Genomic DNA, 494,919 nt, shown 5'->3' on the forward strand with positions numbered 1-494,919 from the left:
GTAAAACAAAAAGCAACCAAGCGCACAACTATATGACCACAGCCAACATCAAAATCAAAGGATCTAATAGCCACTGGGCATTAATCTCTTTCAACATCAATGGATTCAATTCTCCAATAAAAAGACACAGACTAACAGAATGGATGCATAAACAAAACCCAGTAATCTGTTGCATACAAGAAACACACCTAAGTCACAAAGATAGACACTACCTGAGGATAAAAGGTTGGAAGATAGCTTTCCAAGCAAATGGACCCAAGAAGCAAGCAGGAGTAGCCATTCTAATATCTGATAAAATAGACTTTCAACCAAAATTAATCAAAAGAGATGGGGAAGGACACTTCATACTCATCAAGGGAAAATTCCACCAGGAAGACATCACAATCCTGAACATCTATGCCCCAAATACAAGGGTACCCACATTTGTAAAAGAAACATTGATAAAACTTAAACCACACATAGATCCCCACACATTAATAGTGGGAGACTTCAACACCCCACTCTCAACAAAGGACAGGTCAACAAAACAGAAATTAAACAAAGAAACAATGTCTCTGACAGAGGTCATGAATCAAATGGACCTAACAGACATTTACAGAACTTTACACCCAAACACAAAAGAATTTACCTTCTTCTCAGCACCCCATGGAACCTTTTCCAAAATAGACCATATAGTTGGTCAAAATGTAAGCCTCAACAGATACAAGAAGATTGAAATAATCCCTTGTATCTTATTTGATCACCATGGAATAAAGCTAGACCTCAACAACAACAGAAATAGCAAAAAGCCTACACACACATGAAAACTGAACAAATTGCTAGTAAATGACAGCTGGGTCAGGGAAGAAATAAAGAAAGAAACTAAAGTCTTCCTAGAATTCAATGAAAATGAAGGCACAACATACCCAAACTTGTGGGACACAATGAAACAGTGCTAAAAGGAAAGTTCATAGCACTAAGTGCCTTCAAGAAGAAATTCGAGACATCTCATTCAAGCAACTTAATGGCTCACTTAAAAATCCTAGAAAAAGAAGAAGCAGACACACCAAAAAGCAGTAGACAGCTGGAAATAATCAAACTCAGGGCTGAAATCAATCAATTAGAAACAAATAAAACAATTCAAAGAATCAATGAAACCAAGAGCTGATTCTTTGAGAAAATCAACAAGATAGACAAACCCTTAGCCAAGCTAACTAAAAGACAGAAAGACACCATCCAAATCAACAAAATCAGAAATGAAGAGGGGGACATAACTACAGACACCGAGGAAATCCAAACAATCATTAAGACTTACTTCAAAAGTCTATACGCAACAAAATTTGAAAATTTAAATGAAATGGACAATTTTCTTGATCGATTCCACTTACCAAAGCTAAATCAGGACCAGGTAAATCAATTAAATAGTCCTATATCCCCCAAGGAAATAGAAGCGGTCATCAAAAGTCTCCCATCCAAAAAAAGCCCAGGACCAGATGGTTTCAGCACAGAATTCTACCAGACCTTCAAAGAAGAGCTAACTCCAGTTCTCTTGAAACTATTCCACAAAGTAGAAGGAACATTACCAAACTCTTTCTATTCACCTTGGTACCTAAACCACACAAAGACCCAACAAAGAAAGAGAGTTACAGGCCAATCTCCCTTATGAACATTGATGCAAAAATACTCAACAAAATACTTGCAAACTGAATACAAGATCACATCAAAGATATCATCCACTATGACCAAGTAGACTTCATCCCAGGTATGCAGGGGTGATTCAATACACAGAAATCAATCAATGTGATCCACCATATTAACAAACTGAAAGAAAAAAAACCACACGATAATCTCCCTAGATGCTGAAAAAGCATTTGACAAAATCCAACATCCATTCATGTTTAAAGTCTTGGAGAGATCAGGGATACAAGGCACATATCTAAACACAGTAAAGGCAATATACAGCAAGCCTATAGCCAACATCAAACTTAACGGAGAGAAACTTAAAGCAATCCCACTGAAATCAGGGACAAGGCAAGGCTGCCCACTCTCTCCATATCTCTTCAACATAGTTCTGGAAGTCCTTGCTAGAGCAATAAGACAGTTGAAGGAGATCAAGGGGATACAAATTGGAAAGGAAGAAGTCAAATTATCACTATTTGCAGATGATATGATAGTATACGTGAGTGACCCCAAAAATTCTACCAGGGAACTCCTACAGCTCATAAACACCTTCAGCAAAGTGGCCGGATACAAAATTAACTCAAAAAAATCAGTAGCACTCCTGTATACAAAAGACAAAAGGCCTGAGAAAGAAATTAGAGAAATAACACCCTTCACAATAGCCACAAATGACATAAAGTACCTTGGTATAACCCTAACCAAGGAAGTCAAAGACTTGTATGCAAAAAAATTTTAAGTCTCTGAAGAAAGAATTAGAAGAAGATATCAGAAGATGGAAAGATCTCCCATGCTCATGGCTTGGCAGGATTAATATAGTAAAAATGGCCATCTTACCAAAAGCAATCTACAAATGCAATGCAATTCCCATCAAATTACCAACACAATTCTTTACAGACCTGGAAAGAAAAATTCTCAACTTCATATGGAATAACAAGAAACCCAGAATTGCTAAAACAATCCTCTGTGATAAAAGAGATGCTGGAGGTATCTCCATCCCTGATCTTAAGCTATACTATAGAGCAGCTGTTATAAAAACTGCATGGTACTGGCATAGAAACAGAATAGTAGATCAATGGAACCGAACAGAAGACCAAGAAATAAACCCACACACTTATGGACACCTGATCTTTGACAAAGATGCCAAAACCATACAATGGAAAAAAGATAGCATCTTCACCAAATGGTGCTGGTCTAACTTGATGTTTACATGTAGAAAAATGCAAATAGATCCATACATATCACCCTGCACAAAACTAAAGTCTAAGTGGATCAAAGACCTCAACATAAAACCCATAACATTAAATCAATTAGAAGAAAAAGTGGGGAAGACCCTACTTAGAATTCATTGGTACAGGAGACAACTTCCTGAACAGAACACCAACAGCACAGGCTCTAAGAGCAACAATCAATAAATGGGACCTCATGAAACTGAAAAGCTTCTGTAAAGCAAAGGACACTGTTTTCAAAACAAAACAACTGCCTACAGATTGGGAAAGAATCTTCACCAACCCTTTATCTGACAGAGGGCTAATATCCAGTATATATAAAGAATTAAAGAAGCTGAAAAGCAACAAACCAAGTAATCCTTAAAAAATGGAGAACAGAACTAAACAGAGAATTCTCGATAGATGAATATCAAATGGCAGAGAAGCACTTAAATGCTCAACCTCACTAGCCATTAGGGAAATGCAAATCAAAACAACCCTGAGATTTCACCTTACACCCATCAGAATGGCCAAGATCAAAAACTCAAGTGACAACACATGCTGGAGAGGTTGTGGAAAAAGGGGACCCCTCCTCCATTGCTAGTGGGAATGTAAACTTGTACAACCACTCTGGAAATCAATCTGGTGCTTTCTCAGACAACTAGGAATAGCGCTTCCTCAAGATCCAGCCATACCACTCCTAAGCATATATCCAAAACAGGCTCAAGTACACAAAAAGGACATTTGCTCAACTATGTTTGTAGCAGCTTTATTTGTAATAGCCAGAAGCTGGAAACAGCCCAGATGCCCCTCAACTGAAGAATGGATGCAGAAAATGTGGTACATCTACACAATGGAATATTACTCAGCAATGAAAAATAAGGAAATCATGAAATTTGCAGGAAAATGGTGGGACCTGGAGACGATCATCCTGAGTGAGCTGTCCCAGAAGCAAAAAGACACACGGTATATACTCACTCATACAGACATATAATATAGGATGAACCTATTGAAATCTATACATCTAAAGAAACTAATCAAGAGAGAGGACCCTGACTAAAATGCTCAATCCCCATCCTGAAAGGCAAAGAGGAAGGACATCAGAGGAGGAAGAAAACAGGAAACAGGTTTGGAACCTGCCACAGAGGGCCTCTAAATGGCTCTGCCCTGCTGACTTTCGAAGCAGACACTGAGACTCATGGCCAGCTGTTGGGCAGTGTGCATGGAATCTTATGAAAGAAGTGGGAAATAATAGGAAGATCTGTAGAGGACAGGAACTCCACAAGGAGAGCAACAGAACCAGAAATTTGAACACAGGGGTCTTCCCAGAGACTCATGCTCCAACCAAGTACCATGCATAGAGATAACCTAGAACCCCTGCACAGATGTAGTCCATGGCAGTTTAGTGTCCAAGTGGGTTACACAGTAATGGGAAAAGGGACTGTCTTTGACATGAACTGATTGGCCTGCTCTTTGATCACCTCCCCCTGAGTATGGAGCAGCCTTACCAGGCCATAGAAGACGACAATGCAGCCAGTCCTGATGAGATCTGATAGACTATGATCAGAAGGAAGGAGAGGAGGAGCTCCCCTATCAGTGGACTTGGGGAGGGACATTCGTGAAGAAGGGGGAGGGAGGGTGGGTTTAAAAGGGGAGGAGGGAGGGGCTTGTGGGGGGTACAAAGTGAATAAAATGTAATTAATAAAAAAAAATAAAAAAAGAACAATTTCCAGCTAACCCTCTCCTTCATTTTTTTTTCTTTTTTTGTAATTTGAAACTTCTCAGTGTGCCAAACTTAGGGATAAGTGTTCCTTAAGTGTCTGAGTTAGTGTTAAGCAGATAAACTACTTAGCATTAATTACCAAGTGCAAATTTACATGTTTGGGTCTTTCAATAAACATGAAAAGTAATAGGTATGAAAATGTTGTAGTGCAAACAAAATGTGTTTTGATAAGGAAAGGTGGGGAACTTGTTTACAGAAAAAGAAAATAATTTCGTTCTAAAGTAGAATGACTGGTTTTTCCAGAATGAGAGACAAGAAAAGAATAGGAAACCAAAACAAAATACCTCCCAAGCCCAGTTAATATTAAAACAAAAACAAAAACAAAAAACGATTTAGGAAGTTGAAAGGTTTGCACTAGAGGACGAGTTGTTTGCATGCTCAACAGTAGATGCATTTGCTCATTTGTTGGAAACAAGAGATGCAATTTCTTGGCTATTGCTCTTTCCTTCTGAGCCTCCTGGCTGTGGTGGCTGTGTTGAAAGGTGGCCATGTTAAAAGGTGATTAGGTTGCTAAGAGGAATTTAGTGCTTTCCCACGGCACCAGGTTAATTCTCATTGTTACTGCAGTTATTAGGGTCAGAGTCTGTAGCCTGGCAGCTTTAACAAGCAAGGCTCTGCAACTTGTCCCCAATATGTCATCTGAACAAACAAGCATTAGTGCAAAGCAGAAAGAGATTTCTTGACTATGGCTATGTGGAAAGAGTAACAAAGAGACCCAGTGATCTCATCCCTCAACTCTCTTCAGGGTCCTCATGGGAGGGTAAGGTTTAACTAGAAGGGAAAAGTTTGAACAAGTAAGCACTGCCAGGCAAGGTGTGGTCTTGTCTATGGAGTAGGCCCAAACTTCTTCGTTCCAGGTCCTTTCAAAACTTGTCTGCACTGTATAAATTCTCTTTCTGGGAGCCAGGACTTCCTCTTGCTAACATCATGATACAGCCTTTTCCTTCTCGAAGCATGAGATACCTTGGGAAATTTTAACTTCTTGTTTTGATTCAAATTTTAATTCATTGTTTCAGCAACTTGATTGCTAAAGGAGGGAACAATCATCTCTTTAGAACATGTTCCTGCTGGGAATGCTGTATCAGGGTTGTGAGTTCTCACACTCTTCAGCTGGAATATTTACAGGAGAGAAGGTTGGTAGAAAACCAGCCACCCACTCTCACGTATTTTGTCCCTTTTATCATGGGGCTACTTCCCTCTGACATCTACCATGCTACAAAACAACGCAAGGCTCTAAGTAAGCTCATTTCCTTTATAAATTGCCTACCCTCAGGTATTTTGGCCTGCAAAACACCTGGATTTGGTTTTGGATAGTTACTTTTCTCATCATGTTACAGGAAGCAGTGCAAGGGAGGAAAGCTATCCAGGATGGAAGTTCGAGGATATAGCCCCTCCTGAAGGGTTAGTCTCGGAAGGAGGAACTCAAGGCACCTGATCCACACTGTGGTGAGAACAGGAGATGGAAGCTGCTCAGGTAGTCAGCAACTGCAACATATTCTTGACCTTGGCCAGAAGCAAAAAAATACCTTTGGCTTTTGGCCTCGAGAGATGGCTCAGTGGTTATGAGCACCTTCTGCTATTACAGAGGACCTGAGTTTCCAGCGCTCACCTCGGGGAGCTTACAACCACCTATAACTCCAGCCTTGGGGGATCTGGTACCTCTGGGCTCTATGGGCACCCACACTCCTGTGCACCCCAACACAGATGACTATAAGTGAAATAAACATGTAAAGAAGAAATGCTAGACGGGAGGCCTGATTTCTATGAGCATCTCTCCCACTAAGTGAGAACAGTTTCTAGAGTCTTCACGTGAGGAGGAGAGGAAGCACTTGACACATCATGATGGGGTCAGCTGGACTGACCAGCTCACTTCTCTCTTCATGTCTTACCCCAACGTCTGCCACAAATCCTATCAGTCTCCCCAAGGCCAACAGTCTGATGGTGTCACATTCCCAGGACTGGCTTCTTCCTGCTTTCTTTCTATTCAGCTCATAACCATAAGTCTATAATGAAAATCCTTTCTAAATGTGTCCTCCCGTCATACAGGAATTCCATTCTTTGAATTCATGAGACAAGAATGCAGAGAGGGCCTACTGACTTGGTAGGACCCTGAATACCTGGTATCTCAGTTCCTGCATTAAAGCCGACCTGAGCCAAGAGAGATAGGCTCTGTCAACCCAACAATTCCTGTAGTGCGTCCACAGTCAGGAAGAGGTGAGCTCTGATACTGAGCTCTTTTCCTTCCTTTTCTTTTCAAGATGAGGTTTCTCTGTGTAGCCTTGGCTGTTCTGGACTTCCTTTGTAGACCAGGCTGGTCTCAAACTTACAGAGATCCACCTGCCTCTGTCTCCCTGAGTGTTGGGATTACAGGCATGTGCCACCGAGCCCACCACTTTTTCTCCTTTTTATGCAGGCCAGGATCCTAGCCCACGGAGTGTGTGTGTGTGTGTGTGTGTGTTCCACAGTGGGTGGCTCTCCCCACCTCAATTAACCCAATAGAGAAAAGCCCTTCACACACATGCCTGTGTTATATGAGCTCGAAGATTTTACTGATTGTTGCCTCTACAGAAACAAACCAGGAGGCAGAGACTGGTAGAGGAGATTTTTTGTTTTTTGAGTTCTAGGCTTGGGAAACAAACACAGAACGTATGAGCCTCACGGAAGAGCACGCCCTGTTCAAGGAAAATCAGCTTTGGCGTTTCTACAGAATGACAGGTTGAAAATGCCAGCACCTTCTTCCTGATAAGGCACAGCTCCTTTTGTATAGACTCATTTTTATTTTCTTTCTGCAATTTGAAACCTGCCTTGTTTGACACAGAGGTTTTGTTTCTCTCATGGTGATCTTAAATCTTATCAAGTTGACAATCAAAATTAATGACCGCAACATGTCAACATCCAGACATCAAATTCTGAATGGTTTTGAATGGCTTTTTTTTAACTTTGATATTTCCCCAAAGACGCTGGGAAAAATCTCAAAATGTATTTTCTCATATTACAAAAGAAAAGCTGTTCACTGGTTAGGTTTCTTGAGACACTGCCAAATAAGAAGTGGCACTCAATCTTCTTCAGGTAATATCTACATGCATATGCTATTAACACAATTATTTCAGAAATGTGTGAAGCGCATGGAATTTCTTTTTCTGGTGAAGACTGGTTTGACATAATGACAACTCAGGACTCCCAGGATTCCCTAAAGCTTCCATCTGTAAGAGACACCAAGCTGGAGTGAACTGAGAAGGGGAGACAAAGCTCTCCCAGGGTTTGAGTTTTTTTGAAAAATTTTTTATTGTTTTATTAATTTCAGTTTATTCACTTTGTATTCCAGCTGTAGCTCCCTCCCTCTTCCCCTCCCAATCCCACCCTCTCTCCTCTTCTCCCATGCCCCTCCCCCAGTCCACTGATAAGGGAGGTCCTCCTCCCCTTTCCTCTGATCCTAGTCTATCAGGTATCATCAGGACTAGCTGCATTGTCTTCCTCTGTGGACTGATAAGGCTGCAACCCCCCCCCTCCCGGGGTAGGTGATCAAAGATCAGGTCACTGAGTTCATGACAGAGACAGGCAGGGTTTGAATTTTACAGTGATCTGTGTGTAAAATCTAATCTGATTTTTTAAATCTTAATTTAATGGATAATAAAACAATGCATATCTCCTTCAAATCTTCTTTATAATTATAGCTTGTGGAAATCTGGAAGTATATTCCTTTAAAAATTGGCTTATGCCTTAGGCCTGCTTCGTACGTGGAAATATCTCTGGCCAGGGACTTGTACCTGGGGAATCTCACAGGCCCTAGGGGCAAACCTGTTACTATTATTTTACTAAATAGACATGGTATCAACTACTCCCTAAATTCGTATCTCTATACTTATATAAATCATTGCAGCCCTCAGACCCCATCAGAGAAGGTTCTCTGTACACTGGTGGATAACACAGACCTCACAACTGGTCAAAGTGTGGAGATTAAGTGTCAATGTCAAATGAGACATTTGTATCACACTCCTCCCCAAGGCTCAGGGTCGGTAGAAGAGGGGACAGAAAGATTATTAGAGCAATAGAGGCCAGGAGTGAAACAGTGTCCTATTGCCATGTCAGGACCACTGACCGGGCAGAGCTCACATCTGCTGTGGTTGTCTGCACAAGATGAAGCCAGTCAGTATCCCTGTATGGAGGGGGTAGGCATTCATGGGTCCCCACCTCTAATCGAGGACTTTTAATACCCAGGTGATGGCTTCTGGGGGAGGGAGTCTGTTCTCTTTAAGTGTGTGGCTCCTGGCAGGTCAGCCATGCTGCAGTGAAAGGGACGCCATAGCCGGGAGTCTGTGGGAAACGCTGCACATTGGACTTGATAGGTCATTAAGAAACTAAAAAAGAGGATGTGAAGTTGGAGGGATAAAGAGATGGGGGTGGACCTAGGAGGAGTTAGAGGGAGAGGTGAGAATATGATCAAAATACACTGTATAACATCCTCAAAAATTAATAAAAGTATTTTAAAAATTAAAAAGTAAACTTGAAAAACTTAGCTGATGTGCAGGGCCAGTAGGATGGCTCCCGGGTAAAGGCATTTACTGCCAATCCTGATGGCCTGAGTTTGATCCCTGGGACCCACACAGTCAAAAGAAAGAACCAACTCTCATAACTTACTGCATGCATCCACACACACTCATAATAAATATATGTTAAGAAAATTAACTTAGGCAATGAATATATTGCTCTCCCGAGTTCTTTCTGCCTGACCACTTGGCAGCTGTCTGCATACTTGAACTAGGCCATGAAAAAGCAAAGCGGAGTAGACTGTGGAGACTCTCCTGGTCATTGGTTTCTAAGTAGCTCTGACCAGCACTGCTGCTTGGGAAACCGCTAACAAACACGTTGGAACTCGTTAGAACTCTTCATCTGTGAAATTGCAATTGAAATGAAACTCTACCACGGCAACCTTATTAACGGTCATAGTCAAATAGCTTGGTCAAATCCTTGGGCTTGGCGCAAGGATTTTGAGTCATTTATATGAGAGCTTAAAAAACACGCTGTTTTAGACTCAGGTTAGTCTAGTGCAAAAACTGGTAAGGGCAAACACAGCCTTAGATTCTGTATCCCAACATCAGTGTTTAAGATGAGGAAATCACTCTCTAAGAGTACACAGGTTGCAAAGAGACTGTGATTACCTTTGTCTGGAGGGGTATTTCAGTTAAGGAAAGCAGGGTTAATACTTTTTATTTATTTATTTATTTTTGCTCAGGGTAGAAACTTTAATAATAACAGAAATAAATAATGATCACTGTTATCCACTCCTTTCTCTCTTTTTTTTTTTTTTTAACTTGGTAGACTTTGATTAAAAAAAATAACTACTGCTTTATTAATGCATTAAAGGACATCTGCCATAGGTCAGTCATGCTAGTAAGGGGAAAGATGTTTGCTCGAAGGTTTATTTCCCTTTGAAGAATCTTCAGGAAGTAAACTCTTGCCCAGAGAGTTTGTAAGAGGATCTTGCATGACACCCTAGAGAGGATCTCCACCCAAGAGAGACAGCTCTGTAATAAGCTAGCAAAGGGAAGGCAGAGTTCCCTCTGCGTTTAAATTTCACAGTGACTTTTGATGTAAAGCCTTCGCTAGCCTCTTCTAACATCGATTTCATGACAATCAAAGTCATCCCATCCTTGATAGGATGGCCTCAGAAATCTCCTTTATGAAGCCCTCCTGTATACAAAAGACAAACAGGCTGAGAAAGCAATTAGGGAAACAACATCCTTTATAATAGCCACAAATAACATAAAGTACTTAGTGTGACTCTAACCAAGCTAGTGAAAGACTTGTATGAAAAAAACTTCAAGTCTCTGAAGAAAGAATTGAAGAAGATATCAGAAGATGGAAAGATCTCCCATGCTCATGGATTGATAGGATTAATATAGTGAAAATGGCCATCCTACCAAAAGCAATGTACAGATTCAATGCAATTCCCATCAAAAATACCAACACAATTCTTTACAGTACTTGAAAGAACAATTCTCAATTTCATATGGAAAAACAAAAAGCCCGGAATAGTCCTAAAGAACGTAAACAACAAGGAGGACCCTAGGGAAGAGGCTGAAACCTCATTCATAAGGGTAATCAGGATAGACATCAGAAGTAGAAGAATACAGGGAACAGAACAGAAGCCTACCACAGAAGGCCTCTGAAAGACTCTACCATCTGGGTATCGAAGGAGGTGCTGAGACTCATAGCCAAACTTTGGGCAGAGTACAGGGAACTTTGTGAAAGAAAGGAGAGATAGAAAGACCTGGAGTGGGTAGGAGCTCCACAAGGAGACCAACAGAGCCAAAAAATCAGGGCCCATGGGGGCCTGAAGAGACTGACACTCCAACCAAGGGTCATGCATAGAGAAGACCTAGAATCCCTGCTAAGATGAAGCCCATAGGCTGCTCAGTTTCCAAGTGGGTTCCCTAGTAAGGGGATCAGGGCTGTCTCTGACATGAACTCAGCGGCTGGCTCTTTGATCACTTCTCCCTGGGGGATGCAGCCTTGCCAGGCCACAAAGGAAGATGATGGAGCCAGCCCTGAAGAGACCTGATAGGCTAGGGTCAGATAGAAGGGGAGGAGGTCCTCTCAGTGGACTAGGGAGGGGCATAGGGGGAGAAGAGGAAGGGTGGGTGGGCCTGGGAGGCTACCATTGGGATACAAAGTGAATACATTGTAATAAATAATAAATAAATAAATTGAAAAATCTCCTTTATAATGACAGCTTGTAGAATTGGTAGATACACTACAATTTAAGGCAGGTTGGAACCAGGATTCTGTCAACTGCATGAAGGTGGTGTAAAACCAAAAAGAGCAATGAAAGAAAGGTGAAAAACTCCTGTGTGTTCCTTAAGATCAACTCCATGTAATCCTCAAGTGAATGGATGGGAAGACCAAATGTGATCAAGTTTTATTTTTATGTTCTATGTATGTGTTTGGCACTATGAGTTACGAATGGCATTCTGGGATTGTTATTGTACATTCTCCTAGAGGTCATGGGATTGATGAAGAGATTAAGTTTATGGTCCGTGATGAGGTTTATGATAATTTATGATACAGCTCGGTGGTACACCTTGTACTTAGCATGCACAAGGCTCTGGGTTCAACCCATAGCACCAAAAGAGAAAAAAATGAAAGAAAACTTATGACCCATGATAAGAACAGAGCATTCTTTCTCAGGGAAGCGAGCTGCCATTTCTAAAAGTGTTTAGCAGCTCTGCTTTAATGACTTTGTACAAAGCATCCTTGCACTTGGGGTCCTCTTGAGATTCCAAGTGGAATGTATTTTCCAAATTATCCTAGGGAGGAGAGAGATCTTTGCTTCTTACTTTGCTCTTATTATACATTTTAGGTCTATTTTTAATTAAAATATAAAAATGCTCTGCAACTATGGGTGAACAGAATATGTGTCCACAAAATCTGGAGTTCAATTGAGCTGAAGACAGTAAGTGGTCACAGGAGAGCACCTTGTCCTCCATCTACTGACCTAAAATCAAGACTCAGTTTCCAGAGACAAAAGATATCTTCCCCTCTTCCTGCCAAGAAGGGAAAAAAGGGTTAACATAAAAGGCTGGTTTAGACCGTTATTGGCCTGAAGATCATACCAGAAGATCCTTCTACAAGATGCTCTGTCAACAGCCTTTAACAGCCTTCTGTTAAGCTGGACCATAGTGACCCAAAGTTCTTTTCCTAATTTTGTCATTGCTCTGAAATGTGTAGTTTCTTTGAGGAGAGACACTAAGCTGGAATTCAAGGCTCTTCTTTTCATAATTACTAATTTTCTGGGAGTCTCACTGGTGTGTAAGAAAGTGCATTTGTTAATAACTTGTGTTTTTTCTATTGCTAATCTTTAAAGAAGAAAACAAAACATCAAAAGACCTATAAGGAGTGGAAGGGAAAAATGTTTTTCTTTTTTGTATATGTTATAATGGGGTAACAACTGCCAATAGCATAACATCATGCATACACATACATATATACATACACAAGACTCAATTAAACTGCATGGCTTCCCTCTTGGTTCTTAGTTGGCTCATCAGAAGTGGGATTTCAGGTTCTCTAGACGTCATTCCAGAGATGTGCTTGTGTGCACACAGCATTCTTTAAAGCACAAGGAAGAACCTGCACTATACACTATAACATCTCACCTCCTGCTTCTGCCACCATCCAAGTGGACAGGTGTGACTTATAACACAATTGGTCACCAAAATGTTTCTTTACAGTAGGTGAAGTCTAGGGTCTTACTGAGAATTTAACTTACCAGTAAAAATGAGAGTTGACGGAAAAGAAAATATGTTCTGATATTCTTGTTGATATTTAGCCAATAAGACTTAGGAGGACCTTCGTAGCTCTTTATAAAGTTAAGTTTGTGTTGGAGAACAGTCTTATGTATGTTCAATATTTTTAATTTACTTTTGTGTGTATGAGATACATTGGCCTTGACATGTGAGGATGGAAGTCAAAGGATAACTTGTAGAAATTGGTTCTCTTCTTCCACCGTGTAGGCTCTGAGGGTTGAATTCAGGTCATCAAACTTAGCAGCTTTTAAAAACATACAGGAATGTTTTCAAAACATTTCAAAAAAGTAATGAGATCATGCTATTTCCCCCCTCAGTTTGCACAAACTCTTAATTTCTCTGTTTTTCTCAAGAAGCCATTTTTGTATCAATAAGTTTTTTTTTAATTCCTGGAAGGTTTTATATATTTATAAAATACATATTGGTCATATTCATCCATCTTTACTTCTGTCAATTAACCGTAGTGCCTCCCACCCCGTAATATCTTTCCCTCCTTCATGTTCCTTTTTATTTTACTAATAATTCCATGCGTCCAATTAGTGCTGCCAATAGGTGTGTGGCTACCTTCTGAGCAACCTGCCAGCTGCCACATCCCTACAGGAGAGAGACTCTCTTTCCCTCACTAGCCTCGAGCTAAGGTTGAGGCCTTGACACCCTCTTTTCCGTCCACACTGGCATTTTAATTGGCTTCATCTTGTGCAGGTCCTGCTCTGGCAACTACAGCTGCTGTGAGTTGATGTGTGTGACAGTCATGCCACGCCTGAAAGCCAGCATTTCATAACTTTCCTCCTGCCATCTCTTACACTCCTTCTGCCACCTGTTCCATGAAGTTCCCTGAGCTGTGGATAGTGGAAGATAGATACAGATGACTCACTCACAAAAGAGCACTCAGTGTTATTTTAGACTGCATTAACTACTACCCACTGTAAGAAGAAGCTTCTCTGACCAAAGTTTAGGGCAGCATTAATATGTGGGCATAAACACAAGTATTTAAAATATAAGTTGACAGCATGAGCAATTAAGAACAAATAAATAAACAAACAAACAAGAGCAGATATTCCCCAGGTGTTGGAACATAGTCCAAGAATGGAGTCATTTGAGGAGTATTCTGAATGCTTGTGAGAAAACCTCAAGAAAATAAGACAAGAGTCTTGTGACCTCAGTTTCTTCACAGAACTGTTCTTGAAGTATGTTTTCATGTTTCCCCGAGGTGTAGAGGATAAAAGTGAGTTTACTCCAGCTTATCCATCACAACTGGCTTTTGTTATTTGTTTCTATGCATCTATGGAAAAACATGGTTTTGCAGACTCTGTCATGTTTTTGAACATACACCTTACTCATGTGATCCTTCCTTAACCCTCAGGGTATAAATTGCCTGCTACTCTGAATAAAGTTGGCTATTGCATCAGAGTTTAGTCCTCCTCACTTTTTATTTTTGGCTCCATTCTTCCAGGCTCTACCATCTCTAGAAAAGTAAACAAGTGGTCCACAGATCAGGGATGTGACATCATCACATCTTCTGTGAGGACACTCACAGGAAAATGTGAGCAAGAATAATGGGACAGAAGCAAGGGAAGGCTTGGCCTTATGTTTAGCTGTGCTAAAAAGAAAGGAGGAGGAGAAGAAGTATCAAAATCACAACCATTAGATTCCTTGAAAGTTGTTATTGATTGTAATCATTGGTTTCCATAAGAAGAAACTTTAGATGAAGAAGTATGGGATGGAGTCTGTAAGAATATTGAAAAGTCATATAAACAAGGGAGAAAAAAAATCATCATTCCATTTTGGGCATTCACCTGGGCATTAATTTGGACTGTTATTAAAATATTTAAGAAAGATAAGAAGGATATTAATCAGGAGGAAAAGACGGCTAATTCCTTGCATGAATATCAACTGGCTAATCAAACCTTAAAATTGGTTAAAGAAACAAGAAGAAAAAAAAAAGAAAAGAAAATTTCCTTTGTTCAGGCAAAAATTGAAAATATCAGCAATGCTGGTGATGGTTCCCTCAGCTCCCTTACTGGACCCTCCTTTACATATGTATCCTCCATTTCCAGAAAATGACCCCGAAGCATAGGGCAAAAAATTTGACAATCAACCTAATCTTGTATTATCCTCACTTTTTGATGAGGATTTAGGAGAACCTTTCATAGGCTTTTTCATAAAGCTAACTTTACAACCTAGGCAAGCTAAGGGATGACAAGGTAAAGAAATTCATTTATACCTAATTATACATTAATCAATCCATTCAAAAGTCTAGAAGGAGTGATAAATCTGGACAGTTCTCAAATATTATCTCTAGAAGCAAGGTAAGAACTTCATCTATTTGAATCCAGACTAAAAGAGATTACTATGGAAGGATAGAGAATCCTTTTTATCCAGATGGTAAGCTATGGGAATTTTCTCATATGAACTGAATTTGTGATTACAAAAATTGTCCAACCTTTTCTCATTTCATAGGTAGACACTTATTTTATTGATGGCTCGTCTAATGGTATAGGAGAGATTCATGGTCCAGATAGTCACTAATCTATTAATACTTCCTTTTTCTCAGCCCTACAGGTAGAGCTGCTTGTTTTGATTAATCTCTTGTGGTTAATTTATAAATCCTTAAATATCATTTTAGTTTCTGCTTATGTTATATGATTATTTCCATCAATAGAGTCATACTCATGTACACTCTAACCTCTCCAGTTTTATTTCGGAAGGAAGTAAAGAAGTATATGCATTAACCTGTTCTATTTTTACTTCTCCAGAAGAATATTGGGAAAGGGTGTGCATATGTCATTGCAGATAGACCCACTGAAACATTATGGATTTCTCTTTGGCTCTTCTGGCTCCAGGCCATCAAGGACAATGGCAGAGGGCAAGGAGACAGTGGAACTCACCAGAAAGATAGCCAAATGTCTAACTATAGGGCAAAAGGAGATTTGACTATATCATTAGAAGTCAAGTCTGCCCACATGGGGCCAAGTTAAGGCCCTATGCACCACCAAAGGAGAAGTTAGTCTACAAAACAGAGTCCTATGTCACCTGAGAGTTTCTTTCTGCAAATGTTAGCTGCTTTTACTGTGAATATGCAGTGAGTGCCACTGAGCTCATGTGGTGGTTTATTCCCCCAGTCCTCCTTTGCTTCAACTTGTAGAATGGATGGATCAAGCTCCTGTTATCGTTACTAACGACTCTGTGTTTATGACTGGACCTTGGGACTGTAATAAGTGTTTGTAACTCGACCTTGGGACCATAATACAATCATTCATTCATCTGGAGAAGGAACTGGATTTACATTTTCCTTCAGATTTAAATAATTTCCCATTTGCATAGGACCCCCAAACATTTGTATTTCTATTAAAGGCAAATATGGGTTTATGTTCTACCAGATACCAGAACTGCTAATCATGTGGGTCTCTTTTCAAGCTATTTTCTAGTTTTTTTTTCTGATCATGAAAAACATGTTTTTAATCATGTGTGGCTTGTCCCTGTGATAATTTAATTTACTCATAAGATTCTTCTTAACCCTCAGAGTATAAATTGCTTGATACTCTGAAAAAAAGTTGACGATTGCATGAAAATTCAATCTGCTTCATTGATCATCTCCATTCTCCCAGGTCCCTTTGCTTCTAGATTGATAAACACACTATTATCTCCTCCATCACTGGCTTTTGATCAGTTTTACAGTATCAGGTATGAAGTCCTTCTTGTGGAGCAGGCCTTAAATCCAATCAGAAAGTGGTTGGTTAACCCGTAGCTATCACGCCCCGATTGCATCAGAGGGCACATCTTGCCAGCAGTTCACTATTACTCATTCAGGGTTTGGTTCTGGGTGAGTTGATCTGTATCTTTTATCTCCCGGCGGACTGCATATCACCTTCTGGCCAGCTGGGAGATAGTTTTCTGGTGAATTTAGGGTTGATTTCTCCATGTACTGTATTCATTGAGTGGTGTCTTGAGCAATAGAATCATACAATCTTGTTTTGGTGTTTAACTAAGAGAAATTGTGTTGTTTTGGGTGCCTCTTGTGCTTTCCCGACCAATGAAACATAGGAAAGCGTCTTGTGCCTTGCAACGAGATTTTCATTTAGTAACTAAAGTCTTCTGGGAGCAATGTTGCCCATTCATGCAAGGTACAAGTTTCCTTTTTTTAAAAAAAATTGTATTTATTTATTTGTGTGTAGGACACTCGTAACATAGGACATGTTTGTTTAAGTTTGTTTTCTTCTTCTATCAGATGGGTACCAGGGATTGGATTGAAACACAGATCCTCAGGCTTGGTGGCAAGCTTTTACCTGCCTAGCCATATCCCTGGTCCTCTTATATACATTTCATCTGGCCAAGGAACTAACCTTAGGTTTCCGTGGAGTTTTGCTGAACTTCTATTCAACTATAGCTTCATTCTATCCACAACTTGAGAATAAGTGAAGAAGGAAGGAAATTGGTATAACCATTTGGTTTCCTAAAAGAACAATACAAGGCATTGCAGTGACAAAGGCAATGAGCATCAAACAGGACCAGACTGTTTTATGTAAAACCATTCAGTTGAAATTTTATTGGGAAAAAAAATGCCCATTTCTTGGAAATGAGACAGACAGGTGGGTGATAAAACTTTTCAGTGTCACCTGTAGGGGCCAACACAAACACCCACCGAGGGGAATGTACTTGGTTTGGCCCTGTTATTCTTGGTTAAGGTTCCTGATCGAGTGAAGTTATATGTTAACTTGGGGATATGTTCAGATTGTTTCTCAGATTCTTTCTGCCCAGTGGGAGAGCTAGCACGAAAGGGCACTATGTACGGTCTATGGCACATGACCAAGTTTATATCTAAACCCAGAAATCTTGACCTGCTAAAAGTGCTCTGCCTTTATAAATTTTCTTTGAACTGGTTACGGCCTCCTTCCTGTTATAACTGACTAAAAGAATGTGCTGCTTAATACATGTTTATTCTACACGCAGGAGAGTCAAGATTGTACTTACTTATTTTCATGACAAGAAAGTATAGACATTTGTTTTCTCAGAATTTTGGAGCCCCAAATCAATGATCAACAGGGCTTCATAGAGAGGCTCCAGAGAGAAGTCCTTTGAGTCTCCCAGCATCTTTCACCCTTAGTCATTCTCTAGCTTGTGGCCGCATAATTCTAACCTCTACCTTCATCTTCATATGTCTCTTTCTGCTTTTTATGGTTTAAACTTTTTGATTTTGTGATGCTAATATGGTGCATATACGTTACTCATGGGGTATGGGTGTAGATATGAGACAAAGAATCATGTGCCACCCCATGGAAACTCAAAGATTATGTAGTGTGCCTTGTCATTGCTAGAAAAAGAGATCACCATAAATTGTTAAAATTGGTTGAATTTCTAAATTCTAGGAATGAGTTGAGTGCTTACATCTATAAAGAGCCCACTAGCAGGCTTGTTATGGTGAGCACGTCAAGTCTGTATTTGAGGGTTTGATTCTGGACCTGGAGGTAGTGTTTGATCCTTTGATGGCTGATATTAATCTTCATTGTCAGTGTGAGTGGCTTTAGAATCACCCAGAAGACAGATATCAGTATGTGGCCATGAGAGCTTTGGCAGAAAGGTTGGGAGGGGAAGACCTACTGTGTGTTTGTGTGTGTGTGTGTGTGTGTGTGTGTGTGTGTGCGCGCGCACGCGCATGTGGTGTCATTTTATAGCATGGGGTCCTGGACTGAGTGACAACAGGAAAAAGGAGTGTCAGCATATATTCTGTCCAGATATGAAGCACCGCTCCACGGATTTGGCCAGGCCTTTTCTTCCATCCCGGGTCACACCCTCTTAAATGATGAGTCTGAACTAATTCTTTTTCCTTTCAGTTGCTTTTGTGAAGTATTTTGCCATAGCTTCCAGAAAAGTAACTATACAATCCTAAAAGCTAACTGGTGGGTATTCGACTTGGCACAAGGCTCTGTTAGTGATGCCAGCTCAGATTGGGTCAGTATGCCAATCATAATCCCACCAGCTTGACTACACATCTCAGGCTTTCCAGAGGTCCAGATTCACCAGAACAACTCACACAATGCAAGACATCTCTTCCCTCAGGCTTATCATTCTCTAATCAAGGAGACAACAAATACTCAGATGAACAGGTTAACAGGGCAAAACCTGAAAGATCCTGAGTGCAGAAGCATCTTTCCACTGCAGCCAGGACACACCATTCTTTCAGGACATTGATAGGTTCATCCATCAGGCTGCGCCCTAGTGCCTTTATGTATAGGCATGGGGATCAAATCACTGACTATATGTTTAAACTCTATTCATGTTCTCCCCTCCAGATGTCAGAACGAGCATGATAACCACTGGTAGCCTTTATTTTGAAGGCATCTGGGCGCTCTATCCTGTACCACCTAAGTAGTACGAATGCATCTGTGTTGAAAAAGACCTGGGGTGACCAACAAAAGACGTGCATACATTCAGGAAATATTAAGCTTTTTGACAAAGAACTCTGGGTAAACAACAACAACAACAACAAGAAGAGCACGCTGTTTTCTTTTGTAACAGGACTATATAGTTTTATGATATTGATAAACCTAGGTATCCCAGGCAGAGACAATGGTCATTAGGTTTTAAAAAAAAACCCATATATTCTTCAAAATAACCTGAAAATGGGTGTATTCCTGACAGTCATGCTAAGCTCCTGTCCATCTCTTATCATGTCTTTAATAGAGCTGAAGGATGCAGTTTTTGACACTCCTGTCATACCCTCTTTTTTACACTAAACCTCAGGATTTAACTACATCATAAACAAGTGGCTCCCCTCACACTACAGCCTTCAGAATTAGATGGGATAATGAATTTGAAATGCATTGAATGCTATGTAGCCCCAAAGATCTGGTAAATGTAACTTTCACAAGTTCTGAGAGAGTGAACTCCCTCCTCAGAGGGCCTTCCCGACCCCAGTGGCTACAGAGAGGTTCAGAGCACGTACTCAAGTGCCTTCTCTCCTTGTCTCCATCATCTCCTCCTCCTCTCGTCCTGTCCTACCTCTCTCTTTCTCTCATTTGCTGTAATGTATTTTGTAATATTTGAATCTGTAACTTTTTAGAAAATTGAAGATTAATTAAACTGTAACATACCTCTAAGGTTTTAAAAACGGTTAGACCTGAAATAGTTTTTAGTCTTACAAACATTTTATAATACCAGAGTGGTTTCTTGTTTCTTTATTTTATTTTTTTTGAAAAAAATTTTTACAGTTTGTCCAATTTGCATCTCGATTGTAGCTCCCTTTTTCACCTCTTCCTGGTCCCACCCTCCATCCCTCTTTCTCCCCAACCCCTGTCCCCTAGCCCACTGAAAGAGGGACACCTCTGCTATCTGACCCTTATCAAGTCTCCTCAGGATTGCCTAGATCAGGGATGGAGATACCTCCAGAAGATCTTTTATTGTACAGGATTGTTTTAGACATTCTGGTTTTTTTTTTTGTTGTTGGTGTTGTTTTTTTTTTTTTTTTTTTCCATATGAAGTTTCTTTCAAAGTCTATAAAGAATTGTGTTGGTAATTTGATGGGAATAGCATTAAATTGTGTTGGTAATTTGATGGGATTGCTTTCAGTAAGATGGCCATTTTTACTATGTTAATACTACTGATCCATGAACATGGGAGATCTTTCTATCTTCTGATCTCTCTTTCGATTTCTTTCTTCAAAGACTTGATTTTTTTTTTTTTTTTGTATAATCTTTGACTTGCTTGGTTAGAGTTATATCAAGATACTTCATGTTTTTTTGTGTCTATTGCGAAGGGTGTTGTTTCCCTGATTTCTTTCTTTGTGAAATTTTTTATGTAGGACTTTATGTAAACATGTTTTAATTTTTGTACAAAATGTACAGGCTTATAATATCTGGATTATATGAAAAGTATGTGATCAATTTTTAAAGAAAATATGAACTTTTGAAGCCGTCTTGCCATCTCATTCATCAGGTATGAGAGGTTCAATTTCTTTGAATCTTTGTCAGAATTTGGTATTTTCCTTAATGGTGGTTTTAGTGGTTAGTCTAAGACTGGTGTAATGATACCCCGTTCTGCTCTTAACATATTTCCCTGAGGGCTAATGTTAAGTTACACTTTGTAGGGGGCCTTACACTTAGACTTGGCTCCTGCACTGAATGAGGCCAACATACCAAACCACAGTTGGGTGAATTAACAGCAATTAACATGGCTGATGTAGAAAGTCCTTGAGGCAGGTGACTGGTTGGAATGTGAACATTTAAGGAAATGGACTTGGCTACTGCCAATTTGTTTTCTAGGACTAATTTTTATTTTCCTATAGGTGCTGTTGACCATGTGGTTGGTGGTCTTAGAACCTGCTTTGGACCTAGAAGCTGTCTGATTAGGGCTTTATTTTGTTTTGCTTTGTTCAGATGAGTTCTCGTAATTTTCACCAGTCTATGTAATGCTCCTTTAACACTGGTGGTGCCGAGTACAAAGGGACATATTTCTTTTATCTCTGTTCATGTGTTTGTCTGCTTCTCAGTTGTATTGTTTTTCCTGTTGAGTTTTGAAAGCTCTTTATACATTGTAAGTCTGAGTTCTGACTCAGTGTGCAAATATCTTCTCCCAGGCTTTGTCGTTTTTGTCATTTTGCCATTCTGTTGTTTCAGTCCCTTAGAGTCTTTCTGAGAGTAAATGGTTTTAATTTTGATAATTTACAGGTTTCTTTTTTTCTATGTTATATCCTTTTGGTATTCAAAGACCTTATTTTCCCCTGTTCTGATCCATCAGAGGTTTCTGAAGCTCAGTTTATGTTTTCAATCCTCTTTCTTTGGTTGCTCATATCAGATCTGTCTCTTTCTTTTTTTTTTTTGTTTTGCTTTCTGAGACAAGCTGTCTTAGTATTCTATTACTGTGAAGACTTCATGGCCAAGGAGACTTATGAAAGAAAATATTTAATTGGGGGCTTGCCTACAGTTTCTGATGAAAATTCAAATATCTAATTTATATATGTATATTTCAGTTCTCAATTTCTAAATTAGGTCTTTTTTTATGGCTACTAAATCTTTGCCAGGGATAACTATCTGATCATTCCCCCCCTTTCTTAAGGGAACATGGTTGTATTTTCACGACAGTAATTCCCTAGTAATGCAAACATCTGAATTGTTTGGGGACTGTTACCAATTGTTTGGGGACATTCACCTTTCCCCTTGAAAGCTTCAGAAAGTGATTTTCTCACCTATGTATGCTATATGGTTATGGATTCTATTTTATAGCATAAGTCTATGGGCCATGCTAAACTCTTCTGGAGAGGGTTGATTGGTTTAAAAGTTAATTCAGACAAGTTCGGTCTGTAGGTCCTGGTCTACCCTCTCTGGACTGTGCAGCTAGTGTTAACATTTTAAATGTGTTGCAGGGCGGCACTTGATGCTCCCTTGGGCCAGTCACGTCTTGGATAGGGTTGCACCTGGTAGTTCCCTCCCAGTGCATTTGCTCTGTGAATTAATGTGTTTCACACGGGTCTGTAGCTCGAGGTCTGGCCAAGGCTTCTATACACAGACCTAGAGGAGCTCTTCTGCCCTTCACTCTGACATTCTCCCATGTACTGGCTCCCACGATCACTGTTCCTGGATTCCCAGCTAGCACTGGGGCTGTCTTTCTGTACCATATTCCTTACACTGGAATTGGCTTTAGGCCATGGTGGTAAGACACAGAATCTGTGGGTTTGCTATCACAACTGTTAACACTGTGAACCATTCAGAATTAGACTTGGGAGACAGAACAGAACCTTTGACTGTAGGATCTCTTTGGTGGGTTTGGTGTCTTCCTCCAGTCTGTCTGCTCTGGTTTCAGAGTTCCTAAGTAGTTTCTTTCTATATTCTTTCCAGACAGTTTTTTTTTAATAATAAAGAAAGATACTGTAGAAAAGTCTTAATAAATGCTAACAAGTCTTAAACCTTTGTCTTTAACTGAAATATTATGTTCTAAATACAAAGTAGACTAATTAAAATATTAAAATATATCATGTAGGAGTGTATAAAAACTTGTCTAATATACAGACATACGACAGTGTTTAGAAAAAGTGATCACGAAGATCATCTAAGAGAAAAGCCTGTACCTAACTCTCTTTCAAGATAGGACTTGAACCACATAGTTCTCAAATGGCAAATGAAATCTGAGCACATAGAAAGATGGTGCTCCATTTCTACCTAAGCTCTTGGAGGACCCAGAGTGTCCATGATATCATGATTTTGGTATGGGAGAGGTGGTGTTAGGAAGGTAAGGCAGAGAGAGAGAGAGAGAGAGACAGAGCAAGAGCTAGTCAGTGAGAGAGAATAACTTCTAGTTTTATGAATCTCTGAAACTGAGGTGAAAGGAGAGAGGGATGTTAGGGTCCAGATGAAAGGGTATAGCAACAAAGGGCCTTGTGGGGCTATGGAGACCAAACCCAAATACAGGTATTTTAGAGAAGTACAGCAGTGAGACATAGTGTCAAGGATTGCTTAGGACAGTCCACCATTGTACAGCAGTGAGGGACATCCTGGAGACATTAGCATAGAAATGGTGTTTGTTTCCAGAGACTGGATAAGATGTGGGTTTAAGAAGGGATGAGAAGCCAGTTAAGATTAGCCTTGTGAAGTTCAGAAGATGGAAGTACAAGGAGCAACAGGCAATGGAGAGTGAGATGGATAGACTGGGAAAGGAGGAATAGAAGCAAGAGGAATTAGTGAGGAAAAGATAAGCATCATGCTGAAAGCGTTCATGAAGGTGCTTGTTTGGTTTGGATTCTGCATTTAGAATCAAGTAAGTCACATAAGAAATGTCAGTAAAGCAGTAGAGACAAAAGACTGGGAAGGGTCTAAGAAAGATAGGGTAAAAGTTGTGGATAGAGAATTAGGCATCTACACTGAATGACTTCGATATTAATATGTGATGGCAGTCACCCTAGCATATGGGTGGTTGTGAAACATGACCCATTAGAGAGTGGAAATCCAGTGATGCTGTCAAGGGCAGGAACTGTTGCTGACACACAGGCTGGAAGCTGTCAGCACCCAGGAGTAGGGTGGGAGCATCTGCCTGTCTGGAAGGATGGAGTATCTGAGTTAAGAAGAGGAAAAGAAAAGAGACAGAATGTATACAGAAGAGGTCAGCAGGCCCATTTGGCCGCAGAATTGTGTCAAAGTTTTATTCTGACTAACTCTATTTTTCTAATAAAGGTGTAAGCCATACTTTAAACATCAGTGAAGTGTGCTCTACCTACTTGGCTATTTCACAGTTTGAGGAGGATGCATTTAAACATAGTTTGAAAATCATAAGACAACCTATGAAGGATGGTTGTTTGAGACTTCAGTGAAGCTGTTCTCTTTCTTTTTGTTTCTGAGTTCTTAAGATTGTGAGGTGTTGATTTGGGAGTTGCTGGTCCCTTACTGCCCTAGCCTGAACACTTGCTGCTGGAAAAACTCTCTTCCATGACTGTGACCCTGAAGGGTTGACGTGATGCTTAATTTTCATTGTTAACCTTCCTTCCTTCCTTCCTTCCTTCCTTCCTTCCTTTCTTTCTTTCTTTCTTTCTTTCTTTCTTTCTTTCTTTCTTTCTTTCTTTCTTTCTTTCTTTCTTTCTTTCTTTCTGTCTCTTTCTTTCTTTCTTTCTTTCTTTCTTTCTTTCTTTCTTTCTTTCTTTCTGTCTCTTTCTTTCTTTCTTTCTTTCTTTCTTCTCTCTCTCTCTCTCTCTTTTGGTTTTTCAAGACAGCGTTTCTCTGTGCAGCCCTGTGTAGATCAGGCTGGCCTTGAACTCACAAAGATCCACCTGCCTCTGCCTCCCTGAGTGCTGGGATTACAGGCATGTGCTACCATGCCTGGCTTTAATTTTTATTGTTAATGTGACTGGATTTAGAATCACCATGAAAGCACACCCCTGGGTATGTTTATGGGGTATTTCCTGAGAAGTCTGAGTGGAAAGGCCGGCCCTGAATGTGAGAAGTAGCAACCGAGGGCTGGGTCTGCATAAGAAGAAGTGCCAAGGACAGCATTCTCCTGTCTCTAACTTCTGACTATGTGAACACCATGACCAGCTATCTTGTGCTGCTGCTGACGCCATGCTTTCCTTTCCGTGAGGGACTACATCCTTTCTTAAGCCCTGATCACAAATAAACCCTCCCCTTTAAACCACCTTTAGCAACAACAAGTAAAGGAAGTAACACAGACAGGAATATTTGCATCCATTGACTTCTATCTTATCTTTTCTAATTAGACCCAGACCACGAGACACTGGCATGAGCAGACATGGCACCTGGTAGTCACACCTCATAAAGCACAATTCAGCTCAGACAGAGAATGAAAGAAGCATTCTTTAGACATTAGACTTTCCAAAGGGGAATTTTAGAAATTCTCCTCAGTGTCTTTAAATCTAGGCCATACGTGGGTCATTTTCCTTTTGATATTGTTGATAGATTACTTTGGATCTATTCTCAATTTTCCTGGCCCAGTGGACACCAGATAGCATTAAGAGACAAAAGCCATTTGTTTCTCTCTATTCATTGTCTCTTGAACATATAATCTGCAGGCACAATTTGGAGTTACGTTTTTCTATTAGAGCAAAAAGAGAAGCTAATTCAGATTCATGAGAAATTATTGGAATTAGCAAGTTAGAATTTCAGTATCAGAGAGAAGTAAGTTATTTAAATTACCTTCGAGGCTGTTAATTTTCAATATTTATAAGTTTCAATTAAATAAGAAACATTTGGGTCAGGAAAGTTCTTTAAGCAATGAAACTTCTAATTGCTTATTGCCCCTGACTTTCATAAAGCTTTTAAACAGAGACAAAGAGGCAATTTTACCTGAAAATCCTGAATAATTTACATTATAACTTTTAAACCACATTACCATAACCTTTCAAAGGAACCAGTGAAGTGAGTGTGTGATATAATCAGTTGCATTCAAGTTGGTTACAAACTCATCTGATGGTTGCTTGGTTCTTTGGGAGGTACTGAGCTCTGACTAAAGTAATTTCTGCTTGAAACTTACTCTCTCTAAGAATAAGTAATATTAAGAAGAAGCAATAAGAATAGCTAGTGGAGCTAAGAAACAAATGAGGTTGGTTTCTAGCCCTGTGGGAGCCTTTCTTCACTCCTTTCTGTCTGGATCGGCCTTCCTTCCTTTCTTCCATCTTCCTGACTTCATTATCTTCTTACTCCATCCACCTCTCGGAGGAATCAAGCCTAAGTATGAAGAATCTGGAAGATTCCTTGGGGTGAAAAGGTGGTGCTTGAGAGAGGAGTGAAAAAAATATGTTGGGAGCAAGTTCTGTTATTAACTTTAAATCCAGTACAACATTTATAAAAGTGGATAAGAGGTCTGTGATGGGGAATTCTGATTTACACCAATGGATGTGTGAGGCCTACAGTTTATTCTGCATAGATGGTCCTTTACTCTTGTGAACTAGAGGGGTCGGCTCCCCATGGTGGAGACTTGCACCAAAGTTAAGAGTTCATAAATTAGTTCGTAAATCCCTTTATTTATTTATTTATTTATTTATTTATTTCACTTTATTCACTTTTTAAAATTTTTATTTTTATTAATTACAATTTATTCATTTTGTATCCCCCCTGTATCTCCTTCCCTCCTCTCCTCCCAATCTCACCCTCCCTCCACCTTTTCTACCCATGCCCTTCCCCAAGTCCACTGATAGGGGAGGTCTTCTTCCCCTTCCTTCTGATCCTAGTCTATCAGGTCTCATTGGCTGCATTGTCTTCCTCTGTGTCTTGGTAATGCTGCTTCCCCCTCAGGGGGAGGTGATCAAAGAGCAGGCCGATCAGTTCATGTCAGAGACAGTCCCTGTCGTAAATCCTTTTACACAAAGATTTTTATTTCTTTTTGAGACAGAGTCTCACTGTGCATCTCTGGCAGGTCTTGACTTTGATACTTAGACCAGGTTGGCCTTGAACTCGCAGAGATCTTCCCACCTCTGCCTCCCACGTGCTGGCATTTAAGTGTGTGTGTGTGTGTACACAATAGGTACACAACGTTTCTATCAACTCCACAGTTTCTTTTTTTTTTCTTTCTTTTTATTAATTACAGTTTATTCACTTTGTATCCCCCCATAAGGCCCTCCCTCCTCCCCTGCCAGTTCCATCCTCCCTCCCTTTTCTTCACGAATGCCCCTCCCCAAGTCCACTGATAGGGGAGGTCCTCCTCTCCTTCCTTCTGATCTTAGTCTATCAGATCACATCAGGAGTGGCTGCATTGTCATCCTCTGTGGCCTGGTAAGGCTGCTCTCCCCCCAGGGGGAGGTGATCAAAGAGCAGGCCAATCAGATTATGTCAGAGGCAGTCCCTCTTCCCATTACTATGGAACCCACTTGGACACTAAGCTGCCATGAACTACATCTGTGCAGGGGTTCTAGGTTATCTCCATATCTGGTACTTGGTTGGAGTATGAGTCTCTGAGAAGACCCCTGTGTTCAAATTTTCTGGTTCTGTTGCATACTCCACAGTTTCTTCAGTGTTACCTTGAGCGAAAGAAATTTTCTGATCTAGATAATGTGCAAGCATAAACATGTCTAGTATCACTTTAGTGACCCAAGTAGAAACTTAGGTTTCTCATAGTTAGCTTCAGTTGTCAACTTGACAAACCTGGGAGGAGGGAATCTTGACTGATGAATTGACTCTATCGAATTGACCTGTGGGCATGTCTGGGGATATTTTCTTAATTGCTAAATTACGTACGTAGGAAGGTCCAGATCACCTTGGGCAATGCCATGCCTTGGTGGGTGGGTCTTGGCTGTATCAGAAAGGTAGCTGGGAAGCCTTGGTGATACAGAGTTAGAGAAACACAGGTGGACAAGAAAAGCAGGCTCCCTAAGATTGTGGCTTCTGGTCCCTAAAAAACATATTGTAGGAGAAACTGTGAGTGGGATAGGAGTGGGCACCTCAACAACACTAATAGTGAAAAAAGAAGGGCCCAGAGGTCCTAAAAAATACCCGAGCCAATTTCTTCTTAGCAGACTTGAAATGCAGGCATCTTCCCTCCTTTCTCCAAAAGCCTTCTGCCTTTCTTGGTTCTTCAATTCTTTGTGGCAGCCAAAGAACTCAATAAACACTAAACAATCAATGGCACCCCTAATATATATCTTGAGGGTCCCTCATAAAGAGTCTCAGAAGGTCTTATTCCTGACTGAAAAAAAATCACACACTCACAAAAATATTCAGAAGTGGCCATGGTTTGTCCAGCACTTGAAGGGCCCCTACAAAGAAGGGGAGCCATCGTTTACCATTAACCCAGTGGGAACTCTAGTTGGGCCCCACATCAGCTAGGAGCAGGGAGAGTGTGGGCTCACGTCACTGGCCAGCAGTGACACCTGAATACCACCTGAGAGAGGGCTGGGAGAGAGAGGGACAGGGCGACACAGAGAAGGACACCAAGTCTACATGCTGATCCAGGTGTCGATTTAATGGATGTCAGGTTAACACTTAAGTAGGCAAAAAAGGACAAGCAGTTTCTCACGTAGGAGCTTTACTTGGTCAAAACATAGGAGAGCTCACTCAAGGTTACACAGAGCCTGCTGTCTGGTTACTATGGTTGCACAGAATTTCTCGGGGTCAGAGCAGTCTGCTGTAGGACCATCAAGGTCAGTTTATGAGAAACTGGACTTTGGAAAATAGCCAAAGCCAAGAGGCTGAATTCCACTGCTCAGATGCCGTTAACTCCAAATTTGCCATTAACTCCAAAAAGGCTGCCACAGGCTCAGGCTCTGATCATGAAGTGGACCTTGAGTGTTTATGGCTGCAGGGAGATTGCTTCCTTAAGACCCAAAACAGAGGCTTCTGCTGCTGCTCCTAAGCCAAGAGACAGGAAAAATCTGACCCTAAAGAACTGATAGTCTTCCTAGGGAGGGAAGGTGGGAAAAGGCAGATTCCTGACTAGATATACTCAAGAAAAGTCCATGGGATGAGGTCACTGCTCTGTTTGATGGCTTCCTTACCCAGCACCCAGGTCCTTGAGGGATGAATAGTTAAGTGTAAGTATGTGTTGGGGGTTCGGGGCCTTGATCAACTGTCTCTGTTTCTTAAGCCATTCTAGCACCAAGGCAAAACCTAAAGAAATCTTGATACCATGTTTACGTTAAGCTCAAGTTTGGGAGTCCCTAAGATTCAAATGTGGGTAGTTACAAGTGAGTTAGGGGAAATTTTGTATCTGTTGTATGCTGGCACACTGAATGGCTTTAGCTGTTTGTGTGGCTTATAAGGGACTGCTGGAGGCTTTGGCACTCTCAAAAGGAGAGGCAGGAATGTTCAGCCTCAGAGGTGCCACCATATGGAGGTGGGTGGCAGGGTGGCAGGAACTCTTTCCCTTAGCTCGACTGAGCCCTGGCCTCACAGATGGCACCTCCTTCCACTTGCCTCTTTTACGGCCAGAGCTTTCCTTTGTCCCTCCTATGTGTAGAGCTCTCTGCTGGTCTTGCAGGAGACGCTGGGCTCCAGAAGCCATTAGGTTGCTAGAGGATCCAGGAAGAAAATGGTGGCAGCACTGGATGAAGGATATGGATGAGGCTCAGCAGTAGAAGGTTTACCTGACCATGCTCACTGGTTCACTGGTGATAGCCCCAGCACTGCAGCAGTTGATCCACAGAGAAAATAGAGGACACTCTGCCTGGGCATCATGGGTTGCCCCGGTGCCCCCTAACAGCTAGAGGGCAAAGAGGGATCGCCTGGGTGGGGAGGCTGGAGACAGTGCTCTGCTGGATCTTAATCCCAGTTCCTTCCACTCTCCAGGTCTGTTTTTCTCCGTTCTTTCCTGACTGCTTTTGTTTCTGCCCTACCCTGCCATGGATTCTCCCACTTTCGGTTTCGCTTTCCAGTTGCTGCGACATAGGCAGGCTAAGGGAAAAGAGAATTCCATATTCTCTGGATTATAGATGCATGTGGTAAATTATTCACCCTGAATGTAAATCATACTTTGTTACAGACTGTAGATTTGAGAGAAAGGGCTTTCTCTGTTTAGCCTTGGCTGAACTGACCTCTGGCCTCAAATTTACAGCAATCTGACTGCCTCTGCCTCCCTGAGTGCTGGGATTAAAGGCATGCACCACCACACCCACCTTGAACTGTAGATCTAATAAGAGTAGAAATAAGAGCTACATTGGTGGGAGTGGTAAGCCTCCTCCCCTTCCCTTTCATGCTCACGAATGATGAAGGGGAGGGCTCAGATACTCAATGCGGAATGGTAAGAGCTCTGGAAGACTCTGGAGATGAGACAAAGAAGATCTGGAAGATGCTCCAATACATCATCTTTGTCTTACAGATAGTTTGTCAACAAGGGCTCCCCTTGACTTTGCTGATCTCCTGACCCACTGAGGTCTCTTCAACCCGTGTGCCTTAAAGAATCACCTGATATTTATATTTTTTTTATGAATAAAGTAGCCTCTAGTGGGAACTAATGGGTAAACAAACTGGGTGGAAAGTCCCCATGGTTGTAAGCAGATCCCATTGTGGGCTGGGAGCTAGACGGGCCAGTTTTTTACCTAGGTGAAACTTAAGTGGCCATTAAGTGGGAAACAGGTCCCTATGTTTCCCAAGCAGGTCACAATTTCTGCCAAATGCTATCAATAAAGGAAGTATCACCAGGAAAACCTCCAGAAGCATCAGATGGACATATTAGGTATAGCAGAAACCGCTAACTTCTGTAGAGTCGGGAGAACAAGAAGGGGTTAAGCTCTTAGGTTCTGAAGGTGTGTGCCCTGTTCTGGGAACCTGGGGCAATGATCCTAGGCTCTGGGTTTCCATGTTTTAAGAGGGATATGCAGTATTTAGTTTCACTTCTCCTGATGCTGCTTTTCTGCTCCCGGTCTGGTTGTGGCAGGCAGGACATCTCCAGAGAGCAGAGGATATTGTTACCTCCTCCACCCCACCAGGAATGGCTTCAGGTATCTCATCATTGAGGATCTATCCCCTTGGTGACTGATTTTTTTTTTTTTTTTGTTACAAATGCTTGCTGCATCCTTGAATCCTTGGCCTCATAGTTGTCTACCTGCAATAGGGTAGAAAGTTGGGAGTAGCCAGTAACTGTTGAAAGTGGTCAGAATAGTTGGAAAGTAGCAGCAGCAGAATGCAGGTCCAGCATGTGCCTGAAACCTTGTGGGGTGAGTCAGAAAGGACCCAAGAGCTGCATGTAACCTGGGTAGGCTCAGGGCCAAGTCACAAGTGTGAAGCTTGTATAACCAAGAGTTGACCCTTCAAAAGGCCTCCGGCCTGCTCGTCCTGGGACCAGATGAGAATTTGATGAGCATCAGTGGCAAACCTGTGAGGGAGGGCCTAACCTTTCCTGTCAGCTGTGGCTGATAATGGCCTGGTCGGCCTGCCTTATGATAGTCTCATGGGCATGCAAAGACACTACCATGGCTTATAGTGATTGTAATGGTACTCTGATTCTTCCCTCTTAGGATGAGAAAGCATGTAATTCTTACTGTTTCTCTATGGTTTCTGGAAATGACTGGCACTTAGAGAATTTCTGAATTGGCTAGGTCCCAGAATGAGGCAGATGAATCTTGTCTATTGGATACCCCAAGTATATACTTGGCCATTTGTGCAATAGGCTAAAGATCTGCTTCCTCTTTGTACCTGTCAGTTTGGGTGAGTTGCTGATGATTGGATTATTTGGTTTGTTGGTGTCTAATTTCTTGAGTTCTTTATATATTCTGGATATTAGCCCTCTGTGGGATGTAGGGTTGCTGAAGATCTTTTCCCAGTCTGTAGGCTGTAGTTTTGTTCTCTTGACAGTGTCTTTTGTTTTACAGCTTTTCATTTTCAAGAGGTCCCATTTATTAATTGTTGATCTTAGAGCCTGAGCTGTTGGTGTTCTGTTCAGGACGTTGTCTCCTCTGCCAATGAGGTCAAGCTCTTCCCTATTTTTTCTTCCAACAGATTTAGTGTGTCTGGTTTTATGATAAGGTTTTTGATCCACTTGGACTTTAATTTGTGCAGGGTGATAGATATGGGTCTATTTGCATTTTTCTACTTGTGGACATAGAGTTAGAATAGCACCATTTGTTGAAGATGCTGTTTTTTTTTTTTTTTTCCCATTGTACAGTTTGGGCTTCTTTGTCAAAGATAAGTTGTCCATAGGTGTGTGGGTTTATTTCTGGGTCGTTGATCTACCAGTTTGTTTCTATTCCAGTACTATGAAATTTTTATTATTGCTCTATAGTACAACTTAAGATCAGGGATGGAGATACCTCCAGAAGATCTTTTATTGTAGAGGATTGTTTTAGCTATTCTGAGTTTTTTGTTCTTCCATATGTAGTTGAGAATTGTTCTTTCAAGGTCTGTAAAGAATTGTGTTGGTATTTTGATGGGAATTGCATTGAATCTGCAGATTGCTTTTGGTAGGATGACTGGGAGATGGATGGTGAAGTGATTCAGACAGTGTAAGTAGGAATATCTGCCCGGCCCAACGTAAACAAGGCAATTATAAATTTAACAGATGTCTGTGTCTTCTTATTTGTGATAGCAGGTTAGATAATACTGCTGTGATAATCAAAGGGCTAATAATAATAAACATTAGGCAGCCCAACACTCTTTTTTATTTACTACAACTGTGAAACAGGTTTTATAAGAAATTTCCCACTTAGTCCCTGTTGAACTGGCATGCCTTTGCTGATGAGCTTACTCTCATGGTTTCCTCCTCTGATTGTCCTGATTGTAATTGCTGTTTTAAATAATTCCCTCGGTACCCAGTTTCTATTGAGTAGAAAACGTGGAACAAACCATTGTGTTGACAGCTAGAGGTAATATTCCTATATTGAGCCAATGCCATGAAGCTCTTTATTCCATGAAGATCAGTTTCCCAGCAAGCTTGTTTTGGAGTGGAAGAACCTGGGAGTAGGTCGATTTGTGAGAAGTTGCCTATTTGAGTGGCTGCTTGTTTCACAGAGCTCTTACCTGCAGAGCTCTTACTTGTAGAGATGTGCTGATTAGCCCAAAAAGGTCATTTTACTCATGCACCTGGATAACCACAGTTCTGATCTTGGAAATCCTTCAGGGCTGAGTTCAGTACCAGAATCTTTTCTTTGCTCAGAAATCCAACCTCTGCCTGGAGGTGATGAAGCCTATCTTCCCTTCCTGAGGCAAGAGTAAGACATCTGGACCCCTCCTGGTCTGGGGTTTGGGAACAGGAACTGGAAGTCCCTTACTGATGATCTGTCTCTCTACAATTGGGTAAACAGAGTACCTTCTTGCAGACCGTGGCCCTCTATGCACAGTGGCCTGTATTCATTCTTTCTTTTCTTCCTTCCTTCCTTCCTTCCTTCCTTCCTTCCTTCCTTCCTTCCTTCCTTCCTCTCTCTCTCTCTCTCTCTCTCTCTCTTTCTTTCTTTCTTTCTTTCTCAACATCAGCCACTCCGACTTCATTGTCATCATCACTTTCAGTTTGTGGTTTTCTTTGGGATCCTGAAGAAAAGGGACAATGTGTGGGGAAAGTACAACAGGTCCCCAGACCTTACCACAACTGATGCCATGATAAAAACTGCAACCAGGTCATAAAACCCAGCATGTAGATAGCATCACTGGCCAAAATGAAAGCAAAGACCTAATCTGTCAAAGTTCATAGTTCTGGGAAAGTCTCTAAACATACTAACCTTGCTTTTTGTTTTCTATAGCTGGCTTAGTTCTTGTTAACTGAAGTGTGCCAAGCCAGGGTATGTTTATTTGTGCTTAAAAGCTCACCCCGAGAAAGGCTCAGGGCTATGATGGGATCCCTCACACCAGTGTAGTTGCCAGCTGTCTAACAAAGACTTTCTGTTAGCTTAAACCCATGTCTGAGTAGTCTTCCCAGGTGGATACCCCACAACAGAAAGTACTTGTCCTGGCCTGCAATTCCCTCACATGGCCTTCTGGGAGTAGAGCAGTGTTGTTAATTGCAGAGGCAGACTATGCGGTAAAGACTCTGGAATGTCTATGGAAACATTTATCAATGACAGACATGTAGGTAGTGTGGGAGACTCTGGGAGAAGAATGTCAAAGTACAGTTAATTGAGTCCCGAGGAGATGGTTTTGTTCCAGATCTTCTGAACAGAATGTTTAGGAACTATCTAGCTTTCACAAAGGTTACAACACAACAATTTACAGAGCGACCAAGAACAAGGTAAACAACAAACAGGGTCCAAGTTCTTAGGTTCTAAAATGCAGATTCACCCGTGGCAGCCTTTATTCAGGTTATGATAAACTTGTCTAAACGACTCAGGAGAGAGAACTGGAAAAGCATAGAACCACCTGTTCTAAAATGAGCAACTCTCAGTGTTTTCAGGGTTTGGTGCAGCCAGTCCATTGAGTAACCCTCTCTTCTATTTAGTTCTAAAATCATGTCTATCATTCCAAAGGAAACCTTATACCCACTACGGGTTTTCCCTATTCCCATCTCCTACAGTCTTGACAACCCCCAGTTTATCTTCTCTCTGTGGGCATATCTATTCTGGACATTCCATGTGACTGAAATTGTTTAATATGTAACCTCTGAAGTTTGATTTATTTTGCTCATCAAAAGGTATTTCACATTCATTTATATTATGGTTTGAGTGCATTCTCTGCTTACACAGCAGAATATTGTTTCATTGAATTCATTCATTCATTCTACGCCTTGCCCATTCTTGTATTTCTTCCTTCTGGTTGTCAATAATGTTGCCAGGAGCAACCATGTTTTTCTTTTCCATTCTTTTTTAAATTTTTTTATTTTTTATTAATTACACTTTATTAATTTTGTATCCCCCCATAGGCCCCTCCCTCCTCCCCTCCCGATCCCACCCTCCCTCCCCTTTCTGCATGCATGCCCCTCCCCAAGTCCACTAATAGGGGAGGTTCTCCTCTCCTTTCTGATCTTAGTCTATCAGTTCTCATCAGAAGTGGCTGCATTGTCCTCTTCTGTGGCCTGGCAAGGCTGTTCCCCACTCAGGGGGAGGTGATCAAAGAGCAGGCCAATCAGATTATGTCAGAGGCAGTCTCTCTTCCCATTACTACGTAACCCACCTGGACACTAAACTACCATGGGCTACATCTGAGCAGGGGTTCTAGGTTATCTCCATGAATAGTCCTTGGTTGGAGTATGAGTCTCTGGGAAGTTCCCTGTGTTCAAATTTTCTGGTTCTGTTGCTCTCCTTGTGGAGTTCCTGTCCTCTCCAGCTCTTACTATTTCCCACTTCTTATATAAAATTCCATTCACTCTGCCAACAGTTGGCCATCAGGCTCAGCATCTGCTTTTATAGTCTGCAGGGCAGAGGCTTTCAGAGGCCCTCTGTGGTAGGTTCCTAGTTTGTTTCCTGTTTACTTCTTCTGGCTTTCACAGGCCATCTGTAGCAGGTTCCTAGGTTGTTTCCTGTTTTCTTCTTCTTCTGATGTCCATCCTCTTTGCCTTTCAGGATGGGGATTGAACATTTTAGTTAGGGTCCTCTCTCTTGCTTAGTTTCTTTAGATGTACAGATTTTAGTGGGTTTGTCCTATGTTGTATGTCTATATGAGTGAGTATATACCGTGTGTGTCTTTTTGCTTCTGGGACAACTCACTCCGGATGATCCTTTCAAGGTTCCACCATTTACCTGCAAATTTCATGATTTCCTTATTTTTCATTGCTGAGTAATACTCCATTGTATAGATGTACCACAATTTCTGCATCCATTCTTCAGTTGAGGGGCATCTGGGCTGTTTCCAGCTTCTGGCTATTACAAATAAAGTTGCTACAAACATGGTTGAGCAAATGTCCTTGTTGTGTACTTGAGCCTCTTTTGGATATATACTTAGGAGTGGTATGGCTGGATCTTGAGGAAGCGCTATTTCTAGTTGTCTGAGAAAGCACCAGATTGATTTCCAGAGTGGTTGTACAAGTTTACATTCCCGCCAGCAGTGGAGAAGAGTTCCCCTTTCTCCACAACCTCTCAAGCATGAGTTGTCACTTGAGTTTTTGATCTTGGCCATTCTGATGGGTGTAAGGTGAAATCTCAGGGTTGTTTTGATTTGCACTTCCCTAATGGCTAATGAGGTTGAGCATTTCTTTAAGTGTTTCTCTGCCATTCGATATTCCTCTATTGAGAATTCTCTGTTTTGCTCTTTTCCCCGTTTTTTAAGTGGATTACTTGGTTTGCTGCTTTTCAGCTTCTTTAGTTCTTTATATATACTAGATATGAGTCCTCTGTCAGATAAAGGGTTGGTGAAGATCCTTTCCCAATCTGTAGGCACTCACTTTGTTTTGATGACGGTGTCCTTTGCTTTACAGAAGCTTTTCATTTTCATGAGGTCCCATTTATTGATTGTTGCTCTTAGAGCCTGTGCTGTTGGTGTTCTGTTCAGGAAGTTTTCTCCTGTACCAATGAGTTCTAGAGTATTCCCCACTTTTTTTTCTAGCTGATTTAATACGTCTGTTTTTATGTTGAGGTCTTTGATCCACTTGGACTTCAGTTTTGTGCAGGGTGATAAGTATGGATCTATTTTCATTTTTCTACATGTAGACATCCAGTTAGACCAGCAACATTTGTTGAAGATGCTATCTTTTTTCCATTGTATGGTTTTGGCGTCTTTGTCAAAGATCAGGTGTCCACAAGTGTGTGGGTTTATTTCTGGGTCCTCTGTTAGGTTCCATTGATCCACCATCTATTTCTATGCCAGTACCATGCAGTTTTTAAAACTGTTGCCCTATAGTACACCTTAAGATCAGGGATGGAGATACCTCCAGAAGATCTTTTATTGTAGAGGATTGTTTTAGCAATTCTGGGTTTCTTGTTATTCCATATGAAGTTGAGAATTTTTCTTTCCAGGTGTGTAAAGAATTGTCTTGGTAATTTGATGGGAATTGCATTGAATCGGTAGATTGCTTTTGGTAAGATGGCCATTTTTACTATGTTAATCCTGCCAAGGCATGAGCATGGGAGATCTCTCCATCTTCTGTTATCTTCTTTTAATTCTTTCTTCAGAGACTTGAAATTTTTTTCATACAAGTCTTTTTTCTTGCTTGGTTAGGGTTACTCCGAGGCACTTTATGTCATTTGTGGCTATTGTGAAGGGTGTTGTTTCCCTAATTTTTTTCTCAGCCCTTTTGTCTTTTGTATACAGGAGGGCTACTGATTTTTTTGAGTTAATTTTGTATCCGGCCACTTTGCTGAAGGTGTTTATCAGCTGTAGGAGTTCCCTGGTAGAGTTTTTTGGGTCACTCATATATACTATCATATCATCTGCAAATAGTGATAATTTAACTTCTTCCTTTCCAATTTGTTATCCCTTGATCTCCTTCAACTGTCTTATTGCTCTAGGAAGGACTTCCAGAACTATGTTGAAGAGATATGGAGAGAGTGGGCAGCCTTGTCTTGTCCCTGATTTCAGTGGGATTGCTTTAAGTTTCTCTCTGTTAAGTTTGATGTTGGCTATAGGCTTGCTGTATATTGCCTTTACTGTGTTTAGATATGTGCCTTGTATCCCTGATCTCTCCTATTCCTCTCTCCATTCCTATTATTCTTAGGTTTTGTCTTTTTTATGTTGTCTTGAATTTCTTGGACGGTCTGTGTCAGGAATTTTTTAGATTTAACATTTTCTTTGACAGATACATCCATTTCTTCCATTGTATTTTCCACACATGAGATTCTTTCTTTCATTCTTGTAGCCTATTGGTTATGCTAACCTCTGTAGTTCCTGCTTTCTTCCCTAAGTTCTTTCTCTCCACAATTTTTTCCATTTGTGTTTTTTTTTTTTAATTTTTCCAATTCTATTTTCAGGTCTTGAGCCATTTTGTTGGTTTCCTTCACCTGTCTGACTGTATTTTCATGTTTTTCCATCAATTCCTTCAGCTGTTTGTTTGAACAATCCTCTGTTTCTTTTATTTCATTCAGTAATTTAAGCATTTCCTCTCTAAAGACCACAAACTGTTTGGCTGCAGCTTCCTCTATTTCTTTTCGTATTTTATTTGTTTCCTCTGTTATCTTCCTCATGAGCATAGATGTTAGGTCATCTTCTTGAATTTCAATTATGCTGGGGTGTCTAGGGCTATTTGCCCCTGGATAACTGGGTTCTGGAGATGCCATATTGCTCTGGCTTTTGTTGGTTGAACTTTTATGCTGTCCTCTACCCATTGGGCTATCTTAGGTGTTTGAAGTTAGTTTCTGGTTGTTCCTGGACTCCTGTGGTGGAGAGAATCCCTTTGGCAGGAAGATGGTTTTTCCTGAAGGAAGCCTTCTCAGCTTTTTGGGTATAGTCACTGGATTGCCAGTGTTTTTCAGGAGTTGCTACAGCTCACCTCAGGCATAGAGACCTGGGTGGTAACTGTGGTCGTGATTAGTCAAGAGGGCTCTCCTCTCACCTGGAGAAGTCCTGGAGACAGCTGCCCTGCTTCTGGGTTTCTTTCTGTAAATTTAGTGATCAGCTGCTGTAACCTGTATGTCCCGTGGTTTGATCGGTTTTGTTAGGGATAACTGGTTGCCCCTTGGAGCAGTATCTGGGGGTTGATCTCAGGGTTCCCGGTCTTTTGTAGGTCTGTGCCCCAGAACCCAAGAGGTAATCTTTGGCGGGTGCGTACTGCTCTCCTGGTAACACCAGGCTATCTGGGGCACAGCAGTTCCCTGGGTTGGGCCAGTCTGTGGGATCTTTTCCGGGAATATACTGGGTTGCCTAAGTCTGTCCCTTTTGCTTCGTTCCTTGTTCCTTGTGAGGGTTTCTTCAGACAGTGACTCTAAGACTCTGGTGTCTTGGGGCACACAGTTCTGTCTGTAAGGAGTAGTTGGTACAAAGCAGGCCTCTGGGCTGGCAGAGCGTGCACCTGCCTGCTAGTCTGCGGGAGCTGGGTTCCCAATAACTCTATGCTCCCTGCTTGGGCCCGGTCCATGATGGCTGGGCATACTCGCCTGTTTGTGATCTGCGGTCTGCGAGATTTTCCCCAGGCAAAGCCTAGGTGACCCCAGCAGCAGAGTTTCTTCCTTCCCTGAGGGGCCCTCTCCGGACAGGGATTCCCAGTCTCTGTTGCACTGGGGCTCGCAGCTGTCTGTACAGGTGAGCTAGGCGTGTAGCCGCTCTCTGCACGCTGAGGGGGTGGGGGGGGTGGGGGGATGGGGGGGGTGGGGGGGTGGGGGGGTGGGGGGGTGGGGGGGTGGGGGGGGTGGGGGGGGTGGGGGGGTGGGGGGGGAGAGCTCAGTTGTGATGGTGGCAGGTACCCGAGGTCTGTGAGACCTTCCAGGGAAAGACTGGGTGAACCGTGAGCAGACTCAAAACTTCGCTTCCCCATGGGGTTTTCTTGTGACTGGGACTCCCAGTCTGTGGCACCCTTGTGGCCACCGATCAGCCTGGGAAAGTGATTGGGACAGGCAGGCGTGTGGCTCTGGCCCAAGACCCAATGCCCGCGTTACCCGGGATTTCTTCCGGGTTCAGTGTGGGCAGCCCGAGAGTGGACCTGACCAATTCCCAAGCTGTGGGAGCCTTCCCTCACCTGGGAAACACGATCGCTGTAGTTTTAGGGCCCAGAGTTCAGTCTCCTGGTCGCTGCATGGAGAGTGCTGTCCCGCTTCTCAGACACAGTGCTCTCCTGGCGCCACCATCTTGGCTCCCCCTCTTTTCCATTCTTACTTGTCTATATTTAGAAAATGCAATTGTTGGGTCTTATGGAAATCTAATGTTAATTAAGATTCTCTTTCTGAATTTTAAAAGCTTGCAGGAGGTAGTAAGTCATCCTGAATAGGACAATCGTAAATTCCGAGCTTGGAGGATTTCTGATGACTAATGTTATATATTAACTCGATTCACCCACAAAGTGTGTACATTTCCTTAGTACCATTCTGCTATGCCCATGAGGGTGTTTGGATGAGACTAACATTTGAGTCAGTAGACTAGATGCAGAAGATTGCCCTGCCTTATGTGGCTCAGTGCCATCCAGTCAGATGAAGGCCTGGATAGAAATAAAGTTTGATCATTTCTGCAACAGGACAGAATTCTTCCTACCTGATGGCTTCTAAGCTGATAACTTAACTTTCCCTTTCTCTTTAGACTTACACTAAAATGTTGATTCTTTGTGGTTTTGAATGTGCTGGCTTTCAGACTGGACTTACGGCATTAGATTTGTTTCTACCTCATTGACTCACCCTGCAGATCTTCAGACATGCTAGACTCCATAATTGTTTGAGAAATCCCTATTTATCCACAGCCATCAATGTCATTTACCTGCTGGCCTGCCTGTTTTAGTTTCTTTCTTTCTTTTTTCTCTGATAAAATATTCTAACAAAAGCAACTCAAGGCAAAAAAGAACTTATTTGATTCACAATTTCAGATTACAGTCTATTGTAACAGGCCCCCAGACCTCAGCACAACTGATGCCATGTTAGAGGCACTAATTTGATTCTAAAACCCAGAATATAGGCCCTGAATCCCTACCAAAATGTGAACAAAGACCTATTCTACCAAAGACTAGTCCATAGTACTAGGAACATCCATAAATGTACTAACCTTGCTTTTTGGCTTCTGTAGTTTTGCTTCTTGATAGCAGAAGTGTGACAACCAGGATATGTTTTGTGTGCATAAAAGATAAAGGGCTGTGAGGCTCACAGATATTTGGTTTGGGAAAGTTCCCCAGGTAGCCATTGGTTGGCAATAAAGACTTTCTCTTTAGTTTCCAAGAGTGTCTGTATAGTGGTTTTTGGTGGGCTTACTTTGCAACATCATCATACAAGAAAGTCAAGGTGTATGAAGTAGCTGGGTACATTACAACCATAGCCAAGAGCAGAAAACAATGGGTTAATGTATTCACACTAGTGCTTAACTTGCTTTCTCTACTCTTCTTCAAGCCAGTACCCTCTCCCCAGAGAATGGAGCCACCAGTAGTCAGTGGATCTTCCAACTTCAATTAATGTAATTAAGATGATCTCCTACAGACATTCTCCACATGTTTACCTAATCTAGGTAATACCTCATTGAGACTTCCTTCCCAGGTGGTTCTAAATTGTTTCAAGTTGACAATTAAAAGTTACTGTCACTCTATCTATCTATCTATCTATCTATCTATCTATCTATCTATCATTTATCATCTATCAGTCTGCCTTCTATTGTCTATCTCTATCTCATCTATACCTTATGTAGGTTTAGACAAGAGACATAGATACACTGCACAAGCTTTGGTTAGACAGGCAAAGATACACTAAATCCACACTCTTGCTTCTGCTGAAAAATCTGGCTAACATAGACTTTCATATTGAGTATAATTCTAGAGAAATAGAATTTTATGGATTAAATTTCTGAATGCATATTTGGGTTTCTAGAAATGGCTCTCTGATTTGACTATATTTTAAAAATGTTAATAACTTCATTTTCAATAGTGAAGAGAGTACCTAACATACATGGCATGATCTAGCAGCAAGGGAGAGATTGCCGTTAGATACTTTTCACCAAATGGCTTGTAAGCAAGGAGGGTCTCAGTGGCTATATTTCATACTTCTCAATTTTTCTTTCAAACTTGTAAGAATACTAACATTACTGGGTTGTTTCAAAGTGGCACTGTACAAAATGGAAAAAGAAACAAGAGAATTCAAGGATCAGACTCTCAGTTCAAGTGTTGAATGTTTTGAAAGCCTTTTCTCTTCCTTTATAGAGACTCCCTCTTCTGTTTACATGGGGGTTTCTGAAAATCAAATGTATAACACCATCCTGTAAGTGGCTGAAGTGCAGTGTAAGCTAAACTCTTATCTTGCCATGGAAGTGTGAACAACTAAAAAGAAGTAGGACTCTGAGAATGTTAACGGAAGCATTGATGAAACTGGGGGCATTGGGCTTTTTACCTGTGATATGTGCTATTTGCTGGCAGATGAAGTCTCCCTTACTTTAGTACAAGTGGCATCTCCGTCAGCCTCTAAATGGATTGACCCAGGGTTGCTTAAAGACACTACAGCGGCCTTCTTTGAGGTAGTACCACTAAAGTCCATGTTGCTTCTACCCAGAAGCCACCCTTTGCTGCCACTTTTTTCCTCTAGACCAATAACTATTTAGATTTTTATAATCTATTCAGTCACAAATCCAGGCAACATGTTTGTAGACAGCGTGGCCATGGAATAACCAGAAAGAAGATAAACTTAGGCACATCACCAAATTCATCAATCTGAGGTCCTTGAACAAATATCTTGCATTTAGTGTTGTGTCTGAGAGATGGGGAAGGGTCTTCACTAGTTGGCTGCTTGACTGAAACACGGACCAAACATTATCTACTTTGATTATATTATAAATACTAGGTCTTGTTGGACCTGGCTGTTAAGGTCAAAGTCTGGCATTACCAGCAACACCCAGAGCTCAGGGCTAAAATGACAGACTCACTTCCTAGGCTGGGTTCCTTCTTCTCTGCCTGTTCTGGGGAAACTCCAGGTCCTCTATGGAGTGTCACATAAACCTCAGGGAGATTATAGGCCCAACCCTTTCCCTATAAGAAACCCTTTCAGTGCGCCGGGGATTCCTGGAAATACCCTCCCCCACGCCAGTGAGAGGTCTCGGTACCTTAGCTTTTAGCCAATGACCTTTTAAAATACCTCTAACTGTACCTCGAGTTCTTTTCCTAGCCCCGCTGCCCATAGGATAATTAAGAACTGCTTTCCCTTCGTTTGATTGGACTGTGCTGGTGCATGACACTCCTAGCCACAGAAAATTAAACATACTCACTGAAGCCCCTCCCACTGCCCAAGGTTTAGAATGTCCATGAGTCACAAAATAAACTCTCTCTCAGCTCCCCAGAGAACTCATTGCTGGGCAGCCCCCACCATGCCACTTACACACACTTGACTTCAGGTCAGACAGCCACTCTTGGATCGCTGCCACCATCTTTCTTGCACAGCTCTGCCCACCACGGTGCCCAGTGCCCATCTTCGAAGGTGAACGGGCAGCTGCTCTTGAAGTAGCCATTCTGCTCACCTGACCAAACTGGGCTCCTGCCACTAGAAGCAGCCACCAAGTCATGCGAGTCTGGTTGGGCCATCATTGCCTCCTAGAATAGGTTTCGGAGCCCTGAGCTCCTCACTGCCAACTGGTCTGGTGCTAGCAGCCCAGCTAAAAGAGCAGTGACAGTTATTTCAGAGAAATCTTTTCTCTTGTACCTCTGGCCTTGCATCTGCTGGCACAGATCTCGGTTTTCTGTTCCACCCTTCTCATCCAGGACGCTGGCGTTTCTGCAGGAAGAAGCGCACACTTCCGGCTGGGTTTGCGTCCGTCCGGGTCTCCTGGGAAATATGGAATGATAAGGTCTCCGAGGCTTAACATAAAAGAAGGTATTCAAAGGTTTAAGGAGATTGAAATGTTGAATGGTTTGTCATTTAAGCCCCACTTGCCTGGGAAGGTCCCAAAGAAGTACCTTCTACCATCACTGGGACAGGAGCATGCCCGAGAGCTCTGCGGTTGCTGCTTTTTTGTTGGCCAGTGGGAACCACAGCTGCTTGGACAAACCTAAATGAAAAGGGAGTAGCTGGATTCCCGAATGGCATAGGCCAAGCGGTGACGCTCAGCCACAAGGTGAACATTGTTACGGTAGTACTGTGACAAAATTAAAGTACACCGTAATGGAGGTAACAAATAGGTTGTCTGGAATAGAGTGTGCCCCTCAGGCATCTCTCACTATTTCCATTCCCTGTGGCTAAAGTGCATGGAAAACTACAGTCCAATTCAGACAGGGTTGCCGCTGCTGCTCTGTTTCATTAGGAAATTGCTTGTGTGTGTAGGAAAAAAACAAACTCTTGCCAGTGTTCTCATAAAACATGAGATTAAACGTTGCAGTGTTGAAGTTATGGGTATCACTAAAATGATTATTTTTTTTTAGAGCGTGTCTGGCACATATACTTGCTTTTTTCATTCTAGTGACTTCCTCATACAACATGAGATGTAGTTACATCACAGTATTTAAGTGTGGAGTGTTGAGAAAAACAAAAAACAAAAAACAAAAAAAACAAAAACAAAAACAAAAACAAAAAACTACCTTACAGCAAATTCTGTCTGGGAAGGGACTGGTATGCTTATAGTAGTGACACAATAGTCCTGCCACATCAGACAGAAATCTTGCCTTTATTTGGAAAGTACACTTGGTTTAAGATGTGTTGAGGTGCCAGGTTGACAGAGATGGACTTTGTGTCTAATTTCTGAATCAGCCTGATTAGACAACATGGTGCCCAGCCACATGATCAGATATTATTCTGAGAGTGTCTGTGAGGATTGTTAGATGAGATTAACATTTCAGTAGGCTGACTGTGTGCAGTAGATGGACCTTCAAGGGGGTGGGTCTTAACCCATCAATCAAATTATAACTAGAAACAATGTTTTCTGTCTAAAAGAATTCCTCTTGTTTGACAGTCTTCAGGCTAAGACATCAGCTTTATACTGCTATATCAGAGGTGGATAGAAACATCAGCTCTTCTGGGTTTTCTCCTTTATGACTCCTCCTTCTGACTCTGCTCCTCCTGCTCCTTCTGTTCCTCCTGCTCCTTGTGCTCCTCCTGTTCCTCCATTTGCTCCTCCTCCTGTCCTACTCCCTCTGCTTCTCCTCCTCCTGTTCTTCCTTCTGTTCCTCCTCCCTGTTCTACCTTCTCTTCCTTTTCCTATCCTCTTGCTTGTCTTCTGGTTACCCCTCTCCCAACCCTACACCAATTTTTTTTTTTTTTTTGAGACTGGGACCTATTCTGTAGTTCAGACTGTTCTGGAACTCACAGTCATTTTTCTGTTCCATTATCTTAAATACTAAGATTACAGGATTGAGCCACTAACATCTCCCTAGGACTTGTGTTGGCCCTGGACCCAGAACTTTACCATTGGCTTCCTGTGTCTCTCACTTGCTACCTCGCCTAAATCTGAGGATTTACCCATACCATAAATATATGAGCCATTTCTGCCAACCTGTCACTTACTCTCTGTGTTTCTCTGAGAAGCCCAACAGTATCTTTCATGGAATCTCTCAGTAGAACATAGCGTGTACCCCTGGCATAACATATGCAGGAACATAGAAACTGTTTTCTGTGAAAGTAAAATTTTTCTTATATTAAACTAAAACAAAGAAATAAGCAAGCAAGCAAGCAAGCAAACAAACACGACAGCCATCTGTAAGGCACAGAAATCTAAATGCTGTCTGTAAAGAGAAGCACAGCCACAATGCTTGGATAACCCTGCAGACCACTGAGGAGGCCAGGCTAAGGAAAGATGCCCGGAGGGGGTGAGGAGATTTCACTTAACATGCACTGGGCTCCACTGTGCCAGGTAAAGGCTTTTAGTCTCCCTCTGCCACTTATATAATAGATATTAATATGAAATTAATGTTTTTAAATGACCCCTGTGTCCTTGTTTCCTGTTGCAAAAGCTTTTTATAGAACATCCAGAGCTTGTGAAAATTGCTTTATGAAATGGAAGACCACAATACCACGTTGCCTGATGTCCCGGCCACAACTAGGGGCCACAGGAAGTGAAGAGGGCTGGCACCTGAGACAATGGAGCAATCAATGGCTCTGAGCCAGCTGGCTAAAGAAGCATAACTGGGTCAGCAAGGCATTTACAATGTTAGCATGAAGACCCAGAGTTCAAGTTCACAAAACCATATACAAAGTTATACATTGTGGCACAAACAATTGTGTAATTCCAGCACTGGGGAGGCAGTGACAGGTGACTCCTCGAGACTTATCCATCAGAAAGCATGAGCTGTAGGCGAACAGAAGGCCCTGTCTCAAGAATAAGGTGGATGGCATTCCTGAGAAAGGACATTCATGGTTGACTCTGGTCTCCAAAGAGCCCCAACCCTCCTGAGAGAGAAAGAGAGACAGACACATACACACAGAGACAGAGGGGGACAGAGAGAGACACACAGAGAGAGGCAGAGAGAATACAGGGTGCAGGGGTTACATGGAGCTCAGGAGTAACCCTAGGCTTGCTGTGTCCTTCGATGGTTATACTTGTCTCCTGCGAGCAGCTTGTTATTTGCTCTGAAAATCATCCTAGTCCTCCTGGTAGATAGAGGTTGAGGACAGAGTGCTCTATAGGAGTTTGGTAGCAAAATGAGAATCAACCTCTGCCCACACTTTTTCTTTCCCAAATGTCTGCTGTGGGGCTACAAAGATATAAATATCTTGATAAACTAATGTGATACATGACAGTTTTGGAAAGTGGAGAAAAACAGAGTTCAAGCACTTACCTCAGGGAGGTCAGTGGAAAACGTGGCCCTTGTCTCTCCTGCATGTGCCCTTGTGTGTGGTTGGGGAAATGATGGGCATGCTCCTTGTTTATGTTCAGGAAGGGCCCCTAGGGCAGCTCCTTAGAGCCCAACCCTCCCCAACACCACACAACTAGTGAAAAGATAAGATTTCTCAACAGAGGCAGAACACCAGGGGACATTTGATGCCTGCAGTATTCAAGTCACCAATAGTCTCTCTTGCATCACTCACTTTTGTTAGAATTGGCTAATAGGCCACATGCCTCTGCTGAAGCCTGGCAGATATAAGCAGCGACCCTGCAAGCTGACTTCCTGAACTGAGCAGGGAGCAGCCGGCATGGGGCATGCCTGGCGCCAGTTCCAAGCTCTGCTATGGAAGAACTGGCTTTGCAGACTCCGGCACCCAGTAAGTGTTCTGGATTTCCAGAGGGCTTTGGGAGGGAGAACTGGGTAGGGATTGGGGTCTGATCTGACCTACCCTGATTTCTTGAAATGTGCCAACATCCACAGGGGACCCGGACTGCAGGGTAATTTCTCATCAGAACCTATCCTACAGTCCATCGTTGCTGACCTCTCACGGACATTCTATTGCTGAATAGAATCTTACCAGAGAAGGGCTAATTTAGAAATAAAGTGACAAGTGGAGCTTGAAGAATTGACATTTGGGGCATTTGCTATAAAAAATAAAAAAAACTGAGCTGCAAACCTCTGGCTTAAGGAACAAAGCATCAGAAATGTGTAATGCATAGACATAATATTGTGGATGCTGATTCTAAAGCCCAAGGACCAAGAGCAAAAAATTGGGTTTCGTACACACACCCTTCAGTGTTAGTCTATGACTTCCTGGCTTAGTGTTAATTCACATTTTTCCCCCTCAGAACTGTATTTAGTTTACGGCACGTAAGCTTTTCTGAGCACATTGGAGTTGTGCAAACCAAACTTGTGCTAATATCTCAGTTGAAAAAAAATCCTCTAAATGTGTATTTTAATGAAGTCTGGTCATGGCGAACAGTCCTTCATTCTTGATGAGTAAGCCCAGGCAGCTGAGATGTCTCAGCAGTGGACCTGCCTGTCGTGACATCTGACTTCCATTTGACTGCTCCTTCAGCAGAGTGTGCTCCCACTCTTCTCGTGATAAAGAGAAGAGTTAAAGGAAGGGTCCTCTGTCCTGAGTCTTGAAGATCAGGAGAATGCAGCTGAGAATTTGTACACAAGTTTTGATATCAGAGATGAGCAAGTGAGACCCAGGCTTCTGATGAACTGTGGATGTGTTTTCTCTGCCGATGTGGTTTCCTTTTGTGAACAGTGGATTTCATTGATATGTAAGTGTTGGGATGGATACCTGTCTTCCCAGAAAACAGAGTTACAGAGGAAGCTGGGTTCTCATGAGCACACTGTTCTTTTTCTTTTGAATATGTGAATTTGTTAACTTCAACAGCCTACTGACAGAGTGGCTGGTGGCACCCAGACTCCCTCGCTCCTTAGTGGTAGTTTTGCACGCAGTCCTTGCCGTGGAAAAAACAGCCTCAACAGAGATATTCTGCTCATGCGTTTACTTATTTGGTGTCTGCTTATTTAAAACGGAGACCTCTTGTACTTCGTCTCTCACCAACTCATTCTCCTCATCAGTATTTATCTTCTATAATATGCTGTAGAGTTACTTATTGATTGCCTGTGGGTCCTGGGCTAGAATGTGCACCATTAGGGAGAGCAGAACATTTTTTTTCCATGTGTTTACAATATGCACACAGCTTCTAGAGCCCTGCCGGGCACATGAGACGTGTCCGAAAAACCTTGGTTGAGACAGGCATGCTGCTACACAACTGGAATTCCAGCACTTGCAAGCAGAGGGAGGAGGATAAAGGCATTCAAGGTCATCTTCTGCTCATAATGAGTTCAAAATCAGCTTGATCGGTATGAGGCACTATCTTTTCTTATTCATTTTTAAACATTTATTTTTTTTTATTAATTACAGTTTATTCACTTTGTATCCCAGCTATAGCCCCCTCCCTCATCCTCTTCCAATCCCGCTCTCCCTCTCTCATCTCCTCCCATGCCCCTTTCCCAGTCCACTGATAGGGGAGGTCCTCCTCCCTTTCCATCTGACCCTAGTCTATCAGGTCTCATCAGAACTGGCTGCATTGTCTTCCTCTGTGGACTGATAAGGCTGTTGCCCCCTTAGGGGTTGATGATCAAAGAATCAGCCCCTGAGTTCATGTCAGAGACAGTTCCCCTTACTAGGGAATCCACTTAAAGACTGAGCTACCATGGGCTACATCTGTGCAGGGGTTCTAGGTTGTCTCCATGCATAGTTCTTGGTTGGAGTATCAATCTCAGAAAGGACTCCTGGAGGCACTATCTTAAAACACCCATGAGCTTAAAACACCCATAATCATGACAATGGTGATGGTGATACAACAAAAACCACATCTTTAGATGAATTAGTAAAAGGAGGACTAAAATACCTGCTTATTGCATTTATACAGTCTTTACCATGGGCCACAAGACAAGTGTGAACTGGCTCCAGGGACTATAATCAGATCTGAGAAAACCAACCAAATACCCAATAGAATATTATATGAACCTTTTCAGGAACTACTACGTGCAAGGGGGGGATGTTAGCTGCACAAAGTCACCTGTTGGATCGCTGCTCTTCACACAACAAAGCTAAAAGGACATAGGACACCATGTAGAGTGTGCAGCTCCCCAACTGGGCTTTGCCATTTATTGGTTGACTCATACAACTGTCTTAGTTGGAGTTCTTCCCTGTGAGATGGCCAGAAAGGTTAGTGCATTTGATATTCTCATGACAGGGCCCTCAGACGAGGGGAAGTGACTCTTACCACAGCACAGTGTGAAAGGGACTAGTGGCTTAGCCATCTAGGACGGGAGGTGTGGGCTCTGAGAGGAGGAGAGGCTAGTAGAGCTCCAGGCGACCAGCTTTCAGGACCAGGAACAGGTCAGAACAGAATCTCAGGCAAAAGAATGGCAATGTGCTCACATCTCTTAATCAATTGCAGTGGAAATATTGAGGACAGGCCCCTCTGGGTGAATGTCTTTAAGCTGACCTCGTTTCCCTAGCTTCTTCTTCTCCAGTGGTGATCTGTAAATTCTGATTTTTACATTGTTGAAATGAAGTGTTGGAATAGATGGGGACATCCAATCTCAGTGAAGAAACAGTTTCAAATAAACCTTTATTCAGTGGATAAGAACTTGGCATTATTTGTATTTGTATTATTTGTGTATTTTACATGTACTTAAGAATCTGTTCATTTGGTTATTTTATGATTATAGGTCCATTATTTAAATTTGAAGATTTTTGTTTGTTTGTTTCTTTGTTTTGTTTTGTTTTCATCTCACATAGCCCTGGCTGTCCTGGAACTCACTATGCAGACCAAGTCAGCCTTGAACTAAGAGAGGTCCACCTGCCTCTGCTTCCAAGTGCTAAGATTAAAGGTGTGCACAAATATGCTTAGGTATTTTACTTTTAAATTATGTGAATCTTTCTGTGGATATGTACATATGAATGTGGGCCTGAGAGGGTATCCGGTCTTCTGGAATTGATAGTACAGGTTCTCTGGAAGAGCAATATTGATTTTTAATGACTGAGACAAATCTCCAACCCCCATTGTTTCTTGAAAGAGCATTTTGTTATAGATATTTAAAAAAAATAAGATAATGGATAGATAATGTTTACCTTTTTAAATTTTTTTAAATTTATTTTTTAAAAAAAATTTAATATTAATTACAGTTTATTTACTTTGTATCCCAGCTGTAGCCTCTCCCTCATTCCCTCTGGTAACATTTATCTTTAAGATGGTTAAGGTTCTACTACTCTTGAATAATTGTTTATCGGAAGTCTAATTTTATGTTTAAAGCCACTCATTGTCTTACTTTTGAGTTTTTATTTATTGCATAAGCATTATTATGAGAACAAGGAAACCATTTAAATGCAATTAAATTCTGTTTTCATGATTCACATGCTTGTTTCCAATACACATATTTTGGTTGTTAATGTCATAGACTTTCCTTTTCTCATTAAGCATCGAAGCCTAACATTTAAAAAGTTAATGTATGGTCTTCCTATCCAATGGTTTTATTGCATAATAGCTTATCATTGGATGCACGCACATAACTTATTTGACTATTTCCTTGATGCATGAATGCACATTTTTTGCATTTGTGGTATATGTATGTGTTTGTGTTTATTTGGTGTGTGTGTATGTGTGTATGTGTGTGTGCATATGTATCAGAGATTGACATTAGTGTCTTTTCAGTGCTGGACACCTTAGATTTTGAGACAGGGTCTCACACCTGGAGCTCATTGATTCAGCAAGACTAGTTGGCTGACAAGTTCCAGGGATTCTCCTATTTTTAACCTGTGTTAGGATCACAAGTGTAAGCCACCATGCCTACCTTTTTTCTTTTCTTTAATTTTTTTTAATCACTTTGCAGCCCGATCTCAGCCTTTTCCCTCCTCTCCTTCCCATTCCACCCTCATTCCCCCTTCCCCCACTCCCCTTTTCTTTCTTCTCAGAGAAGGGGAGGCCCCTCAAGAGATACCAACCCTTCCTGGTACAATAAGTTGCAGCAGGACTAAGCTGTCCTCTCCTGCTGGGGTCTGACAAGTCAGCCCAGCTAGGGGAAGGAGATCCAGAGGCAAGCTACAGAGTTAGAGCCAGCCCTTCCTCCAATTGTTAGGGACCAAAATGTTGACCAAACTCCACAACTGCTGCATATATGTAGGGGGTCTAGGTCCAGCCCATGCTTACTCTTTGGTTGTTGGTTCAGTCTCTGCGAGCCTCCATGGGCCCAGGTTAGTTGAATCTGTAGGTCTTCTTGTGGTGTCCTTGACCCCCTTGGCTCCCTCTGTCCTTCTTCCCACTCTTCCACAAAGCTTCTCCAGCAACCTATTGTTTGACTGTGGGTCTCTGTATCTGTTTTCATCATCTGCTGGGTGCAGCCTCTCAGAAGAGTTCTGCTAGATTCCTGTCTACAACCAAAGCAGAGTGTCATTAATAGTGTCAGGGGTTGGCTCTCCCCAATGGGGTGGATCTCAAATTAGGCCAGTCATTGATTCACCATTTCCTCAATCTCTGCTTCGTCTTTATCCCTACATGTATTGCAAGACAAATTTTGGGTGAAAGGTTTTATGGGTGGGTTGGTGTCTCCCTTTCTCCATTGGGAGTCCCACATGGCTACAGGAGGTGGTCACTTCAGGCTCCATATCTCCCACTACTAGGAGTCTCAACTAGGATCACCCCCATAGACTCCTGAGAGCCTCTCCTGTCCCAGAGATGCCCTCTCCCATTTCTGTTATTTTCCCCAGTCCTCCCACCTCGCTCTCCCCACACCTCGTCCCTACCCCCCTCCCACCCAGTTTCCTCCCTCCATCTACTTCATATGTTTATTTTATTTCCTCTTCTGAGTGAGCTTTTTTTTTTTCCTTTATTGTGTGGATGCTGGAGATGCAGCCATTAGGGTTTTAATGTTTGCACAGAAAACTCTTTAACAATGGATTCATCTCTTCAGACCTGGGTACATCTTCTTGGCAACATTTATCTCTTCAGACCCAGGTATATCTTCTTGGAAACAATTTTCTTTGATTAGCTTTCTAGGAGGAGGCTTCCTAGACCTATTGATTCTGGGCATGTTGATGGAAGTGGATGCTGTTCACAGGAGTGTCCATAGACAGATTCTGCCAAGCTCATCAACACCACTGTATCCAGTATCTATGCATGAATTTATATATTTGTCTTTTATTTATCTGAACTACACAGCAACCAAATCCATTACTTATAACTTTAAAAATGAAATAAAAATATTGGTAACTGAGTGCGATGGTTAATCACCATGTCAACCTGATAGGATCTAGAATCGCCATGGAAACATATCGCTGGGCATATCTGTGAGAGGTAATCTAGATTAAGATAATAAAAATGGGAAGATTCATCCTAAACATGATGCTCCACAGACTGGGGTCTTGGACTAAGTAAGAAGGAAAAAAATGAGAAATGAGTATAAACATTCATTACTCTATACTTCCTGCTTGTGGTTGCAAGGTGACTAGATGCCTCCTGGTCCCACTCTACCTTCCTTGCCGCTGTGGCCTGTAGGTCCCCAAACTATACGTCAAAACAAATGCTTTCTTAAATTTCTTTTGTCAGGGATTTTGTCATAGCAATAAAGTAAGTAACTAACTTATCAAGCATTGCTTCTTGGGAGTGTCGTAATTCTTTTTTTTTTAATATTCTCTGTTTTGATGTGGTCTAGAGAGTAGCTGAGCCCATTCTGTTTATGGATGACAACACTGCCCAACCTGATTGTTGATCTTGCTTGGGGTCACTGCTGTCAGACCTCATACATCTTGATTTCTGTTCTTAATGGCTACTACTAACCTCCCTCCTTTTACCCCCACTGGAGGGGATCCTGATAACTTATCAGCTAATGAGAGCTAACAAAGCTGTTTGAGTTTGGATAGTCTTGCTGAAGACTTTGGTTAGTTGTGGGTATTGATGTATCATGTGGTATATAAGCAGAGCACATTGGATCTTGAATGTTTTGTAAAATCTCCTGGGGAAGAGGCTTGGTTTGTGGGATGGTTCTATGGTACTGGAAGCTATGAGAGGTTATTGGGTCACTGCAGGCATGCTGTTAAAGGGGATTGTGAAATCCCAGTCCTTTATTCTGTTTCTTTGCTTTATGAATTATGATCAGGTGAGTGGTTTTTTTCCACAACAAATTTCTTCCATGATATATGGTGTCACAACAGGCTTGAAACAATAGGGCCAACTAATCATTGACCAGAACTTCATGTCTGTGAATCAAATTAACTTTTCTCTTTATAACATGAGTACCAGTTGCTTTCTTATAGTAACAGAGAGCTGACTAATATACAGACATTGTATTTCTTAAAAAAAAAAAAACCCTACAGTTAATTCTCAACTACAGGCAGTAAAGGATAAAACTATATTGGAAATGTCCTTCTAGTCTGTACTTTTCAACACAGAACCCCATGACATATATCCCAGACCCCAGGCCCCTCTAACACACAATTCTCAGGGCTGTTGGTTTAAAAGGCCATAGTGATACCACAAATACTTTGTGTTAGGTTCAGACAAGAGTTATGGTGTCTTCTTCATGTTCCTCCTGCAGGCATGGCTTGGAAGAAGTCTATGAGGATGTGCCAGTATAGCAGCTTCTATGCTTAACACACAGTTCAGATCTGTTTTCATTAGAGGGCTCTTAATCAGCCTGCCTTAAGCAGGCTGAATCTCCTTCTCTGTCATCTCTAACTCTGAATCACCTACTTAAGGTGTAACCCTTAAAACATTCTTTAAAAAGGTTTTCCCTTTAGTAAGGAAGGCCACACATTTTCAAGTTTCCCTTAAACCTCGGACATTTTATGTGTGTGTTCTGTGTATCTGTTTCATGTAAAAAAGAATCTCTTATTTATTTGAGATTTTCATCCATCCCTGAGTTCCACGATGCTTCGACCTGACTCGGTGTGGAGCATAACTTTCTTTTGGAAAAAACTTGCTGACCTCAATTTTCTGCATTTTTCTGAAACTGAAAACAACCATAGATATAAAGCCCAGAAGTGGGACAGATCATTTTTTTTTTAAATATTATCTTAGAGGCTGATCCTATTCTTGTTACTATTTTTGTGCAGTTAGAAGTTATGAGTTCAAGCTTTCCTGCCAAATATATTTGACTTAAGGTTCTGTTAGCAGGTACCAGGGGGTCATTGGTAAAGCATATAAACTCTTAGTCAGGTTGGTTAAAAAAATATAAAATCTTGATCTTGAAAGACCATTCCCGACAAGATGCTGTAGTTGTGTATCTTTTAAAATCTCAGAATACCCTTTCATTGGAAAGTACCTCAAAGGTTCAAATGTTCAAACGGAACATTAGCAGACATTGGATATGCTTCAAGTGAACTGACCTGTAAGTGGCTTTAATGAATAACAGCGTTTAAGGTTCGCCGCTGCAGTCTCAGTCCTGAAACCGGTATTCTGTGGATTAGGAGTCTTGCTGTGCCTTGATGGTGCAAAAGATATTTCCCATCAAGATGAATTTTCCAGGAGTGAGCCTGTGATCTTGCTTTAGGGCAGTTAGGATGAATCCATGCTTGCCCATGGGGCATGTATGAGCCTTCTTAGGCTGCTGTAACAAAACACTGCACCCAGAGTGGGGTAAAAAGGAAAGCCTTGCTTCTGAGCGGGAAGCTGGAAGCCCAGGGTTGAGGGTGGGCAGGCTAGCCTCTCTGAGGAGTAATGTATACACGGCCTTTCCCGTGTCTCTTCTCATCATCCCCTCTGTGTTATTCAAGAGTTCTCTCTCCTAAGGAAAGGGCATGCCACATGGGGTCAGAGCTCGTTCTATTCTGGCATGGCTTTGTTCTAACAAAATTGTATGTCCAATGATCCTGTTTCCAAATAAAATCACTGTGGTGTGCTGGGGAGTGGGGGGTAAGGACTTCTTCACCCTAGGAGCAGCAGGGGACAACCCCAGTGATAGCCTGGCTGAGGCTGGGTTCCATCTTTATTAGAACAAGCGCTGTCTCAAGAGATAATTACCCATACCTTGGGTAATTTGGTACATTTAAATAGCACGACTTAATCTGTAGGCATCACAATTCTACACGGAGGAACGCTCTACTTAACTCACTTGGGTGTAAGGGAAGATGTTTGCTACTTAGAGTTCAACTTCTCTCCAGGAATGGTGGCACCCCTGCTGCCTAGTGAGTTCAAGGCCAGCCTGTGTTGTACAAGGACAATGTGCCTCAAAATTCAAACAAAACAAAAACAGAGAACACTACTTCTTTAAGAATAAGTTAAAATCTCCAGTCATCACAAAGTAAACCACAATATCTTTCCTCTCCTAGATTTTTGAATTTCCCAATGGATAGACTGGCAGGGGGGTGTCCCATGATTCTGATTCTTGCTAAATTCTAGCTAACAATATCATAAGGTTTAAAGGTGAGCAACTATGACCTAGGGGTCTGACACCCAGCAGAATAGTAGTATTTGAGTGTAATTGTGTAGTATTTGAGTAGACAGACGGGACAAAGTCTGCTGAATTTTCTGGGCACTGTAACGCCCCAGAGAATAGCACGATGGCTGTTCTCAGCTTTTTGCCACAAGTCCTGGGGGTCAATCAGCTTTGTCCAACTCTCAGAATCCTCTCTGCCCCTACTCACATCTTTCTGATGGTTGTCTAGCACTGTCCAGGGGACTAGAGTTGATGTTGATTAGATGATTTTTCCGTAGGCCACGGTGGCTGTTATGTCAATGGCCAGTCCTCCTCTTTCGGACATATCGGTAGGTACCAGAATCCACATCTAAACACAGATGTTATCCAGGCTCAACCCATTCTCAGGGCCCAGTCAGTCAGGCCTAAGTGCCTTATGGGCACTGCTAAATGGTTATCTGCTGACAGATCACAGAACTTGTTGCTTTGTATCTGAGTAGCAAGCCACCCTAGAAGAGCTCCAGATGTACACGCTGCTGAACAAGATCAGGGTGAGAGATAGGAGGTCCTCAGAGCAGCGTGTTCTCCCTTTCATTATTCTCGTGGGTCCCGGTAGATATGGAGAAGTTGTTCATTTTCCATAATTAAGTCTCATAGATACCATATTAGCCAGCTACATTAATATCTGGATGCCTCGTGATAGTCTGAAGCTCTGTCTGAACTCTCTTTACACATTTGGGTGATAATCTTGTGATCATGTAATAGATAAGAAGATCATTAAAAAGTACTTCCAGGGTTCTGCTGTGGTCTTAGGCTGTTTTCACTGCTTGACCCTGGGGACGAAACTGTTGTGTCATTGTGAGGCCACTGCACATCATCTGGGTATGCCTCAGTAACCTGAGAAAAGCAGTGCAGAAATCCAGTTCCTGAGAAGCAAACACATTTTGTGGTTTTAGAGCCCAGAGCAAGTATGCATTGAGCTTCCTTGCTGTTCTATTCATAATCAAGGGATCGCACGGCACTTTCAATTCTGATTGACCTTAATTTGCTTCTAATCCTTTGATTTTGACTTTGTTTTCCTCCCATCCCTTTTCTCAAAGCACAAGTCAACACACAAACTGCTAGCCAGGAAAAATGAATCTTTGAAGGAGAGCGAGGGAATGCCTGTAGGAAGAAAGGGTCTCAGGTAGTTTGGGTATAGACACCCTGTAGGTGTCTTTTGGGTCTTACCCCCTGGCCTGAGGGTAAGAATCTTCAGCCTTCTAAAGGAATAGAAAATGACTGCTTTCCAAGTACTAGCCGTTGTGATTAATTTCTTACCCATCTGATTGTGTGCCAGGGGGGGAAAATGAAATAGACACCCCTCCTCTCTGCCATTCTTGTTGAAGTCATCACCAACACCTTGGAGAGAAAAATGCAAAGACCACCAAAAGGTTTTGTGTAGGATGGAGCCTTCTGAGGAACAGAACATGAGATTTCCTTGCTGTAATTGTAGATTTGGCATAGATAGGCCTATTTTTGTTGAAGAATTCTCACCATGTAGCCCATGCTGGGCTTACATTCATGATTCTCCAGCCTCAACTCTCTTAATGCTGGGATCGTAAGTGCATGCTACAACCCTGTCTAGGTCTGGAGTTTATGTGGGCCTGGCTATGGCTTTCCTATGCCAGGCACCCAGGACAGTCCCAGGGAATGTAGGAATACTGTCTGGTCTGGATGACTCACTAGCATGTGCTGTCCTTTAGGCCACAGTCTGGAGCTCTGAGGACGGCTGCACCTGTGTGCAGTGGTGCTTTCCTGTCAGGAGAGTAGCACTCCTTAGGAATGAGAGGGAAGTGACAGAAGGCACTGAGTGTCGTTGTTGAGCTAGGGAGTTGTGGCTGAGTATGGCTCAAAGGGAGCAGAAGGCCTGAGGTAGAAGCCATGTCACAAACAAGAAGGTAGAAACATAATAAAACAAAAGCTGTATTTTATTACGCCGAGGGTCATCACACAATGTTCACACTCTAACTTCCTGACTATAGTCCTCAGCCTGTCTTCCAAGCCTGTTCACCCATGTGGCATGTCTTAGCTGAAGGTCAGGTCCAGCCACTAGCAAAATTCTCTGATTCAAGGGTCAGGATCTTGGGAGAGACTCTCCCGCCACAGTGCAGATCAAGGTGCCATCTCTCCAGATGTGCAGAGCAGAGCATTGCTCTTGGTCTTTGCGTATATACTGTCCAGAGTGTGTCATCATGGTCGTGGTCTAGGATTGTGTCTAGTTATTTTGAGTGAGTGATATCACTGAGTTCTGGTTATCAGATGCAGCCATGGGTGTAGTGGAGATACTGACTAAGCTATGTCTAAAAGGCAAGTTTTTCCTATGCTCATTACATGCCAGTGACTGGTGCTCTCTTTGACTAAAGCATTTCTCAGTGCTCTGGCATAGGCTACCTGCTTTATTATCATACTACCCAGACCCGTATGGCATCCATGTGTTTTTTTCTCCAAGCTGATCATGAACTTTAGCCCTGGATTCTCACAACTCTTCTACCCATTTCACAGACTCAGGAAGCTGAGGCCAGGGAGAGGGAGTGCCTATTGTTGGCACATCCTAGGGGAAGTAGCAGGGTCTGCACCGAGAGACCTGGATCTATCTGAAGCAGAGCTCCTGCCTCTTCTAGTGAACAGCACTGAGTGAAATCTTAGGGAGTTTATCCGATGAAGACTAAAGTGAGTCAAGTAGGACAGAATACCCCCCAGATATCAGAGCCAGGAGACTCTTTGTTATAAATAAATACCAGGGTTGAAGTTGGTGGCCTTCACACGATGAGCTATTGATCCACAGCACACATTGGCATGAACCATTGCAGATGGAGCTGAGGTACTAGTCTTATGAGTTCTGTCATGAAGAGACAGTCTTGTTTCTAGGAGAATCTTGATATCCTATCATGTTCCATGTAAAATATATAAGTATTTAAAATATACATGCATGTCATAATACACGATTTACTTTTACTATTTTAATTCTATGTATATATGTCTATCTGTATGTGCCTTGTGCATGTGAATGCAGTGCCCTAAAAGGCCAGAAGAGGGCATCAGATTCCTGAAACTGAAGTTGCAGGTGGTTGTGAGACACCTGATAGGGATGCTAGGAACCAAATTCAGGTCCTCTCTAAAAGCAGTAAGTGCTGTTAGCCACTGAGCCAACTCTCTATCCCTTTGATATATGTTGGGTCAAGCATTACCTAGACGCTGGGCATGCTTTCAGTGACCTTACCATATAGTAACACAGATGGTTACTGTATAGTAACCAGAAGGGAACTTTCTGTTCTGGTTTGTGCTGCCTGCTGCCCCACTTCTTCCTAGTAGGACTGAACAGGTCACATGATGCCGGCTGACATATCCAATGTTGAACTCTTGCTGCCCTGTGTAGTTTGTGCTTGTGATTTAGTCCATCTACAGCGGTATAATATAGGTTATTTAGTTTTCCATTTTTGCTCCAATCTACTTTCATGAAGGTGAAAAATCTGCTAGCTTCATTTCCAGCCTGGTGATTACATATATGCATTTCTCTGCTTTTTAGATTTGTTGTCCTGATTTGTTAAATCAAATTTTGTATATCCTATGGTATCTTCTTCACTTTTTATGGGCTCATCCTCCCTTCTGCTCACTGAACTCAGCTATGACAATAAAGGTGTTGCCCTCATACACCCAAACTCTGGCCACATTAATGGACGGCTTAAAAATGCTTCATTGAAAATGATATGTCCTATGCATTTGCTAATGACCTATGCTCTGTTTCTATTATTATTATTATTGGCAACTAGAACAATAAGGAAATGCTTTTGACAATATTCTAGAACTTTTTCTCCTGTTTCATAATTAGTGTGAGCCCTTGGTCCTAGAACACACAGTTGTGATCTGAAGGTACATGGCTTCCTTGTCTCTAGACAATTCTTACCAGTGAGCATCTTTGCCCAGGGTACACATCGCTGCTTAATTTTTTTTCTTGCATGCACAAGGGAAGAAATTGTTTCTTATTTACTTCTTTAAATCCAGAGTCTATAGCTCATTGTTTGACAGTGAATGCTAAATAAATGTTTAATGACTGTCAAAAGACGAAAGAGATTATTTTTCAATAGAATTACTTAAAAAGGAAGGAGAAAGACTTCATTTGTCAGCTTCCCTTTTTCTCAGTGTCCAACTGCCATCAAGGTTTGTAAAGGTTTTTCTTGAAGCAGCAGCTTTAGGCTGGCATGGGACCTCTGTGCTCTTGGAGTGCCTCAGCTCCTTGCCTCACAGTACCTGCTGTGCTGTGCCCACAATTGAAGGTGGCATTTGGTACCGATTTTCTTTTAGTTTATTTGAACTGTGTGAGTGCTGGATTGGCTTTTCTGAAGCAACAATGGCAAAGGCTGCAAAACACTTCTGGAAAAGTCACTATTTCTAAGAGGTTGGCACTGGGAGGCCCTAAGCAGCCCAAACAGACATAATAGAACTTCATGTTTACTGCAGAAATCTTTGTTTTCAAAGTCTAGGGTAACAAACTAATTATGTATTTTGCTTCCTTGATATTCTAAACTTAGGATGGTTCCCCTTCCTTCAGCCAATGAGATCTTGGCACGAGCTTCTCTTTCAAAGGAGCTTGTTTCTTTCTTAATTCTTCAGCAATTTTATTTTGTACACCAAAGCCCTTTATCCTTTGTGTTCTAAACTGTATCCCAAGCCACACGCTGCATGAGCCACTTGGAGGTTTTAAAAATGTCTTGAGGCTCAGTCTGGAGGGTGGTTTGTGAGGTGGACATTTACTTGTGTGTTCCGCAGGCCTCTAAGCTTTGTCCAGGTTCCATCATGAGTCAGTTCAAGGACAGCAGGTAAAATAATTACAGCATGGTTTCCAAGGTGTTAGTGAAGCCCATCCCACTGGTCGGGAAACTTGAAACTTGTGTACTGCCTGAAAATGGCCCAGGACCATGGGGGCAGAAAAGCTTAGGAGGGGCTTAGTTTTCTTTATCTCTAAGTGCCCTAAATAACCTGACTCCTTTCATTTCACAGATGCAGGTGTAATGAAATGTATGCAAAATACCTGGGCCCCCAGAAATGCTTTAGATTTCTGATATTTTCCAGATTTTAGAAGATTTTCATGTACATATAATGTGATCCTTGGGGAAAGAACTAAGCATCTCATCTAAACGCAAAATTTATTCATCTTTCATTGAAATTTTTACATACAGCCTGAAGGAAATTTTACGCAGTAATATAATTATTTTATACATGAAACAAAATTCCATCGTGTGGTATTTTTCTACTAGTGATGTCATGTCATTGCTTTGAACTTTCTGGACTTAGGGGCATTGTGAATTTTTTCAAGTTTTTGGATCAGCGATGTTCCATTTAGTCATTCATTTTATCCTCTATGAAGCAGGGGCTCTGTCTACTTTGTTCACTGTTTCCCCAGTTTGTAAAATGGTGCCTGACATGATGTATACTTTATTTTCAATTTCATTCATTCATTCACTCACTCATTCATTCATTTTTTCTTTCTTTCTTCTTTTTTTACTTTTTTTTTTTTTTTTTTTGGTTTTTTGAGATATGGTTTCTTTGCGTACCCTTGGCTATCCTGGAACTTTCTCTGAAAACCAGGCTCGCTTCAAACTTATAGAAATCTGCTTGCCTCTGCCTCCCAAGTGCGGGGATCAAAGGTATGCACCACAACCTCTGGGCTTTCTAGTGAGCAAGCAAATGAGTTCATCATTTTTTTTTTCCTAAAGAACACAGATGGCATTTTATATACATTATACATACATTTTTATATATACATTTTTTTGTATTCATTAATATACATTTTACATTTATTTACATTTAATATACAATTTACATTTATTAATATACATTTTTTTGTAGTTTAAGAAATTTTTGTCTGAAGGCACCAATATGATGCCTTCAGTTTTCTTCCACATGTTTCTTTTTTATTTTTCCTTTTCTCCCATTTAGTTCAGGGTATCATATGGCAGGAACTCCTCCATCCCTGTCTCCCACCTTATCTCTCAAGATGACAGTCATATGGCAAGGTTGTTGAATAGCAAGTTCTTCCGTTGATTGGTTAGCTTTTTTTTTTTTAATGTCAGATTTTCAGATCTGCATGGCTCTGTTCTTGGGCTATCTCTTCACCTCAAAGGTCAGTTTGCCTGTTGTTAAATGAAGAGCACGTTGTTTAACTTACTATTATTTTATACAAGGCTTTGACATATTTGAGGACAAGTTCTTCTGGATACTTTTGGTCCTTATTCTACTAACTACATCTAAGAAACATCTCACTAAGTACACCAACAGGCAATCCCAGACAAATGTATTTGTTGGGCTCCATTTGACTTGGTGGCTATTGGTACTGTATGGATACAGGTTTGCATTGAACAGAGAGGTCAGGGCAGAAACTGTGACACGTTTATGAGTTATCAATGCTCATTTGTTACTGATTTAAATATTCTGGTGTCTTTGCACAAAATTACATATCATGTAAAATTACACATATTTAGTTTTCTACTAAAACTAAAACTATTTTCATTTTTTCTCTTCAGCTGATCTATTCTTTTTGTGGCTAGTTGAACTTTCATTTCCTGTTTTTGTCAAGTGCTCTGTATTAGACTATGAAGTATACACCACATATATTTTTAGTCCTTACTGTAAATTGCTGAAGTTTTTCATGTTGAAGTTTTTGTTGTTGGTTTTTTTTTTTTTTGTAGTGGTTCTCTCAGTGACTTGTCTTAAGTCTTGTTTGTGTGGTGGTAACTGATTCGTTTACTATTTACCTACTGTGTACGTTTCATCTCCTCACTCTTGGTGATCTTTCCTCTTTATAGTTAATTTTACACATCCCAAATACTACCTGCAGATAGCTTTTGAAAGTGAAGACTGGAATCCTTGTCTTTCAAATGGTTTAATCCCAGCACGTGGTCTGAACTCTGCTTTAGTGTGTCTGGCAATGGGCTAACCTGGGTTTTGTTTTTCTCACGATTCTCGTTTCTTGTATTCTTGAGCTGTAGTTTCTCTGTGACACTATCCTAAATCAGCTAACGTCTTAGCAGTCCAAAGAAAGACTTAATTGAATTTTGATTTCTTGTTGTTGATGAGCTAAGTTGTTGGTGATTCTAGTTACGCTGTTGATGAGTGTCTTTCTGGAACTGTTCTTGAGATTGACCCCCCCCCGCCGTGTGTGTGTGTGTGTGTGTGTGAGATGTGTTGGGGGTGTTGGTGAATGTGAGTGTCTGTGTGTGTAGGTATGGATGTGTGCATGTGTTTCTTAGTGTTTTTATTGCTGTGATAAAACACCGCAACTAAAAGCAACTTGAGGGGGAAAGGATTTATTTCATTTAACACTTCCAGGTAACTTCATTGAGGGAAGTCAGGGAAGTAACTCAAGACAGAAAGCTGAAGCAGAAGTCATGGAAGAGTGCTGCTTACTGACTTGCTCCTCATGGTTTTCCTAGCCTTATTTCTTATACAACCCCAAATCATATACCCAGCATGGCACTTCCCATGGTGGAATGAACTCTTCCACATCAACATTTTAAAAAATTAATTAATTTAATTGTTCACTTTACATCTCCATCATAGTCTCCTCCCTCCTCTCCTCCCAGTCACACCCTCCTTCTAACCCTTCTTCCTTATTCCTCAGAAAAGGTGAGCCCCCCCCATCTCATCAAGTTGCCTGAGGACTGAGTTTGTCCTCTTCTCCTGTGGCTAGGAAGGCAGTTCTTTCAAGAAGAAGTGATCAAAAAGCAGGCAACAGAGTCCATGTTAGAGACAGTCTCAACTCCCCTTACTAGTAGACCCATATGAAGCCTGAGCTACCTATCAGCTACATATATGTAGAGGACCTAGGTCCAGTCCATGCATGGTCCTTGGTTGGTGCTTTAGACTCCACAGGCCCCTCTTGGCCCTGGCGATTTGGCTCTGTTGGTCTTCTTGTGGAGCTCTTGTCACCTCTAGTTCCTTTTTATCCTTCCTCCCACTTTTTCACTAGACTCCTTATGCTTCCCCCAATGCAGCATCTGTTTCCAACCGTTCCTGGGTAGAGCCTCTCGGAGGGCAACTCTGATGGGTTCCTGTCTGCAAGCAGAGCAGAGTATCATTAATAGTGTCAGGGGCAACTCTTCCATGGGGTGGGTCTCGGGTTGGGCCAGGCATTTGTTGGATATTCCTTCAATCTCTGCTCTATCTGTTCTGTCTTTGTCCCTGCAGGTCTTGTAGACTGGGTAAGTTTTGGATTGAAGTTTTTCTGCGTGTATTGGTGTTTTCCTCCCACCACTAGGAGTCTTGCCTAGTTATAGGGTGTCCTCCTCAGTCTCTATGGCCCCTGCTACTGGGAGTCTCAGCTAAGATGATTCCTAGTAGCAGGGGCCATGGAGACTGAGGAGGACACCCTCTAACTATATTCTCCACATCAGCCATTAATCAAGACTGACTTGCCTATTATAGGTCAATGTTATAGAAACATTTTCTCAATTGAGAGTTCTTCTTTCCAAATGACTGTAGCTTGTGTAAAGGATAAAAAATTCCAACCAGGACATCATGTATGGGTGTATATGCACATGGCATGTGCACGTGTATACACATGTATATATGCTGTGTGTGTCCAGTGCTAGTGTGGTGTGTACACACAAGTATGTGGTATGTACAAACGTCTCCCCACATACTATTTCAGGGTGTGTCTATATTCTCTGTAGTACTACATGTCTATTATCTGTAGATTTACATCTTTTACCTGCTTGAAAAAAAATCCTTAGGTATAACTTTTAAGATATCACATTTTCTGCTTTTTCTCTTGAATAAAAAATTTGCAATTCTTTTGGAACTGGGATCTTATTGGCACTGCTCAGCTGCTTCCAGCCAGCAGCACTGAAAGCAGAAATGATATTACTGGATTATAAGTTTCATGCCATCTTCATGTTGGATTTCACTGTCAAGTGTTTATCCTTTACTGCTCATGGTCTCTGTATTATCTGTGTTCTGTAATTACTGAAAGAGCGTGCGTGCGCCCGCGCGCGCACGCACACACACACACACACACACACATGCACACAATGCACACGGGAGTAAACACATGCCCTGCACTTTTCTTCTTTTAGTTCTTCCATTATCTTTGATGAATAGCTTGAATTTCACAGTTCAAGACTGGTTAATTTTCTGAAACACAGCACAAAATTGCTCTTTTAATCTTCAGATTGAACATTTTTGGGTTCCCTTTTTTGAATTCTTCCCCTCAGAGATGCTAAATTCTTATATTGCGTAGTCTTTACTTATTTCTGTTTTAATGTTTTTACCTTTAAAATACTTTAAAAGATCACTATTTATACCTCCAACTTTATGTGTTTAAGAATTCATGTGTAACCAGTGTCTATTTTTGTGGTTTTTAAGTCAGTTGTGCAAAATTTATTTTCTTCTTCCCCCCTCTTTCTCTCCTTTAGCTCCATAAGCTTTCACTTTGTCATCTTTTAAAGGTCTTGTTTTTATGAAGTCACTCTTCTTTATGAAGTGCTCACAACTCTTCTATTTATTTCCTTTCATATTATGCTCCCTGGCCCGTGTTTCTTTGGCCTGTGCTTGGCTTGTCTGTTTCTCACCATTATGTTTAGATAGCTGATGGTTTCTAAGGAATGTGGCTCACACTTTGGCAGCTTAGCCATAGTCCCGTATTTGTTCTCAATGCTTTTCAATGCTTTTCTTTTTTAAATACTTTTTTTGTTTGGTTTTCTTTTATATTGGGCCCCTAGTTACATGCTGTATCTCCTTTCTATTTTTGAAGAGGGGTGTGGTAGAGAAGAAGATGGATCTGAGATGAAAGGCAATCTTTATAACATTAATTGAGCTCTAGATTCTCCTGTGAGTTTTTGTTAAATATTTTATACTACATTCACTCCATTCATTTGAGGAAATTTCTGACTAACTTTGAATTTGATTCACTAGTATATTTGTTGTTGTTATTGTTGTGTGTTCTGCTGGGGATCAAATTTAGGGCCAAGTGCCAAGAGCTCCCTTACTGAGCCCCATCCCAGCTCATTCTTTTGTCTTTTTTTGGGCAGCCTTAGGGGCTTCTGTGACAGCCAATCCTTGCTGCTCATGCTCCTTTTGTTTCACTATATTAGTCCCTACAGCAGTTTTCCCTAGTGCTCTGTCAGAGGAAGGCATAAGGAGACACCTTTGGTGTGTTTCCTTTCATCAGTGTGGGTGCTGTGGAGATACTGAACATATGTCATGATGGCTTTGGAGACTATAGACTGGATTGGGACTAATCATTTCAAAGGTGTTTGTTCATGTGTTTTTTTTTTTTGGGAATCAGACTGATGAATTTTGCCCTGTTTCCTCTAACTCAGTGGTTCTCAGCCTCCTTAATTCTGTGATCCTTTAATACAGTTCCTTATGTTGTGGTGACCTGCAACCATAAAATTATTTCATTACTACTTCATAACTATTATTTTGCTATTGTTATGAATTGCAATGTAAATATCTGATAGATAACATATATGTGACCCTCCTAAATGGGTCATGACCCACAGGTTGAGAACCACTGCTCCAACTTTTCCTTTCTGCCCTCATCTTTACTTTTTCTGAAGTAAGAAACGTTCACTGTATTTCTTGCACACATCCTTTATGTATGTTCCGACTGCTATGGTTTCTTGAATTCTTATCTGAGCTGTGCTGAGAACAAAAGAAAAATCTCTGTTCTTGCTTGGGGTGGGATGTGACAGGAATAGGGAGTAAGACAGGGACCCCCATGCCCATGAAGGTCACAGAGAAGGGCTGTGAAAGTCAGATGTACTCTTCACTCTCTCCTGGTGGGAACAGCCTCCTGGGACTCTGCTAAAAGAGCAGATGGCTTCGTGGTTGCTTGGAAAGGTGACCCATGACTTTTCAAGCATTAATAGGTTCAACGGATGATTGATTATTTTTCTTGAGAGCAGAGCCTGTGGCAGGGCTCACCTGGTGCTTTTGGACATTGATGGGCTTTTTCACTTAGAGCAGATCATAGGGTTTAGAAGTGAGAGCCTGAAGCCTGGAAGGGAGAAGAGTCCTACAGGCATTCCCATTAGCAGGAGTATGATTAAAATGCCAAGCGAGATTCTGGGACACATGAGAAGAAAATCATGAAAATGTGATGAGAGGGCAGATTTTGATCCCCACAGGGAAACAGTCTCATGAAAGGAGGCAATTCACAGGTGCACAGTGGCCAGTGACACAGCAGAATTCAGTGTCTCTGTGGCTACATTCCTGGGGTTAGTTTCAGATTCAGAACAATAGAAAGTTCTTCCTTCTTGCACTTTTCAAAAGGGCAGTTGACCAACTTGTAAATTAAAAAAATCCCCAAAGTTGTATTCTTTTAGGCTTAATTGGATTTCCTTTTGAATTTTAAAATATTTGAAGGATCTTCTCAAGGGGATGTAGAATTATAATAGTTGCAGTAATTTTCATTAGCAACTAGAAATTTGCCATTGGTTTAATATTGATAATATTCAATATTGATAATATTGATAATATTTATAGTCATGGCTGATAGAGTTAATTTGTCAAAACTCCTTAAATTTTGCTTTCTTTGCATCTAGGAAAGAGAGTAAAAATACTAATTTTTTTAATTGATAAGTTGTTGGCGTGAAAGATTTAAATAACAAAAAAGCAAGTAAGATGGGCATGCCTATAACCTCAGCCCCCAGGTAGAGTCAAGAAGCCAACAGTTCAGGGCTAGCCTCAAATACATAGTGAGTTTGAGGCAAGTCTGGGCTATATGTGATCCTATCTCAAACAAAAAACAAAACAAAAATGATAAATGAAATAGAGTTAAAATATAAGTACTTCTCCAAGGCCAAGACAGGGTTAAATTTTTAAATTAAAAACCAGGAAGTGATGATTTTCAAGGTAGTTAAAAGTGATTTAATAAAGAAACGGGCACCTGAAAGAACAGAGAATTAATGGACAAGGAATTAAGTGGTTAAAAACATTTTTCATCCTACTAAGTAAAAGAAATTGTTTTTGCATATCAACTGATAAAATTACGACAGAACTTAAAAGCTGGTGCTAGAGCTGTTGTTCAAGGTTGAAGTGCTTGTTCAGTATGCCAGAGGCCCTGGATGTAAACACAAACACTCCTAGAAAACCACAAAAATCAAGGAGTTAATCTGTGTGCTGTGGGCTCATGACAGGACTGAGTGATGATCATGCTTCATTCTCAATGAGGCAATTACAGTTTTATCTACCAAGACTCAAACCCAGAATAAAGTTCAAGAGGACGTTGGCTCAGGGATGAACGTACCACGTTTCTCACAAATTAGCAGAGAAGTATGAAAACCCATGGTAGCGTGGTCATCGAGCAGAAAGTCAGGCACATCTCCATAGGAAGCTGATTGGTTGTTTAACATTATTTGACATTAGAGTATTAACTAGTCTAAAAAAAAAAAAAAAAACCAAAAAAACCAACCAAACCAACAAAAATCATAAGATCCCTAAATGTTGATATGAAAAATTGTCTCTGGAAGCATTAGTTATATTTATGTAATACACTTATACATGTATGTTTAAGTGAATTAAAAAGCCTAAGGTCACTTACCCATTGGGACAATGATCGTGTTCCAGTTTACTTTTGAAATTTCATATCTATTTCTGTATTTACTTTGATAATATCAACTACTGACTTGTTTTATTTCTTCTTCATAACTTTATTTAAAAAAGCTAGCCACCCTGTGCCATTTTTCTTTTCCTTTTTCTTCTTTTTTGGGGGAGGGGTGGTCACAAGGGTGAGAGTAGACCTAGGAGGAATAGAAAGTGAGTGTGATCAGAGTTCATGATGTGAAAATCCCAAATAATCAATAAAAATATTATGAAAAATAAAAAGTTGCCTGTTCTTAGTTGCGTGTTAAATATGAGGTACATTTTATGTTGCATATTTATATCTATACATAAATAAAGAATTTTACCCCACTTCTCTACATGCAGTAAGTTGTTCTATTGATACATGCATTGGCCAGAATGATGCTATGAATTGCAGCCTCTTACATGTTCTTTTGGTTGCCATTTTTAATCGCAAGTATCAGCAAGCATTAGTATCCATTAGAACATACTATTAGTAACTGGTACACATTAACAGCTTCATGGTGACTTTTCCATACATATGCCTCTCCCACTTCAGTCATGTTCACAGTCCTGTAGGCTCCTGCCTGTGCTCTGGATCTTTCTCTCTTGATTAGCTGTAAGTGCTTCAGCCAGAGGCTTGCCTATACAGCTCTTTTTCTCTTTATCCGAGCTATTGAGTTACAGAAGGCTGCCAGAAGCTTTTTGTCCTTTGCCTCCCGGCTCAAGAAACACTTCCTTAAAATCTATTTCAAAGGGTGATTTCATTTCTGTAATTACACCGGGGATTCAGATGCTCATACACCTGTGTTTTTCTTGCTGGTTTCAGGGAGTGAACTCACCTAGTTACACTGAGATTTGCTCTCTGCATGTCACTGACCAGCATACAGTAGGAGGGAGATGGTAATGGCAGGTTGAAAAACAAAGAAGCCAAAGAGATCAGAAGTTCACTTCAGTTCAAGCATTAGAACTTAGAATCTGAAGCCGTAGGAAATGGTCTTCAGTATATGACTGAAGACTTCAACTTGCTGAGTTTTAGGCAGTTTTTGGTATGAATTTATCCACTGTCTTATCCATGTCATATATTTGAAAGATGAAATGGACTGAAATCAACAAAGATTATTATAATAACATTGGCTTAAAGGTTGTATTTCTTTCTCATGTCAATTCCTAATTCTATTGTCAGTTCATTCCCTTCAGTTTTGAAAATTCAAGGGTAAGGTTGTATATGGCTTAGGTAACAATTTGCCTACCAAGTAATGAGGTCCTGGGTTCAAGTCCTGGCTCTCAAAAGATAGTTCAGGTTTTCATATTCCTGAAATCGTCTGGGCAGTTTTTTAGAGTATCAAAAGAGTTGACTATAGTAATCTTAGGTTGAGGAGTTTATTCCAGTTTACCCAAAGCAATTCAAAGGACAAGTTATTTTAACATAAAAAGTATTGACGTTTAAAAGCATGAGTCTGTGGCTTGTGTGTATTCACTTGGGTGAGTACTGTGTAATGAGCAAGATGAGAGTGGGATTCTCTGATGGGGCCAGGGAAGGTAGCCCTACTACTTCCTGAAGGAATGTTGATGACATGAGAAAAATGAACAGTTGATTTGATTTGCTGGAGCACAGGGAACGAGGATGAAGTTTTTAGTTCTTTAACTTCTTTAATGACAGTTCTGAAATTTAAAAAAAAAATCTTGGAGATGAAAAGGAACAAAATCCAGGACAGGTAAGAAAGATGGTAAGAAAGAAGGATCTGTCGCTGTCCTTGTGGAGCTCCTGTCTTCTCCAGGTCTTACTGTCTCCCCCTTCTTTCATAAGATTCCCTGTACTCTGCCCAAAGTTTGGCTATGAGTCTCAACATCTGCCTCGATACCCTGCAGGTAGAGCCTTTCAGAGGCCCTCTGTGGTAGACCACTCGTGGAGATGGCCTGGAACCCCTGCACAGAGGTAGCCTATGACAGTTCAGTATCCAAGTGGCCTCCATAGTAATGGGGACAGGGACTGTCTCTGACATAAACTGATTCGCCTGCTCTTTGATCACCTCCCCCAAGGGGGGAGCAGCCTTACCAGGTCACAGAAGAAGACAATGCAGCTACTCCTGATGAGACCTGATAGACTAGGATCAGAGGGAAGGAGAGGAAGACCTCCCTTTCAGTGGACTGGGAGAGGGACATGGTTGGGGAAGAGGGAGGGTGGGGTTGGGAGGGGAGGAGAGAGGGAGGGACAGGGGGGATACAAAGTGAATAAACTGTAATTAATAAAAAAAAGCAAAAAAAAAGAAGCAACTATGGAAAATCAAGTATGAGTAAAATATAATGAGTAAGGTAATACATTAATTTCAAATAAAATTTCAAAAGAAAGTAAAAAAAAAGAAAATAAAAGAAGAGAAAAAAGAAAGATGATGTGGTGACATCGCATACTTAGATTTCAAGGACATGAGCTAGGGTTCCAGGATCCAGGCTCATGTGGGGCCTGGATCCTGGGGCTTCTTTCAGATTCTGCCCCAACAGAGCCTAGGTCCCGGAGAAAGAGTTTTGAGATCAGGCAGTACCGGGCCTTCAGTTGTTTGTGTTATGTGAAAGTGGCTCATTGGTCTGTGCCCTACCCTGAGAGACTCAGAGTACAATGCAGAGGTGGGCTGACTCTGCAACTTGCCATAGACATAGGGAACATCTGTTCATTGCCACCTACAAGGCACCATCTGATAGAAAACTGTTTCTAAGTGCAGAAATATGCCATACTATAAAATTGTCAAAAAGAAAATCAAGATTTTAAGAGTTTAAGTAGAATGCAATAAAACTGTATCAGGAATAGCAGACCTGTGAACTTTCTGGATAGACCAGTCTGAAGAAAGTATGTAACTCCCTTACCTGGACCTTGTAAGGAGGAGGGCACATAAGCAATGACAGTGCTATGAACCTGTCAAATCTGACCACCTATATTCAGATGGTGTTCCTGTCAAGAGAACAATAGGCAGAGAACACCCAATTGTCCTAGGGTCTTCAGCATATTTCAGTTCCTGATGTTCATGTGTCCTGCTAGAGTTGCTGTTCATCTGGTAACTGGCTCATCTACCTGGACCCAGTCTTGCCACTCACTTCTATAGCCTCTAATGACCTGTACCCTTGCACTCTTGTAGCTCAAATATGACCCTGCAGTCTACCTCTAAGGAGGAAGCTGCAATGATTGATCTCAGGCACAAACACCCCACCCTTACCTCATTCCTTATGCTAGTCCCCATGAAGACTTTTTACATCCCTATCAGATTCTGCCTCAAGCCTCTTTGAAATTCTTTGAACTCTGTTGGGACTTATAACTCTTCTGTAGCCATTCTGTAGTACATGTAGAGATGTATTTCCTGTATGATGTGTAATGTGTGATCAAATGTTAATTTTGGTAATGTAGATTGGAATAAAAGAACCTGTGCCTGCCTTGGCCAGCTACCACGGAGAGTGAAATTTCTTGGTATGTTGTTGCCAATGAAACCACTGTACCTTGTGAATTTGTTGTTGTCCAGTATGTCCTGACATCGTGTTTACCTCTGTTTCTGACATAGCATGCTCACAGCCTAGACACAGGCAACAGTGACTTTCTGTGGTAGTAGCCTGGTCTGCCTGCCCACCATCCTTCAAGTGGAAGGACTATTACAGTGCCTGGGAAACATTTTATCTTTTGTGTTTTTCAGGTCCTCTCTCTGGCTGAATTCTTCTGGCCATGCATCCTGTTCATGATTCTGACAGTGCTTAGATTTCAAGAACCTCCCAGACACAGAGAAAGTTGTAAGTTTGCTTTCGAAGACAATTTTTAGATTACAAATGTTCAAAGAAAAAACATCTACCTTTTTCTGTGTTCTTTACCAACACCGAATTCTCAGTGGGGTGGATGACTAGGGCTCTGTTATGACAACAGCAATATGCTTGAAGAATGTGTCAGGGAAAGGTAATTCGGGTTTCTTCACTGCTTAGGAAAGACATTAGATGTTTGCCTGATCTAGCACATAGATTTATCCCTTCACTGGAGCTGAATCAATCTGGCTTGTATGCATAAACCTTTATTCATTTAGAAAGAGCTAGAAGCAGAAGGGGCCTTTCATTTTAACATGACATGGTAGTGGCCATGAAGGCAACATTGGAGGTAGAGACTGTGACCACAGACATGTACTAAGGAGTTTAAAATAAGTTCCAGTTCTCCAGAAGCATGGGCATTCAAGTCACTTCATCTGTCTGATTTGATAGTCCAGTAGCCATTCCTCTTGGGAAATGGTGACCTGTTTTATTTTGACTCTGCTGCGTGAAATGTGTAGTTTGTTTGGCTTTGCCAGCTTCCCACGAGAAAGTGATTATTAGATGTTAGAATTTATATGAAATAGGTTGTCAGTAGTATTTAGGTTTTGCATATTGAGAAGGGAATTGGCCTAATGACTCATTTGTACTTTTGAGGATGATATTATGTGTTATAGAAAATGACAAAGCCAGGCTATTATCTGAAAACCTTTTTCAGGGTTTTAAAATTTTAATATTTTATTTATTCATTCAACAAATATGTATCTAGGGCCTTCTATCCCTCAAATAACATTCTAGAAGGCTGACCTATTAGAATACAATGAGAAAAGTGTCATAAGGGACTCCATATAAGAACAAGTGTACTCACATTTGGAGACTTGAACCCCTAACCCACCAAATACCCACTGGTGTGTCCTTCATTTTAGATGTGTTCCTGAGGAGGGTTACAGACCAATCCAGAGAAACGTGTCCTTTATTACTGGTGTATTGCTCCAGATTTAGCTATGATCTTGTGTCTTGTGTTTGCAAAGAACTTTACCTTCCCTTAAGCATCAAACACATTCATTTCTTTTGTGCACCCATTCACGCATTCTTGTTTGTTTATTCATTGAGTTATCAAATATTTAGTGAATGTCTTCTGTGTGAAAAACATTGTGCTAAATTCTGTGCATAGTGGGTTTTCAAGTTTGGGTGAAGGAGATCATTCTCTAGACCCAAAGAGACACCAGGGGGAGAGCTGTTCTCTGGATTTGATGAGCCACAGCACATAGATCAGTAGCTTCCCAATCACCTGTCATTGTCATGGTCTCCATGCCCTATCTTTGTGCATATAAAAGTCAGGCAGGGTTGGGTCATATGTCATCAGCACTTTATTGATTAAAGTTGGTTCATTATAGGAGTATTTTTCCTGAAATATCTTTCCTATTTCTCCCTTCTTTCCTTTCTCTCTCCTTCTCCCTCTCTCTCTCATTTTTTCTTTCTTTCCTCCCTTATCCTCTCTCCTTTTCCTTTTTCCTCCTCTTGTTCTTCCTTCTTCTGAGACTAGGTCTGTATGTATGAGACTGCATGAATGTAGCCCTGGTTGCCCTAAAACCAATTATGTAGACCAGGCTGGCCTCAAACTCCAGAGATTTGCTGCTTCTGCCTCCCCAGTTCAGGTTTCTGAAAGGTTTTTGATATTATTTGAAGTAGTAAAGCATTTTTATACTATATAATATTTAGAAATTTCATATAAATGTTTAAGAGTTCAAGTTGACTTTTATCTGAAAGCTTTTTCTCAAACTTGAAAACATTCATTTTATTCTTCCCACTCATGGTTGATTTGCATAGGGCTATGCCAGAGGCTTGGCTATATAACAGAAGAGTGGCTGCTGCATGGTAAGGGGAGCTCATTAAACACAGTGAGAGTTATGTCATTCGGCAGTGTGAGTGTACACACTGGGGAGAGTGAAAAGTATAAAAGGGTTTTATATTTCAATTCCTCAGATACCTTTTAAGTTACTAACAAGGTAAATGATACAATGTTATAGAGTCTATACCTGTAGATAATATAATAGAGTAAATAATATAATGTTACAGAGTCTAAATCTGTAGATATTCCTGTTTTGTCTTTGCATGGCTTGGGTCCTGGAACCGTGAGCAAGGGCAGCAAAAGATGAAGAAATACACACAGATGCAGAAAAGTTGAGGTTGGGCTGTCTGGGCTCTCTTATGGAGAAGCCATATCACCCTCAAATTGCAGCATGTTTGTTACATACAGTTGAATCGGGACATAAATTATTGCATATAGATGAACACATGGTATTATTACACACAGTCAAATGAGGAGACAGTGTTATTACACAGATAAATATGGAGATGTGGTTATTATGTACACATGAACAAAGAAGCAGGCTCAGCTAATCTCAGTAGGAACAGGGTCATAGGGACATAGTCTCCAGGGGGAAAGCTACGGTGGACCCTTTCAACATACACATATGGATCAGAGGAAGGCTTTGCTATTCATCTGAGCCTCAGGTGGGGAAGCTGTTGCCACTTCCATGGAGCTGAGTCATGGAAGTCCTTGCCATGGCTGTGCCCATGTCAAGCAATACACATTTGCTTAGGACCTTACTTACTCCATACACTCCCCTTTTTCTTATTTCTTAGGTGTTTAGGATGAATCTTCATGCTTAGTGCAGGGGCAGTTCAATGAGGTGCTTGACACCAGATCATGAGGGTGCTAAGAGGGATCCTACCAGTTGCTATGCCTAACAAAAGCAAAAGGATGTCTTAGCTTGCAAGCTAAAGGGGTTGAGGGCTTCAGCTAGGCGAGGGGAACTTTTGCAGTATTAGCTGGAGAAAGAATCTGATCATAAGCCTTTTTGCTTTTCTATGATGTGCCAATGTAACTGGATCACATGCATGCTGTCATTATTGTGGTCCCAACACCCAGGAGATGGGTCTCAATCATTTCCCAATGCATTCACAATACATGTGATAAATTAAATCTTGTCTAAATTGTAAGACTGTAACCTGCCCTGATTAGTTGAATAGATGGATCCCGTGAACTCCAGGTAGTTAGAGAAATACCCTCCAAAACGGTGGAACTCATCAGTATAAATGGTTGTGGGGGGATATAACCAAGCCATGCGATGAAAACACATGGGCCCAGTGGGCTTCTCTCTTGACCAGTTTTACCTTCACCCAGCTTTTGATAGTGGCTCAAGTAGCCAGTACTCCACCACAAGGGATCCTTCACCTACTTATTTTTTTCTTTTCTTTTTCTTTTTTTTCTGGACCATTAACTCATGTACTCACTCATCAATTTTTCTATTATTTATTTTTTTAAAGTTGACAAATTCATTTTCTCCTTCCCTGAAAACCAAGGGCACACTTCCACAACAAAGCCCAAGAACCAACGAAGCTGCAACATCTTCACCTTATTCCATATCCAAATCACCAACATAAAACTACCTGTTTTTCAGTTTCACCTGTTCCAAAAGTCTCCTTGTAAATACTAACGTATAACTGCCTTTCTCTCTGTTCTACACATTAACATAACCGTCTAGCTATCGATTCTACCTATTAGCATGTAATTGCCTATCTCTAGATTCTTCTTACATAACCGCCTATCTCAAAATGCCATTCCTCTATTTATTCCATTACCCACAGTTCTTTCTTTACTTTATTAGTATGCTTATCATGAGAGCATTCCCCTTTTCTAATCAATGAAGGCCCTTATAGACCGTGTCTACTGTTCAGGATTCTGGGCACCCCCTTTTATATACTGCATGGCTCCACAAACTGACCTAACCAGAACAGCAAGGGAATAAAGAAAGAACAAACACAAGGACACATGGATATAGAAAAGCTGGGTTCTGGTGTTCTGGGGTCTTGGCTGAAGAAGCCACTGTCCCAACACAGAAGCTGAGCATGTTATCACATACAGTTGTGAGGGAGGCAGCGTCATTGCACATAGCACCTTACTTTGGTTAATAGGTGTCAGAACTAACTTCTTCCTTGTGTTTATGTCCAGGTTACTTGCAAGCCCGGGACCTACCGAGCCGGGGTGTTCTCCCTTTTGTTCAAGCACTTCTTTGTAACACTGGCTCAAGTTGTAGAAACATCAGCTTTGAGAGTTCCATGGATCACCATTTCCGGTATGAGAAATACAAACGTCCTTTTCAGAATTCCTAGGATGGTTTTATATGCTGCCTCTCACCCCGAAGCCCCCATATTCTATCATGCCATGTGCTTTTAATTCATGCTTAGTAATCTATATATGTCAGGGACAGTATAAAGTCAGATTTCAGAGTTTAACCTGTTTAAAAACAGGTTAAGTTTTATTGCTCATATTCACATAGCAATCACTCCTACTGATGTCCACTGTGTTTCAAGACACAGCATATTAAATGTTGATGAGAAAAAAAAAATCTATCTGCACTTAATTAGTTCCTGTAGTTAAACTCTGACTTCAGAATTACTTGCTTAGCCAGTTTCTCAGTTGGGTGTAGTTAGAAATGAGTGGTTTATGGCTACCTGCTGGGGTTCTTACTTTGCTATCAGTTGACCAAGCTCTTGTGCCAAGTTGTGACCAGGTAAAAGAGTAGCCCGTCATCACTCTCCCCTTTGCACTAACTCTGTCAAGATGCTCGATGGCTTCACTGCCTTCTCAGATTCTCACAACACTGAGCTATCTTGAGATAGCTCATGGCCTTATTTGGTATTGCTAATCAAGAGACAAAGCAGGACTTGGTTCAAGTGACAAAACTCAAAACTAAGAGGTTTAACTTGGAGAATCCAAAATGATCTAGGAACTTTTCTCAGGTGGAATAGTTGATAATCATGTCTTGCATTTATCAGGTTGCAGGCTGTGTAGTTGAATTCAACAATTAAGAAAAATGAAGATTTTTAAACACAGTGAATGTTAAAACTGAAGATATTTATCTTTCCACCTTAGATTTTTTAAATTTTATGTGTATGTTTTGCCTGAATGCACGTATATGCACTTTCTGTGTACCTGGTGCCAACAGAGGACAGAAGAGGGTGTTGGATCCCTTGGAACTGAACTTAGGGATGGTTGAAAGCCACCATGTAGGTTCTGGGAAACAAATCCAAGTCTTCCGTAAGAGTAACAAGTGCTCTTAACTGCTGAGCCAGCTCTCCACCCCATCTTTTCACTTTAAATGGAATGCTTTCAGATAATTTTAGACATAACAGCTACAGTATTTATAAGTGGTGCTGTTTATGTAACAAAATATCCTAAACTGGATAATAGGTTTGCAGAAACACAAAAAGAGTACACACTGATTCCTCACAGTTCTGGCTACTACGAGATCTAAAAATGAAGTTCCAGTGTTTGGTAAGGATGTGTTGCTTACATAAAATGCTTACAAATAACACCTAATGGTGGAAAATCTAAGGGCTGTCTCTGGAGCCTAATTTACCAAAGCACTAGACCTGGTTACCACATCTCCTCCCTCATGACCAATTTTTCTCTCCTTCTAATATCATCTTAGTGGCTGGGTAACTACCTGAAGTTATAGGGCAAAGATGCCATTACTGAGTCCTTTGTAGGTGCTTGCTTTTCTGAGATGGGTGTATAAAATTACAGGAGACTCTCTTGAAGTTGTATAAATATTAGTCCCCTGCCTCACAGTGACTGCTAAGACTACAGCTGTATTCCATGATGCCTAGGCATGAAATATTTTTGTTATATTTTGGTTTATTCTTTAATTAGCTTACAAAGTTAACAGCTTTTCTTATGGCATTTTCATGCATGATTACTTTTGATTGAACTTCCTCCACCTCCTAGTCTAGCTTGTCTCTCCATCCCCATTTGCACTCTCCCACAACCTACAATTCCCCTTTTCACTTCAACTTTATGAGGGTTTTATTATCTTCCCACCCCTCTCCCTTAAGGCCTCTTCCCTACCTCTGTGAGACCCTTTCTAATTTCTTGGCATCTTTCTACACCCTCCCCAATATAAATATACAAATATTAAAAAATGCAAACATGTGATGGAGAAGATGTGATGCTTTTCTTTCAGAGCTTGAGTTAGCACATTTATTATGTTTTCCAGATCAATGTATTTTCCTACAAATTTCATGATTTAATTTTTCTTTATGTATAAATAAAATTCTACCCTGTATATGACTCACATTTTCATTATCCATTCATCTGCTTATAGACATCTAGGCTTATTCCATTTTCTTGATAGATTGAGCAGAGCAACAATAAACATAGATACAGTGATGTTTTGGGTTTATGTATAGGAGGTGTTTTTTGTTGTTGTTTTGTTTTTTGAGAATCTTCTACACTGATTTTCAGAATGGCCATACCAACTTACACTCCTACTAATAGTGAGTGAGAATTCTTTTTTTCCCCTCACACATGTCAGCATTTGCTGTTTTTTTCTTTTAATGCTAATTATTCTGATTTCGTGACAGAATCTCAAAGTAGTTTTGATTAGCATTTTTTTTAATGGTTAAGGGTGTTGGAAACTTTGAAAAGAAATATCTACTAGCTTCTTTTTTCTTAAGAACTCCCTGTTTACAAGCCTGGATGGGACTGACATAGGCCCGCTGCATATGTCTTACAGTGGTGTAGCTGGATCCTGTTAGACTCCTAGCAGTGGGAGCAGGAGCTGTCTCTGACTCTATTGTCTGCCTTCCGGACCCTTTCCCCTACATTGTTGCCTTCTCTAGCCTTAACAGAAAAGAAGGTGCTTAGCTCACTGCAATATGACGTCATGCCTGGCTGATTTTTCTGAAGAGAAATGGAGAAGGGGTGGATGGATAGACAGGAGGCTGGGGAAGGGGTGGACTGCGAGGAGAGAAGGGGAGGAAAACCTGTGGTCGAGAAGTAAAGTAAGTAAGAGTAAGTAAACAAGTAAATAACTAACTAGTCAAAGACCAGCTTGGACATCAACCAGGCAAACAGGCAGGATGTAGATCTGTCTTTTTTATGGACTAGTTGGAGAAGTATTGGTGTTGATCTGGTAGACTATTTTTTTTTTAATGCCAAGAAATAACCAGCTTTTTTTTGTCTTTGTTTGTTTGTTTGTTTGTTTTTATCTGTGTGCTCCTCTATTTTAACCCTCAGATTCTAGTTTGCAGCAACTTGGGGATTATAAAGTCAGCCGTATAAGTGTTCATCTTATACTCTCAAAACCATAGTCAGTTGTAAAATTTTTCAGCATTACTAGGATTTTAAGAACTGAGACTAAAATGCCTCTTGGTTCTGAGGATGTGTGGGAAATGTAAGATGAAAACAGAAAGAATAGAAAAAAGGGTGAGAAAAGAGCAAATTGTGAGAAAGAAACAAGCTCTGAGAAAGAACCTCGCTTTCAGATCTCCCTTGTTTTCATGTTTCTTCAAGTGTGAATTCTGCAGGCGTTCAAAGTAAAAAGAAAAAAAAAGCCAAACAATAGCAACAAAACCCATAACAACTTCCTTCTGACTGTCTTAGTTTACAAATACCTGAAAACATGTTTTCATTTCAAAGCTAGTTAGATATCACCATGGTTAACTTGCTTCATGAATGGCCAGGATCTTCCTAATCACCTGGAGGAAGCTTACCTTGGGCAGAACCTCCAAGTATATTCTGAGTGGAGTACAATTGAAAATTAGCTTCCTCATTCCTGGCTTTGTAGGGAGCTTCCCCTCTGCTCCAATAAGAGGATTTCAGAGCAAAGCCAAGGTTATTACCATCAGCAGATTAAGGGGACATTCCCACAGAGTGTTTCATGAGAGAATCACCCCTAGTTCATGACAAAGTGAATAAAAGCAAATTTTCAATGCTCTCGGATACTCGAATGCTGTGTGCGTCTGATCCTTCCTCCTGCCAATCACCTTAAGAGGTTAAGAGGCAGGTTGATGTCAGCCCAGCCAGCATACTCTTTGCTCTGTCCTGCATAGCTTTCCTTGTCCTTCACCGAGTTTAGACTTTCACTCTCAGTTTCTGCTTAGAAAACTTCTTCTACTAAGAAGAAAAGTTTTGGGCTAGAGAGATGGCTCAGTGGCTGAAAGCAGAGGACCTTGCAGAGGAGCAGAGTTCATTTCCCAGCAATCACATCAGTTCAGAGAGACAACTTCATAACTTCAGCTCCATGGGACCCGGTTCCCTCTTCTGGCCTCTGCAGGCACCTGCCCTCATATACAGCCCCCACCTCTGCATGCATGCCATGACCACTGTTATGCTTGTTTTTCCCAATCTAAAGTACTTCTGATGTCTTCGCGATCATTTTCCCCTCTCCTGCTTTCTCTGTTGCTCTCTGTCTGTCTTGTTCCCCACCTTTACTGCCTCAACTTTTCACTCTTCTCCTTCAAATTTTGTTCTGTCTGGCTTTTAAGATGCTCTGACTGACCCAGGACCCAGATTTTTTTTTTTTTTTTTTTTTTTTTCTGAGTAGCTGTATTCTCCTGCTTTACCCAAAGCAGCCTTCATAGGCTGGACTGGAATTGTAACATGAAATAAACCCTGTCCTGCCCAACTTGCTTATGGCCATGGCATTCTATCACAGCAATAGAAACTAAGACGGCAATTGGTAACATATTGCTGTTACAGATGTGAAAATATTTTGGGGAGAACTGTGAAGGGACTTTGGGATGGGGAAGCTGTGTGTGTTCAGAGTTTAATGAGCTACTGTGGGAACTGAGAAGATAATGTTTAGAACAGTGCCGACAGTGGAGGCTTGGAGTGGGAAGTTTCAGAGGGAAGCAAAGATCCTACCAGGGCCATTTGTATGTTTTGTCTTGGGAATCTGTGGTGTCCTGTTGGCTAGAGCTGAAGACTTGGAAGAAACAAGAACTACTAAAAATGAAACATTTGTTTGCTAGGACATTTGAAATCTTCTGGGAAGTGTTTCCTCAGAGTTAGCATTCAGAAGCTATGTTCCAGAGGTGCCCAAGACCCCATCTCTTACACTTGGTAGTTTAAGAGTCACCCAGGTGGTACTTGCTTTGAAGACATGAAGGGGTCATGGAGAGCTGCTGGGGCTTGACACCATGAGAGGTCAGGAGGGGCCATTGGTGAAGGTAAAGCCTCAGTAATAGTGAAAAAATCCCAGGATTGAAGGAGTCGTGGAGAGAACTTGAGGCTTGACACAACGTGGCAGGGTCAGAGTTCCCAAGACAGTACAGAAGAGGCTATGGGTGGAGTTGCAGCCCAACTGCAGTGGAGACCTTACCAGAAGCATGGTACAACTACCAAGGACAGTATCAGGTGTAGAATGGAAGTAGCCCGAGCCTAGGAGACAAGCTCTGTGTGCTATGAATGGCTTTCAAGCCCTTTGATGGAACCCAGAAGATTCTGAATGAATCCCAGTCGTCTATCATTGATCTTCACACTGCTGGAGTTTGGTTTTGCTTTGACCTGATTGTGACTTTGTCCAGGCTCTTCCCTCTTAGAACAAGAAAGTGTGTAGCTTATTCTGGTTTTACTGGAGCCCACCGTTGAAATCCTCTGACATTTTGGAGAGTCTTTGAAGTTTTAGGAAGAGTTTGGATATTTTAGAGAGCTTTGGGTGTGATGAGGAGGCTTTGAACTTTGAGGGAGACTGGATGTTTTAAAGAGGCAAAACTTTCAAGTTTTTGAATTTTAAAAGGGTGTAGGTCTTTTAAAGGTTGTAATGTTTTATTCTGTGATTTTAATGGTATCAATCGGTCTTGGGGCCAAATGAGAAAGGAAGGGTTCTAGTAGTATAGCTATGTGTTTATGTGTCAACAAGGGGACAAATGCTTTGCCTTGTTTATGGCAACTTGACACAAGCTGGAGTTAACTGAGAAGAAACCATAATTGAAAAAAAAATGCTTCCATTAAGATTGTACTGTAGGCAAGTCTGTAGTGCATTGATGTGGGAGGCCCAGCCCACTGTTGGTGGTGCCACTCCTGGGCTAGTGATTCTGGAAGCTGTAAGAATGCAGGCTGAACAAGCCACAAGGAACAAGCTGTTAAGCAGTGCTCTTCAGCTTTCACTTCAGTTCCTGCCTCTAGTTTCCTACCCCGCTTGAGCTCCTGACCTGACTCTCTTTCTCAGAGATGGACTGTTATATGAAAGTATAATGAAATAAACCCTTTCCTTCCAAACTTACTTATGGTCATGTTGTTTCAGCCCAACAATAAGAAGCCTGACTAAGACATGTATCTTCTGTTATATTTTTTTTTCCAAAATTGTAATCTTAATTTTATCATATCCACATAAAATTCCTTTGGTGCTCTTATTTTAAAAATCCACTGATATTCCATAGATCCAGGAAGAAAGGCTGATTCCTCCAAGGTTTCAGAGGTTATCAACACTTCTTTATTTTCCTTGGTAAAAGGTGACACCAACTAGTATCTTTGAAGCAGAACTATTCTTGCATGTTTATTTTCTAGTTGGAGTCTTAAGAGAGATAGATAGATAGATAGATAGATAGATAGATAGATAGAGAGAGACAGAGACAGAGATTGCACTTCCACCGAGAGCCTATGGGTGGATTCTTTGTAAAGTTGTGTGTATGCCTTCATTACCATGCTGCCCTGGAGTTCAGAATATTGAATGAAGAAGAATTATACTTGAGACTTAAGATCCAATTCAAAGTGCCTCATTGATTTTAGGCTTTTTTCAGATCTCCCAGCTTTACAGTCTCTCTTGTTTGAAATGTCAAGGTCTGTGCTCTTCTGGGCCATGACTATATTTCAAAAATATACACATTTTCTGAATTCATACAGTTATGACTAGAAAATGCTTCTTTGAAGATTAATTGCTCCTTATGTGTCACTCATATCCTCTTTAGATGATATGTAGCAAAGGTACTGTACCCTGAACTTCAGATTCAATGATGAAATGAGTCAAGACTTTTGGGACTGTTGAACACTTGTTATTTACATAAGAGAAAGCCTTAACTTTTGAGGTTCAGGTGCTGAGCATGCAAGGTGTGGACTTAACTGTGCTGTTCTATAATTCAGATATTAAAGGCTTAACTACCTTATGACTGAACCAGTCAGTGGTAAGGACCTTTAAAGAATTAACGTTCAGAGATATCCCAAGGAAGGATATTTGACCTAATGGTCCTCTTGCAAGAAAAGGGAGAGACACCAGAGTGCTTCCTCTGCTCTGTTAGCATGCATTGAAGAATGGCCATCTGCACACCAGGAAGACCCCTCTTTCTACCTCTGAGCCCAGCCAATCCAGCATCTGCTCTCAGGCCTCTGGCTTCTGGATCAGTGGAAAATTCATTTGTGTTATCTGGTACATAGTGCTTTATTATTTCAGCCCAACCAATGTACTAACTGTTTTCAGACATAGTTCCCTTTGATTTTTTTTTTTTTTTAGTGCTTTTTCACATTGGACTTAAAGTCCTTATCTGAAAACTTTATTGTTTGGGAAAGCATTTTTCTTAACTGCTCTCTTCCTTTGTGCAGAACAAACTTCCTTATTTGTCTGACTCTGAAAAGTTTGGACGAGGCTATGATACCATGCAGTTCTGCTTTGGGTTTCTCTTGTTTCACTGTCCTTTCTGACCTTTAAGTCAATACCCATAATGGCAGTAGGTCAGGAGTTAGTGTACATTCTCAGCTTTGTTCCTTTTAAAAGTAATTTTTATTTTTATGGCTTATGTGTGTCACACTAATTTTCAAAATTTGCTGGTTTATTTCTACAAAGTGCATGTTAAGATTAGTATTATGTTTTTTTTTTTAAAGGTAAAATGGTGAATTGAGATTTAGTTCACAACAGCATACAAATGACTCATTTGAAATATACAACTTAGATCTTGAGGAAGCGCTATTCCTAGTTGTCTGAGAAAGCACCAGATTGATTTCCAGAGTGGTTGTACAAGTTTACATTTCCACCAGCCGTGGAGAAGGGTTCCCCTTTCTCCACAACCTCTCCAGCATGTGTTGTCACTTGAGTTTTTGATCTTGGCCATTCTGATGGGTGTAAGGTGAAATCTCAGGGTCATTTTGATTTGCATTTCCCTGATGGCTAATGAGGTTGGGCATTTTTTTAAGTGTTTTTCTGCCATTTAATATTCCTCTATCAAGAATTCTCTGTTTAGCTCTGTTCCCCATTTTTTAATTGGATTACTTGGTTTGTTGCTTAGGCCACAGAAGATAACATGCAGCCACTCCTGATGAGATCTGATAGACTAAGATCAGAAGGAAGGAGAGGGGGACCTCCCCTATCAGTGGACTTAGGGAAGGGCATGCATGAAGAAGGGGGAAGGAAAGTGGGATTAGTAGGGGAGGAGGGAGGGTTTATGGGGGGATACAAAGTGAATAAAGTGTAATTAATAAAAGTTAAAAAAAGAAACTAAAAAAATTGCTTCTGAAATCAAACTTTATAAATATTTAAAAACTTTGAGGTGGCAGAATCCTGTATAATTTCTGAAATGTGTACCGTTCTTTGCAAGGGTTTCATTCTTCTTATAGAAATAAATTAACTCATACATTTTTCTTAAAAAAAAAAGAAATATAAAACTTAATAGTTTTGACATTTTCACAGTTTTAAATTACAGTTAACATTAATTATAATAAATGATTAATTTTTTCACCACCTCAAAAAGAAAAATCTGTGTCCATAGCATTCACTTTTCTCTACTGTCAGTGCTGGATTTCAGCAGCCAGCCTTCCTTTCCTATAGATTTCAGTACTGTGGACAGTTCCTTCTTTACAGATTCTGTGAAGCTTATAGTTGTGTTTGTTAATGCCTGTGTTTGTGTATGAGTATGAGTTTGTATGTATGTATGTGTGTTTATGTGTATGTATATGTTTGTAATGTATATGTGTACCTGTGTGTGCATGTGTGTGTATGTATGTATGTATGTATGTCTATATGTGTGTGTTCATGCATCTTTGTGTCTGTGCCTGCATGTGGTTTTATACCTGTGTGTGTATGTATGGCTTTTTTTTTTAAACTTAGTAATGCCTTAGAGGTTCCTTTATGTGGCATCTAATAATATTTGGTATTTTAAATTAGTGATTGACTCATATTTTCATTCATTGATGGATATTTAAATCACTTCTGTGTTTTAGCTATTATGAAATATGCTGCTATATTTTTAAAAATTTGTTAATTTATTAATTAAATCACTTTGCAGCCTGATCCCAGCCCCCTCCCCTTTTTCCTCCCAGTCTCACTTCACACCTCCTTCTCCCATTCTCCCTCTTTCTCAGGGAATGGGAGGCCCCCAAGGTATTATGCTGCAGTATTTATGTTCAAGTTTTTGTACAGGTATGTTTGTTCCACAGACTTTCCTTAGGTTGTATGGCAATTCTGTTCAGCATTCTGATGAATTGTCAATTGTCATATGTTCTCCCAAAGTGACTACATTATGGAAAACCTACAGAAACCTATTTCCATTTGCTTTTGCTTGTCTTACAAATCACAAACTTTGGAGGTCACATGAGTGTGTGATCCATGACTAGCCTCCCATATCCTTCTAGCAGCGGCTCATCTTCTGGTGGGTTATGGTGACAATGGCTGACAAGGTTATTTTTCATAGATTGGAGGCCACTTTTGCTGAGGACATTGGACTGCTGAGCCTGCAAATGTCTCTTCTCAGAGTTATCGCTCCACGTTATTTTCCTGTGTGCAGGTTCTGAGGGTTCAGGATTTTTTTTGTCCTTATCAGTACTTAAAATTTCTCTTCCTCCTTTTCTCCTTTCCTTCTTCCTTTTTGCTTACTTCTTTCCCTTCCTTTTCCTTCTGTCCTTGTACTGGGACGAGACTCAAGGTCTCATTTCATCTATACTAGGTATTGAAGTTGGACTTCTCCTTTTTAATAAACTTTGAACCTCACCTTTCTGTTCCCTGGTACCTCTATGATTTTTTAAAAAGGAAGTTACACAATTGCCCCTCCTTAAAATTAAAGACCCTATATGAAAAGGTGGGAGAATTGGGGAGGGCCTTTGTTGAGGCCCAACAACATTCTATACTGCCCAAATGATTGTAAGATCACAAGAACATACTCCTGCCCTTTCTTAAAGGGTTAATCCAATTGTGCCTGTCAATCATGTGGCCAAAAGACTACCTCAGGAAGCTGATACCTAAGCACACATTAAGGAAGTGGGAGGAATACTTGTCACTTAAATGAAATGTCAAAGGCCAGTTTTGGTGCACAGGGTTAAACTGAGGTGAGATATAGAGTCTGAATGGGAGGGGCTAAAAGCTGATTGTTCCTGGCATCTGGCTGGGGGGGGGAAGGGCAGAAGCTGGGAGCTTCTGTAGAAAAACTCTGAAATTTCTTTAACTCTTTAGGAGCCAGAGCTGATGGCTCTGGTGTCTAGGAATGAGCACTGTTTGTAACTATCTAAAAGCTAAGCTTTGAACTCTTTTAACTCTTTAGAAGCCAGTGCTAATGGCACTGGGCTTACCTGCCACTGTTAGTCGCTAGCAGTGGAGACTGGAGCTGATACCATCTGGCTTACACTGCCACTGATGGTGGTCAGATTATACAAAAAAAAAAGAAGGAAAAGAATCACACACACACTTGGTGGATGAAGCGAAGTCAGGCTACAACAATTTCATACATACATATACAATCACACACACATGTATATTCATACATACATACATACAGACAGACACACAAACATATGGACATTCAAACAAATATAAATTAACACATTGGGTGGATGGAGAAAATCCCACAGGTTCCAACCACCTTATATATATGCACATGTACACCACAGACAGACAGTCACATGGTGGATGGTGGAAACTCCAAGGACCAAGCTCCTAAGAGTAGGACCCAACCAATGATGTTTATCTTTGTCTTAGGCTCATACACTCTCTACAGCAAAGCTCTGTATGTCACAAGGAAAATTCCCTCATGGCCATAAAAGAAATTAGCACAGAAACATATAAAGTCATTACACAGAGGGAAATAGAACAGCATTATTGATTACACGTTTTTCCATTAAGACTCATATTTGACTAAACATTTTTTCAACAGTCCTTCATTCCACAAGTTCATTATAAGTTCAGAGTAGCAGTTTTTCATGCCATAGTTTAATAAGGTTTAAGGTTACCATGTTTAACAATTGTTTACATGTCTTTCCATTAAGGCTTGCACCTAATTAAACACTCCTTTTTTTTTTTTTTAATTTAAAGACAAGGTTTTCTGTGTAGGTTTGGCATCTTGGACTTGCTTTGTAGATCAGGCTGGCCTCAAACTCACAGTGACCCACCTGCTTCTGCCTTTCTGAGTGCTGGAATTATAAACATTCTTTTTCTATCTTTTAGCTCCACAAATTCTCATAGGTTCAAAGTAATATTTCTCTCTGCCTTTCATTCCACAAGCTCATTATTCTTACAACTGTTGCACATTGTTCAGAGCAGCATTTTCTTTAAATGTCATAGGTTACCAAAGTTTTTAATCAAGAAACTGGTCATCTATCTTATGTCTTATTTTTAAGGTCTTATATAGCTAAAATTCATTAATCGTTCAGGTACACAACAGTATTTGAGATATTATTCCTGGATCTAACCTAGAATGAATGTTTTCCTATATTATAAATTTGTCTCAAGCCCGTTCTTCATCCTAGTGCAATTTAAGGGCTTGTGGCAATGAAATGTGCATTTACAGGCTGCAGTAGCCCCGCCCAAAATGCAGCTGCTTACAGATCTCCACTATATATCAGCCAAAATCTGAAGCATGCTGGTGCTGCAGGCAGTCTCCAGTCCTCTAAAGACAGCTACACACACACACACACACACACACACACACACACAGCGCTGCTCACAGACTTATTTCTATGTATAGAACATGACTTTCCTCTCCTCTTCCTTATCTCTTTCTCAGGCATCTGTTTAGATGCTCAGCTCATCTGACCTGTTGATTTCCACCCCCCAACCCCAGGAAAAGGTCCTTTGGCTGCTTCTTCTTGCATACTTTTTAATTTTTTTTTCTCCTTGATGCTGTGAAGCACCCTGAGCCCTCATTTATGGTCTGCAATGTAAAGGCATATAGTTGTCCTAGAAACATTTCAGTAAGAACATGTTCTGTTTTAAATTATCATGCTGTTTCTGCAGCTTACTCCTGAAAACATCACGGGGCTACCTCAGCTTCACCGTTACTGTGGCCCTTCAGCATTATTCTCGAAGAAATGGGGGCTGGCTCATCCTTACACCATACCTGTTAAGTGGACACTGTGGTCTCACTTGAAAACTGTTTTGTTTTTCCAACTGTGATGACACTTTCAAAAAGGTTTTGACTACAAAGGATTCTCAGAGGTTTCAGGTTCCTAATTTGCAAACCCAGCCATTAGCCTGACCCATGTGTGCTTCCCACATTGTCCACTGCAGGCAGCTTTAGATCTCCTGTGATGAAAAGTAAAGCAGTCTCTTTGTACCCATCTGGTTCCTGGCCTTTGAGGGCAATACTTGGCGATAATTGAGGGCTGAGAAAGAAGTCGAGTCATTTCTTCCAAGTGAATTTTCTCTGCCACATCTTCTTCTCAAGCTGGTATCCATACAAAACACAGCCCTCACCTCAAAGAGCAACCATGCCACAAGCATACAGATTCAGATGACCCAGAATACTATATTATATTGTGAAAGATGTTACATGGATTTTGAACATTGTCACAAGCCAAAAGGAAGCCACAGGTCAAGGCACTTCCCATAAACACTGGCGGGGACTTCAGGTAGCTGGGTTACAGCGAGGTGGGGAAATAAATGGCTCATTGCTTCAGTCTCTATCTGATGACAGTTAGTTTTGGATTGATGGAAACAAACAATTTGCTAAGTTAACACATTTCAAAGGTTTTACCTGATAGGTTAGATTCAGGGGTGGGTAATGAACATTCAGAGAACTAAAGGTTACTTAGGCTTATTTGGCCATGGATCTGCAACACTGTAATTCTCCACAGTCACAGGTTTCAGTCTGTCAGTTTAGTAAAAGTTAACACAATCTGTGTGTGAACTTTGGTTTACTTGGGCAGGATCAGGTCTTGCATAGTTGAGTGTCAGTGAAAAACTGGATTTAGGAAGGAGAAAGCTGCCCTCCCCATAGCTGCAGTGCTGGGCTTTCCCCAGCATATCAAGAATCTCCTCCTCCACCTCTCTTTCCTCTCCTCTTCCTTGTTCACACTTGCACACACTGTAACATTGAACTAAGGATTTTCTATGTACTTTCTTTCTGCCTTGAAAGTATCTCATGTTGATAATAGAAACACAAGAATGAGGTGAGTCATCTTAGAATAATACTTAGACCTTAAAACCAGCTCCTTGTTAAAGGGGAACCTTGTGTCTACTTTCTTACAACAGTACCCTCAACTTGGAAATCCCCGGGTCTCCAGGAGGGTGCTGGGCATTTGATGGTGCTGGAGAGCAGTTCACAGATGTCTGTAGATGCCACTTTTGGCTTTTAATACAAGGTCTCTATAGAGAAGCCATAACTGACTTTCTCTTCTCTTCTCTTCTCTCTCTCTCTCTCTCTCTCTCTCTCTCTCTCTCTCACACACACACACACACACACACACATCTTTCAAGATGAAATTGTAGAGGCCCTTAAGAGCACCTCTTGTTGAGAATGGCACTATGTCCTGGGTAGCCTGGGTTGCTGGCAGTCTCTGCTTGTGTTTAGAAACAGTTTCTTCTCTGAATGCTCTCTGAGCTTATTTTATTTATCAGTAATGCTGGGTTTCACTGTAGGCTCTGAGTGGTGAACGAACATGTTTATGGAGGAGACTGTTTTTCTCTTTGTCATGAAAGCTTTGTTATTTATTTCCAAAGTTCTCTAATTTATAAGGTAACACAGGATTAAGAACCCCTAAGAGGTTCTATAATTTGTAATCAGGAAAAGTTCTTTTCAACTTTTTTCCTTTTTTAAATTGGTGCTTAGTTATTTTAACATGCTTGCAGTAACTTGTGGAATAACTTTTCTACTATATTTTAAATCAGTTATTTTACTGATTAAAACAAATTCGTAATGAATCTGGTCTTCATTGTAAGCAGATGAACAGTGTTGACATACAAGGTCACGAGAATGTTTTCTTCTTATACACACACACAGACATACAAATACATATCCTCCCAAACACACACATGCACACACACACACACACACATACACAAACACATATGCAAACAAACATACACACACAAACTCACAAGCATACACATATACACACTCACAAACGCACATACATACAAATACACATATACACATATATACATGCACACATACAAACAAATATACACACACACTGACAAACACACATGCAGTCATATACATACACACAAATATACACATATACAGACACCCATATACATGCACACATACAAATTCACAAACACACATACACACAAACACATATATACACACATACACACAAACACATATACAAATATACATATACATACACACAAACACAATCATACATATACACACAAACATACATATACACAGACATCCATCTACATATATACACATGCAAACTCACAAACACATACACACAAACACATACACTCATACAAACTCACACACATACACGTAAACACACATACACACACATACAAACTCACAAACACACATACACACACATACAAACTCAAAAACACTCATACACGTGCACACTCACAAACTCACATAGACACACAAACATACACACTCACAAACATGCACAGAAATAGATACAAGAAAACACACACACACACACTTTTTTTCCTCCAGTCTGAGTCTGGGCACTTACCTGTAATCCCAGTATCCAGGAGTGTGAAGAAAGAAGACTGTGAGTTCAAAGTCAGCCTGCACAGCATAGGGAGACCCTGTCTTTCTCCCACACACAATCCATATACTGTTGTTAAACTATTTAGAAAAGAACATAAGGCTTATTCTTTGCTACTTAAATTTCAGTCTGTGTTTCCCTACAGCATTGGGTGAGCCTGTGTGTCACTGGTGGGAGGCAGGGATGACAGGGCAGGTTCCTAAAAGCCTCTAACACCCCTGTGTGGGATTTGGCTGGAGGAAGCACCCAAGAGTCACTAGTGACCACGTTTCCTAGGTGTTCTGTCACTCACCTGGGCCTTATTGTGGGGTTACATCTCCAGAACCCTGTTTTTTAAGGTGAAAGAAAATCCTTTCAGACACATGTCATTATTCACCTATTCTCTTAGAACTAGAATTTATGTAGTTTTTAGTGTTTTTCTCTGTTCATAAAATATCAAATGTCTTACATATTATCTTTCAGGAGAAACATTGCTCAATGCTAAAATTAAAACAAATAAACATGACTAAAAAGACTTAAAACAAATAAGTTGTGCACATTAACGAGGGAAGAACTAAGCTCCTTCAAGGGGAAAACAGAATCCTTGACTCTACAGTACATGGAGCCCCTTAGCACCATTCTCAATGAGGCCCCTCACTGCTCCTCCTGTGTGGTGTGTGGTGAGTGGTATCGCAGGCTTGAGCCTGTATCCACCTTGCTCCTGGAGAAGCCGCTGATCTTCCAGCATCTTGGAAGTCCAACCAGTCCCCCTCTCCATCAATCTCCGTTTTAGTCAGGTAAACACATAGGCATGGATGAATTTAACCAGCTAGAGCTGATGTTTGCCATATCTAAGGACTGACTACCATGGCAGGGTCACCACTTAGGGGCAGCAAGCCCTCAACATGTCAAAGCATGAGAGAGAGAGAGAGAAAGTATAGTTAATGATCCACACCTCCACACCTAATTTGACAAAGGTCTCTGCCGGGTCCACAGTGGATCCTAAATCTGTCTGCTTTCTCCTTCCTCCAAAGCCTTACTCTCCCCAGTCTTTTCCTCCCTCAGCAGCCACAAGGCCTGTTCATCTAATGTCAGGTGTACTTGTTCATCAGGGGAGGACAGGAAATAGACCGATTTTTATTTTAGTTTTTAAAAATCCTTTTGAACTTTATTCAGATTCTTTTTTTTTAAATTTGTTCACAACTATGCATCTTTGAAGAGAGGCCTTCAGTTGCTTCTTTTAAAAAAATTATTGGTTTTGGTATTTTATGTGTATGTGTATTTTGCTTGTACAAATGTTTGTACACCACCTGTATACCTGGTACCTGAGGAGGTAAAAATAGGGTTCTAGATCTCCTGGATGTGAGTCACCATGGGTCCTCTGCAAAAGCAACGACTGCCCTTAACCATAGATCCATCTCTCCATCGCATCATTGCTTCTTTTTAAAGTCATGTGGCCGTGAATTTGGTCCTCATTTCCGCTTTGTCCTCATGCCCATGTGGTTACAGCAGATATTCAAAAAGTATGGGGAGGAGGGACCGTTGGTACCGGTTGGTTCCTGATCTTTACAGGAAAGCCTTGCGGTTCCCACCATGAAAGGGAAGCTAGCTGTAGGTGTTTTGTAAATGTTCCTTGTGAGTTAAGGAAGTTGATTTCACTTACAGGAACTCTTGGCTCTGAGCAGGTGCTGGTCTTACCAAATGCTGTTTCTACATCTATTGGTGTGCTTGAGTGGTGTCTCTGTTTCACATGAATGATGCCAACAGATCTCCTGCTGTTGAACAGTTGCCTTCTCATGACTATCTCTGCTTGAAATCCTCTGGCTCCATCAAGTTCCACTTTTTCTATCCAGATACTTCTGACACTTTATACTCCTGGGCCTTTACACATTTGTCCCCATGCCCAGCGCGGACTCCCCTGTGTTCCCCATGCTTGACCCATTCGATTTCTCAGTTAACAGATATGAGAACCTCTCCACCACCCATTCCAATTTAATATTTTGTCTCACAGAATCTAGTCTACCCACAATCCTCTCTGTTCCATGCTCATTGATACTTACTCTCAGCACCTTGCATGGAATGTGTAGTATAATACATGTTGAATAAATGAAAAAAAATGGCTAAAGACTGTCTAAATATTTTGAGCTTTACAGATAAAGAAGGGAATGAGGATAACGTTCTAATGTTAGTTTTAGAGATAATTTCCATTTTGGATGATGGTCGAGGGTTTTCCTGGGTTGGTGGTAGACATGTAACTATGTGCCTATTTCACTGAAGACACTTGGTGTGGAATGTTAAAAAAAAAACCTGTTAAATGCCAGGAAGAAATGATTCCTGTGAGAGTTCTTCAACATGTGGTATTTATTTTTTCGTGTCTGAAGTTTGTCTAGGTTCCAAACTGCAACTGACAACAGCAAAGTCAGTAGCTTGGCCTTTTTAAAAGAGATCCAGGACCTGGCTGAGGAAATTCTTGAAACAACTGGCAAGGCGAAGAAGTTACAAAAACTCTGGTTGAGAAGATCCGAAACCCCAGGTAAGATCCTGCAAGTTGTTTTCCCCTACACTGACTGAGTGAGAATCCTTTATGCTACCAGCTTCTCCAGAGCTTGGGTGAAGGTGCGGCCCCTGCTGGACGAGGCCATCACTGCTAGCTGTTAGGAAGGTTGCGCTTGGATCCTCCTTCCTCCCGGGCAAAAAAGGGTTTAAAGGAGTTCTCCGGCCATCACTTGGCTGTGGCCCACCTACCTCCGTCACCTCTTATAATACCATCTACTTTTCCCGTGCCATCTGTCCACACTAAAGAACTGTCCACACCTTCTCTCATACATCCTGATTCCTTTTCCCCTGGAGATGTGACTGCGTCTTTTTTTTTCTTTTTATTTCTTCCTTTTTTTTTCTTTTTCTTTCTTTCTTTCTTTCTTTCTTTCTTTCTTTCTTTCTTTCTTTCTTTCTTTCTTTCTTTCTTTCTTTCTTTCTTTCTTTCTTTCTTTCTTTCTTTCTTTCTTTCTTTCTTTCTTTCTTTCTTTCTTTCTTTCTTTCTTTCTCTCTCTCTCTCTCTCTCTCTCTCTCTCTCTCTCTTTCTTCCTTCCTTCCTTCCTTCCTTCCTTCCTTTTCCTTCCTTCTTTCCTTCTTTCCTTCCTTCCTTCCTTCCTTCCTTCCTTCCTTCCTTCCTTCCTTCCTTTCTTTCTTTCTTTCCTTTTCTTTTTTTTTTTTTTTTTTGAGGGTATCTCAGAAGCTGGCAGCCTTCCACAACATATGAGGGAGTTCTGTTGGGCTCTTTCCTGGGGTGAGGGTTTATGTCTGTAACCTCACGTTTTGGTGACTGTGGCAGGAGGAGTTTGAATTCAAGGCCAGCCTGGGCTACGTGGCCAAGTGTAGGGGACATAATGACCTTGTGCACACAGATAGGCGCTGGAGAAGCCAGGAAATTTAAACTCATTGCTTAACTCTTCAGTGGAAAGAGGTGTGTAGTTGCTCTTTCTGGAATGTCAGAATGATGCAGTTTTACAGGGTGGCGATCCTTTCCTGTCTGATGAGACAGGATTTGTGAGTATCTCAAACCTTTTCCTTTTAAAACCTTGAACATTACTTTAATGCCATAAAACCTATCCTTTTGAATGATCTCACTTGTACTTTACAACTGTCTAAGTGACTTCTGTGTTATCTTAGGCCAGGCCAATCCTGACACCCACAAGGATTCTGTTTACCTCAGTCAAGATCCCTAGACCCTAAATCTTGGGCCCCATCTCTGAGTCCACAGTATGGGTTCTTGTGAAAGAAGCCAGAGGTGCAAGTTTTACATTGTTGTGTACTTGGAACAGAGTTAACTGTTATCTAAATACCCCTTTTCCAAAATTGTGCTGTGCTTTAAATATGGCTAAAGAGAAATGACCTGGGCTAGAATCTAGAAGTCCTGGTCTAGCACTGGTTACAATAAAATTGGGCGGAACAGAGTTCATTCTTACCTCACTCTGTTTTATCCCTGTCTGCTGAAAAGCCTGCAGGGGAATCACCGCAGTAAAGATCTTGCCTCAGGAGGTGATCAGCCTTGTCAGGCCACAGAGGAGGACATGGCAGCCACTGCTGATGAGACCTGATAGCCTGGGATCAGACAGAAGGAGAGGAGGAACTCCCCTATCAGTGGACTAGGGAAGGGGCAGGGAAGGGTAGGGAGGGTTAAGAGGGAGGTTGGGATTGGGAGGAGATGAGGGAGGGACTACAGCTGGGATAAAAATTGAATAAACTGTAATAAGAAAAAAAAAGAAAATATACTATATTCTATAAAAAGATCTTGTCTCAATAAACAATAAACTTTTTTTTTGGAGGAGGGGTTCAAGTGCAGTTCTTTTCAGATACGATTGAAGGGAGAACTACTTCTCTTGAGATGGGTTTATCTATTTTCAGCTTGTCTTTGAGCTATTTTCCACAGCATATGTTACATAAAATCTGTAAAAGAATAATTGTACTTTTCTCTCTCCTCTTGTCTGAGGTTTTGCTTGTTTGTTGTCTAAGAAAGGGTCTTGCTATGTAGCTCTGGAAGACCTGGAGCTTTCTAAGAAGGCCAGTCAGGGTCTGAACTCAACAATCCTGCTTCTGCTTCCTTAGTGCTGAGATTGCAGGTGTGCCAATGTATTCCATTTGTTTTTCTTTCTCTCTCTTTCTCCCTCCCTCCCTCTCTCTGAGACAGGTTTCTCTGTGTAACAGCCCTGGCTCTCCTGGAATTCTGTCTGTAGACCACACTGGCCTCAAATTCAGAGATCTGCTCAGTGCTGGGATTAAATGCATATGCCGCCACACCTGGCCTCCACTTGTTTTTCTTTATTTCTGTTTACTCTTTTCATCCTGTGCTGTGTGCTGACCTTGCCATTAAAGACTGGCAAAAATACAATACCCAGGTTGAAAGTACTGAAATTTATTTACTGTTTGTTTTCCGAGAAATTATTATCAACGAGTTTTGCGATGTGACAGGGGCATTGGTCTTTGTAGTTATCCTTTTATATGCTTACCTTTGCCTTTTGAACCCGGCTGTCTCGTTTCCCTTACAGACTGTGGCAGGCACTCAGGGTACTCTGGGGTCTGACCACCTGACCTGTTAAATGTGTTTTATTGCAGGTACCGCATACGGCTCCAGTTTTCTAACAGTGAGTATCCCCAGCAAAGCTAGGCACATCTCTTTGTAGCTGAGTTTCTGTTTTCAAGGACTGTACTAATCACTTTGTTTTTTGGTAACAACTGTACAGTGTTGGATTAAAAAATATAAATTTACATCAGACATAGGTTGAAAGATGGGTTTTAACTTGTTAAATCAGAGCTCCGGGTCTCGAGAAGGAGAAGGTGGTGGGGAGTGGGCAGTAAGTAGTCTTCAGGTTTTTTTGTGGGGGTGGGGGATTTAGGTCAACATGAACTCAGAGTTGGTGGGATCTGTATTTGGTAATGACTTTTGACTTGCTTTAAACACAGAACTTTCAGTTAAATCTATAGTTATCAATGGGAAAGCTTGCCATCATCTACATAAATTTGAGGTTGTCACAGGTAGGACTGGGTGGAGAGGTCACTCTTGGTTTCTGGTGGGCAGAGGTAGAAATCCTTCTAGGCATCCTTCAAAGAGAGGCATCCCCACACCAGACTCACCCAGGCATCAGTAAAGTCGAGGTTGTGGAGGCCTGAGCAAAGGCTGAGCCTGTCAATGCTGAGGACATTCCCTGCTCACACTGCTCCAGCGGACACTCAAGGCCCAGGTGTTTTTGGTAGCACTTCTCTCCAGCACTGTGCCTGAACAATTCTCAGAGGCTATAAAGCAGCTCGAGAAAATAAGTACACAGTGATCCATTAGAAGAGTCCAATAGTAAGGGCCAAAATGCTCTGGATGGGGCAGGAATGTCTGGGTTTTCATTAAATGTCACTCAACTGTGATCCGATACCTACCCTTACACCTGGGCAAAGGTGTAGCTTTCGTGGGTTCTTCTTTTCTCCATCTTTACCTCCCTGGTTTTCACCCACTAACTCTAGATAGAAGAGAAGCAAAGGAAGATGGAAGACAGGAATCAGGAAAATCCCTGAATCTCACTTCTTTCCTTTTGTTTCTCCTATGTCTATGGCTACCAAGAAACCACAACTAACTTCCCTAAACGGTCAACAACCATTGACCAGGCCTCTCGAGGCCCTTGCATTTATGTGCCCTCTGAAAAGTTCCCAGACTTCCAAACGTCACACAATCTTAGGAACTACCTGCAGCTGGTAAATCCATGCCTCTGCTAGAGCATGAGGCAAATCATAGTCAGCTGCTGTAGTCAGTTCAAAGCAGCCCCATATTCCCACACCTGGGATTAAAACAAAAACACATTCTTACAATGATTCTGTGTTTTTCAAAGAAAACAAAATTCCAAACTTGTCACTACACACACACACACACACACACACACAACCTCATCAAGGTGTATGCAAGTTTACAAATAACTGAAGAACTTTAGCTTAATCAGTTGAAGCAATATTTTAATAATCAAACTATCATTTTAAGGGAAGTATGTAAATTATTTCCCCTAAATTAGGTATAAATTATTATTACACCTAAATTGTCAGATGGTTTGTGACAATGAAAGACTATTACAATCAATTTTGAAAACGACTTGATACCTTTGTGGCCTTTCTGACAATTTTTCTTACGCTAAAAACTTTCGTGCATAAATAGGTTATTTAATAATGTGGATAACTCTAATATTCAGAACAAGCGTAAGTTAATGTTGATGCTCTACTTTATACAATCAATAATTAACATGGGAAAAGATTATGGTAACTGTAGAAAGTAGAAACTGCCATCATATCCACGGTCTGATTATTATGCACAGACAGTGAGGCCATGCGTACGGTGAGCTGAGGCGTGGTTGCAGCAAAGCAGTCCTGTTTTTTTTTTTTTTTTTTTTAACCATGAAAGCATTCTAGGTCTATGTTTTCGTTATAGAATTTTGGTAATGGTGTCATATCACCTGATATATTTCTTTCCTTCTCTCTCTCCTTCTATTATTTTTTTCTTCCTAGACTAGGTCTCCAGTTCTAGGCTAGACTCCAGCTCTCTATGTCATGAAGAATGGCTTTGAACTCCTGATACTTGCGGTCTCTCAGCTTCCCAGTTCTGGGATTCCTGATATGTTCTACCATGTTTGGTTTTCTGCTTTATTTTCATTTAGAGTGGAACTTTCTTTTCGTTAATCTGATCAGAGGAGTGAGAGATGAATCATGTCTCTACAGGACCTTTTGTGTGGCTGTGCTAAGCCATAGGTTGTTGATGGTGACAGTAGACTTTGGAAACCAACTAAGAAATCAACTCAGTTACCTCTGCATGTGAATGACAAACATGTGAAGGATCTGTGTAGTTAGAGAAAGTGGGGTGTGGTGCAATTCTTGTTATATTCAGAAGGTGTAATCCAGTAGATTCTCTCAGGGAACATGAGCTAGATAAGCCAGAGCGAGTCTAGGTGGTTTATGTCAGCAACTGGAAGTACAGAATGGCTGTTCACTGAGGTAGAGAAAGGTTAGTGCAAGATTTTCTTGGTGGTGTGATGAGGAGAGGGAAGGGGAAGAAATCGGATTGACTTGGGTGTGCTGGTGATCCATCAGGGTATTGTTCATCAAGGAGAACGTGGCGTCACACAATGGGTGCTAATGTAAATAGTCTCAGATAGATGTATGGATTTGGAAGGTGTTGGGGCCGAAGAGACACATGAAGGATGGAGAATATCTGTGGAGATGAGGCAGAGAATGTATCTGAGAAGGAGTGGGAGGGTAGGAGGATGAAGAGATGGACACAGAGCTGTGTGGAAGCTCAGAAAAACTGTTTCCAGGAGATGGGGTGATCCACTGTCTCAGTGCTATGGAGGGACCAAGTCAGAGCAGCGGCTGCTTCAAGCAGAAGCCTGAGGTGGTGGGTGATGCTGACGAGAGGCTCCAAAAGAGCAAGGATGAGAGTGTGACTCTTCTCTCCTGAGAGAGAATAGGAACGACTGGAGATAGGTTATACAATTCTAGGAGGATGCGCAGAAAGTTGAAAGACCAGGAATAGAAGCTGTTCCCGAGGCCACCGGTCCTCATACCTCCCATTGGCTGTCTAATCTAGCCTTAGCTAAGGCCAAGAGTTGCCTGAGAGCCCAGTTTCCTGGTCGCAGCATCCTACACAAAACACATGCTAAGGGTATTTGCTTTCTGCATCTATTCTCATAAGAAGCAAGCTCAGCCTGAGAGGATGAGGGCTGACTCCCAGAATAGCCCTCCTGGGTACCACATATAATGATGCCTGTGACAACAAATCTTCTTCCCTTTCCCCTTTCTTCTTCTCCGCTTCTGCATCTTTCCTTTCTACCACTTCCACTCTTTTTTTTTTTTTAATGTTTTGCTGCTTTTTCTTCTTTATTTTTTGATAGTTTACAGTTATTTTGAATAGGTTTTCCTAATGTTTTATTATTTATTTTTAAAATTTATTACAATTTATTCACTTTGTATCCCAGCTGTAGCTCCCTTCCTCAGCCTCTCCCAATCTCATCCTCTCCTCCCTATACTCCTCCCATGCCCCTACCCCAGTCCATTGATGGGGAAATCCTCCTCACCTTCCATATAACCCTAGCCTATCATATCTCATCAGGACTGGCTGCATTGTCTTCTTCTGTGGCCTGGTAAGGCTGCTCCCCACTCAGGGGGAGGTGATCAAAGAGCCAGCCACTGAGTTCATATCACAGACAGTCCCTGTTCCCATTATTATGGGCTACATCTGTGCATTAGTTCTAGGTTGTCTCCATGCATGGTTCTTGTTTGGAGTATCAGCCTCAGAAAAGACCCTTGGGCCCAGATATTTTGGTTCTGTTCCTCTCCTTGGGGAGCTCCTGTCCCCTCCAGGTCTTTCTATCTCCCACTTCTTTCATAAGATTCCCTGTACTATACCCAGAGTTTGGCTATGAGTCTCAGCATCTGCTTTAATACCCTTCTGGGCAGAGTCTTTTAGAGGCCCTCTGTGGTAGGCTCCTGTTCCCTGTTTTCTCCTTCTTCTAATGTCCATCCCGTTTGCCTTTCTGAGTGAGGATTGATCATCTTACCCAGGGTCTTCCTTCTTCTTTAGCTTCTTTAGGTGTATAGATTTTAGTATGATTATCCTATATTATATGTCTAATATCCGCTTACAAGTGAATATATACCATGTGTGTCTTTCTGTTTCTGGGATACCTCACTCAGGATGATCTTTTCTAGATGCCACCATTTTCCTATAAATTTCATGATTTCTTTGTTTTTAATTTCTGAGTAGTGTTCCATTGTGTGCTGTTTTTTCTTCTTTCCTTATTTTTTGACAGTTTACAGTTATTTTGAGTAGAAGGGTTTCCTAAGTTTTATTATTAATACTTGATTTTAGACACACAAATTTTTATATTTTTGAAACTTTAAAAATAAAATCAATCTAATAAGAATTTTAAAATAATTTTATTGAATATCCATATTCAATATTGAATATCCATATTCAATGAGGTGTTAGGCATGAGCTTCTTACATATTTGAAGTTTCCTGTCTATCTATTTGTCTCCTCTTTACTTCATCAAGAAAATTAGATAGGAAAACTGTTGTTAATTTCTTTCCTTTCAGATGGATCTTAATAAAACAGAGGATGTGATATCAAAATTGGAGAGCCTCCATCAGCAACCTCATATTTGGGATTTTCTACGTTCCCTGCCCAGACTGCACACAACCAATGCTCGCTTGGAAGATCGCTTGGGTGCTGTGACACACTTTCTCCAGGCAGGTTTGAAGTAAGCAAAGAACCAGCGATTGTATGTACTAGCTCCATAATTTTAGTAGGTGTGTGTTGCTGTATAATATTTTCATAAAAGTCACCCTAATAATGTTCTCCTGAAACTTCCAGAGTCCTTACTCTCCACCTTTGTCTCCATCTGTGTGTTCATATCTTAACTGTGGGCAGTGGTACTGTTTAGAGAATATTCAACTATTCAAAAGTTAACAGTATCTGATTAACATTTCATTGGCTTATATCACCTTCAAATGATCATTTCTAATGTCTGCATAATATTCCATTTGATGAAATAGAATATACTATAATATACTTAATAATCTTACCGTCAGCCTTGATGCTTCTAAGGTTTTCACCATTGACATAAATATAATAATATTAGCCAATAATGCCGAAGATATCATGTAGCCTGATAGACTCAGTGCCTTCCTGGCATAACAAGTATGGTAGATGTTCCGAAGGCACATTCTGGAGCAGAGCTTTCTATATTGGGCTTCCCACTTTTTAACAAGCGATTCTTACATTAAAATTATACACAGCCTCCTGCAATGATGACATCACTGAGGGTTGGTGGGGCTTGCTCCTACCCAGGCAGTTAGGATCACAATAAATGAAGTAAATTGCTGACACACTAATGGTCTGGCAATATCCTGGAGGAAGGCTGGGGTCTGGCCAATGGGAACTAATTCTGGAACTGATAGTCCTTGGATGACTAGCAACTCACTCTGCCTGTATTTGTTTCTATTCTAGTTCGTTAACATCTCTGGGAGATTTGGATTGGCTACCACTGAACCAGACCATCCCCCAGGTTTTTAGACATGTTCTGAATGCAACCATCTCCAGCCTGAGGTTTCTGCAGCATCACAGAACAGCTGTCAATGGTGAGAAACCCTAAGGGTTGGGGCTATGTTGGGGCTATTCCACTCTTGGAATGTGTTAGCAAGAACAGCTCTGTATAGCTCTTCAAAGAATTGATTAACTAAAATATCAACCCAAAGTTTATGTTTCTGCTGGTAAGACAGACACAGATTTAAATTTGCAGGTCAAAAATGACTGACTTTCTATCGCTGTTGAAATTCTTCAGTCATTTCTAATAAGAATTACATTTATATCTCAAACAACTGTTTTTTTTAAAGTACTTAAATTGTAAGCTGTCTTTTAAGTTCAGACAAACCACTTGCTCTGTGATTTTTAACCTTTCATCTCTGTAAGCTCCTGAGGGATCCCAGTCCTCTGGAACTGGAGTTGGGGACAGTGGGAAAACAGTGAGGTTACTCAAAGAAGGCACACTATTGTATATGTAATAAGTAGCTCTCTTTAGGGAAGGAAATCCCTAATTTTCTTGACTTGAACATTATTAAATTGTCATTGGGTTTAATACTCTAAGTTTATTGGGTTTAATACTATAAGTTTATTCCCTTTGGTTTATTCTTTGTTTAATTTTCTATGGAAGTGCAGTGAGAGAACAGCGAAGTTAGAGTTCATCTCCTATCAGAACCTGTTGACTGTATTTAACCCACCACCTATCCATTTGGCTGTTCATCTCCCCCTCATCTCTCTACTCATTTACATATTAGTTAATTCATACCCCACCCATTCACCCCTCGTTGCTAATCCATCAACATTACCACCCATCTTCCTAATTCATTATGAGATGAAAAGAAAATGGTTTTCTCTATCTGCGTCTGCCCACACATGCATGCGTGAGACTGAAGTTTGAATCTAGAGCCTTAAGCATCACCCAAACACACTACTGCTTTTCCATAACTCAGTCTTTTAAAACATATTTTAGATTTAATTATGTTTATATGTGTGTGGGCTTGCACACATGAGTGCAGTGCCCACAGAAGTAAGAAGAGGGCATCAGGTCCCCTGGAACTGGAGTTGGCAGCAGTTGTGATCCACTGGATATGGGTGCTGGGAGTTTCTAACTCAGGTCTCATGACATAGCAGTATCACTTCTAATTATTGAACCATCTCTTTATCACCCGCCTCCCACTTTTTTTTTTTTTTAACACAAACTCATTGAGATTTATATACTAGACAAGTATTTGTTTGAGTGGCCAGGCTAATCTGGCTGCATGATAGTTTATTACAATAAAGTGCATTTACTTTAAAAATTAGTTTTATTTAGAGAAAGTATTTCACTAAGTTTTCCAGGCTGGCCTTGGACTTGTAATCTTCTGGACTTGGCTTCATAAGTAGCTGGGGTCACAGTTATCAGCAAGGAAAGGTTCTTGCTCTCAGAGAAGTCATTTATAAAGGAGCAAAAGATGTCAATACAGAAAACAGAGACCATGGAGTGGGAATCTGTCATTTTCTTCACTGTCAACTTAAAAGAAGAGTTTTGAAAAACATTAGAGTTCATTAGCATGCTCAAGGAACATTTCTGGAAAAAGAGAGCAGTGTTTGATAGGCAGGAACTTGCCAGGAGTGGAGAGTGCTCAATGGTCAGTGTGTCTGAGGTATATCAGGCAGTGGCAGAGACTGGCTCAGAAAGGGAGCCCGGTTCAGTCTCAATGGCCAATGGAGCAATAGATTCAGGGGTCTACTATAGAGAGATGCTCCAAGGTATGTGTGAGAGAGGTGTGAAGGCAGGCAGTTCTCGATCATGCCTTCCATTGGCCTTATACTTTTGGTGGCTTAGTGTCCTGAACTATACAATATATTGGTTTCACAGAGATTCCTGTAGACCCAGATACATTTTTTCTGCTGCAAGCAATAGTCCAACACAATATTGTCCTCCAAAATACCCTCCCTTACCCCCAAATCCATTTGCTCCTTAGGACTCAACATGGTCTTGTGTAGGTCTTGTGGAGAGGGTGGCTTTCTTTATGAAGGCTATAGACTATTAATAAGGATTAACTCGATTTTTATATCAGTTTGATTGTACCAGAAGTTATTTCTTAAGTCTAGAATAAAAGACTGGAGGTGGGATAGGAGATATGTTAAAATACCTCATTGATAGGTTTTCAGTGACCTCAGTTTTAACAAGCTCATTTGGAAGCAGAAATTTGCACAAATCACCCAAATTATAACATTCAATTTAGCATACAATTGGAGATATAATTACTTTAAAGAATGTAATTAAAAGCAATTTTCTATCCATTTGAGTAGTGAAAATACACGATTATAGATTAGGCTTCTAGAGACCATTAAAAATTGTCTTCATTTCTCTTGTCTCCAAGAAAAATGCTTTTCCTGGTGAACAGATTACAGTGCGTGGAGGAAAGGGATGGAGCTGCTGGCCCAGTCACATAATTCACTGACATTATTAACTCACAGGATCTGAAAATGTCACTGCTCAGCTACACTGTTCAGAATCCATATTGCCCTTCAGTTTTAAACAATATTATCTTTCTTTTTCAAAGCATTTTGGTAGACCAATGACACTAATTTTTTTTCAGTTCTTTCCTGAAACTTTGTGTATAATTTCAATAAGGTTTTATATCAGCAGAGGTGGATATTTATAACTCAGGCATGGGAACTGCATCCTTTGGGTATAGGCTCCATCTTACTGTAGGAATGGGATCTTTAAAAAGTGATTCTGCGGGTCCGATGCTCTTTGGGTGGATGACACCTAAATGAACATCTGTACAAAGTCCCAATTTATTTCTAATATCAGAGATCAGACCTCTACTCTTGCCTGATGCGTCTAAAACAAAAAGGGGGAACTGTAGAGAGCTGCAGAATGCTATGCCTTAAAGATGGAGCTGGTTTCCGCCTTCCACCTTCCCGATGGTGAGTGCTCTCTGTCAGGAACAACTCCACATTTGGCTAAGGCCGAGGATCTGGCTTGCTTCCATGTATGTGGACCTATCTGCATTGCCCCCGTGGCATGCCTGGGTTGGCTACCCAGAGGCTATTTAAGCTGTGGGCTGGCTTTCCCCGGGGTCCGAGGATTGTTCAATGTTCCTGAATAAACTGCATTGAAAAAAAAAAAAAAAGTGATTCTGTCTAATTCTTCTCTCAAAAGGGCATTATTACTGTGCTGTTTTCTGGTGACTTAGATTTCCTGTGGGTAATGCTTAATTCCCACTCTGGGACCCTCATCCCATGAACGCTGGTTTTAATCTCAGAAACCCAATCTTGTGTTTTGAGCCATGGCATCATGTAAAGACGTCAGTCTTCCTGGAAACCTGGTGTTGTGGAGTCACGGACTCCGCCTCTCCTTTTCTTTCTCTCTCAAATGTCATGACTGGAGCTGGAGAGATAAGACACGGGTTAAGAATACTTATTGGTCTTGCAAAAGACTTGTTTGGTTCCCGGTACCCATGTCAGGCAGCTCACGACTGCCTGTAACTCCAGCTCCAGGGGATCCATCACTTTCTGCTGACCTCCATGGGTACTCACGTGACACACCATATTCCCGTACACATAATTCAAAATAATGGGAATATCCTTTAAAGTGTCATGGGTGTGTCTTATCTATTGTGCTTGCACCACCACATTAACTTAAGCACCCTATGAGATCACGAAGGTGGAGAAGTCTTGCAGGTGGCTAGTACATGTAAGATCCATGGCAGATAGCTGCGGAATCATGATTGGAAATGATCTGCCCAGTCGCTAGATTTGCTGACAAAAGCTCCTCTAATGGCTTGTGCAGTGTTATGTTTGCCATGGCCAGAATGTGTTTCCCAGAGCTCTGCATCTGACATCGGGGGTTTGGATGTACACTTTGAGCTGGCTCTTCCAGATGGTCCCACCTGCGTATCTGAGTAGCTTAGAGGTTTTATGTCTTGGTTTTCCCTGTTGGAGAAAGGTTATACTGTGGCTTGAATTTTTTGAATAGGATTTTAAGGTGCCTCTATAGCAGTGCTTCTCAACTGTCCTAATGCTGAAGCTCTTTAATACAGCTCCTCATGTTGTGGTAACCCCCAGCCATAAAAATATTTTGTTGCTGCTTCATAACTATAATTTTTCTACCATTATGAATTATAATGGAAATACCTGATATTTGAAGTGGGATCCCTAAAGGGTTTGCAATCCACATAGGTTGAGAACCACTGCTCTATAGCATTTTATACTCTGTCATTTTCCTTGATGCTACAGTTCGCTGGCTTTCAATATTTAACTAGTATGAAGCCAGTGAAAACTATTATGGTACATTACTCTTCACTTTGTTATCTAATTAATTTTGTTAAGATAGAATTTTAGATGTGAAATTACTGAGTTCATTGATCTGAATTTTATAAAGCTCTTGCAATGTACTTTTTTATAAGTTTTAAAGATTTCTTTAAAAATTTTGTCTATGTGTATGTGTGTGTCTCTGTGTTTATGAACATATGTGTGCAGGTACCCACAAGGGCCAGAAGAGGGCATTGTGTTTTCCAGAGCTGTATGTATAGGCAACTGTGAGTCATCCACTGTGGGTCTGGAAGCTAAATTCCTGCTCTTTGGAAGAGTGGCAAATACCCTAAACTTCTGAATTATCTCTCCAGTCTGAACCCACATATTTTAAATTGTGTGACTTTTTGAATAATAAAATGAAACCTTACTCTTTCTTGTTCCATTTTACCTTGCACAGGAATCTCTCTTTTGTTCCATGTATCACTGTATACAGTGCCTGAATGTAAATCATTTAACAGACAACAGTACTTTTGATTATTAGATCAGCTGTCATGGCATGGAAATGCTATTGTTCAAGTAATCTTTCTTTTTTTTTAAAGAAATGTTAGCCTCAAAATACAAAGAAGAGTGATGATGGCCATTTTATTGAGGCATATTATTGTTGTATTATTAGTTGCTTAGATGTCTTACTATGCCTACTTTATAAATTAAAGTTTATCATGGCTATATATGAGTAGAAAATATTTGCTAAATCCAGAGTTTGGTTATGCATAGTTTCAGACATCTACTAGGGGCCTTGAAATGTGTCCTGTGCACATGAGGAGTGATGACCATATCAGCTTTTGTTCATTCTCCTTTAAATGTTTTTATTTTACATGTGTGTATTTGTACTGCACACACTTGTGTGTAAGCTTGAGTGATATGTGCATCAAATGTATTTAGGTGCCCACAGAGGCAAGAAGTCATCAGAACCCATAAAACTGGAGTTACAGGTGGTTGTGCACCAATATGTGGTTTCTGAGAACTGATCCTAGATCCTTTGCCGGAACAGAAAACACCCTTAATAACTTTTGGACCACTTCTCCAGCTATTGTTCTTATTTGATCCCAAGTGGTACTTAATGTTATCAAGTTTAAGTTTCTATTCATTTAGAAGTAAAATGTTATTTTCTTCATTATAATATGCACATCTGAATATCAGAATACCTAATGCTTTAATCATCTCTGTTCACAGAGACCATTTACCACCTGTCCCTACAGAATATGGTATGGGATCCCCAGAAAGTTCAGTCTGATCTTGAATCCCAGTTTGGGTTCAATGACCATCAATTGGAGCACATCCTGAATTATTCAGCCGAGCTGAAGGAGGTAGGCATACTTGTCTTCTCATTGCATCGGGTGTTCTTTCAGTGACTCTCTAATATAGTTACCCTGCATCTGAATCTCATGTTCAAATGCAGACCCAAATGTTTAGATAAAATACAAATTTGTGCAGCCTATTTCTTTGCTGTAAATAACACTGCTTAAGTCACCTGGAAATGGGTTAAAACATGTGGGCATATGTTTGCAGGTTTTATATAAACACCATGGCATTTTGAATAGGAGAATTTGATACCTGTGGGTTTTGAACTCTTTGGAGGGTCCTGGAATCAATGTTCCATAGAAATGGAGGGACAACTATAGACCACTGGGGCCAGTTGGGTAATGACAGTGGGATATGGTAGCTGGGAAGGTGAATTCTGCTTCGAAACTTCAAGCTCATTAGCTATATCAGTCCCTAGAAATGCCCCTTTCCTTTCTTATCAGTTTTTCTCAGCACTCAGAGGCAGTTAAGAAGTGACATGAACTTTATTGCTCTGGGAACTATCAGTAGGAGAAGCCATGCCAGGCCAGGTGGAGAAGTGATTTTTACCATCTGACCTCTGAGTGTGGCTCCAAGCAGGAAAGCGAGTTTCAGTGGGAGAAGATAAGTGGGAAATTCTCTGGGCAAAGAGAAATCATATATGAGAAGAGATGGGCTATCCAAACCTGAGCCTCAGCTCCTAAGCTAGAAGAAGTAAAGAGGTTGTCTTAGCTCACCCTTCGTACATAGTTCACGTGGATATTGCTGAGGCTCTCTGGGTATCTTTACTCTGCAGAGCCATTTTCTTTAGCTCCAATGTGGGGGCCCTGCTGCTTTGCAGTAGGTACAAGAACATATAGTTGTATCCTTGGTCTATGAGCTTTTTCTCTGAGACATCACCTATGTCTATAAGGCTTTTTTAAAAATATATGTTTGTGTATATACAATATCTCATTTTGGAGTCTTTGAATGTACTAGGAGTGAGATTCAGATTACATTTCTATGATTCTGTATGCTCCTGTGACTGAGTACTCTTCCCTGATGCATTGTCATGCTTTGAACATAGTCCTCCTACTCCAAGTTGTTTTGTGAATTCATTAATAGCATTTGGAGGTGAGCGCTTTGTGAAGTGCTTAAGAGTAGGTAAAGTCATGGCGTTGTTAGCTTATGATGACATTGGTGGCTCTATGAGCAAAGGAAGAAAGCTGAGTACCATACTCACCCCGTTGCTGCCATGTTTTGATGAAGAATCAGGTCCTCATCAAATGCCAAGAAGACACTAGGGCCACATTCTTAGACTTGCCGGCCTCCAGGCTCTGGAGCTATGTGAACTCAGAAGCCCAGTTGGTTTAAGCTACCTGTCTACCACTTGCCCAAACTGTGTGATCTGATCATTTTATGAAGTATCTTCGTCTTGCTTGACTTGAGAGATTTTGGCCCCCAGCATGCCCCGTGGCTGCCGTAGTTGAGTCATGAAGCCCCAGTAGTCTGACTTTTACTCCATTTCTCTCTATTTTTATGGAACAAATTTTTCACTAAGTTAGAATAATAGTCAAATAAAACGATAGGACTTTTACATTGGAAGGGCAAACATTTTGAGTTTAAGATTAAAAGGAAAAAAATCAGGAAAGATCACAATGTAATTACTGTTGTGGATATCAGATCTATGGCTATAGAACATTGTAGGTGCTGCATACCATGTGAGTACAATGCTTGGTCCTGCTCTAGCTCTAGCTCCAGCTAACCAGGCTCCTCGAGTACTAGGCTGGACAGGAGGGAGAGAACCTTAGCAGTGGTGGGTTGGAGTGGCAGAAAAGTCTTCATGAGAGACAGCTTCAGTGAAACAGCTCCTTTAATTGAGGGGAACAAAGGCTGTTTAAAGCTTTGGGGAGTGGGTGTACAACATTGGCTGTGGCCAAGGTGCTGGGAATGTCTTATTTGTGTGAAGAGGAATTCCAGGTGCTGCTGCACATGAGAGGAAGCTTAACCTGTATCCTGGCTGCCAGGCTACATGACCACCTCAAGGGCGGCAGAGGCGGGAGTCGTAAGGTATGTGCACCAAGACATTTAGGGCCAGGGCAGGGAGGGAAAAGTCCTACTCTTGCCAGCCCAAGGAGGAGATTTTCAGGGTTTGGACACATCTTGACCCTACTGTTGCTGTGGACTGGCTGCTCCAGTTACACAGCTCCCTGGCCCCACTCTCTAGCATGAGAACAACAGTGTAGATGCAGAAAACAATTAAAAGCAACAGCTAGACAGTGATGTTAGAAGGCCAGCATGGGCCTCCTCAGGCCCCAATCAATATATCTTTAGGACTTCATTTCTTCTGAAGGATCTAGATACTGTTGCAGAGAAAATTTTCTTTTTCCTTTAGCCTTCTAGTTCAGTGGCAAGACTCACAAGTCAAAATAAAGTAAAATAAAATAAAATAAAATAAAAGCTAGAGAAAACTCACCCTTAACTATATAGGTATGTATGGGACAAACACACACGCACACGCACATGCACACGCACACACACACACACACACACACACACACACACAAACTTGGCCAAGGAGACAGCCTGGTGAGTGGGGCTCTTATAGAACCACAATCTAATACAGAACAGGGTGTGGACCTCCACTAAGGAAGGAAAGTAGTGGGCAGGAGAGGGCACCAACTGGTGAATAGAGGTCATCTCCTTGTGCCCAGGACAGTCTATCGGTGAGCAGAGGGGGCCTAGCAGATTCACCCATCCTAGTATGACATCATGTGTGTAAATAAAACTTGTTTTATTGAACAGGAAATTTCTACTGGACTTTTCAACAGGGTGAAGGTGGGAATCTTTCCCTGCATGTACTGACTTTCAGTTTACCTTTGCTCAAAATAACTCCCATGCTAAAGGGGTATATTTTGGAGTGGCGCATTCTGGGACTTTTCACCCTTTTTTAAGTTGCATTTTACATTGTCTAGAGGCTGCCCATGTTTCCTGCTTGTAGTTTTTTCTCCACCTGCAAAGTCATCAATGAACCAGGTTTTATCTTACCCAACTTCTCTGGTATTTCTTTGTCGATTGTTACTGGGAATGAGGGCTTCTTGGATTACAGGTGCTCACTTGATAATCTGGGATAATCTATTATTCAGTCATTTAACTGATACTTTAGTTCCATCTGCAACCTCAAAGTTTACCAGTTGTTCAATCCAACATGTTTATGGGCCCAGGGAGTTAGGATGCTGAAACCTCAGGGTTGGTGGCTCTGCCTCCCACTTCTGTAAAGCCCATGAACATTTGTCACATGTGCTCCTTTCCATGTCTGGTCTGACTTACGTCCCTCCATTTGTCATGCCCATGGAGGGGCCTCACCATACAGTGCCCTGGACTGAAGTGGGACTTATTTTTATCTTTTATACTTCTCATGTTCTGCCTTCAGGAAATTATTTATTGAGTTCCACGTGTTTGAGTGCTCCAGCCTTAGTGCTCCAATGACTTCTTCAGCCTTTGCGACAGGATCCATTAGAGGGAACTTGCTGTCTGTGCATCCTATTCTCAGAGACTGAGTACTGAGGCGGTTATGAGGCCTTATCTTTCTAATACATGACCTTGATATTACTTTCAGTTAAGAGAGAGAGAGAAAACAAAACAAAACAAAACAAAACCTCAAAACAAAACACAAGAGGCTCTGTGGCTTTGATAGATGTAAGTGAATAATTTTCATCTGAGTCCTAAAGGAAGATATGGGATGAACAAAGAATCTTTGTTATTCCTTGATCATGTGCCGGGGTCTGGCCCCGGATGAGGTCAGGACCTGAAGAAGGGTGGATGCAACAGTGGCAGAGGAGGAATGAGTCAGGCATGGGGATTGGGAGGAGTTTTACATCTGACTGACTGGCAGTCTGGGTGCTTCTTTATTTATATAGAAATCAGTAGGTAGGGATAGACGCATATTGTTCCAAAACATAGATCATGTAATTTTTGTCCATGGACATATGTTATAACTCCCGCTTGGTTACAAGTTTAGTCATTATTGATAAACCATAACAGAGCAGAGTTCTCCTTTGCAATCATTTTCCCTCATCAGTCCCACAACCCAGCTTTTAACAATATTGCAATTTCAAGGGCATATTTTGCCAAAGCGTGACAGCCTGCTCTTGTGGTTTCAAAGGCACTAGGCAGAAAGAAAACATCCAAGCCAGCCTGGGCAGATTGTCATGTCCCAAGCAGTTCATTATCAGCTTTTAATAGTCAGAGTGCTAATTATCATTAAGTCCTCCCAAAAAGTGTTCAAGCAAAAGCTGCTGCAGTTATCATTTAATTTCTGCCATAATACAAAGTTTATATTTTATATATTTGTAGAATTTATTTATGTTAGATATATAATATATACCAAGATTAGATATCTTGGTATTCTTTTCTTCCTTGGTCATATGACATCACAGTGGCCCTGTATAAGTTCACTGTTTCTAAGAATAATTTTTTAATTAATTTAATTTAATTTAAATAATTTCTATTTTGTTATTTTTTTTCCTTTGCAAAATACACAAGCGTCGTTTATTACAAGCTGGAGCTGGGTGGCTTCCCTTTACAAAGACAAAGGGGCAAGAAACCCCCAACTCCGGGAGAACAAAGGTTTCTAAAAATATTCTTTATTTTAATTTTTATTAATTACACTTTATTCACTTTGTATCCCCCCTGTAGCACCCTCCCTTCTCTCCTCCCAATCCCACCCTTCCTCCCCATTTTCCACCCATGCCCCTCCCCAGTCCACTGATAGGGGAGGTCCTCCTCTCTTTCCTTCTGATCCTAGTCTATCAGGTCTCATCAGGAGTGGCTGCATTGTCTTCCTCTGTGGCCTGGTAAGGCTGCTCCCCCCTTTCAGGGGGAGGTGATCAAAGAGCAGGACAATCAATTCATGTCAGAGACAGTCTCTGTTCCTATTACTATGGAACCCACTTGGACACTGAACTGCCATAGGCTATATCTGTGCAGGGGTTCTCGGTTATCTACATCAATGGTCCTTGGTTGGAGTATCAGTCTCAGGAAAGACCCCTGTGCCCAGATTTTTTGGTTTTGTTGCTCTCCTGGTGGAGCTCCTGTCCTCTCCAAGTCTGACTGTTTTCCACTTCTTTCATAAGTTTCCCTGGACTCTGTCCAAAGGTAGGCCATAAGTCTTAGCATCTGCTTTGATACCCTGCAGGGTAGAGACTTTCAGAGGCCCTCTGTGGCAGGCTCCTGCCCTATTCCCTGTTTTATCCTTATATCCTTAATCCACACCATTCTTTGTCTATCTGTAGAAAGAGGCTTTTAATTTGATCTGCTGCCAACTTCTCTAGTCTACTGAATATTTTTTACCCTTTTAAGTTTACTTTGTTCTGATTATTTTGTTCTTCCTAAGTTAGTGCAGGGACAGTTGTGCCAAGAGCATCTTTGAGTCAAAGCCTCATTAGGATGTCTTTGGCATAGTTATTTGAGTCACAACCTCCAGGGCTTAAGGAAGACCTTCCAGAAGACTCAGATAAGAATACCTCCCTCAAGGCAGGAGGGGTAGTATAGTCAGGACATTCCTGGGAAAGCTCAGAAGCAGTATTCCCTGGGAGAAGTCATAAATGATTCATAAGAAAATTTCCATCAATTCAATAACCCCAAGTTGTACAAATAATAAAAGCCCTCCAAGCATGCCACATGTAAAGAGCAAGGCCAAAAGAGTCGGAGACTGCACTATAATAATTGCATCACCAGGCTCAGCTTTGCTGGATCTTTGTCAAGCTGCTGTGCTGGCTTTATGAGTTACGCTGTTCCCATTAGATATGGCTGTTCCAGTCATGGCTATTGTCTAGTCCAGTCTGATGTTGAAATGCCACAGCTTGAGGGATGTATGCCACAGGAACTCCTTTCTGATTACTCTGGAGGCTGAAAGACTGTGAGCAGGGCACCAGGGGAATGGCTGTCTGGTTAAAGTCCACCCTCTAGTTCTGAGACAGTCTCTTCTCATTGTACTCTCACAAGGTCCAAGTGATGAAAGTCAAGTTCATCAAGCTTCCCCCTTCATATATGAAGCATTAGTCCAGTCATGACAGCTTCTCCTTCATGATCTCATTGGCCCTTGTGCTAATCATCTCTCCAGAGATTCAGATCACCTTAATAGAAGAAATGTTTATTTGGCTCAGATTCAGGAGTGTTATGGGGTCCTTGGCCCGTTGCTCTTGGGGTATTCAGTGAGATGATACATCATGGTGAAGGAAACTGTTCACTTCATGATGGCCTAGAAGCAAAGACAGAAGAAGGAAATTGGGTCTCAATACCCTGTAAAGAGCACACCATGGATGATCTAATTTTTCCCTTCTAAGTCTCACCTCCAAAGGTCACCTCCAAATAACACCCCATTGGCCTCTGGAGAATACCAATTTCAAACTGTAGAGCTCTTCAGAGGTTCTGCTTCCTCACATTGTCACTTTGTGGGTGATAGCTTCCATGTAGGCATTTTAAGGTGATGAAAAGATTCCAACTACAGCAACCATCAACAGAACTTCTGATGATGCCACAGTTATTGTAAGAATCCAGAGTGCTTGGATGTGGCTGGTTTTGTCACACACACTTGTAGAGTAGTTTTAAAGAAGCTGATACACAGAAGAGAATTGGTTCAAAATGGTAAAGTAATGCCTAACTGAGATGCAATTTTAATCTTTCCTACTTCGCCTGCTTTTGATAACTAGAAAAGACAGTATTCTTGGCAAAGCACCACTGTTAGTTCAGAGTATCATCAACTGGCTTAGCCTGTGATGGCTTTTTGTGAGTGTGTGGGGTGAGGGTGAGCAATGTTTGGCTCAACCCTTTGTCTTCCTCCTGGAGAGACAGACAGCTGCTCCTGTTGCTGTGCCTGATCCCTCCCCCCCAAAAAAAACAGAACCTGTTTTTGTCCTTAACTATAGAGGCCTTCCCTCAGGACAAATAACAGACACTCTGAGTGATATTTAGCACTGTTCAATCATGTGAATGCATGAGCTTTGACTCCAGCAAGCCTGGGGTATTATTTTGAAAGGAAAACATTACAGGGAAAACAGCTTCACTTTTAAGTATTTTTTTTAAATGTTGTTTACAGATTCCTACACACAGCTTCCTAGAGAGGATGGTGTGTTCCATCTTGTCCAACACTTCTGCGGATGAAGCTGAGAGCCAAGGCTACCGGGCAGACTGCCATCCCAAGTGGTCAGCAGTCAAGAACTATATCATCCATGCAGTCAGCTGGCTGAAACTCTATGGACAGGTGCAGTCGTGTGTCTGGATTCTTCGAGTACAGCGGATCTTACCCTCTCACATCATTCACTCTATTACTTTTCCTGGGAAAGACCATAGGTCCTCCACATCTGGTCATTGTGACCTGTATCCCATGCATCCAACAGCCTTAGCTCATCAAACTCTCAGCCCAATCCACCAAAAACATCTTGCCCAGCACACAAACAGACCTGTTAGCTAAGGGGTTCCTAGTCCATGCTGTGCTGACTTTTGACCAACTGTTGTGCAAGCATTTGTTTTGCCTCAAGCCTTCTCTGTTTTTTTCCTTGAAATGTTGTGCAAAAATAATGACTAATTTAAAGGCATATCAGCTGTCTTCAAAGACATATGGGAAAAGTGTGTGTGTTCGCATGCTCACAGCTATTTGAGAGAGTCTGGTATACAGCAGAGCACCAGAGTAGAAAGTTGATACACCAAAGCTCACAGTGGCCCTGGACTGCTCACACTCTGTGTCTTGAGATACATGGACACTAACAGGCTACACTCCCATCACAGTATCATCCACTTTTTTCCAAGTGTCATATTCACTTGTACCCTTATTGCTTTGGAGTACTTACCCTGATAAAATCTTCAGCCCCTCCAAACATATATGACTGATAAAAATCAGAATCTCAGGTAGCAGACAAAAAATATCTTTAGAAAGATATGCAGGACTGTATACTTGGTGATGTGTAATTTATCTGTCATCAAAGTGATTAAGAGATAGTGCTGAAGGAACCAGCATTAAAGTGTTAATTTGGTCTTTAATCCCTTCACTTAGGAGGGCGAGGCAGGTGGATCTCCATGATTTCGAGGCCAGCCTGGTCTACCAAGCAAGTCCAAGGCAGCCAGGGCTACACAGAGAAACCCTGTGTCCAAAACCAAAAGAAAAAAATAGTGTTAACCTTGGTTGCTAGTCAAACCTTCATCTACCTGCCTTTGCATCATACATTTACTTACCATCTGATCTGGACATGAGACATTTGTAGAGCGCAGAGGATGACTTCAGTGCTAGCTGCCTTTAATATTATTTCCAGACCTGAATAATGGTATTCAGAGGCTGTTTGTTAGTGTTTATCTTTTTTTTTTGTTTGAGACAGAGTTTCTTTGTGCACCACACATTATCCTAGAAGTTGCTTTATAGAACAGACAGTCCTTGAACTCAGAGATCTGTCTTACTCTGACAGTATATATTTTAAAGCTTATACTTTTATTCAAACTATCTTCAATGTGATAGCTCAATTTTCAAGTTAGATCTTTTAAAAGAAAGTGTATAGTTCTACCTTCCTTTCCTATTTTTCTTGGAGGAATGAGAGATAGACTAGGGGATTAACAAGCTATTTTAAATAGACATGAAATCTTAGTTCACTTGTAGTAGACATTTTAATTGATCAGAAATGTAAAACCTTGTCCTTCAGAATGGTCTTTTACAATTTATTAAGTACAGTATTTCTGATGTGATTGATAATCTCCTTTTGTTTCTAAATTTGCAGGTGTTTGACCAGTGGCAGCAGGATGGTCTGTTGCAGAATCTGCTAGCAGGTGCCAGCCATAGTCTAGTAGCCCTTAGAGACCAACTTAAAGAGGAGAGCGAGTCATGGAAGGTGGTGGAAGCCCTGCATGCTGTCCTGCTCATCCTGAGTGACAGCTTGGCAGTGGATGGCCCCAGAGACAACCATCTGTTTCCACAGATGTAAGCCATATGTATGTCTTTTGCTATTGAGTAGGCTTGATTACGTTGACACGGTAGGAATACACAATGATGCATTTAGATACAAATCCCATAAAACTATAGCTAGAAACAGATTCTAAGCCATGGCATGGGAAGCCCAAAGCTTTTATTGTAGATGTTGCCATGAAAGACCCACAGTCATCTGGACATGGATGTGGGTAGGTAAAGCTGTCTAATGTCCAGGTGTGGTGGCACAACATCTCTCATCCCAGTGCTCAGGAGGTTGAGATCTCTTGAGCTCAGGAGTTCATCCCATCCTCAGTGGCAATAGTCTCAAGAAATAACCACCCAAATGAAACCAAAACCAAAGGAACAGACAAACAAAGCTAAGTAAACTTAAAGGAGTGTGATCACATTGGAGAAGGCAGAGATGACATCAGCTTCCTGAATTTCAGGTTGATGTCTTTGTCTTAAAATGGACATACACATTAGAGATGATTTCCTATGAGGTATGTCCTTTATTTATTCATATATAATAAACTGCAAATTGAAAGGTATATTTGCTAGGTAGGAATTATGCTCAGTGCTGGGTAACTTAGGCAGTTTTGTAATAAGTGTCTGTTTCTGGATAACATTGGAGAAGGGCTTATTGTATGTGAGATCAGCTGAAGTTAACACTATTTTAAAGATCAGCTTGCATGGGGGTGGGGGTGGGGTGGCTGGCCTTAACTATAGCCCTCTTTGCTAGTTCAACAGGTGTGTTTATGCCTGAGCTCTGCTTAGCTTCATAACTCTGTTCTCAGTTCCAGGGCTAATGCATTTCATGTTGTCTGTGTGTGCATGTATGTGGGTTGTATGCATATGTGTGTGTGATATGTGTGTTTGTGTATTGTATATGTATGCTGTATGTATATATGTGTTTGCGTATATGTGTGATATGCGTGATTGTATATGGATGGTGTGTGGATATGTGTGTTTGTGTGTGTTGCATATGCATGCATATATGGTTTGTGTTCCGTGAATGTTTTTCTCTGTGTATAGTGCATGCATACATGTATATGTATGTGTGTGTGTGTAGCAGTTTGGGCTAATGTGGATCCTATTAATCCTAGGAATTAATGCTTTCCTCAGAAGAAAACAGATTTCTTATTGTCTCCAAAAAGGTTGTTTACACCATTAGATTTTGTTCAAATGCAGAGATTCTGGCTCTGGGGGATTCAAATGGTACCACAGCATCATTAGCACACAAGGTCACACTGCTGCTATGATTGCAAAGTGAATAGTAACTCTAAATGTTTCAAGCTCTTTCACATTCTCCAGAGTCCCCTTAGAAGGTAGGTTCTGGCTTTAGAGGGTCTTATTTCCTGACTGACCAAGGAGATGCCCTGGGCCGTGAGGTATTAGGACTGGGTAGCAGTGCCATCAAGGCTGAAGACAGATGGAAACAGGAAACAGCAGGGATGCGCTGAGACAGGGGAAGGACAAAGGGCACAGGACACTGTTTTATGATCTTGAAAACTGTCCTGCTGGTTTCCTTGAGAAGCCTAAGGGACCAGCTGTTATACAATAGACAGCAATAAGCACACCACAGTAAGTCACCCCAATTATCTTACAGACCTCAAAGGCCTCCTGATACTTCAGCCCAGGGTCTTGACTATTCTCTGACACACAGAATGAAATCTGAGGAAGATCTGCTTGGTCATTCAGACAGTAGGGAACCTGAAGATTTCACTATAAGCTGTCTACCAAACCACAGCTGACCTCTGTGCATGGTTTGGGTAAAGAAGACAAGGGCCCGACACTGCCTTTGCTGTCTACCTGCTCAGTACACAGGGCAGTTGGCCCAAGGAATCTTCTTTTTCATTCAGACACCACCAGCTACACCTAATACAAAATTTCCTTCTATGGCTGTCCTGGCAACAAGCAGATCCATCTGTTGTACAATTCTGGCCCTTCTGTCATCTCCTCTGGGCCTCAGCCATCCTATCTGGTAATGGCTACCAGATAATCTTTATGGTTTTTTCTAGTTACTAAGCCATTGGTCTTCTGGAGATGTTGTCCTGCCCAGTGGCCTCATCTCTTCAGTTAAAAAAGAGGGGGAAGGTTAGTCTACCAATATTGCTAGGCTGCTCTGATTGAAAGGCATCCCTCCTCCCTAATCCATGGACTTGGAAAGGGGCAGGGAGAAGCTGAGGGAGGGAGGGTGGGATTGGGAGGGAATAAGGGAGTGGGATACAGCATTAATAAAATGTAACTAATAATAACAAACAATAAAAAAAAGAAAGGCATCCCTCCACCCCCTACAGTGCCCATGTTCAGTAAAGAATATTCTCACTTCTACTGATATGTCTACTGATATGTCTTCTTCTAAACTCTCCTCCATCTTTCTCCTTTTCACAGATTCACTGATTTTCTTACATGGATGTCAAATGCCCCCTTATACAGCCTTCTAGATTTTGCAAACCCTCTCATTAATTAGATTGTTTCTGAAGTTGTCTCTATCTCCCCTTCCACTCTCCTCTCCTTTTCCCTCCCCACCTCCTTCTCTGCCTCCCCCATCATCCATTTATTCTCCTCTTCCCCTCCTCCTTACATCCCCCCTCTCCTTCCTCCCCCTCCCATCTTAACAGCGCTGCGTGTGGTTGAAACCCTGACCACTTTGTCTCTGATGGCGCTCTTTCTCACCTGCCATAATTGTGGTTGGCCACTCTTCTCTGGTTGCTGTAGCACTCTTGAGTACCTCCTCCACTTTAGGAATTTTGCTGTTGCTTCTGTACCTCTTGTCTCTCTTTAAACTTTGTTTGTCTCTCAGTATACATATGTATATTAAATCGAGAAGCCACTTGTTGCCAGGATTTTAAAAGATCCTCATTCAGCTTCTGCAAAAAACTCCTTATCTCATATCCCAAGTGTTGGTTCAAGAATCATACTTTCTTTTTTTTTTTAAATCCCTTGTCTCCATAGCCAGTCTTTCACATCTTCCTCTGAAGTTACTGCAGACTCTCTCACTGTCTTGAGACTTTGTTCCTGCCAGTTTGGTGATTGGGCTATGGAGCTCTTCAACTGGGTTCTGATACATAGCAAAGATGAGCAACATGGACTCATAGGGTACCCCTGGGTACTCCAGCAAGACCTGACTCACCAGACATACATAGAAATATTTGCTTACAGATATGGTCCTTGCTAAAATTCTCTTGTTTGTCAGAACATGAAGAGACTAAGCAGCCCAGATTCAGATTCCATACTACATGTTGGGCAATTTTTCTCATTTGACAAGTAAAGAGGGCACAGCTGTCTTCCTCTTTTTCATTCTTTCCATGAGCCAATCCACTTGATCCTCAGTATAATCGGGAGTATCTTAGAAAGCGACCAATCTGACCATTCTTTCTTCCTTGGAAGGCTCAGTTTAAGAAGCTACCCTCCAGGCTGGGTAGGGAGAGATGGTGCATCCAGGGTCATGGACTGGAGATGGTTCTTCCTACTTGCTTATTTCTTATAAGAGAAACACCACTAGGGCCTTCCTCACGTCTATGTAATCTCTGCAGTGGTGGGATCCAGCAGCACACTGAAGCCACTGTTTGTCCAACACCAGTGAGATGCTCTGAGGAGACCAGGTGGAGGCAGGTTGGAGAAAGTCCAGATGCGGCAAGCAGTGCAGTTTCATCCAAGTTTCAGAAAAGCGGATGTTTTGCTTGGGCTCCTAGTAGCCACATCTCTCATCCTTCGGCCCTTAGCTGGCCACTCTTTTCCTGGCTGAAGATGCACTGTGTGCCCATGAAGATGCAGAAAGTCTGGGGCTGGCTGTTCTTGGCAGCCCTGTTCCTCATTGTGACCTGCGTATGGCTCTTCATTTGCCCACATTTTTTTTTTTTTTCCATTTCAGGTTCCTCTTGTTCTCAGTTCTCAGACTCATTTTCTTTCTGCTTGCCTGTCTTCATTGTTTACTACACCCATTTGAGACACACACAAGTATCGTCCTTATTTACAGACTAGAGTCCTGACTGAGCGTACACTGGGCCTCTGCTTCATCCTACAACCCCAGACTCCCAAGTAGGGAGGCAGGGGCAGATGCACATTGTTGGAGTTTTTGCTCCCAGTGATTTTTATGCCAGGATTTTAAGACAGTCATCTTAAAAAGAACGTTCCTTACTGCAGGCCGCAGGCTGAATGCTCCTTCTGCCTGGCCAGGCTCACCCCGTAAGCACTGAAGTGTCAAGAAGCTTAAAGGTTATTTGTTTTCTTTGATCTTGAAGGCTTTTAACTCATCCTATGTGGGTTTCTTTCCTTTTTATTTTTTAAGCTTTATTTTATGTGCATTAATGTGAAGGTGTCATATCCCTTGGATCTGGAGTTACAGGCAGTTGTGAATTGCCATGTGGGTAGTGGGAATTGAATCCAGGTCCTCTGCAAGAGCAGACAGTGCTTAGGATTTCTTTGACATGCCTTTTATGCCACTTTTATTACTTTGACAGGTCAATATTTTTTTTTTAATTTTTTTTTTTATCAGTTACATTTTTTTAACTCTGTATCCCAGCCGTGTCCCGATCCCTCATTCCCTCCCAGTCCCTCCCTCCCTCCCTCATCTCCATCGTGCCCCTTTCCAAGTCCACTGATAGGGGGGACCTCCTCCCCATTCATCTGATCCTGTTTTATCAGGTATCTTCGGGACTGGCTGCAAAGCCCTCCTCTGTGGCCTAACAGGACTGCTCCTCCCTTCGGGGGGACAGGTCAATATTTTGAAAGCCAAATTAATTTTCTGTGCCTGATAACTAAACTTTAAGGCATTAAAATACAGTAGGTCTCTCTGTGTACCCCAAGCTGACCTTGAACTCACTAGCCTGCCAAGTTCTGGGATAAGAGGCATAAATTATCATTCCCAGCAATGCAATATTTGTTAGTGTCAGCTGATACTTCATTTCAGTTTTCACTTGCTTCATATATTTCTAGAGGAAAAGAGAATATTTAATCTGAACCTGCTTCATAAAAGAATCTTCTCGGCAGAGGCTTCAGCAAACGACAATGCAGTTTGTCAAGAACCCAGTTAGGTGCTGGAGTCAGCATTCCAGTCTGTGAGCACACTTACCTAAGCAGCGGAGTGTTTGTCTTTACTTCATCATTTGAGTTGGTGCATTTACTTATTTTTGTCCCCAGATTCCAGCATCTGGGCAAGTTGCAACGTGCACTGTCAGACCTGTCCCCGTGGCCAGCTCTGAAGAGATTGCCCCTGCTGGACACTGTTCTCAGGAACATGGTGGCCTGGGATTTGCATTTTGTTCAAGGTGAAACAGCTCTGCTTTTCTTTGTCACCCACTGACCATGAGCAAATAAAACAGTTATTGGAAAGTGTTCTTGTTGCATACCTAATGTGACTGTAAAGTTTTGAGCTGAGTAAAGTTTTGGTGTCGTATACATGTATGTATTATGACAGCTTCTGAGGATGTTTCACATACAACATGCCATGTTGCTGTCACAATGAAGGTCACACACTAACTACTATTTAGCAGAGCCTGCCATGTAGTCTGAGACAAGCCATTTCATGGGATGGTTTAACTTTCTCACTGACACCAATCCCATGGTTATCAGGCTGGAGATGCCCCCAGGACACTGTGCATAAGAGCATTGATACCTCTGCTTGTCTGCCCTCTGCACTGTTCAGAGCCTGCATGGGACTGAGATCTCTCTAAGAGTGCAGAATGCCCTTCTTTGAACTTCTATCGACTGGAAGGTATTTCTTCTGTTTTAGTTCAAAGAAGGCGGCTTCACACTTTGCCTTCATGCACCAAATTCTTTTTACCTTCCTGAGGAATAAAGAGGAAAAAAGTGAGACAGGGCATTGCTTTGGAAGCAAAGTGCTCTCATAACAAAGCACCCACATTATTGACTTCTCAGAAAGGATAAAACAATATTCTACCACATTCCTGTTTTCCTTTCTGATAAGATAGTGAAGCATTAGATAACAGGTCGGGTTTACTTAAATTCATATTTTTGAAATTCACTTTACTGTTTTATGGTTATGAATAAAAGCTAAGATGAGAGGAACCTAATCCAAATGGATCGTGAAGCATATTTCTGTCTTGTAGAAGTCCTCAGTTACCTGAAGACATCAGCAAGGGATTTTATACCTGATGGATCTGATGGATGGAGACTGGAAATGGATATGTTCTTTTGGGGGCTAAAGCAGGTAACGATTATACAAAAACCATTTTTACAAAACATTAAAAAACCCAAGAAATATTCAGCTTTGCCTGTTGTGAATTTTGCTGGCCAAATGAGGAGAACGAGCAGGTTTTCGAAGAACTTTGGGCTTCATGTTAACATGGCTGTTTCTATTTGTTGTTCTTGAGTCCATGGAGAGTACTATTGAGTATTCCTAAATGTTCCCTCTCTCCATTCTCATTACCTTTTCAGCTGTTGACAAAGAATGCTTCCACCACTTGCCTGAATGGACATTTGTCTCAAGAGGCTCCGCTCCCCACTGGGGACTCCAGCATCTGGAAGAGTCTCTGGGGAATGCTATGCCACACCCCCGCCTTCAATGAGACCAGTGTTTTAAATGAGCTGCTTCATGCAGTGAAAGATGCTGTAAGTATCCACCATAATATCTCTTGAACAGTACCAACAGGGCTCCTGTTAAAGGGTAAGTCACCCAACATGCTAATATGGAACCTAGAGTTTAGACCATGTAAGTGTTGGCATCACTGAAAGGGTACCACTGAATGGTGGCTACTCATCAGTTCTATCCTTCCTGACTTCTTGGGTGTGGTGATACACACTCCCTGCCACAACCTACCCGGCGATTTCTGAGAGTACCACAAACTTTCAAAAACAGCACATCTGCCTCTCAGGCTTCCTGATCTCTTGTTTGCTCTGCTCTGCCTCTCTTCGTTGCCTGGAAGGAATGTGCAGAGCGAACTTTGGTGAACTGTTAATGTACAGCCGCTTGTACCCATGGCTTTTAGTGATGAGAGGAGTTGAAAGTGACTCTCTTCCCCTGTCAGTGCCTGAGACCCAGGCAACCACGCTAAACATTCACAGAGACAATGGAATGTTTAGAAGATGATTACATCAACTTAGCGCTTATTTTTCTTATTGATAACTAAAATGTGTAATGTTCTTATGTTTATCAATTTGCGCATCTCACGAGTACCTGTCTCTTAAAAAATTATACCTTATAGGCATTAGAATATATAATTAGCAAAATAATAAAATAGAAATGATGTCTGAGCAAAATGAAAATGGAAATGAGAGTGTGCACACAGTCAAGCCCTTCATTGTCTTCTTGGCATTTATAACCCAGGCCAGAGTGTGTACAAACAAGAGGCTCTTCTCTGGCTTGAGCAGGATGGATAACATGAGTGCGAGTGTGTAACGGTCCAGCATCTGGAAGTGTCCCCGAGAAGTTGATGGGTTTGAAATGTGGAAGAGGATGTGGGAGCTAAGAAAAGCCAGAGAGGATGCTAGTTGGAGAGAAAGGCACAGGAGGAGCTGAGGCTGACTCAGTGGGATCTGCGGGCAAACGTGTTTCTTCAGCTGCATGAGAAAGCCTTTCAGAGAGGTTAGGTGACTCGTCCTGACCAGTCTTCCCAAGCCCAGAGGTTAAAAACAAAATGTACCCTAAGATCTCCTGTGACTCTCGAGGTGGAGTAGGGCTCAGCCAGATGGAGTTCTCTTAAGCTTACGTGTGTTCCTTAGACGGCTGTGATTTTGTGATCACAGTGGCTGGCTGTAGTTTGGATGCTTGGCTAGACACTGAAGTCCTGGGGCTTATCTTTTCTTTCTAATAATGCCATGTGGGGCTTCCCTGATACTCAAGGGTTCCAAAAAAATAGGCAAGAAGGGAAGTTTTCAAAGATTATGACAACTGCTGAGACTGAAATTTGTACAAGTCACTCTGCTGCATTTATGGACTAAAGTGAGTCTGAATCCAGCCTTGAGGGACTGTGTGTGTGTGTGTGGGGGGTGCCATGAGGGTGTTTTTCAGGTCTGGTTCTCTGAGGATGTTGTTAAATGTTTCTTCATCACATTTGGGGAGTCCACCCAACACACTTGGCTATAATACTAGAGTATCTCTTAGGTGATTAATAAAGTCACCTATTGAGTAAGGGGGTTGTAACTTTGAACATGAGGAAAAGTTCATATCTAGAACTGTACCTCAAGATTATGGAAACCTTGGCAACTGAACACAGATAGGGAGGCTATGTCTCAAATGCCCCTCTGAAATGGGTTAACTTTTGACAGATGATGCTTTCTCTTTCTTTTAAGGGTCACAGTTTGCAAGAGGTCATTGCAGGACACACAGATGGACCAGTGGCAGAACATGGTGGGCACTTGGGCTGGCAGGATCTTGGGACACAGCTGTCAGAAGTGAGCTTTGCCTGTTCTCAGGTCTTCCAACTGCCAGGAGCTGATGCCTCACCTGAGAAAGGTATCTCTGATGGTGGCTGTGAGCGCCAGCTTGTTTCCACAGTGTAAGTATTTGATGTATGAAAACCTTTTCAGGGAGTGGATGCAGGATTTCAGGTGCTACTCAATGATGGCTCACCATCATACATGCCATTCTTAAAGAATAGACTACAATGATACTTTAAGGAGATTACCTGGTTGCAATATAAGAAAACTTGTAAAACCCAAAACACATTAGACATTTTCTCTGTTTAACCATTGACTTCACCTTTCATGACAAACTCAAAGATTGTGTGTAACCAAGACTGATTTTTCCATATGGGTGGCTGCTCAAGTGAGCTATACCTTATTTCTATTTCATGACCCCTTACACCAATATCCAATTTCTGTGGCTGCTAATAAGCCCATATACTTGATATATCAAATATATCAAAGGGGATGTATTTTTACTTAGTCTCAGTGTCTACTTTATATTGTTGTGTTTATTTTCTCCTTGTTTTTTGCTTGATTTACTCTTGATTTTCTGTGTTTTTAATGTACTGTCAATTTTCTTTTACTTATTTTCCAAATCAGATTAGAATAATTTATAAATGAATAAATAGTAAGTCAACTACTTACAAGGTTCTAATTGTGTTTTCAGGTGGACTGTCAGATATTTGCATGCATTACCTTTAGACGGTTTTGTAAGTATGTGTCAATGTTAAAACTGTTAGTAAGTTCTAGTTTTTTGGAATCTTTTGACTTCAGGGTATCACACATACTTGAAGAAGTACAAATATCCCTGCAGCAAATGTCCTACTGGAAAATCTTCTCAGAGATCATCAGGAAGACTTGTGAATTGGTTCAATATGTGAACGAGCATGGAAGTTTCCAGAACAGTCTGCTGTGTAAGTCAGGAGGTCTTAATGGCCGGAATGTGTGATCTTTTCCCCACTCATGAGATAGAGTTGCAGTATGAAGGGCTGTTATGCACCACGGAGGGAAGCCTAAAGTGGAATTCCCTCCAAATGCTGCTAGCTATTATGGTTACTGTATTCAGAGTGTCATTACGGCTGTGATCGGAATCTCCACAGTCCTGTTTTGTCTGGGCCAAACTCTCCCAGCACCATCCACAGGTATCTTATTCACTCTCAAAATTGTGCTTGTTTAGATTAAAATGTTTATTTAATTTTTAAAATTTCATTTGTTCACCGAGAGTTTTGAAGGTGTTTTAATCATATTCATTCTTTCTCCAGTGCTTCTTAGATTCACTCCCTTCTCTCCTCACCCAAGCTTTTGTCCTTTTGTAATTTCTTTAAAAAACCCTTCAAGACAAGTTTGTACTGCCTATATATACTCTTGAGTGTGTGATCTTTCACTGGAGCATGACTGACATACCTGGAGCTCTTAGAGAAAACTGTCTCTACCTCTCTCAGCAGCTAACTCTTGCCAATAGCCCTAGACGTATGAGTGTGTGCTTTGCTCTCCATCTCCACATGAGCATTTGGTCTGGCTTGAACTTGCTCAGGTCTTGTGTGTGCCACCACAATTGCCATGACTTCATATGTGCAGCTGCCCTGCTGTGTCCAGAGAACACTGTTTCCTTGTGGCTATCCACCACCTTTGGCCCTTATACTCTTCCTACCCCTTCTTCTGAAATGATACCTGAGTCTTGGGATAGGGTTGTGTGGTGTATATATTCTTTTTATGGCTGAGCATTTGCTGTGTCTTATTCTCTGCCCTTTGTCTTTTTGTGGGTCTCTGTTTTAACGCCTACTGCAAATAGAAGTTTTTAAAGTAAGGATTGGGAGATGCATTTATCTATGGTATAATGAAAAGTTGTTAGGAGTCAGTTTAATACTATACAAATTTAGCAGAATAATTGTGCTAGGTTCTCCCTTTGGGCCTACGACTTGTCTATAGAGCCTACGACTTGGGCTATAGGTTCTTGGCCCAACAATGGTGCTGAGTATGGGTTTCATCTTGTGGAGCAGAACTTCAACCCAATCAGAAAATGAAATGACTAGTTACTCCCATGGTGGTCATGCCACCATGGTACCAGCAGGCATGCCTTGCCCAATCAGTCATTACAGCTCACAAGGTTCACAGTGCGCAAGCCAGTTTCTAATTCCTTCTCTGCTTTTCTTTCTTTCCATCTCCAAATCGCTGCCTTTACAGACTGGCCAAGACTCTTCCTCTCTGGATCGCTTTTGTAAGCCTGCACCCCACAAGACAAATAGATCTTGCAATTTTTTCAGGAATACTCTGAGAGCTCTGAATTTCAGAGTGTCAGGTAGACAGCATCCTCCTGGACTGCATGGTCATCCCACATATTAACCATTTTCCTTCAGCACCTCATCCTCCTCACCTATTTTTGCCTGTAATCCTATTTTTGTATTTTCTGCTAGCACACTCTTGGATTAAGACTTAAAATCTTTTAAATATATGTTTCTCTTCTCGTGGATAATGTCGAGATTCCTTTCTTAGTTCTAGTATTCTGACATTTTATGAAGACTTCAGTAAACATGAACTTAAAAACCTGTATCACGCTGTATACTCAGTAGATTTTTGGTAATTTGGAAAATATTCCTTTTGTTTTACTCTTCTGTCATATATTACATCACAGTTGCAGTTTCTTCTTTTTCCCCTCCCCCAAGTCTTTCCCCTCCGCTGGTTCTCTCCCCTAGATTTCCTCCCTCCCCTTCCCTCAGAAATAAACAGGCTTTCCATGACATCAAGAAAAAATGGTATAACAAGCCAGGCACATACCATCACATCAAGGCTGGACAAGGAAACCCATAGGGGAAAAGAGTTGCACAAGCAGATGAAAGAGTCAGGAACAGCCCCCACTCCACTGTTCCGATTTCCACAAGAACACCAAACTACTCAGCCATAACATGTATGTGGAAGACCTACAGGTTCCCTGATCCCTCAGGCTGATTCTGTAGGCCCTGTTGTCATGGTGTGTTCCTGACCACTCTGGTTCCTCCAATCCTTTCTCCCCTTCCTTAGCAGGACTCCATGAGCTCCACCCAATCTTTGGCTGTGGTACTCCTCACCTGCTCTCATCAGTTGCTGGATGTAGTCTCTCTGGTCCCTTTGATGACAATTCTGCTAAGCTCCAGTCCCAGCACACTCTACAAGCAGGGCAAACTGTAGGTCAAAGGTTTTATGGCTTGTTTGGTGTCCTAATAATTCCACTTGAGGGCTTGCCTGGCTACGGAAGATGTCCAGTTCAGGCCCTGTGTCTCCCATTACTAGGAGTCTCTGCTAGGGTTACTCTCTTAGGTTCCACTGAGCTTCCATTGCACTAGGTTTCTACCTGCGCCTGAAATGACCCCAATTCTAGTCATTTCAGGATTTTCTCTCTCCCTACCCCCCAACCTGATTCTTCCTAGTCTCAATCCTACCCAACCCCCAGTTCACCTGTGAAATCTATTCTATTTACATTTCCTGGGGAGATCCTTGCCTCCCATCTTAAGCCCTTCTTGTTGCTTACCTTCTCTGGGTCATTGGATTGTAACATTATTGTTTTGTACTTTATAGCTATTATCCACTTATAAGTGAGCACATACCACATTTGTCTTTCTGGGTCTGGGTTACCTCATTCAGGATGATCTTTTCTAGTTTCATCTATTTGCCTGCAAATTTCATGATGTCTTTTTTTTTTATCAGCTGAGTAATATTACATTGTGTAAATGTATCACATTTTTTTTATTAATTACATTTTATTCACTTTGTATCCCCCTGTGGTTCTCTCCCTCCTCCTATCCCAATCCCTCCCTTCCTCCACCCTCTGTATGCATGCCCCTCTTCAAGTCCACTGATAGGGGAGGACTTCTTTTCCTTCCTTCTGATCCTAGTCAATTAGGTCTCATCAGGAGTGGCTGCATTGTCTTCTTCTGTGGCCTGGTAATGCTGCTTCCCCCTCAGGGGGAGGTAATTAAAGAGCAGGCCAATCAGTTCATGTCAGAGACAGTCCCTGTTCCTATTACAATGGAACCCACTTGGATACTGAACTGCCATGGGCTACACCTGTGCAGGGGTCTTAGGTTATCTCCATGCATAGTCCTTGGTTGGAGTATCAGTCTCAGGAAAGACCCCTGTGCTCAGATTTTTGGGCTCTGTTGCAATCCTTGTGGAGTTCCTGTCCTCTCCAGATCTTACTGCTTCCCACTTCTTTCCTAAGATTCCCTTCACTCTGCCCAAAGGTTGCCCATAAGTCTCCCTCTCTCATCTCCTCCCTGACCCTTTCCAAGTCCACTGATAGGGGAGGCCCTCCTCCCCTTCCATCTGACCCTAGCTTATCAGATATCTTCAGGACTGGCTGCAATGTCCTTCTCTGTGGCCTAGCAAGGCTGCTCCTCCCTTAGGGGGAGGGGAGGTCAAAGAGCCAGCCATTGAGTTCATGTCAGAAATAGTCCTTGTTCTTCTTACTAGGGTACCCACTTGGATACTGAGCTATCATGGGCTACATCCAAGCAGGGGTTCTAGGTTATATCCATCCATGGTCCTTGGTTGGAGAAACAGTCTCATAAAAGACCCCTGTGCCCTGATATATTTGGTCCTTGTGCAGCTCCTGTCCTCTCCATCTTTCATATGATTCCCTGCACTCTGTTGAAGGTTTGGTTGTGAGTTTCAGCATCTGCTTTGATACACTGCTAGTTAGAGTCTTTCAGAGGCCCTCTGTGGTAGGCTCCTGTCATGTTACTTGTTTTCTGCTGCTTCTAATGTCCATCCCATTTGTCTTTCTAAGTGAGGACTGATCATCTTACCCCTGGTCCTCTTTCTTGTTTATTTTCTTTAGGTGTACAGATTTTCATATATTTATTCTATCTTTTAAGTCTAGTACCCACTTATAAGTGAATATATACCATGTGTGTCTTTCTGCTCCTGGGATACCTCACTCAGGATGATCTGATTTTTTTGATGAACCAGCTCTTAGTTTTGTTGATTCATTGTATTGTTCTCTTTATTTCTATTTTAGTGATTTCAAGCCCTAAGCTTAAATATTTCTTGCCATCTGGTCCTCTTGGGTGCATTTGCTTTTTTCTGTTTTAGAGCTTTCAGGTGTGCTGTTAAGTTGCTAGTATGAGATCTGTCCAGCTTTCTTTATTTATCTTTTAAATGAAGGCATTTAGTGCTATGAGCTTTCCTTTTAGCACCGCTTTCATTGTGTTTCATTGTGTTCTGGAAGTTTGGCTATGTTGTGCCCTGAAGTTCAATGTGTAGTTTAAGCTTTAATAATGTTTCTATAATAATGTTTAATAATGTTGCATTTGGGGCATAAATGTTAAGAATTGAAATGCCATCTTGGTGGATTTTTCCTTTGATGATTATGAAATGATCTTCTCCATCTTTTTTGATTAAATTTTGAAGTCTATTTTGTTAAAAATTAGAAAAGCTGCACCAGCTTGCTCCTTTTTTATATTATCTGAAGATTTATTTTTCTTAAGTAAAATAAAGTTTGAATAATACAGTCTGTGGTCTAGTGACATACCAGCTTGCCTTTTGAATCTATTTGCTTGGAAAAAAGAATTTCCCATCTCCCATCTTTTAGTATGAGGTAATGCGTATCTTTGATGCTGAGGTGTGTTTTTTGTGGGCAGCAGAAGGATGGATCCTGTTTTTATATCCATTTTGTTAGTGTGTGTCTTTTTTTTTTTTTTGGGTAAAGAGAATTGTATTTTCTGCCATGTCTTCCATACCCCCCCATCTTCTGCTTATCTTCCCTCTTATCTTCTTCCTGCCCAAGATTTTTTTTTAATTTTAGTTTTTTCTTATCAGTTACATTTTATTAACTCTGTATCCCAGCCGTATCCCGCTCCCTCATTCCCTCCCAATCCCACCCTCCCTCCCTCATCTCCACCCTGCCCCTTTCCAAGTCCACTGATGGGGGAGACCTCCTCCCCATTCATCTGGTCCTGTTTTATCAGGTATCTTCAGGACTGGCTGCAAAGTCCTCCTCTGTGGCCTAACAGGACTGCTCCTCCCTTGGGGGTTGGGGAGGTCAAAGAGCCAGCCATTGATTTCCTGTTAGAAATAGACCTTGTTTCCCTTACTATGGGAAACCAGTTGGTTACTGAGCTACCATGGGCTACATCCGAGCAGAGGTTCTAGGTTATATCCATACATGGTCCTTGGTTGAATGTCAGTCTCAGAAAAGACCCTGTGCCCAGATATATTTGGTCCTTGTGGAGCTCCTATCCTTTCCCCATCATACTAACTCCCCTTCTTTCATATGATTCCCTGTACTCTGTGGAAGGTTTGGTTATGAGTCTTTGTATCTGCTTTGAAAACACTGCTAGTTAGAGTCTTTCAGATGCCTTCAGTAGAGTGTGTGTCTTTTTATTGGGGAATTGAGTCCATTGATATTGAGACATATCAATGACTAGTGATTGAGTGATTGTTAATTTGTTATTTTGTTGTTGTTGTTGATAGTGTGTGTGTTTCCCTTTTTTGGTTTTTGCTGGTATGAGATCATTTTTTTTTTTGCCTGTATTTTCATGGCTCTACTTAAATCTGCATGGGCTGGAGTTTTCCTTCTAGTACTTTCTACAGGGCTGAGTTTGTGGGTAGATGTTATTTAAACTTGACTTTGACATGAAGCATCTTGTTTTCCCCATCTATGGTAATCATAATATTTTTCTGAGTATAGAAATCTGGGGTGGCATCCATGGTCTCTGAGAGTTTGCAAGACAAGTGTCCAGGCCATTTTGGCTTTTAGAGACTGAAAAGTTTTTCACACTTGAAAGTCAGGTATAATTTTAATAGGTCTGCCTTTATATGTTACTTGACTTTTTTCCTTGCAGCTTTTAATATTCTTTGTTTGCTCTGTATGTTTAGTGTTTTGATTATCATGTGGTGTGTTGACTTCCTTTTCTAGTCCTATCTATTTGGTGTTCTTTAAACTTCTTGTGCCATTGTAGGCATTTCCTCCTTTAGGGTAGAAAATTTTTCTTCTATGATTTTGTTAAATATATTTTCTGGGCTTTATTATTTTTTAAGTGTTTTTTTAAAAAATTATTTTCATTTTATGTGCATTTGTGGTTTGTCTGCATATATGTCTGTGTAAGGGTATCAGATCTTGAAGTTACAGACAGTTGTGAGCTGCCATGTGGGTGCTGGGATTTGAACCCAGGTCTAATCTAGGAAGAGCAGTCAGTGCACTTAACCACTGAGTTATCTCTCCAGCCCCCATTTTTTGGGTTTTAGAACTTGGATGTTTCTCCTTTTCTTTTTCATATTTTTTTTGGATTTGGTCTTTTCACAGTGTCTCAGAATCCCTGGATATTCTGTGTTAGGTTTTTTTATTTTATTTTATTTTATTATTTAATGTTTTCCTTGACTGGTGAATCTACTTCTATCATATCTTCAACCCTAGAGAGTCATTCTTCCATCTCTTGTATTCTCTTGGTGATGTATGTATCTGTAGTTACTGTTTGCTTATCTAGATTTTCCATGTCAAGAATTTCCTCTGTTTATGTGTGTGTGTGTGTGTGTGTGTTTATTTTTACTTTTTTTCCTTTATCTTAATTTTTTATGGGATTTATTTATTTCCTCCATTTTTTTGTCTTTTCCTTGATTTCTTTGAGAGTTTAAAATTTTCTCTTTACTGACCCCTATCATCTTTATAAAATTGATTTTAAGATTTGTTTGTGTGTATGTGTGTGTATGAGTGTGTGTGTGTGTGTGTGTGTGTGTGTGTGCGCGCTCCATCCTCAATGGAGTATGCAGAACTTGTTGTCTTAGGATATATGGGCTTGGTGGTGCTATTTTGCCCTGGCTGTTATTGACTGTACTTTTACAGTGGGATTTAAGCATCTGGAGTTGGGATGATTATAAGTTTAAGTGCTGACTTCTGAGTTTGTCTTTGTTGTTCCTTGGTTTCCATTTCCTCTTTGGTCTTCTGTTTTGTGGCCTGAATTTCTAGCAGCCAGCATGGCTTTGGATCCAGTAGGGTATCTTTGATAATGTAGGGGGCTGGATTTCTGAAGACTAGCTTGGTCTTTTGTGTAGCAGGGGGTCTCTGTTCTTTTGATTGGTGTGTTCTGCACCTGAGTAGTTAGAGTCTGTTCTTCTGACTGATGTGGCCTGCACCTGAACAGTGGAAGTCTGTTGGAATCACAGTCAGGGGTCCAGCAACAGGCAGGGAGTGGGGTGGGATGGGTGGAGTGTTGAATGGGTCTTTGGGAACTAAGTCTATCTAGGGAGTGGAGCAGTTCAGCTGGCAGGCAGGTCGATCAGCCATTCTTTTGACTCACACAGAAAATATTTTTACATGATTTTGTTTTTGCAACTTTAAATCCTATATTTTCTTCTTCATTATAGAACTTCTGTTAGCCATTAGTTGAACCTCTTATAATATTCTCTTATTTTGTAATATTTTAGGATGATTTTCTGGTACATTTCTTAATTTTATTTAAAACATCTTTAAGATTTTTCAACTTTCATGGTTTGTCAAGAATTGTGCTGGTAATTTGATGGGAATTGCATTGAATCTGTAGATTGCTTTTGGTAAGATGGCCATTTTTACTATGTTAATCCTGCCAAGCCGTGAGCATGGGAGATCATTCCATCTTCTGGTATCTTCTTCTAATTCTTTCTTCAGAGGCTTGAAATTTTTTTCATACAAGTCTTTGACTTGCTTGGTTAGGGTTGAAAGAAAAATTCTCAACTTCATATGGAATAACAAGAAACCCAGAATTGCTAAAACAATCCTCTACAATAAAAGATCTTCTGGAGGTGTCTCTATCCCTGATCTCAAGATGTACTATAGAGCAATAGTAATAAAAACTCCATGGTACTGGCATAGAAACAGAATGGTGGATCAATGGAACCAAATAGAAGACTCAGAAATAAGCCCACATACTTATGGACATCTGATCTTTGACAAAGATGCCAAAACCATACAATGGAAAAAAGACAGCATCTTCAACAAATGGTGCTGATCTAACTGGATATCTACATGTAGAAAAATGCAAATAGATCCATACTTATCACCCTGCACAAAACTAAAGTTCAAGTGGATCAAAGACATCAACATAAAACCAGACACATTAAATTGGTTAGAAGAAAACGTGGGGAAGACCCTAGAACTCATTGGTACAGGAGAGAACTTCCTGAAGAGAACACCAACAGCATAGGCTCTAAGAGCAACAATCAATAAATGGGGCCTCATGAAACTGAAAAGCTTCTGTAAAGCAAAGGACACTGTTCTCAAAACAAAGCGACTACCTACAGATTGGGAAAGAATCTTCACCAACCCTCTATCTGACAGAGGGTTAATATCCAGTATATATGAAGAACTAAAGAAGCTGAAAAGCAACAAACCAAGCAATCCAATTAAAAAATGGGAAACAGAGCTACACAGAGAATTCTCGATAGAGGAATATTGAATGGCAGATAAACACTTAAAGAAATGTTCAACCTCATTAGCCATCAAATCAAAATGACCCTGAGATTTCACCTTACACCCATCAGAATGGCCAAGATCAAAAACTCAAGTGACAACACATGCTGGAGAGGTTGTGGAGAAAGGGGAACCCTTCTCCACTGCTGGTGGGAACGTAAACTTGTACAACCACTCTGGAAAGCAATCTGGCACTTTCTCAGACAACTAGGAATAGCGCTTCCTCAAGATCCAGCTATCCCATTCCTAAGCATATATCCAAAAGAGGCTCAAGTACACAGTAAGGACATTTGCTCAACCATGTTTGTAGCAACTTTATTTGTAATGGCCAGAAGCTGGGAACAACCCAGATGCTCCTCAACTGAAGAATGGATACAGAAATTTAATTGAGCCAGCCAGCTGTATCAAGGATATTACTTTTATCCTTGATAATTTTTTAAAAAAGCTTACTTTACCAGGATTTTTTTTTACAATGATCCTATTTAGAGGTATCTAGCAAGAATTGAACATACATGTAAGAGATGCCACTTCCCTATTCCTCTCCAGTAAAATGAGCATCTAGATTGAACTTTTTTTTACAAAAAACAGTAGAGAGGTTTACTGTGAAGAATTTTATTTTCTTCTTTTGCTTAAACATTTCTTTTTCACTGCTTTTTTTTCTGATAGTATCAATCCATTTCTTTTTTTTTGTCTTACATTTTTTAATTAATTTTTAAAAATTTACTCACTTTACATCCTTATCGAAGCACCCTCCCTCTTCTCCTCCTGGGCCCTACCCTACTACTCCCTTATCCTCTCCTCTTCAGTTAAGGAGAGTCCCCTGCCAACCTTTCCTCCCTGGTATATCAAGTTGTATCAGGACTAAACACATCCACTTCCACTGAGGATCAACAAGGCGGCCCAGCTATGGAAAAATGCTTCAAAAGCAGGCCACAGAGTTCATGTCATAGACAGTTCCCAATCCAGTTGCTAGAGGACCATCATGAAGACCATGTTGCCCACCAGCTACATGTGTGTAGTGGTCTTGCGTTCAGTCCATGCATACTCTTTGATTGGTGGTTCAGTCTCTGTGAACCCCCATGGACTTTAGTTAGTTGACTCTTTTGGTCTTCCGGTGGAGTTTTTGTCCTCTCCAGGTCCCTCTATCCTTCCCCCAATTCTTCCACAAGACTCCCTGGGCTCCACCCAACGTTTGACAGTGGGTCTCTGCATCTGTTTCAATCAGCTGCTGGGTGTAGCCTCTCAAGAGACAGTTATGCTAGTCCCCTGTCTGTAAGCATAGCAGAGTATTGTTAATAGTGTCAGTGCTTGGCTCTCTCCCATGAGGTGGGTCTCAGGTTGGGCCAGTCATTGTTTGGCCCTTCCCTCAATCTCTGCTCCATCTTTATCCCTGTACACCTTGCTGTAAGGGTAAATTTTGAGTCGAAGGTTGTATGGGTGGGTTGGTGACTCCCTCCCTCCAGTGGAAGTCCTGCTTGGCTTTAGGAGGTGGCTACTTCTAAGTCTCCATGATCCTGGTTGTTAGGTGTCTCAGCTAGAGTCATCCCCATATCTGCCCAGGAGCCTACCTCATCTTGGGTGTCCAGCTTGTTCTAGAGGTGCCTCCCACCATCGTTTTCCCTTCTCTCTTCCAGCCTTCCCATCTTTCAACTCCTTTCTCTCCCCCCACCTATACCACCCTGAACGTGCCAGATCTCATCTGATCAACCTATTTTTTATGCAATATCACACACCTCTGACATAATTTTCTGGAGTGCTTTCATTTTCCTCCCATAGATACTGAAGTCACTTTAGTGGGAATTTGATGAGGCATAATGAATGTGAGTCTTATGCAATTTTACTTGAGAAATGGATGCTAAAGAGGTTAAATTGATTGCTTAAAGTTAGAAATATTTTTGTTTAAAAAAACCCATAACAGGAAACAGTAAGATCTGGAGAGGACAGGAACTCCACAAGGATTGCAACAGAACCCAAAAATCTGAGCACAGGGGTCTTTCCTGAGACTGATACTCCAACCAAGGACTATGCATGGAGATAACCTAAGACCCCTGCACAGGTGTAGCCCATGGCAGTTCAGTATCCAAGTGGGTTCCATTGTAATAGGAACAGGGACTGTTTCTGACATGAACTGATTGGCCTGCTCTTTAATTACCTCCCCCTGAGGGGGAAGCAGCATTACCAGGCCACAGAAGAAGACAATGCAGCCACTCCTGATGAGACCTAATTGACTAGGATCAGAAGGAAGGGAAAGAAGACCTTCCCAATCAGTGGACTTGGGGAGGGGCATGCATGCAGAGGATGGAGGAAGGGAGGGATTGGGATGGGAAGAGGGAGGGAACCACAGGGGGGATACAAAGAGAATAAAGTGAAATTAATAAAGAAAAAAAAAAGAAAAAAGTACCAAAGGGGGGGACCCCATAACAAAATAAGAGAAATTCAACATATATAAAATTTTATGTATCTATGAAGCATTGTTATCATGCCTTACTATCTTTTTGATTTTTTCTGACCCATAAATAATTTATGGGTGTGTTATTTTATTTTCAAATATGTGGGATTTTCAGTTATATTTCTGTTACCGATTTCTAATTAATTCTATTTTAGTCTGTGAATACTCTTTATACCACCAGTATTGTTAAATTTTTTGGATTTGTTTTAGGGTTTAAAAAACTGAGTTGTTGGTAATTGTTCCATGTGTCCAGGAAGGGAATCAGTAGTGCTTTCATGCTGTGTGAAATGGTTCTTGAGGTGCTTTACGTTGTTAGCAGAATTATGCAAATCCTCCCTCGTTGCTGATATTTTGTCTCCATGTCTAATTATATTTCAGAGTACAACATGAATTAGCCTATTTATCTTTGTGCTTTGTTTTTATTTTCTGTGTTTTAGAATTCTGCTTTCAAGTGTTGTGCACATGTTTGGAATTGTTTATGCCTTTAACATTTATAAAATGCTGGCATTGTTACCTGAATTCTACATTGTTTGATAAGTTTCTTTTTTATTAATTAATGTTGATAGTCATATATCCTTTCTTATTATTTTTTCTTTATAGTTTAAATATATTTCTTATATATAGCATATGGTTAGTTCTCATTTTATCCAGTCTGAGAAGCTTTGCCTTTTAAATGTGCAAACAATAGACTGTAAATTGAGTAACACAAAACGTTTTGTGTGGTTCATGTTCTTCCTCATTGCATCCTGTCCATTTATTTTGACTAATTATTTTTCTCATCATATTTCTTTCTTTGTATGACTGGAATTTTTGGTTGGATGCCAAATACAGATTTGATCCCTATTCTGTGCTAACTATTTTTCATATCGCTTGGTCCTTTAAGGCCCTAGGATTGCTTTAAAATAGGTGCGTTGAACCTATGACTCGTAAACAGCATGTATATCAGGCTAGCCATGACTATGACCTAATATGTTTGCAGATGACAACATTATATTACAATGTCAAGAGGCTGGATACCTGTGCTTTAAAGATTCATTACTCAGCTTAGTCATCTTTAGAGATTACCTATAACCACTGAAAATCCTTTTTTGTTTAAGGTACTAGATAGTTGATGAAATTATAAAATGTTCCAAAATAGCTATGAGCATTAGAGTATATTCTTGTTATTGTGTGATCACTAAACAAATATCTTTAACATTTTTTTGGCTGACGCATCCTAGTCTCAAGCAGTGTCTTCACATGCACAATTAATTCTCATCTGGACACTAGAGGGACACATACACTTTGCAGATCCCTCCCTGGCATTCTTTCTTTCAGAATCTAAGCTTCCACCCAACACAGCAAGTCTACTGAGCCCCAGTCCACTTCCTCCTTGTACATGGTCCTAGAGTAGCAGTTCTCAACTTGTCAGTCATGACTCCTTTGGGTCACATATCACATATCCTGCATATCGAATATTTACACTACAATTCGCAACAGTAGCAAAATTGTAGTTATGAAGTAGCAACAGAATAATTTTATGATTGAAGGTCACCACAATATGAGGAACTATTTTAAAGGGTTGCAGCATTAGGAAGGTTAAGAGCCACTGTCCTAGAGTCTCTCTAAAGCGGTAGGCAGGGATAATCATGGGTCTGCTCTTGCTTGCCTTTTGTCTTTCAGGAACCAAAGTTCTGCCTTGCTAAATGGCTTACAGTGTCATCAGAGCTGGAAGCAGATGTCAAACCACAAGTTTCCAAACCTCCTTTGCTAATTTTTCAAACGTACGAGGTGATCTGCTGTATATTTTGCTTGATTGTTATACTCAGCTTGTTGATGTTTCTTTTTAGCTTTCTCTGAGGACTCTCCTTGTTATCCACAAAATATGGATTGGAAACTCGTCGTTGATAATTATTTTGTATTTTTCAATAACTTGAAGAAGTCTCCAATAACTTTCATAACCAAGTAAGTCTAGATTCAACTTTCAGGTATTAACTAGCATAAGGAAATGTCAATCATTGGCAACATTATTTGATTGTTATGAGCTCAATTTAAACATTGACAGTGCTTCATATCAGGAATCTCGTATTTGTCTATTAAGTGTGCAACAATAAGAATAGAAGTTTTCTAAAGAACAGCATGAGTTATAATTGATGATCTAAGAATAAAACATTTCTTTAAGAACGGCCAGACATTACTTGGCACTTCAACCATAGGGTCAATGATTCCAGTTGGGGTAGTTGCAGAGGCTTTGGGGGAAAGTTGGTCTTTCGAAGTAAATATGCACAAATATTTCCTACTTTTCTCTATTATCACATGTTTTGAGATGGGTTTTTAAATGTAAGGGTACTGATTTTGTGCCCTGTTTGAATCACTCATATTTGTGCGCTGTGAATTCTTTTTGATAATAGGAAACAAATTTTACATTAACTGTATGCTGCAGTGGTGGGATTTCTAACATACTAATAGATGGTCAGATTAGTTTGACATGAAGTTAAAAGTGCTTTGTTTAGAAAATGTTCCATTTTGATTACTATGAATGATTACCATCTTAGAAATTTGAGATGCATTAATTTTTCTTTCTAACACTAAGACAATTCTGTTTGTATTACAGGGCTTTAAATTTCACAAAACACCATCTAGTGGTGGACAATAAGCTGTACACCCTTGAAAATGGAAAGATGAACATTCTCCTGTCATGTGTGGAGTTTTTGGAAGAATTATTATTATCCATTCCTTCTGGCTCATTCACTGATCCTGAATCTCACAATCTCTCTTCTCTCGCTGAGCTTCTTTTGAACAGAAGTATTTTGTGGATACATCATTTAAAAAGTTTAGAGAAAAACCCACATGACAGTGATGCTCAGAAACTTCTGAAATTTGAGAAACTGGTCATTGAAAAACTTCAAAGTCTTAAAAAGCACCGGATGCGGAAGGAATCAAAAAATATTTTGAGATTCATAGAATTAATACTTCTTGAAATTAATCCAGAGCTGCGAGAATTCTGGCTCAATAGCATTTCACAAGAAGAAAGAGCTAATATTGAAATCTTGCCCACACTTGTAGATTTTTCTGTGCCAGAATATGAAAATATTCTTGGCAAAATATTTAATTTCTTCCAATCATTCCATTCTGGTTGGCCCAAATCGCCAGCCATGAATGCAGACTTCATACGTTTAAGTGAGGCTATAGTACATGGTCTCTATGAATTTAGCTTTTTGACACAGGAACAAGTCTCAATAGCCCTGGACACCATCTATGCTCTGCAGAACATGTCTAAGCTTTTTACAACCCTTTCTGAACCTCAAAAACAAGAGCTGAATGACATTTTGACTCATATATACATGAGCGCCTTCAAAGACAGAGACACAGCTGCACTTCTGCAGACGTATTCTTCACTTTATCAATATCTTTATAAATTCTTGAACATTCTGGATAGACAGTCTCTAATAACTTATCTCACTCAAATCTCTAGACAGATTTTGGACCTCATAAAGCGATTTAATATCCAAAACATCAATAAAGCACTTTTGCTTTTATCGGAGACAACAGAAGCTCTTGGGACAATACCTGAGGTATCTTACTGTCAGCAGTTGTTTTCAATTTTAAACTTTTTAGAAATTCAAGCTCAGTCCCTAGTGTTGACGGAGGGAATAGCACAGGGGGTGATTCATGCTAGTTTGACAGGTCTCAAGCAGCTGTTTGCCGTGGATGAAGGCTTTCGTGTTTCTTTACTTCAGTATGTCAATCAGTTCTTTAATGGTACAGCAGAAACCCAATTGCCGAGTGAATGCTTCATTCTGGAAAATGCAACCATTTCTTCTGTGATTTATTCAAGAAATGAGGGGTCTTCCCTTCCTTTTTCATGGACACAAGTTTTGTCAAACCTCTCATTAAACGGCAGTGTGATCAGTGAATTCACGGCCATTCACTGTACCCTTTCATGGATTCAGACATGGACTGAGATTTGGGGAAGCATTTCTCAAATATTCAAACTTGACCTGAGTATTTTTACTCCTCTTCATGTTGGTATCACTCAGCTTTTGGATGAACTGGAAACTGATGGGAACATTTCTAAAAACTGCCAAGGAATAGTTCCCACATATCATACTGCTAGAGTCCTATTAAATTTGTTTAAAAATGTAACTCAGGAGAATGGATTTCATGACTGGGATAGCCTCCTGCATCTCAGGGATCTTTGGGTAGCATTGAGTAATGAATTAGTTGCAGTACAATCACTTAACCTGGACCAAATAGAGAAATCTTTCATCACCATGGAAACTTCCCTGCACCAGCTGAAGACATTTCCAATGAAAACAAATGCAAGCAAGGAGTTCTTATATTCCCTGTTTGATGTTTTCATTGAGTTAAGCAAAGCCTCAGACTATGTGGACAGAAATATGGAATTGATCAATAACTTTCTTTCAAATGATCTCACAGATCATAAAGCCAAATTTGCAAGTGTCATAACTGAGCTAAGAAAAACAATATTATTTCTTAAGAATGTGTCAGAGGATAGAACTTTATTGTCATGTGCTAGTATTTTTCAGAGTGTCACTGAGTTGATTTTCAAAGATAACCTATTACCTGTGAATACTTCTAAGAAGCAGGCACATATTCTGGCCATGTTAAGTTCCATATTTTCATCAAAAAACATAAGTAGCAGCTTGGAAGGATGCATTGCATGGGTAGATCTCATAGACCATCTGTGTATGATGTATAATTCAAGTTCCTCATCCAGCCATAGTCACAGCATGTTGGGAAGCTTCGAGGATATGGAGAACAAAATGAACTCTGCATTGAAAATTTTAACATGGGTGCTAAGTAAAAAGGTACCCATTTGTCCATTAAATGAATCAAATATAAACTGTGTAAATATTTATCTGAAAGACATAACTGACTTTCTAAATATTATAGTTACTACAGGCTTGGAAAAAGAGAAGGTCCCTAAATTTGAGATTTTATTGGCTCTTTTCAACGATTCCACAAAGCAGGTAGACATGATCATCACCAACTTAACAAAAGATCTTGATTTTGCCTCCCAGTATGACTGGAAGCACTTCAAGGACTTACTTCTAAGACCCATAGGAATGTCAGATGACATTCATGACCAGTTTCAGAATATTTGGCAGCATATTATAGCACTGGGGAAGGAAATGCAGAAACTTTTAAGAGGGATCTTCCATAATGTCCTCAGAAACAATTCCTCTTCTGACACTGAAACAATGTTTACTGTATTCTCTACCAGCCCAAAGGAAAAAGATATAAACCATTTAGGCAACTCAGTTTACCAATTAGCTAATTTCTTTGCTCTTAACATAACTAATGGTCCTCTGAATTCATCAGAAGTAGTTCCATATGGAATACTGAAAGCTGTGGGTCTTGGTATCCAACTGGCCCGGGATGTGTTCAACTCTTTAATGCCTGCTGTCCATTTCAATATTCCACGAGATTCAGATCATGCTCAAGTCTTAAAGAAAGTGACATCTCTCATGCATTCCCTCAAGAAGGCAGACGTAGAGCTCTTAGTAGGCCAGTTTGGGCAAATCGCTGAAAGCCTAATGAATTTCTTTAAGAACCTCAGCAGATCAGGCATCGACAGTTTAGGGGTCGATATGCTTGTTGGCTTAGTGGAGAAGTTTGTGGACAGCTCACATTCATGGAGTGTCAGTCACCTGCTGCGTCTCTCCCGTCTGCTACCCAAAGAAGTAGTGAATACTGTGTTGGATGTGTATTATGCTCTTCCCCACATTGCAGGCCTCCTGCAGAGAGTCACAGATAAAAACATCACAGAGAGCCTCAAGGATGTCTATAACTTCACTCTTCTTCATGGCATAACCATGTTCAATATCACGAAGGAAGACTTTGCCGATGTGATTAAAACTCTTCTGGACACAGTTGAGTTGGTATCAGATGAACCAGCTGTTGTTTCAGAGGTTTTACTGTGCCTTCCCAAGGTCTGGTGCTCAAACCACACAACCTTCCGGCTTGAGGAAAACCTTAAAGTAGAAGGCTGTAATGTCCAGGAGCACAGGTCTTCTTCATTTTATCACATGGTGACCCGTATACTAGATCTTCTTCATCTGCCACCCCCAAGTGATTCCCAATGCATAAATGAAAACTCTGAAGGGGAAATAACCAGGAAAGTAGTCTGTGTGATCCATGAGTTGGCAGACTGGAATTCCATTCTCTTGGAGCTCTTGGAGATATTCCACATTAAAAATTCATTTGTGAAAACTCTGCAGGGATTTTGGCATGAGGTATTACCGTTTGTGTCACCTTCTGGAAGTCTGGGTATTGGCAGCACCCAAGAACTCTGTCCTAGTGGACCCATAAAACAAGCTGCTTTGCAAATCATAGAGAAATTAAAATATGCCAATTTTACAAAACTTATACTGGGTGAAAACATTCTGGACAAGTTAGGTAAATTAGACAAGATTCTTAACATTACTAAAGGCACAGAGAAATCTGTCCAAAAGAATGTTTACTTAAATTTGGAAAGAATATTCAAATTGGTTTCTGCTGTTTGGAGTTTAGGAAATAGTGCTCATTATCTTCTGTCTCCAATCATGGTCTCTCTGAATGCAAATCTTACAGATAGGAGCTCAGATGCATTATCAAGTTTAATGAGAAATGATAAAGCAACTTACGACTTTGAAGAACTGTGGTTGGACTTTAAACAACCCACCAAAGACCCAGCCAGTAACTTAAGTCTAGGACAATTACTTTCGGATATTAACAAAAAGATCCAAGGCATAGCTCTTCAAAACACAACTATGCAACTCTCTCAAGTTCTGAAAATCCTGGATTCATCACCACCGAAGACAGCAGAAATTATTGAAGGTTTTCTATTTCTCACAAAACATTGGCTTCATGAATATGAAAATGAAGATTACTTAAGGTTAATGCAAAGACTACTCAATGCCACTGCCAGTGAAAATTCAACTGATGTAACTATATTGGCCAGGGATCTTACTACCTATTTGGACTATCTCAGAAACAGTTCTAAAGAAAGCAATTTTGACGCTGGCTTCTTCAGCCATATGCTAAATCAAGAGCAGCTAACTGACTTTTCAGCTGTCCAGTTGCTTCTTGAAAGCATTGTGATGAATTCGGTTCGTAACTTTGCTGAGCTTTCTCAGGAATCAGCTCCAGGTTTCAGTGGCACCTACTTTCAAATAATGGATTTCATTAATCTCATCTTGAATCATATCCAGTCCAAAAATGGTGGGGAAGCAGCAGGAATCACAGAAGATTTCCTGAAGCAGCTTTTGGAGATATTACTCTTACCTTTGCTAAATGGAATGCCTGAAAATAAAATATCACTTCTCCTGAAAGACTTCCGTAAAGATGTCATTGCAGAGATGAGGTGAGTGTACCTTTGTTTCACAAAGTCATGCTGGTGGAGCATCCCAACTGGTTCACTGTCTAGAGTAGCGAACTGTCTATCACTGCTCCTGTACCTAAATTTGGAATGGCTTTTGAAGTGATTTTTGTCACAATGAGTGTTTTATGACAGGATTAAGGTAACAGAATTTCAATTCCCGCTGAACCAATAAACATTTAAATCTAGCCTCTGTTCATCAACCATATATTATTTTTTCAATTTGTAACATAAATACAAGAAATTCTTTCCTACATACAAGAGAAAAGTGTATTTTGAGTAGATTTACATATACATATGGTATGGTCACAGTTTCAATTGTGCTATTACCTGTCTCACCACAAACACAAGGTTAAATATTTCTTTCCAATTAACCTTTGTATCTGAAACCATTAAAATGGTCATAGCATCTCTAGTCACAGTCTTCTGCAATCTCTCTGAATGTTAGCAGGGAAAGTTCTAGACAGAAATTCCCATTACTCTATGCTGTTGTATTACTTGGGAGACGCCCAGGGAACAATGAGTATAGCAAAGATACAGCACAGAAAGTTGGTTCATGTGACCATGAAGACCAGATAAGTGCATTTAACCTCAGAGGGGCAAGGTTCAGGGAGGGACAATCAGAGCAGCAGGAACACCTGCTGAGCTAAAGTTTGCAATCCAAGGAGGTGGTCAGTAGGGGGATCCATGGGACAAAAGCTGCCTACCTTGCTGCTCCTGGGGTCTCTAGCACAAGGGGTCTCAGAGACTCTTATATGGCCTTCTAACTGACTGTGGTGGACCTGTTTAAGATAGCTTGCTTTCTGAATATCCTGAAGTCAACTCACTAAGGACTTTAAACACTTTTTCAAGATTCCTTCTCAGCATCTTAGGTTAGTTTTGGAATCTGTAGCTGCAAGAAGGTATATTTGTGTTACAAAATGGCCACTACCTTCAATTCAGTGCTTTCAAGAGGGTCTCCTGTATAGGCCACCCAACCAGACACTGTAGCAAAGGACATGTTGGAGCTATTGTGCAGCCTCACCAAAGAGACATATGACAGGCCATTTCAGATGGACTGAGCAATTTGGTAGTACTTTTAAAATTCAGAACTAGTATAAATAGGCTTTCTACTTTTTCAGATGTTAACAGATTATATCGAGAAACATTGTGTAAGCCTGGTGTGGTGGGCAACACCTTTAATCCCAGCACTGGGGGAGACAGAGGCAGGCAGATCACTGTGAATTCAAGGCCAACCTGGTCTACAAAATGAGTCTAGGACAGCCAAGACTATACAGAGATATCCTGTCTTGAAAAAGCCAAAAAAACAAAAACAAAAACAAAAAAGAAAAAAACCCCTCCCAAACAAACAAACAAACAAACAAAGAAACCAAAAACCATTGTGTAAGGAGACTGCTGTTTCTCATTTTCTGTTACCCTCACTTCTCCCCTCCCCCCTCACTAAACCCCTTCTTTCTTCCAACAAGTCCTCTTCCTGTTTACACTTTTAGTGTGTTTGTGACCTGCTTCACTTAACTTGGTTGCCTATTTGTGCATGGATGGGAATTGTCGACAAATGCAGGTGTTTCTGCAGCCTAACTACACGAGAAGAGTTCTGGCATAGAATGTAGTACATATACAACCTCAATTATAAGAAATTTCAGAGGATCTTGGCTTAATATTCACTCTGATCAGAGTGTGAGGCTCCCTGTGGCTCTTCAGCCTTGTGTCTGGTACTGTTTATATGAACTCAGATCTGTGAATCTGGTGAGACTATGGCAGAATCTCATTATAATTTTAAACGTCATTTTCCTAAAGTTGAGAACTTCAGAATATATGAGTTGGTCCATTATGACTTTTGTCTTTTGCAAATGGCTTTCTTTTTCTTCTTTAAGTTCTCTTTAGGTTTGTGGGTCTCCTCCATTTGTCTTTCATAGTTGTAACTTCTTAAAAAAATATTCTTGATACTAGTTTACAGTTAAATATGTTATATATATATATGTATATATTATTGAAGAATATATCCTTCAATTATCTAATTGGTTCTTCCCCTTTCTTTATGGTTTTTATTGTTGAAGGGCATTATAAAATTTAATGTAGCCAATTTATTCAGATTTTCCTGATTTGTACAACTTAATAACCTTCTTATGGAAGTAGAAAACCAGAACTACTATATTATCTTTCTATATTTCTTTTCTAAAAGCAAAAAAGGAAGTTTTTCAGATTGTTACATTCAAAGAATCATTGCAACATCACCTATGAAATTTCTTTACTGCTTTTGTTATTTGATAACAAAGTGTCAGGCTCTATCTGGAGTTATTTTTGATTTTCGGCACTCCATTCAATATCATCATTCTATGATACTATTGTAAAACAAATAAAATCATGATATCCCCATGTTTTAATCTTTCTGTTACTAACTTATGAAACATGAAATTAAAAATACATGAATTTTCAGTTTTGTCCCCAGAGACAAAATTCTTGAAGTTCTGAAACTGGATCCATTCCTTACCTGGATGAATGAAAACTCAACGATGAACATTTTCTCAAGTTTGAAGACTATATATCATCTGATTAAGAACTCATTTTCATTAAACAACAGAGAAGTCTCTGGAGTTCTGACAGATTTTTCTCACACCCATCCAAGGGAGAGCATGGTTAAAACTGACACTCAAGGCCATTTGGACTTTTTCACAGTAGTAACACAGTTTCTCTCCCAGTTTAATAATTCTGAGAACCTCTCAGAATTCAACCAAAATCTCAGGTCTGTTCTCCACCGTGTACAAGAAAGTTCTGCAGACATGGCCACTATTATGGACATTCTCTTATACTCACCTACCCAGGCCTGCCGCTCCTCGTCTCCTCTGCACCAACACACCATGGTTGCTAAGCTAACTGACTTGCTTTCTGTTGTAAATAGTTCATTCCCTCTAAGAAAAAGAGAAACACTGGAATCAACTATGAGGTTATTTGGTGCCATTTCCCAAGTTGGTAAAGAAAGTCATGTCTTGGCACCTGCCTTAGAAATATCTAGAACTCTGACTTTGCTGGTGAACAACACTGCTGAACTGGCTGGTCTTGCCTCATCAGTGGACTCCGTGGTGAGACTTCTCAATCTAGCCAAAAAGGTTTCAAAAAAGATAACTACAATGTTGGGAAACTTCTCCATCTCTAGCTCAGAGGACTCCAGGAAATTCTTTGACATTTTGTATTCCATCATGCTACAAAATGTTCAACATAATGTGAAGCAAGTAACTTCTTTGAAAAAAGTAGACCCTTTCCTATTCCAGAAGACAAAGGATTTGTTGATACCATTTCTTGACTTAGCCTTCGGGATGATGGGAGTCACACCTAATACATCAGAGGACTCTGATATTTTGAGTGTGTCATCTATCATATCTTCATATGTCAGCCCATCCAAAGACTTTTCTGAGATTTTGGAGGAAATGGCTGAAAACTTAATTTCTATAAAAATTGGGTTGAGAGATTTGGAGTATCTTGCAGTGGTGGTTAAAAACAGGACTCAAAACTTTTCTCTTGATGCTGTTAATTTATGGGAAGAAATTCTAGATTGTTTAGTCCCTATGAGTAACATCACCAACCAAATGGATTTCTTGAAGCTTCAGGAGCTTTCTTCTACCAGTCATCCTCAGGTCCTGAGAAAGGAAGGAAGTCATGACATAATCCATTTTTTGGATGTAATGTTAACAGATAACAGCACAGAAAGAGAGACTTTCTTGAAAATGGTGATTAATCTCACCTTACAAGCTCTTTGGAATGGCTTAAAGGAAGATAACTGGGATATTTTTAATCTCCTGTTGACATTTTCCCAGCATCCAAATGACCTTTTAAATACCATAGAATCAGTTGTAGAGGCCTCTAGTGAAATTAACAGTGACTATGGAGATGATTTAAGCCAAGATTTATTTTCCGATTTGTCATGGGTTCAGAACACCAGTCGCTATCAGCTCGCAAAGTCAGTCCTGATTGGTCTCAGCAGAATAGCCCTCTCAAGGGAAGAGCTGCCCCCCAACAACACCCAGTGGACACGTTTCATGCACACTTTGTTTTTTTCTAATTCAGCCACTGATCAGAATGTCACAGCAGCAACAGATGGGAAGAACAAGGAAGAAATGATGGCAGTTCCTCATAGCTCTGAACAAATGTCATACTTCCAGAAATTCCTGAAGGCACTATTTGTATTGATCGAACACTGGCAGAGAGTACCACAAGCTGATCAAAGGTATTCTAAATCCCATTTTGCTTAATTTATTCCTTACTGTAGTATTCAAGAAGTACTCACATCAAAGCAGAGCAATCGGCTTTTCTCAATCTCAATTTTCATCACACTCTGAAGCCAGCATCTACACACAGTGATCCAAGTCAACAATTTCTTTTCCCTGTTTGCCTCATTATTTGGCATTCAAGTATGATTTGGATTCATTAAAAAATATTCAGAAGTAAAAGCCTTACACTCTATTTGAGATTGGATATATGCATAGCATTTGAGAAGCTAGGTTGACCATTGCATTTCTGTATGTATTGCAGCAGTAACACTACTTTTGCCTCACTAATATGTATAGTTATTATATGACAATAAAATAATAACATAATGAATTGTAAATTAGGGATGAGTCAGGTGTGGTGAGGCACGCCTGTAATCACAGCAGTCACAGGTACCATTATTGGGTATGTAGTGATGAGTGGGATCTATCCAGTTCAGTCACAAGATTATGTTTGCAGCTTTAACTAACCATAGGAAAGGAAGAAGCAGATAATGACTCTTGTCCTCCTTAAACTCATCTCTAAATGATGATTTGCATCTAAGCCCTCCCATCCCTTAAGCTCACAAACCTGCCTCAGCCTCTGGTGTGCTAGTGTTAAAGGGATGTGTATGTGCCACTTAAAAGCTCCATTATCACCAAATCCAGCTCTAACATTAGTCTGCTGCTTTGGGCTAAAAGATTTATGCATTTTGATGTACAGGACCCCATGATGCTCTTCCTGCCTCAGCTGTGATTCCTGGATGTGGCAAGGCTAGCTATACTGTGGTCCTTGCCTGTTCACTTTCCTCTCAACCCCACGTGGCAACTTAGAGGTGTTATGTAAATACTGCCTCATCTGCTACCAGACAGGCTAACCTACTTCCTGTTAGTTCTGTTGCCACAGAATTGTACTCTGAATATGATCATGTTTTTTTAAATGGCTTGGAATGATGTGTCCTTACTTGATGAAACAGATGTCTCATTATTTCAAATTTTAAATGCTGGCTTCAAGAGCCTCCTGCTTTATCTCTGCACTGTCTTTGATTCTAAACTACAGTGCTTGAGTGTCCTGTTCTGCTTGGCATTTCCTTTCAAACGGGAGGTAATCTTGGCCACCTCTGTTCTGTAAGCTCGGCTTTCAACTCACATTTTCAGTTCTCCACAGATAAAAACTTTCACTATTTGTCTATATACACTCCTCTTTCCTTCCTTCCTTCCTTCCTTCCTTCCTTCCTTCCTTCCTTCCTTCCTTCCTTCCTTCCTTATCTCTCTCTCATCCTGTTCTTTCTTGAGATAGGCTCTTGCTGTACAGCCCAGGCTAGCCATGATCTCAAGAGGCAGTCTACTGAGTTCTGGTATTGTAGGTGTGTACCTCAACACATTTCAAAAATTTACTATATAAATTTTGATTGTGATATATTTATGGAAACTAAATAATTTTTGATATATGTATATATATATATATATATATATATATATATATATATATATATATGATTAGTACCCAGCCTCCAAACATTGAACCCATTTCTTCTAGTTGTTTTGAGATTTATAAGGTGTTACTGTTAACTGTATCCATTTCATTGTGTCATAGAACACTAACACTTTTTGCTCCTAACTGGGACTCAGTCCTCTCTCTAATTATCACCCTAGTCTTTAGAACCATCATTCCATTCTCAACTTCTATGAGGCCAACTTTTTTAGATTCTACATGAATGATGACATATGATATTTGTCATTTTGTCCCTGACTTAATTCATTTAACACCATCGCCTCAATATTCCTACACTGTTAACACAAGAACAGGCTTTAGTCTCTCAATGGTTGTCATTATATTTTAACCACTTCAGTGATCAACTCTTGCATCTCAAGAGAATGGAACGAGAAGAAAATACAGACACTCAGCTTATTAGCAGCAACAATCAGAAGCAGAAAGCTGTCTAGAGGTCCTGCCTAGTTACCTCCACTTTCCCTTTGCTTGTACAAAGTAAACATGGTACAGTGAGGAGACAGCTCTTAAACAGGTTATAACTTAGCCCTTCTACCCTGCAACCATGCTTGGGGGTTACACACTTATCCAATAACACCGGGATCTGTTTTTCCTAAGTGTTTTTGAGATGTGTCAAGTTTTCCGGCAGCTGGAGAAGCCCTCGGAAGCTGTGGAGATGCTGCATAGAGTCGAGATGATGGCTCTGCGTGTGCTCATCATCTTTGCAGGTGGGATGCTTATGTAAGAAGCACTTATAATTGCCCTGGCCTATTTATCACAGCTTGGCTGTCAGAGAGATGCATGAATTGACTCTGAGTTTCTTTTAAAACAAAGCATAGGTTTCTCAGCCTACCTTTTAGTCCCAGAGAGGTCTGGTTCACCCTTCCAGCCTCAGTGACCCCTGCTTTAGTCAGGCTGGATAGCTCTTCCAAACCCTGTGCTTGACTCTCTGGTACTTGTATCTTAGCTCATGGAATATGCTTCCTCTGTCTTCTTTACTTTAACTCCAGCTATATTCTATGTCTAAGAGGTAGGGTTGTCTCAGATAGGAGTGCCAGTTCCCCTTGGGTTCATGAGCCATGAGACATTGTCAACCAAAGGCAATACTTTGTGCTTTTATTTCTTCTATCTCTGCCTCCTGTTAGAGTCACTGTTTCTTTTAGAAAGAAACCATGACCTAATCATTCACTGTATGCAATATTTGCATGGAAGTGCCACGTGGTCTGCATAGGAACCTGAATTCCCATAGCCTCGTACTTACTGCCTTTTCATTTCTAGTACTTCCTTTTCCTCAGTAGTTTGTGCCCACATTGTGAGCAGCATCAACCTTTGCATCTCCACAATACTGACAATAGTATTACACTACAAATAAATTCATTCATAGTAATTAAGATGAATGTGAATTAATGAATCCCATACTTGCCAGATTCATGGTGGCACATTTACTGTTGATACTGTCATTGAATGATAGTACCATTGGCTGTCCTGTAGAGTGAGTAAATTATTTCAGAGCTTTCTTCAACAGGTGAGCATACATTTGTAAGCACTTCTGAGTTCACATTGCTGTTTAAATAATTCCATGTGCACACGTGTAGCTGGCTTCCTCTGGCCCAATCTCTTCTACAAGTAAGCAGAGCAGAGGACTCAGAGATGTTTGGTGTTAGTAGGCACTGGTAAGATGGGCAAAGAAGAGGGGATCGAGGAGAAATGGGGAAATCAAGAATGAGGCTGAGAAGATCAAGAGAAATAAAGAAAAACAGGAGGAGGACCAAGATAGCTTTAACCCTTGGCTCTGTGAGCTCTCTCAAAGCTGTCCCTGTCACCATTGCTCCAGTTCATGTACACACCCTTCTACTTCTCCTGATGTATTATTAGAATCTTACTATTCTACTCTAGTGTTGCTCTTAAAACAAATGTTATTTTTTCTTTGGGAAGGTTTCTTTGACTTTTTCCATCTAGAATCCTGTAGTGGACCAAGCTTCTGCTTTGATGCTTGAACCTTGTTATTATGAGATTAATGACTGGTATATGCTAGATTTCTCATTAATTAACACAATCCTCTATCCTCAGCTTCCCAAATGCTGGCATTAGTGTTTTGTACCATGATGCTCAGCCTGTGTGCTGCTGTGAATGTGTTTTCCTTGATTGTGTGAACAGAACCTAAGATGCTGGCTGTGTAGTCTCTCATTGGATGAATGAATGCCTGAAGAGATGCCAGGAGCCCTCAGACACTCATGTTGCCATCCACGAGATTCCTACGTGTTCAATCTCTTTGTGTGGGGGTGTTGCTGTCCATGAGTCCTCCTATACATTCAGTCTGTGTGGTAACACTTAGCTAAAGAGACACTGGCAGGGTCGCCTGCCTACTCTCTGCTATTATTTGATGTAGGTGAATAAGCTATAGGGTTGAGGAAGACCACCCGAAGAGGAGTCTAGCTCACCCAGAAAGGGGACTATGGATACACACAAAGGTCCACCATCAGTGAGGAAGGATCACTAGCCTGGACTGACTGGCCTGTGTGGGTGGCCATGACTAGAATCCAGGTACATGGTAGAGCATTTATCTACAAGTGCAAGAAAGGAGAAATGAGACACATTCAGGAACCAGCTCTCTAATATTTTTTAAGTGCAAACTCATAAAATAATGCAAATTCTGGTACCAATCAGGGGTATTAGCTGAAGGAGGATAGTGTAGGTGAGAATTAAGGGTAGAAGAGAGAACACAATGGGAGATAAAACCAGAGTAGAGGCATGCCAGATGAAATGTGAAGGCTGAAGAGATGGGTCTATATGTTAACTGAAGAACCCTGACACAGGCACATTATACATTCAACTGATGTCTATAAATAGACTGAGTGGATCATTAAGTGAGTGCTGGCTGTGGGATAGGCACATAGGGGCCAGGCTGCTTCATTGGGAAGTAAAGGCAATTTAGCTCCATGTACCATGTGACATTATTGGCTAGAGTGTTTGCAGGCATATATTTAAAGTTGGCTTTGTTCAGTGACATCATGACAACTGCTGTACTGGAAGGAGAGAGAGCTTGATAACAAATAGGCTGAGTTCAGGGCTTCATGCCAGCTGACAGGCACAGGGCAGGCAACACAGTTTCTATGAACATCAAAGAAGGTGAGCTGACATCTGTTTCAAAGTTGAGAAGAATCAATAGGACGAGGATGTAAACACATGTGATCTCCCTGGGACCTTGCTGGGGACATGTATGTGGTGCACACACTCTGGCTCTTCTTCCCAGGTTCTTGGGCAGGCTGAAGGTGGGACAGCCCTCAGGTTACTAAGAGTTGGCTCTCTGGAGAGATATGGGAAGAACTAGCTCTGGTCTGCTAACTGACCTCTGTCTTGTAATAGGAATGTTTCTTTGAATGCAGGAATTGACTAATCTTTTGGATTGAAACATAAAAAAAGTGAGGAATAGAAAGCCCAAGTGATCATAGATGATGTAACTGAAGCCTAAAATCTGCTATGTAGGGGAGATCTATATCTCTGTCTTTTGACCTAAATTTCTATCTTCAACTGGAGCTGTCTATGAACATGGACTGTATTGCTGAACACCGAGTATTACATATGGAAGCACATAGCATGCCACTCAATAAAATCTCACCATGTGAAGACATGCCCAGGAATATTAAGTCAAATCTCTTTCTGCTTCTTCTCTTTCTGGCATGCAAAATTCAGCCAGGTTTGAAGATGCAATTATTTTGATATTTCACAGTTGGATAAAGTAATGAATTTTCAATGAAAGAAACACTTATCAGTACCTGGATTTCTATGTACCTTGCTATTCTGTATCACAGATGCTAAGTTAGTATAATATACATGAAATGGCATTAGAAAATCAATTTTTAGTTTTTATATTTCACTCAGGCATGGCCGTTGTTGAAGGTGATGCCTCACTTCCCTAATTAGAGAAGAGCCTGTTGTGTAAAGTAGGAGACCAGTATTGAACCAGAAGGTTCTCAGTGAAATAGGAGGTGCAGTGGACCTGGACAGGCAGATAGCTCATCCATCACACAAGGTGCCTCGCCATAAGTGATGGAAGTTTTGGTTTCTTTAAAAACTCAATTATGTTGTGTAAATATGTTTTTATTTTAATCCCAAGCATGGGATTTTAGTTTGGGCTTTAGTTTGTCCACAGCTGATGATTGCCTCCAGCAGGGGCATGGTCTTTGCCAGCTGGTAAAGGCCTGACTTATGCAGTAGGAGAGGGGCGTGGTCTAGGACTTTGTAGGATATAAATATGAGAGCCTGGGGAGCGAAAGGGTGAGGTGTGGCATGTGGCCATTTGGAAAGACCAGAGACAGATGGTGTGTAGCAGTTTGGAGAGACACTTTGTGGAGCAGCGCCCTGGGGAAGACTGCTTGCTGGGTTTGCTGTTGATGGAGATTGGTATAGTCCCTAAGGACCCATCGACCCTACACATCTGGGAGAAGTAAAGGGTCTGTGCCTCTCTCCCCATTAACTTTCTCTCTCCTACCTAAGTCTGGGGCTTGGATGGGAGAGGCTTTAGGGAACCCCAAATTAAACAGTTTAAAAATGAGCACAACAGCCATTGGCATTATTAATGTCATTGCTCACACGAACTTGGGTTCAGTGTCATTTTTTAAAATTCCATCTGGTGCTAAATATGACAGCAGGGATCATATCAGAAGATTATAGGGCTTGGAGAAACAGTGTGGAGATGTAGAGGGAGGTGTCAGAACTGGAAAGCCAGGGTAAATATATAATGTGTCTTCAAGGTCAGAAGAAGAAAAAAAAACTGTTGGTGGGCATTCAATTTAATGTTCTGTGTCACCAATTAATGACCTGAGGGACAGTGGACATGAGTCATACTTGGAAAAAAGAGTTCAGGGTCAGAGGTGGAGAAAGGTCTGTTTGGGAAGGGCAAGCATGAGGAACTAAACTCAGATCTCCAGCATTTATGTGAAAGTTGGTTGCAGTGAACCATGTTTGTAATCCTAGTGTGGGGAGGAGGCAGAGACAGGTGGATCTCCAGAGCTTTTTGGGAGTAACTAGTCAATCAGCCAGCTAGTTCAGTGAAAGCCTTTGTCTCAAGAAAAAAAAATGGAGAAGGGAAAAAAGACACACAACATCTACCTGGCCTCCTGTGTGGACCAGCACACACAGGAAGAAGTCAGATTCCTTCTCCAGCTAAAGAGACAGGTTAAGACTATAGGGCTTAGGGAAACAGTATGGAGATATAGAAGGAGGTGGCAAACCGGGAAAGCCAGGGCAGATATCTGTTGTGTCTTCAAGGTCAGAAGAGATACAAGCTCAGGTGGAAGAAACTGAAGTGAGGCTTTGAAGAAAAGAGAGGAGGAGGAAGAGGGCGCCCTGCAGGGTAGAGGGCCAGGTGCAAGCTAAGTTGTGGTTAGTGTCAAGACTGTTGTTAGATGTTCTTGTGGTGATGCATTGAGGGTTGAATGGGGGCAGAAGGAGGCCAGGTGGCCTGAAGCCTGGCACCTCATCTCATATGCACACTGTCACAACTAGATTTGAAGAAATGCAGAGCAAGGCCACCCTGAGTCCATAGCAGGGAGCATGGCAGAGTTATCATAGAGAGATAGCCAAGGCTCACACAGCTCCCTTAGTTCCCTTCCCTTCCTTCTTTTTCTTTCTTTCTTTTTTTGTATCTGCTTATGTAGCTAAGGCTGGCCCCAATATCTGATCCCCCTGCCTCAGCCTTCTAGATGCTAGGATTACAGGTGTGCACCACCACACTGGGATAGAGAGGAGCCTCTTCAGTTCAGATTTCTTCTCTTGGTATACTGCCCAGACTAAAATATTAAAAAAAATATTTGCAAGGATTATTTTTTGTCATTTGAAAAATCAATGATTAGTTTTATTCATAAAAAATATACTCTGTTTTCTATAATGACCCAGTATCTAGAAGGTACTTAGCCATGTGCCGAATGCCAAGCATACCTGGGAGCAGAGGTAAGACTCTGAAAGTGGGAAGTGTGCAAGTTGATGAGCTCACAGGGCCCTAGATAGCCAGGGAAGGAAAGGAAAGGTCTATGGCTGAGTCCTTAGAGGTAGCTAGTTGGAGAGGAGACAGAAGTCCTCTGAAGAAGGCACAGGGTGATGGTGGGAGCATGAGGAACAGAGCTTATGGGTGCTCAGGAGGTAGAGGTGGCCAGTGGCTGGAGAAGAACCTGGAGCATAGCATGGAACTTTTCCAGATATCCGTAACTGACCAGCTCTTTTTGATCTCAAGACTAAAGATGAATGACAAAGGTCAGTGGACAGGACCTGCCAGGAATATGGTAGTCTTCTGGATGTGACCAGATGGGATACTGGACAGAGATACAGAATCTAGAGCTATTAGGAAGTAGAGTGGAAGTGTGAAGATTGAGGCAGGAAGATGTCAAGGATGCTTCCAGACATTACTAGTGAAGTGTGGAGCACAGGGAGGCAAACAAACCTAATTAATTAATCCACAAGAGTATTCTGAGAAAGCAAGAGTGAAATGATTATAACAATGCTAGGCTAATAGGCAAGATATCTATGCAAACCGGAGTGAATGGGTATCATTCCTAGAGAGGGTGTGAGAAAAAGGGCCAGTGAGTGGGAATTCCATATAGAGGAACAAAGCAAGAGAGGCTGTTTTGGGAAGGCAGAGGTTATAAATTGATTTATATTCAAGTGATTTAGCCCAGATAAGTCTTTATTTACACTGTAGACTAAAAGGTGTAGCCTTCACGAATAAAAGAGAATGTTATATATATATATATATATATATATATATATATATATATATACATGATAGGGAATTTAGCCTTTAAAAGAATGAGTTTCTGTCATTTGCACAAATGTGGATAGAGATTAGAGATACTGGACATTGTGCTAAGTGATGAAGCCAGACATTGAACCCTAAACACTGAATATATGTGAAGTGGGCAGTAGAAAAGTGGGGAACAGAGGCTGCGGGACCAGGATGTCTATCTGGGATAGAGATGCAGTTGGATACAAGGAACAACTTGCATTATTCTAAAGCCCAGTGGGGTTTCTGTTACTGGTTCATTCCAGAAGCTACCTCAGCCAGGTGGATATCCCAGAACAGTTACATGAGAGGATTCTGAATGTCTCCAGTACCACGAAATGATAATACCAGAAGTAATAGGTAGTAATGTCTCAGTTACTCTTCTATTGTTGTGATAAGACCTTTACCAAGGCAACTTCTAAGAGAGTTTACTTGAGGCTTACAGTTTCAGAGGGTTAAACCTATGACCATCATAGCAGGGAGCATGGCAGCAGGCATGGCAGTGGAACAGGAAGGAGCTGAGCACTGATGTCTTGAGACTAGCCACAATGCAGAGAAAGCTAACTGGGAATGATGTGGACTTTTGAAGCCTAAAAGCCCACCCCAAGTGACACACCTTCAACAAGGCCATATTTCCCAACCTTTCCCAGGTAGTTCCACCAGTTGGGGACTAAATATTCCAACATGTGAGTCTATGGGGCCATTCCCATGCAAACCACAACAGCCAAATAGCCTAATTTGTTTATTTTGCATTATCTGGGTATGTGTATAGAAAGGCAATGTACTCTACTAAAATGTGCAATGGCTAGTAAATATTAAAAAATCAAAGTGTTTAAAAAGGTGCAGTTTTACCCTTACCTGTCTGTCCATTTTGATGATTTAAGAAATGTCGAGGAATTTGGATCATTTTGAATCTCTAAAGAATAATTTTCTGGGACTGGGCTGGTCAAGAGAGAAATGTTTATTCATTTCTTCTAACAGAAAACCCTTCCCTGACGAAGGACATTCTGTGTGCTACACTGAGCTGCCAGCGAGGTGGAATGAGGCACCTTATCTTATCTGCTGTGCAAGGAGTCACTTTGCTACATCATCACTACCAGGTTTGTCTTTTTTTTTTTTTTATGTTTCAGAACATTTGCTTTCATCACAGTTGGCCCAAACAAGGCAGTGGTGTTGGGTCAACTATGGTGTGGTTACTCCATAGTTGCAGCTTGGCCTTGAGAACCAGAGGGACTCTGCAGTGTGTTCATGATGGAAGAGAGATCAGCAGACCTCACAGGATGCACAGCTTAGCTGGTACTCAGCCATGAGAATTGCTTGTTAAAGTCTTAGTTTTTACAAGTGGTGGCTAATCATTTGTATCATTAAAACTCAAATTCTAGACACATGATTAAATAAATGCTGTTAAAATTAGAAGTAACAGTTCCCCCTTTTTGTTTTAGACGCATCAGGCAAGAGTAGAGGTCTGATCTCTGATATTAGAAATAAATTGGGACTTTGTACAGATGTTCATTTAGGTGTCATCCACCCAAAGAGCATCAGACCGTCCGATACCTTTTTCTCAGAGGCGGGACCTGGGGCATCAACCCGCAACTCTAGAGAGCTGCGGAATGCTATGCCTTAAAGATGGATCTGGTTTCCGCCTTCCACCTTCCCGATGGTGAGTGCTCTCTGTCACGAACAACTCCACATTTGGCTAAGGCCGAGGATCTGGCTTGCTTCCATGTATGTGGACCTATCTGCATTGCCCCCGTGGCACGCCTGGGTTGGCTACCCAGAGGCTATTTAAGCTGTGGGCTGGCTTTCCCCAGGGTCCGAGGATTGTTCAAGGTTCCTGAATAAACTGCATTAAAATAAATAAATAAAAAAAAAATTAGAAGTAACAAATAGTTGAAATACATAACTTCCTAGTTTGATAGATTTTACTACCTCTGTCTTGAGACCATTTGCATTTGTGTTATCCATGTGGTGCTTGCAACTGAGCTGAGCTTCCTAGCTCTGTGTTCAATGACACTGTGCTTTAAGGAAATAGGGTGTTTAAGCCATGGGAATGGGCAAGTGCTCTCAAACAGATTGTCTGTCTGTCCATCTAATGGTCTGTCTCTATCTTATCATCTCTGTCTGTCTTTCTATCTATTATAGATCTATCCATCCATTTCATCTATTATTGTCTATCTGTCCATGTATATCCATCTGGCCATCTGTTCATCCATCCACCCACTTACCCATCCATTGATCCATCCATCAATTTATTGGTTATCACCTATCTATCATCTGTGCTTTGGAAAGGTAGTTATTTATTTATTTATTTTTATTTATTTTAATAATTTTATTTAATTATTTATAAAAATGAATTTCATTATGACATTTCATATATGTATATAATATAATTTATCATATCCACCCCACTAACCTCTCTTGACTCTCTCTCACTCCAAATCATTTTTATTTAATTTTTTAATACAGTATATTTTAATAATATTCTTTCATCCCCTCATACCTCCCAGATTCTTCTCACCTCCTCACTCAACCAGTTTCATGATTTTTTCCCTTACATCTCCATCACCCCTCTCAAAATGACAATCTAAAAAACAAAAACTCAACTACTCCTGGACCTAGGTCCTGCCCTGGAGTATGGTTGATAACATTCTGTGGCACTCTGTTGGAGAAAACTGATTTTTCTTTTCCCAGAATGTACCAGTTGCAAATAGTCTCTTTGTTAGGGATGGGACATTGTATTCACTTCCTCTTTCAGTGCAGGAATTTTGTCTGGTTTGAACGTGTGTAGGTCTTATGCATTCTGTCGCAGTCTTTGTGAGTTCATACATGCACCAGTTTTCTTATTTCTGAAAGATGCTGTTTTTTTGGAGTGGATGGGATCTTGTGTAATCAGTGGCCAAGCTGGGTCCCACAGACCAGCATCCCTTTCCCCAAAGAGCCTTGGTCACAGAGTATATAGTGTGTGAGATTTTCAGAAACGTAAATCTTAATATCAGATGGTTTCTCTGTGTTGGGGTGAGGAAGGCAAAGGGCCTGATGCTATGTTTAGCTGTTTAATGTCTAAATATTTCACTGTGCCATTTGCTTAGTTCCAGCATGGGGCTCCACTCACCGATGCAGATGAGGAGAGCTCAGAGTGCCAACTCTATCCTCTCCGACACTGTGTTCCCAGCAGCAGAAAGTAAATGTCTTGGAATCAGTAGGAACCTGAAATTAGGTTTCAAAAGACATTCGAGCCACTTCTGGGTTGATAGAACCAGAGAATGTGGTTGGAATGTCAGGCTGACTCTGGAGCTTCTGAATACATCCTCATGTCTAGTCCTTTGGACCCAACAGTGTCTGCTCATCTGCCTTGTGCATGAATGATGCAGGCCTGCTTCATTCAGAGAAGGAGGGCTTCTGTGCTGCCTTTTTACATGTGGTGGGTCTTCATGATCTCAAGGCTGTATACTAACAGGGTCACGTGTGAGTCTTTATGTTGGATACTTCTTAACTGCAGCCTGGTCCACCTATGTTCAAGGACATTGAATTTTTTCTTGTATCAATTCCTGCTACTGCATAGGGCAGGGTACTTTATTTCTCTGTAATTATCTCTATGCCAAAGATATTATTTTGCTAAATGTAAGAATAACATTAGAAGTAGGAGTGATATATGTGAGTCGCATTAATGAGGAGCTGGGAATCGTAGGAGGGCAGAGACTTCAAGAGATGAAGTGACTTCTGTGTTCTCAGAAGTGGGTCGGCAGGTAAGCCAGTGCTCACTGTACCTACTGTCCTTGTCTCAGCACAGCGTGCTGTGAGAAGAGACCTCTGCAGAGGAAGGGGAGCATCTGTGAAATGTCTAGGTGAGAGCCTTGTTCGCAGGAGCAGAAAGAGCACAGCGTGCAGAAAAAAACATGTTAGAAATGGACAGATGCAGCCTCGCCACCTCAGTCTGGCAGGGGTGTGCCTGCCATCACTGCCATTCATTTCCTTCCTGCTCCCATGGGAACATTCAGGAAATAGCTGGGTCTGTGCAGCCATTTGGAAAGTAGTGGTGGGGGAGGGGAAGGAGGCTGCATCTGGGAAGATGTGTCAACAGTGGAAATCACAACAGTGGAAATCCTAGTGTGGGGAGAAGCTGAGTGTCCTTTCCTACTCCAGCAGGAGCAGTAGTGTGCTCTTGCCATTGTTCCTGCCCAGGCCCTGTGGGGTCCACTCTGCTAATATCTCAGGCTTCATCTCCCTGGTCTAAGTGCAGGAGTTTTGTTTGTTTGTTTTTTGTTTTGTTGTTTTTTTGATTGACTTATTTGACTTAGCATTTCTTCTAGGTTCAGATATGCTATGCAAATGGCAAGATTTCCTTCTTTTACATGGCTGAATAGTATTTTACTGTACATGTAAGGTTTTGGTCCTTATCAGTTCATCTCTCAGTGGACCTTCAGGTCACTTCCACATCTTGCTCATTCTGAATGATGCCACAACGAGCATGAACGTCCAGATGTGTCTCTCATACCTGGTTTCTGTTCCATTAGGTATAGACCCACGGAGTGATGCCTGGGCTTGTATGGCAGTTTCAAGGAACTCAAACGTCATCTTCTTTAATGGCGGTGCTACTTTACATTTCCACCACCGCCATACAAGGGATTTTCTCCCAGTTTTCTACGCGTCATTTCCTTGTCTTTTAAACAATAGACAACTTAGAAGATTTGAGATGATGATCTCACTTCAGGATTTATTTGTATTTCCGTGATTGAGAATGTAGCCCTCACACGTCTGCTCTTCATGCTGTTTCTTTCAATATATTTTGAGGTTGTGGCCATTTATCTTTTATGTTGGCTTTTTTTTTTAATCTATTGAACTCTGGGTGACCCAGAGGAACTGGGCTCTGGTCCCCTGAGTGTCCTGGTATGGTTTGTTTTCTGTCCTGAATCGCAGAACAAGTGGCTTAGCCCTGCTCTATTGCTTCACATGCACGGAGGAAATGGGAGTGTTCTCTGACACTTTAGAAAATGACCAGAGGCCTACATTTGCCTGCAAACCAGCCTCAGACTCGTGCAGGTAAATACTGTGATTTCTGTCACTGCTATGTTTTCTAGGAAATTGGAAAGATATGGTCCTCCCCGAATCAACTGGACTGTGAAGATCTTAGCAGGAGTCTTTCCAGCGCTTTAGAAGGCTTCAAAAGCAAGTTGGAAAATGCTTCTGACCATGGTTGCACGTGCCAGCCCTTGGTGGGAATCGTTCAGCAGCACATGCACAGGTGTATAACTCGCTCTTGCACCCTCCCTCGTATTCTCAGTCCTCAGGAAGATGTGTGCTTACATTACCCGTGGCTGCATTAATTTCTCAGATACACCATAGTCTATTTGATCTATTTTCTACATCTATGAGAAGCCATTTACCATGCATCTTGTTGCTATCATCCTGATTTGTTTGCTGGGCCGGACTGAGGGAGGACACATTGAAAACCTGGTGTTTTCAATCCACTCATGAGAAAATCCACTCATGATGGTATCAGAGGACAGAGTATGTCCATTTATCAGAGAGAACCTGTGTTATCCAGCCCGCTGCTGGAACTGACACAAGGTTATTCATTCCAACATTGCTTCTGGTGTTTTATCTTGTCTAATTTTGGTTTTCTGTCACCTTAGGTTGACCAAAAGTCTTGAGGAGACTTGGATGTCAAAGATTCCTGTTATGACATTTCTAAGCAATTTCACAGTCACAGAGGGTATGTGGTTTCTCAACTTCCTTGGTTAAAATTTACATTTGTTGATTCTGTCCAACATATTGTTAAAACAAAACATGAGAAAGAAAGATGTGCTGTACTCTTAGAGAAGAGGAGGCCTTGAATTTGAGAGGCAGTGTGGTACATAAGAGGGTTAGGAGGGAGGAGAGAGGAGAAATGATGTGGTTACATTCCAAAGTAAAAAGCTAAGTAAAAATGAAATGGAGTATTTTATTCTAACACATTAAAAGAAACCACAAAAAGCAAGAATTGCGCTATATGTTGTCTAAAAACCAAAAACCAAATAGATATTTTAGAATGTAGCTAGCTCAGGCTTCACAAGGAAACTCCCAAGATCCTGAGGTTCCAAAAGTCAGGCAGAAGACAGAAGGACATCTTGAATTGTCTGGATTTCTCACTCCGTCCTTTCCGAAACCCCTTGACCCTATGAGTCTCTGTTCCATCCACACAGCTCCTAAAACTCAGGACAATATGACAAGTGTGAAGAATTCTCACCCGCCTTAGGTGGTAATTTTCTTGTTTAAGAAAGATGAGGTCCCTATGGCATATGGTTACCGAGCCAGCCATTGACTAGATGATATCACATAGCCAGAGGTTTTTATTTACTTAAACAAGAAATGATCTCATACTGCTCCCCCCCCCCGAACAGTAAGCTGAAACTTTATTTCAGCATGATGGAAACTTCTTATTTAGGTGACAAAAATCAAATTTTGTTTTAAATCAATAAAAATTCGGAAAATTTGTTATAAACTTTCTTTTCCTTTTGTGTATTCTTCAGATATAAAAATAAAGGATTTGATGAAGAATGTCACCAAATTAACTAAGGACCTTCGATCCTCATTCCACATCTCAGAGGAAACCATCCACAGCATCTTAGAAGCTAACATTTCCCATTCGAAGGTACGGGGATGTACTCATCTTGAGGGACGACTCATGGCTGCAAGTGACCACCTTTTTCTGGCCCTTCCTTCTCCTTCCATAGCTGGGGAATGGATGTCTGCACAAATCATGTAGCTGAGATCAGAGGGACACATGTGAGCAAGCAGGATGTCAGCATCTTGTGATATCTGTGGGAACAATGCTTTCATATGGGACAGAAAGAATAAGATTGCTGGCAACATTTATTTTACTGATTTCTAATTCTGATGCATGAAGTCTATTAAGGTTTTGTATGGTTCCATATGTGTCATAAATATCAAGTCCCCAAATAGCTAGTTAAAAATATGTAATTTACCATGATGGAGGGGTGCTCTGGTCATGTGGTATGGATGTAACTCATAACAGAACAGTGACAGGCTTGGGCTTCCCTATTATGGCTGAGAAATGTTGGGTAGGGAAGTGAAAAAAAAGAGTAGCTTATATAATCCCAGCACTTGAAAGGCAGAGGCAGGCAGATCTCTGTGAGTTCAAAGCCAGCCTGGTCTACAAAGTGAGTCCAGGACAGCTATGGCTACATAGAAAAACCATGTCTTGAAAATCAAATTAAATCAACACAAGCCAACTAAACAACCAACCTTGAAAGATTCTGCACCATACAACAAGGACATTTGCTCAACTATGTTCATAGCAGCCTTATTTGTAATAGCCAGAATCTGGAAACAACCTAGATGCCTCCCAACCGAAAATGGATACAGAAATTGTGGTACATTTACACAATGGAATAGTACTCAGATATTAAAAACAAGGAAAAATGATGAAATTTGCAGGCAAATGTATGGAACTAGTAAAGATCATCCTTAGTGAGGTAACCCAGAACCAGAAAGACATGCATGGTATATACTCACGTAATTGGATATTAGCCATGTAATACAGGATAACCATACTACAATCCACAGACCTAAAGAAACTAAGTTACAAGGAGGACCCTAGGGATGATGTTTAATTCTCATTCAGAAGAACAAATAGTATAGACATCATCAGCAGTTGAAGAGAGGGAATAGGACAGGAGCCTAACATACATGTCCTCTGAAAAACTCCACCCAGCAAGGGATCAAAGCAGAAGCTGAGATACACAGCCAAACTTTAGCCAGAGTGCAGGTAGTCTTATGGAAGAATGGGAAGATAGAGGATCTGGAGGGGACAGGAGTGCCACAAGGAGACTAATAGAATCAACAAATATGGACTCAGGGAGGCATGCAGAGACTGATGCACCAACCAAGGACCACATGTGGAGAAGACCTAGGTCCCCTGCTCAGATGTAGCCTATAGGCAGCTCAGTCTTCATGTGGGTGCCCTAGAAAAGGGAACAGGTGTTGTCTCTGACATAGACTCTGTTGCCTGTTCTTTGGTCACTTAGTCCTGGTGTCAAGCCATAGAAGAAGAGGATGCAGGCTGTCCTGAGGAGACTTGATAGGCTAGAATCAGATAGTAGGGGAGGAGAACTCCCCATTTCAGTAGACTAGGGGAGGGGAATGGGGAAAAGGCAGAAGAGGGTGAGACAGGAAGGAGAAGAGAGGGGGCTATAATCAGGATGTAAACTGAATAAATTTTTATTTTTATTAATTTATTTTTTATTAATTACAGTTTATTCACTTTGTAGTCCCCTCTCTCATTCCCTCCCAATCTCTCTTCTTCCTTCATCTCCTCCCTTTTCCCTCCCCAAATCCACTAATAAGGGAGATCTTCCTCCCCTTCCCTCTGACCCTAGCCTATCAATTTTCATCAGGACTGGCTGCATTGTCTTCCTCTGTGGCCTGGTAAGGCTGCCCCCACCCCCTCAGCCAGGGGGAGATGATTAAAGAGCAGGCCACTGAGTCCATGTCAGAGACAGTCCCTGCTTCCGTCACCAGGGAACCCACTTGGACACTGAGCTGCCATGGAGCCAAATCTGTGCAGGGGTTCTAGGTTATCTCCATGCAGGGTCCTTGTTTGGAGTATCAGTCTAAGAAAAGACCCCTGTGCCCAGATTCTTTGGTTCTGCTGCTCTCTTTGTGGAGGTCCTGTCCCCCAATAAATTTTTAAAAAATTAAATTAAAAAAAGGAGTATGGGTCTCTGGGAAGACCCCTGTGTTCAAATCTTCTAGTTCTGTTGCTTTCCTTGTGGGGTTCCTGTCCTCTCCATAACCTATTATTTCCCACTTCTTACATAAGATTCCATGTACTCTGCCCAACAGTTGGCCATAAAGTCTCAGCATCTGCTTTGATAGTCTGCAGGGCAGTACCAGGCATGGGGATAACCTAGAACCCCTGCACAGATGTAATCCATGGCAGTTTAGTGTCTAAGTGGGTTACATAGTAATGGGAAGAGGGACTGCCTCTGACATAATCTGATTGGCCTGCTCTTTGATCACCTCCCCTTGAGGAGAGAGCAGTCTTACCAGGCCACAGAAGATGACAATGCAGCCAGTCCTGATGTGATCTGATAGACTAAGATCAGAAGGAAGGAGAGGAGGAACCCCCCATCAGTGGACTTGGGGAGGGGCATGCATGAAGAAGGGGGAGGGGAGAAGGGAGGGGCTTATGGGGGGATACAAAGTGAATAAAGTGTCAAATAATAATAATAATAATAAAAAACAAAAAAAGGAAAAAAATGTAGTTTAAAACCTTACCTCATGTGTTTCTTATCTCTTTACTTGCTTAAATGGTGTTACTTATCAGCAGGAAGGGAAGAAGATGGCTACCATGTTGGCCACAGCAAATGCCACCTGAATGTTTAGCTTGAGGTTTTCTGAGAAAATCTGTACCTCTAGGGGTATGTGTGGTTACCTTCCTCTGAAGAGTCAAGAAACCAGCTTATGCATGAATGCTTCAATTGACAATCACTCAGGCTCCGATATACATTTACTTTCATGTTAATTCTGACTAATTGGGGCTCAATGTGAGCTTAGTAAGTAGACTCATTAATGGTTAATCTAAATTAAGAATGAAATAGATGAAAAGCCAGGGATCTGAAATGCAAACTATAGTATCACAAAGTTACTTATCACAAGAAAGGGTGTATCTATTGTCAATAAAAATTCAATTGTATCTCATTAGATACAACATGCCCAGGGAAAGGTGGGGTTGAGGAGGAGGGGAGCTTTGCAGAGAGTGAAGCAGTGGAAACTTTTTTTTTTCAAGTAGGCAACCTTCAGAGCAAATAGTGATTGCTGTGGCTTGAATGCTACAGAGTGGATTCTCTAACTGGAATCAAAGCAGTGGCTGGAATATTTGAGCAGCAGCCCAGGGTTGCCTGTATAGAAGCTTTACTGATAAACTCATTTTTTTCAATGTCCACATCTTTAGTTCCACTTTGGTTTGATCAGTTTTCTGCCTTGCTGCCTGCTTAGAAGCAGGCGGCCACCAGGTGTTGCTGGTGGTCTATGGTGAGAGGGGCTGTGCAGTGAGCTAGTGGGTTACACAGGGACAATTACAGTACAGATGCTTCTGCAGTAACCTCCCCCTACCACAGCAGAGTATATTTCACTGCGTTTTCGTAAACTGCTGTGGTTACCTAAGTAGATGGATCCATAGGTAGTTGGTCAGAGACTAAACAAATGCATTTTCATTGTTCAAACACATGACACTTTTACTTTATTGTATACACATATCCACAGCAGTTTAGCAGGTGACACTTTGAGCTCTGTTTTCTTCTAGAGTATCAAGATGATGGCTATTTCTTGTTTGTAGTCTCATCTCCTTTTGTTTGTCTCTGATTTTCTTCCCCATAGTCACGTTAGTCTGTTTACAAATTCATCACACTAGACTCATTTCAAGTTGTGGGTGACCTATAAGATAGATTTTGCAGTGTGGGTCCTTTGGGAAGTTTCAGAAACCTTTGCTTGCTCTTCCTGTCGTGCATTCAAGATCTTCCCATGCATCAAGCATGGTTCTTGCATGATATGCATTAAAGGCATTGCTATCTGAAGCCAACCTTCTGTGAGGACGGCTCATTAAATATGCGATGCTGATAGTGCAAAAAGGACAATAGGAAGTCCTGTGACATGCATGTTAACACAATGGTGGGGACAGGCAGTCACAGGAAGCCTGCCTGAGTAGGAGGCATTGGAGATGGAGCCTGCATACTGTGAACCAGAGCAATCAAGATATCAAAATGCTGAATGAGGCAAGGGCAAGGTTAAGGAGGTAAGGGCTGATGGGTTGAGATCATTTCTCTTCTTTGCCAGGGTTCGTATGGCATTTACTTTATCTATGGACTCCTTTTTTATACATCAGCATCATCTCATCAAAACCCAACATCCCAGACTACAAAAATGACTTGGAGCCCAAAGCTTATCTAGCCCAAGCTTCTACCTGAGGCTTCATCTCCCTTCTGCCTTTTCCTGGGCAGTATCAACCCATTTCATGCAGCACTGCTCTGGAGCAGCCTGTCCCAGTGGGCAGGGAGCCCAGTGATGCCTTTTCACTGTGAGATGGTTCTGTTCAGGAATATTAAAACAGAACAAATTGATTAGCTCCTCTCCCTTTCTCCCCATTTCTTCCTCTCCCTCTTCACTCTCCCCCCTCTCCCTTCCTCCCTCTGGCTGTCTTGAACATAAATGTCATTTTCAATGAATGATTCTATATAGTTTCTATTCTCATTTTCCTGATGTACCCCAATGAAAGGTGCATTTTGGCTGATCATTGACAACACACCCTAAGGACTATTATTAAACACGTACATATCTGTCCCCCATTTTTCAGAGCCTTACATTTGCAATTTTCTTAACCAACTTTGGAGGCATTGAGTCTTCTTATTACTATTGTGAGGACATGAAAATGTTTACATGGAGCTTTTAGATGGGAATCAAGTATCTTTCAAGTCATGCAGTATGAGCTTAGATCCGATCCCCTCTAACATTGGCTTCAACCTGGGGCTCAGTCCTAGACAGATCCCATGGCTCTCTGTTCCTCTCTGCCACTTCTCTCTTCTCTTTGGTTTTTTATTATGTCAGTAGATCTGAGCTCAGCCAAAGCCCCAGAGTAGAGCAATACTCACTAAATTATGTGAGATCCATTTGTTCCATATGACCTGATTTTGCTTTCTTAGCTTTCAAACCTGCTGAGTCACTGTTCTCATATATCCACGGTGACTTTATTGTTATCGGTATTCCCTTGCTGTGCATTCAAAGAGCGAGCAGAGCTTCTCCTGCCCTGCTCACTGTTTATCTCCTCCTCAGTGTATACAATCATTAGTCTGGTATTTGGCCTACCCATACCCTCAGCCCTGTCATCAACCCATTACCACTGTGTGCAAGATCTTCCACTGTGAACCCTCTTTGACCCATGTGACCAGTGTGCAGTTTTCTGACCCATGTCTTCTGTGTGCGAGCTCTCCAACCATATCCACTGTCTGCCAGCTCTTCAACCCACATCCTATAGGTGCAAGCTCTTTGTGGACATTTGCTCCATGTACAAGCTCTTTGACTCATGGCCACCCTGTGCAAGCTCTTGCTAAAAATGATGAGTGCCTCTTGAGGGGATCATCACTAGTTTTAAATCAAAGAAATGTCCATGTGACTGAGCATACATGTAAAGAGTTGGGAAACAACTCCCCTGGTTCTTGTTTTCCCTGAAGATTTCCAAGTGAAACATAGACACAGAGGAAACGTGGGAAAAACAGCATCTTTATCTCCCAGAGTCCAAGGTATGGACGTGTGCAAAGCTTGAGCTGCCTGTGGCACTCTGAATGGAAACAGCACATGTTACTAACCTAGAAACAGTGTTTCCTTTGTTTTCTATTCCTCTCCTGTGCTACTTGATTCAGGCATCTTTCCAATAAGAAAAACATAGTAATATTTTTACAAGATAAGTTGCAAAAAATGAAAAACCACACAAAGGGGTATTAATAAACTTATTGGCTGGTGCCTTCTGGTGTGTTATGAGGCTCTTGGAGGAATCTTCTTTATTTGGTATGTGAGGTCCCAAGGATTTCAAGATAAACAATTTTACTCTCACACAAGTTCTAAGAAATAATCTTCAAGTGTAAGAGCTGGCTCCATTGAATGACATCTTAAAGAGAGGTCGAAACAGAGGTTCTTGGCAAGTGTGGAGGACATTTCTGGGTCCTGCCTGGGTTCCTGTCCACCCAGAGCTGGGAGCAGCTCCTTGGGGTTGCAGGCTTGCGTTTGGATGTGCCCCCATTTTCCTCCAAGTTCTATCCTGAAGCTAGGTTTAGAAAACTTAGCAAATGCGGCAATGAGAAGTAGGTTGGTGCCCACACCACACCTCAAGGATCCCTGGGAACTGCCAAAGCACATCTGGAATCAGGTAGAAGGAAATGTGTCTGCTCCACTACTATGTATGTATGTATGTAATCTGGTTAGTTACATGTGAAGATGTCATTATTCTAAAACCCTTGTCAGGCTGGTAGTTTTTCTTTTTTGGGTGGGAATAATATTAAACAACCAGATTTCATTTAAGGTAGTTTCTTTCCTTGAGATGGCAGGCCTCATCTAAGTCATTCAGGACCTTAAGAGAAAAACTACTGAGGTCTCCTGACCAAGAGAGAGTACAGCCTTCAGTGGTCTTTAAACTTGAGCTGCAGCACCACCTCCTCCTTGGGGGTCTCAGTCTTTAGCCAGGATTGTTTTAACATTTCCCCACAGCACCCGAGCTACTTCTCAAAAATAAGTCTTGCCCTTCTTTTGTCTTCTTGCTTGTCTGTTTGCAGGTGAATATGCATGTGTGTGTGAGTGTGTGTGTTATGGGTTCAGGTGCATATGGAGGCCAGAGGGTAACACTGGCATCATTCTCTACCTTCTATACTGAGGTAACATCTCTCACTTGAATCCATAGCTTGCTGATTCACATAGCCTGGCTAACCAACTTGCTCCAAGGATGTCTTGTCTGGAGGTCTCCAGTGCTGTGGTTATAAATAGGCTGCAAAGGCTATGTTTTGCTTTGAGCTGGGGATCCAAACTCGATTCTTCTTGTTTTCACAGCAAGTGCCTTATCTGGCTAGCCATCTTTTCAGCAATTAAATCCAGGTTTTCCTTAATTTGTAGATGAAGTTCTCTGTCTCTATCTCTGTCTCTCTCTGTCTGTCTGCCTCTTAATTTTAGTATCTTTGGGGATCTCTGACTGATACACTGTATTGCCTTTTAATGACTGTGGTACATGGAAGCACCCAGTGAGCCCTCTTTGACTCAAACCTTCCATTCTGACAGCACCTTTTATCAATGGGTCTCAGTTAGCTAGGATATTTCATAGCAATCTACCATGAAAGCTATAAACATGCAATAAGCTGTCTCGTTGCTTGTGTTTTATTTTCTTTGCAATTTTTCCTTACAAAGTCAGTAACTGAAGGATGATCTCCAGTGAAGAGGCACCCTAGTCCTTGAACATGTCATAGAATACCAATGGAGCATAAGCAGACATACTCTGTCTCCAGTGCCTCCTCACAAGGTTACATGCTTTTATTTTTTAAAGGAAACTATGAAAAGCTTGGAAGCTCCTTTAAAATATAGAAGTATGGGAGGTGAAAATTGGTTTAAGAAGCAATAGTTTCCTACATGTTAACAGCGAAATGTGAAAGATTTAGCAAACTAAAAGCAAAGAGCAGTGAAACAGCACCAACAGACAAGTCGCATGTGCTGTTGGAACAGGCAACCTCAGGGGCACGAGCAGAGCTGGAGAATGCTCCGCAGAGCCCTGCAAAAAGGGGGATAAGAAGTTCTACATCAGTGCTATTGCTGGAGTGCTCAAGCAAAGGGAAGCTGCAGACAGAGAATGACTTGCAAATTCAAAGACATTTCCATTCAAAATGCTGAAAATAGAGAATTGGGCCCTGCTGTGGTCTGATCCAGGTTATCCCCCCAAAGGCCTATGTTGCAAATATTTGGTTCCTTCAGGACGTGGCTCCTAGTTGGAAGAGGTTAGGGACTGTGATCTTGATATCCTTAGTAGGGAAATTGGGACCCTCAGCTTTGCTTTCTTCCTCCTTGTTTCCTGATCACCATTAGGTGAGTATCTTGGTTCCACCAGTAGCATCCCGCCAAGATGCTATGCTTGACAATAGGAAGGTAGACTATAGAGCAAGACCTCTGTAGCCATGAGGCCAAATTAACCTTTCTTCCTTATGGGTGTTTGCCTGGGGCATCTTGTCACAGGAATGGAAAGCTAACAGAGGCCTGGGGTCTGTGATGAGTCTTCAGCACACTGAGTGTCCAGGTATTTGTTTTTTTCTTGAGAAAGCAGAGTCATGGGGGCAAAGCATATGCCACTTGCTTCTGTCTGACCCATGTATTTCACAACAGGTCCTCTCCAGTGTCCTCACGGTAGCTTTGTCTGGAAAGTGTGACGACGAAACTCTTCACCTCCTGCTGACGTTTCCGGAGAGTGAAAAGTCCTGGTTTGCCATGAAGGAACTTTGCAGCCTGCCAGGGTCTCAAGTGTTCTCCCTGCTTGTGGTGATGGGCCAGAACCTGAACCTGAGGAACTTCGTTTACAAAGTGAGGACTGCACCTATCAGGGGCGTTGCAGGGGAGCTGCTCTGGTGACTGTGCCAACTCCACGCTGGCCCTGGATGTACAGTTGTCTGCATCCTCAGTCTCCAATTCTAAGGGAGCTTGGTGCTTTGCATAAAAGGGTGTGAGGTATAGAACCCGTGTGTTAACTTTCATCTCAGGATTCTGTTGCTGCGGTCAGTGCCGTGACCAGGAGCAACTTAGGGAGGGCAGGGTTTATTTCCCCTTACACTTTCACGTCCTAATCCATCACTGAAGGAAGTCAAGGCAGGAACTGAAGCAGAAGCAGAAGCCATGGAGGAGTGCTGCTTATTGGCTTGCTCCCCATGGCTTGCTCAGCTTGCTTTATTTAGAGCACCTAGGACAAATAGCCCAGAAGTAGCACTGCACACAGTGAGCTGGGCCCTCACACACCAATAACTACTTAAGAAAAAACTCCCAAGACTTACCTACACGTCAATCTGATGGAGTGTTGCCTTTCAGTTTTGGTTCCGCTTCCCACAGATGCCTAGGGATGTGCTCAGTTGACAAAAACCAACCAGCACCCTTTACTTATGTTTTAACTTCTCTGCATCATGTATACTACCTAGGAGCTACTAAAAGCTATATAAATACTTGTATACCACATTCCCTTTTGAATACTGACAAAAGAAGTATCTGCACATGTGAATTATGTATATATAAAATATTTTTGACCTCCAGATTGTTTAAATCTAGGGATGGACCTTGGCCTTCTATACTAGCTGCAACATGGATCAACAATGAGGAATTCTGTGGCAGCCTCAGTTTCCTTATGGTCAGGTCACCTTATGGCTAACTCTGGGTGCCATCTCAATCGAATCTTGTCAAAAGAAAAGTCTTATAGTGTGTCTATGGGGTCAGGGCCACTGAGGCTCTGGGCACAGCATAGTAGTGAGGAGGGGTCACCAGAAGAAATTGTTTCCAGTCCCAGTCAGATTTCCTTCCTTGCTAAGAGAGCATCCTGAGTGTCTGGGGAAGCAGGGTTGAACCTCATTGTTCCTAAGCTGCCAAGGCCCATGCTGTCCATACCATGTTGTGGCCCTCACCATCTCCATCAACTGGATCTGTGGATTCTGTCCTGTGTGTTAGATGATCCAATTATACAGGGCAGCTGTAGGAAGGTGAAGAGGAAAGGGCAATACAGCAGCTTCTTGCTCCTGTGTGTTTCTGCTCCTTACCTTCCCTACAGTACTCCTTCCTTCACAAAGCAGGGAAGGCCTAAAAGATCATTTTGGTAACATCCTCAGAGAAGAAATACAGGTGGGAAATGAGTGGAGCTGTCTCAGCCTCCAACACCCCAGAAACAGTGCCCAGCCTTGCTTCTTATCTCAACCACCCTAAAAGATCTTCCTTGTTTCCACACATAAACTTTTACTTAAATTCCCAGCACCCTCTGTCCCTGCCCTTGCCCACATCCTCCTCGGAGTTCTGCTGTTTTCTCCCAAGGAGGTGTCTCAGCCACCATCAGGAAGCAGAAAGGTCCAGATCTGCAGCAGGGCAGGAGCAGGGTGGCTGCTGGTCCATGATCAGGGGAACAGTCCTGATAAGGAAAAGAGTATACTTGTTCTTTCAGCCTTCAGGTTTCCTTCCCTTTTGTCAGTCTAGGAAACCTCCAGCAAATGTTTGTCACAACCCACCACACACCCCCACATCCATCCATTACAGTCTCCAACAACAACCTTTTTTTTTTTTTTTTTTTTTTTGCTCTTTAGGATAAGTGTACTTTAAAGTCTTGAGGAGGTTAAACATTTTGAATTTGCCTCCATTGTGTTGGTGTAAATTTTTTTGGACACTTCCAGCTGACATGACAAGGAGCTTAGCCCTCCGTTTGTTCATCATAGGCCCCTCTTCCAACTTCATCTTATATCTTGGAGGGGATAGATACCAGTTTGTCCATTAGTCCACTTTAATGCCTCATCTACTGTGCCCACAAAAGCCTCTCAATGTTTCTAAGGGCCAAATAAGTACTTAAACAAGAGCCATCATCTCTAACAAGATTTCTTTGGAGAACGAGATATTAGATTGGATCCTGTCTCCAGAGACACAGCAAAGGTGACACTGCCATTAATAACAACAGTGCCCTTTATTAGGCACCTTCCTTACGCACAAATGTAGGAGAGGTTGCTCATATGTGACAACACTTGGAGATGGGAAAGTGTTCTGTGAGTCACAGGCACATGTATTGCTGCTGAGATCACAGCTTCAGGTCACAGGCACTTTCTGTCTCACTTGCTGATAGGGAATCCCGGAAGCCTTTGGTGAAGTAGGCTCTGCTGGGTTAACATGCTGGAATCCCACTCATTTCCTACCACAAATCAGGGTCCTTGAGGGGTCACTTCTAGAGGACAGCTCTAAGCAGAAAGGGAAATGGGGGCCACTGACAAAAGCTGCATCCTTTCTCCTGCTCCTGCAGTCTCTGCTTTCTCAGTGTGCTAAGAAGGGCATCATTAGCAGAGCACATTGGGAAATATGAACTGTACAGCTGGCCAGAACCCCAGAGAACAAAATTAAGAAGCAGTGGTCATTGGACTTCTTGGCCCCATTCGGAGAACTGAAAATTCAGGATGCAGATGTGCTGCAGAGGGAGGAGAATCCCTCTGATGTTTCCCACCTGTGGATAGTGGGCTGCCTGCTAAATTATTTCAGTCAGCGGAAACATACTCATTGTAGAACCAATACTGCAGATGTTGTTCTGTCTTCACCTTGTACATAAGTGAGCAAGGCAGAAAAGATTCTGAATTATTGCAGTTTTACAGTCTGTAACTGGGATTATACAGACAATGGGCAAGCCGTGTAGGGTGTCAGATGACCTGAGCACAATTAGGTTTCAAAGCATACTTCCACTGGTCTAGTTTGAAGCTCTGAACTTTTCTTACTGGTACACTCCAGGAAGCCTTTCATTTCCCTGGTTTTCTATTTGCCCATGCACCACCTCAGGGTGCTAGGAGCACTGTGGGGGAGAGTCCCCATGAGTCACAGAAAAACACTGTTTAATGTTGAGCCCTTTTTCAAATTTCTACCTTAGTCATCTAAAAAAATGTAGAGAAATATTTTGAAAGTGATTCAAATTCTAACAATTCGTTGCTAGTTTACAATTTAACAATACTGCTATAATTTAATGTGCTCTGCAAAACACAGTTATGTCTACCACAATGCAGAATTTTTATAGAGTGTAACAAATATGCCTTTGAGGTAAGAAAGAATAAAATCAAGAGATCAAGTTTTCACTCCTCAAGAGATACTTTTGAGAGTGGAAACAGTATTGATTATTCCATTTTTTTTTCCTTTTTTTTTGGTTCTGTAAGACTCTGATACCTTCTGAAGCAAATGGCTTGCTCAAGTCCCTGTTGGATGTCATTTCCAGCCTCAGCTCCATCCTTGTCAGAGCCCAGCATGCCCTTGAATACCTCCCCGAGTTTCTTCACACATTTAAAATCACTACCTTGCTGGACATGCCAGACTTCCAACAGGTGTGTTTGATCTCCCCAAGATGGGGAAATGTTTTAGTTTGTTCTCTTTGTGTTTGTTCTCTTTACCTTTTGTTTCTCTCCCAACAGCTATAATTTTATTGGACCACAACGTATATGGACTAGGACACTTCTTAATGACATTGGAGCTAACAGCATGACAGGAGGGCCTGGCATTGCCCCAGAACCTTCATGAAAAGTGCTGTGGATCTGTGTCCCATCAGTGAGGAAGCTGAGATAGTTCATGCTTTGTCTGTGAAATAAAAATCTTCAAAGTCAATTATTAGCACAGATGAGATTTCAAGGGCCTGTTTAACTTAATTCTGAGAGCAAATTGCTTTCAAGAACCTTAGAACATTTATTTACATATAAATAATTGGCTTACAAATTACAGATCATTTTCGCCTAATGCAAACACAGACTTGAATTAGGTTAGTGGTTTGTTGTTAGCTTTGCTTGAAGTTCTTCTGCCTGGGATGGAACCAGCCAGGGAGGTTAGAAATGCAGGAGGGGCCAGATAATCATGTGCCCAGAATCCTTGCAAACAGTATGTGCATGTACTCATCCACTGGCTAATTTGGGTAGCTGTCAGGAATCAGTATTAGCTTAGCAGTGTGAACACATGCTAAGACTATTAACTTATTTAATACATTTAATGAATGATTACTGGACAAATAGGGAGGTATGTGAATGTGAGAGCTTACAACTATGTGTAAATGTGTTTAGGAGTGAGTATGTGTAATTAGGTACATGTATAGATGCAAATGTGTGAGTATATGTTTAGATGTGTGTGAGTATGTGTTTTTGAGTGTGAGAATGTGAATGCATACATGAATGTGTGTATGAGTGTTTGTGAGTGAGAGAGTGCATGAATGTGTGTGAATGTGTGAGTATATAAATGTGTGTTTTACTGTGAGTGTGAACATGTTTTTGTGTGAATATGTGTATGTGTGTGTAATTTTCCCCTTCAATCACATATTTTCCAGAGAACAATCATTGTAATGGTTTCTCAAGAAGAGGACAGATTCAAGCAATGTCTATTGTTTTGCTTGTATATTCAGTCAAAGATGGAACTATGCTTCTATCTGAGAAAACAGTTTGAAATCACAAGTAACTGGCAGTTGCTTTTCTTGTGTTCAGGTTTTCCAGAATGGCCAAGGCAGAAGTTCAGCTTTCTCCTCTTTCCAGTCTGTGATGAAGCTTCTCTGTAAGAATCAGGAGTCTTTCCTCAGCAACTCCAACATGTTCGTTAATTTACCCAGAGTTAATGAACTCTTGGAGGATGACAAAGAGAAGTTCAACATTCCTCATGATTCAAGTAAGAGCCGCCTGAATATGGGTATGTTTGTTTGTACAGCAACAACTGGGCGAGCATGGCAATAGTGTTCTTCCTGGGCTGACCTTGTTGGTACATGCTGGCCTTGCGTTTTCTCCTTCATTTTCAGCACTCACTGAGTCCTGGCATGATAGTTCCTCATAGACTCTCTCAGGGCCCTTGATCACAGGCTAGTCTTCTCAGCTGTGTCTCCAAAAACTGAGTCTAAAACACTTTACCCACCTGAAACCCCAACCCCTTCAATACCCTAGGGCAAACAATGTTGATGACAGCATTAGGAATCATCTGGCAGTAGGCCAGTGTATTCCATAGCTGATGAATAATTTGTATGATTGTCAAATATTGAGGTAATTTGGTAGTGAAGGGTTATTTAACTTTAACAAATTTTGTTTCTTCTTTCTCTAATACTAGTTTCATTTTGTTTTTCTTTTGGGAATCTTGACTGATTATCCCTCCTCCATATATCCTCTCATCCATCCATCCATCCATCCATCCATCCACTCATCTACCACCCCCATCCATCCATTTATCCATCATTTCATCCATTCATCTATCCAGTCAGTTGGTTAACTGAGGGCCAATCTTTGTTGATCCTTTTCTATATATTTTTTTTTTCTAAATGATTATCACAGAAACCATTACACAACAATGCAAGCCTCATTTTCCAAAGGGCATGTCAGAAGTTGAGAGAACATTAAATTACTTATCTGAGTTTGCTCAGTTCACAAATCACTGATGACTCTTAGATTCAAGTCTCTTGCTCTATGCATGCAGTGATTATTCCTAAAATGAGAATTTCTCCCATCTCTATCAAGCTTGTGATTTAAAGAGCAAATTACTAAACACAGAACAAACTATCCAGTCAGGGATGCAAGGATTAGTATGTATTTATATGGTTAGCTTATATTTTAGGGTATTATTTTATCAATTTTATTGTATTTGTGATGAAAGGATTTTTTTCTGTTCATGATATTTCGGAAAGAAGAAATTAATGCAATGATCCAAACAGAGTCATGACATAAGGACAAGATAACACTGCTTTTTCAAGGCTCACTTTTTGGGTAAAAGAACTGGTTATGCTGATGTAATCATAATTTTTAATAAATGTTGTAATACTTGATTGCCAATCATTACAGTGATGATTAGCGATGCATTTAAACAACTTAAGTAGACTTGTTATTGCAATCAATTAGCTTTACAGTAAGAGCCACCACAGGAAATGGTTTGAATCAACATTGTATGATTTAATATACTAAAAGTATTGATCATGTTTTGTACAGTTTTGTACAGATCATCAAAGGGAATCTAGGGGCAACTTCTCAAGAAAATGGACTGTCTATTCTCAATATTATGATTAGTAGAGTAAGAATTTTCTTGATTAAAACTATGTGGAAAGTAATCCCCAATCTCATTCTTAAGGGTCTGAACCATCACTATTGCAGACAATAGCTGGATGGTGGGGTCTTGATGTTTCCTAGGGGACAAGACTGCTAAGTCAGGGACAGGAAAATATTGCCAGCTTGCTACGCTTCAGGGTTACGTCATGAAAATATATCTGAGTCATTTCATTGAAAATTAAGGCCTAATGGAAGTGTATTTCAGTTCCAATATCAATGGACATTTTATACCAACCCAGATCACCTAATAATTTTAACCCTCTTTTAATTGTGGCAGCACCATTTTGTCTGAAGCTCTATCAGGAAATTCTACAGTCTCCAAATGGTGCACTGGTATGGTCTTTTCTAAAACCTGTGTTGCATGGAAAAATACTGTATACACCAAACTCTCCAGAGATTAATGAGGTCATTCAAAAGGTAAGTTAAAACACGTAACATTTTTACAAGCCATACAATACACTGTATGAGGAAGAAATCTTTATATATGTAGTGGATTTTCTCTATTTGTTGGGTTACATAACATCCTTTCTATTCTTTCCACTTCATTGTGTCCTGACATTACTTTGTCACTCTTGCTGTTATGTGTGGATTTGCTGGGCAGTTAGCTTCAAGAATGCTCTGGAGGAAGAGAGGGTTACCTAGAATCACTAATGCAATGAGCTCACTAACTTTAATATCAAAATTTGAGGACAATTACAAAAAGGACCGTTTCAGGTCAGCTAAGGGGACGTAGTTCCAGGAAAACATTGGGAATGAAGTGAATCCATTTTACTTGATGCATCTGATACTGAAGAGAGAGTTCAGAGAGGCATATGCAAACTGACCTCCTATGTCGTTTTGGTGAGTGATGTCTTTCAAATGGACCATGAGCTTTAAGGTGGCCCTATGGAGAATAACGTGAGATGAAAAGGCCACAAGAGTAGTTCTGTTCGCTTACCTTTTAATATATTGTATAGCTTCTCTAGTATCATTACCGGAAGGCCTCCTATTATAATTGCATTAAAACAATTCTCTTCTGTTGGGGACTTTCTTATCTTGTTTCTTTGTAAATGATTATGCTATATTTTCCTGGGTGTTTTTCTTGTCTCCAGGTGGGCTGTGAGCCTGCAGGCAGCTTGAAGGGTCATTTTCCAAGGACACAGGAACAATTTGATCTTATCCTCAAATACAGAAGATCCTGCTCCATGAATGACAAACTCCAAACTTAAAATATTAGTAGTAACTTAGATATGCTGTGTGATAGTAGGACCAGTGAGTTATTTTTGGGCCAATGGACTTTCAAGAGAACTAGATTTCTTTCCCTTATGACTTGTGTGAGATGTCACAGCAAGTCTTTTGGGTACCTGCCACTGGTCACTTAGCCCAGTGGCTACACAGCCCTCAGTGCTCCCCCTGTAGTATTTACAAACTTACTATTTTTAACTTTAAAATGTCCTTTAGGAGGGGTATTTGCTAAACATCTAAGCTCCTATGATGGAATGCTAGCTATCTAGATATTTGATTATGGTTTGCAGCAGTTGCTCTGTCTGTCTGAAGCTCTGCTCAAGGGTTTCATTCTGGCGTCACACTTTCAAGGGATGCTCAAAGCAGCTCTCTGGCCAATGCCAATGCTAGGCAATGCCCTGTCTTTATGAAACATTCTAATTTCTCCCATAGCTCAGGAATTTCATAGAAAATATCTCTATCTCAGCTTTATTTTTTTAAAGGCTATTAATTTTTTATAATTATATATGTTAATTTCATTAACATATTTATATCATATTATATACTGTATTTTGTTTTTAAATGATGATCTCTTCTTCAGAAGTGTAGAAGAAAGGCAAACACCCGAGCAAACTAAAAATAGTACAATGTGAAATGTAGACATTGATGGAGAGGTCCAGACGCCTGGACACAGGGTCAGAGAGGAGCCCCTTATTGCATCAATATTCTGAGAACAGGGTTTCAGAAGAACCAGACAAGATCTTGCTGGTTCTTGCCTGGCTCCTGGAGTTTAGAGGTGGTAATAGAAGTGTGTGTCTGCGCTGCTTGTTTACACGTGTGCAGACTGAGCGCTGTCTTATTCTACCTAGTTGATGCCACTGGAGACCATGTGCTGTGTTATGTTTGCACCCATAAGGCTGACTTAATGCCATTGTTCTCTGATAAATTATTCTTGCAGTCAACTATGGTCATTTGGTTTTATGAAAATTGGTTCTGGTGTTTAAACACACGCTCACATGTCCCACATAGCAGAGTGATACTTGCTACAATGCCGTGCAAGCTGTTGGAGTGATTGGAGCTATACAAGGAAGCCATCTTCCCCACTGCAGAGTTTTAGCCAGTGATGGATCATGCAGTCGGTGGTGGTCTTATACTGTTATCATGGGGCTGCGAAATTCCTGCTGCCCTCTGGTGACATAGCATCATCAAGTCATTGCACAATGCACTGCTCCTGTGTTTGTGATAATGCTGGTCCACTTTATAAAATAGAGCACTATACTTGATAATGACAAATAATTACGCTACTCTCTGTGTATTTGGTACACTGTATGTTTATTATTATTTTAGAGTGTCTTCTACTTGTGAAAACATTTTAGTATAAAACAGTAGGCCATGTCCTGGCTGCAGCAGCGCCGTACATCCTGTGCTAACTCTTGACTGACTTGTATCGTTTAGGTTCATATGTACTCTAAGCTTTGTGCACCACATGATAGTGGTCTGATGATGACAATTTTCAGAATGGATCTTGGACAGCTATGGCTGCTGCTTATTCTTAGTTTCTTTGTTATTTCCTTAAACTAGATAGAAAAAGGAAACTAAGAAAAAAAAACCATGAAACAAAAGAAACACAAGAAACTACCATTTTTTTTTCTGGAAAAATATCAATGTAATGCAAATGGATAATTTTCTATGGGTCAATCTGTGAAGCTGAGGTTGGCACCAGAATTAAATCTCTTGGTTGGGAAATATGTGCCAGTTGGGAAGGCAGGGTTTGAGCAGTCCTTTGCCAAATTATGTGTGGCCTCAGCCTCACTGTTTCTCTTAAAAGGATTCTTTTCCACCATCTGAAAAATGAGACCTGGATGCCCACCACATGTATCATTCAGATCCTTTGACCAAGCCAGGGCAGGGCACAGTCCCTATCCCCTGCGTCTTCTGCAGAACCAGCAGGACGCAATGGGGGCAAATGGGAACCTGTGCTGAATTAGTGACATGCACTGAAATATAAAGGTTTTTGTTTCAAGGCCAGATGGAGGAGGTGGCAGCAGTGCTGTTCATACTGCTTTCTTAATTAAAATGTTTCTGTAGGACTGAGCCAAGCATTCTCTTCTCTTTGGTCACAAGAGACCTCCTGGGCCAGAGAGCCAAGAATGTCTTTTTCATTTTGACAGCTATTTTCTCAGAGGTCATGGCAGCAGATATTAGACCTGCCTTTTTCTTTGGGCCTAAGGGCCCATGACTGAGCAGATTTCTGCAGACCAAGGACAGCTTGTAGTGAGGAATGAGGGAGCTGAAGGGTGGTGGCCCATTTCCAGCTCTCCCTGTAGTCCAGGAACTTTCCATATTAGGATCTGTGCTGGGAGCATGAGCCAAGAGCGGAAACCATGTGGATCCCAGACAAGCAGACACACCTAGTGACTGTGACTGTAGGGTAGAGTCTACCTCAGAAAAAGACATTAGACAGAGCACTTAGTGTGCCTGCACAACCTCTCCTCATCTGAGTCCTGTGGCAGTATGCCTCTGTCACCTTCTAAAATGATTGAAGTCATATTCTTGGCATGCGTATGTGGTCCCGACAGTGAATTTTGTTACCTTTTCTTCCCTGTTATTACCATTTTCTGAGTACAGTGTTAACTTTGTTATTATCTTGGGTAATAGGAGGAGACTAAGCAGATGAAAAAGCAGGTCAAATTTAATATGGATGATTATTACTATTAAAAGCATAGGAATAAGGGAGAATTGGCCAATAATAGAAAAAGAACACTGGAGACTTCAGGAGTGGCAGAGACTGGGAGAAGGGGCTATTTTTGGGACTGGAACAGAACACACCCTTGTGGAAGTTGCCTCTCTTGTTTGACTTGAGTTCCAAACTGCGTTGAAGGGAACACAGCAAAAGGCATAGAGGTGCCTGAGCATCTGTATTCTGGAATATAAGAAGTATACAAAGGAGAAAGGTTACAGGGTTCATCCTTGTCACCAGGAACAGGGTTTATGGGAGAATTGCAAGATGCTGACTTGATGATGGGAGCAATGAGTTTTAAGTTGTTTCTTTAGAGAAATGAGATTCTTGAGACAGAGTTTCTATTAAGCTCATCAATTCTCAAGTATAGTTTCTAATCAAGTACAAATTTGAATGGAGGGGGAAGAAGAGATAGAGGAAGAGGAACTCTTACACCAAGAGCCCACACTGGCTGGGAACCTTGTGCCTCAGATCTACTCTAGGGAACAGCAGTTGTGATCTTCAGCTCCCAGATAAACAGACTGAGTTTTAGGGCTGAATATCTCTGCAAAGGTAGAGCCAGCCGGCACTCACTCCCAGGTCTGTTTGATTTCACAGTCAGTGCCTTTTTAATATTTTTCGGCTACACTTCAATGTTTTCGTGAATACATACGTGAATAGAGTTCAGTTTCTTCTCTCAATGTAACTGGCCAAGGTGTGGAGACACAGAGAGACAGAGCAGATGAGGACAATGGCTTCCTATGCACAGATGAGCTTCAAGCTTTGGAGCTGGTATATCAGGCTGTGACAGGGTGGAGCTCATCTTCAGTCTCATCTTTCTACGATTTGCTGAGCATATCTGAGTGAGAGGGGATGGCAAATGGACCATGTTACAGTTCTCGTAGTTCTGGAATTATAACATGAATAATTTTATTGTCTCAGATGTAAAATTATTGTTCATTGAATACTTTTAAAAGGTCTGAGTGTGAGAATGGACACTCCCAAATGCTTTTTTGCTATTTTCTCACAAAAACCAAGTACAAGTAGGCTCATTTTATTAATCCAATATAATAAAGGTTAGGGCAATCCATATTTTCAAGCACATTGGCTATTAAATAAAAACCCATGGTTCAAAGTGAAGTTTGGGGCCTGCATTGCTGGGGTTCTTTTTTATTGGCCACCAAACAGTAAGGATCCTGTATATGCAATCTGCGCTTCACCAATCGGTGTACTGGTTAGCTGTTTAAGCACATGGGCTGCATTTTATACAGGCCTGTGTAACATTAGGTGTGACCTTCCACCTACCCTTAGAACGCTGTCTGTCTGTAGAAGCTCATCACTTGGAGGAAGAGAATGAATTACAGTGGTTAAAGGTGAACAAAAGTCATGGCTGTTCTTACCACTTAGTAGTTATATAGCCAAAAATAGAAGTGATGAGTAGACATGAAGCTGTTGGCTTGGATGCTTATCACAGGTGGAATATGTCGGAGAGTAGACATTGCCCAGGACTGGGTTAGAGCCAGCAGTTGCCACATGGTCTGTCAACATGTTCAGAGCAGTGTTTGAAGGAACTCACAGGCAGATTGAGGTTGTCCCTGGGGAGCACTGTTCATTCATCTCCAGGGTCTTGTATATTATCTAGTCTCACGGAACAAGCGCATCCTTAGGCTTTTGGGGGACTGATTCCTTAAAAATCTGGTGTTTTACAGGGATTTGTATCCGACATGTCTTTCATAACATATAATTATTTAACCTTAGGCAATACTGCTGAGTTTCAATAAATGACTCCATGTTGTACATTTTCACCCACCCCCAAGCTGAGGCACTGAAAACTTGCTCTCAGATCACTGTTGAGATTCCCACAATCAGAAAGCAGATTTTCTATCTATCTATCTATCTATCTATCTATCTATCTATCTATCTATCTATCTATCTATCTATCTATTTATTCATTCATTCATATATATATATATGTATTTACAATCTATTCACTTTGTATCCCAGTTGTAGTTCCCTCCCTCATCTCCTGTTTTCACTTTTTCTTCCTCCTCTCCTCCTCTCTCTCTCTCCTGCTCTCCTAGTCCACTGACAGAGAAGTCCTCCGCCCCTACTATATGACCCTAGTCTATCAGGTCTCATCAGGACTGCCTGAATCCTCTTCCTCTGTGTTCTAGTATGGTCATATCACCGGGGGGGAGGTGATCAAGGAACAGGCAACAGAGTTCATGTCAGAGACTGCTTCTGTGCCCTTTAATAGGGAACTCACATGGAGACTGGGATACCTATGGGCTACATTTGAGCAGGGACTCTAGGTCTTCTCCATGCATGGTCCTTGGTTGATACATCAGTCTCTGAAGGCTCCAACCAACAACTATGTTACTCATTGTGAGAGATGGGTTTACTACTCTGTCCACCATACATATATGTCACCTCCATCGGACAGACAATTTACTCAAGGATTTTACACCTTTAAACCTCAAGGTTAACACCAATTTTGCAGTCATGGGGTCAAAACTTCCAGAGTTTTATCTTGTGGTTTATTCTTCTTATATATTTAAGCAAAGTAAAACTTTGGAAAAAAATGTTTTCACATGACAATTATCACAACAAAGCTTTAGGCATAGTTACACAGAAATTCCATAGCAAGGTAGCAAAGCACCCATGACCTTTACAGTAAGATTAAGTTCAATTGACTGATAAACAGAGCTCAGGGTAGGGCCTAAGGAAGAAAGATTTATAATAAGGTTATGGATAGATTTCATTAGTACATGGGGCCTTTTGAATAAGGATGGGTTCTATTCATTGAGAAACTAAGCTCAAGATAAGAGGCTAAACAGTGCTCAGAATTTTGGGGTACTCAGGAAGATTGGCTCCATAGAATAGCAAAAAACTCACCAGGTTGTTGGGCTCCAGCCTTCCAGGTGAGCAGGTATCTATTTCCTTCCATTAAAGAAAATGGGTCTGTGTGTTTGACAAGCCTAGTTATTCCAATGCTTTCTTTAAGTTAAACTTCCTGCATTTTCGCTAGTATCTACTCTTCAAAATCCATCTATCCCTTTATCCATTTGTTTATTTGTCCACCTACTTTTCTGTCCATCCACTCATATAGCCATGCATCCATCTGTCCAACTTCTTTCTAGTATGACGTGGAAACTGGGGGATGTTCCTTTTTGGCAGTGAAGGGAGAAAGATACTTTAATTTACTCTGATAGCTCTAGTTTTCTATTATTAAAATTCCTCACTCTCCTTGGAATGGTAAAGACAAAAGTAGGAAAATATTAGGTACAACAAGAAAAAATAAGCTCAGAGATGTTATTTTATTCTATGACCTAGTAACCTTGTAGTTTCCCATCTATATTAAAAGGATTATTACAAGAGAAGTTAGGCTGCCATGTCAACTCAACTGAAGCAGTAGACTTATTTGCTCAATTTTAGTCCATTGAAAGCAGCTCTCCCTTTCCTCTCTTTCTTTTTTCTCCTTCCTTCCTTCCTTCCTTCCTTCCTTCCTTCCTTCCTTCCTTTCTTCCTTCCTTCTTTCCTTCCTTCCTCCTTCCCTTCCTCCCTCCCTCCCTCCTTTCTTTCTTTCTTTCTTTCTTTCTTTCTTTCTTTCTTTCTTTCTTTCTTTCTTTCTTTCCTTTCTTCTTCTCAAAATAATTCATCTCCGTTCACTCTCCCCCAACACTCTCTTTATATCTTTCCTTTCATAATTTCTTCTTCTACATTAGTTGAGCTCTGTTCTCTCTTCCTCCCTCCCTCCCTCCCTGGCTCACCTCTTTTCCTTCTGTTCTAGCCCATTTTTGTTCTCTAGGCAATTTCAGTTGGGCATCTGAATTCTTTTAAAAGTCAACCTTGGAGTGGTATGCCTGGGTCATGGGGAAGCACTATTCCTAATTGTCTGAGAAAGCGCCAGATTGATTTCCAGAGTGGTTGTACAAGTTTACATTCCCACCAGCAGTGGAGAAGGGTTCCCCTTTCTCCACAACCTCTCCAGCATGTGTTGTCACTTGAGTTTTTGATCTTGGCCATTCTCATGGGTGTAAGGTGAAATCTCAGGGTTGTTTTGATTTGCATTTCCCTAATGGCTAGTGAGGTTGAGCATTTCTTTAAGTGCTTCTCTGCCATTCGATATTCCTCTACAGAGAATTCTCTGTTTAGCTCTGTTCCCTATTTTTTAAGTGGATTACTTGGTTTGCTGCTTTTCAGCTTCTTTAGTTCTTATATATACTGGATATGTTCAACAGACAGCACTTCACAGCGCTCCTCCCCATTCTCCAGCTCTCACCTTCTTTCCTCTCCCCTGTCCCATGAAGCTCCCTGTGCCTGAGGGTGGAGAGTGCTGATATAGTTCCATTTAGGGATGAACACTCATAGACACTTCATCTCATTACTGCCACCAGATATGAGTCTGCACTAACTGCTGCTCACTGCAGAAAGAAGCTTCTCTGACCAAGGCTGTGGGTACCACAAATCTACGGTAAAAACATAAACATTTAGAAGGCAATTTACCAACAGCAAGTTCCTTATTAGTGCTTTGTGCCTTCATGCTCATGGGCTTTGGACCAGATCTATTATACCAGACAAGCATGAGTTTCCTCTTGTAGAAGGGGCCTCACATCTGATCAGAGAGCATTTGGCTAATCTCATCACAGCTATGTCATAGCTATGTCATATGACATAGCTATGTCAGGGGTATAGCAGTAGGGCGCATTTTGCCTGTCAGGTTGGGATTACAACATGTACAGTCCAGCAATGGGTAAGCCTACTGATGTATCTGATCCCCTACCAGGCTGTGGAGCAACTTCTGACACTGAAACCAACAGCATGGATGATGCTTCCTGTTAGTTTGAGATTGATTTCGCTATGTCCTGCATCAAAACTGGCCAGACTTATGTTTGAGCCAGGGTCTCCCTGAACTTGGAGCTCACTGATTTGGCTAGTCTGGCTGAGGAGCATGCCCTGGGAGATTCTCATGTCTCTGTACCACAACTGCTGGTGTTTCTGGTGTCATGTACCCGTACCTAGCAGTTTACATAAGTTCCGGGGATCAAAACTCAGGCCTTTATACTTATGAGGCAAGGGTTTTTCTAATTGAACATTTTTTCTAGTTCCTTTTTTGTTTTTTGTTTCTCTTCTTTTTCTTCTTTTTAACTCATAACATTTGAAGATTGTGCTCTTGGTGACCAAGAGCCTCATCAGATTGGTCACTGGTTTCATACCTTTTCCATCAATACAACAACTAGAGTATAGTTTATAGATGAGGATTTTTCATTTTGTTTTTTAACATCTATATTATCAAACATAAAACCAGACTTAATACATCAATATGTGCTATCAGGATTTTTCATTTGGTAGCATTGCTGATATTATTATATACAAATTATCATGAATTTTAAAATTATTTTATATTTATCTATATGTCTTTGTTAGTTTCAGCTGTCAATTTGACATAACTCAGAGTCACACAGAAAGGGGGAACCTCAATTGAGGAATTGCCTAGATCAGATTGGCCAGTGGCCATGTCTGTGGAGCACCTTCTTAGTTGCTGACTGATAGAAGAGGGCCCAGCTCACTGTAGATGGTGCTATTCCTGCACAGGTAGGCCTGGACTATATAAGAAAGGTAACTGAGCAAGCCAAAGACAGCAAGCCGTGTTCTTCTGTGGGCTCAACTTTAGTTCTTGCCCAGGCTTCCCTTGGGGATGAACAGTAACCTGTAAGCCAAATAATCCTTTACTTTCCCAAGTAGCTTTTTGGTCATGGTATTAATCACAGCAATAGAAAGCAAACTAGGATTCAATATTTATGCTATATTAAATGATTTAGATGAATTTTAGTCGTTCAGCAAATATTAAATTATCAGGAATTGAGCTTCCTAGAGACTTACACATTATGTTATTTATGCCGAGGAATCTCCCGATCTTCTGGTTCTATAAATCATTTATGCTTTATATTTATCTTGATAACCTCTTCCTTCTTTTTTCCTTAGATATTGTTTTATGTTTTTACTTATATATTTTTAAATTATTTATTTGTTGAAATAATGTATCATTTCCCCCTTCCATTTCCACCCTTCAACCCCTTTTCACTCCCTCCACACCCTACCTTGTAATCTTTCAAATTAGAAAAGTTTTAGTAGACTGTAAAATCTGGTGGGCTGGGAGGAGCAAGAATATCACCTGCTTGTATTATTATTTTTATTAATGTATTAAATGCATGACTAACCTTTACTTTTCAGGTTAATAACAAATATATTTGGATATGAACTTTGGTTATACCCAATACATTTGATAACTAATAGTATCCCAATTGTCTATAAGGTAATTTATTCAATATACTCTTAAAACTTGAGGAAATATGATTAATGATAATGTTTTAAATTTCAAAATTTTAGTTAGGATATTGAATTTGATATTACTTTCTTTATATATCTATGTATATTCACACACTCATATGGATTCATATGTGTCTGCAGGTACTCTCTGTATCAGAGTTAAGAGTTCATATAAGTCTCTAATTTGTAGAGCAAATTTGCATTTGTAATGTATTCAACACCTGCATGCCTGCGTGATTTTTTAAAACAACATACTGCACATTTGATGTGCACTCAATCTCCTGCCAAAGCAGCAATATCTTCATTTAGCTTAGTGCTTGCAACACTCTCTGCACTTGCTTTCCCTGAATACTGAAATGAAGTGTTAGAGGATTCCTCTGTTAGCTGTAGTGAATGTTCTTTACTTCCCGTGCTGGCAGGAGAGGCTCCCAGCGACCCTTAGGAGAAATGACCAGACCCTTAATTTCTCCTTCCTTATTGCTTTTTTGATATTATAAAAGACAGTTTTCAATATTAGATGTAATTGTTGCAACTGTCATCTTTTGGATACAACTTTATACTCATTTAAGTTATTTTCCTAGCCCGTGCGCGCACACATACACACACACACACACACACACACACACTATTCTGAGAGGAAAAAGGTATGAACATTTTTATGGGCTTGTGACTGTGTATAATTTTATAACATCAAATTAGTTTTGAAAACTTGTGTAAGAATTTATTGCCAGCAGCAATAAAGGAATAACATTTAATCTCTGCTAGTGTTGGGAAAGAAACATATAGCTACTAGTTGAGGACATATTTTGGAGTAGGTGAAGATGGGAGCAAATGTATTTTTCTTAGTCAGGATGTATGAAGACATTTCCTTTGCACACCAGTGGGCCTAACCCTGGGAATAAATTGGTAAGTGTCAGACAGTATGTGATGGAAAGATCTAGAAGACAGTTCTGAGAGCCCAGACTCCTTAGAGAGCATTGGGACGCTTTCATGCAGATTTCTGATGCTGTAACGACCATGCCACATATGCCGTTTGCTACCTTGTTCTAGCTTGACACAACAATTAAAGACATAAATTCATGTGCTCTACATTGTAGGCTAATTACACTTTTTACTTCGTGGATAAGATAAAAATTTTATCAGAAACACTTCTGAAGATGTCCAGCGTTTTCCAAGGAAGTGGGAATGGCCGAATGTTCAGCCAGTTGCAGGTATGTTGCCTGACTGAGGGCTGGGATCCACCCGCTGCTGATTGGCTGAGATCCTGGCGTGTCCCTATAGAAAATTTAACTATTCTGAAGCATGCTTGGGTTCCACGGTTGACTAGCAAAGTTGTCAGTGGTTGGATATGTTTTTAAAAATCTTTGTGAACTTTTAGTGTTTTTACCATGCAAATTAGCACTATGTAAAAACTAATAATTTACTAATACTGATATTTAAAATTTTTTATTAAATTTAATGTTTTTAAAATATTTTACATCGTATGGGTCACCCAAAACAGAAAAATAAAATACAAACCAAAACACTAGACAAAAGCAGAAAGGGGACTGTCTGGGAAGGAGGGGTTCAGCAAGAGTAGGAGGGGAATGAGAGACGGTTAAGGGCATGAATATAATACAGTTTACTATGCACATATGTGGAGATGTCATGATGAAACCCATTATTACATATAATTAGTATATGTGAATAAAAATAATACTCCAATATTGACGAATATGATTTAAACTGGCCCCTTTTCTTCAGAGCCCAAGAACCATCACTTATAATTGCTTAGGCAGGCCAACAAGTAACTTTTGGGCACTTGTAGAATCATAATACGAAAATCTAGTAATGTGAGATAATTTACCCACATTTTTGTCCATGTTTGACCTGCACGTTACCCACTGGACAAATAGTTCATGCCGTAGACTTAGGAGCCACAATGGGTAGGCGTGAGTCTACTTTGCCATGCTTACACCAGTTATGTGATGTGATCTAGTCACTGTACAGGCTTGTGCATTGAGAATAAGGAAATAATAGCATCTTTGAGTGTAAGCAAGCTGAGCTTTGAGGTTGGTCAGGGATGCAAAGATGTTGGGTGGTTCTCTAAGAGCAGTTAATCTCTAGCCCTTGGGAATGTGGCTGTTGGTAGGGAATTCGGATGGTGGAAGGTTGCTCATGCCCCAGTGGGTTGCTGCCCACCCACATGCACATGGGAGTACTAATTTGACTCAGAAAGTTTAATTATAAGAAAAATGATATTAAAAGATATGAGACTGAGAGAGAGATGGGACAGGGGATGCTAGGGGGAGTTGGACAAGGTGGTGCTGGATGGATATGATCAATAGACACTGTATAAATGCATGAAAAACTTTCAGAGAATATTAAACGCTAGCTTGAGCTGGGCATGGTGGCACACACCTTTAATCCCAGCACCTGGGAGTTCAAGGCCAACCTAGCCTGTAAAATGAGTCCAAGACAGCCAGAGTTCTACTACATAGAGAAACTCTGTCTCAACTCACCCTCCACCTAAAAAAAAATCCAAAATAAATAAACAAAGAAAGATATTAGTTTGAAAAGAAAGAATTTCACCACAACAACAGTTGCTAAAGTAAAAGGAGCAGGAGCTGGGATAGAACTGAGGCAAGAGCATGTGATGATGTTTAGATCTAACACAAAGCAAGGAGACAGACATAAAATGAGGAGACGAGGCTCCATACTGCAGTCAGCCTTGCGCCGTCACAAACACGACATCTAGTTCTGTAACAGTATTCTTCTTCAATTTGTTTGCCCATGAATTCTTTTGTTAACACAGATCTCATCAGCTTTTCTGTAATGGACCCAAACAGAAGATACTGTAGGTTTTTAAAGGTCTCTGTTGTAGCTACAAAGATCAGCATCCTGCATTGTAATTACCAAGGCAACAGTACATAAGGTGCCACTAGAACACGAGAACACTAGGAAGAGGAGCCTGATGCCTAAGAAGTCTGCAATTGGTTGAGCAGTACTCATAAGAACGTCAGAAATTAGAGTCACGCACTTGCCTTACAGACCTTACTCAGGCCTTGTAGTCACAGAGTACTTCCTAGTCTTTGTTTTTTAAAAAATTATTTATTATTATTTATTCACTTTGTATCCTGGCTGTGCCCCTCTCCCTCATCTTCCCAATCCCACCTTCCCTCCCTCTTCTCTTCCTATGCCCCTCCCCTAGTCCACTGATAGGGGAGGACCTCCTCCCTTTCCATCTGACCCTAGTCTATCAGGTCTCATCAGGAATGGCTGCATTGTCTTCCTCTGTGGCTTGGCAAGGCTGCATCCCCGAGGGGGAGGTGATCAGAGAGCCAGCCACCGACTTCATTCATGTCAGAGACAGCCCCTGTTCTCATTACTAGGGAATCCAGTTGAAGACTGATCTATGGGCTACATCTGACCAGGGGTTTTAGGTTCTCTCCATGCATGGTCTTTGGTTGGGGAACTTTTTTTTCCTCTGTTGCTCTCCTTTTGGAGCTCCTCCAGGTCTTTCTATCTCCCCCTTCTTTTGTACTTCCTGTTCTAAGACTTGAGATCTTGCTGGTGGAAAGCTGTCAGTGCTTGTTGTGAAGTCCAAGCCTGGCTCTGCCACTAGATGGAGTCCTTACCGCTTTTAGGTTCTGCCCCATCTGTTCCATAGTTAATTTTCCTTCCAGTAAAAGGCAGCTGTAATTTCCCCCAGAGAATTCTTGTGAGATTAAATGAACTAATGTGTAATAAAGAACCCTGCACACTGTCTGGCAAATAGCTGAGGCCCAGCGAAGGAAGATAGACAAGATTTAAGAAAGAGCAAGCAGCCAGACTTTATAACACAGACTTTTCTCCAGAGTCCCGACTAGGTGAAACTGCTGAGGGACAAGGCAGGGGGAAGAAGGGAAGGGGTTAAGCACAGAGGGTACAGATCTCAAGAGAAGGCCTACTGTGTTGCCATTTGAGGTTGCGCATAGAGAACTGTTACTATCCACCCAAAAGTCCTCAAAAATAAAACTTATTTAGGTATACATGTGTGTACTCTCTCTACCATGTGGGTCCAGGGAATTGAATTCAGGTCGTCAAGCTTGGCAGCAAGGGTCTTTAACTACTGAGCCATCTCACCTTTCCAGAACTGGCACATTTTATAGCACTCACATCTTAATTCTGGCACAAAGACCCACTGTGTCTGCAGTTTTCCTGCTGGTTGTTGGGTATGGCCAAGTGTTCTGATTGCAGCCATGCCCAGTGCAAAACCAAACTGTAGAATTTTATTGTCAGATTAATTTTGGAGCAAAGCCATTGACAGGTGAATCAACATAAGAGCAATGAGAGGAAAGAGAGGCAGAAGCTGAATTTTGCAATCAGGCATAAGAAAAGATCTAGGAGAGGCCGGAGTCCTTTTGGGTGACCACTACCTTTCTGCAGATATCAGGTTTGCACAAATATGACATAGAGGAGGAACCATGGGAAAGAAAAGATAGCCCTGTGGCTTCGTTAGGAAAATTTGCCCAAATTTACTAATTTTCAATATTAGAACATCATTGTAATTATAATTTTTATAATCACTATCTTTATTTTTCAAGGTTCAAGACTTAGTACGATGTCTTGTCTTAGGGTTCTACTGCTGTGATAAAATGCCATGAACCAAAGCAACTTGGGGAAGAGAGGGTTTATTTCACTTACACTTTCAAATCATGGTTCACCATTAAAGGAAGTCAAGGAAGGAACCTGGAGGCAGGAACTGAAGCAGACGTCATGGAGAGGTGCTGCTTACTAGCTTGCTTTTCATAGCTTGCTCAACACACACACACACACACACACACACACACACACACACACACATATATATATATATATATATATATATATATCCATCCAGCAGCAGCACCAGGGTGGCACTACAGACAATGATTTCTGCCTTCTCACATTGGTTATTGATCGAGAAAATGCCTCAAAGTCTTGCCCACCAGGCTGATCTGGTGAGGAACATTTTCTCAACTGATATTCACCTTTTTCAAATGCCTCTAGCTTTTTTCAGGTTGACAACCAACCAGGACATGCATAAAACTTCTTTTAAGTGGATACATTTTATGTTTCTTTTTCCTGTGTCATCACACTTGGAGTAAGTTGATAAGTATTATTGAACAAGAAGGCATGATGCAATCATTTCTGTTAAGCTTCCTTCCTTTCTTTTAGGATGCTCTGAGAAACAAATTTATAAGAAACTTTGTAGAGAGCCAGTTGCATATTGATACAGACAAGCTCACTGAAGATCTGCAGACATATGGTAAGGGTGTGTGGATGGCTTGGGTTGGATTCATCTGTCCTGCTTGGATCCCACTCCATTGACTATGTAGTTTATGAAATTACCTTTACTCTCTTCATCTCTGTTTCACTAACTTTAACCTTAAAGTTCTGAAGAAATATGTCACAATTTTTTTTCACATATGCATTTCTCTGGTTACATCAGGAAGGCTAAAGAAAGGAAGTGTTCGATTAGGCATGACACATTTATTGAAAAATAACTGGTGAATGTTCTATTTGCAAAAGTGGTAATGATAGGTTGAATATCTCTTACTTAAAATGCTTGGAACACAAGAGTTTCAGATTTGGGAAGGTTTGCATATACTGAAAAGAGTAGTTTGGGGATGATTTCCAAATCTACATACAAAATTCTTGTAGCTATTACACACCATTTTGAAGATAATTTTATACATTAATTTTCAGTATTAAACCAAATTTCATGATGTTAGATTTTTCCACTTGTGATTTCATTAGAGCCGTCTGTTTTACTTTGTGATTTTTTTCATGCTGATTTTCTTTATCTAGGTTTCATCTCCCATGAATTTATTTAAATTGTTGTTATTTTCCATTTATATCTTTTTGGGTAGTTTCTAGCTCCTTTACTGAAAGTCTATTTTCAGTGTAATTAGGCCTAATTATATTTTAATTCCCTGCTATTAACTATACTGTGTGTCTTTTGTTGGTCTTTATTTTTTCTTGTGAATTTTGGTTATTCTTTATCTCCATGAATATTAATTTTTTAAATTGATTTGAGTTTCTTAGTTTTGAGTGATACTCAGTAGCAGGATTCCTGGGTACCCATTTTTATTTCAGATCTCAGATCTTCAAATCTTTCCTACCTTGCTTATTGTTTGAAGACATAAATAAATATTTTTAATCTTAATGCTTATTTAATGTTGTGTGTATAAACACATGTGTGTGGGGTGCCTGCACCCATGTGTACATGCAGAGCCTGAGGCAGCATTTGACATCTCTCACTGTTGCTTCTTACTTTATTCCCTTGAGACAGGGTCTCTTCCTGAACCTGGGGCTGGCTGCTTTTTGGCTAGGCTTGTCCCCACTTCATACATCCCTAACCCAACACCAAGATGACAAATTTGTATGGGCACTCCCAGCTTTTTCAAATATTGGAGTTCTAAACTCCGGTCTTCTTGCTTGCAATGTACTGGGTTATATTCCCAGCCCTTATTTCTAAAAAGTCTTTCATGCTTTCAAATTCTTCTCACTAGTAACATATATATATATATATATATATATATATATATATATATATATGGACAAGTGGACTCTTATTCTAAGAAGGAAATCCCTCCATGGTTCTTTTTTTTAAATTCTTTATTAATTACACTTTATTCACTTGGGATGGGAGGAGGTTTCCTCCCTCCTCCCATCCCAATCCCTCCCTTCCTCCACCCTCTGCATGCATGCCCCTCCCCAAGCCCCTCTGTGGTTCTTTAATCCTAGGATTATTATTCTATAATTAAGGAAAATTCCTTGTCATCATTCCTGTAACATTTGTTACCTCCATTATAAAAAAAATGCAATTTTTATGTTTAGAGTTAAAAAATTATCAGGGTTTGCTTGTTGTGATGAAATCCCTAATATAAACAGCCTTTTGGAGGAAGGATTACTTTGGCTCACAGTTCAGAGATGTCATTTCATCATGATGGGAAGGGTGTGCCTTAATGAACAGCTTAAATAATGACATCAGGAAGCAGAAGAAAGGTCATGCAGGAAAAGGTCAGGGCAAAGCCAATGCCTTGGTGACCTACTTCTTGTAAAGACCTATCCTCCTATTTTTCTCCTTTGCCAAATAGAGCCATCTAAAATTCATCTATTGGTTAGGTAAGAGCCTTCATGAAAATCAATAATCAGTAATTTTACATTCAAATTGGAAAAATTAAAGAAAGTGTATGAGAGTTTGCTATTGGCAAATGTTTAGTTAATTTTGTGTATAAACAAAAGTAGGCTTATTTGAGCTATTTTTAAATGAAGAAACATGTTTAATTTTATATGTATTTTTGTGCTGCCCACTGTATAAATAGCAAGCACTGGAGTGAAAGAGAAGTTGATTTGTTCTAATTTGTTTGCTGTCCCCAGGAAGGATGCTGGACAAGATGTTTAACCACGTGGGGGCTGGACACTTTCAGTTCTTGGGTGGTATCTTGGCCAATCTCTCTTCCTGTGTGGTGTTGGACCGATTCCAGGCAGTAGAGACTGTTGCCACCCTGGAGACCAAGGCACACGAACTCATGAAGCAGAATAGTTTCTTGGCCAGTAAGTACTTGGCAGAAAAATGTGTTCACCAAGGCACCAGCTCCAATAGGTGGTCATTTTGTCTTGTCTCCCTAAGTGCATGTTAAGTTTTCTCAGGAAGAAGTCTTCCAGAGAAACCATAAAGTGGAATAGAGGTGTATGCACTGAGCTAGTGAAAAGATGTTTCCTATGCTGTCACAATCTCCAGGGCACTACTACCTGCTATGTCTGTCTGTGCTGCTTTTGACTTATTTCATGGTCAAATCTCACACAAGAAGCAGTGTACTCAAACTCCCTCCATCAATCTTATTTTTTTATCGCAGTATCTTGATGCTCTGAAATAGGAAAGAGAAACTACAATGGCCAGTTAGATTCTATTACTGATTGTACATCTGTTCAGCATAAGTGATAAGTGTGATGCATCCTTACATCCTTTTTAAACAGACACCAGATTATTACTTTTGTCACTGTTTGGTGCTAGGGATTTAAGCAGGACCTTGAGCAAACTCAGTACATGCATGGCTGCAAGACTATATATCCAACTCCACAGAGTTTATTGTCGTTTGAGATGAGTTTTCTAGGGATGCAGGGATGCTGTAGCAAAATACTACCAAGTTCAGCCTGGGAATGTATTGCAATTCAGTTCTGCAGACTGGAAGTCTACAGTCAAGATGACTCCTGGTTTTCTTTGATGGCTGTTAGAGAAGGCATTATGTGGGCATATATTGGATTATTGATGCATGTGTCTTCCCAAAATCTCATCTATGCACGCATCTGAGAAATTTCCCCTTTTCATAAGGATGCAGTCATGTTGACTTGAAGTCTACTCTCACAGCATCATTTTAACATGACAACCCCTTTCAAGGTATAATCTTCACAGGTGGGAGATAGATGGCATAAAAGATGCTTGTTGTTGTACAAGCTCAAGACCTAAGTTCAAATCCACAGCACCCATGTTAAAAAAAAAAAAAGACAAACACAAGGTTGTGGCTACATAAATAAGACTGACCCCCGATGTGATAGCTGCAGAGACAGAATTGTTAAGGCTTCATGTCTGCCAGCCTAGCTCCATGTTCAGAGAGAGATGCTGCCTCAGGGGAATAGGACAGTGATGGTGGAAAAGGACCCATAATGCTTCCTTTAGCCCCCACATGCATGCACATACACTTACACACATATACATTAACCACACACACACACAAATACATACATTAAGAAGACACACAGTCAAACACACAAACATATACATTAACCAGACATACACACAGTCACAGTCACTCACACACACTCATACACAAAGACATATATTAATCATACATCTAAATACAGCCCTCCCACAAATACATATATTAAATATATATATACACACACACAGTTATAAATACAAGCATACAAACACACACAAACACATAGACACACACAAAGACATACAATAACATGACACACACAGTCACACACATGCAAATATGTACATTAGCCAGACATACACACACAGTCACAGTTTCACTCACACATGTACACACACACACATACACAAAGACATATATTAACCGTATGTACACACACAGCCCCCACAAAGATATATATTAACCAGATGTACACACACAGTCACACACACACATCCTCACACACACAGTCACACACAGTCTCTTTCTCCCTCTCACGCACAAGCACTCACATGATGTTCTTGTCTAGGAGTGTCACATTCTGACTTCCAGGAGTTTGCATTTTGAGGGAACACACTAATTATTATCAGCTTCTAATAATCTTTTTTGCATTAGGTACAGAAAGTCTGTGTAGCAGGGAGCAGCATCTTACATTTAAGCTGCAAGCCAGCTGGGCTTGTGGTCTCAGGGAAAGAATGCCTGATTATCTGATCAGCTTTGAGTAATTTTTAAAGCTAATTCAAAGCGTGAAGTGAATAAAGCCTTTGTGTTGGTGATGGCACAGCATTGTCTTTTGTAAAACTGGAAAGCTGCCTTGGACAGTGAATTACCGGGTCTTGCTTCAGTTGCCTATGGAACAGAGGAGCCTATTTGTTTGCCCTGCTGGAGCTGCGTTCACCTCCTGCAGGAGTGGGAGGCTGTGCAGAGTCCCAGGCCCTGCGCACATTCCTGCCCATCCTGTGCGGCAATCCATGAGTTGTGTGACGCTTTTTTTTTTTTCCTTTCTGGCTACCAGGTGTCATATTCAACAGTTCCTTGGGACACAGACACATCAGATCAGCACCTCGCAAACTGCCACCCCATGTCACATATACAATCCGGACCAATGTCTTATACAGCATGAGAACAGACATGATTAAAAACCCTTCCTGGAAGTTTCATCCTCAGAGTCTACCAGCGGATGGGTTCAAATATAACTACATTTTTGTCCCACTGCAAGACATGATTGAGAGAGCCATCATTGCAGTTCAGACAGGGCAGGAAGCCCTGGAGCCAACCACGCAGGCACAGGCAGCTCCCTACCCATGCCACACCAGTGACTTGTGAGTACCCGTGGTTAGCCAAATTTTCCTCCAGTTTCTATCTACCAGTGGAGAAATTCTCCATTTAGAAAACAGAGTAAAGAAAAAAAAATCTTTGAGTTTCTCTACTGTTGTTGCAAAGAACAATTTGAAAATTTCCCTTTCTGCTTCTAATTTCTTAAGAATCATGACATATAAATATATATTTAATATATATTTCAATTGTTTGAATTATACATATATAGTTTGAATTATATGCATACATATAATTATATGCATACATATATATTTGAGTTGTTCGGGTGAAATGCAATTTGAGCTATAGTCTATCCTGTTTTAACTGATTCTACCCACAGAATAAAAATCTTTACACAGAAAATTCCAGAAATTTCCCCAACCAGAACATGAATTAACTTTGTGCCCTGTACTATACTGAATGTACGTGGAGGGATATGTAGGCATTGTGTTAGGTAAGCAAGTAATGTAGGGATGATTTTAAATATACAGTGAGTAAGCAAATTGTGTGTGTGTGTGTGTGTGTGTATGTGTGTGTGTGTGCCTCCTATTTTACATACTTGTTGACTTTGGTATCTGGAGATGATTTCTGGAAATAGTGCCCTGTAGAAACTCAGAGACCATTTAATGTAAATAAGTACAGTTTAAAATCAATTGGCTCCCAGTGCCATCTTTTTATACTTGAGGAAGCAGAGCAAAGTGATTCGTTCTTTGATCTAAATCCTTGAAAAATGGGTGGGGTACTTTGTGGTTAAGACTTATCTGGGCACAGGGTCTTTTCTGAGACTGATACTCCAACAAAGGACCATTCATGGAGACAACCTAGAACCCCTACTCAGATGTAGCCCATGGCAGTTCAGTGTCCAAGTGGGATCCCTACTAATGGGAACAGGGACTGTCTCTGACATGAATCTGTGACTGGCTCTCTGATCACCTCCCCCTCAGGGGGGTTGCAGCCTTACCAGGCCACAGAGGAAGACAATGCCTCCACTCCTGATGAGATCTGATAGGGTAGGATCAAAAGGGAAGTGAAGAAGACCTCCTCTGTCAGTGGACTTGGGGAGGGTCATGGGTGGAGAAGAGGAAGGGAGGGTAGGATTGAGAGGGGAGGAGGAAGGGAGCTACATGTGGGATACAAAGTGAATAAACTGTAATTAATAAAAAAAACTAAAAAAAAAAAAAGAATTGCAAGAGGCCCTCTATCTCTGGCATATCGGTAGCAATCTGGGAATGCGTGGAAGTTAAATTGTGTGATTTAGCAAATAAGCTGTATATATCAGGAAGTGCTGTTTAAGGCAGATTCAGCTGGTGAGGTGACTTGGAGGAGAAGCTGGGTGGCATTGGCTAATCCCAGTAAAGAGTGCTTAGCAGATAGAGCAAAGGCTCTAGTTTGCTGAAGCTCAGAAACTTCAAGCATTAACTAGCATGCGTGAGTGTAGTCAGACCACAAAGGGTGCCAAAGAGGTTGAATGACACTGCCAGGAACAGCCTTGCTTTTCCCTGTGATTGATGCTGTTCTTATAAGCTTCTGACCCAGGTAACAAAAGTGTGTGTAGTTTGCTCTTCTTGTACACTGCTTCTGATGAGACCCTTAGATCCTCCCTTGAGAGCACAAAAGGAATTGAGTGGATGAGCAGAAGGTTATTAAAGGGATAATTGCAATGAGGCTAGTTCTGAGAACAGACCAGACACTTTTCTTTCAATGGTGCTGCACTTGATGGCTGCTGTACATCTGACCCCTGGGGTCAGGCTATGTTTCAGCTGATTGGTGGCCCCTAGGTGAGAACAAGGCACTTGATTTTATGTCCCCTCCTTTCTGCATAGCGACATGCCTTATCCATTACAGCTCATCAGTACATTGTTGATGACAGTGGTATTGTGTTATGGTTGTGGAATGAAGGATAGATAGAGCCCGAAGGCAGCGGGAGTAAGCCTGTCTTGGGACATCTTAGTGTGGTGAGAGATCAAAGGTCGTGGACACACACACACACACACACACACACAGTGAGAGAGAGAGAGAGAGATAGATAGATAGATAGAGAGACAAGGTCCCATTTCCACCTAAGAAGTGCCACACAAAGCAAATGGTTGATAAGACTAGTAAATTCCTTTTATTTTCCCTATAATGAAAATTTATGTATCTTTTCAAAGCAATGGTAGTTTTTACTCTGAAGATTTTCAACATTACAAAACGCTTCTAAAGTATTTTTTTGTTGGAGGTAAGAGCTGAAACCAAGACTACTGTTGTCATTGGCTAGGTGTCATGCCTGAATGCCCCATTTAAATTCAAATGCTAAAAGAATGTAAGAAATAAGATGAATTTCAAAAAGCCCACATGACAGTCTCCTTCAGTTTGCAGAATGTGCTATGAACAGTGTGTATACAATTGGGGTCTGTGTGTTTGTGTCATGAACAGCGTGGGAAGACATATATTCCTTCTGGTCCAGTTCACAGGATAAGCGACAGGGTGACACTGCCCACCTTGAGTATTCCCCAGGAAGAGTGATGGACACACTAGCAAGTGTGTTATTGGGCAGTGGGAGGCAGCCTCAGTTTCTACTTTTCAGCTCTGTGGAAGGGCTGTGGAGGAAACACTGAGCAAGACAGGTAAAGACAGCTCCTTTCTACCTGCCCGAGGTTAGTTCTTGAGTATGAGCAACATGGCCTCTGGAAATCTGCTGTTAGTGGATGCTTGAATGTAACTCTGATGCCATGAAGTCACTTCTCCCTACCTGTGCTGTTATGCAGTTCCTTAGAACTATTCATTTTACTTGCTTGAAACATCTAAAAAGTATTTTCTGTCTTTGAAAGACTGAAATCCTGAAGACCTCTCCTTGTGAGGCATCCTTCCTTTACATTTACTTCTGAGATGCCTGTTGTTGGAGGCTCAGTGTGCCTGCAGTGACTGAGGCATTCTGAGATCCTTCAAGAACTCTGCCACCTGAGTAAAACTCCTAAAGCACACTTGTTCAATAGTTTTCAGTAGTTCCCTGCTGCTTAGTGAACAAGCTATATATTCACTAATTTATTAATGTATTCAATGACATTTATGTGCTATTTGTCCGTCTCTAAGTTTGGGGTGAATCAGTGAAACGAATAGGTGAAAACTCCATGCTCTGGGGCCACCAACAATTCAGAGAAGTCTACAATGTAATAAGCGAGAACAGTGAATTGAATTTTAATGGCAATAACTGGTGTGGTGTTCAGGAGATATGAGGTGGGAGGTCAGAAGAGTGAGCTGGTTAGCTAGTGTGGTGGAGGTGGATTATACCAGGAGGTAATGTTAGCATAGACTTGGATGGATACAGACATGTGGTGGTGGAAGGTATATTCCTGGCCAGAGGTCAAGCTACTTTAAAAAAAACAGAACCCTTTGACAGGTATGGCCTGGTGTGTGTGCAGTCAGAAGAGAAGAGAAGAATGCACCAAGGCATGATGGGAGGAGGTGAGGTCAGAGAGCTTAGCACGGATTATCTGCAGATGATGTGAGTGGAATGGTACTGTGGAAGCAGTGATGATGTTACCTGGCAGATGGAGAAACAGAATTATAAGCAGAGTCCTGGGCAGGGGTTCCTGGGTTTAGCCCAGATATTTCCCTCAAAGCGAGTAAGCAATTACAATGTTAAAACTCAGGGAAGGATTTAATAAAAATGTGCCTTCAGTGAAAATGAATATTGCATTCTCCTACATCCGCATCACTGGCATAAGCTTTAAGATGAAATTGAGGAAGACCAGGGCCCACTGTTGAGAGGTATGCATGATTAGTGGTATGCATCCCCTTAGGTAGTGTTGGCTAAGGGATGGTCTTGTTGATCATTATTTAAGCTCTCGTTGAGGAAGTTGCTCCAAAGAAGTCCTATTTTTAAGGGGACACAGAAGTTCCCATGAGATGATTGCTCTTGCTAGGCGGTAGTCTTGTCCTGGCATCAATAAAGCTTTCCTTGCTACCTGGGAGATCTGCTATTCTTAGATTTTAAGTGACTGCTGCTTAAGGATAGAGACTGGTGACTCCACTGTGCTTTTAAGGGGGTCTGGAGTGGTGCATTGTAAAAGCTTGTTGTAAGACACTCCAGTTATTCTTGTGTTTGTGCCTTCAGCTCTAAAATGGGATGAAATAGGTTGGGTATCATCAGTCTGTAGTCAACTACTTTGAATGCTAAAAGATTCTTACATGCAAAGTTAAGCAGCTGTCTGGCTGCAAGGTTAAGGAGTCAGATGTAAAATGAAGGCAGAGATATTTCTGCTTACTTGCAGGTGAGACTTAGGAATCAGTGTTGTTTTTTTTTTTTTTGTCCTTTTTTTCTTTGCCTTTTGTTTGTTTGCAAGACAAATGGTTTCTAAGTGCCTGTGAAAGAATTAGAACCTTGGTTTACAACCCTCAGGAGTTTTGTTATAAATGAGAAGATATAGATCAATAGAAGCAGGGGAATTAAGGCAGAAGATGGTCCATTTTATTGTTTTTTTTTCCATTTTAAATTTATCTATCATTATTATTTATTACAATTTATTCATTTTGTAGCCTGGTTGTAGCCCCCTCCCTCAACTCCTCCAGGTTCCACCCTCCCACCTTCTCCTTTCCATGTACCCCTTCCCTAGTCCACTGACAGGACTATCTTTTTTTTTTTCAATTTCTTTTTTTTCCTTTTTTTTAATTTTATTTTTTTCTTATCAGTTACATTTTATTAACTCTGTATCCCAGCCGTGTCCTGCTCCCTCATTCCCTCCCAGTCCCTCCCTCCCTCCCTCATCTCCACCGTGCCCCTTTCCAAGTCCACTGATAGGGGAGGACCTCCTCCCCATTCATCTGATCCTCTGACAGGACTATCTGACCCTAGCCTATCAGGTCTCATCAAGACTGTAGGAATCCTTTTTCTCTGAGGCTTAGTAAGGCCATCATGGCAGGGAAAGGTGATCAAAGAACAGGTAACCTAGTTCATGCCAGAGACTGCCCCTGCTCCCCTTACTAGGGAACTTGCAAAAAGACTGGGTTGCCCATGGGCTACATCTGAGCAGGGGATCTAGGTCCTCTCCATGCATGGTCCTTGGTTGGTTCATCAATCTTTGCAGTCAAACAAACCTGTACAATAAAAAATCTTCTGGAGGTATCTCCATCCCTTATCTCAAGCTGTAGCATAGAGCAACAATAATAAAAACAGGATGGTATTTGCATAGAAACCGACTGTTGTATCAATGGAATTGAATTGAAGACCCAGAAATAAACCCACACACATATGGTACTTGATTTTTGGCAAAGAAGCCAAAAAAGAAGCCATAGAAAAAAAAAAGATAGCATCTTCTACAAATGGTGCTCGTTTAACTGGATGTCTACATGTAGAAAAATGCAAATAGATTCCTATTTATACCCTGTGCAAACCTAAAGTTATTTTCCTTTTGAAAAAGCCATGTGGTGATAAGAATAATTTAATAAGAAGGAAACACTGATAATGTGTTACATAGGAGGTTGGCTGCTGTGTACTTGAACTGATGGAAAGGAGACTTCAACAAGTGGAAGACCCAGCTATAGGCAGGAAGGTAGTCATCCATTCCTGACAAGACAGCCTGTTTGACCTTCCTCAGCTGGGAATCTCTGTTCTTCATTGAACACCTCCTCTCCGTGTCCCAGTTCCTCTCATCATCTCATACCAGCCACCGGTCCATGGAGTCCATGTCTTTGAGAGGGATGGGTTAGAAAGTATAATCTGAGGCTGCAGAGATGGATAGGAATGGGACTGTATGAAAGCCACGCATAAGGCGCTCATCACAAGGATAATTTTTAAAAGTGGACATATGATACTAGTTATGGGCTGTTTCCTGATTGAAAATACAGTGTGTCTGTATTTTCAATACAGACAGAATCTCAAGTGCTGATGCATGGGTAAGACAGTGTACTCATTTTTGGTAAAATGAAAACCACAGTAACAATCAAGTAGAGAGAATATTTGTCAATTCAGTTCTTTCCTGCTGATTGACTCATAGTACTCCAGTGTGAGCCCAATACAAGGTGATTGTGAGAGTTTTTGCTTTGTAGGTCTGGCTGGGCAGTGACTATTAGGAGTTGACGCATGTGGTCTTTGGAATGTCTTGGGAAGAGTGGGGAATGAAGAAGCAGTACAGATGAGTTTAAAATGTTAGATTCCACCTCATTGGTCCAGACAGACCCTAAGCAGGTCTTTCATTTGGTATATTTTCATGGTTTCTTCTTACGTTTACTGAAAGTCACTTATGTAGACAGCACTCTCCTCTACTTTCTTGTTGCTTTGTTCTCACCAAATCCTACATTCCTGACATGGAGAAGGCAGAGCTGTTGTAAGCTGTCTCTCTTGAACTGGTTTTGTCCCATTGAGAGGCCCTGAACATGTGTTGATGATAACAGCTGTCATGGAAGTAGAAGAAACAAACTGCTCCATAGTCCTCACTTTTTTCATGCCCCAAAGATCTTGGAGAAGAGTAAATAGGAGGCATGTGTCTTGCTGAATTCCCATAGTCTTCAGTTTCTCTATACTGTTCCCCTCAAAAGAGATAATTGTAATATTCCCCTTAACATTATTCTTTCCCTTTACTTCATGCTATTTAGTTTCTAAGAACCTTATACATAGAGTGGATGAGATTGGCACTCGGGTCACATTCTCAAGTTTCATGCGTATCTTCATGTTCTTCAGTTCATTTCCCCAAGGAGTTATTAGTTGTTTTTTCCCTTAGACATTCACTGAGAGAGCCTTTGTCATTGGAAGCACTCTGCTCCTGTGGGTTGTGATTTCTGACTCTCATTTGGGGGTGTCTGGACATGTGTGGGATGATCCAGTTGTCACAACAGGACCTGGTACATGTAGTGACTCAGGGTTAGAGATGCTGTCTTGAACTAAATGGCTTACTTCTGTTCAGTGAAGAACAGTACCAACCAAAGTTCCAAACACCTTCACATGGAAGTACCACACACTCAGACCCTGGGCTCCCCAGTCACTGGTATACTTATTCTTCCAATCTTTTGTTTAAAAAATATTTTTATTGAGTCTACTGTATGACACACCTTTCTTGGCCCGAGGAGGATATAACTATGTGGGTTTCACTCACTGCTTGTATATCAGGTAATGTAAATTCATAACTCATTAGGGCAAGGAAGGTACAGAGGCTCTGGCAGGGGCAAGGAGAATAGTTAGTCCACAGTGGAAAAGAGGACTCTACCATAGGGGAACTGTGGTAACCTAGGGGCATATCAATACCTGCCTCTTTGCAGATGCTGCAACTTGGGGGCAAGTCTCTAAAGTTTTGTGATTCAGTTTTAAGATCCCAAAATCTATTGAGATTCCTACACTGGAATGGTAAAATAATTGGATCAAAAAACTTCATCAATGTCCTGGCTTTTCCACTTGCTAATCACAGAACCTTGAGAGTTAGGCCAGTAATTTGAATTTTGAATATCATCTCCTCCTCTTGAATTGCACACTAATTGCTGTTCTGTTGATCTCATTAGCTCGTGCAGAGTAGATCATCATGCTTGAGAAAAGCCCAGGTCTATGAAGGTACAAGATGCTGAGCAGAGCAGACATTCTGCATGGCAACTTCCTCTGTCAGGGGACTGCTCTAATTGTTGGAAGGTTCTTCTGCTTACTGATGCTGAAAGTCAGGGTGGGTTTGATGTTACATGGTGTTAGATTCAGAGAGCAGTGTATACCAGCAGTATCTGCCTTTCTTCCAGAATTCCCTGAGTGAGCTATGCAAAGTATGAAAGGGAGAATGAAGTAAGAATGTTAATAAATGTCTTTGATCATGGTTGGTGAAGTTTGCCAGTGCACATAGCCTCCACATGAGTCAGGGATCTGAGATAACCCCATCTTATCCTCTCCTCCATCTAGGTATCAAGCCGTAGAGTACCCAAGATGATCATATTGAGGAGGGTCATGGAATATAGAAAGCTTACCTAGTATCCATTTACTCACTATGATTCTAGAATGGAATGAGAAGGAGAAAGGAAGAGTCAAGGGCACTACTGCCTTTGTCTTGGTAATTGTATCCGCTGTGTTCTAGGCTCTCCTTGGGCTGGTGAGGGCTGGTCCTAGGTAATAAAGCTAATGGAACTGGAGCATAGAAGTAAAGGGGAGAGGAGCAATCAAAGTCAAAGGGTGATGTGGGGAAATGAGTCTTCAGCTGCTGCTATCCACCCACATTTGAATCAGACTCTTATATCCTGAGTTCCTCCATGTAGCTCTTTCTTACAGTGCAACTTCACTCAATATGCTCATCACATCGCTTTTTCTTCTTTCAACTCTGCGTAGTGTTAATACAGGCAAGCAGCACACACAACACCATTAAGAAGAGTTATTAAAAAGTAAATCAATGAGGTGCCACTTGCAGAAAAGAAATGGTGACAATTTGATGTTTGTGAAGATCAGAGTGTCTTTTAAAAATAGGCTTAAATGCATCAGAGAGTTTAACTTTAAACTGTGAAGTCTATTTATAGAGCTTTTCTGTGGTCTCCAGAGGAGGGACAAATGCAGAGACGATTTTGCAGCATATTAGTTTGATTCATGCTCTTCTGATAATAGACCAAACCTCTTTCTGAGGTGACATAGACATCTGGACTTTATTATATTCTTTTTTATTGTTAGTTTTGCCAATAAATGATTATCAAGAGCAGATAAAATAGAGAAAATACTGCACATTGTATGAATCTATTTTCTGTTGCTGTAGAAATACCCAAAGCTGAATAATATATGAAAAAGGGAGTTTATCTGCCCCAGAGTTTTGAAGGCTGAAAGTCCAAGTTTGGGTGGGTCTGTCAGTGGCCCCCAAGTCTACATGCTAACATGGGCCAAGAATCAGAGGATAATATTTTAAATGTCAATATTTATTTATTTATATATATATATTTTTATTTATATTTAAATATTTATATTTATGTTTGAATATATTTGAATTTATATTTATATATTTAAATATTTATATTTAAATATATTTTTATTTATATTTATTACAATTTATTCAATTTGTATCCCAGCTGTGGCCCTCTCCCTCATTTCCTCCCAATCTAACCTTGCCTCCCTCTTCTTCTCCTATGCCTCTCCCCTAGTCCACTGATAGGGGAGGTCCTCCTTCCCTTCTATCTGACCCTAGCCTATCAGGTCTCATCAGGACTGGTTGCATTGTCTTCCTCTGTGGCCTGGCAAGGCTGCAACCCTCAGGAGGAGGTGATCAGAGAGCCTGTCACTGAGTTCATGCCAGAGAAAGCCCTGTTCCCCTTACTAGTGACCTCACTTGGATATTGAAGCAGAGGCTGAGATTCATAGCCTAAATTTGGGCAGAGTGCAGGGAATCATATAAAAGAAGGAGAGTTTCCATCTTCTGGCTATTACAAGTAAAACTGCTACAAACATGGTTGAGAAAATGTCGTTATTGTGTACTTGAGCCCCTCAACTGAAGAATGGATGCAGAAATTGTGGTACATCTACACAATGGAATATTACTTAGCAATAAAAAATAAGTAAATCATGAAATTTGCAGGTAAATGGTGGGACCTGGAAAGGATCATCCAGAGTGAGCTGTCCCAGAAGCAGAAAGATACACACGGTATATACTCATTCATATAGACATATAATATAGGATAAACCTACTAAAATCTGTACATCTAAAGAAACTAATCAAGACAGAGGACCCTGACTAAAATGCTCAATCCCCATCCTGAAAAGCAAAGAGGAAGGACATCAGAAGAAGAAAACAAGCTAGGAACCTGCCACAGAGGACCTCTGAAAGGCTCTGCCCTGCAGACTAACAAAGCAGACGCTGAGACTTATGGCCAACTGTTGGGCAGTGTGCATGAAATCTTATGTAAGAAGTGGGAAATAGTAAGATCTGTAGAGGACAGGAACTCCACAAGGAGAGCAACAGAACCAGAAAATTTGAACACAGGGGTCTTCCCAGAGACTCATACTCCACCAAGTACCATGCATGGAGATAACCTAGAACCCCTGCTCAGATGTAGCCCATGGTAGTTTAGTGTCCAGGTGGGTTACGTAGTAATGGGAACAGAGACTGCCTCTGACATAATCTGATTGGCCTGCTCTTTGATCACCTCCCCCTGAGGGGGGAGCAGCCTTACCAGGCCACAGAAGATGACAATGCAGCCACTCCTGATGAGATCTGATAGACTAAGATCAGAAGGAAGGAGAGGAGGACCTCCCCTATAAGTGGACTTGGGGAGTCGCATTTGTGAAGAAGGGGGAGGGAGGGTAGGATCAGGAGCGGAGGAAGGAAGGGCTTATGGGAGGATACAAAGTGAATAAAGTGTAATTAATAAAAAAAATAACTTTCACACACACACACACACACACACACACACAAAAGAAAGAAAAAAAAGAAGGGGGAGATAGAAAGACCTGGAGGGGACAGGCGCTCTACCAGAAGAGCAACAGAACCAAAAATCTGAGCCCTGGGGACCCTGCAGAGACTGATACCCACCCAAGGACAATGCATGGACAGGACTTAAAATCCTGGCTCAGGTGTAGCCCATAGACTCAGTCTCCAAGAAGACAATCTTAAATGCCTCTTCCCAGTGCACAGGTTGGTAGAAACACAGTGCTTGAGTTTTAGACATGAATTCTTTGTCATCCTCAAGATTCTAGAGAGACAATGATTTGAAATAATGAAGTTGCTTCTTTGCTCTCTATTCTACTTCCACAGCCTTCATTTCCTCTTCTGACGTCTTCCTTGATTTTTATAACTTGCTTTGCTTTAGTGGCTACTTAGGTAGTTTCCCCTGTTTTATTATGTACGCTCTTTTCTTTGTCATGCATTCTTGGTTTTTTTATTAGTGCAATCTTTTCTTTTGGGATTAAAAAAAAAAAAAAACGTTTCCCCTTTATTCATTTTTTTTAAAACATAGTTCAATTCTTCTTCCAAACAAAATAAAAAGACAACACTCTGGATATATACATCACATTTTTTTTCTTCCTAGGGTTTTAGTCTATCCTTCCTCCACTAAAAAAATAAAAACAAGCAAATTTCTGTTTAAATAGAAATGGCAATAACAAAAATAACTTGCTTTGACCACATTCATAGAAAATGATATCACAATAAAAACAAAACAAGAACCAAAGGATTCTGCTGGTTTCTTACATGAAGCAAATAACCATCACTGTACAGCTTTGAGCCAAACCAAAACACAAATTCAACACATGTGACATCTCACTGATCATGGATAACATGGTGGACATTAGCACTTGTCTTAAAATGGGCTTTGTCTTAGAATGGGCTCCATCAATGCAGCAGGTCTTCATTCAAATGATAAAGGTCTCTCTTCACCCGCCCAAGCCTGGCTCTACTGGGTTCTGCTCCTAACAACTGACTGTGTTTTCCTTTACCGTAAATGTAATTTTTGAATTATTTAAAAATTATTAAAAAATTATGTCATACTGTTTTATCATGTTTTCCCCTCTCCTAATTCCTCCCTAGGTACTCCCTACTTTCCTACCCACCCAACTTCATTACCTATTTCTCTTTAGAATAAACAAAGACAAAAATGAAAACAAGAAACACACAATTCCCACAAAGACAAAATTAGGAGGCAAAAGGCCAATAAGACAAAAAATAAAAATAAAAAAAGCAAAATGAGGCAAAAAGTCTACAATAATCTCATTTAGCTCTTTCTGTGTTGGCCAAGTGCTCCTAGGCATGGAGCCTGGCCTGCAGTGTGGTTAATCTGCCCAGTGAGACTCCACTGGAGAAAACTGAGTTTTTCCTTTGCCTGTGGGTATGAGCAGCAGATAGCTTCTCTGTGTCTTTGAGGCCCGTGTCTGCTCACCCATCTCAGTGCTGAGACCCATGCTGACTTGACCCTGTGCAGGCCTATGTGTACTGCTACCCACTCTGTGAGTTCACATGTGCATCATACCTGTTGTGTCTGGAAGACACTGTTTAATTGGAGTCATCCATTACCTCTGGCTTTTAACAATTGTTCTCCCTCCTCTTCTTCTTAGGTTCCTGAGCCTTGAGGAGGGCCTTGATGAAGACATCTCATTTAGGATTTAGTGCTTTAAAATCTCTCATTTTCTGTCCATTTGTAGGTCTCTGTGTTAAGTCCAGTCTTTTACAGAAGAAGCTTCTCTGATGTGTGTTGAGGCAGTAATTTATGTTTATAGCAGCATTTCATTAGGGGTAATTTTTTTTTGCTATGTTCCTTAAGCAGAATAATAGCAGTAGGTTTTATAAAGCCCATGACCTATCTAGTCTGAAATTCTTCACTTTAACAGTCTCAGGTATGGGTTCCATCTCATGGGGTAGGCCTTAAATCCAAACAGAAAGTGGTTGGTTACTCCTATAGCAATTGTGACACTGTTCTACCTGTATATCTTGCAGGCAAGTCACTTTCGTAGGTTACAGGGGTTGTAGCTGGGAAATACTGATGATTACTGTTTTCCTCTGGTAGCATGCAGAGTGCATTCCACAACCATGAACGTTAGTCAGTCGGGGTGATTCTACTAGTTAGGTACATGTTCAACCTCTCCGTGTTTGATGAGATATGTAAGTGTTGTTTAGCAATAGAGCCTTACCATCAGGTTATGAAGATCAACCAATCGCCTTGGCAATAGCCCATGGTGTTCAAGGGTTTCCATGGTGTCCCTTCGGTGAATGACTCAACAGGTAACCCATTTCTGGCATTGGAGGTTGGCATCAGATGTCAAGTCAGGGCGTTGTCTCTGCTATTATTTGCTGACTCCATTTAGATTCCTATATATAAATTCATATATAAGTATGTATATATTTAGGAAGCTTCTACAGAAGTAGGCTTCCATTGGCTTGTCAACTGATTTTTCGGTGTCAGTTTTCCTCCCACCATATTCCCTTCTTCACCCTTTTCTCCAATCCCCCTCCCTATTTAATCTTTGTATTATAGGTTTCTCTTTGTCTTTTCATAGCAATGTATTTTATTTGATGTTCTCACCCCATTCCGTCCTTTACAAGATATCAAGCCTATGCAGATATTCAGATTGCAGCATATATATTAAGGCTTAAAAATATCTATCATCCACATATAAGAGAAAATATACAATATTTGTCCTTTGAAGTCCGGGCTCTCTTTCAGAGTGGTTTCTAACTTCATCCATTTACCTATGAATTTCACATTTTTATTTTTCTTAGCAACTGAATAATATTCTGTAATAATATTGTGTATTTATCCACCACATTTTCATTATCCATTCACCATTTGATGGACATCTAGACTGTTTCCAATTATGGGCTACTATGAATATAGCAGTAATAAACACAAATAAATAAGTAAATACATCTGTGGTAGCACGTAGAGACCTTTGGATTTATGCTCAAGAGTGGCATAGCTCGATCTTGAGGTAGATCAATTTCTAGCTTCCTGAGGAATCACATCCTGATGATCACAGTAGCTCTACCAGTTTGAGCTCCCATGAGTAATCAGTTCCCCTTTCCCCCCATCCTCACCAGCATGAGCTGTCATGACCATTGTGATTTGGGTAAAACAAAATCTCAAAGTAGTTTTAATTTACATTTCTTTGATAGCAAAAGATGCTGAACACTTGTTTAAGTGTTTCTCTGCTGTTTACGTTTTATCTTTTGAGGACTTTCTGATTAGTTCTGTGTGAGGTCAATAATGGTTTTAGCTGTAGTGGTCTTTTTTGTTTTGTTTTATTTTTCACAAACGTGGATATCTTTGTGTTTGATGCATAAATGCTTAGAATTGCAATATACTCTTAGTGTTTTTGTTTGTTTGTTTGTTTTCCCATGAGCATATAGTGTCCTTTCCTGTTTCTTCTGATTAGTTTTGGCTTGAAGTCAATTTTCTTTTCTTTCTTTCTTTCTTTCTTTCTTTCTTTCTTTCTTTCTTTCTTTCTTTCTTTCTTTCTATTAAAATGGCTATCCCTGTTTGTTTCTTGGGTACATTTGCTTTGAATAACATTTTCTAGTTTGTCTTTCTGGGTCTGGTTCAGGATAATTTTTTTTCTAGTTCCATCTATTTGCCTATAAATTTCATGATTTCCTTGCTCTTAATAGCTGAGCAGTATTCCACAGTGTAAATACACCACATTTTCCATACCATTCTTCAGTTGAGGGGCATCTAGATTTTCAGTTTGGCTATAACAAGGGAGCCTGCAATGAACATAGCTCAGCAAATGTCCTTGTGGTAAAGTGGAACATACCTTGGGTATGTGCCCAGGAGTGGTAAAGCTGGTAGATCTTGAGATAGATCGATTTCCAATTTTCTGAGAAAATTCCAGATTGATTTTCACAGTGGTTGTACAAGTGTGTACTCCTACCAGCAATGGAGGCATGTTCTCCTTGCTCACCAATATGGGCTGTCAGGTGAGTCCTTGATCTTAGCTGTTCTGATGGGCATAAGATGGAATCTGAGTCATTTTGATTTGCACTTCCCTGACAACTTAGTATCTTTAACAAATGGTGCTAATTTAACTGGATGTCTACATGAAGAAAAATGAAAATAGATCTGTATCTATCACCCTGCACGAAACTCAAGTCAAGTGGATCAAAAACCTCAACATAAAACCAGAGACACTAAATCTATTAGAAGAAAAAGTCAGGAAGAGCCTTGAATTCATTGGCACAGGAGACAACTTCCTGAACAGAATACCAATAGTTCAGGCTCTAAGAGTTAATAAATGGGACCTCATGAAACTGAAAAGCTTCTGTAAAGCAAAGGACATTGTCAATTGAAGAAAATGATAGCTTACAGATTGGGAAAAGAGCTTCACCAACACTACATCTGACAGAGGGCTAATATCTAAAATATATAAAGAACTCAGGAAATTAAACACCAACAAACCAAGTAACTCGAGTAAAAGTGGGGTACAGAGCTAAAGTGAGAATTCTCAACAGAGGACTCTCTATGGCTGAGAAACACTTGAGAAATGCTCAGGTCCTTACTCAGGTGTTATTCTAATGGGCATGCTTTTATATGTTTTTACTTTTATTTTCATTGTAGCTCTTAAATTTTAAATTTTAATTAAACTATAAATATTTTAATAATTATAAATAAATATAGAATAGCTTGAATATAATAATTAAATTTTAATTTAAAAATTTCTTCTCTTTGTTCTGCACATTTAGTGTTTTGGTTATTATGTGTCATGGGGAATTTCTTTTCTTGTTCTTCTATTTGGTGATCTGAATATATTTTTGTACCTTGATAGACAGTTACCTCTTTAGAGTGGGAATTTTTCTTTCTTTAGTTTGGTTAAAAATATTTTCTGTGACTTTGAACCTGATTTTTTTTTCTTCCTCTACCCCTATTATTTGTAGACTTGGTCTTTTCTAATGTCCCAGATTTCTGGATGTTTCAAGCCTGAGTTGTTTTAAGTTTAATATTTTCTTTAACTATCTATTTCTTCTACCTTAACTTAAACACATGAGACTCTATCTTCTATGTCTTGTAGTCTGTTTATGAGGCTTAGTTCTGAAAGTTCTTCTTTGGCATCCTAAAGTTTTCCTTTCCAGTTTGAGTTGTCTTCAGTGATTCTCTTTCTTTGTTAAATTCTATTTTCATGTCTTGAATTGTTTTCATTATTTTTCAACCTTTTGTGTTTTCACAGACTTCATTGAGTGACTTATTTACATCCTCTTTAAGGCCCTTTAATATATTCATAATCACTATTTTGATGTTTCTCTTGTTCTTCAGCTATATTGCATTTCTTGGGGCCTATTACAATAGGGTTACTAGCTTCTGGTTGGGGCATATGATTTTGGCTGTTCATGTTAGCATTTTTGCTAGGATTTAGACATCCAAAATTATGCTTGAAATATTTCTTGTTGTTTATACCTGTATTGTCTTTGTTGGGTGGATATAGTGTTGCTTCTGAATCATAGGCAAGTATGGTGGTTGTATTTGGGGTCCCTGCTAGAGAATGCTTCTTTGGGTCTGTATGTCAGAAAGGAATGTAGATAGGCTAGGAGGAAAGGTTGAAAAGGACTGTGGGAATTATTTCAAGAGACAGGGGCTACACCTGAGAGGTGATCTCAGGTGTATGGAATGGAGGTGGGGTAGGAAGAGAGGTGGGGTAGGAAGAGACGCTTCTGCAATCAAGCTACTGCAGGATTAAGGGCAAATCTGGAAAGAACATAATGGGGGACAGAAAGGATAATGAAAAATCACCTACCTGAGATCCAGCTCAGTGTGGCCACCGGGAGTTCCTGATAGAGAGTATGGAGTGGCAGCAGACACAAAGAAATGTAGATGGACTAGATGAAAGGACTGAGATGGTCTGTCAGAAAGAGCCATTGCGGGACTTCACCAAAAACCAGTCTGCAGGAAATGGAGGTGGGCTGGGAGGAGGCGATCCTGCAAGCAGGCTGCTATAGAGTAAGTTTGGAGACATCATAATGAAGGAAGGTAACCTACTCTAGACCTATCCCAGTGTGAAGATACTGGGATCTGGTGGTCCCTGGTAGACAGGGCTCCTGGGTATTGGTAGATGACACAGAGGAACAAAGATGGGCTAGACGAGAGGGATGAGAGTTGGTGGGACTTTTCTACTGTTAAAAACACAGATTGTAGTGACTTTAAATATAAAAACACAGACTTTGATTGTGGCATGTCAGGGACCCTGCAAATGCTGTGGCTGGCAGAGGAATGCTACTCACAGCTATGTAGTTTAGGGTGCCTATGTAGCTTATATTTCATAGGCTTAGGCTAGCTCCATTTAATAGCTACCACTGATCCTTCTTGGATGTTACATGGTCCTAGAATCTCCAATACCATGGGATCTCTATTGCAAATAAGGCTGCGCCTTTACCAAAGGCCTCTTCTGGCATTGTCCAAGGGACTCTATTTCTTCGACTTAGTGCCAAGCCTCAGCTGATCACGATGACTCCTTCAGACCTTCAAAGCCACCATGAACTGGGTGACTCTCGTGATTTGCCACATTCTTTAGTGAACTTGACATGTAATACATTCCATGCACTGACTCTGAGGAAACACATTCCTGTCTTCCCAGTGAAGCCCAGTTTTCATCTAAGTGGCTACGATCCCTTATTACTCAGTTAATTTTCAGCCCTACCTGCCAAGCACACCATTGTACTGACAAAGCACATATAGTTTTCCAGCACACTTTACTTTTTCTGGTGGCCCCATGGATACATTTATCTCTCTTTTCAGTGGATAGCATTCCTTCAAGTGCTCAGGTGCTGGCTTAGTGGCTAGTTTGTGTTTATTGTGCAACTTTTCTTTTCCATTCAATTATAAAGGATGGCTTTCTAGATATAGTAATCTTCAGGAAATTACTGTCTTTTGTGGCTTGGAATACAGTGTTGGGTGCCTTTCTGGCTTCTGTAATTTTTGTAGAAGGACTTAATGTTATTTTAAGGGCTACACCTTTATACATAACTTGGTATTTCGTGCAACTTTTAGTGTTCTTTCTTTGTGTTTTGACTATAAAATGGAGTGGGGAATTTCTTCTTTGGTCTTGTCTATGCAACACTCTAAATGCCTTCAATGTCTGGGCACTAAATCTTTCTTTAGGCTTGAAATTTTTTCTGCTAGTGTTTTATTGCATATATTTTTCTTATCTTTAGCTTATTTCTTCTATGGCATGATTCATGAATTTAATCTTTTAATTGTTTTCCATAGAGCTTACTTTTCCGTACAGATCTTCTTGTTATTTTATCTTTACTATTGTCTTTAGGACCTATTGCTGAGGCTTTCTACTGAGTTTTTATTTGACTAATAGGTATTTTTGTTTCTAAAACTTGAATTCAAATTTTTTAGGATATTTGTCTTTTCTACTGAATTCTTTATATTGTATGTTTTATTTTTTATTTTTATTTTTTTCTTTTAATTTTTATTAATTACACTTTATTCACTTGGTATCCCCCCATAAACCCCTTCCTCCTCCCCTCCTAATCCCACTTTCCCTCCCCCTTCTCCACACATGCTCCTCCCCAAGTCCACTGATAGGGGAGGTCTTCCTCTCCCTCCTTCTGATCCTAGTCAATTAGGTCTCATCAGGAGTGGCTGCATTGTCATCTTCTGTGGCCTGGTAAGGCTGCTCCCCACTTCAGGGGGAGGTGATCAAAGAGCAGGCCAATCAGATTATGTCAGAGGCAGTCTCTCTTCCCATTACTATGGAATTCACTTGGACATTGAAATGCCATGGGCTACATCTGTGCAGGGGTTCTCGGTTATCTCCATGCATGGTACTTGGTTGGAGTATGAGTCTCTGGAAAGATCCCGACTCACTCATGTAGACATATAACATATAACATAGGATAAACCTACTAAAATCTATACATCTAAAGAAACTAATCAAGAGAGAGGACCCTGACTAAAACTCTCAATCCCCATCCCGAAAGGCAAAGAGGATGGACATCAGAAGAAGAAAACAGGAAACAACCTAGGAATTTTTTAGTTCTGTTGTTCTCCTTGTGGAGCTCCCGTCCTCTCCAGATCTTACTATTTCCCACTTCTTTCATAAGATTCCATGCACTCTGCCCAACAGTTGGCCATAAGTCTCAGCATCTGCTTTAATAGTATGGAGGGAAGAGCCTTTCAGAGGCCCTCTGTGGCAGGTTCCTAACTTGTTTCCTGTTTTCTTCTTCTTCTGATGTCCATCTTCTTTGCCTTTTGGGATGGGGATTGAGCATTTTAGCCAGAGTCCTCCATCTTGATTAGTTTCTTTAGGTATACAGCTTTTAGTAGGTTTATCCTGTATGTGTATATGAGTGAGTCTATACCGTGTGTGTCTTTCTGCTTCTGGGACAGCTCACTCAGGATGATCCTTTCCAGTTCCCACCATTTACCCGCAAATTTCATGATTTCCTTGTTTGTCATTGCTGTGTAATATTCCATTGTGTAGATGTACCACAATTTCTGTATCCATTCTTCAGTTGAAGGGCATCTCAACTGAATAGCTTTTGGCTATTACAAAAAAGCTGCTACAAACATGGTTGAGCAAATGTCCTTATTGTGTACTTGAGCCTCTTTTGGATATATGCCTAGGAGTGGTATAGCTGGATCTTGAGGAAGCACTATTCCTAGTTGTCTGAGAAAGCACCAGATTGATTTCCAGAGTGGTTGTACAAGTTTACATTCCCACCAGCAGTGGAGTAAGGTTCCCCTTTCTCCACAACCTCTCCAGCGTGTGTTGTCACTTGAGTTTTTGATCTTGGCCATTCTGATGGGTGTAAGGTGAAATCTCAGGGTTGTTTTGATTTGCATTTTCCTGATGGCTAATGAGGTTGAGCATTTCTTTAAGTGTTTCTCTGCCATTTGATATTCCTCTAACGAGAATTCTCTGTTTAGTTCTGTTCTCCATTTTTTAAGGATTACTTGGTTTGTTGCTTTTCACCTTCTTTAGTTCTTTATATATACTGGATACTAGCCCTCTGTCAGATAAAGGGTTGGTGACGATTCTTCCCAATCTGTAGGCATTCGTTTTGTTTTGATGACGGTGTCCTTTGCTTTACAGAAGCTTTTCAGTTTCATGAGGTCCCATTTATTGATTGTTGCTCTTAGAGCCTGTGCTGTTGGTATTTTGTTCAGGAAGTTTTTCTGGTACCAATGAGTTCTAGGGTCTTCCCCACTTTTTTTCTGAGCGCTTTAATGTGTCTGGTTTTATGTTGAGGTCTTTGATTCACTTGGATTTTAGTTTTGTGCAGGGTGATAAGTATGGATCTATTTGTACTTTTCTACATGTAGACATCCAGTTAGACCAGCATCATTTGTTGAAGATGCTATCTTTTTTCCATTGTATGGTTTTTGCATCTTTGTCAAAGATTAGGTGTCCATAAGTGTGTGGATTTATTTCTGGGTCTTCTGATCAGTTCCATTGATCCAGATTCCGTTTCTATGCCAGTACCATGCAGGTTTTATTACTGTTGCTCTGTAGTACAGCCTAAGATCAAGGATGGAGATAAAGCCTGAAGATCTTTTATTGTAGAGGATTGTTTTAGTAATTCTGGGTTTTCTGTTATTCCATATGAATTTGAGAATTATTCTTTCCAGGTCTGTAAAGAATTGTGTTGGTAATTTGATGGGGATTGCATTGAATCTGTAGCTTGCTTTTGGTAAGATGGCCATTTTTACTATGTAAACCTGCCAATCCATGAGCATGGGAGATCTTTCCATCTTCTGATAGCTTCTTCTAATTCTTTCTTCAGAGACTTGAAATTTTTATTTTTTATGTAACTGAACTACTTATATGCCTTTGGAATTCATTCCAGAGCTTATTCATGTCTTCCTTTATTTCATTGATTTTTTTTATATTGTTAAGTATTTATTTACTTATTAGTTTTATTTATAAGTGTATATGTGTGTCTGAATGGTGGTATGGTCCTGAGTGAGTGAAAGTGCTTGTAGAATCCAGAAAAAGGTGTCAGATGTCCTGGATCTGGGTTACAGGTAGTTTTGAACCACAAAACATAGGTACTGAGAACAGAACTTGTGTTCCCCCCTCCTAAAATGTGGGTCCAGGGGCTAGCTCAGGTCATCAGGTTATGGCAGTGCTTTTACATGCTGAGTCATTTTACCTGCCCCCCCCCCCCGCAGTGCTTCTTCATTCCAACTTTTTTTTTTTTCAATGCAGTTTATTCAGGAACCTTGAACAATCCTCGGACCCTGGGGAAAGCCAGCCCACAGCTTAAATAGCCTCTGGGTAGCCAACCCAGGCGTGCCACGTGGGCAATGCAGATAGGTCCACATACATGGAAGCAAGCCAGATCCTTGGCCTTAGCCAAATGTGGAGTTGTTCATGACAGAGAGCACTCACCATAGGGAAGGTGGAAGGCAGAAACCAGCTCCATCTTTAAGGCATAGCATTCCGCAGCTCTCTACAGTTCCCCCTTTTTGTTTTAGACGCATCAGGCAAGAGTAGAAGACTGATCTCTGATATTAGAAATAACTTGGGACTTTGTACCGATGTTCATTTAGGTGTCATCCACCCAAAGAGCATCAGACCCGTCCGATACCTTTTTCTCAGAGGCGGGACCTGGGGCATCAACCCGCATGCAATCAGACATGCTCTTCTCTGGGTCGAAAGCGGCTGACCCTGAGTGCAGTGCTTAGCCTCGCATCCTGAGCATATCATTTTAGCTTTTTATGGTATCCAACCATGCTTGGGGAGAATGTCCTGCTTCAATGGCTGTAAAGGCCTGAATGATCATGGCTGCATCACACTGTTGTGAGACTCTAATCTTGCATATATACCACAGGCAAACCAAGGAGACCAACACCAGAAGGCCTGCTAATGCTCCCATGCCCGCCCATTCCTTCAGATGATTCATGGCTGCAGCAATCCATGGTGATAATCCTGCCAACTTTTGCTTTCTTACTTTTATGACATTTTTCATCCACTGAGCTTACTTAGGTTGCCTGTAAGGAGTATTTACTTGAGCATGGGCAACTCAGCAGAGGCTACACTACTAAAGAAAGCAGCCCTTCCCTCCTTCGGCAACCATTAACAGCCAAGAGATCCTCAGTGAAATGTGGGATGGCATGGATGCTTCAGTCATTCATGGGGGAAGGTTGAAGACCCAATTTTGAATTGATCTTCTGGTATGCATAGCTGGCACATGTTTTTGATTGGAAAGGAACATGTGATGAAAAATTGTAGTGTTACACAGTGATACTTCTCTTACATCCTTTCTGTCTTATTTCTTTCTTATGTGTTCTTGCTTTTAAAAAAAAAATCTCCTCTTCAAAGATGGGCCTTGGAGGAAATGGTATAGGTGTCTTTCATGGCCAAGTACACATAATAACTTATTCTCAGCACACTGAGAAAACATTAGTCTTTGCTTTAACCTTTATCCACCTCAGAAGTGTAATTGATAATTTATTGATTTAGGGGGATTTTTTAAGTTAGCTTTTTTCTACCTTGCAAATAAAGGACACGGAGACTTACTAGGTTTATTAATAAGCTTTAGCCTCAATAACTGGGTAGATATGATCTATTTATACTAATCCTCTAAGCTAGTCTGGATACTTTCCAGCCACATGCCCCAAGTTACTTGCCAATATTGGTCCTGTCTGGGATGCATCTACTCCATCAGGTTATGTCCTTTCTCTACATCTTCTTCTTTTTCCTCTTCTTCTCCTTGTGACCCTTACCTGAGACCCCAAGCCCAGGAATGGAAGCCCTGCCTACATCTCTTCTGCCCAGTTACATACTGTCCAGCTTTTTAATTGACCAACAAGAGATAATTGGGGGGCAAAGTTTACACAACATTGAATAGAGTATGTGACAATATACTTGTCTGGACTGCAACCAGATCTCTGGGCCCATAATTCAGCATTTGTATACATAGAGCACCAGACTAACCCCCAACACACGAGTGTCTCCACTCAAGAATGAGTGGAGCAGTACTTATCTGTGGGTAAAACATAAATATTCAGAAGACAACTTGACAACATGATCGTCTAGTAAAACAACAGTAGTAGGTTCCCCATGAGAGCTGTGAACGCTCCGTCAGTAAGGTTTTGTCTTATAGTATCAAACATATATTTCCATTGAGCAAGCTTTAAATACAGACAGAAAGCAGATGCTACCCTTAAAACAGTCATGCCACTGTTGTACCAGTAGGTAAATTTTGCCTGGCATGTTAGTTTTGTAACATGGAAAGTCCACAGCTGGGGAAGATCATTGCTGAGCTTTCCTCAATAATAGATTACACAACATATTCAGATATTACGTAGGCTAGCCAGCTGGGAGAGAGCTTCCAGATCAGTCCCAACAGGCTATTGACAAACATTGCACTAGTGTGCCTTAGCCTTTAAATACTTGTTACTGTTTATTCCTCCTCTGGGGTATCTCTGGTGCTTCCTTACTTGTTTAGCACCAAGTAAGGAAGATAATCTTATTCCAGTCTATGGCTCAGACCAAGTGGCATGGAACTCTCCGTAGCTTGGATACAGTTTGTCCCTTCTAAGTAGAGGGATACTTACTTAAAATCTGCTCTCTTCCTATAATCCTTTGACATTTGCCCTGGGTTACCAATGTGGACCATTGTCACTAGGAAGGATCTTTGCCACTCTAGTTGCCTGTCTGCTGACTTTGCAAGAACCCTTTTTTAAAAATTTTTTATTTAACTTTTATTAATTACACTTTATTCATTTTGTATCCCCCCATAAGCCCCTCCCTCCTCCCCTCCCGGTCCCACCCTCCCCCCCTTTCTGCATGCATGCCCCTCTCCAAGTCCACTGATAGGGGAAGTCCTCCTCTCCTTCTTTCTGATCTTAGTCTATCAGTTCTCATCAGAAGTGGCTGCATTGTCAGGGTTCTAGGTTATCTCCATGAATAGTCCTTGGTTGGAGTATGAGTCTCTGGGAAGTTCCCTGTGTTCAAATTTTCTGGTTCTGTTTCTCTCCTTGTGGAGTTCCTGTCCTCTCCAGCTCTTACTATTTCCCACTTCTTACATAAAATTCCATTCACTCTGCCCGACAGTTGGCCATCTGGCTCAGCATCTGCTTTGACAGTCTGCACGGCAGAGGCTTTCAGAGGCCCTCTGTGGCAGGTTCCTAGGTTGTTTCCTGTTTTCTTCTTCTGGCTTTCAGAGGCCCTCTGTAGCAGGTTCCTAGGTTGTTTCCTGTTTTCTTTTTCTTCTGATGTCCATCCTCTTTGCCTTTCAGGGTGGGGATTGAACATTTTAGAGTCTTCTCTTTTGCTTAGTTTGTTTAGATGTACAGATTTTAGTGGGTTTTTTTCTGTGAGTGAGTTGTCCCAGAGGCAAAAAGAACTCTTCTTTTAATTAAGGTTTTATTTTATTATATTAGTTAATTTATTCACTTTGTATCCCAGCTGTATCCCCCTTCCTAATTCCTTCCCAATCTCATCTTCCCTCCCTCATCTCCTCCCTGCCCCTCTCTAAGTCCACCGATGGGGGAGGTCCTCCTCCCCTTATATCTGATCCTAGCTTATCAGGTCTCTTCAGGACTGGCTGCAATGTCCTCTTCTGTGGCCTAGCAAGGCTGCTCCTCCCTTGGAGGGGGAAGGTCAAAGAGCCAGCCATTGAGTTCATATAAGAGACAGTCCCTGTTTCCCTTGTAAGACCTGGGGTCTCATAGCTCAGGAGTTTAATCGCACCCTTCCCAGAAACTTCCCCAGACCAAGACTTGTTGTTAAAGCAAGAGGTTTATTAACCATTGTACAACGGGGTCACCCCTGCTGGTCAGCAAAGAGTGGCACCGGGAGACAAAGGCCTTTAGGTTTTTAAAAGAAAAATTGTGGGAGATTTGAAGTTTTAGTTTTGGCAATTTAGGATTGGATGAGGAAGCTATAAAGTAAGATAATTGGTTAGTCTTAGGTGCTCAAGCTTTGCCAGTCCTGCCAAATGTGGATGCAGCTGCAATTGAAGGTGTGGGTGGTTAGCTCATCCTTGAAGATTAGGGCTGCGGGCTCTTGGCTGGAGGTCAAAAGCTACTCAGAAGAAGTCTAGGTTTGTTGCTAAGAAACGCTATCTCAAGGACAAGGGTCTGGTCATTCTTTTGCTGAGTGAAGGTCATTGTTTGCTTGTCCTTTTTTTATATCTATCCTCACAGATAGGGTCACATTCCTTTACTCTCTGGAAAGGTACTAAGAGGCTTTAGCTTAACCTGGACCTAAAACTCAAAACTATAGGCTTTAGAGGACATATAGGTTACAAAGTTAGCCTAACCCTTTCACCCTTACTAGGGAGCCTACTTGAATACTGAACTACCATGGGCTACATCTGGGCAGGGGTTCTAGGTTATATCCATACATAGTCCTTGGTTGGAGAAACAGTCTCAGAAAAGACCCCTGTGCCCAGATATATTTGATATTGTGGAGCTCCTGTCCTCTCCAGGTCATACTAACTCCCCCTTCTTTCATATGATTCCCTGCACTCTGCCCAAGGTTTGGTTATGAGTCTCAGCATCTGCTTTGATACACTGCTAGGTAGAGTCTTTCAGGGGCCCTCTGTGGTAGGTTGCTGTCCTGTAAGTTGTTTTCTCCTATTTCCAGTGTCCATCCCATTTGTCTTTCTAAGTGAAGATTGATTATCTTACCCTGGGTCCTCTTTCTTGTTTATCTTCTTTAGGTGTACAGATTTTAGTATGTTTATCTTATCTTATAGGTCTAGCACCCACTTATAAGTGAGTATATACCATGTGTGTCTTTCTGCTTCTGGGATATCTCACTCCAGATCCCACCATTTACCTGCAAAGTTCATGATTTCTTTGTTTTTAATTGCTGAGTAGTATTCCATCATGTAAAAGTACCACAATTTCTGTATCCATTCCTCTATTGAGGGACATCTGGGTTGTTTCCAGGTTCTGGCTGTTACAAATAAAGCTGCTACGAATATGGTTGAAAAATGTCCTTGTTCAACTTGAGCATCTTTTGAATATATGCCTAGGAGTGGTATAGCTGGATCTTGCGGAAGCACCATTCCTAATTGTCTGAGAAAGTACCAGATTGATTTCCATAATGGTTGTACAAGTTTACATTCCCACCAGCAATGGAGGAGTGTTCCCCTTTCTCCACAACCTTTCCAGCATGTGTTGTCACTTGAGTTTTTGATCAGAGAGATGCAAAGCAGGAACCCCTTTAAAAGGCTCCCGGCTATGCTCTGGTCAAATGCTTCAAGCATGAGGGGGTTCCCTCAGCACTTAGGTAAGAGCAGGATTGCTGTCTGCTTCATATCTGTTCAACGATGAGTCCACTGTTAATTGTGTTTGCTGAGTCTCTTGTTTTGGCTTTGGTCTCTAGTCCCTCTGCAGTATGCATTTGCTTTGTTTCTTGTGGGATATCTCCCCAGCTGAGTTTTGCTCTTGAAATTCTCTGGTACTGGAAGTATGGCACTTATTTCATGAGGCTCCCTCTGTCTCTCACCTGATTACTGATCTTTGTACTAGCACTTACTCCTCACTTAGAGCTGAGCCTTCTGGAACAGACTCATTCTGTTCTGCTTTCTTGTGTTTCTTCTTTCCTTGCTGCTGGGTGGTAAGCACCTTTTTGCCTTCACCAAACTCAGAGCATGACTTCTTTCCAATAATCCAGGTCTATCTCCCCAGATTCCAACACTTGTTATTTGTCTGTCCTCTGCATTCTGCCTCCTTCCATGAGCTTTAGAACACCTTTGATCACTGATCACTCTAACAGAACGTGTCACAAAAATATTTGAAACCTTTAAATTTCAGTGTTCTTTTTGAACCCTGTAGCTTTATGAACTCATTGCTTTCCATAATTTTCTTTTCTTCTTTAAGGACTTCTATTACATGTTTTTTCTTCCCATTTTCTAATTAATACAATTTTGGTAATTATCCAAAGCTCTCTATTGACATTTCTTTAGAAATATTTTTCTAGCTGTTTTCCACCTCCTTACATGCAGAATCAAGTTCTTTTGTGATTTATCAATTTTACCACCATGAAAGACATACTTTTGCTATCTATTTTTTCAAAGTTCTTGCAGCTCACATTTTCTTCTGTCTTGTGACATTGTTGTTGTTACATCACTCAGTTCTAACAATGCTCTGTCCAGTGGTTCTTGCAAAGGCTTTGCCTTAACAGATATTTTAAAACAAGTGCAAGATTAGAGTCTCACAACAGTGTGATGCAGCCATGATCATTCAGGCCTTTACAGCCATTGAAGCAGGACATTCTCCCCAAGCATGGTTGGATACCATAAAAAGCTAAAATGATACGCTCAGGATGCAAGGCTAAGCACTGCACTCAGGGTCAGCCGCTTTCGACCCAGAGAAGAGCATGTCTGATTGTATGCGGGTTGATGCCCCAGGTCCCGCCTCTGAGAAAAAGGTATCGGACGGGTCTGATGCTCTTTGGGTGGATGACACCTAAATGAACATCGGTACAAAGTCCCAAATTATTTCTAATATCAGAGATCAGACCTCTACTCTTGCCTGATGCATCTAAAACAAAAAGGGGGAACTGTAGAGAGCTGTGGAATACTATGCATTAAAGATGGAGCTGGTTTCCGCCTTCCACCTTCCCGATGGTGAGTGCTCTCTGTCACGAACAATTCCACATTTGGCTAAGGCCAAGGATCTGGCTTGCTTCCATGTATGTGGACCTATCTGCATTGCCCACGTGGCACGCCTGGGTTGGCTACCCAGAGGCTATTTAAGCTGTGGGCTGGCTTTCCCCAGGGTCCGAGGATTGTTCAAGGTTCCTGAATAAACTGCATTGAAAAAAAAAAAAAAAACAAAACGCATACACCATTTTGAACTGTTCCATGTTACCAGCCTTTTGCTCTGCATCCTCCCTTAGTAACCAAAAAATCTCAGCATCTCTGTGTTTTTTAGATAGGTGTTGTGCTACATTTCTCTTGCCTTCATTGTCACTTAACAAGAAAAAAAAAAACACCCTCAGAATTACTGAGTGTGCATCTGAGAGATATTCTGTTGGCATGAGGGACGGATGTCATTAGCTGTCACACAATTGAAAAGCTTTCCTTCAATTTCAACAAAGATTTTTGTGGACCACTAACAAAGCCTTTTTTATTCTGTTTCCCAGAAGCAGGTCCTAGATGTTCCTTGGCTAATACTATCCACTTAATGTACAGCTTGACACCCATTTGCCATGTGCTGTTGTACCTATTTTCCCTTGAGAATGTGTTCTTGAAAATGCACATACTATCTTCAAAGGATGGGCTTTGCTATTGAAATCTCTCTTATCTACTTAGCATGGATGAGTCCTATGTGAATGTGACTGTTTTTAGCCTGTTTTTCTAATACTTGAACGTTCCTTTCAAGCCTTTGACAAAATTCAAATTCTCCCCCTCTTGTTGATTTTTGGATTAGTTCCCAGGAACAGACAAAAAGCCGCGTCTTACAATCTCCGTTTTAAAATCTTTTACCGTTTCTCTTAAACAGCTTTGGTCAGTCACTTTGAGAGGTATTTCCCATGCTGTGAAGCTGAGACAGTTACTGTAAGAGCTCAGGCTGCTGTAATACTGAATCTCTCTTGGATTCTTTGTAACAGAGCATGGAATCTTGACCATTGTAACTTTCAGGGGTTAGCTAAGTATACTTGGTTAATATATGGACTCAGTACTTAGGAGAGAAGAGTTCAGATGTCATCACCTTCAGTGTTTCAGGCAAAGATGAGGTTTATGAACAAGCAGCTATTTTAACCCCCACCCCATCAAATAGATCCAACTTTGGTTATTTTCTACTTTTGGGTCCTAAGAATGTCTTCTTTCTGCGAAACTGTGTTATTCCTGGAGAACAGATAATGGTTGTTTTATCATATAGGTAGATATACTCATAGCACATGCTTATCTCCCTGTTCTACATGCTACAAAAATAATAACTGCCTTCACAAAGAAAATCATGAAACAGGAGAATCGAAAGATTAGCTGTTCTCTGAATACAAATGCTCTATCACTGGGGATACCCCTGACTGTGCACACTATACAGTTGCTGCACAGCATGCAAATTACTGTGTTTTAAAGACATCACATGAATCACTACATCAGTAGCTCAGAGAAGTTGCTTTATGTAGCCAAGTGAATTAAAACAGTAATTAACTCCTTCTCTTTTATGGTCATGTATATGTTCATTAACAAGTATGTGACTTGTCAAGAGCAAAGGCTCAGTCTCTTAAGGCCACATAATCCTGTGTGAAGAAGTAAGGCTCTGCCTGCCTGAGAGGCAGGTGTGACCAGTGCTGAGCAAGCTTCACAAGAAGTGCAGGACTTAGAAGAAGCCTGAGTTATGTGCAGGAGGCCACCACAGCCTTCAGGGTAGGGACAACATCTTTAGTGGCCCCTTTGTCTCCTGTTTAGATGGCGTCATATCTGCTGTGGTTTTCTACTCTTTCTCTCCAGAGCCTCTCTACCCATGCTCTGTTGTCTAAGATTCAATGTATTCTTTATCTGTTGCCTCTCCCGATCTTAAAACTTTTTGATGTATTCTTCTCTTTATTAACTAAACTTCAGAACTGACTGTGTGTGCTATGTAAAACTCTCTGCACCATCTGGACAGGCTGGGACTCTCACAACATCTCCTAAGATGTGAATACTTTACCAGCTCTCATCACCAGCCCATGCACTTTGGTTCTTCGTGTCTTCTTGCAGTTCTCCTGTTCTCTTCCCTTCTATGCTTTATATGCTCTGTGTTCAAGCTATTCTCTGTTGATGCCTTATCTTAGCCGTGTCTGTATGACACCCTTTCTCATAACTGCTGCTTTCTCTTCCAGTGTTTACTGTTATCTGACATCATGTAACAGACTTCTGCTTAGTGGGTATTTTATCTTTCCTGCCCCCCCCTAGGATGGTGTCCTTATTTTCAGGACTTTTATGGGTGGTTCCTGCAAGTATCACAGATGAAGCGGTGGCTTATGTGTTAAGCTGGTGTTTGTTCGAATACAATACCGTGTGGGTTTAGAACTCACCCAGGGATAGAAAACAGAGGGTCACCCTGTGGTTCAAATGGAAATGTCCATGTGAAAGGACAGGCAAAGATGAAGTTGTTAGTTAAGGTATCTGAAAAGTGGCCTAGCAGTGGTGCAGAACAAGTTGTTCTGGAAGCTGAAAGAAGAGAGTAAAGGAGTGATCACTACTTTTAAGCAAAATTGATGTCACAAAGGGAGGAAAAACTGTCAGTTTTGTTGGATTTAGGACACAAGTGTCATCAAGTCCTCATTATGCTTTACAAATGGAGCCTAGTTAGAATAGATGGGAAAGTACAACTTGGAGAAATAGAAAAGGTGAGAAACATTAATTTGCCACATTTTGCATATTTTATAAATGACTTTTTATGATCAATTGTTAGCTTTTATTGAAGATACATAATGGTCCTAATTAACTGGGAAGAATTATCGTCATGAGTCAATGGCGTGTTTCATATCTCAACCTTCTCCATCCATACCGAGTGTCAGCAGTCAGGCAATGGTTACCTGAGGCACCTTGAGCCCCATGTCTCCAGCATGATACCCTTTGTGTATCTGCACAATTGTAAACCAGGATGCTGACTGCAGCCCAAATGCCTTTGTCACAGGCCTTTTGAGGTAATGTTTCTGTAGGTGACTTATAACTTTTAAAACAAAGCCATGACCAATATCTGATAGAGGCATAGACCTTATCATATTTTTGATCTGAGTCACTTGCCCCTGACCTCACTTGACCTTAGATATTGATTGAATTAATAATACCTTGACAGGTTCCTGAACAACGTTGGCTTCTTTTTTCCACTGATTATGATGCTGACTTGGATGGTGTCTGTGGCCAGCATGGTCCGGAAGCTGGTTTATGAGAGAGAGATCCAGATAGAAGAGGTAAATGGTGTTGATATTGCGTGTGGGATCACAGCAGAGGGTTTGGGGAGTGGTCCTCCACGTAGATCACCTGGCTTCTCTCTTTATCCTTCCTTCTGCTGAACTCCTTCCTTGGCTCCAGCAAAGTCTCCTTCCCAGGAACATTGTTTGCTATTGTAGTCAGAGGGTTGTCAAAATATGATAGCTATTTCCCATTCAGACAAAGGGAAGCAAGCAAAGTGCATGAGATTAAGGGAACAAAGCCACTGTTGCTCATTGGTAACTGTTATAAAACATTACTTCCCACCTTCATGTCTGGTTCAGGTTCAATACAAAGAACTCTAGTAGTTTGGCCCTAATAGTAAAGTTTGAAAGTATCAGACAACTGCTCTTAAGAATGAAAATTTGTAAGAGCATCTGGTGACGGTGTGACAGCCTGTTGATCCTTGAAGAAGAGTGATGGCAGGTGATGATGGACACTCATTGTTTGATTACTGAATAGTTACTGAAATGTAGGAAACGTGATCAACTATTATGAATCTACACATCACTTACCTGTTTAAAACCATTTACTCAATGATATATGTATTCCTCCCCTCAGTAGCTTTGACCCCCGAGCACAGGGACTTGGAGACAGAGTTTCCAGGTGCTGGCTCTTTAATCTATCCATTAAGTGGTTAGCAAGAGACTATACTTCAGAGCTATCTAACTTCCTTTCACATGAAGCCAATCCTATTTGCCAAAATATCACCATGTGATATATGAACAAATGGCAGATTAGAGGAGAAATTGACTTTATTAGTTTTACTAAGACTGTTTTGTAAAATGCATTCCATAGCCCTTGTAACGTCCACCTCAGACAGGGAGTTTAATCTCAGCTTTTCCTGCTTTACCATTCTTTGCCTTTAATGAACAAAACCTGCACAAATAGACTGGAAAACAAAAGCTAAGAAAATGACAAGAAATCCACACAAACAAAAAACGTAGCAAAACTGTGTCAATCAAGTCTATAGTCTACGACTTTTTTCTCGTACCTTTTCTTTCCATGGTTCTTACTGGCAACACTGTTTTATGTCTAGCTTCAGCTTTCTCTCCAAGAATATAATGATAGCTATGAAGTCATGTCTGACAACATCATTATAGAAGGAAGTGACCTTCTTAATGCCCTTTCTAGGGCTGGTGACAAACCAAATCACTTACTTTTCCACTGGTATTTCTCTTGCTCATGATTTCATCTGCTTTTTTTCAAGTGTCCACTGCGGTGATTAACCCAAGGCTCCTTCTTTTCACAGTACATGCGAATGATGGGGCTGCATCCAGCTATCCACTTCCTTTCCTGGTTCCTGGAGAACATGGCCATGCTGGCTCTGAGCAGTGCTGCTCTTGCTGCCATTCTGAAGATGAGTGGCATTTTCATGCACAGTGATGCCTTTATCATTTTTCTCTTCTTGCTGGATTTTGGAGTGTCAGCTGTCATGCTGAGCTACTTCCTAAGTGTGTTTTTCAACCAAGCTAATACAGCAGCCCTGTGTACCAGCCTGGGGTACATGATCAGCTTCCTGCCCTACGTGGTGCTGTTGGTCTTACACAACCAACTCAGCTTTGCCATCCAGACCCTTTTGGTGAGTGAGATGCTCTGTAAAAATGCAAACTAAAACCTATAGGTGCCCTCTAAGCATGGCACATCCCCAGCTTACCGGTCTGTCTTGCTCTGACTTATATGGAACATCTGGGGTCTCTCCTCTGTATTCTGCCCACAGATGCAAGGCTTACAGTGGTGGTTCATTGACTTGCAGTGATGTAGTGTCAGGCTATTAAGAATTGTCAGTTTTCTGTAATAGGCTCTCTCTGAGGATTCTGGGAAGTCAGCATCCTCCTCAAGGAAACATATAACTTCGGGTTCTCTTTGTTTCATGCATGGAAAGAAATAGAGTTCTGAAGCTATTTTGGAAGTTAAATATAAGCATTTTTCTTGAAGCATCATGAGCTACATCACATTAAGTGGAAAGATCTCTCTGTTAGCAATGTCAGAATCACTCATCCATTTGATATGTATGCCTTGAAAAAGAGTAAGAATGCTTTCAAGTCTGCAGTATAAAATGTGCAGAAGAGAGCAACCAATTTTTTCTTGACTGTTGTCTGGGAGGCACTGTGCCTGACACATAGTAGGAAAGCAGTCAGTATGGAGGAGGTAAACACATCAATATTACATCATGTTCTTTACAGAGTTAGAGTTGTATCTGTACCAATTTACGTCTTCCTCTTCCAGCCAGTAAGTCAATGTCCCTAAATAACAATCTGTTAGACGGTGTGACCAGAATCACCTTGAGAAGGGCTTAGGGACATTTCGAGTCCCTAGATTGCTAAGGAGTATTTGGAAACTGAAAACTGGTCAAGGTACAGAGACCAGTAGACAATAGGGTGCCTTGCTGCTTGTAGATACTTCTACAAGGCAACATCTACACCTCAGGGAACACTGGGCAAAAGAGGGTGGGATAACTTTATGAACCAGGTGATCAGGAAGTTTACTGTGAGATGGTGCCCTCTGTATATGGCAGGGAAGCTGCGCCATGAAGTCTCAGAAATATGACCGCTTAAACAAGACATGAAAAATGACACCAGCTATTGACATGATAAGGTAGCTGGAGGAACTCTCACAAGGATCCACCTTAGGTAAAGAGTGACAGGCAATTAATGACTTCTGAGAGAGGGAGAGAAGTCTTCTCTAATGGATTATCTTATGCCAATGAGCCCTAAACATGTACATATATGAGCAACAGTAAATGGACTCAGTAAACTGTATATATATATATATATATATATATATATATACATGTGTGTGCATGCAAGTGTGTGTGTATATGTATGTGTATAACTGTTCATGTGTTATATGTATATATGTATGTGTATAAGAGTTCATGAATTTTAGAGAGACTTGGGGGGCATAGGAAGAGTTGAGGGGGAGAGGGAGAGGGAAATTATGTAAAACAGTAGTCATATAAAATTCTCAAAAATTAACATAAAGACTTGAAAAAAAAGCTCTTTCCAACATGAAATTCTTGAAAGATGAGTGTGTTATTCATTCCCAGAGTGGAGAATACCTTTTGTGTTCATCTAGAGCCTCAGAGCATGTATAATGGCTGAATTAATTCTTCCAACTTCTTTTTTTAAGTAACAATTCAGTATTGTATTTGTCCCCTTTCTTCAGGAACTGAGAATTAAATCTATGCTCTGAAATATTGAAATATAATTGACAAGTGCTCTATGATTTTTTTTGTTTAGTTTTTTTTTGTTTGTTTGTTTTGAGAAAGAGTTCTATTAAGTTGCTCCAGCTGGCCTTGAACTCACTCTCTAGGCCATACAGGTTTTAGACTTTCAGCTTTCCTGCATCAACTTCCAAGTAGCAGGAATTACAGGCAGGCAACACCAGGCTGAGCTGTTCTGATTTGTTTTTTTAGTCAAATACACTTAATATAGATATGCACACTAGGATAAATTGTTCAGTTAAATTTATACATGTTGTGCTGATATTTTCTCATCATTTTGATGAGCTCATATCATATCTGCAACAACATAAAAGCAATAATTTTGTGTTAGAATTAGTCAGATATTCCTAGAATAATTAATTCAATTGGGACCCTGGCTATCTCCCGGTAATATATTTCTTTGAAATATGACCTGAACTAAGATTCAGATGCTTTGATTTTCGCTTATACTTTAGTTCTTATGTCTAAGGCATCTATACTTCTAGCATTTGTTTTGTGCATGAAGATGCTTTCTAGCTAGTGATGACCTTTACCTGTCATACATTGTATTTTAAATGTAAAATGTAAGTCACTTTCCCAGTGGTTTTCCTCTTTTTGCACCAGGACCTCTTCCACTGAAGATGAACTAACAGCTTCCTTTAATACACTTCCTTTCTAGTGTAAAATTGTGTAGACATTGCATCAGTGTGCTCGTAGAGTGCTCCAAGGCATACATTTAATAATAAGAAATAATAGTGAATTGATATATTTCATTTCCCACTGTTTTGTATTACATGTTTCTGTATTCAGGGCATTGAATTTATGATACCTCAAGTGTTGCAGTGAAAAGAAATAATTCATTTTAGCATTAAAAATAAGCATGGTTTTCAGAGTGGTCTGACATTCTGCTAACCCCTTCATGGTCAGATATTTAAGGCATTGCCCAAAGCAGTGCTATCCTTAAAACCTTGCAATTGGGGGAGGATATCTCCTTTGAATTGGTTGTTGTAAGTTTTCTGTTCATAATCAAACATTAATGACTATTTTCTCCTCACCCCATCCACCCTGGCAGTGCTTGCTCTCGACCACAGCCTTTGGACAAGGCGTCTTTTTCATTACGTTTCTGGAGGGACAGGAGGAAGGTAAGAGGATGGCTTCTTAGGAGGTGGCTGTCTGTGATTCAGTGTTTGGGGACATGTAGCTATCAGGCATGGAACAGGTGGAAAGTATTGCTACCAAGTGAAAACTCTCAAAGGAGGTCTTAATATTTGATTTTGCTAATGGAAAACTTCCCCTTACCTACTTGTTGTGGTTCTGAGAACAGTAAAAAGTAATTACATCACAGCATCTCTTCCTGAAGATACCACCAAGACTGGTGGTGAATCCAGGCGTAGGTACGTAGTCAATCTTACGATATACAGTCAATCTACCGACCTTCTAGATTTTTCCAGTAGTGGAGTATGCACATGCTCTCCATCTGCCGGACTGTGGTTGAACTAGTACAAACTTTTCTTCAGTTTTTACCTTCTCTTCTACTCTCACCTTCATTGTTTTCTGGGTCTTACATTTAATTAGCAAAGAAAAGGTCACCACGATCACCTCCATTTTATGTACATATTTATCCCCACGTGCAGCTTAAATAAATGTTTTAAAAATAAGTTGTCAGGTTGGATTCGAAATCTCTGTGTAGCTGAGGATGACCTTGAACATTGGCGCTCCTCTTGCCAAGACCAAGTGCTGGGATCACAGACATCCACCACCACATTTTGTTTATGGAGTGCTGGGGATTGAACCTAGGGTCTCGTGTGTGGCAGGCTAGCAGATTTATCAACTGGGTTACATCGGCAGTCCATTAAAATAATTTTAAATGTATTGGCAGCACATTTTACTTACATTGAGATTTTAATCTCAGCATTCGGGGAGGCAGAGGCAGGGGGAATCTCTGTGAGTTTGAGGCCAGCCTGGTCTCCAATGAGAGTCCAAGACAGCCAACGTTACACAGAAAAACCCTGTCTCAAAGAAAATGTTTTCTTTCTCCATTTTTCTCTAACTGATCTTCAAAGTAAAAGCTGGGCCAAGAAGATAGAGAAGAAAAGTACTCACAATTAAATTAATTGATTATTTTGGACAAAACAACAGCAAGTATACAGTGGTTAAAATTTTTTAAAGTTGGGTTCTCACTAACTGCCACAATGAATAGAAAGAGAAATAGTGTTCTCAATTTATAATCTAGAAATAAATCACAAACATAAAAAAAATAATGATTATTTTCCACTATAGACTTTCTATGTATTTTTTAACGTATTTTCCAAAAGCAGGGTATTACATGATTTAAAGTTTTGTTAAACAATGTCTTTTGTCCATAAATATAAAATTGTTTTTTAGTTGAGTCAGTAAAACTAGATATAAATGACTTTCAGAGGGCTTTGGAATGTTGGGGATTGAAATGATGCTAATGGTTGCTCATGGGTCCCTCTGAAAAAGAGGTATGACCACACAAGCTAACGATGCCTTTGGCATCTTAACATGGCTAGAATGGACTTGCTTTTTGTTTTATAAGAGGCTCCTCTAGAACTAGGAAACTCCCACATCAGACCAACAGTAAAAGAATTGACCCAAGTAATTCTGTTCTTTCTGCTTTGGCAGGGATCCAGTGGAATCACATGTACCGAGCCCCAGAGCCAGGGGGCATGACATTTGGCTGGGTCTGCTGGATGATTCTGTTTGATTCAATCCTTTATTTTTTGTGTGGATGGTATTTCAGCAACTTGGTCCCTGGTAAGAAGTCTTCATTTTTATAAGACAACAAAGTAAACAGGAGGAGTAAAGGGGAAAGTTTTGAGAACTCACCAGCAGCTCTCAGCAGGAAAACTTCTGTAGATCACACAGCACAACTCTGTTTTCTAGGAAGAAGTGTATGAAAGAGTAAGCATAAGAAGAGTCAGGTCAAAAGAGTGGGGCTTCTGGAGGTGTTGCCTACATATAACTAAGATGTCTGGTGGTTGGGGGAATGAGTGATGGGATGGGGAAAGAGTATGTGGCAAGAACTCATCTGGGGGTAGCTAAGCAGGACATAGATCTGTAGATACTTGAAGAAGCCATACAGTATAGCAGATGCTAGAAGAGTTAGCTATAGGGAGTGCACTTAGGAGTCACTTCCTGGTATAAGCTTATAGGCAAGGTGTATTCTAGATAAGGGATTTCTCTGAATGTAACATGCTTCTTTCTTAATGTGGCAGGCACAAATTGGAGGCAGGGGGATAACATCCATTACAGGGAAGGAGGGCCAAGACAGGAGTAATGAATTTCTCTGCTGAGTCAAGAGAGGCAGAGCATTTATTTACTATCTTGGTTCAGGCTAAAAAGCAAAACAACAACAAAAAATACATTGTAATTTTGAAAACCATTTTTTAGAACTGACATATGGATGGTATTATATTTTATTGTTGAATTTGCTTGTGACTCTGGCTTTATACTTTCTAGAAGAACTGGCCTTTAAAATTAAAAACTATAAATAGAGATTCCAAACATGAAAATCAAAACAGAGGGATGGTTTGAAACCCATTTTTTTGCTTGGGAAACCCATTTAAGAGTTGGAGAACTCATGGAATTCTTGAAGACTAGCACACATAAAAGCATAGGTCATTGAAGAGCCATTTTTCACAGGTATGAAAATATGCCCTCAATAATAGACAGACAGTATAAACCTACCAGGTAATTTATTTTGGAAAAACAAGGATTGCATGAAATTAAGAAAGTAATAAAATGAACCGGAAGGCCAGAATTGTCAAGATGCAGAATAAGAAGCAGACGGATAGTGAAGAAGCCAAGTAATGTCACAAAGAGAGATAGGGTGTGATGTTCTTCTATAGAGTGAGAATACAGTTGTGAGCATGGAGAAATGAGAGGTGGGGCTGGAGACATGGTTAAGAGTGCTTGCTGCCTTTGCAGAGGACCCTAGTTCAGTTCCTAACACCAACACTAGATGTCTCACAACCACCTGTGACTCCAGGGACCTGATACCCTCTTCTGGCCTCTGTGGGCACTTGCAATCATGTGCTCATAGTCACACAGACACATACACACACTTAAAAATAAATCCTAAAAATACAGAACTTACTTTTTAAAAAGAAAGAAATGAGCCAAGCTAGACATGATGATACACTCCAGTAATTTCAACATTAAAGAGGCAGAGGCAGCGGATCATGGGTTCAAGGACAGCGTGAGCTATACAGTGAGATCATGTGTGTGTGTGTGTGTGTGTGTGTGTGTGTGTGTGTGTATTGAGAACCTGAAATAGAAGGAAACAACAAAAATAAAGATGAAAATGCTAATGGATTTTGAGGGTCAGTTGGTGCAGGGCCACTGATCCTTAGAGGAGCCAGAATAAGATGGAACTAAAGGCAACCAAGAAGAGCCACCAGAAGTCAAGCTGGATGTGCCCAGCAAGTGATCATTACACAGCATACACGGTTCCTAAGAAGAAACCTTTTTGGATAGAGAATGTCTTGAATTCCAAGGACAAAGAGTCCTATAATTACAAAGTCCAGCAAATCAGGCTACCCTCAAGCAGTGCTGACATGAGATAAAAATGTATTCAAGGACCAAGAATATTCTGACTTCATTCCCTCTGTTAAAACCTGAGATACAAGAATCTTGATGTCTTCATTAAGGGTTTTATTGCTGTGATAAGAATACAACTGCTCATATGTGGTAGTGCAAACCTGTAATCCTAGCACTCAGGGTGGAGAGGCAGGCAGATCTCTGTGAGTTCAAGGCCAGCCTGGTATACAAAGCAAGTCCAGGACAGACAAGGCTACACAGAGAAACCCTGTCTTGAAAAACACAAACAAACAAACAAACCAAACCAAACCAACCAGCCAACCAACCAATCAAACAACTAAAAGCAACTTGGGGAGGGAAACATTTATTACACTTCTACATTATAGTCCATCCCTGAAAGAAATCTAGGCAAGAGCTCAAACAGGGCTGGAACCTGGGGGAAGGAGATGATGCAGTAGCCGTAGGAAGAATGCTGATTAGTAGGTGTACCTCGTGGCTTGCTCAGCCTGTTTTCCTGAAGTACCAAAGGCTATCAACCTATGGAAAACATTACCAAATACAGCAGGGGCCTCCCACATCAATCATTAATTAAGAAAATGCAACAAAGGCCTGATTATAGGCCAGTTTTAACTAGTGCATTTTCTCAATTGTGACCCACCTCTTCTCAGGTGGCTAAGTTTGAGTAAAACTGACAAAACCCAACCAGAAAAACTGACCCCTTATCTACCTGACACACAAACTATAACTTATTATGGTATAGACTTTTCTTTTTTGGCATCCACAAGGTTTCATATTTATAGAAATATCACAATATAATATATCCCAAGTTTTAAAAGTCCCATAGTCTTTAAAAATTCAAACACTTTAAAAGTTTACTTTCTTTACAATATCCAAAGTCTCTTTAAGAGATCAGCGGCACTCTAAAATTCTAAAGTCCCTCAGTTGTGGACTCCTGTAAAAGCAAAACTAGGTTACATACTTTCTTGTTGTAAGATGGTAGAACGAAGGCAATGCCAAAATCTAATCAAAGCAAAGGCAAACTCACACAGTGTAAGGCATTCAGTTTTTCATATCTGGGACTCATTGACAATCCTCTGGCCTTCAAAGGCCATGGAAGCAGGATTTCTGGGGCTCTGCCATCCATAGCACACACGGCTTGTCTCAAAGGCTCAGGCCGGGTCTACGCCACACCTGCGCTGTTCTTCGTGGTCAGCCCTTGTTACTAGGATACTCAAAGTGTTGGGGTGTCCAGTGTACCTGCACTATCCCCCCTTCCACAGTAGTCTTTCTTGGGCTCTCCTCAGGGACTCTGACCCTGCCTCATGGTGCCCAAGTCTCACCCTTTTGGCCCTGTTCTTTTCACTGCCACTGAGGTGGCACCATTACCAATGGCCTTTCCTAGCTTCTCACAGTGCCAAGATCCAGTTTCTCTTCAAAACTAACATCATCTGGAAGACTTAGTTCACCAAATTTGGCTGACAGCGTGAGGCATAATCTTGGTGACCTCTAGAAAATTACTTCTGTGTGGTGACCCTGAGGAAATACCCACAGATTTAAGGTTCTTGATAATACTATTTGTTCCTTCTTTTTATTCTTTTATTGAAAATAGATTCTTTTCTCATACAGTATATCCCGATTATAGTTTTTTTCCTCTTCTTCTTCCAGTTTCTTTTCACATCTCCTCCCCTCCATATCCATTCTACTTCTGTCTCTTATGAAAGAACAGGTTTCTAAGAGACAGCCTCCATCTATGAAAAAAAATAATATGAAGCAAAAACTATCATATCAAAGTTGAACACAACAACCCAACAGGAGAAAAAGAGACTTAAGGGCAGACGCAAGTATCAGAGACCCACATGTCCTCACAGTCAGGAGTCTAATAAAAAACACTAGGCTAAAATCTGTAATATGTGTATAGAGGACCTAGTTTTTGCTTCTTTATGTACCTCTGGTGCTTGTTTCTTCAGTCTCAGTGAGGTCATATGTTTCTTGCTTTATTGACTCAGAGAGCCTTGTTCTCCTGATGTCCTCCATTCCCCCTGGCTCTTATATCTCCATGGGATTTCGTGAGCTCTTGGGGGAGGGATTTAATGAGATCTCCAATCTAGACTTTTTTTTTTCCTCCATGTACTGATTGGCGTCTCTGTATCTGTTTCCATTTGCTGTCAGAAGAAACCTCTCTGATGATGACTGGATAAGGCCCTGAGGTATGAGTATAGCAGATTAGTATTAGGAGTCATTTTATTGATTTCTTTTTTACCAGTAGTATTTGTTTTTAGCCTAGGTCTCTGGGCTGTATAGTCTCTGGTTCTTGGTTGCCCTAGCCATGTCTGGTTATAGGTTCCTTCTTATGTAATGGGGCTTAAGTCAAATCAGACATTGGTTGGCTATTATAAGTTCTGTGGTACCATTGATCTAGCATGCTTTTCAGGCAAGACAAATTATAGGTCAGAGGTCTTGTGGTTGGGTTGGTGTTTACTTTTCTCTTTTGATAGCCAATAGAGCACCTTCCAGAACCAAAGACACTAGAACCCAGGAATGAAAGCTCTATGTAGGCACTAGCTCCACTTCTCCATGTTGAATGAGTTGTGTGGCAATAGGGCCCTGCTGTCAGTTTGCTGTAAATCAGCCTTGTGTCTCATCAGCAGCCAGGGTTGTTTGGAGATTTCTATGGAAACCCCTTGACCAACAGCTCAATTGAATGCAATGCAGTCCCACTACTGGAGGCCTTGCCTGCAAAAGGAGATGGCTAGATGAGACTCCATATCCTCCATTATCATGAGTCCTTATTAGGATCACTTTTATAGATTCTAGGTGATTTCCACACACCCCCATAGCCGCCCATTCCAGCTGTCTCTGCATCTTTGCCTATACTGTCTTCCTCCACTTCATCTCTCCCCTTAGTAGATCCCTCATCTCCCAGTGTCACCCACTCCCATATACTTCTTTCCCTGTTCTGTTTGTTTGGTATGCTCCCAGTGAATGCCTGCTGATGTTGGAGGCTGGGATAATGGGACAAGTTGGGGGAAGGATGGTTGTGGGAGATCTTTGTGCTTTGTTAGAGATACAGCCAAAGGGTAAAGGCAGACTGCAGTGGGTTTTTGGTTACAAAGCTGGGGATGAGACTGCAGTGGGGGTGTGGATCTCAGTCACACCAGGACAGATGTGGGTCCATCTTTAGCCTACTGGTTGCCCCGGGAGGAGTTGTACTTGGGTAAGTAGGGAGTATCTGCTAGGGTTGGGACCTGGAGTAGGGGAGGAAGGTTAGAAGAGGGGAGATCCATGGGGTCCACAGGAGCTGGGAGCTGGGGTGGGAAAGGCTGCCAATGGTGTTCTGCTGCAGAGCTGGCGATGAGACTAGGGGATTGGAACTGTGCGGACAGAGAGAGGGATGCTATCTTCTTCTTAATCACCACTAATTTCTAATCTCTAGCTAACCAGCATCAAATAATTGTCCCAGTAAGACAAAAGTTTCACTTCAATGGTGCTGGGCTCTTGTTAATCAGAACAGTTCTTCAGCTTCAGTTGACCAGAACCACACATCCTTAACTCAAAAGAAAAATCACATAAACTGCCCTAATACAGTGTTTGCTTCCCTTTGAGTCTTAACAAGCCAAGTTTCCATTATCTGCTCTGCTCTCAGCATTATTTTCTACATTCCCACAGAAAAGCTCACTGAGCTTTGAGCACTCAGTTGCTTTTCCTGGCCAAAATTCAAATGCTACCACAATTTTCCAAAAACAAACAATCAAACAAACAAACAAACAACAACAAACCAACTGAACAAACAACTCCTCCCCCACAATCCAACCAAAACCAAAACAAGAACAACAAACACATGGCCAAGTTTGACATAGCAATACCCTATACCGTGGCTCAAATTTTTATCTTAGTTTTTTTTTTTTTTTTGTTGTTGTTGTTTTATTTTCTGTGATGAAATACTATAACCAAAAGCAACCCAGAGAGGAAAGGGCTACAGTTCTGTATTTCAGTCTATCATCTAGGGAATCCATCTGGGCAGACACTCACACAGGGCAGGCACCTGGAGGCAGGAGTGGAAGTGAAAGCCATAGAGGTCTGCTTGCTGGCTTATTCTCATGGCTTCCCCATCCTGGGTCCTTAGAGAATCCAGCACCACCTGCCTATGAGTGGCACCATCCACAGTAGGCAAGGGCCCTATCACATCAGTCGGTAATTAAGAAAATGCGCCAGAGATGTGTGTAGGGGCCAGTCTTAAGGGCGAATTTTCTCAATTGTGGTTCCCTATTCTCAAATGATGAGGATTGTGCCATGTTCAGAAAAACTAACCAGTATACTAGGGACAGTATTTACCTATAATAGTCTTAGGAATCTAACATTTAGGAGGGGGAGCCCCCTAATGCTCACCGAAATATATCTCTTTGACCAAATTCTATTGGGATAGGATGAGAAAGTCTGTTGTCCAATCTAGAATCAAGATGAGTCATGCCAAAAAATCTTGGCCCAGGGGTCTTTTCTGAGACTGATACTCTAACCAAGGACCATATATGGATATAACCTAGAACCCCTGCACAAATGTAGCCCATGGCAACTCAGTCTCCAAATGGGTACCATAGTAAGGAGAACAGGGACTGTCTCTGACATGAACTCAGTGGCTGAATCTTTGATCACCCCCTGAGGAGGGGCCAGGAGGGGCCTTGCCAGGCCACAGAGGAAGAAGATACAGCCAGTCCTGATGGGAAATGATAGGCTAGGATCAGATGGAAGTAGGGGAGGACCTCCCCTATCAGTGGACTGGGGAAGGGGTATGGGAGGAGCAGAGGAAGGAAGGGTGAGATTAGGAAGGGATGAGGGAGGGATGAGGGAGGGGGTTACAGCTGGGATACAAAGTAAATAAATTGTAATAAACAAAAAAATAAAATAAAAATATGAGTCATGCCAGAGCAGTCATCACTACTCCTCTAGGTATTTCAAGGGAGGGGCCTCCAAGCATTACAAGGTTCAGGAAAGATAAATATCTGTGTATGTATATGTGACAGAGAGAGGGAGAGAGAGAGAGAGAGAGAGAGAGAGAGAGAGAGAGAGAGAGAGAGAGAGAGAGACAGGGAGACAGAGACAAAGACAGATACAGAGAGACAGACAGAGAGAGACAGAGACAAACAGAGACAGAAAGACAGAGAAAAAGACAAAGAAAGACAAAGTGAAGCAGAGAGAGGGGCCGTGATGCTGTGTCCCAGCTCTGCATGCGCATGCCTTGGTGCTCTGACTAGGTGAACTTTTCACATAGTGGGGCAGGAGCAGTTGCTGGAAGAGAAGGGGGCCTTTGGTCTTGCTACTGTTATCACCGTGGTGGTTAGTTTATTAGTTGAGTGGCGCCCCTGAGTGTGTTGTGCTGGTTACTGTGACTACTCTCCCAGGATTCTGGGGTGCTGTGGAGCCAGGAATAAAAGGAGAGCTGGCTTAAGAGCTGGTGATGGGAGAAGGGCCAAAGGCATTTGCAAAAGCACGTAGAACTCTCTGGCTGCTCACACTGGCAGAGGGGCCAGGCCCCAGGCTCCACATCTGTGGTTACGGTGCACAAGAAAGGTGAGGACAGCTAGCTTCGTCACATTCTTTTGTGCTCAGGGCCAGCTCTGCACCTCCCGGAGGCGTGAGAAAGCTTGTATGGGGCGGGGGGGGGGGGGTGCTCAATGCTGAGATGCATTTGTTATGCTTAAAACCACAAGAAGATAGAGATAGCAAGAGGAGGACATAAGCCCATTATTATTTCTAGCGTGTGTGTGAGAGTCAATTGAAAAAATGGTACAGCCAATAAGATGAGTGGTCACAGATATGCAAAATTCAGGAGTATTGCTACACAGCAGCGGTGGATACAGAGCTGAGAGTGAAGGAGCTTCACTCTTCAAGCCCTAAGATAAGGCGCCTCACTTTGATGTGATAATACATGTCACACAAGAATGAAAAATGTAGGTGAACATCACTTAGACTTGAGTAAGTGAAAAAAGAGGCTATAGTATTGAACAGGAATGTTCATTATTGCAAGGATGCTAATTTTCTGTAAATAAATGTACATATAATTTCAAATTCTATGGCTTTTAATATGAGCATTATGTTAATGTAATATAGTGAAATGTACATAAATCATTTAAATAACTAGTTCCCAAAGCAGTAATTTGTTTTTAATCGACAAAATGTCTCTGAAAGATATCTAGAAAACGTATACATATAAATTAATGACAAAATTCAGAACTTTTAAATAATAATGGGAGATAGTAAAAACTGATAATTATGCTTAATCTCTTTGTGCATTTATAAGGATTAAAATGGTACAGTGCTTATATAAATTAGGTTGAGCTACTGAGGGGCCAGAGATGACTCAGTGGGGCTTGTCCTCCACTAATTCTCAGCACCCATGCTGGGCAGCTCAAAACGAGTGTAACTCCAGCTTCTGACATCTAATGCCTTTTTCTGGTTTCTGTGGACACTGCACTTTCAAGTGTGTGTGTGTGTGTGTGAGTGTGTGCGTGCACATCCATGCACCCCCCCACAGGCACACACAGAGAGACAGAGATGAGACAGACATTTACATACACATGAACTTTTTAAAATTTTTATTTTTTTAATATTAATTACAGTTTATATTCATTTTGTATCCCAGCTGTAACCCCCTCCCTCATTTCCTCCCAATCCCACCTTCCCTCCCTCATACCCTCCCATGCCCCTCCCCCAGTCCACTGATATGGGAGGTCTTCCTCCCCTTCGTTCTGATCCTAGTCTATCAGGTCTCATTAGGACTGGCTGTACTGTCTTCCTCTGTGGCCTGGGAGGGGGAGGTGATCAAAGAGCAGGCCAATCAGTTCAGGTCAGAGACAGTGCCTGTTCCCATTACTGTGGGATCTACTTGGACACTGAACTGCCGTGGGCTACATCTGTGAAGGGGTTCTGGGTTATCTCCATGAATGGTCCTTGGTTGGAGTATCAGTCTCAGAAAAGAACCTTGTGCCCAGATTTTTGGTTCTGTTGCTCTCCTTGTAGAGCTCCAGTCCCCTCCAGGTCTTTCTATCTCCCACTTCTTTCATAAGGTTCCCTGCACTCTGCCCAAAGGTTGGCCATAAGTCTCAGCATCTGCTTTGATACCCTGCAGGATAGAGCCTTTCAGAGGCCCTCTGTGGCATGCTCCTGAACTGTTCCCTGTTTTCTCCTTCTTCTGATATACACCCTCTTTGCCTTTCTGAGTGGAGATTGAACATTTTAGCCAGAGTCCTTCTTGATGAGTTTCTTTAGGTGTACAGATTTTAGTAGGTTTATCCTATATGTCTAATATCCACTAATGAGTGAGTATATACCATGTGTGTCTTTCTGCTTCTGGGATACCTCACTCATTTCATTGTTTTTAAGTGCTGAGTAGTATTTCATTATGTAAATGTACCACAATTTCTGTATCCATTCCTTCGTTGACAGACATTTGGGTTGTTTCCAGTTCTGGCTATTATGAATAAAGCTGCTACAAACATGGTTGAGCAAATATCCTTGTTGTGTACTTGAGCATATTTTGGATATATGCCTAGGAGTGGTATAGCTGGGTCTTGAGCAAGTAATATTCCTACTTGTCTGAGAAAGAGCCAGATTGATTTCCAAAGTGGTTGTACAAGGTTACATTCCCACCAGCAATGGAAGAGGATTCACCTTTCTCTACATCTTCTCCAGCATGCATTATCACTTGAGTTTTTGATCTCAGCCATTCTGATGGGTGTAAGGTGAAATGTCAGGGTTGTTTTGATTTGAATTTCCTTGATGACTAAGGACATGGAACATTTTTTTAAGTGTTTCTCTGCCATTCTGTATTCCTCTATTAAGAATTCTCTGTTTAGTTCTGTATTGCATATTTTAACTGGATTATTTAATTTATTGCTTTTTAACTTCTTTAGTTCTTTATATATTCTGGATATCAGACCTTTGTCAGATATAAGGTTGGTGAAGATATTTTCCAAATGTTTAGGATGTCGTTTTGTTCTGATGACAGTGTCCTTTGCTTTACAGAAGCTATTCAGTTGCATGAGGTCCCGTTTATTGATTGTTGCTCTTAGAGCCTGTGATGTTTTTGTTGGTGCTCTGTTCAGGAAGTTGTCTCCTGTGCCAATGAGTTCTAGGCTCTTCCACACTTTTTCTTCTGACTGATTTAGTGTGTCTGGTTTTATGATGAGGTCTTTGATCCACTTGGACTTTAGTTTTGTGCAGGGTGATAAATATGGATCTATTTTCATTTTTCTACATGTAGACATCCAATTAGACCAGCACCATTTGTTGAAGATGCTATCTTTTTTCCATTGTATGGTTTTGGCATCTTTGTCAAAAATCAAGTATTCACAGGTGTATGGATTTATTTCTGGGTCTTCTTTTTGGTTCCACTGATCCACCTTTCTGTTTCTATGCCAGTACCATGCTTTTTTTGTTACTTTTGCTCTGTAGCACAGCTTGAGATCAGGGATGGAGAAACCTCCAGATGACCTGTTGTGCAAGATTGTTTTGGCAATTCTGTTTTTTGTTTTTCCATATGAAGTTGAGAATTTTTCTTTCAAGGTCTGTAAAGAATTGTGTTGGTATTTTGATGGGAATTTTATTGAATCTGTAGATTGCTTTTGGCATGATGGCCATTTTCACTATGTTAATCCTACAGATCCATGAGCACAGCAGATCTTTCCATCTTCTGATAGCTTCTATTTCTTTCTTCAGAGACTTGAAGTTTTTTTGAACAGGTCTTTCACTTGCTTGGTTAGAGTCACACCAAGGTACTTTTTGTTATTAGTGGCTATTGTGAAGGGTGTTGTTTCCCTAATTTCTTTCTTAGTCCTTTTTCTTTGGTATACAGGAGAGCTTCTGGTTTTTTTTTTGTTGTTGTTGTTTTTGTTTTTTTTCCTAGTTAATTTTGTACCCAACCACTTTGCTGAAGGTGTTTATCAGCTGGAGGAGTTCTCTGGTTGAATTTTTAGGGTCGATCTTCTATACTATCATATCATCTGCAAATAACGATACTTTGACCTCTTCCTTTCTGATTTGTATCCCCTTGATCTCCTTTGGTTGTCTTATTGCTCTAGCAAGGACTTCAAGTACTATGTTGAAAAGATAAGGAGAGAGTGGACAGCCTTGCCTTGTCCCTGATTTCAGTGGGATTGATTTAACTTTCTCTCCATTGAGTTTGATGCTGGCTGTAGGCTGCTGTATATTGTCTTTACTATGTTTAGGTATGTGCCTGCACATGCACTCTTACATGCCCACATGTACACATGTGTGTGCATGTATACAATTACAAATACAATAAACTCTTTTAAAGAAAATAAGATGGAGCAGTTGCAGGAGGGGAATGCAGTTCAGTGGTAGAGTGCTCATCCAGCATGTTCCAGACCCTGGATTCCCTCCTCAGCAATGTTATGGGTGGGAACAGGCCCTGAGTAACCCATCCAAATATATGTGCTTTGCTCTATTCATTTACTAAATTTACTATGAAGAAAAATACTAAATTCCCACCCATAAATTTATTAGAAGTGAATAATATTAAAATAGGGAAGAGAGCTGGACTATAGCTTAGTGGCAAAAATCTTATCTACCATGTGTGAAACACTGGTTTCCAGAGCTACAAATAAATAAATAAAAATAAATCACACTGAAAATAATGAAGTAGTAGTAAGTGGAGTTTAGAATTTTAGAAACAAGATTTTAGAATCAACATTTTTGAAACAAGAAAGGCCTTTCTTGACAGTATGTCAAAGACATAAATATCAAAAACTTTAAAAAAATCAATACTTAAATAATTATTTCAAACTACACAAATAAAATTATCTGCAAATTTATAAGCTTGTAAGAGTATTATAGCTATATGAAAGTTAACTTTCTAAAGTTAAAAATAAAAATATATATTTAAGTAGAAGTACCATCAAGAAATAATTTGTCAGAAAACAACAATAACAACAAAATGATTGTATGCCTTTAATCCCAGTACTCAGGAGGCAGAGGCAGGAAGATCTTCATGAGGTCAAGGTCAGCTGGTGTACATAGTGAGTTTCAGGATATCCAGGACTATGTAGAGAAACTCTGTATCAATCAATCAGTCAATCAATCAACGTTACAAGGAGGCACAATCTCTGAAGAGGCTATATTTATTACTATGTATGTCTATACAGAGATGTATGCCGTAAGAACTAGTGAAAAAACGAGCCACGAATTTGAAGGGGAGTGTTAAGGAATATGTGGGAGGGTTTTTAGGAGGAACAGGAAGAGAGAAATGTTAGCATTATGTTCTAATCTCAAAAATAAAAAAAACAATTAGAATAAAAAACCCCAAAACCCATTGTTAATAAATTTATGCAAAGGCTTAATGTCACACAAAACTTTTGGTTATGAGTACATAAAATGTGGCCTTTTCCTCCTCTGGCAGGCAAATGTGATAAAAATGATGATACTCAGTGTAGGGATATATAAGCTGAAAAGAAAAAATGCTGACAATGCCAAATTAACTACTATCATACAGTGTCAATTTGTAGTAACTACACAAATTGACTATACAGTGTTTTCCAAGTGTAAAATTAGTCAGTGATAAAGAAACTAAAGTGTCTGCGGTTGGCTATACAACTACACATCATGGACCAAGATACACTTTGGGAGTTAATTAGCATGATATTAAGTAATAGCAAACGTCTTAGCATGCAATACAGTGTTATTACCTGCACAGACAATATCAAACAGTGCATCTGAAGCACTTAATCATCTCATGTTACTGAAGCTTTGTGTTACTTGGGTCAATAGACTCATTGATCCCCTCCAGGGACAGCTGCTGGCAGACACTGTTCCCTGGAGCCTTCTGTGCCTATTTTGCATTTCTCATATAGGAGGTGTCATGTAGAATCGTCTTTCTGTGTTGGAGCCTCCTGGATATAATGCCATCCTTTGGCTTCATTCCTATTGTTCTGGATGACAGGATATGCCTTTCAAGGTTGAATAATATTCTGTTTTATATACGAAAGAATTCCTTGTTCTTTTATTCATTATCAAGGGACAGTTGCATTGACTTCATGTCTTAGTCATTTAACAGAGAGGTCACCAACAGAGATGTACCCAATGTCTTTTCAGTCACTGTGCACGGAAACACACAAGTGGAGCTGCTGAATCATACAGCAGTTCTGGGTTTAGTTTTTTGATGAATCTCTCCATTTTTTTATTCTATTGTGGTATCATATTTTTATGTTAATATCAAAGGTATGCAAGGGTTTCTTTTATCCATGCCCTCACTAATAGTTTCACCTCTTTTTTCCCTTTTTGAATAACCTTCTGAATGAGTGTGGGATGATATTTTGATTTCAGTTTGCCTTTCACTGATTGATAATATTGAACACCTTACATGTCTTTTTAAAAAGGGATGTCTATACAGGTCATCTGATCTTTAAATGGATTAGGTCATTGCTTTCTGATTACTCAGTTGTAGGAGTCCCTTATGCATTTTGAGATATGAGGTTTGCAAACATTTTCTCCTACTTTGTGAGCTTTTATTTCTTTTTGTTGATCATTCACCTCACTGAGCTGATTTAAAAAGAATCGTGGGCTGTTGTGGTGGCTCTGTGGCTAAAGTTGTCTTCTGCTCAGTCTGGTACCCTGAATTTGAACTCCAGGACCTACATGACAAAAGAGAAACTGAATCCCACAAGTGGTTTTCTGACCACCATACGTGTGCCACAGCATAAAACTTATGCACACAAAAAATGAATAAATGTGGTTTAAAAGAGTTTTAAAAGAAGAAAATGATGTTCTCTCCAGTGACCCAGATTGTAGTGTGACCTCCACTAGAAGTGAAGCCTCTAATTCCATTCTCAAATCTGAATATGTTGTCTGAACCTGGAGTGTCTGCTCAGCCCTTGACTCAGGTGAAGCAGAGGAGTGTCAGGACCCAGTTCTCTCTGGAGTTGCTCCTCTTTCCTCCTCCATGTGCCATTCTCACTCCCCAGGATTGCTTTCCATTTCTAAAGATGCATGTGTGGTCTGAGTTTTCAGATGAAACCCCTCTTATGTGGACCATAAGTGTCCTAGTATAAGATTTTGTAAATCTTTCCACCCCTGGCAGCTCTAGACACCAATGATCATTACCTAGGGACACAAGAGGCACAAATCTTTGCAAGGGCAGTGCTCAGAAGGAACGACTTCAGACCAAGGTGGGGGCAGACAGTTGATTGTAGTCACAGGATTTCTAGAAGATTCTGGAAAATGAGACACTAGTGTCACTGGAGAGGCTGATCTATTGGTGATGGGGGTAGGGGAAGAAAACAGAAATGATTCTACCAAAAGAGATTTCTTACAACAGCAGGAGTCACTTAAGACCAAACTCTAAAAGAGCTGAAAGCAACTTATACAATAGATATTTGTACATTTCTAGTCTTATAATGCTACCTATAGGAGTCTGGGAATAGAAGCAGTTCAAGGATCCAACAGCAAATGAAACTCTAGAAACTGGTAAGTTCATAGGATTGTTATTTAACAAGAACAAATGATTCTGATACTTGTACAGGCTTTGCAGGAAATGAACTAGCTAAATAAAAATGATTCCACTTAAGGCTGATGCATAAGGACAGAATGCTTCCAGGAACCATGGGGGCGAACATCTGGAGATGGATTTGACAAAGTTAGAACAGTGGTGTAAACATGTACTGTGCACAAAAAGATCGTGTATACTTTATTGCAATTTAAAAAGTTCCAGCCTTGAGTTAGGTGGTTGATATTGCAACAGCATCCACACACAAGGCCCCTTTGAGGAGAAGAAAGGGAAAGTATGGCTGAGTTTATGGAGGGGTCTACTAGGCTTGAAACAATATTTCTTTTGGTGGAAATTTACAATAAGAAATTGACATTGAGTCAGGGGAACATCATGCTTTGGTAACTGCAGATGTTACCAAAAATCTAAAGGAGGCCAGCTTGGAACACAGAGCCATCTTCCTTAGGAAAGGACAGATTGAAGTACCAAAGCCTGTTTGCATTTGGAATTTCCTTGGTCTTCTGGCCTGTGTGTGCTATGGTACCTGGAATTTGGAACTCAACTCTCAATCTTCAGACAGGATCTCTGGCTCCCCCTTTTTTTTTTCTTCACCTCCTGCTCTTCATTCTGTCAAGCTCCTCATTCCACCACTTCCTGCCAGGTGAAGGGTAAGACATTAGTCCACACCTCACTCATCCCCTCATGAAGTGTCTACCCCTGACATTTACAAGAACTTTGAGACATCTGAGAACCTGTTCTCATCTTATCGTATCCAAGGAGACAATGTTCTGCTTTCTAAGTCTCTAATTTGTCAAAGCACCTGCTCCTGAAAATATCTCCTTCTGTTCTTTTGTGTGGCTGTGCAGGAGTTCTACAACCTGGATGAGTCATGAGTCCCAACTAGACTGGGTTCTCTTCTCTGCATACAGAAGCAACTGTGAGAGGCAAGCCATCTTTTTTTTTTAAATTTTTTATTAATTACACTTTATTCATTTTGTATCACCTCAAAGCCCCTCCCTCCTCCCCTGCTGATCCCGCCGTCCCTCCCCTTTCTGCATGCATGCCATTCCCCAAGTCTACTGATAGGGGAGGTCTTCCTCTCCTTTCTGATCTTAGTCTATCAGTTCTCATCAAAAGTGGTTGCATTGTCCTCTACTGTGGCCTGGTAAGGCTGCTCCCCGTCAGGGGGAGGTGATCAAAGAGCAGGCCAATCAGATTATGTCAGAGGAGGCAAGCCATCTTTGAATGACAAGATCCCATGTCTATACTGTATTTAGGAAATTAAAACCGGGGACTCTTTGCAGTTGTATTAGCAATGTCATCCTTTAGCTAGGTGTGAAGAAACATGGTAGTTTATTTCAGAGCAGAATCGCAGCACCAAAATCTCTTGAACACAATATTGAAACTAAAAGACATGACAAAGGTAAAAATTAATGTTTTCTCTTTATGTCATGAAATTGCCAATTCTTCAACTTCAAAAGTTAGAAGAACATTTACAGCTGGCAGATTATATGCCTTTGAAGTACAAAGCACTTAATTTCAACTTTGGCAAAGTCTGCCAACAATAAGCAGAGGAAGACTGTTAGAATATTGAAGAGCTTTAGATATTTAGATGGGTATGTGTATACTTTCTAGGAGTTCTCAAACTTAGTCGCTTCTTTTTAAAATAAATATTTTCTGTTTCCTCCTCTCCTATCTTGAGATGAAACAAACATAAAAGAAAGCCCAGCTGTGTAACTAAATAAAAAATAAGGTACTATTTTAACTGCAACATGAAGGAGAAGTGGTAATTGATTTTGAATAAGTGATGGTAGGTAGAAGAAACCGCCCCTTCCAAGACAGTGGCTTCAGGCAGGGTCCACAGTCTTAGACTCATTGGAAATTTATTTCTAGTAGGTGATAGACTAGAGTATGTGTTGGATTAGACACAGAAACAATGATGTATGAGAGCTGCCGACACACCTACTGGGAAGGTATTTTGGACAGCATATGAGTAAGACTGAGAAAATAGTAGGAAACTTTAATATCAGTCATTCCAATGTATGAGTTTTTCATAAATTCCTTTTAAAGGCTCTGTGTGTGTGTGTTCAGGTGATGCTTTTAAAGCAGTGGCTTTCCCTTACTCTACATTGTCCCTTCCCAAGAAGCTTTGGGTTTGGCTAATATGAGAAGTAAAAATCAGCATCAAAATTACTTTACCTCTGACTTGCCATAGCACCCACGTAGAATCTGTCCAAAGGTGGAAGTGCGAGTCTGAAGGATGTGTGCGTTTAAGGGAATTCCACACTCAATTTCTCCAGATCCTGACTCTAGCTGACCCATTTCTGGCAAGGAGGAGCAGGAGAATACTGTTCCCCAGGTCAGTTTTTTAAGCAGCAAGTGGTAAAGTAACCTTACTGTGCCATGAGCCCCCTTCCATCTTCAGATGAGCCATCTTCCAACTGAATGCCACCTGGATTGAATCCAGGTGGAGGCAGATGTTTGCACTCATCTTGCTGGTTAGAGCAAGATGGGTTGTGTGGGGGTAGCTACACACTAAGGGTAACCATGGCTTTTAGAAACCAGTTTATTTATGGTTTTCTGTGTGGTTGGCACCTGAGTCACCACAGAAAGTATCTGTGTGGAGTTCATGTCACCGAAGCTTCTTGAGTTCGGTTTTGAAGGACCTGGCATGGGTGGTGCTGGAGAGACTTCTATGGGAGATGAGCAGATTTTGGCCACCTGAGGCTGTTTTCTTTCTTTGGGTGTTCTCATATGTCATGAGGGTAGTAGCAGAAATAGAAGAAGAAAGAAAGAAAGAAAGAAAGAAAGAAAGAAAGAAAGAAAGAAAGAAAGAAAGAAAGAAAGAAAAAAAAGAACTATACCAGTGCTTCTCATGTCATGACCCATTTAACAAAATGTTTTGGTAACCCCAAACCAAAAATAATTTTTGGTGTGACTTCATAACTGTAATTTTGCTTCTGTTGTGAATTGTAATGTAAACACTTTGTTCTCCAATGTTCTTAGGGGACACCTGTGAAAGGGTCATTCACTACCCACAGGTTGAGACTCACTAATATATAGTGAAAGGAAAAGTACCTAAAGTGTATATATATATATATATATATATATATATATATATATATACATTATAGAATTTCTTTCCCCATCTTTCTTCTGCAAGGTATTTGCTATTTTTTTCTGTTGTTGTTACTATTATTTTTTTGCATTAATAATACTCCTATTTTAGTTACAGAAAGTAACAAAACCTAAGCAAACATAGACATCCCCCTGAAAAAAGTAGACATCAAGAAGTTTGACTTTCAAAGTGGAAGAGGTGAGGAATGGGGAGGGAGCACAGTTTTGCTTTAGAAACAGGACTAAATGAACAAACAGGAGATGATGCTGAACCATTTTTCCAAAGCAAAGTCCTCACCTAGTTACAGTTTTGGGTTCTTACCTTAAATTTGTGTTTGTATTCTGGGTGCTGCACTTGTCTCTGTCTTCCTGTCATTTTTGTTCCATTGTTTTACTTGATTGACTTGGTGTCACTCCCTCAGTTTGCCTTCATGCCCTCGCAGAAAAGCATAATATTCCTTAAGTGGCGTGAAGAGGGTGGATATTTGGCTTGCTCCACTGCAGGCCCAGCACTCTGCCTGCCACAGGGTCCGCTGGTGTGGTTTAAATGAGACATGTTCCCTGTAGGCTCATGTATTAGAACGACTTGTCCCCAGTAGGTGGGAAGATTATGGAACCCTTAGGCAGTAGAACCTTGTATGTCACTGGGGTGGACTTTGAGAGCTTATAGCCTGACCCTACTTCCTCTCCTCTTTCTCTTCTTACTGTGTGCAGGCAAAAATGTGATTTCTCTAGGTCCTGATGTCCATGATGGCCTCACACTCTTGCTGCCATGCCTCCCTTCCACCATCGACTATATGCCTTCTAAAATGGAAAGCTAAAAGAAATTATTTTCTCTTGTAAGTTGCTCTTGGTTATGGTATATTAGCATAGCTACAGAACAGTAATTAAGATTTCCACATCAACAATGATGGCACCGTGGTGTAGATGTGTACAGCACACACTCAGGACACACTTAGCTCCTATTTTGCCCTAGTTCTCCCCAAATATCAGAAAACTGGAGAAAGCATTTGCCACCCAGTTTAATGAAATTATGCAGACCAACCAATTCTAAGCATTCATGATCCTCCTTGGTTGAAAAGCATGTTTCTGCACATGTTCACACTTTCCCTGTTTTCTCTGTCCTCTGACCATTCCCTTCCCCAGCAGTGGCTCTGGGTAGTATCCTGTGCTGACTTCTCTAGGAATTATTAATACAAACGGATGTTGCTCATGGCAGTTGCTCACTGCACATATTGATAATTTATACAATGTATACAGATAATGATGATGATGATAACAATGATGATGATGATGATGATAATCCCTCCAAAGTGTCTCAACATATTTGAAATTACTGTTTGAGAGTATTCTATGTGTATGGTCTTTTTCTCTCTCTGTCCGCCTATCTGTCTGTCTATCATTCACACACCTATACACATAAATACACACACACACTAACCTCAAAGAAATGCTTTGTCTTAAGTTTCTGTTATATAGCTTTCCATAGGTCTCATGCAAACCTTTCGGATTCTCTTATGGAAAGACATCAGCTAACTTCCCAGTTTGCAGGGCTCCACGTCAGGCTAAGCTTTCTGTTTGAGAGCTCAGGAGTGGCATCTGGCCTCTCAGAGTCTTCATTTCACAAACTCTTCTTTATATTCTCCCACTTACAGATGAATCCACCAGATCTGCCTGATTTCAGGGACATTTTTCCCCTATAGTGACAAAGGAAGTTATTCCAAGGGGCAGGGCAAAGGATGGTGATTAGTTTCCTCTCCTTGGTAACCCAATGGATGGTACACCTGAAGGATTTAGCTCTGCATTGTACCCAGTAACACTTGGCAGTGTGAGCAGTATGCAAGTACTTCTAGAGTGTGTATGTGAACTCAGACTTAGAAGGGAAAAGCAAATCACAGACCTGTGCAGAGAGGCAGTCATCCTCCTGTGGATAAGAGCAATCGATTCCCTAAGAGGATTTCAAAAGACTGTGTGGAGTGAGCCTCTGATGACTTAATTAGAGTCAATCTTTAAGATTCAATTTATCTTCAAATTCATTTGTTCTAACTTAACATCTTCTCATATTTCATTCCCTCTTTCTCCTCCCAAAGCCAGGATTCTAGCTCAGGTCTCCTCACTCAGGACCATTTGGTAATGTTACTTCTTCATATGTCTCCCCTCCTCCCCCCACCTCCGCAATATGCCTTTTGTGTGGACCTCTGTTATATTCTTAAAAAACAGACCAGATGGACCCAACCCTCTCATACTGAGAGTTTCCTTTGACTTCGGAATGCTACAAGAAAAGGGTTCCATGTCTGGAATAACCCAGACCTTGACTTTCCGCAATGTTTATCCATACCTGGCTTTCTGCTTCAACCTCACTAGTGTGGGAAGCAGTGTCTAATATGTACATAAAATAAAAGGGCCTAGCTAAATTCAAATTTTACCTAACATTTGGGTGATATAATAAAATATTATGTATTGTTTGTCTGAAATTCAAATCCAGCTGGGAATGTGGATTTTATATTTGCCAACCCTAGCCACCCTCCCTTGTCCTTTTCTGCCTTTACTTTCTCAGACCTTTCCCTTGGTTTCAGGGCTTGTGCCTGTTCTGTACCTATGAAGACCCTGCCATTGCAATGCTCTTTTGTGCTGCATTTTTTTTTTTTTTTATCTGTGGTGCTTGTCACATTCACTAGTACAAAAATCATAAGGAAACGATTCTGCTTCGGATCCATTTGTGTGGCCTTGAGCCAACAAAGGGAGATTTCATTGATATGACAGGCATCTCTTTGAGACAGAAAGGTGAAACTGGGGAAGAGCCAAACAAGGAACAGTCTGCTGTAGACTCAGATGACTTAAGGTTTCTTGCATTGAGCTGTTTCCTCATTTGCTCTGTTCATATTGGGGCTGGCCTGATCCACTGTGTCCCTGGGAAGAGTCTCATGTCCCTGCTCTTGCTCCCCAGGAAGCATGCCTTACCTGTTCTCAGCAGTGCCTTCCATGAGCTAGTCCTTCAGGGAAAAACAAACATAAAGAGTCCAGAGTTGCAAGTGTTCATGCCTGTGTGTATTCTTGTGCATTCATCCAGGTGTGGAAGCATCATGACCAGCTCTTTGAAAGCCATTCCATGAAAATGTTTTTGTAACGTGTACTTTAATTTAAGTGGATTTGAGCTTTGGTTTGTTTTTTTGGCTTTTTTTTTTTATATTTCCAATGCATGAAGATGTTCTGTAGCTTCCTTGGAACAGGCAGGTCATTACCGGGTTCACGTCTAGGATGTATGGAGGAGCCATTCTTCCTGCTGATTCTGAAACTGTGAGCTGTAATTTATCACACGGACCTATTTTGATTGTAAAATCTTCAGAACATTCTTACATTTTTAGATGAAGCAGAAAAAAATATTCACTTGTCTCCAACATAATCAACCAGAAATAGTAATATAATTTCCATTCCTTTTCAGATACCTTTCTACACATCACTGGGTTCATAATACATTGATATATTTCCCTCTGTTTGAAAGCAATAATGTCATCTAGCCATGTCTTTAAAAATATGAATGGCTATTCAACATTTCATTAAATGAAAGCATGATTTTTTTTAATTTCTTCTATTTTGAAAGTCTAACTTCTGTCCTTTTCCATTATACATAACAGAACGGTGACTACACCCAAAGCGTGTCTTCAGCTCTGTGTTGTTTTTGCCATTTAGAACTTTAATCACTAATTCAAAACCTACACGTGCATTAAGCATCTGTATCCTGTTACTGACTTGTCCCATTCCTATTGCCCCCAGCGATGGCTGAACACATGGATTTAAGAAGCCCCTTAGTGGGACCCTGCCACTTCAGAAGACAATGGAAGAGCAGGACCAGCAGCTAGCACATACAGAATCATTGTATTTGTTTGCTTGTTATGTCTTTTTGTTTTGCATTGTTCATGCTTGTACATAATGAGGCTTATTAAATAATTTGCAACTAAGCTGGGACCCAAAAAGGAGGTGACCATCCTTTTTCTTTTGGTCAAGGCAGAAGAACCTTACGTAAAAGGACACCCAAGGTCTTCATGTTGCTGTGCCTGTGTTATATTTTCAGATAGACAAATAAGGTGAGAACAGAAGCCAGCCACTGTGTAGCTTCCAGAGCCATCAATTCTGTTCTTGGGCAAGCTCTCCTTTATCCTTGTTTCTATTGGGCAGTTAAAGATGGTAGTTGACTGGAATACTGGCAGTACTACGGCTTGTGAATAAGTGCAGATAAAGTACCTGGATGGTTCTTGAGGTAGGAAGGAACAGTGTAACACTGCTGTGGTACAAGTTTCTTGTCTAGGAGACTCTTACTCCACAGGGATGAAGGAGGAGTTGCTTGGCTTTTGCACGGTGCCATAGACTGGGGCCTTTACCATCAAAGAATGTCTCAGAGTACTGAAGGTTACAAGTCTGAGATAAGGGGGTCAGGGCAGCAGTTTCCTCTATCCATGGCTTGTAGGTGGTTTTCCTTTCCTTGAGAACTCACCTGATCTTTCCTCACAGTTTCTGTCACCTAGTCTTTCCTTGAGAATGAAGCAGAAACACTTATCCGTGGATAAGAGGATAAGACTTACAATGAGGTAATGAATTATACTATTATAGCAAAGTGCCAGTAATAGATCCTTTTCTGAGGTCCATGGCCTCTCTAGCCCCTGGAAGTTGGCTAGGTTTCCAGTAGAAGGCATTGTTTCTCTCCTGTAGATTGGGCTTCAAGTCTAACCAGACAACTGTTGGTTGTTAATGACATGGACATGTGAATGCCACTTATTGCATCTTTATGCATATCTTGCCACTCTGGTAGTTGTTGTGATTCATAGGTATTGCATCTGGGTAGGACTGTGTAATTGCTTCCCTCCCTTGGCAGTTTGCACTGCATTTTCTGGAACCATGGATGCTAGACTGCAGGAAGAAGCTTCAAATTTGTTTGCTTGTTTGTTTTCTGTAAGATCATTCTTCAATCATCTGAATCCTGTGTCCTAAGTGTGAGGTACCTTCAGCTGTAGGGGCCTGCAGTTAATCTCTGAGAGGCAGCTAAGGGATAAATTAATTTATATTGTTTTCAGAGTGTGTCAGACTACCCACACCTATCATTCAAAAGGTTTTTAATGCCCTGGGTTGGGGTTTCAGTTAGTCTGTGGTTCTTGTGGGGATTGTTGTCAGCGTAAGTAGCTTAACTTTCATATGTGTGTGTGTGTGTGTGTGTGTGTGTGTGTATGTTTATGTACATATATACTAAGTGTTAAATATATATGTGCATGTATAATTTTATGTAAATAAATAATTCCTTAAAGCTTTATCAAACAACCTGAGGGTTATTTGTTTTTTCATTCTCCTTCTCTATTGGCCTCCTCCTTCTACCCAGTTGAAGCAGCCCACACTGCTTCATTTCCACTTCATTTCACCTATATCCTGTTATTTTTCTCCTAGCAGCCCCCACACTTGTTTCTCTATACTTTCTTGGTTTCTGTGGTTACTCCAGCTTTTTATATTTACACCTAGGGATTTGGAACCACAGATGAACAAGAATATGCAGCATTTTTCTATTTGAGTCTTAGAACCTCACTCAATATGATCTTTTCTAGGTCTGTTCATTTACCTGAAAACTTCATGATCCGTCTCATTTTTCTTTGTAGCTGAATGGTATTCTATGGTGTTTCATTCTCAAGGAAAGCCTAGGTGACAGAAACTGTGAGGGAAGGTCATGTGAGTTCTCAAGGAGAGGAAAACCCCCTACAAGCCATGCTCCTTTCATTACATATTCATCTGTTGAAGAGCATTTAGGTTGTTCACGTTTCCTAACTACTGTGAGTGGATGCTGCAAAACAACTATACAGAAAACTGATTGAAGCTACCACCCCTCACCAAAGAAGCCTCTTTTTAAAGCAAATGAAGATCATCACAGAAGACTACAGTTTGGCAAAATGAAGAGATCAACATATTATGGGCGGCCCAGCCTGGGCAGGTACACCTATGTCACAGCTCTTTCATCCATGACCATGGAACATCACAGAAGTGGGCAGAAAGGGTGAAAGAGCCAGAATTCCAGGAAGTCTACTGTGAAGGACTCTGTCCTAGAAATGGTTGCATAAAAAAGACTGGAACGATAAAGATACCAATGGACCCATTAACCTGCAAGAGAGGTCGCCCAAACAAAAAATCACAAGCAAACAAAGACAGCCAGGAGGAGATGAACCTCAGCCAGGGTGGACATCCTTGTAGGTTGTATAGTGCGATGAGGTCAGCCTTGAAACTACAATCACACAAACAACAAAAGTGGACCCAGCAGGATCTATTTATATGTATTTGCAAACACACACATCTAAATCTGTATTTATATCTATGTCTAATTACATTTATCTACGTGTACGTGACGATAGTCAAAGATAATAGGGTTATCAGCTTGAGGGGGGGCTGAAAGGGGCTGGAGGGAGGGAAGAGAAGGTATTTGAATTCTATTTTAACTAAAAACAATTTTAAAATAAAAAAAACAACATAGAAAGTCTACACAATGGTGATTTTTCTTTCTCTCTTTTTGAAAAACATTTATTAATTTTTTTTAAGTTAAAAACAAACAAACAAAAAAAAAGAACTCACCCTTTGTTTCATTTTTCTCTAACTGCTTCCTTTCAAGACTGTCTTTCCAGTAGATTGATATCCATGGGAAGAGTTTCCTTCTCTGAGGAGAATGGGAGGGAGCATAACAGAAGGGGATGGGAAGGGGTGGGAAAGCTCCTATCAGGATGTAAAGTAAGTAAATAAATTAATTAATGAAAAAAGACTGCCTTTCCAAAAACACTTAGTCCTGATTTGCTAGTGATTGGGGTTTCAAAAAGAATTTGAAGACAGAAATAAACACAAAAGGAAGAACCAGGAGTAGACTTTGTTATTGATCTTCACCCCCCTTTGAGTATGTGACCAACTTTTTGAACATTCGGGTTAGAGTGTGTAACTGTTTGTATTTCTTTTTTCTGCTGGGTGGTCAAAGTACTTAAACCTCTTCTTGTGGGCCTTTTATATTCCAGTCACTGGTAGAGTTTACACCTTCAGGTAAGTTTCCTGCATCACGCTATGGCTAGAAAGTGTGTTACCAGAAATTCAGATGTACTAATAATTAGAGGCCCTTTCACTTCTTTCCGCACGAAATGAGGGCAAAGTGAATGCTAAATGGACTGAGATGAGCCTAGACAATGTGTTTGCAGAATGTGGATGTGTTCCATATGGAAATTCTAGCATTGCAAATTATCCTTCTATGTAGAAGTTTTAGCTGATTAATTTTCTCAGGCAGTAACTGCATGTTCATGCTCATCCTATCTAGTAACCCTTGCAAGCATCAGAGGCATGTCAAAGAAGAGCAAAGCATCACAGGGGTCAGGTGGGAGCAGATAGGGGCTCTCCTGGTGGAACATCCAGCATTTTTTCTAGTTTACTTAGTACAGCTCAAGGTTACTTTGAGGACGTAGATTTGAGGGAGGCTAGCAGATAGCTGTAGTGTGAACTACAGCTTTGATTCATTTTTCCATAACTGCTTCCTTGGAAGGATATGTAGGGTTCCTCTTAAGGGGACATGCTATCCCATATTAAGACTGGTTTATGTATGTGGGGCATATTGAAGTTTACTAGCAGGAAATGACATTTTGTACGGCTTAGTTAAGGTAATCTACTCTCGAATTTAATGTACAAGGGAAAATAATCATTCTGATTTTATCTGCATCTTATTTTCTCAGGAACTTTTGGTTTAGGGAAGCCATGGTATTTCCCCTTCACTGTATCCTATTGGAAAACTGTGTGTGGTATGATGGAGAAACGGCGGCACTCCTTGAGTTCTGGTCTGTTCTTCTTCAATGAGGACTCGGGCAACAAAGGTGGGTAATAAGAAACTCTATTGGTTGCATTTTTCTCTAGTTAGTTTTGATTTTCATTTTGTATAGATTCCAAGCTTGCCCCATTTGGGTTGTTCTGGGCTCTATAATAATCACAGGGCTCAGCTGCAATGCCCTTGTAATGTCTGCATAAGCCCTGGCACCAGGGAGTGATCCCATCACCTGTTAGTTACAACATTCCTCTCTAAGTGTTGTCTGTGTTTATGCATATATTGTATTCTGTTAAAATTCAAAATGAACAAGTGTAAGTAAACTGAAAGGAAAAGCAAACAACTCCTAGGTATAACTTTTTTTTCAAAATAATTTCACATATTCTAACTTCTGTGATACTTCTGTAAACAAGGATATTACTATCCTCTTACAGGATATTACTGTTCCTTCTTAGAACGGTAGAAGTTCTTCAACATAGGCAAGCAGGACCCTTCATATTAGTCACTTTACATCATCATGACCTTTGCCTGTAGGCCAGGCATAAGGTCCACTCCTAGGGATGCCCCTATCATGCTGAATTTGTATTCTGAGTGAATATTTGAAAGTAATTTTAAATGCTAATTAACCAAGTAGATTATGGATGGTGAGGAGACTTAAAATACAACCATCCAGTCAGCATCCACTCCTATGTGGAAAGAAGATTCCCTGTGCCCACTGATGTGTAACCCAGCCTGCTTATTGTCTGTGTCTACAGAACCTTTGCATGCATCTATTTTTATTTTTTTACAGAGTGGTTCTCCTATCTTAAGAGATCAAAGCTTTGTTGTCAGTGACTTCAGTGCATTTTGCCATTACATATCTTGCTTATTGTTTTGGTAATAAAGACTGTGGAAGTGCTTGGCATGCCTCCCGGAGCTAGGATTCTGTTCCAAAAGGAGCAGATGATTTGGTAGTGTTGGCATTGTTTTCCAGGCTCTTGAAATATTTTCATGGTGAATGTACATTCTCTGCACAGGGTTCTCACAGCAAAATTGCCCAGGAGAACTGGAAGGAGGAAACCCAGGAGTGGCTCTAATATCTGTGACCAAAGAATATGAAGGTCACAAGTTGGCTGTCCAAGAACTCACTCTCACCTTCCACCAAGACCAGATTACAGCTCTGCTGGGGACAAATGGTGCAGGGAAAACTACCATTATGTATGTCGCATTTCGGAGAACTTATTTTCTGTTCCCTCTCCTCCTTCCTCCATTTTTCCCTTTTTCTTTTCTCTTTCCTTCTTCTCCTTTCATTTTTACTTTTACGTTGTTGTAGGCTTTGATCTCACCATAGAACTTGGTTATTCAGAAGGAAAAACAAGCTCTTTCTCCATAGCCCTTCCCCCAGTAGCCCTCAATCATGTTTTAAACCTCAGACCTCGTGTGAATTCCAAAGGGAGAGGTGAACGGATATTTTTAAACATCCCAATGTCTTTTACTTTCTACAAATAGTCCATCATGCTTTACTTTCATCTTTTGAAGTCCTTTGACACCTGCTAAAATTTGTTTGAATAATTATAGAAAAAAAGCAAAGAAATCTTTATAAACTTTAAGAATTTTTGGTTCCTTTTTTTTCCATCTTCTTTTTCTTTGGCTTTTTTCTTGTTAAGTCCTGGATTTTGGAGTTGGATCCAATAGTTCCAGATTTGATTAAAGAATTCAATCTGTAGCCCCAGAGGACAAAAGGGAAAAAAATGAGTTCAAATATCCACAGCCTTGAGCTGGTTGTGGAACCGTACCTTATTTAAGGCTAACTGCCAAAATTATGGAGTGTACCTTTTGAGCAAGTACTTCTGATTCTTTTTCTCACCAAATGTGCACAGGTCTAATGTATGATTAGTCAGAAGGATGAGAAGGATGTGGCCTCAACCTTAGTGAGGGAGGCAGAAAAATCGTGTCTGCGGTGCTCCAGAAAGCTCTGCCTGGAAACAAATCAGAAGACAAGCACAGAATATTTGTGATTGTACCTTGCAAGCTGAAAGAGAACTGAGAGTCTCTCCTTTCTTAGAACTTGCAAATTGGGAACGTATGAATTATACAAGTAATAACACAGCAAGCCTTTACTAATTCGCATATCTTACAAAGAAAACTGGGTGTTCTCCTCTAGCAGAATGATGAGAATTAAATAAGAAGGTTCTGGATGTCTCAGGGTTTGCTAACTACTTGGCTTTTAGTGACATTTGGAGTTATCTTTTTTATATATCTTTTAATATAATTTTTTATTTATTACAATTTATTCACTTTGTATCCCAGCTGTAGCCCCACCCTCATCCCCTCCAATGCGACTCTCCCTTCTTCCCTCCCTCATCTCCTCCCATGCCCCTTCCCCAGTCTACTGATAGGGGAGGACCTCCTCCCCTTCCATCTGACCCTAGCCTATCAAGTCTCAGCAAGACTGTCTTTTATAGTCTTCCTCTGTGCCCTGCTCAGGCTACTCCCCCACTCAGGAAGAGGTGATCAAAGAGCCAGCCACTGAGTTCACATAAGAGACAGCCCCTTCTCACTTTATTAGGGAGCCCATTTGGAGACTGAGCTGCCATGGGCTACCTCTATGCAGGGGGTCCAGGTTATCTCCATGCATGGTCCTTGGTTGGAGTATCAGTCTCAGAAAAGACCCCTAGGCCCAGATTTTTTGGTTCTGTTGCTCTCCTTGTAGAGCTCCAGACTCTTCCGGGTCTTTCTATGCCCTCCCCCTTCTTTCATGAGTTTCCCTGCACTCTGCCCAAAGTTTGGCTATGAGTCTCAGCATCAGTTTTAAGACCCTGCTGAGTAGAGTCTTTCAGAGGCCCTCTGTGGTAGGCTCCTATCTTGTTCCTTATTTTCACCTTCTTCCGATGTCTATCCCCTTTCCTTTTCTGAAAGAAGATTGAGACATTTTAAGTGCTTGCCTCTTTCTGGCAGTGCTTGGAGCAGGAGAGCCAATTACTGACCTGGGTCTTTACCATTTAAAACAAAGGCCTGTGAGACTCATACAGAGTTTACATAGTTGAATTTCTTTGTCCACTGATTCCATTTCCATGCATTTGCCTAACACAGATGGAAACTATCTGAAAAACATTGAATTTGCTCTAAATATGTACAATTACCATTTTCTTGTCAGTATTCATTCAAAAATACAACATATAAATGACTCAAAGTACATAGAAAGATTATTTAGACAGTATGCATAGCACCATTTTTGTATAATAAACTGGAGTATCTGAATTTTGGTATAAGTGAGCTACCCTGGATTCAACTCCCAAGAATTCTAAGGGAGCCTACACTTACTACTTTATTTCAGTGTCCAAATAGGTTTGGAAATGGTTATAACACAGAGTTGCTATTCAAATTTCTTAAAGCATAATTTTGAATAGCCAGTATCATGTGTTTGTACATATACTTCAGTAAGGGTTGACTTATTTATCTAATGCAGAGCAGACAGCACAGTGAAGATATAGAACACTTCTATATCTTTCCCTTTCAAGACTTTTTTTTTGTCATCTTTCATCCTTGCTCTCAAGTGGCCAATGACCTCCCATTTACTGATTCATTTACTTCCTCTAGAATTCCCTATGACCATATGAGTAGAATTGTGCCTACCTTGTTTCACTCAGACTATTGGCCCAAGTATAACATAACTGCAGAGGTCTACAATGACACGCTATCCCCTGGGAGACCATTCATATGCCTGTCTTTAATAATGGGACAATCCAGCATCCCCATGACTTCCTAATGGTTTCACTGACCGTGTGGAAAGCAAAAGGAATGATTTCCTTGTAGGCTACACACTCCACCCGGGGGACTGACTGGCTCATTAATGTTCAGTGTCCAGGTGCTGCTTATGCAGATCTTTGTTCTCTGCAGATCCATGCTGATGGGGCTGTACCCTCCCACATCTGGAACCATCATGATAAATGGCAAGAACCTGCAGACAGATTTGTCTAAGGTCAGAGAGGAGCTGGGGGTGTGTCCCCAGCAGGATGTTCTCCTGGACAACCTCACTGTGCAGGAACACCTAATGCTCTTTGGCTCAATCAAAGCACCTTGGTGGACCAAGAAGGAACTACAACAGCAAGTCAACAAGTTAGTGAACAGTTTCCTATTCCCCCTTTCTGCCTTTAGACAGTCATGCGGGTGAAGAACACAGAGATATTTAATAATATCGTTTGTATCTATGTATATGAGAAAAAAATGGTGGATGGTTCCTGTACATAGAAGTATGGTAGAACCAACAGCAGTGGGGATCTTAGAAAAGGCTTTTCTTGAAAAGAACTAAATTTGTTTCGATTGTCTCTGAAATGGGGAAAGAATTGAGTTAGCTTGGAAAGTGTGTCTAGGCAGGAGGTACAAGTTTTTGTATCTGGGATAAAGGGAGGCTATACCTGTCCTGAATGGGGAATAAGCAAAACAAAGGAAGGCTTGGAACCAGGTCAAAAGAATTGTATTTGGCATGCTGAGGAACAACAAATTTAGCAGGCCTCTAGGTGTGAGTGAGCTGAGGACTGTCATTGGCTTGAAGTCTGGAAGGTAGGTGTCTTCACACCACAGCAGCAGCAGATGCACAGAGAAGCAGCAGCGCTCCTGCTGCCTGCCTTCCGATGGAGGCACAGAAAAAAGTCTGATACTAAAGCTAAAATAACAAACACAAAGGCAGGAATAGCATTATTCCAGCCTCCCGCAGCTTGGAGAATAGTATGTGCTGCACAACAGAATGACTATGGACTCTAGTGGAAAGAGGAGCACTTAGGAAGCTAAGGAGAAGGCAGGGGAAGATTTGTTTTGCAGCAGTGAACAAATCAGGGCTGAGGGAGGAGTAGGCCAGTAGGGGCTCCCAAGAAGCTCCCGGAAATAGAGGATATGCTGTGGTCCCATTTGAAATTATCTTCCCAGAGCAATATAGAGACTCTTGACAATTTGCAGACAGGTAGTTCATCCTCAGAGACGAACTTCAACTCATATGGGGAAGTTGGGCTCTTATAGGCCAAGTGCACTTGGATGCGTTTATGATGTAGGAATAGCAGCATGTAGGAACAGTGGCTTCTAGGGTGATAAGACTGTCTGGACAGGAAAGGAAGGGTTTTCTAGTACATTTTAGTGCTACTGCCTTGACTATAGCATACCCAGCCTTGTGAACATTCTGATGGCCTGAGAAGTGAAACTTATTTGTTATTAAGTATGATCTATGGTCTAATAAATATATAGCTTTAAACAAGTTTGTTTTCTAGCATCCTTTAGTAGAGGTCTTAAGGGCCTGGGGGAATCCTGAATCCTATGGGAGCATCCTCTGAAGCATGATTCTTTGAAGAGTCTTAACTGAGCAGAGTTGTCTGGGTGTACACACAAGATCTAGATGGTTGGGGCTGGGCAGTGTTGAGGGCTTTCTTCCTTTTTTGCTCTCTACTATCCCCTCCCTCTCTTGTTTATACTCTTATGCCCCATACTACCGTAACTGCTTTGCTTTAATGTCAATTACATATGCATACATATATTAAACCTAGTGTTTTTGTTAGAAATAAAACAAGGTAAAACCACACACCCAGAATGGAGAATTCACAAACATCTCAGGGGCCAGGATGTGAAAGCCAAGTATCAGGGGAAATCCCGTTGTAGCTCCACATGACAGTCTTAGTGCAAAGTTTCAGTATGAAGTGACAGAGCGCTTCCGAGGAAGGCAATGCTTCACAAGTTTCCCTTGCTCACTCTTGGAAGATTGGTATTTATATAATTTTAACTTGTGTTAGCTGCCTATTTTTGGACACTATGTTTATGACAAGGGCATAGGTAAAACAAATCTAATGTCCCCCTGGACAGATGCTCATCTTCTGAGGGTCAAATGCTTATCAAATTCAAATTCATGGAAACAATTCCCCTAGGGACAGGAGCCCTTGTGGAAAGTGGCAGATGGCACCACCAAGTTTGTTTAAATGCTTCTTTCTCTGTTTCCTTCTCCCTCAAAATCCACCCTATTGACATTTTCTCTGATGTAAAGTATTATTCTATCTTTACCTTATAATAAATTTTCAAAATGAATGATAGCATAAATAATATTAATAACAATTATCTCTTGAATATACAGAGAACATGCTTACTTTGGACTACTGAAAACCATCTCAAGTCTGAGTTAGTGCTCTATATGAAATATTATGTTTTGTATGGACTACATATATACTAGATAGCCATTTGGCAGTATAAAACATAATTCATGGTCACTTGTTTCAATCAAAGTTTCTTTTGTTTACTTCTAGTTATACAAAATAATGGGTTTCATTGTGACATTTTCACATGTTTGCCATTGTGCTTTGCTCACACTCGCATTTTGCTCTTTACTACCCCTCCCTCTCTTGTTTATACTCTTATGCCCCCTACTATCGTAACTGCTTTGCTTCAATGTCAAGTATATATGCATACACATTTAAGCCTAGTGTCTACATACTTACTTAAGTGTGAAAATTGTGTATTTGTTGAGTCATAGTAAACTCCGCTGTGATTGTGACTGGGCCTCAATCAAGTTCTGACAGTGTTACATAGGCTTCATTCTGTTATTTGAGTGCCAGGCAACCTTTAACAGTTATCAATTCACAGCATGTTGCCTAGCAACAAAGCCAATTTACACAAAAGCAATCAGAATGAGATCATGTTTTAGGACAGTAGTTCTCAATTAGAGGGAGGGAAAACTGAAAACATCTGATTTGGAGACAACATACTTCTGATTAGAGTTTGTGTAACACAGTTTGTTTTCCTTAAGGTCTGAATTCATTAGCATGTGAGTTCAAGGGAGGTAGCAGATCTTGTAGAATCTGGGGAGTAAACACTTGTCAAGAGGCAGATAATGGTTGTTTTGTTCTTCCCTTGGTCTAAGGAAGACAAGAGTAGCCAAGAGGGGACCATCTTTGGACCTGGAGTCATTTAGATGATGTTGTATTGCTACCACATAGTATTATAGTAGGCATTATGGAACTCAGGTTGTGGACAAGTTATCTTAGTGTAAAATGAGATTAGTACATGAAAGCAGAGCAGGAGAGAGAAATGATGGATTGAGCCATATCTATAGTAACCCAATGATAGTGCTAGATGAGGAAGAACCAGCCAAAAGAGTGTAGATCAGAGAAGGATAATGACCAGGGTGTGAACTTGGCCTCTTAAGGAAGATGGAAGGGCTCAGTGTCTCAAGTCTGTACAAGGTTAAGTATGGTGAAGCTTGATAACTGACCTTTGTTTTACTACACAGACACCATTAATGAAATTCAAAAGAGAGATTTGGGGATAGAATTTTTTCTAGGGTCATTTAAGGAAGATGACAATACCATATTTACTCAGCCTTTTTTTTTTTCCAACATGAGCAGAGAACTAGAATGATGCTGTATTGGGCAAGCGAAGTTACAGGATGGTGTGAAGGCAGGAATTGTAGCATCATGTCTGCCTATTGCTACTGATAGTGATCCAATAAAGAATGAATGTTTGGATGAGCTGGAGAGGAGAGTGCTTGATGGAACATTGCTGGTTACAGGCTAGTTAAGGGACCTTGTAGAAAAGTTAAAGATCATCTCTCTGGTTGGTGTAGCACACAATGTAGTGGGAGGCAAGCAGAGTGTCTGGAACCTTTGTTCACTTTCAAAATTATTTCAGAGTTAAAAGTGCATAAGATTGGGCTTGTTCCCCACACCTGTAATCTCATATTTGAAAGGTGGAAGCTGGAGGATTAGGAGCTCCACTTGAGAACCCCTCTCGTATATACATATATAGATGACAATAGAGATAAGGATGCAGATGCAGATACAGATATGGGTTTGAGCATAAGTACCCTGCACAAGTGAACAATGATGCTTCTAGAGCCATAAGTAATTAAAAAAAAAATCCAAGTGCCAGGTGTGGGAATGCCTTCCTATGAATTATATGTTAGAGATACACCAGAGGTCCCTAAAGCAATGACTATTGCTATTGCTCTTAGTTGCTCACAACTTTGAAGATACCACATTATTTGGTTTCAGGACATAGAGAAATGAAGTTGGAACTGAAATCTTCCAGCCTCCTGACTAGCTTTCACAGTGCTGGAAAGTGCAGTGCAAATTGCTTGGGAAGAACAGTTATCACTAGTCTTACTTAGCTGTGAAACTTGAGAGCTACAGAACCAAGTTGACAAGCATGCCATGACTATTAGTGCAATCATAGCATGATGGCTATGAGGGTTAACCAACCACTTTCTGCTTGGAATTGAGGTCTACTCTACAGGAGGGAATTTATGCCTGAAACTGTAAACCAGAAACCTTGTCAAGGGTCCATGGCCAGGAAAGTCATAGACCCTATAAAAAAATTTTATACTGTTGTTTTTGCAATTGATGTAGTGGCAAACTAGTGCTATTCTCAGCTTTGGACAGAGAAGCCTCTGTTTTCAGCGGGCCTGAGCAATGCAGAGACTCATAACTGACCAACGTTCTGGGCATAAGTGACTGTTGAGTGCTCAGCTCTAAATGGGATGTCTCTCTCATCTCCTCCAGAGTAAAGGAACATGTAGGAGAAGGGGGCAGGGAGGATGCGAGATAAGGAAGAATGCTATGAGATGCTGTCATCTGCATATGGCATGGCCACTGTACTCCCAGCAGCTGTGCTTACCTGCCTGGGTCTTACCTAAAGTGAGGCCTGTCATCGCTATTGCATGAATGGGGGAGGGGCTCATGAGGCTCCACTCTTCCCCAAGGAAAGGGAGGAAATGAGCGGTTGCTAAAGAAGGGAGAGTTATCTTTTCCTGTGATGTAGCTACTGCTAAGGAGCCCACATTCCAGCAATGACACCCCCTCTCCCTCATGCTTATGCAGGCGCTCCCAATTAAACTTGGTGGAGCTAAAAAAAAAATTCCAAAGGAAAATTAAGAAACTAACAAAGGCAAACCAGACAAACAAATAAGGAACAAAGAAACAAGCAAAACATGAAAATAGGAGGGAACTTGCTGAAAGAAGCAGATCGATGGAGGATTAAAAGGGGGAAATGGTGTATGCATGGACTGTCAAGTAATAATAAAAACAAGGAATGCATGCAAAAAGTGATTTTGATGATAACCATGGGCGTAAAGATAAAGGGAAAAAGGCTTTAAGGGAGTGAGAGACAATGGGAAATTGATTTTTCTCTAGTGAAAAGATCACAGGGTATAGAGTTGAAATATAGATGCAGCCAGTAAAGGATACAGAGAATTGAGATTCTGGAGGCAGGGCTGTGTGTTTTGGTTGACAGTAAATGCCAATAGCGGGGGTAAGGTAAAGAGGGGCTATGCCATGTTGGATACTGACTTCCCAAGAATCCTAAGAGAGTAAACCTAAGAGGAGGACAGTCTAAGAACACATCCAGGATGGGAATATGACAGTAATATTGGTAACAGCCCATGGTTACACTTTGTTTTAAGGCTGGCAGTTTTAGAGAAAATGGGGGAAAGATATTTTTAAGGTCATGATGAGTCACCTGCCCTACATCTAGACCTCGATAGAAGATTTATGATGAATGTGAATCTTGACTCAAGCCTGCTTCTCCCATCTTATCCAGAGTTCATTGTGTGGCCTCCCTTTTACTGCAAGAATAGGATTTTGTCACTGTTTCTTGCCTATGCCGTTAATTTCTTTGCACGTCCTGGAAACTGCTTTACAACTTTCTTTGGAACACATCACTCACACATCACCCCCTTGCCAAATCTCACTGTCCATCTGGATACCTCCTTCTGCTACTTCCTTTTGAGTCAGAGGGCATTCCCTCAGAACCTGGGACTTAGCTTCTTTATAGTTTATTGTAATTTCTTATCTGGCTTTCCCACCTGACTCTGTGTTTCTTGAATCACAGACAAAATTTGATTTATTTCTCTGCCCCTAGTAGGTAACCAGTGCCATGCATTCTGAGGGTTCAGTAAGCTTTTGCTGTATAAATGAATGAATAATTGAAGAGAAATTTCCAAACACATTTTTTTTTTGCACATAATTGGGACTTGATATGAGAAAAAAGTCTCGATTTTTTTTTTTGTACTCCTTTGCGATATTCTTATTAGGGATATTTTCTGATCATTTTTATAAGAAATCAGAAATTTAAATTCATAGAAATTATTCATTTTCCTTTGATTTGCAAAACCTCCATAATTAGAAATGCACTAGGCTTTAGTGATCTTGAACTTTAAAATCAAAGGGGGAAAAACACCCACAAAAAATAACACTTGGGGAGTGTTTGCAAATGGTTTGTTTTCTCTGATATTTATGTCTGCTCTAAGCAAGTAGCATGCTCTAAAGCCGGCAGGCTGGGGATGACTAGGCTTTGCCATAGATCTCTTCTCCAGTCCCAGAGGGAGATTTTCATACACTGTCCTCAGCCAATACCTAAGAACCACCAATCCTTGCAATGTGGGCAACCTGGGGAAGAGTCAAGTCCCTTGACTCAACTGACATTAGCAGGCATTTTGTTCATTAATTTAAAGACCAGAGGCACAGACATCAATAGGATCCATCTACATGTGTTTCTAGGAATGCAGACATATGATACAGGCCCTGAGCACTGTCCATAGAAGAGGCAAACAGGAAGCCCTTTCTTTTCTCTAAGCACATGCAAGTTTGAAAGCATTTGAGAGTTTCTTTTTTAAATTTGTTTCTTGTCTATCTTCTTTGCTGACTTATTTGTGGTTAATACACCCTCAAATGGACTTAATGCGCTCATGTCCCTCATTGTGTTAAATAGTCCACGTGGAAAGCTGTTGGTAGACAACAGAGTCCAGGCATTTGCTGAACTGAAGCATTCCTTCTCCTTCCTGCCAGGGTCTTCTAAACCATGGCTACACCTAGACAGCAGTCAGGATGAGATTTAGCAAGCAGGAAGTAGTCTCTGAGTCTTAGATTAAACTCAAAGTACCTTGACTCTCAGCTGAAAAATAGACAGTGAGAAGCTGATTTGAGCACTTTCCCTGTGTTAGGCAGAAAAGACAAGAAAGAATGAAACTGACAAGAAAATTTTCCTTATTCATCACACAACAAAGTGCTTGCCATTCACTCGCTACTTTTCTAGAAAAGTGGAAGCATTCCAGGAATATTCAAGTGTTCTTGAATCTCAGCCTTGTTGAGCCCTGTGGTTCTCCTACCCCTGTCTAGCAGCCTTCTTCCTTGCAGTTATAGGTGGTCAGGAACTGCTAAGCAGACCTGTCGCTCACTGGGAGGGGCTCCACTCTCATTGGCTAGGGAAGGTTTACATGGTTTACATGTAAATAAGGAGAGTAAGTAACTATTGTATGGCCTTTAAAGTAGGGTGGTGTTGGAACTGTGTGAGAAAGGAGGATGGGTTCCTAATAAAGTAAGAAGTGCCGCATTAAAACTCTTTTTGCTGACCGACTACTGAGCACGGGGCCTGCCATGGAGTGTGTAATGTACTGTTACTCCATGGAAGAACAGATTTTTCCCTCTCCCAGCAGCTATCAATTGCAAATAACTTCTTGGTCAGGGCTGGGACTGTGTGTCCATGCCCCCTTCCCCATGCTGAGATTTTGTCTGGCCTGAACTTGTTCGGTGCTTTTTGGCAGAGTCTTTGTGAGTTCATATGTGTATCAGTCCTGTTGTGTCTGCAGGACATTGCTTCCTTGGAGTTGTCTATTACCTCTGGCTCTTAAAATCTTTTTACTCTCTCTTTGCTTAGATCCCTGAGTTTTGAAGGATGGGGTTGATATCCCGTTTAACAAGGCGTATTCCTAAGTCTCTTACTCAGTTCACTTTGTCTAGCACAAAATGAACTCCATGTTTTTGTATGGGTTTTTGTTTGTTTGTTTGTCTGTTTTGTTTTGTTTTGCTTTGTTGTTTTTTATTGAATTTTTCATTTGATTGTCTTTTGTAGAGAGAGAAAAAACATGAAGTTGGTTGGTAGGGAGCTGGGGATGATCTGGGAGGAACTGAGGGAGGAGAAGGAATATGATCAAAATGTATGAAAAATGTTTAAAGAAACCAATGAATACAAAAAATGTATTTTTTTGCTAGTTTTCTGAAATTTAGAACTCTCAAGACTGAAAAACAGTCTTGGAGACTTATTCTAATGTTTATGATTTCCACTTGGCATGGGGCATCATTACAAATCTCTGATTATGTAGCTGGTAAGATGGTGCCATAAAAAAATTCATGTACAGTGGGCTAGAGAGTTAAAGTCCTCTGGTCTCTGGTGAACCCGGGGGCTTTGCTTTTCACTATTCTCCATATTGTATTAGAAGAATGCAGAGCCCTTCTTTGCAAGAGGCCTGAGTGCAAAGAAAAGAGATACTTCTCTAGAGAGCTGACCAAGTTCTTTCTACACATAGTGCTTGGAAAATGCCATGACTAACATTGTGCTTGGGCCAATGACATGGTGTCATCTGCCCTTCTATAAGCACAATGCTACAGTGCCTAGTGTGTATCCTAGTATACCTATTTTTTTCTCATTCATTTATTTTATTCATTTTACATCCTTGTAGCTCCTCCCTCCTCTCCTTCCAGTCCTATCCTCTCTCCCTTCCACTCCTCCTCTTTTTTTTTCTCAGAAAAGGGGACCTCCCTTTCCCATTCACCCAAGTTCATCAAGTTGCATCAGGACTGAATGTGTCCTCTTTCCCTGTGGCCTGTCAAGTCAGTCCCACCAGGGGAAAGTGATCAATAAGTGAGTCCATGTCCAATTCAGTCCCCATTTCCCTTACTAGAGTACCTACTTGAAGCCTAAGTTGCCTGTCTACGACATGTTTGTAGGGAGCCTAGGTCCAGTTCATACATGGTCCTTGGTTGATGCTTCAGTCTCAGCAAACCCCTCTGGGCCCTGGTTAGATGGCTCTGTTGTGGGGTTTTTGTTTGTTTGTTTGTTTTTGTTTTTAGCTCCTGTCACTTCTGGGTCCTTTTCTCTTTCCTCCCACTATTCCTCAAGACTCCCTACTCATTGACCAATCTTTGGCTGTGAGTCTCAGTATGGTTTACAGAGACCACAGGCACTCTAATTGATTGTACATGACATGATACCCAGCACAAAGCTTTTAAGTGTTTGGGGAGAAGAATGAGGGCTTTCTTGTTGTTCCAGAACTCTTGATGAAGTAGAGCTAACTCAGCATCGGCACAAGCCAGCTCGGGTTCTGTCTGGAGGCATGAAGAGGAAGCTCTCCATTGGCATTGCTTTCATGGGCATGTCAAAGACAGTGGTTCTGGATGAGCCAAGCAGTGGGGTGGACCCTTGCTCCCGTCGCAGCCTCTGGGACATTCTCCTCAAGTACCGGGAAGGTAGGTGATGAGACTCATTCCATTTCATCTTTCCACCGTGCTATGCTTGGGAAAAGGTTGCCTATTATGTGTATGAAACATGTCATATTACAATGAGGATGCATGCTACTGTTTCAGAACAAGTAAAATATAGTAATATTTTATGATACATTTGTTTATTAATACATTTATAACACTTACAATACCTACTTTGTGTTTGAACTCTTTACTCAATACTAACAATCATACTATCAATGAACTAAAGTTACAGATGAAGTCATTTGAAATTGGTTTTGCTCAAATTACATTTCATTTTAGAGGCATGAAAAATGAGAGGATGCAATTAGAGGTCATCAAAGATAAACTTTCCCGAGTCCATTAGCTTTCCCCTGCTGTGACAGACAATTAACTTAGAAGCCTGTTTGGGCTCATTGTTTCAAACCTTCCAGGAAATTAGTAGTTAGTCCTCATTTCAGTTTGCTTTCCTATTACTGGCATAAAACAAACTGACCAAAGGTGAGCTGGGAAAGAAAGGGTTTATTTTATCATATACTTTTAGGTCATAATCTATCACAGAAGGAAGTCAGAGAAGGAATTCAAGGTAGGAAACTGCAGGCAGAAAACTGAAGTCAAGAAACTGGAAGCAGGAAACATCTGGAGGCAGGAACTAGAGGCAGGACTCTGTAAGCAGGAACCATGGACAAACATGGTTTGCTGATTCACTGTCTGCGTCACGTCACTTCCTGTTTTTCTCTTTTATTCAGCTCAGGCTTACCTGACTAGGGATTGTTCAAGTGGCCAGAGTGGGTGAATCTGCCCACATCAATCATTGATCAAAACAGTATCTCACAAAATTCTCCACAGCCTAGCCTAATGGAAGTGATGCCTGAATTAAGGTTTCTTCTATCAAAAGACTCTAGGCTAAGTTGACTAATAATGCTTATCACAGCAGTTCTTTTACTTTGGACCTCTGGTGGTACAGTATATTAAGTAGATGGGGTAAGATGATTACCTCATGATGGCATAGAAGCAAAGACAGACCCAGGAAGAACATGTTCCAAGGGCCTAACTTCCTTCTACAAAACCCAATATACTGAAGATCCTATCACTTTCCATTAGCATGTCAGGCTGGCAAATAGGCCTTTACTGTATAGACCTTTGGGGGGCTTTCAGCTAAATGATATCCCCTTCTATTACATGGGGAAGCTGAGCATGGTGAGATAGATCATCTGATAGTCTCATATCTCTAGAGAAAGCTGGATAACAAAGAAGGAAGCATGTCTCTGGCTTAATGGTCCACATATTGTTGCTCATTTACTATTGCAAGCATTGGCTGGACAACTGCTGCAATAAACCTGTAGTAAAAAAAAATCTGTTTCTCTACTCCAGGCAGTAGGCTGTATTGCAATAGGCACTTTTACATAGAAACCTCCTTTGGGCAGAACATGGGAAACACTGAAGCACATCTCTGTCCGGATGAAGGACTACCAACATGTCTGAAGCAAGATTAAACACAATCTTATAAAATGTTGTTTGCCTTTTTTTTCCCCCTTTACTTTCCAAGCATACAACTTTACTGTTGCTTGATTTAGAACTCCGACTTCCCTGGGGTTAGATCAGGATTTGCTATAAAAGAAAACCAAAAGGGGGAAAACCAATCCAGAACCTGTCCTTTTCTTCGGCACATGGGCAACAATTCTGTTCCTTCTCTCCCACAATTCTGAGGAATTACAGAAGGAGAACACAGAGTGAGAACCTGGGAAATGGAGCTTGCAGATAGAGTTTTGTTTTCCCATGTGTTCTTGGCTTGAGTTGGGCAGCTGCATGGGAAGAATTTGCATCCTGTCTGTGGAGCTCGCTTGAGGTCAGGATGCTGAGTACAAGTCTGGGACCCAGAGAAGCATCAGGGACTGCTGTGTTCACACTTACCAGACCGTCTGCGGCAATGCTGAGAGGGAGCCAGAGCTTATGAGAGATGCTGCCCTTGAAGCTGTCTTGTTGGAGGTCAGGGCAGGTTTTGTGGTCTGCAGCCAGAATGCCTCAGCTAAGTTGGAGTCATGGAAGATGAAGCACTCTGGTCTGACTCCTCTAGGGAGTTCGAGTCCAAGCTACAAATGATGAGGGTAAGAAGACAGTGCCCATTGGTCTCCATAGTCACACACAGACCAAAAGAGATTAGATATTCTTCACCTCTAATCTTAACTGTCCCTTCATTCTCTTTGCTTTATTTACCTGTCTGCCCTTTGGAGAGAGCAGATGAAGGGTCTGGAACGAGAAAATGTGAATATCTGATGAAACACAGAGCTGTAGCTTATGGGCACTGATTAAAATTTGAGATTGGATTCCTGGCTATCCTGCTACTTTGAGTGGGGACTGATAAAGAAGATGGATGAGGTTTAGATAAATGGATTATAATGCCCCTGCTCTTGTAGGTTGTACAAATTAAACAGGACAATCCCACTTCTATTGTTTGATTTAAAAATCATAGAGTTACTTTTGATGTATTTTTAAATTAAACTTTAATGATTCATCCTGTTGTCATTCAAAAATTTTATTCTTTGAAAAATTTGAACATGTATATAATGTGTTTTCAACATAGCCATACCCCACTGTCTCTCTCCAATTCTCCCTACTCCACTAACACACTATACTTCCAATTTTATGATTTTAAAAATTAGCTCTGCTTGAATATCACTGAGAAGAAGAAATACAATAGTCATGATGAGTGACTATGATGAGGGGGGACTAAATCAGGGAGGGGCTAGGGCTAGGGAGGATCGAGGGATAGGAACAGGAGGGACCAGGAGGAGGCAGGACAAAGTACTATTAGAGTCAACTGGAAAGGTGGAGCAGGGGGCCATCTCTGGAACGAGCTAGAAACCTATGGCAATGGAAAATCCCAGGAATCTATGAGGATGACTCCTACCATTGGAGATATGGAGCCATTTCCTGTACCCAGGCAAAACTTCCAATGGAGGGATTAGGACACCAACTCAACCACAAAAGCTTGGACCTACAATTTGTCCTGCCTACAAGATGTGCAGAGACATAAGCATCATCAGAGAGGCTGCACCCAGCAACTGGTGGAAACAGATGTAGAGACCCACAGCCAAACATTGGGCGGAGCTTGTGGAATCCTGTGGAAGAGGAGGAGAAAGGATTATAGAAGTCACAGAAGTCAAGGACACCACAAGAAAACTTACAAGTCAAGTAACCTGGACAGATATAGACTCACAGAATTACCAGCAAGAGAGCATGTATGAAACTAACCTAGGTCCTCTATACTTATGAAACAGTTATGTAGCTTGTCTTCATGTGGGACTCCTAAAGGCAGGAACAGAGACTGTCTTTAACTCTGTTGACTGCCTTTGGGACTCTTTTCCCTAACTGCGCTGGCTTGTCTAACTTTAATAGGAGAAGATACACCTAGTCTTTCTGCAACTTGATATAACAAGGCTGGTTTATATTCATGGGAGGACTCTCTTTTCCTGAAAAGAAAGCAAAAAGGGGTGGATTGAGGGAAAGGAGAGACTGGTGGAAGGACTGAGAAGAGTGGAGGGAGGTGAAATCATGGTTGGTATGTAAAGTAAATAAATACACTGATTAATTATTTAAAAAGTTAGCTCACTGAGTCCAGCTAGTGCTGCCCATATGTATGGGTGTGGTGTCATCTACTGGGGCATGGGCCAGTTTACCGTTACTCACTCCCCTCACCCCCCCCCCCCCAATAAAAAGACTATCCTCTTCTCAACAACTTTCAACTGCATCTAGTTCTTTGGGAGTCCTTTCTCTCTATATTCTGGAAGGTGTTTTTTATTTTTGCAAGTTGCATACATGTATACAATGGAATATTATATGTACCTCCCCTTTCCACCTCCAGCTCCTCTCATATACTCCCCAACATGCTGCCTTCCAACTTCATGCCTTTTTGTTTATTTGTTTATGATCCATTAAGTCCAGTTAGAGCTGCCCTTAAGTACACAGGGGTGGAGCCATCTACCAGAGCTTAGAAGACCTAGCACTGGCCATATCCTCAGGAAAAAATTATTCTTCCTACCCCAGCAACAACTGTCATGGTATTGTGCAGGTAGTCACACAGCCATGGGTTCATATATATAAAACAGTCATGTCATGTCCAAGGGATGGCATTTCATAGCTTTCTTCCCCAGCCTCCAGCTCTTCTCTTCTTGAATGTTTAGCTGATAGAATGTTTAAAGTTTAAATAATCAGAATAGACAGATGCCACGCAGGTCTGAGAAAAAGAAAGTCCTCATTAAACTCTGCTGTTACACCCTTTTTTGTTTAACGATGATTATTCTCATCTTTGGAAGACTCCTTTGGAACTGTTGTTATACTGATTGAAGTGCAAAATTAATAGTCTGTAAGAAGATTAGCTAGACTGTAAGAGGAAAACAAGTATTCGAAAATGAAAATGTATAGCCATTCCTATAAACAGCCTTAGAATTTCTGGCAACTGGCACAGCTTTTAGAAAGATTTAAGACCATGTGAAAACAAATGTTATCTGCTGAGTAGAGAGGGGATTTTCTATCAGAACACTGTGCACCTATACTCAGTCTATTGGGAATCTCCTGTGTGTTTCTTGCTATTTGGTGGACATTGTGATTTTTTTTTTTATCAGCCCTGGTGCCAGCACTTTAGTGTCTCCCGTGGAAAAATCAATAATGAGGCAGAGACACTAGAGCAAAGCTAGCATATCAAAAGCAAATGGCCAGACCAGTTTTCAGACTACCTGTGCATTTTCTTTGTGAGGTTTGAGAGATGGCCAAGCTCCTCTAAGCCTCCATGTTCTCTGTTGTAGAAGGAGACTGTCTCACCATCTCATATGAATCTCTCTCTCTTTCTGTCTCTCAAACACCAGGCCTTAAATTTTATTTTTAACATGATACGTTTTATTGATTATTTGAAAATTTCACACAACCTACCCTGATCACATTCCCTTCCCAGCCTTCCCAGGTCCACCCCTACCATTGTGACCTTACCCAAAACAAACAAACAAATGAGTCCAATTTGTATTGCTCATATACCACTGGAACATGATCAAACTCCCAGTGGACAGCTCTTAAAGAAAACTGAGTCCTTTCCCACCCCACCCTCCACCATCAGCCATCAACTGTATAGAGATACATACACTTCAGTATCCTTATCACAATGTTTAAGAGTTCTCTTCAGTGACTTCCTGTATAAATTGTTTCTTTTAGTGGGGGTGGGGGTGGGAGAAGAGGTTGTCACAGAAGCCTCTATGTCTCTTGTTCTCAACTGTGAGTCTGCAGTCACCGATATCATGGCAAAGGAAGCTTCTGCAAGGTGTCGACAAGCTGTTTGCAAAAGTGCACGACTCAGTTCTGATGTGTGGACTCTCCAGAGATGAGGAGGGTATCATCATTTTAAAAACACACAAGATGTGAATTCAGGGAATGCAACTTTGGGGAAGAATGTCTGGATATGGTAGGCCGCATCACCAGAATCAGAAAGAAGAGATAAGGTAATGGCTTGGGAGAATAGTCTTTGAGAGAAGAGCAGCATCTCAGGTTCCTGTAACATCTGCAAGGAGTCATCATAAATCAAGTATCTATGGCTATGAGCTAAGTTCTTTGCAGATTCTTTCCAGCTTTGGTAAAGTGGAGTCAACAATAGAAATTATACATATGACATGATGTTTGAGATTTATATGCATAGAAAAAAAGATTAAACAGAGCTAGTTAACATCCCATGACCTTAAAATGTGTGTGTGTGTGTGTGTGTGTGTGTGTGTGTAGTATTGAAGGACTAATCTATCTGTATTTTTCACATGCTCAAAGAGTCTTTTTAGCCATTGTTCTGTGTAACGGGTCCTCAGGATCTACTGCCTTGCATAACTGAAGTTTTATGTAATTTAGCCAGTGTCTCTCTGTTCCTCTTCCTGTTCTCTCAGCCCCTTGCAATACCCTTTGCCCCTCATTTCTACTGAGACTCTGGAATACATGGACTTCGGGTTTTTAGACTGTTGTATTGTATGAGGATGCATCTGAACTGAACAATAGCTCTAATCAAAGTAACTAATCTGCCTCTGATGATCCTAGGTCAGGCAATGAGCCCACTTTCTTAGCACCCAGAAACAAGAAGACAAAGATATTGTCCATGGTCTTTGTAATCCATATATAGAAAGAACTTGTAGAGGGCACTCTACTCTATACTGTTCTTTGCACTACATTCCATTGTTTCTTTCGAGATGGATTCTAAAAGTTAATTAGAAGCCATATACTGTGGCTCAATTCCCAGCAATGATAGGGCTGAAATGGGAATATTGCTGTGACCTTGAAGTTAGTCTTGGTTGCATGCGATCTGCAGACCAGCTTCAGCTACCAATTGAGATACAGCTAAAAAAAAATCAGTACCACCACCAAAAACAAATAAAATCAAACCAAGCAATAATAAAAACAAACCCAAGGACCCAAGAAGAGAACAAAATAATTAAGACTGTTGGTCTTTTAATCTTTCTCCTTTATTGAAAAACATGAAATTAGGAAGAATTAAAATCAAGTTTTTCATTCTCTACTTAAATTTATTTTCTTGAAACCAGAATCAAAGAATATGTTTATTCTTTTTTATGTAACAGCAAAGTGAGGCTCAATTTGATTCAATGGGAGAAAAGTAGCTAAAAGCAAAAACATCTATTTACCTAACTGAAATAACTTTCCCTACATACCTTTAGTTTCTCTGGCTTCTCTTCTCCCAAGGTAAACCAGAATCTTTTATTCTCCACAAGGAAAGGTAATGAATTCTTAAATTCATTGTAGAAACATGTGAGCTAAACATGCATTTTCAGGAGGAAGCCACAGTGCGAGACTCAGCCATCTCTCCCCTTAGGCCCACACTCAAACTGCTACCCCCAGCTCCCACACTTGTCTCCACGTTCTTGTGGTTCAAGGATTCTGAATGATTTATCAGATGCAGTGTCTGTTTTGGTGCTATTACATCTGAGCCCTAGGAAACAAAGATGCTGTGTGCAGGGCTTTTATTTCATATCTGTTTCTCTCTTCTTCCTTGGCAGTATCTCCTAAACCTAATGGAGGAGTTTATGAAAGCAGCAGTGATAACCTTTTGGGAAACTCTAAAGAATAGCTTTCAGAATCTCTAATTTTCAAAATAATCTTGGCTAGGCTTTTACACGGCCCCATTTCAGTCTCCCCTGTTTAAAACATTGGTGATTTCTTTAAATCCTGTCCCAGGACACCATTCTTAAGAAAGGGCCTCTGTTACCCTGTACTAACAAACCCTCTGCTTGGACCCAGGTCGCACAATCATCTTCACAACTCACCACCTGGATGAGGCTGAGATGCTCAGTGACCACGTGGCTGTTCTCCAGCAGGGTAGGCTCAGATGCTATGCTCCTCCTGCAGGCCTAAAGGAGACCTATGGCCAAGGACTCACCCTGACACTCACCAAACAAGTAAGAAGTGAAGCTCTTTTATTTCACTGGGGGAAGCCCTGTCCCACCATGTTACCCAAAACAAAGCATGACACTTGTACAATAACTATGTCTAACTGTAGGCCTTTTTGCAAAATATACAGGATTCTAAATAACTCTTTTTAGACCTGAGCAGTGAGGGGGTATCACTCATGAACCCTAGGGTGCATTTGATCTTCTAGAAAAAAATAAGAGGGAACACAGTGACCTGATAAGTACCAAGAGCAACTATCCGGAAGCATGATGGCGAAGGCATTCTAGAAATTATTTTGACAGTGATACTCGCTTGCCCAGTATAGAGACACATCAGTAGGGAGATGGAACAATTAAAGTCAAGGCCTGAGAGATGAAACCTAAGTCACATCTGAAGGTACAACTGCTTACTGTCAGCCAGGACAAAAGCAGAGACCCTGGGGTTAGAATCCAGAAACTCACTACCCAGGTCTTTATGACTGTCTTATCCTTGGTGACCTTCAAAAAGTCTGCCCTTGAGTCCTTTGAGTGGTAAGTTCTCTTTGCCTTTTATCTAGTTGAGGTGATTATGTTGCTATTTAAGGAGGGCCCCTTTCTCTTTAGCTAAGAATCCTAGTTCTCACTTTTGGAACACTCAGACCTATTCTCTGCAATACAACTGCTAGGATTTGAGTCTCCACGATGATTCTTCTGGGAAGGAGAGCATTTCTCCAATACAGATCCCTGAAAGATATCTGCAGGACACTGGAACCAATATGGCCACATGGGTCAAAAGTAAACTCACCAGGTTTATCACTGTGGATTTGTGTTTTATAAAATAAAGGGGGAATAGAAGATGGCTCAGCCGATAAAGTGTTTGTTTTTGCAAACATGAGGCATTAAGTTAGATTCCCAGAACATACGTTAAGATCCCAGGTTTGATGACATGCAGCTGTAATCCCAGTGCTGAAAGGCTAAGCAGAAAAATCCCTGGTGCTTCCTGGCCAGTCAGTCTAGTCTGATTAATGAGCTCGAGATTCAGCGAGAGTTTTAAAGGAGACAGAAGTTTTCCCGAGAACGACTCTTGAAGCTGTCCTCTGGCTTCCACAGTGGCGCACATATGCCCACATGTGCACACACATGTATTAAAAAGAAAACGATTATATGTAACACATCTTTGAAAATGCCCCCTCCTGCTTAAATGCAGCAGTCTATCCTTGTTTTGAAATGGAATTGTGAAACAATACATTTATGAGTATAATGATTTGAGATGATTGGAGAAGTCAATGTTTTGATTGACCTTCCTTACTGCTTTCTCACCTACTTCTTTTTCTGGCAGCCCTCTGTCCTAGAAAGCCAGGATCCCATGGATCTGGCTCATGTCACATCCCTGATACAGGTCTATATCCCTCAAGCGTTCCTCAAAGATAGCAGTGGAGGTGAACTGACCTACACTATTCCCAAGGATGCAGACAAGACCTGCTTCAAGGGGCTCTGCCAGGCCCTGGATCAGAACTTACAGCCTCTGCACCTGACAGGGTATGGGATCTCCGACACCACCTTGGAAGAGGTACATGCGTATAACTCCATAAATATACATTCATGGTTTATGTTCCCATGGTCAGTTCCATATTTGGTGAAACATGAATGAATGGGAAGAGATGGAGGCCACAGTATGTATTTATATATAATTTATTTTCAAGCCCTGGTTAGGAGAATATTTCAATTACCTTTCCTGTTGTTGTGATTCAGTACCCATGATGAAAACAACTTAAGGGAGATGGGTTTTGTTTTGATTTACAATCCCAGTAATTGTACACTGTCTGTGCTGGAGGGGAAGTCATGGCCGCAGGAATGTGAGGCAGCTGGTCATGTTGAATCCATAATCAGAAGTCAGAGAATCTCCTCATGTTCGCAGCCAGCATACTCCATGTTATTTATACAGGTCTCCAAACCAAGAAACAGAGCCACTTTCTTCCAGGGTGGGTTCCCACTTCAGGAAACCTAATCAAGATAGCCTGCCAGGAGCATTCATGGAGAATTATCTTCATAGTGATTCCCAGATTCCATCATGTTGACACCTGAGATTAATTGTCAGTCATGCACAGTGGGAGTCCAAACCAGAATTTAACGTACTCCACTGGTGACTTCTATTTAAGCTAATAGCATTCTTATATTTGAGACCTGATGTGTGTTTGATCTGGAATCTGTAGATGACCAGTCAGTCTTCAGGAGTGGTGGTGCCTGGCTCCTCTCCGTGAACTTCTATTTGGAAGCTATCGTCACACAGTTGGTAAACACCCAAGTGTCAGGTGTTCTACTACCTACTTGGTACTGAATGCTGGCCTGCTTGCTCCCTCTTTTAAGCTCCCTCTTTACTCTGATACCTGGTGTTGACAGTTTCAGGGTGGAGCTGAGAACACCCACTACTCCGTGTCATCTCAACACAGTGGCCAGCCAAGAGTTTGCTCCTATTTCCTTTGAAGGAAAACACTGGGCTTTTAAACCCAGTTGAAGGCAATTCTTATATGGGCCCCTAATATTAAGAGCTACTATAAACTTTAATTCTACTTTGCTGTTAGCTATAGAAAGAACTGCAGATTAAAAACTAACAGAAGGACAGAAAATAAAAGTTGAAATAAGCAAGAAGCATTGTCCTAGCCTCTGTAATTTTAATTTGCCAGTTTCAGGAATAATACTAGTGATCAATCATTTTTTTTCTCTTTTGTCTGCTTTTTTCTTTTTTTCTTTCTTTTGTTTGTTGTTAATAGCATTACAAATCTGAACCACATATTAGAAGGTTTGGAGAACTGTGAGAATTTAAATAGTCAATTTTCTAAGTTAGAATGAGCATTAGAATGAGTTCAGGGATAAAAGGCACAAAGCTGGGTTTGTGGTCCCAAATGCAAGGCAACCCTTGAGAAATCATTCAGTTTAATATCTCTCCCTTCCTTAGCAGTAATAACATTAGTCTTTGTTTCGGGACACACAGTTAACTATGGTTAGTAAATGTAGCCAAGCAAATGGACATGTGTGTTGTGTGTGTGTGTGGGGGGGGTGTTGGTGAGGGAACAAGGAAAGAGAGAGAGGGGCTGAAGGGAGAAATCAGACCTAAATAATTTTTTTATTATAGTAGCTTGTTAGAATTAGCTACTTTGCTTTTATTATTAGTTGTTGTTAATCTCTTACTGTGCCTAATTTATAAGCCAGAATTTACCTTAGGCATGCCTTAGGGAACAAAAGCACAATTCACATTCTGTACCTGTGGGTTTTAGGTAATTGCAGGTTGCAACTATTCAGAAATAGCATCATGTCCATATTGAACATGTACAGACATTTTATTGTCATCATTCCTCTGGAAATTAATTACCTTGTATTAGGCATGATATATATCTAGAGATGAGTTGTTGTACATTGTGGAATGTCAGAAGATTATATACAAATACTATACCATTTTGTATAAAGGGCTTGGGCAACTTTTAATTTTACTCTCATACTCACCCTCCATGAATACTTAATGACAACTATTTGTTTGCAGAATTCAGGCACCATTATTGTTTGGAATACATCCTTCATGGGCAAGGGAAGACCACTAACATTCCTAGCTAATAGCAGCCAAAATATAATTTGTCTGGAGTCAGTATTCACAGATGAGTATAAAACAAGACGATTCATAGCCTTGCAAGGTGCTTGCTTTTATATTTAGAACAACTTTAACTCCTTACAGACCATATTATTCCTATCTCTAACTGAGGAATCTGAGCCTTGATCAGCTACTTTCTTTACCCCAAGTTATACAGGTCATAAATGATGGATCTGCATGTGGACGAAGGCTTTGGGAAATAAATTACAGTTTGAAAATGCTTAGTCTGAGCAATGTTCTGTGTTGTATTGAGACTAACGGAGCTGGAGAACACCAGTTCTTACTGTCCGTGCCCTGCCCTATCTACTTGATAGAGCGAGTAGAACACACAGAAGCAAGAAAACACAAAACAGCCTAACGTGTGCATGGTGTCTTTGAACTACTCTCTGGAGCCAATGATTGCAATCACCATGACCCCATGCCATGCTGCCTATTTTCCGCTTTTTTTCTGGAAACCTTTATATAAGGCCAACCTGGGAAGAAAGTCTGAAAATCTGGCTCTCCATCATCAAATCAGGGCTTTCTCCTCATCCCCTCACTTCACACTGTCTTTTCTTCATGATACTTATCTTGCTAAGTTCTGTGCTTCCTCTGTGACTTACCCAGTGAGATGGAGCCTTGGAAGTGCTATGCTTCCCTGCCGTCCTCCAAATCAATAGCATAAAGAGTTGGCTGTGTTGTGAGCTTGCTTAGTTGGTATTTGCTGAATGACTAATGTTAATTTTCAGATGGACAGTGACACCCCCCCCCCATACACACATTTCGTACAAACATGGTACTGTTTCTGAGTAACTGCAACTTGTAATTACTTAATCCCACAGATAAAGCCTGCAACTGTACACACTTGAGGAGTCGTGTCTACCTTCTGAGACTAGTTACGGTAGAAAGAGCATCAGCTTCAGACATTTATTCCATCTTATGTGTATGTGTGTGATGTGAGTGTACCAAGTGCATTTATGTGAACCACATGAATGCATGAACCCTCTGAGGTCAGAAGAGCATGTCAGATCCTCTGGAATAGGACTTAAAACCAGTTGTGAACTGCAATGCAGATGCTGAGAATTAAACCTGGATTTTCTGAAAGAACCAGAAGGGCAAACAGATAGACATTGGAAGTAGGAGAAGACAAAGAACAGGACAGGAGCCTTCCACAGGAGACCTCTGAAAGACTCTACCCACCAGGGTATCGAAGGAGATACCAAGACTCATAGCCAAACTTTGGGCAGAGTGCTGGAATCCTTATGGAAGAAGAGGGAGATAGAAAGACCTGGAGGGGACAGGAACTCCACAAGGAGAACAACAGAGCTAAAATACGTGGGCCCAGGGGGTCTGACGAGATCGATATTCCAACTAAGGACCATGCATGGAGAGGACCTAGACCCCCTGTTCAAAGGAAGCCCATTGGCTGCTCAGTTTACAAGTGGGTTCTCTGGTAAGGGGTTGTCTCTGACATAAACTCAGTGGCCTGCTCTTTTATCGTTTCCCCCTGTGGGGGGGTGGTGCAACCTTGCCAGGCCACAGAGGAAGATGATGTAGCCAGCCTTGATGAGACCTGATAAGCTAGAGTCAGATAGAAGGGGAGGAGGTCCTCTGATATGGACTAGGGAAAGGGCATAGGGGGAGAAGAGGGAGGCAAAATATATAAAGAACTCAAAAAACTTGATATCAAGAAAACAAATAATCCAATTTAAAATGGATACATATCTAAACAGAGAATTTTCAAGAGGAAACTCAAATGGCTGAGAAACACTTAAAATGTTCAACATCCTTGGACATCATGGAAATGCAAATCAAAACTACTTTGAGATTTTTATCTTACAACAGTCAGAATGGCTAAGATTAATAAAACAAATGACAGCTCATGCAGGAGAGGATATGGAGCAAGAGAAGCACTCATTTACTGTTTGTGGGACTGAAAATTTGTACAGCCAATCTGGAAATCAGTGAGGTGGTTCCTTAGGAAGATGGAAATCGATCTACCACAAGAAACAGCTATACTACTCTTGGGTATATACCTAAAGGATATTTTGTTTACTTCAGAGACACTTGCTCAGCCATGTTTATTGCTGCTCTATTCATAACAGTTAAAATTGTTAACAACCTAGGTGTCCCTCAATATAGGAATGAATAAAGAAAATATGATGCATTTTCACAATAGATTTTTGCTCAGCTGTTGGAAGAAGGAAGGAAGGAAGGGAGGAAGGAAGGAAGGAAGGAAGGAAGGAAGGAAGGAAGGAAGGAAGGAAGGAAGGCAAGCCACAGGTAAATGGATGTAACTAGAAAAAAATATCCAGAGTGAGGTTACTCAGACTCAGACAAATATGGTATGTATTCACTTATAAGTGGACATTAGCTGTTAAGTTCATTATAGCAAAGCTATAATCCACAGAATCACAGAGATCAAGTATAGAAAAAGGGACTTTGGGTAGGGGCAGATAGAACTCCTTCAGAAAGGTAAACACAATAGTTATAGATGGGTGAAGGAGTGAAGAAATGGATGGATGGATGGATGGATGGATGGATGGATGGATAGATGGATGGATGGGGTCAGAAAGACTGAAATGAGAGGATCAAGTGTGGAGGGGGATCAAGAGGAAAATGAGAAAGGGTATATGGGGAAAGACAGCTCAAATTGAGTATTGAAGGATAGTATTGAAACTTAATACAAAGAAAGCTTTATAAATTTGTACATATAAGAAAGTGATCTAAATGAAATCACTAGAATCCCAAATGGCCATCTTGTCACCAAATGAAGTTTCAGTATTAAGACTGGGTTACATCTAATTGAGTTGTTGGCCAAAGTGGTATTGTGGGAACCCCCAAACAACCCAGGTGGTTGTCAAGACTTTAGGTTACTCTCAACAAACTGACAGCAAGGGCTTATTGCTAAAGACAACACCTATACAACTCATAGAACACGTCCAGTTTAGAATTTTACAGGATCCTTGAGTGGCAAACAAGTGGTCTCAGCATCTACATCAGCCCCTGTGCCTCTTCTTGGACTCCTTTCTTTCTATTTGTCCTGTCCTCTTCTTTTTTAAATTTAATTTAATTTATATATTTATTTATTACAATTTATTCACTTTGTATCTCTGCTGCAGCCCCCTCCCTTGTCTCCTCCCAGTCTCACCCACCCTGATATATTTGGTCCTTGTGGAGCTCCTGTCCTCTGCAGGTCTTACTAACTCTCTCTTCTTTCATATGATTCCCTGCACTCTGCTCAAGGTTTGGTTATTAGTCTTAATATCTGCTTTGATGCACTGCTAGGTAGAGTCTTTCAGAGGCCCTCTGTGGTAGGTAGGCTCCTGTCCTGTTATTTGTTATCTCCTATATCCAATGTCCATCCCATTTGTCTTTCTAAGTGAGGCTTGGTCATCTTAACTTGGGTCCTCTTTCTTGTTTATCTTCTTTAGGTGTATAGATTTCAGTATATTTATCCTATATTATATGTATATATAAGTGAGTATATACCATGTATGTCTTTCTGCTTTTGGGATGTCTCACGCAGGATGATCGTTTCTAGGTCCCACCATTTGCCTGCAAATTTCATGATTTCTTCATTTTTAATTGCTGAGTAGTATTCCATTGTGTAAAAGTACCATAATTTCTGTATCCATTCATCAACTGAGGGACATCTGGGTTGTTTCCAGGTTCTGGCTATTACGAATAAAGCTGCTACAAACATGGTTGAGTAAATGTCCTTGCTGTGTACTTGAGCATCTTTTGAATATATGCCTAGGAGTGGTATAGCTGGATCTTGAGATAGCAGTGTTCCTAATTGTCTGAGAAAGTGCCAGATTGATTTCCAAAGTGGTTGTACAAGTTTGCATTCCTACCAGCAATGGAAGAGTGTTCCCCTTTCTCCACAACCTCTCCAGCATGTGTTGAGTTTTCTTGAACCTTGAGTTTTCTTGAACCATTTTTATGTAGCTGTGAGTTGTTCAGTTTCCATGAGTTTGTTAGCTTTCTGCTGTTATTGATGTCCAAGTTTAATCCATGGTCATCAGATTGGATACACGGTATTATTTCAATTGTATTGTATTTGTTGACACTTATTTTATGTCCTAGTATGTGACAAGTTTTTGAGAATGTTCCATGAGGTGTGGAGAAGAAGGTATATTCTTTTGAGTTTGTGTAAATCTTCTATAAATATCTGTTAGGCCCATTTAGTTTATAACAACATTAGCTCCAGAATTTCTCTGTTTAGTTTTTGTCTAGGTAATCTCACAGAGGGATATCTTTGCAATATCTGGCAAATAGTTATATATTTGCCAGAATAAAGTATTGAAGTCTCCCACTATCAGTGTTTGAGGATCAATATGTGTTTTAAGCTTAGTAGTGTTTCTTTTATGAACTTGATTTCCCTTATGTTTGGTGCATATGTTAAGAATACAATATCCTTATGGTAGAATTTTCCTTTGATGATTATGTGGTGACTTTTCTTATCCTTTTTCACTAGTTTTGCTTTGAACTGTATTTTGTCAGATATGGAATACTAGCTTGATTCTTAGGTCCATTTGCTTGGAATACTTTTTCCATCTTTTTACACTGAGGTGATGTCTATCCTTCATATTAATGTGTGTTTCTTGGATGCAGAAGAAAGATGAATTCTGTTTTCACATCCGTTTTGTTAGTCTGTGTTGTCTTGTTTTTGAGGAGTTGAGACCACTAATATTGATAGTTGTCAATAGTCAGTGTTTACTAATTCCTCTTACTGATATCTGCTATCTTTGTTGGGTTTGTATTGGACCCTGGTTGCAGCTTCCCCCTGTATATTCTTGGCAAGTATGAGGCTGTCAGGTCACCGGTAGAGAGTGCTTCTCTTGGTTTATGGGTGACATAAAAGGATGGAGATAGGCTAGGAGGAAAGGCTGGGATGGACCACAGGAAAGAGTTTGGGGACTGGGGTACATACCAAGATATAGTGTCTCTAGGAAATGGTTTTAGGTGAAAAGTGTGGCTCCAGCAGGCAGGCTGTTGCAGGAATAAAGGGTGACTTTGGAGAGGTCTGAAGGTCTGGAGAGACAGGCAGGACAGCCTGGTGTGGCCATTGGGGGTTTCTAGTGGTTGATTGATGGCTGACACAAAGAAGTTAAGATGGGTTGAAAGGGAAGACTCAGAGCATCAATGGGAAAGACTTAAATTGAGCCTTCACCAAGAGGTGGAAATTCCAGGGAATGCCCTCCCCATTCCAATGTTATATTAGATTCACCATTGTAGTATGATTTACAAGAATTCTTTTTATATCTTAATTGTCTCTATTTGTACTTAGCAATTTCTTTTATTTTCTCCAATATTTGTATTTGTGCTTTACCTATAAGTGTTTCTGTATTTTTGAAAATTTCTCAATCCTCTTTCCCTTTGACCTCTTTTCTTAAAAATATGTATGTGTGTATGTATGTATGTATTTACATATGGTAAAATATAAGCTATCAGTTTCTTGATTGCATAGAACATTGGATCATCCACTTCCAAATACAAGGGTCCTTTATTCCCACTACTTTCTTAAAGCAATAACGTACCTGTGTGACTCACATCTGCACATCATTTTGTCTTTGTCCAGATTCATATTTCCCCCTTTAGCCATCCTAACAATAACTGCAATAAGAAATAGAAAAATTGCTTAATTGCTCTGGAGACATTGCATGCATTTCTTCAGCTGCTTGAAGTGATTTTCTCCTTCCACATTTTGTGATGCTTTCCACACAATAGATCCTAAATAAATATTGATTTATTAAACCTTAAGATTTCTTTTTGATTTCTCATACAGGCACGTGTGTTTAAAAAAATATTACTTTTCTTAAGGGCAAGCATAGACAAGAGTTAAAATACATTAAATGCTTATGAGAATTAATGAAACAAAGACATTCTGTCTTTGAATTGGTTTGAGAAAGCTATCTTAAATTGCACAAAGAGTAAGTGTCTTTAAAGGATTTCCTTTTGTTTGGTGTGGTCTGTCAATGTCTGTTCACAGGAGCATTGACTGCCCTCTGCTGTGGCTATCGACCCTCAGTTGGGTGGCTCCTCTCCGTGCTTTCTCTTTGTTTATCTGCATTTTGCCTGATGACTTTCTTGCAGTTGAGACAATCTGCTAAGTATTTTTCCTGACTCTGTGTGGCTAGAAAGCAGATTTTGTTTTAAAAATACAATACATTAAAAAATAAATAAATATGGTCTCTATAACCCTAAATCATAAGGTTGATATTTGATTATTTTATTTGTTATTTTTTAATTTTTTTAGCTTTTTTGAGACAGGGTTTCTCTGTGTAGCCTTGGCTGTTCTTGACTTACTTTGTAGACCAGGCTGGCCTCAAACTCACAGACATCCTCCTGCCTCTGCCTCCCAGAGTGCTGGGGATTACAGGTGTGTGCTACGGTGCCTGGCTCAAAGTTTATATTTGAAACTGGATTGTGCCTTATCTTCATTACTAAACAGTTGACTCAGTAGGCAAAGGCACTTGATTCCAAGCCTGACATCCTGGGTGCTTCCTAGGACTCACATGGTAGAAAGATCTGATTCCAGCAAGCTGTCTTCTGACACACACACACACACACACACACACACACACACACATACACACACACGTACGTGCACAAACACACTACAGTAAGTAAATAAATGCACGCAAAAAGGTATTTTCTACTCTGGTGCGTAAAAATAAGGAAGCTGGCAAAGAACGAGCTTACCCTGTGAAGGACTGAGGTCTAAGGATAGCAGGAGAGCTTGGCTATACAGAAGAGGCTCATTTGTAATAACTTTGAAGCCCACTCACAATTTCTTGTGTGATGCAAACACAGTAAATTTTACTAATGTGTTGTTGTGTTATCTTATTTTTGTTCTTTTGAGGCAGGGACTCACATGATAGCCCAGCATGGCTAGGACCTTATGGTGTAGCCTAGACTGGCCATTTGTTCATTTGAATATAATAATATTGTAGGAGAGTAAGGTAGATGATTTCCTCCAGCCTGTCAAGTTGTGGAGGTTGAGTCCCTTTTGCCCCTCAGCCAACATGAATTTGAATTCCTGTGGTGTGTTTGACTTAGTCAACCTTAAATCGAGCAGCATACAGAGGCAGTATGGATGTGTGATAAAAATCAAATCTAGAGTAGAATTTGATCCGTTTTAAAATTTTCTTTCCTTCTTTCCTTTTGGAAGTAAATTTCTAAGAACAAATAATTACTGTCTCATTTAGCCAGGGCAAAGAGACACAGTACTATCTGGAAGAGCAAAGATGCAATCCAGAAGGCTGTAGATATGGTTTAGTGGGTTTGCTATATAAGCTTGGGAATACAAGTTTGAACACCCAGCACCCATATAGAAAGCTGCTCATGGCTACAAGTGCCTCTGACTCTAGCTTTGGGGACAGAGAATGTAGACCACAAGACCTCCTGGCCAGCCATTATAGACAAATTATAAGGCTCTGGTTTAAAAAGGAGACTGTTTCAATATCCATAACACGGCAAATAACATGATAAACCTAAAGTCCTGCTTTGGTCTCTGCTTGTACATACGTGGGCTTGCTCACTGCATACTCAGAAATATGTACCCCACCCCACAAAACACACATACTAACAATAACAATAATAATGATAAAGATGCATTCTGGGATTATGATTTACAGTCTTTTGGATGCCTCATAGTCATTACCAGCAGGAATTCCTATGTCCTTGACTTCCATGTCCTCCGGACTTCTGAACTTTACATGTGTCATCATGACTTCAGTACAGGTTTGTCCTATCTCCTTGTGAGTGTACTAGGCTTTTATTTTTAGGTGGATGTCTAGAGTACTATAGGGATGGTGTTATGTTTCTTTGCTCCTTGCATGATGGAGCTGATCTCGTCAACACTGGCAAGGAGAAATTTGATCAAAGAGCAAAGAGCAGCTTTGTAGTGATAGCAGGCTTTCACTAGAAAGTGAATTTCCTCCTTTATCTTTTGAGGACATACTTCCATTTTCCCCAGCCACCATTTTTGGCACCTTCTAAAGTTTCCTGTCTGAATTAATCATTATTACTCAGCTTGCCCTGGGTTATCTTCCTGATTCTGTCACTTGTATATGTTTAAAGGAAAACGGTCTCTTTGATGAATTTCCTATTTAGATCAGTGGTGATTCATCAATTCTGTTCCATTCATCCTTTTCAATTTATTCATTTCTGGAATTATTTTAATGCTGAAACCATACCAGTCTTGGCAATGACAGATCCTTCACATTGGCTTTTGTGTCTTCTAACAGTCCTTCTTTGAACACATTTTACTATCTGGCAAGGGGATCTGCTCTCTATGACGCTATGGTGGCTTAGCAGGGATAATTTTAAAGAAGTCCAGGTTGCCCTGTGTACTGATTGAGAGGTAGTTGGCAGCCTTAGGATCTGTCTTGTATAAAGCACATCTTATTTTGCTTCGTTTTCTGCTTAAATATGAAATTAAAGAGATCAATTCTACTTAATAGTAAGCATTTATTCAAATTTCCCTTTGATTGTAACTGTGCTGACTTATTGATAGTGAGAACTTGATTCTTGTCTTTGATGTTTCCTTAGTCCCTGTGACCTCCAAGTCAACTCTGCAGTGTCCTCTTAGAAGATTCTGCCCCAACTCAAACTCTAGTTTATACTGGCCCCAATGTTAACATGACCCTCCATCAGCAGAAGAAAAAGAGGAAGGTAGAGAAGAGAGAAGGTTTTAGATTTCTTGAGAACGTGTTCTCTTTCTCTCCTTTTCTCTCTCCCTCTCTTTCTCCTTTCCCCATCTCTTGTTATTTCCATCAAAATACAGCATATTTGCTATTCTGAGGTGGGTTCAGTTTTATATTTAAGTCTTCTCAATTTAAAACACTCTTAAAATCATGTACTTCTGGCTGCTGGCAGTGTTCTAAACATGTGGTTTCAGTCCATCAGGTTGGAGTCCTGGAGCCCATACTTGACACTTTCTGTTTATAGAGAGTCATTTTCGGGTCAGATACCATGAGTCTGACCTAGATTTAACTTTTTTATACCTTATCTAACTTATCACACCCACCCTGCCCTGTACAGACAAGCAGAGGAAGACACTACATTTCCCACCATCAGGAATTAGAGCCATAGTTTGCTGGATGATGGCAACTTCTACTCTGTCCTCTATCTTTTACTGTCTTCAGGATATCTAAGGTTATAGCCAGTCATTGTTCTTGCTTCAAAGATGTTCTGATGGTGTGATAGGATGAATAATGAGTCCTCCCGAATGTTCACATCTTGATTTCTGGACCTTGTAAATGTCATCTGTATGGAACTTATGATGAGGAGCAGCACCTGTATTTTCTGGGTGGACCTGCTGTAAGAAGATAGGTCTGTATTAGAAAGTTACAGAATGATGAGATGGAAAACACTGACACGTGATACAGCAGCTGCAGTCACAGCAGCCACAGCAGCCACAGCAGCCACAGCAGCAGCAGCAGCAGCAGCAGCAGCAGCCGCAGCAGCAGCAGCCACAGCAGCCGCAGCAGCAGCAGCAGCAGCCACAGCCACAGCCACAGCAGCAGCCAGGAGGCTACAGCATGGAGCTACAGTCCAAAGCACGGAGACCAGAGACTATGTTCTTCCTGGACTGTGGTTCAGGAAGTCCCATTTTATGTTATGACCTGCCTTATGTTCCCAAGCCTGTGTTTGGTATGACATAGCAGTCATCTCAGAGCAGTGCTGCCCTGTGTGACGACCGAGTGCTGTGGGTGCTATAGAATCACTTTAGCCAGAGCCTTGCATTGCGAGAAAATTCCTGTGAACTCTTGTGTCTTATTTATCTGAATTCTTTACACAGTGTCATCATTTGCTTGTACATAGCAAAAAGAGAAGCAAAATTATGTCATTTGGGGGAAACTGGAAAAAAATACAGGCCATGCTGTATTTTAGTTAAAGCTTGGCAGTTCCATCTTTTCCAGCGTCCCGTCCTCACTCAGCCCTCTCTTGTTGTGATGAGAAGTCGTGTCAGCCTCATCAGTTTCTCTAGCACCTGCCAAAGGCAGGGTGTGCTGACTGTATCTGGAGTAGAGTCCATCACCCTGACATTTTGAGAGTGGATTGCGCCTGGGGTCGGACACTATTTGCCAGTACCCTTTAAACAGAGAGTGCAGCAGATGAACCACTGCCCTCCAGCCCCAGGGATTGATGGCACCATCAGTACACAGATGACACTAGGCCACGGTAGCAGGCTTACACCCTGAAGCTTCTCTTAATTAAGGAGACAGAAGTCCCCAAACGAAGACTCCCTGATCTGTTGAATTTATTTTCTTCAAAAGATAAAAGTTTTTTTTTAAAAGGACAGAAAATCCCTAGGCATTGCATTTAAAACTATATTATTTTTGCTCATTTTTTTTGCCGTTAATCTCTTTGAGCTTTAACCTTACCACTGCATATTTCATATCCTTTCATTTTGTTTGAATAAAAACAGGGCTAGTGTGATCAGTTGTGAAGGTTTGTTTACTTTAGATACCTGATGTAATTTCAGTGAGATGCACAATATTATATGAGGTTGGAGATGATTATCCAGCCGGTTTGTGTAAAGACAGAGAAATGTGGGCAATATTTGGCCCATTTGAACTGTCCTCTGGTCCTCTTTGATCTATAAGTGATAGAAGAAACATCAAAAGAAGAGGACAAGGTATACGTATGTGATACCATTCCATGCAAAGTGCACAAATATAAGATGCTTCTTAGGCTAGAAAATGTATGTGGGACATTAGAGGCTCAGCTCTATCAGAGGACATCCTGTTTAGGGGCTCAGACCTACTCTATATCCATTTTGAAGGGGTGTTTGTAGCAGAAGGCATTTCATAATCTTACTTATAATGAGAATTTTTTCAATAGTTTGCCTCTCATCATAAATGGAGAGATGAAGCAAAATTTATTATCTTTTGTAGAAAATTTATATCTAATGATAAGGAATACTTTGAACTTAAAATGGGAACTTACAGTTCCAGAACCTAGTGGAATTTTGGAAACCTTTTCATATATTTTGTTCTATTAAAGCCTGACCTTTTCTGTCCTTCTCTGTATGTTTGGGTTCCATGAGACTGTTCCAAAAGGGAGGCTTGCAGCCACAAGCTGACTGTTTCCGTTTGTCACGGGACTTACAGATCCAAACTGCAAAGGCACATCCATGCCAGACACCTAGACCTTTGCCTACAGCATTCAGGTTCAAGTTGTTTTAGAAAAATTGATCCTTCGGCTCTCTCCCTTGGGCTCCTTTGATATTTTAGTTCCTGAAATCCCTGGTCAGTGTGCCTGCAGTGAAGGAGAGTCAACACTAGATGGCACTCCTCACAGCTTTATGATCTTGGCACTTACTGTTTGCCTTTCGCACTCAGTGAGCTAGAGAAACACTCTGAACAAGGCACCCAGATACAGGCTGTGTGATAATTGTTCTGATATCATCTCTAACTGCCCTTTGAGAGTGCTGAGAGAAAACCCATGATTGTACTCTGCTTCTTTCTTCAACATGTACAGACAACGCACATGTATCCATGGCATTCCCAAACACACACACATCCATTCATGTAGGGCTTTTGTTTTTTTGTTGTTTTCTTTTTCTTTCATGGCAAGAAGAGATGAGGAGTTTAAACAGGAGGCACAGAGATTGGTGTAATGATGCACCTATTGGAATAAAAATACGTTTTATGATATAGTTACGTGTGACCAATCATCAAATAAAAATTTTCTTTCAGAATAAGACTCAAAGACAAGTTCTCACTCAATGAATAATTCTCAGCTCACACTCTTGCTTCGGATTTCATCCTGTGTAGCTGTGCTGAGGGAATAATTATTGTGCTAATCCCCCAAGCCTTCCTCTACAGTGGGGATAGCAGTACTTATCTTCGTGGATTGATTTCAGAATTACACGATGAAGCATATCATGTGCGGGTGTCCTCTGGCAAGCCAGGATGAGGTATTGTGATCTTGTTACATGCCAGGCACAGTTCCCATCAGTCTCTCTTAAAAAAAATACATTTACTGCTGTTGGTGGTTCTATAACATGTATCTTATTACTACCATTTAGTTCACCAAGGAGGTCAAGTCAAAGCGTGATGAAATGATGCATTGAGGGCTGCCTGGCTGGCATGTATATACTGTGTCGTTCTAAATTATTGTCAACACTGGTTTTACTTGTAGTGAGTGTGGTGGCATTTCCTGAAGATCTTGCCATGAATCAGAAAGGTGCTATCTTTCAAATGAAGGAACTACCTAAGCTCTAACAAAACCTCCTGACCTTGACCAGTGTTGAGGCTGCAGCTTCTACTCAGTAGGGTTCTGTCTGAACTAATTAACCACATGAAGAGAGAGTATATACCTCTCCCTAGGGGGCTCACTTGCTCACTGATTCTGTCTCTGGGGCCCTCTCCCTGTGTCTTCCCCTGTGGTAAGAGTCAGACCAGGAACGCTTCAATAATTTCATGACTCTTGGCTTATTTAAAGGAATCAGACTCATGGTACTGTTTACAGAAGTTCAGAATGGGAGAGTGGACATGCTGAGTGTGTGCTAGCTGTTGGACAGGAGTGAGAGTAAGATCCTAGAAATGGAGGCAGGGCCAGAGATCTGGGTCTCGGTGGATGCTTTTGTAGCAGATATGTGTAGAGATGGGAGGGGTGGAAGCATGTGCACTAGACTTCACCAAAGCTACAGAGAATGCACTGCGCCTTGCTTATTGGTGAATTTTGGCTAAGGACATAATGACAGCATAGATGCTGCATGCATCCAGGGTCTGCTCAAAGCATCTTCAGCCAGCACCTACCAAATGTGAGCTGACAGAGTTTCCCTAGTTTTGCAGATGAGTCGTTCTCATAGCCTGTGTGGTGAGCCCTGTGCCCATGGTCACAAAGTTGGCCCAGCACTGTCAGCATCAGAGCCTGTGCCTTCCCATAGGGCCGCACTGCTGCATGGATGAGTAGCTTTGACTTCAGGGTGAGGCTAAAGCCCCCCTCTCCCCTAAGTATCCCTCAGGTCCTCAAAGGCAGCCAAGGGTCTCATTGTCCTTACTCTGTTCCCTTCATTATATATTTGTTGATTTGAGACTCATCTGAGGGTTTAAACACATCAAGCTTAGACTTCTTCCAGTGCTAACTAAATATAGCAACAATAACTCACCACATGGTGTGTCAGAACCACTGGAGAGGGGAGCACACATTCACTGGGTGGTTTTTATAGCTGGTTTTCAAGCACCCTAAATGAACCACATGATTTAAATGTATGACTCCTAAGTTTATTTGAGATTTCTTTTTTAAAATGTTTTTATTAATTACAATTTATTCACTTTGTATCTCGACTGTAGCCTCCTCCCTCATCCCTTCCCAGTCCTACCCTTCCTCCTTCTTCTCTCATGTCCCTCCCCAAGTCCACTGATAGGAGAGGTCCTCCTCCTCTTCCATCTGACCCTAATCTATCAGGTCTCATCAGGAGTGTCTGCATTGTCTTCCTCTGTGGCCTGGTAAGGCTGCTCCCCCCTGAGGGGGTTGTGATCAAAGAGCAAACCATTGACTTCATGTCAGGGACAGTCCCTGTTCCCATTACTAGGGAACCCACTTGGAGACTGAGCTGCCATGGGCTACATCTGTGCAGGGGTTCTGGGTTATATCCATGCACAATCCTTGGTTGGAGTATCAGTCTCAGAAAAGACCCCTGGGCCCAGATGTTTTGGTTCTGTTGCTCTCCTTGTGGAGCTCCTAGCATAGTGCGTTCCAAACTCAAGTTGACTTGAGCATAGATGCTATTTTCTGGTCTTTTCCCATCCAGTATGCTTGGTGGATTTGATCAGCCATGCTCACAGGTGTACCTGCTGCAGGTTCATGGTCTCATTTCAGTTAGATTTTCATCTTATATGAGCCCTATCAATTCTATTACAGAGTCCTAAGCTGTCTTAGAGTTACACTAATTAAATGCATGACCAGCGAAACAGGATGTGTTTGATGTGTGTTGTTATGACCTAATGGGTGACTGAAGCAAAAGAAATGTGAATAAGTGTAATATGTGACATGCCTCTCCTTTATTTTAATTTTCAAAAGGTGTTTTTGATGCTTTTGCAAGATACCAAGAAAAAGTCTCACATCACTCCAGAAACCAAATTAGAGACTCAGAATGAGAGACCTGCTGGACCTTCTTCTCGTCAGTGTAAGTAGCAGAACCTTTCATATTTCTGTTAAAGGCAAAAGGCTATCAACCTCATTTAACATCTGCATTTAAAAGGTGGAATAGCAAGAACCTCCTGATGGGGCAGAGTAGATGGTCAGGGGGCCTGAAAAAAAGTTATATTGGAGTTGGAGAGCTTAGATTTATATCCTGGCATGTAAAGGGGCAAACTTATCTTTTCTGAAAAAACATGACTTACTTATCACAAATATCTCAGTATACACAATTAGCATAATGAACCTTGCTCATCTAGGTTTACCTTAATCACACATAAAGTAAAGCCACTTATGTCCATGGCATGTTTATGAGGGGCAGCCATCTGCCACAAATAATGGCTTTATGTGGCTTAAGAGAGCACCAAAGATGAGACTTGTGTTCATAGATCTGTGTCCCAGACTTTGCATACAGACCTTCTTGGAGAGGTATCAGCAGCTGGACAGAATCCAGGCTTGGTTTTCAAAATAGGGACTGTGATTCTGGTTCAGTCCATTTCCTGTCACATGTTAGCAACAAATCACCAATACACATGAAGCCTAGAGATATAGAAAGTAACACCTCTTCTTCAGAACCTTCAGACTTTGGGGATGCACGCTTGCTCCTTGCCCCTGAAATAAAGCATTAGAATTAAATGTGAAATGATGTGTGAATAGTACATTCTCTCCAGCACTGTATAATTGTTGCAAATGCCTCATTTCTTCTCCTTCTTTTGGTAATATCAGATATAAGACACGTACATTGGTTGGCAAAATTGATGTTCAGTTGGTTTCTAACTATGATTTTTAATTTGCATTTCCCTAATGATTATGTCAAACAACTCTACTGTTTATGGCATGTTACTGAGGTAGGAGAACCCTGGGTAAAATGATCAATCCTCACTCAGAAAGACAAACCGGATGGACCTTGGAAGAAGGAGAAAACAGGAAATAGGATAGGAGCCTACCACAGAGGGCCTCTGAAAGACTCTACCCAGCAGTGTATCAAAGCAGATGCTGAGACTCATAACCAAGCTTTGGGCAGAGTGCAGGGAATCTTATGAAAGAAAGGGGAGATAGTAAGACCTGGAGGGGACGGGAGCTTTACAAGGAGAGCAACAGAACCAAAATGTCTGGGTCCAGGGGTCTTTTCTGATACTGATACTCCAACCAAGGACTATGCATGGAGATAACCTATAACACCTGCACAGATGTAGCCCATGGCATCTCAGTCTCCAAGTGGGTTCTCTAGTAAGAGGAACAGGGACTTTCTATGCCATGAACTTAGTGGCTGGCTCTTTGATCACCTTTCACTGAGGGGTAAGAAGCCTTGCCAAGCCACAGAGGAAGACAATGCAGCCATTCCTGATGAGACCTGATAGACTAGGGTCAGATGGAAGGGTAAGAAGACCTCTCCAATCAGTGGACTTGGAGAGGGGCAGAGGAGGAGATGAGAGAGGGAGGGTGGGATTGGGAGGGAATAGTGGTGAACTACAGCTGGGATACAAAGTGAATAAACTGTAATTAATATAAAAAATAAAATAAACCTTTTTTTAAAAAAGTCATAATTGTGGGTGAATCTAACAAGTCACCCATTTAAAATACACAATTCAATGTGTTTTTATTCATGTCCATCCATTGCTACTCTTGATCTTGAACTGTTTTTATTATTAATACTTCAAACAGAACATTATGTCACGTACCTATCATTCTGCAGGATTCCCATCTCTCTAGCCTTAAGAAACTTCAAGCATACATCTTTTTCTCTCTATATTAGCCTGTTGTCAACAAATTATATGGATAAATGACACAGCTAGTCCTTGTGACCAGCTTCTATGAACACATTTTTCTTTCAGTTGCCAAGTAAAACCCCAATTGCAAGTGTGTATCACATTCTTCTGTCCATTTAGCAGTTGATGAAAACTTGGGTTGTTTCCTTTTTTGCCATTAGGATATGTTTCTAAAACTAGTGTTTGGGGAGTACATGTGTTTTTTCTCACTCATTTATTTATTAACTTTACATCTCAATCGCAGCTCCCTCCCGGCTTTTTTCCCAGTCCCACCATCCCACCCCCTTCCTTTATTCTCCCCTTCCTTTCTCCTCAGAAAGGGGGAGCCCCACCTATATACCAACACATCAAGTCCATCAGGACCAAACTCATCATCTTCCACTGAGGCCAGACATTGCAGCCCAGCTGGGGGGGGGGAAGTGATCCAAAAGTAGGCAACCATGTCCATGTCAGCTCCTGCTCCAATTGTTAAGGGAGCCATGTGAAGACCAAGCTTCCCATCAGCTACCTACTCATAGGGGGCTTAAATTCTGTTTATGCATGCTCTTTGGTTGGTGGTTCAAACTCTGTTAGTCTCCTTGCTGGGTTCTGTTCCCCCCAGGTCCCTCTATCCTTTTCCTAAGTGTGTGTTTTTGAGTAGATACCTATGAATAGAAATGCTAGATCACGTACTTACCATTTGAGAAAGACTGTTATCTAAGTCTCTCTCTGTACCTCGCATTTTTACCAGCAGCATGATGGTTCCAATTCCTCCCCTCCAATAGACGTTGTCTATCCATGCAGTGTCCCATTCAAACTCTCTTTTTTAAATTATCTTTTAAAATTCTCTTATAAAATAGTGGGTCTATACAGGGCTTTTTAATCAAGTCCCTCACCCATAGACTGATTAGTAGTGCTGTGCATTTCTTCATATGCTTATTGACTTCTTAGTAAATTTTTGAAGAAATGATGGTTGAAATCAATTCCATTAATATTTTATTCTTTGATAATTTTATTTATACATGGATACAACATATCTTAGTCATATCCACCCCACGTTCTCTCACTTTTCTCTGTCCCCCAATACGTCTCCATCTTCATGTTCTCTATAATTCAAAACAAAAAAACAAACAATTGAGTACAATTAGTATTGACCATATGCTTATGGGTATGGGGCAATGTACTGAACATCAGCATTCTAATACTGGCTACATCCATGAAATAAACTGACTCCCCTTCCTCCAGCAGCCATTAATTGCCAAACACTCCTTAGCTACAAGTGAGACCTTGGGGGCCCCTTCCTAGCTATATTAGAATATTATTTGGCTACATCTATAACAGCAGTATCACTATTGCATCAGTTCACCCTTTCTTGAGGGGTCAGTGTTGTATGCAAGGTCCAGTGCTGGGTAAAACCATTACCACCTTTTCTCCTTGTGTAACCTTCAGAGCAACTTCTGGCACCATGATAGTCAGAAGAGAGGAATTTTCTCTGGGCATTACAGCTTGATTTTACTTTGCCCTGCAACCAAAGGAATATCTTCAGCAATAGAGTTTTACCATTTAGTTGTGTTGGACAATCAAGAACAATGACAATAGATTGTGTTCTTTCACAAGACTTCCTGGGCCATTCTGACCGATAACTTTCAAGAGAGGCATCCCATATTTGGCACTGATATTTCTGTTAGGTAGCTCAGGTCTGTTGGGGAATAGCGTTGCCCACTCACGCAGTGTCATCATTCAAACTCTCTTTTTTAAAATTATCTTTTAAATTAACTTACAAAATAGTGGCTCTATATAGATAGCACTTCTAATACACCTTATGTTTGTTTAACCTGCCACTCCTTTTTCAAAATAATTTTTAAGTGGCTTCAAGCTCTTTTTGGCTTGTGGAAGCTTTTGCATTTTTTGAATATAATTCATGCATATTCTGGTATTTTGTAAGCAGAGTCACTTATGTATGTCTATCATTTCCATTTGTTCCATAGTTTATGTACATCTGCCTCTAACTCCAATTCTCCTTGACTTTGTTGTCTTAGAGCAGGTGGATTTTCTGTCCATTACTGAAGGTAGGACATTGGCATTTCTTCCTGCAGAACTGTCTATTTTCTCTTTGTTTCCCTAAGTGTTTGCTTTGTATGTTTAAGGGCTCTGATGTTTGGTTTTTATATGTTTATAACTGTTAGATCCATGATGATTAAATTCTTTGTATAAAAACTTCAATACAGTGTCCCTTTTCTCTCAAAACTGTCTTCTATCCATTCTTCTTGATATATGAATACAGCCATCTCTATTTTCTTTTGGTTACTTTTGGCACCACATATATTTTTCCATCTTTTCACTGTCTGCCTATATATCTCCATGAGCTAAAATATATGTTGTCTATGCAGCATGTAGTTGAAGCCTTCCTTTTAATCAGGGCTATTACTCTATGTATGAGTGTTAATCCATTCATATTTAAGATACTTCCAACACAACTGTACTTATTTAGCATATTGATTCTTATTTTATGTATCTTAGGACATTCTAGTCCCCGTTTTGTTCATTACTAACTCATCTATGTTTACTGTTTGTAGTGACATTTCTCTCTTTTAAATCTCCATTTATATGTATTTTATGCTTTTAATCTGTATATAATGAGATTATGTATTTCATAATTTTATAAAATTCATAAAATTTTAATATATTTTAATTCTAAGTTGACTTCAATCACACACAAAAACTTTATTTTTAAGTCAGCCTTACCCACTTTATGGTATTGTTGTCAAAATGGCATTTTAACATATTGTGCACTTATTAACACAGATTTATAACTGTTTATGATCTTGTCTTTTAAATTCTATAGAAAATAATCTAGTATATAAGGCAAATTGCAAATTACTGTTTTTTTTTCATCCGTATATCTTTTTCTATTATAAAAGTTTGTATTTTGGGCTGGTTGTATTTTATTATCCTGGCATTGTTTCACTTTAATTTCAATTTGAGGTACCCTAAAACATTTCTTGGATGGCACCTCTATTAGTAACGCATGTGCCTGGCTTTTGTTTGTTTATTTATAAACATTTAATTTACTTTTATTTTAAAAGGGCATTTATATGAATAAAAATCAGTTGTCAGAAGTACTTCTACTATTTGAAGGGGTTCAACACTGCCTCTGGTGGGCATGGCTTCCCCGGAGGCACCTGTGCTTCCCTGGTGAATGTGTCTCTTCCCTTGTGACTTTCAGGGTCCTCTGGGATGGTCAGCAGATTGTTTCTACGATATCTTAGAATGTGAGTGTTGGTCCGTCTGCTCCCTGGGACTCAGTGTGCTCCTCTTGCAGATTACTGTTTCCTCATATTTCAGGAAACTTCTACTTTTCATTTCTTCTTTTGTGAATCTGAAATCACACACATACACACATACACGACACACAGTAGTTCAGTAGATATTATTATCCCTTTCATCTCTGGGCTCTAACTTCTTTTTTTCATTCTTTTCCGTTTTTGTCTCTCTGATCCAGCAACTTCGTTAATGGTCTTAAAGTTCATTGATGGTTTCCTGTGCTATTCAAGTACACTGTGATATTTTTTCTCCTAATTCATTTGTTGTATTTTCTAGCTCTAGAGATCCCTTTCTTCCCTTTTCCCTTCCTTCCTTCCTTTTTTCCTTTCCTTTCCTTTCCTTTCCTTTCCTTTCCTTTCCTTTCCTTTCCTTTCCTTTCCTTTCCTTTCCTTTCCTTTCCTTTCCTTTCCTTTCCTTTCCTTTCCTTTCCTTTTCCTTCCCTTCCTTCCTTCCTTCCTTCCTTCCTTCCTTCCTTCCTTCCTTCCTTCCTTCCTTCCTTTTTTCCTTCCTTTCTCTTTTCTTCCCTCCCTTCTTCCCATCTCTTCACTCTTTCCTTCTGAAACAGAGTAGTTCTGGTTTGCTTGTGTGATGCAGATCTTAACTTGATTTTCAGGAGTTGTTATAAAATTATTTAAACCTTCAGGTATTAACCTAACCACCCTTGCCAGAAGTGGCTACTTCTTCAAAGTGAACAGGAAAATCTGTGTTAGACACTGATTGAGGACTTCCCTTTACCTGCATATTGAATCACAGGAAGAATAACTACCTTACGCCATGTCTTAGCCATGCTCAGGAGAAGGGTGTGGTAGATAAGGTGTGAGTATCTCTGAGTCATTTTAGCTTTTGGTCATCACAGCATGCTGAACTAAGGTTTGTCACTTGAGCCCTGTATATATACCAGCCATGTGAATTTCTTGTTTAATAATGCTGCTCGTTTAGATTTACCTGTGAGTTTTATATATTTTAAGTTTAGTCTTACTGACATAACTGCACACATTTTTTTAGTAATGGCTTATACCTTTACCATACAGCTAGAAGACAAAGATCTGTGGAAGTACTACCCTGATGAAGCTAGGCCATGCCAGGCACTCTACAGGCTCCTCAGGTTCCCCTCAAGATAGATGCCTCCCCAGGGAGTGTTTTCATCACTCTTACAAAACAAACAAACAGGGGCTGGAGAGATGGCACAGGGGTTAAGAGCACTGGCTGCTCTTCCAAAGGTCCTGAGTTCAATTCTCAGCAGCTACATGGTGGCTCACAACCATCTAAAAAGTGATCTGGTGCCAGTGAATGCAGACAGAACTCTGTATACCTAATAAATAAATCTTTAATAAACAAACAAGAAACCAAAAACTTTTTATATTAGCAATATAGTAGTTAGTATTCCTTTTTTTTTTTTTTTCACAAAATGTGCACACCTGTTAAATATTTTAAGTTTTTGGTATTTGGTCTAAAGATTTAAAATTAGAGAATTCATTTCTTCAATTAAATAACTACTCATATATAACAGTTATTTAATTAACTATGATAGGAGGCCTTTGTAAATACTTTTATTAGGAAAACACAACACAAATGCATTCCCTCTCTATATATTGCATTGTAATAACACATCTATTTATAAATGATATTTACACATTCCTAACCTTGGGAATATTAGGGAAAAATCTGTGCAATTGTATTAGAAATAAAATGTGTGATAAGAACTAATGCCACATGAAGTGTGAAACCATGGTGTTTGAATTTAAAGGCACAGTATCCAGGAAACAAAAACATTTCCATTTTTAGTAGTAATATGTTATAGAAACACAGTTTCATTATTCAAATTACAGAGTTTTAGACTAGAATATAATTTAAAATTCAATTTAAGTCTTTCATTGCTAATTAAGAAATTAGTCCAAGACACAGTAAATCAAATTTGGTTTGAGATCACCTACATTTGCCAGCTTTTATTGTAATCAATAAGTCAGTATGAGTCAAATTTATGTTCCTCAGTAGGTATGCCTTTAGAAGAATGTTAAGTCAGGATGCTAGAGAGACTACAATCACCTAAGCATGCTGATTTAATGAATCTCATCCCTTTGGTAAGATCCAGATTAGAGGAACATAATTCCTTAGAGTGACTGTTAGGAAAGGGCCTTTCCTTCTAGGAGAAAGCTGGGGGATGATGCTCGCTGCCTACTGCTTCAGGCTACACCTGTCTGTGTGAGACTCTTCATTGTACACAAGCTGTATATCTTCCAAGGGCCAGCTCTTAAGCAACTCACTGCTCAGAAAGATTGATGACGGCAAAATAAAATATAAAACATATACTTCTAAATCATAGGGACCCAGCAGCTCTACGGAAATGGGTTTTGAAGACTGATGCCTGAGCATCTGGAACTACAGTGTTACTGGGTCTACACAGTGGGGTAGAAGTCACTTCTTAATGGTAAAAGAGTTTATCATGTGTTAGGTTTTTTCCTTCACCTGAGTACATTAGACTTGATTCTGGTGTCCCTTTGGGCAGTTTTATTTATTTATTTTTTCTTCTTTTGATCCTTCCTGCCAATTTGCAAGCAAACTTAAATTGAGAGTGGTTATCTGACTTGCACAAACCTTTAGGGCTTCTAACACAAAATTTTCTTTCTAGTCATAGCACGTCATGAGGTCTCTTTGGATCATTTTACTTTATTTGAAATAGCTTTCCCTATGATCAGTAAACTATATTTTATTATGATACTACACACATAATACATATGACCAAATCATTATACAAATACATATATCAACAATATAATACATTATGAAATATATGTATGTATGTATATACTAGTTGGCTTTCAGGAAAAAAAAGTAATATCTTTTTGTGGGTTGTTTTGTTTCTCAAGACAGGGTTTCTCTGTATAGCCTTGGATGTCCTGGACTTGCTTTGTAGACCAGGCTGGCCTCAGACTCACATCTATCCACCTGCCTCTGCCTCCTGAGTGATGGGTTCAAAGATGTGTACCACCACCATCTGTGACCGCTTAAAAATAATGCCTTGCCATTTGTTAAGCTCAGGTTGCTAAGCTGAACCATATTGGGTCAGTAGGCCTGGGAGGGGCCCACATATGTCTTTCTAACAAGCTTCTAGGAGTTGCTGTTGGTCCATTCACCTCACCTGCAGAGTGCTTCATGCTCTTCTTAAAATAAAAATAACAAATTCTTAGAAAGGGGCAGGGAGGAGATGAGGGAAAGTGGGTGGGATTGAGAGGGAATGAGGGAGAGGCTACAGCTAGGATACAAAGTACATAAACTGTAATAAATATAAAGTAAATATAAAATATAAAATTAAAAAATAAAAATTAAAAAAAAGAGAAAAAAATAACAAATTCTTTTTCTGGTTTCTCTCTGCCACTTTCCAGCTGTGCACTGCGGTGAACTCAACTACAATCCACCACAATTCATATGTCAATGGCCCAGTTCTAGTCCTGGATACATGATGCTTAAAACAGTTGTTTATGGTTATAGTTCAGTGAAGTCACATGGGAAGACGCTCATCCAACACAAAACTGGTGCCCTGGCAGGAGGTGATCAAGCCACAAAAGAGCGCAAACCGAGTTTAATAAAAACAAAGGATGAAGGCACAGGGACAAAAGACCATTACAAGACAAGGAGAGAGGCCTCATAAAACAAGAAACGTGTGGACATGACCATGTACTTCCTGCCTTTAAAGCAGGCAGTGAATATCTGTGTCTGAAGCTTCACACTTTGCTTCCATAGCCTGAGCAGCCTAGTGTACCTGGGTCAGGTCATCTCCTGCATGTATCTACTCCAGTCTCTTCCCAAGGTCACACTGGGAAGGCCTGTTCTGCATTCACTGGTGGCCAACGTGCCACCAGCTTCACCAGGCAGCTTCTCAGTTCGCTGTCTAAGTGTCTTCCCATCCAGCTCCACACTTCAGCCTTTCCTAAATGCTTACCTTCCTCTCTTCCCAGCTTTCCTACTGGCCTGTCTTTCAGCCTTGGCCACTTTGCTCCCATGCCCCTGCTCAGGAGTGTAACAGCAGCTCACAATACTTCTCTGGTTGCCTCTAAACCAGAGGTTCTCAACCTGTGGGTGGCGACCCCTTTGGGAGTTGTATCACAGATATCCTGCATTTCAAATATTTACATTACAATTCATAACAGTAACAAAAATTACAGTTATGAAGTAGCAACAAAATAACTTTATGGTTGGGCTCATCACAACCCGAGGAATGATATTACAAGGTCACAGCATTAGGAAGATTGAGAACCACTGCTCTAAACAGTTCCATCTGCACGACTCCAAGGTACCTGCACCAGGGAATGTCTAAACTCGTACTGTCTGCCCATAAATTGTTTTCTCCTTCTTTGTTCTTAGTGTGGGAGTATGTCAATGCTGTAGCCAGTGGGCAAACAGTGATGTCAGAGTTATTCATGAGCCATCCATTCTCTCGCTCTGCACAGCCGGTTTTCCCTAGATTCCCTTTGCAGTATTCTCTCCACTGTCCCGTCTTCCTTTAAATTGGTTGATCTCATTATTCTCCCTTAATGAAACTTGATAACTTTTTTTCCTCTTAAGTTCAAATTCTGCCCACAGGCACCTAAGAAGATACCAGGCCCTGGATCTATCTCCTTCCTCATGCATGACTTTTCATTTCTTCAGCAGGCCAAGATGCCGCTTGCTTGCATTCAACCTCCCAGAACTGCTCATCTCCCTGCCCTGCAGGCTCTGTCCTCTGCCTGCTCTGGGCTGATCTTTGCCTGAGTTAATTGTCCATTCTGTAAAGTGTCTCCTGCTCACCAGACCAGCCAGAAACCTTTTAATAAGATCTTGTGGTTCTCTCTGACTTAATGGTGTGGAGGGGGAGGAGAGGGGGAGGAGAGGGAGAGGGAGAGGGAGAGGGAGAGGGAGAGGGAGAGGGAGAGGGAGAGGGAGAGGGAGGGAGGGAGGAGAGAGAGAGAGAGAGAGAGAGAGAGAGAGAGAGAGATTAGAATCAGAATGTGTTATTTAAATAGGCAGGTGTAGGCAGTTGTGATCACATGGCCTCACCTGCATGGTGTCAGCTTCACAGATTCCCCATTACTATGGCTACTGTCTTCCAAAACTACACTTTTAAATGAAGGTTTAAAAGTCACCTGGGTGTACTCTTCCACCCACTTTTACAGAATTTGATTCTGGGCACTTAGCTCCCCCCCCCCCCCCCCCGATTCTCCCTTGTCTTTCTTCTCCTCTCTCCAAACCCTCCCCCACCCAGTCTACTTGACTCAGTCTCTTGAGTGCTAGGTTAGAGATGTGTGTACCACTACACCCTGTAGCATTTATGGTTTTAACTGCCCCACCAGTTCCCTCTGATTTAAGCGGTCGGCGGTCAGTATTATGAAAAGCTCTCTGGCGCTGTCTTTTGAAGCCTAAAGTTTGTGTGAAAGATCACAAAGCTAATGCTGAGTGATGCTGGGGGCAAATGGCTATCTTTTCTATACACGGCATTGCCACAGCTTTTCTCTTTCCTTCTCTTTTTCTGTCATTTTTATGAAGCTTCATCCCCTCATTGAGACCTGAAATCATATTTAAATTTTTAGCTCAAAGGCTTGTCAGTAGCATTTTACATAAAATCCCTTTCCTTTTTTTCTTTCACGATATAATCCTCTGTATTTCCTTCCTAATTGCTACTGCTTCTACCGATGGAAAGCAATTTTGGCAGTGATTAATTTGAAGGGTCTGCAACCTCTCCTTCGCTTTTTAAGACAATCCTGTTTGCACAGCCTGTCCCAGGAAGGTCTGCTGTAATCTACTGCCTCTTCAAAGAGCTGCTCCAAATTCTGTGTGTGTCTCTCAGGCTTCACCATGGTGTTAAATCCACAGGGCTGTCTTTTCCTCTTTGTCCACATTTCCTTGAACTTCAAAACTCTCCATCCCTGCAAGCAAGGTGGGGAGAGAACATGGATGCTGCCAATTATACATGCCAAAGAAGGTTTGTTTTCTACGTAGGTTAAGACCAGCAGAGAGCTAACAGCAGGGTACTTTGCAGTAAAGAGGCTGCCAAAATAAAATGGAATTGAAATAGACTTGGGCAAGATAATCGGTGGTGGCAGGTGCCAGGAGCAGCGACTTCTATCAGGGGCAGTGGGAAGTAGGAAGGAGTGTGAAGCTGTAATTCTTGTCACCATGCAGATCAGAGCTGCCACGAAAAGCTCCTAGGGCTGCTGATGAATAGTTCCAATCCTCGTTTTCTGAGTTGGAATATCATCTTTGTGTGAAATATTTGACAAGGGTGTGCTTCACTCATCTTAAGTGTAGCCATTGCCTCAAAGTAATGGTGGGACATCTTGGATAATTCAGGATGAGTCTAGCTTGAGGCAACCTTTCCTGACATATCTCTCTACAGGAAGCTGTGATGAACGTGTCCACAAGGGTTTCATCAATTTTTCTCTAATTCTTACCTCCTCACTGGAGTCGCACTGAATAGGGCACCCTGACCTGGCTTCCAGTGTAGTACTCATGAATAGAAGTATTTCAGATTGTGCCATATTTAAATATACAAAAAGAGAAGCCATGGGATGTGATCCCAAATTTAAAGATGAAATTCACTGATGTTTCAGCACATATGCATATAGACTGGGGGTAACTTTATGTAATAATTTGAATATATTTGTTCATGAATAAAATTTCATACTGTAGAATTATCCACATGTAGTTGGTACACACAATTTTGGGGCTTGAGAGCAGTGCAGATTTTGGAGTTTTGTACCTTATACCATCTTATCTACAACTCCATAAATCTCATCTCCTCTCTGGTACACAGAAGCAAAAATGCCCCGGGATGTTGTATGCAGCCATATTTGTGTCTTTAGACCACAGTACAAAAAATGCCTTTGCTTTGTCAAATATTTAGCATTTTTTCCTAATACTCTGAAATTACCTTGAAATTAAGCCCCTGTTAGTGACTAGAAGGCATCTTCCATTGATTGTACTCTTCATCTTCATTCTCACTCAAGTCTCACCTGAACTCAAAATTCTGATCCATAACACTTATAAAAGTGAAATTACAGTGGGCACTTCTTGACACAGAGGCTTTAGAATAATGTTGTGCCCTGCCACTTGTAGCACATTGCTCACATACAGGGTTCAAACAGTCACAGTGTGATATACCACGGATGAACCTCGTAAGCAAGATTGCTGATGCAGAGAATGAAATCAAGAAGTTAAAGAGACTGGAAAAGGTATACAAGTGGTGTTATATTATCAATGTGGCCAGGAATGAGCCTCAGAGAAAGCTTTGGGCTCAGGAGAGTGATAGATAAGAATGCTGAATCCTCCTTTGATGACTGTCTACCTATTCACTCATTCTTCAGTTCAGACTGATTGTCTCACTGGGGTGGAGAGTGTACTGAAAGTGGAGGATAAGACAGACTCAGTAACTGTCTCAAAGACCTCTGTGCCCATCGAGACAAAGATGCGTGGCCATCATGGGAACAGCAAGAGGATGAACATAGAGCTCTGAGTGAAGAGAGGATTTAGTAGCAGCGACAGGTTTTTTGTTTGTTTATTTTTCCTTTTTGGTTATGTTTGTGGACTCTCAGTGTGTCTTAGTTGAGATGAATGTGAAATGTGGATGGATTTGGTATCTGGACTTGGAGACCCTTATTCATTTCTCGTAGATCAATATCCCCAAACTGAAAAACATCTGGAACCTTAAATAGTTCTTTCTAGTCCCAAACATTGAAGGTGCTCAGCCTACACTGTGGCTTGTTCCATTAGTTCCCAGGTCTTAGACACTGAGTTGTTTCCAGTTACCCACTGCTGATTTGGGCAAGTTCTAGCGAGCCGCCCCACTTTATGCACACCTAGTTTTTTTTAAAAAATTTTTTATTAATTACACTTTATTCATTTTGTATCCCCCCCATAAGCCCCTCCCTCCTCCCCTCTCGATCCCACTCTCCCTCCCCTTTCTGCATGCATGCCACTCCCCAAGTCCACTGATAGGGGAGGTTCTCCTCTCCTTTCTGATCTTAGTCTATCAGTTCTCATCAAAAGTGGCTGCATTGTCCTCTACTGTGGCCTGGTAAGGCTGCTCCCCCCGCAGAGGGAGGTGATCAAAGAGCAGGCCAATCAGATTATGTCAGAGGCAGTCCCTCTTCCCATTACTATGTAACCCACTTGGACATTGAACTGCCATGGGCTACATCTGTGCAGGGGTTCTAGGTTATCTCCATGAATAGTCCTGCAGACTATCAAAGCAGATGCTGAGCCTGATGGCCAACTGTTGGGCAGAGTGAATGGAATTTTATGTAAGAAGTGGGAAATAGTAAGAGCTGGAGAGGACGGGGTCTCCACAAGGAGAACAAGAAAATTTGAACACAGGGTACTTCCCAGATACTCACACCTAGTTTTGAATCAACAAAGCTCTGGAATTGGAAATAGGAAATTTATTCCCTGTAAGTGCTTTTTCCTTACCTGGCCTCTCACCAGGAATGTGTCATCAGACCCTAAACACTCAGTAATGTTCGGTATTAACATTGTCTGTGATCTTTGTCATTTAGATGAGTTGAAGAGACAAATTACTGCTTTGTTGTACAATATATATTAATTGACTATTTCTAAATTTTCATGAACTGCATAATCAGGCACTTTATGTGTATTTTGTTTTGAGCACTTAATTTTATTAATGTGAAAGCATTATACTGGCAATATTTCCGTCCTAAGTCTGCCAGAATGTCAGTGTTGTAGGTAAAGTGGACATCATACATAAAACCCACATTTTCAGCTCCGCCAGGTGCTTATATTTGAAGAGTTACAGTCATCTCCTCTCTGTTAAAAAAAAAAAAATAAAACCTTTGGACATTTTCCATAAGTGATTTGATGGTCTGAGTAAATGGGAATAGATAATTGTAGATGTAACTGAAGTCCTTGAATATAATTGCACTCATAAGTCAAATAAGACAATTCATAACAATTTGGTCCAGCATTTTAATTTTTGTCTATTAAATTATTCATATGAATACTTTTATAAGTTTAGCCATGAATATTTGAATGGTGGTTGATTTATAACTATAAAGTAACTTAGCCTTTTTTTTCTCATTTCCATCCAATTAACTTATATGGAAAAGTGGAGATACTTTTCTTGATAGGAGGCACACCTTTCTTGTGCAGCCATAATGAGGCTGTCTGAGGCACACTTACTGTAACTGGAGGTCAGTATTGCCCCTGCTTTGATAGTCTCATAAATATCCTAATAACCCTCGTTATGTGGAGGGAAATTATTTTAAATCTCTCTGTAGAATTGAGAAGGTGGCATTCAGAGTGGTTATGTTGTCTTTCAGATGTCAGACAGTGTGAGAACGGATAACACTGGATTCACACCCAGGTTAGTGAAGATAGGATTTCTCCCACCCCACCACGGCACTCACAAAGGCTCTTCAGGGACTGAGGCCACTAGCAACATGGATCGTATATCCCCATCTCTACTTCCACACTCATTCCATCACCAGGGCAAATTTTCTGGGTATACATTTGGTGTGCTCTTTTCTACTATGTAAATGACAGTTAAAATCTTTTGCCTGCTGTACACATGTGAGAAGGTGGCTAATTTATAAATGTAGGTGGTCAGATATGAAATCAAAAGATGCTGCATAAAGGTGTGTTGGTGGGATGTGACTTCTGGGGACTGTGGGGGTGATAAAAATGTCACAGGACCTGCTGGGGGCCCTTCAGTGCCTCTCAAAGCAAAACAGAACAAGCCATTCCTCTAAGAGAGCTCCTTAGTCAAAAGCCAACAAAGACTTCAAGCCGTTATTTTAAAAAAATCACGTCTAGAAATTCAGGAAGTAGGCAACCTGATGACCTCTCAGAGCTTTGATCTTCAGTAGGTTAATATGCATAACTTTCCCCATTCAACTGCGTGTAACCCTGCAAGTGGGCATGGCACAGCAGCACAGAAGCGAAAGCGGCACACATAGTTTAATCCTTTGCTAGCACCCTGGCCCTGTATCGGCTGAGGGGAGTGCTTTATGAGAGCCACATCTGGGCTGCCATTGGTCATGCATTAAATATTACCAGAGCCAGGCTCAGCAGTGGGGAAGTCAGAATGAGCACATTGATTTGTCTGAGGTTCAGATGGCTTTCTGAAGTGGTGCCAGGAAGCTGGCATGTTTAAAGTTTCCAGATAAATCTGTTGTTTAGCATTGCTTAAAACCTGGTGCTCAGTCTTTATAGCCATCTTGAACAACATAATGTGTAGGTATAACCAGAGGGCACCTTCTGGAAGCATCTTGAGTTCTGGATAGGGGACTGTCCTGGCCTTTCTTCCTGATCACTGTTCACTTCTGGTTCTGACCCATGACTCAAGGATACCTTGTGTTCTGCTATATCAGAGTGATTTTGGACATGCTATTCTATATCTCCTGCTTTGGCTCTCTGTTTGAAAACTCTGTGAACCACTGTCTTTCCTACCCAGTAAAGTTTCCCTATCTGGATCACAGCACCATGTTTCATTGTGTTGCATTCTTTCTTTTTTTTTAATTTTAATTTTTTCTTATCAGTTACATTTTATTAACTCTGTATCCCAGTTGTATCCTGCTCCCTCATTCCCTTCCTCCTTTCGACCCTGCCTTTCCAAGACCTGATAGGGGAGGACCTCCTCCCCATTCATCTGATCCTGTTTTATCAGGTATCTTCAGGACTGGCTGCAAAGTCCTCCTCTGTGGCCTAACAGGACTGTTCCTCCCTTGGGGGGTGGGGAGGCCAAAGAGCCAGCCATTGAGTTCCTGTTAGAAATAGTCCTTGTTCCCCTTACTATGGGAAACCAATTGGTTACTGAGCTACCACGGGCTACATCCGAGCAGAGGTTCTAGGTTATATCCATACATGGTCCTTGGTTGAATGTCAGTCTCAGAATAGACCCTGTGCCCAGATATATTTGGTCCTTGTGGAGCTCCTATCCTTTCCCCATCAGACTAACTCCCCTTCTTTCTTATGATTCCCTGTACTCTGCCAAAGGTTTGGTTATGAGTCTTTGTATCTGCTTTGAAAACACTGCTAGTTAGAGTCTTTCAGATGCCTTCAGTAGACTCCTGTCATACGTTCAATGCACATCCCATCTGTCTTTCTCAATGAGGATTGATCATCTTACCCCATGTCTGCTCTCTTGATTATCTTTTTTATGTGTATAGATTTCATTATGTTTATCATATTGTATAGGTCTATATAAGCGAGTATATACCGTGTTTCTCCTTCTGGGATATTTCACTCAGAATTATCTTTATTTCTTTAAGTGTTCACCCCAACCCCTCTGCTGTGTATTTTCAGACAAAAACAAAATAAAACACCCCAAATAACCTGATCCTGTCATATATAGGGTTATCACTCAATACCTTGGACAATAAAGGAATCATACAGATATGCTTTTTAACACCGCTATGCTTCAGTAGTGATGGTCTTAACACTGTGACAAATAACCAATCTTTCAAAAGAGGTTCCTATTTTATTTTACTGAAGAGCTAATTTGCTGCTCTTTTGCAAACCATCTTTTTTTTTTTTTTTTGGCACTTAACAGAACAATCCGTTCCTACAGCTGTTCTCTCTGATGTCACTACTTTTATTGCGAAATGCTTTATGCTGGGTTTGTTTTGGTGAAGAACCTTAGACCTTGGGGAAAACTGCTCCTGGGGGGTAATTGTGCAAGCTCATTCTTCCCATAGGACCAGGTTCAAGCCTCTGCCCTGGGTTTGCCTTACTTTTTGGCAGTCACACCCTGGGGCAGGTGGACAGAGAAAACATGGATGTCTGCTTATGCTCACTCTTGAGGAATGCTTGTAGATGACCACACATTACTGCATCTCAGCTCACCCATTCCTTTTAGATTCTTCTTGCTAACTTATGTGGCCCTGGAGGCTGTCCACAAAGGAAGGGGGGAGGTGGGAACCGGATGAATGAGGGCGTGGACCTTTTGGCATCTGTCCTGGAGGAGAGACTCTGCCTTCAGGAGGGAGGGTGTTCTTCTTTGGAGGTGAAATGAGGAAGAACAGTTGCCATGCTTCTTTCTGATGTCTAGCACAGGCTCAGAGTCTGCAAATGTTCCAGCAAAGACCCAAACTGAGGACAGAAGTAAAGAATAGCAGGGCTTGCAGGGAAGAGAATGGGTGCTGAAGAGAGAGCATCTCTTCAGTATCCCTCTTCTCAGCCAGCTTAATCAGAGCAGTGGGACTCACAGAAGCCCCTGCACTTTATCTGTCTTTGATGGCTCAGAATTCCCCTAGGCTTCAGGTTTTGTTTCAGCCATCGGGTGTGCTGGAGGTTTCTTTTCGGTTGCACTCCATTCAGAAGCAATGTCAGTGGGATCACGGAAGTACTTCATTTCTTTGTTTAGTGCCTTCAGTCACAGTGTAATCTCTAGAAGAGCGAACCAGGAAGCCCTGAACTGGTTGTCCGGATAGAGAAGACCTCCGTTAGTTTGAGTAGTATAAAGCTATCCATTATCCTTTACAGAGGTGGTCCAAGAGTCCCTACGTGATACACGGAGAGATTCATCAGAACCAGGTCAGAGTGAAGAGCCTAGTCCATTTGCATCCTGCTCACTCTGTCTGTCTTTTATCCCCTACAGGTGGCTCTTCTGTGAGAACTCCACCTGCAAGGACCCTGCCTGAGCCTATGATCGGCTTCCAGCTGCTTTGGGGACAGGCAGCCGCACTTTTGAGGAAGCGGTTACTGCGCACACTTCGAGCCTGGAAAAGCACCACCTCAGACCTGCTTCTGCCCGTACTCTTTGTGGCCTTGGCCATGGGCCTGTTTATGGTGCAGCCGCTGGCCACTGCGTACCCTCCACTCAAACTGACACCTGGCCATTACGAGAGTGCAGAAACTTACTTCTTCAGGTAGGAAACTCTCTTCTGTTTGTGATTGTTTTGGTGTAGAAACCTGAGCTGATGATGTCATACAGCAATGTCATCAAATTTTTTTCCCCTAATATCAGATGAAAATCCTCATATAAGATGGTAAGGGTATGACTCACAAGTAGGACACTGGTGTAGCCTGGCCAAGGTCTTGCCTTTTGTTCCTAGCCCCCTTCCCTCTAATGTTAATACTTTATTATTTCTGAGGCCAGGTTACACAAGGATAATCCGAGAGGCTCTTTTGGGGGATTATTTTCAGCAGCAGATGGACAGGCTTGGTCCCAACCACTGAATTATTGGCTCCTCACAGCAGCCAAGTATACCATGTGAAAGAGGACATAAGGCAAAGGGTCTTGCACACCACAGTGGCCTGGTCCTTAGCAAGGACTGGGAGGACTAGACATATTCTCAACATTTTAACATTTTAGAAAAGTATAGATGCTCTATGTTTTAAAAATCTCTGCATGGTTGTTTTTGCAACAGGGGCCCAAGGTTGTACATTCCTCTCAGTCAGACACTACATGACTCATGCTGAAATTGGATCAAGATCATTAATATTTTCAGGTCTGCAGGGCAGATTTGTTGCTAAAACATTGAGCAGAATTTGTTAATTTATGCAGAATTTTCTCAGAGTGTCCAGCTTGTAGTTGAGACACAGGATTTGGCACTTAGGAAATTACGCATCATCTCTACCTCAGCTTGCCTGTTTTCTCTCCAGATTCACAGCGCATTGTCTACCGGACTAATCAAATCCCAGGGATCACCTTTCAGAGTGGAGCCCATGTGGCCAGAGTCCCTCCCATTAGGACCCCCTTCTAAAAGTCTCAGAACCTCAACTCTGTATACATTCTGTATTTTCTCTATTCTTCCATTGCTCAACCTCTTCAGTTGTTTCCGTACTTTAGCTATAGTGAACAGTCTACAATAAACATTACTGTGCCAATAGCCCCGTGATATTTTAACTTGGTGATCTTGATAGTGTAGTCACTAGATATAGTTTCTGAGTGTATGGGTAAAAGGAGAAAAGCAAAGTGAGACTAGCAATTAGTGGAATGAAAAAAAAATAGAGGGAAACTACAATAAGGACAATAGGGAGAGTGAGAGATCTCAGGATGAAAGTAAAATGAGATGAAAAAAGATGTAAAGAATTGCACTCAGAAGTCAGTTAACCTCAACAATTCCAACTTAGGAATTTGAGGTAAAGAGACTCCTCTGTCCTCAAGGCTGAGAAACTATCTTTTGGGAAAGTCTATCAAAAGAGACATTAAAAAAAAACAGATAGAAAAACAAATAGAGAAAAGAAAGGGAACAGAAACAGTGAAGAACACAGCTGGCCTGCTAAGTAGACACCAGATAGTGACTAAGGGAAAAATGTGCAAAGACAGGTATAAGGCCTACAAATAAATGTTAGTTGCTAGCCTACGTGCTGAATCTGGTGTTGACTCTTGTGTTACCAATAGGTATCACCTATGTGTTCTTTTACAGGTTGTAGGAGAGATGCCATTCATACCTTGAGCTGTGTGTGTGTGTGTGTGTGTGTGTGTGTGTGTGTGTCTTACTATATTGGTTGAAGATGCTGGTCACAGCTCTGGGTGATTTCTTTACACGGTCCTGTTAGTAAGAGATCCTTCACAAGTCATGTTGAAAATGCTGGCTCTAGCCCTGCTCCTTCCCAATGTCTAGCACCTGCTTCAACTCTGGCTGGTCAGAGCTGTTCTGCTCTGGTTCCCACAGTGTGCTGTTCAGGAGAGTTTAGGCTAACCAAGCCACTGATCCAGTATGGCAGTCTTTTTAAAACTGGAATCTCACAAGGCCAGCAAAATGACTCAGTGGGTAAAGGTGCTTGCCGCTAAGCTGGATGACTTGAGTTCGATATTCAGAACCTGCATGATGGAAGGAGAAAATTGATAAATTGTCATCTCATGATGTGTGTGACCCCCCCAACAATAAATGTTATAAATAAATTAAAATTTAAAACTGCCACACTCCCACTATGCTGGTTCAGTGAGAAGAAAGGGTTTTCTGCTCCTCCTCTTTTGCTCTCGGAGTGAGAAACATTTTTATCCCCACCTCTCTTTTTTCTGTTACTTAAGATGTGTGTTACTGGAAGTACAGTGCAGTTTTCTGAGATGTTCTCCCTTCAGTTATGGCTTAGTCAGCATCAGCTCTTGCCCTCTCTGTAACTGAGAGGAAAGAGTACCACAAACCAGGCCAATCTCCCCAAGATGGACTCGACTTTTGTTCTGCTCTGTAAATGTCCTTTTTTTCCTTTGTTACTGGAACTGGAGAAGTCTGGATAAATGTTATTAACTTTCCTCAGTTTATTCCTTTGACATTATATCCAACTGTATTGACATGATATCTGCCACCTTGAAAGTCTTTTGTATTTTATAAATATCCCAATTCTGAATAGTAACCAATTAAAATGAATCTCAGGATAAACTATTCCAGTTTTCTAAAGTCTGATGTATCTTTTCTTTTACATTTTCTCAACTCCAGACATTTCTTACAGTTGATGTACAAAACTTAAACATTCTAGTGTCTGCTTATGCATCTTTCTGTATAATGACATTAGTGCATTACTGTTGATTATCTCTTTGGTAAAGAAATTCAGCATCAACGACCTTGACTTTTGGTAATATTTCTTGAATTATAAATAGATGTGGGACTTATAAACAAAACACCATCATTCAAAGTGTGCTTTAAGCACAGGTCTAATTCTGTGCTGAAGACTTCTGACTACAAAAGTATGATTCAATGACATGTAGAAACTAAAGGATATAAAGGTTTCTGAGTAATAGGATGACTGTTTCAAGCTAAAGCTCCAGCATGGAGAAAATAATTTTATTAATTTTAATAAATTAACATACTATGGCATTATATTAGATAGCCTTTGGAATTTGATTTTAAGTCCATGAAAATAGGTAAAAGTGGTTAGAAAGGTAATTGAAATGATGAGAAAAATAACGTGCTTTGACTAGCAATACATACCAATGCATATGTGCCAAAGCTGTACTTGAAGACATTTCTTGATTTTGTTCTTTCTCATGACCGTTAGCATAAAGCATCAGCTTTATCTGGTGCTCTGGAAACTGTTAGCCAAGTCAGCTGGACTAGGGTGAGGTTTGAGTGTGTCCTCTGCTCCCTCCTAATGTTGCTTTGTTTCTTCATCACCAGCAGCAGTGGGAGCCGTGGTGTGGACCTCACCCAAGTGCTTCTGCGCAAGTTTGGAGTGTGGGATCCTCTGTGCGCTGATGGTCAGCTGTAAGTATCTGGTGCCCTCCGCACAGCAGAGATTCCAGCAACAGCTGCTCTGGAGACCCAACTGTTGCTTCCCTTGAGGGTGGGTTAGTCTGTGTTCCAGCTTCAGCTACGTGGAGTGGAAGTCAGCTTAATGAGCAGGACATTAATGGGTCTCATTAGCGGCTCTAATTAATGGCTCCCATTTTTATGGAATGGCCAGAAATAAACTATCTAATTACTTTTTTCTACCTTTCACAGATACATGCCCTGTAGAACTCAAAAAAGAAAATAGTAGTCTTCATCTGACATAAGAAAACTCAAACCGAAAGGACTTAAATAGCAATTAAGCATGAGTTATATATTAACTCTTATTTACTTAAAAAATTTTGTACATATTGATACATTATTTTAAAATTAATAGTTAACACAATGGTAGTTTTCTTTCTATGTCTAGCTTATTTCATTGTTCAAGAACAGTGAAATCATGGTTGCTGTCATGGTTGCTACATGATTTGTTTTTGTTTTTTTATGGCTGAATAATATTCCACTGTGATACATGCCACAGTTGTCACGATAAATTTAGTAGCTTGATAGAAATGGGGAAATGCAAACACAACAGATTTTCTGCAGTAGTAAAAATGAAAAATACCATCTTCACCCATGGCTTTTCTGCGACCATCTCCATGACTGTGTGACCTCAGACCTGGCATTTAAACTTAGCAAACCTTGGTTTCCTTCTGTAGCACCACCTCTTTATCTAACTTACCTATTTTGTGGGTAAATTGAATAATACATTTGCTGAAAAGATCAACTTGGGAATGTATATCATGGCATACAAGCAGCTGATATTATTATTGTTGTTGTTATTTTTACTGATTACTATTTTGTTTTGTTTATGTAAGTATCCCAGACTGACCTCAAAGTTAACATGTAGTTGAGTCTGATCTTGAACTCCCTTTCCTTCTTCTGCTGCTTTTCTAGTGCTAGAATCACAGATGTGTGTATCCATCCCTCAAAGGATATTACCGTGCTGGGATCAAAGGTGTGTGCCTCCATGCCTGGAAGGGTGTTACTATTAATGACATTGAAATTACAGCTGTCAGATTGCTTTTTTTTCTCCTAGTCTATTTAAATCCTACCCAAACCCTGAGACAACTGAGAGACAGTATCTCATTTTGCACAAGGAAACTGAACTTTATAAAAAGTTGCCTCAGGCCTCCTAAAGGAGAATAAGTGGAAAAGCTAGAACTTCATGATATCACATTTGTAATTACCTCAACACCTTGAACAATCTCTCCACCTGTCTTTCTTGTTGCCTGTCTTCTGGATTATAACTACTATTTATATTTATGGATGAATGGCACACTTGCCTTTTTTTGTAATTTACTTAAGAATCATTTTGAGATTATAGTATAATATATATGTAATATATATAATATATATATATAGTATAATTACAACATTTATTCTTTCCATTTCTAGGCACTCTCATATACCACTCCTATCTCCCTTTCAAATTTGTAGCCTCTGTTTTTATTGTCACTGCAAATATACCTATAGATATATTCCTAAATATAACCTATCCACTTCTATATTGTTACTTGCATTTATGTTTTCAGGGTTAAACACTTGGGGTTAGATAACAAATTGATGTGCTCTTCTTCAGGAAAGACTATTTCTCCCACTCTCAGCATTCCTTAAGTGTCTGTAGGTCTTTGTGTAGAGTTGAGGCTTTCTGCTTTCTCCCATCTACTTTTTTGTATTTATCGGTATTTTTCTTGTTTAGCTCATGTTTGGGTAGTCGTGTCGGTGAGACTTAATGAAGTAAAACATAAATCTGTGTTTAAAACTTGGATTCAGTGTTTATAAACAACCATGCTTCTTTTAAGCAATGACCTCAAAGCGGCTATATTTAAAGGCATTGCCTTTTTCCTGCATATATCCTTTCAGGTCCATGGAATTAGAAATATGACTGACATTTCAGATGTTTAAATTCTCGGTTTTTAGTGTTAGGGGTTTTTTGTTTGTCTTTTTTTTTTTGACAATTTCATACATTTAGTAAAAAAAATGTATAAAAAGCTAGGCTGTGCTGATTGCTTTGAAGAAGGCTTCTCTGGGCTCTAAGATTAACACCAAGGGGATGCCTGGTGTGGGAACCTTGGTAAGGCACGCCTTGTTTCGTAAGTGCCCCCTTTGCTGTTATTTTCCCTATCTTTAATTTCTTGAGGATGTACTGCAAATCAAGTGTTATTAGAGGGACCAAGATTAATGCGAAGAACCTACTCCTAAGAAGTTTGTAATTACAGATGGAGCAAATGAGGCGAGAGATAAGAGCCTGATAGTGTCCTGGACGCTACATGCCTGTCTTTTCAGTGATAAACATGGAAACCCAGACCAAAAAATTAGAAATATGTTTCCTGGTTTCTGATGACATATCTTGCCCATTAGTCATGAAGGTAATTAGTTGAGACTGGGTAACTATTAATGGTCTCAGTATGGAAGAATTATGAGAAAATTAATTATGTTGCTTTAGTCTCTTGAAATACAAAGTGATTTATTCAGTGAAAGGTTCAATGACGATGTTTTCATTTTCTTTTCTATAATGCAAACACACAGGATGTAAAACACACATGCATCTGAGAAACCAAAATGGGAACACATCTGACCCAGCCTTAGCCTCTGCTAAGAATGATTAGCAGAAAAATAGGACAATTCTTTTATTAATCCCTCAAAAGGAAAACACCCAGGTGAAATCAATGCTTTATGTATGGCAGTATATATTCATAGTTCTGTCTGGACATCCAGCTCCTTTATAGTGATGCCAGTTTGCCACTCCCCCCCACCCCACTACAGTCTCTACCTCCCTTCCTTGTCTAGAGCTCAGGATAAGCTAGCAGTCTAAGTTGGTGGTGACAGTGGTTCCTGGTGCCTGGCACTACTTCTGGCCAAGCTCATCTGTGAAAATGAATGTGAAGATCAAGAGCAGGAAGCACAGAACATGAATCTGTGGCACCCACGAACTGTTTGACCTTGGTACAGGATGGCTTGTAATCTTAAGATGGAATCAGGCTGGTCCATCAATAACAAAATACTTGGGGCAGGATAGGGTTTTAGAAAAGAAGGTTTATTTAGCCCAGAGTTCTGTTGCTGAGTAGGAACATTCATGTGAGCATTGGTGTGGCCCTCTCTGGTGTGGAGCATGATGGTTGATTTGACAATGATGGGTTGCCTGTGAAACAGAATGCATGGCAAGGTAGCTAGCCAGAGCTACAGGGCCAGGCTATTTCTACACTCTCACAGGCTAAGTCAGTGGAGTCCCATGGTTGCAGTATGAGTCCATTGCAAGGGTGCTTGCCCTCAGTGATGAATTACTTTTGCACCAGGCCTTCCTTCTCAAATAGTCTTCCTTTCCCAACATCACTTCCCTGAAACAGGGCTTTGTCACACATGGGCTCTCTAGGACAGGCCACATACATCAACACTACAGATCTCAATATCTGTCACTCAAGACACCTACAGCAAAACCCCCTCCTGGGAATAAGAGATGCAAAGACCCATTCCTTTTCAAACAAAAGTAATTAGATTACAGCCATCTGGTTAAAAAAATTCAACTCCCTTAAGCATTGTTTCCCTGTTAACTTACAAATCCCTAACTGAAACTCCTATGAGCTAATTATCCAAATAAAACAAAACAAAACAATTAATAGTAGGGAAGTCTGTGGTCACCTTTAGCATTGAAGAAATTGTATGGAAAATATATTTGCTGGTCAGGTTAACAGAATCGACGAGTGTCTTTTTGACAGGCTGGCTTTTTCCAGGCCTGTCTTCCATTGGAGCAACACACCTCTACAGGCCAGCCCTTCTGCTGTGTGACCAGCTAATGGCTTCAGCTCTTAAAGCTGCCACCCTTGTCTTGAGCTCTGAAAATCAGGGTGAGGAGGGGATATGGCAAAAATATCTAGTTGGTGCCTGTGGGTGAGTGAATGTCCATTTCACCTCCTATCAGTATTTGAGTACTTCAGACTAATGATCTGCACTAAAGAAAAAGTTGACTTAAAATTGTTGTAAAAAACAAACAAACAACTTAATGTCTGGAGCTCTCAAAGATAAAAATCTACAGAGAAAATAGGGCTGAAAAGCTTTTCTACAGCTAACCAGATATCTCAGTAGGTAAAAGTACTTGTGTCCAAGCCCAAAGACCTGAGCTTGATTCCTGAGACCCACGTGATGGAAGGTGAGAACTAACTAACTAACTAACTAATTAACTAACCAACTAACTCGCACTATGGTTCTCTTTCCTCCACACATGCATTATACCATGGTGCATATGTGTGTGTAAACACACATATAGAGTTAGATTAATAAGTGAATGTAGAAAACAATTTGAGTTGTTTATTTAATGCTACTCACCGTCTCCCCAGCCGTCACAATGTTTCTTCATGTGCAAATTTAGTTGTAGCTTTTCTTTAAGTGATTAAGGTACTGTGACATGACATAGAAATGAGTAAACATTTTAGTCTAATGCAATTAATAGCCAATTACTAGTTGCTTCTTGTATCTGGTTATGATCTGAGAGTCTTGAGGTCTGCCAACAGCTCTAGCTCTGGGAACTCACAGAGGCTCCGCCTGCAGCACACTCAGCGTGAGCAGCCAAGTAATCCTCATGTCACATCATAGAATCACAAAACATTATCATGAGATTAGTGGCTCGCACTGTGAAAACAAATGCCAGAGGTCTGCCTTAGTGGCAAGGAGGTGGTCATCTTGTGAATGGTGTTCTATTGTAATGGAACTTGCTTTTATGAAAGCAAAGTACTTCTTGCATCAAACAGTCTTTCAAATTATCCACTCCCCCTCCCCCCCCTTTTTTTTCTTTAGGATGAATTTTTCAAGCTGGCATAGAGACCCTTATTCTGGTCCAGAATTCAAGGACTCATGTGGCTGCCTGGTATGTTTCTGAAGAACCCTTCATCGTTTGAAGTATAAACCTCAAATTAAAAAAGAAAGAAAGAAAGAAAGAAATGAGTACCTTTCATCTGCCTAATTCTCATTTTTTGTTGCTTAAGTCTCATAACGTCTGTATTTACTTACTAGGCAAGTTTTGGAACATTTTCATTCTTTACAGTGAACATGGAGCAGCTCACCCACCTACTTCACTGTTTGTTCGCTCCCTACTCACACTTCTTAATCATTACCATCTCTACTGGTATACACTGAGCATCCAAGTCCTCTTCAGAAAAAGATGAAGCTAGACTTCCCCTTTGGAGGAAATCTCTTCTGATCTCAAGAAAGGCTGGCCTCAAGGCTTTCTTCATAATTTTATTCAAGTTCTGAGAACTATTTATTAAAACCTAAGCTAAGGCTTATGATTTCTAATATGATTGATGCATACAAAATACTATAAAGCAGACATTATGCTTTTGAGGTGAAGGCCATAGCTTCCTTGCCTATGAAGGGCAATGAACAAATTTATTTGGAAAATTGATTGCAGTTCATCTCAGAGGAAATATCAGAAGGCAATTAATGAAAAGTTTAGATCTGTTACCTACAACCAGCCGTCAAACACGGTATCTTGTCTATCACACACAAAGCCCTAGGTTTGAATCCCAGCATCACATGGGCATGATGGTTCTGCCTGCAATGCCAAGATTCTTCAGGGAAACAAAGAAATCCTCCCTGATCATCCATAAAGGAAATGACAGTAGGGAGAACACATCATGGGCCTTTTTACTTAGTGGTCCATGGGGCCCATTTGCTCCAGTGGTTTAGTTACTTTAGAGAGTTGCCATCTGGAGGCGTTCATCCTCTTTCTTCTCACAGACAAAACTCAGGAAGTAAGAGAGAAGACAGTTTAGCTGCACAGTGGGGACTGTGAGGATGGGCAGCTCTATGTTAGCAAACATCATGTTTTCATTGTGGTGAGAGCACTCACCTGCATGCCTTGCTTCTTTGCACTGGCCAAAGGTATTTTTTATTTTTTTATCTCTGTTTCAGTTCTTTCATTTTTATCATGAAACAGCTAACACTGTGCTCTAAGCTCTTGCTCCTGAGTGTAAATTTAATCATTCTTTAAACAGTAGTGGCTTTTCTTACCATAAGCCTAAAGTCTGTTAGGATTAGATAGAGTGTCAAGGGGATAGGGAGAATGAGTAAGTAAGTATCAGAATGGTATTATGTTCCCCATTTCAGCCCAACTCACATGACATAATAAGATTTCAGTAGTATGCACACAAGAAAGATGCCAAAAAGAGCACCCTCTGTTGGCAAACATGCCTCAGGAGTGGTGGCGAAAACAGCATTGCTATTGTTTTTCTAAGAATCTGCTGCATCTGACTTTTGTTTGAATAGGCAGCAGGGTGGAGAATATGCAACATTCTCAGCAAATTCTCTGACTGAAGACTCCACTTTCCACTTCTCTTCCTCCCTATACTCCCCTTCCTCCACCTCCTTCCTCTCTTTTCCCTTCCTTCTCCAACTCCTTCTGCTGCTTTCTGCTACTTCTGCTTTTTTTTCCTTTATTTTTGTTTTTATTTTTATTTTTTTGTGACCTCAGTGTTCTGTGGAATACACTTTGAGGAACATCAGTCAATTCATTAGAGATTCAGGAAAGGGAGTTGAGACATGAATCATAAATATCCCAAAGGTAACTCACGGTTACGTCTAAAGAGACATGGGAAGGTGTGCAAGGGACAGGTATATATCTAAACTTAGCTCCTGTAAAAGCATCTTTTATTTGCCTGATGTCATTGTTATCTTCGAGGCTTCCTGCCTCTGTCAGCTAACCTAGGTTTAGTCCTGGAAGCTTCTAGTGTCCATACAATGTATCTAGGCCTGGAATATTTTCAGCCTCTAAGACTTAGTGTTGAATACGCTCACCCTTTCTATCTCTTTCTCAATTCTTACTGGGTGCTTCAATTCAGTTCTTCTGTCCTAAACTTCTCTCCAATCTGATTTACTTACTGTATTTCTATGATTGGCCTGAAACAGATTGGTAATTTGTTCTAATCTTCTGGCTCTTTCTCATTCCCCGTCTCATTTTGTCTTCACCTGTGTCTAGCTTATTCTCTCTTCAACTTGTCTCTGTAAACTCTCTCATTAAAACTGTTTCTGAATTCCATGAACTGAACTAGCACAAACTCAATTCCACTGCACTGCCTATCAGTTCACTGACTCAACTGAACTGCCTGAGCAGAACTGACTAGAACTCAGAGATCTTCATGCTTCTGTCTCCTGAGTGCTGAGATTAAAGGCATATAGCACCACACCTGGACCTAAGCTTTTCTTTACCTGAAACTTGCTCTATATCAGGCTGGCCTTGAACTCATAGGTCTACATGGCTCTGTCTCCCAAAGAAAGGGATTTCTCTATTTCAGTGGAATCACACAGACCTAGAAGGTCTTTGGAGGTCTTGTGAGAATAGCCATGTTCTGAATTTAAATTCCTCTACAAGTTCCCTTTCTTCGATTGATCTTGCTACTCTTGGTTAACTGTGTTTGACAGAAGGCAAAATATATACTCCCTGTAAGGTCTGATCTTCAGAAGCTCTGGGTCCCCCCTATTTCATAATATGCATATCTACTGCATATTGCCTCTTTCCAAGTACAGAAATCCAGTTGTTACTTTGAAGAGACAGCACTAAGAAATTGCCAAGGGTGTTCAGAATCTTGTAGGCCCTGAAGAATGAACAGGAAGTATTCAGACTGAGCAATAGTTAATAACAGCTATAATGTAGACAGTATCCCATCGTCAGTCATGGATGTGGCCTTGTGTAAAACTCCATAGGGATGATATGTACCTCATGCTGATGCTGCACATTGATATATGCTGGCTAGCTTTTTGTCCTCCCAAGTTCTAGGGTAGTGGTGTGTTCTAAAATCATAGTATGTAGTAGTAGGCTGTAGGGGAGAATTCTTGGCTTACTTATGATAACATCAGTTGACATTTGTTGAATTGTGGCTACAAATGTCCAGTGTAGGACATTGTGTTACTTTATCATCTGTCACTCTTGTCTAATCTCCCTTACCTCCCTCTTACAGAGACACAAATGATGCCAATAGGGTCCACCCTGACCATCCTGGATGACTCCTCCAGTGGAGATCTATAACTTAATGACAGTCTTCACATTCATTGACACATATGGTGGCATTGGTAGATTCCAGAAACAAGAACCATCATTAGGAAATCATCATTAGGCTTACCACAAAAGGCATATTTGAGGGATATAGTTCAAGGGTAGAACATTTGACTACAAAAGGTATATTTCTAGATAACAAGACACACAAGAGTTAGGAAAGGTGGCTAAATACATTTTCTACTGGGTTAGAGTTCTTCATAAAACTTTGATTTTCTTAGCAAGGGACTTATAAAAATACAGATTGCATTTTTAAAAGATACATGTTGATTCATAGTCATAAGGAGGATTATAGAAAAATACCAGAGGCAGGAAAACTTTAAAGTTCTTGAATTTGTGAATAAGGTATTTGAATTTGGTTAAATTATTCATCTATCTATTTTAAATGCTAAGCAGACATCTTATGCACTTGTGATGGTCAGCATAATTATTCCACATGTTGTGGAAGGCAAGCTATTCCTGAAGGAATGAACATCTATCTATCTATCTATCTATCTATCTATCTATCTATCTATCTATCAAGTTGTTTTTTGTTTGTTTGTTTTGCAAGGTTTCTCTGTGTAACATCCCTGGCTGTCCTGAAATTCACTTTGTAGACCAGGCTGACCTTGAACTCACATTGATCTGCCTGCCTCTGCCTCTTGAGTGCTGGAGTCAAAGGCATGCACTACTGTCGGGAGCCATGACTCAGCAGCCTGCTTTTATATTTAAATCTCGGTGGAGAGATGGCTTTTAGGAGGCCTTTACTAATGGCAGAGGAGAACTTGCAAGTCCATCTCCTTTTTTTATGACAACAGGTGGGATAACTTGTGAGGGTTACACCTCTTCCTCAGGCTCCTTGTACAAATTAACCTATTCTGAGGTGTTTTACTGGCTAAAAGTAACTACTCAAAAAATAAAGTGGTCAGAAGGCTGGAGGCAGAGCAGGAGGCAGTCTTGAGACTTGCTGCTGGCACTGCTTGCTGCAGCAGCCTGCCTTTTGCAAAAGTTGTTGAGACTGGACCTTTAAAAAGTTTCCTGTGTGCTGTGTGCTTATTTTATTAATCTTAATCCTCACACCCAACTCAAAAACAGTTCAAATCTGCCCAGCTGGCTCCGGCACTACCACACCCAGCAGGAATGAACATATTAACTAGCTTTGATGAGCTATTCCACAGTAAATTTTAAGTTTCTTTGTTCGGAAGCACTAGAATGTACTCAGTTTTCAGGTATCCTCAGAAGTGCTGGAATGAACTCAGAAGTTTTCAAGTATCCACTGCATGGTTTGAGCTAAAGTGAACATGTGCACTGGGCCAGGAACTTGTGCCTCTTGTTTAACTGAAGGTTTGGGGCTGTGACCAATAGCTTTCTCATGTCCCCTACACATGCTACAGCAATTATTTTGCTATCTGTTTCTTTGATGTGAATTTTTAAACTTGTACATGTATGGGAATTTAGGTAAGCCATAAGTTCCAACCATTAGTACTCTTATTATCTAATTCACCTTTTGGAGAATCAAACTTTAAATTTATATGACCCTCTTGATGTAACCATAATTCTTACATGTGCATAGGAGCTGAGCAAAACCCCCCTATGTTAGGTCAGAGTACTTTGATTCCAATTTTGAAGGAAAAACAAGTTTCCAAAGCTGGAATAAAAAGTTCTCAGGACTTTTTCTATTTTCACATATTATTTCCTTCAAGCTTGCTTTTATACAAGTAGAAACAGAGCACATTTACTCTGAATCCTGTCTGTGGCAGGGTGACAGTTATACAGTGACCAGTGGGTTGGCAACTTCCTCCTTTTTCATTTGATGCTCTTTCATTATGCAGACTTGGGGAAATCTCAGAATGCTGTCTGAGTTTGGCCTCCAACACCTATGAAAGAAACACAGGTCTTTGCATTCTCCTGCTTATTTTTCTCCTACTAGTTGCCTCTGACTCTTGCAACTTCTTCAAATGATAGATCATGCCATTGAAAATATCTATCCTTTTTTAGTTCTTACAGATCTGCCCAAACTTACATGCAAAAAAAAAAAGATTTATGTTATCAGATATAATTGACAGCACAGGCACAGTGGAATTCTGGCACAACCCTCAACTGTAGGAGGCTCTTAAGAAGATTTCAGAAACCAGAATGTATAAAAGGCTGGAGATAATTTATTAGAAATTGAATGCTAGGAAAAGTCACTTTTAGTTTAAAGTAAGCCATTGTGGTTTCTGAAAAAGTTTCTCTTTTATTTCTTTGAAAACAATTACAGAAGTGTCCAAATAAAAGTGCCAGGGCTCCCTATCTGACCAACTGCCTGGGACACACACTGCTCAACCTCTCAGGCTATGATGTGGAAGAGTACCTGCTGGTGCCGTCTGCAAAACCAAGGTGCGTACAGAAGTGTTTCTCGATGTTTCCTATTGTCTTTGAGTTACAGTTGCCCCTCCACATGCACAGGAACTGGTTACAGGACCCCAGAGGGAACTCACATCCACAAGGGCTTGAGTCCCATACAAAATAGTGGTATGGTACTTGCATAGGGCCCCATTCTGTAGTCTTCTTTAAATGACTCATGTTACAAATGCCATGGGAACAAGCTAGTCTGCATTGTTTAGTGAAAAATAATGACTAAAAAGATCAAATGTTGATTGCAAGAACTGTGATTTTCTGAATATTTTCAACCTGTAGTTGGTTGAACCCACAGATGTGTAGAGCCCATGAACTTTGAGAGTCCACTGTACTTTGAAAAACTCATTGTTTTAAATGTTAATGAACATTAATGTTCAAAAGTCTGATGTTGGTGTTGATATGAATTTCAAAGCCGCACTGTAGGTCTTAATCAGATTCTTCACTGCTGACTTTCAGCCTTTGAAGCATTGGGGAAAATCATATCATTGAGATCTCATCAGTGGCAGAGGCAGGGAAGCCAGCCTTGTGCTGCTTCAAGGAATAGCACAGAAGAGCTAATGGCACAATGAGTTAATGGTCTCTTGCTAAAAAATTTCATCTACTATGTAGCACCTAGTAATGGAAGCTGGGAACAAATCATGTCTTACAATTCCTTGTGGCTTTTGGAAAAAAAATATGTTGAATTTTTTTGGAGCTGAAAGAGATGACTATAGGTGTGGTAGATAGGTATGAGCTCTTGACATTGCTTTCAATGTCAGCAGCATTCACTATCCTGTCAAATTTCCCAAGTCTCCAAAACATACTGCATTGCTTTGTAGGTACAGACGTCCCATATTTTGTCCATGTTGCTAGGATACCACACCACTTTGCATTTACTTCTTCTCCTTTGCTGCCAGGCCAATATGTTACCATTGCCCTCAACAGTGGCTTTTTTTTTTCTGCACCTCTATTCCTTCCTTCCCTCCTAGCATTCTTAAATATATTTCTCTTTCCTAACTTTGATGGGATAAAAGTTGTATGCTCAGAACTTGGAATAGTATGTTACATATCAGAGGTACTCAGGCCAAGCCTGTTGAATAGATGAATGGACTCAGCTGACCCAGATGGGAACTCGTCCCTATTTCTTAATTTTTTACAGTAAGGATACTATGGTATAAGACTGTTCTTCATTCATTTTGCCTTCATCCAGAGACTGAGAAGTCAATTTAATGTGCTCTGTTATGTCTGATGTCAGCTATATTGGGAAGGTTAATAAGTGTAAGTTACCACATATCCCACAGAGAAAAAGCTACAGAATCCTCACTCAGGAAACACTTATTAGCTGCATGAAAGACAAAAGGTTAATGATTACAAAACTCAGTGGGGTAATTGATATAACTGATAGAAGATATTGGGATTATTCAAGTGAGAAGGAATATCTTACCCACTATAGTTCCGTGATCCCTTCTCCAGCAAGGCAAGCTGTGAGTCATAAAGGAAAGGAGCAGAGCAGAACATCTAAACCAGGTGGTTGTAAGATTACACTGGGGCAAGCAGTCCTAAACAGTGGATTTAAATGGTGGAATGCTTATGAATTAACCAACCATGTCCTCTGATGTGCTTATTTCCTGGTGAAGGCTAATGAGCACAGTTTCTAGCATGGTGAGCCACGTGCATTCCTTCTTCATAAGCAATACCATCTTCGGGTGCTAGACTGAGGCCAGGCTATTCCCATCAGCAGGTCTCTCAATCTATGTGGTCATGCAACAGATGAGACATGCTCAGCAGGCCACTGTCTCGAGATGACTGTAATTGCTATGCTGTTTCTGAATCATCCTTTCAGTGGAATTCCTGGTACCCTGACAGGATTAACACCATGTTTACACCTAATAGGCTTGGAGGTTGGTCTTTTGGAGTACAAATCCCCACTGAAGCTGAAGACGGGAAGACAAACACATCAAAAACAAGGACTTTGGCAAAGGTAATAGAATTCCCTTTCTTGATGTTTTAGAACTTACTTAGGGAAAACAAAAGCATTTTTGTACATTTGTGAGCATGGGCTTGCCAAAGGCAGATGACATTCCATTGTCTGTTAGTGAAAATTGAGAACGATTATGTTATAAAGATTCTCTTGAAAGAAAGAAAGATGATTTGATTTGTTTAGAGGGTATAGAAGTACAACAAACATGTCACTACTTTTTGTTTAGATAGGATTTCATGGATTAGAGTAAAAGAAAGGCTGATCTACTTTTAAAGATGCCTGGGGTTCCCATGAGTGGAGACATCATCACAGTTCATGGATGCTAAGGAATTCTCCCATGCATGGAGTTGAGAACTTCCAAAAGACTCTGTGCACGCCAGCCTGCCATAAAGCAAACATCAGTAACTTGGGCTAACTTTCAGGGGCTCTGGCTTTTCATTTCCCAGAAAGTGTACCTTAGGAGTTAGGTATGCTCCCATTTGAGAAAGTAAGAATTGGCTAGAAGACCGTCTTTATCCACATTGGGAATTCATAAATGACAAATAACAATTTTTCCCCTAAGGAAAACAGTCAAAATAGCTTAAAATGGGCAAAGATGAAAAGATCAAAGCTTCCAGTCACTGTGATTAGAGAAGAAGCACAGATAACATTTTAGAGGGCATTTGGAAACAGAAGATTAGGGGACGAAGCTAAATCCAGCGTGAAGAAGTGAATGGAGAAATGGCTTTGTCATTTCTTCCTTTAGTGTGAAGGCATTCATCCCATCTGCTCATAAACTCACCACAGAACCAATGCCGCCCCGGTGTGCCCAGGAAGCACACTCCCCACTGGGAAGCAGGGTGTCTGTGCTTCCCTTGAAACGGAGCGTGCTTGTGGGGTTTACTCTTGGAATAAAGCTCCCTGCAGGCACTTCACATGTAATCCCCGAGGAGAACTTCTCATCTCAACAGCTGTACTTTACAATCTAATCCCTGAAGAAAATCCCAATTCATAGTGTGAATTGCAGAGAAACTCCTCCCTTGGCTGAGGGCTTTTCAAATATCTCGCCTTTTAAAATCGATGTGTATGTAGATTTATAGCTCGACATGAGAATCCCAGCATCCAGAACTTAAAGGGAAATAACCTGTGTGGATCTGCTGGCTTATAGTAAAGGGTATTGTGTAGATATGGTTAAAATAGTGACCAATTGGGGTCACTAGTAGGGTCCTGATGACTTTTTGTAACAATGCCTTGACTCTTCTATACAAGTCTAGACACTGCTTGTTGCTGTCACATGTTTGTGGCTGGGTTTTCAGATGTCCAAAGCATAGGCCTCTTACCCAGAGGTTGGGTAAGAGTGGCTTGTATGTTGTTCTGACTCTTGTTTCTGTTGGCCCACATGGGTCTTCTGGACTGGGGTGTTTCAGTGGTTATTTTGGGAGTTTTGTGCTGCCTGGTGTGGTCTTTATAGGTGTTTGAACAAACTCTATCTAACCTTTGGGGAATGCACTTCTTCCCAGGAAGCCAGGGAATCTGATATTGTGAGAAGAACAAAGGGCTCTGGTGTCTGAGCCCAGAGGTGGCTGCTGTCCTGTCACATGATTTCATTATCTTTTCATCAGCCTTTCCCTCCTGGCTGTACCTCTAAGATATAAATGTTGATTGTCATTGTTATTTTGAAGAAAAAGTAGAAAGACGTTTGGATATGAAGATGCCTAATACGTGATTCAGTGAGTATAGAATGCCTCCCAGGGAACTTCTCATGACAACCTCACTGACACCTTACTTAATCCAAATTCATTTTCCAGAATATACATTAAAAAAAAAAAAAGAAAAAGAAGCCAAAAGCATGTGTACCTCTCTCTCTGTCTCTCTTTCTCTGTCTCTCTTTCTCTCTCTCTGTGTGTGTATGTATGTTGTAACATTCTTTTCTGCCTATGATTTTACACAGCGAGTATGCCCAGATTGACTTTATTCTTTCTTTTCTCAGTTACTTTTCATAGGAATCATTACCTGTGCTTCCTGAGAGTGAAAATGGGAGCTAACATAATGTGTTCCTACAAGATTAACTTCCTGCTTCCTTTAGTGAACTTTCTCACTTTCTGACTTTTGAACCAACAGGGAAAGAAATCCCGTAACTATTTCTAGAGCACAATGTGGTTTTAGAAAATAATTCTTTGAAGGAAAGGAAGGAAACACTTTTCATTTGAATGTTGCAAAGTCCTTAGTATAAATTTTAAGATCATCTTAAAAATTACTCGATTAAAAAATTAATAAAGGCCCTCTCAAATGAAGATCACTTAATAAAAAAAAATGAAACAGGAGCTCATGAGCATTTTAAATTCTATTCCTGGAAGCTCATGCACTCAAGTCTCTATTGAAACCAAAGTCTTTAAAATAGCTATGAGTCTTCAGTAGCATCCTCGGTACAGAAGTATTTAGCTCATGACTGCAGGGCTGGAGAACTGTGAGCTGTGCAGAGTGATGCCACCTGCTATTTCGGCTGTAAGGCTGCTTCTGAGCTGAGCCTTGGCTCTGCCACTTGGGAACTGTCCCCAGTCCATCACTGCAATGATTTGCATCTCTATACCATCCTTCATCTTCTTTCATGGCTCCATGTGAAGAGGGTATGTACAAATGCCCCTCCAGGCAGCACATCATCAGCTGGTTGCACAGAAAGCTGGGCTGTAGCACAGTCTGGCAGTAGGCCTTCAGTTCAGTTTGCTGTTGACTCCCTGGTGCAGCTCTCTGCACTGCGCTGGGCTGTTTGTTGATGTAATTAAGGGCCACAAGCTGCTGTGCCTGTGGTTCTTGTTGAGACAAGCGCTTGGTGAATTCTTAACCTTAATTACTGGGACTTGGGGACTTTCAGACTCCTAGAGAGCAACACACACCTTGAAGTGCAAGGTCCTTCTGTCCCTTTGAGACAGTCACTTAGCACTACTCTTATTCCTTAATATGAAGCCACCTCTTGCTAAGAAACCTCCAACCCAGGTCTGCTGGGTAGTTTCTGTGCTTTGTCTTCAGAGATACCACAGGTGACACTTTTGACAAATGTGTACCACTGTGTAGTAAGGACCCATGTTTTTATCAGTGGTCCACAGAGGCTATCTTGCCACTTCTGCAGCATTTCTGCACATTTCTCCTCGTATTTCCAAATTTCCACAAATCTCTCTTGTCACCCAGGTGCTAATCTTAAAGTGGTGCCCTGTATTTCCAGTTTCTGTGACAGTCACACCTCCTGCCAGAATTAATTGCTGTGCCGGTTATTTGTTCCCATATAAATACTGACTCTCAGGGTTTCCAAACCTCAACCCCTCAACAAAGGTCATTTGTTAGCTTAGAGACGGTGAGGTTCTGCTGTTGTCATCTCCACCAGGCTCACCTTGGACAGGAATGAGCATGTGTATAGTTGACTGACTGTTTGCTTTCGATAGGAGAAAGATGGATGATTTAATTTAGAATTTTTGAAATGAAATGTTTAATATTTAAATTGAATTATTTAAATGAAAATATCCTTCAAATGAGGGGAGGGGTGACTTGAGATGAAAATACTTATTTTATCACTTGCTGGCCTTAGGAAATGGATTGCATGTCCCAAAGCCACATGGTCAGAGGCACGGAGCAGGCGAGGTTACGGAGACAGACAGACCTATGGTTCAGTGTCTTTCTTACGTACAGGATATAATCCAAACAGGTTTCCTACAGGGAATTTTAATTTAAGAATTTAAAGGAGGCTGCCACAGGCTATATCGGGACGTGTCGTTGAGGAATGGTCATTATGATGTGTCTGTCTGTGTGAGAGCCAGCAGGGTAAGCTGAGTGGGTGTATCTGCATAACTCCTTTTATAGGGAAGTGACCACTAATCAAAAGCAGCATAATAGGTCATCCACTGAGGAGCCAGGAGGATGTGAAGAGCTGCTGACAAACTCCTTTCTCTGGAAGGAAAAAAAAAAAAAAAACTGGCTGACATTCAGAGGGATACTCTAAGGCTACATAAAATGCTAAGATTGCACTACCGTCTGTGTGTGTGTGTGTGTGTGTGTGTGTGTGTGTGTGTGTGTATGTATGTATGTGTGTGTGTGTGTGTGTGAAGTCTGAGCTCAGCTCCACTCTGTGCCTTAACTCTGTCAGGTCCTCTGGGTGATGTGGGAGGCCCAGGAAGGATATAGTATACATCTCTGTGCTTTTTAAATCTCTTCCATTGTCTCATTTTGTGATTCAAAGCAAGTGACCAAGAACAGAGTATCATGGCAAAGGACCAAGGCTGTTGAGCAATGGGAGCCCCCTTTTTTTTTTTTTAACAGAAACCTAAGAGCACAGGGAGATGAGGCATAGGGAGGGGATAGCAGAGGCTCCCAATTCTCTACCTTCTACACCATCACCCTGTTGTTATCATGGTTCTAAGATACTGTACGTTTAAAATGTATCAGCCTATTAAAACAAACAGGAAAAATCAAAATATAATTTGAAAATTTGTGATACAGGTGAAGACTACATTATCTCTTTCTCTTTTTCCTTGTCTTTGTTAAGCTCTTAATGAAACTGTGTCATAGTAGAGAAATGAACTTCCTGGAAAAATGACTATTACCTCTGTGGTGTGTGTGTGTGTGTGTGTGTGTGTGTGTGTGTGACAATACAGAACTTTTAGGGAAGTATCTGTTAGGCTAAAGCAGTAGACATACTTCTGAAATGTAATCCAGGCTCCATTAACTTAGTTCTTACTCCATCCCAGAACTCAGGCCTCAATCTGCTTTGCAGGATTGTAGCTCTGAAATGCCTAACACTTGCAAGTGGAGTTTGCTCATGCTCTGCTACTGTGTTTAGGCGGAGCTTCAACACTCACAGAATATTTTTTCCTCGGTATTTAGTAAGTTTCAAGAGGTCTTCCTTTTTCTTGCCATTTAAAGGAAGACTCTGTGAAGTAAATAAGCAGTTGGAAACAGGAATTAGTGGTGTGAAAGATAGGGTTCCTGTCTACTGAAATGAAAGAATTGGAGAACACTGAGTTGTATAGCAGTTTTTTATTTTATTTCATGTTTATAGCACTTTATTACTTAGCTGTTACCACAGAATACTACAGATGGTCCTTGAAAATATAATTAGTCACAGAAAGAGGGAGGACAAGTGACTTGTGGTCTAGCTTTCACTTAATGTACGCATGTGGGCAAGCTGGAGCAGGCTTCTCCGAGGGCTAACTTTCTGTCTTATTCTTCAAAAAAGATTATCTGATAAAAAACGGCATCGCTAGAGCCATGTGCTGTCCACCACAGGTGAATTAGGACCCAGATGTGCTACTTGACTTCTTGTATTCCTTGAAGATACCAGCTTTGTAGACTTACCATACATATTTCAGTTTTTGTTAAAATCTTGGTATTTTGATGAATGGGAGGCAGTGGTTCTGTTAACGATTTTTATGATGTTTAGTATCTGGTCCTTGCTATATTGTCTTTCCCTTTTCTCCTTCACCTTTTTCCTCTCAAGAGGTACACGGGTTTATTCTCCATGCTCAACAAATGTTCAATTCAATTTATTTTGAGAAATAATGTTCCACGTGCAGTTATTAAATTGAAAGTAATCATTTTTTTCTGATCATCTTTCACGCCTTTAATTTGCAGGTCAAATTTCATTAGCTTACCAACTGAGAAAAAAAAAAGTATAATAGGCTTTGGTCCCAAATCCTATGAGACTATAATTATAAAGCTACATTCACATTTTTTCTGGGGAAAATTAATCTATTTTTAGCTGTAAATTATATGCTTGAGATAAACATAAAATTAGCAGACTGGAATTGGCTGTCACTGTCAGCCACGAGAGAAGCATAGCTCTGAGTCCTGCGTTCAGGTACTGGTGAAGTTTATTGACAGGTGTTTTCTGCCCCAAGTACAAAGTTAAGAACCACTTTCAATAAGATTTATCATGTCTTTCTTTTTCAGGTGTGGTATAACCAGAAGGGTTTCCATTCCCTACCCTCCTACCTCAATCATCTCAACAACCTCATCTTATGGCAGCACTTACCCCCTGCAGACTGGAGACAATATGGTAATGTTATTATCCATACGTGTAATGGAATGCTTTCAATCTAACAGTGTTTTTAAAAGTGAAATATGCGGGAGAAGAGAGTGAGGAAGAATGAGCAGTTTTCTATCAGACACTGCATGCATAAAACCACATCAAGAACTGGTCTCCCTCTGCCTCTCACATGAAATGTTCAGCATTCTTGAAACTGTGACCTTGTCTGTGAAGTGAGAGGTATTCTGAGAATTTATTTAAAAAAAATCACTCTACAATTTAATACCATAAACCAAAAATAAAATCATTTTTTAAGGACACGACTTATGGACTACTGTAGTAGAGAATAAAGATTTCCCTAATGTGTTACCATCGGGAAAGTGAACACTGCAATTTGATTTATGTTGTCCCCTCAACTCATCAGTCACCTTTGTCAACCACTGACTGATCACCTTTCCTCTCTTATTTTGGTAAAAGGCTCAGGTCCATTAATGGAATCCAGAGTTGATTTCTCGGTTTAAAGGAATAACCCATCTTAAGTTGAGTAGATAAGCCACAATTTGTCAAGTTAATTCAGTATCACTATGAAAAGAACAACAACAAAAACTCAGGACACATAATCAACAAGAGGCCACAGCTGTCCTAGTTTATTTAGTGTGTGTTTGCTGAGTCACACGTGTGAACACTCCTCAGCGCTCACTCCTCGGCCCACTTTTAATATTGCCTCCTCATCTCCTACCTGTTTCCTTTTATTCTTCTGTTTCATCTGCATGTATGCCTATGTATCACGTGCATGCCTTGTGTCCTGAGAGGTTAACAGAGGACATTGGATTCCCTGGAACTGGGTTGCAGATGGTGATTAGCCACCATTTCGGTACTGGCACTCAAACTCTTTGCTCGTAAGAGAAATAAATACTATAAGTCACTGAGCTATATCTCCAGTACCTCTACTTTTAAAATTTCACTTTATTTTTGTGTGGTACTGTGTCTTTGTAGTTGCATCATGCACATATGTGGTAAATACTCTACCTCTGCCTATATATATATACCAGCCTGATAAAAAACTTTTAAAAATAAGGTGGATTAGTTCTGTAGCACTCTAATGATATCTAATGATAGTGGGTAATATCAAATAAGAAAATGTGTATGACTAAGAGAAGTACAAAAGGGTTATATGATCATTCAGAGTAGGGACAGAAGACTGACATTAACTAAGAGTCTAAATTGTAATGGGAACTTCATTAGGACTTAATATCCATTACATCTTTTAATTTTCATTGCAAATTTTATAAGACAATATTTTCTAGATACATTCATTGAAACTGGGCTTAACACCTCTGCATTTTGTTTTTTTATTTTAATTTTAAATTTTTTATATTAATTACAGTTTATTCATTTTGTGTCCCACCTGTAGTCTCCTCTCTCCCTCCCTCATCTCCTTCCATGCCCCTCTCCAAGTCCACTGATAGGGGAGGTCCTCCTTCCCTTCCATCTGACACTAGCTTATCAGATCTCATCAGGACTGACTGCATTATCTTCCTCTGTGGCAATGTAAAGCTGTTCCCCGCTCAGGGGCAGGTGATCAATGAGCCAGCCACTGAGTTCATGTCAGAGACAGTCCCTGTTCCCCTTACTATGGAACCCACTTGGACACTGAGCTGCCATGGGTGTAGGGGTTCTATGTTATCTCCATGCATGGTCCTTGGTTGTAATATCAGTCTCAGAAAAGACCTCTGGGCCCAGATTTTTTGTTTCTGTTGCTCTCCTTGTGGAGCTCCTGCCCCCCCTCCCCAAAAGACCTCTGGGCCCAGATTTTTGTTTCTGTTGCTCTCCTTGTGGAGCTCCTGCCCCCCCAAGGTCTTACTATCTCCCCCTTCTTTCATAAGATTCCCCGCACTCTCCTGAAAGTCTGGTTATGAGCCTCAGCATCTATTTTGATACCCTGCTGGGTAGAGTCTTTCAGAGGATTGATTATGGTTTTCCATAGTGGTCTCAATCTGTTGCAAAGAAAAGTTTCTTTGATGAGATATGAAGATTATGCTTATCTGTGGGTTTAAGAACAAATGTTTATTGTTAGGGATTGTGCTGGTTTACTAAATTAGTGGTTGTAGATTCTCCTCCAATAACCATGACTTTTCTAGCCAGGCATGGTTTCCTTGTAGTTCCCTGTGGAAGAGGGGATGGGAAGATTGCAAGAGTCAGAGGTTCAGGGAATTTCCTGTGAGGCTGTGTCTTCATGTAATAGCAGAAGCTATCCCAGTAAAATCTCAGCATCATGATTGCCCAAATGTGAACTGAGCAAAGAGGACATCAGTGAATTTGCCAAAGTGGATGGGAAAAAGGCTGTGAGGCATCAGCCCTTCACAAAGAACTACAGGCAACTATGGAAAGCTGGAAATGAGAAACGTAGCTTTTCCCAGGGAAGAGCACACCAGTTGGTTATCCTGTGCCAAATGATCAGCCCTGGAAACATATACACAAGTAGTATTACATGAAGTGAACTGATTATATTTAGGAATATATAAGTATAAACACATACATATATGCATAATATAATATATATGGGAGGATTTGGAGTGAGAAAAGGGAAGGGAAAATGCTGTGATTAAATTATACTTTTTTTTTAATTTTTCATCAATTACACTTTATTCATTCTGCATCCCCCCATAAGCCCCTCCCTTCTCCCCTCCCAGTCCCACCCTCCCTCCTCCCTCTGCTTGCATGCCACTCCCCAAGTCCACTAAAAAGAAACTGAAAATACAACATACGCATTATCTCCCACTTTCTTTATTAGAAAACTGATGTTCTACATAATCACCTATGAGATAAAGTATTGAGTCAGTTTAGCTCTGGGCATGGTGGAGTCTTTTTTTATTTTTTTATTATTAGTTACATTTTATTAACTCTGTATCGCAGCTGTATCCCACTTCCTCATTCCCTCCCAATCCCGCCTTCCCTCCCTCATCTCCTCTCTGCCCTTTTCCAAGTCTGCTGATTGGGGAGGACCCCCTCCCCTTTCATCTGACCCTGTTTTATCTGGTATCTTCAGGACTGGCTGCAAAATCCTCCTCTGTGGCCCAGCAGGACTGCTCCTCCCTTGGGTGGTTAGGAGATCCAAGAGCCTGCAATTGAGTTCCTGTCAGAAATAGTTCCTGTTCCCCTTACTATGGGAAACCAATTGGTTACTGAGCTACCATGGGCTACATCTGAGCAGAGGTCCTTACATGGTCCTTGGTTGAGTGTCAGGCTCAGAAAAGACCTCTGTGCCCAGATATATTTGCTTCTTGTGGAGTTCCTATCCTTTCCATGTCATACTAACTCCTCCTCCTTTCATATGATTCCCTGTACTCTGCTGAAGGTTTGGTTGAGTCTTAGTATCTGCTTTGATACACTGCTAGGTAGAGTCTTTCAGAGGCTCTGTGGAGTCTTGTTCTCACTAGTAGCAAGCCTCCTTTTCTCTCATGTCCAACTGAAATGTCCTTTCTTGTGGACATGTGATACTTCATTGAGGAGTATCACAGCAGTGAGTGATGAAAAGTAGTTTGAGGTCAACTGGGCATTCTAAAGGTCAGCATTACTGGAAAAATCCTGATGTACTTCAGATTTCAAGGAGTCTAGTTTGACCTTACCATGAAGTTGAGTATAGAGAGTAGTTGCTCTTCTCTTTGAAAGAAATTCTTGTAGCCAAATTCTACCTGACCTTGAGTGCTGATGTAAAGAGGAAAGACCTTTTTAGTCAGTCAGTTGGCAGTCTTTTCCAATATCGAGGATAAAAATAGTATTGTAAAAGGAATATGTGATAGAGAATGAGAGAAACATGTAACAGAAATTTTGGTTTCTTTAAAAACTCAGTCATATTATGGAAATGTTTTTGTTTTAATCTCAAGTATGGGATTTTAGTTTGGGCTTTAGTTTGTCCATAGCTGGTAATTGCCTCCTGCAGGGCAAGGTCTTTGCCAGCTAGCTGGTAATGACCTGCCTTATGCAGCCTGGAGAGAAGAGAGGCAAGGTCTAGGACTCTGCTGAGGGATATAAAAGTGAGAGTCCAGAAGAAGAAGGTGTGGCAATTTGGAGAGACCAGAGACGGACAGTGTGGTGGCTTGGAGGAGACATATGGAGAGAACTATTTGAATGCAAAGGCTTGGAGGAGACTGCTTGCTGAATTTGCTGTGGACAGATATTGGCATAGCCCCCCAAAAATCCATTGAACCTAAACAGCCAAGACAAGTAAAGGGGTCTGCACCCCTTTCCCCATCCCCACTAACCTTCTCTCTCTTCCCTAGGGCTAAAGGGTTGATGGACGGGAGGAAGAGGCTTAAATACACCAAATAAAATAGAGTTTAAAGGGAGCTCAACAGAAACACAGGAAGTTGCTTCTTGCAATGCACAGTTATCTAGGCAAGATCACGGTAAATCTGGAGGAAAGAACATAACTAATGTTCAAACAGCAGGCGAAAATGTAGGGCACTAGTGATGGGGGCAAGAGAGTATTTAAGATTTAAAATAGAAACTTCTGAGCTTGAATGACTGACATCAGAACTGACAGCCCTCTGAGAAATGTTAGTAGAAAGAGGTGCTGCAAAGAAAGCATGGGTGCTCTGCGCTGACCTGACGTGGAATGAACAGGTGAAAATATGCAGTGGGATTCAGAACACTGGAGAGGAGAGGTAAGAACAGCCACAAGCAACCGTAGTCCTGGCCTTATTTTAAAAGTGACAGCCAAAGCTAGCCAGATGAGGGTTGGCTTGCATACTTAGCCAGTGAACCGGGGTCAGGACATCAGGCTGCCATCTATTCTCAGTGTCCTGAGGTAGTGTCCTGAAGGGAAACTAACTATTGTCCCTCCCACTTCCTGCCCCCACCCCCACCCCCGTGCGCGCTTGTGTTAAGCTTTCCCTCCTCTGATGTCTTTGGGACTTTTCTAGCCCTTAGTAGCTTCTTCCTTTGGCACTCCTGGCCTCCTTCTGCATCTCTTTGTCCCACTAGCCTCCTGTACTGGCTGCTGCTGTCCCATTTCCTCCATTGGCAGTGATTAGAGGAGTGGAGTGGCCACCACTTTCTCAGGTTCATTGGCAACAGACAGGAGCACATGATTTAGGCTATGGGAACTTCTTTCGCACTGCAATGCCTGAAGTGATGAACTGCTTTAGAGCAAAGAAAGTGGTCTCAATTATCAGCAAGATGTCAGAGTAAAAAGCTTCGGGTCATGGCTCCCCCAGGCATATATTACAGGAAAAACTAGAAAATGACTAAAACACTTTCTGGGAGGTATAGAAATCAAAGAGGAATAGAAAACCCAATCAAGAAAAAATAAAGGGTTGCATGCGATTTTGATTTGGTTTTGTCCCACCAACCTTTGTGTATTGTGCTATGGTTTTTGGAGAACTGGTAGCTCAGTCACTAGTATGTTCTTGTGAGTTGGAGACAGCAGTACACCCAGGATTCTAAGGTGTCTGTTCTACAATGTCTACAAGCTGCCTGAGAGTCTGGTCTCTGTCTAATGTTAGTCTGTGTGTTGTGTGCATGAGATTCTGATAATAAAAGATGCTCAAATATCAGACCAGAAGAAGCCAAAGAGCAGTGAGTGTGTCCTGTTAAAGTCACAAGGGAGACAGCAGTCTGGCAGATTCCAGGGGCAGAAAACAGGAGACTGTAGACTGCATGTTCCAGGTAAGGCTCTAGAAGCAGCAGCAGTGAGATTCTCCGTGCAAATGAACTGTATCAAGTCAGCCTTGGATAGAACAGAATTGAACAAAGGCTGTTTCTAGGAAACAGGAGAGGCTTGGGGACCATAAGAATCCACCACAAGGAATTACATAACACAGAACTAATATGCAAGGGAGGTGTCACTCTCCCCCAATCCTTTTTATTTGAGATAAGGTCTTTCCACATATCACAGCCTGCCCTCAGATTTACAATCCTGTCTTCTCCTACAGTTAGAGGAATTTGAAGCCTATTGGACCATGCCTTAGTAGTTATTACAAATACTTAATTTTGAGCAAAAATATTAAAAGGATTCTCAAAACATTGGTTTATTATTATTCAGGCATGGTAAAGGTAAGGGATGAACTGACAATTGACTTTGAAAGGTGGGTTATTATACTCATTGGTTCTAAAGAAGGGGCATGCCATGCCACCCACTAGAACTCACATGGGAGACACTGGAGTCACTCAGGAGAGAGCAAAGGAAAAGTGGACAAGAGCCTCTGACGTGTTTACACAAGGACCACTGTTGAGCCCTGGGAAGCAGATTCAGTATTGTTTTGGGGGAATAAATTCAGTGTAGTAAGCAGAGTCCTCACCTAACTGGCTAGTACTTGGGATGATTAGGGTACAGGGTACCAGGGCATTGATGCCTAGACCACAGTTGCCGATCAATCCTGTCTGTACTGCCCGCCAGATAATCAGACATCCTGATGATGCTTGTGAGCAGTGGGCTCTTCATTTGTTTGTTGAGAAGCTGTGTTATACTGAAAACAAACACACACCACAAAATTTATTCTCTATTATTGAAATTTTCTTTAAAGATATTTTATTTGTTTTCTTTGTGTCAGAGTTTCAATTTTTGACTTGTTTATGCACTCAGCACTAGAAAGGAAGTTCTGTGCAATAAATTGGGAACACAGAGGACAACACCGCAGGAGGGTGCATTGTCAGTTGTTATTAAAATATTGATTAAGAACTCCCACTAGCAAAGCTTTGAGCAAAAATATTCTATCACATCCCTTTCCGCTTGCCCATTCATGTGGGAATTGGACAGAGCTGGATCTAAGTGCTTAATATTATAATGAAAGCAAAGCTTAGTCAGGAGAGCAGGCTGACAGCAGAAGCCAAATCTTGTCCTCAGCTTTGGCTTCAGCAGCCTCCTAACACAGGGTTCAGGAGCCTCCAAAACAACAGAAGCCAAACACATTTCTATGAACTACACAAACAACACCGTGGACTCTTGGTTAGTTCTCTGATAGTTGTTTAGGCAGGTATAGACATTCTTTTCTTAGAGATGAAAGAACGGTTTGAGTCCCATCCTGTCTACTTGTAAGAAGGCTGGTGTATCAGAACGCGTGATGGTCTCTTTCTCACCCTAGCAATCTCACAGCCTGTCTGAGTCCCTTATTTGGAGCATGAATCTCAGTGTAATACAGTTTGAATTTTCTAGCACGTTTCTGTAGAGCCAGTTTGTGAAGGACTAGGAGGGGGGTGCTAGCCCAGGCAAGGCAGTTGTGGACTCCAAAGTGAGTTTCCAAGATGGATTACTACTTCCTATGTGTTAGTGCAGTAGGGGGCTGTCAGTCCTAATGTAACAGGCACCAGGTCATTTTGGGGTGACAAGAAGTACAGCAGTTCAGGTGCTATGAGGAGCCTGCCGCGGGGGTTTGGGGCTCAACAAAGGCGACAGGACTGTGGAAGGAAAGGTAATTCTACTCCTTTATTCCTTCTTTTATGTTCATGTCAGCAGCTTAATCGCAGTTGCTATCAGAGGCATTTGTCAGAATCCTAAGGGAACCTGCAAGTAGTTGAGACTAAACATGGAATCTACCTTTTCCTGAATGTTACATAGTCAGTCAGCAAATCTTCTCCCTGTCTGTCCTTTGACTCTATAGGTACAGGTCTTCTGTTCTTTTATTTCTACTCAGCTGGCCCTAGGTGCCAAAGGTGCTTACTTAGATATTGGAAAACCTGCTGTAGGGGCTCTGTGACATGTCTGAGGTCAAACATCAAATGTATCTTTTGGGACATGGTATTCTCCTTAATATCCCCCCTTTTATGTATTTATATCCCCTCTTTTGAGATAGATCCCGACTATGAAAGCCAGATGAAACTCTTTTCCCACAGCCTCACAAGTACTGCAATTGTAGATGGCTCCATGTAAGGCTCTTATTATTTCCTTTAATTTTCTTTGCCTTGCTTACTTTTTATTTTTGAAATAAGGTCTTATACAGTCCAGGTTGGCCTTCCAACTCACTATATATCTGAGGATAGCCAAATTCCTAATCCTTCTGTCCCCATCTCCCAAGAACTGAGATTACAGACATGTGCTACTATGCTAGGAGATCACCTCTAGGCTATCCCTGGTCTGCTCCAGCACTCTGTCCATTGGAAGTTCTTTTCTAGCCAAAGGCTCAGCAACAGCCACACCAGAACTCCTTGATGTTTTCCATATGTGCATATCAAGTCATGGTCTTATTTGCATGAAAATTTATTTCTGCTAAATATTCATAGCCTGATGTTCACTCACTTTCTTGTAGTTTCTTCTAGGGATGCCTCAGTGTTTGTCCTACACTTAGGTCAAGTTATGAAAAAAAGAAAACCAAGGGAAGTATCCAAGCCTGTGTGCCCTTCTCAGGTCACCTCACCGCTCTTCTAGTACCATGTGTCTACTAAGTGCTTTTGCCTCCTGGCTCCTCTTTTCTGAGATCATTTCTTTTTTTTTTTTTCAGAATTCCATTTGTATTGACTCAACAATCAAAATGCAATCATGATGCTGGCATTTTGTTGTGAAAAGTGTTTCTAAAATGTTGAAATCGTCCTTCTTGCCTGATACTTAGGGTGTTCAGTGCCTCTCATATGTGTTCAGGATAAAGCCCATGCATTTAAATAGAGTGCATTTATTGCTGCTAGCCTGAAATCGCAGCTCATCCTCTTCTGTGCATTCTCATGTGGACTGGCATTACTGGGCTTTTAGGCTCAGTGAATTACTGCCCCTGTGGACCCTCAGCCAGTGTTCTTCCTCACTGTCTAGCATCTAATCTGAAGACTGTGCATTTCTGCTCAACCTCCATGATCTGGCTCAGGTGTGGCTGAGCTCCACAGAGGGCCTTCCATTATCAGAATGAGTTAATGGCTTATCACTCTTCTCCTCTGGTAGTAGCTTCTAAAATCAACCTTTAGATCCATGTCAGCCAACACTCACATATTATCACAAACATTGTGCTGAGCATGGAATCAGTGAGAATGTAGAGTGTCATTATCTGTCTATATTTTTTGTAGCTTCAGGACCTGATATTTCTAGTATTTCCTTCTGTACCTCTTCTTACTTCATTTAACATAATATTCTACACATTCACTCACTTTTGTTAGTGACAGGATTTCATTTTTTCATGCCTGAATAATAGCCTTTAGTGTAAAAACACCACCTTTTCTTTGTCTGTTTGTCATTTGATGGACACCTAGGTTAATCCCATGTCATGCCTATTGTGAGTAGTGCCACGGTGAACATGAAAGCACAGATGTCCCTTTGATTGGTCACAGGACACCTCCACTTTTAAGCTGTTAAGGAACACCCATTTATTTTCCAAAGCTGCTACCCTAACTTACACTTCATCAAGACTGTGTTGGCCCCGTTTCTCTACATTCTTGCTTAAGCTTATCATTTGATGTCATTTTGACCTAGCTTCATAGTCTTGCTAACTGGAGTCAGGCTTTACTTTTGATGGTTTTCATTTGTATTTCTCTGATGATTTCTGATGTCACAGATTCTTTATTTCATATGCTATTGATAATTCGTATGTTTCTTTAAAAATATTGAATTTTAAACCATTATAATTGATTACCTTTTGGTGTTATTCGTACATTATTGATATGCACCACTTATCAAATATATAGCTTTAAATATTTTCCCCATTCTGTAGGTTGTATCTTTACTTAGTAGGTCATTTTTTTTTCTGTGTGGAAGTGTTTTCACTTGATGCCATCCTGTTTGTCTATTTTTGCTTGTTTCCTTTGTATTTTGGATCTTATAATTTTTTTTTTTTACGTCCAGTGCAATGTTGCAAAGCATCCCTTCATCCCTTTATCCTCTAATTCCTGTATGGTTTTAGGTCTTATGGTTTTTGAATTGGTCTCTGTGCATGATAACAAACAGTTTTGTTTCTTTCCTTTGCATACGAATACCCAATTTCTGTAGCTCTGTTTAGTAAACAGATTGCTTTTTTTCTCCACAATGTGTTCTTTTCTTTTGTTATTTTTATGACATTATTTGTTTGTTTGTTTACTGTGGTGTTTTTTTTTTTTTATGTGTGTTCATATGCCGTGATGTAGATGTGGAGGTCAGAGGACAACTTGCAGGAGTCAGTTCTCCCCTTCTACGGAATACCTGGGCGTTCTGTTCTTTTCCATTAGCCTGTGTCTGCTTTTATGATTCTATAATATAAAAGCTATATTATTACCATTATAATATGTATTATCATAGCTTTTTAAAGTACTTTGAAGTTAAGTGAGATGATGCCTTTGGCTTTGGTCTTTCTGTTCAAGATTACTTTGGCTATTTAAGATTTATTATGATTCCATATGATGATTTTCTCTCTTTCTTTATCCCTATTAGTGGCTTTCTCTTTGAGTTCTCTTAATGACTGACACCTTAATAGCAGTCTACATGTCTTTGGAAGGAAAGAGATAGGTCCACACACATGGCATGTTAGGCAATGAGGCCAAGATAAAATAAACATGGCAATATTTCCTTTGTTGCTTTTGATGGAATAAAATTCAGTCTCTTGGAACAACTTTCCTCACCAAGTTCACAATAAGAGAGAAGGAGCCTGAGATCAGGAGATTCTCTTTGGGAAGATCCTGAGCAGATGTGGCTCTTAGGTTCTACAAACTGGTCTATAGATGTGTTCTTCATTTCAGCCACAGCCATTTATGGCACAGCCATTTATGGCATAATTACCTGCTGGGCACAGCTGACACTGGGGACAGTGAGTTCTTTGGACTGTGCCGTATTCCTCCTGATTGCCACCAGGTGGATATGGGGACTCAGCTACTTCATTGTCTTCCTTCTTTGTGGTAAAGGTCACAGCAGTCAGAGCTCCCCACCCCGACTTTCCTCCATTAAGAGGTATGATTTGATAACACCTGGTGGTAGGGTAGGGACTTAGGTCATCTCTGACCCAGGTGAGGTGGCCGTTGTTCCTGTCTTTGTCAAGTAAGCTGTTTATGATCACCTTTCTTGGATGAGGATACTTTTGCTAATGGTTAGCTGAATGGGGCAAGTGTAACTGAAATGGTGTCCTTCAGTCTGGCCACTCTTTCTGAGTTCTCTGTGTGCCTGTCACTTGAGAGCTCACTCAGAGGCTTCTGTCAGGCCTTGTCTAGATGCACAAAAGTGGTGAGCACATGCAGGGGATTCACTACTTTGCGTTCAAGTCTTTGAGTTCCCAGGAGGTTATCACCTGCTTAGCAGTGCTGAGGTTCTCCTGTGTGTTTGTTCTGGTATGTCTCTGTGTTTTTAGGTTGTGGGTGGGACAATGCAGAAGTTACAGAATTTCTCCATCTTGGAGAGACATAGAGACATAGAGACCCTCATTTTTATTTTTTGCCTACAGTTTCAAAAGAGTATGCAGTAGACCACCGCTTATAGTATATTGACAGAAGTTCACCTCAAATCAACCAAGAGATGCTGTTGTCCATGATAATAAATTATAAAATATATTTTAAAAAACAGTTCTTTGGTATGTATTTAGACTTATTAAACATGAAAGAAGTTAATATGCTAATGAGATCTATATGTTATTACTTTTTACCCAAAGAATTTAATCTTGGCTGAACACTTGCTACTGCAGGGCAGAGAACGCCTTCAACACATCTATACTTGGTAAACATTCTGATTTTATAAGTGTGAACATTGAGAGTGCCACTGCATCTTGCCATGTAGAACAAAATGAGAGAAGAATGTTGAGGGCCATTTCAGGAATTGCTGGAAGTTCTGTCCAAATTTCAAGCCAAAATTCAGTTAACATTGTCTAGTGAAATTGAAGTCAGTAGCTCTCCAACACCCAATTTTAAAATCAAACATTCTAACATCATACACCTGAAGATATACAGAATGAGGAAAAATATTAAAGGTCTTTGTTTTTGATAATTAAATATTTATATTTTTATAAGAAATAAAATTTTCTATATACAGTAAAACATTGTAATTTATTATTTACAATAGTTTCAAATCTGAGCCAAATCATTTCAAATTTTTTTGTAGTTTTGTGTTGTGGGGCCATGTACAGTACAAAGTATGCAAGCTATGTGTTCAGAAACAAGGTTACCTTGAAAAACAGTGATAGTCTTAATTGTTAACTTGGCATAATCTAGAACCAACTAGGAAGAGAATCTCAAGAACTATCTAGATCAAGTTGGACAATGAGCATGTGGGGGGGATTTCTTTTCTATGTTAATTAAGTTAGAAAGACATGCCCACCGTGGGTGACACCATTCCTTATGCAGTGGAGTCTGAACTGTATACAATAGAGAAAGCTGAGTCTTAGCTTGTATTTATTAATTTACTGTCATTTGATTTTGACTACAGATATTTAGTTGCTTTATATATATATATTATAATACATATATATATAAAGGAAATGAAAGATTATAACCTGTAATTGTGAGCTAAAATGAATCCCTTTTCTCCCAAATTATTTTTGTCAGGGAATTTATAACATAAACAGGTTGTAAAACACATATGGTGCAACTTGGAGATCTCAGATTTATTATGTTTTACTCTGAATTATTGAAATGTTGGCTATTTTTCATATTCAGAAATCTATCTACTGTTGTCACAGTTTCTACTATGCTCAATTTGGTTATGTAACCCTATATGGGTTGAGACCCACAGTGTAAGGAGCAGTGATTTAAAAGGACATAAACTTTTCTACACATATGGAGGTTAAGGAACGTCTTTTGATGTAGATGTTACAGACACATGGGCATTAATACTTCCAAAGATATACATTTATAAAAGTAATGAACCCTGAAATGATGTCTTGAATTGCAATGTAGTAAATATCTCTCTAACATAATGGATATGGGACAAAAGCACAGATGTGCATTTTTATTTATTACAAATATACAGTCTAGAAACCATAACAGATGCAGCCAAAATGAGAATACTAAATGAGAAAACTAATTTTACACATTTATACATCGCTGTGGGCCAATTCTTAGAAGAAAAAAAGAACAGAATATAAATGATAATAATAATCCAAGAGAAATGATTCAAGTGTCCTCAATAAGCACATGTGAACATCATCTCTGAAAACCTTTGAAGTGATGTTGGCAAAGAGACAAGCTCTGTTATCTCCATTGTGGTGCTGCAGCCATGGCCTTTTGCTTTAAGACCCTTGGCCCTATTACCAGCCTCATCAGCCCAAGATTCTCTCACAGTACCATTGTTACCAAAGTAGAAAATTGAGTGACAGGATACAATGAAAATAATACCCCAATTACAGGGATTGTTTCTTGTGATAATGTGGCTTCCACACTAGGACATCAAAGGCTGTAAATGATTTTTGGGGGCTTCAGAAAAAAGGGATTAAATAGAGGTTCAGAAAATTGGAGTTGCTCCTCTCCTGTTACTGATTCTGCATGATGTCTGATCAGTCTGGAGAACTTTCTTCTGCCTCCACTATCTCTCTCTGAAGTTGCCTTCCAGTCCCCAACCCCTTGGCTGCCCTTTCTCCACAGCAGGTCCCGTGTAGGAGTGGCTATGTTAGATGTGGTTTCTGGTACTGGAAACAGGCCATAACCCCACCCCCTTAGATCTGTGGGAAGGGATCTGATTTCTAAAGCTTTACTTCACGGGAAGGTGTGTGAGGTTGTGGGAGAGGGCTGTGCAGTTAGGCTTAAAGGATTTGAGATTCCCAGGAGACAGTCTTCTTCCCCTGTGTCTTCTAGTTCTTTTCCTATTCAGTATTCTCTTACTTTTGAGAAAATGTATGCATTTTATTGAAATAGCTCCAAAGCTTTTCCACTCTTTGCAAAAATACACAGAAAATCTTCTTATATCCAATTTAAAGTAATGTTAGTTTAATTTTAAAGTATGTTTAACCTCGTAGAAGTGCTACAAAAACAAATAGGATTCTGAAAAATGGCAATGCGGTGGTGAGTCACGTTGCTATAAAAATGAAAAAAACTCACTCGCTATCTGTAGATCCAGACTCCACATGGTTTCAAGCATACATACTTATGCCCATTATAATCCACTCTCCCAAGTGCTGCCAGAACCCTCATACTATTCCAAGCCACCTTCTGGTTGACTTCCTAGAATACCATAAATGGCTTCCCTGTGGTGGTGGTAATATTCTCAGGGAAGGCCTGCTTGCCTGCCCTATCACAGGCTCCTGCTAGCTGGCTCAGCAACACCTGAATGAATCATCCGGCCTGAGAATGAGAAGCATCAAATCTTTGCTTGATTCTTGATGAATCACAGTTGGTGCCCAGTGCTCTGATTTCCACATGGAAGTTAGAACACAGGCAGAATGTATTATTCTAAACTGAGCTGGATGTGCTCTTGCAAAAAGTGGCAGCAAATACTGGCTTAACTACCATTCTGATAGCAATTACCTGGGTTTTCTGTTCCAAACTTTAATATCAAATGTTCTTTTCTGAGTCCTGGTTTTTAAAGGGAATTTCTCAGTTTTGTGGCGAATGCCCAGGGATGGCTATAAAGTGAGATAGGAGGAAATGATAGCCTGTATTTGTTTATTTATAAGCTGAAATTTCATTACTCTGAAAAACAGATACATGAAAATATATTATGCTTTTTTTTGGGGTGCCACGTGATGCTTCAGCACAAGTATACATTGTGTGATGATTAGACCAGGTGAATGAGGCACGTGTCTCCTCAGACATCTGCATGTATTCCTGGCATTTAGAATCCTCTCCTCTAGCTTTTGAATTGAAGAGCATTACAACTACGCTGGACGCTTGTGTCCTGAGTACAATCTAAACCCAACTTTCCAGGACTAGGGCTGTGTGGAACATGATAATATTTTAATATTATTTCACTAAAATAATACACACATACACACACACACACACACACACACACACACACACACATGAATTCTAAAGCCATCATCAAATCAAAAGTTGTTTCTCTGAGTTATTTCAGTGAGATCTTTTGGAAGGTAGGGACAGTCCCAGTCCAGCAGTGATCTGTGGCCACTCCAGTGACTTGTACTTCTAAGATCTAAGAGGAGGCAGCACTCAGGGAGGTTTGTTTGTATTCCCATGCAAAGGAGGGAAGAAAGGGGAGAATGGCATCTGCTGAGGGTAAAAGGTGGGAGCTCTCTTTTGGAGCTCATTCAGTGTATATCATCTGCTCTTCTGCTGCCTTGTGAAGGTTTGATGGTCTATGCATGTTGTTAAGAACATTACTGTGTGCCATGATTGTTGAACAGATATCCAGATTACAGTGCTATTGTACCTTGGTGTGAGTTGGGTTGAGAGAATCTGGGCTCTGCTAACGTCAGGAGTAGTTTCTGTGCTCAGGAAAGCATAACTCTTCCTGCGATCTTGAAATACCAGGTATGTTAGGGCTATACCATTCCTTGAATTTCCCATTTCTTCTAAGAATCCACCATTCCAGAAATTGACTTACAAAGAAATATTTGTGTTCCCGAGTATAGTCTAAACCCAAGTTTCCGTGGCTATTAAGATCTCCTGGGGGCCCTGATGAGAATGATACCCCAACTAAGAACAATGCGTAGAGAGAACCTAAAACCCCTAAAACCCCGGCTCAGATGTCACCCATAGACTCAGTCTCCAAGTGGGGCCCTGGTAAGGAGAGCAGGGACTCTCTCTGGCATGAACTCAGTGTCAGGCTCTCTGATCACCCCCCTCTGAGGGGTGCAGCCTTGCCAGGCCACAGAGGAAGACAATGCAACCAATCCTGATGAGACCTGATAGGCTAGAGTCAGATAGAAGGAGAGGAGGACCTCCCCTATCAGTTGACTAGGGGACAGGCTGAGGGGGAGAAGAGGGAGGGAGGGAGGAAAGGAGGGTAGGTTTGGGAGGGGACAAGGGAGGGAGCCACAGCCAGGATACAAATTGAATAAATTGTAATAAAAGATAATAATAAAAAAAGGGGGGAGATCTCCGGTAGAGATGTGAGGGACATTGGTTTCCTAATGCGAAGTTTCATCATTAGATTGTCGAGCAAGAAGGTGCATTATGCAAATATCCAGAATATGACCAGCCACACAGGGGATTACTAACCATAGAAGCAGTCAATTATTTTACCAATGAGATAGGAGAGGGGATTGCCCTTGCCTCCTAGATTAGAACTCTAAAAATGACACCAATGACACCTGGAAATATGCCATAATGAAGGACAAAACATCATAAATTAAAAATGAGGGTACAGATTGCAATGAGTAGAGTATCATCTTCAAATTTTCAGCAGCAACTCTGGTGGTTTAGAGCAAGCATGGATATTTGTGAAAGCTGGTCAAACACAGATCCAGCCTTGTAGTTTGAAATTTGATTACTGCACCATCTATGGGAACATTTCCAACTTTTCTTCAGAACGGGCAGAGAAGAGGCTCTTTTCCTGTAGCCTATCTTCTTCCTACTGGGTGAAGAATGACTTTAGGAGGTCAGAAGTATGTGCTGGTGAGAAGGTTTGTGGTATCTGTTGCTGTTGGCTGTAATTCCAGAACATCACAGCTAGCTGTTAGGCTGTAGGAGGCATCTGAGATTTCTGTGTTTCAGATCTCTCTTCTCAAATGGCCATGATGATGTTGGTGTGACAGGGTTTCTCTCAAAAAAAAAGTGTATACACAAAGCTTAACATACATACTCACAGAACATAACACATGACTACAGCTTATGTTATCCCTATTCATCTTTCGGGATTAGTTTCAGGATAGATGTCCAAATCTACAAATGCTCAAATTTCTTATTTCAGATGGTATTCGTACAATATTGGCCTGTAACTCAGGCTTCTTCTGTCATATAATCTACATGCTCTCCAGGTGACTGAAAATGCATAATAAAATAAAAATGCTATCAAACAGTTTTCATGCTACACTGTCTCATGAATAGCGAAAAGGGAAATGTCTTTGCATGTTCACTACAGATTCATGTTTTTTCCCCCCTGGACATTCTTAATGCATGGTTAGTTGAAGCTTTAAGTGTGTGACCCATGGATAAGAAGTGACTATGTTATACTTTTGAGTGACAACTGCAAATATCTGCTCACTAGTATATAAGGGGCCAGGATCTAAAGATGGTAATTTTTTCCCTCCTATTTATTTCTACCATCCTGTCCATTTAATTCATTTTTCATGTGTGTGTGTGATAAGAATGCTTAATATATTTTCCATCAAAGATAATCAATACATCATTATTGTCTCCAGTCACCATGCTTGTATCTTTGTTGAAAAGAAATTACTCTTCTACATCTCCCCCACCTAGTCTTTTCCACACTGTGCTTTCATGTTTAACTTTTAAAAATTCCATGTATAAGTAAGACCACATGATATTTCTTTTTCCACTTCTGATTTATTTTATGTATGTATTGTATTCATTTCAGGAGTGGTTTTTCAAAAAGCAGGATTTTCTTTTATTTAAAACAAAAAAGGTTGAATGTTATGCTACATGTATATATGTTAGTAAGTACCCGTATCTATATCCACAAACAATGCATTTTCTGCATCTATTCATTTGACTATTATAAAATATAGTACATTTTTATTACCTGTTCTAGCTCTAAAATAATGATACAGAGACATTAAATTTATTAATAAGCTTTAGATCACTAGGCTGGGCAGATACTTGTTTATTCTAACCTGTCTACACTTGTCTGGATTGTTTCCCAGCCATGTGCCATGTGACTTGTCCTCTACTTCGCCCTGGCAACTCCTGCTCCATCTTTGTTCTCATGGTGATGACCTCCTTTTCCTTCTCCTTGACCTTCACTTATCCCTATCTGAAAACCCCTGCCTGGGAATGGAAGTTCTACTTCATGTCCTCTTTGCCCAGCCATTGGATGATCAGTTTCTTTGTTACCCAATTATAGATGATAGAGAACAATTTTTACACAACTTTGAGACAGGAGATTCTTCACAGAAAAGACAGTGCCCATGTCCGGGGACTACAACCAGATCTTAGGGCACAGAAATCAGCATCTGAATACACAGTGCACAAGACCATCTTCCAACAGACTGTGGCCACTGGGACTGTAGATCTGTCTTGGCTACTAAGAGTGATACTGCAGTAAGAATGATGTGCAAACATCAGTATGATTTTACTCCTTGAGTGTCCTCCCCTATCAGTGTACTAGGGGAGGAGCATGAGGGAGAAAAGGGACAGAGGGTGGGACTGGGAGGAGATGAGGGAGAGGGCTACAGCCAGGATAAAAAATGAATAAATTGTAATAAATAATAAATCAGCTGAAAATGAAAAAACATGACACTGTAAACTTGGAATATAGAAGTTTGATTTAATGGTGGAATTGTGTTCTGATAAACTCACAGTAAGCTGAAAATGTTCTAAGTGAGAAATTCATATAACATAAATAACAAAGTAAAGACCACAAGTTTGTGATTTGGAGACATGGAGGATGGCTCATAGTGGGTGGCTAGGACCTGCAGCTCAATGTGCCAGCTGCCCAGCACAACCAGAATATGCTACCAAATGTCTGCAGCCAGGAAAAGATTAAAATTCAATTTTGAAGTGTGATTTCTACAAACTATATTTTATTTCTGCGATAGCATAGAATTGAAAATTCATAAGTAAAACTGCTGTAACTCATGGCAGTCTTTATACATTTTTCATTCCTTAGTTTTACCTCACTAAAGCATGACAATGTAATGATGATTTCAAAAAATGAAATTAATTTCTGAATAGGACTGAGATGGAATGAGATGTCAGTGGGGCCTGGACCAGGAGGGTGAAGGCAAAGTTAAAATGCATCAGGGTCAAGGAAAGTGATACTAATCCCATTTTTCACATTGAATCAGTTGAAGACTTTTATACATTATCATAAAGTGAATCTGTGTGGAGGTGAAGGACATGATTGCTCTGTTTTTCTACTCCTCTCCCCCTCATGCCCTTTCTTTCTCTTTCTTTCTTTCTTTCTTTCTTTCTTTCTTTCTTTCTTTCTTTCTTTCTTTCTTTCTTTCTTTCTTTCTTTCTTTCTCTCTCTCTCTCTCTCTCTCTCTCAGACAAATATTCTCTAGTTTGTTGGGGCTGGCATCCATGCTGAGCTTGGGGAGGGGCAGGCTTAGAAATGATGTGAGTTCAGGGCCACCAAGACAAGGTGCTAGTGAGCGTGAACACCATGAATCTGTGTAAGGAGGCCCAATGGAAGTGGCAGAACATGGAAACTTGAACACATGCGGCAAAGAAAAATGAGGAGAGGGTGGGGCCTCAGTTTTGCACTTGGGTGACTGAAATAGTGGGAATTCTGAGGCATGGCACCCACAGGCTAATGATGGCCTTTGTTTTGGAGCTCACAAACCTGCAGGTTGTAGGTGACTGGTTGTGTGCAGAATATACTCAACTCTATGAAGCTTGAGATCCAAGTAACATGAGGACTGTAGGGAGCCGAGGGACAACTTCTGGTCAAATATACATGAGAAAAAAAATCCATTCATCTGGAGATTCTAGTTTGTGTTCTGTGGCTGTAATAAACACTATGAACAAAAGCAACTTATGGGCAGGAACAGGTTTATTTGGCTTATACCTGTAGATAAAATCCCATCATTGAGGAAAGCTGGGGCAGGAACTTAAGCAAGAACAATGGAGGAATGCTGTTTCCTGGCTTTCTCACTGGCTCATGCACAGCTAATTACCTTCAACATCCCAGACCTGCCTTTCTAGGGTTGTACCACACAGTGGCCGGCCCTTCCCATATCCATTTGAAATTAGGTCAATCTGATCTAAGTAATTTCTCAATTGAGTTTCACTCTTCCCAGATGATTCTACTTTGTGATTTCTACTTTCAAGTTGACAATAAGGACTAGTCAATGCATTGGATGTGCTGGTCCCACAAACCTAAGGTCTAGAATTTCTGGTAAAAAAAGGTGATCTGGAAGGGCAAAATATAATAAAAACAGGACTAAACACTAGGACTCCGAGTTTGCTCAACTTCTGGGAAAGGAGGCGATAGGGCTAGATGTTGAAATAAGACACACCACCAATGAGTGTTTTCAGTTATACCAAGTAAGCCTAAAGAGTGTGTTCAAAAAAAAAAGAGTGTGTTCCTCAACAAGATCACACCCCAGGTGTCAGCTGCATTGCAAGGGCCCTGGGCACCTTCATGCTTTAGCAGCCTGGCTAAGTTTTATGGGTTTCCATGACCTTATTAGATTGGATTATTTATTAGAATCAGCCATTAGAGATCCTGGAGTGAGGGGAAGGAAGATGCCTGTGGATTCAAGTATGTTACCTCCTATCACTTGCAGTATATCCAGCTGTTCCTCAACCAGGAGAATGGATAAGCTTCGGTGTCTAGAGTTTTTTATTGAAGTTTAGTTGGTTGAGTAAAATAACTACTTGTGCGACTGAATGTGTTGTTCAACCTTGTCTTCTCCCCAAAAACTGGACTAGAACCAGTGTTCTCAACCTCTAAACATGTTTTATTTTATGTTTTGAACTTGCTTCCTTGAAACAACTTTTCCTTCCAAGCCATTATAAACCATGTGTGTTTCCTCTGATATGTGATGATATTTTAGCCACCTGAGGAAATTTGCATACTTCTTATCCCAAACAGGTTGTGTAGGTTGGGGTGAGGGGGTGGGTTTAAGCTTAGAAATTTCAGTAGTCTATGTTCCAACAATTTTATAATTCTTAGAACTTTACTCAGTTTATGACACTGCTCTGGGCTTTCTTTAATATGCAATGTTCTCCTCAATAGGCAGAAACTGGAATTGCATCAACAGTGAGACATATTGTCACTGTCTGCAGTACCCTGGGAATACCCGTCATTTTTGGCAGGATCTCACTTTTTCATATACAGTGTCTGAGGCCACTTAACATTTGTGTGGTTACCTGGTGGGGATGTTCGGTGTGAGGCTGGCCACCAAGTAAAATTTTGCCTGCCAGTGAGTTAGCATAATGAAGTGAGGTAGGGTATCACACCATGAAAGACAAACAGAAAAGACATTTAATGGTTGTTACCAGTTCAGACAGTCAATTAGCCAGCACCAGCAATTCAGCTGGAGAGGGTTGTGTAAGTCCAGGATCTAGAAAACCCACAGCAATCTCATTAGGCTTACATAATAAATGCCAGGAAAAAAAAGTATCTGAACAGCTTTAATTCAGAATCACAGAAATTGTTTTGTGACATCGTGCAGGTGAATTCCTGAAGCAATAGCTCCAATTGCTCTTTCTGTTATGGACCAGAGCTCACCTTGTGCATGGCTAATCCCACTGTAGAATACAATAAAAAAGGCTGGAGCAAATTGGAGGACTGCGTGTAGCAAACAGGTAGCAAGCAAGGTACTTGAGGGTGAAACTGCTGGGGTTGGGTTACTTGTCAGGCCCAATATTGTACTTGATTCATTCATATTATACCCATGATAGTTTGTTGGGGTTTTAGTGTGCTTTCATAAATGAGCACAGAAACAGGTGATAAGATAAACATAAAATGAGTCAAAAGAAGAAAACAATACAGTAGCAACCTGAAAAGAAACATGCTTACTGCGTTGGGCTCCACACACAAGCCCCATGTTTAGCTCCAAATATTCAAAATGACCAGTGTGAAGAAGAAAATCTAATGACTCAGTTCCTTTAGGATGCAGCACAAATTGTTTGCTAAAGTATTGGGGTTCTTTAATATAGCATCGGTTGGAATTTATGGAAAAAAGGGTATAATGATATGTGATACTCTGAAAAGATTTATAATAAAATCCTATCATTTGATAGCATGGTCGTGATTTCTTCATATTGCCTTCCGCATTGCATTCATACACGATCCTAACAAAGTAAGCGAAACAAAGTATACCTACCCCCAAAACAAAATTACCTTAAGAAAATGGTTTCACTTCTTTGTCTGTCTGGACTTGACCTGATGTCTAGCATGTGTTCTCTCTGCACATAGTTGTTTATCCTGAACATCTTTATCATTAAAGGTGATGCCATATCACTTAGGGCACTAGGATACTTATAACAATAAACAGTTATATGATAGAGAGAGGGCCGTAGTGCCTGTGATGTGACACATGTGAAATACATGACAATTATGTTTGACAAAAGCCATCGAGGTATGAGCAAAGAGCCCAGCACATACCTGTTTAATGGCTTTGCCCTTTGTTATTGATAATGAATTGGGGGTGTGCAGAACAACCAGAAGACATCTCATAAGGGGCTTGGATGTGACTTCCTAGAGGGACAGGGCATAATGCTCACATCTCAATTTGTTGTTCACAGGAATAACACTGTACAGCCACCCGTATGGAGGGGCCTTGCTGAATGAAGACAAGATGTGAGTTTGTGGAATGCTAGGGGAAGGGATAGAGGACAATCTCTGAGTTTCTGAGGAGAGATTTTGATTCCACTTCAATGTTTCTCAGGAGGGACACTGTCACAGGTGGCTTTAAAAGCAGAAGTTCAATGAGTTTGCAGGAAAATGAGTGATAGTTTTTAGTTGTGTTTTTTCATAAAAGAAATTGCTTTTCAGAAAAGGAATTGTCCCTGTAGCCTATGGACAGCACACATTCCAAGATTACTCAGGTTAACGGCCTGAATGTGCTGTTCCCATACTTAACCATGCCGAGCCTCCATGAGGTTTTTCATGCCTGACTTAACTCACAGACCACAAAAGGCTCAAGTGGAGGTGGGTGCTGTTGTTGCAGGTGCATTTGGGTCTGTAACTAAGTGTCAGGTGTCAACACCACGCACTCAGTACACTGTTTCTGCCCTCATTCTCTCCCCTATCTTCCTTCTGTTCTATGCAGCTAACGATCATTTAGTGAAAAATCAATGATGAATATGTCATTTATATAGACCTCTGACCTGACAAGTGAAGAGTATATACTTTGATGAATACTCTCTCCTTAAATAAGCAATGAGACAGTAAAGGTGGGCTTTAGTTTATCTTCTTACCTATCCTGCTTTCAGAGCCCTGACTCCAATACTCTCTGACACCTGACCACCACTCTGGGACAGACTAACTGATGGCTGTTCTAAAACGAAGTGTGCTAGAAGGAAGGCATAGCCTAGTGGGTCATGTGTGGTGACACCTTTACTTGTGTCAGCCACCCAAAAGACAGCTTTTGCCTACATGCTCCCAGAGACGGACAGAATGGGCCGTGGCAATGCTTGACTCAACAAAAGCTCTCTTCTCTGAGAGCTCCAGCTACACCTGCCTGAGAGAGTGCATGGGGTGACTGTGGTGATATGTAGCCATTTGGAATACATTTGGTTTGCCAAGCACCTGAATTCGACATGCTCCAGTGAGGCGAGCAACCCTACAAACACCCCTCCCTGCCGGGTTCTGCTCCACAGCAAGAGAGTTTCAGTGTCAAGAAGGGTCACAGTAGCTGGATGACGCTCTAGGGATTCTCACCACTTAACTGAGAGTCAGACACCATGGTCAAGAGTAGGCTGAGATAGGAAGACGCTGAAACGTTCTTCAGTTTGATGTTTGTCTATTACATTCTCTGTTCTACGCCTGTAAGCTCTGAGTAATAACCCACATCTTCAAAGGCCCTTGAGGATCCTGAATGAGGGAGAGAGTCCATACATTGTTGGTATTGTGCCTGATCCTTCTCCCTAAGATTGCATAACAGAAGGAAGTTCTCACTTCTTCTATGATGTCTGATGTGCTATTATCCTTTGTCCACAGCCTGGAAAGCATTCGCCAGTGTGGTGTCGCCCTCTGTATTGTCCTGGGATTCTCCATCTTATCAGCATCAATTGGTAGCTCTGTGGTCAGGGACAGAGTGACTGGAGCTAAAAGGTTGCAACATATAAGTGGTCTTGGACACAGGACATACTGGCTAACTAACTTCCTCTATGACCTGGTAGGATTTGGGGATATGGTTCTCATATGAATATGGAGGTAGAAGGGTCCACACCACATGGGTCAGTCCACACGTGAAGTACTCATTCTGTTGGCTGAGAGAAGGTTGCCTTTGCCAGGCACCTTCAGGCATTCATAGTTGCTTCATGGAGGGAAGACTCAGGACATGGGCTGGAGAGCTCTGAAATAAAAGGCCCTCCCAGTTCCTTATTAGGAAGGAAATGAGTGAATAACAGCCATTCGCTTTCAAAAGTCTGGAAGGTAAGATGATAAAAACTATAAGAAGTGATCACTCATCTGTATCCCTAACCTCTGACCTTAGTGTGAGAGCCTTGCAATTGTGGGTGCAGGTGTCAGAGTTTCCTCTAGTCTGGAAATTACTAGACTTTGCCTTTTGTTCTTTCAGTGACAGTAGCAGTCCTTGTTGAGTTACTGCCTAGAGTTTAGGCTGGATATTTACAATGTATGTACTCTGATTTAGTGCTTTTGCACAACTGATGCTCATGTCATCACTATGGAGCAGGGCTGTCATTTTTGTACAAGGGTAATATATGTGCATTCATGCCCTCGTAGAGACGATTCATTCTGTGATGTGGAAAATCCTATTTGAGCAGAAGGCAGGGCAAGCCTGAAACTCGCTGCGAGCCTCCCACTCACCAGCTTCTGACCATCTGTGTTGCTTTACACAGAACCAATGTGTTAGCAAGTCGGTCTCTTAAACAATGTTTACTACTTTGAATGGGCTTAGAACTCCACCAAGTTGCTTGGTTTTGATCCCATCATCTAGATGTTTTTAAAAAATACATAGTTAACTGAGTCATACCTGAGATGCCTTAACATTTCAGGAGTTTGTTGCATGAGACTTCCAAGTCCCTTCAGTCACCACTAAAGATGATTCAAAAATCTCAAGAGAGAGACATGCTGGTCCCCAAAGACTTTATCGAATTGCACTTCAGTACCACTCACTTCCATCTGTAATACCACAGTTTCAAACCTCTGTTCTCCCCAATGTTTTCCAGCTAGTGGTCCCAGGGAAAGGAAAGAAGGTACCAACAGAGGGTGGGAGCATAAAGAACGACATACCCAAGACACTGCAGAGAAACAAAACCTTAAAGACCCTGCAGTTTCCTCTCTTCCCTGTGCTTTATTATATCTTTATCCCCTGTCATGAATGGGACCATTCTTCACTGTGTGATGTGGGGGCTTGGGGTTTAAGGGCAGAAAGGGCTGTTTGATTATTGGCTGACTTTTTTTCTTCTACTTTTACTCAATCATTTTATGTTTCTTCTGTTTGATGACTCAATCAGTGAATATTTTTGAGGCTCTGTTATGGATAGAAGTGTATTCAAGCTTGCTGAGGGTGAACATTAGAATCCCCCAGCATTTGGCATTCAAACTTATTCCTCAGTTTGATAATATCAGGAGGTGGGATCTTTGGGAAAATGATTAGATCAAGAGCATGTAGCCTTCATGAATAGATTAGTGCATTTATAAAAGGGACCTCAGAGAACTCTTTTATTCCTCTGCTACGTGGAAAAACCACAGAAAAATGTAGCATTTCTAAATTGAAAAGTAGCTATTCACTGTACACTAAATCTGTTACTGCCATGGTCTTATATTTCTCAGCCTTCAGAGCTCTGAACAATATATCTCTGTTGTTTGTAAAACCAGCTAGCCTGTATGTTTTTGTTTCACCCACTTAATGGGCTGAATGTTGGTCCTAAATGAGTAAATTGGAGATGTCTCCTAATAGAGTTCATAGTCTTATTGGAAGAATCAGAGAGCAAATACACAAGATAGTCATGATTCATGACTAAATTGTTTGCAGGAATGAAAGAGGATAATGGGGTGAAGGAACTTTAATTCGGGAAGTTAGAGTAATGAATTAAGTTTCAGTAGAGATCTAAGGAGCAAAAAAGACTCAGGCACATGGGTCATTCTGAAGAAGTGTTCTGCAGTCAGCAGCCTCAGAGATGTTTAGGGATGCCCAAGCAAGGTGTGGGGTTGCTGTTGCCTGTGCAGAGTCCTTGAAGGAAAGACCAAAGAGAAAGAAGGGGAGATCCACCAGTCCCTGTGTGTGTGTATGTGTGTGTGGTGTTTCTGGGATAGTATCTGGATTCCTTAGCTCTTCCCAAGGGAGATAGGCATAGGTGACTCTGTTAGGTTTTGGAGTTTATTTTCACCTAAAGTATCAGAGGCCCTGGCTTTAAATGGAGTCACATTCTGAAGATCTGGGTATTTAGCCCATTAGTTTTGGAGGAGAACAGCTAAGCCCATAACAATGATTCAGCATGATGAACTCTAAAAATATTCTAATATGTAGCAGGAGCTAGATCTAAGTACAATTTGAATGGAAAGTGCAGAGTAGAGAATGATTAATATCTTCACCTAATGCAGCATATCCCCTTTGTCTTTTCAGATCTTTTACTTGGTTTCTGTCAGTCTATGTGTCGCCATTATAGTCGCCTTCCAGTTAACAGCTTTCACTTTTCGTGAGAACTTGGTGGCCACAGCCCTCCTGCTGGCACTTTTCGGGTATGTGATGAGAAACACAGCTGCAGAATTATGGCTTGTTTTCTGAGAAAGAAAACCCTCAGGATGGCTTTGAACCTGCTGTCTGCTTCATGATTTTCTCTCTTCTCAAGCAATTATGCTGCTTCTACAAGGCATGAGGAGCAAACAAGCTCGAGCAAGATGATAAATGCCCTGTAGAGGAGGGAAGGGTTCAGACGGTTGTAATGAAGATGGCATTGGTCCTGTCTCAGAAAGGCCCTCGAGCTGTTTGACAAACTTGTGCAGTGGGAAATGGGTTCTCTGTTATTCTCACTTTGACATTAATCGTAGGCTCAAATACATAATCCAGTTAGCTCTGAAATTGCATTTGTGGAGATTCTCTTGTGAAGCTGGCCAGCATATTTTTTCCTCTCCTATCATGTTAGTAGCTTGGAAGTATTTTGTGTGATTTCTATCACCTTTTTCCTCAGAGGAAAAAAAAATAGTAAAAAGTAGAAAGTCATCACAGAAATCCTCATTTATACATTCTGGATGCTTACAACTGCTCCCCAAATGGTCCTTTCTGATGGAGAAAATGAACCAATGTACTAATGTTGAAAAACAAACAACAAACACAACCCACCCAGGTTTAAGACAAAGGCTATAACTAAAGTGAACTTTATATCCTTTTGTTATTCCAGTGATCCAGAATTATTTAAAGTATGTAACCATGGGACAGAGTTTTGCCTAAACAAGTGTGTGTCCATCATCAGATAAATGTATAGATGGATATGAGCTAATGAATGGATAGGTAAAAAATATGTAATGGTACAAGGAAACCAGTTCTTTTGGGAATAATGATGATGTCATTTACCCTATGGTCTTGCTAACATTAATCCCCTTCTAAACCTTAGTTTCTTCCCTGTAAAATGCCAATTTTGTTGCTAAAAGTTAAATGAGATAATTTTTGTAAACTCAGGGACAACTGGCAGAGTAATTACATTAATTTTAGTCATTACTATTATTCATGGAATTATCTTGTTCTTCAGAGAAAAATCATGTGTTTCCTAAAAGAAAGCTCATGGAGTATGGTGTTATGCTTAATTTAAAAGTTATGAGCTCATGAATACAGATGTGTGTTTGTACCCTGTTTTTATTATCTTATATCAGCTTGTTAATCTCATTTACAGGATAAGTGTTACTGCATTTTATTGTAACATGTGTAAAATAGGCCTTGCTATGAAATTACGTTTGAGTTTTAGAGGGAAAGCTTTCAAAAACGATTATGAAATTTGGATGAAGCTACATGCTTCAAAACTTAATCTTATGACATGTGGCTTTAGAAAATGTTTAACTTGATTACATTAAGCAAGAAAATTCTGTCTTTATAACTAAACATTTTTGGGGATTTCTGGAGAATCATAAGTCTATGGATGCATAGTCATGCTCTCCAAAGGGTGATATACTTCCTTGTCTTAGTTTCTGTTCTGTTGCTGTTAGGATATACCAGAACCAAGCAAATTATTAATAAGAGTATATCAGTCATGGTAGCACACACCTTTTATCCCAGAACGCGGGAATTTTCTCTGTTAATTTGAGACCACCTTGGTTTAAATAGTGAGTTGCAGGACAGCCAGGACTATGTAGAAAGATTGCCTCACAAATAAGTTAATAGATAAATAAATATATAAACAAATAAGTAAAATATAAAGATGAAAAAAATAAAGGATTTAATTGGGGGCTTGCTTACTATCTTACAGGGTTAGTCCATTATCATTGCAGTGCCTGTGGCAGCAGGCAGGCGTAGTATTTGCTGGAGCAGTAGCTGAGAGCTCCTATCTGATCAGCAAGTTTCAAAAGAGAGGAGAGAGAGCACGCGCTCCTGGTGTGTGTGCACATTTGAAACTTCAAAGCCCACCCCTAGGGACATACCTCCTCCAATAATGTCACATCTAACCCAACAAATCACACCTCCTCATTCTTCCTCAACAGTTCCACAGGCTGGGGACCAAGCATTCAAACATATGAGCATATGAGCCTATGGTGGGCATTCTCATTTGAGCCCCACATTCCTGAGAAGAATTCTTATGTAAGGGGGCCTGAGACGATGGTGAAAATACAAATATTTGAAATCTGGGTATTCCCAAAGAGAAAAAGCCAAGATGTGACGTATGAGTCGAAGGACATAAAAGGTTGTTATTCCATCACTGGTATAAAGCTACACATGTAATTCTGAAAGCTGTTACCCCCCTCCTCTAAGAGCCTCAGTCTTGGCAGCTAGTTTCAGGCAGCTGTCTCAGGATTTGGAGAGCAGAGTGACTATTGCTCCTCTTCCTCCTCACAGGACTTGTGGGTACCAGGAACCTAAGGGCAAACCAGTAAATTCAGAAACCTAAGGTCACTTTTAGACTTGAAACAAAGCTATTGATTGAAGTGATTGAGAGATAATGAACAGGATAAGGGAACCGAGTCTTGTGCAATTTCAAACACAAATGCTTAGCAATAATTTGTCTTTCTACCAAGGAAAATGAGTATTTAAACTCTGATGGTGCAGTCTGCGGAATTGGTACCAAAAAGAGGAAAGTGTACTGAAGTTGTTGACCTGCTGAAAGAATGAGCTCTATGCCAGCTTGAGCTACATAGAGATGAAAGAAAGAGAGAGGGGTGGATGTGATGTAGAGAGGAGGTGGGCAAAAACAGAGGTAGAGACAGAGAGACAGAGACAGACAGAGACAGAGAGACAAAGATAGAGAAATAGAGAGACAGAGACACAGAATTGAGGGGAGAAACAGAGACTGACAGACAGAAATGAGAGACAGAGTCAGAGTGAGAAAGACAGAGACACACGTGGGGGGGCACACACACACATGCACATGCATGCACGCATGCAGAGAGAGAGAAAGAGAGAGACAAAAACATAGAGGAGACAGAGAAAATGAACAAATAACATTGGTCACAATGGCATACACTCTAATATCAACACTCAGAGCCCCAGAACACAAAGGTAGAAAGACCAGCATGAGGCCACATATTAAGACTTTTTCTCATAAATCCCAACAAATTAAAACAAACCAAAAAAACTAACACTAAAAACAAACTTAAATAAAAGACAGACAGCTAGCTACCCAGCAGGGTATCAAAGCAGATGCTGAGACTCATAGCCAAACTTTGGGCAGAGTACAGGGAATCTTATGAAAGAAGGGAGAGAGAAAGACCTGGAGGGGACAGGAGCTCCACAAGGAGACCAACAGAGCCAAAATATCTGGGCTCAGGGGGTCCTGCAGATGCTGATGAATCAACCAAGGACCATGTATGGAGAGTACCTAGACCCCCTGCTCTGATGTAGCCCATGGGAAACTCAGTGTCCATATGGGTTCCACAGTAAGGAGAGCTGGGGCTGTCTCTGATAAGGGCTCAGTGGCTGGCTCTTTGATCACCTCCCTCTGGCAAGATGGCCTAACTGGGCCACATAGAAAGAGGATCCAGACAGTCCTGATGAGACCTGATGGTTTAGGGTCAGATAGTAGGGGAGGACCTCCCCTATCAGTGGACTAGGGAAGGGGCATGGTTGGGGGAGATGGGAGAGGGAGGGTGGGATTGGGAGGAGATGAGGGAGGGGGCAATAGCCGGGATGCAAAGTGAATTAATTTTAGTAAGTAATAATAATTATGATAATAATAAAGGACAGACAGCCTTAAAAAATGTAAATCTAAGAACATATTTGGTTAATGTTTAGTGCTAAAGGATTGTGAAAATAAGAGCACAGCCTCCTGTTCTGTTCCCCAGGGAAATTCACACAGCAGAAGGAAGGGGCCAGTTGTCAGGATGAGAATACGATCTGTTCTCATAGATTCCAGAATACCTGTGAACAGTATACCGACCTTCAGTGAATTATACAATCATTCAAATGAAGAGTTGTTTTTTAATAAAAGAGTAGAGAGCGTTAAAAGCCACAGTAGGTTTCATGTAAAGTAGATTATGTTCTATGACTCAATTTAAATTTTTCCTTAAAAAATTAGAAGAGGCAGGAGTGGGGGCTGGATCTGCCAGTATGCTAATTTCAGCCAAGTGTTTGAAAGGAAAATAATGAAAATGTAGTTTAAAAAAAATCATGGAATCATCTTTGCTGGAAAATCAGCTCAAAGATTCATTAATGCAGGAAAGGAAATCTCCAGGGGTGTCATTTAAGACTATGTCTTTGTCTCGGAGTCTTTTTTTTTTTTTCTTAGACAATGCTTTGATCCACTTGTCAAATATTTGAAGGACATAACCCAGTATGAAGACCTTATATAAAGATTCTATGCGATCTCCAGTGGAGTGGAGACTGGTGGTGATATGGTAATTCCTCCCTCAAGCACAGCTCAGGGTGTCCTGGCTGACAGAGGGAGGGGAAGGCATTGTGAGGCCACCCTGTGAACATGGAGATGCTGATCAAAGCAGATGATCATCGAATGGTGCTTTGTGCTCCGCCAACCAGATACATCAGATATTTCATGAGGGGCTACCCCCAAACTCCTCTAGCTCCCACATTTTCAATTTAACAGAGGAAGCTGGCTGGATGCCATCTTTTACAAGGAACAAAGAAAGGCCGGCTCTTCTGCAGTTCTGGTTTAACTACACCAGGATGGTTATCTCAGTCTATTAAAAATCTGCCTGTGTAAAATAAAATCAAGTTGTCTTACAATGTCCCAGAGTTTTGCATCTGAAACAATAGTTTTAATATACACATTTAATATATATTTGCTTACTGTAAGGATGAATTTGATAGAAATTTGAAAGCAGTAACATGACGAAGGATAACTGTTGAGTTTTGCCCAAGAAAGAACAGTAGGAAGTGTGTGTAGGATTAGGGATAGGCTTTGGTTCTTTCTGTTACTACATTAGTTATTTCAGACAAGACTAGTAATAATTATCAGCATTAGTAAGTGATGGTTCATCTCTTTGGCAGTTATTTTTATTTTCCTTAGTTATTTTATGTAGAAAATATTTTAGAAAAATTGCTTTGAAGCACTTGTCTCCAACATATCACGCAGCTCACAGAAAACATCTTTGTGCTCAAATTAAGAAGCAGATTGCTACTGAGTGAAGTTTCTGAGATATTATATGGCTTTGTAGCTCATACTCCACACATTTTCTCAAGTACAGGAAAATATCTTTTAACAAAGGGGTATTATTTAGTATAACAGATTATATATGACCAAGTGCTATGTTAAGGCTTTAACATCCCTCAAACAGTTGTGAAGTCTCATAATTTTCAGAGCTAGTTAATGTGTTAGGGAATGCTCAGGCATCTAAAAGTTTCTGCAATATCTCATGTAACCAGCAGGAAATATTGACAGCTCTACTTCAGGTGTGGTGAGAACTCGTGGGAGCTCAGAATAGATGAGGCTTTTGCAAAAGCCTATGATTTTAAATAGGAGGCTTTGCTTATATTTGGAAATGTTCAAATCACAAGAGTCCTCTGATGAGGTACATTACACTGACTGCATTTTACTGTCACAAAAGAAAGCTGAGGGAAGCTGGCCTTGAGTTGATTGACAGCTGGTTTTAGGAGGACAAATGGGACAGATGGAAGAGAGGTTTGGCTGTGGGGGGGGGATGGAGTAGTTAGTTTCTTGGGTCTTGTGGCCATTGATAAGGCTCAATATTAGCAGTGCTCCTTTCTATCCAGCCTTGGACTACTCAGGTAGGATTCTGAGGGCAGCTTAACTTACATACATGCAGCAGATTAATCAAGGTGTCAACCTGATTATGGATTCCTTGCCTAAGAGTTACAGATCCTACTATCATTTCCTGGTGGTTGGGGCATGGGAGGAGGCTTGAGAACATGGTAGAAGTGTCATTCCGTAGCATGAACAAGCTTCTCAAAATGAGGCTTGCTTTCTGTTTTTGTTTTTATGTGTTTTTGTGAAAAAGAGCTCTAAATATTGTTATATTGTTGGGATCTTCCAATTCCCAGTATAATCAGTGGGCATTATTCTTGCTGTAGGCTTGAGAGACAAAGGACCTCCTACTGAGAAAAGTAGAAAAGGTCCAGTGGAATGCCCAGATCCCCATGACACTTTCCCTTCACCTTACAGGGTCTTTGGAAGCCTTAGAAAAGAGTATTTTTTTTCTATAGAAAACTATTATGCATATTACAACAAAGAAAGAAAAACTCACCATTCTAATAACATTGCATCTATGCTTTAGTTATGATACAAATAAATGTTTCAAGAGAATAAAAATACTTTCATTTCTACTTTTTAGATATGCGATGATTCCATGGATGTATTTGATATCTAGAATATTTCCCAGTTCAGATGTGGCCTTCATCTCCTATATCTCCTTGAACTTCATCTTTGGCTTGTGCACCATGCTGATGACCACCATGCCCCGGCTCTTGGCCATCATTTCCAAAGCCCAGGTGAGTCACTCGCAGTGACCCACTTCCAAAGGAGCCAGCCACAGGAGAATGCGGGAACCCAGTACTTACTTTGTTACCAGCCTAAAAACCATGGGTGACTCACACAACTTAGAGGAGGAAGGATTTATTTTGGCTCACAGTTTAAGAGGGCTTTCATTTTTAATGTAGGGCTCAGCAAGAGCATGTATGGGAGCCGCTGTTCACCTCCTGGTGTGTCCAAAGAAAGCCTGGGAACTAGGTCCACTCTTCAGAGGTCTGCTCTCATTCACTTACTTTCTCCAACCAGATTCTTCAGGATCAGGTTTACAGAATCCCTCAAAATAGTGCCATGACCTGGGAGCCAAGTGCTCAGCAGTAGTGATGAATTGCGGACATTGCTGTGGTGTTTTGGGAGCTGCTCCATCAGCCAGGGCTGGCCCCACTGTTTTGTTCCAATGTCCTTCTCAGGGATCCTCTGAAGTTCACTTACTGGTCGTGGAGGCATAGATACCACGAAGTATGTCTTGCCAAAGTGTCACTGTATCCTGGCTTAAAATCTTAATTAAGGACAAGGTAGCCTTGCCTATACTCATGTGATGGTATGTCTGAGGACTGGTGTCTCTTGTGTAACTTAGTACAGTGTCTTTCCCAGTGTTAGAGGGAAAGCAATGCCCTGAGCTGTTCATCAAGAAGTGATTTTTCCTGGGAGGGAAATGCCTAGCAGACCTTGGGTCAAGCTGAAATCCCTTCTGTAGACACATCCCATTCATTTTATCTAAGCTTTGTCCTTAACGGGGCTGTCCTTATGATTGGTTTATGCTTTAAACCATCTGCCAGCGAACTAGTCCTGACTTTTGGGAACAGGCTTGAGACCCCTCCCTCTCTTTAGCTCTCATATTTCAGTCCTTTCTTTCCTTTTTTTTTTTTTTTTTTTTTTGCCTCTGAGCACATTATACTCAAAAGACTCTGTTCTCATAGTCTCTTATGGCTCTTTAGTTCCCAGGTGTTTGAGCCAAAATCTGAAAATTTCACCTGGGAGAGGTATAGTGCTTCAGGTAGAAGAATATGCGGATATTCCCATTTCCAGAGAGGGACTGAGGCCTTCCACACTGGCACAGGTTTACTGCTTGTGGCTGGGTTCCAGACTACATAGACTCTCAAATGATGGCCAATATTGTCTCTTATTATTGTCCCTCATGTTTGCGTAGAAGCAATGGAGTATGTAAATATCCATTTTGCATTCAATGAGGCAATGATCTATTTCAGTGATTTTTTACAGATTGAGTTTGACACTAATCTGTATTAATAGTCAAGCCCTTAAATAGACAGCTTGCTGAACAATTAATTGGATTTAACTTGGGGAGAATATTGAAATCAGCAGGAGAGGCGTCGAGGCCTCGCTCCACCCCATTGGTTTCTAATGTGACATGGATTATTGAAGACAACCCATGTAAACTGTGGTGGGAAGGAAAACAGATCCAATACAGAAACAACTGGGTGAAACCAATAGCCAGTCAGTTCTGTGAGAACTAGATAACAAAGGAAGGGTAAGCAAATGCCAAAAGGAAAAGAAAGGTGGGTATTCACAACTAAAGAGTATGCTATCCAAGAATGTTTTCATCTAGGGGAGTCTAACAGCATGGTGGAACAAAAGGCATTGTTATCTGCAATTACAGACAGCACTGCTCATCTTAAAGAATCAACAGGCAAAGGGAATTTCCTGGAAAAAATAATTCGAGTCACTCAGCAATTAGGAATGGAGGACATTTGATCAGATTTGCTTTGATCTTTCTTTTCTTTACTCCCTATGATACTGTGTGCTAAAGCCATTGAACATTATTTAAATTTTCATCCTAATTGGTATCAAACGTTCATTGTTATGTCAAAAAGCATTATGAACCTGTAAAATTAATGAAGGGTATCAAGGAAGGCAACTGGGCTTTTAGGTTATGAGCTGGCTGGCCAGTATTAACCACTGTATATGCAGACAGAAGTGCTACTGGGATACCTTTTTCTTGTTGCCAAAATACTGTTAAAGAATGATGTGTCTTGGGTGTTAGACAAGGCCAGGCATGTATTTCTCTCTCACAAATGAAGATCTCTGCTTCAACCACAAAAATGTAAGCAGGTTTAAAATTACAGTTTCCATTCCTCTATGTATCAATCACCACTCTTTCCAACTCAAACAATTTATTTGACGATCCATGAATCTCTCTCTTTCTCTTTCTCTGTGTGTGTGTGCTTACCAATTCAGTATTCACGTATCACACAATCTTTGTTAATACTTGGGTAAAAATCACTGCGGGGTCTTTAAAATGAGTTATAAAAACATTGATGTCACCATAGCCTGTCATTAATTCTCAGTTTTCAAGTTCAGGGCTTCCTATCCCACACTATCACTAAAAACAGAAATCCTTTCAGGTGGCAAACTAATTGATGCAGGCATGGATCAATGTGGCTTTAGATGTAGTTTCTTCTGAGAATCCTGTTATAGACTTGCAGGCAGTTGCCATTTTATGTATTCACAGAGAATACATAAAGAGCCATTAGCCAGAGATTTGGTTAATAGCTCTTTCTTTTCCCAAAAGGACACTAATTTCATTGTAGACATTCTTCTTAATGTCTTCCTCTACACAAAATTACCTTCAAAAGGCTTGGCTTTCTAAGCCACCATATGGCGGATAAAAATGCAACATAAATATATAAATATATATATATATATATATATATATATATATATATATGGAGTGGTGCAGATATTTCATTCATTCATTCATTCTGCCCTTGAGCTACCAAGACTCATGGCTTTCTCAGATAAAAAATACAAACTTATTCTGACACAGAGCTCCAAGATATTTCACTCATTGTTGCCCCAATTATAAAGCATAAGGCCTACTATGTAGTCTATAAACGTCATCAGATTCAGATGTGGGTGAAACTCAAAAATATAGTTCATCCCAACTTCTTTCCAGCTGTGAGCCAGTACAACAAAATATGTGGGGCAGATATAGGACACACGTTCCAACTCCAGAAGGGGTAGGAGGAAGAGAAGGACAATAGAGTCCACCAAGCAAAACTTAACAAGACATATATTGTACAAGATCTCAAGTGTAATCCTATCTGGTGCCATGGCTGTCTGAGAGTGTCTCTGAGTAACCGGGCTAGGGAAGACTGGCCCTGTACCCCCAACCAAAGTCAACAGGAAGGTATTTATACAGGTTATAAAAACGGAATAACTTTTAATTTTATCTTTTTCCCTCTTCACTGTGCAGAACTTGCAGAAAATCTACGATGTCCTCAAGTGGGCTTTTACCATTTTTCCTCAGTTCTGCCTCGGCCAGGGACTCATAGAACTCTGTTACAATCAAATCAAGTATGACCTGACTCACAGCTTTGGCATTGATTCTTACGTGAGTCCCTTTGAGATGAATTTCTTGGGCTGGATCTTCGTGGAGTTGACCTCGCAGGGCACAGTTCTTCTCCTCTTGAGGATTCTGCTACATGGAGACCATCTAAGATGGTCAAGGTGTGTACTGAAGGGCTCATGCTTAATGCCTCCTACTCTTGAGTAAAGACTGAGGAGAAAGTCCACCTGGAGCTTGCAAGATAAATGTGCCTGATTGACAATATTATGAATGGTTCTAGTAAGTGACAGATTCATGTTTCCTCTTTTAGTTGGTAAGTATGAGTCACCAAGTAAATGGAAAGAATTTCAAAAGATAGAGGTGCCAACCTTTAAAATATTCCTTTCAATTATTTGGTTGTCTCAATTCATTTTCCACTTTGGAATTGCTCAATTTTTCAGTTACTTTGTAACACTAAATGTGAACTTGGTTGACGCCATAAAGTAATTCACTTTTATAACTAAATGGCATTAATTTCTAGAGTCAGGAAGGTGTGGGACTTTAGTGCAGGCACTATGTGCCTTTACCAAATGCAGTCTTCTTGTCTTTTTAAAGCTGCTGAAAATGGTGTGTGTAGATATACTAGATGCACCTGGATGATTGCAAACACACACAGAGACACACACAAAAAAACACACACGCACACAAAAACACACCTCATACACAAGTTGGGCTTAAGGTAACTTTGCAAAGATTCTAAAACTTTGTCATACAAGGTTCAAGGAGAGCTCAGTAAGAGCACTGCTGCTCTTGCAGTAGACCCAGTACCCCCATGATGGATCACAACCATTTGTAACTCTAGTTCTGGGGCATCTGATACCCTCCTTCCGGCCTCCAAAGGCACCAGGCACACACATGGTGCACAGATATACATGTACACAACACATCCACACACTTAAAACACACAAATACTAAAAACTGTGTTTGGAAGCTACGGAGGAGTTTATTTTCATCTGCAGGATCTACACTACTGCTTCCCCCTCCACCCTGTACTGATCCTCCCTCTGTCTTTGGTCCTTTGATTGAGACTTCTGACAGAGATTCTCCCCACGCACACCCTCTCATTATATCTCTATGTTTTTCTGAGACTGTCTCTCAAAGGGAGGATTCTTTATGGAAAATCTATTACCATCTTGTTACTGAAGAATCAGTTAAAAGCTCATAAAGCTCTGTTCTTAATATTTTTGGGCAATCCCTTTATATGCATTGTTTTCTTTTCAGCCATTTTTTTTTTAACATAGCACCCTAAGGCTGTGGAAGTAGAGAACCATTTTGAATACAAATCCCAAAACTCTTCTGAATTTGGCCATGAGTATTCTGGAATTTGCAGATTTCCTGTAGCTGACTGACTCTGGAGTAGAATTACAGATAGCTTTTAAGAGTAATTGCTTCTCTGATAATCCTTAATACTTCAGTCTGTTTAAAACCCGCAATGGAGATTTCCTCTGGCAGCTTCCAGGTTTCTCAGTCCCCTGACAGTATCAAAGGAATTTTTGCCAATGAAAAGACTTTTTGTGTTTCCTCTACTTTATAGAGGATATTAGTTGGGCTCACCTTTAGAACAATGTCTTTGATATCCACAGCAAATTGTCATTTGTGCTATGTTGTGTTTCAGTGAAGGGCAAGGATCAGAGGTGTTGTCTCCCTTTCTGCTCCCTTATGACTCAAGCTGCCACAATGATTGTGCTCCTGTCACTGTTCATTAAATCCGAATAAAGCCCAGTGACCAATCATGGTGAACATGAACAGTCCTGAATGTGAACAGCCAAGGTTCTGAGCCAGTCCTTCAGAGGGATGATTATACCAGTCCTAGCTAAAAGTTGGAGGATAAATAGGAAGAGCTTGTCCCCTCATAGGCACCAGATAGAGTCTACTCTTTCCACCTGAATTATGAATTACCACCATATGCCTGGGCCCTAGCATGAAACCCACTTTACTGAATTGGGTTTTGCCTGCACCACTCCACTGCCTGATTTGCACACAGCTCTGGCCTGGAAGCAGCCCACATAGGTGTGGGTTTGGGAGGTCTTGCCTCTAGTCCCCACAGTCTGGGGCTTGGCTGTGCTCCCTGAATCCTTATACAGGCAAAGTTAGAACAGCCATGTGGCCCAGATACCAGCAGTGATGAATTATCAGGACAGCCCTGCTGTATCTACCACCCACAGGGATCCTTCTTCTGTTGCACCGTGATTGGTGGATGGCTAAGCAGAAGTGGAACTTGGATTGTGTGGTTGTACCCAACAAGTTTTCATTTGTTCTCCCATCCATCAGAGTGTGGAGAACAGAGAAACAACATGGTACCTGGTCCCTCCCTGAATCCTCACATTGCTTTGTTTTAGTGATGTGATCTACAGATATACATAAAATTTTTCAGGTGATTCTCACACAGAGAGGAAGGAAATCTTAGATGCAGACTTCTAAGATATCAGCAGAGCGTAAAGGGCTGATGGTTGTGTCTTTGTCTTATCTGATAAAGACAAACAGTAGTCAAGCTGAAAGGTTTAAGTTGATAGAGTTTTATAAAGTGAATTAACTCATTCAATCCTTTTTTAGATTGTTAAATTGAATACTTTCCATGTTTTATGTACCCATCTCACTTTCTGCTCCTCAGTAATAAGCCCCTGGATAGCTGTTACTCTCATCTTTATCTCTTTTGATTCATTTTATATGTCTTCAAATATTATGTAAATGATATCAGACCCATCTGAGGATCTAGCCAACTTTTATATTTATAAAATGGTGATTTCAGATGTGGAAATAACACAGACTAGGTCACTGGGATAACTGAGGACTAGCAGTGGATGTTTTCTCTTAGCTATAATACTCTTGTTTTAAAGTAATTTGAGAATTATAAAAATACTCTAAGAATGTTCCTGTCCTGAGCCTACCACAGAGGGCCTCTGAATGATTCTACCTAGCAGTGTAAAAAAAGCAGATATTAAGACTCATAACCAAACCTTCACAGAGTGCAGAGAATCAAAAAAAAAAAAAAAAAAAGGAGGGGGAAGTTAATATGACCTGGAGAGGGCAGGAGCTCCACAAGGACCAAAGATATCTGGGCACAGGGGTCTTTTATGAGAGTGTTTCTCCAAACAAGGACCATGTATGGATGCACACTAGAGCCTCTACTCAGATGTAACCCTTGGTAGCTCAGTATCCAACTGGGTACCCTAATAAGGGGAACAGGGACTGTTTCTGACAAAAACTCAATGGTGTGCTCTTTGACCTCCTCCTCCCCCATCCCCCACCCAGGGAGGAGCAGCCCTGCTAGGGCACAGAGGAGGACTTTGCAGCCAGTCCTGAATAAACCAGTATCAGATGAAAGGAGAAGAGGTTCTCCCCTATCATTGGACTTAGAAAGGGGCAGGGAGGAAATGAAGGTGGGAGGGTGGGACTGGGAGGGAAAGAGGGAGCAGGATATAGCAGGGATACAAAGTTAACAAACTGTAACTAATATTAAAAAAATAAAAATTACAAAAAAGAATATTCCTGTCCCTATCAATAAATGATTATATGTTGTATAACAACATATCATACTGAAAACAAGGAAATAAGATGTGAGTGTCATATGGACACTGTGATTGTTTTGTATTTAATCATTAACATGCAGGCACATTATAGTTTAGAGAAGAAATGAAAATTTACTTGAAAGTTAAAAATATTCAGATGGAAATCCTAATAAGGATTTAGCATCCCAGGCTTAGAGTGAACCAGTTAGATATGATGATTAGAGTTATGCTCATCTGGCAAATATCTCTTGAATGCTATATGCAAGCTATGCAAAAGCTGTCTATCTCACCCTATGTGCAATACAATTTATAATATAAGTTTAGTATTGGGGTACTTTTTACCAAAATACCTACATAAGTTGATATTTCATAATAATGTGCTCAATAGTTTTTGTACTCACAAGGCCTGCCATGGCTTCGTTATTCCCCAACTTAAAAACTACCTCTAGTGTTGACTTCTCTCAAGGTCTCTGATAGCCGGTCAATATCCTTTGATTATGGGAAGGAAGTTGAATTTCCTTGGTAATTAGGATGATGCAGGTAAGATGCTCTGACAGCAGATGCTGCTCAGATCTGAGGCTGTGCCTTCTGTCTTCATGAGTGTCACATGGGGACTATTCAAGGACTATCTGAGCTGGGAATTAACTCTGCCTTTTTCTTCCCAGTGACCACTCTACCCTGCAGGACACAGTCAAGTCGGCTAAGGATGTAGATGTTGAAAAGGAGCAGATGAGGGTGCTTGAAGGAAGGACTGGAGGAGACATTCTGGTGTTGTGCAACCTCAGGAAAAGTTACAGAAGTGTTTTCAGGGGGAAGACCACTGCTGTGCATGACATTAGTCTGGGCATACCACGAGGCGAGGTAACACAGCTGCAGTTTCTACCCCCTTCTCTTGTCAACCTGTGAAAATCTGAAGTCAACAGCAAAATCAGCCCCCATGTCCCAGAGATTCCTACAACCTCACAGAGGCGAGGCTGGAGACAATGTCTTAGCATAGTGGACACTTACGAATTGATTCAAAATTTGTTCCATGATTCTTTAAATTTTATGCAGGGTTCGATTTTTAGAATGACTTTTTATTGAGTATATATATATATATATATATATATATATATATATTAAATTCCAGTTAAAGATGGAATTCCCTCCTTCCACTTAGAAAACTAACTTCCTGTTAGTTTTCTTGAGTGCCCAGTTAAGCCCATGTAGACCAATGGTTCTCAACCTCCCTACTAGGTGACCTTTAATACAGTTGTGGTCATCTCCAACCATAGAATTATTTCATTGCTCCTTCCTGACTGTAATTTTGCTACTGTTAAGAATTGTAATGTAAATATCTGATATGTGGGCTGTCTGATATGTGACCTCCTGTAGGGGTCGAGACCCATAGGTTGAGACCCACTGTTCTAGAAGAATGCTCTACTGGGAGGGCTAAAAAATGTGCATACCACAGCAGCTGTGGAGAAACCTGTAGTCAGAACTTACAGAAGTCACATGAACTGACTCTTATTTGGACTCTACATATAAGGGAATCAATTCTGGAAATGATTACCTTTAATTAGCTGTTAGAGATAAAGGCACTCCTGGCATGTGCATGGTCCAGGCTCTGGAGAAGCCCAGTGGTTATCTGGCTGTCTGATTGCCACTTGCCAGCCATCCCCTTTTGCTGAGCAGATCATACAGATATGAGTATCCTGGTGTACATACAGGCTTAGAGACCCATCTAAAGCAACCAGGAATATCCTAGGTTTGGACCCTGATTTCTGGGACAATTGGGCAAAATTTTAGGGATTGTTTCCTAATCATTGTTTTTTCTTGCTAGTTAGCTCTGTGATCTTAACTTTACTGAATTTTATAAATTAGTTTAAATCAATATTAGTTTCCTCACTATCTACCTATGGCTGTTTGATGCCAAAGGGGGGGGGAAGAAAGAGAGAGAGAGAGAGAGAGAGAGAGAGAGAAGATGAGAAAGAAAGAAGAAAAAATACCTTGGAAGTAGGTATGATGCTTTCACATTTAAGGTTCCATTTGGGCTGTTGTCAGTGTGATAATCAACTGAAGAAGAGGAAAGGCTCAGCTCACACCACAGTTGTGAAGATTCCATTGTCTCATGCCTGTGATGACCTACTGCATCAAGAGAAGCAGGCATTCTAGAGAAGCTGCTCATGTCATGGCCTGATGCTAAAAAGAGAAGTGAAGGACCAAGTTCTAATATCCTGCAAAAGCTTAATATCATTGAGCAAAAATGGTCAACTAGGCATACCTCCTATATAATTCCACATCCAGTGACCACTTTAGCTCACGGGTCTCTAGGGACTTTTTCAAGATCCAAACTGTAGGATGGTCTTTTTTTCTAGGATTTTGTGAGCAGCACATTTGATTGCCTAGAAGAGAAGTAACTTGTAAGAACCTGTGAAGAAAACAGATGACTGAGATGTGTGTCTCTGTCCCTCTAAGAATCAACAAACTGGTTGGGAACTAGAAAATCATAAGCAAATATCTTTTCCCATGTCCAGAAAGGGTTAGAAAGTGCTGGAGTGGTAGGCTTCTGTGATTTACAACAGTGCACTAAGGAGGTACAAGAACAAGAGCGTGAAGAATTGTTACCACAAGGCAGGGTCAGCCTGGGCTCTGAAGCAGGGATTTGGTCTGGATAGGCTGATAGTGCATCATAGGGCTTGGGTGTAGTAGGCCTGATAGAGTGACACCAGGCAGATTTGAAATGAAATGGATCCCATTTTAGATGGGAGAGAGAGTCAGTGAAGTTGGAAGAAACCTGGTGACTGAGGCATGTGGTGATTCAGGGTACTGATGCTGTCCAGAGGCACATAGTGGAGGCAAGTGGGAGGTGGGCATGCAGGCTAAGTGCGCAAGCAGCCATTGTCATACTGAGGAAGCTAGATGGTATCAGCAGACACAAGCACTCAGACATCACAAAATGGGTCTAAGAAGATTTGTGTCCCAAGGAGGGTCTCAAGCACATCATATCCGGAGGCACAAAACAGATCCCAGGTCTACATAACCGGGTGAGAGGGCTGTTTACACATAACAACATTGAAGAAATAAATCAGTTAACTTCAAAGTATACAACTGGAGGTTTTTTCCATAGTTAATACCAGTATTCTCTTAAGTTCTGAGTGAGAAGTGGATTTACAGTCTCTTCAGTGGAAAAATGAAGGCATGTAGCTACCAGAAAGATCTATCTATCTATCTATCTATCTATCTATCTATCTATCTATCTATCTATCCATCTATCTATCTCATATATCATCTATTCATTATTGTTATCTCTTTGACATCTGTCCATTTTTCTCTCTATAATTTATCTATTTAATTTTTATCCACCCATCTCCCTATATATAATATATATATACATATATACATGTGTATAAATATCTATATCTATTTATCTATCATCATCTATCATCTGTTTATATAGACATTTCTCTCCCTCTCTCCCTGTATACACACACACACGCACAAAATCAGAAGAAAAGCAACTGCTGCAGTGACATGCCTTCCAAAGATGATTATCTTGCATAATTTGGATTATGGTTACTTAGTACATATTCTGTTAAGTTTTATATATCCGAATTTATTTTTCATTAAATTAACTAATGATTTTTCATGCACAAGTGCCACATTAGCATTCAAAGCATAAAGTGCCTTTTACACAGTAGCATGGTTTCATGGCGTACCAATATCATATATCAAAAACATCGAGATACCATCAAAGCAAGTGCTATTTCTAATACAATGTTTAGACTTCATACTTTGTGTCTAACTTCTCGTTTTATTTCTAGTGCTTTGGGCTCCTTGGTGTGAACGGTGCTGGGAAGAGTACAACATTCAAAATTCTGAATGGTGAAACTCCACCGAGCTCAGGACATGCTGTCATCAGGACTCCCCAGGGGTATGGTCCAGAATTTATCATTTTCCTGTTTTCCTCCAAACTCATTTTCTGTTTGCCATTTCTGCTAAGGGGTGACAAAGTGGCTCAGTATCAGTGACTGGAGATCAACTCTTCTTGCCAAGCAGACAAGATGTTTTTCTCAATTTTAAAATCTGTTTTCAATGTTTGCATCACGTTTGCCACCTTCATTTAAGCATGCTCACACACCTGTGTGTTTGCCTCTAGATTTGTCTGTTCTCTCTGTGGTCACACTCATGCATGCCTGTATGTGTAGGAAGATACACCATGTCCATTTAGCCGAATAACAGCACTAGGTTCTCTCCTACCGCTTATGCCCTAGTTAGCCATGGGTTTTTGCCACAATTAATGGCACAAGTTGATTGTCATTGAAATAGAAATTTTTGTTGTTGTTGTTGTTTTAAGACTGGGTTTCTATGTGTAGTCTGGCTTCTGTTGAACTCAGACAGAGATCCTCTTGCCTCTGCCTCTGTAGTGCTAGAATTAAAGGCATACACCACCACTGCCTGGTGAAACAGAAATTCCTAAGATAACTTCCTATAATGAATCTTGTACAGATTTTAAGTTTTTAGGATTCTTTTTTCAGTTTGACTTTTTTTTTAAAAAAATAGTTATTTGTATACTGAATTTCTCAGTGATAATGGAGTCAGTTTCACACTCCTCCCTGAGGGCTTTTTGATCCTTGAGTAGTTCTCCCCTTCCTGAGCTCAGAAAGCTGTCACCTGTCTTTTCTTTTCCAAATGTTTGTCATTTTAATGTATGTAATTTATAAGGAGATTATATTAGGATCTTTTGTGTTAGCAGAAACATAACTCGTTTTATTTTTCTACCTGAATAGAATCTCAAATCTTTTCTCAATGAAATACTTTTGTTTTTTAGTCAGTAGCATCCCTTCTGTCATACAGGGTCCTTGTGCATGCTGAGTATTTGGCCTCAACTGCTTACAAGGTGCATCTCAGTGTATCTCTTTCTTCTCCCTTAGCTTTTCTACAGACTCTTTGACTGAGTGTAGGAACCAAATTTAGTATAAGGCAGATCAATGAGACTATCACAGAATTTTTTAATTGAAAATAGATTCTTCTCTTATGCAATACATCCCAGCAACAGCTCCCGTCTCTTTGCTTCTTATAGCTCTCCTCAACTGCTCCTATCCTCAGATCTACTACTTCTCTGTTTCCCTTTCAGAAAAGAGCAGATCTCCAAGAGACAACAAGCAAACATGACAAAACAAGATGCAATAAGATAAGGCAAAAACCCTCATAAGGATGTTGGATAAGGCAACCCAATAGGAGGATAAGTCCCAGGAACAGGCAAAAGAGTCTGAGAGATACCCAATACAACTGTGAGGAGTCCCACAAAACACCAGGCTACAGCTATGGCACATCCACTCAGGACCTGGTGCAGACCCTGTGTGCTTGGCACTTCAGTCTTTGTGATCCCTGTTTAGCTGATTCAGTGGGCCATGTTCTCCTGATGTCCCCATGCTATCTGACTTCTAGAATCTTTTTTCCCCGTCTTTTATGGGATTACAAGCACTCTGAGAGGAGAGACCTGATGGAGACTTTAATTTACAAGCCCTCTCCACATAAAGTCTGGCTGTGGGTCTCTGCACCTGGTGCCTAAGGAAACCTCTCTGATAATGACCAGACAAGGCATCAACCAATGAGTATAGCAGATATCATTAGGAATCATTTCATTGATTTATTTTGGCAAGTTGTATCTGGAACTTATATATGTATATGGGATCTTTGGAAAAGTATGAAGTCTGAAGGAGTAGCACATAGAATGATTTTGTACATTTTAGACAAAAAAATGTTAGATTTGTGAATAAGTTGCAGGATAGAGGGATCTCTGTTTTAGAACAGTATGCCCTAGACTTGGCACTGAGATATGTCAGCTTGCAAAACCTAGTGGGAGATTAGATTTGCAGGAATGCAGTCCATGTCAGTCCTAGTGTCCAGTCTTTGGAGATTAAGGTCCTTCCTTCCTTCCTTCCTTCCTTCCTTCCTTCCTTCCTTCCTTCCTTCCTTCCTTCCTGCTTTCATTCCTTCTTCTTCTTCCTCTTCTTCCTTCTTCCTTTTTAATTTAGATGTGTCTGATACAGGTAAAAATATTCAAGCCAGATGCCCTTTCTTCAGCAAGGTTTCTTCCGTGTCTTCTGACTAAAGTAATCACTATATATAATTTGCTGTGGTATTTGTTATGCTTTGCCTTGCTGTCCTCTAGAGTATCTAATATTAGCAGACTCTTCTTCCTAGCTCTTTCTAATTGCTTGTAATATTTTAGGGACATCTCTGCTACATATTTTATTACAAGCTCTATTTTTGACTATAATTACATCACTATTACTGCTATTTGAGGCAAAATAACTTCTTTGCAATATTTTGTCTTGATCATCTTTGACTCACTATGATATGTACTGACATTCATCCAAGCCATTTTAGAAACACCAGTTCTTTAGGTCTTTGTGCACTGGAATACTACTCAGCAATTAAAAACATGGAAATCATGAAATTTGCAGGCAAATGGTGAAGACTAGAAAAAATCATCCTGAGTGAGGTATCCCAGAAGCAGAAAGACACACACGGTATATACTCACTTATAAGTGGATACTGGGCCTATAAGATCGGATAAACGTACTAAAATCTGTACACCTAAAGAAGATAAACAAGAAAGAGGACCCGGGCTAAGCTAATCAATCCTCACTTAGAAAGATAAATGGGATGGACATTGGAAATAGGAGAAAACAAGTAACAGGACAGGAGGCTACCACAGAGGGTCTCTGAAAGACTCTACCTAGCAGTGTATCAAATCAGATGCTGAGACTCATAACCAAATCTTGGGGCAGAGTTCAGAGAATCATACGAAAGAAGGGGAAGTTAGGAAGACTTGGAGAGGACAGGAGCTCCACAGGACCAAAAATATCTGGGCACAGGGGTCTTTTGTGAGACTGTTTCTCTAACCAAGGACCATGCATGGATATAACCTAGAACCCCTACTTGGATTTAACCCATGGCAGCTCAGGATCTGAGTGGGTGTCCTAGTAATGGGAACAGGGACTGTTTCTGACATGAACTCAATGGCTAGCTCTTTGACTCCCCCCTCCCCCCGGGAGGAGCAGCCTTACTAGGCCACAAAGGAGGACATTGCAGCCAGTCCTGATGAGAATTGATATGGTAAGGTCAGATGGAAGGGGAGGAGGACCTCCCCCAACAATAAACTTAGAAAGGGACAGGGAGGAGATAAGAGAAGGAGGGTAGGATTTGGAGGGAATGAGGGAGAGAGTTATAGCTGGGATACAAAGTAAATAAACTGTAACTAATAAAAAAATAAAATTTAATTTAAAAAAAGAAGGAGAAAACAAGAAACAGGAAGGAGCCTACCACAGAGGGCCTCTGAAAGACTCTACCCAGCAGGGTATTAAAGCAGATGCTGAGACTCATAGCCAAACTTTGGGCAGAGTGCAGGGAATCTTATGAAAGAGGGGAAAGATAGAAAGACCTGGAGGGGACAGGAGCCCTACAAAGAGAGCAACAGAAACAGAAAATCTGGGCACAGGGGTCATTTATAAGTCTGATACTCCAACCAAGAACCATACATGGAGATAACCTAGAATCTCTGCACAGATGTAGCTCATGGCAGCTCAGTATCCAAGTGGGTTCTCTAGTAAGAGGAACAGTGACTGTCTCTGACATGAACTCAGTGGCTGGCTCTTTGATCACCTCCCCCAAGTGGGGAGCAGCCTTACCAGGCCAGAGAGGAAGACAATGCAGCCAGTCCTAATGAGAACTGATAGACTAGGGTCAGATGGAAGGGGAGTAGGAACTCCCCTATCAGTGGACTAGGGAAGGGACATGGGAGGAATGAGGGAGGGAGGATGGGATTGGGAGGGAATGAAGGAAGGGGCTACAGCTGGGATACAAATTGAATAAACTGTAATTAATATACAAAATAAAAATTAAAAAATTTTGTCCGATGGAATCCTGCATATCTTCTAGGCCATTTACCTAGTGAACTGAACCTCAGCAGTAGGTAGTTTGTCTCCTATGTGATTGCACATTTAATCTTCATTAGATTTTCTTATGAATTTTCATTTCCCTAGCTTACATTAGAACTAAGTTATGTGGGTTTATTAATTCTCATATCCTCCACATAAACCTCTTTTCTAGCATGGTTTCTATACCTTCAAACTTTCTAAGAATGCACAGCATCAAAACAGGCCTAGTGGGCATCCAGAGTCCTTGTCTCATTGTTATATGGAGATGGGCCTATTTCCAACCTCTTAGAACCTCTTAGATAGTCCTGCCTCTGCTAATCCAATGTAGAAAATGAGTAGCTTGCTAGTAATCTTGAGAGATGTTTTGAGCTTCTCTTGATGAGGAATGTTGCTGTGTTCTAACTCAAGACCTAGGGGAGCACATTTTGAACTTGAATCTGGTTTCCCCCTATGTCATATCCATACAGGGCTTTTGAGTCCTTTATTCCTCATAGGGACCAGATGTGTAACTATCTTTAATGGGATTCAAATGTAGAAGGCTTACCTGAGTGGTCTTAAGCACTGCTAGAATTCTCTTTATGTTATACACACAGGGTTGTTTATTTTTGAATGTGATTATTTATCCTAAAAAATGTACTTCATTTAATACAGAAAGTAATTCACTAATCACATGTTTTAAGTTTAGGTTAGTAAGTTAAAGCACCGTGTCTGTAATTCCCCAGTAGAATTTTATTTGACTTCATATTGCACATAGATTGCCATGCAAAGAACTAAGATTTTGGATAAAAGTGTTTTTTTCTCCTTTACAACCAATAAATATATTTCATATCAAAGCAATGTTAATTAAAACACATTTTTCATTTGATGGTAGTATTTCAATGTACTGAACACTGTTGCTTGAAAATCTATATTATTTGCCATTTAAAACATTTGAAATTTAATTATTAAATTTATAATCTATAAGGTTTCTGTCCAAGGAAAGAATATGCATTTATGCTTTTGTTAGTCAATAGCAATAGATGAAAACATTTATAATAAACTCTGAGAGCAGAAATTAAAATTTATTGGGACCCATTTATGTCAAACTAGTTGTGCATGCCACTTACCATTCTAAAATGGAACCTACCTATATGAAACTGAAAATCTCTTGAGAATTAGGATGTTGATTTTCCCCTATGGCCACAGAGTTAAGATGTAAAGCATGTGTGTTGCATGTGATGGTATTTGATTATTTATTTTTTCTAATTTGCCTATTTATAAGACTATATGGACAAAAGAATCAGAATTTTAAAGGGAATATAAAAAAATAAGGTTTACTTTTTCATCCTTGGAACATTGACTCCTTTATTATTCCATTCCATCCTTTGTAAAATAATTGGAAAATGAAATTCAAATAACTGCTCTCAAAAGGAGGAATAAATTTGCATTCACATAATGGTCTGTAAGTCTTTTATTATGCTACATATCTGTGTAATTAGTTTAATTATAACTAAATCACACTTGCATTAATTATATTTTTAACCTTGATTATTTGTAATGTTAATTTCACATTGGTATTCAAAGAATTAAGTAGGTAATTAGAAGCACAATAGAATTTGTAACTACCCAGAAAGCTGGAGTACCCCTTTCTGCCCACTAAGCCTGGCACTGATTGCTCTACAACTAAAACACAGGGACCTAGACATTCACTGCTTTAGCGCTTTTTTTGGGGGGGAGCGGGGGGTGTCTCTGTGTGGTTACCCCTATTGGAAGCAATCCTTTTCTATTTTAATGTTTGATTTACTAATTTCCATAAATGAATAAATGGATAACTTACACTTGGGAATATATATAAACAGAACTCTTTTCGAACCTACAATTATGATTTGGTTTGAAGTATATCATGAGCTCCTGATATAATGATAGTGATCACAAGTTGATAGCCTACCCGCCAAGAATCACATACTTGTTTTTTTTTTTTTTTTTTTTTTTTTTTTTTTTTTTTTTTTACGGTGATGAGGGGGACAGGATCTCCTGTAGCTCAGGCAGGCCTCAAACTTTCTATGTAACTCAGGATACATTAGATTAAATTTCTAATCTTCCTGACCACTTCCTAAAAAGCTTATGCAAGTTTATGTTGCCAGCACAGGGCTAAAGTTTAGGCTTTACATTACCTTAGGCTAGGACACACATGTTCCAAATTATGCCAGCCTTCTCTGTGCCTTAGCACCTCCTCTTCTAACATAGGAAGATTTTTTTTTAAGGTTTTAAATCCTGTAATTATTTGTAATTGTAGCCATGGATTAAAACTCTAGAAAACAGTAGTAGAGTTTGAATTTTTTCAACTTTATTTTTTAAATGTTTTATTTTTAAGAATTTTATTCGTGACTGTAGTGGAAGTATTGGTTTCTTTAAAATCCCAGTTATGTTATATTTTTGTTTTAATCTCGAGTGTAGAATAATAGGGCTGCTTTTATTTTGTCCACAGCAGGTAATTGTCTTGTATGGCTTTGAGAGGGGCGTGGTCTTTGCCACCTGCAGTTAGTTTAATTCTGAGGACTCTGAGAGGGTATAGATACAAGGACACAGAGAGGAAGACAAAGAGGCTTTGAGGAGAGGGTAGGAAAAGGAAGAAGGCTGCAGCTGGTTCATCCTTCTGCTGTGTTTGCAGTGTTTGCAGTGTTTGCTGGTTAGCTGGACTGTTGGATATCCTGACTGCACTGGAACTGCCCCAAGGAACTAAGTCCTAAGTCTAGAGAGTTCTAAGTCCCATATCTCTCCTAACCTTCTTTCTCTTTAACCTAGGGTCAAGGAGTTGGAAAAGATGTAGAGGCATAAGGAAACCCAAATAAAATAGATAAAAATAACATCTACACATGAGTACTATATTTACATCATTTTCATATCCCACTTAAGTCTTCCTGTGTTCTACCACTTCCTATCAAATTCATAGCCCCTTATTCTTTATTATCATAACATTATATATATTCATAAATAAATATATATATATATAGTCTATTTAGTATGCTCATATACACATGTGTATGCATGTGACTAGGGCTGACTATTTAGGATTAGATAGTTGGATAACATATCAGAGGGCTCTTCCCAGGAGTAAACTGAGTCTTTGATTGCCTGTAGCTAGCTCTTTATCTAGGGGTAGGGCCTTGTGAAATGTCCCCCATCCACGTTGGCACGTTGACATGTATAACTTTCATGCATGTCTTGCTTAGGCAACTATACTGTTGAGATTTTATGAGTGCAGCATTCTGTCATGTCTGGAAACTTTCTTATGGCTGGAATCCTTGTCAGCTGGCTCTTACAATCTTTCCTCCTCCTTTGCTTAGATGTTTCCTGAGCCTTAGGTGTAGGAGGTGCATTGTAGGTTCGGTTTCCTTGCTAATTTATTCTCAAAAGTTTGAAAAGTTTTATATCCTTGTTGTAGCCTTTGTCTGAAGCAGAAAAAAGTTATTTGATGAGGGATGAGAGCCACACTTACCTGAGGGTATAGGAATATGTATTTAGACTATAGATTAAAAACTATATTGATTTGGGAAAGTGTCAGTAGTGGGTCCTTTTTTAGGGTTCATGACCTCACTAGATATGGTGAGTAGGTTAAGTTTCAGTACCAAGCATGAACTCTCTTCCAATAAATGGGCATTAAGTCCAAGCAGACACCTGTTCATTACTCCCAAGACATAATTGCCATTGCACCATTGGGTTAGTTGCCAAGCTGGTTTAAGAGACTCCAAAAACCACATAGGCTGTTGCCATTTGCCTTGGGTATCGCCCAGTATATGAAGATTAGATCTTGTTGCTAAAGATACCACATACTTCAGATGTGAGACTTGGAGGATTTGATCTAGAACTGACCTGGAAATCTGCTTGTTGAAGACTAGCTCTCATAATATCTGAATGTATGATCAAACTACCAAAAGAGAAAAACAATCAATAGTTTTACCCAGCTGTAAAGCCTGAATTTTTTTCAGCTTTAAATCTTATGGCTTTCCTAACCTATTGTGCCTATTATTAGAGAAAATTCTGAAAACTAAGAGAAGGAAATGAAATATGGAAAAGGAACAGGATGAGATATTCTCAAAATAAATTGATAAACAGAAAGAACAATACTATTTTTTGCAATAAATGTTCTATCATATCTAAAATTCAAATGCTCAGAAATTGGGTTTCAAAAGCATGGATTGTACATGATACCCTTAAGACAGTGTTACTGCAACATTCCAGATGAAAGGAGTGACAGTCTGTCAAATAAAACAAAATAAGACATATAGATACATTAACACCTTTTGTAAAAATATGAGGAAAATATACACAGAAGTAGAGACAGAGTATATATGAAGAAAATTATCATCACTGTGAATATAAGCAATAAAACCACATTTCATGCAGAAATCCTAAATGAAACCCCACATACTAGTTTGCAAACTCCTAGAGTAACTGCTAGAGTAAATATGTAGAACTCATCCCCACTAGAACAAGCCATAGAGAGTATATTCTTAACAGCATTACTTAACCATGATCTGGAATTGATGTCACTTATAAGACATAGCTGAGAAATAAGAGTAATTATATTATCATCTTTTTAACACAATAAAATATTTGAGTTAGTAGATATAAAGGGAAGATATGTAAAGGCCATAATGCATATGTACAAACCAGAAATATGCTCTATGTGAGTATTTAAGTCAAATAACATTTTAATGAGTAATAAGTGTGATTGAATGTATGTATATTCATAATTTAGTTTATACCATGTTGGTAGGTAGACGACTCAATAGTCATCATATTGCTGTTTCTTACAAAGTTGTATAGATTTACGGTAAATGTAATTGATTTTGAAGAGGATACAGGAGGCTTAACACTGAAGTTTATGTAGAAAAGAGAGTTTAATCATGGTATTTTTGAAAGATAATAGACATTAGTGGTATTTCAATGCACTATATAGGTTTTGTAATAAATAGTTCATTTTCAGTTGGATAACTTAATGTGTGGATTCAGAGAGACAACAGATTAAAAAACAGTGTAGTCTGTAAACCTAACATTAGTTTAAAGGGAACAGAAAACTAAGTCGTCAAATAGTTCCAAGAGCACTACGTATCATAATACCAAGAATACTAAAATGAATATTGAAATAGAATGGATATATTTTACTAATTGAGAGCATTCTTCTTAAGTAATTAATATAAAATTTATAACACAAAGTGTGGGCATCTTTAAATATAAAATTTTAAATATTTATACATCAGAACATTAAATTTCAAGATCACAAGCACTGATGAAAGCAGGGTTGATAGACGTGTAAAATATTACAGTGATACAAAGATTCTAGAGAGAAAAGACAATAATCATACATAATAGATAACAGACAAGAGAATTCAGCACAAGGACTGAGAGATGGAACTATGAAGAGTAAGGCATGTACTCCTCTCGCAGAAGATCCAAGCACTATGTCACAGAGTTCACAACTGATTGTAGCTCCAGCTCCAGGGCACCCAGTGCCCTTTCCTGGACTCCCCAGATGCTTGCACTCACATGTGCATAGTCACACACACAAACACACTCTTAAGAAGTTTTAAACATTAACACAACATGAAAAAATGACTAATCAATATTTAAAAAGACTTTCTACCATTAACATTATAATGAGGGAAGGCAAGGATTTGTATTTTCATCTATCATCATAGTAATTCAAAAAGCAGCCCAGGATTTTATGAAGACAGTAAAACAGAGTAAATAACCATAATGACCTATAAAATAAAAATATGATGACATATAAAAAAGTACTTGAAGTAGTAATTTTCTTCTATAAAATGAATGAATATTTAAATAAAAGACTGGATGAAAATATCAATATTTGCCTTGTCTGTATCAGGAGAAAGAAGAAAGATGCTGTGCTCTTACCATAAGTGTGGATGATTGGATTCATTCAAAATGTAACTGCTAAACTAACTATGTGAAATGATATTTGATAAGTTAAGACAGAAGATTCAAAAAACAGAAACATGTACCCATTATAAGATTAAAACGTAATCCAACAATTTCACAATTGTTCTCCTCAGGCCATAAGTAGACGGAAAGAGGTTCATAATCAGGGGAGCTTCCAGGGTTGATGTCACGGCTGTCTGAGACAAGGGCGGAACAGATGTGAGGCTGTGCACTGGAACAGAGCTCTAATGGCCTCGAGGGTGGAGGTTCTGTAGCACTGCTCTGCACAGGGGTACTGTGAGCTGGGTTTTGGATGAAGGTGTAGGTACTGAAAAGTCCCACAGTGTATAGGAAGATGGTGAAAAAGCTTGACAGGTTTTTTTGTTGTTGTTGTTGTTTTTCTGGACTCACAGTTAGAAAGGAAAAAAAATCTCTAGCACTATGGTGCTCTGGGCTTACACCCTCTGTGGTTTGGACTTCAGCAGCTACACCGTTGCTTAGGGAAGCATATCACACAAAGACAGGTACTAGGTCTTTCTACTGCGCATATACACTTCAGTCATGCTGTACACAACAGAGGCATATACTTTTTAGCTGTAAGTTAAAAATAAGTTGATTTGGCAAAGAATGGCTTCAGATTGATGAACCTGTGGAAATATTCAATAAAAATATACTAGGGTTTTTTGAAACACAGCCCAGAAGTCAAGGTTTTTTTCAGTTAATTTTAAAAATTAACTTTAAAAGAGAACACAAAATCAAACACTCTGGTCTACACATGACACCTATCTTCTGTGAATACAAATTAATGAATTCAACAAAAATGAGAATTGTCACACAGATAATGCAATATACCAGAAAATTATCGCAGAGAATATATGGAAACTATGGCAGTAGGAAAAACAACCTATCTGAAAATTGTATAATTTCTAAGACTGAAAATGGTGCTTATTGAATTTAAAAGAAAAACTACAATAAACATGTTAAAATTATATGCTACTTATGGAAAAATATGAAAATGCGGTTATTTGAAAAGGAAGGAAAGCGAAGGTCCCGGCTAGTTGTGATGGTTCATACTGGCAATCCCAGCATTCCTCAGGCTCTGCCAAGAGGCTCCATCACCTTGAGGTCAAAGCCAGCCTCAGCCAATCTCAAACATGAACAAATGAATAAGTAAAGAAGAAAGGTAATGTCCAACCTAAATTTAATTAGCTTTCAGACTGAGAACGAATGGGACAGTGAATGAGGCAAAGCATTTGATGAAATAATGGCTATAAAGTTTCCAGTATTAATAAAAGAGATGACTCCTTAGGCTGAGGAAACATACTTCTCTTGCATAAAGATGAGTTGCTTTTCATAATGACAATGTGTAGTGAAAACAAAATCTTCTGAATAAAGACAAAGTTTTTGAAAATGCAGAAGAAAAGAAAAATTGTAGTGAAGGAGGGAAAACTAGATTCAGTCTTCAAAATGGTAGCTGCTAGGGGCTTCTGGTATTGAACATGTCATTAAAATAAATTAAAGAAAGAAAATTATTTTCTCAGCAACACCAGGTACAACTTCCAGAGCTCACCAGCTTCCTCTGTTTGGCCATATACACACAGAAGTCTTCCATTATTGGCTGGGGAGGGATCCCTCTGACAGTCCACTTGAGAGCACAGGACACCGGCTTGCCTGACAGAGCACAATTAGAATCCAGCAAAGGAATGCCATGGATGAAGGCGCATTGGTGTTATCAGCAACCACAATACGAAGGTGGAGGATTATAGCTCACATTTGTTTCTTATGGGGCTTTATTTCCCAAATCCTATACCACTCCTGTGTACTATATTATGAGGCAATTAAATAATAAATGGCACAAAAATCCTTCTGAAACAAGACTTTTGCTGGGTACTTTAGATCAACATTTCTGAAGCTTGCTGCCTTTTAGCACATGCAAGTAGGACAGTTATTTGGTTTGGGCTGTGGTGTTCTCTTTTTGTTACAGAATTCATGTGAGCAATAACTGTTAACTACTACAGCATCATCAAAATGCTCAGCCTCATGGGCATAGCACTTTAGAATTTATATACCAATGGCTCTGCTTCCTATAAACATGTAGAGTACCAAAGTAAAAATACACAGAACTCAGATTGCTTGCAAAGGCTTAATCCTGCTTTTGACTTTCAGATGAGATGAGAGTAGCTATGTTATAAAATCACCAAGTAGGAGCTACTTGCCAGTTGTTCATCTTCCACTTTAAAGTAGATGAGAATGTAACACTGCTGATACGGAGTTAGGAAAAGAATGAAGGTAAAATCCTACATAATTTTAAGTGGATTATCCTCGTAGTCCCCAGTTTTGAGAATGAAATTCTGTGTGTATCTATGTGTGCATATGAGGGTGTGTCTGATTGCTCTCTGCACACATACGTATTTGTACACCTTTCTATTGCTGAATTCTTGCATAATCTCAGTGATGGTCATTGCCTTCATGGTACACAGCTTCTTAACTGACACTGTCAGGCTTTCAGCACTTCTGAGCCATCTTCATGTGACTGCCTGTCTATACTGTACTAAGTTTCTTGGCCAGTGTGTCTTCAGTCATGTGTCAGTCACATTGTCATATTCTCACGTAAATTGTCCTTTCCTGTAACAAGGTGCCATCTAGCTGAAAATCTCTTATTCTTTGAAAATAATAATAAAAAATAATGGTTCCATTACGATGAAGATTTGATCAAGAATGCAAGCCAGCATGTGGCTCCTCCATTTAGTCGTCAGCACTGATTTCATTGTGCACAATGAGGCTCACCAATGTACATTAACTGTCCGTTGGGGACAGCTGCCCATGTTTACAGTGGGGTCACTCAGAACAGGCACACATGGAAGTGTTCTGGTTTTGACTGAAATGTTCAGTTCTGTGTGGATATTGCTTGTCCATATTTGCTTTAGGTGCGTGTTCTGTCCAGAGAACAATCTGAGAGTCTTGATACTCCTGTTTTACATTTTGAATGAACAAACTTCTTAAGTATGTAGCAAACCAAACTAAGAGAAAAAATAGCAAGTAGTTGATGGTATCATTAAGTGGGGTACTTCTAGCACCCTCCAAAAATGACGGAGGAAGCCCAGAAGCTGCAACTGACAGGAACTCCTAACTGTGATCCTTCAGGTGAAACAGAGTGTTTCCTCTACAAGTAAAGAACAAGATGAGAGAGAGAGAGAGAGAGACAGAGAGACACAGACAGAGAATGAGAGAACTAGAGAGAAGAATGGGAGAGAGAACAAGACAACATCAAAGTGGATGTTTACTAAATCAGACGGAAAGGTCACCTTCCTTCAATAGTCATGAAGAAGTTCCTTCTCCAGAGAGATGTGGGGGGAGTGCCTTCTCTATCCCCCATAGATGAGTTTCCAGCCTATTGCTCCTACTGACTGAAGGCATAGAAATCTCTGTTGGAAATGACTAACCTCCTACTATTCTCCAGGGAGCAATGCTCATAATAACCTTAGGCTGTGTCACAATGTCAGGGGAGCAACTTGTTTCAATGTAAGCACTATATGTGAACACTGAAGATAACATGCTTGAGTCTGAAAACAGGCAGCAGGGCCTTGTTCTCAGTGTCTGCTGTCAGCAAGTGCAGACAGAACATGACAACTTACCAGTATAGTTAATATTCTGGTGTGGTTTTTGTCTTCTGGGACACATTGCATCTTTTCAAGAGCAATAATTGTTGTTGGTGATGGTATGCATGTGTGTGTTTTATTTTTAATGGAAAATTTGTATATATGGGTTTTAGTGACAATGTAAAATATAATGTAAAATATTTTCGTATGCAACATTCTGGTGGTATCTCATAGGGATACGCCACCTAATTTGTTACTTTTCACTAGGACACTAATATAGCAATATCTTCCTATATTCCTACAGGGGTGTGTTCACATAATTAAATCATCCTGGGCAATATGCTTCATTACAAAGTGGAATGAGGAAAATTCTCAAAGTGCTCTGGCAGAGAACTGTCCCTAAGCATTTTGTTAATTAAGGTATAATGCTCATTAAAAGGGGATATTGAAAGAAATCACTTCCTTTCTCAGACTTTAAATACAAAAGCCAAGCTGAGGTCCTAGTTTATTATAGATCTATATTATGCTATTATCTAATAGTCTTCCAGTATGGAACTACATTTTTGTTAATGAACAGAGTGAGCTTCTGAGGATGGGAGGGGATTAAAACACAAGTGTGAGGTACCTTGGTATTTGTCTTTGCATTTTCAATGCCACAAGCTGTCTGAACATCTGTATATCATATCTTGCAGAGTTCAAGTGTTGACTTCTAATCTGCAAATGAGAGTTAGTATATTACACAAACTGGAAACTTCATGGAAAGTACTTTTGGTGGGAACATAACTTCAGATGCTACTGCTCTTAGAAACTAAGGCATCTCCAAGAAAGTATGGCCTTTCTGAGTTTCTTCTGTTTTGACCACAAACTCCTTCTTCTTGTATGGCTCAATTGGTTCATTTCTGCTAAGCACAGCTGGTTTTACTAACACAGAGAAGGTTTATTCTCAGGTTTGTCTTATGACTGAACATTGACCACATCTCTGCCTAAATACCATTCTGTGTTTTTTTTTTCTTTTAAAAAATTAACAATTTATTCATTTTATATCCTAGCTGTAGCCCCCTTCCTTGTCCCCTCCCAATCCCACCCTTCCTCCCTCTTCTCCTCCCATGCCCTCCCCCAGTCCACTGATAGGGGTGGTCTTCCTCCCCTTCCATCATCAAGTTTTTTATACTGTGAATTCCCCAGTTGTGTGAGTGTGTGTGTGTGTGTGTGTGTATGTAGGATACCAGTACCTGCAGGCACTCAAGTTCTTTCATCAGTCCTTCCCACCCAAGACACATGCTAGGTCTGTGGTTGCCAACTGGGTGACTATGTACAAGTAGTGGAAGAGCTTACTATATTAGTTTATTAGTAAGTGACTTGTCTTTTTCTTTTTCACAAGGGCCCACAAGGGCCCAGAGAAGTATCAAGCTCTGACTTAATCAAATAATTTGAAATTGATGGTAACTAAATTTTCTCCTTGTCAGCTGTCATTCTTCCTGCTCCTTTTAAACATTTATGGTAATAATAATATTAAGGTGTCCAGTGAGTTAGAGCTGACAATTCTCTTTAGTAATGTAGTTAAGAACACAGCTGTTTTCCTGAGCACCTATGACTAAACAGCTCTATGTAAGAATCATTGTTTAATATACTGATATCAATGAGTTTTGACTCCTCATGTGTAATGTTCACATGCATTGGTGCTGTGATTTGGGTGTTAAATATAAAATAACTTTCCTCAAGGGTTGATATAAGAGTATACTACAGGGTGGGAAAAATAGTTCAGCCATTAAAGGCAACACTCACAACCCAAACCTTAGGAGTATACTAGATAATATATGTCTGAAACATAATGAGCCCTTGGCAAATTTTTGCCATGGCCTTCACTGATACTTTGATCTTGAAATATGGGAAGTGGAGATTAGCACATGATGGATCACATGAAAGCCTGCTCTACCAGAAATCTTTCTCTGTCCACCGCTCAAGCTCTCAGCTAGATGAATGAAAACAACTGTCTCTACGGCATGGCTGCCAAAACCAGCCTGATGTTTTTCATGGAAAATTCAGCTTGCCATGAAGTTTTCTCTGTCCCAGACTCTTTGTAGCACCTCTAGTTTCCTTTTCTCCTTCAAACAACAAATCTGTTGAAAGTGTGTGTGCACAAATGCATGCATGTGTGCACGTGTTGGCATGTCATTTTTATTTTCATTCACACTATCTATTATATCATCTGACCATGTGGTTGGAGGGCTCTTTTCCTGAGGCATGACATGACCACCAGTCATCATATGGTAATTATAGTGAAATGCCTAACATTCTCTTGTAGAAGAGTGGGGGAGTTGTCAACCTCTCACCTGAGATTATATCTATTTTGCTTCCCTGTACCACTCAGCTGTATGACGTATGGAACATGTTTAAGAGATGGACGGCTGACTGGATATGGGGACTGTTCTGTTGAGGAGCTTCGTGAGTTGCCATCAGTGCTGAGATGAGACTTTTCAGTGCTGTGGCTGCCTTTGAGTCACCCATGATCCTGTAACTTCTCATCTGGCTCCTGTCAGATAACCAATTTATTGGTTCACCAAGCTGGACTTGGATGGAATTCATTCTTTGGTCTATAGGAACCTGTGCCTGAGGTGATCAGGTATCTTTATGTTTAAGCAGGAACAGTCATGCAACACTGCCTATCACCTTCGTGACAGTGTAGAAGTCTGTGTTGTATGTCCTGCTGTACTCTCAGTGTTTAGTAACTGGCATCCTAGGAAGCCACTTAAAGTCACCACAGAGAAGATCAATAATGACTAATAAATCTTTGTCTTCAATTATCTCTTATACTTCTGTACTTTCTAATACCACACCTATCTCTCTGAGGTTCATTTTATTAAAATATTAAGATGTTTGAGCTTGCATCATGTCAAAGTCTGTATCTATTATCAATGTGAAAAATAAGTATGGCCATGTTCTGTCTCTAGGCTGCTTTCAGAAACACTGAGTTCTGAAAAAAAAGACAAGAAATGACATTAATCTTTTCAAAAACCTACCAATGCTAATAAACTGTACGTGTTTGGTATTTAACACCAAATGGGAACAATTATTCTATGGAAGATCTAATACAGAGGCTCTCTTTTTATGATGGAGGTGGGATCATGTCAGTGAGGTTTTTATTTTCAGTCATCCAAGTGTTTTTAATCTTTACTTTGTCTGTTTTATTTATAACTGTAGGCTAATGCTTAGGAAAGCCTTTCTTATCTCAACAATGGAATTTCCCCAAGGTAATAGTTGAGATAATCTATTGGTTTTTGTTTGACTAAATCTTTTTGAAAATCTGTATTATATAAAGAGCAAAAGAATACTTAAATTTAAATCTTCCAACAAAGTTGTGCACCAAGTCCAATAATGCTGTTGGAACAGTCAGTCTTTGCTGATGCAAAATGACTCATTTACTGTAGAACAGATTATGATGTTTAGATACCCTTATACATGTTTATGTGGTTTTAATTTTGAATTTATTTGAATTTCTCTGGCTGTTGGTCTATCCTCTTCTTAAAGGATGTATTTTATAATGAGTTTTAACATCAAGACAGAGGTCTTTGCCATTAGGTAATCTTCATTTCTCCCGTTGTGAAATGTGTGAAGAATGCTAAGATTATCAGGTTGTGTACAAAGCTGAGCTTATCAACTCTGAAATACAGCCTGGCCTTCCACTTACAACAGCTGCTGTCTGTCGACTTCTTTCATTTAAAACAGCCTTCCCATTGCTTCTTTGGGCCACCTGTTCTTGTTAATGTGATTCATACTGCAATGACTGGGTTTTTCCATTGCATTTTAAATTGACTATACAGGAAAACTAATGTTCATTTTCAAATTTGAACAACCACTTTCTGAAAATCTTTTATTTCATCTTGTTTTTTCTTAGCTTAGTATTTATACTTTTTGAGTAATTATTATTATTATTATTAATTACAGTTTATTTACTATGTATCCCAACTGAAGCTCCCTCCCTCATCTCCTCCTTGTACCACCCTTCCTCTCCTCCCCCCCATCTACCTGCTCCACTGATAGGGGTGGTCCTCCTCCCCTACTATCTGATCCTAGCCTATCAGGTCTCATCAGGACTGTCTGGATCCTCTTTCTCTGTGGCCTAGTAAGGCCACCTCATCAGTGGGAGGTGATCAAAGAGCAGGCAACCGTATTCATGCCAGAGACTTACTAGAGGACCCTTATGGACAGTGAGCTGCCCATGAGCTACATTTGAGTAGGGGTTCTAGGTCCTCTCCAAGCACGGTCCTTTGTTGATTCATCTGTTTCTGCAGGCCCCCCTGGGCTTTACTTTTGAGATGGAAGTTACGATACTATTTTCTAATTTCTTTTTTTTTTTGAATGTGTTATCTGTTGCTTGCTGTGAAATATTCTTTTTCTTTTCTTTTTATTTATTATTAGTTACATTTTATTAACTCTGTATCCCAACTGCATCCTGCTCCCTCATTTCCTCCCAATTCCTCCTTTCCTCATCTCCTCCCTGCCCTTTTCCAAGTCCACTGATTAGGGAGGACCTCCTCCCCTTTTATCTGACCCTGTTTTATCAGGTATCTTCAGGACTGGCTTCAAAGTCCTCCTCTGGGGCCTAGAAGGAGTGCTCCTCCCTTAGGGTGGGGGAGGTCAAAGAGCCTGCCATTGAGTCCATGTCAGAAATAGTCCCTGTTCCCCTTACTATGGGAAACCAATTGGTTACTGAGCTACCACGGTCTACATCTGAGCAGAGGTTTTAGGTTATAGTCATACATGGTCCTTGGTGGAGTATCAGTCTCAGAAAAGACCCCTGTGCCCAGATATATTTGGTCCTTGTGGAGCTCCTATTCTATACTAACTCCCTCTTCTTTCATATGATTCCCTATACTCTGCCAAAGGTTTGGTTATGAGTCTTAGTGTCTACTTTGATATACTGCTAGGTAGAGTCTTTCAGAGGCCCTCTGCAGTAGGCTCCCGTCCTGTTACTTTTTTTCTCCTATGTCCAATGCACCTCCCATTTGTCTTTCTAAGTGAGGATTGATCATCTTATCCTGGGTCCTCTTTCTTGTTTATCTTCTTTAGGTGTATAGATTTCATTATGTTTATCATATTTTATAGGACTATATGAGTATGTGTCTTTCTCTTTCTGGGATACCTCACTCAGAATGATCTTTTCTAGATCCCACCATTTGCCTGCAAATTTTATGATTTCCTTGTTTTTGATTGCTGAGTAGTATTCCATTGTGTAAAAATTCCACAATTTCTGTATCCATTCCTCTGTTGATAGACATCTGGGTTGTTTCCAGGTTCTGGATATTACAAATAAAGCTGCTACAAACATGCTTGATCAAATGTCCTTGTTGTGTACTTGAGCAAATTTTGGGTATATGCCTAGGAGTGGTATAGGTGGGTCTTGAGGAAGCGTTATTCCTAATTGTCTGAGTAAGCGCCAGATTGACTTCCAAAGTGGTTGTACCAGTTTACATTCCCACCAGCAATGGAGGAGGGTTTTCCTTTCTCCACAACCTCTCCAGCATGTGTTGTCATTTGAGTTTTTGATTTTAGCCATTTTGATGGATGTAAGGTGAAATCTCAGGGTCGTTTTGATTTGCATCTCCCTGATGGCTTAGGATGTTGAGCATCTCTTTAAGTGTTTCTCTGCCATTCTATATTCCTCTACAAAGAATTCTCTGTTTAGCTCCATACCCCATTTTTTTAAATTGGATTACTTGATTTATTGCCTTTTAACTTCTTTAGTTCTTTATATATGGTGGATATCAGCCCTCTGTCAGATATAGAGTTGGTGAAGTGACTTTCCCAGTCTGTAGGCTGACGTTTTGTTCTGAGGACAGTGTCTTTTGCTTTATAGAAGTTTTTCAGTTTCATGAGGTCCCATTTATTGATTGTTGCTCTTAGAGCCTGTGCTGTTGGTGTTCTATTTGGGAAGCTGTCTCCTGTGCCAATGAGTTCAAGGCTCTCCCCCACTTTTTCTTCTAACCGATTTAGAGTATATGGTTTTATGTTGAGGTCTTTGATCCACTTGGACTTTAGTTTTGTGCAGGGTGATAAGTATGGATCTATTTTCATTTTTCTGCATGTAGACATCCAGTTGGACCAGCACCATTTGTTGAAGATGCTGTCTTTTTTCCATTGAATGGATTTGGCTTCTCTGTCAAAAATCAAATATTCATAGGTGTGTGGGTTTATTTCTGGGTCTTCTATTTGGTTCCATTGATCCACCATTCTGTTTCTATGCCAATACCATGCAGTTTTTATTACTCTGTAGTACAGATTGAGATCGTGGATGGAGATATCTCAAGATGAACTGTTGTTGTACAGGATCATTTTAGAGATTCTGGGATTTTTGTTTCTCCATATGAATCTGAGAATCTTTCTTTCAAGGTCTGTAAATAACTGAGTTGGTATTTTGATGGGAATTGCATTGAATCTGTAGATTGCTTTTGGCAGGATTGCCATTTTCACTATGTTAATCCTACCAATCCATGAGCATGGGAGATCTTCCATCTTCTGATATCTTCTTCAATTTCTTTCTTCAGAGACTTGAAGTTTTTTTCAAACAGGTCTTTCACTTACTTGGTTAGAGTCACGCCAAGGTACACTATGTTATTAGTGGCTATTGTGAAGGGTGTTGTTTCCCTGATTTCTTTCTTGGCCCTTTTGTCTTTGGTACACAGGAGGGCTTCTGATTTTTTTGAGTTGATTTTGTATCCTGCCACTTTGCTGAAGGTGTTTATCAGCTGAAGGAGTTCTCTGGTTGAAATTTTTGGGGTCGCTCATGTATACTATCATATCATCTGTGAATAGTGACTCTTTGACCTCTTCCTTTCTGATTTGTATCCCCTTGATCTCCTTTAGTTGTCTTATTGCTTTAGCTAGGTTCTAATTTCTAATATTTACATATCTCTAAGTTTTTCTCCCAATTAATTTTACTAGACTTTCTAGCATTGTACTTAAAACGCTGTAATCAAAATAATGTTTTGCCAAGTTTTTTTCTTTTGCAGAAAAGAAATGAATTGAATCCAGGGTCTCATGCCATACAAGGCAAGCACTTTGCTGCTAAGCTACATTCACCGTCCATGTCCAGAGACCCAGTTTTTCTTCCTAGATATGTAGGCATAGGTGAGGAGAGACACAAAACATGAGAAAAATGTAGGGGACAGGGAAGCAGAAGAGAGTACAGTCTTAGGTGGGCTCTGAGCTTCACTCGTAGAGTCTAATGTAGCAAGATGACGTGTGGACAAAGCAAAGCAGCTAGAGGCAGAGTAAGTAAAGCTGTCAGTGCTATCTGGTGACTGAGAACATGAAAAGGGGACCATAGGTGATGACAATTTCTACTTTTAAACTTTATTTTGTACTGTCTTGATTTCCCTGTAGTACTTTTATTTTCAAAAGAAAAATATGTCTTCATTGTGCTCTTTTCCCCTTCTTTTAGGCAGAAATGTAAAATATGTCTCTACATCCTCAGACTGACAGACATAAAGTTATGACTTTTATATAAGATTTATCATCCAGAAATATAGGAGGTAGTTGGAAATTTTATTCAGCATGTAAATAAAATATCTAGTATCATTATTAGTAATGACATGAAAATATTGTTTTTCAAAGGTGATGAAATAACAAATTTATAGCTTGCAATTATTTTACATATTTCCCGTGACATTCCACTAAACAACAGACAATATTTACCATGCTGGTCCTGTAGGTTAGTTCATCTTGTAGCATCCTAATAATTTTAGTTTGGTATCTATACACTTTAAATTTATAGAACACTATGAACTTATATTTAAGTTTTCTTTGTTAGATTTACCTTTCCAAGTGAAAATGGATTGGGATCTCTGCCAAGCTTTGGGAACTCTGAAGAATGCTCTGAAGTTGAAGCATTTTCATATTCTGTCTTATGTTCACCTCTAGTTTATACCAAAAGGTGAAGTCGTTGCACTACAGCTTTATTTTCACCTTGCCTTTTAAATAGATTTTTTTTCTGAGATTTTTGACACAAAATGGTTTTATGATAGTGTTTTGATCTTGAGTATCCTCCTAAGACTCTATGGGAAAGTTTGGTTTCTGGCTTGGTGCTTCTGGGACACAGTGGGATACTTAAGATGTAGACAAAGTAGGAGGTCTTCTGTTCTTTGTGCTATACCCTTGAAGGAGGTGGAGGAACCCTGGCCTCTCCATTCTTTTCCTCTCTGGTTTTCTTGTCATGAGGTGAATATTTTGCCATATTCTCCCATCATGATGCATCACCAAAGATCAAAGCAACAAACCAATTAATGACAGACTAAAACCATCAAAGTTGTGAGCTAAATTTACCTTTCTTTTAAAATATGTTGATGGTGTATATATTTTGTTATAGTAACAAAGGTTGATTAATATATACTTCTCATGTAGAATTTCATAAAGGTTTAAATTTATAAGTATGTGTATATGCTTGCATGTCTATGTGAGTATGTATGCATGTGTGCGTGTGCCCAGGGAAGCTAGAGGCACTGGATTCCTGGAGCTGAAATTATATATGGTTGTGAACTGCACAATGTGGGTACTGGGAACTGAACCCTTTGCAAGTGCAATATACTCTTAGCCACTGAGCCATATCTCTGGCCTCTGATGTAGGACTTTTTCTATCCCATTTTAATAACAACAAGAAGTTTGATTTCTCTGACTATGTTAAAAATATTGAAATGCTAAGCAGATGCAGAATAGCTGTACTGATTTTTTAAATGTCCCTGATTTTTTAAAAATATATAAATAATTAGTTTTAAGCATTTCTTTTTTTTTTTTTTTTTTTTTTCAATGCAGTCTATTCAGGAACCTTGAACAATCATCTGACCCTGGGGAAAGCCAGCCCACAGCTTAAATAGCCTCTGGGTAGCCAACCCCAGCGTGCCACGTGGGCAATGCAGATAGGTCCACATACATGGAAGCAAGCCAGATTCTCAGCCTTAGCCAAATGTGGAGTTGTTTGTGATAGAGAGCACTCACTATCTGGAAGGTGGAAGGCGGAAACCAGCTCCATCTTTAAGGCACAGCATTACGCAGCTCTCTACAGTTCTCCCTTTTTGTTTTAGATGCATCAGGCAAAGAGTAGAGGTCTGATCTCTGATATTAGAACTAAATTGGGACTTTGTACCGATGTTCATTTAGGTGTCATCCACCCAAAGAGCATCAGACCCCTCTGATACCTTTTTCTCAGAGGCGGGACCTGGGGCATCAACCCGCATGCAACCAGACATGCTCTTCTCTGGGTCGAAAGCGGCTGACCCTGAGTGCAGTGCTTAGCCTCGCATCCTGAGCGTCACATTTTAGCTTTTTATGGTATCCAACCATGCTTGGGGAGAATGTCCTGCTTCAATGGCTGTAAAGGCCTGAATGATCATGGCTGCATCACACTGTTGTGAGACTCTAATCTTGCATATATACCACAGGCAAACCAAGGAGACCAACACCAGAAGGCCTGCTAACGCTCCCATGCCCTCCCATTCCTTCAGATGATTCATGGCTGCAGCAATCCATGGTGATAATCCTGTGGCTAGTCCTGCATCCACTCTGGTAGAGTTTACCATGATAATGGCCACTCTCAGCTGCTCCATTGTATTATCAAATTCTCCAGTCCAATTGCCTAAAATATAGCTAGACAATTGTTTAGACAGATTTGCAGCCCAGGAAAAATTCTCATGTTGTATGCTAGTGACACAAAGTCCAGCATACTTTCATTGACAGCCAAGTTGAGCGATTTGCCATAGGGTATCAATTTGTTCCTGCACGAGGTCAATCCTCTGATTGAACACCATCAAGCCTCCTTTTAGTTGAGCATTAATTCCTTTTTGTATATCTAAGGCATGAGCTACATTGGGTAAAAGATTATTCAGGGTCTGAGCAGTCTGCACAGTATGACTCATGGCTAATGCTGCGGTGGTAGCTCCAACAGCCGCCAATGAGATGGTAGTAACAATGGTGGCTGTAGTTCCAAGATCCCTTTTCTGTCTGAAGAGAGTCATAGCATGAGGGGCATCAATGGGCACAGGCACCCAGCGAGGCATGCGAGTAACCAAAGCATACCAAAATTCACTAGCATTCCAGCATTGGGCAAAAAAGCAAGTATCATCACCACAATTACTTGGCTCTATCTGGCTAATAATGAATAAAAATGGGGAATATAAACAAACAGGTGTGGGCTTATAGGAAATATTATGAGAAGCCTTAACCCCCTCGTTGGAACATCCTGCATCAGTTCTAGAACAAGCAGTGGTGGTGTCCGAGGTCTGAGTAGGTTCAGGAGACCATTGCCCCCAGGGGCGAGACGTGCTCCATGTAAATTGACTAACTCCATGTTTTCCTCCACTTTGGAAATTCATTTAAGGTTCTTAAATTATTTTTTTCCCTTTTTTGTAATTTTTTCATCAATTACACTTTATTCATTCTGCATCCACCCATAAGTCCCTCCCTCCTCCCCTCCCAATCCCACCCTCCCTCCTCCCTCTGCATGCATGCCACTCCCCAAGTCCACTGATAGGGGAGGTTCTCCTCTCCTTTCTGATCTTAGTCCATCAGTTCACATCAAAAGTGGCTGCATTGTCCTCTACTATGGCCTGGTAAGGCTGCTCCCCCTCAGGAGGAGGTGACTAAAGAGCAGGCCAGTCAGTTCATGTCAGAGGCGGTCCCTCTTCACATTACTATGTAACTCTGAACTGCCTGGGCTACATCTGTGCAGGGGTTCTGGGTTATCTCTATGAATAGACCTTGGATGGAGTATGAGTCTCTGGGAAGTTCCCTGTGTTCAAATTTTCTTGTTCTGTTGCTCTCCTTGTGGAGACCCTGTCCTTTCCAGTTCTTACTATTTCCAAGTTCTTACGTAAAATTCCATTCACTCTGCCCAACAGTTGCCCATCACGCTCAGCATCTGCTTTGATAGTCTGTTGGGCAGAGGCTTTCAGAGGCCCTCTGTGGTAGGTTCCTAGGTTGTTTCCTGTTTTCTTCTTCTTCTGATGTCCATCCTCTTTGCCTTTCCAGATGGTGATTGGACATTTTAGTTAGGGTCCTCTCTCTTGCTTAGTTACTTTAGATGCATAGGTTATAGTGGGTTTGTCCTATGTTGTATGTCTATATGAGTGAGTATATACCATGTGTGTCTTTTTGCTTCTGGGACAAGTCACTCAGGATGATCCTTTCCAGGTCCCACCATTTACCTGCAAATTTCATGATTTCCTTATTTTTCATTGCTGAGTAATATTCCATTGTGTAGATGTACCACAATTTCTGCATCCATTCTTCAGTTGAGGGGCATCTGCATTGTTTCCAGCTTCTGGCTATTACAAATAAAGCTGCTACAAACATGGTTGAGCAAATGTCCTTTTTGTGTACTTGAGCCTCTTTTGGATATATGCCTAGGAGTGGTATGGCTGGATCTTGGGGAAGCACTATTCCTAGTTGTCTGAGAAAGCACCAGATTGATTTCCAGAGTGGTTGTACAAGTTTACATTCTCACCAGCAGTGGAGAAGGGTTCCCCTTTCTCCACAACCTCTCCAGCATGTGTTGCCACTTGAGTTTTTGATCTTGGCCATTCTCATGGGTGTAAGGTGAAATCTCAGGGTCATTTTGATTTGCATTTCCCTAATGGCTAGTGAGGTTGAGCATTTCTTTAAGTGCTTCTCTGCCATTTAGTATTCCTCTACAGAGAATTCTCTGTTTAGCTCTGTTCCCCATTTTTTAAGTGGATTACTTGGTTTGTTGCTTTTCAGCTTCTTTAGTTCTTTATATATACTGGATATGAGTCCTCTGTCATATAAAGGGTTGGTGAAGATTCTTTCCCAATCTGTAGGCAGTTGCTTTGTTTTGATGACGGTGTCCTTTGCTTTACAGAAGCTTTTCAGTTTGATGAGGTCCCATTTATTGATTGTTGCTCTTAGAGCCTGTGCTGTTGGTGTTCTGTTCAGGAAGTTTTCTCCTGTACCAATGAGTTCTAGGGTATTCCCCATTTTTTTTCCTAGCCGATTTAATGTGTCAGGTTTTATGTTAAGGTCTTTGATCCACTTGGACTTCAGTTTTGTGCAGGGTGATAAGTATGGATCTATTTTCATTTTTCTACATGTAGACATCCAGTTGGACCAGCACCATTTGTTGAAGATGCTATCTTTTTTCCATTGTATGGTTTTGGTGCCTTTGTCAAAGATCAGGTGTCCATAAGTGTGTGCGTTTATTTCTGGGTCCTCTGTTCGGTTCCATTGATCCATTATTCTGTTATTATGTCAGTACCATGCAGTTTTTAAAACTGTTGCTCTATAGTACAACTTAACATCAGGGATGGAGATACATCCAGAAGATCTTTTATTGTAGAGGATTGTTTTAGCAATTCTGGGTTTCTTGTTATTCCAGATGAAGTTGAGAATTTTTCTTTCCAGGTCTGTAAAGAATTGTGTTGGTAATTTGATGGGAATTGCATTGAATCTGTAGATTGCTTTTGGTAAGATGGCCATTTTTACTATGTTAATCCTGCCAAGCCATGAACATGGAAGATCTTTCCATCTTCTGATATCTTCTTCTAATTCTTTCTTCTGAGACTTGAAATTTTTTTCATACAAGTCTTTGACTTCCTTGGTTAGGGTTACTCCCAGGTACCTTATGTCATTTGTGGCTATTGTGAAGGGTGTTGTTTCCCTAATTTCTTTCTCAGCCCTTTTGTCTTTTGTATACAGAAGGGCTACTGATTTTTTTGAGTTAATTTTGTATCCGGCCACTTTGCTGAAGGTGTTTATCAGCTGTACGAGTTCCCTGGTCAAGTTTTTGGGGTCACTCATGTATACTATCATATCATCTGCAAATAGTGATAATTTGACTTCTTCCTTTCCAATTTGTATCCCCTTAATCTCCTTCATCAACTGTCTTATTGCTCTAGCATGGACTTCCAGGACTATGTTGAAGAGATATGGAGAGAGTGGGGAGCCTTGTCTTCTCCCTGATTTCAGTGGGATTGCTTTAAGTTTCTCTCTGTTCAGTTTGATGTTGGCTATAGGTTTGCTGTATATTGCCTTTACTATGTTTAGATATGTGCCTTGTATCCCTGATCTCTCCAATACTTTAAACATGATGGATGTTGGATTTTGTCAAATGCTTTTTCAGCATCTAGGGAGATTATCATGTGGTTTTTTCTTTCAGTTTGTTAATATGGTGGATCACATTGATGGATTTCCGTATATTGAACCACACCTGCATACCTGGGATGAAGCCTACTTGGTCTTGGTGGATGATATCTTTGATGTGTTCTTGTATTTGGTTTGCGAGTATTTTATTGAGTATTTTTGCATCAATGTTCATAAGGGAGATTGGCCTGAAGTTCTCTTTTTTTGTTGGGTCTTTGTGAGGCTTAGATACCAAGGTGACTGTGGCTTCATAGAATGAGTTTGGTAATGTTGCTTCTGTTTCGATTTTGTGGAATAGTTTGAAGAGAACTGGAGTTAGCTCTTTTTTGAATGTTTGGTAGAATTCTGCACTGAAACCATCAGGTCCTGGGCTTTTTTTGGATGGGAGACTTTTGATGACTGCTTCTATTTCCTTGGGGGATATAGGACTATTTAATTGATTTACCTGGTCCTGATTTAGCTTTGGTAAGTGGAATCGATCAAGAAAATTGTCCACTTCATTTAAGTTTTCAAATTTTGTTGCATATAGACTTTTGAAGTAAGTCCTAATGATTGCTTGGATTTCCTCAGTGTCTGTAGTTATATCCCCCTTTTCATTTCTGATTTTGTTGATTTGGATGGTGTCTCGCTGCCTTTTAGTTAGCTTGGCTAAGGGTTTGTCGATCTTGTTGATTTTCTCAAAGAACCAGCTCTTGGTTTCATTGATTTTTTTAATTGTTTTATTTGTTTCTAATTGATTGATTTCAGCCCTGAGTTTGATTATTTCCAGCCGTCTGCTCCTTCTTGGTGTGTCTGCTTCTTCTTTTTCTAGGGTTTTTAAGTGAGCCATTAAGTTGCTTGAATGTGCTGTCTCAAATTTCTTCTTGAAGGCACTTAGTGCTATGAACTTTTCTCTTAGCACTGCTTTCATTGTGTCCCACAAGTTTGGGTATGTTGTGTTTTCATTTTCATTGAGTTCTAGGAAGATTTTAATTTCTTTCTTTATTTCTTCCCTTACCCAGCTGTCTTTTAGTAGCAAGTTGTTCAGTTTCCATATATGTGTAGGCTTTTTGCTATTTTTGTTGTTACTGAGGTCCAGCTTTATTCCATGGTGATCAGACAGGATACAAGGGATTATTTCAATCTTCTTATAACTGTTCTGGCTTGTTTTGTGACCAACTATGTGGTCTATTTTGGAGAAGGTTCCATGAGGTGCTGAGAAGAAGGTAAATTCTTTTGTGTTTGGCTGTAAGGTTCTGTAAATGTCTGTTAGGTCCATTTGATTCATGACCTCTGTTAGAGATATTGTTTCTTTGTTTAATTTCTGTTTTGTTGACCTGTCCTTTGTTGATAGTGGGGTGTTAAAATCTCCCACTGTTAGTGTGTGGGGATCTATGTGTGGTTTAAGTTTTATCAATGTTTTTTTTTTCTCACAAATGTGGGTGCCCTTGTATTTGGGGCATAGATGTTCAGGATTGTGATGTCTTCCTGGTGGAATTTTCCCTTGATGAGTATGAAGTGTCCTTCCCCATCTCTTTTGATTAATTTTGGTTGAAATACTATTTTATTAGATATTAGAATGGTTACTTGCTTGCTTCTTGCGTCCATTTGCTTGAAAAGCTGCCCTTGATTCCTTTCCCCTCAGGTAATGTCTATCTTTGTGACTTAGGTGTGTTTCTTGTATACAACAGATTGCTGGGTTTTGTTTACGCATCCATTGTGTTAGTCTGTGTCTTTTTATTGGAGAATTAAGTCCATTAATATTGAGAGAGATTAATGACCAGTGGCTGTTAGATCTTTTGAATTTGATGTTGGCTGTGGTCATCAGGTTGTGTGCTTGGTTGCTTTTTGTTTTACTGTAGTGGGGTTATTTATTTCCTGTGTTTTCTTGAATGTAGCTAGCTTTCTTGGGTTGTATTTTCTATTCCAGTGTCTTCTGTAATGCTGGATTTGTTTGTAGGTATTGTTGAAATTTGTTTTTGTCATTGAATATCTTGTTTTCTCTGTCTATGAGGACTGAGAGTTTTGCGGGGTATAGTAGCCTGGGCTGACATCTGTATTCTCTTAGGGTCTGCATGATATCAGTCCAGGCCCTTCTGGCTTTCATAGTCTCTGTTGAAAAGTCAGGTGTGATTCTAATGGGTTTGCCATTATATGTTACTTGGCCTTTTTCCCTTGCAGCTTTTAGTATTTTTTCTTTGTTCTGTATACTTATGGTTTTGATTATTATGTGGTGGGAGGTTTTTCTTTTCTGGTCTAATTTATTGGGTGTTCTATAGGCCTCTTGTATTCTTATTGGTCTCTCCTTTAAGTTAGGGAAATTTTCTTCAATGATTTTGTTGAAAATATTTTCTGGGCCATGGTGCAGGGAATCTTCTTTTTCCTCTCTTCCTATTATTCTAAGGTTTTGCCTTTTTATGTTGTCTTGAATTTCTTGGATGGTCTGTGTCAGGAATTTTTTAGATTTAACATTTTCTTTGACAGATACATCTATTTCTTCCATTGTATCTTCCACACCTGAGATTCTTTCTTCCATTTCTTGTAGCCTATTGGTTATGCTAACCTGTGTTGTTCCTGCTTTCTTCCCTAAGTTCTTTCTCTCCACAATTTCTTCCATTTGTGTTTTTTTAATTTTTCCAATTCTATCTTCAGGTCTTGAGCTATTTTGTTGGTTTCCTTCCCCTGTCTGATTGTATTTTCATGTTTTTCCGTCAATTCCTTCAGCTGTTTGTTTGAACAATCCACTGTTTCTTTTATTTCATTCAGTGATTTAAGCATTTCCTCTCGAAAGGCCACAGACTGTTTGGCTGCAGCTTCCCGTATTTCTTCACGATGGCCATAATCTCCTTGTCTTTAATTTCCTCCATTTCTTTACGGATAGCCATGATCTGTTTGTTTTTATCTTCCTCTAATTCTTTTCATATTTTATTTGTTTCCTCTGTTATCTTCTTCATGAGCATAGATGTTAGGTCATCTCCTTGAATTTCATTTATGCTGGGGTATCTAGGGCTATTTGCCCCTGGATAACTGGGTTCTGGAGATGCCATATTGCTCTGGCTTTTGTTGGTTGAACTTTTACGCTGTCCTCTACCCATTGGGCTATCTTAGGTGTTTGAAGTTAATTTCTGGTTGTTCCTGGACTCTTGTAGTGGAGAGAATCCCTTTGGCAGGAAGATGGTTTTTCCTGAAGGAAGCCTTCTCAGCTTTTTGGGTATAGTCACTGGATGTCTGGTGTTTTTCAGGAGTTGCTACAGCTCACCTCAGGCATAGAGACCTGGGTAGTAACTGTGGTCCTGATTAGTTGAGAGGGCTCTCCTCTCACTGGGAGAAGTCCTGGAGACAGCTGCCCTTTTTCTGGGTTTCTTGCTATAAATTTAGTGATCAACTGCTGTAACCTGTGTGTCCCGTGGTTTGGTCGGGTTTGTTAGGGATAACTGGTTGCCCCTTGGAGCAGTATCTGGGGGTTGATCTCAAGGTTCCCGGTCTTTTGTAGGTCTGAGGTTGGGGCTCTGTGCCCCAGAACCCAAGAGGTAATCTGTGGCAGGTGAGTACTGCTCTGGTGTCTTGGGGCGCACAGTTCTGCCTGTAAGGTGTAGTTGGTACAAAGCAGGCCTCTGGGTTGGTGGAGCATGCGCCCACCTGCTAGTCTGTGGGAGCTGACTTTCCAATCACTCTGTGCTCCCTGTTTGGGCCCAGATCTGTGATGGCTGGGCGTACTCACCTCTTTGAGATCTGCAGGCTGCTAGACTTTCCCTAGGTGACCCCAGCAGCACGGTTTCTTCCTTCCCTGTGGGGTCCTCTCTGGACAGGGGTTCCCAGTCCCTGTTGTACTGGGGCGCGCAGCTTGTCTGTACCGCTGATTTGAGTGTGCAGCTCTCTGCACGGCAGGAGCTCAGTTGTGTTGGTGGTGGGTACCCGCCGTCCTGGAGACCTCCTGGGGAAAGACTGGGTGACCCGTGATCAGACTGGCAACTTTGCTTCCCCATGGGGTTTTCTTGCGACTGGGACTCCCAGTCTCAGGCACCCTTGTGCCCACGGATCAGCCTGGGAAAGTGATTGGGACATGCACACTTGCGGCTCCAGCCTGGAGACACAAAGCCCGTGTTACCCAGGATTTCTTCCGGGTTCTGGCTGGGTAGCAGTGAGTGGACCCGACCGATTCCCACACAGTGGGAGCCTCCCCTCACCTGGGAAACACGATTGATGTAGTTTCAGGGCCCAGAGTTCAGTCTCCTGGACTCTGCACGGAGAGTGCTGTCCTACTTTTCAATCGAGGTGCTCTCCTGGCGCCGCCATCTTGGCTCTTCCTTAAGCATTTCTTCATGTAAAAACTACTTCTATTATTTTAAAATTGGTGCTATACAATACCAGATATTTAAATTTTTTAAAAGGTTTTTTTGAGCTAGAGAAATGCTTCTGTGGTTAAGTGCATATACAACTCTTGCAGAGGAACCAGCTTTAGTTTCTAGCACCCCAGCAAGACAGTTCTTATCACCTGTATCTCTAGTTGGAAAAGATTGAATGCCCCCTGGTGACTTCCAGAGACACTGTACTTTGCACATGTGTGTGCACGCACACACAGAGAAACAAAAATATCCATAATTAAAAACAAAAATGAATAAATAAGCATTCTTGGCAATATCTATTGTATAATTAGTAATGTGCATGTAATAATTTGAAACTGGATAATATATTTTGGAGATAATATGCGTGTATATGATATATGTGTCAGGAAACTATTGCATCAATAGTGACATTCATGCTTATTATCAGGATAGCTGTTACATGTTATGACAACTTTGTATAACCCCTAACATTAACCTTGAAACAAATACTTTTAGGCTAAGTAGTGCTGTGATCCTGGAACTAAGTTCATGTTTTGTGAATAGTTTCTAGAAGTCAGCCTACAAGTGTCATTAATGATGACATCTTGACTCACAGAAACATACCATTGAATTCTGGTAACAGTGTAGCAGGTGATAAACATATACACCATTTTTCTTCTGAAGGTAAGTCTATGAAATAGACCTAGTCTTTCATTTGAATACAATATTAGATGGTATTTTGGTTTGAATGAAAAGTATCCCTCATAGCTTATGTTTTCAAATGCTTGGTTTCCAGATAGTTTTATTGTTTGTGAAGCTGTGGACCTTTTAGATAGTACAGTCTAGTTGAAGGAAGTATGCTACTTGGGCAGGGCTTTGAGGGTATATAGCCTCACCACACTCTCACACCCCACTTTCTGCTTCCTGTGTGTGGTTAAGTGAGGTAACCAAGAAGCAGAAAGACACACATGGTATATACTCCCTCATAAGTGGATATTAGCAATATAATACAGTATGAACATACTAAAATCTATACTCCTAAAGAAGCTAAACAACAAGGAAGACACTAGGGAAAATGCTCAAACCTCATTTAGATGGACAAATGAGATAGACATCAGAAGCAGGAGAAGACAGAGAAAAGGACAGGAGCCTACCACAGATGGCCTCTGAAAGACTCTACTGATTGAGGTATCAAAGCAGAGGCTGAGAATCATAGCCAAACTTTGGGCAGAGTGCAGAGAATCTTATAAAAAAACTGAGAGATTGAAAGACCTGAAGGGGACAGGAGCTCCAAAAGGAGACCAACAAAGCCAAAAAATTGAGCCCTTGGGGCCCTGAGGAGAATGATACCCCAACCACAGGCATTGCATGGAGAGGACCTAAAACCGTGGCTCAGATGTAGCCCATAGACTCAGTCTTAAATGGGGTCCCTAGTAAGGGGAGCAGGGGTTTTCTCTGGCATGAACTCAATGGCAGGCTCTCTGATCACCTCCTTCTTGAGGGGTGCAGTCTTGCCAGTCCACAGAGGAAAGCAATGTAACCAGTCCTGATGAGACCTGATAGGCTAGGGTCAAATAGAAGGGGAGAAGGACCTCCTCTATCAGTGGACTAGGGGAAGGATGTAGGGGGACAAGATGGAGGTAAGGTGGGTTTGGGAGGAGATGAGGGAGGGGCCTGCAGCCTGGCTGCAAACTGAATAAATTGTAATAAATTATAATAATAAAAAATAAAATCTCTCAGCTCTCTGATATCATCTGCTATCATGCTATCATAGACTATACATCTGAAACCATTAGCTAAAACAAACTTTTCCCTACATAATTTACTTTTGTTCATGGTATTTTGTTGCAGCAATGGAGCAGTAATTAATGCACATGGGAGAATTTGCAACTGATATTCAAAAGGCATGTGCATAATTTAATGAGATGTTTTGTTGCTCCAAATTATAGTATTCTCTTGATGGGCTAGAAGGAAAAACATCAGCAATATGAAAATGTTATTGTTTATGACTTTACTATTTTAGAAGGATATTTATTAACTTACTGGATTTTCTTTCCGTCATGTACACAGGAGTTAAATGTAGAAAGAGTTAAAGCTTCAATACCCCCAAAAGAATCACTGTACTCTCCTGCTACATGTATATTCATACAAAATTACCTATCTAAAAAGCTTGAGAAAATCCCACCTGGCTTAGAGGATACCCAGATAGTATATGTGGAAGTTACAGTTTACAGCTAGAATATGAATGCATTCCAACCTTCAGTTGTATATTCTTGATTTGTAATTAATAGGCAAAGCATCATGGGTGTACCATATTCTCTTAGAAAAAATATCAAACTACTATAGAGGGTACAGTTCTCTGATGCCTGCTTATATAGCCCTAGTTACTTTGTGGTATCCATGAAGAGACTCATAAACCCTCCATCAGGGCAGACCTGATCACCTGTTCATGAAGTGTGCAAATTTGGTAAATGTGGGCAGTGGAGGCTAAGCCAGAGTTTAAAAAGCAAGTAAAGTACAAACACTGGAGCGCTGGAAAGCAAATCATGCCAGGTCCACTGAACAGCGTTTTGCTCTTATTAACTATTTGACAGTTTACAGACTGCTAATAATATAAAGAAAATTAAATGCCCAGAGTGAGAAGGTTCTTGGCAAAGACCACTCAGAATGTTCTTCTGAGCTTTGTATTTAATTTTTAGGGTCTTTTGAACTGTTGTGCCATTAATTAAAGAGAAAAAGCCAGTTGAAATGCTTCATGATAAAAGCCACTTGGAGTTCATTTTTTATGTCAGATCCAACACGGAAAAATGTCTTGTCTTTCCAAGTGGTGCTGAAGCATAAAGCATACAGAATGTTATGACCTTCTCTATTAGGCTGAGATAACCAAGCGCAAATGTGTGGAAACTATGAAATGGATGGTGGCATTTTCTAATAGCAGGAAAATGATTGACGGTGATTCTGATTTAAGTAGTGTGTAGTTAGCATCCCTTGGAGTTAGATGAAAGGACTTAAATAAATAAGCTCATTTTCTCAGTCAGTTAAGATGAACTCTGGATGAGTGATTAACTCCTGCTTTGCTCAAGGAGCAATATCCTACCACATGCTTTTGTGTGCAGATCTGCACAAGGCTATACCTGCAGTCTCTCCACGTGGGCCAGAGTACCACTCTACTGACAAAGCAGTTCTGGTTACCAACACTTTAACTACACCTTTTGGCTTTCCTATATTCTTACTTTCACCAGAATTCAGAAAAGGAATTTTTTTTATGGAGGTTCATGTATTTAAACTAATGAGGGTCCAGAAAGCCTATTCACCAGTTAAGACCACTGGCTGCTTTTTCAGAGGAATTGGCTTCTTTTCCCAGTGCTCAGATGGTGGCGGCAAACACCTTTGGTTGAAGACCCTGCAGAATCCAACGCCCATTTCTGGCCTCTGCGGCCACTACATGCACATAGTGCATAGATAAGCATTTATGCAAAATGCTTAGACATAAAGTAAAAATAAATATCAAAAGTCAACCTGACGAAATACAGCTAGGAAAAATGTAGTATGCCTGAACTTAACATGTCATTACCGTGGTGTGAGTGCTGGCTCCACTGTAGTGCAACAGACTGTGCATCTTCTCTGTTCATACTCTGCCAAACTATTTGCAAGTGTAGGTATCATTTCCGAGTAACAGCTCAGGGGTAGAAACAAAGAAACAAACAACGTGCCTAGCATTTTGGAGGCCCTGGGTTCTATATGAAGATTTCAAAAAGTAAAACAAGGAAAACAGACAACTGCTGTCCTATGAGAAGGTGTTATCTAATAAAGGGATTCTGCAAACTACGTAGGGAATGCACTGATCTTTACAGCACATCAAAGGAAGGACCATGCCCTGCTCTGGGAATAGGGAAAAGCTCTGTTTCATTTCATGTGAAATCATGACCATAGTTTTAAAGTATCTGATTAGCGCTTTCTCAGACAATTAGAAATAGTGCTACCTCAAGATCCAGCTATACCACTCCTAGGCATATATCCAAAATATGCTCAAGTATACAACAAGGACTTTTACTCAACCTTATTTTTAGCAGCTTTATTTATAATAGCCAGAATCTGGAAACAACTAAGGTGTCCTTCAACTGGGGAATGGATACAGAAATTGTGGTACATTTACATAATTTAATACTACTTAGCAATAAAAAATAAGGAAATCATGAAATTTGCAGGCAAATGATGAGTTCTAGAAAAGATCATCCTGAGTGAGGTATCCCAGAAGACACAGACACACATGGTATATGCTCACTTATAAGTGTATATTAGACATATAATATAGGATAAACATACTAAATTCTGCACACCTAAAGAAGTTAAACAAGAAGGAGAACCCTGGGTAAGATGATCAATCCTCACTCAGACAGGCAAATGGGATGGACATCGGAAGAGGGAGAAAACAGGAAACAGGACAAGAACTATCACAGAGGGCCTCTGAAAGACTCTATCAAATAGGGTATCAAAGCAGATGCTGAGACTCATAGCCAAACTTTGGGCAGCGTGCAGGGAATATTATGAAAGAAGGGGGAGATAGAAAGACCTGGAGGGTACAGGAACTCCACAAGGAGAGCAACAGAACCAAGAAATCTGGGCATGGGGTCTTTTCTGAAACTAATACTCCAACCAAAGACCATGCATGGAGATAACCTAGAACTCCCTATACATATGTGGTCCATGGCAGCTCAGTATCCAAGTGGGTATCCTAGTAAGGGGAACAGGGACTGTCTCTGATATGAACTCAGTGGCTAGCTCCTTGATCACTTCCCCTGAGAGGGGAGCAGCCTTACCAGGCCACAGAGGAAGACAAAGCAGCCAAACCTGATGAAACCTGATAGGCTAGGTTCAGATAGAAGGGGAGGGGGACCTCCTCTATCAGTGGACTTTTGGAAGGGCATGGGAGGAAATGAGGGGGAAGGGGGGATTGGGAGGGGTTGAAGGAGGATGCTGCAGCTGAGATACAAAGTGAATAAACTTTAATTTGTAGAAAAATAAAATTAAAAAACAGTAACATGATAATAAATATAACTCTTATAAGAATTTCCTACAAAAAAGTTTCTGATTAGAAATGAGGCATCTGTCACTGCACTGGGTGGTGGTAACTATGAAGATAGGAAGTAGTTGGACCCCTGGAGTAACCTGTTCTAAGCTGGTTCCATGTTCTAGAACTCAAAATATCAAATACAGATAGTACATACTGAGAATGAGCAGGGAAGAGGTAGAAAGTGTCCAGAGATGGTAACAATGGGAATATTGAACATAAGTGTTCCATATCACCCAATTGGCTATAGAATTGATATGTAACCTCCTGCCTCTCATTGTCTAAGAGTGCCTTGCAGTTGAGAAGAGCCAACTAACAGGAGAGTGTTACAGAAGAACTTCAGTAATTCTTAACTTCAAATATTGAGGCAGATGTTGTACAAATTAACACATGGAGATTGGCACTATGCTTGAAGACATTAACTTTAAAATTAAGTCACACAATTCCTTCACATAACAATTACATAAGTTAGTGACTCTAACTTACACATTTTATCATTATCACCAGGAAATATGTCAGTGAAGCATCCTCGGCAGCTCTGTCATTTTCCCCTTCCAACCAAATAGTCTCTTGACTAACCACCACAGATAATTTTTGTTTGTAGGTTTTATTAAAATGAAATTATGCAGCACTATAAATTTTTTAGGAGTAACTACTTTTTCCACAATCCCACACTGACAAGGTGGTTAGTACCCATTTTGTTGCACGTTGTGATGATTTTGTTTCCTGCGTTTATATTGACAAGTTTGGGGATTAACATCACTGGTACAAGCATGAAAAGCTATCTATGTAGTATACGTATGAAGGAATAAAAATACTTCCATAGAACATTGATCTTTTACTGACAGCCTTGATTAACTTAGTTAAAATTATAAACTTCAGAATTTATAACTTAAGTGCAACAATGTAATAGTTATATCCATAAAATTACATAATGGTTTTCAAAACTTAAGCACGGAACACTTTGATCACCTTCAAAATGGACTCTGCACCTGTTAGTCTCTGTTTTCACCACTCTTTCCTAGCCATCAACAACAGTGAATCTAATTCTGCCTCTGTGGATCTGTCATTTTACATGAGACCATGTAATTGGAGAAGTTCCTGTAAATAGTTTTACATAATAAATAACTTTTTAATTTCTAGTTTATATTTTGTCAAATGGGTGGTGTATGATGTTTGTTCTCTATTAGTGCAGTATACTGGGATTAATTTTAGTATATTGAACAAACTTTGGTTTCCTTAGTTTTATCTTACTTACTTATAGCTAATATACCCTGTTGGATATTATATCTACATGTAATTATATATTATATGTTATTATATATTTACTAAATATTAAATGTATTATATCCTCATTTTTATTGGATTTGATTTCCTTATACACATAAATTCCTGATGTATGAGAGTCTAAGCAGTTTTTCACCTCTATGATGGTTGGAAAGATATATGCATTAGTTATAAACTGTACCTTGAATTTTCATCTCTTCTAAGGCTAGTAATATGCAGTAATAATATTTCCACTGTGTTCAACTGTAAGCTTATTTGAGTCCTAAGAAAGTTTAAGGTAGACCAGTTGGAGCTATAATGTTCATTCATTCATTCATTCATTCATTCATTCAGCAATTGAAGAGTAGTAATGCTTCTCCCCCACTTCTTTTCCTTCTGCAACAGAATCTACTTATAATAGCCTTGAACTTGATATATAGCCCAGGTTAGCGTTGAGCTCATTACTGTCTTGACTTTACCTCTGAAGGTACCTAGAATTACAGAAATGTGTAAACACAACTGGGAGTGCAAACATTTATGATCTATGATATTTTTAGTTCATGTTGTGTTTACTGGGGCATAACCTCATTGTTAGTTGATAAGAATGTATGTTTTGTAAGAAATTATATGTCTGTAGTCTAACAAATTGAAGTTTCCTTTTCTTCTCATGTCCTTGGTTTCATTACCAGACTGTTATGATTTATCCGAAATTAATTCAGAGTTGTACTTATCTCTTCTTTGTTTGAAAAAGACTGAAAATTTGATGATAATCTTAAAACATTTACTAGTTCTCACTACTGAAATTATCTGGTTTTGGATTGCATTATGGGCAATTTTATAAGTACTTGTTTTAACTTACTCATTGTGCATTTGTTAAGGTTTATTCTTTCTAATTTGGACATATTCAGTGATTTACTTGTGCTCAGGTAACTGCTCATCTCATATGGATTTGGCCTCACAAGGATGCTTGATGCTTATATTTTTCTTTCTTTCTTTCTTTCTTTCTTTCTTTCTTTCTTTCTTTCTTTCTTTCTTCCTTCCTTCCTTCCTTCCTTCCTTCCTTCCTTCCTTCCTTTCTTCCTTCCTTCCTTTCTTTCTTTCTTTCTTTCTTTCTTTCTTTCTTTCTTTCTTCTCTCTCTCTCTCTCTTTTTCAAAAACAAAATGGTTTCGCTGAATTCTACCAGACCTTCAAAGAAGAGCTAACACCAATACTCTTCAAACTATTCCACAAGATAGAAACAGAAGGAACACTACCAAACTCATTCTATGAAGCCACAGTCACCTTATTTTAAAACTTAAACCGAACAAGTACTGAGTGAACCATTGCAACCATCAAGGATGCCATACACACCTCCATGCCTTTTTATCAGGCTCATAAACTGGAGTATTTCTCATCTCCTCTGTGACTGTATGTTGGCATTATCAACATGCTGAAATTTTTTATTTTTTATTTTTATTATTAGTTACATTTTATTAACTCTGTATCCAAGCTGTATCCCTCATTCCTTCCCAATCCCACCTTCCCTCCCTCATCTTCTCCCTGCCCCTTTCTAAGTCCACTGATCGGGGAGGACCTCCTTCCCTTTCATTTGACCCTGTTGTATTAGGTTTCTTCAGGACTGGCTGCAAAGTCCTCCTTCAAGCTCCTCACTTAGGGGGTGGGGAGGTCAAAGAGCCTGCCATTGAGTTCATGTCAGAAATAGTCCCTGTTCCCCTTACTAGGGAAAACCAATTGGTTACTCAGTTACCACAGGCTACATCTGAGCAGAGGTTCTAGGTTATAGCCATACATGGTCCTTGGTGGAGTATCAGTCTCAGAAAAGACCCCTGTGCCCAGATATATTTGGTCCTAGTGGAGCTCCTATCCTCCCCACGTCATACTAACTTATCATAACATTTTCTGTTTCTGTATCTTAATAGAAATGTATGTTGCAATTTTAGTTATGAATTTTTTTCTTGGCAAGTGTAGTTAAAGGTTTGGAGTTACGTTTTTGTTTTTTCCCCTAAAAACATAACCTGGGATTTTAAAGGGTTTTTCTTTTTGTTTGTTTGTTTGTTTTGTCTTTTCTTTTTTTTTTTCAATTGCATTATGTTAACACACTGCCTTTTTAAATGTAAATACAATAATCAATGTTACAGCACCTTTGATATGGTTAAGTGGGAAAGGCCATCAGTATTTAACATCTTTTTTTTTTTCTTATTTTTATTCTTTAATTTTTCTTTGGATGTATTCCAGTCATTGCTAAACTTTACCTGGATGTGTCCTGCATTTGATCCAGTTGTACTATGTTTCATGGGCAACACTTTTCTGAAAAATTTTAATTAAGGATTTGATTTTTTTTCCAGTTGTAAAACTTTGTAAACTTTCCAAAATACTAAAGCCCAGGGTGGCCTCATCTTTGATAATGAATTTAAAATAATATGCTTGCAACTATGGATAACACACATGAAATATTATTTATGGATATATATATTTCCTGAGCTAGCAGCTCAATATGTAGGGATACTTGAAACTTGAATTTTCATTCAACTTTTGCATTTGTGCATGAGAAAAACAAATCCTGTGGTGTGGTATGACATAAAATATATTTGTTGTTTATTAGATTACAAATTAAAGAGGACATCCTCCTTGACAGTCTCATTTTCAATGCAATAGTGAATAATGAATAAACACACGTCATGAAAATCACTGTGTAACAAACAGTATTATTGTACACTAGAGGAAGAGGAAGGTCCTACCAGATTTGGGTCAGGTGAAGACTGCCTGCTACAGCAATGAGGCTTCATTGCTCTGTCTTCCCATGGTAGAAGGAAAAACTGACTATGAGTTCCCTCAGTCATACTTTGTAAGGATAATAAACAAGTCAGGATTTTCCAGAGAGAACGTATGTTAGGGAAGGAAGGGGAAGAAGGGAAGAAAGAGAGATGTATTCTATTGGGGGAATTTGCTCATGTGATTGTGGAGCCTGAGAAGTTCTACAACAAACCACTTGCCATTCATGGAGTGGAGACTCGGGGGTACCAGCAGCATCATTCAGTTCCAGTTCTCAAACCCAGAGCCAGGGAAATGGATGTTGTAGTTCTCACCTGAAAACCCAGTGAGCAGCTGGTTCTACTTCTGCAGTCTAAAGTCAAGCATGTTCTCACAGTGCTCTTATGCCCAGGTAGAAGGCAAAGGGTATACCAGCTCTGGGAAGAAAATAATGGGTAGGAAGGGAAATGGGAAGAGACAAGGAAAGAGGAAGACAGAAGAAAAGAGGGAGGGGAAAAGAGAGGGAAGGAGGAGAGGGAGAGAGCTTGGAGAGTTAGGAAAGAAGAGAGGGAGGGAGGGAGGGAAAGGTGAATTTGCTTTGTTCTGTCCTGTTTTGTCTGGCCCTTGAGCAGGTGGGAGGGTATCCTCTTGTTTCAAGCGTGCCTCCTTGAGCCAGGTTTTTCTGAAAAGACTCTCAAAGACACACTCAGTAGTAGCGCTTTCTTAATGCCTATATGTTTCATTTACTTTTACTTTTTACTTTTTTTTCCATTTTTGAGATTAGAATATAGTGACAGCATTTCTGCTCCCAGGTCCCCCTTTGTTATTTTTTTTTTTTAATTAATGACCTCTTTCTTCATTATTTTTAATTCAAATCAGTTCTTACTAAACAGCACAATCACTCTTTTTTTTTTTTGAGATCTCTATGTTCATGACATAATCCTCCTTTCAAAAGAGCCACCTCTGAGTACCATTCCTTGCAAGAGGAGCTTTCAATGTGTAAACCTGGGGGCTACACCTACGCCTAGGAGCGCATGAAGTACATGAATATGTACATTGTTTAAAGAAGCCAGGACACTCTCCATGTGTTCCTTCAACTCTGTGAGAGTCTGCCACAGGAAAAGTCAGAGCACAAGAACCCCACCGTCTCTCAAGTTTGGCAGGAAGACTGGGAGGGGGTTCATCAGACTTTAAGTGGGGGGAATTAGTTTTCATGGTCCTGTCAATGCAGGCACTTGATTTGGTGCGTTATAATATAAAACTACAGCACAAAGTACAAACCTGTAATGAATTCTGGACTAAGTTGTTAACACCAGCCATAGCAAGTTTCTCATGCGGGTACCAGCTGCAATCCATGGGAACAGATTGAGAAGGAGAACAAAAAGATAAAAACGTGTGATGAGCTTTGCAATTGGGCCAATTAACTCTTTTTTTTTTCTACTCTTCATATACTCAGTGAAAGTTTATATATAGTTGTTTGTAAAGTCTTCAACTGAAATTTTAAGGATTAATCCAATATTTACAATAGTTTCTTTGTGGTAATATTTCTGTAATAGCAATTTACGAGACTCACACTATTCTTAATATGCACACATATGCACACACACACACAGACACAGACACACATACAGACACACACACGTGTGTGTTGGGCTCATGGTTGCCTCTGTGAAGGAGAAGAAACAGTTTTGCACTCTTCTATCTTAGGTTAGGTTCTCTGCTAGAGCCTGGAAATTAAACTCAAGCATATTTGATTGAATATATAAAAACAAGATTTTCACAAAGAAAGTTATGTATTATATATAATTATACAGAGAAAAATGGAGAGTGAGACAGAGAAAGAGAACAGAGAGAAGGAATGGCAGGGAGGATCAGTTGATGAATTAGAAGAATGAGACTTATACACAGGTTTTATCAAATGGAAAGGGCTTTGGGGCTTTCAGTGGGGAGGTGAGTTCTGGGAAGGTGAGGAAGTATCTGGTATTCTCCTCTCCTTGTGTTTCTAGGTGATCATAGCAGTTCCTGTAAGTAGCAAGTGTGGCGATATCTTTTTAAGTAGGCATGTCCTTTAGAAAGGGGGATGTTTTTAGCTCTTTAACAGGGAGCTGGGGAGAAATCAACAGCTTTTTCCAGAATTTGCTGGTTTCCAGTTACCTTTAGCTTAATAGTTCATGTGCCAAGATCCATATTTTGTTGTGGCAATTTTTTTGGTACCCTTCACTTGTTATTAGGTTTAAGTATTTTCACAAAACCAGCTAGCTATATGAAGAGAGCTATTGATGCGCCAGATTTAAGAGATGGGTTGATACGTATTCGTGATATGCATTTCAAAGCATATTTTACTTGTGTTTGCAGAGATATGGTAGACCTGGCTTCTGCTGGTAAAGTGGGCATTCTCATTGGCTACTGTCCACAGCAGGATGCCCTAGATGAGCTCCTGACTGGCTGGGAACATCTTCAGTACTACTGCAGACTCCGTGGGATCCCGAAGCAGTACATTCCAGAGGTAAGCAATGTCCGGTTTTCCAGAGGAAATGGATCCACTGAGAAGTACTGGTACATCAGCTCTGACTCTAAGGCTGTTCTCTCAGCCAGGATAAGAACCCATAGCACTAGATGAGTTCAAAGCAAAAGTCATTTTCCAATGTTAAAATTTGTATTGATATTGTATATTTAAAAATGTGTTGGTGAGGAAGTCCTTCATAAGGAGCTAAGTGAAAAATAATAACCTCTTTTTCTTTGTATCTCCAAGCTTTTCTCTTTTTCTTTAAATTTCTGTATGCTTACTGGACTATAGATTGTGGTCAGGAACAGAAAATCTAAAACTGGACACAGTGTGTTTCTGAAACTTGGGGAGTTATCGGAGAGGATGTCTCTCTTGGGAGCAGGCAAAAATATTCCTGCCAGGAGTGACTTTCTTGGTGGCCTCAGGAGAATAAAGGAGCAGCAAGAATTGCAGGAACTCTGAGGCCTCCCGATATGCTATCTGAGAGTAATGGAGAACAGGTGAAACAGTGGGCATGGGAGACTTACTCTTTCTCTTGATGGTCTTATCAGAGCTCATAGCCTTGACAGACAGCTCAGAGGATATTCCTAACAGGAGTACAACCAGAATGGAAGATGCTAAAGGCATATTTTACCCTTTGAACACCCCTTTGTCGTGCTTGCTAGATTTCTGGTTCTACAAAAGGAGTAGGATAAAAGGAGCTGGAGCTTATTGGTTTATCCTACGAGTCTATAGACGTTGGGACATCTAGGATTCATGGTAAACAAGCTTAATAGCCACTGCCCTCACTGATCCATGACAATTCATTCTCTGTGTTGTTTTTATAATGCTGTAGTCTTTTTTTTTTTTTTTTAATTTTCTGCTCCATAACTTTAAAACCAGAACAGGAACTCTCCGCTTCGTTGTTCAGACCCAGGAACCTTGACCTAAGTCTCATTTTAATAAACACAGCTAACTGACCGCCCTGCAGGAGACCCACCAAGTGTACTCAAACAGCTCTTGGCTTCCAATACTAATTGTTGGCTCTATATTTAATAGGCATTTTCTCTGTCAGCTCCCCTTGTTAGTTTTTGATTGAAGAGGTAGATTCTTGGCAGTGCCTATAAGCTGGCCTCTTCTGTCTGGATGAATGCACCTATGAAACGTCTCCCTTAATAAGACCTGGTGCTGTCCGTCACCCAGGCAATTGCCTTCTGATAGCTCACTGTCCTTCAGCCCCTGTTTTGAACTCCTCCACTGAGAAGTTACTTTAGTGCTCACCAATTAGGAAGTAGCTTTATTTCTTTCATTTATCTGTAGTGGATTATGCAGATGGTAATGCTACTTGCTCATTCAGTGGTTTCTAATACATCAGCACATTTTCTATTCCTAAAGGACATGGTGCCTCTCCCAGCCAATTCCTCACTACTGTAAATTGTGTGAGCATTTGAAATATAGAATAAGCACAGGATTCGGAGGTGCTTATTATGGGATATTAGTGTTAAATAACACAAAATGATGACCTACCTAATGTAGTCAGAAACCATATCTTAATGTTTCATCCACCATGGATCCCATAATGGTGGGGATTCAGAATTGTCATGAAAAATCACAATAGTTTGATTACATCACACCTACCTTAACAATTTCATCACAGCATATCATCTGTGTGACTGTCATGGTAATAACAAGCCTCTGCCATCAGCTGTATCAATGATTGCTGTACATAATGCTTTACTATTGCTGGTTTATATATTTGCTATACTATAATGTTTTTATTTTTGTTTTTTTCTGTGTAGGTTTACTTGTACTTACAAAAATACATTACTATAAGAACACATGCCCTGAAAACAGCCTCATGCACCTTGTATTTGCCATATATCTTGATTACAAAATGCATGTCCAGTGATTGACATCTATTGCTCAGGATTGGGGAACAAGTTTTTTGAGGGTGACAAAATGACAAAATGTCTGAGAATTCACTTCCTAGAATGTATCCTGTACTTTAGTGACACATGACTATCTTTCTGTATGTCTGTCTCATATCCTGTTCAAAGCAATTAAGAAGTGTTTCCACAGTTGGAGAAAATGAAGCACAGAGTGGTCAGGGAGCAGATCTGGAGCACAGGCTTTTGATTGACAACACCCTGCAGTTGCTAGCATACTAGGACAAAATATCTTCCACCATTGATATCTAAGATTTATTTCTGGGGCTTTGGTGTATTAATGGAAGCAGAAATTGTATGGAGTGACTGGCCTGGATATAATTTTCTTAATTATTTACTTTTCATTGTTCTCCAGTTAGTTGGGCCCAGGAGGACACCTCCGGTTCAAGTCTTGAGCCCTGGAGACAAAACATATATTTTTCTCCCTTATATATCTGCCACTCAAATTGGTTCTCTTTTACAGGCTTCCATCTTGACCATGGAAAGATAGACAGCCACCTGTCTCCTATGATTCGAGGAAACCTCCTATGCTTGCTTAAAAGCCCTTTCTGTCTCACCCTCACAGCCCCCACTCATTTTCATCTCCTGCCCTCCAACCCAAGCCTTGTACTGAGTACTGCCTATAGTACAGGACACTCAATCCACCTATTCCAAGTTTGCTGTTCTGCTCCAGCTATGTACGTAATCTTGTAACTCTCAGATGTTTACTTAGGCCGGAAAAGGTTACCCCTTCGTTTGACTTAGATTCAAGATCCATATGTTAAAGTGCTCATTTCCAGTTTATCATTTATACTATACTGTTTGTGTAGCAGGTGTATTTTAAGCCTTTATTCAGTCTGACCAGTCTGGTGAAACTAGTATCAAACCATCACTAAATGGCTCAGGAAGGCAGTTATAATCGGGGATGCTACGGAAGATATGTAAGAGACTCTTCTGATATTTCCTGAGATAATATAGCCAAACAAAACTTTTAATTGGGATGAAAGCTGGTGAAATATGCATTTTTATTTTTTCCAGGGCAGCAGTAGGTCTTTTAATGGTCTTATCTTTGTAACTACCTGCACATTGCTCTTGGAATACTTCTGAGTGTTGCTTCAAGCACCTTTTCTGTAGGCATGAGTTGCAACTTAAATTTTGTTTTTCTATTTGTGGTTGGGTTTTGAAAAGAGTTCAGTTTTGACTGAAGAAGAATTGACTAGGAGGTCATGGCAGAGGGAAGGTCACATGATGTTTGTTCTCTTGGAAATCCTTGGCTCCTTTTCCCTGGTCAATGTCTCATTCTCATCTTGAATTTCACAGAACAGCTTTGATAAGGGCATCACACCTGCACATGGGCAGTCTTTGGCTCAGGAACCCGATGAGTGTGCATGCTTTTCTGAACAATCTATTTTGGCTACAGGATATTTCCCAAAGTTCTGCTATGTGCTGAATGTGCTGCAGCCTGGAAAATGAAGATTATAAGTCCCAGTCTTCATCTCAAAATGTGGCGTAATTTCTAGAGCTTCCTGAGAGAAAAAAAAATATGTGCAAGATCCTGTAACTAATGGCATTTTGTGATTGTGGGACAATAACAGTAAGATTTTTGTGGCTTCTGACATTTTGGGGTCTAGGTAGCATTTTTCCAGCCTTGATTTCTAGGTCATTACATTTGCCATTATTTTGATAGTGGTGCAGAAAAGATGGCAACAAGATGCTTCTCATTAGATCATTTTAGTTATTTTCTGAAAGTGACATTCACAGAGTATTAGATCAGACATTTGTTCCTGCGCATTCTGGAATCTTCCCTATGATTAACTGCTTTGAGATTTGTAGTCTGCACTATTTAACCTTTTCTGAAATTAGAAAAATATGACAAACATTTTCTGGTTTCATAAAAATAGCCAACAGTGTTTGGCAAATTTATTAAAAATGTATTTACTCTGGAGCACATTGCTGTAAAGCCAGGGCTTTTAATCATTATTTTGCTTTGTTCCTCCCCTTTATTAGCTAGCTTTCATTCCTCGTCTGAATAAACTGCATTATGTCATAATAAACATTTGCAATACCTGTACATTTTGAACATTTTCATAACTCTGAAAAGATAACCTGGATTTTCACTTTCCCCATTGCTGTTTGTTTTTGCTGGTCTACTCTTATAGCTCTTCGTGTTTGTGTTTTTCAAAGGCATGAACTCTCTGTGTGACCACAGTGCTGCTCACTGAAAGAAAGGCTTTCTCTCCTAGGAAGCCTGCTTGCAGCCTCCATCTTTTAAATGAACATCACCTGGGACCGTGCTTCTGCTTTTGCTTTGCAATTCTATGGACACCATGGGATGTTTCTAATCCCTGCAGCACAGGCTTTCTGTCTCAGTCTTTACCGCAGCACCCCAATTAGCTGTTTGTGTTTGTTTGCTAATCCTGGGTAAAATATTTTGAAGTTTTTATTTGCTTAAAAGGGCTTTTATTCAATTTACTTTAATTGGCCTAATTTGACTGATGAATACAGGAAAAAGGATGTTTTCTGTGAGGCAGACTGGGGAAAAGGCCTTGGATATTTTCGCTGAGAACAAAGGATTGACCTTGAGATGGCTTTATACTCAAGTTTTAGTCTCTATGTGCCTTTTAGGCCTTGACTTCTCTTTCCTCAACTCACAGTATTTAACCATGGACCAGGACTTGTGTGTTTTAGCTCATTTTCAAAATTACTTTGAAGTCACACAAATACAGACATTAAAGAAGATGCTCTGAAGTTTGTTATATATCATGATCATCATATTATAACCATAAGTTTTATATATTTGTAAGAAAAAAGTATGTACATTAGTCTAACGCTGTTTTAGTTGGTGGCTTATGAAAACACGATTATCAACTGTCATAATCGTATAGAATTTGTCCTTCCAAATTTGAAGTAAGGTATGTTTTTTTTGCTGGGCTGGTTATGCAATCATATATGAAAAACAGATCTCCGTTTACATCTGCATTAACACCTTGATTACTGTAGAATTTTAATCTACATGAGAATGACATAAAGTATATCTATTTAAAAAATTTACAGACAGTTGGAAACAAACATTCAAACAAAATACCTAATTTGGGTCCCATGTAAGAGACAGAAATGGAGACAGAAAAGAAGTGGTTTAGGGCAAATTATTCTGGGGAATACAAGCCTAAATGTAGTCTTAAGAGTTTCAGCTGATAGCTTTCATGGAGGATTGAGATTTACATTAAAATTTAATGGTAAGCGGGCTCTCAAATGTGTGGTAAGAAACAGATTAGAATGTGGAGAGAAGAGAGGCTGTGAGCCTGAGGGTAAGGGCATCAGTGCCAACCCAAGTGACTGAGGATACGTGTAAGTTCTGTTGAATGAATCATAGTCTTGTGAAGTGATCAGATAGTTCCCAACAGCTGTGAAGAGGAAACTGGTCCCATCTTTCCCCAACCTGGATACAATGTAAACTGACCACTGAATGAATAGATGGTGTCATGGCCTACCAGGATGAAAGGGATAACCCTTTCTTGTATTAATACAGACAGTTCCCTCCTTCAGTGTCATTGCCCTGGAGGTTTTGGTGCCTCACTTTCTTCTTTTCTTTTCTATCCAACTCCTTCTCAGCCTTCCTTTGGGCCCTCTTTACTCTACTCACCTGAATGTGGATATTAACCTAGACTGAGCATTGATTCGGAGTCCTCAGATTACCAGACCTGTATTTGGCCATCCTAAGTGTCCATAGACGTGGAACCTTTTTCTCCCCGTTCTTTCCAATTAAATGGGTTGAGGAGCTCCTCTGTTCCTCAGCTTGTGGGAGAGTATTCCTGGCACGGTGGGCAGGAGCAGAAGCCAAGGGACACCCTGGTCATGTGAGCATCGTGGATAACTTCATGGATAAGCTCCTCTCTTCCAGGTGGCTGCCGACCTGGTGCGACGCCTGCACCTTGAATCTCATGTGGACAAACCTGTGGCCACTTACAGTGGGGGCACTAGACGGAAGCTCTCCACAGCCCTGGCCCTGGTGGGGAAGCCTGACATCCTTTTATTGGTGAGTGGTTGAAAAACCAGAGTTGTGTTGATGCAAAATTATTTCAATTTTCAAAACTTCTCCAGAGACTTCAGGACTTGTTACACTGAGTCTATAGACCAATAGACTCTGCTCCCCTAAGTGAATAGTTCCCAATGTATTGTAAGGTACCAGTGTCATTTTACATAAGTCAGACATTTTTCTTTTGGCAGTTTTACATAAAAATGTTAACATTAAATGAATATTAAAATATTAGCATTCATCTTTTATCTGAAACAAATATCTGTTTACCTTTTTAATATTTATTTATAGTTTTTGTTTACTTATTTTTGGAATTATAATAAAATTGTAACATTTCTGCTTTCTTTCTCCCTCCAAATTCTCTAATATATTCTCCCTGCTTTCTTTTAAATTCATGACCCCTTAATTGTTATTGCATGCATATATGTATATGCATACATATATACATATATGTTTAAATGTAACTTGATCAATCTGTATAATGTTACTTGTATGTACATATTCAGAGCTGACCATTTGGTATTGGATAACCAATTGGTGTGATCTTCCCTAGTGAATATCTTCCCTGGCAAATTCCTTTGAAGTCTACTTATAGGTTTATATTTATTATAAGCTATAGTGACACATACCTATGGTAAATAATGAGGATGAGCATCAGAATATTCTGTGTTTAATTTAGAATCTCCCCAAATCCATGCACTAACAGCTTTTTTCATAGCTCTTAGTGATATGAGAGGTAGTAGAATCTCTCAAAGAGTGGTTCTCAGTCTTTCTAATGTTGTGACCCTTTAATACAGTTCCTCATGTTGTGGTGACCCCAAATCAAAAAGTTATTTCATTGCTATTTCATAACTATACTTTTATTACGACTTTGAATTATAATATAAATATCTGATATACAGGGCATCTGATATGCAATCCCCGAAGGGGCCACACAGGTTGAGAACATTGTTCTAAGTGGTCTGAGCAGGTCTTTAGGTCATTGTAGGAGTGTTCTAAATGGGTAGGAAGGTTCTTTTTCAATACTTGGCCACGAAGAAGAAAGTATTGCTCAACTACACATACTTGCTGTGATGTACTGACTTGTCTTTACGTAGAACCAACAAGGGGGTCAGTCTTCGATTGGGCCTCTAAAATAAAGCTATACAAAGCGTTCTTTCTTTGTAAGATGATTCTCTCAAGTATTTCGTATAGTGATGGAAAGCTTTCTAACACATCCATGCAACATGGATACAGAGGTGGGCAGAGGCAGTTCTAGAAAGTGATAGAGTAGGAGCATGGCCTGAGTCAAGGCAGCCTGCCATTTGTCTGGGAATAGCCAATTCAGGTTACTTTTAGCTTGGTGGAGAGGATTTGCTATCAATGAACAGTGCCAGATGCTGTGTATTTAAAAATTGCTCTAACAGTTCACAATTCCACTTACACAAGTGAAGAACATTGTTCCTTTGCCATTGATAGATTTATAATCACCACAGTCAATCCAAAGCTGCATCTTGGAAGACAGTTCCAGGAGCATTAAAAGTTATCTTTGTATATTATTGTTTACACATTAAAACATTTCCCTGAGGACGTTAATGGAGAACCAGAAGATCTATGTTAGAAAAAAAAAAAAGATTTTGTTATCTAATGGTCGGAACTCAGAAACCCTGCTTGCTCTTAGTTTGCTATTAAATGGTCCAATGACAATGCTATTTATTCATTATAATGGGATATATATATATATATATATTAGCTTTCCCCATTGTTCTATTACATTGTCCTATCAAGGTGAAGGAGGCTGTGTTGAGTTTAGAGGTTCCTAGCACTCATCGCTTCTGACTGGATGATCACACACTCATCTACCCATGGTGTGTTTTCTCATTTCAATGAAGGGGCCTGTACTCTGGAACCGTTTCCTTGTATCACTTTATACATAAGTTTCTCTTCTTTCACATATTCTCATTTCCACTCACTGAGAGTGCCCTAGACCCTGGCACAGTGGCCAAGTGACCACTTGTAAATGTGCCACTACAGTTCCTTACTGTGTTCTTGCACATTTGTGCTTGTTGTCTCTTTGTCTCAAAGCAGTATTCTTAATGTGTCTGTCTCATGGAGATGTTGAAAGCAGTAAACTGAGTAATCTATATTAAATGTGTTGCCCGGCACCTGGGGAGTTACTGTGATGGTGTTCAAGTCATCTGATTAAAGCAATGCCTTTGACATTCTCTACATAGAGAAGAAGAACAAGAATCTGGAAAGTTTAAACTCGGACACTCAACCTCCTGCCCAAGCAAAACTAGATCCCACTTTTTATTATTTTCTTACTAATCAGTGCACATATATCACTTGATTTGCAGGAAAAGAAAACCCAAATCAAGTGTTTGTTTTTCTGTTCAGTGTTCCTCCCACATTCCCCTTTCTGCTTTCCTCTTTGGGGGAAGTTGATGGCCAGAAGCTCTTAAGAGATATATGCTTAGTGCTCCCTGACTGCAAAAAGCACAGACATGCATCACACAGCTGGGCAAGATTTCCCTTAGAAGTGGTTCAGATAACAAGTACTTGGTAGTTTATTGAAGAGGAAAGCTTCAGGTTCCAAGAAACTTCAATTTATTTGCTGCTTTTCAATAAATGATGTCTTTTCTACTATCATATATCTTTCTGGTGGAGGCCATTCTGAAAGTTTATGGAAGTAGAGGTTTCATTTTAAAAACATTATGCTTGGCTTTCCTTACCAGATCCCCAAGAGAAACCAGGCTGTTGTGAAAATATGTCCCCTCCCTGAAGTCTTATTGAAGCATCATTGATGAATAACAGCTGCATAAATGTAGAGTATATAATGTGATATTTTAATATAAACACTCATTTGTAATGATGACCACAGCCAAGTTGAATGACCTCACTTACTGACATCAGCTGGTGAGGAGAAAATTTCAACCACACAACGCAGTGTTTCTGATTGATCCTGTTGGGCCACTTATCCCACTATCAATCAGGTTATCACAGGCTCAGTCACTCAGAGAACAGGGAATCCCTCACTCTTGTAGAGGTTGGGCATCCTGGATCAGGGCGCCTACAGGTATAAGTGTTTAGTGATAATCCATGTTTAAGATGGCTTTAACTGTGACTCCTCTAGAGCGGAGGGGAGGAATGCGGTGTCTTCATGTGGCAGAAGTCACCACTATGAAAAAGGATGACCTCTCTATCACCCTCATTTTTAGGTAAACCAAGGACATGAGGATAGAACCTTCTTGATATAATCACTCCCCAATACCCCTTCTCCAAGTCCAGTTGCATTCTATCTCAACTTGTATATTGGAGAGCACAAAATATTCCAGCCATGGGAATCTCCAATTCAGAGTTGATTCCAACTGGTTAACCCGCCAAAGTGTCTACCCAGTTTCACCATGTTCTGCTCTAGAAGCTGACATTCTGTTCCTTGTTTCTATGAGTGTTTTGAGGTTTTGTGCAGTTGATCTCCTTCCTCTATTTCCCCTTGTATATGCCCCACTGAATTCATGACTTCCTCTTTACTTATTATTGTCACACACACACACACACACACACACACACACACACACGAACTACTGAGCCTTTTTGTGTTGCTTATATGTGTATTTTTTTTTCCATTTTGACCATTTGGAATTGGATAACTTATCAGGAAGTTTATGGATCAAATGGATTCTTCCTCTGTCCACATCCATTGATTTCCAGTAGCTCTTCATCCAGATGTGGTATCTTATGGAATTTTCTCCATCCACACTGATATCTAGACTGCTGTGGTCATTATACAAGTAATCACATTGCTAAGATTTTATGGGTGCAACTTCCCTGTATTTCTAAAAGATGTTATGTGATAGCAGGCTCTGTGGTGCTGGTGCTCTGGTCCTTATATTTCCTACTTTCTGACATGATGTTTCTGAGTCTTATGTGTAGGTTGGATTGTATCAACTGGTGTGAGCCATCCCAGGGTCACTTATTCTCTCTATATTGACCAGTTCTGAATCTCTGTAATAGTCTCCATCTGTTGCAAAAAAAGAAGATTCCTTGTTGAAAGAGGAGAACTATACTTATCTGTGAATATAAGGATAAATATTTAGAATACAGTTAAAATTACCTTGATATAAAAATGGCAGTAGTAGGTTATCTTTTAGGGTCTATCTTCTTTTTAGCTATGAATAGTTCGATAGGTTTGCAATGGCAGACATGAATAATGCCTTAAGTATAATTAAACTGACAAAAGTGCCACTATTGGATCACTGGAGATATTTTATCAGGATAGTCATTGTTGTGGTCCACAGGTTTTACATGTGCATAGGACTGCTGCTTACTTTTCTCTTACACAGCACCTTCCAATACTGTGAAAGCTAGTACTCAGGGAGGAGGCTTCAAGGGCAGATACATCTTTCTTCCTCTAAGTCCTGCCCAACATTTATGTTGTTTTCAGTAACTGTGTCTTACTTATAAGTTCTAGGAGCCAACCAAGAACTGACCCTGCAGTTTTGTTAGATAGTTTATTGCTCTTAGGGTAACATTATCACCCTGTGTGGCATGTTCACTTAAAAATGGAGTACACACACACACACACACACACACACACACACACAAACATAAAATAATATTTTTCTATGTCTTTTTCAGATATCCATAGTATTTATTTTCTTCCTTCTTTCCCTCTCCTGCTGCAACCCTCAGTTCATGTCCCCATGCTGTATTTTTTTCCTACCCCACTTCAAAGCACCTGTGTCTTATTGTCTCCCTCTCTAGAGCTTCTCAATTTTAATCCATGAAATCTGATGTTGGGCGCTTTCCCAAATTGACTGCTGTGAATAGTGATGAAGTAGATGTGTTAGCGCATGCCTGCATGCCATCATTCTCATTTCATTGCCTTTGGCTGTGTGCACAGGAGTGGATCTTTTGGGTCCCATGACCATGTGGTTGCTTCCTCCAGCATCGACCTGTAATGACTGTTTCAATTTACCTTTGCCCAAGACCAGCCCTTTCCCCATGTGAATGCTTTCTTCAGTATTTTTCAATATTTTCCTCTTTCTCCAATGATTACCTAATTTTAAATAGCTTACATTTATAACTTCTTCATTATTTAGCAGAAACTCTGTTACACTCATTAATTTTTTTAATTTTAATTTTTCTTTTTTATATTAATTACAGTTTATTCACTTTGTATCCTGGCTGTAGCCCCTTCCCTCATCTCCTCCCAATCCCACCCACCTTCCCTCATCTCCTCCCAAGACCCAGTGATAGGGGAGGTCCTCCTCCCCTTCCATCTGACCCTAGCCTATCAGGCTCATCAGGACTGGCTGCATTGTTTTCCTCTATGGCCTGGTAAAGCTGCTCCCCCTTCAGGGGGAGGTGATCAAAGAGCCAGCCACTGAGCTCATGTCAGGGACAGTCCCTGTTCCCCTTACTAGTGTACCCACTTGGACACTGAGCTGCCATGGGCTACATCTTCGCAGGGGTTCTAGGTTATCTCCATGCATGGTTGTTGGTTGGAGTATCAGTCTCAGAAAAGACCCCTGGGCCAAGATTTTTTTGGTTCTCTTGCTCTCCTTGTGGAGCTCCTGTCCCCTCCAGGTCTTTCTATCTCTCCCTTCTTTCATAAGCTTCCCTGCACTCTTCCCAAAGTTTGGCTAGAGTCTCAGCATCTGCTTTAACACCCTGCTGGATAGAGTCTTTCAAAGGCCTTCTGTGGTAGGCTCCTATCCTGTTTCCTGTTTTCTCCTTCTTGAGATGTCCATCTTGTTTGCTTTTTGAGTGAGGATTTTTCATATTACTGAGGGTCCTGCTTCTTGATTAGCTTTTTAGGTGTACAGATTTTAGTACATTTTCCTATATTATATGTCAAATGTCCACTTATAAGTGAGTATATACCATGTGTGCCTTTCTGCTTCTGGGAGACCTCACTCAGGATGATCTTTTTTAGATTCCATATTTTGCCTGCAAATTTCATGTTTTCCTTGTTTTTTATTGCTGAGTAGTATTCCATTGTGTAAATGTACCACAATTTCTGTATCCATTCCTCAATTGAGGGATACCTGGGTTGTTTCCAGGATCTGGCTATTATGAATAAAGCTGCTACAAACATGGTTGAGAAAATGTCCTTGTTGTGTACTTGAGCATATTTTGGTTATATGCCTATGAGTGGTATAGCTGGATCTTGAGGAAGCACTGTTCCTAACTGGCTGAGAAAGCGTATACTCATTATTTTATTCACTGAAGTTCCTGCTTCAGATTTACTATTAGCACCTCATACCTGATTCTCATCTCTTTTACAACCACTGTTTTGTTCATATTGTTTTCTGATGCACTTGGCTTCTCTAGTTGTAATTTCTTGTAGCTCACTGAGCTTTCTGAAGATAATAATTTCCAGTCTTGTCACTCAACTTCCAATTCTTCATTACACTGAGGTTGTTACTGTGTGCATTTGGTACCATCATAGTTGCATGGAATCCTTCATTGCTCTCTCAGATCTGAAGCACTCATCTTGTAGGCCTGTCTTCATAACTACTTTTTGGAGGGATACCTTCACCAGGCAGTCAGATGAATGATTCTTGGCCAATTCTACATGTATATTTAGAACTTTGGCTATCTGTGGCAGGTGTATGTAAATTCTTAGGGTTTTATGTCTTTTTTAAGCACACAGAGTTTTGGCATGAACTCTCTAAGAACTTTCTGTCTATTTTCTTAAGGAAGTTCCCCATATATTCATTCTTGTATGTTCTTGTCCTGCAAAATCATGACAGTTGTTTGTGAGAGAATTGCTGTTTGCTATCCACATAACCTCAGATACCCACCAACACAAAGGGCCTCGGAGGCATGCAGAGTGCTTGGACCCTACATACTATTTAAGAGGGGCTTAATCAAGGCCTCACAGCATGTAGAGTCTGGTCCTTAGCCTGTCTTTGCTCTTTCTAACATCACCAGGCATTTCCCAGGACCAAAGATGCCAATAACTAAGGTATAATGAGAAGCATTGTAATTAGTTATAATAATTAAGGCCTTTGTGTGATCTTCTGCAGAAGTGAAAGTTCCAGGATCTCATGCGTCACTTCTCTTCCCTCTGTGCCCTGAATGTGTAGGAGAGAAGGGAAGCCAATGGAAAGTTGCCTGTTCATATTACAGTAAGGGTTTCCTCCCTGCCAGGGTCTATAATCATGTGATAGTAGATGCCTGTTCCTGTCTGTGTTTACCAAATGACCATCACTGTGTGTTTTCTTCCTCTTAGGATGAACCCAGCTCTGGGATGGACCCATGCTCTAAGCGGTATCTGTGGCAAACAATAACACAGGAGGTTCAGGATGGCTGTGCTGCGGTGCTAACCTCTCACAGGTGAACTGTCCCCTCTGATTGCCAGTTTCTGAACAAGCCTTGGTAGCAATAAGGTCACCTAGAGAGTGGAAAAGAAGTGCCTTCATTAGTCTTCAGTTTCTGGAGCCCTTTGGGAGACTAAAGCAGAGGTTATACCAGCTCGCCAATGCCTACAGAGGAACAGAGATAGAACTGGAGCCTTTCTATGATCTGTGCCCATACATCCTTTCTAGCTGTCATTTCTCCAACTCTGTCTGCTCTTCTTAAGGATCCCTGACTTCTTCGCACCCAGGGGTCCCCTGTTCCCACCTGTAAATCGTCTGAAATGCATGCCCAACCTGTTACTGGATCGCATTACAGCCTTAATTTTGTGTTTGGAATTCTCCACCCAGCTTAATTCTCCTCTCAGCTTAATGAAACACTTATGTGCCATGCAGCAATACAAATGTAGATTTCATGAAACTATTACACGGAGAGCAATAGCATTTGGCTAATGACAACCCTGAAGATGAAATGGAAATCGGTTATGAGTTCAGGCTTTATTTTGCTTCTATGTATAACTAAAATATGCTATGACTAAGGCATCAAGAACTGTTAAGATCTGAAATTTGACTTGGGCATTTTGTATTCATAGAATTATATAATATGTATACAGTTTACCTCACCACTTTCACTTTGCTTATAGCATGTATTAGTAGTTAAAGCATATAATTATATGCATTACATATATCAGTAATTTCTTCCTTATCCTTGCCAAACAGTGCATGATTAACGCTTTAAGAAATAGGGCTGGCACTATGGCTCAGTGGGTAAAAGCACTTGCTGGGCAAGTCTGAAGTCCCAGGTTTGATTTCCCAAACCCACAGCAGAGAAACAACCCCTAAAAGCTGTCTTCTGACCCCCATAGCATGCCACAAACATGCACGTGCCCATAGTTAGACACAGACAACAACAACACTCACACAAGATTAAAAAACAGACAGAGATTAACTGTGCACCCACATCCGTGACATGTAGATGCATTTATCCAGACTTGTCTAGAGTGTAACACTTGCTACAGTGAGAAAACCTTCAGAGACACACAATAGCATCATCCGAATACATGCTTGCAGTGCCTTTCCTTTTGGTGTTGCGCATTCCATGGCTTTGGAAAAGTACACAATTTCAAGATCCATCCTAACTTCATACACTGCCTGAAAAGTTCCCAATGTTCCCTTCCCTCTCCTGACCTCTGGCATTCAGTTTATTGCCTCTGTAGTTTTGCCTTTTCCAGAAGTCACACATCTGGACTCCTCCTAAGCTTTTCAAAGCTGGGTTGTTTTTTTCTCCTTATTTCCTTCACGTTTTCTCCTGGTTTGCAAGGCGATTGCCTTTCAAGAGAGAGCAATACTCTATTGTCTGGCTGTGCTGAAGTTTATTTATCTGCTCACATACTGACAGATGCTTTGATTACTGACAAGTTTGGGTAATTACGAGTAAAGCTGTTATAAACATCCATGTGCAGGTTTTTATGTGGATGTTTTTCAGACCTTTTGAATAAATGCCAAGCAGCTTGATTGTTGGCCTGTGCAGTGAGCTCATGTTTGACTTGCGGAGAAACTCTTTTTCCTTTGGTGGTAATACAAACTGAACCCAGAGGCTCACACATACTAGGCAAGTGTTTTGCCACTGAGCTATAGCCCTGTCCCTCTTACCTCTTATTTTCAGGCTAGTCCTCAAAGTTGCCCAGGCTACCCTTCAATTTCCTTCATAGTTCAGGATGAACTTAAAATTGTATCTTAGACTCCCAAGTCAGTGGGACTAAGGACCTTTTCACAAGGTCCATAGTACCAGTCCTTTCTTGTTATATTTTTTGTGAACTTATATTTATACTATATTATTTAGTTAGAAAGGGTTATACATAGTAGTGTTAGATCCTGCATGAAAATCTCTTGTTGGGTATATGATGCCAAATGCTTTCTCTTGGTCTGTGTCTGTAAATATGAATATTTGAAGATTTTTATTAATTTTAACTGCTCTCTGTTTTTGTGGTTTGCACTTCAGTATTATAGCTAAGAACTTTTTGTGCCCAATTCATGAGAATGTTTATCCTAAGACAGGTTAGTACTGTTAGGTCTTAATAATCTTTGCTATATTTAAAGCTACTTTACAGATAGATAAGGAAAGAGTCTCAACATACTCTTACACATGTGTATATCCAGTTGTTCCAGAACTGTTTTGTGGTAAAGCTACTCATTCCCCATCATATAATTGGAGGTGTGTTGTGGGAAATTGGCTCGCTGTGATGGACACTGACCCTCTCTCTTGTTGGGATATGCTTCTGTACTCAGTACACACCACCGTTCCAATTCCAGGGCTTTCTTCGAGGCTCCACCAATAAACAATGCCCATTTTCCAGCCTTTTCCCTCTCCTACTGAAGTTTTCTTCCACTCAGAAATGTTTTCTAGTCTCCTCTGTGTTTTACTCTTGATACAACTTATTTACTTTATATCCTGATTGTAGCCCCCTCCTTTGTCTTCTACCGATCCCATGCTCCCTCCCTCATACCCCTTATCTCTCTCCCCTAGTCCAAGAAAGGGCAAGCCCTCCTCCACTACCATCTGACTCCAGGCTATCAAGTCTCTTCAGGACTGCCTGCATCCTCTTCTTCTGTGGCCTGGCAATGCAACCTTGCTGGGGGGAAGTGATCAAAGAGCAGAAAACAGAGTCCATATCAGAGAGAGCTCCTTTTCCCTTTACTAGGGAATATACCTGGAAACTGAGCTGCCTATTGACTACATCTGAGCAGGGGGTCTATATCCTCTCCATGCATGGTCCGTGGTTGGAGCATCAGTCTCTGTGGGACCCCTTGATCCCAGATTTGTTGGCTTTGTTTGGAAATTTTCCTAGTTTCTTTCTGTTGGTCCTTTTGAACTTCACTATGTTAGCCTTGGGGAAAAGTTCTTTGTGATTTGTATCATTTAAAAGTTACTAGAAAGCCCTTAGATTACCTATAACAGGGAATGAAAACAGGGAGTATAGTCTAATTTTCTGTGTAACCTTTTATTGAAGAATGGGCATATTGAAAACAAGTTTGCAGTTATAGCCATATTTTAATTTAATATTTGTTTTTGTTTCATTTTCTTTCCTTGAGATTTGTTTCAAGATTGGATAATTCCTAAGGACCTTCAAGCCCTCTGATTCTTCCCTCTCCCAACTTGAAACTGGGCATAGGTTTCTGTTGAGTTCTTCAGCTCATCTCATGGCCTCTCCTCTCCCGCCCCCAGTGGCCCATTGTTGAAGCTGGGCAAGGGGAGAGTAGCCTGCAGTTTACAGAGCACAGATTATTATCTTCTCATGGTGCAGTGGCTTTTTGGCATTGTCCTCACAGGGTTACATGCCTATGTGCCTTCGTCCAATCCTGGAGTTCTTAAAAGGCTGGTTTTTAAAATATGTCCAATTTGTAGTTGGCTTTGGGGTCAATTATTTGATAATTTTCTTACTCGGATGTAGCCAGAAATACCACAGTTGAGTTTTTCGTTTTGCTCTGTTTCTCTTCCCAAAGGAAAATTTTGCTGAAACAAATTTGATAGTTATTTGACTTGATAATAATGTGTTTATAGTTTTGCTTTGAATGTTCACGTTGCTCTGGAATTTTAACAATTGCACACTGATAGCTTAACTCTGTTGCTGGTTCCAGGCTGGAGGCTTGATGTCCAACTATGGGTCCTTAGATGGGTTAAATGATATAATGATGAAAATTCTTTCTAGTACTTACAATATATAACATTTACATGTAATTATCATAAACCGTTCTCTCAAAAACACCACGTATCATTGAGATTTCTCTCCTAAATTCTACTATTCATTTGCTTTCACACCAATATTATACATTTGCATATATACATATTTGATTTCTCCCTCGTCATACAACATAAAGACTTGAAAAATGATGAGGGAGGCCTGCATGATTCTATGATTGTAATGCAATGTTTTCCTCTATGTATTCCTTGACACACAGTATCTTGGGAAAACATGGATCAAAAATGGAGAAGAAGAGGGTTGAGAACCAGTATACCCTAGGGAGGACATTCATACGTCCAGTGCTAATGCTGAATTCCAGTGCAACCTTTAAGTCACAATCTCACCTCACCACATATCTGTACCAGGCAGGATAGCCATCCAGAGAAGAAAGTCCAGGCTTACCTTGTTTTTAAGTAAATTACCCATGGTTGATTTTATGGTTAGTACTTTCAGGCTTTATATACTCTTATTCCTATGAAAGACAATCAAATTAAATTCTTTCCTTTGAGCTCTGGTCTTAGATTATGTTGTATCCACATGCTTCATAGTTCAAAAGTTTAGCATGTGATACAATCCATTTAGACCTGCAACATCATTTACTTTGAGGTTAGAACTTATGCTGATAATGATGCAGACCTCCACTTGTCCAAGTGCATTTAAGAAAGTAGTGTAGAACCCAATTAAAAAATGGGGAACAGAGCGAAACAGAGAATGCACAATAGAGGAATATAGAATAACAGAGAAACACTTAAAGAAATGCTCAACATCCTTAGTCAACAGGGAAATGCAAATCAAAATGACCCTGAGATTTCACCTTACACCCATCAGAAAGGCTAAGAGGGTGTGGAGAGGATATAGAGAAAGGGGAACACTCTTCCACTACTGGTGGGAATGTAAACTTGTATAACCACTTTGGAAATCAATCTGACACTTTCTCAGAAAATTAGGAGTAGTGCTTCCTCAAGATCCAGCAATAGAACTCCTAGGCATATATCAAAAATTTGCTCAAGTATACAACAAGGACATTTGCTCAACCATGTTCATAGCAGCTTTGTTTGTAATAACCAGAATCTGGAAACCACCCAGGTATCCCTCAACTGAGGAATGGATACAGAAATTGTGGTACATTTACACAATGGAATACTACTCAGCAATTAAAAACAAGAAAATCATGAAATTTGAAGGAAAATGGTGGGAACTAGAGAAGATCATCCTGAGTGAGGTCTCCCAGAAGCAGAAAGGCACACATGGTGTATACTCACTCATAAGTGGATATTAGACATATAATATAGGATAAGCATACTAAAGTCTGTACACCTAAAGAAGCTAAGCAAGAAGAAGGACCCTGGGTAAGATGATTAATCCTCATTCAGAAAGGAAAATGGGATGGACATACGAAGAGGGAGAAAACAGGGAACAGGACAGGAGTCTACCACAGAGGGTCTCTGAAAGACTCTACCCATCAGGGTATTGAAGCAGACACTGAGACTCATAGCCAAACTTTCGGCAGAGTGAAAGGAATTTTATGAAAGAAGGGGATGATGAAAGACCTAAGGCGAGTCAGGAGCGCTGCAAGTAGAGCAACAGAACCAAAAATCTTGGCCCAGGGGTCTTTTCTGAGACTGATACTTCAACCAACAACCATGCATGGAGAAATCCTAGAATCCCTGCATATATGTAGCCCATGACAGCTCAGTGTCCAAGTAGATACCCTCATAAGGGGAACAGGGACTGTCTCTGACATGAACTCAGTGGCCGGCTCTTTGATCACCTCCCCCTGAGTGTGAGGGGGCAGCCATAGAGAAAGACAATGCAGCCAGTCCTGATGAGACCTGATAGGCTAGGATCATATGGAAGGGGAGGAGTACCTCCCCTATTAATGGACTTGGGGAGGGGCATGGGAGGAGAAGAAAGAACGAGGGTGGGATTGGGAGGGTGTGATGGAGGGGGCTACAGCTGAGATACAAAGTGAATAAATTGTAGTTAATTAAAAGGTAAAAGAAAAGATAGTAGTATAGAAATGACTTTGTGTTCTTCCCATAACACAATCAGAAATATGGTAAGCATATGTTAAAGTCAAACTTGGATTAAATATTAAGCTGTTCTTACAGTGTTTTAAATTTTTAAAAATGAGTGTTGACAGAAGATGACAATGCAGCCACTTCTGATGTGATCTGATAGACTAAGATCAGAAGGAAAGAGAGGAGGACCTCCCCTATCAGTGGACTTGGGGAGGGGCATGCGTGAAGAAGGGGGAGGGAGTGGCTTATGGGGGGATACAAAGTGAATAAAGTGTAATTAATAAAAAAAAAGAAAAGAAAAAAAATTAGTATTGAGCAGTGCAGGGTTGAATACCACAGAATCACAGATGTTCTAGTGTGAGACACTTAAGTAGGACTCTCTAGAGATAACTGTGAGGTACTCAATGTGAACTGGGTTTTCTGTGTGCCTGTCTGTCTACTTTACATACTTTCTCTTTTGCTTAGCTGTGATTGACCTCAGATTCCTTCCTGTTGTCCTGTCAAGGGAAGAACAGACCCGAGTTGAGATCCCTGCAGGGCATGGGATTCCTTAGGTTCCCAGCAGAAGTTCTCACTAGAGGTGTCATAAATAAGTTGTTATATAACTTGAAGTTTCCTGTTTGTAGTTCATAGAATAGGAATCACTGCTATATATGATTTTTCTAAAAGATGTGTCATTTTTTCCACTGTCTCCATATGAGATGACTTTATTTGAAATTCTGAGAGAATGTGTATAGCCAAGTGGGTACTTTCTTGATTTGACAACTCATTATTTTCATTCATAGGGCAATAAAGGGTAAGGAAATTTGCTTTACAGCAAAGAAATAGGGATTGAACAGCTCACAGTCTGTTGATTTATTTTAATTGTTTAGTACTATTTAGTTTGCTAAATTGAATTTTTTATTTTTTAAAATTTATTTATTTTTATTAATTACACTTTATTCACTTTGTATCCCTCCATAAGGTCCTCCCTCCTCCTCTCCCGATCCCATCCTCCCTCCCCCTTCTTCGCGCATGCCCCTCCTCAAGCCCACTGATAGGGGAGGTGCTCCTCCCCTTCCTCCTGATCTTAGTCTATCTGATCTCATCAGGAGTGGCTGATTCTTTGAGAATTCCAGACAGTGGATTTGTTCGTTCTTCAGCTCCTCCCAAATACCCCCATCTCCACCTTTCTTACCTGTCCAACTGCGTGTCTTCAATTTTGTTTAATCTGTTAAGCCCAGTTACTTCTGTTTATAGTTTTGGGAGTCTGGCCATCTTCTGAGGCATAGCTGACTTACTCAGGGCCACGCCATTAAAAGAAACCTGTTAGTTAGGAGTAGGGCTGCATGCCCACTTTTCCCCCTCCATGCTGGCATTTCGTCCGGCTTCGGGTTTCACAGGTATTTGTAATCACTATGAGTTCATAGGTACAACTGCTCCTTCCTATCTGGAAGACACTGTTTCCTTGCAGTCACCCACCTCCCCTGGCTCTTACCATCTTTGCCATCTTCCACAATGATCCTCAAACCTTGGGAGAAAGGGTGTAACATGGACATTCCATATTCTCCAGTCTCTTTTGAAAGTCGCTGTGTTCCAACACTCTTGTTAGAAGGCTGGGATTTTGAATTGTCAAGTATATCAACACCTCTCTCCTCCAGAATGTCTCCTCCACTGTTACAGTTAGAAAGTGCATCCCCATAAGCAAGTTATTACTGTATTTTTACTACCCAGGCTATGCTTGGGCCTCCTTTGTTCTAATGATACTTCTCTGGTATGAATTTATGTGCTTGCTCTTTGTAATTCGTCAGTGTAACAACCTTTTCTAGTGCTGTCTTCCCTCACAGCTTCCCCTACAGAGTCCTTCCTAAGTAATTTTTAAAGTTAAAGTTTTCAATACTTTTATAGAGGTGATTGCATTTTGACTTGTATCATATTATATCTGTGTAATGTAATTTATAAATTATAGTTATTCTGATTATGAATTATAAATGTTTATAATACTATACTGAATATTAAAATAATCTTATAATTTAAATTATACTTACAATTTAAAAGTGTATTTCTAGTATTTTATTGCACATTTAAAATGCTATTAAAATATATATGTTTAAAATTGTGAGGTCTTTGCTTTAATGAAATGTTATTCTTTTAATTTTTTTTACAGTTTTTTTGAGACAGGGTTTCTCTGTATAGCCTTGGCTGTCCTGGACTTACATTGTAAACCAGGCTGACCTCAGACTCAGTGATCTGTTTGCCTCTGCCTCCCTGTGTGCTGGGATTACAGGTGTGTGCCAACGCACCCTTGCTACATTTATTAAAATAGAATTGCCTCACTGTCCACCTTTTCTTTCCTCCTTCCTGCCTCTCTCATGTCATCCCACTCACTCTCAAATCGCTTGCTTATTTTTCTTTGGTTAATATTGATGCACTCATACATGTTATGTACGTGTTTTCACAAATATTTAAATATAAGTTGTAAGTCCATTTTCTTGTTTGTGTGTACATGGTTTCCAGGCTGACCACTTTGTATTGGATTATGAATAAAGAGGAGTCATATTATATTCATTTTTGTTATAACAGTTTCTTATTTTCAATATATTCACTCTTTTTCTTTTTATTGATTTGAGATTTCAATTTTGCTTGTAAATAAAGTTATCTAATTTTCATTATAAAGAAACAACATATTTCTTAAGATCTCTTGTACAAATATATTATATTTCTGAGGATTGCTAAATAGCTGTAACCTATATTTTTTATTAATGATTATTCTCCCAGGCACATAGATCCCAACAATTTCATGATGTAATTGCCCACCTAAATAAAATCTTAGGCATCTTTAAAGCATGTTATTTCCTTTTCATGAGTGTGCTATAGTAAAGTTATACAATTTGGACCAATGGAATTTTTGCTTCCTTTTGATGTCTGAAGCTTGAACAGGGCTTATACCTTTAGGACATGGCTCATTTCTACTTGTTTATTTCCTCACAGCATGGAAGAGTGCGAGGCTCTGTGTACCAGGCTGGCCATAATGGTGGATGGCAGCTTCCAGTGTCTCGGGTCCCCACAGCACATCAAGAACAGGTATTGAGTCTCTTTGTCTGTTTCAATGTTTCCTGTCAACTCAGCAGCGTGATGCCTTGTTGTAACAAAGGCTCTTTCCAAACTGTTTGGTCCAAATAATTTCTCCTGACATCCAGTAGTAGATGAAGGTCCTAGGAAGCTTAGGGACAGTTAAAATAACTGTAATTATCAAGTCAAAGACACAGCAATTCCCAGGCAGTTTCTTTAAAACATTTTGCCTCCTTTTTCCCAGGAGGCACTGTGCCCTCATTGTTTTGACAAAAAAAGAGTGAGGAGAAGATGATTATGGGGTCCAGATAAAGTCTAGAGGGAAAAAAAATAACATCCCTGCTAAAAGAGTGCTTCACCAAAAGGTGATCCCACTATACAACTCGCCACAGCCAGAGTATGTCAGAGTGACTGCTACAACACAATATGTATGCTGAGAAAGGTGTCTGAGGACATAGGGGGTAAAACGGTTGTTGTGTGTCCTCTTTGTTATGGCTGATGAAGACCTACAGACTGTTTCCTGGGTTTATGAATCCATTAGATCTTTCCCACATTAATCATTTCCCCACGTACTTCTTTCATTCACTCCTTGGAAGTTTAATTATTTTCTTACAAGTGTCTGAGAACACTTCATATCTTATTATAAGTTCTCATCTTTTGGAATGACTTGAATGATTTTTATATTCTTTTTCTATGTGTGTGTGTGCGTGTGTGTGTGAAGATAAAGGTGTGTGCAGGTGTCTATGGAGGCTGTAAGGGACACTGGGTCTGTTGGACTCGGAGTTGTAGGTTTTGGTGAGCCATCCGTTGTGGGTGTGAGGATCCAAACCCTGGTTTTCTGATAGAGTAGTCAGAACTTTGACTTTGGGGACATCTCTCTAGCTCCATGGAATCATTTTGTAATTTCTTTTAAATTGCTTAAATGTAATTTTTATACAGAGTAATCTAATATGTTTCACCTTTTTATTGAAAATAGTTTATTTTATTTTATTATACAATGTATCCCGATTACATTTTCCCCTTTCTCTATTTCTCCCGGTGCCTCCCATCTGGATCTTCTCTCTTTTTTTCTATAGAGTAACATGGTCTCTTGCGTTGATAAATCTTTTCATTTAATATTTTTAGGTTAGACTTATGCAACATTCTTGGCAGTTATATGTACCTGCTGTGCATGTGTGTATACATACATATAATGTGTAACTGCCTTTACTTTATGGAAGCCACATCTCTCAGGATGGAAGTAGCACATGAGGGGTGGGTGCCGTGTTTCTAGTGGCTCCAAGTGAGGCATTGTGGCATAGGAGGGTCCACCTTGCTGTTTTTTATGCTTATGACCACACATTTGGGAAATAAACCTATTATAAGCTATTGTCACCATGTGTTCTGCTTATTTTTACTAAGCATCATCAAACAAATAACTTCTCACTCTCTAACCTATACAAATGCTTGTATAAAGCTTTATAGCCCTTTCCTGATTGTCAGATGATTTATATTCAAGTTCAGCTGCCTGCCTTTTGCTTCTTTGCTAAAGTTGGCCACAGGCATGATGGGTAAGAAGCCCATAGAAAGAGCCATCTGCCTGCTGAAACCCTCTGCGGTCTTAACAGTGTCCACCCATTCTAAATTTTGGTACTGATAATGTGAGTTGTAGGTTGAGGCTGAATTGTTGGTGGGTATAAACTACAGAATTTATTTAGCAAGACCTGTTTTGTAGTATAGCCACCAAAGTTAATACAGTTTTTAAGTATACAGTTTATGTTCTCCTGTAATATAATAATAATCAAAATAATCACGTGCAAATACTATTTTGATTAAAAAAAAAAAACCCCACAAGGGATTGCTTCTGGATTTCTATTCCTAGGAATCAGTAACACCATGTAAATTTGATGTGGAGAACAGAAACTCATGTATGGGCCCTTTCTTCTCCATCCTTGGAAATAAAGGGAAATGATATATCAGTAACATTCTGCAAGGAGCAAAGAGCTCACTCTTCGCATCCCTAGCCCTCCTCCCTGACTTTGTAGGGGCAGATCCTAGGAACAGGGATATCTCCCTGTCTCAGTGTGTGGCACTGACTTTCTTACGTATCCTTTGTCCATAGTTCAGTAACTTCCTTATACATAGTGTCCCACTGGTCTCCTTATCATCCCTCCTACCAAGTACATATGACTTCTTCCCCTGGGATCTAAGAACAGCCCACATTCACCCAATAATCGGAGAAGGTCCCCTAACAATATATACCCATTCTTCTACTGTTAGCTAGACATTGAGTATCATCCTGTTGTTTGCTCAGACCTCCACTTTCTTTGTTCCACAGCTTTAAAAGTTCTATAGATCAGGAAGCAACACCATTTTAAAAATAATGTGTGGCTAAATTTTTCCAAAATAGGGGCCACCCAGGCCATATGGGAGAGCATGAACATCACAATGCAAACAGTTAATATCATTCGACATGTTTGCACAGGGGCCTTCAATGTTGCTATTGGAAACAGGTGACACAGTTCAGACTATGAGGTATGGGGCACAGATACTTAGGTGTGTGGTGATCCTAGTTTAAAGGAAAGATGGGAAGATGATGGGCTGGGGTACTGCAACAGCTAGTTTCCTTTGAGAAATGAATTTTTAGGAGGACTTTGCTGTCTTTAAAAGCCAGCCACTCCTGGAGGGAAAGACTGTCTAGAGGTACTAAGGCCCTCAGACACTATAGCATCAGCACACACAAAATAAACACAATGACCTTTCACAGGATGGCTGAAGCTGAGCCTCAGGGCCATTGGTGTAGTGCCATCACATCCTATCTGCCCTATGAAGGTTACAGGTGACAGTGTGCAGAGGAAGGCAGGATGCTTGGGCTTTGCTGAGGTCCTGGATTACCCCTTCTTTGCTTGGTGGAGTTTAATCTTTCTTACATTAGTGACTGTCATTTCAGTGTCAGTCTGAATACCATCTATTTGTATATTTAAAGGTTATGGAGTTGCAACACCAAAAATTGGGGTTCTGGAATCTGAGCCACTCACACACAATTGTGATGATGACCATTGCCCATGGCAAATGGCCCAGAAGATATGGCCGTAGGGGAACCCCCAACTGAGGACATGTATGGAAAGCAAGTTCTTATTTTCATGCTGATGTTGGTTTTTACTTAAGTTATAATTTAGGAAATGTTATCCATCTGAGGGCTTTCAGTAAAATTGAAGCTGCTTTGCTTTTGGCATTTAATAATTTAAATTATTAGCAAAGGGCTGGAGGTTGGCTGACAGTCTGTGTCCACTTTGGTGCTCACAGTTTGACAGAACCAGCCCTGCACGTGCCAGCATGCCAGGTGACATCACATGAGCTCATGGGACATGTGCCATAGAGACCCTATACACTGTAGCAATCTGAGCAGGAAGAGAACTTTAAGTTTGAAAAATGTAGGTGTCTCTTGGACCTTGAAGTATAGAAAAAGTTGGCAAAAGGAAGATTAAATATTAGATTGTATAAGTTTAAAAAAAATGTCACTGGAGAATCCTAATGGGAGAGCAAGCAAAAAAAAAAAAAAATTCAAAGTTACTATGAAAGGAAGTCCTCAGGCAGAATAAACTTAAGATGGCTGTGCTGAATATTCCTGGAACAGCGCTGGGCTTTGGGGCCTTCACTAGGTTTGCTCAAATGACATTGTTTTCCTTGTGCATCAAATAATTCCTGTTTATGTGAAGCTGTCTTCCATAGAGAAGACAGGTTCCACAGCCCCTGAAGCAGCCCCACCCAACTGTAACAAAGAAAAACATTGACAGATGTCTCCCAGGGGGCTGCTTCAGGCTGACCTTGTCTGTGTCAGCTGGTACTTCATTCCATATTCTCATAAAACATACAGATTTACATGCATCAAATGGTGAGGATAAGGCCTTTGATTTCCAGAAGTGGGTTGGGCAGTACTTTCTGCCCTTCCTTAGCTTGCTTCTTGGCTGAGAGAAAAAGGGATCATATTAGGAGAAAGGAATAACAAATAGATGGTCTTTTTTTTTTCAGGTTTATCTTTTGTTCCCTGGGTTGAACTTGCTTTGCAGAGCCTCTACCGCCCACATGAGAAGGGCACACTTTCTCCTTTCAGCCACAGGGCAATCCCTGTGTGTGATTGAAGGATACAGCCTGAAGCCAAAGGGGCTGATCAGTTTGGACACTCTCTCAGTCAGGGTTTCCTGAAGGGTCCTTCCATTCTCTTTTAAATCCACCTTGGGCCTATTCTGACTTTCACTCTTTTGTGGAACTCTTCCCACCAGCGACTTCTCAGTAGTTCCATCAGAGATGCCCAAGGGCCATTTTTTTTCCCCAATTTCTCTGGCCTTGCTGATGCCCGTCACTTTCCTTTGGTGCCTTTGCCTTCTCTTGGTAGTGTTGGTCTTTTTTTCACCTTCAAGTGAATTTTTTTATTTTTTATTTTTATTAATTACACTTTATTCACTTTGTATCCCCCCATAAACGCCGCCTTTCTCCCCTCCCAATCCAACCATCCCACCCCCTTCTTCACACATGCCCCTCCCCAAGTCCACTGATAGGGGAGGTCCTCTTCTCCTTCCTTCTGATCTTAGTCTATCAGATCTCATCAGGAGTGGCTTCATTGTCATCTTCTGTGGCCTGGTAAGGCTGCTCCCCCCTCAGGGTGAGGTGATCAAAGAGCAGGCCAATCAAATTATGTCAGAGGCAGTCCCTCTTCCCATTACTATGTAACCCACTTGGACACTAAACTGCCATGGGCTACATCTGTGCAGGGGTTCTAGGTTATCTCCATGCATGGTACTTGGTTGGAGTATGAGTCTAAGAAGGCAACAAAACCAGAAATTTGAACACAGGGGTCTTCCCTTCAAGTAAATTTAATCAGGTTTAATTTCCTTGAATCTGCCCCATTACACCTTCAGCTGGCATATTCCTAGAGAACACAGGCTTTGCATTCTATTTGTCTGAGCATTACTTTGTACTCAGAATCCATATTACCTGAGCACAGTGACAGCTTGTGCTAGAAGCCTTGGTTTATGAATATACAGGAGAGCTATGCCAAGAGGAACATGCATTATTCTAAAATATTCAACCTTTGGTCCATTATCAGGGTTATATAGTCATGGAAACCAAGCATCCCACATTTCCTAAATATTGCTGTTCTGCTTTATTCTCAACCTCTAAGCCTTCATGTTATACTTTTCTAAGTGTCTTCTATGATACTTGTAGGTAGATAAAAAAACGACGTGAACCTTGAAGTTCAAAAACTAAGATGTCTTAAAAATGTTGTTTTTATTTAAGAGCTGAGATCCAACCAAGGTCAAATTAAAAACTCTTATGGTCAAGCTGTGTGGTTGTTTGAATGAAAAATATTCACCATAAGCTCGTATATTTAAAGACTTGATCCTCTGTTGATGGTACTGTCTGGGGAGGTTATAGAACCTTTAAATAATGAAAAGTTGATAGAAAGTATGTAACTGGGGTGTGGGACATTGAGGGTTCCTAGCCTCATTCCATTTCAAGTTCTGTCTCTCTTTCTACTTCCTTTATATGGCTGGCATGTGATCTCTTAGCCTCCTGCTTCTGCCTTTTGTGGCTGTGCCTCCCTGCCTCGATGGACTCTTATCCCATGGAACCAGATGCCAAATAAACTCTTCCTTCTGTAAGATGCTTTGGTCACAGCAACAGAATGGTAACTAATACACTCTATTATTTCAATAAAAAGGAGCCAATAAGGGGATCCTGCTGGTGGAAATCACTATGCAGCCACTCCTGATGAGATCTAATAGAGTAGGATCAGAAGGAAGGAGAGGAGGACCTCCCCTATCAGTGGACTTGGGGAGGGGCATGCGTGAAGAAGGGGGAGGGAAGGTAGGATTAGGAGGGGAGGAGGGAGGGACTTATGGGGGGATACAAAGTGAATAAAGTGTAATTAATAAAAGGTTTTTTAAAAAGGAGTTATTTTGAGTCTTGCTGGTTTGGCTTTGCAATGACTGCTGTCAATCCTGAGAGTAGTAGAGATGGGAAGATTCTTTCAAAAGAGGCAATGGCTTCTAGAGATACGGACAGAGTTTACAGTTCTGTTTCAGGGGTGAGTGCTGGTGGGGGAAGGTAAATACTATTCCTCTCTACAGACTTGGATCTCCTCCCTGCTCCTTTCTCCTGAAGCCCTGTAATCTTTGGTCAAGGAGTTTCCCCATACATAATCCATCCTGTGGGGCTATGGCCAACCCTCTTGTGGAATCTTCCTACAGCACTTCCCAGTTTTCTGTACCTTTCTCACCTTGGCCATTGTTAAAACACTCTTTTTGGAGAATATTCCCTTTTCTGATCTATCTTCTCCTTCCCAGGAGGCTGGATTCCTCTTAGCCCCCACTACATGTCTGTCCTGTTTTCTTTATAGAGAAGTAAAGGTTAGCTTGTGATGGAAGAATCTTCCTCAGATTCAGGAGTCCAAGAAGATAGTCCCTTCCTCTCAGCTCATTGACAAAGGGAAAGTTCATCTTATGAAAGTTCAAGAGCAACACTCAGCCATGATGTGGTCCTCTCTCCTGTGTCACTGTTATTTCTCTTTATTCTTTCTTCCCTAGGCCATGCAATCTCTCCTTTCTTCTGGTGCCCAGTCTTTATGGTTTCTCTGGCTGGTGTTCATTAGCACTGATTGTAATATATACATGCTGATGAAGTATCAATATCAAACTTGTCTTAGTGTTCACTACGTGCTGCCTTAAGTGCTTTACATGGAGTGAAGACTTTATTCCTCACTCTGATCCTATGGGATAATTGTTTATCATGACTCCCACTTTGTAGGTTCAGAAGAAAGATGAGTCACAGAAGTCTTGAGCAACTTTCTCAGGGCCACAAGCTAATAATTAGAAGAGCTGGAATTTGAACCACAGCACTTTGGCTCCATTTGATTTGTGATGTGTAGCCTATCTTGGTCCTTACAGAGGTGTGTCCCATGCCTGTGGGGGAGCTAAGATTCAGTTACTCCAGAGACCACAGCTCAGTCACAGTGTCTTTCCTGCTGCGTGAGCACACCCCAGAGTCATACAGATGTGAATTCTGCTCTTGTTGCTAAGGCCTCAGTTACATTTCTCCAGCATCTCTTCCTTGTTGGTCTGCATATCGGTGGGACTTCTGCATCTTTTTTAATTTTATTTTTATCAAGACTTCATCCTTCCACTCATTCCTTATTTCTTGAAGAAAAAGAGGTCATCTCTAGGCTAGTCCTTTAAGATGTTTTTTAAAAAAGTTATAGGCATGCGTCATCTTGTTCTTTCTTCCCGATTTTTGAAAAACAATTTTTTCTTTATCTTCTGTGTCTCTCTTTCACATTTAAAAATATGCATTTTTATTATTTTTAATTATGTATTTGTTTTTTGTGTCTGTTTTTGGGTTTGTGCACATAAGTACAAGTGTCTTCAGAGGTTACAGGCTTCCGACTTTCTTAAAAGGAGGTGGACTGAGCTGTCTAACATGGGTGCTGGGAAATATATTTGAGTCTTTTCAAGGATTAACACTCGCTCTGAACCTCTAAACCATTTCTCAAGCCTGAATATTTTATCTTTTTTATAGTGACATAACCTCTTTCCCCCTTGAACCTCCCTCAAGAATTTTTCTACTTTCCATTACATATTTGAATATTAATTTTATTATCACCATGTTGTGAGCTATGTTTTTTTTTTTCAAGTAAAAGAGCATCAGATACTCTGATATAGGCAGATCCATTGTCTTGGCCATATTACTTTGTACATGATGGAAATCCAATAGCTGGATATTGGCCTTGACTCACTGATTCTTGTCTCCATAGTTAGGCTAGATTCTAAACAGCTACTGTTGACCTGCTTATCACATCTACATACAGGCAGCAGATATTAGAGAAGGAGAAAAGCCCTAGGAAAGCATAAGAACAGTGTGTCCACTCAGATTTTCCCCGTTAAATCTTATCTAGCAACTAGGGCTCGGGTTCTATTAGTTTTTTAGCTATCATGTAGTTTTAAGTAATATAGAGTTGAAGCTGCCTACATTGCTATTTAAGATAAAATTGGATTTTCATGGCTGAAAGGGATACAAAACAAACAAACAAACAAAAAAACAAAACAAAACAAAACAAAAATACAAACAAAGCCAAGCAGATATTGGATAGGATTACCAAAATACATGCCATTTTCTTTTCAATTTTCTCAGTTGAAGGTGAATTATTAGGTTGAACAATCTTTTTTTTTTTTTTAATGCAGTTTATTCAGGAACCTTGAACAATCATCTGACCCTGAGAGAAGCCAGCCCACAGCTTAAATAGCCTCTGGGTAGCCAACCCAGGCGTGCCACGGGGGCAATGCAGATAGGTCCACATACATGGAAGCAAGCCAGATCCTCGGCCTTAGCCAAATGTGGAGTTGTTCGTGACAGAGAGCACTCACCATCGGGAAGGTGGAAGGCGGAAACCAGCTCCATCTTTAAAGCATAGCATTCCGCAGCTCTCTACAGTTCCCCCTTTTTGTTTTAGATGCATCAGGCAAGAGTAGAGGTCTGATCTCTGATATTAGAAATAAATTGGGACTTTGTACAGATGTTCATTTAGGTGTCATCCACCCAAAGAGCATCAGACCCGTCAGATACCTTTTTCTCAGAGGCGGGACCTGGGGCATCGTGGCCATTGTCACGGTAAATTCTACCAGAGTGGACGCAGGACTAGTCACAGGATTATCATCATGGATTGCTGCAGCCATGAATCATCTGAAGGAATGGGTGGGTATGGGAGCGTTAGCAGGCCTTCTGGTGTTGGTCTCCTTGGTTTGCCTGTGGTATATATGCAAGATTAGAGTCTCACAACAGCATAATGCAGCCATGACCATTCAGGCCTTTATAGCCATTGAAGCAGGACAGTCTCCCCAAGCATGGTTGGCTACCATAAAAAGCTAAAATGTTATGCTCAGGATGCAAGGCTAAGCACTGCACTCAGGGTCAGCCGCTTTGGACCCAGAGAAGAACATGTCTGATTGCATGCGGGTTGAACAATCTTAAGCTCTAGGAATCCTAGAGCTAACATTCATGATCAGCCCCATGGTTCTGAATAGCTCTGTGTATTCAAAGTCACCATAATGAAGAATATGGTATCACATAAGTTGAAGTATTAATTTGCAGCTTTCCAGGCAGTCAGAGCTTGCGAGCTTAAAGAATAGCATCATTCTTCTAGTTTTGAAAAGAAAATCCACCAACACCTTTGCAGAAGACCATATTTCTTTTCTATTGTGGAGACGGCTTTATGAGTGAACTTATCAAAATCCTCTGCCCCCAGACTCGTGTGTGTGTGTGTGTGTGTGTGTGTGTGTGTGTGTGAGCCAACCTCTTTGGGTACTGATATTTTGTGTTAGGCAGTTAGAGATCCATTCCCTAATCTTCTGAGTGTTATACCTTGAGCATTCCTGATAACCCTGGTAGCTGCCTTCACTGAGCACATTCATAACACACCTTTAGGGAGCTGGCAACAGCTGCAGGCTGCACCTGCTTCGTTTTCTGGCTTTGGAATTGACTTAAGAAGACTTAAGACTGAGTGTCATAAACCATCCCCTCAGGAAATGAAAAACCAGCATGCTTCTGACTGTGGACTTTACAACCTGAGGTCTACTGGGCCAACCCCTGACCTGAGGAAAAGGAAAATGAATGTTGTTTAGTTATAAGTAATAACAAATGTTTCTTTTAAGTAAAGGAACTCTTTATGAATACGAGAATTTTCAATGCTTTGAGCTGCCAAACATAAAAGCTTCGAGAACTGATGCCACTATATGTTTGTTTGTTAGCCATTTAACATGAAATACAGTCCTCTACAATGGTGGTGGTGGATTTTGTTTTCAAAATTAAGAAGAATGGTACTGGTACTGGATTTTCTTTTCAAAACTAAGAAGAATGGTGCTCACAAGCTCTGACTGTCTGAGAAGCTGCAAATTAATATATCACCTTATGTGACACCATGTGTTCCTTTGCAGTGACTGTGATTTAATGCTTCTATAAAACCTTACTATAAACATAAAAGCACAGATTAAGACTCCATCACCAAATAACGAACTGTCTCATTTAAAAGTGAAACAGATCATTCGATACGACTATGTTAATTTCACAGATGGCAGTGGAAGTTGCTACAGGAACACATGCATTGCTTCTGCTATGATGGGGAGCTATGCACTTATGCACTATGGAATGCTACCCTCAAGTGGTTTATCTTGGCTCAATGCATCATGTAATTCAGTTGCTTCAGCTAATCCACAGTTAGGTCTTTTTACTAGAACTAGTCTTATTAAAGAAGATACACTTGGCTTTGCATTCTTGGTGAGTTTTCATAGAAGCTGACTCATGCCTTATCTCATTTATTCTCACAACATCATGTTCCATGAACAAAATTAAGTTGTCCTAACTTAATCACCAGGGAAGAGATTCACATCCTCATGCCTTTCTCATGCTGGGTATTCTGGTGGGACACCTCCATTCTTCGAAATTCAGATTATGAGAAATGTCACCTGGAGTCATGACTTTACCAAAGGGGAACACACTGCTTTTATTTCTCAATACTTTTCTTTAAAAATAAGCAGACTGCTTTTCAGCCACAATGAAGAGGGAAAATGAAATGAGAGAGTCCCATGACAGCTTAGATGTATGACAATTTTGGCTGAGGACTCAGATTCACAATGATTCCTTTGAATTAACAGACATTCATTAGTCTCCTTTATCAAAAAGGATGACATGATTTCTTTGTAGTAAAAAAAAAAAGACTGTAATATTTCATCAGACATATTTGTGCTATGCTGGAGGTTGCGTGGTGAGTGAGGCATGAGCTCTGTCATCTATGGAGTGGACAGAACAATGAAAATGAGAGCGCTACTGCCGCACGTGGGGTAAGAGTTAAAAAAGATAAGAATGCACATAAATTGCCAATGGGAGGACTAGCATAAGTGGCTTTGTGGGCAAGCCAGCATATAGATCACATGTGCACCAGAGAGAGAAGTAAGAAAATGCATCATGAGTCATGTTCTTAACAGCTTGACTATAAATGGTATAGAAGTTGATTGGTATGGTACTCACTCCAGGATAATGTTTAGATCAATTCTCCAAATGGGAAGCTATAATTCTAGGGTTAAAATGGGGAAACGAGTGGAAGCAATGAAGAAAGGGCTGGCCACGAAAAAAATAGCTGCCACAACTATTTCTGTTCTCTAGCTGGATGCTAAGTACAATGAACTAAAGTTGCTCTTGACAAAGCATGGTCTAGACAGTGCTGAGTAGGAGACACTGAAGACAAGGCAGCATTACTGCAGACTGGTCGTGATTAAAGAAAGGTGAAGCCTGGAAACTTGAATGATGGGAAGATATTTATGTCATTAGAGAAATGGACATGTGAGGAGAGACGGATTCTAGGTACTAGACATGCTTGTTGGTGGGCCTTGCTGAGCTACTGGCATGATTCATAATGAATAAGGGCTATTAAGATTCACTTACGGATTCTTTATCTTACAGCAGGAGGGGAAACAACAAAGGCTAGGCACTAAACACCTCTTCTTAGCTCACCAGAGCTAAGCTTGCACTGAGCCAGGGCTTACACTGAAGTGAAGCGAGGTCAGAGCCATATCCCCACAGTACCATAGGTTAGCTGCTAAATGTTTCATATGCGTTGGCCCAGCTAATCTTTATGGTATGGGCAATTACTGTTATAATAGATAAAATCAGGCCAAAAGAGAGCAAAGCATTTGGTTCAAAACACAACTGCTATTAAAAGAAGCAGGTTTAAAATCTCAGGCTCTCGATGTTGCATTTCCTTCCTTCTCACTTTCATGTCAAGTGACTTAACCTACAAGAAAATGTAATATACATACATAGACATATATACCTATGTGTGTGTGTGTGTGTGTGTGTGTACACATGTGTGTATGTATAAAGAATATGTAAAGCAGAGCCTTGCTTCAAACAATGCCATAGCCACAAATGTGATGCTAGTCATGAGATGCTCTTGTGGTATTTTCTTTTTGTTGCATTTCTTGAGAAAACAATTTATTTACTTTTGAACAAAGGATTAACTCCTTTTGGCCAATAGCATGGCATAATGAAATAAAAATTCACAGTAAGATCTTTCCTTATTTATTTATTTAATATTCAAGTATATAGATTTGAAACTGTTAACATACCTAAAAAGTGATTATTTTTATCCAGTGTGGACAATGAGAAACATTTTATGTATTTTTTGAAAATAAATGGGGAAACACACTTGCCTTGCTCCAATCTGAGGGAGCAGGGCTTCTATTCTCTACTGTAAAGTTCATTCCCAAGGAAAACATGACTCTCACCCCGTCAGTACCCTGCTCTTCTTCTCTGCAGGGAAGTTTCTGAAACACATTCCACCCATTCACAGAGTAGAAAAGCCTGGAAGTAAGCAGAGTCACCACCAGACTTCTTTTCCCAGGATGCACTACACCTTCCTGTGGCCAAAGGGACCTAAGTGGAGAAGTTTAAATTTATTTAAAGGACCACACATTTTTCTGTAGGAAGTAGCCAGACTCCATACATCAAGTTTACAAAAACCCCTGCTTGTTTTAGGTTATCTGTCACGCACAGAAGGGTGGAGACAGACCACATATCCTATAGTGTGTGTTTACCTGTTGTTTTCTGCCTGTGTTCATTTACTGTGGGTATACACTTTCATTTTCCTCTCCTTAATTTTTGGATAAAGCTTGGTAGATCACATTGACTCCAAGTATTTGTTGAAGACATGAATGAATGAGTTAGTAAATGAATGAATGATCCTCTGTGCATGTCAAGTCTTTGCATAAGAATTCTTTCATGGGTGGCAATGACTGGACTGTACACAAAGAATTGATCAGAAGTGGCCCTGCAAGCAATGGACTCTGTCTAGTGAATGAACACTGAGCATTAATAACAATAATCAATCTCTGTAGCAAATGCTTTTACTTAGATCCTGTTTATCCCTTGACAAGATGCTGCCTGTTTTCCCTCAAAGCAGTATGTTATCCACTCTTACTTGCTGCTTTTAGAAACAAGACTGCCACTGTCTGTACTCCATGTCTCCATTAACAGGAAGCATCAGGTGTGTGATTCAGCCCTAATTGCTACCATGGCCTCGGCAATATTCTGCTGTCACCTTCTCTGCTGGAAAGCCAGATGCAGTGCTGATGTACCTCAGCCTGCCATGAATTAATGTGCAAAGAAGACAGCAAAACTGCTACAAAAAAAAAAAAAAAAAAAAAAAAACCTCAGCTCTACACTATAGGATTGTGATTCTTGACTAGAAATACAGTCAAGGCACAAGAAAATGCAACTTGACCCAGAAATTGCAGTTCTGTTAGGTCAGGGATGTATTACAGGTTTAATGTAAATTGAAATTGGGATTGGAAAGCTGTACTTACCCTGGGTCCAACCTAACATCCCCAGATTTATTTGTATGGAACTGTGTGAATCCTTAACCTTTTCTTTTATTTTTCAAAATTTAAAAACATTTCACAAAATTTGATTTTGAGTTCAATTTTAATAAAGACACAAAATGTGGGCTTTTGGGAAGATATGGAGGTGACTCTAGTTGAGACTACTGGTAGCAGGGGTCATGGAGATTGAAGAGGACACCCTCTAACTAGACATGACTCTTAGTGGAGGGATGGCAAAATCAATCCACTCACAAAAACTTCGACTCAAAATTTACCCTGCCTACAACATGTGCAGAGACAAAGATAGATCAGAGATTAAGGAAATTGCCTAGCCCAACCTGAGGCCCACCCCATGGGAGAAAGCCAACCCCTGACACTATTAACAGCACTATGATATGCTCACAGACAGGAGCCCAGCATAGCTGTCTTCTGAGAGGCTCCACTCAGGAGCAGATAGAAACAAATGCTGAGACTTACAGCCAAACATTGGGTGAAGTATAGGGAGTTTTGTGGAAAAGTGGGGGGAAGGATAGAACAACCTGGAGCTGACAGGAGCTCTATAAGAAGACCAACAGAGCCAACTCATCAGGGCCCAGCTTGTTCTGGGGAGACTGAAGCACCAACCAAGGACCATGCCTGGGCTGGACCTAGACCCCCTACACAGATGTAGTAGATGGGCAGCTCAGGTTTCATGTGGGTTCCCTAGTAAGACAAGCTGGGCTGACTGTGACACGGACTCTGTTGCATGCTTGCTGATCATTCATTCCTCCCTGCCTCTCCAGGCCTCAGGGGAAGAGGATAAGCTCAGTCCTCATGTGACTTGATAAGCAGGGGTGGGTGGGTGGCTCCCTTATTCTGGGGAATACGGACGAGTGACAGGGCAAGAGGGAAGGAGGGGGGACTGGGAGGAGAGGAGGGAGCAGGATACCAGTAGGATGTAAAGTTTGTGGCAAATTAGACCATGTTACAGAAATGCTGCAGATTTCCCGTGGATGGCTAGCCAGGGTATGGTTGAAATGTTTCCCCACCCACTCACCTCTCATTATCCTGTGGAATCAAGGAAGTTTGAGCCACAAGAACAGGCAGAAAAAGCAGGCCTTTGCTCATAACATACCTGTTACTGTCCATTAGGCAAAATATAGTCATAATAGGTTAGGCCCTAAGCAATTAGGGACTCCTCCTCATACTGGAAGAATATCACATAGTTACTTGGAAAGGTCATGGATTTCAGAAGGCAAGAACCAGGGTCTTATTTATAATCTACCATTCTTTAAACAATTTTTAACAATTTCATAAACTTGTGTCCATCTTTCATGGCTTTTCAGGAAATGCCTTTGAACTATACTTAGCAACTTTCCCTTTTTTTGTGCTATATCTTGGCTATTTTCCTTTTTTTAATTTAATTTTATTAATTATACTTTATTTTACTATAATTATACTATATTTTATAATTATACTTTGTATCTCCCCATAACCCCCCCACCTCCTCTCCTGGTCCCACCCTCACTCCCCCTTCTTCACTCATGCTCCGACCCAAGTCCACTGATAGGTGCGGTCCTCCTTGCCTTCCTTCTGATCTTAATCTATCAGATCACATCAGGAGTGGCTGCATTGTCATCTTCTGTGGCCTGGTAAGGCTGCTCCCTCCTTAGGGGGAGATGATTAAAGAGCAGGCCAATCAGTTTATGTCAGAGGCAGTCCCTCTTCCCATTACTATATAACACACTTGGACACTGAACTGTCATGTGTGCAGGGGTTATCTCCATGCCTGGTACTTGGTTGCAGTATGAGTCTCTGGGAAGACCCCTGTGTTCAAATTTTCTTGTTTTGTTGGTCTCCTTGTGGGGTTCCTGTCCTCTCCAGATCTTACTATTTCCCACTTCTTACATAAGATTCCATGCACTCTGCTCAACAGTTGGCCATACTTCTCAGCATCTACTTTGATAGTCTGCAGGGCAGAGGCTTTCAGAGGCCCTCTGTGGCAGGTTCCTAAGTTGTTTCCTGTTTTCTTCTTCTTCTGAAGTCCATCCTCTTTGCCTTTCGGGATTGGGATTGAGTGTTTTAGTCAGGGTCCTTTCTCTTGATTAGTTTCTTTAGATGCACATATTTTAGTAGGTTTATCCTATGTTATATGTCTATATGAGTTAGTATATACCATATGTGTCTTTCTGCTTCTTTGACAGCTCCATAAGGATGATCCTTTCCAGGTCCCACCATTTACCTGCAAATTTCATGATCTCCTTATTTTTCATTGGAGAGTAATACTCCATTGTGTAGATGTACCACAATTTCTGCATCCATTCTTCAGTTGAGGGGCATCTGGGCTGTTTTCAGCTTCTGGCTATTACAAATAAAGCTGCTACAAACATGGTTGAGTAAATGTCCTTATTATGTACTTGAACCTAGGATGTATGCCTAGGAGTGGTATGGCTGGATCTTGCGGAAACACTATTCCTATTTGTCTGAGAAAGTGCCAGATTGATTTCCAGAGTGATTGTACAAGTCCCACCAGCAGTGGAGGAGGGTTCCCCTTTCTCCACAACCTCTCCAGCATGTGTTGTCACTTGAGTTTTTCATCTTGGCCATTCTGGTGGGTGTAAGGTGAAATCTCAGGGTTGTTTTGATTTGTATTTCCCTAATGGCTAATGACGGTCAGCATTTCTTTAAGTGTTTCTCTGCCATTAGATATTCCTCTATAGAGAATTCTCTGTTTAGCTCTGTTCCCCATTTTTTAATTGGATTACCTGGTTTGCTGCTTTTTAGCTTCGTTAGTTCTTTATATATACTGGATATTAGCCCTCTGTTAGATAAAGGGCTGGTGAAGATTCTTTCCCAATCTGTAGGCAGTCGTTTTGTTTTGTTTTGATGACAGTATCCTTTGCTTTATAGAAGCTTTTCTTTTTCATGAGGCCCCATTTATTGATTGTTGCTTTTAGAGACTGTACTGTTGGTGTTCTGTTCAGGAAGTTGTCTCCTGTGTCAATGAGTTCAAGGCTCTTCCCCACTTTTTCTTCTAAGCAGTTCAGTGTGTCTGGTTTTATGTTGAGGTCTTTGATCCACTTGGACTTTAGTTTTGTGCACGGTGATAAATATGGATCTATTTGCATTTTTCTACATGTAGACTTCCAGTTAGACCAGCACCATTTGTTGAAGATGCTATTTTGTTTTCATTGTATGGTTTTGGCATCTTTGTCAAAGATCAGGTGTCCATAAGTGTGTGGGTTTATTTCTGGCTCCTCTGTTCAGTTCCATTGATCCACCAGTCTGTTTCTATGCCAGTACCATGCAGTTTTTAGTATTGTTGCTCTATAGTACAGCTTGAGATCAGGGATGGAGATACCTTCTGAAGATCTTTTACTGTAGAGAATTGTTTCAGCAATTATGGGTTTCTTATTGTTCCATATGAAGGTGAGAATTTTTCTTTCCAGGTCTGTAAAGAATTGTGTTGGTAATTTGATGTTGAAGATCAGGGATACAAGGCACATATCTAAACATAGTAAAGGCGATATACAACAAGCCTATGGCCAACATCAAACTGAATGGAGAGAAACATAAAGCAATCCCACTGAAAACAGGGACATGGCAAGGCTGCCCACTCTCTCCATATCTCTTCAGCATAGTTCTGGAAGTCCTTGCTAGAGCAATAAGACAGTTGAAGGAGATCAAGGCGATACACATTGGAAAGGAAGAAGTCAAATTATCACTATTTGCAGATGATATGATAGTGTACGTGAGTAACCCCAAAAACTCTACCAGGGAACTCCTATAGCTGATAAACACTTTCAGCAAAGTGGCCAGATACAAAATTAACTCAGAAAAATCAGTAGCCTTCCTGTATACAAAAGACAAAATGGATGAGAAAGAAATTAGGGAAACAACACCATTTACAATAGCCACAAATGACAAAGTACCTTGGCGTAACCCTAATCAAGCAAGTCAAAGACTCGTATGAAAAAAATTTCAAGTCCCTGAAGAAAGAATTAGAAGAATATATCAAAAGATGGAAAGATCTTCCATGCTCATGGCTTGGCAGGATTAATAGTAAAAATGGCCATCTTACCAAAAGCAATATACAGATTCAATGCAATTCCCATCAAATTACCAACACAGTTCTTTACAGACCTGGAAAGAAAAAGTCTCGATTTCATATGGAATAACAAGAATCCCAGAATTGCTAAAACAATCTTCTACAATAAAAGATCTTCTGGAGGTATCGCCATCCCTGATCTCAAGCTGTACTGTAGAGCATCAATTATAAAAACTGCATGGCCAAAACCATACAATGGAAAAAATATAGCATCTTCAACAAATGGTGCTGGTCTAACTGGAAGTCTACATGTAGAAAAATGCAAATAGATCCATACTTATCACCCTGCACAAAACTCAAGTCTAAGTGGATCAAAGACCTCAACATAAAACCAGACACATTAAATTGGTTAGAAGAAAAAGTGGGGAATACCCTAGAACTCATTGGTATAGGAGGCAACTTTCCTCTTTAAGAGATTTAATTATTAGTTTTATTTTATGTGTTAGGATTTTGCCTATATGTATGTGAGTATGTATGCATGTATGTACATATGTATGGTATGCATTGCAGTGCCTGAGGAGACCAGAAGATGCTGTCACATCCTCTGGAACTGGAGTTACAAATGGTTATGATCTCCACGAAGGTACTGAGAACTAAACTTGCGTCTTCCTCAAGAGCAACCAGTTTTCTTAAACACTAAGCCATCTCTTTAACTACAAACTTTCTTGAGATATATTTCTCATGTCATACAATTCACAGATGTAAAATATGCATCCACATCATACAATTCACCAATGTGAAATATGCGGCTCAGCAGCTTGTAATATGTTGGCAAATATGTGCAACACATTCTACTTGTTAATTGTAAAATGTTCTACTATTTCAAAAAGGAACCCCATCTCCTCAGCCCCTCACCCACCCATGCTCTCACTTCTAGCCTACACCAATACATATTTACTTCAAGCCCTTTTTGATAGTTTTATACACCTATGCAATGTGTTGTGATTTTATTCACCTCATTACCCTGTCAACCATATCTCATTTCCTCTGAACCCCTTCTTCCTAACTTGTCTACGTTAAGGCTATACCACTGAAGAAAATGACACCCCTTCTGCAGCAACCAGTAATAGTCAATAGCTCTTCAAACAGAAATGAAGCCTTGTGACTCTTCTCTCCACAATGGCATGTTTTTGAAGGGCCCCATCTGGCCCACAATTACTGTAGCTGGGTCATATGGAAATTTTACTTTGCCTTTTTGAGAAAACTCCATACTGTTTTCTACAGGGACTGTACCAATACACACAGCCACAGTCAGTAAGAAGGGTCCGGTTTCTCCCACATCTTCTTCATCATCTGGTTTTCCTTTGTTGTTTGGCTTGCTTTGTTTTGTTTTGGTCATTCTGATTGGGATAAGGCAAAATCTCCAAGTAGTTTTACTCTTCCTTTTCCCTAGCCAGCTAAGAATGTTTGAATATTTTAAATAGTTGATTTGCCAATGATATTTCTTCTGAGACTTTATGTTCAGTTCTGTAACCCAATGTTTGATTGGGTTTTTTGTTTCTTATTGGATTTTATATTTCTATAAAGAATAGAGTTCCAGTTTTGATTGTTGTCATATTGAACCTGTAAGTTGTTTTGGTAGAAAAAGCATTTTTACAATATTAATTTCTAATCCAATGGCATAAGAGGTCTTTCATTTTCTAGTGTTTCCCACAATTCCTTTCTTTAGTATTTTTATGTTTTTATTTTAATAGTTTTTTACTTCCTTGGTGAAGCTTATGCTCGAGTTTTTGTTTTGTTTGTTTTTGTTTTTTTGGCTATTGTGACTAGGATTGTTTCTCTAATTATTTTCTTAGAGTTTTTAATTAGTAATAGGGAGGCTACTGATTTTTGTATATCAAATTTGTATCCTACTGTTTTGCTGAATATGATTATCAGCTTTATAAGTTTTTCTAGGGGATATTGCTTTTAGATGCTTTAATATATGGAAACATATTAGCTGTAAATGAGGATGTTTTGACTTCCTCATTTCCTATATATATGCATTTTATTTCATTCTCTTGTATTATTGCTCCAGCTAAAATTTCAAGCATGATATTGAAGAGGAGTATAGGGACTAGAGAATGGAAACCCTTGTATTATTTTTCATTTTAGTGGGACTACTTTGAGTTTTTCTCTATTTAACAAAATGCCAGCTATAGACATGTAATTTATAGCCCTTATGATCTTCAGGTATGCTCACTCCATTCCAAGATTCTTCATGACTTTTATCATGAAGGGATATTGGATTTTGTAAAAGGCTTTTTCAGCATCTCCTGAGAGGGTCATGTTATTTCTATTACTTAGTACATTTATTAATGAGCTACATTTACTGATTTATTAATGTTAAAACAACTGCTGTACTTTTGGAATGAAGCCAACTTGATTGTGGTGGATGATATTTTGATATGATCCTGAGTTCAATTTTCAAGTATCTTATTGAGAACTTTTGTATTCATGTTGATTAGGGAGATTGGTCCATTGTATGTGTGTGTGTGTGTGTGTGTGTGTGTGTGTGTGTGTGTTATTTGTCTGGTTCAGCTATCAATGTGATGCTAGCTTTGAAAGCAATTTTGCAAGCCATCTTTGCTTTTCCATAAAGTTCTGGTAGAATTCTTTACTGACTCCCTTTGAACTTGGGTTTCTCTTCAGTCACCAGGATTCCTTCTTACTCGTGCTTCAATCTTGTTGCTTATTGCAGTTTTGCTTAATTTTTGCATCTTCTTGGTTTGAATTTGGTATGTCATAGAAATTTATTTCATGTATACTGTAATATTCAGTGTAGTATAGTTTTTGGAGATATGCTTTTTGATTTTCCAGATTTTATTCATGTATTTATTATAACCTCTCATTAATATCTCTAATCTTACCAATTTAAGACTTTCTCTTGGTTAATTCTGTTAGGAGTTTGTCAATTTTTTTCAAAGTAAAAACTATGTTTCACATTTTTTATTTATTTCATTTCTATTTCATTTAATTCTGCCCTGATCTATCTACTTATTCATCCATTTCTTTATCATATGCTTATCTATCTGCTTATTTATCCTCTATCTATCTGTCTATCTATCTATCATCTATCTATATACCCACACCTACTTTCTTTGCTAGTAGTTTGGGGTTTAGCTTGTTGTTGCTTTTTCAGGCTTTTAGATGCATCAGTTATGATTGCATGCGGGTTGATGCCCCAGGTCCTGCCTCTGAGAAAAAGGTATCTGACGGGTCTGATGCTCTTTGGGTGGATGACACCTAAATGAACATCGGTACAAAGTCCCAATTTATTTCTAATATCAGAGATCAGACCTCTACTCTTGCCTGATGCGTCTAAAACAAAAAGGGGGAACTTTCCACCTTCCCGATGGTGAGTGCTCTCTGTCACAAACAACTCCATATTTGGCTAAGGGTGAGGATCTGGCTTGCTTCCATGTATGTGGACCTATCTGCATTGCCCACGAGGCACGCTGGGGTTGGCTACCCAGAGGCTATTTAAGCTGTGGGCTGGCTTTCCCCAGGGTCAGAAGATTGTTCAAGGTTCCTGAAAAAACTGCATTGAAAAAAAAAATGTGTTTGAGATCCATCTTACTTTTTAATTATAAACATTTCTCTTAGGATTGTCTTCACAGTATCCCATAGGTTTTGTTATTTACAATTTTCATTTTCATTAAGATCTGGGAACTTTTTAATTTCTTTTTTTTTATCTCATTGAGCTATTCAATAGTGTAATGTTTGGTCTCCATTAATTTGGGTATTCTTACTGTTGATTTCTAGCATTATTCCTTTATGGGCATATAGAATAGAGGAAGTTATTTCAATTTTTATATATTCATTAAGGCAAGTTTTCTGTACTAACTTGAGATGACTTTTAGAGTAAGTAAAACTACTGGGGAGAATTTGTATTCTGTAATATTTAGGTAGAATATTCTATTGATGTTTGCTAGGTCCATCTGATCCATGAATCAGAATGATGATACCTGCTTTTTTCCCAGTTCCATTTACTTTAAATATCATTGTTTATTCTTTCACTCCAAAGTATCTTTAGTAGCCAGATGTATTTCTTGGTTGGGGAAAAATTGACAAACACTGGGGCTTGTTTGTTTGTTTGTTTAATCCAATCAACAAATCTGTATTTTATTCAAGAAGCTTAATCAAATGATATTTTATTAATGTTGAAAGATAAGTATCAATTAGTGTTATTTTTATGATTTTGTAGTGTTCAGCATTCCCCGTTGCTCATTCCTTAGCAAATATCTTTGTAACTTTTTATTTTTATTATGCATTACCATTTGAAGTATCATTCCCACTATCCTCTGTAGAAAGGATTCCATGATCATAACTTGCTTTGGCTTTGGTCATCGAAATATTTTCTTTCTCTTATTTTGACACTGTTGCTGGATGAAGTAGTCTGGCTTGGACGTTCTGATTTTCTAGAAACTAGGGTCCTGCCTTACAAGCTCTTCTCACTTTTAGAGTTAGAGTTTCCATGAAAAATCAGCTCTTGGTGAGTACAATGTTCTGTACCTAAATCAATTTGTATCAAAAATTGCAATATCAATCAAAACCATCTTTTTAGATCTATAACATCTTCTTAAATACTAAAGAACTTAAACTTAATTGTAAATTTATAACTAATTAGTCTTCAATCCCATTAGAGATCCGAGCAGGATTAAGAGAGTATAATACTTCTTCAAGGTTGCTAATTACATATGTACTAGTCATTGTGAATGTAATTTTACCTGATAGTATATAGTTTATTGAAATTAGAGAACAAGTCTTTTAATTATTATTATTGAAAAAAAGTTTTTTATTTAGACAAAAAGGCTAAATGTTGAAGGATATTTGATCCCATTGTGAGCCCCATAATTGTGAGCTTTAAAACCTTGTTTCTTGTTTGGTGTGGTTGAGCTCTATCACACACTTTTAATCCAAGCACTTTCTGTTTATTGTAAACATGTGATTATAGGTGGTTCAGCCAGCCTTAGCACACACCTTTAATCCAAAAGCTTTCTGTGCATAGGATTTAATAAAGTTAACCTAGGTCAAGAGGTGGAGCAAGAAACCAGCTGACAATGATTAAAGGTAGGAGGGGCTTTTAGTTGAGGGGTATTTAAAATAGTGTGAAGTAGAAAGAGCTTTTTAAAAATTATTATTATAATTTATTACAATTTATTCAGTTTGTGTCCTGGATGTGGCCCCCTCCTGCCTCCTCCCAATCCCATTTTCCCTACCTCTTCTTCTCCTATGCCCCTCCCCTAATTTACTGATAGAGGAGGTCCTCCTCCCTTTCTATTTGACCCTACCCTTTCAGACCTCATCAGGACTGGTTGCATTTCTTACTCTGTAGACTGATGAGGCTGCACCCCAAGAAAAGGTGATCAGAGAGCCTGCCACTGAGTTCATGGCAGCGAAAGTCTCTGCTCTCCATTCTAGGAACCCCACTTGGAGACTGAGTCTAATGGGCTACTTCTGAAGCGGAGTTTTAGGTCCTCTCCCTGAACTGGCTTTGGTTGGAGTATCATTCTCTTCAGTGTGTTAAGGTTTTTTACTTCTATTCATCCTCATTGTTACCTGCTTTTTCTCTGATTTTTTTTTTCCCTTTTAGCTATCCTAGTGTGTGAAGTGGAATCTGATCCGGATTTCTCTTTTTTCCTTGACTGATGTTTCTAAACAATTTTACATGCATTTTGACATTATATAATATGTTTTAAAATGACTATTGTATTTTTTTTTAAATTATGTGAATGTATGTCTGTGTGCACGTGAGTGTAGGTATCTGCAGAAGAAGGCATCAGATCTGTGGAGTTGGAGTCACAGGCAGTTTTTGCACAGCCTAATATAGGTGCTGGGAATTCATCCCAAGTTACTTTTGAGTTTATCTGCTTATTTAGTCTACTTATACACAGCTGTTATGATTCACTGATTGCCCAATAATTGCTCTATCATTTTCAACAATGCTGTGAACTTAAATTACTTTAAAGATGAAGCCCACTAAACTGAAGGGGTAGTTTCCAGATAAGTCTTTGAGACTTGACCTGATCATAGATGGTTTCTCTTAGTTGTCTCCTTGGATTTTCTTTGATGGGACTATCAATCTTCCACTTGTTTCCTACCATATCTCCCACTGTTACTAGAATCACCCCTCTATGAACTCCCATATACACTGTTGAAATGAAGTCTGTTCTTTCCAGAAGATGAGGGCTCTTTTATGTCCCGTCTTTCCTTCAAAGCAAACTGTCTGCACTTTATCTCTTTTTATTTTTTATCAGTTACATTTTATTAACTCTGTATCCCAGCCGTGTCCCGATCCCTCATTTCCTCCCAGTCCCTCCCTCATCTCCACCGTGCCCCTTTCCAAGTCCACTGATAGGGGGGGACCTCCTCCCCATTCATCTGATCCTGTTTTATCAGGTATCTTCAAGACTGGCTGCAAAGCCCTCCTCTGTGGCCTAACAGGACTGCTCCTTCCTTTGGGGGTGGGGAGGCCAAAGAGCCAGTCATTGAGTTCCTGTTAGAAATAGTCCCTGTTCCCCTCACTTTGGGAAACCAATTGGAGCAAGAGTGGGAGTGATGCTGTGAATCTCCCAGAATGACACTCCTACTTTATAAATTTTGTGCTCATTGGAGATGGAGGACTGTTGTCTCAGATGTTCTCAGGTGTTTTTCACAGTGTGCAATCCTCACATAAGCCAGTGGTAAAGTCAGTGGTAGTCTCCAGATTCTCCACATCTCTTATATAATTTCAAGTCTACTGTATGAGGTAGACAAAACTTTCACCTCTCAGCTGTAATTAGCAGCAACTTGTTACTTACCAATAGGTAGGGGCAAGGTAATAAATGTTTTATCCTCTCTTGGAAAATAGTCTTAGGAGCCAGATATGAAAGGGCCTGAGTTCTTGGACACACTAGCATGAAATAAATTTCTTTTCCTGAGATGAAAACTGTGATGAAGATGGTTGCCCATGTTTCAGATGTGATAGGCTACTGCAGATGACTGACTTGTAGCAGACGTTTTGGAATGCTACTTAATTTCTCTTTATTTGTGTGGAAAGACCATTTGAACACCTTTTTAATGGTTGCCTTTGAAAAAATGTCACCAGTTTCCTGGAGAGTGGGTCTCAGACTATCCACACTGTTGTGTTAGAAATCTGCTTATCTCTTTGCTACAACATCTGTGTATACCTGTCCCATACTGGTATCATACCTATACCCAAAGAGACTGCCCATCGAATGATCAGGCCAGGTCTTTGGGGGATGCCATTTGATCCTGATTTCTTGTAAATAATATGCTTATATTATTTTATTCATTAGAAAGTTATAGTTGTGTGATGGCATGGCATTAAATAAGGCACAGAAACTTTTTTTTCAAAATCAGATTTTATCCTAGGAATCACTCCAACATAAATATTTGCCTGGAAAGCAAGGAGTTGGTCATATAAAATATACATGCCATGAAGTCAGAAGCTGTTTTTCTTTGTTATATATAGTTCATCTGTCTTACTTGGTGTTTGATGAGATCCTGTGTTATATTGGGAAAAATTACCTTTTTCGTAATTCATCCCTATACTTCAGCTACGACTATTACCTCTCTGTCACCTTTCCCATGGGAGACTTTGGAAACTGTGACAGGGTCCATGCCAGGACTCCTGTCTCAAAGGCTCTGCATTCCAGCTGGGTAGGTGGTCTGCATGATCTGCTCTTTTTGCCTGGGTGGTGTGCTTTGAATATATGCTCTCTGATGAGAAGCTGGGCCAGTTAAGAACTTTGTGATTTGGGGAATGTGTTACTGTTTTTGGATGTGGGGTAGAAGGATGAAGTAATTAAAGAGCGCTGGGCTTTTTAATCCACCTGGCCCCAACATGTGTCCTTCCTGTCTGACGATATAGCACCCTTATCTTTGTGCCAAGTAGGAAGATTCCAACCACACATGGGCCAGAGGCTTGCCCAGAGTCTGCCTTATCAGAATGTTTCTTCAGCAATAGGGTCAAAGTTATGTTTTAAAACAATTCCTGTATGCTTAGCCAGGTATTCATTTTTTATTGCATCGTTTTTAGAAGTGATTAAAGTTGTTTGCATAGACTCTCATAAGTTATAAACATTATCAATAAGACCTCTGAAACAGAACTCAAAAAGTGGCCTATGCCAATCTCTTAAAAGACCATGTCCTAACACAAGTTTACAACTACAGAAAAGTAGAATAAAGCGCCTGGTCCTCAAACTTACTGAAGAACATTGCCATCTTACAGAAGATGGCAGTCCCTTGTAGCTTCCATCTGCACACAGATGTTGACTAGGCAGGTATGTATGCAGACCCTGAAGACTCCTTGCCTCAGTGATGGCATTTCCTCCTAGGTCTGACCCACTAACAGCTCTGGGATTCTCTATGGTCATCGCTAACCAAGCCAGAAAGTAGATCGTTATAGTTTTTCTGTTCTTAATCACAGCCACAGGCAACGAGATGAAAGGTTGAATGGCAATGACTGCTTTGAGTTGCCTCTGTGGAAATGGCTGTGAGAATTGCTTGGTGGCTGCTTCTGGTGCTGTGGTGAAACAACTTGATGTAATATGTTTCTAAACTCATCTTCTCAGCACTCAGAGCACAGAAGTTTGTTGTTTGTCAATCAGGATTTTTGGTCTTTTGCTTTAAGAAAATGAGCTGCTGGGGGGTATTTTGATCTAAGAGCCTGTGGTGTGCTAATGTGAGTCCATGGGTTTATGTGACATCTCGACATCTCTGAAAAATGGTCAGATTATGTCAGCTCCTGTTTGCTTGTTTACTTGTTTGTCTTAGCATCACTATGGGATTTTCTGTTAAATGGCACTAGCTTAATTACTAAAATAGTGTTTTAGTAACTTATGAATTCCTCTAGTCATCAACTGTTGACATCATGGTGTCAGAATTTCAACTTCATGCATAATCATTGTGTTTCATGCCAACTTTCTGCTTTAAAGTGAAAGAAAGTCTTTTTTTTTTTTTTGTCAAGATAAAGAAAATGTCAACTCTAAATGTATCTTTTATTTACTAGGATTCTGAAGTGTCTCTAAAGTGAAGGAAATTGGTCAGAGATTACCATTATCACAAAACACAAGATTCCAAATGGGGGCAGAGTCTTTTGGCTGTCACCTCACCATCCTACAAACAAAATGGCCAGGCTTAACATGAGGTGGAAAAAAAAGTTGCATTTTACTGGAGATGAGGCCACTTCCTTTTCTGTCCTGTTGACTTTGCTGTGACATCATGTTTTCAAATCTTCTTTGGTTGCTCTGAAAAAGGAAAAGAGAAAACAAAAGTAATTCATTTGTTTCTGTTTAACGAAGAAGGAAATATTGTTTCCATTATATTATACTAAATCCTAACAACGAATCTTCTGAGTTCTGTGCTTTATCAAATACTAAAGTATGCACAGGGATGTGAGGAACAATAGCAGAACAGCCATCATTCTGTCTTGCACATGGCAAGGACATCCTCATTCTGAGTCCAGCGTAAGTTCTGTTACAGCTAAGCACTAAGATATCAGACTGGATGTGTGGGGGAAAGAGTCCTGCCGAGAGCAGCACAAAGGAGTGAGAAGTCAGATGAATGCAGCAGGCATCCTGGGGAGCCCACAAGCATGGGCAAAATTTTGATATTTTGATAGTTTGTTGTAATAGAGATCACACAGAAGACCTGTATGTACGAGGCAAATGCTCTAGTACTAAGATATACCATTAGCCCAAGTTTGACTACTTGATTTTTTCCTTTTTTTACAAAATATTTTTTTTTAAAAATGTTACTAGTTTTTTGAGAATTCCATACAAAGTGTTTTGGTCATAGTCACCTTCCACTGTCAGTTCTTTCCAGATAGACTCCATCTTTCCCACCTACCCAACTTTCTGTCTTTTTCCTTTTAGATTTTTTTAACCAATCAAGACCAGTTTATTCTGTCCAGTATTCTTCGATGTGTGGTCTCCTACTGAAACATGGTTGCCTTATCCAGGGCTATACTTTTAAAGAAAACCCACTGTCTCCTGAAAGCTAACAGTAGCCAGTAACTCCATGGTTATGGCTGAAATTTTGTACCCAACTCCCATATTTTGCAGGATTTGTTCTGGTTTGTTGTATAAGTTTTGTGCATGCTGTCACAACTGCTGTGGGTTCCTATGTGCAACTGTTCCACTGTGTCCAAAAGATACTTTTCTTGTGGTCATGCACTGCCACTAGTTCTTATACTCTATCTGCTTTCTCTTCTGTCGTCCCTGAGTCTTGGGAGGAGTGGGTAGAAGATACATGTCCTATTTGGACATTCTGTTGTTTCTTATTCTCTGCATGTTGATCAATTCTGGGTTTCTCTGTTAACTACCATCTACTGCAAACAGGAGCTTTTATGATGAGGATTGAGAAATTTATTGATCTATAGGCATAATGATAAATTGTTAGGAATTGGCTTAATACTATCTCCATTTAGTAGATTAATAGTAATAGGTCCTCCCCCAAGTCCTATGACTTGTCTAGCCATACATTCTTGGCCCTGTAATAGTTCCATGTATTGGTTTCATCTTGTGGAATACATTTTAAATACAATCACAAAGTAGTTGATTATTCCTCTGATGCTTAACTTTTGAGTCAAGAACTTTTCATCTTGAAACTAAAATGGTCTCCTGGGTGTGGTAAATATGATTCTGTTGACAGTTCTTGGTGGCACTCTTGGCCCAAACTCTGCATTCTATATCTCTGCTTAGGAGAATGATCAGAAAGTAGTTCTATTGCACCTTAGATTTGCAGTGTCTCCTACCAGCTTATCATTTGAATGCTTATTCCTCAGTTGAAGGTGTCAATGGAGAAGCTGTGAAGTCTTTAGGAGATAAGACCTGCCTACAGAAGTAGATCACTTGGGTTGGAGCTCTGATGCTATTGGCTAACCCCTATTTCTGTGCTCTGCTTTTTTTTTTTTTTTTGTAAAGATTTATTTATTATTTATATAGCACTCTGCCTGCTCACCAGAAGACAGAACCAGATCTCACTGTAAATGGTTATGAGCCACCATGTGGTTGCTCGGAATTGAACTCAGGACCATTGGAAGAGAAGCCAGTGCTCTTAACCTCTGAGCCATCTCTCCAGGCCCTGTGCTCTGCTTTTTGGCTTGTTGTGATATCAACAGTTCCCACCATTGAATCCTGCAACCATGAGTTGCTCTCTCAGGCCGGTTCTGCCATAATGGACTGAGACCATTATGTAAAACTGAACCAAAACCAATCTTCCATCCCTTAAGTTGTGCCTGTCAGGTAGTGTGGTCACTATCTTTCAGATGATAAGAAGACTCTTCTTTGATAGGTGTGCTAGTATGACTAAAGCTTTCTTTTATTGGGAAGTCTGTTGTCTACCCACATGATTTTATCTTTAAGTATAGAAGCTTACCAAGGCTCTTTTCTTTCTTTCTTTCTTTCTTTCTTTCTTTCTTTCTTTCTTTCTTTCTTTCTTTCTTTTACTTTTTTCTTTTTTTTACTTTTTTATTTTATTAATTACAATTTATTCACTTTGTATCCCCCCTGTAGCTCCCTCCCTCCTCTTCTCTGCTCTCTCTTCCACACTCATGTCTCTCCCCCAGTCCACTGATAAGAGAGGTCCTCCTCCCCTTCCTTTTGATCCTAGTCTATCAGGTCTCATCAGGATTGGCTGCACTGTCTTCCTCTGTGGCCTGGTAAGGCTGCTCCCCCTTCAGGGGATGGTGATCAAAAAGCAGGCGAATCAGTTCCTGTCAGAGACAGTTCCTGTCCCCATTACTATGGAGGCCACTTGGACACTGAACTGTCATGGACTACCTCTGTGCAGGGGTTCCAGGCCATCTCTGAGTGGTCCAAGGCTCTTTTCAAAGATGATTTCTTCCCCAGAAGGAATGCTGTGCCACCTGGACAAGACTATTCTGTTTTGTTTCATTACTATTTGATAATTGTCAGGGATTTTTTTTTATGTTAACATCTTACATATATAACCCTCACAATCGTTCTCATTTGCATATGTGACTATGGGGAAGTTCTCCAAGCTCAACTAAACAAAAGTTGAATAACAAAGACACTTAAGATGAAAAGATGAGCTTGTGGAGTGAGACCTAGTCTGTCCCAGCACTGCAGAAAATGAGATGAGTGACAACAGGAATGACCCTAGAGCTGTTCATCTTCTGAAGAAAATATTCCACCTGTGGGCAATAATGCACAGTTGGCTGTGAAGAATTAAATGAACATGCTCTTGTCACAGTGGTCATTTAAAGAACAGAGCTGTGCTAGCCATTAACAGACCTCCTGCTGTAAACTGGGATTTAGTTGAACTTATGGATGTTGAAATTGTGCCACTTTCTTTCCCTTTGAACTGTGTGAGCTAAACAAGTTCTTCAGCAACAAACCAGATTCCATCCCAGCTGTCTATAAAATCCTGAGGGGCTAAATGGAACCACATGTGGTTGGTACCTCAGTCAGAACAGATAAAGACAGAACTATCCTTTGCCCTCTGTACTTTTTCCTTGTCTATCTGGAGAAGACTGTCTTAGCGACTGTTCTATTGATGTTAAGAGACACCATGGCCAAGGCAACTTACAAAAGAAAGCATTAAGTTTGTCGGCTTTGCTACAATTTCAAAGGGTGAGTCAATGACTATCACGGTAGGGTTTGGTAAGGCAGGCAGGCACGGTTCAAGAGCAGAAGCTATAGGTGTCATGAGACCCGCAAGCATGAGGACGAGAGAGCCCTGGACCTGACATGGACTTTTGAAAACAAGTGGCACACCCCCTCCAACAAGGCCACATCTCATCATCCTTTCCAAAATCACCCACCAACTGGGGACCCAACAGTCATATACGAGTCCATGGGGGCTGTCCTCATTCAGACCATCAAAATAGAGTCACGTAGGACTGAGATGATGAAGGAGTTTCTATACAGGTATATCAGCCTCACACAACATAGCAATACACAAACACACACACACACACACACACACAAATATTTGTTACCTACTTAACATTCTGCCACTTTTCTTGAGAGTCATTTTTCTACTCTGTCTGCCTCTGTCCTTGCTTTCTGTATCCTAACGATAAAAAATTGTTAATAAGTTACTGAAGGGAGGTCACTGAAAGTTGGCATATTGCACACACACCAAGCTGTGAATGAATAGAATATAGTGTAGTGAGACAAGAAAGTGGTAAAAAAGAAATTGGTCTAAAGCATCTGTGCTCCTGTGTCCCCTGGGAATACTATGAGACACATGGTTGGTGGAAGTTCATGTAAGAACCCAAGATCATGGTGGCCTATGCTCTCTGGGCACATGCACTCTATCGTGAACAGAAAAACATCATTTAAAAAAGATATTTTATATTACAATTGTTTCCTGGGAAGAACATACCAATGGGTATGTGTGTGTGTTTGGTATGTGTGCAGGCATGTTTAGATTCCTTATGTATCAGATGATGGGATTCAATTGTGTGTAGACATCTCAAAAGAATGTTAAAGGAATATTATACTTTTATAATACTTATTACTTTAACTAAAATATTAGCTTCTATGCCTAGAAGTTTTATGCCTGTAATTTTTAGAAGGTATATTTAAAAACCAGAATGGCACTGCACTTGCAGGATTTGGCACAGCAGAATGCCTCTTTTGTATTTTTAGAAACATGTGTCTCTATCTTTATAATTATGATGGTGGTCTGAGTTCTTTAGTTTAGTGTTCAGAAGTAGATGAAGACTAACTAACAGTCATAGAATATTCAAATAGTATTCTGGCATTTCATTTGAGGTTATGATAAATATGTTTGCACAATTGATATTCTACTGAGCCTACAATTTTCTATTTCAGAATTCATATAATAACAAGCATTTCCTCATTTAATACTCTTTGTGGATATATATTTTAATGGTTGGGAATAAAATAAACATATATTTATGAACTGGTTAATTTTAATTTGGGGTAAAATATTTTTGCAACTGGATTCTGGAGCTAAGAATTGTAAAAACTCAGAGCTTTAGCTTTAACTTGAGGGGTCCTTTCAGCTTCATTACCTGTTTACTCACGTGATTCTTTAGTGTCTGTGCTTAGTAATCCATTCTGTTCCCGTCTACTCGTGCTTCTGTTTTAGTAGTTTTAACACATATGACAGTGAATAAGAAATGTATCGCAAAGTATCTTTTTTTAAGTACTTTTTAATTTTTTTCTTTATTAATTGCACTTTATTCATTTTGTATCCCCCCTGTGGTTCTCTCCCTTCTCCCATCCCAATCCCTCCCTTCCTCCACCCTCTGCATGCATGCCCCTCCCCAAGTCCACTGATAGGGGAGGACTTCTTTTCCTTCCTTCTGATCCTAGTCAATTAGGTCTCATCAGGACTGGCTGCGTTGTCTTCTTCTGTGCCCTGATAATGCTGCTTCCCCCTCAGGGGGAGGTAGTTAAAGAGCAGGCCAATCAGTTGATGTCAGAGACAGTCCCTGTTCCTATTACAATAGAACCCACTTGGATACTGAACTGCCATGGGCTACATCTGTGCAGGGGTCTTAGGTTATCTCTATGCATAGTCCTTGGTTGGAATAGCAGTCTCAGGAAAGACTCCTGTGCTCAGATTTTTTGGTTCTGTTGTTCTCCTTATGGAGTTCCTGTCCTCTCCAGATCTTACTGTTTCCCACTTCTTTCCTAAGATTCCCTGAACTCTGCCCAAAGGTTGCCCATCAGAATGACTAAGATCAAAAACTCAAGAGACAAAACATGCTGGAGAGGTTGTGGAGAAAGGGGAACCCTCCTCCACTGCTGGTGGGAATGTAAACTTGTACAACCACTCTGGAAAGCAATCTGATGCTTTCTCAGACAGCTAGGAATAGCGTTTCTTCAAGATCCTGCTATACCACTCCTAGGCATATATCCAAAAGATTCTCAAGTACACAATAAGGACATTTGCTCAACCATGTTTGTAGCAGCCTTGTTTGTAATAGCCAGAAGCTGGAAACAGCCCAGATGCCCCTCAGTGGAAGAATGGATGCACAAATTGTGGTATATCTACACAATGGAATATTACTCAGCAATAAAAAACAAGGAAATCATGACATTTGCAGGTAAATGGTGGGATCTGGAAAGGATCATCCTGAGTGAGCTATCCCAGAAGCAGAGGGATGCACACGGTATATACTCACTCATATAGACATATACAAAGGATAAACCTACTAAAACCTGTACACCTAAAGAAACTAATCAAGAGGGAGGACTCTTGCTAACATGCTCAATCTCTATCCAGAAAGGCAAAGAGGCTGGGCATCAGAAGAAGGAGAAAAGAGGGAACAAGTCAGGAGCCTGGCACAGAGGCCCCTGAAAGGCTGTGCCCTGCAGACTATCTTTACCCACAACTTTGCCTGCAGGTATTGCTATTGACTTGTGTATGCGATTAATGCTACAAAGCACAGAGCACAGGGTAACCTTGATGAGTTGGATCAATAGACGTACATGTCAAAATGTGACTCACTGACTATGCAAAAACCTTTTCATCTTTGAAAAAGTCTGGTAATCAAATAAATACTCTGGGGAATTTCTCATATCTGCACACTGAGACAGATATGAGAAAGTAAACCTAAGTTAAATACCTAAGTTAGAGATGTCATAAATTAATTTAATGATTTACAAATATTTTCTCATTTCTTAAATATACATGCTTTCATAATTTTATGTACTGATGAGTAATCTGGAGAAAGTCATGGACATTACCTACCTACTAAAGGCATATCTTCTCTTGAAACTATTTTTTCTTTAGAACTAATTTTTCTTCTTCTGTTTCTCTCTAGAAAGCTAGAAGTGTGTTACCTCAAATAAGATGTAACTTTGATAGAATTTAAAATATTAATGTGCCTATGTGCTTATAGAGAATTTATTAGGCAATTTTTGGATTTAGCATGAATTTTTCAAAAATACATTAACAAAATATACCCATAAAGGCTGCAAACTATATTAGTGATGAAAGAGGCCATGAGGTTGTCTTTTCATTCCTTCCTCCATACACATACCAACTTACTATCTGTGTTTGCATTGTCTTGTCTGCATTCATGGAACTTGTCCAAAGAAATTGTATGCTTCTCAATATCAAATAGAGCAATGTTTCATCCAGGCAAAAATCCTGCACAGAGCTGAAATTACACTCTTTATTTATTTACTTATTTACACAGTGCCAAAAGCTCTTCCAAATGACTCACAAGGATAAATTAATTCTGTCCTCCAACAACCTTTTTAAGCAATGTCTCTTCTTAACCTCATCTCTAGATGAGGCTGCTGAGCTTGGAATTTTCACCCAACTTTTCAGGGTCATGCATTTCATAGGTGTCAAAATCCAGCATCTTTGTCACAAGCTCTTGATCATGGTATCAGAGTAGCTAAAACCGTCTTGCCACTCAGCATCACCCACTAGCACTCAGTGCTATGCCCAGTCACAGCTGAAAGCCTACTCTGTGGAGATGCTTCAAAGTTCCTGGGACCTATCTCTTGACCTTGGGAAGTCCCTTCAACCATTTGGGATTACACCTTTCTTGCACAAAGCATGGGGATATCCATCCACTCTGCAGTCTTGGTGAAGACAGTGTTGAGCAGTTAGTGTCCATCAGAAACTCAGCCTCTTGCTCCTGCTCCTATGGAGCAGAATAGCCATTGATATGGATCTCCTGTATGGACCTAGTATATCCGTGTATGATTTCTATAGCTGGCTGAATAGGAGTGTTAGGGACTTCATCTTGGCATAGGTCCATGTGTGTTTATCAATACTCTTTGGCAGCTTAGCCATGTATAGACTAGAAGCCATCAGCCCCAACAGATTGGGGTTGTGGTCAGTAGTGGTAGAAGGGGTTCCAGATGCATATCTTCCCACTCACTGAAGAGCTCTCTGGTGGGTGGAAAACTCAAACCCCAAGGACAAAGAGCAGACTGCTGTTAATACAGCAGTAATGGCCACTAAAGAAACAAAATTCTAATTGTATACATGCCCCACTTTTGATATCCAGATCCCCAAGCATATGAGCAGGTCAGAAAGGCAACAGACAGTAATTGGCAAAGACCACCACAGCAACCACAACTGATGATAGCTTTTTGATAAAACTTTCTTTTTATGCTGGATGTGGCTAGAGTTCCAGAGGCTAAGGTCTCAGATGGTCCTCAAAATATTTGGCTATTCTCAGGCTTCAGCATGCTTTCAACATGGAATTCAGAATTCCATAGAAGGAGTCACCAAGAATTCAGAGCCTGTCTGTCAACTCCAACAGTGGATAGCCCACTGAAGCTACTTCCTCAAGATTCCTTGGAGAGCTAAAAGGATTTCCTAGTTCCCTGTTCCTGAGGTTTCTACCTCAGGAACAGTCTCCCCTTGACTGCTGGCAGGGAAAATTACCCCTGTCTTAGCCACAAAAATTCTGCACTTACTTTCACAAGTAAAGTGGCTGTAATGCTCTAGGTTATCATTCTGCTCTTATCAAGGGTTCACATAAATGTGTTATGGTCAGTTTTACTCAGGGAAATTTACTTAAATATACATTTTCCTCTGGTGATATGTTGTAAGTAAATGATAGTCATATGAATTGAACATACCATTTTTTCATTCCTTAAGCTAATTACTTTTCCATCATTAAGTACTATGCTAGGCAGTACTGGATACCATGTTTTGTACTTGAAACTGATAGAAGGACACAAAATAGATACAAATTTCAATAGCCAAGCTGTCAAGATGGGTAAAAGTGGGTAAAGGTGCTGTGTAAACCTGGCAACCCAAGTTTGGTCCCTGGAACCCACATAAAAGTAGGAGGAGAGAAGTTACTTCAAAAAGTTGACCTTTGATTTCAAAAGATGAGCCATGACATGTACCACTCCCCCGTCACCCCCACATTGAGAATAATAACAAAAATCTTACAAAGCAATGATACTCTGAATAATCATAGTCCATTTAAGTCTTTGGATTTTTACTGATCAGTACTCTACTAAGATGCTATTTTATTCCCAACACCTTGAATTAGGCTATAGTATGAGACACAGTTCCCTTGGCCCTTAATAATGCAAACCATTGCCTTTGCTTGACCATCAGAATCTTATGGTAGGACCCTATTGCTGAAAACACCATACATATTGGTCATGTGTTATGGAGACATAAAGTTGGTGCTGACTAGGAAACTTCCTTTCTCCTTGCTAGATTTCACAGTACTGGAAAGTGCTGTAGGAGATGCTGAAGAAAAAAAGTTATCAACAGACTTACCCAGCTGTGAGCCCTATGGACTACAATAATGATTAATGAGGCAAAATGTGTCCAGGGGTGCAAATAATGGCATTAATGTTATATGGCCAACCAACTACTTTCTCGTTGGATTTTAAGGTCTGCTCTATGAGAAAACAAAACAAAACATATCCCTAGTACTATAGTGCTGGCTAAAGAAGCTATGATTAAGGAGCTCACTGGCTCTGAGGACAACCGATAACTAGTATTCTACCAAATGGCAGCACATCAAATTGCCTTCTACATGCTTCTCTCTGCTATTGGATTAGTGCATCTCTAAGAACTCTTTAGAGAAAAATGTTTGTGCAGTGTGCAGTGATTAATGGAGAAACTTATAACTAAGCGCCAAGAATATGTATCAGTCGAGTGCTCAGCCACCAATGAGACATCCAGCTTAAAGCCTAGGAACCATCATAAAAGGGAAGAAAGATTGGAGTGAAAGAGCATCTTCTGAACATGACCAGACAACTGCTCACAGCTCATGAGCTCACAGCACCTGTAATTGCCCTCACAAGACCCAGCCACTCAACATTTTATCATGGAGGGGAAATGAGTTTTTGAGTCTCCACCCCTAAATGAGGCTCTGTGGACAAATGATGGCTTCTAGAAGAGGAATAGTCAGCTTTCTTTTAGCTCAAACTCCAGTGTCAAGCTCCACACCCAGCACTTTTATTGGCAATATAAATTAGATTCAGAAAGTTGGTGTGGGTAGGGACCTGGGAAGAGTTGAGCATAGTTACAGGAGTTAATATGATCAAAATACAGTGAAGGAAATTCTCAGATGATGCCGGATAGGTTAGGGTCAGATAAAGGCGGGGGAGGTCCTCCTCTATCTGTGGACTAGAGGAAAACATAGGGGTAGAAGAAGGGGGGAGGATGGGATTGGGAGGAGACTTCGGAGGGAGCCACAGCTGGGATACAAAGTGAATAAATTGTAATAAAAAATAATAATTCAAATAAAAAAATGAAAAAATAGTTATTAAGAAAACACAAAAGTTTTGGAAACCTAATATCTTCCTGAAGATGACTGTATGATATTAGTCTGATTCTCCACTTAGTGCTGTTTCTGAAATAACAGTGGAGCAACCTACCCAGAGCTGCAGAGCTAAGGACAGTACTTCTAAGATGGAAGCTTATGGGACCATTAGGAGATTCTCCACCGAGGCTGACAAACCTGGAAAAGGCTTTTGCATAACAGACAAAAGGCTCCTTAAGTTGCTTATGTATTCCTTTTCATCTTCTCCCAGCCACATTTCAATCATTGCCGGCCTTGAAGCAACACACCCAGAAATTTGCTTCCCAGGCTGGTCTCCAGGGCAACCTCTGGCATCCTTTAACTCAGCACTCTGCTTCTACAATTTGCAGTTTCACCTTAGTTCCTCTATCGACTATGCACCAATTTCTATATTTGCTGATTTGTTTTTAAAGTTAATCCAAAGTCTCTGTCAGTGTAAACAGATGGCAGCAACTGTATAACGGACTTAGTTAACCTCTCCATATTCTATTGAGAATCCAAATACCCCAGCAATTTAAAGGAGTTAGTAACTTTCTCTACATTTGTACAAATTGCCTTATTGTGAAGTCAATATATAACAATTGTGTAATGCTTCACATATGTTTTATTTGATTCAGATTTGGTGATGGCTACACAGTCAAAGTTTGGCTCCACAAGGAAGGAGGTCAAGCTAGCACAGTTTCTGACTTCTTGAAGCTCCATTTCTCAGGAATCCAGTTTAAGGTAAGTTCTGTGGCTTTTTCAGAGATTTTGTGAACAGATATCTATTCATCCCAGATAAGGCATTGATGACAAGCTAAAGAAAGGATGATATTTAGGTGTAGCTTGGGGAACTAGTGAGCTTATTGGAGTTGCCTACCGGAGTGTGAGTTACTCAAAGGCACATTGAATAACCAGCTCAGGGTGAGTGACTGGTCACCCAAACTGCACTTCTGGGATTCGCTGTACCACATGTAGTCAACTCTAGGGGAGAATTGTCTTCCTCCTCTTATTATTATAACCTTGTGGGAAGGCCTTCATGAATTATTATAACTTTCTGTTTCCTGAGCCTTGTAAGTTTTCTAAGTTTCTTGTCCTATGAGCTCATCCTCCCTCCAGGAGGGGATGTTTCAAGTGGGATAAAACAGGTACACATGTGTTACTGTTTTTAGCCAAAAGTGTATTAGATATGTATTAGTTGTTTTTCTGTTTTATTTCATGCTGCCAAAAGTCAGAACCTGTTGTATTTTTGCCTCTTTGTGAATTATCGACCATGTTTCCTAACCAAAATAGCTTGGATGGTGGGCATTACTTGACCACTCTGAGAGAAAACAGAGCTGCTTGGTCACTGTGTGACCATGATCGCACATGCTTCCCTCTTAGCCTGATCATAGCTCCATTGCACAGCTCATTTCTTTTGGGTAGAGGACTGCAGAAGTTGTTCTTCTACAACTTCTACTGAAGTTTTGAAAGCATTCAGCACAATTCTTTCTTTTCTATCTTTCTTATTTGTTTGTTTATTTTGCACAATCTTGCTGTATTGCTTGGCTAATTTGAAGCTTACTATGCAGTTAAAGTTAGACTTGAATTTGGACCAAATCTCCTACCTCTCCCCTCAAGCGCTAGGTTTATAGCTGTGGGCACCTATATGAAGTTTATATATATACATAGGTAAAATGCCATATATATATGTGCATGTCTGTGCACCAATGTCAGTATCCCCATTTCTGAAGGCCAGGAGAGGGCATTGGATCCCTTGGAGCTGGAGTTAAAGACCACTGTGAGCTCCCATGTGGGTGCTAAGCATTGAATGCAGATTTCTGGAAGAGCAGCCTGTGCCCTTAACTACTGAGCCATCTTTTCAGCCTGGTTTATAATTCTTTTAAATAAATGTTCTTTTAAATAAATATGTTTAAATATGTTATTCTTATGTATCATAACTTCTAACAGGTAATAGGCATTAAGTAGCCAGCCATTTTTACTTATTTTAACAAATAACCTAAGAAACACTATCATTTGTATTCCAGTACAAATGATAAAAGACACAGTAAAAAAAAAAAAATGTCATTATCTCCATGTGAAAGCATGAAAACAAGTATCAGGGTGAGTAATTTTTTTTTTCCACCAAGAGTTGCTCAGCTAATGGAAAAGACATGGGACCAAGAATCCCATGATGCTTGTGAAGTTCAGGGAACCCTCAGGTATTTTTATTCTGTCATACTCACCCCCTGTTTCTGGAGTATCTGTAGGCAGCCTCTGGCCATTAAAGTGTCCCCTAGTGCTTATGACATGGTAGGCCAGAGTAGGGCATATTCTCAGTCCACATGAATGCCACTTGTCTGATACAGTTCAGGGTGAACTGTAGCAATAAGCATTCATCAGTGACTCCCAACATTAACCCGCACGCCTCACTGGTACACTTGTGACTGGAAAAACATATTTGAATTTATTTACAACAAAATGTCGTGTGATTAAATTTGTTCAATGATTTCCAATCCTGACTTCTCATGTTTTCTGACTTTTAGGGACAGCGCCTTAATTTATTGGAATATCACGTACAAAAGAGTTGGGAGTGTTTAGCTGATTTGTTCAAAGTCCTAGAGAACAATAAGAGCCTCCTGAATATCAAGCATTATTCTATCAGCCAGACCACACTGGAACAGGTATGCCACCTCAAGCAACACAGCATGCTGCTCTTAGATGTCATTTTTGGACTTTATCCAGCATATTTTAAAATTAGTTAGATTGCTTCCTCAGCACCCTCCCCCCCTTTTAATTAACCTTAGTTTTCCAAAAGTCAAGTAAAAATGGTGAAAGTTAGGAGGCTTAACTATCAAGTGTGCTTCATTCAGTATTCAGAGCTTTAATTTGCTCAACGAGGCACTGAACAATCCCTTCTGTTAAATTTCCCCTTTCTAACTTATTAATCCCAAATGATGGGTTCGATTCTGCAGTAGTAGAACAGTAGCTGACCCTTGGGAAAATAAGTAGAGAATACCAGAAATGTAAACTTACTGAAACAACAAGGTACTGGTGTATTGAGACTTCCCAGGTGACTGAGGCCTTCTTTGTACTGCTCACTGCTCAGTGGATTCGTGTGTGTGTGTGTGTGTGTGTGTGTGTGTGTGTGTGTGTGTGATGATAAAGGCAGGGGGGTATAAAGGCATGACGTCTGTCTTTTGGGAAATTATTTTATTTGTAATTAAAATATAATTACATCGTTCCTCCCTGATCCTTCAGTTTCTTCCTCCAACATTCCCAGGTACTTCTTCCTGCTCTTTCCAAAGGGCATTGCTATTCCTATATATGCATACGCACATATATACATATTTATACATACATATATATATGTATAAATTCATTCTGTGGTGTCTATTTAGTTTGTTTTGTATGTGTATGGTTTTAGAGCTCAATACTTGATAGCCAACATCCAATCAGGAGTTTCTGGGGAAGACCGAGTCTAATCTCTCAGCAATTATTAATTGCCCCTAGTTCTTTATCTAGGGGTGGAGCCATGTGAGATTTTGCCTACTTATGTTGGCATGCTGGGGTTGTCATTATTCAGATCTTGTTTAGGCTACCTTATTATTATTTCATGGATGTAACTTCCCTGCCATTTCTAGAATACAGTCAGCAGAGTGTGTGGGCCTCTCCCTCTGTTTGAGATTGGACAGTATCTGAGATAATGTCTCCCTTTATAATAGTCAATACCCAAAGGTCCAATGTTCTTTTGAGTTAGTAACTATTTGCATTATTTCTTTCAGGTTTTTGTTAATTTTGCCACTGAGCAGCTGCAAACCTCACACTTTTCTGTTGATCCACCATCCACGGATGGTCACCATACGTACTACTCGCATATCTAGGCACCAGAGGAGGAACCCTGCCTTTCATTACAGTTCATCAAAGTCTAGACACAGGCACAGCTGGGGATCTGGAAGAGATGCCGTGGCAGTCATGGATCCTCTCTTTTATTTTCTAATTTGAAACTCTATGCTTAAAAATAACCAACAAACTGAAAGGCCATCTTCCAATGTAGACTCTTTGAGATTTTTTTTCTCTGATTGCTAAGCCAGGTGGGTGACTGCTTCTGTGTGACAAACACAGCAATGATCTGATGGACTCCAAACAAAGAAGTTCAGGGACCAAGAAGCCCACCCTGCACCACCCAATCTACACACTGCATCTTCCTTTTAAATAGACCCCATCCCCATCCCTAACTCATTTGAGTAGGAAACAGCTCAAGATTCATTTCTATTTTTCACATTTTAAAATAAATGCCTGGCAATTTAAATGCAAACTTTTTCTAAAAACTAAATGACAGTATGTTGTGGCATGAAGAAATTGCCATATGCTTTTCTCCTTTATGACAATCCATCAGCAAAATTTAATACATGTATCATTCATAACACTCTTAGTAGAATCTCACAGAATAATTGTTTGTGGTTATGGAAGGAAATAAAAGTGGGTTATATTGCTGTTAATTTTGGATGACTAATTTTTGTTGTCTTAAAATTCTAAGCCAGTCGTTTTTGAAGTGGAGAGGGTTCCATGTTGGACACATTAGCCTCACCTGGAGCTTGGTGGAAACTCAAATTCTCAGGCCCCATCTCTGAGGGAGAAAGATCTCAAACCCTTGGGCTATGGCCAAACACTCTGGGTTCAAACATGCACAATGCAGGTTGGCAGCCAGTGTCCCCAGGCAAAGTCTAATCCTAGAAGGATTATACATATCACATAGTAACTGAACACTGAACTGTAAGTATTTTTCAAAAGTTTTCTTTAAAAAATGTCATTCTCAGAATGGCTGCCCTCAGAGATAGGGCTCCTATAGGCTCTATTAAAATAATAAATAACACCGTACAGTTAATAAAATGTGTAAAATCAATGTGTCTATTCCTGAACGGGATCTGCAGTCAGACACTGCTGAACATTTTTAACAGCATTTTTTTTTAAACCTTGATGATGGACCACATTAATTTCGTTACAGAATTTGGCCTTAGCCAGCATTAGCAATGGGTAGTAATAGCTGTGCTATACAGAAAGAACTTCATTGTACCATTTATTTTTATGCCAGGACTTCATTAAACCTGCCTTTTCTGGATATCATTTATATCTAAGATACTCTAATACTATTCATTAATCTAATCATGGGCAGCTTTGATGTCACTGGTTTTGATTTTCATGTATCAATCTCATAAATTATACTTTTTGGTAAAAAAAAATGATAATTTAGGGACTTTATGATTTTTCTTTCCTCCCATTCTGATACATTCCATTGTGAAAATGAAAGCCAGCATTTCATTTCTGTTGTTGAATCAATAAATACCAATTTGTGGAACATGAATATATTTATACTGTAGTGAATAAATGAGATGTGCTATAATTTAACCTGGCCCTTGAAAGTCATTGTGTTTGTGCCAGCATATTCCTTGCATCTTTATTTGTGTCTTTGGGGGATCCAATTTAATTTGGATAAGGAGGAAATGGAACAACTCCACATCTTTTACAGTTTGAAAGGTTAAAATTTAATTGAGTTTTGCTCTGCGATGTCCTCCTCTTAGGGGTTCTTTTTCTGTCTTTGAACTGCTGTATTCTTGAAGTTTGTGCTTCAAGGTATGCCTTTGAACAATAAGCAAGAAGAAAAAGACAGCCAACATGCTAAAGTGGCACATCCCAGAAGACTGGACACAAAGGTCAAATCTTATGCTAATGTTGAAAATGCCATTACCTTTAGAAGTCATGTGGATATTTTATGCCTTTGCAGTTAAACACTTGTCTTAAGACTTTTGAGCTGAAGGTCATACAACTGAGACTTTTAAACATACTATCTTCTCTGGAAGTCATCCTGAGTAGAAACTCTATAGGGCAGGGGTTACAATGGTAATTTTCAGTAATGTAGCACTCACTGTATGTCTTAGCTTTGCTAATTAATGCATGATATATTAAAAATCCACATACAAAATAATTCTAAGTATTCAGTGAAATGGACATTAACACTTGATTGCTTAAGGATATACTTTGGTTTATTTATTGAATATTAAATCGAAAAGTTATCATTTCAAACAATTTAAAAAACACATACATTAATGGGAAGAGGGACTGCCTCTGACATAATCTGATTGGCCTGCTCTTTGATCACCTCCCCCTCAGTGGGGAGCAGCCTTACCAGGCCACAGAAGATGACAATGTAGCCATTCCTGATGAGATCTAATAGACTAAGATCAAAAGGAAGGAGAGGAGGACCTCCCCTATCAGTGGACTTGGGGAGGGGCATGGGTGAAGAAGGGGGAAAGAAGGTGGGATTAGGAGGGAAGGAGGGTGGGGTTTATGAGGGGATACAAAGTGAATAAAGTGTAATTAATAAAAGTTAAAAAATACATCAATTAGTGTTCTCAAGAATGGCTTGAGTGCTTCTAGATTACAAATTTGCTCACCCAAACAAAGGCGAGGGATACTTCACATTTTCAAATCAATTAGTCAATTGGTTTGACTATGTCTCTTTTTTTATAACTTAATTTTACACTTGAAAAATTCAGAGTCCTTTCATGCATTCACAAGTTCGCACAGTCATACACATTTGTTACTTTAAATAATATATACCATACCAATGAAAAAAGTCTTTGTCTATAAGCAGATGGAGCTATGAAAAATGTGGCTGACAGAGTCATAGATGAAAATGCTGTGACCCTGTCCTTGAGTTTGCAAACAGATGGAAATGACAAGATGAGGTCACACAGGATGAGCCCTGCCTGCTAGGAGCCACAGCGTGATCTATTCTGGGGGTCTGGGCACAGACTGTGCTACTCAGTGGGACTCTGAGATGGAGAATGGGGGGAATGGCATTTAAGGTTAAAAGGATGTGAGAGCATATCAGCAATATTTAATGGGCAACGGGTATTTGAGTATGGCTTTGGGAGACTCTAAGAGAGTGCGAGCATGCATCTCTTAACAACTTCATTACATTTCTAGATGACTGCTACAGCTCTAGCTATTTCAGGGATAGAGGGGCATGGGAGAAAAGGGCTATAGGGAGGGAAGGGATAGGGAGAAGAGGAAAGGCAAAAGGGGAGAAGTGGAGAGGGAGAGAGGGATTGGACTAAGGGTACACAAGTACAGCTATCTTCAGAACTTTGATTAGCCTAACTCATTTTCTGTATCCAGAAATATTCATGAGCCCATAATTAGCTGCAGGCATGTTGGGCAGGGCAGTTGTTAGCCATGCTTCTGACCATCCTGGGAGGAAATGGGGATTCTAGGTCTGTAAAAGCTAGTGGATATTATATAGACAACCAGCAAGTTCTATGGGAATAGGGCTTGTGGTCATTTTGTCTGGGGCAGAATAAATTGGATTTGAACTTGTTGAGTAAGAGCAAATTTTGTGACTATCTAAATTATATGAATATTTTCATGATTAAGGCTGTGTCTTCAGACCTATAGAGCAGAAGCCACTTGTGTTTGTCGGCATTATTTTTAAATTTAGTGCAGTAGATAAAGAGAATAATATTTTATGGAGATGGAGAGTTCCATTTCAGCTAAATAAATAGCCCTGTTATTTTTTTTTCACCATGAGAACTCATATAGATATATCTCATGGATAAATAACTTATATTGCGAAGAAATTCCTGAAGCTGAAAGAAACAGCGTTTCCTCAATTATTTGCCCATGTTTGTTTTCACAACAGACAGTTAGCACAGCCATGTTTACTACAGCAACAATGCTCACAGCACCCAGGTTATGGAATCAGCCTGGGTGTCTCCCAACAATTGAATGGAAGAAGAAAATATGGTATACCTCCAAAATGGAATTTTATTTATCCATAGAAACAGTAAAATTATGTTAGTTGCAGAAAATGTGTGAAATGAGATAATATTAAATTGAATAAGCCATTCTCAGGAAGACAGTGGCCAGGTTTTCTCTCATGTGTGATCCTAGTTTTATAGACATACATAAATATATACAAATACACAAAAATATACCAGTACACACATATAAACATTCCCATATGTAAAAACAAAAAGCCTGGGGAAAAAAGTAGACTAGCAGGGGTGGAGTTGAGGTGGGAGAAAAAACAGGAATGTATGGGAAGTAAAATGGCTATGATGCATGCTATACTTGAAATAAACAGGCTTTCATAGGCTAGCACTATGTGCAATGGATCTATGTGCCTAAAAGACACATTCCACTACTGTATAAGTGGGCTGATCTAACTCATAATTTTTAAATATAAAACTCTTTTGAGGAAAATGAGAACCCATTGAGCTAAATCTGGAAAACTTGGCAAAATGCATTGTTTAAATCACATGTCTAGAAGCCTCAGCAGTAAATCCTTCTGTAAAACGGCACCTGTGTCCTTCCTCCTCTGGAAGCTAGTGTCACACAGGTGTTCTGCCTTGTAATCCTTAGTCCTTCACGCTCTACCCCCGATGCACCTCTCTTTTTGTTAGCAATATAGAGAAAACAACTCCACTTTCCTAAGTCCAGTCAGCACTTGAACATTCCTATCTGTTCACCTCTGTGTTGGTGTACTTCCAATCCTTGTATCTATGGTTCTATACATTCTTGGATTATTGGCACTGTTGCATTTCATTTTTAATCAATTGCTCTTTCCACAAAATGAACCCATCAGACTTTGCAACCTCATTTCTTAGAGCTGTTTCTGGATTAGGATTTTTTTTTTAATCTACTATTGATAGTCTTTAAAGTCTCTGCATCACCCATCACCAATTACCACCAGCCAGCTGATGATTCATGGTTCATTTTCCCTCATGGTTCATTTTCCTCAGCCCTGTTCGCTGAGCTGCAGATGAGACTCAGAACCCATCTGGCTCTCCACTCACATCTCATCAAAACCATTCATCACGTTCTATGAAGCATGCCAGGGGGCATAGCCACCTACCTCTGGTATAAGATATGTTCTTACGAGGTTCCTTAACATCTGCTGCTTCCCCCATGTCCTAGAATCCATTCCATATAGAGTCCTGGGGATCATCTGTGGCATGTGTTGTTGGTGTTCATTTTTCTCTCTTCTTTTCCAATCATTGCAATATCGTCCATTATTTCTCTCTCACACTGAAGCTTTACCACACAACACTAGTATCTTAGAAACTTTCTCTTTATCTGATTCTGCCTCTTTTTTTTTCTAATGGCTGATGCGCCTCCTTTCTTCTTCAATTGTGAATACCCAATTTCCACTCTTGATGAACTCTCGGTGCCTTACAATGTTTTAGGAGTAAAGAATTCTTAAACTATGGCTTGAAGTCTCTGATTTACTCCCTCCTTTCAGCTCTTTGAGCTCCACCACTATGCTTAGATAAATCCAGATGCAGAATGTATAATCACCCATGTCTCCCTGTGCTGTGCCTTCTCTCCTCTCCCTTTCAGTGACAAAATTAACTTCTCACTATTGTTTAGCTTGAATGGCCCTGAAGGCTCCACTTGGTGAAAGCTTAGGTCCCAGTCAACAGTGTTTGGAAGCCACAGAAACATTAAGGAATGGGATGTTCTGAGATGTCTTCAGGTCATCATGGCTGTGCCCCAGAAGGGTGCTGAGAAACCCTAGGCCCCTCTGCTCACTTGCTCTTTCCTGCTTCCCAGCTCTGAGATGAACAATTTTCTCTGTTGCCTGCTTCCATGATGTGCTACCACAGGCCTAACAGGAAATCCAACTAAGATCGAAACTTCTAAAAGTCCAAACCAGCATGAACCTTTTCTCTTTATAGTTTGGCTATCTTGGTATTTCTGATAATAGGGGAAAGCCGTCCAACTTACTTTTCAAGTTCATATGTCAGTCTAAGATTAGCTCTTCTGCAGCATTTTCTTTAAAACTGTTCATGGTTCTTTCTACAATTATTTCTTCCTATTTTGTTGTGTACACCCTATTCAGTAAGACCATAATTATAATAATGAGTATTATCTTTTTTATAATTTTTATTTTTATATTAATTGCAGGTTATTTACTTTGTATCCCAGCTGTAACCCCCTCCCTCATTTCCTCCCAACCCCATCCTCCCTCCCTCATCTCCTCCCTGACCCTCTCTTAGTCCACTGATAAGAGAAGCCCTCCTCCCCTTCCATCTGACCCTGGTATTATTTTTTTAATGTTTTAAAAATTTGTTTGTAAAAATATTTTTTTAAAACATTTATATCCTCCACTCGGTTGCAAGTTTCATTTGGCCAATGACAATATTCTCTCTCTCTCTACCTCTTTCTCTCTCTCTCTCTCTCTCTCTCTCTCTCTCTCTCTTTGTGTGTGAGTTTGTGTGCATGGGCACTGAGTGTTTTCCTCTCAATTTTCTTTCTGATGACTGGCATTCAATAAGTGAAAATGTGATCACTGCATATTTGTTGGAATGAATCAGTGGATAGTAAGTGGCTACTGACTTTCTTCTCAAAATCCACATTTCTTAGGTCTCCGGTGGTCATGTCTACCAGAGGCTGAATCAGTAGCCAATTAAAATGTCCAGAAAAAGCAAAAAAAGCTCAAAGTATAAGGCCCCAACTGAGCTGTTGTGTGGTTGGCTGCAGACAACAGCCATAGGCTGAGGACTTAGTCCAGAAAGTCCATGGAAGAGTGAAGAAATTCATTGCTTATCTGTAAATAAGTTTCTTGGCAAATGATTGACTTGGAGGTGAGGAAGACCCATGGATAAGGTGAGTGATTCATACGTTGGCTAGACGCCATCATGCTTGCCCTCTAGCTCTCACAAGCAGATACAAAGGGTCTGGAACAGAGCATAGCTTAAAAAAAAGTTTGTAGCTTAGGAGGTGGCTTGCCCTGTCTCCACCCAGTTTGCTCTAAGGACATAGTTCTCTGCTTGGAATTCTAGATATTAGCATGGCCTTTTATGTTGCTCTCCATGCTGTACCAGAATGGCTTTCTTCAATCCACCACAGACATTATAGGCCTCTGTATCAGTCACTGTTGCCCTCCGTGCATCCACTAGCTGCTTGGAAAGCAGCATCAGCTCCAGCACCTGCAATTGCCTTTGCCTGTACCACCTCCAGAGAGGCCAGCAAACTACAACCCCATAGGATTTGATGCAGCACTGTATGTATTTTATGTCTGAATATTCTTCTCTTGCCTTACAGGAGCTGTTTTGCAGCGGGGGAAATGTGTTTCCTCTCTTAATTCTTTGATCCTTTCTCTGGCACAAACAGAGGTGACCTCCCCTGGGAGCCTCGTTTTTAATCTCAATCCTTATATGTGCTCTTATTGTTAAAAATACAATAGTTTTCCTATTTCTCTCTTTGTTTAGGATGGAGTTACAGAAATAATTCCAGACCTCATATGCATCATTGTACTCCCAGAACACAATGCTGAATTCAGTGTGAATGCTCATAGAAAGGCTGCTCCTGGAACAGATGAAAACACTGTGGGGGGCTTCCAGCCATCCAGATACTGCATAATATTTTAGGACAAAAATAAGATATAATTTATTCAAAGAAAAAAATCTTCTTAATTTCTCATTAGGGTCTGCCAGTTCTCAACAGTCCCACGCACAATACTTGCCGCAGGTGCTGATTGATTGTCAGTGTGAGTGGCTCCATCCCAGGCTCCAGAGAAACACCTGATTGTGAAGAGCTCCTTTGAAAGGCCACAGCACCTGTAGGTTTGCACCCCAATCTTCAGCATTAGAAAGACCACTTGAGTTATCACCCTTCTACTTTTCTTGAAAACGATTCCTCTTGCGATTACAGAGGGAAGTGTTTTTAGATGTGTGAAAGTTTTTAGATTTGCTGCAGTTTATTCAAAGCAAAGACTATATATTTACTATCCACAAGGATAAGAAAATGCCAATAGCTCAGGTCCCAGGAGCCCGGGGGTGGTTAATGGGATCATTAGGACATGTTCTCCGCACACCCACTCAATTCCTGCTTCCCTCAAGCAAGTCAGTAACAAGATTGTAATAGAAACTTGACATCTTTGTAGAGGAAATATTTTCCTAGCAGAAGTAAACAAAAAAACACCATTATAGCTGGCATGATACTGAATATGTGTTCTCCGTGTGGCTATTGGCAAAAACAACAGCCATACTTTTGCAAGATGATCTTCACAAAGATACCCAGGTTTGTGAGAAAACAATACCGAAAGCTGTATCTGGGTAATTGTTGACCCCTCTTTTCAGTCCATCCCAATTACTTTGGGACTCAACATAGACCCCCAGACCTGTTTCCTTCTTGAGACTCCATAGCCACCATACTTAGCTGGTACCCAGGTAGACTACCTGCATCACCCTTATCTTCCATTCTAGTCTCCTCCAGGTTCAGAAATTTTCTTTGGAGACAGTATAGTGACAGCAGCTTGGGAGATAATTCAAGCCTCTGGGAAGGAGTTTAGTGGAGGAGAGAGCAAAGACGTGAGTCCCAGCAAAGTGCCTAAGGAGCTGCATCTCAGAGATTTCTTCATCCTGGAACACCCCAGCAGACCACTGGCTCCTTTCTGTGGTGGGTACCACCCTGCAAGAACATGAGATTATGACAACCAAAGGGACAGGCAGAACCTGGTCCTGAAAGACATAAACTATTACAACCAACCTTGTTTCTGGACCTTTGTCTTTCTCTTTAGCTGGTTTTAACTATGACGTGAAAGAGAAAAGCAGATCTACAAGACTCATACACATTCTATTTGTCACCTGCTAAACAGGTACATCTATGCCTTGCTAGTCTTTCTCTTTTTTGACTTGAGTCATGCTTTGTGTTCCATTGACAGCCATGCAAAACCCTACTCCACAGCTGTACACCACAGTCAGCCATCTTTAAAGTGCTGTTTCCAAATATCTAAATACCCACCCCATATGTCTACTTGAGTGACTGCAGGTTGTGATATTCTTTTATGCGAAAATATGCTTGAACTTGCTTCTGAAAGAATCACAGTACCTCTGCTATGTCACAGTACAATTTAAAGATGTAATGAGCATCTTCTCTGACACATGCTGATTACTCTTCATAACCCATTCATTTTAAAAGAAACAATTATTTTATGTGTACATGTTGGTGGGTGGGCTGCATGCCATGGAGCATGTGGAAGTTAGTGAACAATGTTATGTAACTGACTGTCTTCTTCCATGGGGTCTAGATATGAGTTTAAGTTGTCAGGCCTACACAGAAAACACCTTTAGTTGTTGAGCCATCTTGCCAGCACACATACAAACTTTGAAGTTCTGTCTTATTTCCTGGCTAAACATCTCTCACACCTTCTGCTCATATCTATCTTCAGGGCACACATTCTGATCCAAACAGCTTCAATTTCTTATCCAGCTGATACTCCGTGGCTTCTTGTCTGTGTACTTGTGTAGACAAGCTAGTGATTCCTTCAATCCCTGAATCTGAGAATATGTCACCTAGGATGGCAAAAAGGACTTTGAAGACATGATTAAGTTAAAGAGCCTGACATGGAGAGAGAGATACCCTGCATTATCTAGGTACATGAAACCATCACTGGCATATTTTTTATAAATTTTTATTAATTACACTTTATTCATTTTGTATCATCCCTGTAGCTCCCTCCTTCCTCCCCTTCCAAACCCTCCCTCCCTCCCCCTTCTCCGTGCATGCCCTTCCCCAAGTCCACTGATGTGGAGGTCTTTCTTTCCTTCCTTCTGATCCTACTGTATTTGGTCTCATCAGGAGGAGCTTCATTGTCTTCCTTTGTGGCCTG

General features: G+C 40.5%; 1 protein-coding gene across 2 annotated transcripts; it reads left to right on the forward strand.

The window, feature by feature from the left end:
- The first annotated feature begins 46,353 nt into the window (after positions 1 to 46,353).
- Positions 46,354 to 486,650, forward strand: Abca13 (ATP binding cassette subfamily A member 13). Of its 2 annotated transcripts, none has more exons than XM_060365661.1 (62): positions 46,354 to 46,461; positions 71,309 to 71,402; positions 75,424 to 75,547; positions 92,466 to 92,617; positions 95,197 to 95,225; positions 99,703 to 99,866; positions 100,616 to 100,746; positions 106,169 to 106,302; positions 113,355 to 113,519; positions 115,021 to 115,220; positions 120,351 to 120,478; positions 121,280 to 121,380; positions 121,608 to 121,781; positions 123,462 to 123,667; positions 124,350 to 124,489; positions 137,272 to 137,386; positions 138,036 to 142,790; positions 145,243 to 147,027; positions 149,157 to 149,266; positions 156,298 to 156,416; positions 160,395 to 160,558; positions 160,950 to 161,029; positions 161,826 to 161,947; positions 170,224 to 170,418; positions 173,760 to 173,924; positions 175,062 to 175,239; positions 176,932 to 177,071; positions 188,004 to 188,117; positions 192,085 to 192,175; positions 194,293 to 194,469; positions 196,630 to 196,936; positions 227,034 to 227,148; positions 228,420 to 228,749; positions 231,445 to 231,514; positions 233,019 to 233,150; positions 258,276 to 258,413; positions 259,378 to 259,558; positions 262,241 to 262,459; positions 271,415 to 271,611; positions 278,884 to 279,041; positions 280,351 to 280,581; positions 296,680 to 296,785; positions 314,452 to 314,722; positions 317,918 to 318,004; positions 322,862 to 322,931; positions 328,354 to 328,472; positions 330,366 to 330,453; positions 336,370 to 336,475; positions 358,589 to 358,643; positions 360,006 to 360,183; positions 362,602 to 362,717; positions 368,925 to 369,081; positions 372,333 to 372,586; positions 376,639 to 376,834; positions 379,777 to 379,886; positions 422,317 to 422,467; positions 428,273 to 428,407; positions 435,627 to 435,730; positions 444,485 to 444,577; positions 481,901 to 482,006; positions 483,788 to 483,925; positions 485,027 to 486,650. In XM_060365661.1, the coding sequence occupies exons 1-62, from the start codon at positions 46,393 to 46,395 to the stop codon at positions 485,123 to 485,125; spliced, it is 15,138 nt and encodes a 5,045-aa protein (XP_060221644.1). In that variant the 5' UTR covers positions 46,354 to 46,392; the 3' UTR covers positions 485,126 to 486,650. The 2 variants fall into 2 exon arrangements, with proteins under 2 accessions (XP_060221644.1, XP_060221645.1); XM_060365662.1 differs by having other exon boundaries at positions 317,921 to 318,004.
- Positions 486,651 to 494,919: the final 8,269 nt, after the last annotated feature.

This window comes from Meriones unguiculatus, chromosome 12 (assembly GCF_030254825.1).
Source record: "Meriones unguiculatus strain TT.TT164.6M chromosome 12, Bangor_MerUng_6.1, whole genome shotgun sequence".
NCBI classification, from domain to species: domain Eukaryota; kingdom Metazoa; phylum Chordata; class Mammalia; order Rodentia; family Muridae; genus Meriones; species Meriones unguiculatus.

What these genes read in the sequence shown, in the direction of transcription:
- Abca13 (XM_060365661.1), top strand. Translation starts at nt 46,393, where the DNA reads ATGGGGCATGCCTGGCGCCAGTTCCAAGCTCTGCTATGGAAGAACTGG. An exon ending in GGATTTGCATTTTGTTCAAG is followed by an intron (nt 120,479 to 121,279) that starts GTGAAACAGCTC and finishes TCTGTCTTGTAG; the next exon opens with AAGTCCTCAGTTACCTGAAG. An exon ending in TGGGCATACCACGAGGCGAG is followed by an intron (nt 376,835 to 379,776) that starts GTAACACAGCTG and finishes TTTTATTTCTAG; the next exon opens with TGCTTTGGGCTCCTTGGTGT.